At 40.2% G+C, this 567,768-nt stretch overlaps 8 protein-coding genes and 3 long non-coding RNA genes across 21 annotated transcripts; 6 read left to right on the forward strand and 5 right to left on the reverse strand.

Annotated features, from left to right (window-relative positions):
• Positions 1–57,053: 57,053 nt before the first annotated feature.
• cdkn2aip (CDKN2A interacting protein) lies at positions 57,054–63,694 on the forward strand. 2 transcript variants are annotated; one of them, XM_008111829.2, is made up of 3 exons: positions 57,054–57,401; positions 59,747–59,846; positions 60,933–61,157. In XM_008111829.2, the coding sequence occupies exons 1-3, from the start codon at positions 57,160–57,162 to the stop codon at positions 61,005–61,007; spliced, it is 417 nt and encodes a 138-aa protein (XP_008110036.2). In that variant the 5' UTR covers positions 57,054–57,159; the 3' UTR covers positions 61,008–61,157. The 2 variants fall into 2 exon arrangements, with proteins under 2 accessions (XP_008110036.2, XP_003221661.2); XM_003221613.4 differs by having other exon boundaries at positions 57,056–57,401; positions 59,747–59,874; positions 60,933–63,694.
• A 13,560-nt stretch (positions 63,695–77,254) lies between these two features.
• Positions 77,255–84,199, forward strand: ing2 (inhibitor of growth family member 2). 2 transcript variants are annotated; one of them, XM_008111828.3, is made up of 2 exons: positions 77,255–77,744; positions 83,045–84,199. In XM_008111828.3, the coding sequence occupies exons 1-2, from the start codon at positions 77,456–77,458 to the stop codon at positions 83,710–83,712; spliced, it is 957 nt and encodes a 318-aa protein (XP_008110035.1). In that variant the 5' UTR covers positions 77,255–77,455; the 3' UTR covers positions 83,713–84,199. The 2 variants fall into 2 exon arrangements, with proteins under 2 accessions (XP_008110035.1, XP_003221660.1); XM_003221612.4 differs by having other exon boundaries at positions 77,258–77,744; positions 83,042–84,199.
• Positions 84,200–87,064: 2,865 nt separating this feature from the next.
• On the reverse strand, positions 87,065–156,482 carry LOC100559988 (uncharacterized). Of its 5 annotated transcripts, none has more exons than XM_062981400.1 (30): positions 156,374–156,482; positions 152,549–152,797; positions 148,146–148,223; positions 147,968–148,063; positions 144,361–144,928; positions 142,203–142,402; positions 140,921–141,276; positions 138,296–138,450; positions 137,978–138,186; positions 133,124–133,263; positions 132,265–132,375; positions 131,102–131,260; positions 130,318–130,441; positions 127,791–128,003; positions 119,866–120,737; positions 118,058–118,197; positions 116,093–116,221; positions 113,327–113,658; positions 111,501–111,634; positions 107,773–107,901; positions 106,313–106,560; positions 105,621–105,789; positions 103,130–103,334; positions 102,543–102,673; positions 100,080–100,240; positions 97,197–97,351; positions 93,656–93,862; positions 91,929–92,023; positions 90,541–90,662; positions 87,065–87,364 (listed from the first exon to the last, which is right to left on the reverse strand). In XM_062981400.1, the coding sequence occupies exons 2-30, from the start codon at positions 152,597–152,599 to the stop codon at positions 87,126–87,128; spliced, it is 5,928 nt and encodes a 1,975-aa protein (XP_062837470.1). In that variant the 5' UTR covers positions 152,600–152,797; positions 156,374–156,482; the 3' UTR covers positions 87,065–87,125. The 5 variants fall into 5 exon arrangements, 4 of the variants coding, with proteins under 4 accessions (XP_062837470.1, XP_062837469.1, XP_062837471.1 ...); XM_062981399.1 differs by having other exon boundaries at positions 140,867–141,276; XM_062981401.1 differs by lacking the exon at positions 147,968–148,063 and having other exon boundaries at positions 140,867–141,276.
• Positions 156,483–157,925: 1,443 nt separating this feature from the next.
• rwdd4 (RWD domain containing 4) lies at positions 157,926–165,628 on the reverse strand. Its single transcript, XM_062981403.1, has 7 exons — positions 165,441–165,628; positions 163,808–163,888; positions 163,002–163,111; positions 162,760–162,904; positions 162,143–162,260; positions 161,790–161,978; positions 157,926–161,055 (listed from the first exon to the last, which is right to left on the reverse strand). Exons 1-6 carry the CDS (start codon positions 165,462–165,464, stop codon positions 161,920–161,922), a joined length of 537 nt encoding a protein of 178 aa, XP_062837473.1. The 5' UTR covers positions 165,465–165,628; the 3' UTR covers positions 157,926–161,055; positions 161,790–161,919.
• Positions 165,629–165,878: 250 nt separating this feature from the next.
• Positions 165,879–207,686, forward strand: trappc11 (trafficking protein particle complex subunit 11). The gene is made up of 30 exons (XM_003221635.4): positions 165,879–166,067; positions 171,070–171,294; positions 171,840–172,009; positions 173,137–173,207; positions 176,096–176,210; positions 176,988–177,087; positions 177,737–177,810; positions 178,322–178,418; positions 181,258–181,391; positions 182,197–182,344; positions 183,317–183,410; positions 184,758–184,837; positions 184,950–185,028; positions 185,120–185,174; positions 186,309–186,454; positions 187,362–187,423; positions 187,522–187,654; positions 188,750–188,880; positions 190,517–190,672; positions 191,251–191,438; positions 193,979–194,127; positions 194,874–194,995; positions 196,363–196,482; positions 197,490–197,555; positions 197,642–197,798; positions 198,831–198,942; positions 199,129–199,220; positions 201,349–201,482; positions 202,799–202,966; positions 206,340–207,686. The coding sequence occupies exons 2-30, from the start codon at positions 171,091–171,093 to the stop codon at positions 206,382–206,384; spliced, it is 3,402 nt and encodes a 1,133-aa protein (XP_003221683.1). The 5' UTR covers positions 165,879–166,067; positions 171,070–171,090; the 3' UTR covers positions 206,385–207,686.
• An 8,451-nt stretch (positions 207,687–216,137) lies between these two features.
• On the forward strand, positions 216,138–376,194 carry stox2 (storkhead box 2). 3 transcript variants are annotated; one of them, XM_003221634.4, is made up of 4 exons: positions 216,138–216,521; positions 344,821–344,973; positions 360,780–363,051; positions 369,606–376,194. In XM_003221634.4, the coding sequence occupies exons 1-4, from the start codon at positions 216,185–216,187 to the stop codon at positions 369,799–369,801; spliced, it is 2,958 nt and encodes a 985-aa protein (XP_003221682.3). In that variant the 5' UTR covers positions 216,138–216,184; the 3' UTR covers positions 369,802–376,194. The 3 variants fall into 3 exon arrangements, with proteins under 3 accessions (XP_003221682.3, XP_062837474.1, XP_008110032.1); XM_062981404.1 differs by lacking the exon at positions 216,138–216,521 and adding an exon at positions 285,749–286,689; XM_008111825.3 differs by lacking the exon at positions 216,138–216,521 and adding an exon at positions 322,162–322,383.
• LOC134299234 (uncharacterized) lies at positions 279,054–286,027 on the reverse strand. The gene is made up of 2 exons (XR_010006416.1): positions 285,893–286,027; positions 279,054–283,849 (listed from the first exon to the last, which is right to left on the reverse strand). It is a non-coding gene; the product is annotated as an uncharacterized LOC134299234 (long non-coding RNA).
• A 17,768-nt stretch (positions 376,195–393,962) lies between the features above and the next one.
• On the reverse strand, positions 393,963–444,369 carry enpp6 (ectonucleotide pyrophosphatase/phosphodiesterase 6). Of its 2 annotated transcripts, none has more exons than XM_008111822.2 (8): positions 444,348–444,369; positions 423,164–423,343; positions 411,235–411,346; positions 408,070–408,211; positions 406,323–406,502; positions 404,820–404,957; positions 398,269–398,392; positions 393,963–394,286 (listed from the first exon to the last, which is right to left on the reverse strand). In XM_008111822.2, the coding sequence occupies exons 2-8, from the start codon at positions 423,318–423,320 to the stop codon at positions 394,081–394,083; spliced, it is 1,059 nt and encodes a 352-aa protein (XP_008110029.2). In that variant the 5' UTR covers positions 423,321–423,343; positions 444,348–444,369; the 3' UTR covers positions 393,963–394,080. The 2 variants fall into 2 exon arrangements, with proteins under 2 accessions (XP_008110029.2, XP_003221658.2); XM_003221610.4 differs by lacking the exon at positions 444,348–444,369 and adding an exon at positions 441,998–442,380.
• A 43,862-nt stretch (positions 444,370–488,231) lies between these two features.
• LOC134299235 (uncharacterized) lies at positions 488,232–500,445 on the forward strand. The gene is made up of 4 exons (XR_010006418.1): positions 488,232–488,456; positions 489,823–489,978; positions 498,038–498,315; positions 498,981–500,445. It is a non-coding gene; the product is annotated as an uncharacterized LOC134299235 (long non-coding RNA).
• Positions 492,721–548,147, reverse strand: irf2 (interferon regulatory factor 2). 2 transcript variants are annotated; one of them, XM_062981405.1, is made up of 9 exons: positions 547,644–548,147; positions 513,239–513,331; positions 510,023–510,122; positions 508,255–508,428; positions 506,572–506,618; positions 504,286–504,400; positions 502,412–502,576; positions 499,393–499,439; positions 492,721–494,094 (listed from the first exon to the last, which is right to left on the reverse strand). In XM_062981405.1, the coding sequence occupies exons 2-9, from the start codon at positions 513,323–513,325 to the stop codon at positions 493,774–493,776; spliced, it is 1,056 nt and encodes a 351-aa protein (XP_062837475.1). In that variant the 5' UTR covers positions 513,326–513,331; positions 547,644–548,147; the 3' UTR covers positions 492,721–493,773. The 2 variants fall into 2 exon arrangements, with proteins under 2 accessions (XP_062837475.1, XP_062837476.1); XM_062981406.1 differs by lacking the exon at positions 547,644–548,147 and adding an exon at positions 520,404–520,893.
• Positions 522,933–526,491, forward strand: LOC107982918 (uncharacterized). The gene is made up of 2 exons (XR_010006417.1): positions 522,933–523,113; positions 524,670–526,491. It is a non-coding gene; the product is annotated as an uncharacterized LOC107982918 (long non-coding RNA).
• Positions 548,148–567,768: the final 19,621 nt, after the last annotated feature.

A 567,768-nucleotide genomic window follows, 5' to 3' on the forward strand; every position in this document is an offset into this window, starting at 1 on the left:
AGCCTCCTCTAAACTGCTTGATTCAGTTTTATACATTTCTTGCAATTGGAATGAACAGGATTCTGTTCTGAGTTACTGATATCCAGGGCTCATCAAGACTTTTAATTGTCAACTTCCCAATTTTCCTTTTGCTGCATGAGATAGATAAGTTTGAACATGTAGTATGAATAAACCCTCCAAAATTTCAGGGGTGAAAACCTGGATGTGTGTAATGAGGCAACATTAGAGTGCAGTCAAAAGGCAAACATTATTAATTTCGAAGAACATGCAAGGTAGGAAAGGCTGCAGAAGTTTGCTTTTGCCTCAAAATATTGGGAAGAGCAAGATCCCACCACATTCTCATTTGTGATAGAATAAACCTATATATTAATTCAAGAACCTATATCTCCACTGCTGAGTTAATATCATAATAATTTGTATTTGTTACCCGCCTCTCTTCATGGCTCGAGGCAACAAGTTAAACTACATAGATAAAATATTCATTGCCTTCTGTGAGCTACATTCTCATTCGTATGTATCTTGTTCCCCAAGTGCTCTGTCCATACACTATGTTGGGCCTTTCCGTTCAGCAAACTACTTAAAGAACTTGACTGTGGCCAAATACTGTTGTCTAATTTCCAAAGCAAGATGTAATTCACTCCCACCTGAACTGCTGCATGGGAGAGTCGCGAGTATCCCATATAAAGAAAAGCTTTGCCTATGTAACAAAATGTATAATGCACCTACTCATATTCTACTGTAATTCAGTTTCTATGGAGCCCCCGGTGGCACAGTGGGTTAAATCCTTGTGCCTATTAAGTAAATGGGTTCCTAGCATACATTAGTCAGACTCAACGGACAGTAAAATCCAGGATTATTGAACACAAAAGCAGAATCAGGAATCAGTCTAGAGAATTGATACTCTACAAACATTTTCATGATCAACAACACAGCCCAGAATCATTTAAATTTCATGTATTAGAAGTAGTGACACAACTTAAGCATATGGATTACAATACTAAACTCTTAAAAAGAGAATCATACTGGATGTTCAAGTTACAAACTGAGCACCCCCGTGGTCTAAATGAACAAAACTTATATAGTTGCTTCATGTACTGTACTTTGTTAACTTTATCGTACTATAAATTCCAACTATACTGTGAGTACCCTCAATGCCATCTGGTGGTTGTAGGCATATATAGTAATTCCTTATTAGTTTAAATGGATACATACTGTCTAACTCAGTATGTTAACAAACTTATTTGGCTTACCACCCCCTTTCCAGAAAAAATATTACTCAGTGCTCCCTGGAATTTTTTTTTAAATTTTAAATAGCAATTAAACAGAAAGATATATGTATTAATGTTTCTACCTTTTTCATAAAATATAGTAAAGAAAGGTGTAAATTATAAACATTGAAGTTTGAAATTATGAAACTATTTTTTGAACTCAGAATAGAAAGGTAATACAGTTATTCATCGCCCCCAAATGCACCTGTGGCCATCACTGCCGCCCTGGATCGCTGCAGCGCCCACCAGGGGGCAGTAGCGCCCACTTTGGGAATCACTGGTCTAACTTGTACTTAAGATCATCCCACCTGATGATACATTTTCCCATTATATTATGGGTGATCCCAAAGAACATTCTATACTCGCAATAAGAACTAACAGAGAGTCAGCAGAGTATCACGGAAATACATAAATTCACAGACACTGTGAGTATACAGATATGTATATAAACTTTTGAAAATGAAATCTTAAAACTTTTGATTTTGTTATAAGCCACTGTGTGTTCCTTTTGTTCAGTACCCACCACTGAAAACAGATATAAGAATACAAACTTGAGAGAGAAACTTACTGAGAAACTTACCGGCTAGTCCAGTAAAACTTTATGTGAAGTTTCTACTTGGTGACGCTCTTCCCCACGTGACCTTGGCAATTGCTAAGTTTCTTTCTGTGGCAGCCAGGATTAGACAATTCCCAATTTTAGACACAGGCTATAACATGCTGGTACCTTTGTAGTTTTTAATCTATGTTCTTAGCCATCATGTATGACATCAAGCAGTTTTAACCCCATATTCGAAGCAGTTTTAACTGTTGTAAATTTTATCCAACTATGTCCCTAATCAGTCGGTGGTTGTGAACCTTACTAACCTTGTATACCTTGTACACCTATGGAGAAAAAGGGCCTTTGGCCATAGTAAAATGTTATTTGTTTGTTTAGATAAAATAAAGGATCAGAAATATGCATATATTCAAAACTATACTGATAAAATTTAAATGTAAAATCCATACATTAAAATTGATTGGGTAGGCCACACATGTCAAACACAAGACCCATGGGCCAAATCTGGACCATCATACCATTTTATCTGGCCCACAAGGCTTTCAGTGCCAAGGTAACATAGTTACATTTATCCAGTCTTACAATACAAACATACCTTTTAAGGTAACCGTAAGGCTGATATGGCCCTCAGTGAAAATGAATTTGACATCCCTGGAGTAGGCCTACCGGAAGAAATGGATCTGCAATTGTGTCTTAAAGTTTGACAGCTCATTTAGCTGTTGAATCTCTTCGAGCAGATCATTTCTCAGTCTGATGAAATACAAACAACTTTTGCACTTTAAACTAATATTTCAGGAATTGAAATAAGCTGAGGTCAAAGAGGAAAATGGGAGAAAATGGAACTGTTTATAAGCCACTGAAAAAGTGGGATGACAGAGGATTATTTTGGACTGTCCACAAAAAACCAGGGTAGTTGGGGAATATATGTGAGAAATGTTAGGAATTAGACTGTTTTCTCTTGTGTGTGTGTGTGCATTTGGAGTTTGAGGTATTGCTAATTCTCTCTGTGCCAGTTGCTTGATGTTTATACCATTCGAGATGTTATTACTTAGTAGTGCCATGAAGCATTTGTGAAATCTTCTCCTTTGACAACATGGCAGAAAGTATGATTCAAGAATAAATGTCATTCCCATTGTTTTCACAGATTATTCAGTGGCTGGGATTCTGTTAGGGGCATAGGTCATGTTATATAAAGGTAAAGGTTTTCCCCTGGCATTAAGTCTAGTCGTGCCCGACTCGGTGTTGGTTCTCATCTCCATTTCTAAGCCGAAGAGCTGACGTTGTCCAGAGACATCTCCAAGGTCACTTGGTTGGCATGACTGCATGGAATGCCTTTACCTTCCTGCCGAAGCGGTACCTATAGATCTACTCACATTTACATGTTTTTGAACTGCTAGGTTGGCAGAAGCTGGGGCTAACAGCAGGAGCTCATCCTGCTCCCCGGATTCAAACCGCAGACTTTTCAGTCAGCAAGTTCAGCAGCTCAGTGGTTTAACCTGCTGCACCACTGAGGGCTCCTACATGCACAACATACATGTTATGATATGTATGTGGAACCAAAAAAGTCACTGTTGTGTAGCACGCATATTCTGCTGATTGTGGTGGAAGAAGATTTGCACAAATGGCATGTTCGTCAGTGCCTTATCCGCAAGTTGTGCATTGTGTTGTGATTGGGTATCCTATACTTTGAACTGCAATTGTGTGTTGTGCATTGTACAATGACACTTAGTCATTGACAGTTGTTTTGAAAAGTTGCTACTCTGCATGGAGATTGCATAGCACTCACATAGTATGTCTCCATGTGTAGGTATTTATACTGTACCTATGGGATGCTGGATTGAGGTCAGTCTGTTGTATTAGTAAGGTGTACAACAACATGAATGGAAAAATTAAATACACGGGAAACATCCAACAAGTTTCCCAAGGGTAAGAGAAGGCGGGGCCTGATAACATTTGAAGCCTGATAAAAGGAAAACATAAAAGGCTTCATGGCAGGATTGACATTGTTAAGCACTTCATTGTACCTGGGCTTATTTGAAGAACTCCAAAGACTGAGGGCAATTGAAATATTAACTAAAGGAAGGGGAAGCAGCCATCTTGGGTGAGAAACAGGCAAGTACTTCTAAGATTTCTACAACAGGTCAGTCAAACGAATGTTAAAGTTTAAAGGAGTGCTAAAAGAGATCTGCTAGGAGTCTAGGAGCAGCAAAAATAAATAACTCTCCCTTTTATAGTCCGCTGGGCAAATGGAAGATAGAATAAGGTGATGTCTTTGCAAAAGAGCCTTGCAGAAACGTTGCAAATTGAAACACACAAAATCCTTTGAAATCCTAGATGCAGTCTGTATTAGATAATTAATATTGTATCCTTGAGACACTGTATGGCCTTGGGCATCAAATAGAAAAGATATAATGTTAATAGAAAATATTTAATTTATAAGGACAGTGTGAAATTCTTTAAGGGAAAGGGGAAAAAAGAGAATTTCTGATCACAAAGGAAAGATGAACTCTATTGTTTTACATAAGTGGCACCATAGGAGTAGTGTGGGAATAAAAGTTTGACTTCCCAGAATTTCTAAGCACATTTTGATCTTTTTGGGTGTTATATTTTTACTAGGGCATTACCTTGCCTTTGCCTCTTTCAGGGATACTAAGTGAAAAGCTATCATGCTACTGAAATGTAAGGCTGAGTAAGTCTTATTCATTTCACCATTACTTTATATAAGGTAAAGTATTCAGAAGAAAACCTACAAGTCACTCTAAACACCTTTGCAGAAGCATATGAGAAGCTCAGCCTCTCATTGAACATGGAGAAAACCAAAGTGCTTTTCCAGCAATCACCAGCCAATCCCTCTGCAATGCCAGAAATACAGCTTAATTGTGTAATCTTAGAAAATGTTGACCATTTCTGCTACTTCCACAAAAGTCAACATTGACCCTGAAATACAACACCGCTTGAGCTCTGCGAGTACAGCATTCTTCTGAATGAAGCAGTGAGTGTTTGAGGATTGGGACATCCGTAAGGATACCAAAGTGCTTGTTTATAAAGCTCATGTCCTCCCAACCCTGTCATATGCCTGCAAAATGTGGACTGTCTACAGACATCACACTCAACTCCTGGAATGATTCTACCAGCATTGCCTCTGAAAAATCCTGCAAATCTCTTGGGTAGACAGGCGTACAAATATCAGCGTGCTGGAAGAAGCAAAGACCACCAGCATTGAAGTGATGCTCCTACACCATCAACTCTGCTGGACTGGCCACATTGTCCGAATACCCACTTATCGTCTCGCAAAGCAGTTACTATACTCCCAACTCAAGAATGGAAAACAGAATGTTGGTGGGCAGGAAAAGAGATTTAAAGACTGGCTTAAAGCTAACCTTAAAAACTGTGGCATAGACACCGAGAACTGGGAAGCCCTGGTTCGAGCTCTCTAGTTGGAGTTCAACTATGATCAGCAGTGCTGTGGAATTCGAAGAGGCATGAATGGAGGGCGAAAGGGAGAAACATGCCAAGAGGAAGGCGTGTCATGCCAATCCTGACCAGGACCACCTTCCACCTGGAAACCGATGTCCTCACTGTGGAAGAACACGCAGGTCAAGAATAGGGCTCTACCGTCACCTACGTATCCACCGCCAAGACACTACACTTGGAAAGCCATCATACCCAGACAATGAGGGATCATCTAAGTAAGTAAAGTAATAGAAGGTATTTAAATATTAGTGTGTTTGGAATATGCTGAATTTCATATTACTCTTTAGTTTTCAAAAAAGTTACTGTTTTAGCCAAAATTATCACCATCACATCAGTCTGACCATATTCTGGTTTTGCATATTTTTATTTGAACCTGGGAGACCAAGGCAGATTAAAAGTTGTCTTGACGTATCATCTACCCTGCTTCTCAAACTATTATCTAACTGGGTTGGTGTTGAGGCCTTGTAGAGGTGGGAGACTTCAACATTTATGTGGAGACTGGCCTGTTATGAAGTCCCAAGACTTCATGTCTGCCAGGACAACCATGGAACTGTCCCAAGTGATATCTGGCCTTTCTGATGCTACTAGCCACACCTTATGTTGTATGTTGATTGTGCTGATAGTGAACTTGGGTGGAGAATATATCTATACCACAATTGTCATGGACATATTACTACATGTTAAGGTTTAAATTTGCTGGAATTCAGAACCTCTGGAAGGATGAGGGATCTATTAGGATGGATCACCCCAAGAGTGTAGATGGCTCTTGGTTCATTTCCTGCTGTGTTTGATGGTGACTCTGCCAACATCCAGATCGCCATCTGGAATTGGGTAGCCAATAGGGTGGTCAATACTATGAAGTAGAGTAGAGCCAGACCCCCACATTCCCTCCAGTTTTCCAGAGACTGGTCAACAATAAGTTAGTGAGATGGCAACTAGAATGAAAATGACATAAAATTGAAGACTGCTCTATAGCAAAACAAGAAGCACAAAACAAATCTCTACCACCTTTGCAAGTATGTTGAATGGCCAAGAGTCATTTATATGCAGAGCCATGAGTGTAGAATCCAGACACACGGCCCACCGTGAACAACTTGCCTGACACTTTGCATATAAAATCAATTGGATCTGCTCTGACTTGAATGTTTTAATTAATATTGATTCTGAGGATGTAACTTTGGTCCCTGCTTGTCCAGTGATAATGAATATGTTTGGAATTGTACAGCCCAAGAATGTATACAGAATTCTTGGAGAGATGAAAACCACCATATGTGTGTTAGATTCTTGCTTGCTCTTCCTGCCTTACCAGAAAAGGCAATAAAACAAGGCAGAATTCAGAATATCTAAAGAAGTCAGGTATAAAATCATTTCTGGAAATGTTCTTTCTTGATCCCATCTCAGTAGACAGCTATTGACCAGTTTCAAACATCAAATTTATGGGCAGGTTACTGGAGTTTCTGGATGAGACAAATCTATTTCAGTCTGGTTTCAGGCATGGTTATGGGGCAGAGTCAGCCTTGTCTAGCCTTAATGACAAGGATTATGGGTATTATAGTCCTTGAGCACATCAACACTGGCTATCTTGGTGGGTTAACTACATCACAAACTGCATAGGAGAGTGTGTCTTATTGGTTCTATTGGAACTCTTGTGATTTTCAATACTATCAACCATGGTTTCCTTCTAAGCCACTTTGATAGGATGGGACATGGAGGACCTGTTTTATACTGGCTCTGTTCCTTCCTAGAGGGGTGAACCCAGAGGGTAGTGCTGGGGATTCCTGTTTGATTCCTTGCTATTGACTCGTGAGTCTCTCTGAACACAGTTTTATCTCCCATGTGTGTGTGTGTATATATGAATGAAACTATTGGGTGAAGTAATCAGGAATTTGAGAGTTTGGTGACCTCAGTATACAAGTTACACCCAATTCTATTACTCTTTTTTATCATAAGCCAAGGAAAGATAGAATAAATTCAGTTCCTAGATTACTAGAACACTGTCTGCATCAGGTTGGATTTGAAGGTTTTTGGAAAGTTCAGCAAGCCCCAAGAGCTGTGTTCACAACTTCCTTGTTGCAACAGCTCTATTGCTTGCTCATCTGCTTTCTGGTCCAATTCAATGAACATTATTATTTGGTACTTCAGTAGCACGTAACAGGAAGGACCCTTCCAGTACGAAAACCCTCCTGACACAAAAGCAAGTGGGAGCCGATCTTGACTCTTCCTTCCCTATTTGGTATCACAGTTGAATCCTTTTAATTTTCCTTTATGTTCCTATTTTTTATTTATTTAGTGGGACTGACTGGGAGTTGGGGACCTGAGGGATGGTGGGTGGGATGCACACACCTACGTTTGGGGGCTTAGAGACAGAGAGTCACTCTTTTACTTTCTTTTTCTTCTTCCTTTCCTCTCCTTGAGAAAATACTTCTAAAAGATAATAATAATGATAATAATAATAATAATAATAATAATAATAAATAGTAATCCCAGCAAACAAAAAGAGAACCCTACCTCTTCTCTAGAGTAGAATTATTAACAACTTTAAGGAAGCAAAACCAGCAAGCAGAAAGGAGATTGCAGGCACTGAAAATGGGATTTTTAAGGTAGACAAGGGAGAATAGTTCTACTGAGCTACAGGTCATAGCTCTTCCTTCCCTGGGCCTCCCTAAAATGCCCCTTGAAAAGCTGCTTGGCACGTTCATCTGCCTCTCATGCTGCCAAGCGCCTCTCCTCTAGAGTAGAAACAAATAGCTTAAATGCCTAAAATGATGGGTAGGGGAACCTGGAAAGCCCCCCCCCCCCCCAATAATGGGCCAATAGAAAATTGAACTTTTGGCACCCTCAGAGTGAAAACAGATATCTTCCCTCCCATATTGGGAGGCTTCCAAAAAACAGATCGAGGCTCCCACTGAAAGCCGGAACATGAAACAGCTCGCGGTTTACCCAGATTTCACAACTCTACCGATAAAGTCTTATGTGGCCCAAGTGCAGATTATTCAAAGGATTGTCTTCTCCCATATGAGCCTGCTCCTGTTCCAGGATATTCTGGAGAGGTTTTTCTTTTAATTGCATCTGATGGGAACACAGAACACAGACTTTTGAATGGCTGCTCCCAAGCTCTCTTGCTCCCTTCCTCGAGAAATTAGATTGGCATCCTCCTTGCTATCTTTCTGTGGCAGGTGAACATTGTTGTTTCAGCAGATCTTTGAAGACTGACTGCCCAAGCGGCTTCACATAATGCACATAATGACCTGAAGGTTGGGTTGCTGACCTGAACGTTGGCAGTTCGAATCAGCAAAACAGAGTGACCTCCCATCTGTCAGCTCTAGCTTGTGGGGATATTTAAAAAAGCCTCCCAGCAGGATGATAACACATCCAGGCATCCCTTGGGCAATATCCCTATAGACAGCCAATTCTCTCACGCCAAAAGCAACTTGCAGTATGTTCTCAATTTGCTTCTCACACAATAAAAAACCTATGTTTGTTTTAATTGTTGTAAGCCACCTCGAGTATCACACTAGGGAAATAAATAGTTTATATAATAAACTATATAGCAAAAAGGTTTATCACCACCAAACAAACAAGAATGATTTGCAGTACCTTTGTTTTAATTCATTTGCTTTCTTTCACTTACTACTAATGTCAATACAATGACCTAGTTATATCAAAAACCATAACATGCAGGAGCCTAATCATTAGCAAGAAAACCTTGGGGGAATGAAAAATAAACAAGAATGCAACTATGCTGACTTGAGATAGAAAATAAATACGACTTTGTCATCAATAAATGTAAAGCCAGTGTGAGGTATTATCTGTGTCCAAATGGACAGATTTTTGCAAGTATCCTGCAACCCAAACTATGGGTTGTTTCAAGAACATGAGGAAAAGTTGCAAGAATTATGATGCAAATCTCTCTGGGCAAGAAGGAAGAGACAAGCTGTTTACATGGGTAGCTACAGAACTTGCCTAATCCATTTTCGTTAAGCACTTCAAAACACGATTTTCTCTCTTTCCCTTTTGATAAGCAGACTCCATTTCTCAAGCATCTCAAGGGCATCATAATAACCAGACCTTCTGTGTTCAATAACAGGTTCACTAAAGTCACACTTGTGCTGCGAACTGCTTTGCCTCCTGTGGTGCTGCATAATAAAGTGCTTTGACAAACAGTGTATTTTTCTATCTGCACATTAATGTTGGTTTTAATGAATCTTTTATAAAGAGAACATTTCCCCTTCAAAATTTCATCTGAAAAACAGCCATAAAATTACAATCGAAAGCTAGTGTTTTGTCCCAGATCAACTGAGTGAAAGGGATTGAGTGCACAAAGCCTTTAGCGTTGATGGTTTTAAAAAGGTACACAACATCACATTTCATCCATCAAAAGAGCATTTCATATTTCCCTTATTTCAAGTGCTTTGTATTATATTTGCATTTGGCCTAAATTAATTCAGGCAGCATGCTATTTAAAAAAACCCATCTCATACCTAAAATCTAGACACCATGTCCACAACAATGACACATCTTTCCCCCTGCATCCTCTTTACTGTCCAGCTTTTGCCTGAATGAAGGAGTGAGTAGAGCAGGGGTTTTCAGACTTTTTCAGCCACAGAGTCCTTTTTGAAGCAAAAGTTTCATTTATTTACTGTCCTGGTTTTAGAGATTATATTGTTCTGCATTATTCTATCCCAGTAATTATGTCATATTAAAGAAGAATCTCACTTATCCAACATTCGCTTATACAATGTTCTGGATTTTCCAACGCAGTCTGCCTTTTCATAATCAATGCTTTTGTAGTCAGTGTTTTAAATTCATTGTGATATTTTAGTGGTAAATTTGTAAATACAGTACAGTAGAGTCTCACTTATCCAACATAAACGGGCCGGCAGAACGTTGGATAAGCAAATATGTTGGATAATGAGGAATTAAGGATAACCCTATTAAACATCAAATTAAGTTATGATTTTACAAATTAAGCACCAAAACATCATGTTAGACAACAAATTTGTCAGAAAAAGTAGTTCAGTACACAGTAATGCTATATAGTAATTACTGTATTTATGAATTTAGCACCAAAATATCACGATATATTGAAAGCATTGACTACAAAAATGCGTTGGATAATCCAGAACGTTGGATAAGCAAGTGTTGGATAAGTGAGACTCTACTGTAAATACTACATAGCATTACTGTGCATGGAACTACTTTTTCTGTCAAATTTGTTGTATAATATGATGTTTTGGTGCTTAATTTGTATAACGATTACCTAATTTGATGTTTAATTGGCTTTTCCTGAATCCCTTCTTATTATCCAACATATTCACTTATCCTGCCGGCCTGTTTACGTTGGATAAGTGAGACTCTACTGTATATTTCTACTCTTATATTATCTGCTCAGAACTGGATTATCTGAGGCCCCTTCTTCACAGCTGTATAAAATGCACACTGAAGTGGATTATATGGTAGTGTGGAGTCAAGATAATCCAGTGCAAAGCAGATAATATAAGATTATAAATGGGTTATATAGCTGTGTGGAAGGGCCTTGGGTCTACACTGCCATATAATCCAGTGCAAATTAGATAGTCTGTGGAAGAAGTCTAAGTGAGGCCTAAATCTGCCTGTCCCCTAACTGAAACCTGGCTGTCCCTTGGTTGCTAGGCAACCAAGTGGGCAGAGATTAGCCCTCTAAACTGGCAGCAATTGGATAAAAAAAATTATTGCTCTCCCTCTAATTAGGACTTTATTTTTCTTTTCTTTTTGTTGTATCAACCTTGAGGCGTGGATGATGGGTTGTGTTGTCAAATTTTGAGGTTGGGGGGCCTGTACTTTTGTTGTTTTGTGAATTGCCGTGATGCCATCACTCTTTTATATATATAGATATATCAGGCATGGGCAAACTTTTAGACCAACATAAACTTAACAATATTTCAGTGAAAGGCCCCAGGGGCTATCCAGTCCAACCCCCTTCTGCAATGTAGGAAAAGCACAATCAAAGCACCCCAACAGATGGCCATTCAGCCTTTGCAATAATAATAATAATAATAATAATAATAATAATAACACGCAAAGATACTGTGGGACTTTCGAATCCAAACTGACATGGTTCTGGAACACAACATGCCAGACATCACAGTTGTGGAAAAGAAAAAAGGTTTGGATTATTGATGTTGCCATCCCAGGTGAGAGTCAGATTGATGAAAAACAACAGGAAAAACTCAGCCACTATCAGGGCCTCAAGATTGAACTTCAAAAACTCTGGCAGAAACCAGTGCAGGTGGTCCTGGTGGTGATCGGCACATTGGGTGCCATACCAAAAGATCTCAGCTGGCATTTGGAAACAATAGACATTGACAAAATTATGATCTGCCAACTGCAAAAGGCCACCCTACTGGGATCTGCGTGCATCATCCGAAAATACATCACACAGTCCTAAACGCTTGGGAAGTGTTCGACTTGTGATTTTGTGATACGAAATCCAGCATATCTATCTTGTTTGCTGTGTCATACTATGCCGTTGTGTCAATAATAATAATAATAATAATAATAATAATAATAATAATAATAAAATTAATAACAGAAACCCCAGGGACCATCCAGTTCAACTCCCTTCTGCCATGGAGGAAAAGCACAATCAAAACACCCACTATGCGATGGGAGGAAAATAGGGTTTTGGAAGCAAGGATAGCAAGAGGAAGAGATCTGGGCAGATTTTGAATGTGATTATTTTTCGTTTATATGTGGTCAATACAACTAACATAAAACATTTTATGTCTCATACTAACCTTGAATTGGAACCCAAATTTGTTGGCAAGTGATTGTCCTTCAGTAACACAAAATGAACTTAGCAGAAAGAACTTCGGTTCAACTCAAGGGTATATCACGATAATATAATCATAATAATAATAATCATAACAACAACAAAAACTACTACTACTACTACTTTATCCTTATACCCCGCCCCCATCTCCCTGAAGGGACTCGGGGTGACTTGCATATGGGATAAAATGCCCACAGACACAAATACAAAACAATCAATCAAAGCAAAAACACAAAATAAAACATAGTTAAATATAACAATATAGATAAAAGCACAGTTCTGTAAAACATATAAATATAAAACAACAGTGTTAAACTCAGTCAAAACAATACTCAACGAAATCAATTATCATAATACAATGGGCGTGACCAGGCTATAAAAAGGGCCGGGCATATCATAGGGCCAGGTATTGGATGAAGTGCAAAGAATATAATATTATTGTGGAATCTAGGGACTGGGCATTTATAACTAAGGACTAGATGTTTTCAAATGCTAGCTGAAACATCCAGGTTTTCAAATCCCTGCAAAAGGAGGATAATGCAGGGCAGGGGCTTGCCTAATTTTCCTTGGAAGGTAGTTCCAAAGTCGGGGCACCACCACTCAAACTATGCCATTATGCTGGATCCCAAGAGAGAGATAATTTGCTGAACTGGGTATGTGGCTACAAAATGGAAAATTATATCCTCCAAAAGACCAAGACCAAAAGTCCTTGCCCTGCCCTCTCAAATCTGATCATGCCCAACAAGTCCTGTTTAATACTTGTAGATGTTGGTTGTTGTATTTCGTATGTTGTTTTTACTCTGGTGTTTTTAATTATTTTAATTAGCTTGATCATGTGTTATTATGCTTTTAATTGTGTTTTAGCTTGTAATTTTTGTTTATGCTGGGCTTGGTCCCCATCTATCCTGCCAACATTGGGGGATATAAAAAATAAAGTTATCATATTATTATTATAAGATGTTAAAAAAAAGGTAAAGTTTTCCCCTGACGTTAAGTCTAGTCATGTCTGACTCTGGGGGTTGGTGCTCATCTCTATTTCTAAGCCAAAGAGCCGCCGTTGTCCGTAGACACCTCCAAGGTCATGTGGCCGGCATGACTGCATGGAGCGCCGTTATCTTCCCGCCGGAGCGGTACCTATTGATCTACTCACATGTTGGCATGTTTTCGAACTGCTAGGTTGGCAGAAGCTGGTGCTAACAGCGGGCGCTCACTCCACTCCCGGGATTTGAACCTGGGACCTTTTGGTCTGTAAGTTCAGCAGCTCAGTGCTTTAACATACTTCGCCACCGGTAACTGAAAATCAAGAACTTAGGAAAGCAAGGTGCAAAAGATATGATGTGTTGAAAACTGGGTAGGTTAAGGCAGTTGATCTCATTTCCCCTTACGAATCAGTGTGGGCATTAAGATCTGCCGGGGAGGCCCTCCTCTCGCTCCCACCACTGTCACAAGCACGTTTGGTGGGGACGAGGGAGAAGGCCTTCTTGGTGGTGGCTTCCCGGCTCTGGAAAGTCCTTCCCAGAGAGATCAGACAAGCTCCCTCACTGTCTTCCTTCCACAAGGAATTGAAAACTTGGTGGTTCCTTCATATCTTTGAGCAGGATTAGTTCCTGGCCCTCCCTTTTGACCCCAGCTCAGCACTATATCCGCTTCCTGGCCCCAAGCCCTCCTATTGCACAAGTCTTGAATAGCACTTTATAGTTGGCCATTCCAACATTGAAATATGGGTCACCATAACTGGCCCGTAAAGGGAGTTTTGTTACTAATTTTATCTTTCATTCATTGGATCGTATATTGTGTATTTAAGTTTACCATTTGTATTGTTTTAAATTGTTGTATGGTTCTGTTTATTATGTGTATTGTATTGTATTGTATTGTTTTATCATGTTGGAAACCACCCTGAGACCCCTGAGGAGATAGGGTGGTGTATAAATAAAGTTTTATTATTATTATTATTTATTAGATGTCACCTTTAGGATGCTCTTGAACTGCAGCTCCCATCGACTAAGACCAGCATAGCCTAGGCAAAGCATGCTGTCAGTCAAACTCCAACAACATGTGAAAGGCTGAACGAGTTTCATCCAGATCCAAGAAGAGGCCTTTCACAGTCCCTGGAAGAGTTAAAGAATCTATGAACAAGCAGAAGATCTGAAAGGCTTTAATAAGTAAAGACAGGATTGAGCTCTCAAACTCATACTCGAGTCGATATGTCTTTCATACTTCACAAAGTTCTCTAAAATGAGAGCTTCCATTAAATAAAGCTTCTTTCATAATCCCAGCATTAAAATGCACTACAAAAGCTATAGCTAAAAAATCCCTTTTATGCTGCAGCCCTCTTGGGGAGCTTGGAGGTCCAGGAGTCAGTGGGAGGGCAAAATTTAGGAAATGATTCAAGCTACTATTGGATTGTATGCTTTTGGTAATGTCTGCAATGTGCTTTGCATACAAATCATGTTTGCAGAACTCACTTACGTAATTTATAAAGTAGAGTTATTAATCTATTGCCTCCAGAATGTAAAACAAATGCAAATTAGATGTCGAAAAGGGAAATAACAGTAGACTCCCACTTTAAAAAAATAGTTTTTCATATTTATAACACACTTGTTTTACTTTGAAAGGAAAAATGAATTGGGCGTTTTTCACTAAAGTATGTTTAGAAATAAATGAATCTGGCAAAATTAGTATTCTGGTGAGGAATGAAGTCCTGAGGGTTGATACATCCCATGACTCTGGAAGAACTGATAGCAGAAAAATGTCCTTTGATGTTTTATTTAAAAATTTTGCTCAATAATTCAATAAAGAGATCCATTATAATCTTGAAACAGTAAAAATGTGCAATGAATAGGAGAAAAATATAACGTACAAGGAACTAGTACACATTTAATGCATGTTTACACTTCAGGAACCATTTTCTTTCCACACTCGCAAAGCGATGACCTGTTTTACACTCACCATCTACATATGTATCTGTGTGGGAGGTATATGTATCTGACCCAATTTCTTAACTCCGGAGCAAATAAAGCATGAAAAGGAAGTGTCAATCAATGCTTTTGTTAAGAGAAATGGAACCTTGCTGTTGGCAGTTCCACAGAAGCATCTATGCCACAAAATGTATATGCCTTGCTCCACTTAAGACATGGCTGTATGCAGAAGAAGGGAAATCTCAGCTGAACAGGAAGCTAACCAAGCACAGAACAAGGGAGTCCCCTTTTCTGGTTCCTTTGTATGTGTACAGATAACCATCAGAAACCTTGAGGTATTTCTCTCTGCCACTCAGGAAGGAGAATAAGGCTGGGTGAGTACTGTATTTCCTGGATTTACTCACTCCACAGCCTCTTCTACTCCAATGTACAACTGAGCTACATAACTGCCAACGTTTAAAGGGGTGGACTGTCAGAAATATTAAATATTAACTAGGTATTTTTAATTACAAAATGCGAGTCAAGCACTGAAAGGGTTAAATAAGCTAGTGTTGCCCTGAGGAGAGTGAGTAGGCCAAAGCTGTTAGAGTTAGTGGACCAAAATTAGTGTCGTTCTGAGGATATGAGAAAGCTTCAGTGTGAGAGAGGTCTCAGTGTGAGAAGGCTATAGTATGACAAGGTCTGGTGTGAGAAGCCTCCCTGAGAGTGTGGGGGCTGCTGTACGTAGGGCTGCTGTGTGAAGCTCCTGTGCAAATTCGGTGTGAGAGGAGGCTCTGTGAGAGTGTTGTCGACCGCACTTTGGGGGATCGGGCCCTTAAAGAGAGACCCGACCCGGTCCTGAGGGAACGGACCTTGGCGAAGCCAAAAGGAGAATATAAGCCGCAATACAACCTGAAGCCTGAAATGAAGAAGGTCCGCCAAGTTGAAGGAAAATCCGCCAAGGAGTTTTTATTGAGCAATTCAGCTGAAAAGGACGCTAATAGCGATCATTCAATCTACTAGCGTAACATATGTTTCAAATAAAGTCATATTTATACAATGTTTTGGTCTGACAGCCCCTTGAATTTCCCGCCCCGCTTCCCTGCCCATCTGATCGCGGATAGGCTGAGAGGTTGAACGAGGCGGGCTTTCGTTTCCCGCCTTGCTCTGCTGGCCCAATGGGGAGCCGTTTTTTGTCCCCCCTCGGGCCAATCAGAGAGGAGGAGGCGGGAGCTGTTGAAACAATGAGGTGACCGGACAGGAAATATCAGATTAATTCTGGCCCAGCCGATTTCTAAAGGAATTAATGGCACCCATCAAGGGTGTCCGGGGTCCTGTCACGTTCACAGATTTTAGATATGCCTTGGGGTGTCAGACGGGAAGTGGTGATGGGTGGTGATGAGCCGTCATTGACGGGCCCCACAGGGTGCCTTCCAGCGGCGTCCTGGCCTGGGATATGACAATGTTTGCCTTGGGGGCGAGTCACCTTTAGGAATTTGGTGACTCTAAACCCTATATTGTCCATGAGATCGGAATGAGATTGGATTAAACGGTGGCAGATTATCCTTTTGTTTTTTTGGGAAGGGAGGTCTGGGTCATGGGGCCGAGGTTCACGTTGGGGTCATAATATTTCCCATTTGATTTGATGATTTGACAAATATATGGGATAAAGTGAAAATTAAAATAAAGTTGGAACATAAACCCAGCTGGGAAAAACACATATTTTCCGGGGATCCCAAAGAGTATAAATACATATAGGCAGATAGGTAGATTTCGAGGAAATAAGGGAGAATCCATAAAGGTGGGTTACATTGCATAAAGGGGAATCATGAATGATATAAACAATTGAAAATATCTGATAAGAACGAAGTTCATAACATCTGGGGAACCCAATATGGAAATTCATAGAAGTGGAGTTTTTGCAGCATGATTTTACAATTCATGAAGTTGTTATCTCTTGCCTCAGAATGCAGGGATAATCCACAGTAAACTCCAGTAAAAAGTCTCAATCACCTTCTACTATAAATATATGGAATATAGAACATAAAGTCTTGATTTTTGAACTATCTTTTACAAAGTCCTGGAGGGGAGGTCACCTCGATCACAAGAGTGAAGCTGTTTATCTGCATGAGAACGAAGCCCAGCATGGAAGCAAAGGTGGAAGTATAAAGAATTTTATTTGTGTTATTGAAACCTTGTTTTTGTAAATAGTGTAACCATATTATTTTGCTACAAAAGAAAAGCCTCCAAAGGAAGAGATAACATTGGTCTCTGCGTTTTTATTCTTTTTGTCACTTTTGGCTACTGGTGCTTGGTCACACTGCTACTAATAACCTACTCTGCAATACATTTAGAATCATAGAATCATAGAATAGTAGAGTTGGAAGAGACCTCATGGGCCATCCAGTCCAACCCCCCGCTAAGAAGCAGGAAATCGCATTCAAAGCACCCCCGACAGATGGCCATCCAGCCTCTGCTTAAAAGCCTCCAAAGAAGGAGCCTCCACCACAGCCCGGGGGAGAGAGTTCCACTGTCGAACAGCCCTCACTGTGAGGAAGTTCTTCCTGATGTTCAGGTGGAATCTCCTTTCCTGTAGTTTGAAGCCATTGTTCCGTGTCCTAGTCTCCAGGGCAGCAGAAAACAAGCTTGCTCCCTCCTCCCTATGACTTCCTCTCACATATTTGTACATGGCTATCATGTCCCCTCTCAGCCTTCTCTTCTGCAGGCTGAACATGCCCAGCTCTTTATGAGGAGGGAATGTTTTTCATAAGCCTGCTCACTCAACATGAATTGTCCTTCAGCTGTTCAAATATAGCAGGGACTGAGCTGTTTAACACTTTTTCAAATGAGTTTAAAACTCCCAGTTTTCCTCTCCATTTCCCTCCTTTGTCTTCAATTTACTTGAATTGCTGCAAAGTGAAAAATAAGTCTGCATTCAATTTACGACTTCATCAAACATGCAGCTGGAATCGCCATGGATTGTGGTGATTCTGGCAGTGCACATCTGGGAGAGTGGGGGACCCACCGCCCCATATCCCACATCGCCCGATTCACCGGTTGTCTCATCCCATGGGGAGAAGTGTCGGCCGCTCAGCTTCCCCCCTCCCTAATTGATCTCAATTGAATATGGTAGTCCTCCCATGTTGCCATGGCGGCAGCATACACTGGTCAATTTTCGCTTTTTCTGATGGAACCCTGCCAGAAGCCATTTGATGTTGTAGGATGGGAACCAGTGGGCTCCGTTGCAAAATAGAAGAGTGACCGGCATGTGCTGCTGATTTGGATCCCATCTGATGAGATTGTAAGTCAGCAAGGAGCAGAGGGGATGGGGTCTTGCCTTTCCACATAGACTCAGGAAAAATAAAAATTCTTCAGTCTCTCCTAGCTTGTGTGCTTTTCCTCATTACTGTAATAATTTGTAGTGTCTTGACCACACTCTGAAATGGCTTGGCCACACATTCCAGTTTTCATCTGTTCCCATGTCTACATGGCCAAATAAAACATACTCATCCCAAACTCACTGCAAGCAGTCCATACAAGGTACAGCTGGTTTAACAGCAGAAGTGCACTTTTTTGAGAACTCCTCCTCAGCTGTCTGAGATTTTGGAAGTACTTCCTCTCACATACACTAGAGTCTCACTTATCCAACACTCTCTTATCCAACATTCTGGATTATCCAACGCATTTTTGTAGTCAATGTTTTCAAAACATCGTAATATTTTGGTGCTAAATTTATAAATACAGTAATTACTACATAGCATTACTGCGTACTGAACTACTTTTTATGTCAAATTTGTTGTATAACATGATGTTTTGGTGCTTAATTTGTAAAATCATAACCTAATTTGATGTTTAATAGGCATTTCCTTAATCCCTCCTTATTATCCAAGATATTCGCTTATCCAACATTCTGCCGGCCCATTTATGTTGGATAAGTGAGACTCTACTGTATTTATTTCTACATAGCTATCATGTCTCCTCTCAGCCTTGGATACATTTAAGCCTTGGAGATTGTCAAACAAGGTATCTCAATAGGGGATTGGACTCACAATAAATTACTGCTGCTACTCCTTGCTCCTAGACAAAACTTTTACTGTGCAACCACCATACTTCGTTCACAGAATTATGAGAGGGAGCCAGACATTACTGTTTTTCATTTGTACCCCATTTCCTCATTTTCTTTCCCTTTTCTTCTTTTTACTATTTAATGTGTGTAAAAGAATTCCCATCTCTCTATCCTTTTTACATAACATTGGTGAAGAAGCTTAATGAAAACCAAAACAAACGGTCTATTCTTTTGCCTGCAGTTCACTCTACATCCCTGTGAACTGCTGCCTTAAATATTTAGGGACACAAAATATTGTAGAGGAAATGGAACTGTGCTAACAAATTTTGCTCAAGCAAAAGTTGCCGGGCTAGTCAGACAGGCTGAATGGTTGGAGTGACTGTGTGCCCAATTGTACAGAGTTGTTCCTGTCATTGAGTTTTCTATTAATTTGACATAACACACACCTCCAAAGTAATCGATAAAGGTGTTCACACGTTTGCGTCAATGTCAGTGCTTTCATTTGAACTTGATGGAAATGGCAATTTAATTTTTGTTTGACTATAGCCATCTTTTTGCTGTGGGAGTTTCACCATATATAGATGCACATTACTTGATCACCTCCAGTATTGATAATGTTCTGTCCTCATGTTGCATGTGTGGCATGAAAGCGAGGAGAGGACCTTTGGCATCCATTCTTGTCCTGTTGAGTTAAAAGGGCTGGGCAGAACTTCTAAAATTTCCTCTTTCAATGTGCAACTCCCATAATCCCCCAGCTAGCATGGCCATACAAAGTGGAAAAGCCTGGGTCTTGTAATATACAAAAGTGACTTTTCTAAGCTGTGCCCAGTTTGGATTTGAAGCAGATCTCATGAATATGAGTACATATCTCTGAATTATTGCAGACCCTTCTCTACTACGACTTTGGATTGTGTGGAGGTTTCTATTTGTCCTACATGAAAGTGCATCAAAACCCTCTGCATCCACCCAGAAAGGGAAAGTATCGGGAATGGGGATTATATTAGCATTGGTTTCCTCTTCCCACTTTCCCCTCATACATGAACATGCTGAACGTCTCTACGGCAGCGTTTCCAATCTGAGGGTCGGGACCCCTGGGGGAGTCACGGGGGGGGGGGGGGGGGGTTCAGAAGGGTCACCAAAGACCAGTATTTTTTGTTAAAAATGTTGTAAAATAGGTTTTTAACTGAACTTTTATATTAACATTTGTAAACTGTTTGGCATCCCATGCAGAGAGATAGATGGGGCAGAAATTAATCAAATAAATAAACAAATAAATTGCCAAATGTGATTATCTTCCCGAATTATGCTACTTTCAAAACGCATCACTCTATTTCCAATGAGAGCTTTTCCAGATGCTGAGTTTTTTCCCCCTCCTCCTCCCCTGTCCTACCATCATATGAATTCACAGCTGCTTCTCAGAAAGTAACAGTATTGAGTCATTAGAAAGCACAGCTGGGCATTACACCGAGGCCATTTACATGAAAAGAGGATCTTACTTTAATTAATCTCCTGCTGCTCTACCCGCCTGATCTCAAGTCAAGTGCCAGTGGGCGGATGGGTCACCGGTGGAAATTTATGCTTTCAGGTGCGGAAAGGGAAGCTCTTATTTCATTATTATCCTAACAGAGCTGTGAGAAATCCATCATGTTATATTAAAAAGTCATTTTTATAGAAAGGAAACGTTGGCTATGAACAGGATCTGAGAACCGCACACAATTGGCTTTTATAGTCTGAATTCAGGCAGAACAATTGAGGGCCTGGGCAATGAGGCGGCCCACCTCTGTTTCAAACGTTCATTCTGGAGGGGAGAAATATGGGGAAAGGAGTCTTGACAAAAGGAATAATAGGTAGAAACAAGACCTCTTGGAGGAAAGTGTGAATATTGCAATTAATCACCTTGATTAGCATTTCAAGGCCTAGCTGATTCCTGCCTAGGGGCATCCTTTGTTGGGAGGTGTTAGCTGGACCGGATTGTTTCATGTCTGGAATTCCTGTTTTGAGAGTGTTGTACTTTATTTACTGACCTGATTTTAGAGGTTTTTTTTAAAAAAAATAATACTGGTAGCCAGGTTTTGTTCATTTTCACGGTTTCCTCCTTTCTGTTGAAATTGTCCACATGCTTGTGGATTTCAATGGCTTCCCGTGTAGTCTGAAAGGCAATGCAGACTAATTCAACTAGTGAAATCAGCCATAGCAAAGCACTTGATTAACCAACTTGGATCCAGCATATTATTTGAGAACACAGAAATGCTGGTCCACTCGAACAACCACCATGTCAGACCACACGGAGAAGCCACTGAAATCCACAAGGATGGGGACAATTTCAACAGAAAGGAGGAAACCATGAAAATGAACAAAATCTGGCTACCACTATTAAAAAAAAACTCTAAAATCAGGTCAGTAAGTAAAGTTCAACACTAAAAAAAACAGGGGAATTCCAGACATGAAACATTCAGGGCCAGCTAATACCTCCCAACAAAGGATTCCCCCAGGCAGGAATCAGCCAGACCTTGAAGCTGCAAGGCCATTAAATGCTAATCAATGTGATTAATTGTGACGTTCACACTTTCCTCCAGCAGACAGGAGTTCTTTCTCCCACCTTGGAACTTCCACAGATATATAAACCTCACTTGCCTAGTTTCCAATATATCTCACAACCTCTGGGGATGCCCGCCATAGATGTGGGTGAAATGTCAGGAGAGAATGCTTCTGGAATATGGCCATATAGCCCAGAATACTCACAGCTACCCTGTGATTCTGGCCATGGAAACCTTTAATAACACATTGTAAATCAGATGTTTGTAAATTGGGGACTACTTGTATCCAAAATCAGTTACAGTTTTGCAATATTAACTCCACAAAATACAATACTTAATCAAGTTTAAAAGAAGCACCCGTTGTTAATCATTACAATTTTGTATTGAACTCTCTAAGGAGTAAATATGAGGGCTGAGCTTCCTCCCTGGATATAACAGTAATGTAAAAATAATTATGTCATCAGTTGCACTTTCTCAGAGGATGCATGAATGCATACCCTAGTTTAGCCTCTTGTTCTGCAAGAAGACATATATCCTTCCTCTTCATTTTTGACTAGGTAGGTAGGGAGATAATTGGTTGTTGTGCAAGCTGAGTTCAAGACAATGTCATCCATTGCACAATCAGTTGTGCAAAGTTGGAATCTGCTGTCATTATAATGGTGTATACTTATAACCCCTGCTAGTTCAGCTGCTGAGCTGCTGAACTTGCTGACTGAAAGGTCAGTGGTTTGAATCCAGGGAGAGCTCCTGCTGTTAACCTCAGCTTCTGCCAACCTAGCAGTTCAAAAACATACAAATGTGAGTAGATCAATAGGTACCACTCTGGTGGAAAGGTGACAGCGCTCCATGCAGTCATGCCACCCATATGACCTTGGAGGCATCTACGAACAATACCGGCTCTTCGGCTTAGAAATGGAGATGAGCATCTCGCCCTAGAGTCGGACACGGCTAGACTTAATGTTAAGGGGAAACCTTTACCTTTACCTACACTTATGCCATGATAAACGTTGTAAGCCTAAGATGATGACTGGGCAAATACTGGGGTATACGAGTCTCCAATTAACAGGAGAAAGAGTCTTCAGCTGGTTGCATATGAAACCCACTCATTTTTGTGGTGATCATTCCACATGATGGGCGCCGGAATGGAGAAGGTCTTCTTCCACCCCAATTAAACAAGCTTAACAAGGGATTTTGGAGACAATTTTGAAAAATGGGGGACATGGGGGAGCTGAGGGCTGCAAAATCAGCTCTGGGAGCATATTTATTGCAGCTGGCTACTAACTAGCTGCTCCAGGCTGTGGCGCAGTTGGTTAGTAGCCAGCTGCAATAAATCACTACTGACCATGAGGTCATGAGTTCGAAGCCAGCCTGGGTCGGATTAAGCTCCCGACCATTAATAGTCTAGCTTGCTGTTGACCAATGCAAAAGCTGTCGAAAGACAGTTGCATCTGTTGAGTAGAAATTTTAGGTACCGTTTTATTCGGGGAGGTTAATTTAACTAATTTATGACACCATAAAAACCTCCAGCGGAATGCAGAAAGAATGAGGAAATACTCCATCAAGGACTCAGCATCACAAGTGGACGATGAAGCAACAGCTCCCCCTGTGTCTGGAATCGAGCATACCCTCATGAAACCGGAAGCCGGAATAAAATGTTAAATTGCCTCTGTGTCTGTCTATATGTCATATGTCTAATGGCATTGAATGTTTGCCGTATATATGTGCATTGTGGTCTGCCCTGCGTCCCCTTTGGGGTGAGAAGGGCGGAATATAAATACTGTAAATAAATAAGTAAATAAATAAATCACCGACATAGATATTTTCTGCCTAAGCAGTGTTATATGCATGAGTGCTGTTCGGACTGCTCTGCCCCACTTACATGGTTGCAATGTTGAGACACATTCATGTCAAGATGGGAAATAGAGGCACAAAGGAAACCTTATTCTACAAGAGAATGAAACATATACAGATAAGATAAAGAGTATGCAGAGTGATACTGTATAGATGTCTTAGAGCTGCATATGGTGAAACAATATGTTCCAGTGAAGAATATCCTCTTAATATAGTATTAAATAGATGGCTATCTCCAAAGCTTGGAATTAGGACATGTTCACATGATACCTGGGCACTGTTTTTGGGAGACAAATGTGTCTGAAAATATACAGGAAGCAACCATTGTTCAAAGCTCAAGGTTGGAAGGCCACAGATCTTGAAGAAGGACCATCTGTTGAGGACTGGTGCTGGATCAAAAAGCCAATACGTTTTCCAGAGCCCGAGGAGACAGAAGAGATATCAAAGGATATTCAGCCACAGTGTGAATATACCATAATGTCAGTATTCTATCCTTCTGTTTCAAATCTAAGGTACCTTCTGTTTCAAATCTATGATAGTACAGTTAACACTAATTGAACAAACATGTCTACCAACTATAGACCACTGCACTTTCCTTACTATTAATAGTAAAACACAGTGGGAACTAGTTTCTTCCTTAATTAAGGAGTTAAGGAGTGCTGAGTTCAGTATAAACAAGTGAATTGTGTAAGTTACATTAATTCAGTTTTGTCATATAGAATGCAGCAATGGCTGGTTAATTTGTGGTTGTCAACTGTAGACCTGAAGTTTAATACAGTCAAAAGAAAGAGAGCTCTATCTCAACTCTGCTCATTTTCTTGGGGTGGAGGAACCCAGAAATTAAACGTTTTGATTGAAGGCAGTGACATAAATTTTAGGCAAAGTTTATCTTCTACTGTATGAACCATGCAATTAGGATCTTGTCAGCAAGGTTGCTTCAGTTTAAGGCAACCCCTTGAATGAGAGACCTCCATGAACTCGAAACATCAAAAGCTCTGCTCAGGATGGCAAATACAGCTCTGTAGCTTCTTTCACTAAGTCAATCTATTTTCGGTGTAGTCATCTTCTTGCCTTTTTTATATTTTCTCATGATGTATGTTGTTTCATGAAATGGCCAAACTTCAATAGCCTCATTTTAGTAATTTTGGATTATAATGTGAGTCCCTGCTTCCCTCTCCCTCGGACCCCTTTTTGCTTTTTTAGTGGTTCATGGTGTCGGCAGAATTCTTCTTCAGCACCTGTCTGGGTCCTGAACCAGTGCTTGAAAGCTGTGACGGTCTGGATGAGCACAAACGAATTGGAATTGAATCCAGACAAGACAGAGGTACTCCTGGCCAGTCAAAAGGCTGAACAGGGTATAGGGTTACAGCCTCTGCTGGATGGGGTTACAATCCCCATGAAGACACAGGTTCGCAGCTTGCGGGTGATCCCGGATTCATGCTGAGTCTGGATCCTCAGGTTTGAGGTTAGGGGAGGTTTTGTACAATTAAAACCTATGTGCCAGCTGCACTCATATCTTGAGAAGCCAGTTTTGGCCACAGTGGTCCACACTCTGGTTACATCCCAAATAGACTACTGCAACACGTTCTACATGGGGCTGCCTTTGAAGACTGTTAGGAAGCTTCAAGTAGTCCAACAGGAGGCAGCCAGATTGCTAACTGGAGCAGAGAACAGGAAGCACACAATCCCCCTGTTACGTCAGCTTCACTGGCTGCCAATTAGCTTCCAAGCATATTTCAAAGTGCTGGCTTTAGCCTATAAGCCCAGAATGGTTCCGGCCCAGCTTACCCCTATGAACCAGGATAGACATTAAGATCTTCTGGGGAGGCCCTGTTCTTGGTCCCACCTCCTTCGCAAGCGCTACTGGGGGAGACGAGAGACAGGGCCTTCTCAGTGGTGGCCCCTCAACTGTGGAACTCCCTTCCTAGTGATGTGAGATAGGCCTCCTCCCTCCTGGCATTAAGAAAACAAGTAAAATCTTGGCTTTGGAACCAGGCGTTCAGTGACGAGCTACAATGCAATGGACACTCCCACCAAAAGGCATCCACCAGCCACTACTGGTTGACAGTAGGGGTGCATATTTGTTAATTTAATAACAAATTGGTTCAAGGGTTGTTGTATGTCTTTCGGACTGTGTGGCCATGTTCCAGAAGTATTCTTTCCTGACGTTTCGCCCACATCTATGGCAGGCATCCTCAGAGGTGTGAGGCATAGATTAACTAGGCAAGGAAAGGAAATATAAATATATATCTGTGGAGAGATTAGGGTGATTAACTGAAACATTATTGCTGACTTCCAACTGACAAAGGACTCTTGCCACACCCTGGACTCTCCACAGATATATATTTTTTCCTTTCCTTGCCTAGTTTATCCATGCCTTACACCTCTGAGGATGCCTGCCATAGATGTGGGCAAAACGTCAGGAGAGAATACTTCTGGAACATGGCCACACAGCCCGAAAGACATACAACAACCCTGTGATCCCGGCCATGAAAGCTTTCGACAACAAATTGATTCAAGGCGGCCCTGATGCACAAATTATTATTTGCCAAAACAAAGATACTTGGGTATAATTCTTATCCAATCTATACCTTTCTTGACAGGAAATAGCATTGGTCTATGTCTACGCATGTTTTTTTGACCCTGATGAAGTAGCTAATCTAGAAAAAGGGAAAGTTAAACAAAGCACGGGGGCCCCTGGTGGCACAATATGTTAAAGCACTGAGCTGCTGAACTTGCGGACCAAAAGGTCCCAGGTTCAAATCCCGGGAGCGGAATGAGCACCTGCTGTTAGCTCCAGCTCCTGCCAACCTAGCAGTCGAAAACATGCAAATGTGAGTAGATCAATAGGTACTGCTCCGGTGGGAAGGTAATGGCGCTCCGTGCAGTCATGTCAGCCACATGACCTGGAGCTGTCTATGGACAACACCAGCTCTTCGGCTTAGAAATGGAGATGAGCATCAATCTCCAGACTCAGTTATGACTGGACTTAACGTCAGGGGAAACCTTTACCTTTACCTAAACCAAGCACATTTGCAGTTCATAACTTTATCCCCACCGCAGTTGGAATTACCACCTGAAACCATCTGCTGGCATGTTAGCACTTTTCGAATGCATGCGTCAGAAAAGAAATTGAAGTTATGGATACCTTTTCAAGGCAGGGACACATGGCTGAATTTCATCTTGCTGATCTAATCTCTAAGGATTCAGACAGACACCCGCTTCCTCCCCCGAAGAGGAAAGCATTAAAGAGGGGGGAAAAACGGCTCTCTTCTGGGTGCAATTAATGAGGGCTGTTATTCTGAAGAGGAAGAGATTACATTTCCCATAGATAGGCAGTATGGATCAATTTACCTTCTTGGTCATGGACTTTGGAATGTACTCAAGTTGATGCCTAGTGCTCTATTACGGTACTTCCCTTTAAAAACCTACTCCCAACAATAACAGAACTGTGTTCATGAGAAGGTTTTTCGGAGGGTTATCTCTAAGCATGTGTGTTATCATGCTTTCCTGTTCATTATATTTCAAGGAAGTAGCTATTTCTTTCCTACCCCGCCCCGCCTTCCTATAAGTCTTCATGGCATGCAGACCTTTCAAACACAATTTAATTAAAACATTGCCCATCACACACACACACACACACTTTCAAGGTGCAGTGGTTCTCAATCTGTAGGTCCGCAGATGTTTTGGCCTTCAACTCCCAGAAACCCTAACAGCTGGTAAACTGGCTGGGATTTATGGGAGTTGTAAGCCAAAAACACCTGGGGACCCCAGGGTGAGAACCACTGGTGTAAAGAGAGTTACAGAAGTATGCGTAGTATTAGGAGCATTGCATAACAAGGTTTCCAATATCTCCTTGCACAACACCACTGCCAGTTTCATGCCACTACAGCTTACCAATGCCAGGGTGCACCCAATCATCTCATTGGTGACCAAAGAATCAGAGTAACATCAGAGTGACATTTCCCCCTTCTACAGCCTAATCCTATCATACAGTCTTAACAACAACAATTTCATTGAATCAGTGAATTTTGTAGGCCCATACATAAACAAGTCCCATTGATTCAATAGTACTACTTTAATAGGGATTACTAATTCAGCTTTAGACCACAGCACATTGTTTGGGATGTTGTTTCACTTAATGATGATCATAGCACTTGGGAAATAGCTGAGATTGCCTATTAGGAAATAGGTGAGCAGTCATGTTTAGGACTGCTGGTGGTCAGGACTATTTCCTGGTGTACCGGCTGAGTCAACGCTATGTGCCTTTTTCCCACCTTTCCACAATAAATGGAAATGAAGCTGGGTTCTCCACCAAAATTGGAGCATCTCCCGTCAACACTGTGGATAGTCAACGACACAAAGGGGCATGTCCCCGGCTTCTTACATTATCCAGCCTGCCAAGGAATGTGAGATAGGAAATCCACATAGGAGAATTGACATTTTAGAATGGGGTGGTAATCATGTTGCTGGGACATGAGAGAAGCCTCCCACAAGGATAGTAAAAACATCAAAACCCATGGGCAACCTCATTGCAGATGGCCAATTCTCTCACAGTTCCTCAAGTCGCTCCTGACACGAAAAAAAAATCACGTAGCCTTCCAGATGCTGTTAGACTGCAGCATCCAGCAACTCCCTCACTATCAATAATGAAGCATACTTAGATTGATAGTTCAGCAATTTCTGGAGGGCCCCTTGAGTTCCTCTTCAATTAGAGAACAATTTAAGAAGTCTCACAGTTTCCAAATAGTGTTTATTTTCAGTTCTTCATATCTATACAAGCTACAAAGACAACTAATAATAGTTATAAATAAGACCAAGAATGCCTGAAGGAACAGTTCTCTACATGAGAGTGTGATGTTTACTTATGGTTTCCTCATGTGAGCACATATGTCCATGTTGCAAGCAGCAGGACTCTGATTCTCAGGGTGATTGTTTTGCTAAAAGCATAGAAAATCAATATCCTCTATTAGACCAAGGCTCCATCTACGCTGCCATTTATCGCAGTTTCAGAATGCAGATTAACTAACTGCATTGAAGTGGATTATATGCCAGTGGAGCCCCCGATGGCGCAATGGGTTAAACCCCTTGTGCCAGCAGGACTGCTGACTTGAAGGTTGGGTTGCTGAATCTAACCCGGGGAGAGCACGGATGAGCTCCCTCTGTCAGTTCCATGCGGGGACATGAGAGAAGCCTCCCACAAGGATGGTAAAAACATCAAACATCCGGGCATCCCCTAGGCAACGTCCTTGCAGATGGCCAATTTTCTTACACCAGAAGTGATTTGCAGTTTCTCAAGTTGCTCCTGACATTAAAAAAAATGTCAGTGGAGAGACATAATGCAGTCAAATCTGCATTACATGAGTCTACACTGACAATTTTAATGAAGTTGAAACTGCCTTATATGGCAGTGTAGATGGGGCCCAAGAAACACAGAACTGGCTAATTTGAGAACGAGTTATCCTCTTTTCATTAGAAGTAGGGGAAATGTGGAACTCAAAACTCACTTGCTGCCTTGATCTGCCAGGAGATCTTGAACTGATAGATCTCTTCCTGAGGTCTCCATCCCATTTATCCATTCATTCATTCATTTATGTAATGTCTCAGAGACCCTCGAGTCATGACCCCGTAGCCATTATGGATCAGACCGAAGAAGATATGGGGTTTGTGCCAACTCAGCAAGATTCAGCTCCCTTCCAGATGTCCCCTGTTGACAGTTTTAGCCCACAGTTAATTACAAAAGCCCTTGAATCAGAGCTTGGTTCTCCAGAGAGCGCTCTTTTTGATTGAAAATTGTTTTTGGAAACATTCCGCTCTGAGAAGGAGAATAGGAGAAAAAGCGCTAGATTAGCGGAGAAAGCAAGCGCTAATTAAACCAGTTCCCTTGAGAGTTTCCCGGGAGGTTTGCATCTGGCAAGTTGTTGACTTTAGTCCACTTTCCCTTGGGAAAAAGTGTTCAGGCACCTGGTTTGAGGGGAGATTGAAGTCCCATAAAAGTTCTGTGTGCAGGCTGACCTTTGCGTTGTCAACGTGTCAGTTGAGGAAATCATATCGACTCTAGTTTCTGTGGTGCACTACTCTCGAGTAGACCGGGCGTTGCATCTCATCTCCCTGCCAAGCCTGGACAGCGATTCAGCTTTACCACGACTAACTTTGCCTTGCCTTGTTATCCTAGCCTCGGACTTGAAACCTGGAACTCTTTGACAGACCGTGCTATAATCCCCACTCAAACAGCCTAGAAGTTTGAGTGTGTTTCGGTTATTGGATTTAAAACTTTGAACTCTAATACTGGACATTTACTTTCACATTATTGGACTATATTTGACCTTTTCTGAAAGGACTATTGCTGGACTATATACTCTGCTTATTTTTGTTTGTCTCCTTTATTTCTTTAATAAAGATTTTAGATTGTTTATTGGCCTCTGTGTCTGGTTCCCAGTGCTCACGCTGCCCTGAGGCGTCACAATTTATTACAAGCATTTATATCTCGCCCTTCTCACCCTCCAGGGGGGACGACTCAGGGCAGCCTTACAATTAGCATCATTAGACGCTGAACAAACCAATATAAAACATAGTGTATAAAAACAATTAAAATAGATAACATTAATTAAAACATCCATATAAATATACATTCAAGGGCGTATTCCAAATCGTGATCCAGGTCTGTCCATTATTCATCCTAAATTCATTTTACAGTTAATTCTGCTTCTATTGCTCAAAGGCCTGGTCCCATAGCCAAGTTTTGAGGGGGTTTTTTTTACGAAAGAATTGGAGTGAAGGAGGCTGCCTGATCTCATTGGACGGGGGGCCACCACTGAGAAAGCCCTGTCTCTCATCCCCACCAGTCACGTTTGCGAAGGTGGTGGGATCAAGATCAGGGCCTACCCCAAAGATCTTAGACCACGAGAGGGTCATAGTGGGAGATATGTTCGGACAAGTACGCTGGGCTGGAACCATTTAGAGCTTTATAGGCCAAAGCCAGCACCTTGAATTGTGCTCGGTAGCAGATAAGCAGCCAGTGGAGCTGACGCAACAGGAGAGTGGTATGCTCCTTGTACGCCGCTCCAGTTGGACTAATTGGAGCTTCCGAACAGTCTTCAAAGGCAGCCCCATGTAGAGTGCATTGCAATAGTCTATTTCAGATGTAACAAGAGTGTGGACCACTGTGGCCAAGTCAGGCTTCCCAATGTATGGGTGCAAATGGCGCACAAGCTTTAACTGTGCAAAGGCTCCCCTAGCCACTGCCGAGACCTGGGGCTCCAGGCTCAACGATGAATCTAGGATCACCTCCAAGCTGCGAACCTGCACTTTCAGGGGGAGTGTAACCCTATCCAGCACAGGCTGTAACCCTATGCCCTGTTTGGCCAGTAGGATCTCTGTCTTGTCTGGATTCAGCTTCAATTTGTTCGTCCTCATCCAGTCGGACACAGGCACCAAGCACCGGTTCAGGACCTGGACAGCCTCCTTAGTGACCCTACTTTTCCTTTGTAGCAAAAGAGTAGAAGGCCTTTATCAGCCTACCATTTCCACCTTGGCCATTGTCTGTATGCAAAAGCAAGAGCACAAGCAAAAGAAGTAAAAAGAAACTCTACTTTTTGACGACAACACACTTCAAAGCTCCATGTGACAGTATGCCTCGATATATAGTTAGACCGAACTGTTTTATTCACTTTGAACACTGCTTGATCTAATATCAGCTGTGGTAACCCCATGCGGTGAGACACTTCCATTTCTGTAATCAGCAAGGAGACTTTATTCTCTTGACACAGCCAGGTTCTAATGCATCTTAAATTGCACACCCACTGATTTAACATGATATTCAGGAATGGCATCCTAGGCCATTCTCTCTCGCATGCAGCCAGGCACTTTGTCTTAACTCAGCATCCTCCCACTGCTGAAAGAGACATGGGGGAAAGGCAAGGAAAGTTAAACCCCTCTTTGGAAAAAAGGCAACACACGAAGCCAACTACAACATTTTATGAATGTTCGCTTTGGGGTTTTGGGAGTGCCTTTTTAATGACTGTATATCTTTCATCATTTCTGTTGGAAAACAATATGCTTATTCCATATTTTTTAATGGACTCATTTTATTTCCCTCTTTATATGTTGTCCCTGTGAAATAAAGTATATGAGGCCTCTTTTCTTCCCTTGGCAGAGGACAGAGTGAGGAATTATCCCATGGGCTATACAACTATCGCTGTCTACAATTTGGAAATTATTAGTATCAACCCCATGAAAGGACCATTGAAGGAAGCAATGGAAAATTGCAGCTTTGATTGTGTCAGCTGCCACAGCCTGAGCCGTTTGATCAGGAAGCAGGTAAGCTCTCTGCCCCATTTTGAGAAATGGTTTGCTAGTAACCAGGAACAATCTTTTCTTTCCCTCAGGGAGTAATTGGCAGAGGACTTTGATATCCACAGTGGCCTTTTGCAAAAGTTTGTCCAGCAAGGTTAGACAATAAGGCCATGTGGTTTGTTTGTTCTCTCCTTCCAGGAGACGCAAACCCATGAGAATCTACGTTAATCCCTTGCGTATCTCCTCTTATCTAACACCAAATATTAGTGATTATGTTTTGCAAGTTAGTTTCTTCATATCTAAATGTATCATTAACTCTTTATGGACAGATGTTCATTAACTCTTTACTGAATGATGTTGAAGTGGGAATGGAGGGAGTTCCTTTAAAGAAAACAAACACTAGCCCTGAACTGCTTACCCTGAGTTCATGTTGAGGTCGAATTTAAACTAGGACCATGGATACAGAGGATCCGTGCCTGGTGAGCATTTATACTAACAGCCCAACTTTTCAGAATAATAAAAATCATCATCATCATCGTCATCATCATTATTAATACCTTGCCACCATTTCCCTGAATAACTCTGGGCAGCTCACAAAGCATCACACATTATAATACCCCCAGGTTAAGATCAGTAAAATACAGCAATAGATGTAGGTATAAAACAACAGTAATCAATATCAGTCTTATAAAGTGCTTGGTGCTCAATCTATAGATTCTCAAATATATTCATTTAAAGCAGGCATGGGCAAAATGAGGCCTGGGGGCTGGATGCGGCCCCCTGGGCACTTACCTCAGGCCCTCCTCATTTTCCCTGTCCTCTTGGCATAAGGACATGGTGGCCTGCCACATCCTTATGCCAAAAGATGCGGGAGGAAGGCACATAGCAGCTGAGAGCCCTCTGGAGTGCTCTCAGCCACTGTGGGTCTCATCCTCCTTCTAGCATAAGGATGGTGTGAGTGACCTCATCCTTATGCCGGGAGGATGACTCAGCTTAAGGAAGGCACTCAGCGGCTGAGAGCCCTTTCGCCCTCCACCCAGCATAATGACAAGAGAATAGCCTGAAGATTGGGGGAAGAGGATGGGAAAGAGGATGGGGCATGTGTCCCATCTTCCTCCCAGCATAAGGATGGGACGAGCAGCCCCATCCTTATGCTGGGAGGACAACCTGAGGATGACCCAGGTCCTGTCCTGCTCCCTCCTGGCCCCATCCTTTCCCGGGCCCTCCCCATCCAGTGTGTGCCCAGCCCTCCTCCCCCCTGGCCTGGCCCTCCCAGCCAGACCACAGAGAAGGCCCTCTTTCTCGTCTCCACCAAATGCACTTGAAATGGAGGTGAGACCGAGAGGAGGGCCTTTGCAGTAGATCTTAGTGCCCGTGCCGGTTCGTAAAAAGAGATGTGTTCTCGAAGACAGGTTGGATCCAAAGCATGTAGAGCTTAATAGGTAATAACTGGCACTTTGCATTGGATCTGCAAACTCAATAGCAACCAATGGAGCTGCTTTAATAAGGGCATGGTATGCTCTCTATAACCAGCTCCAGTTAGTAATCTGGCCACCGACCATTGTACTAACTGCAATTTCTGAGCCGTCTTCAAAGGCAGCCACACGTAGATTGCACTAAAGAACATACTCTCCAGGTGAAGACAGCCACACAGGTTTAATTACAATCCGGCCAGAAAAAATGTAATTTTTGCCAAAAATGTACAAGCATAACCATACAGAGACATGAAGTTTTATACATTTGACAGCTGTTCAAGTCTTCCTGCTCCACCCTCTCCCTTTCCTGATTGAGAAAGGAAGGAGATGGAGGATTGGCGTGGAAGGGCCAGCCAGGCGTTTTGGGGAGTGGGCGGCGACTCTTCTGGGAGGAGACGAGTTCCTGAAAATCCATGTCAATATTGGGAAATGTAAATGAGTCCTTGATTGGTTTAATTGTTTTAGCCATGGATAATTAAGACGTTTTCTAGGAAAGACAAGCACGACGAACCTTGGAACAAAAGGTGATGATCTTCTTCAAGCTCTGGGCGTTAAATAAAAGAATCCAATGTGTGTACATACTTTGAGTCTCAGTTTCCGCAGCCAGTCATCTCTCTGCTCGACAGAAACAATCGGCTGGGCAAGTATCGGCTGACAATATCAGATCGGGAGTCGAATCCATCTGCTGGTCTACATACGCACACAATGAGCCTTTGATTGTCACCTTTGTCTAGGAGATTTGCCCAACTCCAAAATGTTCAGGAAATTCCTCAGAGGGGTCAGCTAGGAGGCAAAGACTCCTGTGGCTTGTTCTGGCAAAAGTCACATATTTGATATATAATTTGTTACATGGAAAAGTAGGATAGAGAGTAAAAAATATAATACTGTATAGGCAGACGTTGCAAATAAGGATACATTTTATTAAAGGATTAGGGAGCAATAGTGTCTTTGCAAGAGATTCGCTACTGCAGATCTGGTCTGCATGTGCGCAAATATATTTCAGAGCATATATGTGGATGTTTAATGAAAAGATATAAAATGAGAAATGAACTTTGAGGAAGGTGAGTTACTTCTGGTCGATCTGTCAATATTGTCTTTTGCTGGAATCGCGGGAGTTCAGCAGAAAGGAAGGAAAAATCCCATTTTAATCTGGTACCCTTGGAGAACTATAAATCTCCAGGGTGGGGATGCTATGTTTGACAACAATGTGAACACTGTCAAAACTAAACTAAACTCACTTGCTTCTTAGGAGTCCTCAGTCAGCTGCAGATAAGAGCCCCCAGTGACACAATGGGTTAAACCCTTGTGCCAGCAGGATTGCTGGCTGACAAGTCGGCGGTTTGAATCTGGGGAGAGTGGGTGAGCTCCCTCTGTCAGCTCCAGCTTCCCATGCAGGGACATGAGAGAAGCCTCCCACAAGAATGGTAAAACATCAAACATCCAGGTGTCCCCCTGGGCAACGTCCTTGCAGACTGCCAATTCTCTCACATCAAGAAGTGACTTGCAGTTTCTCAAGTTGCTCCTGACACAAAGAAAAAAGCTGCAGATAAAATGATGGTATCCATCTAGAAAGCACATAGAAGAAATTAGAAATGACATCAGTGTGGGTAGAAATGGTGAGCCCAGAATGCCCACATGTTTCACTCACACATCATTAAATTTACCAACTGATCATTATGGAATGTGATTTAAAGTAGAGCCATGGCAACCAACAAAAAAGGGTACGAACCCTTGTCCTGTTCATTCATTCTGCATCCCTCCCTGCTGTGTCTCTCACAAAAAAAGATTGGAAGCCAGACCATCTCCATGATTGCTGCTTTGAATTGCCTCCTTTCTGCTTTGAATTGCCTTCTGCCTTTTAGCTAAGCAGTATGGCCTGGATTCTAAAATATGGGTCATGCTGCTGCCATTACATCTGTTTGACATTTATCTCTTATAATATTGCAATGAAAAGTTTTGCTTGTGTTCATCACTGCAATTGTAGGGCATTGCTTCTTATTTCATTTAAGCAACCGCACACATTACATTCATAATCTGCATCACTATCCTCTGCTAGGCCAATATAGACATGAAAATGGACAAATCAGATGCAGATCTATGGGCTGAGATATCACGGCCATTGCTCACATGTTCCTGAAATGGGGGAGGAGGGGAAAGGAGTTATATCAAGGATTGGAAAAAGTTAGATTTTTGGACTGCAACTCCTAGAATCATTCAGCCAGCCCAGATATTGTTGTGTACCTTCATGTCTTTTATGAGTTATGATGACCAAAGTGATGCTATCATGGAGAGGTTGAGGGGTTTTTCTGGCAAAATTTGTTCAGAAAGTTCAGAAAGGCATTAGTTTTGCCTTCCTTTGTAGCTGTCCAAAGTCACCCAATAAGTTCCCATGGCCAAGCAGAGCTTGAACCTTGATCTCCAAAGGTATAGTCCAGCACTCAAACAATACACTACACAGACTCCAGCCAGCATAGATTTGGAAATAAGTCTTTTCAAAATCCAACCATCACAGGGACAGAAAGTGAGGTGTAATCTTTTGAACAGGGGCACAGAGAGCAAAATAAAACCTGAAGGGGTGTTAACTCTTCTCTATGCTATATACACACACACACACATACACACACAGAGATACATGCATACATGCCTAGGGACCTGGCAATGCCTGGGTTAAGTAATTTGGCAAAGATAAACGTTAGAAAAAGTCATTGTTGGGAATTGGATTTTAAGAATGGGCCCACTAGAAAATGCATAAGAATGTGGGTGAACTACACCTCCCATCATCATCTGTTATTGTTCCAACCACAACAATATTCAATGTTGGCCATGTTGGGTCTGTGTGCCAAATGTGGTCTAAATTCATCATTCTTTGGCATCACAGTGCTCTCTGAGTGTAGGTTAACTACAACTCCAAAAATAGATGCTCAATCCCCCCCCCCCAAACCCCATCAGTATTCAAAATTTGGCATGTTGGATCTGTGTGCCATGTTTGATCCAGATGCATTGTCATTTGAATTCACAGTGCTCTCTGGATGCAGGGTAAACGGCAACTCCCATTATGTTGGGTCAGTCCCACCTAAACTCCTCCAGTATTTTCTTTTGTTCACGGGGATTCTGTGTGCCACGTTTAGTTGAGACCTATTGTCGGTGGGGTCTTTGCATACATGAAGAACTACAACTCCCACATTCCAAGGTCAATCACACCAAACCGCATCAATATTCAAAGGTTGCATGTTGGGTCCATGTGCCAAGTTTGGTCCAGATCTGTCATTGGCTGGGTTCAATGCCTCTGGATGTTGGTGAGCTACAACTCCCAGATTCCACGGTCAATCACCCCAAACTCCGGCAGTATTAAAAGTTGACCATGTTGGGACTGTGCCAAGTTTGGTCCAGAACTGTTGTCGGCCGGGTTCACAGTGGTCTCTGGATGTGGGTGAACTACAACTACGCAGAATCAAGGTCAGTTCCCCTAAACCCCTCCACTATCTTCTGTTGGTCATAGGGTTTCTGTGTGCCAAACTTGGTTCTGATCTGTCACAAGTGCTTATATGCAATGTTATATTTTTATTCACTTATTTATAAATAATTCATATTTTAAAAATGATTTCTGAAAGGCCATGCTTAAGCCCTTAGCAACAGAAGTTCCTCTTAGTAATTATGTCATTTTTATAAAATGCGATGCCTTTGGTACCTACATGCTGGTACTCCAGTGTAGTCATATGTCATTTCACTTTTGGAATTGGTTTTGGATTGTATATTGCACAGTAGAGTTAAAACATTCTGAAACCTAATATACACAGAATAATGGAATAAAAAATACTCCTTTTTACAAACTAGTTGGATTTCAAATTAATAAATCATAGCTGAGTGTGTGAAATCTTTCCCGTGGCAAAAAAACCCCACAGTTCTTATTTCCCCCCAAGCATATTATATAGTAGCAATGACATTAAACGTTTGTCTTTTCAGTGTTTTTATTCTACAAATGCAGAAAAGCAACTCTGCCCTCTAAGTTTATGGATGCTATTTCAATTTCTGCAACAGCATTGTGGTTTGGATTCATATCGGCAGTAATTAATTTATCCACATGGCTTCCAGGCCTTTCCTGTATAACTATTTTCTAAACAACAGTGTCCCATTTTTGTATCACTAGTGCTGATTATTTTTTCCCAGGTGTATTACCTTACATTTATCTATATTAAATCTTATTTAATTTTCTTCCATCCATCTCATTCAGAGTTTGCCCTTAGTGCTATTCTGCAGACAGAAATGATTGCAACACAGAAATGATTTTCTCTAGGGATATTTTGCTGGGGGGAGCGTTAACAGCTAAACTAATTGTTTTGCTTCTTTTAATGATTTGATTTCTCTTTTTAAAGGGAGCACATAGATTCTAGTCCTGCTCCTTTTGAGGTTGCCTTTGCTGAGCATGTAGGCACACATTGCCCAGATGTCTCAGATAATGCCCCTTGCTACTGTACATTTCACATTCGCTAAGGTAATATTTAGAGCAGCGGTTCTCAACCTGTGGGCCGCAGCCCAACAATGGGCCATGAGAACGAAAATCCAGTCCGTGAACCTCCTTCCTCTTTATTTATTTTATTAATTTTTATTTCCGCTCCTTTCCGCAGAGCTGACCATTGCATTGGATAGACCACATCAGCTCTAGATTGTTAAATATGGTTTTCTGTGGGCAAGCAGAAGGCGACTACTGGATGGCGTATGCTCTGTATCGGAAACGAGAGTTGATGTGATCTAGCCAATGCAATTTTCTGAATCAGCACCCCAAAGAACCAAACTGAATCTAAAGTTGACCAAAAACTGATTTGTAACTCTTTTGTTACTAATGTTGGTGAGAGGTCCTTGGTTAAAGTGGTCCCTGGTGAAAAAAAGGTTAGGAACCATTGCTTTAGGGCAGTAGTTCTTAATCTTAGAACCTCCAGGGTTTTTTAAAAAGTTGCTTACCACAATTCTTGGCATGTTGGCTAGGGCTTCTTGGAGTTGAAATCCCAAATACCTGAAGGACCAAAAGATGGAAACCACTGCCCTAACAGCAACAGATCCTGTTGGATCACAAAAGCTAAGCAGGATCATGGTTAGTGTTTGGGTGGGATGCTGCCAATGAATGTCAGATGCTGTAGGGTTTTTTTTTTTGTTTTGTTTTATTTTGAGGAAGGGAACTGGCAAAACTACCTCTGAGTATTCCTTGCTTAATAAAATCCTATGTAATTCAATGGATCAAATTTCCCCTACTTCTAATGAAAGGTGATCATTCATTCTCAAATTAGCCAGTTCTGCTTTTCTCGGGCTCCATCTACATTGCCATATAAGGCAGTTTCAACTTCATTAAAATGATCAGTGTAGACTCATGTAATGCAGATTTAACTGGATAATGTCTCTCCACTACCATTTTTTAATGTCAGGGACAACTTGAGAAACTGCAAGTCGCTTCTGGTGTCAGAGAATTGGCCGTCTGCAAGGACGTTGCCCAGGGGATGCCCGGATGTTTTGATGTTTTAACCATCCTTGTGGAAGGCTTCTCTCATGTCATTGCATGGAGCTGGAGCTGATAGAGGGAGATCATTCATGCTCTCCCGAGTTGGATTCGAATCGGCAACCTTCAGATAAGCAACCCAATCTTCAAGTCATCAGTCCTGCTGGCACAAGGGTTTAACCCACTGCGCCACCGGGACTCCGCATGGATTCGAATGGATGGGGGGGGGGGGAGGGAAGATCATGAACAGTCACGTTGTGAGAGTGGGTATTATTTTCTTAAACTGGGCAAAATGTTCTCTTTCAGTTCCATGTCTCAAAATATTCACAAGCCATGCAAACCACATTATGTAGACACACATGTTAGTACATTGAAAGATCTAGGGTTAGAGGAGGAAGATACTTATGGGGATGTCAAAAATAGTATGAAACAGGCTTTGTTTCAAAAGTGTTCAGTTCCAACCATTCAAAATAGGCAGACTTTCTGAAAATATTGGGCTTTTTAAAATTCTAAGTAGATCTCTGTAATCTACAGTACGTAGAGGTTGGAGCCCCTGGTGGTGCAGCAGATTAAACCACTGAGCTGCTGAACTTGCTGACCGAAAGGTCAGCAGTTCGATTTTGGGGAGCTGAATGAGCTCCCACTGTTAGCCCCAGCTTCTGCCAATCTAGCAGTTTGAAAACATGCAAATGTGAGTAGATCAATAGGTACTGCTCCGGCAGGAAGGTAATGGCACTCCATGCAGTCACGCCGGCCACATGACCTTGGAGGTGTCTACAGACGCCAGCTCTTTAGCTTTGAAATGGAGATGAGTACCAACCCCCAGAGTAGACATGACTAGACTTAATGTCAGGGGAAAACCTTTACTTTTACCTAAGTAGTATCCATATATACCATCTATATAGGTCTCCTTTCAAAATTGTTCTGCAATAGCCAGGGTTTGAACAAGCATAGATTTTCCTGGCAGATACAGTGGAAAATAACTCACTGAAGATATAATCTAGAAAGACAGATGAAAATAGATGCAAAACATCAAACTTCAGTTCCTCTGCTGTGCAACTGTTACTTAAAAACAAAATGAAAACAGAAATCCTTCAATTGTGCATGATTTCTGACATTCACAGAGCAGACAATTTAGAGAACACAAGAAACAACCGTCTTGATACCAGGAAGCTATTAATTTTCATTATTTTTATAATTTCACAGGTGTCAAACCTTAATCTGCTATGCCCAAACATATTATGTTACACAGCTCTACACTGACTTGCCACAAGCTAATTATTGACGGTTCACTTCATTCTAATGAAATCTCTATCTCGTCTGCCCATCAAAAGGAAGTGAAGGGTTGCGGACAAGCTGCCAGGAGAGCTACTTGAGTTCTTTTCAAAAATAATAAGGAATCGGGGAATAACCTGATATCATATTTACCCCTTCCACAGTTTTTGGTGTTAAGACATTTTCCACAAGGGCATTAATGCAGCAGTGTTGGCTGACAGGGACAGGAAAAGGCACGTTACAGCAACTTTCCTAGAAGAGTGTGCAAATCCACTAGCCATGCTGACTGTGAGATGCTGGAAGTCACAGGGTACATCTACTCAGTAGAATTAATGCTGTTTGACATCACTTTAACTGCCATGGCTCAGTGTTATGGAATCAAAGAAGTTGTAGCTTTAAAAGGTCTTTAGTCTACTCTTCCAAAGAGTGCTAGTGGCTCCTTAAACTACACTTTCTACTTTAACCGATTCCACTGTAACTATATGTCTCTAACTGCTGTAGATGAGATGGATAGCAGCTGCCTCCAGAATCATTTACTGAGCATGCATGTTAAGTGATTTTAGCGGATTCGGAGCCCAGAGTGTCCCAAAGGATTGAATGAGACACAGACAGGCTGAAGACGAAATCAGAGGCATTTATTTATCCTAGCCAAAGTGGATGTCAGAGGAGTCTGATCTCCAAAAGCTGACAAACCCACAACTGCAAACACATGGATTTATTTACAGCACGTTGACAGCAGTACTAAACAATAAGATTTTGCAGCTCTGGTCTTCTGTTGGATCCGGTGTGTGCTGTCTAAGATCCACCAGCTTATTGGAGGACACATGTTTGTTGTCACCTCTGATTGGCTCCCAAGAGAGATGGGAAATTTAACGAACTGTCATTGGTTTATTTGAAGGCTTGTATCTGTTTATTGATCCATCCAGGGAAAGGGTGCATGGAGAAAGGAATGCAGCTGGCCAAGAGCTAATTGATCTTGATGTCTCAGTATCAGGCTAAACAATGGACAAAGGGGTGCTCAAGGTGTGGGCAAATGAAATTGAGACCCCAGGGAGGGGATCTGATCTAAAAATAGAGGTGAGGAAACGCTCCCAGGAATAAAATCAGATAGTTTCAGGAAGGAGGCCCCGGTGGCACAGCGTGTTAAAGTGCCGAGCTGCTGAACTTGCTGACCGAAAAGTTGGCGGTTTGAATCCGAGGAGCGGAGTGAGCATCTGCTGTTAGCCCCAGCTTCTGCCAACCTATCAGTTTGAAAACATGCTAATGTGAGTAGATTCGACAGGAAGTTAAAGGCGCTCCATGCAGTCATGCTGGCCACATGACCTTAGAGGTGTCTACGGACAATGCCGGCTCTTCAGCTTAGAAACGGAGATGAGCACCAACCCGCAGAGTTGGACACGACTAGACTTAATGTCAGGGGTAAACTTTTACCTTTACAACCTTAGTTTCAGGAAAAACCCTGTGGCTCTTCCTAGAACCCATGATGTGTTCTATATGTCTTCTTACAGCATTGTGAAAGGATTGTGTTAACTAAGGTGCGGTTATATTCTGGGGTGTGTATAGTGCTTGTTCAAGGGGGTTCAATGCAGGGTAGCTTGAAACAAGAAATAAGGTCAACATGGGCTCTCTGTGTTGACCTCATTTCTCCCATACTATGGGGTTCATCCAGGCCCGGCCCGACACGGCACGCTGGCCACGCCCCCGCGTTGGGCGCCACCTTCCCAGGGGCGCTATTGAGCCCCTGGGAGGCAGGGCCACACCTGGCGGAGGTGGGGCCGTGTGATGCGGAGGCGGGGCCAGGTCTGGCCCCGCCCCCCGCGGGGCACGCCATGGCGCAGCCAGGCCAGGACGCACCCCGTGGGAGGCGGGACCGGCCACGCCTCCCACGGCTCACGCCCGCTGCAGTGGGAGTCCTTTCAGGCTGCGGCCAGAAAGAACTCCTGCTGCAGCTTGGCTGCGCCAGGGCGCACCCCATGGGAGGCGGAGCCACGTCTGGCCCTGCCTCCCGTGCCATGCACCCTGGCCCCGCCTCCCACGCCGCCCGCACCGTGGCCGCCCGGTGTGGGAGGCGGGGTTAGGGCACGGGAGGCAGGGCCAGTCCTGGCCACGCCTCCTGCGGCGCAGGGGAGGGGGCGCAAAAAAAATTTGCGTACCCCTTTAAATTTCCTCGGGACGGTCCTGGGTTCATCTTTTGGGTGTGTTTTTTTTATAACGTGCATGATCAGAAAAATGGAGAAAAGAAAGGAAAACAAATAAGTTTGAGGGTTGTTGTATGTCTTTCGGGCTGTGTGGCCATGTTCCAGAAGTATTCCAGAATACTTCTGGAACATGGCCACACAGCCCGAAAGACATACAACAACCCTGTGATCCCGGCCATGAAAGCCTTCGGCAACAAATAAATTTGTCTTATTGGCTATTCCCAGCATGTTTTTAAAAAATAGCACTATAATTTTAGCCATCAAAACGTAAGCGATACAAAAAGTTGAGATTGGTGAAAAATAAAATGTCCACTGGATGCATTTTTGAAGGTTTAAAGCTGTTGCTAGAAAGTTCTGAATATTTTCCTTACCTGTACAAGGCTTACCTAAGTGGTTGTTTCATTGCACATGTGCATATTATTTATTTATTCATTTACAGCATTTACATTCTGCCCTTCTCACCCTGAAGGGTACTCAGGGCAGATCACAGAACATATGCACAGCAAATATTCAGTGCCGTTAGACATACAGTACTGTACAGACAACAGATAGAAATAGTATTATGTGGGCATTTTTCCAACTTTGATGTCCTGGAGATTGTGCTTGATTCTGGCCACAGGGGGGTGCTGTCACTCAACCGCTATGACGATGAGCCCTTGATCACAAACTTTCCTCCTGTTCTTTGATCTCTGGCATTTCTTGTATTTCCTTTTCTGGTGCTGTAAAATACCTCCCTGCTTAAACGGTGCCTAATTTCTCTACTCACAGCTCACAGCTATTTTCGAACTGCTTAGGTGGACAGTGAGCTGGGCTGAAGGTCGAGTGCTCACCCTGACCCGGGCTTCAAAGTGCCAACCTTTCGGTCGGTAAAGATCTATTGCTGCTGGTGATTAGCCAGCTGTTCTAAAGCCTGGGCATTACTAGTCTTGAACAAAGAAATTACTGAAACATGTTGAACTATTCTTCTTTTAGTGGTAGAGGAACATATTCCTGTCGTTTCCATGTTAATTCTGCCTCTGGAACCAAATTTTGTATCAAAGAAGTAATGCCCAGCAATTAAAAAATCTATCTGCATTGTTAATTGGGGCATATGTGTGTAAGGATTTAGCTTGGCCAAGGCCCCAGTCTAGCTGGGAGGAGAGGTAGAGCCTCAGTGGGAATTCTTCAATGCTGCCTCCTACTATTACGGTCAAGAAAGCTAAATGGGTAAAAGGGAGAAGAAGAAGAAGAGAAGCAAAGCTATGAAACAGACATATGATTGGCCCAAAGAGATTTCCTTGCATAGTTCTGCAACAACACCATCAAAGCACTGACCTCTTTGGCTCCTTCTGTATTTCCAACCTCATGCTGCTTTGCTACAGAGGCAATCTGCAACACTGAATTTATTGACAATTTAGCCATAGGCCATTTCACAGTGAGAAGAAGAAGAAGGAGTTTACAAAGATGAAGCAAATCTAGAAAGAGATTATTTCCCAGAGTTGCAGGCATGATCTCAGCACATATTTGTGTGTGTGTGTGTGTGTGTTTGTGTACTCATTTGCTGTGGTCAGCATAAATAGGGCAATGGAAAGTAAAATAGAATAGGAAAGAAGCAAGAAATTCTTCTTTAAGGTTGATTCATATAAGCTTAAGAAGTTGAGACAAAAGACCTAACAGATCCAACAGTTTGTTCGCTCAACCAGTTGCTTACAGGAAATCTGCCAGCAAGACATAAATGTGACTGCTCCATCCACTTCAAACATATTGCCTCTAGGACTGGAGGTGATATATATATGGCCAACTTGACTAGTAGTAATTGATGGTCCTAAGCTCCCTGAATTAATTTGTTCCCTTTTTTATAAAGCCATCCAAGCTGGCAGAAGTCAGTACATCTTGCAGCTGTGAATTTGTTTCACTTTGTGCTATGTAACAAAATATGTCTTTTTGCATGTCTTGAACATTCCTCCATTCAATTACAGTGAATGATCTAACATCAGTATATTTTCTCCACATCATGTCTAATTTCTCACACTTTTTATGTCACTGCTTACTTGCCTATTTTCCTAAGCTAAACACATTTGTATTTGCCCGAAACAGATAATAAGTTTCAAAACAATAACCTTTGAAAGCTAGCATCTGTTTTGTCATGGTAAAACTGACTCTCTGACTCTAAATGTATATGTTATGCTGTTTGCCTGTGGCATTGAAATAACATTGTCCAACACCAATATAATGTATTTTAATATCATGCCTGAATAGCTTTTGGTATCAGATGACTTCTGTGTTAAATACATTTACATATCAGTGTAGTGAGTCTTATGACTTTATCACACAAGGCTGATAAAGTACAATTATGGCAGGATAAAAGTGCCTTTGGATCAGAGTGGATTACCGCATGACATTGTGTCTCTCGTGTAGTTGCATTGTGCTTATTGTTGCTTAATTGAAGAGAAAAACTCACCAAGGATTCCAATATCACTGTTCTCCCCCCCCCCCCTTCTTTCTTGCACGATGATGTCCGTTCCCTGCAGTCCTGATGTTGCAAAGTGGAGGAAAGTCTTGAGGAAATGCCAGAACTGTGTGACTGTACAATTGTGGTAAAATTTCCTAGCCTGTTTGCTTCGAGTAGGTAGACTGATTGCAGGAATTTATATCAACAAACTGCCAGTACTGTACAATTGCAGCAAGGTGTGAAAGCAGTAAGTCCAATAATGCTATGTTTCTGCTTATTTAAACAACTCAACTGCAAAGAGATAACAGGTTGATATAATAAAGTCCTTAGAGCTAAACTAATCTAAAATAATCCTTTTATATCAGTATGCATCTCATATTTTTTTAAAGGACTGGGTGCATACTGCATTTAGACGGGATGCATATTCACTCTACCTATACACTCCTACATTACTCTATGGTAATGATTCTCAACCTGTGGGTACCCAGGTGTTTTGGCCTACAACTCCCAGAAATCCCAGCCAGTTTACCAGCTGTTAGGATTTCTGGAAGTTGAAGACCAAAACAACTGGTGACCCACAGATTGATAACTCTATGGCCTTTTAAAAAGTATCACTGCTGATGGGACACATACAGATTTTCCCATCCCAAATAGGACCCCATTGAAAGCACTTTCCCATTGCCCATTAATGGAAGAAGAAGACATTGGGCTCATCTACACTGACCACTTAGGTTGCTGTTCAATGGATTAGCCCCACAGAAGCTGAATGATGTACAGGGCAGATCCTGTTATAAGTTAACGGAATTCTGAGCCAGGATTTGAGCTTCCACCCAACTCGGGAATTAGCAGTCAGTGTAGAACAGGCATGGGCAAACCTCGGCCCTCCAGGTGTTTTGGACTTCAACTCCCTCAATTCCTAACAGCCGGTAAGCTGGCTGGGATTTCTGGGAGTTGAATTCCAAAACACCTGGTGGGCTGAAGTTTGCCCATGCCTGTGTAGAAGGACCTGCTGTTCTCTGGCTCTACAGATAACTAATAACCTTCTAAAAATCTAAGAGGGGAGAGAAGGGCACTTTTTGGTTCAATTCTAAGTTAATCATGTAGTTCTTCTGGAAATGCTAGAGACTAGTCATTCATTTCGAGACCCTTTGTGATGGCTTTTTAAAAAAATGGAATTTCTGGAACAATGTTAGTTTTAGAAACTCAGCCTAGTATCTCAGCTTCGCCAAGCATGGAAAGCTATTTACTAAGGATTCCTTTAGGTGCTGCTGTATGCATAGTTCCAATTTTTGTCATCTCCCCCTTACTATTAGATTAAAATATCATGTGAACACAATTTCCTTTGAAAGGTAAAGACAATACAGTGTCCTAATTTTCCTGTCTGCCTGTGCATGCTAATAATTGTAATTATGCTACTCGAAACTGACAAACAGATGTTTGTATGGAAGAGAGGAATTTTGGCACCTTTGAAAGTCTGAAACAGAGTAGAGATAGCAATTTCTATCATTTTGTACTTTTATTTATTTATTTTTTCTTTATTTATTTTGCAGAAGAGACTGAGGGATACAAAGTGAAAAAGTTGGAAGTTGGATAAGGAGAGAACTTTTCTCCCCTTTCTTCCTATGGCGCATATTGTTGTTCCAGGAGGAAAGAGAGAAACGGTGAGAAGGTGCTGCTTTATGTACTGTTATAGTGTGGGGTTGAAATAGAGCAATTTGAACCGGCCGTGGATAGTGAGATCCGGGTCGTGGATAGAGCAATTTACGAGATGCCGAGTCCCATTAAGTGGATACCAGTACTGGCAATGGACCGCCTGTGGATTCGTGTGCCTAGCAAGACGAAGAAGTAATCCAATGTTCCCCAATCAAGAAATCTCATGAAGCTGAAGAAGCCACTGAGGTTGTTTATTCAAGTCAGCTGATTTGGCTGCCAGCTTGTGGTAAACCGCAAAAGAAAGCTGAGATCCTTTTTACAAGCAAAGCATATATTTTATACATTCTAGTCCTTTGTTTTTCCCGTGCCCACCTATGTTGGAGCTGGCGCCACGCTGATTGGAGGAGCCTTGTTGACATCATTACCAGCTAAGGAGGATTCTCTTGAAGAGGCAGGACTGTGGTGCCTGCCAGCCAATTGGAGAGCGTTCCCCGCTTCCAATGCCGATTTCTGTTCTCCAATGGCTGGACATTGGCTGGAACGGTCCAGGAGACAAAGGAATGCAGAGTTCTGAGTGGATTACCATTGTCCCAGCAGAGGGACAGAACAAAGAGGGGCTATCAGGTCCCATGCAGGTTATGGAGTGTCCTTTGTGCTGATGATTTTTTTTCTTTGTGTCAGGAGCGGCTGGAGAAACTACAAGTCGCTTCTGGTGTAAGAGAATTGGCCATCTGTAAGGACGTTGCCCAGGGGACGCCCAGATGTCTGATGCTTTACCATCCTTGTGAGAGGCTTCTCTTATGTCCCGGCATGGAGCTAGAGCTGATCTTGTCTCCTTCAAGAGGGAGCTCATCCACACTCTCCCCGGGTTGGATTTGAACCAGCAGCCTTCAGGTCAGCAACCCAACCTTCAAGTCAGTAGTCTGCCGGCACAAAGGTTTACCCACTTTGCCACCAGGGGCTCCTGTGCTGATGAATGATCCATTAAAGTGGGTTGGGCACCCACCTATAGTAACCATGCCCATCATGTTTCCTACAGATCATTGGCCAAAGTGATAGGATTAGCAAATCCAGTCCTTGGAAAGGGGAAATGTCAGTTTGGGAAAACTGGACATGACCTCCCGGCACCAGGGCAGTCATGCCAGGTGATTAGTGTATTTTGTAATGTCCAGGTAATTGTACAAAGGGTGGGTTGCCTTGTGAGTGGATCTTGTCATTCCCTGCACAGTCGGGGTTATGGGGCCAATAGAGATGGATTGGCCCCAGAGATGATGGGTGCTTGAGTCCTTTGTGTTTAGATGATGCGCAGGAAAACTGCTGGAGTCAGTTCCTGGGTCATGAGATGCTGGTGAAAGGCCATTAAAGTGGCTTTATACTAAGACATAAAATATAACATATTAAACAAACACACAAATGAGAGTCCGTGGACAGTGAGGGAGACCTGGCGAACGGAGGCCTGGTTATCCACGCGGCAAGGGGAACACATACACAGGGGATCCGTGGATACCGGGATGGACCCAGCGAATGGAGGCCTTGACATCATGAGGGTGAAGGTTGGTTAAGGGGTTAGTTGGGGTGCAGGGAAGTGGTATTAGGGGAGAAGGAAAGAGGGAAGCCCCGCTGGGCAGACCATGTGGGCAACCGAGGCCAACTGTGAGAGGCAAGAGAGGAAGGGAAATGCTCAGGAAGCAAAGAAGATACAATGAAGCAAGCATAGAGGATAATGCACCAAGGTGCACATTTATTAAGGGATTACTAATAAAAAAGGGAAAGGTTGTTGCTGAATGTATCACTAGTAGCTGCTGCCGGGCTCTCCCAGTCCTGCAAATGTTTACATAACCTATCAACCGAACTTCAGGCTACCACCACCTGCGGAACTTTCTGCTGCGGTGCCGTCTTCGTTAATTTAATATTTTAACCTGGGGAGGGGGGGCTGCCGATTGACATCAGGCTTTAGAGTGTAATCTCTTTGAGTTATGACATAAACTGGACAATTTTAGGCCAGTCACTCCCTTTCAGTGTGACCTATTTTACAAGGTTATTGTGAGACTAAATTGGGAAGGGAGTCATGTAAGTGACTTTGAGGTGATGGGAGAACAGGCAGGATCTAAATATAGCTAGTGACTAATACAATATATAATGTATATCTTGGTTTGAGGAGGGGATGATAAGGACTCTGAGCAAGAAATGAGCTTCCAATTCTACCTGGAATTACGACATGATATTAAGCAACGCTCTACAAATCTTTAAACATGAATCTAGGCGTCCTGCCAAATCTAAATTCCAAAGCTCAGTGCTTCACATACTTTGATAGACCAGAGGAGCACAGTCACAAAATGTTCCATAGTGCTGCTTCAGTTATGTTTATGATTACAAATCTAACAGAATTACAAATCCGCTAGCATTTCCTTGACAGTCATGCAAATCAGCTATAAGCCCTAAATTCACTTTCAAAATTGTGTTAGATTTGTAAAGCTATTTACATGTGATCTTGTCTCCTTCAGTGCCATCCAGTGGAATTAATGAGAATATCACAACCACAGAAGGAGACGTAATAAACTATAGAGCATTCAAGGTATTTTTCTGACTCCAAAATGATATGGAAAACAACAAAACAATACAGAAAAAATAACTTCTTGCAGCTGTGTGTTCAAGTTGATGTTGAATAGGATACCACCCAAGGTTTTTTATTTTAAAAATAAAATATTGATTAAATTGTCTATTATATATGTATAATCAAATAGGATCACAGTGAATGATTGGTGTAAAGCAGCTGTTCTCAGCAGAAAATCTGTTCCTGCAAAAATGTGATTAACATCAAATCTAAATTGATTTTGACCCCTTCTACACTGCCATATAAAATCCAGATTATCTGCTTTGAACTGGATTATAGTGTAGACTCTGATAATCCAGTTCAAAGCAGATATTGTGGATTATCTGCTTTGAGAATCTGGGATATATGTCAGTAAAGAAGGGGCTTCCAAGTGATAGAAGGAAATTCTTGCATTATTTTAGGTTATCCCAACAAGTGATGATATATTTTCTTGGGCACCCTGGCATTAGGGAATAATACTCTCCCTGGAATGACTGAGACCAAGTCATGCAGAAATGTTAACAGTGCTTGAATATTTAAAGACTCAGTGTAGAGAAGTTAGAGGAAGAATGCTGAAAAACATTTGGAATGGAAAGTTGTACAAAGACCGAGGACAAAAACCATGGCCTCTGGATCAAGCATACCCTCTATTAGAATCATAAAGTTGTAAGAGACCTTGTGAGCCCTCCAGTCCAACCCCCTGCCAAGAAGCAGGAAAAGCACCCCCGATAGAGGGCCATCCAACCTCTGCTTAAAAGCCTCCACCACACTCCAGGGCAGAGAGTTCCACTGCTGAACAGCTCTCACAGTTAGGAAGTTCTTCCTAACGTTCAGGTGGAGTCTCCTTTCCTGTAGTTTGAAGCCATTGTTCCGCATCCTAGTCTGCAGGGCAGCAGAAAACAAGCTTGCTCCCTCCTCCCTATGACTCCCCCTCACATGTTTATACATGGCCATCATGTCTCCCCTCAGCCTTCTCTTCTGCAGGCTAAACATGTCCAGTTCTTTAAGCCGCTCCTCATAGGGTTTATTCTCCAGACCCTTGATCATTTTAGTCGCCCTCCTCTGGACATCTTTCAGCTTGTCAACATCTCCCTTCAATTGCTGTGCCCAGAATTGGACACAGTATTTCAGGTGTGATCTGACCAAGGCAGAATAGAGGGGTAGCATGACTACTCTGGATCTAGACACTATACTCCTGTTTATGCAGGTCAAAATCCCATTGAGGTTTTTAGCCGAACATAATAAAAATTGTTGGCTCATGTTTAACTTGTTGTCCAAGATATTTTTCACATGTACTGCTGTTGAGCCATTCGTCCCCCATTCTGTAACTTTGCATTTCATTTTTGTCTGCCTAAGTGTAGTATCTTGCATTTGTCCCTATTAACCTCCCTTTTGTTGTTTCGGCCCATCTCTCTAATCTGTTAAGATCGTTTTGAATTCTGCTCCTGTCTTATGGAGTATTAGCTATCCCTCCCAATTTGGTGTCGTCTGCAAACTTGATGATCATGCCTTCTAACCCTTCATCTAAGTCATTAATAAAGATGTTGAACAGAACCAGGCCCAGGATCAAACCCTGCGGAGCTCCACTTGTCACTTCTTTCCAGGATGAAGAGGAAGCCTCTTACAGTGAAGCTCTACTTTCATCTAACTTTCCTAGCTCCCACTTTTGTCCTCCTCCTCTATCTGCTTGAAAGCTTTTCTAACAGGATTGACATTGAAAAGATAAGGAGGAGGGTTGGCAAAATAGATTTTCGGTGTCAAGTTGCAGAAGTATGACTACAGTAAACTATGCAGGAAACAAACTGTGAGCTGAGAACGTGCTGGATTCTACTCCAGCTGATCCCACTGTAGCCCCACATGCCTGTCTGCAATAGGCAAAGTTAACAACAGCTACTTTTAAAATCTTTTACTGAGCATTTAAGAATACCAAAACAGAGAAAAAGGGGCAGAGCAGATAAACATGAAAATCATGAGAAATGTGAAGATTGGTAAATAATAAAAGTAATCTAGAGATGCATATTGGAAGATATCTTCAGGTGGTCTCTACAAAGTTTAAAATGTTATTTACACAAGGATTACCTCATTGTTTCATATCACACATGCACTTTGTTAGTTCATTTGTGTAGAATAAAAAACGTGCTAAAACGTGGAATGCTCTTCTTTTTGTGGTAGGAATTTATTTCCTTTCTTTCTATGTTATTTCTGGCCCACAATCTACTGTATATACTCAAATCTAGTGCTCACCTTTTTTTGGCTAAATTGCCTTTACAAAATTAGGGTGCACATTAGATTTGCATAATATGATAATCTTAGTGCTGAGCCAAAGCTTCAGAAGCACCTGGAGCCCTTCCACATAGCCAAATAATCTAGAATAACAAGGCAGATAATCCACAATATCTGCTTTAAACTGGATTATCTGAGTCTACATTGCCATATAATCCAGTTCAATATGGATATTTATACAGTTGTGTGGAAGGGGCCTTGGAGCTCCTATTTGAGGGAAATCACCACTAATTTAATTGCCATGGCTCAATGTGATTCAATCCTGGTATTTGTAGTCTGGTGACGCACCAGCATCTTTTGGCAGAGAAGGCTCGAGACAGCCTCCATGATCCCATAGCATTGGACCAAAGCAATTAAAATTGATTCATTCTATAGCAGAGATGCACCTAAGGTTTTCTTTTCCATTACTGGAAACTTTGGTGTTCTAACACTTTTGTTTTTAAAGAAGGAATTATAAGAAGGCAACAATTGTAATGCACACTGTTTTTGGCTAAATTACAAAGGGGGCATTACATCTGCCAGAAAATACTTTTTTTTGTTTCAGGGTTTTGAAAATTGAGGTATGCATTAGATTCAATGGTGCATAATACTCAAGTAAATATGAATAATTTTCTGTTAAAGGAGTGATGCTCAGGAATACAGCTTCTGTATTAACTTCAGTATTCGTGTTGGGCATGGTATCAGAGAGCAAAGGGCTAAAGACCCTATAAGTAAAGAAATAAAGAGTTTTAAAAGACTATAACAATGAACTTGAACAGTTTTCCTTTATTAATCTCCTCCAAATTGCTCTTGAGTCTCATTTAAGAGGGGAAAATGGGATAATAATGAAGATGACGGTAATAATAATAATTTTTTTTTTTCGTGTCAGGAGCAACCGGGGTTGCTTCTTCTGGAGTGAGAGAATTGGCCGTCTGCAAGGACGTTGCCCAGGGGACGCCCGAATGTTTTGATGTTTTTGCCATCCTTGTGGGAGGCTTCTCTCATGTCCCCGCATGGAGCTGGAGCTGATAGAGGGAGCTCATCCACACTCTCCCCAGGTGGGATTCGAACCTGGCAGCTTTCAGGTCAGCAACCCAACCTTCAAGTCACTTAGTCCACTACGCCATCTGGGGGCTCCTAATAATAATAATAATAATAATAATAATAATAACAACAACAACAACAACAACAACAATAATTCTGGATAATGTCTTCTTTGTCAAGTAAGAGGGTGTTTAAACAGGTATCAAGGATGAGATAAATAATAGAGAGCCAAATAATGAGAATGCACCCAATTAAAATGAAGATTTTGAACTTGGTGCTCGTTTTAATGCTAAAAATCATGCCCAGGGAAGAGACTTTAATATGGTAATGCCCCCAGACTATTATGGGATGTGAACCCGAATTTGCATATGCAAAGATATATGAGCTTTTACCAATAATGTGGTGTGGTGTATAGATGCAAGTAATGACTGTTTGGTTAATTTCCATAAAAGAAAATACACAAATATCTAGCTGCTTCAAACTGCTGGCTTTGGAATAACAACAACAACAACAACTTTATTTATATAGCATAACATGTCAATATAAAAGAACAAAATAGACAATAAGCAATAAGGGGTGTAAAATATTAGTTAAAACAGATTAATTCCTATAAATAAAGCCAAAATAACCGAGTCGAAGCGTATCCACTAACAAAGATCTCGCCCACATTAAGGGGACTAACTAATAATTTAAAAGGCCTGTTTGAATAGCCAAGTCGTTAAGTCCTTCTTAAAAGTCATGAGGGTTGTTGCTTGACTGATCTCCCTGGGGGAGGGCATTCCAGACCCAGGGGGGCCACTATTGAGAAGGCCCTCTCCCTCATCCCCACCAGCCTGGCTTGCAATGGAGGTGGGATCAAGAGGAGGGCCTCCCCAGCCAATCTTAAAGCTCAAACAGGTTCATAAGGAGAGATGCGGTCGAGTAAATAGACAGGACCTGAACCATGTAGGGCTTTATAGGTAATAACCTGCACTTTAAATTGGGCCAGGAAGCAAATAGGCAACCAGTGAAGCTGTTTCAGGAGGGGGGGTCGCAGATTATCTGCTTTAAACCACTATTGCTGTTGTGTATCCTTATTGCTGTTGTGTATCCTTATTAACCCCTATTTCTGCTTATTAACCCTGCCCTTTCCTAAAAGACAGTTACATGTGCCATCTTGTGGCCGGTTAGGCTAATTAACCCCTAATTGCCTGGAGGGCTAACAGGCTATCTATAATTCTATCTTCTGTCACTACCCCCCCTCCCCCTCCCTCCCCATGGAGAACCCAAAAAATAAAAAACCAAGGTTAAGTAAAGAAAGTGGTAGTAGCAGTAGCCAACCCTTTCAAAAGACATGGACCGAGATGTATGGCACTATAGAAAAAAATGGCAGATCATTTTGTGTTCTATATACTGGAACGATAGTAAGCAGAACATGGAATATAAATAGACATTTTGAGACTAATCATTCCCAGCTCTTGAAAAAAAAGTGAGGCTGAAAGGAAGGAATACATTTCCAGGCAGCTACACCTTTATAAGAGCCAATCTAATTCCATTCTTAAATTTGTAAAAGGCTCTACAAATTTAACATCTGCAACTTTGAGCATGGCTCACTCCATAGCTCAGCATAGAAAAGCACTCAGTGAGGGAGAATGTATTAAAGAAACTCTCCTAAGATGTGCACCAGTTCTATTTCACGATATGCAGAATAAAGATGCAATTATTAAGAGAATATCTGAGTTAAAACTCAGTAGAAATATCATAAAGGACCGAATGAGACTGAACACAAACATACAACATCAATTAAAGAGAGACATAAGTAATTATAAATATTTTTCGATCTCTCTTGATGAAACTACTGATGACACATCACATGCTCAGTTGGCCATTATTGGTCGATATTCTGATGGTCTCACAATGAGAGAAGAGTTGATAAAGTTAGTATCAGTGCCAACAAGTACATCAGGAAACGAAATACGTGGGTTATCCAGAAAGTAGATTACGTTTTGGAATTAAAAATGAACAAAGTAGAAGAGAAAACATTTACCATATGCAGTCGAAAGCCACACCCAAATACCACAACTCATATAGTTGCCATTCAAATCTAGGCACTTACCATAGTGATGAATGAACTGAGGAGGAGTGCCACTACGAACAAGAAATTTGGAGTGCCTGGAACCGATTACAGTGCTCCCTCACTAATTTGCGGTTTGGGTTCTGTGGATTCGCTGTTTCGTGGATTTTCCCATCCGGCCCGCCCTCCCCTCACAGGCACAAAAGGACTCAGTTTGAGGCACGTGACCCAGCCCGCGCTTCCTCCTCAGCCGCCTGCAGGTAGGGCCAGTAGGCCCTGCTTGTGCCAGCCTCAGGAAGAACAAGAAATACAGTACAGTACATTAAAAGAGGAAAAGAGGGAGGGAGAGTAGGGGGCTATATTTATTGAAATAAATGGAGTGCCACTACTTCGCAGTTTTTCACATTTCACGGGCAGGCCTGGAACCTAAACCCCACGAAAAGTGAGGGCACACTGTACCAGACACTTTTAGCACACTGAAAAATATAGCAATGGCTTTACTCACAATTTTTCCTTCTACATATTTTTGTGAGACCTTATTCTCAGCGTTAAATAATATCAAAATCAACACAAGAAACAGATTGACAGATGACGTTAGTAGCGCTTGCTTGGGCTTGAAGTGTACAAAATACCAGCCTTCAATTGAAGATTTAGCCAATGAAATTCAACAAGTCATTAATAGGCAGGTTAGTTAAAGAATTCTACCTCCCCTCACTTATCTTAGTTCACAGCACCCCACACAAGTTAAATCATATCAAGACCAACAAAAGAAACCGACTGATGGATGAACAAAGAAGTCACTAAGCAGGTAAGTTAAATAGTTTTTGGTTTATTAAATACAGTTATCTTCTTCATATCTTAGGCGATCCCTCGTAGTTCGAGGATGATGGTCCTCCATTTCTTGGAAGATGCCTGTGCATGATTTTTTTTTTTTAATGTGTGGAGGTCGGTGGACAGCCGGCCAACACACAGTCTTCACAGATTGAGGTCCCAGCAGTGGTGTGATTGACACAACGAGAGTGGCTTCTCAGTCTGTTGCAGCCTTCTTCCGCCTTCACAGCCGTTGTAACATGTACCATGTTATCCTCTACCTGCTCCGCCGTTGAGGTCTTTGGGTCTTCGGATTGTTCTTGGTCTGGATCCTCCCCTGTGGCCACTCCTGGGAGTGTGAGACTCCGGTGGTTGTGCCCACAGGTTCATCGGAACACGCAAGCCCCCTCACCATGTCAAGGTGACAATCCATTGAGGGGTTATATATTATAATTATATTATACATTTTTGTTATTTAAACTATACCTATTGCGAAATTATGGGTTTTTTTCTTGAAGTGACACACCACCCAAGTCATGCTAGGTTTTTTGGCAAATTTTGACACACCAAGCGCAAAAGGTTGCCTATCACTGATATAGGGTAATGTAGATCCAGCCAGAGTCGATTAAAGATCTTCCTTATTGTGTTGTCAAAGGCTTTCATGGCTGGAATAATTGATCTGCTGTGATATTTCCTGGCTGTATGGCCATGTTCCAGAAGCATTCTCTTTATGGCTGGTATCCTCAGAGGTTGTGAGATCTGTTGGAAACTAGGCAAGTGGGGTTTATATATCTGTGGAATGTTCAGGATGGGAGAAAGAACTCTTCTCTGAGGCAAGTGTGAATGCTGCAAATGGCCAGCTTGATTAGCATTCTGGAACATGGCCACACAGCCCAGAAAATTCACAGCAACCCAATGATTCCGGCAAATGGCCAGTCTGATTATCATTTAAAAGCCTTGCAGATTCAAAGCCTAGCTGCTTCTGGCCTGAGGGAATCCTTTGTTGGGTGGTGTCAGTTGGCCCTGATTGTTTCTTGTCTGGAATTCCACTCTTTTCAAAGTGTTGTTGCTTATTTGCTGTTTTGGTTTTAGAGGTTTTTTAAATACTGGTAGCCAGATTTTGTTCATTTTCATGGTTTCCTCCTTTCTGTTGAAGTTGTCCACATGCTCGTGGATTTCAATGGCTTATCTGTGTAGTCTTTGGAGTGGTCCAGCATTTCTGTATTCTCAAATAATATGCTGTGCCCAGGCTGGCTCATCAAGTGCTCTGCAAGGCCATTAATTATGATGATGATGATGATGATTATTATTATTATTATTATTAATTTATTTTATTTTTATACCCTGCCCCATCTCCCCGAGGGGACTCGGGGCGGCTTACATGGGGCCAAGCCCAGGCAACAAGCAATATAAAAGCAATAAAAACAAATCAGACAAATAAAATCACAAATACCAATAAACAATAAGCGCACTTTGATAAAAACCTGGGTTGGCTCCTAAAAAGGGTAGTGGGCCAGAAAAGTGCAAATAATTCTGTACAGTACAGATTAAGAAAGAGGTAGGTACCAGGGACTATTATCCCATTAAGGTGCTGGAGGAGGCATACACCTAAAGACTATATACGGCAAGGAGTAAAAATGCTATAAAAATAGAATGGACAAATGCTAATCAAGATGGTCGTTTGCAACATTCACACCTGCCTCAGACAAGAGTTCTTTCTCCCATCCTGGACTTTCCACAGATATATAAACCCTAACTGCCTAGCTTCCAACAGACCTCACAACCTCTGAGGATGCCTGCCATAGATGTGGGCGAAACGTCAGGAGAAAATGCATCTAGAACATGGCCACACAGCCCGGAAAAGTCAAAGCAACCCATCTTCCTTATTTTTATGCTGCCTTCTTAGCCTATACACAAATGTAGGCGTAGAGAAGCCGGAAGTGTTGTTTGTAGCCAAAGCAACACTCAAACCCATCTCCTATATACGTAGGAGCAGCAAAGGGTTAGAAACGCACCTCGACACCGGAAGTGAGGTCATAATGGGCCACCGGATTTCGAGCGCGCAGGGTGATGACTCGCTCCGGCGGTTGAGCTCTGGAGTGACGCTGTTGAGGCCGGGGCCATGGCCGACGGCGGCGGCGGCGGAGGAGGAAGAGGAAGCGAAGAAATGGGGGAAGCGGGCGACGGCGAGGCCTGGGTGGAGCGGCTCCGCGCGGAGTGCGAACCCGAGCACCACTGGAAGTACCGCCGGGAGTTCCTCCTGCGCAACGGCGGAGAGGAAAGCCGGGAGGAAGAGGGCGCGGAGCTGCGGCGCCTGATTTCCTTCTCCATGGTGTGGGCCAACCACGTCTTCCTCGGGTGCCGGTGAGCCTGGGCCCTCGCTATCCGCTCTTCCTTTTTATACACTTACTAGCAGGCATGGGCAAACTTGGGCCCTCCCCCCAGGTGTTTTGGACTCCAACTCCCACCATTCCTAACAGCCTCAGGCCCCTTCCTTTTCCCCCTCAGCCGCTTAAGCGGCTGAGGGGGAAAAGGAAAGGGCCTGAGGCTGTTAGGAATGGTGGGAGTTGGAGTCCAAAACACCTGGAGGGGAGGGCCCAAGTTTGCCCATGCCTTCCTTATACCCTCTCTTCTTTCCATTCTTTCTTCCTGTCTCTTCTTTTTCTTTCTCTTCTTTTCCTCTTCCTTTCTTTCCTTCCTCCTTTCCCCTCGTACACATGTCATCTCGCACCAGCCATTCTGCATCCCTCACTTTATTTCCCAGGCCCTGTCTACACTGCCATGTAATCCAGTTTCTGAATCTACATCACACTATGTGACACTATTTTTGTTTTGTCCCTGGGTTATAAATGTCACTTCCTAATTGGTTCTTTTAAAAAAAATTGTGGAATACACACACAGAGAGATATACAGTCTTGATATTCCACAGTCAAAATACAAGTATTTTTCCCCAATCCTGCCACCTCCCCATTCTCACCCATGAACTTATCCTTACGTAATATGAAGGTAATTCCCTAATTGGTTCTATCATAAAAACATGGGGAAAGTTTATTAAACTGCAACAAAACCTTTTGTGTGTGTATGTGTGACATCCTGCAGCACATTTGGCTCTAACTTTTCAATTAATATCTCATCAAGTCTCAACCAATTCGACATAGTTTGTGGCAGGCACAGAGAACAAATTTTTTGGAGTATAACAGCTACTGTGTCCAATTCTAGGCACTGCAATTTAAGGGAGATGTTGACAGGCTGGAATGTGTCCAGAGGACGGCGACTAAAATGATCAGGTTCTGGAGAATAAGCCTATGAGGAGCGGCTTAAAGAGCTGGGCATGTTTAGTCTACAGAAGAGAAGGCAGAGAGGAGACTGTGAGGGCCATGTATAAATATGTGAGGGGAAGTCATGGAGAAGAGGGAGCAGGCTTGTTTTCTGCTGCCCTGGAGACGTGGAACAATGGCTTCAAACTACAATAAAAGAGATTCCACTTGAACATTAGAAGAATTTCCTAACTGTAAGAGCTGTTCAGCTGTGGAAGTCCCTGCCACAGAGTGTGGTGGAGGCTCCTTCTTTGGAAGTTTTTAAGCAGAGGCTAGATGGCCATGTGTCGGGGGGTACTTTGAATGTAATTTTCCTGCTTCTTGACAGGGGGTTGGACTGGATGGCCCATGAGGTCTCTTCCAATTCTAGGATTCTATGATTCTAAGTTCCGCACAATTAAGCAGGAAATAACGCTTTCAAACCAGGAACAGATTTTTTTCCAAATGCTTTTACAGAGTGTTATTTGCTTTGAACTAGATTATCTGCTAATCTAGACACAGCTAATTCAGTTCAAAGCAGAGAATCTGGATTCAGAAACTGGATTATATGGCAGTGTAGCTCCGGCCTGACTCACATGACAAAGAGCTATTTCATCAAGCAACTGGCAATCAGTTTTGTTCCTTTTCATTGCCTTAGCTCTATATGCCAAGTACTAGTTTAGAGATCGGCCTATATTGATAATACAGTTGTGGTTTTCTGTATTCCTATCATTCTCACAACTATAATGGTGCACATAGGGTCTGTTCTTTGATATTATAACCTATTCAGTTTGCATGTCAAAGCCTGGTTGGCTAATGCAGAAAAAAATTGATTTGACAATTTTCAGCTCAGAAAATAGGTTATAATCATTGAACCCTATGATAAATTAGATCTGTTACTGTAGCCTTTTTTTCTTTTTGCTTATTCAAGCTCGTCCAAATTGTGTATATTTTTACATTATTATTTTTCATTGATTTATCTTGTATTTTATGATGTAGTCTAATGGTGAACATTATGATGAGATGCCAAATAGAATAAATGTTTGTACATTATATTAGCCTATATCAAGCACACTTCATAAGACTCTTAGAGGATTATTCTAAAATCACCATATTCAAACACCCCATTTTCTTTTTTACAAGACAAATACTCATAGCTAGAAAATACTTAAGATTTATAGGTCCCAGCACACTGACTTTAGGCATATGAACAAAATACCTGGAAATGTTCAGAAAACTTTTCAAATGTTCAAAACTATTAAAGTTTATTTTTTTTTAAATAAACCTGGAGGGTTGGAAAATTATGTGTAAAGCAACAACATGATTTGTCTCTTGGTAAGGATTTTGGTGACTAGTAATTATGGAATAAAGTCTTTGTCTAAGCGCTAATTGTTGTTGCTTTCTCCTATTCAGGTATCCTCCAGAAGTGATGGAAAAAGTGATGGACATGGCTGCGGGCATCACAGTGACCAATGCACCAACCCACACTCTGAGAGATGACCTGGTTTCCAAGGTGAAACGACGCATATCCAGTAGCAATGGTTAGCAGATCATAGCTGTGAAAAATATGTATAGGAGTATAGTAAAAATTTATGTTAATTTCTGTTTTTCTTGGACAAATCTTTGAAATCTTGAGGTGTTAGCAAGGTAAATTTGCTTGATAAAGACATATTAACTAGCATGATACCTTTATAAATTGTGAATAAAATCTACATACAATAACATGTCTAACAAAAACAAATTCCAAACTACATCCTCTTTTTATGTTCCTGCACACAAATCTTGATTAACAACTGTAATAGAAGGCAAACTACACCAAAAAATTCGAGTTCCCACTATTTTTCCTGCAATTAAAATTAATCCTTAAAAACCTCTTTGTCTTGGTTATAGATTACACTTTTTTAGCTATGTTGTAACCCGCCAAGAAGAGGGGCGGTTAAGAAATGATGATGATGATAATAATAATAATAATAATACACTTTATTTATATTCCGCCCTTCTCCCCTAGGGGACTCGGAGCAGATTACAACATTTACATACATAAGGCAAACATTCAATGCCTTTACAATCACATGGGACACACAAACACAAACAAATATTAAATAAATATTGAGCATTAAAACATTTAAAACCAATTACAATTGTTGTAGAGACTCATCAATTAAATAATATATTTCACTCAGCTCAGTCATCAGTGATAAACATGAGCCAGAGCGAAAATTAAGAGAAGCCTCACAAAAAAAATCTAATTATTATTTGATATGCCTAGCTCAGGTTAGTTAATAAATTCACAAATCATCAATTCATCCTAATTTTTCATCGGAAATTCACACCTTCGTTCTTCATGTTGTGCAGTCTGCTTTGTTACCAGTTTTGTAGCAACTACAAGTCAAAAAAATCATTTGCTCCTAACGGTGATGTCTTATCTTAGAAGCACATCTGTAAAATGATTGAAAACGCATCTTTTGTTACATGACATTTTAGATTTTTAATATAAGTAAGACTTTATAACTCCGGATCTAGTTTGTTCTTTTTTTTATTGAGAGATGGACTATTAAATTTACTTAGAATTATAGACATTTTGGTTTGTATTTTCTAGAAGGATCAGAGGAACTTTGCAAAAAGCGAGCCATGGGCACAGACAAACCCTCTGAAGTTGGAGGCAATGACATAAAAACTACAAAGGTAGACGTTCCCATGGAAGTAGATGCTGTGAAGAGCCCAGGAAAGGAGACATCGAAAACTCCAGAGAAGCCGTTGCCTTTGGTTGTGGCCCAGAAGGCATCATCATCATCAGCTGCATCCACAACTCAGACAGCAGTGCCAGCCACATCTACATCCGTGTCCCAGAAAACAGCACCCACTGTGTCTACGGTTGTGGCCCAAACGACAGCAGCCACTACTTCTGCAGCTGTGGCTCAAAAGCCATTGCCCACTGCATCTACAGCTGTGACCCAAAACACAACACCCACCACATCAACGACTGGAAGATCAGAGGCCAAAGTTTCTAATATTGAGTCTCTAGCATCTACAAAGCATAAATCAACTCTGGCTTCTTCTTTGCCTGGCTCTGAATCCAAGATGAATTATTCTTTGACTAAACCTCCAGAGTCCAAATCTGTAAATGCCCTGTCATCTGAAAAGAAATTAAGCTCGGAAAGTACTGCGGCTTTAAAAAGCAGTTTGCATACAAGCGCAGTCCCTGTCAAGATCCCATGCAGGTTATTAACAAGCGAAGATGCAAAAGAGAGGCAGCCATTTTTCAATAGACTCTACAAAGCTGTTGCTTGGAAGTTGGTTTCTGTTGGAGGGTTTAGCCCCACTGTCAATCATGCAGAACTGTTGGACTCCTCCATTCAGTCTGTCAAGGCAACCTTAGATGTTGAATTTGTTCCACTGAAAGAGCTGGCCGATTTACCTCAAAATAAAAGCTCTCAGGAAAACGTGGTCTGTGAACTGAGATGCAAATCTGTATACTTGGGTACTGGCTGTGGAAAAAGTAAGGAAAATGCCAAAGCAGTTGCTTCAAGGGAGGCATTGAAACTGTTTCTCAAGAAGAAGGTTGTTGTGAAATTATGTAAAAGGAAGTACAAAGGAAGGGAAATGGAAGATTTGGTGCTTCTTGATGAAGAATCAAAACCACTAAATTTACCTCCTGCTTTACGAAATCCTCAAGAACTTTTGCAAAACAGTGAAGTAGTCACTGAATATACTAGCAAATAATGTTTTATCACAGATAAATTAATTTTGTATACTAGATTAGATTCCCAGATATTTTGTATTTCTCAGTTCTGCAGAACAAATACCATTATTCTTTTCACCCAGTAGCAGATGTAAATAATCCTTTAAAGATGTAAAGTGTGAAGAAGTATGCCTTAAGATATATAGCACATTAATGTGCTGTTTTATTTGATAAACAGTCTACCTAAGTCTTCTATTTTTTAACAGAATAATTATGGTACAGTTTGCTGTTCAGTGTGGTCTAATTTTGTAACTCCTATAATTTGGTAGTAGTACTGTTCATTTCTTTTAGCAGCAAATGAATATGTCAGCAAGAAGTATTGTAGGTGAATAGTAGAAAGTTGTCTAAAAGTTCTGTCAGACATTTAATCATTTGTTTTGTATGTTGCTCATAATGTTCATGAGGCTCTTAAAACTGTTTGAATTGCTTTAATGATGTAGTAATTTAAATCTTAATCGCAAATGTTCTGCTGGTCGTATTTTAATATACATGCGGTAGAAACATTACCAGATATCACTAAAACCTTCTCGAAGCAGATTTAACTTCTATTTTGTGAGACTCCATTTTCAAGTTTTTGAATAAATACAGCTTCTAAATATATTTTATGTCTGAAATAATTTGGGAGGGGATTTTAAATTTTCATTTAGCACTTTTAACTAAAGCCCATTTTATAACTTTGATACCAGTTTTTAAAAAGTTTTTGATCCTGTGGTATTAATTAGCAATTTCTGCAACCCATGTGATCTTCTACTTTTATTAAAATGTCTGCATTATATTCTTGCTTTGTAGTTGGTATATATTTATGAATGTGATAACTGGGTTCTAGAGAGAGAAAAAACTGTTGCACTAATATGAAATACCCCATCCAAAACATTGTAGTGATGTCTTGTTCACATACAGTTCTACTTGTACAAGAATTAGCACCCTGTAAGAAATGTTCTGTGTGAATAATGAGGAAGCCACATTGCATTAATAGATCATTTGCTGGTGCACGGGAGCTTATTTGTATCTGTGGCTTTGCCCTAAGTAAGATTGACCTTTCAACAGTAATCAGCAGTAGGGAAACTTAGAAGCTAAAGGTATTTCACAAGTTTTTGCATAGGGCTGTCTAACATTGCTTTACATTCCTTCATGTAAATAGTTGAAGCTATTGATTGGAAGGCATAAAGTTTTAAAACTGTGGGTTGATACAGACTTAGGCCCTTTCTACACTGCCCTATATCTCAGGATCTGATCCCAGATTATCTGGCAGTGTAAACCCATATAACCCAGTTCAAATCAGATAATCTGGGATCAGATCTTGAGATATAGGGCAGTGTAGATCCAGCTTTAGCCATAGTTAAACTAGCCCCACTGGAGTCAATAGGACTTAAATTAGAATATTGTATATATTCCAGTGGGTCTACTTTAAATATAATCTAACTGGATCTTGGCTTTTCATGGAGTTGTGTTGATGCAGTTTTTGGCATGTCAAATGGTTTTTAGCTGTTAAAGAATCAACTAGTCTTCCATCACAAGTTGCTTTACCGATGCAACACAATTTTGAGTGCATTTATATATGCAATAAATATTCTAAAGCATGACATATTGCAGATTCAAAAATAAATACCAAAACTGTATGTTTAAGGTTGTGATGCCGTTTCATCATTCGGTTTGGTCTCTGAAACAAAAGAGCAATATCACACACAAGTATTTTCTGTAGCTGCTAAACTAAGTCATTTTGCATGATCTGCTGCAAATGAAGTGGTATGGATCCCAGATAAAATAGCTTTAAGTTAATCAGAAGAAAGGTTCTCCCCACCTTTTCCTTGGTAATCCAAAAAACTCTGGAAGTCTTTCCAGAAGCTGGCAACTCCTGAAATAATTGAGGTGGGTTACAGTTGGAAGAAGGGACCGAAATTTACTTAAAATGAGGATTTCGTTCTGATTTATGTTTCCCTCTTCCTTTACCTGCAGCAGCTCAGTTTTTTTTCATCCCACCTTATTCTGCAGGTTCTCTGACATGGTATTGGGAGGTGGAACCAAGATGATTCCATTGGGTGATAGAGACAGGAAACATACCTGAACAACAGAAATATAATTTGGGGTGCATTTATTGGATGAATTCCAGTACTGAGATTATGAACATCTTGCATTTGAACTCTGTAGGGATGGTACAATGTACCAAAATGGTTTGTTAATGAAAAGTGGCATCTCGAGTAAGATAATTAAATAAATTTGTTTTCAATTGTTTGGTTTCTATACAAACTTATGTTTGAGTTACATTTCTTTTAGAACAGCTAGAAAGATGAATGTTTAAAATATGCGCCCACGTGTATGTTGGAATGATAAACTACCACTTGAGCAAATGCTATTTTCCCATCTGTTTTGGTAAATCCACTCATGCTTCCTAATTTGTTTCTGTAAACATCTGGGGAGCCACATAATTCCTGCCATTGGTATAGGAGTTACAACAACTGAATTAAAAATTTCTACTTAGAGAAATGAGTAGGTTAGGGTAGACTTTTAGACAGATGATCCGTTCCTCAGCTTTCACGCAGATCACAAAATCTTCTCTAATCACCTCCATTTGTATCTGTTTCGAGCACAAGTTGACCAGTGTACCATTGTATGACCATGGTCTCTCACATTATAGCCATACGAAATGAATCAGACCATCGGGTGGGAGGACGACCAAGAGGTCTCGTCCATCTCCACAGGTACCATGTTGCCATGCCATTGCTCCAGTGCCCATCTGTTCTGTGCATCATGTGGCCTGCAAAGCAATATTTGAGTTGGGCAACGTGGCATAGAGGATCTTTCATTTTGATATTTTTTGAACATTCTCATTGTGCAGCACGCGTTTTCTCTGCGTTTGGGGAGACATCCCAACTAGCCGTCTTTCGGGGGAGGCATGCACAACCTGTAGTTGTTCCGAGAGAGCCTTCATCATTGTCTATGTCTCTGCACCATAGCATAGGACAGATAGCACGGTTGAGTCGAACAATTGAGCTCATAGAGATGTCCTTCCATTTGAGTCTGCCACGGCTTTAATATAATTGTATGTGACCCATCCTGCTTTCCTGCGTCTGTCCAATTCAGGCTTCGGTTCATTCCTTGGTGTTAATGTTGAGTGAGTGGGCTCATTAACAAAAGACCCCATAAACATTAACTTTTCCTTAGGAGGCTTTTCTTTATAGCCAAATAATATGGTTGCACTATTTATAAAAACAAGGTTTACATAACACAAAAGTTCTTTATACTTCCATCTTTGTTTTCACGTTGGGATTCTTTCTCATGCAGATAAACAGCTTCTAGCTTCGCTCTCACAATGAACTTACACAGGAACTTCACACAGTAGCTTTACACACAGCAGCCTTTACTCTGGATCTTCACACATGAGCCTCAACCTGGGGCTTCTCTCACCGAAGCTTCTCACACCAGACCTACCTCACACTGAAGTCATAGTGGGCCTTTCTCATACTGAGGCCTACTTCACACTGAGGCATTCTCACACCGAGGCTGACAAACACACCTCAGGACGACACAAGGTTTGGCCCACTAACTCTTAACAGGCTTCGGCCTACTCACCTCAGGGCAACGCTAGCTTATTTAACTCAGTGCTTGACTCACATTTTTGTAATTAAAAATATCTAGTTAATTTTAAATATTTCTGACAGTTAACAGCCTTACAAGGTAGATGTATTCTACATTTTCGAGGTCGACACCATCTATTGTCACTGCGGCACATTTGCAAAATTGTTAAGAGTATCTTAATCTTTCGTGTGTTCATCTTTAACCCAATTGATCGACTTCTGCTACAAAGCTCGCCAAGCAGGCTAGACGCTTCTGAGACTGTATGCATGATTAAAACTACGTCGTCGGCGAAGCACACGTGATTAAGCCTGCACCCATCGACAAGAATACTTTTGTCTGACCAATTACAGCCTCCTATTACACTTTCCAGAGCAGCAGGAAAAGAGTTAGGTGAGATGGGATCACCTTTGCATACACCTTTTTCTACAGGCATAAAAACTTCTCATTTAAAAAGCATTAGCATCCGCTATAGCATTCTTGGATGATGATGATGTACTCTGCTTGTACTCTGCTCCCTCAGACTGTTCCATACACATTTTGGTTCCATGCTGCCGAATGCCTTCTAGTAGTTGACAAAAGTGAGGTTGAGTGGCATCTGGTATTCGCAGGTGGCTTCCAATATTCAATCAACAGCCAGGATGTGATCAATGGAGAATGAGCGATGGAATCCAGCTTGTTCAGCCGTCTGTGCCTCCTCCATAGAACAGTAATCTCTGCCTCAGTAGAATAGGGTAAGAAAATAAAACAATGAGTCTTATCCATGGATTTTGTATCCACTGATTCAGTCATCTACAGCTTGGAATTAAAAAAAATGAAAAGCAAAGCTTGCTTTTGCCTTTTAATATACGAAACACCATTTACTACACCCTCTACTGATATAAAAGTAAGAGTATGTCTCTGTGTATGTTTGTATCACAAAAGCTCCTAACATGGCTTGATGGATCTGGACCAAATTTGGCAATTAACCCATTATTAATCAAATTAAAATAATTGAGGGATTTTCATTTTTTTAAATCCCCTTTATGGGGAGAGCCCCACAAAAACTTTAAAATATGTAGTGCTCAGATGCAATCACAAGAGGGCATGTGTTGTCGAAGGCTTTCATGACCAGAATCACTGAGATGCTGTGAGTTTTCCGGGCTGTATGGCCATGTTTCTGGTCCCAATTCAAGATGCAGGTTTATATCTTCTTATATAAACTATAAGAAGTTTATATGTTGGAAACTAAGAAGTTTATATATCTGTGCAATGCTTAGAGTGGGAGAAAGAACTTTTGTCTGTTTGAGACAAGTGAGAATGTTGCAATGGATCACCTTGATTAGCATTGAAAAGCCACCTTGATTAGCATTGAAAAGCCTTGCAGTTTCAAAGCCTGGCTGCTTCCTGACTGGGGGAATTCTTTGTTGGGAGGCGTTAGCTGGCCCTGGTTGTTTCCTGCCTGGAATTTCCCTGTTTTCTGAGTGTTGTTCTTTATTTACTGACCTGATTTTAGAATATTTTTTTAAAATTCTGGTAGCCAGATTTCGTTCATTTTCATGGTTTCCTCCTTTCTGTTGAAATTGTCCACATGTTTGTGGATTTCAATGGCTTCAAGTTCTTTCTCCCATCCTGGACATCATTCCACAGATATATAAACCCAACTTGTCTAGTTTCCAACAGACCTCACAACTTCTGAGGATGCCTGGCATTGATGTGGGCGAAAGGTCAGGAGATAATGCTTCTGGAACATGGCCATACAACCTGGAAAACTAACAGCAATCCAGAAAACATATACCTTGGCAACACTGGGTTCTCAAGATAGTTGTATATAACAAGGCTTCAGCATCCATGGATTTTGGTATAGTGCTTTCCTTTCCTGCTCAGAATTTAATAGTGGGGGATGCTTTGCACTTGCTATTTTTATCTCCCACCAAAAAAAGATTAACTCCTCTTCTTTTGCTACCAAGATGCTTTTCCTACTTGCAGCCTTTCCATAAACAAGCAGCACAGACAAAAACGCTTCCACCATTCTATCAAACCCGTCCCCTCCAAGTTGAACACTTATTCTGCTCCCCATTGGTCAATTTCAGTACTCAAATTTGCATACTATATGTAAGCAAGTTTAGATTGTCCAGAAAAGACTGTAAAAAGAATTTTACTCATCCCCACGAACTGTTCGGATAATGTGTAGATTGGCTTCAAAATATAGCACGAATAAAAATCGCATCTAATTTTATTCACTATAACGTGAAAATAATCTCTGAGCAAGGGTTTATATAACAGCGGGAGGAAGAGAGTCTTCTCATAGGACGTTCTGAAGACCTGCTCTCTAGGCTACCAGCAGAGGACGCTAGTTCCTCCCGGGTCTCGAACCCGCCTAGGGGAAAGTCCCCGGACCCCGGGCAGAGAGTGCCGCGCGCCTCCCGGTGCGCAACAACCTCTCTCGCGAGCTCGCGCCTTTCCCGCCAAGAAGCCCCCAGGGCCGAGCGGGCGAGCGCGGGAGGGGCGCCTTGTCACGCTCATAGTTACGCAGGTAGTGCGCATGCGCGGCGTCTCCCCCCAAAGGAGGCGTCGCCATCGCACCAACACAACGGGGCTCATTCTCGGGACGTCCGACCCTTTTGCTTGTAGAATTAATGCATTGTGTTGCCGAAAGCTTTCATGGCCGGAACCACTGGGTTGCTTTGAGTTTTCTGGGTTGTATGGCCATGTTCCAGAAGCATTCTCTCCTGACGTTTCGCCTGGATCTATGGCAGGCATCCTCAGAGGGTGTGAGATCTCTTGGAAACTAGGCAAGTGGGGTTGATATATCAATGTCCAGGGTGGGAGAAAGAACTCTTGTCTGTTTGAGGCAAGTGTGAATGCTGCAATTAGTTAGCATCGAATGGCCTTGCAGCCTCAAAGCCTGGCTGCTTCCTTTGTTGGGAAGTGTGGAAAGTCCAGGGTGGAAAGATATATAAATCCCTTTTGCTTAGTTTTCAGCAGACCTCACAATCTCCGAGGATGACTGCCATAGATGCAGGCGAAACGTCAGGAACATGGCCATACAGCCCGGAAAACTCACAGCAACTCAGAATTAATGCAGTTTGACACCACATGTCAGTGCAACAGTGAATCATGGGAGCTGTCGTTTTTACAAACTCAGTTTCCAGCCATCACACTTGAGCATTTCTCACTTTAAATGCTATGACTGCCTCCTAGAGCATTCTGGGGCTTCTAGTTTAGGACTTCTCTGGATGCGTATTATATACTGTATAATACTAATATTGTGCTCGGCTAATAATGTATTGTATATGTATAATGTATTGTAATACAAGATAATAATATTGTATAATAATACAATATAAAATTGTATATTATAATATTGTATATAATAATATATAATAATTGGATATTATATATTACATGTAATATACCAATAATATTGCAGTATAGTGGTATAGTAAAGGTATTGATTGAAGGTAAAGGTTTCCCCTGACATTAAGTCTAGTCGTGTCTGACTCTGGGGGTTGGTGCTCATCTCCATTTCTAAGCCGAAGAGCTGGCATTGTCCATAGACACCTCCAAGGTCATGTGGCTGGCATGACTGCATGGAGCCGGAATGGGACCTACTGGTCTACTCATATTTGCATATTTTCGAACTGCTAAGTTGGCAGAAGCTGGAACTAACAGCAGGTGCTCACCCCGCTCCCTGGATTCGATCCACCAGCCTTTCGGTCAGCAAGTTCAGCAGCTCAGCGGTTTAATCTGCTGCACCGCTGGGCACTCCTATGGTACAATATAGTGATACGGCTCCATGCAGTCATGCCGCCCACATGACCTTGGAGATGTCTACGGACAATGCCGGCTCTTCGGCTTAGAAATGGAGATGAGCACCAACCCCCAGAGTCGAACACAACTAGACTTAATGTCAGGGGAAAACCTTTACCTTTTTATATAATACAGTAAAGTCTTGCTTATCCAACATTCGCTTATCCAACATTCTGTATTATCCAACGCAGTCTGCCTTTTAGTAGTCAGTGTTTTTGTAGTCAATGGTTTCAATACAGTAAATACAGTAATGTCACGACCCAGGCTGCAGAGCACCAATAACCATACACAGAGGCCAGAATCTATCTAATATCTTTATTGTAGGAATATATAAAGTTAATAAAAACAAGTGTAGAAAATAGTCCAGAATTAGACCTTTCAGGAAAGGTCAGAATTAGTCCAAAAAAGCAATGTCCAATAAGAAATATTAAGGTCCAAAGTTGTAATCCAATAACCGAAACACTCACTTTGCCAAGCAAAGTGAGGGGAGATGACAAGGTCCTTTAGTCCATGAAACTTGAGCGAGGCTAGGAAATAACTTGATACTTGAAACAAGGCTTGAACGTGGAACAAGGTAACTAAGAACAAGAACAAGGTCCGTGGAATAACTTGATAAATCCGTGGAACAAGGCAAGGATTGATCCTGGGAAACAAGGCAAAGTCCGTAGATAAACAAAGGCTGGGAAGCAAGGCGAAGGCTGGATAGCAAGGCAAGGCTTGAGCAGGAGCGAGGCTTGAACCGGAGCGCGCTGTCCAGACACAACTCGCTCCGTAGGCTGACGAAATTGACTCCGCGAAGTTACTACGCGGGTAAAACACCTAAATAGAGTCTAGCTTCCCGCCGAAGCAGTTCTCTGGGAATCAGAACCGAAAGCTAACTCTGAGACCAGATGTGAGACTCCCCAAAGATTCTCACGAGAAGCAGTCTTAATTGGCCACATTCTTAGCTGCAATCCTCGCACTCCTGCGCGAAGCTGAATCTAAACTTCTCTGTTGTTTACAAAACTCCCGGCGCAAGAATACGGGAGAAGTAGGCTCTGGGCTTGTTTGACATACTTCTGGGAGACAACTTTCTTGCAGGTGCAAGGTTCCCAGATCTGCCTGGGAAAGATCTGGCTGAGAGGAATCCAGTTCAGACTGGGAAGGTAAAAAACCCAAGTTTTCATCTTCATCAGGAATTACAATGTCCTGAGCAGGACTACAAGGCCCATGAGTCATCACACTATCCCCCTCCTCAAGGCCCCTCCCAAACTGGGGCCCTCTCCCCGAGGCGCGAGGTCGCGGCTTGGCGGGATAGGTCTGATGAAAGCGACGGGTTAGATCAGGAGCATGGACTGTGGAGGCGTCTTCCCAAGAGCGTTCTTCAGGGCCAAAACCCACCCAGTCAATGAGATATTGTAGGCGGCGGCGGTGAAAGCGAGAATCCAAAATGTCCTCAACCTCGAACTCCTCCTCCCCATTCATCAAAACAGGAGGGGGGGCCGGTTGGTCTGTATCAGGACGCACACCATCCGCCGGAAGGAGCAGGGAACGGTGAAACACTGGGTGAATGCGCATTGAACGCGGAAGTTGGAGTTTGAAAGTCACGGGGTTTAATTGCGCCACCACTGGATAGGGGCCAATGAAACGGGCATCTAACTTCCGGCAAGGGCGGTGGGAGGGCAGAAAGCGAGTGGACAGGAAAACCCGATCTCCTACCTTGATTTCGGGGCCCGGCTGGCGATGTTTGTCAGCGTGGCGTTTATAGTCCTCCTTGGCTTGGTCCAGTTGCTGGAGCAAAAGTTGTTGCACCGCTGTGAGTTCCTGCAGCCAATCCTCTGCTGCGGGAACCTCTGAAGTTTCAATGACAGGGGGAAAGAAACGTGGATGGAAGCCGTAGTTTGCAAAGAACGGCGTTTCTTTTGTAGAAGCTTGAACTCCATTGTTGTAGGCAAACTCAGACAGTGGTAACAGAGAAGCCCAATTGTCCTGTTGATAGTTTACATAACAGCGAAGATACTGCTCCAAAGTGGCATTGGTGCGCTCCGTTTGCCCATCTGTTTGGGGATGATGAGCTGAAGATAAGCGAGAGTCTATGCCCAATAGTTTTTGTAGTGCCTTCCAAAAACGAGAGGTGAATTGAGATCCACGGTCTGTGACTAAACTCTTGGGCAATCCATGTAGTCTGAAGACATGTTGAAGAAATAAATCCGCAGTTTCCTTGGCCGTGGGGAGGCCTTCGCAGGGAATGAAATGGGCTAACTTGGTGAATAGGTCCACCACCACTAAGATCGTGGTGAACCCACAGGAAGGTGGTAGGTCAGTGATGAAATCCGCGGAAATTATTTCCCATGGGCGAGATGGGGTAGGAAGGGGGTGTAAAAGCCCTGAGGGCTTCTCCCTTCGTATCTTGGAGCGCTGGCATACTGGGCAGGTGTTGACATATTTTTCCACATCCTTGCGGATCTTGGGCCACCAAAAATCCCTTAGGATCAGATGCATAGTTTTAAATAGTCCGAAGTGTCCTGCTGGTTTGCAGTCATGACACAGACGAAGCGCCTTTTCCCTGCCCGGTCCGGGTGGGATATAGACATGATTTCTATAGCAGAGCAGCCCATCTTTAAGCGAAAAGGGAAAATGCAGACCTTGGCGAAGTTGGTCCTGCGCCCAGGCATCTGCTTGCTGACTAGCCCTGATTTCTTGAGCACAGATGGGTCCTGGAGTAGGGGAAGTTGAACCAATGGGAATGGATTTGGTGTTCCCCACCGTGAGCGTGGCAAAGTTCTCAGGTTGTAGCAGTTGGGATTCAAAGGTCTCCTTGCGTCCTGCAGCGTATTCCGGTTTACGTGACAGGGCGTCTGCTTGCTTGGTTTGGGCTGGGGTCACATAATGGATCTGGAAGTTGAAACGTTCAAAGAATAAAGCCCAACGTTGCTGCCTCTGATTTAGTTTGCGGGCAGTTCTTAGATGTTCTAGATTACGATGATCAGTGTGGACTTCAATGGGAAATTTGGCCCCTTCTAGCCAATGTCTCCAAGTTTCAAAGGCTGCCTTTATGGCCAGTAGTTCTTTTTCCCAAATGGTGTAATTCCTCTCTGGTGTGGTTAGTTGACGAGAATAAAAGGCACAGGGGTGGAGGTGATCTCCCACCGGTTGTAAAAGTACAGCCCCAATTGCCACATCAGAGGCGTCCGCTTGCACCACAAAAGGGGTTCCAGGATTTGGGTGCTGTAGAATTGGCTGGGAGGTGAATAGTTTCTTTAGTTGCTGGAACCCTTTCTCTGCTTGATCAGTCCAGCGGAAAGGCTGCTTTCCACGGATGCAGCTAGTGATGGGGTCGGACCAGCGGGCAAAATCTGGAATGAACTTGCGGTAGTAGTTCGCGAACCCCAAGAAACGCTGCACCTCTTTCTTGTTAGTTGGCGCCCGCCATTCCAATACTGCTGAAACTTTGGCTGGATCCATGGAAAGCCCTAGAGGCGAGATGCGGTAACCAAGGAAATCTACCTCTTGTAGATCAAAAGCGCATTTTTCCAGCTTGGCATAAAGTCCATGATCCCGCAATCGTTGTAACACCATTTTGACGTGGTTCTCATGTTCTGATTGTGATCTGGAAAACACCAAAAAATCGTCCAGGTAGATTATCAAGAACCTGTCTAGATAGTCCTGAAAAATGTCATTGACAAAATGCTGGAACGTTGCGGGGGCTCCGCATAAACCGAAATTCATAACTCGGGACTCAAATAATCCGAATTTGGTCTGGAAGGCGGTCTTCCACTCGTCCCCTTCCCTGATGCGAACTAAGTTGTAAGCCCCCCGAAGATCCAGCTTGGTGTAAACCTTGGCTCCTCGAAGCCGATCCAGTAGATCCGAGATTAAAGGCAGGGGATAGCTGTTCCGCTTGGTGATATTGTTCAATGCTCTGTAGTCCACCACCAAGCGTAGTTCCCCTGACTTCTTCTTCACAAACATCACTGGGGAGGCGGCTGGGGATTGAGAGGGTCTGATGAATCCCTTGCGAAGGTTTGTCTCTAGGAATTCCCTGAGAGCTTCTTGCTCTGGTTCAGTCAGGGAGTAGAGATGCCCTCGCGGGATCGGGGCCCCCTCCACCAAGTCAATGGCACAGTCATAAGGTCTATGTGGGGGTAATTTTTCGGCTTCTTTCTCATTGAATACATCCCAATACTCGGAGTACTTCTTTGGCAAGGTGATGATGGGCTCGGTGTCTGTGGCATGGCATACCTTGGCTACGAGGCAATGGTTTTGGCAGTACGGTGAAGCAAACTGCAGTTCTCTGTTGGACCAGGAGATGTTAGGGTCGTGGAGAGTCAGCCATGGAATTCCCAAAATCACAGGGAAATGGGGAACCTCGGTAACAAAGAAGGAAATCTCTTCCATATGTTCCCTTATCCACATCCTGGTGGGTTCCGACCACTGACTTACGGGGCCCGTCTTGAGGGGACGGCCGTCTATGGCTTGCACCACACGGGCATTCTTGAAATCATGATATTGTAATCCCAGAGAGTCGGCATACTCTCTATCGATGAAATTGTTGGTAGCTCCAGAGTCTATCATGGCGTGGATCATGACGGGTCCCCTTTTTGCTGACCATAATGTGACCACGAGAAGGAACAGGACCCCGGTTGGCGGCTCTTGGATGGATTTTTTGACCGGGTTGGCGAGCCCCTCTACACCCGGTCGTTGGCTTCCCCCGCCGGCTGTGTGCCAGTCGGCTCAGACGCCTTCGTCTCCGTGGAGGACGCCGCCGCAAGACGGGCGGCAGGCTTCCCTTTGGCTGGGCACTCTCTGGCGAAGTGGCCCCCGTTCCCGCAGTACCAGCAGAGGTTTAAGCGTTGACGACGGGCCTTCTCGGCGGCATCTAGTCTGGGACGCACACTGCCCAACTGCATCGGCACCTCCTCGCCTCCTCTGGGGTATGGGGTTGGCGGTGGGGGTCTCCACACCGGACGTGGCTGAACGCTGGCGGGAGCGGGGGGTTTTGCCCCGGCTCTACTGCCCTGGCCTCGAACCCACTGTTTCCTGTTGGCAATCATGACTTCAGCCCGTAAACATTGATCAATGAGTGCCTCGAGGGTCTGGGGAGGATCCACCTTGGAGATTTCTTCCAGCATTTCAATGTTGAGACCCTCCCGGAATTGTCCCCTGAGGGCTACATCGTTCCAGCCGGTGTTGTGGGCCAGCACTCGGAACTCGGCTATATACTGAGACATAGGTCTGTCTCCTTGGAAAAGGCGACGGAGTTTGTGACCGGCTGCCTCCAAATTGTCCTCGATTCCCCAAGTCTCCTTGAGGTGGTCCAAGAAGTGTTGCGCTGATCTTAGGTGTGGAGAGGCTTGGTCGAACAGTGCCGTCGCCCAGCTGGCCGCTGGCCCGTCTAGAAGACTGTAAACCCATGCCACTTTGATGTCTTCTTGGGGAAACTCGGCAGCACGGGCCTCCAGATAAGCTTGACATTGGCGACGGAAGACATGAACCTTAGAAGCTTCTCCAGTAAACTTGGTTGGCAACGCCATGGCCGGAAGACGAACTCCGCGTTCCTTCAAACCCCTTATTTCTCCATCCTGTGCATTGAGCTTATCACGGATTCGGTCCACCTCTTCCTTGTCGATGGTGTAGGTAATCGGCTGGCCGCTCGGCCCAGGTACGGTTCCGGTAGACATTCTGACCGAGGTTAATTGGTGCTTAGGGTGGCGGAGTCAAACTGTCACGACCCAGGCTGCAGAGCACCAATAACCATACACAGAGGCCAGAATCTATCTAATATCTTTATTGTAGGAATATATAAAGTTAATAAAAACAAGTGTAGAAAATAGTCCAGAATTAGACCTTTCAGGAAAGGTCAGAATTAGTCCAAAAAAGCAATGTCCAATAAGAAATATTAAGGTCCAAAGTTGTAATCCAATAACCGAAACACTCACTTTGCCAAGCAAAGTGAGGGGAGATGACAAGGTCCTTTAGTCCATGAAACTTGAGCGAGGCTAGGAAATAACTTGATACTTGAAACAAGGCTTGAACGTGGAACAAGGTAACTAAGAACAAGAACAAGGTCCGTGGAATAACTTGATAAATCCGTGGAACAAGGCAAGGATTGATCCTGGGAAACAAGGCAAAGTCCGTAGATAAACAAAGGCTGGGAAGCAAGGCGAAGGCTGGATAGCAAGGCAAGGCTTGAGCAGGAGCGAGGCTTGAACCGGAGCGCGCTGTCCAGACACAACTCGCTCCGTAGGCTGACGAAATTGACTCCGCGAAGTTACTACGCGGGTAAAACACCTAAATAGAGTCTAGCTTCCCGCCGAAGCAGTTCTCTGGGAATCAGAACCGAAAGCTAACTCTGAGACCAGATGTGAGACTCCCCAAAGATTCTCACGAGAAGCAGTCTTAATTGGCCACATTCTTAGCTGCAATCCTCGCACTCCTGCGCGAAGCTGAATCTAAACTTCTCTGTTGTTTACAAAACTCCCGGCGCAAGAATACGGGAGAAGTAGGCTCTGGGCTTGTTTGACATACTTCTGGGAGACAACTTTCTTGCAGGTGCAAGGTTCCCAGATCTGCCTGGGAAAGATCTGGCTGAGAGGAATCCAGTTCAGACTGGGAAGGTAAAAAACCCAAGTTTTCATCTTCATCAGGAATTACAATGTCCTGAGCAGGACTACAAGGCCCATGAGTCATCACAGTAATTACATAATGTTACCGTGTATTGAACTGCATTTTCTCTGTTGCTCCAGCTTCTGCCAACCTAACAGTTTGAAAACATGCCAATGTGAGTAGATCAGTAGGTACCGCTCCGGCGGGAAGGTAACGGCGCTCCATGCAGTCATGCTGGCCACATGACCATGGAGGTGTCTATGGACAACGCCGGCTCTTCGGCTTAGAAATGGAGATGAGCATCAACCCCCAGAGTCAGACATGACTGGACTTAACGTCAAGGGAAACCTTTACCTTTACTTAATAATATAATATATTGTATGCTAATAATGGGAGCTCCTGGTGGCGCAGCGGGTTAAACTGCTGAGCTGTTGAACTTGCTGACCGAAAGGTTGGCGGGGTGAGCGTCTGTTGTTAGCCCCAGCATCTGCCAACCTAGCAGTTCGAAAACATGCAAATGTGAGTAGATGAGTAAGCACTGCTCCAGTGGGAAGGTAATGGCACTCCATGCAGTCATGCCGACCACATGGCCTTGTAGGTGTCTACAGACAACGCTGGCTCTTTGGCTTAGAAATGGAGATGAACACCAACCCCCAGAATCGGACACAACTAAACTTAACGTCAGGGGAAACCTTTATCTTTTTATAATATAATTGTATATAATAAACTATAATAATTTAATATTATTATTTACATGTAATATTATTAATAATATTGCAGTATAGTGATATAGTACAATATAGTAATATACTAATATAGAGCTATGGTAATAATATAATATATTGTATCCTAATAATATAATATATTGTATCACACTTGAGCATTTCCCCACTTTTAATGCTGCGACTGCCTCCTGCAGAATTCTGGGACTTGTAGTTTAGGGCTTCTCTGGATGAGCAGTTTAAAAGTCTCCCTAAACTACAAACCCCATAATCCTACAGGAGGCAGTCGCAGCACTGTCATGAGGTCCTAAGGATGAAGAAAATCGTGGGCGTGGCCTTGCCAGGGAAGCCCCGCCTCCTATCCCATCCCAGTCCCTCCTCCCTGTTTGTCTTCCGACGTCACACCCTTCAGAGCCAATGGCGTCGCCCTGGCGGGGAAGGCGGGAGAATGCGAACGAGCCGTGCCTTATAAGGACATCGTCTCGCGCATGCGTAGTTTTGAAAATAAATCCAGGGGGAGGGGTTGTGCGCGGAAGGCGAAAAGAGGCGGGGAGTTCTAAGTGAAGGAGGAGGAGAATCGAGTCTCCTCCCCCCCTCCTTTCCCCCTTTCCTTCCGGATTGAGAGTCGGGGGCTCTTTTTTGGTCCCTTCCCGGCCCCCGTCTCTTTTCCTGAGGTGAGAGAAGAAGATCCCTCTGAAGAGGCGCGTAATGATGTTGGGGTCGCCTGGGCAACAGCCTGGGGGGGCGGGGTCTGGGGCGGCGGTGTCGCCGGCGGCGGCTTCGGCGGGGTCTGGTTCTGCCAACGCCGCTGGGGGAGGCTTTGGAGGTGTCGCCGGCTTCCCTTGCGGAGGAGGAGGAGGAGGCGGCGGCGGAGGAGGAGGTTCGGAGCGGTTCCTGGCTCGCTACGTCCAGGACTACCTAGAGTGCGTGGAGTCGCTGCCGCTGGACATGCAAAGGCTGGCCTCGCTCCTGAGGGAGATGGACACGCGATGCCGAGGTGAGAGAGAGAGTGACTGAGGCCTGCCTGCTCCAATCCAACCGCTCTTCTTTGAAAGGGGAGGGGCAATAAGCCCCGCCCCTTTCGCCTTGGGGAAAATGGCCACCCTCCCACCTCAAGGACTATAGCAGGCACGGGCAAACTTGAGCCCTCCAGGTGTTTTGGACTTCAATTTCCACCATTCCTAACAGCCTCAGGCCCCTTACTTTACCCCCTCAACCGCTTAAGTGGCTGAGGGAGAAAATGAAAGGGCCTGAGGCTGTTAGGAATGGTGGGAGTTGAAGTCCAAAACATCTGGAGGGGACGGCCCAAGTTTGCCCATGCCTGCTATAGCCCTAGTAGGCCTATCTAAACTGTCCAGATGAATGTTAACTTGACACCACTTTAACTGCCCCTGCCCTGGGTGTTGTCATTCCACTCTCTGACAGAGAAGACTATAATATAACACTTTGTGAAACTACAACTTCTAAAGCACTTCAGACATGACAGTAATTCAAGTACTGACTTGGCCACGGTGGTCCACGCACTGGTTACATACCCCCTACGTATGGTTGCCTTCGAAGACTGTTCGGAAGCTCCAAATGGTCGGACGGGCGGCAGCCAGATTGCTCACCGGAGCGGCGTACAGTGAGCATACAACCCCCCTGCTATGTCAGCTCCACTGGCTGCCAGTCTGCTGCTGAGCTCAATTCAAAGTGCTAGCTTTAGCCTATAAGGCTCTAAACCAGTGATTCCCAAAGTGGGCGCTACCGCCCCCTGGTGGGCGCTGCAGCAATCCAGGGGAGCGGTGATGGCCACAGGTACATATATCTTTCTGTTTAATTGCTATTAAAATTTTTAAAATTAATTTACAGGGCGCTGAGTAATATTTTTTCTGGAAAGGGGGTGGTAGGCCAAATAAGTTTGGGAATCACTGCTCTAAACGGTTTCGGCCCAGCCTACCTGACTGAATGTAGCTCTTCCATCTTGGAGATTAAGATCGTCCAGGGAGGCCCTGCTCTCGGTCCTGCCACCTTCGCAGGCGCGACTGGTGGGAATGAGAAACAGGACCTTCTCAGTGGTGGCCCCTCAACTGTGGAACTCCCTCCCCAAGGAGATTCGATCAGACCCCTCCCTACTGACATTCCTTAAAAAGGGGAAGACATGGCTTCGTGACCAAGCCTTTGGAGATCTGGTGCAATAATAGATACAAAAGATGTACAATTGATTACTGGAACATTTGTGGATCACGTGAATTATTATGTTGTATTGTGTTAATGCTTTTAATTGATTTAATTGTATTTATAACTCTATTTTAAATGTTTTTACTGTACACTGTTTTAAAGGCATTGAATTGTTACCTGTGTTGTAAAGCCGCCTTGAGTCCCCTTCGGAGTTGAGAAAGGCAGGATGAAAGTGCTTTATTTTATTTATAAAAATAAATAAATAAATAAAATTAGCTACCTTCTTCAGAACTAAGGGCCCAAAGGCCACACTGTAGTGAATGCATTACTGACACTACTTGGACTCTGTTCTACAGTGGCTCTGCTCTTTCCTGAAGGTTATTTATTTACATTTTTACCCTGCCTTTCTCACCCTGGAGGGGACTCAAGGCAGCTTTACATACAAGTAATGATTTGATGCCTTAAAACACAATGTACACTTAAATAAATATTAAAATAGATATTAAAAGTACATTAAAAACAATTAAAACATTTAAACATATATATAATTCAGAGTTTAACACATAATCTACGAGCGTAATCCCAGACCATTCCAATGGTCATTGCACATTTTTCCAAGTCTATGTATTACACCTTTTTTCTAAAGGCTTGGTCAACAAAGCCACATTTTCACTCTTTTAAGGAAGGTCAGGAGGGGAGCGGGTTGATGTATCCCTGGGGAGGGAGTTCCACAGCCAAGGGGTCACCACTGAGAAAGCCCTGTCTCTCATCTTCGCCAATTGCGCCTACAAGGGATTGTTGGGGGACATCTGCTTGGTCCCACAGCCATTGTCTTGTGAGGTCCCGCAGGGCTCAGTACTGTCCCCCATGTTTAACATCTACATGAAGCAGCTGGGAGAGATCATCTGGAGTTTTGGAGTTTGATGTCATCAGTATACAGATGATGTTCAACACTATCACTCCTTTCCACCTGCTGCTAAGGAGGCTGTTCAGATCCTGAACAGGTGGTTGGAAGCTGTGGCGGTCTAGATAAGGATGAACAAATTGAAATTGAATCCAGACAAGACAGAGGTACTCCTGATCAGTTGCAAGGCCAAACAGAGTATGGGGTTGCAGCCTGTGTTGGATGGGGTTAGACATCCCCTCAAGACGCAGTTCAAGTAGTGTATTGTCGAAGGCTTTCATGGCTGGAATCACTGGGTTGCTGTGAGTCTTTCGTGCTGTATGGCCATGTTCTGGAACATGGCCATACAGCCCAAAAGACTCACAGCAATCCAGTTCAAGTTGTGTCAAAAATGCATTCACTACAGTGTGGTCTTTGGGTTCTTAGCACTGAATGAGGGAGGTAATGTCTGGGTGCATGTATACCAGGCATAGGCATGGCCTCTCCAGATGTTTTGGACTTCAACTCCCACAAGGAGCCACGGTGGTGCAATGAGTTAAACCCTTGTGTCGGCTGAACTGCTGAGCTGAAGTTTGGGTAGGGTTGGGTTGCTGACCTGAAGGTTGCCAGTTCTAGCTTGCGGGGACATGAAAGAAATCTCCCAGCTAACACATCCGGGTGTCCTTTGGGCAATGTCTCTGTAAATGGCCAGTTCTCTCACTCTAGAAATGACTTGCAGTATGTTCTGAAGTCGCATCTGACATGATTAAAAAAAAACTCCTACAATTCCTTACACCCGGAATTATGGGAGTTGAAGTTCTAAACACCTGGAGCGCCCAAGTTTGCCCATGTCTGATCTACACTATGGGCTGAATGCAGTTTGAACTGCCATGGCACAATAGTATGAAATACTGGGAGCAGTCCTTTGACTCTTTGGCAGAAAAAGCTATAAAACCTTGTGAAACTACAACTTTCCTAGCATTCAGCCATGAATGCTAGTAGTGCAAGTAGTGTCAAAAATGCATTCATGCTACAGTAGGCATGGGCAAACTTCAGCTCTCCAGGTGTTTTGAACTTCAGCTACAATTCCTTACAGCTGGGAGTTGAAGTCCAAAACATCTGGAGGGCCAAAGTTTGCCCATGCTTGTGCTATAGTGTAGAAGGGATATGCCTGTTTTTGGGCCCTTTGATGTGGTGTCCTTTCCACTCTGGGTGCATCTACACCAGGCATGGGAAGGAAATGTAGGAGTTGAAGTGCAAAATATCTAGAGCAGGGGTCCTCAAACTTTTAAAGCAGAGGGCCTGTCCACAATCCTTCGGACTGTTGAGGGGCCGAATTATCATTTGAAAAAAAAATACGAACAAATTCTTATGCACACTGCATATGTCTTATTTGTAGTGCAATACAACAATAACAATTAAAGAACAATACAATATTTAAAAATGAAAACAATTTTAACCAACATAAACCTATCATGATTTCAATGGAAAGTGTTGGCCTGCTACTGGCCAATGAGATAGTCAAGTTAATTATGATTGTTGTTGTTGTGTGCCTTCAAGTCATTTCAGACTTTGGGCGAGCCTAAGTCTAAAATTAATTAATTATTTATTTACTACCTTTATTTACTATATTTATATCCCACCCTTCTCACCCCGAAGGGGACTCAGAGCAGCTGTATGTACATACAATATATTATATTATTAGCATAGCACAATATTAGCATTATATATTACCATATTGAACTATACCACTATGCTGTAATATTATATGTAATGTGTAACATATAATTAATATTATTATATGGTATTATTATTAGTATTATATTGTATAACATTATAGTATTTTTATCAATATTATATTTATATACAATCTATATATATAAAGGAGTAATGGCATCAGGGCAGCGGACAAAACAACAAAACTACAGGCCCCCCAACCTCGAAATTTGACAACACAACCCATCATCCACGCCTCTAGGTTGATACAACAAAAAGAAAAGAAAAATAAAGTCCTAATTAGAGGGAGAGGAATAATTGTTTTTATCCAATTGCTGCCAGTTAGAAGGCTAAGCTCCGCCCACTTGGCAACCCGCTCAGCCCAGGGGACAGGCAGAGTTAGGCCTCACTTAAGCCTCTTCCACACTGCCTATAAAATGCAGATTATCTGATTTGAAATGGATTATATGGCAGTGTAGACTCAAGGCCCTTCCACACAGTTATATAACCCATTTATAATGGACTTAATGTCAGGGAAAAACCTTTACCCTTTACCTTAACTACCACCAATTCCTCAATCCTTTATTTCCCATACCACCAGACTTCGCCACAGCAATGCGTGGCCGGGCACAGCTAGTATATTATATTATTAAAACTGATATAAAAATATTATATTATAAAACTTAGGGCGGGGGCCAGGTAAATGACCTTAGAGGGCCGCATCCGGCCCCTGGGCCTTAGTTTGGGGACCCCTGATCTAGAGGGCCGAAATATGTCCATGCCTGATCTACACTATGGAATGAATGCAATTGAACCTGGTCTTGAGCCTTCTCTGCCAAAGAGAGCTGGTGCCTCAGCAAACTGCCACTCTCAGGATCCCATAGCATTGAGCCCTCTTTGGGCAGTTCAAAAGCACATGACTACTTCAACTTTTAATATTGCTCTTGAGAATTTTTCCACTGGAGGTTTGTGCTCGAAGACAAGTATGGGCAGCAGAAATAACTTCCCTAGGAAGGAGAGGCCTTGATCTCGTTCAGAATGACTCAGGAGATTCGGAATTTGCTTACAGTCAAAGCTAGGAAAAATTAACTCTCACCAAATTCAGCACAATATACCCCAAGTAATGGCCCATCAGGTTATAGCTTTAAAATTTTATTCCAGATAGCTAGGTATAATTTTACAGTCATGTTGCCAAAGCATCCGTTTCTTCTCTTTCCTTTCCTTTCTTTCTAACACTATGATGCTACTGCTGAGCTATTTATTCTGCTTACATTTCTAGAAGCAGAGAAGGAATTTGCTGAGCAATTTATAGCCATATTTGTCATGTTTAGATTTAGATTAGAAATAACAACTTTAATGAACTCGCTTAAGAAAGTTGTTCATTTTTATTACCTTATTACTAAATGTTGCATTAAATTTCAGTGATTGGATAGTTGCATTAAACAAGATTTAGTGTGTATTGTGTTTTGCATTTTATATTAAAATGTTTGTTGACAGTTTGCGATATAGTTATATTGACTATTTCTTCTTGACAGAAGCATTAAAAGAAATTGATGAAGTGTATGAGAAGTACAAGAGCGAAGAGGATCTTGCTCAGAAAAAGCGTTTGCAGCAGCATCTTCAGAGGGCTCTGATCAACAGTCAAGAGCTCGGAGATGAGAAAATCCAAGTAGTCACTCAAATGCTTGAGCTAGTAGAGAACAGAGCCCGGCAAATAGAGTCACACTCCCAGTGTTTCCAGGATCTGTCAGATACAGAAAAACCCACTGAAAAGTCAAAGATAGATCTTTGCCAACCAGAAAGATCTTCCCGAAGACCCCGTAGACAGCGCACAAGTGAAAGCCGTGATATTTGCCATATAGCAAATGGAATTGATGAGTACGATGACCAGCCTCCTAAAGAAAAGAGATCCAAATCTGCAAAGAAAAAGAAACGTTCTAAAGCCAAACAAGAAAGAGAAGCTTCACCAGTGGACTTTGCAGTGGACCCTAATGAGCCAACTTACTGTCTTTGTGACCAGGTGTCTTATGGAGAAATGATAGGGTGTGACAATGAACTGTGTCGCATTGAGTGGTTTCATTTTTCATGTGTTGGACTCACTTACAAACCAAAGGGGAAGTGGTATTGCCCCAAGTGCAGAGGAGACAATGAGAAGACTATGGATAAATGTACAGACAAATCCAAAAAAGATAGAAGATCGAGGTAGTCAATGTTCAGAATGCACTGAGAGCTGTGTCATTTTTTAATTAAAAACTGTTTAATAAGCGACTAGTATTTTAGAATAATGCATACAACTATGCAATAATTTTTAAAGTCTACAGAACTAAATGGAGTATTAATAGCTGTTAGTACATTTTGTGCTTTGAATATTCTGCACTAAATAACCAAATTCTTCAAGCAGGGTCACATGGTAGTAACAAAGGGGTAATTAAAGATTCTTTGTCCCTCAGTGTTTTTAATTGCAGAGTTAATGGTGATACCTGACGAAGAAGAACCGAAGGGATAATCATGTTAAGACTAGTGTGTCAGCATCTATTTAAGTTGCAATTTTAGTCCGTTATGACTCGTTCTTTTGACTTCCTGTTAGATCTGTAATGAGTTTATTCATCTGGGTGTTGTAGATAATATTTTGAATTGGGGCCTACTGTTTGCCTTTACATTTTAGGTCTTACAAAGTAAAAAGCCAAACTTCTTTTTTCCCTTCCATGTGATCACTGTATGTGTTATTAACTTATTTTATGTTTCCCATGTGAGTTTAGGATATGTTTCGAGAAAACATTTTAAACAATGAAATACTTATGGCTTAGAAGAGGTCAGTCCTGAACTGAAGGTACTCATTTCCCTTATTTTACTGCTCCACTTCCAATTCCTGTTGTGCCGTGTCACTGTTAATTCCTTAGATGACAGCAGGAACATATAATCATGTTCAGAGAGGTTCAAAAGGTGCATATGTAGAATAATAGCTGCCAGTCTGTGGATGGTTAGAAACGTTTACCTGGATTATCATACTAATAGGTCTTCCTGCTTTTCCAGGCTTTCAAAGCTGAGCAAAATACAGTAATAGTAAAAACAAAAGCAAAAAATCTACAAATGCTCCTTTGCAAAAGAGTTCTGCAATAAGTGAATGGAGGAACTGTTCTCTAGTAATGGAATCCTTTAAAAAAAAACCATACACATAAGGAATCAGGACACATCTTTGGAACAGATAGTAAATAATTTTGTTTCAATATCAGATATTTATTAATGGGGTTCTTCATGCCAGATTTAATGATAAAAGGTATACAAGTTGATTAATATGGTGCTACAAATTTTTTCAGATAATAAGCAGTCCTTGCCAACAGGTAGGAGGATTCCTTTTGCATTTAATTGGTATTTAATATGCATGTAAGGCAATAGTGTAATGTAAAGGGATAAAAAGCCCATGAACAAATTCAAATATTTAATTTTTGCTTTTATAGTGACAAATGTAATAATATAGTCACTTTCTTTGGAGAAGGTTCTGAATATTACAAAAAAAGCTTTTGATGACAAACTGACCCAGATACTTTGCTTAAAATGAAGTTGTTTAGAAAGAACAACAAGCAGTATATGTGAAATCCAGCATACTGCCCTGCTTAAAAGGGAATTGCTATTGCTACACATTTTGATTGCTAAACTGAACTGTTACATCTATGCTCTGAGGCGCAAGGTGCTGGTTTTATGCAACCCGAAATGGTGGCTGATAAATGAACAATTTCCCAGTCAAAACAGACTTTCATAAATATTATGTCTTCAGTGGTTAAGGTACAACTTATTTTCAGTTCATAATACAGCTCTAAATATCACTTTATTTTGACTGTCTACTTCACTGCCTTTCCCCCATTTTTGAAATAAAATCATGTAATGGTCAAGAAAATGTAAGTCCCAAACTGCTAACATGTTGTTGCCCCTCCAATGTCTCTCTGGACAAGCCAGGAAAAGATGGTAGATGTTGTATAATAACTTGATCCCAGCTAATGGTGTGGGACTTCGAAAGAATTGTTACTAGGCTACTTTATGCATAAGATCATAATTCACAACTTTTGTTGTTCATAAACAGTCTACTTGTATAATTCAGCTGTTTGGAGGTACAGTAATTCTGCAACCAGGCAATGGTGTGCCAGTCTGATCCTAAAATGAGAAGTCCCTAAACCTTCAATACTTCCAGTGAAAACCTGACTCTTAGTCCCACTTTAGTAAATTGTTTCCCTTTTAAAAAAAACTGTCATTGCTATGAACTCCTGTTTCGATTTTAAAATAACTTTGCTTGCTGTGGTTTGACAATCTCCCTGTTGATTCAGAGTTTTATAAACTTCGCCCATGGGGATGAGAGATGTGCCATTAGAGTGTAACAGTTACTTAGACCTAATATTTCGCATGCAATGGCTTCTGAATAAAAACCATTTTGGTTGTAAAAATAGAACACAATGTTTGTTATGTTGGCCTTTAAAAAATAATGTCTTTCTAGGCTTGGATCCAAAGAATTGCTGCGTGTACAGAAAATGCAATTGCAAGAAGACAGTCCAAGTTTTGCTCTCACATTATAGCTTGTCGTGTTACAGAAAATTTAATTCCAGACTATATTATATATTCAAGTTGGAATGACTGAAAAGCGCAACCCAATTCTTTCCTTTGTCTAGCAACTCTCTTGAACAATAGCCAACTTCAAACTCTGATGCTAAGGTACTACCTAGGTAAAGGTAAAGGTTTTCCCCTGACATTAAGTTTAGTTGTGTCCGACTCTGGGGGTTGATGCTTATCTCAATTCCTAAGCCGAAGAGCCGGTATTGTCTGTAGACACCTCCAAGGTCATGTGACCGGCATGACTGCATGGAGCGCCATTATCTTCCCGTCACCACGGTACCCATTGATCTACTCACATTTGCATGTTTTTGAACTGCTAGGTTGGCAGAAGCTGGGGCTAACAGCAGGCGCTCACTCCGCTCCTCAGATTCGAATATGCGACCTTTCGGTCCACAAGTTCCGCAGCTCAGCGCTTTAACATGCTGCACCATCGGGGGCCTCAAAAGTACTAACTAGTGCATAGTTAATCTGATTATTTGTATCACTGGTCAACATACATTTAGGTGCCTCCAATGTTAGACCTGTTTTGGGGAATATTTGGCCTGCTGATTTCAAAATGGCATCAGTTTTTCCCTATCAGCTGTAGTTTTTGAAATACAGAACATATGCCATATAGCAGTCCTCATCTGTTCACCTATAAGAAGTGATAACCATACCTAAGAAACTAGAGCTGATGTGGTATATCCATTGCAATTTTTTTTTTTGAATTAGCACCCCAAATAATCCCAGAAACAGGTCTAAAAACCAAGACACCAAAAAAAGTTGTTGGGCTGTATTCATCCTGATTGTTTTGGCTGTGTCTATATGATGTGCTCAGTCATGTTCAGGTTCTCTTTTGTGATTATGATAAATAAGAGTTCTGTCATTATCCTGATACACTTTGGCCCCATCTATATTCACCATTTAATACAGTTTGAAGCTAGCTTCAGATTGCAATAAGATAACAAACAAAATAATAATATGTAAGACGATTTAATTTGCTTATGCTTAGCTTCTTATTTTGCTGAAAAGGTTTTTTTACATGACTTCAGACTCCTCTTCACTGCTTGACGATTCTTCTCCAAACAAATCTGTTCCTGTCAAACTTGCAGCAGTGTTGAGGCTCAGCATTTTCAAGGTGATAAGAGTAGTGCTATCAGTCAAGCCTAAAAGAATTGCTTTTCTATCCAAGGCAAGAGTCAGACAAGAGATGTTGCTATCTGGTGTGAAGATGGATATAACTGTGCCACGCTCCAAGTCCCATAGACTGACCTCACCTAATGGAGAAAAGTGAATATAATACTTCATTGTGATTGTTTCCTCTTACTTGAATTAGTTACTCATCTTTCTCATACCGATTAAATCCATAGCTGCAAAATAGAAAGTATATCTGTTGGATTTACACTTAATGCAAATGCAACATAAATGCATGGTGTTGATAAATCCTGTCTGGTGGCATAATGGAATATCTGTACAGGCAGTCCCCAAGTTACAAACATCCAACTTACAAACGATTCAGTTAAAAGCGGGGCAAGACAACAGGAAGTGGTAGAAATCTACTCCTAGGAAGGGAAATTCACTCCTGAAAGAGTTATGGGAAAAGGTATCTCCACTGAAGCTCTCTCACCAATCCTTGTTTCCACAACTAGCCAAATCTTTCAAAATCCCATGATCACTGACAGAAAGTGAGGTGAAATCTTCAGAAAAGATAGCAAAACACTCCACAGCGATGTTAACCTTTATATTTGGCTAGAGTTACACTTAAAATGTACATGTTCTGACTTACACATACATTCAGCTTAAGAACAAACCTACAGAGCCTATCTTGTTCATAAGTTGGGGACTTTTTTTTCTGTGTCAGGAGTGACTTGAGGAACTGCAAATTGTTTCTGGTGTGATAGTTGGGGACTGCCTGTATATGATATCACAAACAGCAGGCTTAAGTTTTTTTAATGCTCAGTCACAAATTCAATATTCATATCAGTGTGAAAGATACCTTGAAACCAATATACAGTAGATTCTCAACCTTAACTGATGCAATTGGAACTCTTACGCAACCGGCAAAAAAAAATAAGAAAAAATACTTTAAATAAAAAGGAGCTGTTTTTATAATACAGTAAAACATTAAAACTTTGTTGCTTGAGGTTAGATTTGTCTTAATTTGCTTTTAATTAATTCCAATATTAATATGAAGTCAATATAGAGTTTATGGGATTGTATAGTGTGTGGTATAGTATCAGGCCTACTTCAAATACGGTAGTTTTGAAGCAACAGAATCTACGTTTATCTAACACAATGGTTCTCAACCTGTAGGCGTTTTGGCCTACAACTCCCAGAAGCCCCAGCCAGTTTACCAGTTTTTAAGATTTCTGGGAGTTGAAGGCCAAAACATCTGGGGACCCACAGGTTGAGAACCACTGATCTAGCATCTACCAATCCCTGTGGGTATCATTTCACTGAAAGTCTACTGTAAGAAGACATCCAAATGTTATTAAAGTTCAACTGTTTAGATAAAACATTGGTTCAATTCAAGGGGAAAAAATCCTAACCATCAATTCATAGTTGAGAGAATGGTAATGTTGAATTGTGCTTTCTCCCTTTTCTTGGTTTGCTCTAACTATAGTAAGTGGAAAGACGTTTAGCACTAATCTGCTAATTGCCCCTAAAGCATAGTTCAACGTGAATTGGCAAATCACGATAGGACATTAATTACTGATTCTTTTTTGTATGTTAACAATAGCTTGTTTGGAAGTGGCATGGCAAATGGATGCGAATAAACTAGGAAAATTGATAATGATAGAATCGACAAGCCTGCTATGCCTTCCCAGCCTTCCAACCCTTGTCTCTTTTATCTCTTAACTGGATTATAATTGGAAGGAATGAGCCATTTAGAACCCAGTTTGGTTCCCAGCAACTTTCCATCTACTCTCCATCTGGTTCCCAGTCTATGACCACTCCTTGCCTTTCATATGGTATCTCAAATAATTGTGAGTTTAGCTTCAGCATTTAAAAGCTTTGATAAACCAGCCAGCGTTGTACACAAAAACTCAATGCAGGAGCCAGAGTGTAGACAAAAGACACTGAATAACTAAGATGGATAAGTGAAAGGTCTTTCTGAAAACCCCATACTGGTTTATGATATAAAATATGGCTCATGATTAATTTTTTAATTTGCCATATGGCTACAGGATTACCACAGTTCAATTAGCTTCTATTAGATTATGCTGAGTAATGAGACAGTGATGTAGACTAATTGAACATTAATTCAATTACATGCTAATTAGATGATGCAGAGTTGTGGAATATTACTTTGGCTATTGTAATTGGTAATAGATCAAATTAAAATTGCCTTCGACTGAAGTATTGGAACAAATGTATAGAAATGAGATTTTTCATTCTTCTATGTTATAGTGTTTTTTTAAAATGAAGATTAATAATAATAACAACGTATTTCAGAATTTTCCTATACCCTCTCCTCCTGTGACTGCAGTGCCAACAGCTCTTTCCCCAAAGTCTTTGTACCTATTATGCTGGCACCAACCTATGCCAGCATAGCTATATTCAGCTACTTTGCCCTATTTATCTACCTAAGCTAGCTCCAAGACAACATAGTTCAGTTGAATCACTACTAATGAGACAAACTTCCATTAAAACCATTTTGTTAAAGTGTGATAATGTTTCTATTTCAGTAAATGTTCTCTGGCTGCATTTGATAGTTTACTTCAGTTGGAATATTCTTTCTAATATCCACACAGGGAAATCTACTCAGCTTAAGGAGTATATTACTGGTTCAGAGGAATAAAACACATACTTGGATTTTAATAAATCAAAATCAATATGTTTAAAATTATGCAGGTAATCACAGGCAAGGCCTACCATAGGTTTTTTCCTATAAGTAGAAAAAAACGTAAGATTTGTTGCTGACCTCTTTTTCCTTTTCTTAGACAAAATTATTGCACTGTAAGAAATGCACGATTGTAGCAAGGAACTAAATGAGACCCAAGTCTCTTAGGACTTGGAAGGATATAGCATTTCAAATCAATTCAATTTGCTTCAGATTTGTCCATTTTGTAACAATTCCAGGTATTAATTGTGCCAGCAAATATGGTGAGCAAGTAAGATGATAATACACTAGTATTGTAACAGTTCAGTATGATGAACAAAAATGATATCTGAAAAGTCCCTTGCCTAAAGTTGGTGATGCTAATATAAAACCATAGTTAAGTTTATGAAGTAATTTGCGCATATGCACATTTCTGTCTTTAAAGGGCACTTCACTAGTATCTTTATAAACCATCTGTGCTTTATTGTCAATTGATAAACCAGCCAGCTTTAGGAAATAACACAATTTGTAAAAGAAAACTGCATTCTGGCACATCGTAATAAAAGTAATGGCTGAAGGTGCATATCTTTTCCTCTTTTTCCCAGTGACGCCATTTCAGGATATAAATACCTGCAAGGAGGACAGCTTTTGCGTTATCTAATATCTGTAATTTGCTGTTCACATTCAGATGAAGGCCTTCATAACCTTGAAATAACTTGTGTCTGTGTTTAAATGGATCCCAAAGCTTTATCCTAAAAAAACATGAAAAGCAAATTTCATCAGCTGTATTTTTAAAATTCATAGTCCACTCTAAGGCCCATTCTACACAGCTGAATAAAATCCCACATTATCTGCTTTGAACTGGGATATATGGTGACACAATTACTTCTAAAATAAAACAATAGATTAACAAATCCATTAGCTAACAAAACATATCTAGATCCACCAAAACAAAAACTTAAGAATATCCGTGATAGGCCTCTAGGCCAGTCTTGGCTTTTTACTACCCCTGTTTTATAATTAACGATGTAATTGTTGGGTGCTGGACAACTTCCTGAGAGAATCATAGAATAGTAGAGTTGGAAGAGACCTCATGGGCCATCCAGTCCAACCCCCTGCCAAGAAGCAGGAAATCGCATTCATAGCACCCCCGACAGATGGCCATCCAGCCTCTGTTTAAAAGCCTCCAAAGAAGGAGCCTCCACCACAGTCCGGGGGAGAGAGTTCCACTGCCGAACAGCCCTCACAGTGAGGAAGTTCTTCCTAATGTTCAGGTGGAATCTCCTTTCCTGTAGTTTGAAGCCATTGTTCCGTGTCCTAGTCTGCAGGGCAGCAGAAAACAAGCTTTCTCCCTCCTCCCTAGGACTTCCCCTCACATATTTGTACATGGCTATCATGTCTCCTCTCAGCCTTCTCTTCTGCAGGCTAAACATGCCCAGTTCTTTAAGCCTCTCCTCATAGGGCTTGTTCTCCAGACCTTTGATCATTTTAGTTGCCCTCTGGACACTTTCCAGCTTGTCAACATCTCCCTTCAACTGTGGTGCCCAGAATTGGACACAGTATTCCAGGTGTGGTCTGACCAAGGCAGAATAGAGGGGTAGCATGACTTCCCTGGATCTAGACGCTATTCCCCTATTGATGCAGGCCAGAATCCCGTTGGCTTTCTTAGCAGCTGCATCACATTGCTGGCTCATGTTTAACTTGTTGTCCACAAGGACTCCAAGATCTTTTTCACATGTACTGCTGTCTAGCCAGGTGTCCCCCATTTTGTATCTTTGCATTCCATTTTTTCTGCCGAAAAAATCAAATTGATCACTCCGCAGCCTTGGATGACCCAGGCATTGGGTTGTGAGGATGACTCAGGTTGAAACAGACACAGAATGTGGGTTGGTTCCATATAGCATATGAGAGATGTCCACAGATATGTATGTCTTACCAGATATGTTAATTTAAAAAAAACCTATTTATTAGCCAAGTATAAATGTGAAGAACCACCCAATTTAGGCATTTCTACTTACTTGTTTTCCAACATCACACCAAAAATTATTCTGCTACCATCATCAGTTATGGCTGTACAGCAAACATTTGGCTCATTTTTTAATCTTTTCCTGACCTATATTTTTAAGGGATAATGAAAAATGTTGTAAATACACTAGTTAAGACATCTATTTCATAGGTAACTTACACACTATAAAGCCTGGTATCTGGGGCTATATTTTCCTGCGCATTTGCAAATGGCGAAGTGCCTCATTGACACTCATGTTGTTCCTATCCTCTCTCACCATCCTTTCAGTTTTGTATTGATTCACTTTCTTGTACCACTTTGGAAGAGCAATGTATGATGTAACAGTGAAAAACCTGCTGCAAAAAATTAGAAGAGGCATACCTCTTAACTGGAAACAAAGTTACAGTAAAAACATGCCTCGTAAAGTTACAATAGCAATGGAGTACAATGTGCATCTACACTACAATTAATGCACTTTGACATCACCAAGCTACCATGGTCCAACTTCATGGAATCGTTCAATTTTTGGTTGGTGGGGCTAAAGATCTTGTAAAACAACAGCTCCCATGATTCCACAGTATTGAGCCATAGCAATTATAAGTGGTGTCAAACTACATTCATGCTACAGTATGGATGCACCCACAGCCATTATTGGGGAAACACAATTAAAGAGTAGTTTAAAAGAAAACTGGCTCAAGATGCAATATAGATGGTATATCACACCATATAAAATTTCTAAATGCTGTAAGAACAACAGATGGGAACTTTTTTTCATACCTTGTTGACCTGTCCGAAAACGCAACAGGTTTGGAAGGTGATCAGTGAAGCTATACAATCAATTCTAAAAATAAAAATTCAAAGAGAGCTGGGATTTTTCCTACTGGGTATGTTAGATATAGAAAATGATAAAAATAAAGAGATTCTGTTTAATTTATTGTTTACAGCAATAAGGATGGTTTATGCCAGGGTATGGAGGCAAAAAGTAATACCGAAAAAAGAGGACTGGTTGAGTAAAATTTTAGAGATTATGAACATGGACAGGTCGACTTACTGGTTATCTTCAAATCAGGGTTTACCTAAGAAAGAAACTAACTGGGACTTAGTAAATGACTATTTAAAACAGATGAAACTAGACCTTATCTGCTGAAGTTATTCAGTTCCAAGGAAAGAAGAAAACGAAGGGGATGTACTATTATTATTGTAAGACAGTAATTTCGAATGAACTTAAGAACCAGAAAAAGCAAGATTGAAGACTTTCCCCCCCCCTTTTTTTCATATATATATATATGTGTGTGTGTGTGTGTGTGTGTGTGTGTGTGTGTCTTGTTTTTCTTTCCTATTCTCTTTCCTACTTTCCTATATCAATGTTCCCCCACTTTCAATGTAATTTTTTTTCTGTTTTCTCTCTTTTCTTTATTATTCCCTTACCTTGTTAGTTACGCTTTGGGTTTTTTTTGTTTAAGAAAAAATTAATAAAATATAATTTTAAAAAGAGTAGTTTTCATAGTTAGTTACTCCCAAATTCTGGAGACTAGAAAATGGAGGCATGTTGGTAGGCTTAGCTTGGTTCAGAATAGATAACTGGGAATATTTTATACCATTAATTTTTAAATGCTGAAAGTAAACCTTGAAAAGGGTACAACTCACATTAGTGAGAAGCTCTGCCTATTTGTTGTCAAAATTTTAAAAAGTGTATCTTGTAAAATCAAAAACATTGCAAAAATATTTTAGAAATGATACCTTTCCTGTGGCTAAATTCCATAGGGTTACATAGCTGATTTTCTCCTCCTCGCTATAATTAGAGAGCACTAGGTAATGGCCGTCAAAGGTCAAGGCTGCATTGTGTAAGAACAGCATAGATTCTCTGCTCTCAAGAGTGCGGACATGGCACATCGTTTCCAGGCTGAACACAGACAGGTGATGTGCATAATAGGAGCACACTGCTACCTAGGAAGAGAGTAGGATGCTATTAAGAGTTCATTTATCACCTCCTTGCAACTAACAGTTGTATAAAGAACTTAGCAATGGTTTTATACCCCAAAAGCTAGAAAAATTAATACCTGAAATGAGATAGTGAGTGTCATTCCTTGGCTTGGTATTAATAATGTCATCTTCACTACATGGACTTGGAAAAATCTGTGAAATCATCCTCACTTCTAGTTTGATTCCCAATGTTTCTTCACATGCTGTTTTTTATATAAGGGACTACGTCCCTAGGAATTTCTTGGTCTTCTAATATGGTTATGATCAATCTGACAGGCACTGGCCATTTGCTGCCACCAATTCAAACATATATGCCACCACTCACCAGAGCCAGTACACAGAGCCTCTCAAAAATTATGGGGAACTTTGACTTTTAGAGCGATGGTTAAACAGATAGGCCACATCCTTATATTAATAAACAGAAAGACACACTGAGGACTTGAGGTGAAGTAAAAACAAAATTGTGTAATTTATTTAGAACTAAAACATAAAGGTTGCATATTGGTTACAGAAGAATAACAGGTTTCTTTAACAGAGAACTGTTATTTAACTTGTGCTCCTCAGAACTGTGATCCCGCACAAGTGAACAAAACAGGCTTTTAAAACCTCTCAGACCTCTCTTCCAGTGGCACTAAACTTAAGCATTCTATCCCCTAGAGGCTCTCTTCAATAGCTAGCACTTCTCCCCAAAGGCTATTATAAACATTTTCCCTCAAAGAGGTTCCCCACCAACAGCTCTCAAACTCTACCCCTCCAGTCTCTTCAAACTCCCTGACTCAACTAACTGCCTGAATATCTCTTTTTGCCTCTCTGGTGCTGCCTACCTTCTGTTGCTAGGCAACTCCCTCCAACTCCATCAACCAGTCAGACTCCACTACCATATATGGAGCTGCCTGATCTCTCCTTCCCTTGCCTGGCTCTGCCTTTCTTACCAAGGCCTAGAACTGACTTTACACACCAACCCTGCAAGGTAGGCCATTCTGTTACAATCAACTTCTACTGGAAACTGATCATAGAATCACACTAGAGAACCTAGAGATTTCTAGAGACTTGCTCTTTCTATGTAGAAATCTTTAGGTCCTGCAGCATGGATGGAGGTTGACTAGAGAGTCACATTAGAGCAATGTTTCTCAACCTGGGGGTTGGAACCCCCGAGGGGTTGGAACCCCTGAGGGGGGTTGCAAGGGGGGTGTCAGAGGGGTCACCAAAGGCCATCAGAAAACACATATTTCTGATGTCTTAGGAACCCCTTTGGCAGAGAAGGCTGAAGATAACTCCGCCTGTCCTTCTCTTCTTTTTTAGAAACGGACGGTGAATTCTTCCACAAAAAGCTGTCCTCCTGCTGTGATTGGCTGGCCTCTCAGCCAGCCTCTCAGCCAAGGGGAGGGCTGTTTCTGAGACTCCAAGCGGGGAGGGGAGAGCAGTGTGCTCCGTATATGGTGCACATGCACAGATGAGGGAGAGTGTGCAAGGCTGGAGGCAGGCTTGTGCCCTTCAAGGCAGGGGGGAAAGTGCATGTGGGACTGAGAGTGGCCCAACAGCATCAGGAGGAGGAGAAGCAGCAGAAGCAGCTTAGGTAATTTGTAATACAGTAGAGTTATCCGAGATAAAGGGGCAGGCCCAATCTCGGATAACCGAACTGCCCGGATAACAGGGAGGCCCGGTTTAGAGAAGCCCCAGTGTGTGCTTGCTGCCTAGCAACACGCACCGGGGCCTCCCCAAATGGGCACCGGGCACTGGGCGAAGGAAAGAGGCACTCTTTCCTCTGCCCAGTGCCCCGTTTAGTGAGGCCCTGGGGCCCGGCCTGGCAAAGGAGCGAGCAAGCGAGCGAGGGAGGGCCTTTGCCACTCTCCTTCACTCATCCGCCCTTTGTCCCTCAGCTCCTTCGCCACCCCGGGTCCAGCATCACCGGGGCCCCGCCTGGCGAAGGAGCAAGCAAGCTAGTGAGTGAGGGAGGGCCTTTGCCGCCCTCCTTCACTTGCCCGCCCTCTGTCCCTCGCTCACTCACCCGGCTGGGTTCCAGCAGCACTGGGACCTGGCGGGGTGAGTGAGTGAGAGAGAGAGCGAGGGGGGGGAGGACATTTGCCTCGGATAATACCGACGCTCGGATTAGCAGGGCTCAGATTAGCGGGGCTCTGCTGTACTATTTATTAGAAAAAAGTTAATCTTTCCTTTTGTTTGTATTAATGCTCCCATTAGAAAATGCATAAGGATGTGGGTGAACTACAACTCCCAAAGTTGTGTGTCAATCCTCCCCAAATCCCACCAATATTCACAGTTGGCCATGTTGGGTCTGTGTGCCAAGTTCAGTTCAGATTCATTATCAGTGGGGGTCACAGGGTTCTCTGGATGCAGACAGAACTACAATTAGCATCATGTTGAGTCAGTCCCCCCACCAAACCCCACCAGTATTCAAAGTTGATCATATTGGGTATTTGTGCCAAGTTTGGACCAGATCCATCAGTTGGGTGCACATTGCTCTGTTGGGGTAGGTGAACTATAACTCCCAACCTCTGAGGTCAGTCGCCTCAAAACTCCACCAGTATTCAAAGTTTGGCATGTTGGGTATGTGTGCCAAATTTGGTCCAGATCCATCGTTGTTTGGGTTCACAATGTTCTCCAGATGTAGGTGAACTACATCTCCCCTAAATCACTGTCAGTTCCTCCCAAAACCCTTCCAGTATTTTCTGTCGGTCATGGGGGTTCTGTGTGCCAAGTTTGGTTCAATTCTATCGTTGGTGGAGTTCAGAATGCTCTTTGATTGGAGGTGAACTATAAATCCCAGCAACTACAACTCCCAAATGACAAATCAACCCCACCCAATCCCACAAGTATTCAAATATGAGCGTATTTGTGCCGAATTTGGTCCAGTGAATGAAAATACATCCTGTATATCAGATATTTACATTATATAAATTATAGTTTTGAAATAGGTAAAGGTAAAGGTTTCCCCTGACGTTAAGTCCGGTCGTGATTGACTCTGGCGGTTAGTGCTCATCTCCATTTCTAAGCCGAAGAGCCGGCGTTGTCCATAGACATCTCCAAGGTCATGTGGCCGGCATGACTGCATGGAGCGCCGTTTTGAAGTAGGAACTAAAATAATTTTATGGTTGGGGGTCATCACAACATGAGGAACTGTACTAAGGGGTCGCAGCATTAGGAAGGTTGAGAACCACTGGAACAGCTCGTTTTTCAAAGGTATATCATCTCAAATAGGCATTACTTGCCATATCTGTGTTGCAGTAGTTTAAATATCTGTGTTTAAATAAGTAACAGCACCTAGAATGATGTATCTCACCTTTTCATCTCCACTCAGGAGGTACTGATCAATAGCATTACTCTTCTCCTTGGCTAGTTGTTGTAACATTTCCACCTCCAGTTTTCCTGCCTTCTCCCTCCTCCTTTTCTGTGCAGTCCTTGTTTCATTTCGCCTTTCCCAAGGATGCCATAATGCTGAGATAAAAGCAATACACATGTATGTAACTTATAATGCAATTTTATCCTTGACGCTAGAAGATTGTAATCATTGTAAGCTATCTTATTGCTTAGGTAACATTGGATGCACATTCATGTTGCAATCTAACATTAGAGATGGGAGATCCAGAACATTGCTTTAGGCTTGCATGTTGTTGGCCTTCTTGGATGAGTAAAATAACACTCAGTGCATCCATTCTCCCTATTTATCAGTGTCCCGAGTCTCCCACAACTGGATTGCTGTGAATTTTCCAGGCTGTATGGACATATTCCAGAAAAATTCTCTCCTGATGTTTCACTCACATCTATGGCAAGCATCCTCAGAGGTCTGTTGGAAACTAGGCAAGTGAGGTTTATATATCTGTTTATATATATATGTCCAGAGTGGGAGAAAGAACTCTTGTCTGCTTGAGGCAACCGTGAATGTTGCAATTGGCCACCTTGATTAGCTCTTTATTTACTGTCCTGATTTTAGAGTTTCTAAATACTGGTAGTCAGATTTTGTTCATTTTCATAGTTTCCTTTCTGTTGAAATTGTCCATCATGCTTGTGGATTTCAATATGCTAAAATCAGGACAGGAAATAAAGAACAACACTCAGAAAACGGGAATCCCAGACAAGAAACCATCAGGGCCAGCTAATACCTCCCAACAAAGGATTCCTTCAGACAGGATGCAGCCAGGCTTTGAAGCTGCAAGGCCATTCATTGCTAGTGAAGGTGGCCAATTGAAACATTCTCACTTGCCTCAGGCAGACAAGAGTTTTTTCTCCCACTCTGGACATTCCTGAGATATATAAAGCCCACTTGCCTAGTTTCCAACAGACCTCACAACCTGCCATAGATTCCTGCCATAGATGTGGGTGAAATGTCAGGAGAGAATGCTTCTGGAACATGGCCATACAACCCGGAAATTTTAGAGCAACCCAGTGATTCCGACCATGAAAGTGTTCAACAACACATTATGTATGTCTTTTCTGTATTATAGCTTAGGTTTATTAAATCCAGACCTATTCCCTCACAGTAGGTCACAGTATTTCAAGTGAAATATTGCTGAACGTCATTTGCACACTGAGAACATTTCACCACAGGCAACTAAGGAAGATCTCCTAATGATTTCTTGTAGATACTAAAATAAGCTTGAGACACGGAATTTAATTTCTAAGAACATCAGACTATTCTTCCATAAGAGCAAATGACAGCTAGTCAATTGCAGTTTCTAGATGGTGGCCTGCAGAAAGCAGTAGAACCACCAAAACTTAGAGCATGGGATTCCAACTGAGAAATGTGGTTCTGAATAATACAATGGTACTGAAAGCTGGATGTGGGAAGGGAAAGTAAAAAATAATAATAATCAGGCTCCCATTTCCTCACCTCTCCCAGGTGATCAACCAGGAGTGGATCTAAACTGAACTAAAATGGATTAAGAGGATCAAGAGTATCTCTAGTCAGAGCCGGCCCTAGGTAATTTTCAAGTGTAAGCAAGCAGAATTTTTGGCACCCCCCCCTTCCTTGCAGCAAGGAAGGGGGCCAGCGCTCTGGGAAGGAGAGAAGCCCTGTTTCCCTCGCCAAAGCGCCGGCCCCTTTCCTTGCAACAAGGAAGGGGGCCTGCGCTTTGGGGAGGAGAGAAGCCCAGTTTCCCTCGCCAAAGCGCCAGCCTCTTTCCTTGCAACAAGGAAGGGGACTGGCACTTTGGCGAGGAGAGAAGCCGGGTTTCCCTCACCAAAGTGCCGGCCCCCTTCCTTGCAGCAAGGAAGGGGACTGGCACTTTGGGGAAGAGAGAAGCAGCGTTTCCCTCGCCAAAGTGCTGGCCTCCTTCCTTGCAGCAAGGAAGGGGCCCTGCGCTTTGGGGAGGAGAGAAGCGGTGTTTCCCTCCCTCTCTTTGCAGCTGGTATCTGGGTGCCTGGATGCGCCTCAACTGCGCCCCCTAGAGGATAGCACCTTCTGCAAATGTGTAGTTCGCTTACCGCTTGAGCCGTCCCTGTCTCTAGTGTTGCCTGACTTGTTATCTCCATGATCACCTTACCAAGAAAAGGCAAATTCAAGACTCACTCATGATTGCCCAAGTCACCAGGATCAAAACATTTACTTCTGAATTCAGTTGCTGCTCTGAAAATTAGGTAGTTGCCCTAGCTATCTTTGCTTGGTGGAACAAGGTCCCTAGGCATAAACTATCCATTTTTTTTACCTGATTAGAAGTAATGTAAAATTAAGCCAACAGATCTGATACTGCTTTGTCTTCAGAACATCTCTAGCAATGAACAGCACTAAACTGAGAAATACTATAACTTGTTCTAATGTAATTTTGCCCTGCTCCTCGTTTTCCCATTGAATCCCTCTAAAAGCTTGTGGCACTGTCATATGATAAGCTGATATAATCAATTTCACTGAACCTTATTCCTGTCTTTTTGTTTATGTGTGTGAATGACCATCAGATTACAAGAATAAAGGTGTACAAGTAGGGTTCTGTACAAAGATTACATATTCAGCATTACTGTACATTGTAATGACGTACCAGGAGAAGGGGGGAGGAGGAACATCCCTCCTGCCCCCCCCCCCCAACTGTATTAACTATGTAGCTTAAGTAAGCATGATAAACTATCTATTACTTCTTCCCTGCAATTACTTTGGATGCCATTGCTCATCAGTAATCTGGCACATAATGATCAGTTTCAATTTCAGCAGTATAGAGAATGAAATGTTTGAAACCTGTTATTTCTTTACACAATCCTCCTTTGTTTGGTTTTGCATTTTCCCTGGGCAAGGAATGGTTGGGATGAGGAGCTTGCAAGGCAAAGTTGTTTTGGTATTGAGGCCTTATCCGATTCGTAATCAATCCTGTTTCCAAATTCCATGTGATAAAATGGTCTCTGAAAATGTATTACCAGTCAAACAGAGAAATGAGAACTCGTGTCATATGGATTTTCCAAAACTTCAGACTGAAGACAAAACTAACTCTACCTAACAATGTACAGGCAGTATCCGAGTTACAAACATCTGGCTTACAAAACAACTCATGATTACAAACAGAGGTGAGACCACAGGAAATGAGCGAAATCCAACCCTCGGAAGGGAAATTCACCCCTAAAAGAATCATCATGAGGAAAAAGTGTCTTCACTGAAGCTTTATCATCAATCCTTGTTTCCACAACAAGCCATTTTTTCCCCAAAATCCAATTATCATAAGAACAGAAATGGGAGGTGAAATCTTTTAAATAGGAACTCAGCTAGGAAAACAAACACTACAGGGTTATTAACGCTTCCCTATGCTATCCAAAACATGCACGCACACACACACACACACACGCACACACGGTAGAGTCTCGCTTATCCAACCTTCGTGTATTGAACGTTCTATATTATCCAATGCAGTCTGCCTTTTAGTAGCCAATGTTTTTGTAGTCAATGTTTTCAATACATTCCAATGTTTTGGTGCTAAATTCCTAAATACAGTAATTACTACATAGCGTTACCGTGTATTGAACTGCTTTTTCTGTTGATTTGTTATAAAACATGGTGTTTTGGTGCTTAATTTCTAAAATCATAACATAATTTGACATTTAATAGGCTTTTCCTTAATACCTCCTTATTTTCCAACATTTTCACTTATCCAACATTCTGCCAGTCCGTTCATGTTGAATAAGCGAGACTCTTATACACACACACACACACACACACACACACTCGTGGGTGGGTCAAAAAGTAATGCCTCCATCGTTCTGTTATTTCTTTCACAGCTACTGGGCAATCTCTGCAAATCGTAGAAATAACCTTACTCTACCAATATAGTATTTTCTTTTTCAGATTGACTGATTAGAACCATAAATCTGAAGCTAAAAGAAATAGTCATCATTTAATTTCTGGCAAAAGAAGGGTGTGCACCTAAGGAAATCCATAATTGCTTGAAGAATGTTTATGGGGACGCTGTAATGGACATTAGTAATGTGCAGTGTTGGGAGAAGAAGCTTGAAAACGGAGAAATGGAAATTGCTGAGAAGCAGCCGGCTGACAACATCAGTCACAGATGCAAATTGAGAACATGCTGATAAATTTATTCAAGAAGACAGACACGTTACAGTTCAGAATGTTGCTAATGCATCAGACGTCTCATATGCCTCTGCCCAACGAATCATAGCTGACTTGGTGCCACAATCAACAGCAAAACCTATGTAATCACACATAAGAAATTTAAGGAGGCAATAAGAAAGAAGAGACTACTAAAAGACATTTGTTCCATCAAGCTTCATTGTGATAATGCATGACCACATATGTCATTTTTCACAACCCAAGCAATTGCAAAAATGGGCTGGTCAGTAATGCCTCACCCACCCAACAGCCCTGATTTGGCCCCTTCTGACTTTTACCTGTTTGGACCTCTGAAAGATAACCTACGTGGTTTCAGATTCAATGACTTGAATGACATTAAAACAGCTTTAAAATCATGGTTCACAAAGCAAGACCCTGGATTTTTCCAAAATGTTTTTGATGCCTGAGTTAAATGATGGCACAAATGTGTACAAATTGATGGTGACTATGTTGAATAGTGGTGTTGTGTAGAGGATAGTTCAGGCTATGATCTGTAGCAACTTTTGCTGTTATATTTTCATTCATAATATTTTTATGACACAGGAGGCAAAACTTTCTGACCCACCCTCGTGTGTGTGTGTAATATATATATATATATATATACACACACACACACATACACATATACATGCTGGAATTGCACTTTAAAAATATACTTGTTGCAACTTGGAAACAAATTTAACTTAAGAGCAAAACTACAGAACCTATCTTGTTTGTAACTTGGGGACTGCCTGTACAAAGAAATGGAAGAGAATTCTCATTTTAACAATATATTCTACCTTGTAAAAAAATAAAAGAACTTCCAACACAAGAAAAATACTCTACAGTGGGTTGAATCCATGGTTAAGCATACGCTAGGTGAAACAGACATCATTCCATTGCTACATCTTGTTTGTTTATTCCTAAAACAAATTCATAGTTCATGGTAGACAGAATTTTCAGTTCACCATGTTCCTGGCTGGGTTTCAAAATTTCATGGAACGGTGGGGTTAATCTAATCATACTTTCAGCTGATGCACACATTCCTATTTATGTAGTAATAAAATAAATAGCATATTACCTTCCCAATAGCAGCAAACATATTACCTGTTCTCTGAGAGACCAAGTAGAAGGCCTCCTTCAAGAATCCTGTACTCATTATATGGACAGGGAATTATGTAAAGACCAGTCTGTTTCTTTAGGTACTTCTTTTTCAGAAGATCATAAATTAAAAGGGTCTGGAATGGCATAAAACATATTTTTGATAAGGACAAATATGTGCAATCTACTTTCTTAACAGTATTAGTCCCCCCCCTCAATACCATCTGTTTCTTATTAGCATTGGCTTAAATTCCTATGTTTTTAAATTGTGTCAGAAGTGACATGGGAACACACTGCTAGTCGCTTCTGGTGTGAGAGAATTGGCTATCTACAGAGATGTTGCTCAGGGGATGCCCGGATGTGTTACCATCCTGCTGGGAAGTGTCTCTCATATCCCCACAAGCTAGAGCTGACAGACGGGAGCTCATCCCATCTCGCGGATTCAAACTGGCAATCTTCAGGTCAGCAACCCAACCTTCAGGTCAGCAGTTCAGTCGGCACAAGGTTTAACCTATTGCGCCACCGCAGCTTCCTAATTCCTATATGTGAGAAGCAAACAATCAATATTTATAGACAAAAGCAATTCTTGGTACCTGGAAAATGGGCCTGGGAGGATCCCCAAAGGGAGCAATTCCTTTGTCTGTCAGAACATATAGTTTCATGTCTTTAACCAGCACTACATCCGTGTTTTCGACCAGTCCTCGTTCCACTCTCACAGCATTGTGTTTACACTTTGATTTCACAATGTTCCAAACTGTTATGACTCCTGGGCTCCTTGTATTTCGACAGACAGCATATCTTGGGGAAGAATGAAATTGATAGCCTTTTTACTAATATGTGACAACGGTTCTGTAGATGTTTCTATTTCTGGGCTGGTGGGAAGGAACAATGGAGAGAGAAAAATTCTCACAAGCAGTTGCCCAATATTTGCTAAGCACTGCTCTCTTCACTCATTTCTCTGTATTTTAGTGCATTAAAACATTAATGTACATAGAACTTCAACTTGCTATTGCTTCACATGGTGCAGTTAGAATTTCTGGATAACTCTGCAATTGGCTGATGACCTCAATGTCAAGCTGTTTCCTATGTTCTCATTAGTTCAATCCATGTTGATGGATCCATAAAAATGGCCACTCTTGGCATCTTCCTAAACTGCAGGTGAATGAGAACAGACGATGCGAAGTGTGCTTGCTTTGTGAAGAAAAAGGCTGCTGTAATAAAAATCTATAAACCAAAGTAGGGTTTTCCTTATGTGAAGAAGTCTAACAATGCGATGATAAAATGAGTTGCATCATCAATTCTGAGCTGCATTGTCTCTTCTCTTCACTACTGATGTGTATTCATATTGATGATAGTATATGGAAATGTATGCAGCCAGGAAATCAGAAGACGTTGACTTCTTGGGAGGAGAGCAATGATCAACCTCGATAAAATAGTGAAGAGTAGAGACATCACACCGACAACAAAGGTCTGCATAGTTAAAGCAGTGGTATTCCCCATAGTAACCTATGGTTGCGAGAACTGGACCATAAGGAAGGCTGAGCGAAGGAAGATAGATGCTTTCGAACTGTGGTGTTGGAGGAAAATTCTGACCGCAAGAAGATCCAACCAGTCCATACTCCAGGAAATAATGCCCGGCTGCTCACTGGAAGGAAGGATATTAGAGGCAAAGATGAAGTGCTTTGGCCACATAATGAGAAGACAGGAGAGCTTGGAGAAGAGAATGATGCTGGGGAAAATGGAAGGAAAAAGGAAGAGGGGCTGACCAAGGGCAAGATGGATGGATGGTATCCTTGAAGTGACTGGCTTGAACTTGAAGGAGCTGGGGGTAGCGACAGCCAACAGGAAGCTCTGGCGTGGGCTGGTTCAGGAGGTCAAAGAAAGTCGGAAGCGACTGAATGAATAAACAACAACAATGTAATGCTTCAAGTGAAATTAGTATTATGCATATGTAGTTGGGCAACAGTAAGTCAAAAGCTACTGAGAAGTCACAGCAGGATTTCAGATCACTGGGAGGAGGCAAAAGTAGATCTTTCAGTAAGAAAACTCGCTCCAGGGAGAAGCATTAAGGCAACACAGAAGGTGTTTAATGATGCATTGATGGTCTGACCCACACCAAAACCTGTGGCACAGATGGAATGGGTAAATTAAAATATCCCTGTCATTTCAGAACAGTGGCTGAAGAACTGTGAGATGCATTACCAAGTAAGAAAGGAAAAGCAAATAGTCGTGTCCACAACTGCACAATGCATAGCAAAGTATTTTCTATCCCTATGCCAGGGTTAACATCTGGGAACACCAGGTTGAGAACCACTGTTCTAGGACTCTGTGTGTGCCCTCAAATTGCCTGTTAACTTATGGTGGTCCAATGAACCCTGGCATTTTCATAGCCATAGAATACTAATTTCTCTTCTCTAGCACTACTACAAACCCTGATCACTGGCTATGGTGGTTGATTACAACTTGGTGTTCAATAACATCTAGAGAACCACAGGTTCAACATCTCTGCCACATGCTGTTGTACCATCAACATGAAAGGATGACAATGCTGTCCAGCTGTAGAGGGAGCTCCTAGTTTCACTTTTCATTACATTCAGATGAGAAAGCAGGAGGGTTAAATCGGTGACTGGATGTGCAAAAGCACTGCATCTTAAATATGTGGATCCTGATCCAAAATGCAGCCCAGCTCAGTCGTTCTTAACCCGTTGGGTCCCCAGATGTTTTGGCCTTCAACTCCCAGAAATCCTAACCGCTGGTAAACTGGCTGGGATTTCTGGGAGTTGTAGGCCAAAACACCTGGGGAGAACAGATTGAGAACCACTGCTTAGCTCAATGTTGGGGGCCCAGAAAACTTGGCAACAGTAAAAGTTTTCTGAATGTCACCTAGTGGCTGTTTTAGAGATTTACATAAATCTGTTGTGCAGTGTTTGCGATGGACCTTACAGAAGTTGCTTCAGCTGTACTTCATAAAAACTTCATAACTTCTAACTGCACAGAATGTTCAGACTCTGCTTTGTAAAGTGTTCTGTAGAATTATAAAAATTAAAATAATGATAAATAAAATAGTAAATTGTAAATTATTACCTGGGATAGTTCTCTGATGTCACAATATTCTGAATACCATTTGTTTGCTTTGCTTTGCTTGCAGTGACAGTCAAAGACTGGTCATTGATCTTGGAAGCCAAGTTCCAGGATCGAAGGTAGTTATCTCCATCACAGAATGCTAAGCAGTATCGAAGATCAGTGCATACACCTATATTTATGATAATTATGTTTTTTATGATAATAATATAAACTGTTGTTCATCAAATCCCAAAATGATCATTTAACAAGATATCTCTATTACTTCTTCTAGGAAGCCAATTAAACTAAAGGCCTTTTTTATTGACTTGGCAGTGGCTAATTTCCAATGGGAAGTAGCAATCTTCCTGGAAATCTCTCTCTAAAATTGAATTCTTCCCTCTAACTATTGCTGGGGGCCTCTTTCATCCTAAGAGCCAAATGCAATTTTGAGATTTTTAAAGGGGCCTTTTTCCAGTGCAGATGAGCAATTACTTTAAATTCTGGGGATAAGATGGGAATAGCTCTGTTTCCCAACCAACCAGAGAAAATCTATAGCATCTATCATTACATTTGGGGAGAATCCCTCAGTTATGTTTCTTGTCCAGGGATCAGCTACAGGCCTGATTGTGACACTGCCTTATTTTGATATGTTCCTCTTGTTTATAGTTTACTGCTCTTCCATTTGGACCATTACAATAGTTTACCCTACTTACCATCAATTGGGACTGAAGGAAATTTAGCCAAATGTTTGTGATCTTCAGACTCTAGATTCCATGACACTATCTCAGTGGAATTAGTGTTTGGTATGGGACTGAATGCCACCAGGTGAGACCCCAAATGGTTTACAGCAAAAGTATGAATATAATCATGGCAGCATCCTTTCAGACTGTGAGCATAGGAAAAGTTGTGGACATGGTAGAGTTCGATATGCACAATCTCACGTTGTCTCATGAAGGGACATCTAAAAGGAGAAAAGTAGTGTTGGTTGAATTGTGTCAACATATAGCAAACTGGGTGTTTCTGAACTTGCTTCAAATGCTGTCTTTAATCAAAGCATATATAAACAAACAATTATATATAGAGAGAGAGGGGGGAGGGGGGCAGGGGGAGGGGGGATGGTGGCGAGAGAGAATGATTTAGAGTCAATTCTCTAAATTTGAATCAGAGAAAAATCATTGAAAGAACTTGTAAAAGTTATTTTTTAAATTGCAGCTCCTATACAGACAGCATAGCCACTTATATCCATGGTTCCCAACCATGTTTTGACCAAGGACCACTTTGACCAGGGTCCACTCTCCAACATTAATACCAAAAGGGTTATGAATCAGTTTTTGGTCAACTTTAGATTCGGTTTGGTAATTTGGGGCGCTGATTCAGAAAATTGCATTGGATAGACCACATCTGCTCTAGTTTCTGATACAGAACATATGCCATCCAGTAGTTGACATCTGTTCACCCACAGAAAACCATATTTAATGATCTAGAGCTGATGTGGTCTATCCAAAGCAATTTTGTGCATCAGTGCCCCAAATAATCCCAGGAACACGCCTAAAAGCGGGTTTCGTGAGACCAGTCGCTCTTGTTGCAACGGTGTAGTGATGGTGAGACCATATTTTAGTTCTTGGGGACCACTGGTGGTCCATGGACCACAGGTTGGGATCTACTGTCCTTGACAGACAACATGGCCAGTCTACATACTGGTTGGAAAATTTTGAAAACTGTAGTCCAAAAAGTAACTCTGCAAAGTTATGTAAAAGAATTTCAAATGAAAATTAGGGGTGAGATCTTGTCCTTTTTTGTTCAACTGCCTGTGTTCCCTTTAAAGCAGATGTATTGGATCTCTAGCTATCCAGTTATTTTTCATCTGCTGTCAACGTCTGCCAGTAAGTCAAATAGTCAGGAATGATGGAATTTAGGTGTCTAGCAATTGCTGGACAGATGAAAGTTCCCAATGTTTATCTTCCAACCTGAGATTATATAATACTGTATTCAACTGGCCTTACTTTGAAGGAGACATCAATGGAACTGCATTGTGAATGGCTTTACACATTGACCAAATTACCAGCCCCAATAAAGCCTATGAATTCTTTGTGTAAAACAGAATGGCAAACATAAGATAGTTAGAAAGGGATTAAAAACCTTTTTGGGAAAGCCAGTATCTGAACACTCCTACCTGAAAATCACCAGAAAATATTCCTTGGTTACAGCCACATCCTCAGCAGCTGCTATTGGTTCTTGGCTTTTCAGTTTCGCAACTACTTTTCCTGCCTTGCCACTAAAGACCATTGCTTCACTTCCACTTCTAGAATAGAGGGGAGAAAAAAATACTGAAGGAGCCACAACATAACAAGATCAAAAGCAAAGGAAGAGGTCATGGTCAGGTAAAGCTGCATCTTGTTTGTCAAGATTCACAGCTGACTTTTGAAAGAAGGTATGAATCTGAAATTCCATAAGAATTCTTGTTCTGAACTTTTTAAGTCAACAAGAAGAAACGATGCGGAACAAAGCTACGGCCTCTGAGCTATGGAGCTTCATCCCTTACATCCTCTTTTCAAAGCATAACTCCTTTTAAGTCACTGAGACCCTTAAGCCAGGTTGTGCACAAATATTTTCCCAGGAAAGTTTTCTGATTGCACACAGCTACACAATTTACCCTGAAAAATTCCAGGTTCCAGAACATAGTGTACCGTTTCTGGGGATTAATGCTAATCTGTTTTCTCTATGCGATAATTTCTCTATTATGTAACTTGGGTTGAGGAATGAGGCATGTGTGCTGTATATATTACACTATGTAACAAAATTTGAAAAAAATTATTTTCCTAGTTTGAAAGTGTTATTCCTGTTTAATTGTGCGATACTTACTTTGAAAGTAGTTGTTCTACTCCAGAAACTTGGTTTTTTGTGGCTGCCACAAACTGTTGAATTGGTTGAGACTCGAGGAGATAGTCATTGAAAAACTATAGCAAAATGTTATGCAGGGTGTCCCACAAAGTTTTTGGAGTTTAATCAACTTTTCCCATGTTTTTATGATAGGACCAATTAGGAAATTACATTTATAACCCAGGAACAAAAATTGTGTTACATAGTGTTATGGGGCTGAAGCATTCATTCATGATGGTACTTTGAGCAGAAAGAAAGGAAATGTTGTGTTGGGCATTTTAAAATGAATGTCAGCTTCAAAGAGTTACTTGTAACTGCTATAGAGATTTTCTGCTTGAAACCTATTACAAACTAAGGGTGTTATCATACCATATTGTTATAGTGCCACAGCAGTGGATTTGTCCTACTTTTGCCACTGTCTTATTGCATGGCATCGTTGTCTCCATTACATGACATCATTACCTATTACAGGTAAAACCAGCTGATTCCTAATCCATCTGAAACACAGATATGTGCTTTTTGTCTTAAGTACAGACAAGTATCTTGTGCTCTGAGGATTAGCTGGGAAGGAATCTCACTGGAGCATTTCAGCATACCAAAATACCTGGGAGTTACTCTGAACCGTGCTCTGACTTACAAGAAGCACTGCTTGACTATCAAGCAAAAAGTGGGTGCTAGAAATAACAACGTACAAAAGTCGACTGGTACAACCTGGGGATCACAACCAAACACAGTGAAGACATCACTCTACGTGGGGCTGCCCTTGAAGACGGTCCGGAAATTGCAGTTGGTACAACGGTCGGCAGCCAGGTTACTAACTGGAGCTGCTTTAGGGAGCGGTCAACCCCCCTGTTTAAGCAGCTCCACTGGCTGCCGATTATATTCCGGGCCCAATTTAAGGTGCAGGTTATTACCTATAAAGCTCTAAACGGTTTGGGACCTGCCTATCTTCGTGACCGCGTCGTCCCCTATGAACCCACCCGATCACTGAGATCTTCCAGGGAGGCCCTCCTCTCACTTCCACCCTCCTCACAACTGTGTTTGGTGGGGACGAGAGAGAGGGCCATCTCGGCCGTGGCCCCCTGACTCTGGAACTCCCTCCCCAGGGAGATTAGGTTGGCTCCCTCTCTATCTTCCTTCAGAAAACAACTGAAGACTTGGATGTTTCGACAGGCCTTTGGAGATACAGTCATTAATTAATCAGCCCCAGAGGGTTTTAAATAATCTATCCCGTATTTATTACGATTTTACCATTTATGTGTTTTAAATGCAATTTTTTATCCTGTATTTTTGTTTTAATTGATTTATTGTATTACTGTTTTATCTTTTTATAGTGCGATTTGTATTATGTTGCCTATGTTTTGTCCAATGTTGTTTGGGCCTCTGCCCCATTTAAGCCACCCCGAGTCCCCGTGGGGAGATGGTGGCGGGGTATAAATAAAGTTGTTTTTATTATTATTATTATTATTATTATTATTATTATTATTATTATTATTATTATTATTATTAGCCCTTTCACTTTGCTACTCCGCTGCTGAATACGCATGCCCTGTGTGGAATGCATCTCACCACGTTAAAATAGTGGATGTGGCTTTTAATGAGACATTCTGCATTATCACGGGATGTCTATGCCCTATACCACTGTAGAAATTATACTATTTAGCTGGTATTGCACCACCTGACATCCATCGTGAAGTAGTAGCCTATAATGAAAAGACCAAGGCACTGATAACTCCAGCCCATCCTCTGTTCTGATATCAGCCAGCAGGTCAATGTATTACATCAAGAACTAGCCTCCTAAGATCTACAGAGATACTTGCAGGAACACCTCAGCAAGCGAGAATCCAAAAGTGGCAGGTTAAAACCCAGAACCTCAATCCAAGATTGATACCGGATGTGAAACTCCCTCCTGGGCACACAGAAGATTGGGCAACTTGGAAGGTTCTGAATAGACAGCACTCTGGTACCAGGAGGTGCAGAACCAATCTTATGAAATGAGGCTACAAAGTGAATTCCACGACATGCAAGTGTGTAGAAGAGCAAACCACAAACCACTTACTATAATGCTCTCTGATCCCTGCCACATGCACAATGGAGGACCTTCTTGCAGACACACCTGAGACACTCAAAATGGCCAGATTTTGGCCAATGGAAATCTAGTATAGTGCCATGTTTTTAACTTTGTTTGTGGTTTTTCTATACATTATAACTCTTTCCTCAATAAATATTGAACTCCAGGTGTTGTTACATTCCAGAACCATAAAAATACGTTTTTCTTGCCCATGACATAATCAATGAATGATCCCCCTTTCCTACAATAAAGTAGCCAGTTCAGGTGCAGATGTCTCATAGTGCTTTCTTCCATGAATGATATATCAATGAGTACATTGCGACCAGGTTACACTTCCTTGAGGGTTTCCAAGGAAATCTCTAGCTGGGAAAGCCCTAGACCACATCTGGTGTTAAGATGGATGAAATGACTTCTCTAGTATGTTCAAACCTCTCTTAGCCCCCCTTCGCTTCTTTTATTTGCATTCATATTATCATAACTTTATTAGCACATCCTACTCTTGTACCACCATGCCATCATAGTACTACATTTAAATAAAAATAATAAATAGACAAAACAATTGCAACATGAGGGGCAGAGTACAGGAGAATAATCATCCAATGGCACTTCACACTTTGCTTGCTGTGAGCTGAATGCTCAACTATATAAGTATCCTGTTTGTTTTTGGATGCTCTGTTGTATTTTGGGTAGTTTTCCCTAACTCAAAAATCCCTAAAAGTTAACGTGGGCAAAAAAATGTGTGAATTATGCTCTTAAACGTGGCACGGGTATGATAGGGAGTACCAATTATCAGTTACCTTCATGATATTGGTTGGAGCAAATTTCAAATGAAATACTAACATGGCATAAAGCAGTAGTGTGGAAAGGCCTGAAGAGTTCTTTGAACTATAGGTACTATAGAGATGCATTTTATGCTTTATTATTATATTATAAAATTAAGTTCAACTGACCTATAGACACACAAAACATAATCTTTCACTGAATTCTTTGATACAAGTATAGAACGGTCCTTGTGGATGGGCACTTCTTCAGTAGAAAGGGTTGCTTCATGGAGCAATTGGCACGAGCGAGCGAGATCAAAAACCTGAAACAATACAAGAAAACAATGTTTGCTTGGCTACTTCATATCAATTTAAAGTAATGCTATATCCTTTCTCCTTACTTTTTAAACTGAATCTGTGGAAAGAAAATATGTGGAATTACAAGGCCACACTGAATGTAATTAATGAGTTGAAGTTAATCTCTATTATTTCTAGGATCACAAGCAGAAATACCTAAGCCTTAATCCAGAAAAAACAGTAACAACTATGTCCTATTGAAATTGGTGCACCATCTTATATTCCCCTTAGATATATACAAGTTAAAGTTGTAGCTATTTTCTATGCAGTTTCTTCCCAGTGTTTCTGCGAATATGATATAACACTCATATCCATGGGATAGATTTTCTTGAACTTCCCGTGGTTATGCAGAACCCCAGATAATAGCAAACTCTATTGAAATGAAGGACTTTTGGCCCAAAATACATCAAGTCTTGCTGGAGGACCTAGAAAAGGATGTGGATAAATGAAACTGGAGATACCAGTTGCATGGTTTGGGGGCTGTACTGTATATTACAATACCTGTAAAAATACCAAGTCTCTTTATATTGATCAGGCTAACTCCATATTGTCTATATACTGAGCCGGAATTGTTTTCTAAGGTTTCAGGAAGGATGCCTTCTTAGATCTACCTGGATATCTACCTGGGAGCCTTCTGCATGTCTTACCACTGAACTATAGCTCTTCCCTCAGGAAATCTATACATATTTATTTTTACATAACCTATAACCTGTGCACCAAACAGGTGGGTCATTGTCAAACAAAAGTAGTTTATTATGTTGCATATGCAGATTTTTATTTTTCGTGTCAGGAGTGACTTGAGAAACTGCAAGTTGCTTTAGGTGTGAGAGAATTGGCTGTCTGCAAGGATGTTGCCCAGGGGATGCCCAGATGTTTTTGAAGTTTTACCATCTTTGTGAAAGGCTTCTCTCGTGTCCCTGCATGGGGAGCTGGAGCTTACAGAGGGAGCTCACCTGCTCTCCCCGGATCGAACTGCCGACCTGTCTGTCAGCAGTCTTGCCAGCACAAGGATTTAACCCACTGCAGATTATTGCATATATCCACGGAAATGACATAGCAGTAACTGCAGAAGTGGAAGCAATAATCTTATTTCAGGGAAATGGGAACTTTCACATAAATATTAAGTGGAGTTATCTTCAATTATGTTATATTATTAAGGTTGTTTGTCTTCAATCATATATGGCAACTTCAGCCAGTCACCTTCAGCAGGAATCACAATCTACTGAAACTGAATTATGGAAGTGGAAAAAATAGTCTAAAAATACTGTGTTTTAGTTGTCAAATAAAGAATATTGTGAGCATGCATCTTATTTAAAGCATAATCAGACTTCTGAATATAATTACAGAAAAAATCCTTTATAACAAGGCACACATTTCTTGTGTGCCTTCTTTTAAGCCTATTTTATTTTACTGCAGCTTCTACCATATGGACATTTTGGGTGACATAATCAAATTCAATAGCATAAGAACAGGTGGCGTACATGGAGTATACAGGTTGGTCCACACAATTTCCAAGCTAGGGACAAGACTCACTGGGCTCAATTAATTTTATATCTGAATAATACATACATGGGCATATATTTTCAATTATCCTAGTATGTTTGAATAAATGACACAGAACCATGAGAGTGTTTACTAATGATGTTTTAAAAACTTACCTGAACCATGTGGTTGCCATTAAAAAAAACCAGCAAGAGTTGTCCGTTCATTGCAGAAGTTAGTATAGGAGTATCCAAAAACTCTCCAGCCGCATATATCACTTTTTCCAAGGAAAGGTCCCAGATTTTTAGGCTGGTCTTGTCAGACACAGCCACCAACCTGTTCTCCAAACATACAGCAATAGCGCTGATATTCTTCCCAATTGCATGCAGAGTGAAGATGGCTTTACCAACTCTCAGGTCCCACAGTTTCAAAGTGCCATCATTGGAAACTGTTGCAACAATGTGTTCCTCCTGGGTCTGTCCAATGGCTGTAATTCTGTCCAAATGACCTACAGATTTAAAGCCACACAATTTCAAAATGTTCTCAGTGATAGATCTGAAAGCAGAACTGTTGACTTTTTTCTACAATTAGATAAATGGCATCTCTGTCAGGTACGTAAACGTTACCTTAAACAAGCTGGATGGATTCTTTGAGATTTATGTGTGGTAGATTCTTGTACAATTATTTATAATTAGTTTTAGTTTTGAACAATCATTTAATAACATCAATGGTTTCTAACATATTTTTCAGTCTTAATGACAGTGCTACTCAACGCATTGTTTCTCCATATAAATCAAATGTTGGTCTGATCAGGTCTCTGAGCCCATTTTGTTTGCCTCTGCAGCCCACCAATTTTGCCATAGTGTTCAGACAAACATTTGTCTCCAGGTCACACATTAAGAAATATGGCCCTAAACTGAGGTAGTAAAAGCATAGTCCTAAGATAGTGCCTGTACCTCATTTTTGCAGTCCCTGAAGTTTCTCACTAGCCATCCAAAGCCTATCTCTATATTTTAAAAACTCTGGGCTATTTTCAGGTAATTTTTGCATAGAAACACCATAGAAAGCCCCCTAAGTACATTTTTAAAATTCAAAACTATATCAAATGTAAGGGGACTCATAACAAGGCTTTAAATGGGCATATTATATGAAATTAGCAATTTTGTATTTGTTTGCTTTTTTGATATTTGGAGACGCTTCACAAATCTGTGACCCTTCATAAATCTGTGGTCCTAAATCAGGGGTAGGAATCATGAGGCCTTCAAGAAGCTGGACTACTCCTAGCAGCCCCAGTCAACAAAGGAATGTTTTTAAGGATTGCTGGGAACTGTTTTTCAACAGTATCTGAACTGCCACATCATTCTCACCCACCCCAAACTGTAGATTGTTTAGCTTGTGAATACATCTGACACTAATAAATAGTCAAACATTGGTTTAAGAGTTAAAGAGAATGTTTCCAACCTAAACATAAAATGTCAATGTCCACTTCTAACAGAGAAGATAAGATGCTGAAAACGGTAGGTCCTCCTGTTACGTGAAAGATCAATTCTAGGACGCTTTGTGAAATATGATTTTCATGTAAAATCTTTTCAGCATGCCACTGAAAAGTCAAAATATATCCCCGTCCCCTGGCTCACCTGTGGTTCACCTGTTGCTTTGCAGAAAGCCAACTAGCCAAAGGAAAGACTGCCTATGCTGAGCTCCTGATAGCAGCTTTTTCATGACACCAAATCTGATAGGAAGCCTGCCTATGCAGAGCCATATATCTCTATTTGTTGAGAAAGGAGTTTGTCTCTTTTTTCTGCCGAGAGAAGTGGAACCAGCATTCATTGCTTCTTTTTGCCGAGAAAGGAGTTTGTCTCCTTCCTCTGTCAAGAGAAGAGTATCTGGCCTTTTGTCACTTCTTTACACTGAGAAAGGAGTTTGTCTCCTTCTTCTGTCAAGAGAAGAGAATCGGGGCTTCTGTCATTTCTTTCCACTGGGAAAGGAGTTTGTCTTCTTCCTCTGTCAAGAAAAGAGTAGCTGGGCTTTTGTCACTTCTTTCCACTGAGAAAGGGGTTTGCCACCTTCCTCTGTCAAGAGAAGTGTATCTGGGCTTCTGTCACTTCTTTCCACTGAGAAAGGAGTTTGTCTCCCTCTGTCAAAAGAAGAGTATAAGTGCTTCTGTCATTTATTTCCATGAAGAAAGGAGTTTGCCTCCTTCCTCTGCTAAGAGGGGCATATGGCTCTGCATAACCAGGCTTACTACCAGAGTCAGGGCCGGTCGGAGATAAATTTAAATATTAAGCGGGGGTGCTGAAAAGCACCCCCCGCCGGCCCCGCCTCCTGCGCCCTGGCCCCGCCTCCCACCCAGCGTGCCCTGGCCCCGCCTCCCACGCAGCGTGGGAGGCGCGGCCAGGGTTGGAAAGAGGGAGCCTTCGCCGCCCGGGGAGGGGAGGATGGGATCCCTCCTCCCCTCCCCGGGTGGCGAAAGAGGGAGCCACAAGGCCAGGGCGCACTGGTCGGGCGGGGCACCGTCAGAGCGGTGCCCCGCCTCCCGCCCAGCCTGACGGCGCCCCCCGGGACCTGCGCCCGAGGTGGTGGCGTCACGTGGCCTCCATGGTGGGGCCGGCCCTGACCAGAGTTGGCAACCAGGGAATGGGCTGCTTTTGGGAGCTCAGTATGGGTAACTTGGTTCCCTGTTGCCCATGGGAGGACTTCGCCTATAACTGAACCTGCAAACGATCGGCTCACATAATACATGGGCCTATTGTAGTAAGTATTCAAGATAGACCAATAGCATCTTGGGAATCAGGTATCAAACAAAGCTATTAAAACGGTACAATTTACAGTGACTGTAAATCTCAATTTTTAGCAAAGTTTTGTGGCAATCGGGCTGGTTGTAAAATCTGCCAATTAGCTGATTAAGTAGTTTCTAAATAATTAATATTTTTCTCATTTACCTTTCAGAAAGTCACATGGTAGTCCACCAGGAGCTATAAGGCAAGTTGTTGAAGGAACAAGAACAGGAATGGAAGATTTCTCACACTGGGACAAAAGAGCTGGCAGATAGAGGTATTTTTTGGGATCCCCTGTGTCAATATGAATAACACATACCAGTGATTCAGTGGGCTCACCTTTAAAACCATTTTACTTATTAAATGGTACATTTTTATTATCTGATGCCCTCAATTCTGTATCGTTTAACAATGTCTATATTATTGCAGTTGCAGGACTTCTGGACACAAATAATGTTTCATCTTTGGCAAGAGTGGATACAGGTCGAGTATCCCTTCTGTGAAATGCTTAGGACAGGAACTGTTTTGTATTTTGGGTTCCTGTAATATCTTGATTGGTATACACGTAGATAATGAGATATCTTGGAGATGGGATCTAAGTCTAAACAGAAAAATCACTTACGTTTTCATAGGGTAGTTTTATAGAATTGTTGTAAAAATGTTGTGCATTAAATGTGTGTGTATTGGACCAGTAGAAAGTAAAAGTGTCACTATCCCAGCCACCAGTGTGGACAATCTCAGATTTTGAAGTATTTTGGAATTCTGGGCAAGGGATGCTCAAAATGATTTTATTCTTTAAATTGCAGTGTGGAAATGGAAGAATATAATAGTAATAATAATAATAACTTTATTTGTACCCCGCCACCATCTCCCAAAGGGACTCGGGTTGACTTACAAAATAGCACACAATAGTGCCATAAAACACATAAAATGTATTACATCATGTACTTGAAACAAGAGATAAATACATTATTTCCAGTTTAGGTTGGAATGGATTGGACTTGAGATTGTATAAGCTGTTTCCTCTCCGCACAGGAAATGATTTGGTCAGTTTCCAAATTATTTTTTAAAATTTCTTCCAAAGAAACAGCCATTCAAAGCAGATCATTTATTCAAAGAGTAAATGTAGAACTATCATATTATAATTATTTGTTGTGAATATAAAATAAATAAATAATAAAAATCCTGTGCTTGTTGAGTGGAGCATTACTGAATGCCTGGACCCTGTTCTCTGATCAGAGCATGTCTAACTTCACCATAACTTTTCATGAAATCACTGTTGATTTATTTCTTTACATCTGGATCTTGGGATGAACCACTGCAGTCTATAGAATGGAGGAAGAAAGAGGTGATATTTTATTTTGTTAAGGATCCAGAATGGCTCTACTGTAATAAGTCTGTTAATTTAGCTTAACTGTAAGAACTTCCACATCAAGGCTGGATCTTCAAGCCTAGATATTTAAACCATTTAGCAAATGGATTGGTGCACATGGATTTGTTTTCCTGCTTGCGTCTAGTTTCTGGAAGTAATCTTTCAGGCATTTAGGGATGATTTGATTCCATACCATGGCTGTTTATGTTTTAGCATATCAAATAGAGCAAAGCCAAATACAGACGGCCCTCTTCATTTGCAAGTTTAATTTTTCTTGCAGTTTACCATACAGTCACACTGGAGGACCTAGAGATACCTGGAAAGGTGTTTTCTCAGTTTAAAAAAATATTCTGTTTCTTCAATTTTGTGGGGTCTTATGCTCCTAATCCCTGAGAAAATTGATGTGTGTGTGTGTGTGTGTGTGTGTGTGTGTGTGTGTCAGGAGCTACTTGAGAAACTGCAAGTCGCTTCTGGTGTGAGAAAATTGGCCATCTGCAAGGACGTTGCCCAGGTGATGCTCAGATGTTTGATGCTTTACCATCCTGTGGGAGGCTTCTCTCATGTCCCCACATAGGAAACTCGAGCTGACAGACGGGAGCTCACCCGACGCCCCGGATTCAAACCACTGACCTTTTGGTCAGCAGTCCTGCTGGCACAAGAGTTTAAACCATTGCGCCACCAGAGGCTCCACTTACTATATAAAAAATAGGAAGTCGGAAGAATCATTTGAAAAATCCATGCCATATCCTTTACAATACCTGGAGCCACTGGCTTATCTGCTGCCGCAATCTGATGAAGACGACCTATCAACTGAGATGCCATCTGACATGGGTCTTGCAGTAAAACGTTCTTGGATAACCTGAGAACTTCACTTAACAAAGTTAAGTCAGGTATAGTCCTATTGGATGGAAGGGGAAGTGATCAACATGTTAGTTTTGCTTTCTTCTCTCTCCTAATCATAACCATATTTGATGTATCTCAGTCTGTAGCTGAAAATGTCATGTTTGTAGAAAACAGCTTCCAGAATCGCACTGAATAAAGCAACTTTTAATGCTCTGGTCTCAAGACATTTTGAAATATAAATAATAACTTTATAATAAATAATAATAATAATAATAATAATAATAATAACAACAACAACAATAATAATAATAATAACAACTTTATTTTTAAACCCCGCCCCATCTCCCCGAAGGGACTCGGGGCGGCTTACATGGGGCCTGGCCCAATAAAACAAACAAATAACAGTAACAAAGCAATAAAACAATTATCCCAGTAAAAAACATCAACATCAATAAAAACAATCATTAAAATCAACAAGCAGGATACAGTATTAAAAAAAGGAGACTAAGTCGTAGATCCCAGGCAAAGTGCAGAGTGTTACGAAATGGGGAAAGGAAATTTCACAGTTGAATGGACAGTAAAGTGCGGTATAAAATGACAAGACAACAACAATGGGACTATTATGGAATGGACAGATAGAATGTCTCTATTATGTCTCGGCCCACCTCCCCGAGGGGACTCGGGGCGGCTTACATGGGGACAAAGCCCAGAAAAATAGCAAAAAAAAAAATATCAACACAAAATACATTGCAATTACCATGAATTAACACATAAAAACGTAACTCAACAACAACCAATAACTTATAGCTGAGTGCAATGGGCGTGTTCAGAGCTGGAAGCAGGGCAATAATAGGGCATATACAATATATTGTAAGGCCACTGGTAAAAGGGGCTAGTGATAAAGTGCAGAGGCCGGGTATTAATGCAGGGGTAGAAGCACTAGGTCAAGTTGTAACCCATTAGTCAAAGGCACATTGGAATAACCAAGTTTTCGGGTCTTTCCAGAAGGTGGCCAAAGTGGGGGCTAGTCCAATTTCTCTCGGGAGGGAGTTCCAGAGCCGGGGTGCCACCACCGAGAAGGCCCCCACCCTCATCCTCACCAACCATGTTTGTGATGGCGGCGGGAGCAAGAGAAGGGCCTCCTCAGCATATCTTAAAGTTTGCGCAGGTTTATAGTAGCTGTGATCACGAAGATTCATGAAACAGTGTAGAACAACAACTAATTGTTCAAAAGACAAGGCAAGATGGCGAGCAGAATGGACACAAATTCACAGAGATGTGAATGTCATGTAAGCTGAGTTTTGGAAGTCAAAGGTGAGAAACCTATTGTCCTCCAGATAGTATTAGACATAACTATCACCATGGTCATTTCTCATGCTGCCTGATGTAGATTGGATTTGGAATCCAGCACTGTTTGGAGGTTCAGAGGTTTTCCATCAGTATATTATCTGAATATAACATTGTTTTGAGGTGAATTCTTAAAAGCATCACAAATTATTATCTCATAAAATGAATGATAGGACTGTGAAATTAGCCATCTGTATGCATGTTTGTGATGGCTTAGGCTTTTCCAGTTCAATAACAGTTGTTGTTATTATATTTCTTTACCATCTCTCCTCATGGCACAACACAGTTAAAAACACATCATCATAAAACATCGTGTAAAATAAATATATTAACAACAATAATTTTATTGCTTATTCTTCTACTGCTATAAACTCACCTGTCTGCACTGATAGCTGCTTTGAGATCCTCTTCAACGCTAACTACAGATGATGCCCAGGATTTGTGCAAGAGGAACTCATAATTGAATAGGCACTCTCTGATTAGAACAATAACATTCTTTGATTTGATAAGGTGATATGGAGTTCCAAAGAGCTTACGGATATTAAAGAAGTAGTTGATCTTAGCTTCTTTTTCCAAGACCCAGGCCAGAGGCTGAGATGTATACAGTTTGTTGACTTCATGTGAAGTTCTACCCAAATAGTAATTTGCAAAGGTATCATGAACTGATATCTGGGACTCCTGTGATTTGAGATACCTCTCGATGCACACATGTTTCAGAGATGTATGAGCCCAAGTAAAAACATAAGTGTTGTCTGTTCTTTGTTCTCTTAGGTGCTCTCCTAGATCTTCCAAAAGCTTCAACCATAATACTAGAGGGAAAGCTAAAATGGAAACTTTCTGGAATTTTGTTACTTCTTGCATTACTGCATCATCATTGGACAACAGGTCAAGTAGCTCTTCCTGAGTTATGCCATTTCTTGAAAGTGTCACGTAAGCTCCTATCCTTTTCACAACCTGTTCTCCATGGGATTTTTCCATTCTGCCAAGGATCCGAGAATACATTTCAGGTATGTTTTGCGGAAGATACACATCTGTCTCTGGGCTGAAAGATGTCCATAAACAAGATTCCTCGTAAGCACAGTGTGTGTAAAGTGGTAGCGGGCAGGCTGTACACGACTCCATTAAGAGATCATACTGATCTTTGGAGAGTCTTCGGTGATCTTTTTCTAACCAAGAATTGATAATCTCATTGATTTCTTGAGATGTTAAAGGTGATATTTGTAGAATATTCTCCATTATGGTTATTTTCTGGAGGGAAAAATCCTGTTAATCAGATTGTTTCCAAATCTGGTTATAAAAACTGAGTAGTCATCACTTTTTCTAAACAAATACAAGATAAACCAACCCTATATACTCATATATATAAATTTTAGCCAACCTTAACTCTTATCAGAAAAGGAACCATTCTCTTCTATGATTAGTGGCAAAAGATGAAAGCTTAATCTCTCCTGGGGGAACCTGAAAAAAGCAATAACACCTACCATCTCTGCTATGGTGCCACTTCTGATTTTTTTAATGTCTGCATAGGAAAATAGTGGCAATGGCCAGAACTGAGTCAGCATTGCTCCTTTCCCCTCTCTGCAGAAAGACCTTCAACTTATCCACAGGTAAAGGTAAAGGTAAAGGGTTTCCCCTGACATTAAGTCCAGTCGTGTCTGACTCTGGGGGTTGGTGCTCATCTTCATTTCTAAGCCAAAGAGCCGTAATTGTCTGTAGACACCTCCAAGGTAATGTGGCCAGCATGACTGCATAGAACACCGTTACCTTCCCACTGGAGCAGTACCTATTGATCTACTCACGTTTTGCATGTTTTCGAACTGCTAGATTGGCAGAAGCTGGGGATAACAGTGGGTGCTCACTCTGCTCCCCACATTCGAACCTGCAACCTTTTGGTCCACAAGTTCAGCAGCTCAGCACTTTAACACACTGCACCACCGGGGGCTCCACAGATTATATCAAAATCCAAAACCTGCTCTCAATGTATACATGATGTCAACCTATACACTACTATATATAGTGGTTAAAATACTCAGTATTTGGAATATGTTATGCTATCATGTTATTTTGTAAAAGGAACACCATTATGTCCATTACCCAGAAAAGTACTAACTTAAAAATAACATAATTGCATGTAAAATATTATTTCCAACCATTGCTCTAGGTACCTTGACCTGCCCCTCATTGATACAAACGGGGCATTGCTATACAAGCCAGGATGCAGAATTCTGCTACCATGATCTACTTACTACTTCACACGTATTAAGGCAGGAATGAAGGGGTAGGAGGAAATGGCCATATAAGGAGGTACGAGCAGGCCAGGAACACAGCTGATGGGTTATCACATGATTTCCCTGAAATCATGTGTTTTGAGAGAAACGAAAGTAATGAAATGTAATACTGCACCACAAATATGCACCAATGGTTTGATATGTGGGCGGTCCTAAACCGAACCCATTGAATTGTATAAATAGACACTTGACCCTGTCTGCGGGGTTCTCCCTTTTCAGCATCTAGTTGTGCGTGGGATGAACCTCTGCAGCTGCATGAATTTTAGTAAACTGCTTTCTTTGGAAAAAAACTCCAGTTGTCTGTCTCCTACTTCCACTGCGTCCGCTCAGACACACGACAAGCCGAGAAGAGGGGAAGTCTGGCTTCCGCTACATTTTCTGGTGACCCCGACGTGATTCCACAATAAGACGGGCCAGGAGATCGGAGACGGATCCCGTTGGCGGGACGGTCCCAACTCGGCGGTGGGGGCCAGAGGCAACTACCGTGAGACGAGAAGGGGCCCCTGAATATTGTAAGACCGGCTGCGGTACTTGCCTCTGATGCCAACGCCGGCCGACGATGGGAGCCGCAACGACAGCGAGGTTCCAAAGAAACCAGCCAGGAGGAAAAGGATCCAGGGAAAAGTCCAGGGGCGAAGGTTGGTCCGACGTCTACAGCAATCTGGCAAGTATAGTGGTTAAATGAGACACTAAGGGAACACCGGCGCCGGGAGGGACACACAAAGGTTCCCAGGGAGGTATAAAGGGGTTCTGTCTTGTGATTCCTGACACACACCGTTGAGTGTCCAGGTGCCCAGTCCAAGGCAGTCCCCTCTATTAGGCAGGATGGGAGGCAGTGGGTTCAAATCCACCACCCCATTACAGTGTATGTTAGACAATTTCGGCTCAGTTGCAAGTAGAGCCGTAGAAGGAATTCCCCAGAGAACAAGACTTGTGAGGGTGCCCCAAGACCAAGTCGTGCAGGGCTCATGAGGAGTCGCAACTCCCGGGGAAAGGAAAAAAAAACTGTTTGATTTCTTTGTCATGTGTGGGGAATAATGAGTTTCAAGTTCTGCATGTTTCGTGGTAATATTGAAGTGAAAATGAAAAATGAGTCTATAGATTTACACAAAAAATGTTGAGCACAAATATCTAGAAATGTTTTATTACGGTTGAAAAAATCTGATTCGAAGAGGGTCTGTCTGTGTTAGTTTGCTTTTGCTGACAAGCTGCAGAGAGGCGAGAAAAAGGGAGGGAGGCTGTTAAAGTGGTGTTGAGGCTCAGAAACTGTCTTTCAAAGGAGTTTTCCTTGTTATTTCTGAGGAACAAAGGCTGTTTTCTTAAAAAGTTTTCCTTTGCACCTGGGCCTCATGCCAAAAAGATAGTGGGAAAATCTTGGCAGACAGTCCAAGGTAAAAACGATAAGTTTGTTAGAATGTTTCTTCCCTGTCATTCTTGTTAAACTCAGGCGAAATGCCCAGAGAAAGATAATGGAATTCCAGTGGACAGCCAAGGTCAATGAAAGCCGCTGTGAACTAGTGAAGTTTTAAAAATGTAATGTGAATTTAATATGAAAAAAAAGAAAGAAAATGATGATGTAAATGTGTATATATATATATATATATATATATATATATATATATATAGGGGTTCTGTCTTTCACCTGGATCTTAAATCCTTGCTTTGGACTTGTTTTGGGACAACTGGGTGAGAATGTTTCATGAGCTGAGAGAGAGTGTGTGACTTTATCTAAACAACTAACCACTAATCAGAATTCCTGTGGACCTTGTGTGAATGAGATGTATGTGTTGAATTCAAAATGCATAAAGAGTTATAAACAATGTTAGTAGATTTGTTCAGAAGCAATTCGGAAGCTGTAGATATTTTTTTGGGGGGAAAAAATGGTCTTAGGCTTGAAAAAAAAATCCTTGTTTTGAAAGAACAATGCTTCAGTGTTTTTAGAGAACATGGTGATACAACAGATAAGAGCTGGACATCTGCCCAGAAATTGAATCTCAAGGAAAAAAAAAATGAGCCTGAACAAGTGTACTTTTGAAAACTCAAGCCTCTGTGGGCTACTCCCCCTTTTTTCTGTTCTACAGACTGTTTAAACCCCTTACAGGTTATAGGGAAATGTTGGAGGTTCTTTTTTGCAGCACTTTGGAATACAGGTGGTCTTGGTGAGTCAAGAAGAAGGAGAAGGAATGTGAATGAATGTTTTGGAGAGGAGATGAATGCTGAGGGGAGAGGACAAGGAGAGGAGTTATTGGTTGTGGAGACTTTGTATGGAAAACTGTCACAAGTTGGCAGTGCAAAAAAAAATATTTATTTTTGAAAAAAAAATTGACCCCATATTCCTGACACAGAAGGATTAGGAACTGACATTGATTTTTAAATTTTTGATTGACATTTTATTCAAAAAGGGAGCTAGTGCCCAAGTGATAAAAAGTTATCCTTTTGAGAACCAAAGACATGATATAATTGGCTACGTCTCATGTTGCTTCATAATAATTTTGTGAGATTTGGATTCTGGACTTTGTGATTTTGGCCCAACTCTTTCTAAAGGTTACGGAAAGGGAGGACTAGGACTTTTGTAAACGGGACATTAGATCATGCAAATAGGGGCATTTTTTCCATCGCCCCCAGCCTGGATTTTGCCAGATTTGAGAAGCGGCAGGAGGCTTTTCAACGTGTGTTACTAACAAATTTTGAGCTGTTCAACGAGTCGGTGTAAAAGGGGAATTGAGTAAGTTTAACACTGCAGCAGGACTGGAGTGGAAGATTGCATTGCAGCAAGTGGATAGACGATTGTTAAATCGTTTGCGGAAAAGAAAAAAGATGCGGAGAAGAAAGATTTTGTTGGATTTCAAGACAGATGAGTCGAAGGCACAACCTCTGAGGAGGCCTGCCGTGGATGTGAGCGAAACAACTAGAGAGAGTGCTTCAAGAGCCATACAGCCTGGAAGGATGAGTATTTCCCTCCCCTTCTTTTCCCTCTCATTGTTTTTTGCTACAGGTCCTGAACTCCTGTATGGGATAAACCCAGAAGTCTATGAGACATGTTTATTGAGAGGCCTGGGAGGGCCTATAGGTGTTGCTGAGTGCTAAGGCTGTGATGGAGTGTGGCATCAGGCTGGAGGCTGTAAGGGCTGACCAACTCAACAACATACAATTTTCTATTTTGACCCAACTCTCCTGGGTAGGACCTTTTGTAACGGGACATTGCAAATAATTCGGATTTTTGCCGGATTTGAGAGACAATGAGGGACTTTTTCATATGCCATCTAACAACCTTGCTTTTTAAGCCAAAAGGAGGATATAGCACGGAGGCAATGTGACAAAGAATAAAATAAGTTAACCATTGCAGCAGGACCAGAGTAAAAAGGATTACTGCAGATCGCGAAAGAAGGCCCATGGAGGAATCATTTCTCAAGAGGCCATGGAGGGGTCGTTTGGGAGCTGAATAGTGGCCTACCTGCCCCACCCGTGGAGAGACAAGGGATTTCAACAAGATTGGCTGAGACAAAAGTGATGCCGAACAGGATGATCGACAGATGGGTAATCCGTTCCCCCTCCCCCATTCTCTCTCACTGTCTTCCTGCTTTCTTTTTCAGCTTTTTGGACTCCTGTTCCTAAATTGGAGATCCATAAGGCATTGTTACTGAGAGGCCTGTTTTCCAAAATGGAGATCCATAAGGCATTATTACTGGAAGGCCTGTTTTGGAATCCAAAACCCGCAGGAGTTTAAGTCTACCCCACGCCACACGCTGGGTATACTGGGTATGACAGCTAAAGCCCTGTGAGAGATGGAGATTTTCTTTACAGACTTTTCTTTACACAGAGACAATTCTTAGAGACTAGAGACTTGATTGGACAAAGAGACTTTCTTCAAATTAACTGAACATTATTCCTTTGATCAAGGAAGAGGAAACACACCCCCAGTTTGACTTTATGCCAAAGACTGAAAAGACCTGAAAGTTGGACATGTATGTGAATGGCCACCTCTGGCCATAGCAACAAATCCATCATCGGAAGAAGCCAAATGACTGGGCTAGATCAGAATTCTACTGTGGACTATGTCCTTTCTAAAAACCTGATTAATATTTTTAATCCTCATGTGTTGTTTACCTCTGGTGATGAAACTATGTACAAATGCTATTCTGCGCTCATTTTCCACTGAAAAGATAGCTTGGCTGCAAGCGAGAAGGGATTGGAGGGACCCATAAGTCTGCTCATTTGGTTTGCTTCAGCTTTTGTATACACGCTTCGCAAAAAAAAAAAGGGGGGGAATAAGGCAGGAATGAAGGGGTAGGAGGAAATGGCCATATAAGGAGGTACGAGCAGGCCAGGAACACAGCTGATGGGTTATCACATGATTTCCTTGAAATCATGTGTTTTGAGAGAAACGAAAGTAATGAAATGTAATACTGCACCACAAATATGCACCAATGGTTTGATATGTGGGCGGTCCTAAACCGAACCCATTGAATTGTATAAATAGACACTTGACCCTGTCTGCGGGGTTCTCCCTTTTCAGCATCTAGTTGTGCGTGGGATGAACCTCTGCAGCTGCATGAATTTTAGTAAACTGCTTTCTTTGGAAAAAAAACTCCAGTTGTCTGTCTCCTACTTCCACTGCGTCCGCTCAGACACACGACAAGCCGAGAAGAGGGGAAGTCTGGCTTCCGCTACAGTATGCTAATATGTGCATCATGAGACTAGATAGCTTGATGTTTTGATTTCAGATTACCAAAACAAGTAGTTTTTCTTCCTGTATCATTTTAAAGGAGAAAATTTTGAAAATGTCAAACTGTGAGAAAGTTTAATTGGTTCTTCATTGTGCTTGAGATCATTACCTTTGTTTCTCTGCTATTTATTTACTAAATCTATTTTACCCAGTAAGGGAAAATATGTCATGGTTTGCAAAGGCACTGTGCTGTGTGTGTTAACTGGAAAATGAAGTGCATGAAGCCAATTGGCCTACAAAGTGCATGAAGCCAATTGGCCTACAAAGACCTGGGATTGATTTGATACTTTTTCTGTTCTGCTACTGCAGAACCAGTTTGGACAAGTTTTTTAGTGCTGACTGAGTATGGCTGGTGAAAAGAAGCAGTGTACTCAGAGAGGCCTTGCTATTTTGAGGCCTGTTTGTTGCTGAGAAAAGAGGGAGAAGAACCAAGACTGCATTCTTTTCTGAAGCAGATTTGTAGTCTTAGAAAGGACTATGACTGTAGACTTCTGTAAGTGATCAGAAGGATCATTGTAAATGCTACTTTTTATCTCTTGGAATCAGTAAAGTTCCTGTATTTTTATTCTGCAAACCTGAGTGGCATGTAATTGTTCTGCGGGTGACTCTGGATTGCCGGCACACATAAGAGCTTTATCATCATCAATCCGTAATAAAATAGTCTCATTTCTTTCAGTTTTTTGCATAGCTAGGTTTTTTTTTTTGTGTCAAGAGCAGCTTGAGAAACTTCAAGTTGCTTCTAGTATGAGAGAATTGACTGTCTGCAAGGATGTTGCCCAGGGGACACTCGGATGTTTTGATGTTTTAACCATCCTTGTGGGAGACTTCTCTCATGTCCCCCCATGGAGCTGGAGCTGATAGAGGGAGCTCATCCACGCTCTCCCCGGTTGAATTCAAACCGGCTCCCTTCAGGTCAGCAACCTAACCTTCAAGTCATCAGTCCTGCCAGCACAAGGGTTTAACCCACTCCGCCATTGGAGGCATAGGTAGTCATTAGGTGGCAAATAGTAATATCCTAATTAATGGGCTATCAAAATGACATCTGGCTGTTCAAGGCTTCTGGAATGCTACATCAAGGAATTATAGATATTTGACTGAACTGGTTCTGGGAGGAGACGCACTTGTGACAGGACACTAAACAGTCTAAATACAAGCTCCTTATATTTAGACAAAGGAGGAGAGCTTTTAAAAACTGGAAGAGCCTTGAGTTGTTAAAGAAGCACAAATCTATAAGATTGTCACAGAACCTCACACTACGAAAGTGTCAACCAATTGAGATGCTCTTACCTCCAGTTTTTTTAAGCATAGAGAAGCTGATCCAGTTGTACACGTGGAAGCAATAAAATACACGTTCTTTGGTAATTCCGCAGGTATCCAAGAAAGGTCTGCGTCATATTCCTCTGTTAATTCATCCAGACCATCCAGGCATATTAAAAGTGGCTTATCTTGTGTAGCAAATTCCAGCAAGGACACAAACTCTTCCACCAAGCCTTTAAAATCCTTTTTTTATAAAGCAAAAAACATTTTAGTGAATCCCAGGTACCTAATAATTAGACTGTTATTAATGACCATTCTTTAAGATACATGTTATAATCCTCCATCATAACTCTATGGGATTTAATAGGGTTCACTATTTTGTAGGATTTGACATATCCATACATCCAGAAACATAATCTTTATGAATATTGGTCCCAAAATGTACTCTTTATACACAACCTTTAACGGTTTTTCCATCTGTAAATATTTCATTCATTCAGTTATCCTTCAGTAGAACAGTAGGTCCAGGGCAAGGAGTGCACAATTTATATACTTGGCAACTCCTTCCCCACAAAACTGCCGCTTGCATCCTCAACCAGCCGGTCACCCCTTACCGCAGCTGCGCCTCGTCGCCAAAACGCTGTGTTGAGGACGCAAGCGGCAGAGTTTTGTGGGGAAGAAGTTGCCAAGCTCATTCATCGCTATGATAAGTGCCTAGATTTGAATGGCGACTATGTCAAGAAGTGGTATTTGGGTGTGGCTTTCAACTGCATATGGTAAATGTTTTCTCCCATACTTTATTCATTTTTAATTCCAAAACGTAATCTACTTTCTGGATAACCCTCGTATATTGTATACATATTTTGATGTGCAGTTTTTCCATAACTCTATGTTGTTTGATGTTGTGGGAGGGACTACATCTGACCAGATCTGGGACTATTCAGACTGAGACTCCATTTTAGAATTCAGTATGTGTATAGTTGAGTATACGGTGGTAGTCAGTATGCATCAGTCAACATGCATTAGAAGTCAGTTGAGTACAGTATGTATCAGAAGAGAGTGTTAGTCTGTATGCAATAGAGAAGAGACCTAAACAGAATGCTTAAAGAACAGACTGTTTAAACTTTGAACCAATAAAAAATATACCTGCATGCTGAATACATGAAGTTTGTAAGTAAATCAACTACCGTATGTTAACTTTCAACGAAGACTACTTATTTTTTTGGTCTCTTGAGAGCATGATTTAAAAGCAATGTATTTTATGGGAGAGTAGATGTTTTTTGGGCAACTGAAATAACACTTCTGAAGATCTGCTATATATTTTATGCATTGGCATATCTTTGTTCCTAACAGTTCAAAGAGAAAACCAGAGATATCCGTCTAACAACTGAGAAACCTACATTGCCTTGCGTGAATACTAGTGGATATTTTCCACTAAGGAGAAGATTGACTTAAGCGAGTCTCAGGAAGATCATGCTTTATAAAAAGGTTATGATTATTCCGAATAGTAGGAATGCCAATTGATCTCCTTTTGTTTAATTTCTATTCTGTGTATTTTAATACGTATTTATAGAAATATGTTTTAATATGTATTTTTATAGAAATACATTTCAATATGTGTATTTATAGAATTTTTACAATGTTTATGTGATTTAATTATGCTGTAACCCACCTAGAGCCTTGAGGAGTTGCAGGTAAGAAATATAATTTATTATTGTTGTTGTTGTTGTTGTTGTTGTTGTTGTTATTACAGTATAACACCGAGCCAAAAAATCCACCCATTCTTCCTCAATAATTAGGCAATAATCAAGATTTGCTCTGTGTGTCTAGTTTAAGGTTCGCTTTTAAAATGACACCAGGGTGGGAGGATCCTAGTGCCTATTAATAGGGCATTTGGAGTATGGAAGCAGACAACCTTCTTAAGATTTTTCCTGCACCTGTAAATGTTGGGTTTGTTCCAAGTCTGTGCATTACATTTTTGAAATAATTACAGTAAAAATTTTGACAGTGCTGGAATTAATGATTACAGTTAAGAATCAAGGTACAGAAATAAAATGTCAGCTGAGTAAAATAAAATCAGTGGAAGGGAAGAAATGACTTGAAGAATATTAGTAAGGTATTACGTGGGGATACTATTTTTAAAGACACATATAACAACCTCAAATGTTACTAGACAGGAATTGACTACAACTGCCAGAATCTCCAAGCTGCATAGCCACGCTGGCTGGGGAATTGTTTGACTCGTATAAAGAAATCGTATAAAGAAATAACTTCTACATAATGGTGGCTGCTTTGATGACGATGCATGAGAATTGTATTTATTTGTCGATGCTGAATGATGGTGAACACTGTTGGTTCTGACAACCACTGAAAAAGAGAATGTTTTGATTCCTTTTCTTCATTATCTGGTCAGTATTACCAACATAATGGTTGTCCTGTTTTGTCCTGTACTCAAATCTCCTAACTCTATTTGTGCAATGTTACGCAAAACAAATGTATGAAGATTACTCCGTTATTATTATTGAGCTCAAGAAAAAAGCCAATTCTAAACTGTTACCTGGGATAAATTAATGGAGGTACTGTAAATATCAGCTATCTGGCAGCAAAGACCCAAGAGCAGCAGTCGGATATTTCTGCTTTCACCCGTGGCACCAATAAATCGAATTATAACTGTGAGATTCCTATATTGAAATAAAAAAATAGTTTCTTTTTTTTCTGGCTTCACAAAAAATAGTTCTTGTTTTTTAAAAATGTGGCATGTAATACATCATATAGCTGAAGGTATATTTAAATTAGAGAGCCGACATGGTTTAGTGGTCTGAAAGTTTGACAATGACTCCGGGGTACCAGGATTCAAATCCCCATTTGACCATGGAAACCCACTGGGTGCCCTTTGGCAAGTCACACTCATTGCACTACCATATAATGCAGTTTCAGAATGTAGATCAATTACATTGAACTAGATTATATGGCAGTGTAGACTGATATAATCCAGTTCAATCTGCATTATATGGCACTTTTAGTGGAAGACAAAAGGAATTCCACTCTGAGCAAATCTTGCCATGAAAACATAGGATCGCTGCAAGATTGAAATAAGTTGAAGGTACTCAACAATATTTAAATTCCATTTTCTGGCTCTCTTTAGAGTAGTAAGGCATAATGTGTGGGATCAAGTTATTTGAAAGATAAGATTCTCACTTCTTCCAAATATTCCTAACCAACTGTTAAGATCCCTTTCAGAGACTATATACCTTCATAAGGTGCAACTACAAGGATACAAAATTCTTTTAAACAGCATTTGCTTCATAAATTCCTTCTCAACAAGTGTAAAAGGCCCTTACCTAGAGATCCAAAGAGAAGCCAAAGAAGCCGCCTTTGCTATGATGGCACTTTTCCCGCATCCAGTCTCTCCACAAAGTACAACCAGCCTTCTGTTTAAAGGTGTAAATTGATTCTTCAGCTCATTCAAAATAATTTCTCTTCCTATGAGACGTTTAACCCTGTTGCAGTCAGAAGAGCAAAACAGTAATGGTGACAGTCAGCCCTCCACATTTGCAGCTTTGACTTCAAGATTTGATTGTTCCCGGATTTATTAAAATATTTTCTCTGGAAATCTCTAGCTCCTCAATGGTCAACTTCTTCTGGTTAGGCTGAAGGAGACAGACGTTCATAGGACCTCATCAGATGCACTTTGGGCTCTGTTTTCATGCACTTTGGAAACAGAGTTCTACGAAGTCCATTACATGACGTAAGGAAACTTCTGGTGGGACTCCATTTCTACAGCACAGGTGCTACCCGACTCCAAAGTGAGGAAAACGGGAGAAAACAGGGAAAGGCGGGGAAAGGACATGGGATGGCTGGCCATCCCAGAAGATGGGCCTCTGCGGTAGGGAACAAAGTAAGACATTCCCTCTACTTTTCTCTGCTTTCTGTCGCTTTCCCCAACTCATGGGATGAGGTCCCCAGAAAGAACTCATCTCTAGGAACTCTAGGTCATCCAGTGCAGTTGTATGGTCGGTTTGCAGCAGCGGTATACCATGCAGCTGTGGACAAGTCTACATAAGGAGCACCAAACGCAGCATTGCCCAAACACGAATCAAGGAACATGAAAGGCACTGCAGACTAACTCAACTAGAGAAGTCAGCCATAGCCATGCACTTGATGAACCAATCTGGACACAGCATATTATTTGAGAACACAGAAATGATGGACCACTCTAACAACCACCATATCCGACTACACAGAGAAGCCACTGAAATCCATAAGCATGTAGACAATTTCAACAGAAAGGAGGAAACCGTGAAAATGAACAAAATCTGGTTACCAGTATTTAAAAAACCTCTAAAATCAGGACAGTGAATAAAGAACAACATTCAGAAAACAGAGGAATTTCAGACATGAATCAATCAGGGCCCGCTAAACCTAAACAGACCTATTCCTGACAAACAGTATATTGTCTGTGATGAAGCATGCAAATGAAGTGAAAGAACATCATCAAACTTACAAGGCCTGTCCGTGTTGCACATGCTCCAGAATCTCTTCATCATTATGTTTTTTGAATGCTTGATTTCTTCTTTGATGTAGTCTGTCTGGAACATCCTTTGAACTTATCATTCTGGTCAAATAAGAATGAAGGAAAATGGTTTTAGAACAAATTTCAATATCACATATATGCAGAGTTAGCAATTGTACATTTCAAAAAATCATAATTATAGTTCCAAGATCAACATATAATTGTTAAAAGAAGTGAAACAAAGCAATCTATTTCAGTTCTGTTCCCTTGGCCAGTGTTTTACAATTTAGTGCCTCCCAAAAGCAGTGGACTTCATCTCCCTGATGTTCTCATGGTTGGATGTGTTCAGTAGAGCTGATGGGAGTCACAATTCCAAAATCCTTCAAGGCATTAGGTTGAGAAAGAATGTCCTTATTTTTTCTATTCTCTATCATGTCTTGAGTAAACAATTAAACATGCGAGTCTAATGGAACTTAGTTCCATGATCATAGCATATATTCCTTCTTCACTGTTCTTGTAACAATAAATTACAAAATTTGAAAAAAAATCTGTTCCTGGTTTGAAAGTCTTATTTCCTGTTTAATTGTGCCTTACTTACTTTGAAAGTAGTTATTATATTCCAGAAACTTTATTTTTGTGGCTGCTACAAAATATATTGAATTGGTTGGGACTTGGTGAGATATTCATTAAAAAAACTATAGCAAAATGTGCTGCAGGATGTCCTTCCCACAACGACAAAGTTTTGGCAGTTTAATAAAGTTTTCCCCATGTTTTAAAGATAGAACCAATTAGGAAATGACATTTATAACCCAGGAACAAAAATCGTGGTACGTAGTGGTATGTGACTGACCTGTTGAAGTGGTTGACAACAATCTTTTGAAAGTCACTGCAAAGACAGTCCAAGTAATATGCATGAGATCTGTTGTGGGTGGGGCTGATTCCATCTCTTCCCCAGTTAATATTCTTGTTGTAGATATTTGTGTGACGCAGCTGTAAAGATAAACATATAATATATGTACCAACTAAGTCAGCAATTACTAAACTGGAGATGTTAAATGTCATCTCTCCTGATATTAACTTTCTAGCATCCCTCTTTGTCTTTGCTGGCTAGAAGGGATCTGCAGTCTAATCACAACTGGAGAGCCACATTTTGCCCAGTCATGTAACACAGCCATTTATCTTGTAAAACAAGAACCTAGAGAAAGAGAAAATCAGATGGATGCCAAGAGAGTGTCCAGTGGCCTAGTGTTGTAGATCTAGCAGAAAAGGATAGCTGCTAGCATGAAAGATGTTTTAAGTGTTAAATTCTGACATTCTGAAAAAGGATAAAGCAGATGGGCTGGCAGGAAACTGGCATCTCGGGGGTGGAGAAAGGAGTGAAACATGGAAACGGCTTCATTTACCTATCCTGCCAAGAGCCAGTGTGCTGTAGTAGTTTATGATTTGACGTAGCTCTGAAAAAGAAGGTTCCAATATCTGCTCAGCCATGGAAAGTCCCTAGGTGAACTTGGGCAATCTACACTTTTTTTAGCCTTTCAAGAACCCCCTCTAAAGAAAATCTTGCCAAGAAAACCTAATGTTAAAGTTACTTTGGGGCTGTCATAATTTAGAAAGGACTGGAAGACACACAACAAAAATCTATCCTGACTTTTCCTTCCTTGGTATGTCTAGCCCCCTGTGCCAGGGGTGCCCACACTTTTTTGCAATGAGGACCAGATTTGTTGAGGTGAAAATGGACATGATGGCAACGGTCTTGGACAGCAACGGGTCCCAAAGTGGAATCAGGTGTCAAGCAGGGATGTGTTATTGCCCCAACCTTATTTTCCATCTTCATCACTGTGATACTTCATCTTGCTGATGGGAAGCTTCCCATTGGAGTGGAAATCATCTATTGGACAGATAGCAAGCTTTAACCTCAGCAGACTGAAAGCCAAAACCAAGGTCACAACAACATCTGTTATAGAACTCCAATATGCTGATGATAATGTAGTCTGTGCTCATTCAGAAAAAGACCTACAAGCCACTCTAAATGCCTTTGCAGAAGCATATGTAAAACTTGGCCTCTCACTGAACATGGAGAAAGCCAAAGTGCTTTTTCAGCAGATACCAGTCAATCCCTCAGCAATGCTAGAAATACAGCTTAATGGTGTAACATTAGAAAATATTGACCATTTATGTTACCATGACAGCCACCTCTCCACAAAGGTAAACATTGACACTGAAATACAACACTGCCTGAGATCTGCAAGTGCAGCATTTTTTTCCAAATGAAACAAAGAGTGTTTGAGGGTCGGGACATCCTCAGGGATACCAAGGTGCCTATATATAAAGCTATTGTCCTCTCAATCCTGTTATACGGCTGCGAAATGTAGACTGTTTACAGACATCACATTCAACTACTGAAATGTAACCATCAGCATAGCCTCTGAAAAATCCTGAAAATCTCTTGGGAAGATAGGGGGACAAATATCAGCATGCTGGAAGAAGCAAAGACCACCAGCACTGAAGCAATGCTCCTATGCCATCAACTCCACTGGACTGGCCACATTGTCTGAATGCCTGATCGCTGTCTCCCAAAGCAGTTACTATACTCCCAACTCAAGAACAGAAAATGGAATGTTGGTGGACAGGAAAAGAGATTTAAAGATGGGCTTAAAACTAACCTTAAGAACTGTGGCATAGACACCGAGAACTGGGAAGCACTGGCCCTTGAGCGTTTTAACTGGAGGTTAGCTGTGACTAGCAGTGCAATGGAATTTGAAGAGGCACAAATGGTGGGCTTTTAGTAATCTCAAAAATTTGAAATGCCTAACAAATCTGCATACCTAGAAAGAGTTCCCTGGATGACTGTAACTTCGTTTGTTGCACCTGTAGGTTTGCTCTTTCCCCTTGCACATGCGTCCCCCTCCCCAATTTTGAACCCTGTTTTGAGACCTCCAGACCATCCTGCCATAGAGGTTGCATTTTATGACAGAGGCTGGGGGCCAACGGAAATTTGAAAAGGGCTGCAATTGGCTCCCGGGACGGACTTTAGGCATGCCTGCCTTATGCCATACCACCTTCTACATGATATTATGCCAATAATGATGCTCCACTCCTCTGAAAGTTCCATGTTTTGCTTCTGTATAAACTGATTCTGTTTTAGAGGTCCACATGACGCTTTTCCCATCCCAGAGAATTTCCAAGAAATTCTGGACATTACCATGGTCTTGTCATTCCTACTCCCCAGGTCAATTTAAATTAACCCGGTATTTCTCAAAATGAAATTAATTTCTCTGTGGCTTTTTGTGTCTATCAGAACTAAATAAGATGGTTGAATCCAAGAAACACAGCAATTGTTTCATAAGTTTCAGAGTCAACAGAGATCAAGTGAGGGAAAGAGGAATGCTAGCACTAAAAGAAAATGATCTGAATACTTACATGGTGTAATACTGCTAAAACGTTTTGACTATAAATCCTTAAAAAATAATTTAAAAGGACTCAATGGAAATCAATACAAGTCTAGATGTGACACAGGATCAATGGGAGGGGGGGCAAGGGAGAGATGAGTGAGAGATGAAGAAGAAAGGGATATTTCACAAAAGGATTTGGATGTAAAATCATTAGTGTGCAGGTAAAATCCAGACAAAAAGAACTAGAATGTGTCAGTACTTCCAGAGACATTTTCTTTTCTAGATAAGCCCTTAGACATTCTACATTTTCACTGTGGATGACACTATTCGATCATGCTTTGCTTCTTATTCAAGTTCAGGGTCCTTCATCCAGCTGCTCCCCCCACAATGAAATAAAGTATGAAGCTCTGTGCCTGTGTCACCTCAAAGTAGAGATCTAAAGGAGTGATTCCCTTGGATATAACCTCTTTAAGTCAATCCATCACAGACAATCTGCTACTAGTGGATGGCTCTACCTTGATATCATTCTCTTTGCTTCCATAAGAGGTTCATTCTTGTTTATATCAGAAGATGACAATAAGCATAGCTTTGAGAATAAATGGTTCATCAGAGGAAGAGACTGAAATGATGTTAGGAATAAGAACATCTGATGGGACAAGTGAGAAAGCTTACAAATTCATATCAGTCAGTGCCAATGGAATGTGCAGATAATATGAAAAGAATGTACAGTAGAGTCTCACTTATCCAAGCTAAATGGGCCGGCAGAAGCTTGGATAAGCGAATATCTTGGATAATAAGGAGAGATTAAGGAAAAGCCTATTAAACATCAAATTAGCTTATGATTTTACAAATTAAGCACCAAAACATCATGTTATACAACAATTTTGACAGAAAAAGTAGTTCAATACGCAATAATGTTATGTTGTAATTACTGTATTTACGAATTTAGCACCAAAATATCAAGATATATTGAAAACGTTGACTACAAAAATGACTTGGATTATCCAGAGGCTTGGATAAGTGAGGCTTGGATAAGTGAGACTCTACTGTATATAAAAATATTCTGAAATGCCTGAAATTAGAGTCATTAGCACTGTAAGGCAAGTGCAGTATAGGCAAATAAGCTTTTATATAAAAGTATAATGATGAATAGGAAGAAAAATGTTTTCCTCCATTTCTTTCCTGACACTGTGATCTTCGGCAGATTACAGACACAGAATCTGGAGAGAGATACCAATGCATTTTGCTCTAAGCAGTTGTATTGCTTAGCCCATTAAATGTAGTGGTATTTATTTATCATGTCAGAAGCAAATTGAGAATACAGCTATAATGTATAAAAAAAACATAATCAAAGCTAAAAACTTGGCATTATGCTAAATTTCCTTTGACCAGAAGCTGGCCACTTGGAGTGCCTCTGGAGTCACTGTAAGAAAGTCCTCTGTTGTGCATGTGGCAGGGCTCAGACTGCATTGTAGTAAGTGGCCTGTGGTTTGCTCTTCTCCACACTCGCATGCCATGGACTCCACTTTGTAGCCCCATTTCTTAAGATTAGCTCTGCATCTCGTGGTGCCAGAGTGCAACCTGTTCAGCGCCTTCCAAGTCACCTAGTCTTCTGTGTGCCCAGGAGGGAGCTTCTCATGTGATCTCAGCCACTGAGACCTGGTTTTAGCCTGCCACTTTTGGTGAGGTGTTCCTGTGAGTATCTCTGTGGATCTTAGGAAGCTGTTTCTTGATTTAAGTCATTGGCATACTGGCTGATTTCCAAACAGAGGATGGGCCAGAGATGTCAATACCTTGGTCCTTTCATTGCTGGCTGCTACTTCCTGGCGGATATCAGATGGTGCAGTATAAACAGTATAATTTCTGCAGTGGTGTAGGGTGTAGACATCCTGTGATAATGCGGCATGTCTCATTAAGAGCCACATCCACTGTTTTAATGTGGTGAGATGTATTCCACACTGGGCATGCGTATTCAACTGTAAGAGTAGATGTCTTCGTGTATCTGGTTGGGATTCATAGGTTGTGCCAATCAGCTTTCGAACAATGTTATTTCTAGCACCCACTTTTTGCTTGGCAGTCAAGCAGTGCTTCTTGTAAGTCAGAACACGGTCCAGGATAACTCCCAAGCATTTTGGTGTGCTGCAATGCTCTAGTGGGATTCCTTCCTAGGTAATCCTCAGTGCATAAACCCCATATTTACTTGTAGTGTTAAAATATGATGTGCTACAGTTTTCAGATCCTTGACACACAATGGACGACCCTTTTAAATTATTCTAAATCAAAACACACTAAGGACATACTGATTTACCTACCCTGGAGTGAATGCTTTTCACAAAATCCTGATGGGCTTCATGCATTGCTGTGTTGATTTCCGGTCGCAAGGGATGGATGTCAATATATTTGGACGCTTGCGGGTTTGATAGATTGTTCTGCAGCTCACTTATGTTTCTCTTGAAGCAGTGACAGTGATCCTCACGAGGTCCATGGACTTGGAATCCGTGATCCACTTCTTGATGCAAAACTTACAAACAAAAATAATTCAGTTTAAGACTCCTAGAAGAGAACAACACTTAACCACAATGTAACAAGTCAACATAGTATTCTGGTTGTCTTTTGAATATCTTCCTCACCTGGTTTGAGCAAGATGGTGGCAGTTTCTTGGCCAAGAGCAACAGAAGCATATTCTTGAAAGATCTTATGTAGTTTTTGAAATGACATCAGCCATTTGTTCTTAACTTGGTGCCTGCGACTGGGATCTTTGCTAAAGATATCTCTGTACACTGTGCTGGGGAGACAACATGATACACACCTACGGTGAAAAATGGCGTACAAACTAAGAAGATACTCAAAATGCAAATGCTGGGCTCAACACAATACACAGCTGCATACCTGACTGATTTAGCTACTTATTATCTTCCAAAGCTGGATCTCCACTGTCCTATATCCCAGATTATTTGGCAGTGTAGACTCATATAATCCAGTTCTAAGCAGATAATCTGAGATCAGATCCTGGGATATAGGGCAGTGTAGATTCTAAAACAACACTGAGGAAGGACATAAAGGTTAAGTGAAATTTCTCTGTGACATTTGTAATGCCACCACTGACACAAAAGTAAAGATTTGAGATGCAAATAAATAATGCAGCACTGCTACTACCTTAGGCATGCAGGACTGTAGTTCTGGCTTGTTTGTTGTGTATCTTCAGGTCATTTCCAACTGTTAAAGATCCAAAGGCAAACCTATCACAGGGTTTTCTTGGCATGGCTTATTCAGATGAGATTTGCTTTTGCCTTCTTCAGAAGTTGAACATATGACTTGCCCAAGGACACTCAGTACCTCATCACAAAGGCCCATGGATTAGCCACACATTGTGGTAAATCCATGAGCTCCATGAGGGGATGTGAATAACCCATCACTTCACGCCCCTCATTGCTTGACCGGCTTCCCCCCGTTGCTGGTAAGGCTCCCGTGTTGCTATGAAGGTAGCATATGCTGTTTGCTCTCTTTCTGTACAGAGCGTGACCGAAAATACATGTGCATCATGTGATGGGCCCCATCCTGAAAGGGGAGAACAAGTGGAGTACGACAGGAAAAGTATCCCCCCCCCATGAGGTAGAGTAGGCTTCCATTACCAAGCATGGATTCAAACTCGTTTCTCCAGAGTCATAGTCTAATGTTTAACCTAACCCATAAAACAATTCTGGGTTAACTTAGTTTAGATGCATATAAATAAATACATAATAATTGAATACTGCTACCAAAAAAATTAAGTGATTGATATCATGGTTTGTTGTATTAATTTTTACTTTTTTAAAAAATAGGATTGATAAGAGATTCATAAATTGTACAATTCAATGCAAAATGCTTCCAAAAGCCTGTTTAAAAAGTACTGTATAATTAAAAACAAACTAGATAATATTGCTTATTAGCAGCAGCAAACAGTCTGGAATGTAATGGTCCTTTTATAAGGAATTCAACTTATACGGTGCAGTCCTATATCGCCCCATCAAATTCATTTTGGGCTGCTTCAAACATAGGTGGCTATTACAGAAATGCACTTGTGTGAGGGAAGGGGCATAGGGCAAGTACAAACTAGGGCTGTGTGTGGATCCTGTTTCCTTTGGGAGCACGTAACAGGAAGGGGACCCCTGGCACAAAAACCCCCTCAACACAGAAACAAGTGGGAGCTGAGAGAGAGTATATGTATGGCATGCAGGCCTAGCACGCATGCCAGCCTACAGATGAGTGCCTCCACTAGAGTAAGAAAGTCAGAACTTGCCTCCTCGCCTTTTAAAGAGAGAGTGTGTGTGTGGCATACAGGTCCCAGTGCGTGCACCTGCCTGCAGCCAAACGCCTACTCTAGATTAAGAAAGTCAGAACTTGCCTCCTTGCCTTTTAAAGAGAGTGCACGTGTGGCATGCAAGCCCAGCACACATGCCTGCCTGCAGCCAAGCGATTCCTCAGGAGTAGGAAAGTCACAACTTGCTTCCTTGCCTTTTAAAGAGAGAGTGTGTGTGTGGCATGCAGGCCCAGCACGCGCACCTGCCTGCAGCCGGATGCCTTTCCTCTAGAGTAGAAACAGGTAAGAAGCCTCCTTAAAGAGCACATTTGCCTGCACCTGAGTGCCTCTCCTCTAGAGTAAAACAGCTTAAATGCCAAAAAGGATGGGAAGGGGAGCCTGAGAAGCCCCCCTCCCATAGTGGGCAAATAGAAAATTGATCTTTCAGCACACCCGAGCAAAAACAGGTATCTGACCTCCTGATTTTGGGACACTCCCAAAAAACGGATTGGGGCCCCCACCGAAAGCCAGGACACTGCACAAGCCTAGTGCAAACTAAATCAGGGCAGTGTCCTCATATAAGAATTCTCTCCTCATGAAATACTCCTTCACCTTGCAAATTTCTAGCGCTGCAGAGAGTAAGGTAATGAACATGGTTAACACCCAGAACTTTTACATTTACTACTCTTGTAATTCCCTTGTAATTTTGCCTCCCTATGCCTAATCTGTATTCATAAATGCTCAACTGAAGTTGAAAGATAATGCTAGAAATGTTCCAATGAATGAAACTGAGATCAAGAATATTCTGTAATAATTTTTCCTTTTACTCGTAGGAGGCAGATAAAAACATATGCTTTTTAAAAAATGCAAAACTATGTAGAAGGACTGTATACAGTAACTGAAAAATCAAAAGCCCACCAACCAAATTGGCTGAAGTTTGTAAACTGCTGGGATGCAGTTTTCATCCATCTTGTACCATTTATTCAGAAGCTGAAGTTCTCGATCATATTCAACAACCGTCTTTTGGGTGAGAGGAGCATTAAGAAACCTCTGCCCCTTTGAATGAGCCAACTCGTATTCTTCCTTACTACTTGTTTCAGCGTCAGATTCTTCTGTTGATACATCAGAGCCCAAGACATCTTGACTCCCATCATCTTGACTTTCATTTTGTTTGGCTCCCCCGGTTTCTTCCTTAAAACCACTGGACAAATTATGCTTTGCCTTTTTGGTGCTTCGCTTCACCTGCTCAACTGCAGCTCGAATTGCCTCAAAGTTTTCCTTAGTTATTATATCTGGCAGGGATAGGTCATTATGCTTTTGCCCAATAAATATCTGAAATCCAAAACAAGAAGAAAGAAAGAAAGAAAGAAAGAAAGAAAGAAAGAAAGAAAGAAAGAAAGAAAGAAAGAAAACAAGCTTACAATGAAGTTCAACTTTGATATTTGTATTGTTTTGTAGTGTTATTGAGTTTTCATCACAGACCTTCCATCCAATGTGTCTGGGTTAATAAAGCAGAACAAGTGAGGCCAAGTGAAAATGTGTTAAAACATTAATTCTATACCCATATGTGTGGGACTGCACTGTAAAAAGCAATGGGCTAAATCTAGAATTATACAGATCCACTTAAACTAGGGACAGACAACTGGTGAAATCTAGGAAGCTGTGTTATCCCCCGAGGATAATTTAGAGGAACACTTTCCCCATCATATCGACTCAGAAAAAAAATTCTTTTTGGTCACAAATCTCCAAAAATCTCTAGGGGGTACTAGCAGCATCTTGTCATGTTTTTTGGACGTTCCTGGGACTTTTTAAAAATAACATAAAGTGAGCAGATGTCACTTCTTGTTCACTTCCTTTTTTTCTGAAGGTCTCTCCTGAGCCTGAACCGGCTTATTGAAGACACACAACATGATGGGAATACCACCCCCCGCCCCAATATCTTGGGGTGAACATTTTCATGATTTTATTTTTGTTGTTGTTGTTTTAATGCTGGGGGGACAAGGGGGCCTCCAAACATGGTAGAAATGACTTCCCTGCCCTCTAGAAATGACTTCCCTGCATCTTGGAGCAAAGGAATTGGGAAGTATATTTGATCTACTTGGTCCTGGGAGCCACAAAAATAATCCTGGGGTTCACGTAGGGTTTGCATTTGACAGCTCCGCACACCACTCACTCAAGTCATTTTGTTTTTTAAAAATTCTGCTTGATTTAGGCCAAATGTTGGGTCTTATCTTTTAAAAAATTGCATTGAAACTTACAATGAAAGTTTGAAATCCCAACTGTTGGCATTTTCTTAAAGTCTTCAAATGCAGCGAAGCCATGCTGTGGTCATTAGTGATGCCATCTTTTATCCCCCATCTCAGGTCCACCATTCGGAAGTCATAACCTCTCTCTTTACAATACTTGTATAGCCAAGGAAAGGACTTCTCCATCAGTGCATTTCGTTCTACTTCTGAATCTGATTAAATGACCAAAACATGATATCTAATTCATATCATATTGCTAAAAAACAACCCACTTTCAAGCATCAGGAAATACAGAAGAAATTTGAAAGTTTCTAACATATAAGTTATAAAGTGTCATCCTAGCATTTATGTAAAAGAAATGATGTCTGTACAGGTGAAAAGGAGATCCATGGTTGTGCGGTTATCGAACACAGGACTTCCCCCCCCCCCAAAAAAAAAGATGTATAGGACATCAAGACACAATGGGATAAAGTCTTCCCAGACCCGCAGCAGACCACCAGCAGCTAATATTTCCCAAGAAGTCCGTTTCCCCCACTTTTACACCTTTTGACACAGTTCTTTAATCTGCACTGATCTGAATGAGATAAAATATATCTTTTTAACACTAAAATGTATCTTCCCTCTTAGATATATTTCTGAAAACAAAAAATACTGTTTTAACCTCTACCAAGGCCATTAACCCAAAAATGTCTCCTGCCACCTTGGATAAGAGACATAGGAAAAACAATTATCCCTTGGGCATTATTTACCAAGAACTGAGCTGATGATTGCCACCAGGGATCCCCTTTGATGGGACCTGAGTCATCAACTACCCTGGACATTATACAAAGAAAACTCTGATTGCTTGATGGTCCTGAATAGACATCTTGGGACCATCCTATTGTCTCTCCACTCTGAGAGCAGACAGCAAAGATCGCAGCTCATTGTTCACAGGAAAACTGGACTTAACATTAGCATAAACTAGTCATTTGTGTTCGCTGGATCCCTGCTATGGGTCGCTGGATCCCTGCCCACCAAATACAGACTGGGATTCCTGCAGGCCCCTCTCTGCCCAAAGACCAGCTGATTGGTGGCCCCAGACTGCCTGGCCCAGCTGAGAGGGAAGCTCTAATTGTTGGACCAATTACAGCTTGAACCAGCCTGAGTCCACCTCCCAACCAATCACAGGTGGACATGGTGCAGGCCGGCCCGCGGCACTCAACCAATCACCTGCATTAGTTCTTGGCCAAGAATGCATTAACACACCTCTGTCCTTTGTCTTTGCTTCCTGGTGAGTCTTTAATGTGGAACTTTGATTACTAATTGTGGTTAGCAATCCCTGCCAGGCAGACCCTCACATTTTATTGTGGTCTAAATTCCATATCAGGGCTATGCATGTATAGCCCATATTTCTTCCTGTGACATCACAAGAATTTGTCCTTAGATCTCAGATTCAAATCTCAGAACCTGAGATACAGGCAGGTTTTTTTTCTGGGAATATACCTTTTTTAATTCAGTAAGGCTTAATTTTCTAATAGACCTTCTAGAATCAACCTATGAGTTAGAATTTTATAAAACCATATGATTTCTGATTACAGCTTTCCATTAGCTTGAGCAGGGTCTTACTTTCACTTTTGATTGGAAGAATTTATCTGTTGGGAACAAAAAATAGTCCTCCACCCCATCCCAAATCAAGTGATAGTTTAAAGGAGTGTTTGCTGGAATCTGTACTCATCCAAAATCCTATTTTACCAAAGGCAGCAGAATGTGCAAGTCATGAGAAGTGAAGCAATTCTCATTAATAATCCATTAAAATCTTGCTTTTCTCTGGAAATCCATGCATTTCCACTTCTCCATATCCATTGTGATATGGATTTAACCCTCTTCTACATATATGATAGGTTTCATTTTGTAATGAAAGAAATAGTCCAAATTGGCATTAATAACTATTCCTTTCTTATAATGTCCTTTCACTGCACAATTTACAGAAGAAAAAACCAATTAATGATGAACAATGTATTATGACACAAGCTTTCATGGACAAGCATCTGATGGACTTCACAAAATCTTGTTCTGTTATTGATTAGTCTTTGGGGTGTCAAAATACTTTTGGTTGTTTTTCCAGTTCATGGAAATCTATTCTTATCCCAATACTTCAGTTTGTTCTGTTTTAATATTGGATTAGTTGTACCTTGATAGTCTCCACAGATATAGACCATGAAGATTTTCTTTTTGGATAGACATGGCAAATTGATTTGTCCTCTAATTACAGCCTTGTTTGTGTCACCATCTGGAAGGCTGTAATGATAACATCTTGTATCATTACTTGTTCCCTGGTTTTGCAGCAAAAGAGCACTGGACAATTCTATTTCTTCCATCTGGGTTTTCAGATAAGGTAGAGTTAAAGAGGAAGCTCCATTTTGAACAGCTCTATCTGGTTCCTTATCTTCTGTGACACTGGCATCTGATAACCCCAGAGAAGCTGATAACACACTTTTATACAAATCTGTTGTCCTTCTATTGATTTTCTTCTCATCAATTGTCTCAGTCTCTTCTGAATGAAGGATTTCTCCACTTGTTTGTGTCTGGAGCAGCCATCCCTTTGTATATATTAACCTCTCAATTTCTCCTTTCTTTTGCCGGGAAATTATTTTCTTTTCCATCAATTTAGCAGGTTCTGCCTTTTCCAGAGATTTATCTGGACAGATGCTGAATGTTGAGTTGGGATATTTGGCTTCATCTGTAATATTTGCCTCAGACTGAAAAGAAAGAGTGAAACAAATTTGCAGTTAGTGCTATAGCCTTTAGACAGAACCATATCATGTATTTTTGATACCTAGCCCACATTCAAAATATCCATTGACTTCAAGTGAGTTAGTTATATATCAGAGCAGCAAGACTACACTGGAGACTGCCTTAAACTGATGACTTGGTGATTTTAAAATAGCTTTCATTATGTATGCATATAAGCAGTTGAATTCCTTGTTGCACCATTTTTATATGAAAGAGGTAATCTGAGATAAGCCGCAATGCATGAATATTCAACACACATGTGAAACTCATTGATTAACCTTGGGTCAGTCAGCTTTTCTAAGACTGATCACCTCACAGGATTAGTGTGAGGATAAAAAGGGTGATACATGCCTTTTTGAACCTCTTGGAGGAAAGGCAGAATATATTGACCAAGATCCTGGATCAGGGAGAGATGACATAAAGTTCTGCTAGGTGGAACATTTCCTGTCCTCCTTGCTGTAGTCCTCCCCTTCAAACAGCCATTTAAAGCAAAGGGGTGTTTGGAGGTATGTTAGACCAATTGGTGTAATGACTTTCTACAATGGCACTACTTTTCCACGGTAGTAGGGTTGCATACTCCTGTGAGGCACGAGGCTATGCTGATGGCAGCAGTGCTGCTGGTAGGGTCTCCTGTCAGATAAGTTTTTGCCCTAAAAGCCAGATGAAATGTGCCAAACATCAGTTGGACAGTAGCAGTAACGGAAGTAACATTGGCAAAGGATCTCTCAGAGTCAAAGGTAGTGGCACCATAAGTAATGCTTGTTAATGCAGAAGGAGGCTCGGTAAAACCCTTTTGAATATCTTTTCCCATGAAAACCCTATGATAAGACAAAGCAATATGAAACAAGACATAGTGTCAGAAGTAATGGCACTCAACAAGCTTTTGGGGTACAGTAGAAGACAATTACAAGGAGTGAGGTGCCCAATGATACAGCTAGACTCAAGCTGAAAAGGAAATTCAGCTGTTGAAATGTTCAGAGTTGAAAGGAAAAGTTGAAACTGCCCAATCTATATTATAGCAATATGGAATTTGATAAGCATTACTTGGTGAAACTAAAGTTGGCAGGAATGGGACATTCTGAGTCAGATAATTACACAATGTTTTACTCAGGAAAGAAAATCTAAAAAGAAATGAGGTGGCATTTATAGTGAAGAGAAATGTAGCAAAAGCAGTCAGAATATAATGCAAAGGCTGAATCATATCAACAAAATTTCAGGAAAAAAACACATCAAAAGAACCTTAATCCAAGTTTATGCCCAACTTAATAAAACAGCCACGAGGGAATTAGATAAGATCATGAAGTGTCAAGATACATAATTGAATAATGAAGTTAGAATTATTTATGTCACCGTATTTCCCATTTCTATATATGGTTGTGAACCTGAAAATAAGCTGCTAGGAAGAAAACCAACACATTTGAAAAGTGATGTGTTGGATAAGTATTGTACAGAAACTTTGTTAGATAAAAAGATACATAAATTAATCCTAGAACAAATCAGTTCTGAACTCTCCCAAAAAGATAATCAAATTGAGACTGTTATACTTTGGACATATCATGAGAAGGCATGACTCACTAGAAAAGGCAATAATGCTTGCTAAGGTAGAAGGCAGTAGGAAAACACGTGACAGATGGATAGACTCAGTCAAGGAAGCCATGACCCCGAGTGCAAGACTTGAGCATGACTGTTGATTATAGGGAGACGTGGAACTGTCATTCGTACACTCAGTTGAAGTCAACAGCAGTTAACAACCATGCTCTTATAGTTGGCCACACAGCATTAAGGCATTCTTCAGGATTTCCTGGGAGTCCAGTTATAGGAACATAGCATGTTTCTCTGTTCACCCACAACCTCTCCACTGGTTAATAAATAGCTCTGTAATAGCACATGGGGCAATAGGTCTATGTCTAAATTGTATCACTTCAGGTTGAAAGTGGGGATGGGGCATAACTCCCATGGTGAAATGTATCTCCATGCTAAAAGGTCCTTATGCCTATAAAATGAGATATCAGGAAGAAATAAACGTTTCAAGCATAGCCATCTTTACGATATATAGATCCCCCCCAATTGTTATGGGGTGAGGTGATGGTGGATTACTGTTGCAACCCAGCCACCTATGAGACACCTTTTCACCCAAAATGAAGAGCTAATTGTCCAAATACAGCTCATCCAACAGGAATCAATCAATTGATTTAAAGTTTATTAAAGAAAAAAGTGTTCTATAGAAAAAGCTAGTTCAATAGTGCATTCCAGAGTACAAAGTAGCAAAATATTTCCAAGGTATACATAAAAGGCAAAAGCAGAAGAACATGCCAAATACTGGCTTCAAAAATCATTCCAAAATATAGGTTACAGTCATAATATTCTTGATGCAACAAACAGCAGAGTAAAGCCAAAAGTCTGTAGAACTTAGACAAAGAACTGCATCCAAAATGTAATTCCCTAATATCTAGCAAGAAAACATGACATGAAAACAAGGCCAGAAGTTCCTATCTCAGAGCATATAAAAAGGTGACTTTCCCTTGAAAAGTCAAAGTTGCTCTCAAAGAACAACTCAAGGGCTAACTTAAGAAACCAATTTTTTTCCCATGGGGACATTATCAGTCTTACACCTGGCACCCCTTTGTTTAGCTTTCAAACACTGTGAAAACCTTAATTGCCTTACCTTGGCACTATCTTTGCATAACTGGAGGCTCTGAGTTATAGGCAACAACAATCCAGCATCTTCTATCTCCCTTGCCTCCTTCTTGGGGTCAGGAAGAGCCTCTGGCAGCATTTCCTGAGAAATATTCTCACTAAAAGCAGATCTGTCTGTTGCAAGGCAAATCCCATCAACCAAAGACCCCAAAACCAAAGGGTCCTCCTCGTCCTCAGACCAGGCCTCAACAATTTCATTGTGTCAAACCTCACCTGTTATCTGCTATTCTATTTACCATTTTATCTGTTGTTTATGACACAGGCTCTCAAAACTGTAAATGAAGTCAAAGAATGATGGTATGCCTTACCTTTATAATAAATGTTTCTGAATTTCTCAAGTGTCGTTGACTTTTATTCTCTGATGCATGATTCAATCTTTTAGCAAAACGGAAATACATGTGTTGCTATAGTTGAACAAAGGAGATGTTAGAGGAGTTTGATTTCCAATCCATCCAAAATGTTTAAAGGCAAGAAGTTATCACTGACCTTTAAGTGCATCTTCACATGCAGGTCTGTTTCTTCATTTACTTTCATATGTGATACAGGCCAATGTCCTTTTTGCTTCTAGAGATAATTTAATATGTAAATTAAAAACAATGTCCCATCAGTAAGTCCTCCAATTAGCAATTTAGAGTTATTATTTTAATTGAATGTTTATAAGTCACTGCCAAGGGTCGGTCAGAGACAAGATTATTCTCTCATATAAGCACTCCCTCTCTGTAATTTCTTAGATGATATTTTCAGACTTTGTGTTGCTGTGAGTTTTCTGGGCTGTATGGCCATATTCCAGAAGCATTCTTTCTTGATGTTTCGCCCACAGACCTCACAACCTCAGAGGATGCCTGCCATAAATGTGGATGAAACATCAGGAAAAAATGCTTCTGGAACATGGCCATTAATCCTCAGAAAACTCACAGCAACCCAGTGATTCTGGCAATGGAAGCTTTTGACAACACATTTTTCATAGAATCATAGAATCATAGAATAGTAGAGTTGGAAGAGACCTCAAGGGCCATCTAGTCCAACCCCCCGCTAAGAAGCAGGAAATCGCATTCAAAGCACCCCCGACAGATGGCCATCCAGCCTCTGCTTAAAAGCCTCCAAAGAAGGAGCCTCCACCACGGCCTGGGGGAGAGAGTTCCACTGCCGAACAGCCCTCACAGTGAGGAAGTTCTTCCTGATGTTCAGGTGGAATCTCCTTTCCTGTAGTTTGAAGCCATTGTTCCGTGTCCTAGTCTGCAGGGCAGCAGAAAATAAGCTTGCTCCCTCCTCCCTATGACTTCCCCTCACATATTTGTACATGGCTATCATGTCTCCTCTCAGCCTTCTCTTCTGCAGGCTAAACATGCCCAGCTCTTTAAGCCTCTCCTCATAGGGCTTGTTCTCCAGACCCTTAATCATTTTAGTTGCCCTCCTCTGGACGCTTTCCAGCTTGTCAGCATCTCCCTTCATCTGCGGTGCCCAAAACTGGACACAGTATTCCAGGTGTGGTCTGACCAAGGCAGAATAGAGGGGGAGCATGACTTCCCTGGATCTAGACGTTATTCCCCTATTGATGCAGGCCAAAATCCCATTGGCTTTTTTAGCTGCCGCATCACATTGTAGGCTCATGTTTAACTTGTTGTCCACGAGGACTCCAAGATCTTTTTCGCACACACTGCTGTCAAGCCAGGCGTCCCCCATTCTGTATCTTTGATTTCCATTTTTTCTGCCGAAGTGAAGTATCTTGCATTTGTCCCTGTTGAACTTCATTTTGTTAGTTTCGGCCCATCTCTCTAGTCTGTCAAGATCGTTTTGAATTCTGCTCCTGTCTTCTGGAGTGTTAGCTATCCCTCCGAGTTTGGTGTCATCTGCAAACTTGATGATCGTGCCTTCTAACCCTTCGTCTAAGTCGTTAATAAAGATGTTGAACAGAACCGGGCCCAGGACGGAGCCCTGCGGCACTCCACTTGTCACTTCTTTCCATGATGAAGACGACGCATTGGTGAGCACCCTTTGGGTTCGTTCGCTTAGCCAATTACAGATCCACCTAACCGTAGTTTTGTCTAGCCCACATTTTACTAGTTTGTTTGCCAGAAGGTCGTGGGGGACTTTGTCGAAGGCCTTACTGAAATCTAGATATGCTACATCCACGGCATTCCCTGTATCGACCCAACTCGTAACTCTATCGAAAAAAGAGATCAGATTAGTCTGGCATGACTTGTTTTTGGTAAATCCGTGTTGACTATTAGCAATGACCGCATTTGTTTCTAAGTGTTTGCAGACCACTTCCTTAATGATCTTTTCCAGAATCTTGCCTGGTATTGATGTGAGGCTGACCGGACGGTAATTGTTTGGGTCGTTCTTTTTTCCCTTCTTGAAGATAGGGACCACATTCGCCCTCCTCCAATCTGCTGGGACTTCTCCCGTTCTCCAAGAACTCTCGAAGATGATTGCCAGTGGTTCTGAAATAACTTCCGCTAGTTTCAGACTGTTTATGAAGGGGTCATTGCAGAAAGAAAGAACTTCTCATGTATCTTTCTATATCTGGTGATAAAGACTTCATAGCCTTGGAATTGCCTATTACTTAGATAATTAAACTGAACGTTAGAATTACTTTGCATCATGGTAACATACCTCAGTTCTTTTTGAAAAAATGTCTTTGTAAAAAGCTTTCTGTGTGAAATCTGCGATGAAAAGAACAACTTTCAGAGATGTTTAGAACACCTTTGGCAGTAGCCGCCCCTCCTCCCCCCCTGCCCGCCCAAAAAAGAAAAAATAAATTATATGAACCTTTATTGGAATTCAAAAGTTGTTCTATCTAAAAGGTTTTAAATAACAATTGGAAATCTTGATTGATTTTTTCTTGCTCTGTTTCAATCACAGCCGGGCTGTGGCACAGGCTGGTTAGCAGCCAGCTGCAACAAATCACTCTGACCAGGAGGTCATGAGTTTGAGGCCAGCCCGTGCCTGCATTTGTCTCTGTCTCTGTTCTACGTTATGGCATTGAATGTTTGCCTTATGTGTGTGCAATGTGATCTGCCCTGAGTCTCCTTCGGGGTGAGAAGGTCAGAATATATACTGTAAATAAATAAATAAATAAATCTCCACATCTATGCTGCACTCTCAGTCCCAGTGCCCAAAGGTAAAGGTAAATACCCAGCTTCCCAAGTTTTTCCTCATAGGGCTTAGTTTCCAGACCTTTGATCATCTTGATTATCCCCCTCTGGATTTGATCCAGCTTGATAATATCCTTCTTAAACTCAATAGGCTGGAACTGGATGCAGTATTCCAGGTGAGGTTTGATCAATGCAAAATAGAATGGCACTCATACTACCTGGAGACTATGCTCCTGTTGATACAGCCTAGAATTGCATTGACTTTTTTTGACCACCACATTACACAATTAACTCATATTTAACTTGTGATCCATAAAGACCTCTAGATCCTTGTACTGATTTTAAACTAGATGTTACCCATTCTATATTTGTCAATATAATTTCTCCTGCCTACATATAACACCTTTTAGGTAAAGGTAAAGGAAAACGTTTCCCCCTGATATTAAGTCTATGTGTGTCTGACTCTGAGGGTTGGTACTCATCTCCTTTTCTAAGCTGAAAAGCCAGTGTTGTCCGTAGACACCTCCAAGGTCATGTGGCCGGCATGACTGCATGGGGCACTGTTACCTTCCCGTCGGAGCAGTATCTGTTGATATACTCACATTTGTTTTTGAACTGCTAGTTTGGCAGAAGCTGGGGCTAACAGCAGGAGCTCACCCCGTTCCCTGGATTCAAACTGCTGACCTTTCAGTCAGCAAGTTCACCAGCTCAGCGGTTTAACCCACTGCGCCATTGAGGGCTCCAACACCTTATACTTATTTCTATTGAAATTAATTTTGTTAGTTTTGTCTAGGCTCTCCCATATTTCCCACTCTATTTTGAGTTTACAGATTAATCCCTATTTCAGATATATTACTAATTAATTTTACATTTCAATGCTCTCTTTGTACTATATGATTGAAAACCTTTTGATAGACTGTTGGCTCAAGATTTGGAACAAATGGTGGAGCAACAAAAGTGTCTCCTGCCTATCCAAATGAAGGTGCCTAATATCCAAGGCAAGGTATAATATTTTGCCCAGAACTCCTACAAGTTCATTGTTTGACAATATACAATGCACAAAGTATATAACTAACCAGTTGTTGCTCTTTCATGACACCCAAAATCTGTTGCCTGAAACAGCCACTTTACTGGATGATATCCCTGGGCCAACATGCATACGATTTTACGGTGTTTAATGTGAAGTAAATGATTACTAAAACATACGTACAGCAATTGTTTTCTCTAGTAACCTTTTGTTAATTGAAGGTAATGCAATTGTTTCTTTATGACACAGAATCAAAACTGGCTATGTTGTTATTATGCAAAAAAATATTTTCCAGGAACCTATTTAAAATTAATTCCCGCAAGGCTAGGCAAATATATGGAGCATTTGAAATCTTGAATACCAGTTTTAAAAACAGCAATAGTCTCCTATTGATATAATTTATCCTTTCTCATTGACTCTGCCTTTTAATATATAGTTTAATATTCGTGCACAAATTATGCAGAAGCAAAATAATTGTTAAAATGTTCTTTGACCCCGTAAAAACAAACTTTTAAGTACCAATTCCCAATGTAACCATGGCAATGTACAAGTACCTGGAATAATATTAAATATCCGCCCTCACGGTAACCTTTAACTCCCTTTATTTGCTTCTAATACAAGACTTTCTATACATTTTTATGCAGCTATGAAGTTGAAATAAGCATATTTTTGAAAAGCAACACACAGAAGTAAATAAATACAGTTTTACATTATTTTAGTTATGTATTTCTTCTAGATTTTAAATTAAATATACACTGACTTACCATATACAAAGGCTTCTGAGACAAATTTCCTTTTGTATAAGATGTCCACATGTTGTTGTTTATTTTGCAGATGTGCTTGATATGCAAATATGATATGCAAAGTCGATTTTGGAAAAGCTTATAGTGTATTTAATCCTTTCTTTGCCATTGCCGAATTCTTTTAGTTTTTCCCCGAACTAATGATCCAAACATGTCTCCGAATGTCGTCTTCTGCCTCTTCCCAAATACGCAATTTTAGTAAAAAGGTAACTATTGAAAGATAGAGCAAAAATCTCACACAGGCCCTGTTCTATAGCAGAATATAGTCTTTTGTCGTTTGCATTATTGAATTTGTTTTTGAGAAGTATTCACATGTTTATAGAAAATACACCTGAAAAGACACACTAGTTTCGGTCTTACAGATGCTTTTAAACAATAACCAGAGATATATTAATTTCCCCTTCTCTAGATCTCCGCTTATAGAAGTGTGGATGTGTTTCTTGATTCCTAGGTAATACTAACTCTTAGCAACATCCAGTGGTAAAACCTGTTGGAGTTGCCACACAAGTTCCAGACTTCTCTGAAGAACTGGTCACTACTGTCCCCACCCCAATTACTAGGAAACAAGAGGAAAAGAATAGTGAACCAATATAAACTGTAAACATTATTCATGGATTAAAGATAATGCATCTAGGCATTCTAGTTTACTGATAAGAGATGGCAAGACATGCTCCCTGTTTTCGTTTGTAAGTGAGAATAGGACTTTACTTTCAGTTACAACCACAAAATGTTGTGGTTGTACAAATCATTGTGAAAAGAAAAATCAATCTTTAGGTGCTGTTTTTGCTGGCAGAAAGTTGCAATTTAATTGTAATACATTTGTTGGTTGAATTGTAAAAATGTTAATACTAAATTCTGCAACAACTATCTGTTTTCATCAAGAGTAAAAGCAGATCGCACAGGTAAAATTGGCTAATAATAAGTAAGTTTTACAGATTACACTTTTAACTCCATCTTTGTTTCAGTTTGGTGGTTTAAATTGCATTTTTATTCTAATCCATCTAAAACACAGACATGTGCTTTTCATCTTAAGAACAGACAAGCATCTTGAGCTCTGAGGATCACCTAGGAAGGAATTCCACTGGAGCATTGCAGCAAACCAAAATACTGGGGAGTTCCTCTGGACCATGCTCTGACTTATAAGAAATGCTGCTTGACTATCAAGCAAAATGTGGGTGCTAGAAATAATATATGAAAGCTGACTGGTCACAACCAGATATGGTGACGACATCTGCCCTTGCGCTTTGCTTCTCAGCTCCTGAATACACATGCCCAGTGTGGAATACATTTCATTACGTTAAAACAGTGGATGTGGCCCTTAATTAAACATGCTGCATTCTCATAGGATGTCTGCGCCTTACACCACTAGAGAAATTATAGTGTTTAGCCGGTATTGCACCACCTGACATCCATCGGGAAGTAGCAGCTTGTAACAAAAGGACCAAGGCATTGACATCTCTGGCCCATCATCTGTTTGGATATCAGCCAGTATGCCAAGGCCTTAAATCAAGAAACAGCTTCCTAAGATCCACAGATATACTCGCAGGAACACCTCAGCAAGCAAGAGTCCAAAAGTGGCAGGCTAAAATCTGGAACATCAATCCATGGCTGATACCAGATGAGAAACTCCCCTCTGGGCACACAAAAGACTCGGCAACTTGGAAGGCGCTGAACAGACTGCACTCTGGCATCAGAGATGCAGAGCCAATCTTAGGAAATGGGGCTACAAAGTGGAGTCTACGACATGCGAGTTTGGAGAAGAGCAAACCACAGACCACTTACTACAATGCAATCTGAGCCCTGCCACATACACAATGGGTGTTGTAGCCCAGCCTGAGCCTGAGACTGGGCCCATTCAGCCAGTGATTGTCCCTGCACCTGCCTTTGCCACAGGACTCTGGGTTTGGGCCTGAAATGCAGCCAGAAGTCTCTGAGTTTGGGCCTGACATGCAACCACAGTTTGGGCCTGAGATGCAGCCAGAGTCTGTTCCAGTGGATTCTGGGACCAGAGACAGAATGGTTGCAAGCAGGTATTTTGAACTACATTCCTCTCTGCTGCCAAGGCCAGTTCACCAGGTGTCAGATGGACATTCTAGTTTGTTGGAGGATAATGTATTTGACATGAGGGAGTCGATATCTCACAGAAGGAAGCAAAGAGAATACGAAAAAGTAAATGACTCCTTTTGAGATGGGCTAATGAATAGTTTTCTCACGAGAGAAAGAGTGTTCTCATGAAACAAAGACCTTGAGTTTTCCTTAAATGTCTGGTCCCTCTCTGCTATGGCAGAGGTGGCAACTTTGTAATTCAAGAGAGGAAGATCTTTGCTCCGTGTTCCTGAAGCCGAGGATCTTGTTCAAGTTCCAGCCTTGTTTTGCTTTTGAATCCAGTTGAATGTTCCAGTAACTTTGCTGTTTGGATTTCTATTACCTTGGATTACTTTGGAGTTTGATCCTGGAATCTAGCCTTGTTTCCTGTGGTTCCAGTTTGTTCCATGCCTTGGAATTGAATCTTGCTTGGACTATTCTTGATGCTTTTCGTGGGACTGTGTTGATATCTGGTTTGGACTATGTTCTTTGAATGACTTTCCTAGACCCTTGCTTCAAGATTTTTAAGTACACTACTATTGTGGATTTAAACCCATTTTATTGACTCTGAACTTTATTTTCTTGTGCTTACTTATAACTATCAATAAACAGCTTGTTTGCTTATATTCTGGGGCTCCAGTGTGGTTTTAAGGTGCCTACGCAACTTAGGGGTGCAACAATGGAGGACCTTCTCACAGTGACATCAGAGGCACTCCAAGTGGCCAGTTTCTGGTCAAAGGAAATCTAGTATAATGCCAAGTTTTCAGCTTTGTGTTTTTAAATACATTATAACGGTATCTTCACTTCTGACACAATAAAATAAAATTAAACATTAAAAATCCTATAATGTGGGACCACTTTGTTGAAAGGCAGTGTATGAAATAAATACATAATAAATTAAATCATTCCACAGGAAATCTGTAGTGTTGGCATAAATAACTTTATGCAGGCTTTTCTTTGTAACAAAAATGATACTAGGTCCCACTTTTTGTTGCCATTTTAAATGTAGTAAAGCTATGTATTGACTGCTGAAAAGTGTCGGGTTATTGTTACCATAGCCAGGTACACAATGACCAAGGCACCTTCCAAGATCTCCAGGGGATTTTAAAAGATGACATCACTGATGTTCACTACAGGGATTGTTATGTGGGGAACTGCAGGAAAAATATGAATTCTCCATAGTATTGTCATACTGAAAACTGGTGTGTGCACTCCAAAGGAGAACTTTGAGCTGCATGCATACCAACATCTTGGAAGATAGGATTTCATTCATGAATAATATCTTAATAGCATGCAGGGTTTTTAAAAATTAGTTACAACCACAATAGACTAAATTCTTGCAACTGTCCTAAAGTATGTCAGTTGAAGCCATCTCTGCCTACATATTTTAAATAAAAATTCATACAGGAAGACTTTTGCAAAAATAAAATAAAATTCTAGCATATACATTACTGGAATAATATATAAATGATGCATACATGATTAAAGATTAGTTGGTCTGAAGAGTATACAAAGGACATTGTGGTGTATGCAAAGGGATACAGCACCTCTGAGACTGAGGGGAAGAGGTTTGTAGCATAGAGTTTCATCTGATGAAGTAGACTCAGTCTACAAAAGCATATGTGAAAAATATCTTTCTCTCAGTCTCAAAAGTGTTACAAGATTCCTTTGCACACTGAAGGGTAGAGAAAATATCCCTACCTTTCAATGTCTTCCTCCAAGGGCCTGAGAAATCAGACTTCATGTCAAGCTCCAGCAAGAGAGAACAAGCAATTCCAGCTTGTTTGTTTTCTCCCAACTGGTCTATTCAGATAAATTGTCATGGTAACTAAATTTATCCTTTAAAGAAACTAGCAACAAGAACTTTCATCTCCTTGGGGAACTGTTGGATAAAAGCATACAATTTAATGTAGCTGGCAGTCATTAAATACTGTCAAATACCCCTCCTAGTCCTAACCGCCCATTTACCGAAATTCAGTGGTTCGTTGAAGCTCCTGCAAGATTTTCCAAATACAATTTTGTTTAGTAGTATTGGTTTTGAACTCAACAAATTGCATAAATTCTCATAGCAAAATTACAGGGTAGAATATAAAATCATTATACAAAACGGGGGATCTGTCTTTTCACTTTCCCTGGTACAATTATATTTGACTATTTTAAGTTTCCTTTATTTATGCTACATGCTCCTGTTGCTATATAACTTTCCTCCCCCTTCTTCCATTGTCTCCTGTGATTTGGAACAGAATTTCAAACACTTCCCAAATCACCTTTCACTTTTAAAGTATTACCCAAAACTAAACCAACCAACCAACCCATGTATTTTTCGTGTATAACAAAGCTCTTGTTTTCATTGTCGTCTGAATGTTTACACTCTATCCCAGCTATTCAAACCAATCCCGTCTTCATAATTTTATTTCACTTCTACTTGGAGTTGTTAGTGCAATGGGTGGCTTCTCTTATTGAGTCACTTTCTGGTGTTCTCTCTAACAATATATTGTGCGTTGAAAGTAGTAATTAATTTCTGAGATATTTGTGTTGAATGCTATATAATCTGTCCAGATGATTTTAAGTACTTTATGTTGGGCGAGTGGGCTTATTAACAAAGGACCCTCCCCATAAATGTGTAGCAGAGTAACTTATAAGCAGCAGCGTGACCCAGCACCAGTAGCCAAAAGTCATAAAAAGAACAAAAACACAGAGACCAATGTTATCTCTTCATTTGGAGGCTTTTCTTTGCAGCAAAATAATATGGTTGGACAATTTACAAAAACAAGGTTTCCATAACACAAATAAAGTTATTTTTTGTTTCCACGCTGAGCTTCTTTCTCATACAGGTAAACCGCTTTGCTCTCACAGAGCCTCCTCTCACACCAAGCTTATACAGGAGCTTCACACAGTAGCTTTACACACAGCAGTCTTCACACTGGAGCTTCACCACATGAGGACTTCAACCTGGGGCTTCTCACACTGAGGCCTCTCTCAAACGGAGGCCTACTAAGCTACAGGCACACCTGCTTATATTGAATTGCAGCGTCTGCTGTGTCACTGCATCCATTCAACCCTTTCAGTGCTTGACTCAAATTTTTGTAATAAAATGCCTAATTTTTAATATTTCTGACACTTTAATCCTCAGTTATCTAAATATAAAAGACTGAAATATAATGTGAACTCTTGCACTGAATTATCATTTAATTTTGGCTACAATGTGCCCCATTTGTTTTTAACTCCTAAATGGAAATAAACATACAACACAGAAGATAAATATATTTATTTAAACTCCTCTGTCCAACAATAAAAAATAGATGGCATTAAGGCATCTTATGTTATGTTACTATTTATCCGGTAAAGAGAACTTTCAGATACAAGACAGCACATCCAAATAAGACTAATCTGTACTTTCAGTGGACTGTTTCCCTCCATCTCTTTATCCATTAACAATACAAGAAAACGAAGGGCAATTCCTATATCTCCATGGGAAGAAAATAATGGAAACTGAATGAAAAGCAGCACCAAGATCTAGTTCCCTTTTGAGGAAAAAAAATCCCCAAACATTTTCAATACAGAAGGTGTTTTGATGTGATAGTAACATCTTCATCACAGATTTTTTCAAATAGAATTTTCTTCCTAGTTAGCATTGTGACCTGTAGTCCATGAAATATATGGCATTTTTTAGCTATTAAATAGGTGTTAATGCTCTCTATTTTTTAAGTCCTATTATATATGACATTCGTGTTTAGAAACACACGAATGAAAACAATAACTTGCAAGATTCCCTGATCTTAATCCAGAGTGTCCAGGTAGTGGGCTATTTTCAGACTCTGAGGATAGACTGGATCATGTATCTATACCTACAAGAGACCGTACCTGGATTGATCTGTGACAGTCATTTATGAGGTTTTTAAAGCTCCTTCCCCATAATTTAACAACAGCTTAGTGTCTGATACCACTCCGACTTGCAAAAATAGGTTTTATCCAAACTAGTTCACTGTCCTCCTGTCCCCTCTAGTTAGTGTAGTTTGGTAATAAGCCAAGAAATAAAACAGAAGATGTATGGAGAATGGCTGCAGACATAGTAAATAATTGGAATCAATGGATCAAGAGAAAGATGCACATTCTGCAATAAAGAAATAAGTAAATTTGGCATTGTTTTATGAACCATACTTGTTTCCCTTTGTTTATAACTTTTCTAGCCTTTTCCACAAGACAATTTTATCTGGAATTGAAGTTTAGACTTAATTTTACACAAAGGGTTGTGTCATGCTAGGCTACATCGTGAGACTTTCATTTGCTTACCTCTGTGGCTATGTGTTTATAGTGTCTTGACTTCATCACACTGGTGTTTTAAAGAGTTCTGCCTGTTGCAGAATTCTGGGGTTTATAGTTAAGTTAGAAGAACTTCTCTGGGTGAGAATTTCAAAGGCCCCACCTCAAACTAAAAACCCCTGATTTCTGCAGGAGGCAGGCACAGGATTGAAAGCGGCTCACATGCTTTACCTACTCTTTAAAACACAAGTGCAATGAGGTCCTCAGAGTCTACTATGGGAAGTTCAAAATGCAGTTCTATTCTCTCTTTCTTTTTAATCCAAACTAATATTTGAATTGCTTGAGATTTCTAGGCTGTATGGCTATGTTCCAGAAGCATTATCTCCTGACGTTTCACCCACATCTATGGCAAGCATCCTCAGAGATTGTGAGGTGTGTTGGAAACTAGGCAAGTAGGGTTTATATATCTGTGGATATTTGCTTGTAGGAAGTCGCAAATCTTGTAGCTTTATAGGGTGACACTCAAGCCCCCATCTTTGGACTTCTATTGTAGTCCTCCAACCCAGTAATGTATTAGTACTGTCCACAACGAGGTCATCATTGTAATGTCTTATTGTAATGTGGAGGATGGATAGTGTCGCTAGCACTGTCCATCCTCCACTCATAATGTTACTCTATGTATAGAGACAAATAGTGTTTCAAAATGATGGATCCAGTTTCAAAGCGGTATAATAAGAAATTGGGTACATTATTTTGAAACACCTTATATACAGATCATATGGGATATTCTGACAAGCGTGTGATTGCTGATCACACATCAGACATTTTTCTTGTCTACTTAAGAGCATGCCTACTTGTTGCTTATTGGTTTATGCATGAGCTGCCTATGGGTTATGTCAATAGGATAGTATTTTTTTCTTCCCTTTTAATTTACCTGATAGAAAGTTCAATATTATATCCTTGCTGCTCTATAAATCGCAAGATAACTTGATCATTGGCCAAAGAGAAGCCTAGAGCACAATGTGGCATCTGCCTGTGTAATACAGTGTGTTCAGTTGAACAAGAAAACACTCATTCTTTGACACAAGCTGATTGCCCCTGAAAACAATGCAATAGTTTGGGGGGTAGGATGGGGGGGGGGGCATTGCTGCACATTATTGTCAATAATGGTATAGTAGCAGACTTGCCAAAATCATGGATGTAAACATACCTGTTACTTTTAGTGTCTAGTGTTTTCTATGTCACTAGTGATGTCTATCAGAGTATGACAATATTACAGAAGGGAAACTATGTGATCTCATTCTAGGATCCAGGGGAAAACACATTTTTTTAAAATATAGTGGCTCAAGCTACTTTGAGCTTTTTGTAATGATAGCTCAAGAAAACACTCACACCTTGGTGGCGTAACCAAATGGATAAATAAGTAATCAATAGTATTTGAAAACATACAGATATAATTGAGCAAAAATTAAATAATACCAACTGCTAATCCTTTGAATTAGTGGCTCCCAAATTTGGATTTCCAGAAGTTGGATTTCAGTTCCCAACAATATCTAAGGAGCCAAATTTGGGAATTACTTCTTGAGAGCTTAAAGGTAAACCTGAGGACACAATAAAAACAGTAGCTATTAAAAGTCCTGGACTTTTTAGGAGGAGTTCGAAATTAACTATGTTCTTGATCAGAGATGAGAAGCATGTATCCTCCAGATATTGTTACAATGAAACTCCCATCAGCCCTAACCAAGGCAAGGGAAAATGGGAGCTGTAGTCCAACAACATCTAACAAGACAAACATTCTTCATGTCTACTTCTGATATTTCATAATCGAATGTATTCACAGTTTAGAACAGCTAGTGAATTGGTATAAATATTAAGTGTCAGTGAGAATGATACCAGCTTCAGCATACTTTTCTAAAAGGCAAATATGTGTTATGAAGTAATATAGACTAGGAAAATATCCCCGTCATTCAATACACCTTTACACATTTAAGCATATGAGGAACTATCGTTTTATAAAAAGTGAAAAAAGAGCCAAAGGTAGTTGACTGCACTGTAATAAAAGTTTACATTTTCCTATATCAGTCTTCTTATTCATCATCCTTGGAGCCTGTTTTGCTTAGCTGTAAAGAGACAAAAAATGTGTATCATTTATTATTTTTCTAGGTACAATTCAGAGAGAACACAAACATATAAGAAACAGTGAAATCAACTAAGTAACTTTCTGGCAAGCAAGTAATGTTCTACTGCGCAATTAGCTATTTTGTGGATTTGGATCCTGCAGATGACTATGAATAAGGTTTATTAATACTCTGAATTCTAATATAATTTGGGTGGATAGGACAGGTCAAATCCCCCGCCCAATTTCATCCAAATTGGATGAAATTCTTCCCTTCCAAGAGAGGAGTGGAAATATCTTTATCCCAGATCACTGTAAAACCTTATGTTTGTAAGTCTGGATGCAACTCAATGTCTGAAATATTATCCATTGTTTAACCTTAGTAAGAGTGTGTAGAATCTGTTGCGATTAAGATTATATATGTTTTTAATATTAAAAAAATCATCACTTTGTATTATACCCAGTGACTGAGGTCTAAATACAATGAAAAATGCAAGCCTTCAGCTTGCCTAGATACAGTTTAAATTAACTGCGTATAAACTTATTTCAGAAAATGTTTTGATTACAACTCCTCTGTTTATGTGAAGTACTGAAATGGTTCTAACGAATGCTATTCTGAGAAAATTAGTTATTGTTTCTGGATTCGTTAAGAAAGCCTAGACTTGAACTGAAGGCTTGCTCAAAACTAAAAAATATTTCAAGACAAACACAACAATTCAAATAGACTGGAATACTTACATGCTATTTAAACGCAAGGAGATAATCCAGATGTTGTTTGTGTCCAAAATATAAGGAAAGAGAGAGAAAGGGGTTAGATACTGCTAAAATCTCCTGAAACTACACACATGTAATGCACTTAAAGCGTGATCTATATTACCTTGATAACATCAACCCAATTCCATCCTCGAGGAAGTTCCCCTTTGGAATCTAGCCAAAACAATAACAGAACAAAAACTATTTTAATTTTCAATTTTCTGATTTAAAATATGCATTTAAGTTCTATGTAGTGAAAGCTTTTCTTTAAGTTACATAAGACATAGACATAACAACATCGATCCCTATTTTCTTAATTGCAGTGAAAACATACACACCTGTTTTATCTGCTAGCTTGCGTTTTTGTGTTTTTGTTAATTGTTCTTTTTTTTCTTTTTTCTTACTGGGTTGAACAACATCAGAATGTCCAGTTGGGATGCAATTGTTCAATGCTGTCTAAAAAAATGTAACTTGTTAATAAAAAAATTCTAAAATGCAGATAGCCTATTTAATTTGATTCCTTTTATTTTTGTTTGTTTTTTCACTTCTTTCATTTAGTTAAAGGTATCAACATCTTCAGATTTTCTACCATAGTGTTTTTGGTTGAAAATCTGATCAAAATTATACTAGAATTCAGAGTATTAATAAATGTTATTCAGTTTGCAATTTGGTCCATACTAGGAATGAAAGCCACAATAGTTTTATATGGCATAAAAGTTATTTTTATCAAAACAATATATCATTACATTCAAAGTACAATAATTTAAAGCATTATCCAGGTTAGTAAGTTGGGTAAATAGTTACCTTATTAGGTTCATTTATTATAAAGCAATTTTTTAAAAAATCTAAGAATATTATTCTTTTAAGATTGCAGTATGATTGACATCGGCTTCTTAACAGTGAAAAAACCATTTTATCTTGTAAGACAGATTGACAACTGATATCATCAGCTTACCACAGTAAGGGCAGGTTGATTTTCCATAAATAATTCTTTATTATCTTTGGCATATTCAAAAATGGTGTATGTCATAGAGGTCCCAAGGTTAACTTCCACTTCTTCCATTAATTTATTTAATATACTTTGCTTCACAGCTGGGGATCTAGAAGGATCACAGAACATTCTTGCAGCAACAGATAGAAAGTGCAGCCATTTCATCAAGAAGATGGATATTAAGACTCAAAAACTGATTTGCTTACATGGCATTGTTGAAGAATGCATCCATAGATATTACTGGAGCTGCTTGGGGGTATGTTTCTGGCCATGATATTTCTATCAGGAAGGCTTTAGTGTCTCCATTTTCACCTATCTAAAAAAACACAATCATAGATCATTATTTTGCAGGAAGCTAGAAAATCTTAGGTTTTCTTTTTAAACTAAAACAATAAATATTGAAAAATGTTTGTTTTATAATAGAGATTTACTTCTTACACCCATTGTGACTTAAAAATAATTTGGAAACAGAATTACATTTTCACAAATGGGAAAATTTCAAATCCAGCTGTGTAAATGAAAACAGTACTTCATATAAATCTATAAAACTGCTACCAGAAAAGACTTGCATGCTATAGGGAATGTTGCTCATTCTGAAAAAATATGGAATGGTTTTGACTTTTCTTAAAGCAGAAGGTTTATTATGAATAAGAATAGGCCTGATCTGATGAATTTCATGTTTTCCACTAAAAATGAATGTGGCTAATTTCAGAAATTTGAGGCTCAAGACTAAAGATTCTTTCTATTATTTACTTTTAAAACATAACTGCAATAGAAAACTGTGACCAGCTCTCCTTTCTGTATCACATATTTTATAGCTTTTATCCCATCTGCCTTAAACCATTCAAGTCAATGGTTTTCACATTTTCCTGTCCCCTCTTTGTCTTTCAAAAAATTACTTGATGCATACCAGTGTTTTTTTTAATATTCTGGGGTTTTTTTTGGGAAAATCAGAGCGTTAACATTTCAAATTAAAAAAAGTTACTTCTAGTATAAATTGTTTCCAACTCACCCTATATTGAAATGATATTGGGCTAAGTTCCCTGAAACACTCATCACCTTCATAAATCGACCGCAAGGCTTCTAGCTCCATCTGGAAGAAAGAAGAATAGAGAGCCATGGGGGTGAGGCATCTTGTTACATATAGAAAAAAGGGAGTAAGAAACAGGGCTTTCCAGAGATTGGAGGACTACAACTCCCCTCACATATAGGCTGCATCCACACCAGACATGGGCAAACTTCGGCCTTCCAGGTGTTTTGTACTTTAACTAGGAATTGTGGGAGTTGAAGTCCAAAACACCCAGAGGGCCTAAGTTTGCCAATGCCTGATCTATTTATTTCATTTATTTTCAGTACTTATACCTGCCTTTCTCAGGGGACTCAGAGTGGCTTACAGAACACAAATACAGCAAACATTCAATGCCTGATTGTACAATTAACAAGGACAGACAACACAAACAGAGGTAAAGACATTTTCTCCCATCTTATTTCCAGCATCTTGGAGGCTGTGCTTGATTCCGACCATGGGGTACTGTAGAATGACTGCAGCTTTGACACCACTCTGACTGTCCTGACTCAATGCTATGGGGTGCTTCAGACTGCCAATCTGATGGGGATTGTGAGTGTTTTCAAAGGCTTCCATGGACGGAATCACTGGGTTGCTGTGAGTTTTCTGGGCTGTATGGCAATGTTCCAGAAGCATTCTCTCCTGATGTTTCATTCGCATCTATGGCTGGCATCCTCAGAGGTTGTGAGGTCTGTTGGAAACTAGGCAAGTGGGGTTCATATATCTGTGGAATAATGTCAGGGAGCTCTGGCGTGGACTGGTCCATGAGGTCACGAAGCGTCGGAAATGACTGTGCGATTGAAGAAGAAGAAGGAATAATGTTTAAGGTGGGAGAAAGAACTTTTGTATGTTTGAGGCAGGTGTGAATGTTGCAATTGGGCACCTTGATTAGCATTAAATAGCCTTTCAGCTTTGAGGTCTGGCTGCTTACTGCCTGGGGGAAGGTGTTAATTGGCCCTAATTAATACATGTCTGGAATTCCCCTGTTTTCTGTTGTTCTTTATTTACTGTCCTGATTTTAGAGGGTTTTTTTTTAGTACTGACAGCCAGATTTTGTTCACTTTCATGGTTTCCTCCATTCTGTTGCAATTGTCCACATGCTTGTGGATTTTAATGGCTTCTCTGTGTAGTCTGACATGGTAGCCGTTAGAGTGGTCCAATATTTCTGTGTTCTCAAATAATGTGCTATATATGCATATGACCATTGGTCGGAGCATTAATAAATTGATTGATTGATTGAAATAATATGCTATGTCCAGGTTGGTTCATCAAGTGCTCCAATAGATCTCACAACCTCTGAGGATGCCTGCCATACATGCAGGCGAAACGTCAGGAGAGAATGCTTCTGGAACATGACCATACAGCCCGGGAAACTCACAGCAACCCATTGTAGGACTTGTAGCAACCTTCCCTCGTTCTTCCCCTCCCAAACTGAGGCAACCCTCCCTCCAGGCATAACTAACTTCTCCAAGGAACACAGGTGGATTGAAGTGGGCGGGCCTGGGGAGACTCCTCCCCTTCCGGAAGTGCCTTAACCTCTTCGCTGCCGGAACCCCTTCAAGACAAGCCTTCACCTCACCTCTTGGTCCTCGTTCGCCGTCATGGCGCGAAGCCAGAGAAGGCCGCAGCCCTCTTTCTCCTCGCCTCCCCTTTTCCTTCTCCTCCTCCTCCTCCTCCCTTCAGTCGTCCTTCAGAGCAGCATCTGCCTCGACCCCTTCACACTCTGCGAGCCAGAGAGCAACGCTGCCTTCTGCGCAGGCGCAAAGAAAGAAAGGTGACAGCCGCGGCAACACAAGCTGCTCATTGGACAGCATCACCACGGTCGCGTCTCCCTATTGGTCCGAACCTTTTAGTCCCACCCACAAGGGAAAAGGGGGCAATCTTGGTGTCCCTCCTTCTTTCTATTGGTCCTTCTTTCTATTGGTCCTTCTTTCCATTGGACCCTTTGCTCCGCCTGCCCCCGTCCCGAGCGCCCTCCAATCCTTGGTTTCGAGGGCCGGGGTATTTCTAAAGCTGATTGGTCGGTGAGGGCTGTCGCTCTCAGCTGAGCTCTTCGCTGGCTGTCTTCCTCAGCCAGGCCTCTGGTTCCTGCTTGAATGCTCCGCTCGCTTGGCTGTTCGTTTCTTGGCTGGGCCTTGTCATGGGCGGCGCCTTTGGGAGTTGAGCCGGGCCTCCTCTGCTGCTGACGCGGGACCTCGGCACTAAGGTGGGAGCCGCAGAAAAGGAGGCCTCAGGCCCCTTCCAAACAGCTGTATACAATCCACATTGAACTGGATTATATGGCAGTATGGACTCAGCCCAGTTCAAAGCTATTGATATTCTGGATTATATAGTTGTGTGAGAGGCCCCTCAGTCCACATTGCCATATAATTCAGTTCAAAGCAGATATTGTGGATTCTCTGCCTTGATATTCTGGGTTATATGGCTGTGTGGAAGGGCCCTTAAGAGAGGAGAAGAAAGGAAGGAAGGAATACGGGGGTTACATCTACACTGCAGAATTAACGCAGTTTTGACACCGCTTTAACTGCCAGAGCTCAGTGCTGTGGAATCATGGGAGTTGTAATTTTGGTGAGGCCCTAACACCCTGTGGACTTTGCCAAACGACAACTCCAATGATTGCATGGCACTCAGCCATGACAGTTAAAGTGGTGTTAAATTGCATCAAATTTATAGTGTAGCACAGAGCTTTTCCAACATGATTGTGTCACGCGTATTTAGTTGAAAAGCTCTATGAGTAAAAACCAATACAGTAGAGTCTCACTTATCCAACATAAACGGGCCGGCAGAATGTTGGATAAGCGAATATGTTGGATAATAAGGAGGCATTAAGGAAAAGCCTATTAAACATCAAATTAGTTTATGATTTTACAAATGAAGCACCAAAACATCATGTTATACAACAAATTTGACAGAAAAAGTAGTTCAATACACAGTAATGCTATGTAGTAATTACTGTATTTACGAATTTAGCACCAAAATATCACGATGAATTGAAAACATTGGCTACAAAAATGCGTTGGATAATCCAGAATGTTGGATAAGCGAGTGTTGGATAAGTGAGACTCTACTGTATTTCATATTTTTAAAATATCTGTTTATCCCAGATTTTCTGGCAGTGTAGACTCGTATATTCCAGTTCAAAGCAGATATCCTGGGATCAAATCCTGGGATATAAGGCAATGTAGATCCAGCCAGAAGAATATTCATATTTGTTATTTCATGGTGCTCTTTTTGATAAAGTTGTGTGTGCTGGACTTGTCCGTGATGTTGTATATCTTGAGGGCAGGGGTTGAAGTATGGGCGGAAAAGATAGCTCTGTCCACACTGCAGTTTGGGCATGCCTGGCACTTGAAATTACTGTGTTTTTTCAATTCTACAACACTTTATTTACCATATAAACATCTCTAAAAACAGGTTACATCTTTAAAACACGGGCACACACACATGTATATATACACACACACACGTATGTATGTGTGTGTATATATATGCACCTTCTTTCTTTTGATGGCACTGAAATTAGTGTGCATCTACCAATCAACGGTGTTTTAAAATGGAATAAATACAATATTTGAAATGGGAGGGATTTGCCATACCATAAGTTCCACAATTAATGGGTTCCAAAACAAATCAGGCTTATACTCTCCCTTAAAAGCCAACATGACTATTGTACTTCGGTTATATCATGAGACTACAGAACTCACTAGAAAAAAAAGTGGAAGGCAGTAGGAAAAGAGCAAATCCAGATTAGATATCAATTCAGCAGAGTTTATAAAGACTTAATAGGGCTGTAATATTGAAAGTATGCAAAGAGCAACAGATACATTTTTTCTTCGATTTTAAGTCACCATTAATGGTAAAATTCCCACAAATTTCAATCCCACTCTCAGAAAAACATATTTATATTTAAGAAAAACCCTTGCAATTCTAGGACACGCCACATTTTTTGAGATGTTTATATAGTGAAAAATGTGTCATGGAATAGAAGAAACGGTATCAGAGTGTCTTGGAAGTCCAGGAACATGTATCTCATGGATATGGAAGTTATATTATATTTCTAGCAAGACCTCAGGATTCAGTAGAAGAGATAATGTTTGGTTAAGTAGAATGAAAGAGGAAAGGAGAAAGTACATATTAGTGTTGGATTTATTAAATTGAGGATGCAACAGCCTAACTTTGCAACATCTTTGTGGGGCTTTAATAATAGAGTGTCATTAAATTCCTTGATAGAGTTACCATAAGTCAAAGCTTGGTTTATGTGAGTTAACAATTACAATAATTAGGCTCCCACATCTGTATTGTGGCCCTTGGCAAAAAACAAATAACACCACACCTTTTGAGTTTCAGCATATAGTGGGGAGACGATTATCTCTGTACTTAATCATTCTTCCCAATGTACATTCCATTGATCAAATTGATGACGACTCCCAAGTTTTGATGCAACCTATTAATTCCTAATATTGGGTTGGGAAACTTTGGTCGATCTGTGAGCTTGTAGTCTCTCTCAAAGTTGCACATAGTGGCATAAAGCAAAAGCAGAAGTGTTTGGAAGTCCAATGTTGATTTTGAAAATAACTAATTTTTGGTATTAAACAGAAGTAGGGTGTGTGTGTGATGATGCAGTTAATGAATCCAATAATTAGAAAGACTTTCAAGTGAGTCAAGGAGAGAGTTGTAGTTATAAAGCACATTGGATTAGAAGTCTGGCAGAGGCCCATGTTCCCTGAAGGTGAGAGGTGCCATCTGATCTTGAAAGCTAAGCAGAGTCAACCCAGTTTAGTTTTTGGGTAGGAGTGCACCAACAAATAACAAGTGCTGTAGGCTATTTTTCAGAGAAAGGAACTGGCAAAACCACTTCTGAATATTCATTGCCTAGGAAAAACCTATGAAATTCATTGGTATGCCATAAGTTGACTGGTGACTTGAAGGCCCTTGCACTCTGCATATAAAGGCACTGCATGGTAAATCATCCTGTGGTTTAATATTAGTGTTCCTTTATTAATCTTTTTGATATTATAATCTGGTACTCTTATCCGAAACATCTAATGTTGGGCCTAGTTGTGGCATACCCCCTTCTTTCAAGTTTAACGTAAGCTATGAGCAAAAACACCAAAGATACATGGGACTATGTTGTAGTGTGTACTAAGTACAGTAGAGTCTCACTTATCCAAGCTAAACGGGCCGGCAGAAGCTTGGATAAGCGAATATCTTGGATAATAAGGAGGGATTAAGGAAAAGCCTATTAAACATCAAATTAGGTTATGATTTTACAAATTAAGCACCAAAACTTCATGTTATACAACAAATTTGACAGAAAAAGTAGTTCAGTAAGCAGTAATGTTATGTTGTAATTACTGTATTTACGAATTTAGCACCAAAATATCACGATATATTGAAAACATTGATGGCAAAAATGGCTTGGATTATCCAGAGGCTTGAATAAGCGAGGCTTGGATAAGTGAGACTCTACTGTATTTCAATTTCATCGTTTAACTTGACCTGTAGTATAGCTGCAAGCATATTGAGCTTTACACTCAATGTTAGACAAATACTGTACAAGTACAGACCATCTTTACAAGCACATGTACAAGTGCAGACCATCTTTAATGCTAAACCCATTACTTTGTTTTTTTTTTTAAAAAAAAAAACATTAAAAATACGTCACACATCAGTGTTTACTGGCCCAGAGCACTGTGAATTAGAAATCAAGAGGTTACTTTTTAATTTGGGGTCAAAATGCCAATTTTAAAAATTTGCAAGATTCCCAACTAAGAAGGAAATCATATCTGAACAAGACCCTTCAAACCCTTATTATAGAATATCACAGCCTGATGTTTAACACTCAAATGTTAGACCTGTTTTTGGGTATATTTCACCCACTGATTTAAAAAAATGGCACCGGGTTTCCCCTATGAGCTCTAGTTTGTGAGATACAGAACATATGTGATATACCAGTCTTCAGCTGCTTGCCCATAGAAAATCATGATAATGTAAGAGCTGCATAAAAAGATAGCCCTATTAGCTGTGCCTTTCCCATCAAAGTGTTAAGAAGGCAATGCCTTTTAACAATAGTATTCTTCTAACTTACTGCCAAATCAAGGATGCTTGTTTTGTCTGTATGTACTTTGGACAGACAAAGAGTTTAGCTGAAGTGTTGTCAAAGGCTTTCATGGGTTGCTGTGAATATTCCGGACTGTATGGCCATGTTCCAGAAGCATTCTCTCTTGACGTTTTGCCCACATCTATGTAGTCTGGCATAGTAGTTTTTAGAGTGGTGCAGCATTTCTATGTGTTTTGGTTGGTTCATCAAGTGCTCTGCTATGGCTAACTTCTACCGTGTTTCCCCGAAAATAAGACAGTGTCTTATATTAATTTTTGCTCCCAAAGATGCTCTAGGTCTTATTTTCAGGGGATGTCTTATTTTTCCATTAAGAAGAATTCACATTTATTGTTGAACAAAACAAAAAAGAGCATTTATTATATACTGTATAGTAGTTGTCATCACAAACCAGCATAACTAGACAAACTGCAAATCCTATCGAGAATTACTTACTTACTTGTTACTACCATTATTTCCATGTACAACAATCTATGGTGTGTACATTTACCAATCCTGCATGCTCTGGTGTTCTGTTCGGCGGGCATGCTTCCAAACAAAACCTTTACTAGGTCTTACTTTCAGGGGAGGGCTTATATTTAGCAATTCAGCAAAACTTCTACTAGGTCTTATTTTATGGGGATGTCTTATTTTAGGGGAAACAGGGTATGGTTGCGTTAGTCTGCAGTGCCTTTTATGTTCCTTGATTTGTGTTTGGGCAATGCTGCGTTTAGTGGTCCCTATGTAGACTTGTCCACAGCTGCATGGTATATGATAGACTCCTGCAGAGTCCTTTGCTGAATGTAGCATTTTTTGGATTTTCTTAGTGGGCCTATAAATAGTTTGTAAGTTGTGTTTCTTCATCAGCTTCCCTATGCAGTCAGTGGTTCCCTTGATAGTAAGAACACTTTTCCTCTAAGCGGATCTTTGTTTTTACTCTCATGGCTTGTTCTTGGCCTTGCAGCTCTTCTGATGTCTGTGGTAGAGTATCAATTTCATTACAGGCCATAAGTGTGTCAATAATCTGTATTTTCGAAGCACAAAATGTATGTCCCAATATTATTGTGAATATATGTTTAATGTTTTGCCTTTTTTATGCTTGATGTTTTAGAATTCCTGACACACCTTCAAGATGAGCCCTTCACAGTGGGACTTTCCGGTGGAACTATGTTGCCGGCCTATGGCTTTTGTTACACTCACAGGCTTGGATGTAGTATATAATGCTGTTCATCGAGCAGTTTGGGATGCCTTTTGTGCAAACAGGAGAGCGGACAGAGTGCCTATTTCTTTTAAAGTACTGCCTGGCGATCATGAGTACCCTAAATGCAGAACAAAGGTATTGTTGAAGTCTTAGCTGTGTTTACTGAGAATCACTTGCAGTTTATACTGATCTTTGAATGTTGCAGTAATATGTTTCCTTCTTGAAGATTGCTTAAAGATTTGAGTTGATATTGTGAAAGAATCATTTAAAAGTAAGCGCAGATTTATAATTTAAGTCTCAAAACTATTAAATGGATTGATTTATTAAATGGGTTGGTTTATTAAATAAATTGGTTTCAGTTATTAAATTGAATAGAAACCTTTTATATGATACAAAGCAAAAATGTTGTCGATGTGCACCATTAGTGAAGCAGTTCAGAGAACCAGTGCAACACCAGTGCTTAGAAGTAAGTGCCCCAGAGTTTGGTAAGCTTAGCCTTTAGAATATGTGTTTTAAGACTTCAGCATAAATAATTAGACTAGCAAAAGATAAAGGTTTTGTTTTCTTCGGTAACCATTATCAGGATTGACAAAAGGAAAAGGAAAACAAATGTTCAAACAATTGCCTTCGCGTATGTATGAACAGAGATAACAGCTTCTCTTCATATTTCTTTATTGCAGAGAACATCATACGAATGGTACATTCCAAAGGGCATCCTGAAGACTGGTTGGATGAACAAGCATCTGAATTTGGTGCCTGCCCTTGTTGTGGTTTTCTATGAGCTGGATTGGGATGAACCACAATGGAAAGAAAAACAGTCAGAATGTGCTACTAGAGTTGAAATTGTCAGGTATAATCTCTGTTGATTTATTAATTATTAGCTATTCCCTAGTAAAGTTTTACTGCAAAAAATGGTATTTCACTTCCCCTGTCTTCCACATTTAGAATAAACACCACTGCTTTATGCATGTTACAGCACCTTTACAAAAAATAATTGCAATACCTGTAATGCTGCTCTTAGATTGCTTCAAGAAGTACCGTATTTCATTTCAACATAATCACACTTTTTATTCCTTTTTGTTGGAAAAGGGGGGGGGGAAATGTGACTATTACATGATGAAATAAAATATTGCCTTGGGTTCGCCAGTTCCTGTTTGTTTAAAAAAACCTGTCTGACCTCCGAGGCAAAGAGGAGAAAGGATGGAGAGCTCCATGTTTATTTAAACCAGTGATTCCCAACCTTTGGTTCTCCATGTGTTTTGAACTTCAGCCCTCAAAATTCCTAACAGCTAGTAAGTTGGCTAGGATTTCTAGGAGTTAAAGTCCAAAACACCTGGAGGACCAAAGGTTGGGGACCACTGATTTCAACTGTCTTTGGCCAGGGGGAGGAAGGAAGGAAAAAAAGAAGGAAAGTTGTTAGTTTTGTTTTAAAGTTATCTGTAAAAATTATGCTAGAAAAGAGGAAAAAATCATTTGGAAACTCAAAAAGTGACTATGTGGTGGCAACCAGGACCATAGCCAGAAAAAAAAAATTGGGGATGGGTTGAAACTTTTTTTTTAGTGAATCATGAAGAGTAGTTCCATAACACAAAATAATTTAGAAATCAGGCTCCATCGATAAACTTCAGTGGACACTCATGAGGATTTGGTTAATCAATTAAAATTCATGAGTAAACCAGTTTTTTTAACCTGAATATTTTCAGGTTGGGGGGGGGTTTGAATCCCTACCCCCCTTGGCTACAACCCTGGACTATTACATGGTGAAATACCATAAGTGGCAAGTGTGAAAGATCTTTCAGCATTGCCTGAGATGTTAAAAAATATGTAAGGAGTAGTTCTTTCCTTTCAAAAAGAGCAACAAAGAATGCATCCCTTAGGTTGATTAGGTTTTATCTTGAATGATTCCTTAATATGTTAGATTTTTTGTAGACAGTTGTTTGAATATTTGTAATCCTGAGTTTAGCATTGTTCTTACAGGCAGAGTTTGCAAGGACGGAACACAAAAGTTGCTGTCGTTTTGATACAGAAGAAAACGCCATTGCCTCCAGGTAAAATACAGTTAGACTTGAGTTGGAAACTGAAATTATTGATTTTGAAATGTAATCTAAAGTTGTGGCATAGTTTTTTAAAAATCTGCACAATTGTGAGCAATGAGTCTCAACTACTTCTCAATTCCCAGCCGTCCCTTAAACTACATTCCACATTGTTCAGCTGAATACTCCAATCCTCCAGTGAGACTTGTCACTTCTGGAGACAGAGCACAAGAAACATTCTGTGTGAATTTTTAAGGTTCATATCCAAGTCATTTAACTATATGTTTTTTTTTTGTCAGGAGTGACTTGAGGAACTGCAAGTTGCTTCTGGTGTGAGAGACTTGGCCGTCTGCAAGGACGTTGCCCAGGGGATGCCCAGATGTTTTACCAACCTGTGGGAGGCTTCTCTCATGGCCCCACATAGGAAGCTGGAGCTGACAGATGGGAGCTCACCCTGCTCCCCGGATTCGAACTGCTGACCTTTCGATCAGCAGTCCTGCCAGCACAAAAATTTAACCCATTGCGCCACCGCAAAAAATGTATGTTTTAAAAAATCAAATGTTTTTAATTTTAAAAACTGATTTTTTTTGTTTATGCTAGAAGATTGCCAGGTATTTAAGGTTCTCATGTTCTATTTTGATTCAATATGCAAAATCTCCAGACGAGTCATTTCCTTCAGTTTTGTCAAGTAAAAAAAGCTCTCTTCAGAGATGAAGATTAATCTGAACTATATATACATTCTGACAGACTGAAAACATTTAGGTTGTTCCTGATTTACTGTTAATGGTTCAGATTGAGGGTGCAGATCCTGTGCTTCTACATATATTGCTTGACTACAAATCCCATCAGCTCATACAGCATGTCAAGTGGTCACGTTGGATGGCGGTTACAGTTCAGTAACATCTAGAGAACATCAGAAAATAGTTGTATAATCCATGATAAAATAGGTGCACTGGGGATAGAATTGTTGTACAGTCTCTCCTCTAATAGGTTTGGGGTGAATTGGTATTCTTTTGTGAGATGTATTTATTTACTAGCTTGGGGACCCGGTGGTACCGGGTTATTAGAAGAAGGCATTGTTAGTTTTGGAATGTTAGGTAATATCATTTAAGTTTGGTCCATATCCGTCACTCTGGGTTCAGTGCTGTCAGGATAAAGGTGAACTGCAACTCCCAGGTTCCCAGGGCAATCACCCCAAAACCCTGCCAGTATTTGCAGTTGGCCATATTGTGTCTGTGTGCCATGTTTGGTCCAGATGCGTTGTCGTCTGGGTTCAGGGCTCTCTGGATAAGGGTGAACTACAACTCCCAGATCCGAGGTTAATCACCCCCAAAGCAGGCCTATATGGGTCTGTGTGCCAAGTTTGGTCCAGATCTGACGTCAGCTGAGTTCAGTGCTTTCTGGATGCAGGTGAACTATAACTCCCAAAATCAAGGCCCATTCCCAGTAACCCCTGCAGTATGTTCAGTTGGTCATGGGCCTTCTCAGTGCCAAGTTTAGTCCCAGTTCATTGTCAGTGTGTGGGGGGGAGGGGGTGTCACATTATCATGAAGGTATTGTAAGTCCCATCATCCGTGGCAAGTTTGTTCCAGATTCAGTGTTGGTTGCATTCACATTGCTCTCTGAATGTAGGTCAAGTACAACTCCGGTAAATCATGGTGAATTCTGTGTGTTGTTGAAGGCTTTCATGGCCGGGATCACAAGGTTGTATGTTTTCCGGGCTGTATGGCCATGTTCCAGAAGTATTCTCTCCTGACATTTAGCCCACATCTATGGCAGGCGAAACGTCAGGATGCCTGCCATAGATGTGGGTGAAACGTCAGGAGATAATACTTCTGGAACATGGCCATACAGCCCAGAAAACATACAACTCCATGGTGAATTCTCCCCAAACCTCTTGTTTAGTTGCTGATCAATTCCTCTGTTAACTTGTGCCATAGGAAAGGATAGGGAAGGGTTAAGATAGAGGCAGCAGGCGTGGCCATGCAAATTAAGGGAAGCTGGGATGTCCATTCGGGAGGAAAACAGAACATTAGGATAAAATTGTCCCCCCATGAAAGCCTTCACTTGGGTGGGTGGGCAGAATGGTGTTGTGGAGGACTCTGGCAGGGTTTGGGCTATATGTTCATGGCGCTCACTATAGCCTGCATGTCAGTGGAAAGAGGGCCATGGGTGTCTCCTGCTCATTGGGAACTATAACTGTTTGTGGAGGCAAGAATCTCTCTGTGTAAATGGACATCTCTGCCACATACACATTTCTCACTTTTATTATGTGTATAGATTATCTATTTACAGAATTTATATTCCACCCTTCTCACCCCAAAGGGGACTTAGGGCAGATCACAACACACACATACACGGCAAACATTCAATGCTGTTAGACACACACGACAGACAAACAGATAGGTATATCGGCATTTCCCCCAACTTTGGTGCCTGGAGGTTATGCTCAATTCCAGCCACAAGGGGATGCTGTCACTCCATCTGCTATGGCAATGAGCCCTTTGATCGCAGAATTTTTCCTCCTTGTTCTTTGATCGCTGGCATTTTTTATGGTGCTGTAAAATACCTCCCCACTTAAGCGGTGCCTAATTTCTCTACCCACAGCTCTGCTGTTTTCAAACTGCTTAGGTAGACAGTGAGCTGGGCTGACGGTCGGTTGCTCATTCCAACTCGGGCTTCGAACTGCCAACCTTCCGGTTGGTAATGATCTATTACTGCTGGTGATTGACCAGCTGTGCTAAAGCTCAGCCCTTTACATACTTCTTAAAATTCACTGAAGTGGATGATTAATCTACAAAGTAGATGATATTTATTGCTTTGTAGGTATAGCTCAATAAAGTGTATGAAGATTGTAAATTGAGACTGGTCATACCTCTTATTGTGTTCATCTGACCTTTTAGGAGAAGACGTCATTGCTTCTGAGCGGGCAGCAGCATTATGCAATGCTTGTGATCTATCTGGAAAATCACTCTTTGTTTTGCCGCACACTGATCATCTTGTAGGTTATATCATACGGTAAGTAAATAATGTGAAAGGTAGGACTTTCTATTGATATTCTTGATGGAGGCTGAAATTTTCTTAATGTATGTTTGAGAGAAATCTCCACTGATGTTTGAGAGAAATCCCCTAAGTGAGATTTGCTTCTTAAATGACAATATCAGGCTCCCTGTGTATTCAGTTAAATTTTAAGAAGAATGGAATGATATAGCTATTTCTAAACATCTTCACAGTGTAGAGCGGTTTCATTCAGATGCAGAGAACCTTTTTCCAGTCTGTCTCTTAAGATGGAAAATGGGATACTGGATGACATTTCTTGTTTATATTTCCCCCAAATTGACTTCAGTGCATTTTAATGCAAAATGTTAAATATAGTTGGGGTAAACATTGAAAAAAATCTGTGAAACATCATCAAAGGTTGGCTTTCTCTAGGTATTTATTGACTATTTTGCCAGCAGTTAGTCCAGTGGTTCTCAACCTGTGAGTCTTCAGATATTTTGGCCTTCAACTCCCAGAAGTCCTAACAGCTGGTAAACTGGCAGTTGTAGGCCAAACACCTGGGGACCCACAGGTTGAAAAGCATTGGGCTAGTCCTAACTAGATTAAGTGTACTTAGTTAAGGGGTATTGGTCAATCAGCATGTATATAAACTTAATTAATTTAGTGGGTCTCCTCCAGGTGGGAACAACTGGATTTAAGCTTTTACATGCGTTCTCCAGGCTATAACTAAACCTCTATATGTACAGGAAATGATTTCTTTTACTTTGTTTTTTGTATTTGGTATTTTTTGCTCAGGCTAGAGAATGCTTTCTATGAACATGCACAGACCTATTACTACACAGAAATTCGAAGAGTAAAATCCCATAAAGAATATCTAAACAAAACAACACATCAGGTATAGTTAAAAATTGTTACTGAATGTATTACTGGAGTATTTGGATGTACAGAATTTGCTGCACAAGAAATGAAGTTTAGTTTCTAACTGAATGTTTGCATTGTTTAGTAGATAGGTTAACATAAAAAACTTGTACTCGTCAAAATTACTGCTCTTCTGGTTTAGCACAAAGGTTTATTCATACCTATTAATGGTTAGATGATATTTCCTTGGATTGTGAAGTTGTCTTTTACACAGTGTAGACACCCCTGCCCCCTGAAAATGGGCTTGTATATGTTTGAAAGAGTGGGAGAGATGGGGTGAGTGGACAAAAAAGTATGCTTGGCAGCCAGTCATGTATTTTCTGTATTTCTACTCAAAGCACCCACAAAGATAGACCAGATAAAAATAAACAATATTGTGTTTTAAAACAAATATAGGCAACAATTAGAAAGAAGTAGTGTTCTTACCCAAGAGAAATAAGAATATATGATATTACAGAGTAAAAATATAATTGACATTTAAAATATCAATTGAAATAAGTGCCTTCGTTGTTGTGTTTTTATATTGTGCGAGATCATTGTTGGCGTCATAGCTACTGCCTTTGTTGAAGGTTGCTTTAGCTATTAGCGTCACTGTTCTGAAATATTGCATATTTTCTATGTTTCAGCTTTTGTTTGTTAGACATCAGTTCAAAATAGCATTCTTCAGTGAGTTGAAGCAGGATACACAGAATGCTCTAAAGTAAGTATTATTACGCCATCCTGAAGTTTTACTGCTTTTCCTCATAAAGAAAAGGGTCTTGTTCACTTTCAGGAAGGTAAGAATGTGAGACAGAGCATGGAAAACATTGTTTTTTTGCATTTCTTTAAGCAGTATGGGAGTGCTCTATCCAAACAAATACACTCCATCATGTTATACAGAATGTTGTATGTTCCATCAGGAAACTTTATCTAGAATGCTCCCTTGAATTTCTAAAAGCAAATGATTTCCTCTGACACCTAACTAAAGTATTCATTCTTTCCTTTCATAAGTATCTGAGAAAGAGCCCATAGTACTCTGATTGAAAATGTATGGAAGATGACCATGTGTTCACATGATCTAACTTAGAGGAGCTTCAGTGTGATGTTCATATCCTAGATTGACTGCTTATTTCTTCATGATGAGGAAAATGAGCTGCACTAGAATTTGTTACCTTGTTTCTGGATCTCTTTGGATTGTGTATTCAGGATACCTGCTTCAATGTCTTATTTAGAAACTACAGAACTGCATACAATCTTGTGCATGAATTAAGAGCTCATGAAACAAATATGTTGGAAATCAAGACTATGGCAGGATTTATAAATTACAAGGTAAGTGTTGGTTTAATTTTCAACATAGAAAGATGTTGGAGACCATGCTTCTTAACATGCAACATCTGTATTGACAATGAGTGGGATTATTTGGGGCACTAAATCAAGGGAAGGGGCCCCTGATGGCACAGTGTGTTAAAGTGCTGAGCTGCTGAACTTGCAGACCAAAAGGTCGCAGGTTCAAATCCCGGGAGCGGAATGAGCGCCCGCTGTTAGCCCCAGCTCCTGCCAACCTAGCAGTTCGAAAACATGCAAATGTGAGTAGATCAATAGGCACCGTTCCGTCGCGAAGGTAACGGCACTCTATGCAGTCATGCTGGCCACATGACCTTGGAGATGTCTATGGACAACGCCTGCTCTTTGGCTTAGAAATGGAGATGAGCACCAACCCCCAGAGTCAGTCACGACTGGACTTAACGTCAGGGGAAACCTTTACCTTTACCTTCAATCAAGGGAAAGGAAATGCTTTGCTTTGCAGATGGTGGTTGTGTCTGAAAATAACCTTGTCTTAGCATTTGGAAACAGTAGGATACATACAGCATGAATGTGGTAGATTCTGATGCATGTTGTCTCTATAGACCTTAGTGATTTTAAATAGTATAGTAATCCATGGTTAAGGAAACCTGGTGGGTTTTCTAAACAGAAAGAGTATATGGCCAGTGTTATTCCTCTGAAGTGCACTTAGGAATGGAGAGCTGAATGGACAGAAGTGCAAAACTATGGTTTGCTAGTATATTTGGCTTGGGTTTTAAACTATGGTTATTATCAGCTGTATTTGCTATTGAGTATGAATAGTGGTAGTAATAATAATATCAATAATAATAACAACTTCTTGTATCCCGCCACCATCTCCCCAGAGAGATTCGAGGCGGCTGGCACAAGGTGCCTAAAAAGCAGAATATGAAATAAAACACAATAATAATAATAATAATAATAATAATAATAATAATAATAATAAAACTTTATTTATACCCCGCCACCATCTCCCCAATGGGGACTCGGGGCGGCTAACATGGGGCCATGCCCAGAGCAATACAACATAATAAGATATAAAAACAACATATCATAGCACCATTCAAAATACAATAAATAATTATAAACAGAACATCAAGAAATCAAAAAAACAATAAAGCAAGGGCAGGCCGCGTGAACACAGAGATAAAACCCGGAGTGAGAGGGACAGAGGAGTACTCCACTATGGGCAGGGACATTTGGAAGGGGTAATCTAGAGGATAGATGTTCGGAGGGGAGTAATACGGAGATCTATAACAGAAATTACTCACCAAAAGCACAGCGGAAGAGCCATGTTTTCAATTCTTTCCTAAAAGCTAACAGAGTGGGAGCTTGCCTAATTTCAGTAGGTAGTGAGTTCCACATTTGGGGGGCCACAGCAGAAAAGGCCCTCTCCCTTGTACTTACAAGGCGGGCCTGGGATATAGGCAATGGTGATAACAGGGCCTCCCCGGATGATCGCAAAGAACGGGCAGGTTTATGGAAGGAGATACGGTCACGGAGGTAGGTGGGTCCCAAACCGTTTAGGGCTTTATAGATGATGGTCTGCACCTTGAATTGGGACCGGAAGATGAACGGCAGCCAGTGGAGCTCCTTAAACAAGGGAGTGGATCTCTCCCTGTAATTTGCCCCTGTTATTAATCTGGCAGCCGAGCGTTGGACCAATTGTAATTTCCGGGCCGTCTTCAAGGGAAGCCCCACGTAGAGTGCATTACAGTAGTCCAGTCTAGAGGTAACTAAGGCATGGACCACCGTGGTCAAGTCAGATATAAAATACAATTGAATAAAACATATAAGCATGTAAACAACAACATAAAACTCAGAATAAAACAGTGCTCATCCATCAATAGTGGTAGCAAGGTACAGTTTAATATAGCTACAAAGTGATCCTTCCCCCCCCCCCTCCATTTTAATATATGTATTAAAAATCCACTAATTTAAAAAAGGGAATATAGGGACTAATTTCTAATGCACGCATTGCAAATAGATATTAAAAATATGTTGCAATTCCTTGAAGTGAATGTAAGGTTTTGGAGAGTCCAAAGTCAAAAATTTGCTCAGTTAATGGCCCCAAAAATCATCAAGTTTTTGTGGGTAAAGTTTTGTGGTGTCTTTATTTGGAACCAATAGAGATATGAAGTTTTAGACTTGAGCCTATGAAAATGTACATTCATTAATGTAATCTGTAGGCATAGCTTGAGAGGGTGCAGGAATGCAGACACAAGAACACATAATAACTGAAGAAAACAAGGCCACAATTGTATTAATTTGAGTTGGATAAACTTTGCCTACTGCAAAGCCAGAATTCAGGAACTGAACAGTCTTTCCATTATCCTTGAACACTGGCTAAATTCTCTGAATAGCCTTCTAAGAAGCAGTGCTAGAATAACAACATGGTATTCATGTAGACACCAGTTCTTGTGTAGTTTCCTTTCCACCTGGGAGTGATGCTTTCTAAGAATTCTTTGAGTTTGGCTTGACAGTATTAGGCTGTACCACCAAGATCCATCAAGGGGAGCCCTGAGCAAAATGGAGAGATGAGTATGTAGACCAGGCATGGGTGAACGTCGGCCCTCCAGGTGTTTTGGATTTCAACTCTCATAATTCCTAACAGCTGGTAGGCTATTAGGAATTGTGGGAATTGAAGTCCAAAACACAGAGACTTGCCCCTCCAAAACAGAATCAGCCCCATTCACACTGCTAAAGTTGTTACCAAAACCTTCCTAAATTAATTTATCACAATACTGTTGTGTTATCGTTTTGAATCTGAGCTATTGACAGTTGTAAAATATTTTAATCTGAATTTTCTAACTCCAAATCTCTTTAGATTTGTCGCTTGTGTTTTCAACATAATACGCCTCTGGATGCAATTGCACAGTTTCGAAAACACATAGATTTGTGCAAGAAAAAAATTGGGAGTGCGGAATTGGCTTTTGAGCATGCTGCCTGGATGTCAAAACAGTATGTGATTTTATTAACTAAATTTTAGAACTGCTAATTCAAGATTCGAGTTAAACTTTACTTTACTAAACACTAACTTTACTTTAGTGTGCAAGGTTTTTCATAACTTTTTCACATGTAACCTCTGTTTTAACAGTAGGTTGTGATTAGTATTGTTCTATTATGTACAATGTATGACATTGAAATAGTGACTTGCTAAAATCTAATTGTTTAATCAGTCGAAAAACTGGAGTGTGAACCAGATACATGACTAAAAGCTACATTCAAAATAAAAGTAGCATTAACTAAATTTCCTCTAATTCAGTTTTAAGAAAGCAGATGCCAACAACCTCATACATGTAATGCAAGTATAAACTACAGGGTGTTCAATTTCTATATTCGCTATCATTTGCTGGGCCACCTAGGATTATGGAGATAGAGCTCAAAGCATTAGGAAAACTGTAGTTGCCCAATTCTGATGTGGTGGCTAAATATGTGATTAGTAACTTTCAGTTAATTAACCAGGTGGGATCATTTCAGTTTTACTTTAAACATATGAAATAAATATATTAAGCATGAGAATTGAAACATATGATAGATTTTTGTTTATTATTCTGCTTTGTGGCACATATTATCCTATAGCTTTTATGTATAACCAAGAGAAGTGTGTAAAGTTGTAGTTTTTCTTTTGAAGCTTGAATCTCAGACTCCTTAGAAGTCAGGGTGTTTTTATGACTTGTGAGCTGTATATCGTCTACATCAGTTTTTGAATGTTGTTTTTAGCATTTGAAAAATTTAATCTCTGTGTCTTTTCGGGGGGAAACAGGTTCCAAGCTTTTGGAGATTTGTTTGATGAGGCAATTAAACTTGGATTGACAGCTATACAAACTCAAAATCCAGGTTTCTATTATCAGCAAGCAGCATACTATGCACAAGAACGAAAGCAGTTAGCTAATATGCTCTGTAATCATGAGGTAAGTCAGAAAGAGTCCTAAAAATGTTTAAGGTCTAGCAAAAAGTGTGATTCTTATATTATTTGTTAAGCACAAAGGAATTACTAGGTCCTTTTAGTTTTTTTATGCTGGTATCTACTTAGCTGTGCTTGTACATGTTAAGTCAACTGTATACATGTTGATGTTAATCACTGTCTAGTCTTCTGCATACCATTGATACTTGCTGTAATTGCAGTACTGTGCAAAATGCTGCAGTATTTTTATTTCTGCATGGTTATTTGTGAATGTGGTTTGTGTGAAATCATGGTCCTTAAAAATAATTGCTGATTTATTTCCAAATAAAACATTACCCTATTCCCATCTTATCATGGAAACTAATCTGGGTAGGTTCTAGTTAGTACCTGGATGGGAGACCACTAATAAATACTAGGTGTTGTAGATTATATTTCAGAAAAAGTAACTGGCAAAATCACCTTTATTGCCCAAGAAAAACCTATACAATTAATGGGGTCAAAATACATTGACAGGCAGCCTGAAGTTGCACATACATACATGAGCACAGTACTCGTAATAACATACATCAGGTGTAGAAGTACTGTTTTCAACTACTGAGTCCATAGTGAAGAGTCAGGGCTGTAATGAATTTCCCATGAAGTCATAACTTGTTTTTCTAGTGTTTGGAGGCCATAATCTAAAAGGTAGGAAGGTCATAGCCTACTGTCATACCATAGAAGTTCTACTTAGGTATAACTGCTTGCATGTGTATGTATGCACATACTCAGAGTCAGGTGCACAAAGACATGTGCATTAATTCTGTTGACTCCAAGTGGCTCAAGCATCTGTATGAATATTAATGCTCGGTTTTAGTGCTTTAATGTTTAAGAACTACTAATCTCTTGTTTATGGCACATTATATTGACTTTGAGCTTTAGAATATTTTTCTTATTTTTAACGTATTGCACTCAATTAATTTACACTTTGTTGAATTTACAGCCTGCTACAATCTACCCAAATCCAGATCCATTGGAAACTCAAACCGGAGTGCTTGACTTCTACGGACAAAGACCATGGAGGCAGGGAATATTAAGTAATTCTTTTCTGTTTCTTTTCTACTGAGTGTAAACAACAGTAAAAACAGTATTGTGTTTTAAACTGTATTCTAGAAAGCCCTGTATTCCCTATATAGCTCTATAGAGATTCCTTTATGAGAAGGCTAGTAATAGGAGCTCAGGCTTCCCTGAAAGACAGCTTACCCATTACTGTTGGCACTAACCTACACTGGATACATTTAGGGAGTGTAGTTGTGCTGTGTACCAGCTTGCCAGTTATAGTTAATGCAGGGCAGTGGTGAAGTTAGGCAGATATGACCAGGGCCTTTAACGAAATGTGGGTGACCAAAAATGCTTGGAAGAAATTCAGTGAAATACATGACACAGAGCCCTTTAGAATGAAATATAGAAACAGTATCAACCAAGGAGAATGTTTATTCAAAAGCCATTACCTCCATTAAAAATAGAATATACTTCTTGATGCATTCGGTGTTTTGGTATAGCTAGAGGTGTTTCTTTGCATATCTCAAGCTATCTCACATGTAATGAATTAACTAGATATGCATACATAGTCTTTTAAATGTGAAGATCTAGTATCTCTTGATATTAATGGGATAGAAAAGCTACTTATATACTCAAGAATTTAAAAGTCAGAATGTGTTGTTTTTCAGATAAATTAAAACATAAATTCTGATGTGAGATGTGTAATTATGCTAGTCTATCAAGAAGTTTTAAAAACCCTATAAGTGCTGTTCTTCTGAATACTATTATTAATAGATTGATGCCGAGAAACAATTAATTGTGGGAATTGGGCTTTGGCCAACAAGCATTTTGGTGCCTCAGCTGTTAGTCCTGTTTCTGGATATATTTGATCTGCTGATTCCAAAATGGCACCAGTTTCTGCTATCAACTCTAGTTATTGAGAGACAAAACATATGCCATATATCAGTCACCATCTGCTTGCCCACAGGAAATAATGATAATCATATCTAAAAAAACTAGAGCTGATGCAATTTTCTGAATCAGCATCCCGCATAACCCCAGAAACAGGCCTAAAAACCAAGACACCAAGAAAAACATTTTTTTTTTGGCAGGCTGTGTATAATTTATCTAAGAGGCTTGCCTTGAAACATAGAACTTCAAGTATACCTCAGATATAAATGTGCTTAAATGAATATATGTTTTAGAGCAATCTTCTTCATAGAACGAGGAACATAGCTGAGTTCTACAACATTCTTTCTCCTAAGATACAGAAGTATTTAGAATGTGAGCATTCTTGAACTAGAACTATGTTTCCATGTAACCGTCATAACAAGAAAGTGTGTATAGTTCATTCTGAGAGTTGAGAACACTTAGTAAAATGGACTTTTCATTGGGATATGCAGGTTTTGATCTCAATGATCCTGAAAAGGAGAAACTAGGCATTTTAGCTTTACAACTAAAAGAGAAGAAGGTTCCTCATTCTGTAAGTGAGATTTCAATAGTATTTATTCTTTATCATTGAATCTATAATTACAGCTATTTTTGTTGTTTGTTGTGTGCCTTCAAGCTGCTTCGATATTTTTTTTATTTACTAGGAGCTAACTATCACTTTGCTGAGTAATGCAGTTGCTCAGTTCAAGAAGTACAAGTGTCCAAGGATGAAAAGTCACTTGAGTATGTATCAGATGGTAACCAAATGTTTGAAATTCCTTTCATGGTGTATTTACTTTTTAAAAGGTTACAAATAATCTGATCTTCTTTTCAGTGGTTCAAATGGGCGAAGAATACTACTATGCTAAAGATTACACCAAAGCTTTGAAGTAAGTGTTATGTTATAAATGTCCTGCTGCATAACTTATGCAGCAGCCATGGGCAAACTTTGGCCCTCCAGGTGTTTTGGACTTCAATTCCCACAATTCTTAACAGCCTACCAGCTCCAGGTGTTTTGGATTTCAACTCCCAGATTTCCTAACATCTGTTAGGAATTGTGGGAGTTGAAGTCTAAAACACCTGGAGGGCCGAAGTTTGGCCATGCCTGCTGTACATATTTGGTAACTTAGCTAAGTGAGAATCAGGAACCTTTTCCCACTAATGTATGAAGAGAGGAATTCTATGTTCTTCAGTTGAATATATATATTTTTTATTTACATTCCATTGATATGTACTGAGGTGGTGTCTGTATTTCAGCCCTGCTGCGTTTTAACAAGATGTAGCAACAAGTCTTGGCAGAATAGGAAGTGACATCACATCTCTTTCTGTTTAGGCAGGAATTGGCAATTTTGGAACATTTTGGGAACAAGTAGAGGAATTACCAAAGGGTATTAGGGGCTAAAATTAACCAAGCAATCACATTTTCTGAATGTTAGGTTGCTTGATGGCTATATACTTTTAATGAATTAAAAATGAGAGATTTGAAAAGTTTTTTTGGGGAGGGTCTTCTTTCCTGGGAGACGTATGTTTCTCTTTGGCGGAACTTTCTGCACACTTGGTTTATACAAATATGTCTTGAACTGTAAAATTAGCCCGTTGTGAAGGAATGAACTGTATGCTTCCTATCTGTTTCCTGACTTGTTATTTAGAATCTGTGGTTGCTGTCTTGTGCATGAATAACATCAAACAGCAAGTTAACTCAGAGACAACAGGCCATAAATGTGTGAGAAGTCAAGGGCCTGAATCCAATCCCTTCTCTGTTCACAAACATCTTACCGGTATTGTTCAAGCTAATAATGCTGAACATCAGTTCAGTAGATAGTCATGTGACCATGATACTTTTGTATCTGAAACACTGTTGTTTAGAATCAGACTTTAGGGACATCAGTGTTTCAAGAGCATCTTGAGTTGAGCACACCTTATAATGGGCAAAACAAATTTAATATCCTTAATTTCTTAGACTGGTAAGAATTGCCAGGTCCATTCGCTTGCTCAACTGCTGTCTTTCTACATCTTTTTTTCAGACTGCTTGATTATGTTTTGTGTGACTACCGCAGTGAAGGATGGTGGACCCTCCTTACTTCTATACTGATCACAGCCCTTAAATGTGCCTATCTCATGGCACAAATAAAAGATTATATCACATACTCGTTAGAGTTGTTGGGAAGAGGTAAGGAAATGCAATTCGGTTTTGTCTTAAATTAATAACTTTTTTTGCTTGACTTCTTTTCAGTTGAAACAAAGGCAGTGATAGACTCTTGGTGTTGTGTATGGAACAGTATTGTTGGAAGGATTTTCAATTTTTTAAAAGAATAATTTCTTGGTTTCAGAGTCTAGAACAGTGCATGCAGGCTAGACACTCCAAGAGACAGTTTCCCTCTGTATTCTTCTGGTTAGAATATGCCCAAAGAAATTAACAGAAATGTCTAGAAATCCACTGTAGAAGGAGCAGGAGAGGCTAGACCAGGCATGGGCAAACTTTGGCCCTCCAGGTGTTTTGGACTTCAACTCCTACAAGTCCTAACAGCCTACTGGCTTTTAGCAATTGTGGGAATTGAAGTCCAAAACACCTAGAGGGCTGAACTTTGCCCATGCCTGGGCTATAGACGAACTAAAGAATGAAAGGGGAACAGATATGATGTTTGAAAAGCCATCCTTTCTGTCTGAGGCTGGGATCCAGGATGGGGCTCTAGGAAAGGAGGATTGCTTGCTATGATGTGTTCCCTGTCCCTAAAAATATGGGTTTGAGAGGATGTTTTGCTAGTAAGGAGCAATAAGCCTTTGTGGTAACTATGGGTTGTTGACTTCTGAGAGTCCCAGCCTTCCGTGGTATTGCTGGGATACCCATTTGCGATCTCATTTGCTGCTTTGGTGGAGATATTCTCTACTTTAGGAGAAGAGATTGTTAGGGAAGGCTAGATCCTTTGCGGATTTCCCAACCTGAAATAGTGAATAATCCTACATTACAAATTGAAGATAGGTAGTAGTCTTTCTGAGTTCTTGATATCTGGGGCAGCATGTAAATATTTCAATAAAATGAAAATATTTATAAATAAATGTTTCTTTATTTTCATTAGCATCTACTTTAAAAGAGGATCAAAAATCTCGGATAGAAAAGAATCTTATCAAGGTTCTCATGGTCAGTATGTAAAACTTAACATGTTTTATATAGTCCGCCAAACATGCATGTTCTACATCTTGAACTAATCAAGTTATATAAACTTTTCTTGAATTCAGAATGAGAATCCAGATCCAGAACCTGACTGTGATCCTGTTTCTGTGAAAGCTGCACAGAAGTTATGGGCTGATAGAGTTTCTCTGTCAGGCAGTAATATTTTTACTATAGAAGTGCAAGAGTTTGTACCATTTGGTATGTATGAAATAATTTATTTTAACAAAGAAGCCATACATTTGTGTTCATAATGATTGTCAAAATAATAAAATGTTTTATTGTAGTAAATATTTGTTGGTATTGCAATACTGTAATTTATATTTTTAGTATGCAAATCAGTTTTTCAGATTATATAGGATTCTCAGTGATCTCCCTAGTAAACTTGAAGGGGACAGTATAAACTTTTCTGATACGTTTCTAAAGAAATCTGTCTGTATTAAGAGGGGAACATATAATTTTATGTTCCTGTTAAAGTCAACCGTAGACTATACTTCCATGAATGATATCCCTCGTTGGTTTGGGAAATAAATGAGCTATGTTATATTTGCTTTTTCTCCCGCCTAAAGAGTTCTGTTCTGTGGGTCATTTGAATAAGGTGCAGAAACTCTACTTCTGCATTGTGTTCCAGAGATCCATTAAAATGATCCAGAGAAGGGAAAATCCTCTGTTTGATAATAGCAGCATTCAAATTTGTATAGTAATCCGCAGTCTAAAGAAATATTATGTATGTTTGGCTAGGGAGGAAGATAGAATTAGGTACACTGGAAATGTTTGCTATGTAGAAAATTACAAAATATTTTGTACTAGGAAATGGTTACATTTTCAGCAGGACAGCAGTTGTTGTGATGTTTCATATCTAAATCAACTTTTCATATCTTATCAGTAGAGTTCCCATGATTTCTGAATTATCTAAGCTGTTCTAACGTAACTTAATACTGTACATATTTTGTTCATATAATTTTATAAGACTCACTTTTAGTGTATCTTTTAATTAATTGAGCCATGGCAGGAGTTGGGGATTTTATGATCGGGATAGAGGAGGGCTACTTGGGAGAGGAGGTTATGCTCTTAACTGAAATGTGGGATTTTGTTGATTGTTGCTTTATCATGGTTTTATCTATTTTGTTCTCCTGAGAAGAATTTTTATGTTTGTATTCTGTTTGTAAGCCGCCTTCCATGTTGTGGAGAAAGGCGGGATGAAAACATCCTAAGTAAGTTAAGTAATATTCTAATATGACAGGTCATTTTAATAACTCTGTACTTTTGCGGGTTTTCTTTTGTCTCAAATTCTAGTGCAATGCAAAGCCAAATTTATCTCTCCAAGTTTTCACATTGATTCACCAGTTCAGTTTGATATATTCGTGAAAGCTGATTGCCCTCATCCCATCCGGTTCTCTAAGCTGTGTGTCAGTTTCAATAATCAGGTAATTTAAAAAACAATTTGTTTTTCCAACAAAAACAAATGTCTTCTTAACAGATTATTACACTTTTGCCAACCATTTTAATTCGGCAAAATCAGGCTGTACAATCATGTCCATACTTAATAAAGTTGTGATATGTAAGATCTCAATGTACAGACCAAGTATTCTTCAGTTTAGTATAGCTTCCCTTTTTGTTTTGGCCAGGAACTGTAATAGCTTTGACATACATCAGGATATGAGGGTAACCTCTGATCATGACTTTAAATTCTGACTTGTTATGAAGCTATTAATAATAGTGTCTTATCTTGGACAAAATGGAATATAATTAACAAAAGATGATCAGGTTTGTTTGTACAAGAAGAGGAGCAAAAGGACTATGTGTGCTGCCAAATTATTCTAGGTGGTACATGTAGATTGTATCAGGAACCATCTTACCAAACAGTTTCTTTCAGAGAAAAGAGAATTGCTCTTTTAAGATGGAATTTGCCACCTACGTTGTTAGGTTTTTGGATAAAAAATGTTAAGAGAGAGCAAAATACTGCTTTCCAGATGTATTGGGTTACAAGCCAGATCACCTCAATACATCTGACAAAAGCTGATCTAACTCGCTGGTTTACTTACACTAAAGTCCTGTGCAAATCTGCATAAAAATATCATTGGGTTTGGTATACAGCCCATAGAGCTACGTTGCAGCCATCCTAGCTTCTTCGGAAGGATATTATTGTATATACTCAAATATAAGCCGTTCAAAATATAAGCCAAGGCACTTAATTTTACCACAAAAACTGGGGAAACATATTGACTCAAGTATAAGACAATGGGGGAAATGCAGCAGCTGCTGGTAAATTTCAAAAATCAAAATCAATACCAATAAAATTACATTAATTGGGGCATCAGTAGGTTATATGTTTTTGAATGTTTACATAAAACTGTAATTTAAAATAAGGCTATCCAACTCTGATTAAATCATTATTCTAACCTCCTTCAATGTAAATGTGCTTACGTATCCTTCCAATAAAAGGTAAAATAATAAATGTAATAACAACAGGTGGGAAAGGAGGAAGTAGGAAGAACTGGGGAGAGGAAGGCACAGCAAGCCAGCTGTTCTTTCTTTCCCTCCTTCTTTTTTCCTTTCTTTCCTTCTCTTCCATTCCCTCTCTTTCTCATCTTTCCTTTTCTTCTAATTTCCCTCCCACCTCTTTTCCTCCCTTTTCTCATTCCTTCCCTCCCTCTCTTTTCTTCCCTTCCTTCTATCGCGCACGAGAGGGGGGAAGAGAAAGGAAGGCGCACAGGAAGGGGTAAGAGAAAGGAAGGCTCTAGTATAAGCCAGGGGGAGGGTTAGCCCTTAAAAAGAGAGAAAAGAAGTCACACCAAAGGTGGGGGGGAGAAAGGAAGGTTCGAGTATAAACCGGGGGGGGGGGGGGGCAGCCCTTAAGAGCTGAAAACTCGGCTTATGCTTGAATATATACGGTAAGTTAAAGAGTTTAATGTGCATTTCTAAACTATCATTAGTCTGAAAGCTAATTTATTAAAATCCTTAGTTGTACCTATGAAAACGTCAAGGAATTGTATATAATTAAATTGAGTCAGACATGCTCATGTTAGAGATTATTTATTCTACTCTCCTTTCCCCTCATAGGAATACAACCAGTATTGTGTGATGGAAGAAGTCTATCAGAAAAGCGAAACCTTAGAATCATCCATACAGGAGACATTGTGTCTTATCCCTGGTAAGACAAAGAAGTTCACTTTCAAATTTGTGGCAAAAACGGAGGATGTGGGAAAGAAGATTGAGGTAAGCCTTTAACTGATATATGAAAACATTGTTTCATGGCATTGTTGATTAATATTTAGAATATGTGAAAGACTAGCAAACTTACCCTGTGGCTGTTTTAAGAAAGAGAGTATCATGTGCTTGGGCCTATCACTGTATTTGTTGTGGGTTGTGGTGCTGCATAGCTTGCTATTGTGAACTGTGTGGGTCATGACAATTCTCATTGTTCTAAAAATCTGTGTATTCTCAATCTTGTAATTTTATGTATATCAGCATGGAAAAATTAAATCTGGTTAAACTCAATTTGTTATAATAAGCATACTGAAATATTGACAGCCTTTTAATAAATTGTTAATCGGTTGTAATTGAAAAAATTAGAGATTGCTGGATGCTTATTTCCAAAGGGGCGAGCTGGCCCTCCACACACTCCCTTCAGAATATTGCTGTTCAGCAACAGATCTTCACTGAGGACACGCACCATAATGGTGATTGTGGCCCAGTTTTAAGTTAATACCAATCTGGAAATAGATTTTATGTGTATTTGCAATGCATTAAAATGGATGTAGACAGAAATCCCAGTGATGCTTTCTGTATTTCAGATCACATCGGTGGATTTGCTTCTAGGCAATGAGACCGGCAGATGTGTGATTCTGAACTGGCATGGAGGAGGCGGGGATGCGGCTTCTGCTCAAGAAGCATTGCTAGCAGCTCGATCCTTCAAGAGGCGACCTAAACTTCCAGATAATGAAGTTCATTGGGATAGTCTCACTGTTCAAGCCAGCACCATGTAAGTAGAAATGGGCACTCATAAGGTTCTTCCTCATACAAATGTTTTAGTTACAGTGATAAATACAGTTGGTATTTTTCTTTCAAAACACAGATTTCGAGAGGTTTTTTTCCTGTTTCTGGAATACTTGAATAATGAGACTATTTATTAAGAAAAAAAAATAGGCAAGATGGTTTGAGAACACAGTGTACAAAAACATGTACAATATATCAGCTTGGTGTTCAGGACATTCAAGGCATTTAAATTATTACCTACATAAACACAGACATGCTGGCTAGCAAATCAAACCTCACTTCCTGTTTGTAAAATTAGAACACTAAAAACTGCATAGTTGTATAGGAGATTTCGACAACTTCTAAAATACTACATTATGGGACTGTTATTGATAAGTTATATGTTCATATGATAGAGGGAAAACAAGGGTTTATTCATCTATCTATATAAGTGGGTAGGTATTTTCAGAAAGCTGCACTTGAAATTTATCAGCAATTTAGGAGATTGAAAACACTCAAACTAATTCACAGGTTTATGATGCCAGGATTTAGCTATTTGTTTGGAATTCCCCCCCCCCCCCCTCAATGTCTTTTCTGACAGCCTCCAAATTTTGTCATCTTCTTGAGAAAGTTTAATTTGTTTAAATATGACGCAGAGGGTCCTTCTCCAGCTGTTGTTAAAACATCAAAACTTTTATTATGCTGTTAAACATAATTCATCACTCATAATTGTAGCCTGCTGTCATACATGTAGATTGAGGATCACAATTCCAGATTGATGATGTCTTCCTAGGGATAGAAATTGCTATTGAAATTTAAGCAATACCCTAAACCTCTCTAATACCTCTTTTGACTTGAACTGCAGTCATTCTTAAGGACTGTTCCAGACAGGCCCTATATTTCAGGATCTGATCTCAGGTTTTCTGTTTATCTCGGATTATCTGGCAGTGCGGACTCATATAATCCTGTTTAAAGCAGAAAACTTGGGATCAGATCCTGGGATATAGGGCCTGCCTGGAAGGGCCCTGAGAGAGCATTTGCTTTCAGTCTCCTTTCTTCCATTCACTTGAGTTAAACTGTCAAGAAGACGCTACTGTTGTGATTTCATCTTATTTGCTATTCACCTTGAGAGTCCCTTTAATACTGCCATTGTGTGTGTATTGGTATCTGTTTTTAATACTGCTACTTCAGCACACCTTTTGTTAATATTGTGCACCTGCTGTTGATGTCATGAATACTTTTTAAACAAAGGTTCTTTTATTGCAATTTTCAGTGTGAGAGGATATATCAACTTTTACAGAACAACATTTAGACACATAGACATACAGATTCTATATAACTACATTGAATTCGCAAATCTACAATTACATTGGCTAACAAACAGACAAAGGAGAATTACATTTTCACTCACCATTCACATTCACATACATTCAGTCATCCTCATTCATCCAAATATCACCATATCCTTTTCTCCCTCCCTGGAGAAGCACCTGCTTAGGCTAGACCCTGTAAATGATGTTTCCATGCAGCCTGCCAATGCACAGAATTTCTAAAATGCCAAAACACCAAAAAGAACATGACTCCAAAACGCACACCTTTCTCTAAGCACAATGCCAAAACACACACTCCTTTCTCTTCCCTTGAGAAAAGGAGCCCAAATTACTAGATTGCATTCCATTGTAAATCTGCCACTCTCAAGGTACACCATCTCTCTCAAGCATGGTGGGTGGACCAGACTTCTCCAGTTTGCCACAATTTTTGGATTGTAATAAGGTCTCTTATATAGCAATATTTCGCCAATGTTGTCCCAAAAAGCTGTAAATGAATGATAGACATTTGTCCTCCTGGAATATGTTGGCTCCATCTCAGTTTCCCGGCAGATGTTGACTCTTCTTGATTGGTGTTAGCAAACCCAAGCAGCCTTGTGTGGACTTTCTTCTTCACATAAGGAATCTTGTAAACATTTCCTTAAAGAACCAATGTCTCTGATTAATGTAAACAGGTTGTTTTCCCCCAAACGTTCATCAAGTCAGCAAATGTTGACAGATGTAAACAGTTAATCATTGTCACAGTTCTTATCAATGTCAATAGTTCAGCAACTTTTAAGTACTGTTCATGAATTCTTGTTTTCCAGGCCTCAATCTTCAGAATGGTGTCTCCAAAATTATTTGCTCATATTCATTCATTCCTTTCATACAATTCCATTCAAACCATATATCATTTTTATCCATCATGACATTGATACTGATATTATGAAAGGAAACCCTTCCAAGGCAACTATATTTGTATCTTGGGGTCCTTAGCATAGCATCCTAAAACACATCATTTATCATTGGTGTAAGTTTGTCACATTGTAAAGATGAGGAGGAAGTAGATTGGAGGACTTTCGAAAGGTGTGTAGAATGAAATTTGATTTGTCTGACTGGCTTTGCATAAAATGCTATCAGGTTTACACTCTGACTGCTACAGCATGTCATAAAACCAGTCTGTAAAGGATGTTTACATTGCCATGCACAGTTGACTTCTTTCTGTTTCTTTTTATTAAAGGATCATTTCTAGAGTGCCAAATATTTCTGTGCAGCTTAGCCATGAACCTCCGGCCTTGACAAACGAAATGTACTGTTTGATTGTGACAATCCAGTCACATGAGAAGACAGTTGCCAAAGACGTAAAGCTTACAGCTGGCTTAAAACCAGGTATTTATTCTGTATGTGATGTTAGTTCACAGTTACCATGGAGTGAGATGATCTGATTGCAGAAGGGATTAAAAATTTCTCCCATATCCTGTACAATTGTAAGACCTGGCATAAGAATAACTCGATAGTTGGCTTAATGGTTGAAGACAAATTAAATTGTACACCAGAATCTAATTTAATTTACATATATTGTGGGAAAGGAGAAATAATGATGAATTTTCATAGTATAAGATGTTTTGACTTGTTTTATTTATAGTTAGAAAATAAGCTTCTGACATGAAATAAAAAGCTGAAATTCAAAATCAGATAATATTTTTTAATGACTTTAGACATTTCTTTGTGGTGTTTATTTACCCTCTTGACCAATAACAGTGTTCTCAGGACAGACTGTAATATAAAGTTTAAATCAACAGTAGTAAATAATACAATTTTAAAGAGAGAAAAAGATAACAATCTAAAACACATTTGCATTGTGCTGACAGCATAACAGCATGAAGTCTAGGGAAGCATCTTTAAGATAGCATTTGATAAAATCTGCTGACAAATCTTGACATTTTGAGGTTGCCTTTAAACAAAATCAGATTGTAGTGGCTTTCGTTCAATGGATTACTGCATGGATTATGCCTTGATTGTGTCTTGGTTGCATTTTGGCAGGGCAAATAGCCTGAAGCCTCTTCTTTATGTTGCCATGGTTCAACATAACAAATAAAATAGCTGATTTTTTTCTTTTTTCTTTTTTTTTGTAGGGCAGGATGCAAACCTGACTCAAAAAACTCATGTGACTCTCAATGGAGCAGAAATGTGTGATGATTCTTACCCTGCTCTACTTACCGATATCCCTGTGGGAGATTTGCAGCCAGATGAAAAGGTAAACATGCCTTATACTTGATCAATAAATATGAAGATGCAGTGATAGAATTACGTTTTGCTGAATGAGGTGTGGTTGGTGTGAATTAAAACGATTTCTTTGGCATGAAAAAATGGATTGAAATTATTAATTTAAATTTCCTTCTCCATATGTATCCTCAGCACTAAAGCAGATTTGACTGTTAAGACGTTAGTTACATTAAACAGAGTATTATTTTCATTCTTACTTACAATCAGGTTTTGAATAATTTTTGACCCACAGTACTGTATATATTTAAAATGCCTTCTTTTTTTAAAATACTTCTTCCAGGAATGTCGCTAAAATGTTACCATGCAGGGTATTTATAAGGCAGCATAATTCTCTCTGTAGCTACTAATAAATAGTTTTATTGCGTTCAGTGGAGTTTTCTTGAAAACAAATAAGCATAGGGTTACAGACTGAAGATACGTGATGATCCTTTTTTGGACATTTTCCAGCCAAATGCCCCTGGCTGATGCATTTCTCTGTTGGAAGTGTAGATTGCAAGAAAAAGATGGTTTGCAGTTAAAATTCCTTTAACATAAGGGTGGGAAACAATACTGAGGTTATCACCTATCTGCTCTCAAACTATTGAAGGTTTCATGCCTGGCTCAATTAAAAAATAAACCTCAAAATAGTTTGGAAAAACTATAGAATATTTTAATAGGTCTATATGTTTTGAGCAGACTTTAGAAGAAGTTTGCCTTCCTTGAGTCATGTTTTGAAATAAATAAGGAATATAAATAAAGCATATTAGTGCTATTGCCAGAGAAGACTAGAAAAAGAACCATAAAAACAGTGTTTAGTGGGTCTTAGGTGAATTCTATACACCTATTTTAATGTCAGTTAAACTTAAGTGTCAATAACGTGTTTTGGGTGTGTGCAAGAATGCATGAAAGGCAGGGGGTGCTTTGAAAGCGATTTCCTGCTTCTTGGCAGGGGGTTGAACTGGATGTCCCACTCTTCCAACTCTATGATTCTATGGTGGGCAAGAATGACCACCTGATGTTTCTACCTATAACTCCCGTGAGCCTTAGTATAATCAAGGATCTTGCAAACATCTGGAGCCCCCTATCCCACTCTGGGTAAGATAACTACCGTAAGTGGGATTTGTAATTAGTCCCTTCCCCCACTATGACATGAGAAGCAATCTAGAATGGCAAATGGTTCACAATAGATTAACATGCACATAAGAATTCAAAAGGATTTACACTTGCTTCTGAACATGATGATGCTTTAAGTTTTAAAATTAAAGTTTAACAGAGTTGTTTTTTATCACGGCATTCCTGACTTTTTTTTTTGTTTGTTGTCTAACTTTTCTTTCTTTGCTTTGTGTTTTTGTTTTAAAGTTGGAAAAAACGATATATATTCACTGTGGGACAGTTGGTACTAGGATGTTCCTTGTGTATGTTTCCTACCTTGTGAGTGCAACTATTGAGGGGAAGGAGATTCTCTGCAAGTGCCACCGGGTATGTTGCACTAACTGGAGCATTTGGCATTTCAGTTAGGTATTGGTAAGCATGTCCAAGGTAGCATTTAGTAATTATAGAAAAGGGCTTTTATGAGTGTAACCAGTGTATAAATTCTGTTGTGATTCTGTAAGATTCTGAGGATATGATGATCTTTGAAATTTGAAATTGTTTTGCCATATGATTCTGGGAATAAATTTAGCAAACAATAGTACCTATTGTACTGCTCTCTAAAGGGAGATATTTTTATTTTTATTCCTATGTTTTGCATTCTGAATAGAAAACAAGAAGTGTTTTATTGAGCCACTGGTAATATGTTAGATTTAGAAAGTGATTAGTTGTTCAAACAATATAATATGTTGGGATTATGGTGCTAAATGGCTGGTGTTGAAATAGATAGTGACCAGTTAAGGAAACAGTAGAGCAGTAGTTCTCAACCTGTGGGTCCCCAGGTGTTTTGGCTTACAACTCCCAGAAATCCCAGCCAGTTAGGATTTCTGGAAGTTGAAGGCCAAAACATCTGGGAAACCCACAGCTTGAGAACCACTGAAATAAAGTGATAATAGCCTTTAAAATTCATCGTTTACTAATTTTCGGCTTTTATGAACATAAATAATATTGTGGTAGCACCTTACCAATAGTGTGGTGTAATACACGCGCGCGCACATTGCAGTTATCTCTTCCAATCAAAACCAGGCTTTGGAGGACTTCATAGTCTTCCAGAGCAAGATTTTAGGATTTTAGGGCAAATTTAACCATTCTGTCTAGGAAATGATTGATTGGATTGCGGTCAAGTAGTGCTGTTAATTTCAAATAGTCAGGTTCTAGTTTAGATAGGATGAAACACAATCTGGAGAAATGTACTTGGGGTTAAAAGACAGCATTGGGCAGGGAAGAGTAGTGCCAAAACAGGTGGTTGAGGATTTTAATTTTATTTTTCTACTCATCATGTGATCTTGTTCCATAAAAATCAGAAAAATCAGACTTCCCTTTTCTCTCATTCACAGGATGAAACAGTTACTATAGAAACAGTGTTTCCTTTTGATGTAACAGCTAAGTTTGTCTCAACCAAGGTATGTGATGGAAATTTAAAAGAAAATAATCTGGATAGACAGTATGAATAACAAAATAATCTGCCCTTGGTTTCTCTTCCCAACAGTTTGAACATTTAGACAAAGTCTTTGCAGACATACCCTTTTTACTGATGACAGATATCCTAAGTGCTTCACCTTGGGCCCTGACTATTGTAACCAGCCAGCTGCAGCTTTCTCCTTCTATGGCACCAGTGGACCAGTTAGAATCTTATGTGGAGAATGGTGAGAAACTAAACACACTATTAAGAAGAAGCACAAATAATATATGGTTAATAGTACTTTCTGCTTGTACAGATGTGTATTATTATTTAGTTGGATGGAATTTAAGTTATTTTTAATTGGTATCATGTAGAGTTGAATTTTTAAAAAATGATAGGACATTAACTAAACTTTCTTGAATGACACGTTGCCTGCATGTCCACCTTTACTGGACAAGTATTTTGCCATGTTTGCTATCACAGCTAAGGTACAATTTTCTCTCTTTTGTCCAGTATGACTTAATCATAGGAAATTCTGTTTGATAGGCCATGGGTATCTTTAGTGACCTATACCTATTTTCTTGTCATGAAATGATTGCAGTTCAGTTGATACTTTGGTATGAGTTATACCTTTTTTTCTTGGAAAAAGCGAAAAGTGAAACAAAACTTAGCGTTACTTAGCGTTATGATCTTCATGTAATCCTTAGAGCAGTGGTTCTCAACTTTTGGGTCCCCAGATGTTTTGGCCTTCAACTCCCTGAAATTCTAACAGTTGGTAAACTAACTGGGATTTCTGGGAGTTGTATGCCAAAACCCCAGGGAACCCACAGGTTGAGAACCACTGCGTTAGAGTATTTAAATTTACTATTACACTATGTAACACGATTTTTGCTCCTGGGATTATAAATGTCATTTCCTAATTTGTTTCTATCATATAAACATGTAAAAAGTTTATTAAACTGTAAAAACTTTGTTTTTGTGGCCTGCACAAAAGGTTACAAATGGCATATGAAAGGTTAAAAATGGTGCATTGACAGGTTAAAAATGGCAGCCACAAAAACACACTTTCCAGAGTATAACAACCACTTTCAAAGTATGTACCACACAGTTAAACAGGAAATAACACTTTCAAACCAGGAACATAATTTTTTTTCAAATGTTGTTACATAGTGTATTATATGCATAATAGAATATGTGTGCGTCAAATAGATTTTCAGACCTATTTAGTACCAAAATATTTTTAAACATTATACTTAATATATATATATTCTGATAGTTGTCTTACAGACAGGTGAGAGTGCTAGTGAATGTTTCTGCCTTCGGTGCCCACCAGTTACAACTGGTCAGGGTGGAGTGGCTACTGGATGTTACGTAATCACCTGGAAGAGGTAACTATTCTCGTCTACCTCTTTAATATCCTAAAGATTTGTGTCATATCTTTATTCGGTACTGACAAGTACAGTCAAACCATAGTTCACACATTATTTTTCTATAACTGTCCTTTTCAACTGTGAAAACTACAATCTATTGCTGTCATTTCACATTAAACATGTCATCTGTGCTTTTCTTAAAAGGACCTCAGCTGTGAAGAGCACACTCGTTGTGAACACTGTGATCACACTCCCCCATGTTATTGTTGAAAGTATCCCACTCCATGTGAATGCAGGTAATGTTGAATTCATACATAAAATAATCACTGTGTAACAAAATTAGATAAAATTTCAGTTCCTGGTTTGAAAGTGTTATTTCCTGTTTCATTGTGTGTTACTTACTTTGAAAGTAGTTATTATACTCCAGAAACTTTGTTTCTGTGGCTGCCAGAAACTTGATGAGATATTCATTAAAAAACTATAGCAAAACTTGCTGCAGGATGTCCCACAAAAACAAAGTTGGTGCAGTTTAATAAACCTTTCCCATGTTTTTATGATAGAACCAATTAGAAAATGATATTTATAACCCAGGAATACAAATTGTGTTACACAGAGTAATCTGTTTCATATACTGTATTTATAAAACAGTCTAAAGATTTTTAATAGATGAAAATTTTGCTTTTCATGTTGCTCCTAGGGTGGCTCTCCATAATACAATTGGCTCTCCACGTTCCTAAGTTTAGCATTTGCACATTTGATTTTTCATGGATTTGCCACACTCATTCCTGAAACCACTGCATACACATTAACGTGGTAACTTTGGGCTTTGGGAAGAATGGCAGTGGTCACCATAGCTGCCACATATGTTTTGGAGAGAAGCAGGGCAGCTGCTGTCTGTCTTAGCTGTACCCTAACTTCCTGCTATGAGAAGTTTTGGGAGATGATTGCCCTGCCTCCATAATTATTCATGTTTTTTCCACTTTTGATGGATTCTAGTGTCCTTAACCCGTACGAATTTGGAGGGCCGATTGTATGTGAAAAAACACTCAGCATTACATTTACAGTTTTTATCAGCTTTTCCCATTTTTTTGTCTTTCATATGTACTTGACTGTGACTCCCACCCTACCCATTAAACAAGCTTTATTGAGTTGCTGTGAGTTTTCTGGGCTGTATGACCATGTTCCAGATGCATTCTCTCCTGACGCTTCGCCCACACCTATGGCAGGCATCCTCAGAGGTTGTGAGGTCTGTTGGAAACTAGGCAAGAGGGGTTTGTATATCTTTGAAATGTCCAGGGTAGGAGAAATAACTCTTGTCTGTTTGAGGCAAGTGTAAATGTTGCAATTGGCCACCTTGATTAGCATTTAATAGCCTTGCAGCTAATTGCAGCATTCACACTTGCCTCAAACAGACAAGAGTTTTTTCTCCCATCCTGGAGATAAACCCCACTTGCCTAGTTTCCAACAGACCTCACACCCTCTGAGGATGCCTGCCATAGATGTGGGCAAAATGTCAGGAAATAATTCTTCTTTGTTGTTGTTTATTCGTTCAGTTGCTTCCAACTCTTCATGACCTCATGGACCAGCCCACGCCACTTTAAATCCCACTCTTCAAAGGGTGGAGAACAGCATTCTTTAATTAGGCTGAGGAGCAGTGCCTGCTTCTAGTCACCCAGCAAACTTCATGGCCTGGCAAGGATTTCAGTTAGTATCCTTGGTCCAAGTCCATGGCCTTAACCACTACACCACTCTTGATCTCTTGAGTGATTCCTGACCAGAAATAGCAATTCAAACAAAAAGATTTTCACTCTGACAGGCTTCCCAATCATATGCTTCTTGCAAACCCACAAAGTTGCCAACCTTTTTTGTCTTGCTGGGGCTTGTTTAACTTGTGAAGCTCCTCTTTTATGTTCCCATGTACACTCTGAGAAGTCTTTTGGTTTTAATCTTTTAAAACTCCTTAATAAATGGCTTAATGTACTCTGGTTTTAACATGTTTGTGGACGGGCTTCCCAATCATCTGACTTCCATCAGCTTGTTGCTGATTTTAAGCCCTCGATGTCTTATCTCATTGACAAACAAAATATGCTGAAAGTGGCTACTTTGGTCCCATTTTTAAAATCCATTCTGTGGCATACCTTTTTTCTCTTTTACTTAATACTAATGACTGACACATGAGTGACAGGTGGAATTTGCCTCACAGCATTTTAGTAACGTTCATTTTTTTTCTGAGTCCTGCTTTCAGCCAGTGTTTGCATGGCTACTTCTCTGCTTGATCTCTTTTCATAAGAGTTTCAGTCTTCGTTGTCTCTGAAGAAAGGAATCCTTAACTGTGCTAATACATTCCTGAAAACTTGTGATAGAAGTTTAAAAATGTAGTTTGCAGAAATGTATGTAAACTATTGACACGTTTCCTTTTCAAAGATCTACCTTCATTCGGTCGAGTTCGAGAATCCTTGCCGGTAAAATATCACCTACAGAATAAGACTAATTTGGTTCAAGATGTGGAGGTGTCAGTGGAACCTAGTGATGCCTTTATGTTTTCTGGTCTTAAGCAGGTATGGATTGTGATATGCTTAGTCTTAGGTGTCTGTTTTGAATCCTGTTCATCCTTTGTATCATTGCTCTACATTACAAGTTTACTATAAGTTATTAAAGAGAAATGATGTATCATCACTCTACATTATAACAACCACTGTACATTAGTAAAGAGAAATAATGCATCTAATTGTGCACTATTCTGCTACGGTAGGTCAGAGTAAGTGCAACCACTGATACAACTGGAGTTTTGACAGAGAGTGACACAATGACATCCTGTTCCAAAAAAGTAACTTTTCAAGACTTTGATTAAAGATAATCTGCATCCATGTTTCCAATTTTAATGAGGGCTTTAGGAAAAACTGGGAAGTGGCTAATTATGAATGAATAGTTAGAGCTTTCCTCCCTTGTCTTGACAAATTTTCAGTCAACATGGAGTTAAAATGTAATTTTAAAAACTCTTTATCACTCTTTTGTGTATGTATGTGTATATATGTGTGTGTGTGTGTGTGTGTGTATATAATTATTAGTATTATTATGTGTATTTATACCCTTTTTCTCTCCACAAGGAGAGAATGTATTTCCTGTAAGAAAAGAAAAGCTTCTAGTTCTTAGGCTGTTTTTACAAACACATGCAAGAACTGACTTCATGACAGATGTTCCATAGTATACAGATATTGGGAATAATCATTTAAAAATATGCATGATGAATCAGACTAAAGGCTATGCTCATTGTGGGCTATTATTTATTTATTTATTTGCCATATTTATATCCAACCCTTATCACCCCAAAGGGGACACAGAGCAGATTGTCTATGCCACAAGAAGGCTATAGGCAGGGAAGAACACAGTAGCACTATCTCACATATTTCTGTTGATGTTTGGAAATAGTCTGATACTGGCGAAGTATCAAAATTCATAGTCTTATTTTTTTAATCACCTGTCATCACTGTTTGAAAGTGAATTTCAATGCTTAGTGGTGGGTCCTTTTATCTCCCACTATTCATCTTCATTGGATAACCCCAGGTTCTAGTACTGCAAGAGTAAAATAAGGTTCTCTCTGTCCATGACTTCCACACTGCAGATGATTTTACATACCATTTCCATTTCCCTCCCTCTGTGGCCCTTGGGTGTATGAGGCTATGATTATCTTCTAGTTCTTTCCAGCATAGTCATACATGCACTTCACAGCCCTGATAACTTTCTGCTTTTGTTGCAGCTATTCTTTATTAGATACCTTCACCTGAAAAGTTAGCTTGTTTACTGTAAAAAGGATAGCCTTTTCTGGCTTCTTTCCCTGTGGCTGGACTCTAAAGATTTTGAACTATACTTCTAGATAAGATTGCGAATCCTTCCTGGCACCGAACAAGAAATGTTATACAACTTCTACCCTCTCATGGCTGGATATCAACCATTGCCATCGCTGAACATCAATCTGCTAAGGTTTCCACTTTTCACTAATCAGATGCTTCGAAGGTTTATACCAACACACATCTTTGTAAAGGTAAGTTATAATAATGGCTGCAGCCCTTTTTATAGAGCGGTTTTAGCACGTGTTTCACTTTTAAAGATAGTACATTTGAATAGATAATCAGCTGAAATTAAGTAATGATTACTTTTGAATGGCAAAGCTTGAGAATGTAGTTGTTATTTGGGTAATTGTCACATAAGCTGGTCCTTACAACTACAAAATCTTTATATTATATATTTAATTTGACTTCTAAAAAGGTGCAGATATTGTCCTGCAGGAGTATCAGAATATTCTTTTAGTCCTGAAAAATGTGTCTTACTGTTCAATGTCCTGATTTTAGAGTAGACCAGCGATTCCCAACCTGTGGTTTGTGGATCACCTGTGGTCCCCAAGAACTCAAATATGTTGTATGGCCTCACTGTTGCTATGCCGTTGCAACTAGAGCGACTGGTGTTGTGAAACCCTCTTATAGTGCTGAGGCAACGGGGATGTTGAGAGAGGAGAGGCTGATTACCAATTAAAGGTGTGACAAGGAAGCCTCCTGACTGCTGCTTCTCCTCTTCCTCCCTCCCCCTGAGCGGAGCCATTCCTTGTGGTGCCTTGGTGTCTTTGTTTTTAGACCTGTTCCTGGGGTTATTTGGGGTGCTGATTCAGAAAATTGTATTGGCTAGACCACATCAGTTCTAGATTATTAAATATGGTTTTCTGTGGGCGAGCAGATGGTGACTACTGGCTGGCATATGTTCTGTATTGGAAACTAGACCTGATGTAATCTACCCAATAAAGTTTTCTGAATCAGCACTCCAAATCAGCCAGCACGTCAACGCCTTAAATCAAGAACTAGCTTTCTAAGATCTACAGAGATATTCGTAGGAACACCTCAGCAAGTGAGAGTCCAAAAGTGGCAGGCTAAAACCTGAAACCTTAATCAGTGGCTGATGCCGGATGAGAGACTCCCCCCTGGGCACACAGAAGACTGGACAACTTGGAAGGCACTGAAGAGACTACGCTCTGGCACCATGAGATGCAGAGCCAACCTTAAGAAATGGGGCTACAAAGTGGAGTCCGCAACATGCGACTGTGGAGAAGAGCAAACCACAGCCCACCTACTGTAATGCATTCTGAGCCCTGGTACATGGACAATGGAGGACCTTCTAACAGCAACACCAGAGGCACTCCAAGTGGCCAGATACTGTGCAAAAGACATTTAGTATTAATGCCAAGTTTTTTGTTTGTTTTTTTTTTCTTTTAAAAAATCTCTGTTTGCAAATCCATTACAACTTGTACGCTTGGTTCGCTTCTGACACGCGAAATAAATAGCACCCCAAATAACGAAATCAAATCTAAAATTGACCAAAAACTGATTCATAACCCTTTTGGTACTAATGTTGGAAAGTGGCCCCTGGTCAAAAAAAAGTTGGGAACCACTGGAGTAGACTAAAATTGGGTTAAAATCCTCTTGCATATCCATATTTTTAGCACTTTGAAAAAGGATGTATTGAAATCTTCGATGAGAGTACATCTTTTTCCACATTATGAATGATCAAGCTGGTAAGTCGTGATTATTCATAATGTAGAAAAAGAGTGGAGCTGCAAGAATATGAAGTTAAAAGCTAATGAAGTCATTGATATTCAATAGCTATTATATGTGATTGTGGAGTTAACTATTATGAAGTTGGCAAGTCCCCCCCCCCCCCCAGCCCCATTCATGGGAGGAATTACACAGGTGGCTCAACTAGGAAAGGACATGTCCAGACAAATTTAGTGAAATCCTTGAAAAATGCTGGAGCCTTCTCTATGAACTATATAGTAAAAACCAGCCTAATCCCCTTTCACCCTGAAGAGACTTTGCCTTCTGCTTCATTGCATTGGAGCCAGAAAGGATGGGTGTGTCCCGCATAGTCTGACAATCAATACACTTTTTAGATCAGTCATCTGCATTTGCTGCCAAGTGGAGACAGAATCCTGCCGCCCAAGGCAAAGAAGCTGAAAGCATGCCCTGAGTTGCAATCTGTTCTTGGCTGAATACTAAACCATTTTGTTTGGTGTTTTGACATGACATCCGCTTGTAGCAATCTTTTTTAATTTTCTGAAATCTAAATGAGATTCTTAAAATCGGATGGGACAATAGGTGTATACTGTGAAATTTCCATGTATAAGACATACTTTTCCTCATAGGACTAAATATAGGATATTACCATTAGTCCTACCAAATAACTGGCAATAGAATCATGGCCTTTACTACATCGACTTTTTTAAATAAATGAAATATCAAAAAAAGAAGGGAGAAAGATGCATCCAATATGGCTGCATCTTATCTGGGGTTTGTTTGTTCTTCTGTCACTCGCTATGATGTACCAGACACCCAACCAAACTTTATTGAAGCTTCTTTTGCTTTGAGGAGGGGGGAGGGTCTGCTGATTTAAGTTAGAAGAAAAAGGCCAAAGAATCTTCACATGAATATTGATGCTTAATGTGTTTCTAAAAATAAATTAATGTTATATGGGTTTTTTTTTTTGCTATATTAACCTAAACCTGCACTTCCTTGTAAGCCTAAACTTAATAATTATTGTTTTAATAGTTCTTCATCGTGTTGGAAATAGGAAATGTTTGCCTTAAATATACTTTTGGGCAATCATTGTAGATTGTCTTAAGTAGTTGTTCACTATTCTTTGATTACACCATATATCAAAAATTGAAAATTTTTCTGTTTCTAGTTTGAAAGTGTTATTTCCTGTTTAATTGTGTGGTACTTACTTTGAGAATAGTTTTTATACTCCAGAAACTTTGTTTTTGTGGCTGATGGTAGTACTGTTATTTCCTTCAATCTAGGCACTTTGCTTGTAATTTTCCTTAATGAATATATGCCACCGACTGTGCCACTCTGCACTTTGTTACTGCAGATAGCCAGCTTATTCGCTGGTTCTACTGGATTTTAGGACATTTTATAATTATTACAATTTTAATGAGATTTTATGTGTATTGTTGTTTTTGTACTTATGTCATATATTTATACTTATGTAATTGTGCACTGTGTATTGTGTTTTATATGCGGCACTATAGTGCTTTTGTGAGCCGCCCCGAGTCCCCCTGGGGAAATGGTGGCGGGGTACAAATAAAGATTTATTATTTATTATTATTTATTTATTTTTAACCTTTCAATGTGTAAAGTGTTTGCAATTTAATAAACTTTATGTTTTTATGATAGAACCAATTAGAAAATGACATTTACAACCCAGGAACAAAAATCGTGTTACATAATGTTATGGTAAACGCCATATACTTAAAGGCTTAAATGCATTCTGAAATATTTGAAACTAATCTTGGTATATAGATTGAGCACTGTAAGGTTGTACAATTGCAGATTGACCAGAAATGCTAAATGTTGTCTTTCTTCCTTCTAAAGCCGCAGGGACGTCAGCCAGACGATGCTTCTATTGCTGCTGCATAACCGAAGAGCCATGCACAAACGAAACAATTTTGCACAGAATATATAGAACTCAGATTCTTTTTCATGCCCTAGATTCTCTCAAGTTACAAGTGAAAAACTACATTTAGATTGGTAACAATTACTAACATCAGTAACATCTCTTTCTGGACTTGATTCTAACAAATAAATACACAGAAAAAAGTTGGTGCTTTTATTTAACAAACTATTTTTGTTTCTGATTTTCCTGAAAATTAGGCGGAAGAGTTATAGATGATGTATATGAAATATTTTGTCAATATGGGTGAACTTTGCAAAAAAGAAAACAAAATAATTCTGGTTTCAGTGTTGCTTAGAGATACAGTGTCTGTGGCCTTTATGGCAATACTCTTCCCCTGCCATGTTGTATAGCATTTTAATGTTTCTTCCATATAGAATATTATTTTGGGGCCATTTTATAATCTGAGAAAAAAGGATTCATTTATATCTTAATGTCCCAGTAGGCTCTGCCTACTTTGCACATGAAGTTTCCATTTCTTGAATGAATATATGTGTTGTTTTTTGGCTAGTGCTAGAAGTATGTTGGCTTCTAATAGTGTTTTGCTGGCTACTCCAAAGTTGCTTTTGGGGCCTTTTTGTTTTTCTGGAAAAATAGTATTTTTCTGGTGAGTTTATAATCAAAGAAGGATTCCACAATATTGAGAAACTGTTGGTTCCTGAAGGAAACTTTAAGCTATGGTGCAACTCAGAGGTAAAAAACAGACATCTCCAAGCACACCAGTTATTCAGTATTATAGACATTTTCATTATAGGAACATAGGACCCTCAAATGATAATTGTCTTAGGGAATGGTGTGTGCAGGTTCTGTTGTCAGAAACATCAATTTCTAAGGAATACTGACCACCCTTGAAGAAATATGTCATAAAACTATAAATATTGTGGACTTCTACAAATAAGGCAAAACTTTTGGTTAGGGGCATACGTGTGTGAAATCTTATTTCTCTTTGAGCGGCTCAGGACAGGCCTGTTACCATTTGTTGGCTCAAAAATGCTTTCTGTTATAAACTGTCATGACTCATCTTAAACTGGAAACCATTTTACAGAAAAAGCACTGCAGCAGCATAATTCAAGATATACTTTTTTACCCAGTCAACCCATCTTCATCGGGCCTACTCTGCATGTGGAACGTCACTTAAACAGTTAAGGGGAGATTCATCCCGTCAATGTTCATGGTAAGGCAGTATTTAGAAAATTAACAGTAAATCATGTAAATAAAAGCTCTTTTGTGAATTTTTTTCATTGTTTAATAAATTAATTTAAACTTTAGTTTTCATTGTGATGATTTTTATTCATAGACACAGTACCCTCATACTAAGGCAAAGGCTACTGGGTTTTGGATGAGTTCAGTGAGTTAGTGAATCAAATAATATAAATAATAAACTGAGATCCAATTGTAATGGCTGGTATACATATATGCCTTCCGTGTGACTAAAAGGCATTGACTGGAAGAGAGAGAAAGGTCCCATTAAAGTGATACAGTCAAGTCCTGAAAACAGTTCAGTATAGAAAGTATACATGGTTGTAATAAGACATAAGAAAAAATTAAAAGGGAAAGTGTGCTTCGAAAGTATGTATTTCAAATCTTAAATATTGATGGGTTTTTCATAAACATTGGAAAAAAAGATTTTAAAGCAAAATAGTGTTGAATTCACAATTTTAAAGAGATGGAATGTAAATAAAATGCATTGGAACGAAATGCGCTCATGCTGGGGGTGCCTTTACTTGTGTTTATATAATAACCTTTTAATCAAAAAATGCTGCCATTGTAGATTAGCCTGCAGGTCTAGACACACCCTCCAGCATTCTGTCATTCCCGTGACAAGGTCAATAAAGAAAAGTGCTGTCTCTTTGACTTGAAAGTATTGACTACCGTATTTTTTTAGTGCCATGGGACAATGTAATTTTTCATTCACCTTTCCAGCCCCTGCTATTTTAAGTGAGTACATGGATTTTAAAACTATTTGCTACAGATTGCTCCTCACAGTAAGTTTCTGAAGGCCGATATTCTTTGTGCTTCCCATCATGCAGACTTGTCAATCTCCATTAAATATCAGGAGGTTCTTGTGGATTCCATATCATTTACTTTTTTTGAATTCGTTTGTTTCTGTTTAATTTTCAGACCCTCCCTCGTGTTCTCTTTGTGCAAGGGTAATCCTTCAATAGTCTTATTTTTCAGTGGAATGTCATTCATGGACATAGCACCTCAGAGATTAATAATACAAAAATGTTGTTCCTCCATTCAGTAGTTTCCAAATCTAAAATCTGACAAGCGAAGGGAAAAAGTCACAGGTACACAAGGCAAGAATACGACACTTCAGCTTCAGTAAAACATGGTCACTAATGTGATTATGTCTAAGTGTGCATCTAGTCTATACTGTAAAAATAATGCAGTTTGACTCCACTTTAAAAGACATGGCTGGATGCTATGGCATCCTGGGAGTTTTAGTTTTACAAGGTCTTTAGTCTTCACTGCCAAAGAGGATTAGTTCCTCACCAAACTACAATTCCCAGGATTCCATAGCATTCAGCTACAGCAGTTCCTCTTCTCTCAATTTTTCACAAGTTTATATATCTTACAATCAAATGTTCATAATCTACATAACTGCATCTCAAATTTGGACGTAACAGTTCAAAGTCACATGTTTTCCATGTTTAATTTGTCAAGTATTTGTCCATAAGGGTATCAATGAAAACTATAATCCTCTGTTGGGCCTCGGTGGCGCAATGGGTTAAACTGCTGAGCTGCTGAACTTGCTGACTGGAAAGTAGGCGGTTCAAATCTGCAAGACGGGGTGAGCTCCCACTGTTAGCCCCAGCTTCTGCCAACCTATCAGTTTGAAAACATGCAAACATGAGTAGATCAATAGGTACTGCCTTGGTGGGAAGGCAAACTTCATGCAGTCATGCTGGCCACATGACCTAGGTGTTTATGGACAATGCTGGCTCTTCGGCCTAGAAATGATGAACACCAACCCACAGGAAACGAAGATGAACCCCACCCTTCAGAGCCGGAAGGGGAAGCCATTACCTGTATCTGTGTTTCGTTGTTTCTAGGCATTGAATGTTTGCCTTGCTGACCAGAAGGTAGGCGGTTCAAATCTGCAAGATGGGGTGAGCTCCCGCTGTTAGCCCCAGCTTCTGCCAACCTATCAGTTTGTGTATTCTGGAATCCACCCTGAGCCCCCTCGGGGAGATAGGGCAGAATACAAATACATCATCATCATCATTATTATTATTATTATTATTATTATTATTATTATTATTATTATTATTATCTGCAAATAGTTTGACTTGTAGACTAGAATCTATCTCCCTCCCTTTAGACACCAGGATAAATCTGAATTGTATAAAAATATTCTATAACCGCAATCTGATGAAATAACTAAGTCCTTGAAAGTAGAATATTCTAAGAATTTTTAAATGGGAGAGCTGACTTATTCAGCACTCAACCCAAATTCTTGTAGACATCTCTGTGAAGTTTCGAGTTGAGATCCAGTTGTGGTGGAACTGGTAAACTCCAAAAGAGAGACACAGATGTGTCCCTTAACAGATGTTTTTCAATACTCCTGTCTTAAATTGCAAAAGGTTTTCTTGCACAACAGTGTTGAAATGCTGTGAGCGCATAAGACTCAAATTCTATAGAAGAGCAATGCACTGTTAATCAATCTATCTTACATATTTGTACTTGCTCCTAGATTGTTATCACTTGAATTTTAAGATGGAAGAAAATGCCCAGGAAAGAGAGCGTTTTTGCAACTTTTTGTTTTAGAGTAATATTTGGGGAAGGGGGGGTGAAATCAAGACATTTTGGCTGACATTATAATCCCTAGAGTAATATTTGGGGAAGGGGGGGTGAAATCAAGACATTTTGGCTGACATTATAATCCCGATGTTTCTTCATTCTTGGGAGCAGATTAATGTGTAAGAAACTCATGTTGGAATAACTTCAGTCAATGTCAAGGCGCCGCGCCAGCTAATTATCCTTGCAACCACACAAGTGAAACATTTCATCCTTATCAGTCTGAACAGTGATAGGTTCTATATCCTTATCCAAAATGTGTGTGATCAGAAGTGTTCTGTATTTAGGACTGCTTGAGATTTTGGGATACTTGCATACATGTAGTTGTTGGAATTCAACCACACACTGCTCAAGTCTGCAGTCCCCAATGAAGATCAGTTAGTTAGTTTAGGAATAAGCTGAGGCAATCCCTTCCCCCCTGACTCCTGAATGACAGGTGGTTGGTTATGTTGAATGGATACTTTTCAGGTGCACGCCTTTTGTTTGGGTCTTCTGCCTTTTACTAAGAGTATATTGAGATTTCACTCTGCTTGTGTGTGTCAGGAGAGATGTCATGCTTGGAGATTTTTCCCTCTCTTTTGAACCCTAGAAGAGATGGAATTAGAGTAGCTCAGACCCAGTTCTTTACTATTAAGAAATGAAGTTATTTTTGTAAATAAACTTTTTGTAATTTTAAAGATTGAACTCTATATCTTTGCCTCCTAAGCTCTGAATTCTTTTCCGGCCACAACACTTCCTACTCTGCTTGCTGTGAGCTAATGCTCAACTATAAGTATCCTGTTTGAATTTTGGATGCTCTGCTATTTTGGGAGTTTTCCCTAACAGTAATGAGATATCTTGGAGATAGGACCCAAGTCTAAATGTGAGATTAATTTATATTTCATATGCACAATGAAATATGAATTAATCTCACATTTAATCCCCCTGATGGCACAGTGGGTTAAACTACTGAGCTACTGAACTTGCTGACCGAAAAGTTTGGTGGTTTGAATCCAGGGAGCAGGGTGAGCTCCTGCTGTTAGGCCCAGCTTCTGCCAACCTAGCAGTTCGAAAACATGCAAATGTGAGTAGACCAATAGGTACCGCTCCGGCGGGAAAGTAACAGCGCTCCATGCAGTTATGCTGGCCACATGACCTTGGAGGTGTCTTTGGACAATGCTGGCTCTTTGGCTTAGAAATGGAGATGAGCACCAACCCGCAGAGTCGGACATGACTAGACTTAACGTCAGGGGAAACCTTTACCTTTACCTATAGTCTGACAATATTTTTATTTACTATATTTTTATAATTTTACACATGAAACAATATTTGTGTACATTGAACCACAGAAAGTAAAGATGTCACTATCTTAACCACTATTTTAGAATATTTTGGATTTCAGAATTTTATATAACAGATATTCAGTCTTCTTAACTGAGATGATGTAGGAGAATGGAATAGATTCCATTCAAGAAATTGATGGCATGGTAAAAAATTTAATCCAAAGTAGCATGGACACATTCCTTGTCTTCTGCATCTCCCATTCACTTAATTCTGTGCCCTAAAGCAGTGCCAAATACGAATTGGAGAGAAAACAGTTCAAGTATTATCTAGGTCAGGCAATCTTTTCAACAAATTATCTATAATTATGTTATCATAATCATGTTCTCAGTATTTTCCTTCCCACATGTTTACTTAAATTAATTCTGACCAGTTTCAACAAGTAGACATACATGTTTTGCATTGTCAGTTGCTAAATCTATGCAGTACAGTTTTTAAAAAACCCTGAGAAAAATTATATAGAGAGATTTAAAACCAATATTTTCAAAGATACAAGGGTGGAAATAATGAAGGACAAAAACTAGGTTGTTGATTCGGTCATGATGACATTCATATGAAACCTGGACACAACCCATAGTTATATGATGTCCCAATGTGACAGCTGCTGTTACAATGTGCAATTAGCAAGGATAATGCCAAAAATACAAGTGTCCATGTACTATATATGTCTTCTCCCTTCTATGGCAGAAATGAGAGGAGAAGATAGGGATCTCTCTTTCTTAGGATATGTAATTCACAGTATGTGTTTTCATACATTTATCTAACTTAAAGCTGCATTTCTCTTTAGCAGGCAATTATTGTCATGGTACCTAATGCTGCTATCAACTTTTATTGTTGTGTACCTTCAAGTTGTTTTCGAATTATGGTGATGTTACTGAGGGTATTAATCATGTCTATAATTTCTTCTGGTAACATTCCATCTTTGGAATTTTGCTTCTGTTATGGTTAACTCTTGAATATCTTCACTATTAATATCTGACATCTAGTCAGTTGATTTTTAGTGGCATTTTCTGTTTTAAAAAGAGGTTTCCTAGATGCCCCTTTTTGAAAATGATGATCTTTGACCAATTCCAAATCTTTAACTAACATATAAGAGTACATTGCACTGCAAACCACACTTCCTATGTTTCCTGAATTCACAAGCATGTGGACAATTTCAACGGAAAGGAGGAAACCATGAAAATGAACAAACTCTGGCTACCAGTATTAAAACAACTCTAAAATTAGGACAATAAATAAAGAACAACACTCTGAAAACAGGGGAATTCCAGACATTAAACAATATGGGCCAACTAACACCTCCCAACAAAGGATTTCTCAGGCAGGTATCAGGCAGGCCTTGAAGCTGCAAGGCTATTTGGTGCTAATCAAGGCGGCCAATTGCAACATTCACACTTGCCTCAAGCAGACGAGTTCTTTCTCCCACCCTGGACATTATTCTACAGATATATAAACTCCATTTGCCTAGTTTCCAACAGACCTCACAACCTGAGGATGCCTGCTATAGACGTGGGCAAAATGTCAGAAGAGAATGCTTCTGGAACATGGCCATACAGCCCAGAAAACTCACAGCAACCCGTTTAGATTTAGTTATTGCATTTTTTCCACCTCCACAATTTGTGGTGCATGCACAGTCAATATGGGGTTTTGTAGGCAATGGCTACTCACCTTGTCTCTTGCACAGATGAAAATGTCAAATCAGCTAAAACAGACTGCCATCCTTTCCCAGCTCAAATTTTGCTGTATAGCTTACTGCAGACAAGTTGCTGCAACTCAGCACCCAAAACCTCTGTATGTCCTGCTCTCTGTCACTATCTTCCCAACCCTGATGCTTTTAAAAACATATAGGGACACAGATGATGGGGAGGGCAAGGTACCTGGACAGGCTTTGTCAATTGTATATTTGCTTTGATATGCATATGTGGTGGAGGCTCCTTCTTTGGAGGCTTTTAAACAGAGGCTGGATGTCCATCTGTTGGGGGTACTTTGACTGTGTTTCCTACATGGCAGGGGGTTGGACTGGATGCCCCATGTGGTCTCTCCCAACTGTATGATTCTATGATATGAATCCCTGAATTTGATACGAATCCTTGCTATTTCCTATTCTGGTAGCTTGGCTTCCACAAGTTCTTTCTCTCCCTTAACCAGGTGTCCCATCCCACTTTCCTCTTTTTATTAGCTGTACGACAAAACCGAACATTCATCACTATATACCTGCAAGCCAATAAAACATTCAACTTGCTGAATTTCATTGTTTTTCCCCATCTAGTAATTAAAAGTACACCCAATGCAGGAGTGAGGTGTGGAGGTTAGAGGTGGCAACTGGAAGGTGTCCAGAGAAGGGAGGCCAAAATGGTCAAAGGTCTGGAACAGCTGAGGGAGCTGGGTTCATTTAGCTCTGAGAAAAGAAGGCCAAGAGGGGACATGATAGACATGTTTGAATATTTGAAAGGATGTCACACTGAGGAAGGGGAGCCTTGTTTTCTGCTGCTCTAGAGCCACAGAGTAATGGGTCCAAACTATAATGAAAGTGTTTTGATGGCCCTTTGATCTCTTCCAACTCTATACAGTATATCAAAATATTTAAACATGGCTATTGTGTCTCCTCTCAGTGCTCCTCATAGGGCTTTGTTTCCAGATTACAGATCATGTATCAAATGCAAGGCCCGCAGGCCAAATCTGGCTCTCCATTGTAATTTTTTGTGGCCCTCCAGATGCTGAATTACAACTCCTGTATTCCTCATCATTAGACACCATGACTGGAGCTGATGGGAGTTGTGACACAGGAACATCTGAAAGGCTTCTGTTTGTTCTGTTTAGTCAGGATAATGGATTTAGATATAAGGCTTGTGGATATTATTGCGGATTGGTGATGATAAAGGAAGTTCTTACATGCGCCTGCGATCCAGAGTCACCTGCAGAACAACAACATGCCACACAGGTTTGCAGAACAAAAATACAGGAACTTTACTGATTCCAAGAGATAAAAAAACAGTAGTATTTACAATGGTCCCTCTGGTCCCTTACAGAAGTCTGCAGTCATAAACAGTCCTTTCTCAGTCCACAAATCCCACCCCCAAATGATGTCCCTTACTGTATGTTGGGGTCTGGAAATATTTTCTGAACATCACTTAGTGGTTGATGTAGACACTTTCATGAATCTGTGGTGCATTGTTTACAATGGACGATGTCTACTCAATAATATGCTGTGTCCAGGTTGGTTCATCAAGTGCTCTGCTCCAAGTGACGCAGCACACAAGCAAGAATCAAGGAACATGAAAGGCACTGCAGACTAATTCAATCAGAGAAGTCAGCCATAGCAGAGCACTTGATGGACCAACCTGGACACAGCATGTTATTTGAGAACACAAAAATGCTGGACCACTCTCACAACCACCATGTCAGACTGGACAGAGAAGTGATTGAAATCCACAAGCATGTGGACAACTTAGAATAATAGAATACAGTAGAGTCTCACTTATCCAACATTCGCTTATCCAACGTTCTGGATTATCCAACGCATTTTTGTAGTCAATGTTTTCAATATATCGTGATTTTTGGGTGCTAAATTCATAAATACAGTAATTGCTACGTAGCATTGCTGCATATTGAACTACTTTTTCTGTCAAATTTGTTGTATAACATGATGTTTTGGTGCTTAATTTGTAAAATCATAACCTAATTTGATGTTTAATAGGCTTCTCCTTCATCTCTCCTTATTATCCAACATATTCGCTTATCCAACGTTCTGCTGGCCCGTTTATGTTGGACAAGTGAGACTCTACTGTAATAGAGTTGGAAGAGACCTTATGGGCCATCCAGTCCAACTCCCTGCCAAGAAGCAGGAAATCACATTCAAAGTACCCCAGACAGATGGCCATCCAGCCTCTGCTTAAAAGCCTCCAAAGAAGGAGCCTCCACCACACTCTGGGGCAGAGAGTTCCACTGCTGAACAGCTCTCCCAGTGAGGAAGTTCTTCCTAATGTTCAGGTGGAATCTCTTTTCATGTAGTTTGAAGCCATTGTTCCGCATCCTAGTCTCCAGGGCAGCAGAAAACAAGGTTGCTCCCTCCTCCGTATGACTTCCCTTCACATGTTTATAGATGGTCATCATGTCTGCTTTCAGCCTTCTCTTCATGCTAAACATGCCCAGTTCTTTAAGCCGCTCCTCATAGGGTTTGTTCTCCAGACTCTTGATCATTTTAGTCGCCCTCCTTTGGACACATTCCAGCTTGCCAACATCTCCCTCCAACTGCGGTGCCCAGAATTTGAGACTAGTGGTGGAAACAATGACGGGTGAGAGAGCTTCAGTGGAGAGAGACCCCTTTCCCCCATAATAATAACAACTCCTTCCACGAGTGGAATTCCCCTCAGAAGGGTAGATTTCTCTCTTTTCCTGTTGTCTCAGCCCCATTCCTGACTGAGTGGTTTGCAAGTCGGGTATTTGTACTAACTCAGGGACTGCCTGTATATGAATAATAATGAGGTGGGCGGGGCGCGAGGGAGCGCGAGCCCTGTGCGCCCAAAGGCAGGCAGGCGGGCATCAACTTTGGCTCGCGCTTCATGGCCAAGAGGCGGCGCGTGCTGGGGCTGCTGCTGCAGCTGCTCTTCCTCCCGCACTCCTGCCTTGCAAGCCGGGCTCAGCCATGCCCCGCCGGAGGGAGAAGTTCCTCCAGATCGCGCCTCACTCGCTGGCCATCATCCTGAGCCCCTGCAAGAGGGAGGAGGAGGAGGAAGAGGAGGAAGGCAGGCTTCCCCGGCACCGCATCGGCTACGAGGTCTTCGCGGACTTCAAGCGCGAGAACCTGCGGCACTTCTGGAACGCGGAGGTGACGGCGGCGGTGGGCGCGAGCTTCTTCCTGGGCTGGATCGACGAGCAGGTGCTGCTGGTGCAAGGGCGCGAGGAGCACCTGGCCGCGCTGCGCCAGGGATGGACCCGCCGGGCCCTCCGCCCGCCCCCGGGGTTCCGCATCCACTGCCTCGGTAAGGTTGAGGCGGGACGGGGCAGGAGGGCTCGCCTCTGCGCATGCGCCCCAGCAGGATGTCCCTTCAGCGCCGCTTTCTCCTTCTGGGACAGTTTGAGCTTTCCTCAAAGTTTCCCGCTTTGCGTGCCTTCCTCTTCTTCCTCTTCTTCCCCTTCTTCTCCTTCTCGGTCCTGTAGAATTAATACACTTCAATGGCTGTGGCTCAATGTTGTGCCGCTCCAAGAGTTGTAGTTTCCACAAGGCCTTCTTTCTCTGCCAAAGAGGCCTGGTGCCTCTTTGCCAACCCTTAGGCCCATTTCTACACAGCTGTATAAAATCCATATTACAGTAGAGTCTCACTTATCCAAGCTAAACGGGCCGGCAGAACCTTGGATAAGCGAATATCTTTGATAATAAGGAGGGGTTAAGGAAAAGCCTATTAAACATCAAATTAGGTTATGATTTTACAAATTAAGCACCAAAATATCATGTTATACAACAAATTTGACAGAAAAAGTAGTTCAATACGCAGTAATGTTATGCTATAATTACTGTATTTATGAATTTAGCACCAAAATATCATGATATATTGAAAACATTGACTACAAAAATGCATTGAATAATCCAGAACCTTGGATAAGCGAGTCTTGGATAAGTGAGACTCTACTGTATCTGCTTTGAACTGTATTATATGAATCAATTTATTTAGTTAAAACATTTATATCCCGCCCTTCTCACCCCGAAGGGGACTCAGGGCGGAGCACAACATATATACAGCAAGCACTCCATGCCGGGACATAAAATAATTATAAATATACACAAATATTAAAATCAGTTATATTTACTTTAAAATAAGCTGTTTAAACCAACTCAGGACACCATGCTGGCTCCGGTCACGGAGCAGGTTTCCTATTATTGCCTCATGGCACTGCCCCAAAGGCTTGGTCCCACAGCCAGATCTTTAATAATAATAATAATAATAATAATAATAATAATAATAATAACAACTTCATTTTTGTATCCCACCTCTATCTCCCCTAAAGGACTCAAGGCAGTTCACATGTGGACGAGCCCAACAACATAAGTTAAAAACACAGATCAATAAAATTAAAATCATTGTAACAACGTAAAGCACATCAACAGCAATTTAAAACCAGGACAATAATACCATCTTTACCATCTTTCTGAAGGACAGAAGGGAGGGGGCTGATCTAATCTCTCCAGGGAGGGAGTTCCATAGCCAGGGGGCAATCACTGAGAAGGCCCTGTCTCTCATCCTCGCCAAACACACCTTTTCAATCTACACTGTCATATAGAATCATAGAGTTGGAAGAGACCTCGTAGGCCATCCAGTCCAACTCTTTGCCAAGAAACAAGAAAATCACATTCAAAGCACTTCCGACAAATGGCCATCCAGCCTCTGTTTAAAAGCCTCCAAAGAAGGAGCCTCAACCACACTCCGGAGCAGAGAGTTCCACTGCTGAACAGTTCGCACAGTGAGGAAGTTTTTCCTAATGTTCAGTGGAATCTCCTTTCCTTAAGTGTCTGAGGGGGAAAAGGAAGGGGCCTGAGGCTGTTAGGAATTGTAGGAGTTGAAGTACAAAACACCCAGATGGCCCAAGTTTGCCCATGCCTGGTTTAACCCATTGCTCCACCGCGGCTCTTAATACAGAGATGCACCATTGGAGACTGGAGTAAATCCCATAGAAATCCAAATGAAGTTTTGATTTCAGTGGGATTTACTCCTGAGTAAGTCTACCTTCAGCCCCTAATGATTTTAATGCAATTTGACACTCCTTTGACAGCTATAGCTCAGTGGCAGGAAATTCTGGGAGTTGAGGTTTGATGGGGCACCAGCCCTCTTTGGCAGAGAAGGCTACAGACCATGTAAAACTGCAACTCCTGTGGCTTCATATACATGGAGCTGTGGAAAGTGATGTCAAATGGCATTAATTATCATGTAGATGCCTCCCAGGAAGCAAAATAAGGCATCAAAGGGTGGAGGGAACCACCCCAATTTCCAGAGCCCAGGGTGGTGCAATGCGTTAAATCTTTGTGCTGGCAGGACTGCTGACCAAAAGATTGGTGGTTCAAATCCAAGGAGCAAGGTGAGCTCTCATGTGGGGACATGAGAGAAGCCTCCCAGCAGGATGGTAACACATCCAGGTGTCCCCTGGGCAATGTCCTTGCAGACGACTGATTCTCTCACACCTGAAGCAACTTGCAGTTTCCCAAGTCGCTACTGACACGAAAAAAAACCAATTTCCCATTGATGGATTTACCGTGGATCACAAGATGTAAAACTACCACTGAGGCAGTTCAACCAGGTTCCCCAAAAGAAGCTCCCACAATAAAAGCTGGATAAAACTTTTCAAATATAAATGAAGCATGCAAAAATAAGCATTATTTCCCATCTTACTATATGTTTGATTTTATTTTGCAGTTGATTTTTTTTATATATTTGGAATGTTACATGTATATGGGAGCATCAAAATCTTTTAAGTGCTTTGGGCCTCTGAAGAGCTTAATCCTGCCTTGTCTCCTCCTCCTCTATTCAGACTCCTTTTGTTTTTTTTTGCTTTTCCTGCATTAAAATATTATTTAAGTAAATTGTTGCTTTTGACAGAAAGACATACCTGCCTGTTCACCCTCCCTGGTTGGAAAAAAAAGTGTTTGCTTCCTGATAGCTTTTAAAAACCCATCTAATCAGAAAATGAATTTTCTTGGAGCATTAGCCAGAGGTGCAGTTTGAGACAGGTTCAACAGGTAAAATGCTAAAAATGCCTTTTTTTTCCCTTTTTAGCACTTTACCTGTCACTTGTTGTACACCTCTTTTTGACAGGCAGTTTCTCTTGTTCTGAATGATTGACATACAGTACTTGTTGGAGAAAAGTAGGGGTGTAGATTCTCTCTTTTTTTCTACTTCTTGCATTATATTGTAGGTTGAATAAGTGCACATGTGCAGTAATTTGAATTGATAATTTTGAGCATAAGAAGAAGCATGCCCATTGCTTGTTTGCAAGGATTGGCACTAGATTTGAAAGAAGAGCCTGTGGTTTGTGGTTTTGGATTTCCAATGATTTTCTATTGCCTCTGGGTTTGAATTTCATGTTGCCTTTCTACTCTTTTATTCTTTAGTATGGGAAAGCCCTGTGATAGAGTCGCCTTACGATTGACATAGGTCTGGAAGACACATATCAATAGGGCTTCGGAAAACAGATTTGTATACAGGGAAGTGATAAGGATAGAATGAATTAACTTATTTTAAATACCAGGGAAATGGGAAACATAGAGAAAGTGGTTATTTTCACAGGATGTTTACCTGGATCTTATGTAATCTCCTTTAAATGAGAAATTTGTCTATTTTTTAAACGGGATTTTCACTCTTCGTGTAGTAATATTGATGGCTGGGAAGTTACTTTATGAGTCATCAATAGTCATTTTCTTGATAATGTATGTTAATAATATCAGGTGCTTGTGCAATTCACAGTGTTGTTTAATGAGAATTCCTGTTTTTGTTTCCAATCTACTTGAATTGGAATAGGCAGCATGAAATGTTGATTAAATCTTTATAGTAAAGGAAAATATTTTTTCTTTGAATGAAGCTGAGGGTATAATTGTATACAATTAACTGGATAAGTCCCAATTTAATATCTGAGGTGTGTGTGTGTGTGTGTGTGTGTGTGTGTGTATACACATGTACACACAGAGAGGGGGAGTTTAATTTGATTTGAATTTTAAATAAGTTACACAGGAACTGATGTATGTGTCATGGATGTCTTTTTGGCTTTCTAGAACTTTTTTTTAGTTTCTAATGCTTGTATTATGTTGAATTGTTTGACAAGGTGAAGTCTTTCCCCTTGGAATATGAGGTCAACTGTTCAAGTAACATGCAATTTTCTTGATTTATTGTATGCATTCCCCCAGTCTCCCTAAATCTTGATCTGGAGTCACTGAGAATTATTCCAAAGGGTAGTGAAATGTCAGTTCTCCTGTTTCATTTTGTTTTTAACCATTATTGGGTTGCAGTTTTGAACTTGTGCCTTGAGGATGAACATATGTGTGTTAGGTGACTAGGTTGTTGTGTGCCTCTTTTTTCTGGGTGCAGATTTTGGTATTTGTTTTTTTGCAAAATGTCTTACTCTCAGAGAACACTGGTAAATAGATATTAAATGTTAATTTTTACCTAATAATTCATTTCTCTTTCTCTTTCAAACTTAAAGATTTTTGAAAGAGGCTATGGGTGTTGTAAGTTTTCCACTAATGTTTAGTGCATTCATACCTAATTGTTCAGTTTTGTTTACATTTGCATAAATATAAGTCAGCAACTTGATATAGCATCCATGTAAGCATAGATTTAGGCAACATAGCCAACACTTAAATACAGAAGAATTCCAATATCTGGGGATATCTTGTACAGCATTTTTAGCAGCCAGCAGATCTCACTGGTACACAGAAGAGAATAATGCTCAATACTGTATGTGTGTATTGGCAGCAATCCTCTACCACCTTGTATTACTGATGCCACACAAGATTTTGTTTTATTTTGAAATAAAGGTTTGTTTTTAAAAAGAACAATCTGCTTCCCTGTGTTGTTTATAGTAAACCAACAGAAGTACTGTTTATCCTGGGATAGAAATATACAGAGGCTTTCCCTGCTGGTTTCCAAAATTACATTTCCGATTCTGTCTTGTGAGACATTACTTTAGGTTTATAAAGGATTATGGCACTTGTATGTGCTTCTGTAAGCTGCCCCGAGTCCTACTGCGAGATAGTGGCGGGGTATGAAAAAAGTTGTTGTTGTTGTTGTTGTTGTTGTTGTTGTTATTTTATTAACTTGTTAGTTAACAGGAATACTTCTGTTAACAAAGCCTCTGGCAAAGAAGCTCCTTTTTACAAATCATTTGATGAATGCCCAACCCTCCTTTCCTGTTGGTCCTCTTATCTAGCTGCAAGTTTTTTTAGCAGCATCAGCTTTGAAAGGATGTTGAAGGAAGAATTTCGTTTTCAGGTTTCAGCAGTGTCTGCAGTAATCAATGAAAAAAAAAAAAAAAAACCCCCAAACCTTGACCTGAATAAGAATTAGGCTTTTGCCTATCCAATCCTACTATAGCTTTGCATGTCTGTCTACAACAGGTGAATCAAAAAGTATCTGTCTCCTGAATCCTTTGTTGAGTGTATATGTGAATAGCAATACAAAGTAAAGGGGAAACCAGCCTCTAGGACCTTTCACACAACTGAATAAAATTCCACATTATTTGCTTTGAACTGGAATATATGGCATTGTGGACTTTGATCATCTAATTAAAAGCAGGTATTGTGGATTATCTTCCTTGATATTCTGGGTTAAATGGCTGTGTGGAAGGGCCCTCTATCTCCCAATACCCCCAACATGATACCTCCTGTATATTTGGCCACCAAAACAGAAATAATTTAAAAAGTGGAGTCTGGTGAAAGCAAAAGGCATGGAGGAATTTTGGAAGAAGCCTTCAAGTGGTGTCAAGAAGATTCAGAATATTTTTGCGTAGTTATTCAAAGGTGATCTTAAGTAATTGTTTAATTTCACACGTGGCTGTTGCTAGTTTTCAGTGAAAAACTTACTGAAACATGTTTAACTACTCTTATTTTTTTGTTCCAGAACCTAATGTAATTATTTTGTAAATAAACCTTTTGTAACTTAAAGATTGACCTCTGAATCTTTGCCTCCTAAACTCTAAATTCTTTACAGCCACATGGCACTTAGCGCTCTGCTATGCTGTGAGCTGAATGCTCAACCATAAGCATCCTGCTTTTGTATTTTTGGATGCTCTGCTGTATTTTGAGAGTTTTCCCTAACAATAACTTAACAGTTCCAAGCATTTCAGATAAGGGATACTCAATCTGTATTTAAAACAGAATGTATTAATATTTATAGTCCCAGCCCTGATCATTACTGGGTAATATTTTTTAGAATTTCACCTGCAGTAATTTCAGATATACTTAATTTTACTTTTTCAAATTTGGATTTGTTCATCCACTCTAGGGCAATTTAGGATGCAACTTCACAATGAGAAGTGAGTAAGCTTTATGTTACATCATGTGATTCTTTCTCTGCTTCATGTTTCTTTTGTTGCACCTTCCTGCATCTCAGCTTCAGATGAAATCACAGTTTGCCTTTGGAGCTTCCCTAGCAAACTGGCTTGGGCTACCCATGAAAAGCAGAACTCTGGCTCCCATTTGGTGTGTTTTATAGTTCTAGATTGTAACATAAATCCAGACTATGCTTTACCATTATGGATGTCATATTAATAGGAGTATGGAAGAGAAGCAAGGAAGGGACAGTATGCAACTCTGAAAGGCGTTCATGTAACACTAAATCATGATTTGATGTTACAGTATATCTGAACCCAAACAAATGTAAATCTTGCAAGTGTTTTAAATAGATGCTAAAAACACATGTAAAATACAGTCACTCATTTACAGTTCTGTTTGTATAATAGAATGTCCCTGATTACTTCAATTAATTTGTACTACAAATGGATATTAAAGTGAAAGTCAGGGAACTCTACCTGGAGATGATGGTCTTTACATAGTAATTGGTGAATCAATCATGTTTCTGTGAATGAAAGGTCTGAGTAATGTGCAGTCCCCAGGGTGAAATCTTTCTGCAGCTGCGAACAATCTTTCCTTCATATCTTGGAACTACTGTAACAATTTGTTGTAAAGGTGTATGCTCACACAGGAAGACATGCTTTTTTTTGGAAAGACAAAAAGAAAGAAAGGGAATATTGTTTAATTGCATATGTAATTAGAAAAGTTTACAACAGCCACTTCAATGTGACAGTGAAGAGATTGTAATAAAGTTCTTGTTACTGGTCTAGTTGGAAATCATTTGCTGAATAGACCAGTAATTGCCATTTAATAGGAACTTGAATGTACTGTGAAAGAAGGTTGGCAAAGATCACAAAAAGTCAGGAAATGGGATTTTCATGCACTCAGCAGCCAACTGTATTCTCTTTTAATTTGAGTACATAGCTTTATTTTCCTTTCTCCTCATTGTTTTGTTTTATGGCAAATGGCTTTACTTTCATACCATGTAATGACTTTATTTAACTGCCATTAGCAAAGTTACTCAAGTGTTGAGGAACTGGAAGGTGTGTCTATATTTCAGGGATGGCCAGAGATAAACGCATAGTATTTCCCTCTTTCAAAGGCATAAGATAAGCATTCAGTGAGGGAGTCTCGAGAATGGCATGCAAACAGGTGTTGTAGCAGTGAGAGCTATTGATGGACTGTGATTTATTGATTTTTTTTTCATGTCAGGAGCAACCGGAGTTGCTTCTGGAGTGAGAGAATTGGCCGTCTGCAAGGACGTTGCCCAGGGGACGCCCGGATGTTTTGATGTTTTTACCATCCTTGTGGGAGGCTTCTCTCGTGTCCCCGCATGGAGCTGGAGCTGATAGAGGGAGCTCATCCACACTCTCCCCAGGTGGGATTCGAACCTGGCAGCTTTCAGGTCAGCAACCCAACCTTCAAGTCACTTAGTCCACTACGCCATCTGGGGGCTCCGATTTATTGATACATCAACACTTCTCAGGTTCGCTGCAAGGGATGGACTCATCCATAGCCCTTAAGCAAACAGCGAAGAGTCATTTGCTTCCTTTTCCATTCATCTTCTTTATTGGTAAGCATGGATTTCTGTAAGTTTTTTTGGTTTTCCCCCAAATAATGAAGCTTCTTTCTGATTTGCTAGGCCTGTTTGTTGGGATTCTTTCTATAATGCTGAACAAGAGACTTGTTTGAGAAACCGCAGTATGAATTGGCCGCTGAAGGACGGATGTAAGGCTGGAGTAATTTAACAAACTTCATGCTAAGGGTACAGTTCAGAAGCCACTTCCCCCTCAATTAGAAGGTGATTTTTCTTCCCCAAACAATAAGAGGTCTGTACAATAATTGAACTAAATAGCACCACCAACAGGCTTGTGAAGTGAGTTCAGCTGGAATATTGTCCATTGTCTATGTGATCCCAGGCGCAACCATGGAAAGGGCTTTTATGCTGTTCTCCTGAGTTGGAGCTGAGTCTGCACATTCTTCCTTCGCTGCCACTTCCCTCACTTCCCTCTTGCTGAAATTGAATTAAATCCCTGCTAATTTTTGCTCCTAGGAATGATGTCTTGTGGCAATCTTTCACTCATCAGTGCCTAACTATAGATATGTGTAGTAGATACAGGCTGCTAATGCATTGCTAGGCACATAATCATGTTCTCAAGAATGTTTCTATGATAACAACAACAGCAACAACTTGCTTCACAGTAAGAAAACATCTTGAGAGGAAATTGAGTGTATTCTTGGATATCATTTGTTGTTATTCTTAGAATGAGCACGAAAATTAATTTATTCCATCAGTTACTTTCATACCATTCATTGTAGGCCCTTAGCAGAGTCTTGAAAAAGCAGATATTCCTACTGTACAAACTCCTTCTCACAAAAGGAAAAGAAACATAAAAAACAAGTCAGGTCTAACGTACAAAAACAAGAGAACATCATAAGGATATGACAAAATGGTCCCTGCCCTAAGATGAAGGTGAAAAGATGTCTTCTTAGAATGTCTCTTTGAGTTGGTATAGACACGTACACATGTACACACGACTGAAATTTATGCAAGGAAACATTATTTGGGAGGGATTTTTTGAATATTTGGATTTGAAAATAAATTTAATTTAAGGGCTATCACAAAATCAATGCTTTCTCTGTTTTCCCCAGTAACCTTCCCATATCCCATCCCATAGGAGATCTCCCCAATTCTTTAAAATGTTTTAGGTTGGTTGCAGACAGCTGCCGGATAAAGAAGAGGACAGAAAACTTTCTGTTCTTTCCACAAACTTCCTTAAGCTAACATTTTAAGATTTAAGCCGTAGTTGTGAGTTTGTTTTAATTGTAGGCTCTGTACTGCATAGTGATTATGCTAAACATTTTGTCTGTTAGGACTTGTTTACCTTACAATTATGGCATAGTGCTTCATTAGGCTGCAGTTACTCATTTTATGCACTCTTTTAAGTTGTCCATGGACATTATCGCCTCTGAAAAAAACAGGCCTCGCAGTGCTTCGTTTTTGAGGACTGGATTCATATTGTTATTTTGCCAGAATGTTAGTGAGTCTCTAGGAAGGAAATTCCACTTTTTGGGATAGTTATTTGGCTACAGGAAGAAAGGAAAAATCCTCTTTTATTACTGCAGATGCTTGCAAAGAATTTATTCTATGCGGTAACTAGTAATAATGTTCTTTTCTAGGTGTATAGTGGTGCAAAATTTCACACAAAAATGCAAGTAGAAGCAGTGTGCTTTCTTGCATAAAATAAAGCCTTCTTTCATGAAAGCCAACTGCAGCAAGTATGAATGCCCTTCAACTGGGGCCAGATTTTTTTCCAAAAAAGGTTCACATGCAATAACTCCAGCACACATTAGACTTTCATTGTCAAGTATTAACCAGCCATAAGTATCAATATCAAGCGATGTGATCTCTAGAGAAGTACAGTGACTGCTTAAAGCTGGTGTTGGCATTACAGGCATTCCTTTAATCTCGGTGTTTTTGGTGAAAGATAAGTTTTAAAAGTGGGGAGAAATTACAGATTTGCATGGGATGAATTGTGCACCTGTATTTTTCATTCTTTTTGCCATACTTGATACCATGCTGTTCTCCAAATGAATTTAGTAATAGGATATATTGTTCATGTTTATTCTCTACATTCCTAGTGGTTTGTTGAAAACATGGTGATGTCTTTTGTCTCATGTGCAAACTGAAGCATGTGAAGTGTACCTCTTTGTGGGTTAACATGTCATGAAGGTTAATCTGAGTTAGCAGGTTTCTTTTTTCAAAATGTAGATAAGTGGTCACGTTTTCTGTAAAAGGGTAGATTAATCACAGTTGGAGGACTATATCATGTTACCTACTACTATGAATTATGTTAAAAAGTTGATAAAGAAGGTCAGTAAAGGTTTTTGTACTGATAAAGGATACTTTTGAGTTACCTCTGCGTACTTCTTAACAGGAAGTCTATGCTGAGGGTATGGAGGAATTGCATCAGAAACCTAATGAGCAGGAGGGATATGTTGTACTGTAAGTCATTTCTGATATGAGAGAATTGGCTGAACATAGGGACGTTGCCCAGGGGAAATCCAGATGTGATAGCTGGGAGTCTTCTCTCATGTCCCTGCAAGCTAGGCCTGACAGAAAGGAGCTCACTCGGTCTTGTGGATTCGAACCAGCAACCTTCAGGTCAGCAAGTCAACCTTCAGGTTAGCAGTTCAGCTGGCACAAGGGTTTAACCCAGGCATGGGCAAACTTCAGCCCTCCAGATATTTTGAACTTCAACTCCCACAATTCTTCACAGCCTACTGGCAGTTAGGAATTGTGGGAGTTGAAGTCCAAAACACTTGGAGGGCCGGTTTGCCCATGCCTGGTTTAACCCATTGTGCCACCGCGGCTCCTATGATAAGGTGTTGCTATCCTGTGTCACAGGAATGCTGTAGGATAGCAGCAAGCATGCGGTAGTGTCCTAAGTGGAAGCTCATTCATAGTTTCAACTGTAAGAACTTTAGTTTTAGCCAAGAATCTGATAGGAGCCAGTCACTTGCATCTATATATGCAGCTTGTCTTGCAATTTTTGATAATTTTTTACATTGCTGGTCATGATACCATAATAAAGTTTCTATATGAGTTAGGAAAAACACATCTAAAGCCCTAGTATACTAAATGGTCAATGAGGTCACCTTTGATAGTATCAATCACATCCTTATGGTGGAGCTAAATCCAGATTCTGAACTCTGATCATTCACTGTTTGGTTGGTACATGTGCAGAGATCTTCAGAAGCTGATCTTTATAATAATTCCCCGACTACACACCTGGTGTTTAAGGAGGATTAGAAAACTTAGGGCAGACAAAACTGGCACTGGCTGTAATCACTGTTACTTCTGTATCACAAATATTGTGCCTCTCGATACCACTTCCTGAAGAGCTCAAGCTGAAAGGTACTATTGCTGCCATGCCTCCTGTTTTGAAGCTCCTCATAGTCATCTGATTGTGATCAGAATGCTAGTCTAAAGTAGCATCTACACTGTAGAATCAATGCAGTTTGACGTTAACTTTTACTGCTACGGCTTAATGTTATGGAATCCTGGGTTTTGTCATTCTACAAGCTCTTGAGCTTTCTCTGTCAATTCATGCCAATGCTTCACTAAAGTACAATTCCCAGAATCCCATAGTATTGTTCCAAGGCAGTTAAAGTGGTGTGAAACTACATTAATTGTATAGTGTAGATACATTCTTGGAAAGCTTTAGTCTAATCTAGCATAACTCCTTTTCTGTGAATGAAATAGGTGAGCACCAGGGAGAGCCTAAACTGGAGTTTTCTTTTCCAAAGCTTGTATAGTGTAGTTAATCAATAATCCATTTCACTTACTCAGTGTGCCAAAAAAAAGTCAAAATCTATATGCACAAATCCAGTATTGTATTTCTGTGCCTAACCTTGAAATGTACCTGGCAAATGATTAGTGAGAGAGAAATTTTGTTTGGAAAAGTTTTCTTTTGATCTAGGAATAGCCACCATATTCAGCTTACCCTCTTTCTCTCTCTCAGACTCTTCAAAGACTTCTGAAAGCAGCAGTGTGATAAGCACAGGGATAATAAAATGAGATAAAGTAGGATGGGGGAAATGATGGGTACCAAGCCAAAAATTAGAGTTCTCTGTCTTCTTGTCTTTTTGGGATTCCAATTTGTTGTACTTGGTCAAGTGGTTCTAGATGCTCCTGTTGAACAGTGTTCATTTCCTGTGGAAGAGCTCACTGTGTGGCTGAGGCTTTCAGGTTATCATAGCATGAGGAGGTATCACAGACTGCTATCATACCATTCACTTTTCCCACTGCTTCTGCAGGAATGATGAGAAGAACACTGGGACATCCACAGTTGGCTAGCCATCCACCAACAGAAAGAGGCTGGAGACTCGGCAGCTGGGATGGTAGTGGTGGGACAACACGGGTATAAAAGCTGTGGCCAGAAGAAGTGGAGAGACTGGAGGGAGCAATCAGCATGTGTAGGGGATGTTGGATTTGTCCCAGTTCTTAGAAGATGGCTACAGAAGGAGGTGAAGACAGAGGATTAAGGGAGAGCCACCAAAAAAACAAGAGGTAAAGGATTTCTCAAAGAGAGGGGGAAGGGGTTGTGGGAGAGTTCAGTGAGGCTCCCCACCAAGATAGCCTAGTCCTTCACCCTCCAGAGCACCTTTATGGAGCCAATCTGCTCCACACTGGAGGCAATCTGTCTGCTCTCCTTCAAAACACTTGGCAGTCCAGAGGTCTCTATTAGGCTACTAAAGCAGTGGAGAGTGGTTCCTTCTCAAGATTTACCAAGTAAAGACTTGAGAATGGAGGAGGATCTGATTGTATACTGGCACAACTTCATCTGGCAGTTGATCTTGGACAGCTTTGAAGACTATTAGTCCTTCAGGGGAAAAACTTAGAAGGTTTCATTGCTTTCCTGGGGTAAGTCAACGCTGGTTATTAAACCCTGAAGTGAGTCTATGCTGGCCATAAATGGTCTGGACTGGCCCTAGATCTGTTAGAACACATCGCAGTATTGTGCTAGGGTCTCCATTATCCAGCTGACCGAGACTGCATCAGCTGGGCTGTCACCTTTCACTTCATGTTGTCACTGCTGCTCCTAGTTAGCCATGGAGTTGTATCTGAACTCCTGGTTGTAGTAGATGTCCCATTCTAATATTGAAGGCATTCATGAAACCAGTAAGAAGGAGAGGAAAATAAGGTTGAGCTCACCACCCTTGCCAGAGTGCAGCCATTCCCTTTTCATGGTGAGCTTCTGCCATACTTCCATTTCTTGTAAGATATTAAAATCGCAAATTGACCCGTCTTAATATGAGCTGTTCCTTTACTCACTTGAGGAGACAGTGGTCAGAGCTTGTGCCTTATGTAGGTCTAGTATTGTGGAATCCAGATCTAAATGAGTTAACTGTCTGATTCAGTGGTTTAAGGCAGTATCATATGTACCTATTTGGTAGCATATCCTATCCCCCAGCACACCATTTTTACAGAGGTTTATTTTGAGGGGAAGTATGGTGAAAGTGTATTCTCTCTTTTTAGTATAAAGTTCTGATTACAGTTATACTTGTTTTGCTTTTTGTCAGATCACAGTTAACAATGTTGCATAGAAAAAAATCCTCGGGGAAGTTTTACTTCCTGCATCTTAAATGCTTTTGCGATGAGCTTAATAATGATAGGGCTTTACCTTTTATCTGTAGTGGAAACTGTATTTTAATTCCAGCTTTTCTTTTTAAAGCCTGTGATTTCTTGTATCAACTCATCTTCTTATTGAGGGACATATTACCTCAATCTGAAAATACATTGGGAAATGCTTACTCTCTACAATTTAAGGATCTTTCTTTCTCTGTCTCTCTTTCTGGCAATTTCCAGTGGGGCTGGCCAAATTATAGAGAAAAGCACCAGGAGCCAAACAGGTGAATAACGTAATACTTAGAAGTGCCAAAATTCAGACAAACAGTGAAAATGCCATGGGTTGGCCAGGGATGAAAGACTTTTCACATGATTCAGTTGTGTCTTGTGTTCCTAGTCGCCAACTATAGTTATAAGTTAACTTACATCTTTGTCGCTTTTGCTAAGTTGTTCTTTTCTTTTCTTCTAGGATATAGTTGTATCCTTTTTCAAAGTTCATGAATGTTCTTTTCTTTTTTAAGCCATACTTTGGAACTTTTCACTTATGTTTTATAGACTGGCGGTGGTTTGGATAACTGAAAAAAAGTATGTTAATTTTAATCTTGTTAACACTTAGTTGGTATTTGTAGTATCTAACAGCATTTGACACTGCTTGTCTTAACTGAACTTTTTTGTGCTCTGCAAAGTGATCCTGTCTTCTGGAATATATTGTGTTTTAACTTTTGTGTTTGGTTTTGTAACTGTATGCTTTTTTAAAAGTGCTTCATCACATTTGAGTGGATGCAACAGTTTCTGTTTTGGGGAGTTTTTTTGGAAGCACAAATGACAATAAAACACTACTTACTTCATGCTTGTGTCAGTGTAATTTAATTATACTCCAGTTTTTCCACTCAGGAAGATATATTTTGACTGAAGATTAGAAGAAACATCTTGAAGTTAGCACAGTTCAGCAATGGAATCAATTGCCTAGAGCAGTAGTTCTCAAACTGTGGGTCCCCAGATGTTTTGGCCTTCAACTCACAGAAATCCTAATGAGTTGAGAACCACTGGTCTAGAGAGAGCGTGGCATCTTCTTCTCTGGGTGCCTTCAAGAAGAAGCCGGACAGCTACCTGCTGGAGACTCTTTAGCTGGAGATCCTGCTTTGAGCAAGGTGTTGGACTGGATGGCCCATGTAGCTTATTTCAACTCTATGATTCTATAATTCCGATTCTAAGATGGAGTTATAGTTCATCTTCATAAACATGGGCATTTTCTACATTGCCACCCATGGGAATGTGATATGGCCAAGATTTGAATATCTAACCCATTTCAGTGTCATAATCTTACTGTGTACAAAGGTATCTTGTAGCACCTTTGTTCCTTGGTTACATCTTGTAAGGTTATGCAAGTGAGATTAAGAAGGTTGCATAATTTCTTCTCATTGTTAAGGATGGACATTGAGAGACTATAAAACTTGTTCACTAATCACTGAGACTTTCTTCTTAAGGACTTCATCCCACTAGGGGAGAAAAGCGGGGGAATTGTTGTATTTGCTGTTCCATCTTGAAATGATTAAGAGAATTTGGAACCCCCATCATACACGTTCGCCCACTTCCGTTTCCAAAGAATTCATTCATTTCATTTCCCATCACACGAGACACCACAGTTTCCTCCCACTTCTTTCCCCTTCTTTTTTTCTTTAATATTGCATCAGTCTTATTTTGGGAAAAATTAAAAAATTCGACAACACAATTAAAAAATCAGCAAATTAAAAAAATAAAAATAGAGACAATGTAAAGAAAAAAGATATCTAACAAAAAAAAACAAGCATTATTTTATTGATTAAAGCAGAAAACACTGACCATGTCTGTGAAAAAGGAACCTTTCAATACAGCTAATTTGCATATCTTTGAAATTATGCTGTTGTAGCTATAAAATATTAAAGGAGTCATTAATTTAAAAATATTACTGATCCTTCTCTCATGTCCAAGGAATGTAGTCAGTAGGAGCACCAAGATGCACATTGAAAGACCAACCACACAAAAAAGTCAAAATACAGATAAAAGATGAATAAATACAACGTTTACCATCCCACTGCAATGTAGTTGCTTTTACTTATTTCTATGTGGAGGAACACCTTTGGAGTTGATTCCTCCCTGTCTTTAAAAACGTTGTGTTTCTGTACCCTTCAGAAACAGAGTGACACGAAGAACCCATATAACGTTCTAGAGTTGTTTGATGGGCTCCATATTTTAAATGTTAAGAAATGCTGGAAAGACAGCATGGGATGAAGTCCTTAGTTTCACTTTAACTCCTTTTTGCTTTTAAAAAGCATGTGAACGGATACTTTCAAGTTTGAACCAAGCAAATGATAGAAGGTGCTGATTCTGAATTCCTTCTTGAATCTACTTGGATTTGGTTCTGTCATCTGTGGTGAATTCTTTGAGTATGCAACATATTTGAGAGTGTTATCTGGAGCTGGGTAGTCTATGGTGTAGTTAAATTTTTCTAGTATGTTAGCTGAAATGTCACGACTGCATCTCCACATAGTTTAAAGATGGTATTTTTTTCTATGGATGATACTTTTTAAGTGCAAATAGGCTTTGAACTCCCAGATAATTATGGTAATAAAAACAAGTTTTACCTTTTTGTGTCTGTCTGTTTAGAGAGATGCATATAAAGCCTGCATCGTAAGGAAGATTACAAGATATGACTCTTATAAAAAGAAGCTCAGAATTTAACAGGAGGAAGACTTGGAAAACAGTAAAACCTTTATTAAAGCCATTTTCAGCTTATCCCTCCTTAGACCTCTGTGATAAATCAGAACATGCTAAGAATAAAAGAATGACAATTTGTCATCTGATGGGGGTTCCTGGAATGAAAAAAGCCCAGTGGATACTAAGGACCCGTTGCGTAGGTTTTAACATTTCAGCTTTTGATATTAATCCATTTGATAAAATGAGATGCAAATGAATAAAGAGCTAAATGTGAAAATATTAATGAAACTGATGTTGCTCTAGCTAGCTACATATGCTATAGGAAGTATCTAAGTACATACCTGATCATGTTAACAGGCCCAAACAGTAAGTCTAAGACTTTCTAAGCCTAGCATCAATAGCTGCCTGTCTAATACTCTGGTTGGAGCAAATCTTCCTTTATAAAGGAAGGCATCTTTCCTTTGATCCAGTCATTTGATGCTATTTTTTTAATATTAAACAGTAGTGTCAGAAGGGGAAAAGAAAAGAGACTTAAAGTAACATTTATCTAACTGTAGTGTTTTGTGTCTAAGAAAATACAGAAGCAAACTGGATCTCTTTAATCCACATCCTGACCTGGATTACATGGCTATGTAGAACAGTGGTTCCCAATCTTTTTTTGACCAGGGACCACTCTCCAACATTAGTACCAAAAGGCTTATGATTCAGTTTTTGGTCAACTTTAGATTCAGTTTGGTTATTTGGGGTGCTGATTCAGAAAATCTCATTGGATAGACCACATCAGTTCTAGTTTCTGATACAGAACATATTCCATCCAGCAATCGCCATCTGCTTTCCCACAGAAAACTATATTTAATAATCTGATGTGGTCTATCCAATGCTATTTTCTGAACCAGCACCCCAAATACCCCAGGAACAGGCCTAAAAATGAAAACACCAAGGCACTCCACTTCTAGGAGCCACATGGAATAGCTCCGCTCAGGGGGAGGGAGGAGGAGGAGGAAAAGCAGCAGTCAGGAGGCTTGTTGTTGCACCTTTCATGGGTAGTCAGCCTTTCCCCTCTCGACATCCCTATTGCCTCGGTACTATAAGAGGGTTTCGGGAACCACTGGTGTAGAAGCAGCCCAAGATAACTGAACAGAGACTTGGCCATGTCATGACTCACTAGAAAATATAATTCTTGGTAAGGTAAAAGGCAGATGAAAAAAGGAAAACTGCTTTCTAGATGGTTAGACTCAGCCAAGGAAGCCACATCCTGAACAGTGCTGTTGATATCAAGGTGACCTGGAGGTCTCTCATTCATGGGATTGTCATAAGTCAAAGTTGACTTGACAGCAGAAAATAAGCAGCAACATCATCAACAACAACAACATTGTTTCATTGTTTTAAGATAGAACTATACTGCAAACTAGGTCAAAATTATCATTGGCTATGAAAACAGATTTCACTGGTATCACAAGCTGTAAAAACAGAACTTTTCCAAAAACAGAGTTGAAATGTGAATAAAACACTTTCAGGCTATCAATTTTAGCTGTTATGAAATAGAACCAGGAGCCAGCAACATGTGCTCCTTAAAATTATGGTGGATGTTAAGTTTCATAAGGCCCAACCACTATGGACAAAGATCAGGCATAGTGGGAGTTGTTTATAAGTGGCCAGTGGGTTTAATGCAAAATCTACTCTAGATGTTATTCAAGATTTTAAGGGGCTATCAAAGATGCTTAGCCCTTTTTCCAAAATAGGTTCAGAACCTTACTGACTCTGGAATAACTCTGGATCTACACTGCCATATAATGCAGTTTACAATTGCATTATAGGTCAGTGTAAACCCATATAATTCAGTTCAATGCAGTTAAATTGCATTATATAGCAGTGTAAATTCTATCATAAAAACTCCTGGTCGTACTAATTGCACTCCAACAACATCTGGAGGCCACGGATTGCCCACTGCTGCTGTGGCATTGTTTGACCTAGAATATTACTAAAAAATTTAAAAATTGTAGTGCTTGAGTGAATTTAAGGGTACCAAACAATTTTATCTCTTGTTATTTCTTACTTGCATTTATATTCATTAAAAAAACCCTTGAACTCTTTTCTAGTTGCATAACAACTGAAAGCAAGACTACACCATATAAATCCTACAGGTTGTATCTTGCATATGGTTGCTGGTGAGATGACTCACCTGCTGGCTGGTTATTTCAGGAAAATTGAAAGCCTTTTCTTTTAGTTGGTGGCAAAGCGCTGGATAAAAAAGACAAACAAATGGCCCTAGATTTTATTGCTTCTCCCTGATTGAAATTGAGCATCCTTACAATTCTCAAGTATATCATCTTAACTAATTAGGCATTATAGCTTAACTTCACATAAACATCTGGTTGGCCAACTATGGGATCTGACTGATGTTCTAGGAAAGTTTATATCAGCAGTATACATCAAGGTAAGTTTTTATTTAATTTTAAACACCCTGTGTTGTTAACTGCTTTCAAGTCAACTTTGGCTTATGGCTGACAGACCTCCAAGTAACCCCTTCCTCAACAGCCCTGCTCAGGTCTTGCAGCGTCAGGACTGTAGCTGTCTTGATTGAGTTTATTAATCTGGAATGTGGTGTAACTCTTTTCCTACTGCCCTCCACTTTACCAAGCATTATCATCTTTTCTGGTGAGTCATTTGATCTCATGATATGTCCAAAGTACAATGGTCTTGGTTTTGTCAACTTGGCTTCTACGTCTACTTCTATGTCTATGCCTACTTCTTCTAGGATTTGTCTTTTTAGAAGTCTGGTATCAGTAGAACTCTCCTTCAGCACCATGTCCCTAGTAAAATAAATGGTGGAGATGGTCATTGGTGTTTATTGGCTTTTCCTGAAATCTGCTTACCATCCTAATTGTGTAAATAAATAGCTAAGATGGCATAATACTTAAATGTCCTAAGGTCATATTTTTCTGATTTTCACAACTAGTATCAAAACTAGAAGTGGCTGCCCAATCTCTTTCACTGTTGATTTTGGTATTAAGTGCTAGATTTTAAAAGAAAACATTGGCGGATCCATTGAGGCCTACAGTAGTGCTGGCCTCCAGTGTTGCTGTGGTTGATCATCCCTGACTTTTACACATCTGGATACAGAATATGTTGGAAATGTGCCTGGCATTTTTCTGAAACCAATGTTTGGAAATCAGTGAAACAAATGTGTCACCAAACAGAAGATTGATCTTTTTTGCTTTGGTCCTGTGACTGCAGTTTTCTAAAAATGTTACTAGGTGCATAACAAAACATGACATGGACACACCTTCCTATACTGCTAATGTTAAATAAATATGCTAAACCATTGGGAATAATGTCATCCAAGTATCTTTGACAGATATAGGAAGGAGAAATTACTGCTTTTTACATCAAATGTTCTCTCAACAAAGAGCTGATAATTCCTCTACCTTCTCAGACCTACTCACACTTGTTCTTTCTCTTCTGCTTTTCTGTCTTCAACTTCTTCCCTTTCTTGCTGCATTTCTATTAAGCCACACTTGTGCAGCATATGTGTGGGTGAAAACAGACATCAGTTTAAAGAAGTAGTTTACAACTGTTTTCATATTTACTCTAGAGCAGAACTGTCCAAACTGCATGTCTGGACACACTAGTGAGTCCATGCCATAGTCCCTAGGTGTGTAGCGTGAAAAATGCCACCACATACACATACACACACACACAAACACACACATATATATTGTATGAAGCTCTTATAAGGAGTTGGTTTAACCTCAATTTTGTCATTAAAACTGAATTACCATGTCATGAAAGAATACATATTTAAAGAGTGTCATAAACATGAAAAATTTGGAAAGCTCTGCTCTAGAGTAACTACAATCAAGGAAGCCACAGCCCTGAATCTGCAAGACCTGAGCAAGGCTGTTAAGTATAGGATGACTTGGGGTCACCATAAGTTGGAATTGACAGCAGTTAACAATAAAGTGCAAAGAGTCCAGTCCTAGATTGGAACCCTTTGGGGGTCAGAGGCATTAATCCTAAATGGGTGCAAATAGAAAAGGAAGCAAATAGATGGCAAAGGGAAACATCATTGGGAGAGAGAATAGATAGAAAAGATTTAAAAAATTTAAAAGCGGGCCCCTGTTTATCAATGTTGCTAATCTGGAAAAAAATGGCAAAATAAATTACAAATAAATAAAATTGACCCTCACCCATTAGAAACTATGGAAAATAAGGATAAGACATTCACAAATCTAATTAGAGCACTGAAGGAAAATGATATCAAAAGGATTCGGGACATCATGGATCCCAGTGGAGAAATATTAAAGTGGGATAAAATAAAAGACAAATGTAGTCAAGGGAACTGGATAGCATGGTTAGGTTTGTCCAGTAAAGTTCAGGCCATGAAAAGAAGAGAAGGAGCAGAAACCCCACTGGATAGAATAATTAAAAGGAAAATAGAAATAGATAAAGGAATAACTGGGTTATTGTATGATGAACTAACCACCTTAACTTACAACACAAAAACAACTCTTATAGAGAACTGGTAACAGGAAAAAAAACTTTACTAAGAAAGCAATCGGGTTTTGGATAGATAGTATTCACAAAATTAAACATATAAGGATTAAAGAAACCCAAAGGAAAATAATTTCTAAATGGTACAGAACCCCCCTCCAACTGGCACATATAACGGGCAATACTTCAAACAAGTGTTGGCACAACTGTGGGGAAATAGGTTCATTCTCCCACACGTGTTGGGATTGTAGAAACATTCAGAACTTTTATAGTAAAATAAATAAAAACAATGAAAAAAATAATAGGGAAAGAATTAATATGGGACAAAGCCAGATACATGTCTCTTACAGTAGAGGTAAAGGAAGAAAACAATAAATGGACAGAGATACTAAAATATATGACAGCCGGAATACAAGCCACGATAGCCTGAGGATGGAGGGATGATACAAAATGGGATGTAGAAACTTGGTAGGCTTACATATCAGAATATATAATTAATGACTTCATCAACCAAAGGGGGGAAAAATACAAACAGCCCAAAAGAACAAGACTGGTTCAGGAAATGGTCAGTGCTAATAGACAAAATAGATGGAGATGAAAGATATAGAGCCTTGAACCAGGCGTTCCACACAGTTACACTGATGCAATGACAATATTTTGAATTGCTATTCCAGGGGGTTGGGGGGAATGGAGGGAGGGTGGGTGGTGGGGGATACATTTATGTGGGTAAAATTGTCATTTAAGGAATAGTTACTTTTGGAATAATGTATACTGAAATAAGTCATGTATGGCAAAAATTGTAAATTGTTGGGATGCATCAAATAAAAAATTTAAAAAAGAAAAAAAAGAGGCATTAATCCTCGCCTCTGGGTCCTATAAATATAGATCAAAATGAGTGCTGCATCACAATGTCGGTAAAGGCTTTTCTGAAGACTACTTACTGAACTGATTAGTTCCGGAGCCATGGTGGCGCAATGGGTTAAACCCTTGTGCCAGATGAACTGCTGATCTGAAGGTTGGTTTGCTGACCTGAAGGTTGCCGGTTCTGATACGTGAGACGGGGTGAGCTGCCGTCTGTCAGCTCTAGCTTGCGGGACATGAGAGAAGCCTCCCAGCAGGATGGTAATGCATCTGGGCATCCCCTGAGCAACGTCTCTGTAGACGGCCAATACTCTCACACCAGAAGCGACTTGCAGTATGTTCTCAAGTCGCTTCTGACTTGACAAAAAAAAAACACACACACAACTAAACTGTTGAGGTTTGAGAGCTTGTTCTTCACACATGATCAGCGACTGCATGGCCCTCCAGATGGCATTGGACTTTAAATTCCAGCAGTTCTAGATCCTGGAAGAAATGCTATGAGTTGCACTTCCCTCAGTAAGAAACCTGGGTGTTGCAATTCAACATCTGCAAGGCCACACAATTCCCACTATTTATAGGCTGGACTATCACTTGCCTATGATCATTTTAGAAATTGTGTTCTTAGGTGGTGATTTGTCATAATTTTATATAATGCATGATTAAAAAAACCTGGTAAGCCACTTTATTATTTTTAACTACAGGGAATACATACATATTGTCAAAATAAGCAGGAATTAAAACTAAAGTGAGGAACTTTGAAAACTGTCTGGAGGAAAACAGATTTAAAATAAGATCTTTGTTTTGTTCTGCCTTGTTTCTTTATGAGCAAAAGAGAGTACCAGTAAAATGTTTGTGCATTGTGCTGTATGGCATTTCAACCCGATCTGACATGAAAAACTCTGGGAAAAAAACTTTGTGTGGCTTTGTATATTGATAGGGCACAGGTAAGAGGATTACAGGACCCTGGGGCTAACCATCTATTAAAACTTGTCTTTACTGTTTGACTTCTGTGTGGAGGATGGCAGAGGGGCCGGTGTAAACATTCGGGAGCTCTAATCTTGTGGTGAGATCTGGTGAATGTTGAAGTGCTGAAGCTTAATTTCTGTGCGGTCCAGTTTCATGGGGTCAGTGCACTGGAATGCCAGAGCATTTACTATGGCTTTTCTTCCCCCTTGAAAACACAACACTTTTCCCCTATGCCCCGATGGTTTTCTCTAAAAACAATTAAGTAATTCAAATATTGATTTGTTTTGGTCAGTGAAAGAAGAAACAAGATGAGCTCCGAATATAATTACAAAGCGCTTGGTAAAACTAATCCAGGAATAACTTGATGAAATAATTTTTAAAAGCACTTTATTTGGCAAGAGTCCTTGTGTTTCACTCTGTAAAAGCATAACATTCATTTATTGTGTATCTCAATCTGGTACAACTATTTGTGCCTAGTATACAATCCGACCTCTCATATCCACAAGGGATACATTCCTGAGTTTTGAGTAGATACACGAAATCACATATAATAGTCATATTATGAAAATAAAGGACTTCTGGCCCAATAATGCTATAGTGTTGTGCTGGAATACCTAGAAAATGACCGGAAAGGACATATTTTGTCCAAAATGGATAAATGAAATCACAGAGAAATAAAGCCATGGATAAATAAACTACTCTAATGGGAGGATTGTTCCGCATGCACTCACTTTGTGGAGTGTTGACTTCCTGAATATAGTCTTCTGTAAGAGAGCCACTTAGAAACTATGGCTTGTATAATATGGTACCATTATATTAGAAAAGAATCTATTGCATTAGTAGCCATGCATTTGTAGACAGTTGTTGAGCAAATTCTAAAGCAGCTTTCCTTTGTGCAAGTTCTCTCTTGTACTGTTGCTAGATCTACCACATCTAAACAGAGCTTTTCACTCCATTTGCACTATGTTCAGTCTAGCCCTAAATTTCTTACAGTTAGTTTTCCTATACAGTGGCAGTGTTTAGTAGTTTTACCTCAACTAGAAGGAGCCCTCGGTGGTGCAATGGATTAAACCCTTGTGCTGGCAGGACTGCTGACCGACAGGTTGGTGGTTCAAATCCGGGGAGAGTGGGTGAGCTCCCCATGTGGGGACATGAGAGAGGCCTCTCTCAAGGATGGTAAAAACATCAAAACATCTGTGTGTCCCCTGGGCAGTGTCCTTGCAGACGGCCAGTTCTCTCACACCAGAAGTGACTTGCAGTTTCTCAAGTCGCTCCTGACACACACACACACAAAAAACAACAACAACAAACCCGCAACTAGAAGAAATTGATCAAATGTTACATTAAAATATTGGATCTAGAATTTACAGTGTCACTCATAAAGAAAATTCAGAATGATTGATGTGAGTCTAGGGAGACAGTTTGGTGCACCTTTACTCCCACTGTTTTCAATGGAGCTTAGTGTGGCATGAACATGCATAGAGCTATAAAGTCAATTCTCCCCTCTGCATGATCTGACTACTCCAGATAGATTGTTCAGTGACAGATGGGTAAATGGCAGCATGAACAAAAGGTGAGAGAAATACTTAAGAGTACTCCAAGAACTCCAATAAGCCACATGGAAAAAATAGCAGAAGAACCAGAATTATTTTAAAAGTACCAAATGTAATCAATTTGTTAATTCAGCTAAAGTCTGCAGTATTTTTATTGGTTTAGTGATGAATGTAAGAGACTGTTGAGTTAGTGGTCCTTTTTTCTTTTCAGTAAACATCAGTGTTTTCCTTGTCGGGAAAAATAAACCCGAGTGAATCTCTGCCATGTTCTTTGTCAGACATTGCGACAACACCTGTGTCTTTCATCTTGTTGACTTTGAAGCACTCCATGCAAAATTTAAACAATTTGCTGTGCAGAAATTCCTTTTTACATGTGCACCATGCTGTCCTTTATGAAGTGGCTCTGATTTCCCCACTTCGCTAATCAAATAAAAGCCTGGCAATCAATAGTTTTAAAGGTATTCATTTTACTTTCATCTTTAGTCCTTCATTGTAGTGCAGACATAACTTATCTGGATGAGATATCTATCTGCCTTGTTACCATCTGGTTGACGTCCAAACTATGTATTAGGTATATATTTTTGAACATGGACGTGAGCGAACAACTGGCACATAACCTTGAGTTGAGTTGGGTTGAATGTTTGGTCATAGCTGATCAAAAAGAAAGAAAAAAACCCTTGGAACACAGCAGAGACATTTTAGTGAACAGTTCAGTTTGTGCTGCGCTTTTTTACATAAGTATGGCTTGTTATCTTTGAAAATAATCTATTTTTGTGAACTATATGCATTTTGTTTAAATTTGTTCTCAGCCATCTCTAGTTCCATGTTATATGAATAAAATAAATATTCCACAACTCTAATTTGCATTCTGGTCTTATGCACATTTTTGTCTTTCTGTCCGTACCTCTAACCTGTATATATGTTTTGCCACAATTTATTGTATCTCTTGCTAGCATTTTTCTAGGTTTTTCTTCCATTCCTAAAAGTTATGTGGAAAAAGCCATACATTATTAAAAATTCGAGTATTTACTTACGTCTTCTGTGTGTTTGCAAGTTGAGTTGTTTGAAGCTGTATACTCAATCTTTGCTTCATTGTTTACAAGTCTTTGTGGCATCCATAGATACACAAGGCACTATAGATATGCAAAGTGGGATCAAATGGCTAGGGAATGCCCAGTCTTTTTTAACAGCTTGAAAGTAATGGAAAATGTGGAAAGAAGTATTTGTCGTTAAAAGACTATTAGAAGAAAGTTACAGTGTCTTAATAAACCATAGTGAGGACTCCTGTTTGTTTAAGGGGGGAGCAAATGAAAAATACATGGGGTGACTGTGCCAAAGGAGCTCAAGGCTGGCATGCTGCCAGTGTTGAGTAAGACTATAAGCATGAAAAAGACCCAACCTTCACTAGGAACAAGGTCATCTTTATGTAAAAATGCAAATTACAGCCACATTTTGAGAATAACATTTTTGTAATTATTTAAACAAAGGCCAAGGATTCTTTTCATCTACTCAGCTGGAGTTAGGCATGATACCATTTGGGCTGATGCGCTTCAGACTCTCTTGACATATAAGACAGTCTTTTTTATCTTTCATGAGTTGTTTATGCATAGTTAGATCTGCTTTGAATTTTAAGTACAGAGTGAGTTGAAAACAATTCTACAACCTTCTAGTATGCTAGTTGTTGTGACACAGATCACAAATAGGACTTGATTTTTATTGCAAGTGCAATCCAAAAATGGAGGCTGCTTGCTTTGTGTATCACCAGCCAAGAAGGAAACCAGTTTTGGCAGCACATTTTTTTTGTTCACAAGGAAAGGGTGTAACTTCCCCTAAAAAGAGGAAAGGGTGTGAAATTCATAATAATTGCAGGAAGCAGTAAATGATCTATTTTAATTATGTGATAGCAAACACTGATCTATTTGGGATTTAAGTTTTCAACTTCTTAGTAAAGTAAATAACAAATAAGAGGTCTACAGAAAATAAAATAGTTGTAATTTAATTTTCATTAGTTATTCTGAATTATTGAAATAGCATATTTCATCATATAAAGTTATTTTGTTTTTGCAAAATTCTTGCGATGCAGTCAGGGTCTTTTTTCTTTTTAGTACAATCTGATTGGCAAGAACTGTGACCTGAGAGTTATCCATTAACTAATGTGACATGAACCCTGTTCGTAAAGAACAATGTGTTAAATATGTCGAAGCAATCCTTGTTTTCATAGCATTTCCTTAACTTTGGCCATAATGAGTTTGTACCTGCCTCATCCATTATTTTTACCAATCTATCAAAATGGCAATGCTCTGGAAAAGTTTCAGCTTCTAATATATTCATTCAAGCTCTGTGTAGATCATATCTGTAGGAGAGCGCATCTTTGTTCTATATACTCTACCTTTACCCAAAATACTGACTTTTATTTTCTCCTAGCAAGTGTGGGATAGTGGTTTGAGTGTGATTCTATGACGCTGGAGAGCAGGCTTTGAATCCCGACTCTGCTATGGATACCCATCTTGGGTAAGTTATACTTCCTCAGACTCAGAGGAAGGCAATTACCATTCCTTTTGAACTAATCTTGCCCAGAAACCTTGTGTTAGATTTGTATTAGGTGTTGTAGCTCAGCAAGTGGCTAAGGATTTTTCTGATTTTTCTGACATTTCAGAGGACGAGGGATTTGATGGGTTTCAAAGTGAAGAGTCTGTCAGTGTTAGGAGAGAATTGCAGCCAGATGAGGTCGATGTTTTGGATTCCTGTACAGGGGAAAGTGAAAGTCCCATGTCCCTTCAGTTGATGGGGAGTTTTCACGAGAAGCTAGATTAGGCTTGAGAATAGGAGTGAAAAATAGACTAATTAGATGCCCTGAGAGAATCCGTGAGAAGACTTTGAAGCCCAGGTGCGTTCGACATGATCTCATGGCTATTTTGTCGAGTTTAAATTAAGGAGTGCTGGCTTCAGACCTTTCAGAAGAGTCAACATTGCCATAGGAATGGCTCACCTGTCTCTGCTCTCAAGTTCATAATTTAAGTATTCTCAAGTTTCCTGTTCTGGTTCATGCCTTTGTTTCCTTGAAGGGTTTACCTTGGGAAAGTTCTTGCTTTCTTGTTTATGGAATTATTTTTGAAGGACTGCTGTGGATTTTGGTTCTCTTGATTTTATGTACTTTGGCATTTTTGGATTACTGCTATTTTGTATTCCCTATTCTGCTGGTCCCTTTTGGAAATGCCTTTTTTCCATTTTCCCCTGCTTTCTTCAATAAAGATTTTTTTTGTTAGAACTACTGGACTCTGGTGTGGTGCTGGGTAAAAAAGTGTTTTTTAGTACTAGAGTGCAACGTTAGGGTTGCCATCAGCCTGAAACAAATGGAAGACACTCATTAAGAACAAAACCAGATGCTATTTTGAGATCAAGTGAATGATGGAGTCTAGGGAAATAGGCAACCTTACATATTCCCAATATTGGAAAGCATACCTGTTCTATAATGCTGCAATGGCTGCATCCCTTATTAAAAAATAAATTATTATTATTATTATTATTATTTTTATTTATATCCCACTTTTTATCTTCTTAAGTAGAGAGGTGCTCTCTTATTTGGTTAAAAGTGATGGGGAGTTTCTGGCAGCACCAGATTCTGTGATGTATGAGTTTTTGAAGAAGAAGGAGGAAGGAAGGAAGGGAGGGAGGGAGGGAGGGAGGGAGGAAGGAAGGAAGGAAGGAAGGAAGGAAGGAAGGAAGGAAGGAAGGAAGGAAGGAAGAAAGGAAGGAAGGAAGGAAGGGGAAGGGGAAGGGGAAAAAAAAGAAAGAAATGTGGCATTACCTTTAAGACCAATTGGTTTTTACTTTATTTTTTTATAAAATATTTTATTTTAAAATAATAACAAGTTAGGACTTTATTGCATGAGGGATGCAACCCTATTGCTCTATGCAATGCACATCCCAGTGTCAGTCTGTTTCTTTCCCAGAATTAACCTCTTCCTGGTTTTTGATGGGAAAACCCATCAATAATTATCAATCTTAAAATGTTACCATCAATGTTATTACGTTGTGAGATGGACCCATTCAGCTTCTTTGATGGCATACACACTGAAGACCCATTGAGGGTGGGATTCTCTTTCTCCCTCTTGCCCCCCTTGCTATTCAATCACTGTTCTTTTACAGTAATTTGGACTTCTTTTTTAAAATAGCAAGTGCTGAAACAAAATCAAAAATATGGCATAGGGGAAGTGTGGGAAAGCTGGGTTACGAGGGTATCTGTGACTGCAGAACCATGGAGAGGCAAATTGGTGCTATTGTACAAATTGAGAGATGTGCAGTAATGATGTGCAACATTCCAGTATGTATCTGATATCAGTGCTTGTGCTATCAAATAACTACTTCGCGTGATAAAGACTTTAGTCTTAAATACAGTAGAGTCTCACTTATCCTACACTCGCTTATCCAACGTTCTGGATTATCCAAAACATTTTTGTAGTCAATGTTTTCAATACATCGTGATATTTTGGTGCTAAATTCGTAAATACAGTAATTGCTACACAGCATTACTACGTATTGAACTACTTTTTCTGTCAAATTTGTTGTATAACATGATGTTTTGGTGCTTAATTTGTAAAACCATAACCTAATTTGATGTTTAATAGGCTTTTCCTTAATCTCTCCTTATTATCCAACATATTCACTTATCCAACGTTCTGCCAGCCCGTTTACGTTGGATAAGCAAGACTCTACTGTATACTGCCATGCCCCCACCCCAATTCTTTTTTCAATAAAGTACAAAGCAGTACTGTTGAAAAAGAAGAGGATCCTGATGTTTCCTTTGCATCCTAGCTACTTGTGGGTCAGGGTGGAGTTGGTTGGTTGAGTTTCCAGGGAGACCTGAGCTCCATTTCAATCAGCAATCAATCAACCTTCTTTCCACCCACCTTCTCTCTCTGCCCCTTTTCTGTATTTGCTCTGTCTCTAATAGCTCCTTTTACACATCAGCCAATTGTGGTACATGACTTTGGGGATCGGAAAGAGGTTCTGGAAACGAATAGTGCTTCCTTGCCATGAATTTGTACTGGACATTCCATTTGTGCCGCTTTAATAGACAGAGTAAATTTATTGGGACTCCAGAAGTGCCTTGCCTGTGACTCAGCACTGCTGTGACCTTTTCCTTGCTAATGCACAACACTATAAATACGTCTTATGTGCACATTTATAGTAATCTTAGGGGAGAATTCAATGTTAATTTATTCCAAGCTGTGGTTGCATTTTATAAACAGAGGTATGCACTCCTTCAGATGGTTCATTCAAACTGCAGTAGGCCCTCTATGCTTTTGCAAGAGGTTAGGGGTGCAAGATCCTGCAAAATAATTATTTTTTTTTAACCTGGGACATCACTTCTAGTGAGGTGCCTAGAGATTCCTAGAGATAACATCTTAATCAAATCTGTGAATCTGCAAAAACTTAACAACTCAGTTAAAACTAGTTTGAGTTATGTACTTTGACGTGTTAAAAGCATTTCTCCTTGTTTCTTGAGTTGTAACTGCAGGCTAGTCAGATACACCAAGCATTTTCTCACATTCCTCATGGAAAATAATTGTTTAATGAAGCTACATGCAGTTGTTCATTAACCCAGCCTCCAGGTTGCTGAGATGACTTTTGTGAACTCCAAGCTGTTACGAAACGGATGCCTCTGATGCTCTGTATCCTTTTGTATGGAGTTTTAAAACGTTTTTGAGCGATAGCTCCCATTCTAGCAAGAGAATTTTGAGAGTTGTAGTCCAAAAGGCTATTTCCCTCTCCCCCCAGACTTTATTTTGCGTAGCAAAGCATAATGCTTCTCTTAACTTAAAGAAAATGGACTTTTGAGACAATGAAAGGAAATTAGTTTTGTTGTTGAAGTTGCCCATAGCTATTTTCTGAACAACCAGCTGTATAACTACAACTCCCATAACTCCATAGCATTGAGCCATGGTAGTTCAAACTGCATTAATTCTACAGCATAGAATCACCCTTTGCTGTTGTTTTTCCATTTCCTTTAGGCTAGACAATGTGGACAATAAAAACCTTCTGTGAGCTTCTTTGCAAGGCTATGGTTAAAACGCACCATTGAATTTCAGTGGAGTTTGCTTCATCCAGATGTATTTAGTTTCCAGATATCACCTGCCATTTTCTTTCTCACTGTGAAACAATACTTGCTTTCAGTTCACCTTTTGCTTTAAAAACCAGTTCTGGAAACAGGAAATACCTGTCATTCTTTTAAAAAGGGAAAAGGGTTTCTGTTATGAAGTGGGTTTGCCAGTCTTTTGACCCTTTTCTTTCCTCTCCTGAGACACCCGTCCACCTGTTTATACACTGATTCCTATTACCATTGTCGTGTCTAATTTTGGAATTTAACAATGGGATTATATTTTGATGCACTTGGAAGAAGTTAAAATGGAAGTGGTCACATTTTCCATACTTTTGTGGTGTTTTGTGAAATGACAGTTAATCTGTCATTTTGGGAGTGGAAACGGAACCTAGTCGAAAGTTTGGCCTTAGTGCTTTTCCTCCTATTGTTTTGAGTCCACTAATATTGCCTAATGCAGAATGTTACCCATCATCTTATATCCTATTCAGCACATAATACGTTATGCAGGTCTTTATTATATACACGTTATAACCTCAGGGAGGTTTATGCAAGATACTATATACAGGAGTGTGAATCATGCAGCCCTCAAACATTGTTTCCTCTTCTTTGCTTTGCTAGCTAGGGCTGATGGGAATTGCAGCCAAACAGCATTTGCAGAGTTATAGTTTCCACTTCTGGCTTAACCCAAGTTAGGGTAGTCTCATGAATAATTCAATTGATCTGTTTTACTCCTAACTAATGGGAACTGCAACAATATGTGCCCAGGGTCAACAACCAGATGTTATAGACACGGATAGTATCAAATCCTGAGAAAATCCGTGTAAGTAAAATAATTCTGACTACAAGCAGGGGCCCCCAGTGTTGCAGCAAGTTAAACTGCTGAGCTGCTGAACTTGCTGACCAAAAGGTCGGCAGTTAGAATCTGGGGAGCAGGATGAGCTCTTGCTGTTAGCCCCAGCTTCTGCCAACCTAGCATTTCGAAAACATGCAAATGTGAGTAGATCAATAGGTATTGCTCTGGTGGGAAGATAATGGTGCCCCATGCAGTTGTGTCGGCCAGATGACCTTTGGCTTAGAAATGGAGATGAACACCAACCCCCAGAGTCAGACAAGACTAGACTTAATGTCAGGGGACATTTATCTTTACCTTAACCTAGTCCTAACTAAAAATTTCTTTCAGTCCCATTGCTCTGTATGTTTCCTCGGCAACAGCCTGAAACACATCTACAGGCAATCCCCAAGTGACAAACATACAATTTATAAGTGGCTCATAGTTAAAAAATAGGGATGAAACAACAGGAAGCAAGAGAAATCTACCCCTTGGAAGGGAAATTTTCCTCTGAAAGAGTTATTATGCGGAGAAGGTGTCTCCATTGAGGCTTTATCATCAATCCTTGTTTCCACAACAAGCCACATTTTTCAAAATCCAAGTATCATAAGAACAGAAAGTGAAGTGAGATCTTCTGGACAGGGGCACAGACATCAAAGCAAACATCATAGGGGTGATCATCTTTCCCTATGCTATCCAGCAATGAATGAATATGTGTATATAAAAATGTGTGTTTTTATGTGTGTGCGTGTGTGTGTGTATAGAGAGAGAGAGAGTTACATTTAAAAATATACCTATTGCAACTTACATCATTCAACTTAAGAACAAACCCCCAGAACCTATCTTGGGGTTGCCTGTACTTTGTTAACTAAGCTACATTTGTACACTTTTTGGTAGGGATGACTATATAGTGCTGTTGTTTTACATTGTAGAGTATTATGTACAGTAATGGCATGATGATGATGATGTCTGCGGCTGGATCTACACTGCCATATAATCGAGTATCTGATTGCAGATAATCTAGGATCAGAAACCGGATTACTGTATATGGCAGTGTAGAAGGAGCCTGAATTGCAGCTTTGAATCTGAAAAGTACAAAATAGGCTATATTTCTTGGTACCACTAGAGGTCAGTAAAAACAAAGAAATAATAAATACCAGCTATGGATAATTTCCAAAATAAACATTGACTGAAGCTGTACTAAAATCATAAATTGATAGCCATAAATTATGTGTGTCAGAGTCAGCATCTTTATACATGCAATAAATTCTGGATTAGGGAAACCAGTCATCATATCTGCTTTATACATCTGTTTTATATTCTCCTAGTTTTATATTGTCCTACTAGTTGACCAAGGCAAACAAGCTACGGTGGTGCAATGGGTTAAACTCTGTGCCAGCTGGACTGCTGATCTGAAGGTTGGGTTGCTGACCTGAAGATTGCCAGTTTGAATCCGCAAGACAGGGTGAGTTCTCTTCTATCAGCTCTAGCTTGCGGGGACATGAGAGAAGCCTCCCAGCAGGATGGTAACACATCCAAGCGTCCCCTGGGCATCGTGTCTGTAGATTGCCAATTCTGTCACACCAGAAGAGACTTGCAGTATGTTCTCAAGTAGCTTCTGACACGATTAAAAAAACAAACCCAAGGCCAACTGGTAGACTATAGTTTTTGTAGTGAATGTGACAATAGCTGATTTATATTATTGCTTCATCAGCTCTGATTTATGGTTGCACTGAGCAAGAGCTTAAGTAAACAATAAATTTCTGGTTTTAGTTTTTGAGTGTCTCTTTATTGCAATAGAACTTCAGTACATTGTGCCAAATATTGCAAGGAATGCTTTCATCCTTGCAATCCCTGAGCAACCAGCTGTGGATGAAAGATGATAGAGCCCATGCTTGGCATACCCATGGCCCTAAATTAAATCGGTGGGACCTCTAGCTAAAAGAAGCCCTAATAACAAAGTAGTCCCTGATCTGAAACTCTAAAGATATGATCAAGAATAAATCAGTATTGGCTGGAAAGGTCAATGTTGTAACAGAGTACAGTACGGCCCCCGTACATGTACTTTCATCTATCCACATCTGACAAAGCATGCCACCTCTAGGAATTTTTTAGATCCTTCAGGCAATTCTATGGTATGATTCCACTCTGGGAATTTTGTAAGTCAGCCTGGTTGACTTTATGGTAACTTTTGGCAGAAATTATTCATTTTCTATTACACTATGTAACACAGTTTTTCTTCCTGGATTATAAATGTCATTTCCTAATTGGTTCTATCATAAAACATGGAAAAGGTTTATTAAACTGCAAAATTTTTGTTTTTGTGGGATATCCTGCAGCACATGTTGCTATTGTTCTTCAATGAATATCTCATTGAGTCTCAACCAATTCAACATAATTTGTGGCAGCCACAAAAAGTGGTCTAGAGTAGAACAACTACTTGCAAAGTAATTACTGCACAATTAATCAGGAAATAACATGTTCAGACCAGGAACAGATTTTTTTCCCCAAATTTTGTTACCTACTGTTATCTACATTTTCTTTTTTCCATAGTAACTTCAGGAATGTATATCTTGTAGATATGGGTGTTTTGTACTTTCAAATGTTGGAGTAGACAAGCAACTGGTCTTTCCCTATTATATAGGGAATATAGGGCAGTGTGGAAGGGGCCTCCGTGGCCACAAGTCTGCTTGAATGTACGAGTTTGCTTGTGCAGAAACCTTACAAATTTGTATTTCCACAAGGACCATTCTGCTTGTCAGTTTGTGAGCAAAGACTGGAACGTCATTTATTCAGTTTCTGTCATGCCTTTCTCTTACAACAGGGACTTTAAAAGGGCTCACAATAAGAAAAGAAGCAACTACAGATAAAATCTCAAAAAGGTGTCAGGTTAAAACACAACCAAGTTATAGTATTCAAACACACTTCAAAGATCAATTTTAGAACACCCTGACTTTAAAAACAAATACTGTACACACCCTTTTAAAGCCCTTTTTGAGCATCTAATGAGGCGCTAAAAGGTCTAGCCTGGTTTTAAAGCCCTTAATGCGGTCCTGTTCATGTTCGTGTTGTGCAGAATCTAAACACTGCACTATCAAATTATCTTCAAACTGCATCAAGTAGTTAGTATAGAAGCTCACAAGACCTCATTACATTGGAAAATTTCCCTAACCTAGAACACTTTGCCAACGCAGCCAGCATGGAACCCGCAGGATCTCATCATATGACGCACAGCTAATTTCGGCAGGGCTCCGTGCTGGCTGCATCAACAAAGTATTCTACAATGGGGATCTCTGAACATGGGAGACTACCTGTGTTCAGATAGAAAATGCTGGGGACAGCACGGGAGCAGCTGGAAAGGTACGCTTTCCGGTGTGTGATGGGCAAGTGGGTGATGCGAGGCACTGGGCGATGGATTTGCCCCTCTGGCCCATGGATTCTCCGCATTGATGAACTCCATGTGATGAAGTCCCTAGTCTCCTTTGGAAACCACTTCCACGATCTGGGTGCAACCAACCCCACTATTCTGTCTGTCTGTCCGTCCATCCATTCATACACACACACACACATTACAGCTGTAGTCTTAACCAGATCAGAAGCACATTTAATGACTTCAGCAATGCTTCCTTGAAATTAGACATTATTTAATAAAACTTGAATCTGAGCTAAAAATCCATTAGGATGGAAGTACAAGGGTATCAAGTGCCCCAACTCATTCATTAACAAGGCATCCAACTTGTCCATGAAACTCAGTATTTGCTCGTCTCTCCCTTTTTCATTGTTTAGTTAAAAGTTCAGATATTTCTGTACAAAGTGCATATTTTAATACATAACAGAATCACACAAGATGCAGTAAAGTCTTAAAAGCCCCAAATTGGCAAGAACTGTGGAAAAAATGGGGTTGCAGCAATAAGCGATCATGGTATAATTTTGCCAGTCTAATGATACTTGAGAGCTTTCCCTTCTCAAGAACTTTCCTATGTAAACATTGCTGAACTAAGCATTGTAAAAGCCACTTTAAAAAAACATTCTTTACTGGCGGGATTTAAAGCTTTTGTTTGGGCTATGTTTTCTTATTGGCATATATTACATCCTTTCTTTCCATCTCCCGTCTGTTTTAGTTTCAAGTTTGTATAGTGGTTTCCTTTTGTCGTTTGTCTTCTCAGATACTCTGGGGTCAAGTGGTTACTGGTGAAAGCTGAAATATGAGCAGAGTAGTATTTTATATACTTCTCTCAACTAATTAATTTCATGAGACTGTTCTAAGGCATTTATTGTTGAGAACCAAAACCATGTTGTAGGCTGAGATGTGGGATGGAAAGGTTAAGGTATATGGTGGTGTATCTTTATGTATATGTAGCTTAGGCCAAGGTGTGCTTGGAACTGAATACTGGATTAGGAATTAAGAAAGGATTAAGGTAAAATATTGTGAAGAAAAAAAGTGAAGATTTAACATTAAGATAAATATTTGATCACCGTTATTGGATTGACCAGAATACTGCAGTATATTGAGATCTGTAGGGTGGGAAGTGACTTTTATAGATAACATTGAAGGATTTATGGTCAGGATTTTATAATTGCATCTATATAGCCATTCAGACTTAGAGGTGGAATCCATGTATATTGATGTAATATATCTGGTTCCCAATGGAGAAGACAGTATCTGACATGCAAAAAGCTTAAGAGAAAAATCTCGTTTTTTGGATTACAAATCAAACGACTAACAATATCACTAACCAGCTCTTTAGCCTTCGTGAAAACATGTGAGATATAAAGATATAACATTGTATATTTAAACTTAAACCCAGTTGCAGTGTTGGTTGGAGAGTTCTTAGAAATGCCTTTCAAAAAAGTAACTTTTTTAGATTTAAGGAGAAGGTGGAAAAGGGGATGGCATAGTTCCAACTTGCAATGAAAACGTCAGACCTATCTACATGGGTACCTAAATCTTGAGCCGGTCCAGAACATTACTGCTTCGCACAAGTCTTAGATTCTGTGGAAGTGTTTTCATGCTCCAGCTGTTCATATCAACTCCAAACCACAGGAGTGTTCTGGAATTTTGGGGAAGCTTCAGAGCATTCCCAAATTTCTGTTAGCTCAGGATAAAATCAGGTTAACCAGTTTTATCTCTGGACGTTGTGTACATGTCCAACAACTTCTGGCCTGATTAAGGGTTTATGGCCTAGGTGGACATGCCATTCAAGTTGCTTCTCTTTGGAGGGTTGTTCTGAGAGCCCTTCCAGACAGGCCCAGAATGCAGGACATGTCTCGATTTTACCAAATGGTGCTTCAGGTAAAAGTGAATTAATGCGCAAAAAACTGGATTTTTCCAGTTTTTGTTGGGGTACAGCAGTAAGATTCTGGGGATTGATCAGAGGATGAGGGAGATGATGGGTTTCCCATTGATGAGTCTGTGTGTGATCAGGGTGACTTGCAGACCTCAGAGAGAAGTGCTGGCAGTTGCAGAGAAGACAGGGGATGTTTGGGATTCCAATGTCCGTTCCTTAACAACTGGGGAAAAGTCTGTTTCTCTTGGGAACCAGCCTTCGGGGCTTCTTCAGGTGCATGTGGGGAGTTTACCTGTGATATCAGATTAGGCCTCCACATGGAGGGAGTCAATGATAGATTAATTAGGCTTTCTGAAAGGCTCTGTGAGAAGTCTTTGAGACCCAGGTCTCAAAGACATAATCCCATAGCTTCTTGGTCGGGCCTGAGCTTAAATTAAGTGCTGTTTACTTGTCTCCAGAGCAAGTTTCCTATTTTCATGCCTATGGATTTATGCCTAAGTTCTTGACTTCCTGGATTTTCATGTACCTTGCTATCGTGGACTATTGATCATTTGTATATATGGACTACTACTATTTCATAGCACATGTTCTACTGCTTTTTAGGAAATGCCCCTTTTGTATAGGCTTTGCAAATGTGGTGCTGTGTGGTGCTGGGTGAAAAGATGTCCCAAGCCTAAAATGCAACAGTTTGCTCCGCATTAATTAAACACCTGGAAAGATCTGGACCTTAAGCTAAGGTCCAGATCTTTCCAACTGCTGGGCTTGTGGGGATTGACTCTCGGTCAATCCTCACAGCCATCCTGGTTCTTCGTGTTTCTGGAGCCCAGAAGAGCGAGATGACACCCACCCCTCCCCTCTAGCCCCCAATTCCCCCCCAAAAAAACTTACCAGAGGGGCCTGCTGGCAGAGTAGGCCCCTCTGCATAGTCCCCCTGATGCGTGAAAATTGATTGTCAGGAATGCTGTGCAGAGTTATCTGTGCTGCTGGTAGGCCTCTCTGGTAAGGTTTCTTTTTTTTTTTTTGGGATGTGGGAATGGGTATCTTGAGCTTGGTTGGATGCCATCCCGGATCAGTTTTTGGTTGACCTGGGGTGGCGTCTAGCTACCTCTCAAGGGAAAGCCCAAGGTTTAGGGAGGGGGCTATAAGCAGTTGCTCCAGTTGCTCCTTCACATTTCACATTTAGAATTCTAATAATTCTACTTGAACTGCCATTATCCTATAAAATTCTGGGATTTGCAGTTTTGGGGAGGAATATTTAGAATTTTTGCCAGAGAGGTCTAGTGTTTCACCAGACAAGCCAATGTTTCTGTAGAAGGCAGTCTTGGTAGTGAAAGTGGGATCATAATGCTATGGCATAGTATGCTAGGGCCACAGGTACAATCAGAGTATAGTTGTGCTCTGCTCATTCTCGGGTCTTGCACTCAAGCACAATTCCCTATTGTTGATTGAGAAAGAGTATAGCCAGGAATATTTTGTTATGTTTTAATCCCTGTGATAAAATTAACTACTCAGATTAGAACAAACTTTACAGGATGTGCTTATGAAGAAGGGAAATTGATTGTACAGAACTCTGGAGATTTACAAGCAGGATGCCCAGAAAAACTCAGGTGGAAAGGAGAGCAAGTTGTGTATTTGATTTGTAATGTGCTGTGGGAATCTCTTTCTGTTTGTTCTTGGTAACGGGCATTGTGGTGACAAAAGTTGTTTAGCCTGAAATCTTGTTTCCTGAGCTGTTGGCTCCTATTTGTTTTACCAGCTTACATTGCCAACAACGTCTTCTATGCTTCCCTGCTCACCTGCATCTTCTCTTTAGAAATGAGAGCTCTGGTTTTGGGAATGCTAGTTTTTCATGACCAAATCTATTCTTAGACATTTGTGGACATTGCAAGCAAGATTTCCTTCATTCAATGCTTATGTAACGATTAAAAAAGTAAACAAAAGGCCATAGAACTTCCAAGTGTATTGTATGAATCATATCACCCCCCTACTGGTTATGTACTCTTCTAAGATAGTCACCTCCCACTCAGATTTTTTTCCAGAACAATTGTAAAAATCAAATATTCTTATTACACTCCTTTATGTGAGAAGAGCGTTTTTTTTAGTCTCCTCATTTGTCAGTGGGGCTTTTATCCTAATTGTATTCTCACCTTCTTTCCCTTTACATAGAATTTATCTTCTTTGTTTCCTGCTCACGACACAAATCTTAACACAAATTTGTCTTCAGACCTTTTAAAAATCAAATTATCTAATGGCTGAGTTCTTCATTTTAAATAAATTTTTACTGAGTTTGCATTCAGAGAAGATCATACTTCAAATTACAGTTAATTAACATTGAAATAATTTGAAAAAACTATATATGTGGGAATGTCTACACTTCATAGTAGGACCCATGCTAGGTCACAGGTTGTTTAATCTTGTTATAGAAATCTTACTAAAAATCTCATTGTCGGTTGGAGTTGATGAGAGTTGCAGTTGAAAATGTGTGAAGAAACATATCTTGGGTAGGACTGTAATTCAGTGGTTCCCAACCTTTTTTTGACCAGGGACCCCTTTTTAACAGTTTTTGAACAGGGACCACTTTGACCAGGGACCACTCTCCAACATTACTACCAAAAAGGGGCGAGGCTGGTCAGCTCTGCGGAAAGGAGCAGAAATAAAATAAATAATATAAAAGAAATAAAGAGGAAGGAGGTTCGCGGACCGGATTGTCATTCTCGCAGCTCATTGCTGGGCCGCGGCCCACAGGTTGGGAACCACTGCTGTAGCAGATGATTGAACCAAATGCAGATCAACTTTGTGAACATGGTTTTCCAATGACACCTGTATTATGCTTGAATGTTGTGGATGGTCCTGGTGCAATGTCATTGGGACAGTTTATATCTGACACTTCTATTGTGACAGAGACTTGTTTTTTTGTCCTTTCACTCAGTTTCACGTACATCATTTAAAATACAGAAACTCAGAAATGAAGCATCAGAATATGTGGAGCCCAGAATGTGGGGAGAGAATCAATGGAACTGATGGTAGAAAGCAGGCATTCATGTAAACACATACAATGGTTCATGCACTCAAGCACCAGCTCATCTTACTGCCATTTACTGACTGCAATAAGGAAAAGATGAAGGGGTTGTTATTTTGTTTTTTGCTTCTGGTCCTGCTATTTGTAGGAAGCTTTTGTAAGAACAGAAGCTTCTTACAAACAACTGGCAAGACAGCTAGTCTGGAGGTTGCTTGAGTGACTGGAGGTAAGACTCTCCAATGTTGTTATAGACAGAGGAAGTCTTTACTATAATCCACTTGGGAAATATATAATGATCCCTATTTGTGACTCCAGCAGGCTTTTCTATCTGCACCAGAACCCACTATTACAGCTCTATCAACTTGACCTACAAGTATGAGATGTTGATGTAAGTCATGCTCTCTTCTGGATTTTGCTTTTATGCTTGCCACTATTCTTAATGTGAGTTTGGTCACTGGGTAGGATCCCTTTATAGGAAATTGAGTGCCTATATTTCCTTGCCTGGAGGATCTTGGTGACTGAAATATTTTGGAGAAGGCCCAGCTCAGGGAGCCTCTCGCAGTGTCTCAAACCTGGGTGTCAGAGGAAATTAAAAAGTGGCTTCTATCTGAGTGTATCCCATGGTCTTCTCCCAGCAGGCAGGTGTATGTAGCAGGCCAGTTGTCTAGTCCTTACTTCCATGCCTCATTCTGCACTAAGTTTCTTACCAATAAATACATTTCAACTCCAGCGTCTCTTGTTGATGTAAAGGGGCATCCATTCAGACAACATTTCTTGAATTTTTTTCCTCATTTTTGCTGACTGAGGTTTGAATGCATTGTTTTGACACTTGGGAATCTTGCCATCTTTATTCCATCACAACCTTGGGTGGTATGGCATGGGGCAAAATCCAGCCTTGGAAGGAAATTTGTGCTTCAAAGTTTATCATTCTTATGAGGGGTCTCTTGAAATAGTCTTTGGTAGTAAAAGCATACAGAATGGATGGGATTTGCCTTGGAATTAGGTTGCAGAGAATCACACAATGTGCCCAAGGTAGGAGCTTCTTGGTTGCCACCTCCTTCTTTGAGTAAGGAGACCAGATTGTTTGGAATGGATAGAGTTATTAGGCATCTGGTTTGGGGTCTGTGAATCTGTACCTCATGCCATGGCAACCTATAAAGCTGTAATCAATTTAAATTGCGGACCATTTTCTGCCAAGCTTTTTTGTTCATGTGAGTAGGTCTTGTTTGAAAGGTGCACCAGCCCTGCACTAGCTTCTTGCCACTAGGACTGCAACTGTGATTTTGCTTATCAAAATAATATAAAAGGGCTTACTGCAGGTTGGTTCCCAGTACAGAATCCCCAAAAGACTTTTAAAGACTGTGCCATAATTCAAGATGTGGTTTAAAGAAAACGTTTTAGAAACCTTGAAAAAGGGCAGTGTTGTTACTTGTAATTAGACTGAAGCAGGGTGAAAAGCCAGAAGGCTGGCAAAAGATGACAAAGATCTTTCTCAACAAATCTGCAGATTTCTTTAAGGCAAAGATGTATTTTAAAATATAGCTGGATTTCATTTCCAGTAAAAGAACAATGAGCACGTCAAGACTGTTGCTATTTAATGCACAATGCTGTTCAGAAATCAAGTTCGCCCAAGTGTGAACACTCATGTTGGTACACAGCTTTATCCCAATTGTTATTTAAAGCTTTCACTGCAAGAACAGCAATTCTTGAACTGTTCTGAAGACCCTCAGGATCTTTCATGAATTGGCTGTTACTCTATCCTAACCTACTTTAGACCCAGCATACTATGGGTGATTCCAGACATCATGTAAACCTGCTCCAAAGTGTATTTTAAGCCCCCACACCATAAAAAAATAAAGGGCTGTGTCTGTTGAGTGTCCGCATGCCCTTCCAGTAACCTCCGGGAGGGCATGGGGCATCGAGAACCCCCCCCTCCCCCCAAAGCCCTAAAATAAGAGTAAACTTACCAGGCTGCCATGATACCTCACTGCAGATCTCCTGGAATGTACCAATGACGCGCTAGGAGGTGGGGGGGGGAGAGCACTTTTTAATGCCTGCCTACTGGCGCATCATTCGTATGCTCCAGGAGACCTGCAGAGATGCATCATGGCAGCCCAGAAAGCTTACTCTTATTTTTACAGCTTTTGGGGAGCGGTTGGCTGCCCTCTTCACTTCTTCGGGCTGTGCGGACAGGGCACATACCCCATTAGACCCAGGGCTTTCAGGAAGGCCCAGGTCTAATAGGGTATCTAAATGGGCCCGGGCTGTGGCGCAGGTGGGAGAGCAAGCCAGCTGCAATTAACTGCAATAAATCACTCTGACCTGGAGGTCATAAGTTCGAGGCCCGCTCGGAGCCTATATTTGTTTGTTTTTGTTCTATGTTAAAATGCACTGAATGTTTGCCTATATGTGTAATGTGATCCGCCCCGAGTCCCCTTCGGGGTGAGAAGGGCGGAATATAAATAAATAAATGATTTGCTACAAAGCAGGGTTTTCCTGCTTTGTCACCAATTACTTCGCTTTTACCGCATCGTTGTTTGGATGACTCTGGTGAAAGCGCAACAGGTTTCGCAGTATGGGGCCTGTCTGGATGGGCCCCAAGCAAACATCTTCCAGAACATAGCTGAATTCACATGGATCAAGAGGGAAACTCCTGGTGTGGTAAGACTGATCTATGCCCACTGTTGTGTTAGGACTACAACTGGGGCTGGATTTTAGTTTGAGCTGCTCTTATGTCCTTCTCATCAGACTCCTTGTGCGTACTTTAATGGTTGCACCCACATATAGAACAAGACCTTTAAAAGTTACTTTTTTGAACTTCAGCTCCTGGAATCTTGCAGCCAACATGGCCAATTTCTGAGAGTTGTGGTACAAAGAGGAAAGGAGGCAGTTAAAGGTAACCTTTGTGGAGCTACCTTTAGCAGATTTGATTATTTTTGGATTTGGTGAATATGATTTATCTAGGAATCTCTAGGTCAGTGGTTCTCAACTTGTGGGTCCGCAGATGTTTTGGCCTTCAACTCCCAGAAATCTTAATAGCTGGTAAACTGGCTGGGATTTCTGGGAGTTGTAGGCCAAAACACCTGGGGACCCACAGGTTGAGAACCACTGCTCTGGGTCCTTCAATTTGACTTATACCAAAAGTGACGTGGGGCCCTTCTAGCCAGCGTCAAAATGCGGGACAAAGAAGTGGGGCAAAAAATTGTGGTACCTTAAGGAGAGTCCAGACACTGAACTGTCAGTCCTGGTAAATGCTCCCCTGGTTTCCTGACAGGTTTGGTTATAGCGGATTTTAGAAATCCGCAAAATGAATGGAGGACATTCGCCAAAAGTTTTCTCTTAATTTTTTATTAGCCGTCAAAGATCCAATGGATCTCATAAATGTTGATGCGGATATATGAATGTGGACACAAGCAAATTTCCTGTGTTGCTGCCTTTACTTTTTCTCTCTTGAACTCCGTTTCCCTTTGGGGTCACTTGCCTGCCAGGCTCATGCCCACTATGTAAATGCAAACTCTGTTTAATTTCATAAACATGAGAACAAAGGAATGCTTAAAGAGAGTTCTCATGGGAATTGCATTTCCCATTTGTGCTTCCATTTAGCCACCTGTGTGTCCATGTCTCCATTTGTTTACAGCCCTCATCAGCTGTAAACAAATGGAGCTGTAAATAAAATCTGCACATGCACTGAAGCAGTCCACAGCAGTGTATAGGAATGAAGTCACGTATTTTTCTTGACTGCAGAGAAATATAGTGATGCGAATATGTACATTTTTAGGCCAAGATCGGATTTTAAGCACACCTTTTTAACATGTGTTTTTCAGCCGTTAATGCAGTCTAGCGCGCATTTTCAGCAAACGTCATGTGGCCACCACCCCTTTTATCCTGGTTTTTTCCTCATTTTAGGGCCTGAGTCGAAACGCCCTTAGAGATTTCTAGAGAACACCTCATTAGATATCCCTAGTCCCTGAGCACAACTGTTGTCAACTTCTGGCAGATGTTAACCATAGAGTCTCATTAGATGACCTATAGATTCCTAGAGAGGTGAATAATAATAATAATAATAATAATAATAATAATAATAATAATAATAATAATTGTTTAGATTAAAAACATTTTTATTCATGATTTTCCCACTTCTATGAGGTCCCGCACCCTTAACAACCAATGAACATAGAGAGCAAACTGTAATCTTTCCCCGCTCTGCCCAACAGCGGGCATCTGCTCTTGAGGATCTTTCTGTGACTAACCTGGCTATAAATGTCAGTATGCTAATTTAGCAAGGTTGTGAGTGCCTCCTGTTTAAAAAGTCCCAATGTACAGAATAAATGTATACATACTTCATCTTACTTCCGCTGATTGAGTTAGATGCTTGGATAAGCTAATGTAGCCCTTAAATCCTAGTCTAGACAAAGCCCTTGTGGCGATGCGAGGATGTGGTGGAGAGCCAAGGGCACGCCTCGTGTTTTTGTGAATTAATGGATTTTCTGGCCTCAGTCTCTGGATGGAGAAAGTAGACAGGGATGTATGGCTTCTGCTGTTCCCTTACTCTGAGACCCATTTTTTAAGGTACTCTGTAAAAAAGTGCCACACATTCAAGAATGGAAATTGTGTAGCATATTCAGGGCTACTGTATTTGTTGTCTTCTGTTCTATCTAAGTTTCTTTGTTGTTGTTGTGGCTATTATTCGAGAATGTGAGCAATATACATACACACATACACACAGAGAGAAAGTGAGAGAGAAGTGTGTATGCATATTTTAGCTGCTTCAGAAAATATTACCTTCAGAGCAAGTACAGTTCTACATATATATGGAAATAGATGGCATGAATGGTTACACTGCCCTGTTTCAATGCTACTACTCTTCTTCATCCCGTTTGTCCCTTTGTCTCTGTATTAACACAATTGTTTCTGAGTAACACGGCATCTTGCAGGACACATGGGTCATCCCTCTTCAAAAACCTTTCCACTTCATTAAGCAATCAGAATTCATAGTCGGCAGCAAGAGAATATATGTTAATCTTCTTAAAGGCGGCAGATAAGATTTCAGAATCAGATTAAATATTTGTGTTCCAGTGTTAGCAGACCTCCCTGGATCTGTCTGACAATCAATAAATCCTCTTCACGTTCTTTGTTTCCCTTCTGTCTGCCTTTCACTCTTTTTTGTTTGTTGGTTTGAAACAAAAGCAAAACAAATCTAATGATTCATGCGGTTTAAAGTGTTGCATTTATTGAAAAAACAAGCTGGTTCAGGTTTTATTTAGTACTGACTTATACTTGCACCTCATTTCTTTACTGGAGTAAGTTCAGGACAGCTCAACATCTGTGTTTTCGAAAGAGATTGTTTAGGGAAACGTGGACAGATTTATTCATGCGCCTCCTTTGAGCAATAAAGACTTTTATCACAGCTCTGCTGGGTATTTAACATAAGAAAAAACTCACTGGCCGATGAATAGTCCATCCAGGCTTTTGGCTACATAATAGAATTTTTGTTTCAGTCTCTTGGACAGTAGTCTAGGAAATTCTTAAGGATTAAAAAAAAGCACTTAAAGTAGTTATAACCAGAAAGAATAAACTAAATGTGGGACAAAGGATTTCATGTTTACTTTTGAAGCAAGAGTTATACATGTTGGTTAGTTTAATTCATTAAAGTTTAACAATGACTGCTATTAATAGTGCATTAAAAGAAATATAAGTGTATACGGTAATATTAAAGCTGTTGTTAGTATTGCTTTTCTTTTTTTGCGCAGTAGAGGGCACTATCTTATATGGAAAATGAGATGAATGCCTTTTCTCAGGATTAGTTGAATGCCTTTTGAAAGCTGAAGCATTCAGTTACTTTCTAAAGCGCTGCTTCTTTCATACTTTTTCTATAAACTGACTGCTAGGAAGGAGCCAGAGAGACATGGAATGTGCTTGTGGATTTTCCCACTGGTGTTATGGTGCTTTTAAAAAAATGATTAATTATCTTGACTTTCTCACCCATGATTCACAGGTTTTGTTGAACTGATGCACCTGGAATACCAGTATAGTGGTCTCTTGGTCTCTGCTGGGGTTTGGTTCCAGGGCCCTCCATTAATACCAAAATCCATGCATTGTGAAGTCCTATTATATTTTCAAGCCCTAGATAGTTGAATCTGTAGATACATAGATATGAAGGAGTGACTGTATACAAGACCCCAGAGAGAAATTTTACAAGGTGGAATAAGATTGTTTTGGGGTCTTGGGGGAGATGTGCTCTCAAAAATGTATTTTTTTTTTAGAGAGAGAGAGATCAGACTTTCTTGGTTCTCAGGATCCCAGCTCAATGTAATGAATCAATGTCACTCTTATGGGCCCTGGCTATGTACTTGGACAATGCAAAGTGAAAGAGGACTATCTTAATGTGACAGATGATGAAGTATGGCTGCCTTTCCCAACATGTTCCCTCAATGATGGATTGGGCTAGAAGTAATGTTTCCATCCTGCTATGACCAACTAGTTCAATGTTTCTCAGCCTGGGATCCCCAGATGCTTTTGGCCTTCAACTCCCAGAAATCCTAACAGCTGATAAAGTGGCTGGGGACCCCAGGTTTAAAACCACTGAATTAGTTGGATAGTTGCAGTCCAGCACATGTTGAGGGCACTGGGCTGAGGAAAAGCAAATAATAATAACAACAACGATATTTTTATTTCTTATCTGCCTCTCCTCGTGTCTCAAGGCGGGTCACAGCACAGTCAAAACACACAAACATTGCAAAAGGTTTATAAACACACATATTAAAATGTAGTTCCATAAAAGATACATATTAAAACACATTTCTATAAAATACATATTAAATATACAGGATAAAAACACAGGACACGAGTTTAAAACTCATGCTTAAAACTGGCTGGATAGGCCTGCTGGAAGAGATAGGTCTTTAGACGGTTTTTAAATTCCAGTGGCTCATTTAGCTGTCAGATCTTGTCCAAAAGGTCATTCCACAGGGCTGGAGGAGCCACCACCCCAAAGGACCTAGGTGTTTGGGGTGGATTGTATGGGAGAAGGCACTCCTGTAGACAGAGGCGGTCCAATGGCGAGGCCAAGTAGGCAGCTGCCATTGGCGCACACCAAGGGGGGGGCACTTGAGGCGCCCCCGTTAAAACTTGGTGCTGCCGTGGGCCCATCGTCGCCCACCTCCACCTCTATTAGATTTTTCCACTGCAGAACCCGCTGCGCATGCGTGAAAGAGTCCCATCGCCCAAAATGGCCGATGGGACCCTTCCGCGCATGCGCAGGGGGTCGCTCGCTCGCTCGCGTGGTGATGTAAAGCATGCTGAGTGCCTTACGTCACCGCGCAAGCGAACTTCTGCGCATGCGCAGAAGAGTCCCATCGGCCATTTGGGCCGACGGGACTTATGCGCATGCGCAGAGCTGTGCTCGCCTCAGTTGAGGCCTTCTTTGTTTGGTGGGGTGGGAACCGATGGTTCCCGCCGCCACCGCCGGTAGGTGCGGGGCCTTTGGTGGGGCTTGCACGGCCACTAGGTTTGCCTACACGTCGAAATTACCTAGGGCCGTTTCTGCCTGTAGAGAACCTAGATCCAAACCATGTAGGGATTTAAAGGTCAATCCAAGACCTTGTACTTTGCCCAGAAACTAATTGTCAGCCATTTGAGTGACTTTAGGATAGTTGCAATTTGCTCACTCCTGGGATGTTCTCAGCTGGAGTTTCTCAAACTGGGCACAAAGATACCAAGTTGGTGTAAAGCGCATTGCAGAAGTCCAACCTTGAGGTTACTAGCGCATGCACTACCATCTTTAGGTCCCCCAAATCTAGTAAGGGGTGTAGCTGGCATATCAGCTGGAGCTGCTAGTAAGTACTCCTGACTCTCACATCTACCTGGGCTGACATTTGGAGAAACAAATCGAGGAGCATGCCCAAGCTGCAAACACAGTGTTTCGGGGAGGAGGGTGTAACCCCATCTAGAACTGGTTGACACACCTCCATCCCCAGATTAGGATCCTTGATGGCAAGCACCTCTGTTTTGTCTGAATTCAGTTTCAATTTGTTTTTCCTCATCCAGCCTGTTACCTCCTCCAGGCATTCATTCAGAGGAGACATGCTATCCTTAGCTGAGGCTGTTTTTGAAAGCACGGAGAAATATGTTTGGGTGACACCAGCATACTGATAACACCCAGCCCCATGCCTACAGATGATCTCTCCAAGCGATTTCATATAAATATTAATATTAGAATGGCATCTTGTGGGATGCCACATAACAGCTCCTTTTTTGAGGAGCATCTATTCCAAAGCACCACCATCTGGAACCTGCCTGCAAATATGTCTTGAATAACTGCAGCACAGTGCTAACAATTCTCACACACCACCCCCGGCATTCCAGAAGGATACCAAGGTTCATGGTATCAAAAGCCACTGAGAGGTCTGGAAGTACCTACACCTCTTGTCAGTGTTAAGATGAATATCATCCACTAAAGTGACCACGGCAGTCTCAACTCTGTATCGCGCTCTGAAGCCAGTTTGAAATGGGTCAAGGAAGTGTGTGTTATCCAAGACTGCCTGAATTCGGCAACTGCCTTCTCAATAATTTTGCCCAAGAAAGGAAGGTTAGAGGCTGGCCTGTAATTATTAAAGTCCAGGGAGTCCAGGGAGGGCTTTTTCAGCTGTAGTCTTAACTACTGCTTCTTTTAAACAGGATAGAAAATTTCCTACTCTGAGAGATGCATTAATAATTCTTTTTATTTGGGATCAAATTGCATCTCATCCCAGGATGACCAGGGATGCTCCTCGAAGCAAGAAAGCAGCTTGACTTCTTTACTTGCCCCAGCAGCTTGCCCACATCAACAGTACTCAGCAATTGAAACGGGATCCAGTGTAATCCTACTTACAGAGTTGCTGGACACCTCATTGTTGGCTTCTGCTCCAATGGCTTATCTAAATCGGCTCTTATATGAGACATTTTATCTGTGAAGTGGTTGTTAAAACATTACAGTGAACTATTGAAAGTTCTAATAATGAGTTCGGAGGGGAGGGTACTGTGGGATCATGCTGCCACTGTGGTACATCAGGTAAAAAAAATTCTATCCTTTGTTCCTACCTACTGTTGAAGGAATGTGAATGTCTTACATTAAGCTAAGTGTGAATAACTTCCTTCAGGTTCAATCCAGCTGGAATAACTGTATCAAACTTTTTTGAAGCTTTGGAAACTCTTGTTGTGTGCAGGTAAAATTAATTTGTAGGTTTTCTATGAAACACAAAGCATTTGCCAGAACGAATAAATATTTCTAGTTCTCTTAGAACATTCAGCTAATAATTAGGATTTAGTGTTTACAGTAGAAACTACAGGTCCATTTCATGATATCTAAAGTCTGTTGTTGATATGTTATACAGTACTGTCATGGCACTATACAAAAATAAAACAATAAGATACCTCACAACCTCTGAGGATGCCTGCGATAGATGTGGGCGAAACGTAAGGAGAGAATACTTCTGGGACATGGCTACACAGCCCGAAAGACATACAACAACCCAATAAGATAGTAAGATAGATAACTCTGACAGATGTATGTGAGATGGTGTCATATTTTTTACAATGCCTAAAAATGCACATGTAAAATACTGGAATAGTTCAGTGCACTTCCCCTTGTTGTGTAAAGAGAAACATTTGGCCATTGCGTCTTACACTTCTCAACATTTGGATTCATTTTTAGTCTACTGTTTAACTGATTATCTGAAACATTTTGACGTCATTGTTTTTATTTCCCATGAACAACGGCGAACTTTTGTTACTTTGGTTTAGTTGACTTCCTAAAACTATGCAAACTTAAATTGATGGCTTTTTCATTTTGGTCCCTTTACCCAAAAATGTATTAAGTGATACATTGTGCTCATAAATAACTTAATCTGTAATGTATGTTTGCATATATCGATTGCCATAGATTAGATATATGGATTTGATTCATTAAAAGCTACTAGTCGTTATTAGGCTTAAAGCTAAAGGGCTGCTTCTATTACGCCTAAACAATGAATTTAATGAATGAAATAAAAGAAAATCGAATCATCCTTATGGAGGTAATCCAAACCTTCATCTTCATTAAACATGGCTATTGGGTGACAACTGGATGTGTTTGGTTGGAAATTGAAGAGTGCAATAGGTTTGCCAGCTGAGTCTGAGGAACTGGAGAAACTTTTAACTTCCACGACTGTCTTCTGAGCACATTTTAATGGTCATTTATCTCATTTATTCGGGTAAAAGTCAGTATTCGACAGGAAACGAATGCTGAGTTTTGTATTGTAGGAACAGATGGTGTTCATAAAACATCCCTAGCATGTAATGGTTTTTACATTCGTTGGAAATATTTCTTCTTTTCCTCTTATTTTTCTTCCAGCTTCCACTTCTTGATCCTCTTAATGACTGCGGTCAGAAGTGTTTTTCCAGTTTATGGGGCAATAGGTCGCAAACATATTAGGCTTATATTTATTTGTAATGTGTTATTATTATTATTGCTTTTTGTATCTGCTTTCTATGAAGTGTTTACCCCATGTAGACCTTTAGTTAATATTTCCCACATTTGGTCATGTACAGCTTTTACTTGCACCAATTTGGAGATAAAATGATGTGGAGATACATTTATATGGGATTGCAGTGACTCATGTGATGGCCATTGAATTTCATTTGGAACTCTAGAGAAACACGGAAACCTCCAAAATTTACTTATCTATTATTGGGTTGATATGCACCTGGGAATATGTCAAAAGAGCTATGGGCACATTTGCAAAGAGAATCCAAAGATCACTGTGGGCCCAACCAATGTTTATTTATTTACCCTGTTTATAGCCCACCTTTCTCTGTCCTGAAGGGGACTCAAGGCGGCTCACATGTTGGCAATTATTCAATGCCTTAACACATACAACATTAAGCTTAAAATAGATTGAATTAAAACTAGTACATATTAACATTTAAAAACATTCCATTCAATATTAAAATCACGCCACCCAGAAATCATAGTCTGAGGCCGTTCCATAGTCATTGTACATGTGCCGATTCCATTACTGCACTAAGCTATTCTCCAAAAGCCTGATCCCAGAGCCAGGTTTTTACTTTCCTTCTGAAGGCTAGAAGGGAGGGGGCTGATCTAATATCACTACGGAGGGAGCTCCACAGCCAAGGGACCGCCACTGGGAAGGCCCTGTCTCTCTTCCCCGCCAGTTGTGTTTGCTAAGCAGGCGGGACTGAGAGCAGGGCCTCCCCAGATTATCTTAATTTCCGAGGTGGTTCATAGAGGGAGATACATTCGGACAGGTAAGCTGGGCCAGAACCATTTAGGGCTTTATAGGCAAAAGCTAGCACTTTGAATTGTGCTTGGAAGCAGGATGGCAGCCAGTGAAGCTGGCACAACAGGGGAGTTGTGTGCTCTCTGTACGCCACTCCAGTGAGCATCCTGGCTGTTGCTTGTTGAATCTGGACCAACCTTGGCACAACATACCCATCATGGCCAGCTTTGAACACTTGCAGCTTTTGGGGGGAATTGACCTAGGATGATAGAAGTTATAGTTCACCCACATCGTTATATATTTTCTATTGGGACCATTCATAAAACCCAAAAACAAACAATGACTACTTCTAATATTTATCATTACTAATCTGGGCATCAGCTAGTATATATATAAAAGTTAAAGTATGTATGTTTGTTGGTTGATTGATTGGTTTGCATGTTTGCAACACATACTGTATTTACTCGAGTATAAGCCTAGTTTTTCAGCCCTTTTTAGGGCTGAAAAAGCTCCCCTCGGCTTATACTCGAGTGAGGATCCTGGCTGGTTTATGTTCAGGTCGGCTTATACTCAAGTATATAGGTAATCAGACTTAGACAGTCTTATCTTATTAAAGTATTATTATTATTATTATTATTATTATTATTATTATTATTATTATCATAAATTACAATTTTATGTAAATATTCAAAAACATTTAACCTATTGATGCCTCAAATAATGTAATTTTATTAGTATCTATATTTATTTTTATTTTTGAAATTTGCCAGTAGCTGCTGCATTTCCCACCCTCGTCTTATACTCGAGTCAATAGGTTTTCCCAGTTTTGTGATAAAATTACGTGCCTTGGCTTATATTCAGGTTGGCTTATACTCAAGTATATACGGTACTTTTAATTATCTAATTTAAAATAATTGAAGGATTTTAACTGAAAAACAATCCATTTCAGGCCCAAATCAGAGGGAAAGAAAAGGAACGGAGTGAATTGGCTGTGGCTAGGTGAATGTGACTGGGAAAGAAAGGGAGTGACACAGCTTGAATTGCTAAGGAGCTCCCGGTGGCACAATGGGTTAAAACCTTGTGCCGACAGGATTCGGCGATTCGAATCCGGGGGGCGAGGTGAGCTCCCATCTGTCAGCTCCAGCTTCCCATGCGGGGACATGAGAATAGTCTCCCACAGGATGGTAAAACATCCAGGCATCCCCTGGGCAAGGAAAGAAGAGAGGGAGAAGGTGTATGAGGGAAATTAAGGAAAGAAGGCAAGAGCCACAAAGAGAGCCTGCCTACCATTGCCAGAGTGGAGACATTGCGAGGTAGGCCTCCTCAGAGCTGGAGAAGGGAGAAACTATGCAGCCAGTGGTCTTAATGACACACAGGTAATACCAAATATATATGGCTAGTAAGATATAAAACAAACTAGAAAGCTTGATTGAGCAATGTCTTTATGTTATGTTTCAACTGGGATCTGAGTTTGGCAGGAATATGAATCATGGTTTCAATCTGTTTTATAATGGAAACCATCAGCTATAGTTTGAGTTTCCAACATTAAAGGAAGTTTTGGCATGATGGTGTGCTTGCTTGTTCATTCAAAAAGAGGAACAAGGCAACTGTGTGCAATTATGTGTAGTTCAGGCATATTATAGTGTATTGAGCTGACATCTGATTGACCAAATGCAACCAGCATATTGACATCGTAGGGTAAAATTATGTACTCACATAAAGTCCTTGGACAAAGGGATACATTTTATTTCTTCCAGGTTTAGACTTTCACATAGATTATTTCTATTCCCAAGTCTGCCATGTGATTATTTTTTTGTCCTCTTCTATATTATTATTGTGAGCTTTGTCAATAGCAAAACCTACCCTATAGGTATGCTTTCCTCTGTCCTATTATTACGTAAGGTTTATCAATGCCCAAATAATTCAGATGTTCCCTCTGTGGTCTTCATTGTAAATATGTTTGCTCTTATCCCTTTCTTGCATAAAATTAAGTATTGCTAACCTGAAAGGAAAAAGTTATTGAACCTTGAAATATGCCTTGATCTCCTTTCAGTACTTTTGCTGTCAGTAGGTACAATTATACTAATTACTCATAATCTTCTCGTCCTTTCAGTTTTTGTGCAGGAATTTTAGACTTCCAGAAAAATAATATGAAGTTGCATGAGGAAAGGAGGGGAAAGCCATTAAGTCATCATTATGGCAACTGAAATAAAAATAAAGCAAAGTGTGAAAAGTGTGTATATGTGCATGCATTATTTGGCATGCTGGTAGTTATAGGTAAAGGTTTCAATTCATGTTAAATTTTGATCCATGAATGTATGGTGTTTGAGGATGTATGTCTTTTGAAAGGAAAAGTTATGGTAGGTTGCTAAAAGGGTCTGAGGCATATCATTTACTCATGAAATTAGACTTCATCCTTTCTCCTGCTTTTTCTTTTCAATAGGTTCTCAGTTCATCTTTATCTCGGGTAATGTTTCATGTATAACGACCTAGCCATGATTTCGAGCAAACGTTGATCTGTATGTTCCTTTCAGAAGTGTTCGTTTGATACACTGCAGCAACTGGCTGCAAATATATATGATTCTTTATTTACAAAAAGTGCAAATAACAGACTGTTATTACTTCATGTGTTGTCGAAGGCTTTCATGGCCGGGATCACAGGGTTGTTGTATGTTTTCCGGGCTGTATGGCCATGTTCTAGAAGTATTCTCTCCTGTGTGGGCGATTGTGGGCAAAACATCAGGAGAGAATACTTCTAGAACATGGCCATACAGCCCGGAAAACATACAACAACCCTGTTATTACTCGACCTTATTAGTTGCTGCTTTCCCTGCTATTCCCCCAGAGCTTTCATGCAAAATTGCCAGCATCTTTTCTAAACTTTATCTAGATTTATAAGGGCTAGAAGCTTGACTTTTATAAATAAATATGATATTCAGATTACTGCACAACATGATGAGCATGGAGGATATAGACATCTATCTGGTTTTGTTGTACCTTGTGCTTGTGTCTTTGCATATGTGTCGGGGGAATTCTTAGTATTCCACATTTGAAAGGATACCGAGTAACCAGAGAGTTAAACCAGTCGTCCCAAAGCTTGAAACTGCAGGCAGTTTTAATCTTGGCAATTTAAATCCTGCCCTTTTATGTTCAGATTAGGTACATGTGGGGATGTGCTGAAAGAGAGTTAGCAGGAGGTTCTTTATGAGTTGCTCAATAATAGTGTCAGCTGTCCCCTCCTCTATTATTTTATTATAAGCTTAAAATGGTTAGGAATCTAAAGGTTTTTTAATTTAAAATGTTTCAACTAACAAAGTGTGGAAATATAGTTTAACTTTTACAATATATTCTTGGGGAAAATCACAATCTGTACACAAGATGCTTTTCTCCCTGATGTCTTCAGCAACATTCTGTAATATCTCTACCTTTTTTGTTTAAAAAGGGATACATTTGGTGTCAGTTATTGGACCACCTATGAACAGACATACATACTAGGCTTGTGCAATCTGGCCAAAAGGCATGCCGTTTCGGGGTCCATTTTTGGCTAACCCCTCATTCTGTTTACCAGGGAATTACTTGAATCGGGCAGGGTGTTGCCATTTTCATTCAGCAAAGATTTGGCCCATTGGCTACCATTGGAAACTTTAAACAATTCTCAGTCATTGTAAGGCCTATTTGCATGAAACCTGCCTCAGTTTTAGACTCCATTTACAACTGAAGACCTGCCAAGTTTCAAAACAATTCACCAATCTACTGATTTTTTTAGAAGTTTTTACCATAACATTTTTTCAAATAAGACAAACCGCAAGAAAGGGTTCTAGGAATTGTAGTCGCCGGTTTTGTCCATTCTCAGCCAATCAGAGCATAGACACAACCAGGCCTTTTACTGGCTGAAAAACAGAGAGAGAGAAAAAACTTCAATTCTCATCATGCTCTGAGAGGAACTCAGAGACTTTTCAATGCCCGTCCCATGCAAGTGCTGCTGGGAAAGTGGGTCCCAGCAGGGCAGTCCCTGGAGAAGGAGCCTTGGGAAATTTTCCAAAAGATAAGAACATTTTCACTGCTAGGGAGGGAGAAAAGATGCTGCAGGTAATCCCATCTTCTCCAGACTCCTTCCTCAAGTATATTGCAGACTTAACTCCATCTTCTTCAGTAGCTGATAAATCTGGCTCTCTTGATTCGTTTTGCCCCGCTTTTCGGTTCCCTCCTCGCCGTTCTGTTTTCTGGAGATTACATGAAATGGACCACTGAATATTATAAATCACTTTTGGTCAAACCAATCTGGGCTCAAGCCTAATAGAGTAGAGTCTCACTTATCCAACATAAATGGGCCGGCAGAACGCTGGATAAGCGAATATGTTGGATAATAAAGAGGGATTAAGGAAAAGCCTATTAAACATCAAATTAGGTTATGATTTTGCAAATTAAGCACCAAAACATCATGTTATACAACAAATTTGACAGAAAAAGTAGTTCAATACGCAGTAATTCTATGTAGTAATTACTGTATTTACGAATTTAGCACCAAAATATCATGATGTTTTGAAAACATTGACTACAAAAATGCATTGGATAATCTAGAACGTTGGATAAGTGAGACTCTACTGTACATACACATATTGAAGCTTAATAATTTCTTTTCCAACTAAGTACAATTTTTTCATCTAACAGTAGTGGTGTTGTCTGGGGATTCTGGTGATTGGTAGCCTCCACAAAGAACTTTTTCAAGTTCTGCATCTTATCATATTGCTTCCTCTTCCTCTTCCAGAGATTGCCCTCTTTCCCCAATGCCAAGGCGATACATTGGCTGCCATCTGGAAATACCTGTGACTTTACAGCAAGCGATCCATGACGCACAACTAAAAAAGCATTTAATATTTAAAGTACATGCTGGGAGTGTTGTATGGTTCACTTTAGCAAGATGCTACCATTCTCTTCTTTGAAGTATTGCTTATGCATGGAGAAAAGGCCATTATGGAAGCATAAGATGTGCCTTGTCATCCCTTGGGTCAACTCCATGTGATTCATTGTGCAAGTTGGTACACAGAATAGTCTCTGGGTGTATGTTGTGTGGGTGGGTGAGTAATAAAATAATTTCAAAACTGAACTGAAGCACAGTATTAAACAGTTATTATTACAACATATCCAAAGGTACACATTGTGGCCTTGATCCCACTTTTGTGTCCTGGAAATCTTTCCTGGTCTCTGCTAAACCTCTGGGTCACCCAGTTTTTTGTGTCAAAGAATTTCCTTCCAAATAGCAATGACAAAAAAACACCTTTTGAGTTGTTGCCCCACTCATCCACTCAAAAAAACAATTCAGGAAACCCAGAAGGAAGGAAGGTAAACAGACAACAAATAATAACGTTTGCCAAAGTCACCAATAGGATTCGGTTCTGCTTTTAGTTCACTCACAGCAGTGGTTGAAACAAAGCCTATTTCAAGTATGTATGAGCAAAACCGTTTTTCGATATCTAAGACTAATGCAATAATCCTTATCTGAGGTCTATGTGACCAGCCCAGCTTGTCAAGGTAAAGGTAAAGGTTTCCCCTGACATTAAGTCTAGTTGTGTATACTCTGGGGTTTGGTGCTCATCTCCATTTCTAAGCCAAAGAGCTGATGTTGTCCGTAGACACCTCCAAGGTCATGTGGCCGGCATGACTGCATGGAGTGCCGTTACCTTCCTGCCAAAGCGGTACCTATTGATCTACTCACATTTGCATGTTTTCAAACTGCTAGATTGGCAGAAGCTGGGGCTAAAAGTGGGAGCTCACTCCGCTCGCAGGATTCAAACTGCCAACCTTTCGGTCAACAAGTTCAGCAGCTCCGAGGTTTAACCCGCTGTGCCCAGCTTGTAGCCGGAATTATTTTACTTACAAGGATGTTCTCAGGATTTGATACTATACATGTCTATAACTTCTGGTTGTTGGTCCTGGGCACATATTGTTGCAGTTACAGCATTTCTAGGAAAGTACAAATGACAGGGCTCAGCAAACAATAAGCACAAGGATCATCTACTGTCAAGATAGAATCGATCAGGCTCAGTAAAACAGATCAGCATGCAATTGAATCTTAAATTCTTATTTTTAACCAACACTTTGAAAATCAGGGATGGGCATCTGTGCTAGGGTGGGACCATTGACATAACACAAAGAACAAGCGTGTTTGGTGGGCATAGTTGTGAATGTCCACTGTTCCTACTTTTTCTCAGTCTTTATGGAGGAGGTAGCTGGAGAAAGAGCATTATAATTTGTATTGGGCTTGCAGACAAACTGTTGAGTTTTTTTGCTTTGTATAATTTCTTTTTAGTTTGTCAACTAAAACTATCATTTATAATGCAATATACAGAAATATAAAATTAGACATTTTTCTCTCTCTGTCTACTTGGTGCCTTAAAAATCAACAACAACACACACAAACAAACAGAAATTAAATCCTCTACAATATCTTTCCAAACAAAAATACTCGTTTAAATGGGTTCTCAACCCCCACAACTATTAATCGTAACTCTTAAAATATTTTCTGTGTATGAAAACCCACTATTGCAAAAGTATTCCAATTAGATAATAGTAGTGAAATTGCATTATCTTTCTGTGAAAAACAAAATGGTGGAAAAGACAGAATTCAAAAATATTGCATGAACAATTTAGTCTGGGATGATCTCTGGTTTCAATTTTGTTTTCCACAGTTCTAAAAAAAATCTCTTGCACAAAGACTACCAAAGTGACATGCAGAAACCAGCTGCCTCACATATTATTTTAAACAACATGCTGAAGAGAGGTCTGGAAGGGAAGAAGGTAATAAATTTTGCTCAGCAAATACCATTAAAGCCCATTTTTATTTGTTGTCCAGATATAACCATAGACACCTGTTTTGTCTCCCCTTGCCTTCCACCCCCATGTCCGTCAGAGATCTCATTGACAAATAGAGTGAGTTGTCCCATGGCTTTTTAAAGCTGTAGTCTATAAAAGCTTGTCTGTAACGGGAGAGCAGCTGTTGGGTGTTTCATAGTTTAACACCATGCATTAGTCTAGTAATGCGTTTTAGTTGACAAACTAAAGAGAAATTATACAAAGCAAAACAACCCAACAGGTGGTCTGCAAGCCCAATAAAGATTACAACTTTCTCCATCTACCTCCTCCATTTGTTTTTTCTTGTTTCAACATTCATCACTATCTCCTTCCCCTCCTGCTTTGTTGCACTCTTCCAAATGGAGTGTGCTTCTCTTCAGTACAAAAGTATGGGAAATTCCAGTGTGGATGTTTTCATCTTGCCAAATCATCTTGTGTCTTACATGTATGATACTGCATTAGAGAAAAAGTACAGGAGCCTCAAGACTATCTCATATGCCAAAATTACTGTTAGGGCAACATGTTATGGTACAGCTCATTTCAGGTAAATTGTAATTGAAACAACTGTCAGCCAGTGTCTTGCTTGATCTCTAAAATGTAGAGGCTTCTTTGTGTGTTATCCATGTTATGAATGCTGTGGGTCTTGCAAAGTCTTAGTCATGGAGGGCTTGAGAATATAAATTGTGTTCATTCTGCTGCGAAACTCACTATTATAATATCTTGGTTTTAGAGCAATGGTTGTCAACCTTTCTAATGCCATGACCCCTTAATACAGTTCCTCATGTTGTGGTGATCCCGAAACCATAAAATTATTTTCGCTGCTACTTCGTAATTGTAATTTTGCTACTGTTATGAATCGTAATGTAAATATCTGATGTGAAGGATGTATTTTCATTCATTGGGCCAAATTTGTCATAAATACCCGATACACCCAAATTTGAATTCTGGGGATTTGGGGGGTTGATTTTGTCATTTGGGAGTTGTAGTTGCTGGGATTTATAGTTCACTTACGATTAAAGAGCATTCTGAACTCCACTAATGATGAAATTGAACCAATCTTGACGCCCAGAACTCCCATGACCAATAGAAAATACTGGAAGGGTTTGGTGGGCATTGACCTTGAATTTTGGAATTGTAGTTCACCTATATTCATAGAGCAGTGTGGACTTAAGCAATGATGGATCTGGACCAAACTTGGCATGAATACTCAATATGCCCAAATGTGAACACTGGTGGAGTTTGGGGAAAATAAACCTTGAAGAGAAGGACAGGTGGAGAGATCTTCAGCCCTCTCTGCCAAAGAGGTTCTTAAAACCATCAGAAATGTTTATTTTCTGATGGTTATTGATGACTCCTCTGACACCCCTCTCATGACCCCAGGGGTCCTGACCCCCAGGTTGAGAAACACTGTTTTAGAGGGAGATATCACATATACAAGCAGTCCCTGAGTTACAAACATATGACTTACATAGAACTCTTAGTTACAAAGGGGGATGAGACAACAGGAAGTGAGAGAAATCTATCCCTAGGAGGGAAATTCATTCCTGGAAGAGTTATTAAGGAGAAAAGGTGTCTCCACTGAAGCTTTACTTCTGATCTTTGTTTCTACAACAACCCAATATTTTCATAATCCAACTGTCACAGGGACAGAAAGGGAGGCGAAATCTTCTGAATGGGGGCACAGACAGCAAAACAAATATTACTATGCTATCCCAAAAATGGCAGGAGTTACACTTTAAAATGTACCTGTGATGACTTACAAATCCAACTTAAGATCAAACCTACAGAACTTATCTTGTACATAACCCGGAGACTGCCTGGAGATATAAAAAACAAACATGTACTGATAACAAATCAGCATTTGCAAGGCTTGCTAAATAGGCTGATTTTCCTTTTTATGGAGTACAGCTAAAGCATGCATTTGTGTAAATGCATAAAAAGCCACTAGGTGCCATTCAGAAAACTTTTTCTGTTGCTGAATTTTTCAGGACCTCAACATTGAGCTAAAAACCCATTGGGGCCATGACCTACAGTTTAAAAAACAATGAAAAATGCCATAGTAAAATGGTATTCCTTATATAAACATGTTGATAATAAAACTAAGAAACTTTGTTGAAGTTGTAACTGGGTGCCTGTGAGCCCCAGGCTTTGTATTTGGACAGCATGCATGGTAGTGGTTTCAGTGCCATACTATGGTTCCATGTACACTGTCATATAAAATCCAGACTATCTGCTTTGAACTGGATCATAGTGCAGTGTAGACTCATATAATCCAGTTCAAAACAGATAACATGGAATCAGATACTGGATTATATAGCAGTGTAGATACAACCTAGGACTCAGGAAGACAAGGTCCTGTCGTGGTTCAGTCTGATGATGAAGAGGGATTTGGGTTTATGCAGGCTGACTATGGAAATGTTGATGAGGTAAATGTTGAAGGCTCTGAATTGTTACAGAGGCCGCAGACAAGCATTGAAGCAGAAGCCTGTGATAAACAGACTAGCAGTGAAGCAGAAGCCAGTCATAACGGTGACCTTTCACAGGATTCAGAACATCAACAAGACCCAGGTGTCTCTGGCAGCGAGTCAGAGAAGTCTTCCTTAGATAGGGATACAAGGTTAAGGTTAAAAGTTCATTGTCCCAGACGTTCTCTTAGGATAGCTGGTAAACGTGTGGGAACCCAAGGACAAAGGAATGCTTTCTTGGCCTGTAAGCATGGTTAAATAAGGGAGAAACAGGGAAAGATTTCAGACGAAGCAACGTTGGTTTTGGAAGCAGAGTTCCTGTCTTGTCTATGCTCATGGAAAAGTATTCTTGCCTTTGTTCATGCTTGGATCTTGGATTGTGTTTTGAAGTTCATGCTGCCTTGTTTTCAGGATTGATTTGCTATATTGGAGACTTTGAACTATATTATACAGACTACTTTTGCATTTGGATTATTGCCTTCTACTGACTGCCTTTGCATTTGGATTATTGCTTTTTACTGACTGTGTTTGCATTTGGATTATTGCTTTCTTTACTGCTTTTTATTCAGACTTTGCTATCTTTTATCAATAAACTATTTAAACCAAGTCTGATGTGGTGGAGTGTGTATTAAGAGCAAGGTGAACCAGCACTAAGGTGCAACAGGTCCAAATTCCTACTCAGCCATAGTAACTTACTGCATGATCTTGGGCAAGTCATAGGGCCATTCCAGACAGGCCCTATATCCCAGGATCTGATCCCAGGTTTTTGTTTATCTCAAATTATCTGGCAGTGGGGACCCATATAATCCAGTTTGAAGCAGAAGGGCCCATAGTCTCTCAGTCTCAGAGGAAGCAATTGTAAACAGTGTCTGGACAGATTTTCCAAGAAGCCCCTGTGATGGTGTTGGCATAAATCAGAAACAACTTGAAGGAGCACATCAACAACAACAGTCATCCAGTGTGGGTTTTTTCCTTCTGTAATTGAGGCAAAAGCAAATGACATATTTTCAAGAACCAGAATAGGATACAGACAGAAAAACCTTTCTTCTCTAAATGGGACTTAGGGGAAGCTAAATTGACTCAAAATGATGCTTATTAAAACAAATGCATTGTAGAACAAAACAAAAGCAGGTATGTTATCCTGCATTCCAGAACCACAAGTAGTGATAGAAATATGATCTGAAATAAGCTTAAGAGGCTCTGTAATTAAGCTTGGATTAGTGGAACACCATAATTCACCTACTGTGGAGGATGCAGCAGACTTGCCTAAGGATGTTTGAAAGGCTTCAGCTTTTAGATTGAAAACACCCTGATCTTGTCCCACCAACCATTGTTAACCTCTCTCCCCAGCCAAATGTGGAGAATAACTAATCATAAATAATGGGCTACTTGTCTTTCATTTTGGAAGAATAACCAAGACAAAAACAAAGTGACATTAAGGCTGTATTGTAATGAAGAATAATTTCACTCTTTTGTGATATAACTGCAATGGGTACAGTTACTTTTATAGTTGGAGTGGTAACTATAACAATAACCAAGCTTCACACATTAGAAATGTGTGCAGCTTTTAACATTCTAATAGTTTCCCAAAAGTCATGTTGAAAGTAACTTTGTGTAATTCCTTGTGTGGACTGTAACTGTAATAGATGACTTTTAACGTAACTTTCCAAATTCTCCTTCCTACTCCTTTATTCTTAACTTTTCAAAAACCAACTCAAGCATTGTGCCCAATAAGCAAAATTAATCATGGTGATGCTAACTTAATTCTATCTGTGGAAACAGTCTTCATTTTGTAATGAAGTTTAAGAAATAAAAAAGCTATGATTGTTCCCAGAGACTCCTTTTTTAAACTCCTCACTGATTTGAATGATGAATAATATTTCTCAAAGAAAGCATATTACGAGGATTAAAGACAATTAAAACCTGTAGTTCTTCTTCAAATTAAACTGTAGTTGCAACTGATACTTGTCCAATCACAAAGGTCACCTCATTTGCAAGTGATCTGAAAAAAAATGATTATTTTATTGATATTCTGATGCCTTAGCTTTGAATTAACATATAAAAAGTTTAAGCATTACACGTTATGTATTTCTTCGGGGTATGTGGTAGAGATGTTAATTGTATTTTTAAAATTACTTCTAGCAATCTCATTGCTTTTCTAGCATAATATGTAATGTCTACTACAGGCAGTCCCCGAGTTACAAACTTCCAACTTACAAATAACTCATAGTTACAAACGGGGTTGAGACAGCAGAAAGTGAGAGAAATCTACTCCTCGGTAGGGAAATTCACCCCTGAAAGAGTTATCACGGGGGAAAAGTGTCTCCACTGGAGCTTTATCTCTAATTCTTGTTTCCGAATTTTTCAAAATCCAGTTATCACAGGGACAGAAAGTGTGGTGAAATCTTCTAAACAGGGGTACTGACAGCAAAGTAAGCATCACAGGAGTGTTAACCCTTTCCTATGCTCTCTGAAGCTAATATAATTATACATTTGGCTGGAGTTACACTTAAAAATATACCTGTTACAAACAAATTAAACTTAAGAACAAACCTACAGAACCTATCTTGTTTGTAATTTGGGGACTGCTTGTATTTATTTTAATTTTTTGGATTTATTTATTAATTAAAATATATCCAGTAGAGTCTTGCTTATCCAATGTTCTGTATTATCCAACGCAGTCTGCCTTTTAGTAGTCAATTTTTTGTAGTAAATGTTGTGATATTTTGGTGCTAAATTCGTAAATACAGAAATTACTATATAAAGTTACCGTGTATTGAACTGCCTTTTCTGTCAATTTGTTGTAAAACATGATGTGTTGGTGCTTAATTTGTAAAATCATAATGTAACTTTATGTTTAATAGGCTTTTTTTTAATTCCTCCTTATTATCCAACATTTTCGTTTATCAAACTTTCTGCTGGCCCATTTATGTTGGATAAGCGAGACTATTGTATAAATTTTTATTTACATACATTAACAGCTTACAGTGGAAACAAAACGCAAAACAATGAAAATTTTACAAACACATAACCCTACTATCCAGGACTGAACAAATATCATTTCCTTTGCCTTAATTTTAAGAGTCAAGCAGTACACAAAAGTCATATCCAAAAATCCTGACCAAACAAGGTTGTATTGTTTGCCCTTATCACTCTCTAAAATGTATTTAATGAAAAGCGACCAATATTAATCAAATTCTGATCTATTAATTTTCTATTAATTTCCCCCCTGAACACCCTAATTTCCATTGATAGTTTATCATTTAAGGCTACGTTTCATACTTCCCCATACCATGCCAGAACAAACCTATAGAACCTATCTTGTTCTTACCTGGGGACTGCTTGTAATTATTTTTAGAGAAAGATGTCTGGGAAGACTATACATATTGTATTGTATTGTTTTGTATTGTATTGTATTGTATTGTATTGTATTGTATTGTATTGTATTGTATTGAAATGTTTTAATGGAAACCTCTTTGAGTCTCCTTTGTGGTGAGAAAAAGCAGGGTATTATTATTATTATTATTATTATTATTATTATTAATTAGATACAGGATCATATATCATGTCTTAACATTAGGTGTCCTCTCTGTATGTGTGACAAACTAGTAGAAATTGCATCAGAAATATTTATAGCATTGCCGTGTAATGGATATAGTATTCCAGAACCTCAAGAAACCCGATCTAGCATGGATATTAGTAAAATATTATACAGCTGGTCCTCCACATATGCAAATTTAACTTTTGTGGAATTGATTATTTGCAGATTTGTTTAGTATTTTTTTTCTCGAGGAATCTATATTTCCTCCAGCACAATTATATGGTCAGTCTCCCCCAGACGTTGACCATATCTGGAGGATCTATTGATTCCCTAGAGATAATATTTTTCTACCCATTTGTAGGTCCTCCAGCATGATTATATAGTCAATTTCTGGCAGATATAGACCATAGTGTCATGCTGGAGGACTTCTCAGAGAGGTGTTCTCCCACGTTTAAAAAACCCTCTTTTTTCATTAGTTGCTTTCCCACTTTTGTTGAGGTCTTGAAAGCGGAGGGCCTATTGTTGTCAAAACATTGGAAGGCCAAAGGTTTCTCCCCTTGGTCAGTATTTAAACTTGCTTGGTTGTTGTCAAAAGAAGAGGTTATAAGCAAAACAAGGTGTTGATACTGTTCTCGTATTTACTGGATTCTGTATCTTGATAGTCAGTGGCATGTGCCTAAGTGCAGGAAACTTACCTCTGTGTGGCATGGTTGAATTGTATTCAAATCTACTTTCCATGGACTTTTTCTGTCTACTATGAAAGTATCTTTCTGTTGTACTGTAGTTAAACAGTACATTGACGTCCTTAGTGGGCTTTATGTTATGATAGTCTTCAGTGTGTATTGCCTTTAGTCTCTATTAAAAGCAAATCTCATCAGTTGATATGTTTTGTCTAGTTACTCAGTTTGGAAAGATCTCCTTGTACATCTCTTTATGTCTATTTTGAGCATGTTTCATTTGGTATATTAAGCTGAGCTTTGCTTAAGCTTCTCTCTAGATGTTTTATGAATAGAATAAATAGCATAGGTTGATAGAGGACTTCTAAAGCACTTCTTACAAGAAGCATATATTTATTCCTGCCCAATTACTTTCAAAATTGTACTTTTCAAAATAAACCATTTTCAGAATATAGAGCCGCTTTGAGTCCCCTGTGGGGAAGATAAAGCAGGGTATAATAATAATAATAATAATAATAATAATAATAATAATAATAATAACAACAACAACAACAACAACAACAACAACAAGGCCACCCTACTGAGATCTGCGCGCATCATCCGAAAATACATCACACAGTCCTAGACACTTGGGAAGTGTTCGACTTGTGATGTTGTGATACAAAATCCAGCATATCTATCTTGTTTGCTGTGTCATAAAATAATAATAATAATAATAATAGTTTGGCAGTAAGGCTAAAATATAGCACAGCCCTCATCTCCATAAGACCATTAACTGCAGTTTCATTTAGGTCCTCCAAACAATTTTCTAACTTCTTCAGAGCAACTCTGTAGTAACCTCTGGCAGAAATAATTCATTTCAATAAGATTCACTATTATCCATGGTTTCTTGTTTCCACAGTAAATTCAGGAATGTATCCCCTCAGGGTCTTATCATTCATTCGCTCTAGTGTCCACTGGAAAGTTTAACATTTTTAAAGACTATTTCTATTTTTAAAAATTGCACCTACTTTTTCGTTGCACCTACTTTATAACATTCACCTTTGGGTCACTATAAGTTGGAAATGACTTGAAGACACGTAACAGCAACAATAGAGAAGACTTTGCATAAGGCTTCAAGACAGAAAACTGCTGTGGGCTTTTGCAGTTAACATTACATATAGCATGGAATATTTTGAGGAGGCTATGGGGAAAAAACCCACAAAGCCAAATGAAGTCAGTAGAATTGAACTTTGGAAGATACCAAGCAACTTTGAATCCTTACAGCCTCACCATATTCCTATTTCCTTCATGTTGCTCTATGATGAGAAACAGATAGACAAAGAAACATTCTTTTACCACTTTTATTCTTAAAGACTGGTCAAGAAAGCAACTTTAAATAGATGATTTTGTTATACCTAGCACTGCAAAACAGGTGTGCAATTGTGGATGCAATTTCTTTCAAAGTTTGTATTCTGCACGTTTTCCTCTTTGCAAAATAAGAGGAGCTCTATGATTACAGTTATTGATAAATTAAATAGTGTAATAATAGATAATGCTTGGCTGGTGTGTTGAGTTGATAGCCATGCATGAAACCAAGGGAAGGCAAAGGATCTCTTAGTTTACACCATCTGTTATCTTGGCCTAGGGTTAATGTTCTGAACTCACTTCAACCCCTGAATTGTTTACACATTCAGGGGCGACTTGGAGGTTGAATGAGTTGAAAAAAAGTCCACAACCCCAGGCAAAACCAGGGGTCCTTAAATTCACCTTTCTGTCATTGTTGTGTGAGCAACTTAGCCAAAGAACTGCAAAGTTATGTATGAAAGGTAGAGTTTAGAATTCCGTAGAGAAACAGCAATAACTCAAGAAAACAAGAGCAAGCCTGGTCTAGAATATCATATCTTGGCTCAGTATATGGATTGTGCTTAACCTTTGGTTGTGATCTTGAGCTGCTGGTTATCTTCTCCATAGCATGGTAAGCCACTTAGTCTACCAATGACCATAGTTTCCCATTTCATCCAAACTGAGAATCAATTATTAATAGATTTGTGAGGATACATTGACCATAATATGAAATAAACTATTCCTTGAAGATGTCTGGGATTAATTTTGTCACACAAGAGGAAAAGTGAAGGGGTTTGTGTGTTAGCAAAAGCATTTATGTGTCTCAGTTTGATAAGCCAAGATGTGATCATTTGGACCAAGCCAGTGCATCTCATTATGAAACAGACTGTGAATTTCCTTCTGCTTTAGAGACAGGGGTGCTTCTAAGATGACATCTCTAACATAACATAAACAAAGTTTTATTCTGCAAACCTTTGATTCAGTTCATGACATATTTATGGTTAATTACTATGACTGATATTTTGCACTTTTCTCATTGATTCTCATTACACTCTTTCTCATTAGTGCCAAATGCTTTGGACTGGACAGCAGAATGGAGAAGTGGCTTATGAACTGCCTTTGCATTGATTGTCTTGAAATATTTTGAATAATACTAGTTAGAAGCCATTAAGGCCAAGCAGTTTTCAGATGACAGCTCTAGGAGACAGTATATATGAATTGGTACATTTCTCTAGGATAACATTGAAGAGACAGATTTCTGACTTCACTAAGAAAAATAAAGGACAACCAACTTGTTTCTCTGGTGTCCATAGTGTCACCTGGGGTCCATGTGGTCCACAGAGCCACCCTTGCAGGCATAATTAAAAGACATGTAAAGAACTGGAAAAAAAGACAGGAAGAACATCGGATAGTATGGGAAGACACGACTACCAGTTTTTATGTCTAATGACAGGGCTGTTTTTTTCTGTAATGTAGGATATACAAGACTTTCAAAACTTTAGATGGTGTGTATAATAGTACTTGAGCTGAAGATTCAGATGTATTAATTATAACAAATATAAGGTTTCTCTTCCCCCTCCATCCCCTTCCTCTTCCTCGGTGACACAGTAGACATTTACATGGTTTTAATTTACTAACCAGAGTTCCACAACCCTTATCCCCTTCTTTATTCTCCTTTTTTTTTGGTGTGAATTTCTTTTTGAAATGCATAATAAAAACTTATGGAAATAATTAAAATAAGATCATAGGATCATAGAATTGGAAAAGACTACATGGGCCATCCAGTTCAACCTCTTGCCATGCAGGAAAAGCACAATCAAAGCACCCACAACAAATGGCTATCCAACTTCTGTTTAAAAGTCTCCAAAGAAAAAGCTTCCACCACACTCCGAGGCAGAGAGTTCCACTGTTGAACAGCTCTTACAGTCAGGAAGTTCTTCCTAATGTTCAGGTGGAATCTCCTTGGCTGTAATTTGAAACCATTGCTCCGAGTCCTAGGGCCCTTTCACACAGCCATATAACCCAGAATATCTATGATAAAATGTATCGAGAGAACATATTTTGTTGGATGTGGATAATGGAAATAGCAGATACCAGTCACATGGATATAGGAGTAGTACTGCAGTCTATAATCAAGGTCAGGTGTTGTGCAGGCTGGATGTTGTTGGTGTCTATAAATCTCTAGGTCCTGCAGCACAACTGGAGAAAGTTGACCATTTAGTTGACCTAGATTCTAAGAAAACATTTTCATCAAATCAATGAATAACCTAATCTGCAAAAATCAAAACCTCAATTGTAGAAGGATGGCTATATTATTAAAATTGTAGTTAAGAAGAAGCATACAGTAGTTATAATTCTCTTTGGGGGGGAAAATAATAGAATCTCAGAGCTGGAAGGGATCACAAGGACTATCTGGTCCAAGTTGATTCCAAGAAGGTAGACACAACTAAAGAAGTAAAGTTTGTGCTGCACTTAAAAATGTACCTGCTCTGATTTACATAGAAATACAACTTAGAGAACAAACCTTCAGAACCTATCTTGTTTCTAACCTTAGAGACTGTCTGTATATTAACCCCCATCTCCTGGCCCATCCCAAACACAGCTGGGCCTCTCCTCTCAAGAACGGCCTGCCTCTTTGTAGTCCCAGGAGGTGCTTTTGCTTTGCAAATGAGATTACAGGTCCTTGTCACAGAATCTGGCAATCAATGTGAACAGAGAGAAAGGTAGAAAGGGATAGGAAGAAGGCTCTGCTCTTTGGGCCCTTTCACATAGCCATATAACACAGAATATCAACCCAGATAAACCACAATATCTACTTTGAACTGGGTTATCTTAGGCCCCTTCCACATAGCTGAATAAAATCCTACATTGTCTGCTTTGAACTGGAATATATAGCAGGGTGGACTCAGCCCAGTTCAAAGCAGATATTGTGGGATTTTCTGCCATGATAGTCTTGGTTATATGACTGTGTGGAAGAGCCCTGGAATATATGGCAGTGTGGACTCAGATAACCCAGGCCCCTTCTATACAACCATATAACACAGAGTATCAAGGCAGAAAATCATACAATATCTGCTTTGAACTGGGTTATCTGAATTCACACCACCATATATTCCAGTTCAAAGCAGCTATTGTGGGATTTTCTGCCATGATAGTCTTGGTTATATGACTGTGTGGAAGAGCCCTGGAATATATGACAGTATGGACTCAGATAACCCAGGCCCCTTCTATACAGCCATATAACACAGAGTATCAAGGCAGAAAATCATACAATATCTGCTTTGAACTGGGTTATCTGAATTCACACCACCATATATTCCAGTTCAAAGCAGCTATTGTGGGATTTTCTGCCTTGATATTCTGTGTGGAAGGGCCCAGTTCAATGTGGATTTTATACAGCTGCGTGGAAGGAGCCTTATGATCCTTCAAGACAGCCCCTATATTCCAGGATCTGATCCCAGGTTTCCTGTTTATTCCAGATTATCTGGCAGTGTGGACTCATATAATACAGTTTAAAGCTAAAAATGTCGGATCAGATCTTGGGATATAGGGCCTGTCTGGAAGGAGCCTTAGGACTCTTCCACACAGCCCTATAACCCAGGATATCAAGGCAGGGAGTCTACACTGCCATATATCCCAGTTCAAAGCAAATATTGTGGGATTTTCCGCCTTGATATTCTGGTCTATATGGCTGTGTGGAAGGGCCTTGAGTCCACACTGCCATATATCCCAGTTCAAAGCAGATATTGTGGCTTTTCCTGCCTTGATATTCTGGTCTATATGGCTGTGTGGAAGGGCCTTGAGTCCACACTGCCATATATCCCAGTTCAAAGCAGATATTGTGGCTTTTCCTGCCTTGATATTCTGGTCTATATGGCTGTGTGGAAGGGCCTTGAGTCCACACTGCCATATATCCCAGTTCAAAGCAGATATTGTGGGATTTTCCGCCTTGATATACTGGGTGATAGGGCTGTGTGGAAGGGCCCTGGGGCAACAGCAGCAGCCAAGGGGTTTGGGTCGGGCGCCCAAGGCTGTTTTCCATGAAAATGTGTGCTTGCCTGACTGGCTCAGCCCGCCGCCTGTCTCCCTTGAAGCCTCGATTAGCATAATCAGGCTGGGAAGGAGGAGGAGGCGGCCGCCTTGTTGGTTCGCTGCCTTGCTTTGCCTCTGCTTCAATGCTCTGCAGCGGAGAGGGGATCGAGAGAGAGAGAAAGAGAGAAGGCGAGCAGAAACACAACATACCACGTTTTGGATGCTGGGAAAAAGAGAAGAGGAAAAGGAGAGACAACGGGCAGAAGGCTGCAGAGATCTGGGAGAGAGAAGAGACGGGGAGAGAGGGGGGGGGGAGCCATGATGACCACCCTCAGCCGTTGTTTGTAAATGCGCCAGTGGAAGAGGAGGAGAAGGCTGCCATGATGAGGATGGTGGGGAGCTGAGGGGAGGCTGCTGTGCTGATGCTTGGCGCGGATCCTGGGAAGAAACAGCAGGAGGAGAAGGAGAAGGCAGCGACGACGGGGAGGGAAGCAGCCCCAGCTCGTGGACGCCTCTGCTGCTGTTGGCCTCCCATGCGAAGAAGACGGCGGTGGGAATGTGAATGTCTTCCCCCTCCTGCCTCTTCTTATGGCCTTGCTGGGATCGCTTCTTCAGGGGGCCGCGAAACCCGAGGCCTCTGCTGTCTGTCGTGTGGCAATCTGGGGAGGCCTTATTGTTATTTTTTCCCCCTCCCTCATGAAGGGGAACGAAGGCCACTGCCTGGCGCGGCTTGAGGGATGATGAGGCTGCCTCTGTTGGACTGAGGGGGAAGCGAGGCCTCCTGCGTGGCCCATGCTGCCGCTGCCGCTTTCACTGCTGGGCCTGGATTAAGGCTCTCGCCATGAAGAAGACGCGGAGCACGACCCTGCGGCGGGCCTGGCCCAGCGCCGACTTCTCGGACCGGGCCTCGGACCGCATCCGCTCCCGCAGCGAGAAGGACTACCGCCTCCACAAGCATTTCCCCCCCGCTTTCCTCTCCCAGGCATCCCGGGGATACATGACATCAGGTCGGTGAGAGAGATGCCTTGGCTGTTGTGTCTATTCACAGGCATGGTCAAACTTGGGCCTTCGCGCCAGGTGTTTTGGACTTCAACTCCCGCCATTCCTCACAGCCTCAGGCCCCATCCTTTTCCCCCTCAGCCGCTTAAGCGGCTGAGGGGGAAAAGGATGGGGCCTGAGGCTGTGAGGAATGGTGGGAGTTGAAGTCCAAAACACCTGGAACGAGGGCCCAAATTTGACCATACCTATATACGTATCACTGTACGTATATACGTATCCATCAACCTATCTGTTTGTGTTCTGTCACATCTGTCTCTTTCAGGCTTTGGCCTGTTTGTTTATCTCTCCTCCAGGATGATGATGTTATTGTTGCTGTTGTCACCATCATTATTATTTTGTGACCACACAGCTGTATAAAATCCACATTGAACAGGATTATATGGCAGTGAGGACTCAAATAACCCAGTACAAAGTAGATATTGTGGGATTTTCTGCCTTGATATTCTGGGTTATATGGCTGTGTGGAAGGACCCTGATTAGCCACAGGGGGAGGGTTTAAGGCAGTGGTTCTCAATCTGTGGGCCCCCAGATGTTTCGGCCTTCAACTCCCAGGAAACAGCTGGTAAACTGGCTGGGGTTTCTGGGAGTTGTAGGCCAAAATACCTGGGGACCCACAGGTTGAGAACCACCTGGTTTAAAGGTTCAACCCCCCCCCCCCCTCGTTTTCAGGTTTTGATAAAAACCTGGTTTACTCATGAATTTTAACCAGGGCCCCTTCCACACAGCCATATAACCCAGCATATCAAGGGGGGAAAAACCCACATCTGCTTTGAACTGGAATATATGGCAGCGTGGACTCAGTCCCAGTTCGATGGACCCGTCTCCTTCCACACAGCTGTATAAAATCCACCTTGAACTGGATTATATGGCAGTGTGGACTCAGGCCCCTTCCACACAGTTGTATAAATTCCACATTGACTCGGATAACCCAGTTCAAAGCAGATATTGTGGATTCTCTGCCTTGATATTCTGAGTTATATGGCTGTGTGGAAGGACCCTGAAGCCACACTGCCATTTAATCCAGTTCAAAGCAGATATTGTGGGATTCTCTGCCATGATATCCTGGGTTATATGGCTGTGTGGAAGGGCCCTGAGTCCACACTGCCATATATCCCAGTTCAAAGCAGATATTGTGGGATTTTCAGCCTTGATATTCTGGGGGCCTTTCCACACAGCCATATAACCCAGGATATCAAGGCGGGAAATCCCACAATATCTACTTTGAACTGCGTTATCTGAGTCCACACTGCCATATATTCCAGCTCAAAGCAGATATTGTGGGATTTCCCGCCTTGATATCCTGGGTTATATGGTTGTGTGGAAGGGCCCTGGTTATCCAATTCACGAATAAACCTGTTTAAAAAAAACTGAAAAATTTCAGTGGGTGGGTTTTGAAACCCTTAATGCCCCTCCTTTCTGGCTAGAGGCCTGCTGATTAGCATAGGTTGCAATGAATAATGCAACCTCCCCTTTCTTTTAACAAAACAAAACAAAAACCCTCACATCCACCATTTTGTAGAGATTCACAGCAGGGCCTTCTCCTCAATATGGTGTTTGGGAGTCTCCTTGCCCTCCTAGCCCCCTTTCCCACGCAGGGATGCAAATAGACACAGAGATGATGCTGGGCTTGTCTTTCCCCCACAAATCCCAACACGTCTATAGGAGCCGTGGCCACAGATGTCTCATCCCCCTCCTTCCCCTCCATCACTATACCTTTGGTACAGCCAAACCAGATATTGTCAGTTAATCCCACCAAAGACAATTATCTTAATAGGCATTGCTGCGTTTTCATTTTCTAAACAACAACAATAGAAAAAGGAAATGTTCCATGGATGTCGTGGGCCGGTGAAGGGAATCTTGCTTGGGAAAGTTGTTTGGGGGTGGCGTGGGGTGCCTCAAGGCCCTTCCACACAGTCATATAATTCAGAATATCACTGCAGATAATACACAATATCTGCTTTGAACTGAGTTAGCTGAGTCCACACTGCCGTATAACCCAGTTCAATGTGGATTGTATACGGCTGTGTGGAAGGGGCCGCAGTCGGCATCAATGTAAACATTTGTGGAAAGGGAGGGCCGAGTTGTCAGGAGGTGTATGTATCTTGCCTGCATCTTTCTCTTTTTAATTGCTCCACAAGAATGGCTTAGGAAAGAATGGACACTGCACCAACATGTTTATGCATTTTCAAGCATGGCAAGATAGGATCCCAAACGAAATGTCATAGTATAGCTGTGCAAAATGATTACAAAGGAAAAGCTTTCCTTTACAATTAAAAATATTATGAGGTTTTTTTGTTTTTTTCTTTCTCCATAAAATGATGCCTATTTGTTTCCTTCATCCCGAGCGAAAGGAAATGATACTTCAATACATACTGATGGGAAGCACAACATCTCTTGGAAACCTCCTTTGTTGTTGAGTGCTTTGTTAGTGTGACAATGAGGCATAATGTTTCATTATCATGATGTCAACTACCCATTTATCATCAAGGTGTGTGTGTGTGAGCACCCTTGTGTAGTCCATCTTGAATAAAGATTGCTTAGATATAGCTGCAAAGGTTATCAGTCCATCATCTCTCAAGCCAAAGCTGTTGGTTGTCAGCACCATACCTATTTAACTTGCTGCCTTTCTGTTTTTGAATAATCTGTCTCTCCATCCAGCATTAAATTTTCATGCTTTGGGAAGCCTTTGTGGATATATTTTTAGCTCAGCATCGTAATGATAAAGGAGATACATTTTATGGATCTATTTTTCTAAAATGTCTTTTTGTTTCCATGTTAGTTGTGCATTAAGAGGAATGACAATGTATACTTAAAAGAAAGATTATGCCATTTGGAGTTGGGTTGCTGCAGTACATTCAGTAACACGCCTATGACAAATCTGGCCTAGCTGAATACACCTTGAATATGAACTGGCCTTCATTAACACTTAATTGATTCCCCCTCCTCTGCTTTTTCCTTTTTAAAATAAAGAACATTTCAGATAAGAATAATCAGATCAGCAGTGATTATGCTGTTAGTTTTGTGCCATTATATTAAGACTATTGAAAAAGTATCAAGTTTCGTTGTTGTTGTTGTTGTTGTTGTTGTCTTTGATTCATATTTTGGTGGCGTTTTACAGCAAATGATCCTGAATTATGCATACATTCTGTATCTATAAAAGCAGACTCTTGAGAGAAAATTAGAATATAATTAATTTGAGTATCAGTATCGAGTATATGTTTATGCATGGCCTTAACCTATTCACAGTTTTCTAAGGTGATGTATATGACATCAGGATATTGTAGAAGTTGCAGTCCTTAATATCCTGGATGCAATGATCTGCAGTGCTATAGTGAAAAAAATATATGGTGTGTGTGTTTTGGGATGGGGGGGGGGGAGAAGAGCAGGTGACACATCCACTATGAGTAATGCTCTATAATTGTGAGGGGTATTGCACTAGTGGCAGTTAAAACAAGTGATATAAAGTAAATCCAGCATTTGATACTGTAGCTGGAAAAGTAATTTTGGCCTCGTTGTGGGTTGACTTTTTTTTAATGAACTCTGTCCTTTGCCTTTCCAAATATTGGTTTTGGGAAGAATGAGTACTGTATCTAAACACTTCAACTATTTTAAAAGGAAACTCTCTTCCTGACAGGAAATCTATAGGAAGTCTTCTTGGATAAAAGTTGCAGTGACTGTGAATACAAATGCTATCTTTGTCACCCAAAATGTTTTACAGGAGAAGAGAGCCTGGAAACACATGGGTTTTTTTTTCAAAGGGCTGCATTCTGCTTGTCTTTTAGAGTTGATCTGTTTTTGTATTGTTGCGATCCCTTTCAAATAAGTGTTGTGTTGTTAAAGAGATGGAGGAAAGTGTTGCATGTCTGAGTTTGATCATTTGAACCTAAATATATAGAGGTATGCCGGCAAGCAAGATAAAATCTGCCCCACTGTAGCTCATTATTGTAGTTCTGGGTCTTTGAGATGGGACATCCTGGGAATGTGAATTTATTAAACAAGGTCTAATTCCAGTGCATGTTTATTTACAATATGATCCTCATATCAGTGAACCCGATAGCTGCAGTTTCATTTATCCACATCCAACAAAATATGTAGACTAGGTCTTCCAGCATGACTCTATAGTATTCTTGGACCAGAAGACCTATTATTTGTGGTTTCATGTATCCACATGAAGTCTTAGAACATATTCCACATGGATGTGGTGTTCATAATTATATTTATTTTATGATACAATAAGCATCCTAAGTGATATACATGTATATGAGTTTATTAGAAATGTAGGGTATTTAATTAAATAGGTTTTATTGTTTTTGAAAAGCAAAATAATGTCCTGATAATAAATGCAGAAATAATGGTAGCCTATTTTTAGTATAGTCTTTCCTACAATAATAAATAATGATAACCTAATGTTAGTGTTTACTACAGATTGATAAATAGGCAATAGAAGACATTGAAAAAAGTATGCCTGGTCTATGATGGAAATGTTAAAGTAGTGAATTTACACTGTGATAGTGAATGTAGGAACTTCTGCCTTTTACTACTGAACATTTTCTGAGTGAATGCCCACTGATGTAATTCGGTTTCTTCAAGCTTCTGAGGATTAAGAGGCCATGAGGAGTATCCATTGTTCATGATGAAAGTTGAACGCCTTTGAACACTTTTTAAAAAACACTACTCTAAAAATATTTGGTCTTTGTATTTAGGGAATAGTTTCAAATAAACCTAGCTTAATAGATTTTGTAACTTGAAAATGAGAGAAATGAGAGCTATTGTAATATTCATGAACAGATACAAACCAATGGAAATCAATTGTGCGAAAACAGCAAAGCTGGTGGTCTGCTGCTTACATTTCTGGAGAGGAAGTCAGTGTTCAAAACATCCACTCATCTATTATGTATTTGCACTTAATCATTTGTGGGAAACCTATTACTTAAATTTAGTGGAAGAAGTTGAGCTCTAGTTAAGAGATCCTGTGAATGTGCTGTTAACATATACAAGCCAGAATAAGCATTGTAGGGGATTTATTGCAGCAGTGTGTTTCACATAAAGTAGGAAAATAAGTTTCTCCTCTTTTGTCGTAAAAAATTCTAAAAATTCATGAGTTCTTAATTGAAGGACTTTTTCCCATTGTCTACCACTAGAAATTTTTACAAACATATTAATAATAGCTAGAAACATTATTTACTTCATTATTACTACAGTAATACTATTGTTTAGGGTTGTGAAGAAGTGTTATAAAAAATGCAAAGCTTGGAAAAGTTACTTTAAGACAGCAATCCTTTGAATCATTCTTGTTGAGGGATTCTGGGATTTGTAGTCCAGATATTCACAATGTCTGAGCAGAAGATGGATTTTCTAGGCTAAAATGGTTGAGTCTGAGCACCAATGCAGTAAAGTAGTTATGCTTGTAACTAGGATGAGGGCAGCCGAGCCAGCTTAAACTTTTTTTCTGACTCAAAATGTTTTGGCAACCTTAGGGTGTGCCTGGTCCATCAACCTAGGCTACTTCACAATGAAAATGTACACTGCTCTGAGCTTCTTGGAAGAAGGATGGAACACAAACAGTAAACATGAATTAAAAGGATATTTGAGTAGAAGAATGGAATTAGGCATTGTTGGAAACCATAATTTGTTACAAATGATTCTGAGTGCAGATTGTATGTCTAGTCCATTTTCTGAGTGAAAGAAGCCACTCAGGATAACCCAGAGGAATAGATGTTCTGTATGTGGCCTATTGTCCTACTTGTGCACTTGATCTGTTGTCTGTTTTTTAAAATGTTTTTCTTACCTCATGTTGTGTCTAGTGAATCAATGAAATCCAACAAATGAGCATCTGTCCTTTTAGGGTGGGATGTACCTGCCCTGGATAAGCTCCTGAGGTTTTGACTGGTATATTGTATTGCCTGGAGCAGGGCCTCAGAGGATGAGCAATTGGAAAATTGGTTTGAGAAAACCCTGGAAATGTGCTCAGATCTTTTGAAATAATGACAGAATAATGCTTGATAGATTTCATCCCAAGTTACGTGCTTGGGTGTCGATTTTGGACTATTTTTGAATGTTTTTCAGAGGCAGCTTCACATTTACATTCCAGTAATTTAATATTTCTTGCTAGAATAAATAAAAACAGTATTCCATTTTACCTTTTGTTGTTCAACTATGACTAGCACGGGCACCCTCTGATTATGAGTACACACACCATACTTGAAGAACATCAAAAGGTTCATCAGCAAAGGTTTGTTGTCAGTTAAACCCAATTACCAAGGAGTGAATACCTCCTTCAATAGTAATACCATTTTGTGCTTTTTCCCTACTTGGTGGTTGTATAAGAATCCTTCCTTTTCATAATATAAGATATTTTTTTTCCGTATCAGGAGCGACTTAAGAAACGGCAAGTCGCTTCTGGTGTGAGAGAATTGGCCGTCTGCAAGGACGTTGCCCAGGGGACGCCCAGATGTTTTGATGTTTTTACCATCCTTGTGGGAGGCTTCTCTTATGTCCCTGCATGGAGCTGGAGCTGATAGAGGGAGCTCATCTGCGCTTTCCCTGGGATGGATTTGAACCTGGCAGCCTTCAAGTCAGTAACCCAACCTTCAAGTCACAAGGCTTTAACCCACTACGCCATCGGGGGCTCCATAATACAAGTTGAGCATTCCATATCTGGACTTCCGAAATCCAAAACTGTCCACTTGGGTGGCTGATATACTATAGCGACATCTTTGTTTTCTGAAGGTTCAGTATAAACATACCTGGTTTCATGCACAAAAGTATTTAGTGTACTGTATATAATTACTTTCAGACTATATGTATAACAAATATGTGAAGCTTAAATGAACTTTGTGTTTGAACTTGGGTCTCACCTTTAAAATATCTCATTGTGTATATATATGCAAATACAGGGAGTCCAAAATGTAAAAAATTAAAATCCCAAAGACATATGGTCCCAAGTATTTCAGATAATGTACACTAAACCTGTAACAGAAAAAGATGATGTGGAATTACTCTTATGTGATATTATTGGTCTTTTTTGTTAACTAAAAATAACTTGTTTTTCATTGCATTGTATTATGTGGCTTTTATGAGAAGAAAAACTTAAAATGCTCCTGTTATAAATGTAATCTGCTAGAGAAAGAAGTGTTTTTTTAAAAAATAGACAATTAAAGCACCTCTCCACCCATTTTATTCACCTCATCTTGTTACAACTTAAGTTTGTCATGGACATCCAACAAATAATTACTGGCAGATGAACTCTGGATGGAGCACGAGTTGAAGCTTTGCACTTTTCAACAAAATTACACTTTCACAATTGTCAGTATAATATCTTAGTATGACACTTCATACTTAAACCTAGAAGAAAGGCAGTGCATGAAAACAATTTACAAATTATTTTGCACCTGCCATAATCATTTATGTGTAATAAACCCCATTGGCCAAAACTGAAAAATGAAGAATATGTAAACATAGACTGTATTGATGTTTCCTCTTGATGTTCCTGTCATCCAATGCAACAGCACCACAATGAGATATTTCCAGAAATGAAGCCTAAAGTGCTTCTCACACCTTGAAATTCCCAGATAGTTTCAGCAGTATTTGTAAGATATTTAGATGCAAGTAGACATTGAAAGCCCCTGAAATTAACAATGGATATGGACATCTAATACAAAGCCTATTTGCATTTCCTGGGAGAATTGTGAATTAGCTCCCGTAGACATAGCCTATATACCCCACAGGCACCGGATCCTATCTGATTTTTGAAGTTAAGCAGGTTCAACTCTGGTTAGTACTTGGATGAGAGACCACATGTTAACCCAGGTCCTGTAGGCCCTATTTCAGAGGAAGGAAATAACAAAAATACCACTTTAAAAAATTATGAAATTCATAGTGTTGCCATAAATCCACAGGCAATTTGAAGGCACAAACCTTGCATATAATCAGACTGCGGGTGGATTAGGGATTAACAGGTGATGATGACACACTAAAAAGAAAAGCCTGGAGGGGTTGCATTACTAAAACAGAAAGATCAAAACAGGGAGTTTGATCTAGGGAATTCTGAGAGAGTTCAGTTTCTTTGTTTATTGAGAGATGTTGGTAACCCCAGGGTCTTTGGAATCTCTGAATTATCACTGTAACTTATTTATATTTATATTATTATATACTGCTTTTCTCTCTTAAAGAGAGAAGTGGGAAACAATGGTATTCAAGCCAGTAAATTTTTCCCTAATGTCATTGTACTGTTGTATTTTATTTAAAATGGCACTAATGCAGGTCTGATCATTTAGATAATTACTCAATTATTTTTGGAGTATGATGTAGTGCATCCCTTTACAGATAAATCATAGGGTTTAGATAATTAATTTCTGGTTTTCCTATTCTTCTAAATGCTTCCATGATATTCTATTTAAAATAGTGTACCATTTAAAATTAAACGCAGTATCTGCTTACTTAGCGTACATCTCATTCTGATTAGTCACCTGAATATTGACATTCATAGGCGATATAAGTTGCTCATTGTTTTATAAAACAGTGAAATCTTATGGCCCAAAGTTAGGAAAGGGTATGGATAAAATTCTTTGTAATTCTGATAATCCTTGTGAATCTGAAAAATAGACTGTGACTGCATTTGGATGTGACATTAAACCATGCTTTAGTACATTGTGAATGAGTTTAGACTTCATCATCTCTTATTCCCCATCTCCCTTCTTCAGCAATCTCAGCAGTAATTATTCTAGAGGGCCCCTTCCTGTTCTCTACTTTTCTCCCCAAATATGTTCTTTGAAGTATCAGAAACCCACCTTGTTTCCTCCAAGATGCCCCCCTCCTCCATGTTGGCTTGAAACTACACTTTGGATCTTGAACAACAATTTTAAACTTCAAGTAGAAGTTTCTGCCACATTTTTAAGCATTTACAGTGATGTTCCTTTAGATTATGGTTCCATTTGTTGTTTCTAGGAAGCCTTCTGCCCCTTCTTTGGAATTTTGAATTGCATCTGACTTCTGAAACTTGGACAACAACCAACAATACTCAGATTTTGAAGTGCCCAACATGATGTCCCCATTTCCAGCCCCCTCTCCCAACTTTGCTTGATGGAAGCTTCTGATTTGGAATTTACGTTTTTTGACTTGAAAGTAGCCACTATATCTTGGAGAACATCCAAAACCACTTTGTCAAATTTTGAGGCATGCAGCATAGTATCCTGATGTGTTATGGCTGCCACAGACAGACTCACAAACATTTTCTTTTATTATAGACTACAAGGGTGTTGACATTTGCAATGCTGCAGTGGCAAGACAGCTTGTATTTAAAAATGCAGAAATATCCATTAAGTGACTTTAACCCATTTTAAATCCAAGTTGAAAAACCAGTGGCAAGATCTGTGGAAAAGGCAAACCAAACAGTAAACATCTAAAGCTGAAAACAATGCTATGACTACTGTCAAAAAACATTACTAAAGAAGTGAAGGAATGAAGTTGGCTTGGCTTTGTTTAGGATATGGTTCAGCGTTCTTACCACTCAAAATTATTGAGTTTGGAAGACCTTTTTGAATGCATGCCTTGTAATATTTCACCGACAATTAAATACATCTTACTAGGGTGTCCACAGATTTACAGAGTGTGGCATAACTTTCCTGTTCCAGATTTAACCTCATGTCTGGCTTCCCAGTTTTATTGAGGCTTCTAATTGCATTTACCCAACATAGGTAGGGTTTTATGCTTAACGTTCAAACGCCAGAGTAGAGCAGACCTGCACATTGTGGATGACTGAATATCTAAGATATGTGTTTTGTTCCCACTTCTAGACTTCACACAATTTGGCATGCACGTATGCAATTGTTGATCTCCAAGAAATTTTCAGATTTCTGGATTTATTGGCCTGCTGTTTTTCTTCAATTATTAGAAACAGGTCTCTGATGAAATTTTTATCCTGTATTTTCAACAATTTGATTATAGTAATTCCCTTACTAGTCTGGTTTCACATCCAGTAGTAATCTATGTGTAGACAATAAGAAGCACATATATTGTTACCTCAAGGTACTTTTACTAAAGGTACATAAGAATTCCTCTCGCAACCAATTGTTTCCAGCTTGCATACAAATTGGCTATTAAGCCCAACTTAACTAATGCAGTAGCCAAACTGTTGAAGGTTTTTGTTGATAGCCAGCATTCACATGGAGAGGGCATTAATGTTTTCTATTAATTCAATGTAATCTAGAAGGAATTTGCCCAAGGAAAGACAGCTGAAATTGAAATAAAGTATCTTGAGTCTAACATATAGCCTTCTTTGGTGTTGTTCAGTTCATAGGTGAATGACGTATCCCTTTTTATATGGATGTTGTTAATATTGAATTTACAGAATAATTGTATCACAGGGGACATCTTCCCTGCCATGATGTGCATACTTGAGTCCTATTAGTGTTAATCACTAGTTATGTGTGAATACTCTGTATACCAGAAGATTAACAGTAGTTACAATCAAAGCAGAATATTAATGTGGTTTTAACAGCCAAAGGAAACTTACATTCAGGATAATTTTTTCCTGAGAATATTTATTTATTTACTTACTTACTGCATTTGTATGCTGCTTATTAACAAGAAGTTCTCTAGAAGGTTACAGAAGAAAAAATGTTAAACCATAAAATAGAGAAACAACGCTAACATAAAATCAACCTGATGAAAATATCAAGAGAACAAAACAAGGAATAAACAAGGAATAAAAAGGTGTTTTGAAAGCACAAAAAGCAAAAGTCTGAAGACTTTTTTGTGAAATCTATTGATTTTCATTTGCATAGAAGTGAGAAGTCCCTTGATCCACTCTTAATTATTACTTTTTCCATTTGGTAATCATAATAATGTTTACAGTAATAGTTGTGAGGGAAATAATTTTACATGAATGCTTCCATGCTAGCTCAATCTGGAAGATGCTTTGGCTAATTATTCTAGATGAGACCCGTTGACTAGAGGACAAGCAGTACATGCCTTAATGTATTCATGTATAAATCTAGAAATTTTAGTCTAAAAATCAAATAAGGTCAATGTGAGGACTGTACCTTAATTCTTATCAAATAAAAAACTATCATTTTCTCTAGAATAGTGAAAAGTGTTTACTTATTCCTGAGATAACCTAAATGAAAATTTTACCCCCTTTACTCATAGTGCCACTTCTAGACCTTTGAATGTCTAGGCAGGGAAATAATTATCGAGGCCAGAGCCAGTAGGTCCTCGGTGGGAGGCATTGTTGCTTTCCCCTGTCCATGGAATGACCTTTGTCTTATCCATAAGTCATATTAAAATCCATAGGTTTGGCTCCAAAATCTGCCTTTAGACACAAGGTCAGTTTATACACACGTATATATGACAATTCATGTTACCCTGTCCACTGGCCTATTTAATGCTTTTTTTCAGGTTTATTTTGTATATTTTCAGGACACATATATCTATAAATCTGTATTCTGTGTGCAATTCCATGTTGAACAGTACAATTCCATTCCCTTTCTTCCTTCATATCTTTATTTGGCATTGTGGTTTATATCCATAGAATCCAGAGCCCTCAAATATGTTTTGGTAAGCAATTTTTATCTGGGGCATTCTGATGTTTTTAATTGTGCCATTGCCATGTCTCAAACTTTTAACTTCAGATCATATAATTAGCTCTCATCCTTACCACAAAGTATAGCAAAAGCTATATTTTGTGGTAAAGTATTCCTAATTGTATGTGTTTATAACAGTCAGAAAATCATATCCTCCTTTCTTAGCAAGGTTATGCAGATTCCAAAGGAGGTATTTGTTCATATATATTTTTTAATTTTGGCAGTTTTCATTCCCCCACTATCTTCTTGGAGCCAATTCTGTTAGGTCATAGTTCCAAAATTTGCAATGAAAAAGTATAGGGCTTTCTGTTGCTATGGACATTTCTATGTTATGAAATCATAATGTAGTTTTGTAGGAAACTGATATTGTTCCCAGCCATAACCTGTGTGAGCAAAACCAAGTTGAAGCTTTTACACATAATGACTAAGTAAATGCAAGTATGTTTAGATATTTAATTAGGTCATACAATTTTCTGAGCTTCAGTAATTCTGCATCACATACCTCATGCAAAGAAGGGAACAGCATGGCCCTCCAGATATTGTTGAATTGTAACTTACATGAATTCTATCCAACATATCCCATGATAAGGACTGCTCAGAGATGCTGTCCATCAATATCTGGTCACACTATGCCTACAGACGTAGTAGTTTACATATACAGTTGTATTATTTTGAAATAAATTCCTTGAAAGTGCTGTGTGAATTTATATTATTGTGTGACTTCAAGTTGTTTCTGACATACAGCAATGCTAAGGTGACCCTGTTATGAGGTTTTATTGGCAAGGTTTGTTCAGAGGAGGTTTTCCATTGCCTTCCTCTTGCCCAAGGTCACTTAGTGGCTTTTCATGGCCAAACTCCACATCCTGCATTATATATCTAAGCAGTTGCACCATGCAAATCTGAACATTAGTAAAATTATTTCTGCTTCCACAGTTGATAATATTTCTATGATAGTTTGTGATGTTAAATAGCAATTATATTTTACTAGGTTGTTGCTGAAAGTGTTTATCTTTATCTTTTGCTGCTATAGACTATGCCAATCTTTGGTATCGTAACAACCTCAGAAGAAGAGAACTACATTGGTTAGATCTGAACTTGGCATTTGGATAGCTTGCTTGTTTTTAGGTGTGAAAGAGAACTTATGTGTTAAAAAGTTTTTTTTAAAGCTGTCTCTTTCTCCAGACAATTTCAAAGTGATAGCTGTGTTAACTCATTGTAGCATAAAAAAGGAGGAAGGAGATTGAATCTATTAGCAACTTTAAGACGTAAATATTAGGAAGAACTTCCACCTAAATATTAGAAAAAATGTCTTGACAGAAAGAGCTGTTAGGGAGTGGAATAGGGTGCCTCCGAGTTTGGTAGAGTTTCTTTCCTTGGGAGTTTTTAAGCAGAGGTTGGATGGCCATCTGTTGGAAGCGCTTTGACCGAGGTTGGCAGGAGGTTGACTAAGATGGCCTTTGCGATCTCTTCCAACTCTATGATTCTGTTATTCTAAGACCAAATGATTCAAATTTTAGTCGGAAATTTTTTAGATGCATTGATAATGTTCTTTGTCCAAAAGAATTTATTCAGTTTTCAAAAACTACATGATACTATAGCTATTAAAATATGGTACATTGTGTGGGTAAAGTGCTTTTTATTAACCAGTGATAGTGGAAAAAGTATGCTTCTAATTACGTGTGCTTGTCTCCTGCAAAATCTAAGTGGCTTAGTGATTTAAATTGCTCCTCATTTTTGGAAGTTAGTGTTGGAATGGGATATGCCAAACAGCTGGCTTCTCTATGTTAGGGATTCAGACCCATCAACTCTTTAACTTCAGGAATTTTTATTTTGCCTTTCTGTCTGTCTGTGATAATTTTACTACAGTAGAGTCTCGCTTATCCAATTTTCGCTTATCCAGTATTCTGTATTACTCAACACAGTTTGCCTTTTAGTAGTCAACTAGCTGTGCCTGGCCACGTGTTGCTGTGGCGAAGTATGGTGGTATGGGAAATAAAGTATTGAGGAATTGGTGGTAGTTAAGGTAAAGGGTAAACGTTTTCCCCTGACATTAAGTCCAGTCGTGTCTGACTCTGAGGGGTTGGTGCTCATCTCCATTTCTAAGCCGAAGAGCCGGCGTTGTCCGTAGACTCCTCCAAGGTCATGTAGGATGACTGCATGGAGCAGCGTTACCTTCCCGCCGGAGCAGTACCTATTGATGCACTCACATTTGCATGTTTTCGAACTTCTGGGTTGGCAGAAGCTGGGGCTAACAGTGAGGGCTCACTCTGGTCCCCCAATTCAAATCTGTGGCCTTTCGGTCCAGAAGTTCAGCAGCTCAGCGCTTTAACATGCTGCGCCATCACAGGATATTATTTCCTAAAGGTTGTGAATATAAAATATTAATGATTGTTTTTTTTTTGTCTGTTGGAGGCAAGTATGAATGCTGCAATTAGGAAAAATGATTAGGATGTAATTGCCTTGCAGCTTTAAAGCCTGGCTGTTTCCTCCCTGAGTGATTTTTTTGTTGGGAGGTGTTAGCTGGCCCTGATTGTTTCTTGTCTGGAATTCCCTTGTTTTCAGAGTGGTGATCTTTGAGATATTTTATGTGCTTCTACTGTCTGTGGCCCTGAGAAAACAGAGGATTTGCAAGACTTTGATGATGGGAATACTTTGTTGGAAGGTGTTAGCTGGCCCTGATTGTTTCCTGTGCAGAATTCCCGTTTTCAGAGTGTTGTTCTTTATTTAGTGTTCTGATTTTAGAGATTGTATTGTTCTGTTTTATTATACCACATTAATTTTTATATATTCTGATTTTAGTGTTTTTGAATACTTGGAACCAGATTGTATTCATTTTCACGGCTGACCGCAACACAATATTATTAATAATAATAATAGTAATAATAATAATAGTAATAATAATGACTTTGGTAATACACAGTGCTTCACTCCCTTCTCAGCTTCCTTTCTGGAAGAATCCTTTCTTGGGAGGTGTTAGCTAGCCCTGATTGTTTCCTTTGTGGAATTTCCAATTTCCCTGCTTTCAGACTGTTGGTCTTTATTTACTGTCCTGGTTTTAGAGATTATATTGTTCTGCATTATTCTATCCCAGTAATTATTTCATATTAAAGTAGAATCTCACTTATCCAACATGCGCTTATACAATGTTCTGGATTATCCAACGCAGCCTGCCTTTTTGTAATCAGTGTTTTTGTAGTCAGTGTTTTAAATTCATTGTGATATTTTAGTGGTATATTTGTAAATACAGTAGAGTCTCACTTATCCAACATAAACGGGCTGGCAGAATGTTGAATAAGCGAATATGTTGGATAATAAGGAGGCATTAAGGAAAAGCCTATTAAACATCAAATTAGGTTGTGATTTTACAAATGAAGCACCAAAACATCATGTTAGACAACAAATTTGACAGAAAAAGTAGTTCAATACGCAGTAATGCTATGTAGTAATTACTGTATTTATGAATTTAGCACCAAAATATCACGATATATTGAAAACATTGACTACAAAAATGTGTTGGATAATCCAGAATGTTGGATAACCAAGTGTTGGATAAGTGAGACTCTACTGTAATTACTACATAGCATTACTGCGCATGGAACTACTTTTTCTGTCAAATTTGTTGTATAATATGATGTTTTGGTGCTTCATTTGTATAACGATTACCTAATTTGATGTTTAATCGGCTTTTCCTGAATCCTGATTATATGGTAGTGTGGAGTCAAGATAATCCAGTGCAAAGCAGATAATATAAGATTATAAATGGGTTATATAGCTGTGTGGAAGGGCCTTGAGTCTACACTGCCATATAATCCAGTGCAAATTAGATAATCTGTGAAAGAAGCCTAAGTGAGGCCTAAGTCTTCCTGTCCTGGGCTAAATTGGTTGCTAGGAGACCAAGTGGGCAGAGATTAGTCCTCTAACTGGCAGCAATTGGATAAAAACAATTATTCCTTTCCCTCTAATTAGGACTTTATTTTTCTTTTCTTTTTGTTGTATCAACCTAGAGGCATGGATGATGGGTTGTGTTGTCAAATTTCGAGGTTGGGGGGCCTGTTGTTTTGTTGTTTTGTTGGTCGCCGTGATGCCATCACTCATTTATATATATAGATGTTTTTGTAGCCAATGTTTTCAATACGTTGCAATGTTTTGGTGCTAAATTCGTAAATACAGTAATTACAACATAACGTTACCATGTATTGAATTGCTTTTTCTGTTGGTTTGTTCTAAAACATGATGTTTTGGTGCCTAATTTGTAAAATCATAACGTAATTTGACATTTAATAGGCTTTTCCTTAATCCTTATTAATCCGTATTATCCAACATTTTCGCTTATCCAACATTCTGCCAGCCTGTTTATGTCGGATAAGCGAGACTCTACTTTATTAGAAGCACAGAAGAAAGAGAGATGGATACATCTAATTTAACTCTTTTTACATGACGTTCTGCTAACCATTGTGCAAGGTAAAGAGTGGAAAGACAATGCTACTTGGTAAGATAGAGAGGAGTTGGAAAAGAGGAAAACTCAGTTACAGTTGGACAAACTCAGTCACAGAAGCCACAACATTGAGTCTGCAAGTCTTGAGCAGGGCTGTAGAGAATAGGGCGATTTGAAGATTTCTCATTCATAGTGTCCACCATAAGTCAAAATTGACTTGATAGCAATTAACAACAATGTGTGTGTTTCTGTTCATCTATCTATCTGCTACAACTTGCAGCATTTTTTCATCAAGACAGATCTGCAAAAGTTTACCCAGTATGAAAGTTATTAAGCCAGTCAGCTGTCTGATGGCCACAATTCTTAAGATGCAATGTTGAGGTTTCAAGGGAACTAGAAGGGTAATTCTTTCCTCCCTCACTGCAGTACCAGCCGTTTTAGGAATCTACAGAGAGCATAGAGGCCTAAAAACCCTCAAGGCACTAGCTCATAAGCCAAGCAGGCTTGGTTCTAGTTAGTAATTGCATGGGAGACTGCCAAAGAATACCAGGTGCTGTATACTATATTTCAGAGGAGAGAACTGGCAAAACCACCTCTGAGTATTCCTTGCCTAAGAAAACTCTGTTAAATTCATTGCCATAAATCGTGCAAATTGAAAGCACATAAATTCACAAAGAAACCTAAATATGGTTAGCTGTTGCCTGAAAGTACCCCACATGAATGGGAGTGCGGGATCAAACTGCATTAAATGGTCAATGCAGATGAGACCTGGAAGAAAAAAAAATGGCAAATGAAATATTTATGTGGTGCACTACAGTTGTCCCTCCAAATTGGTGATTTGACTTTAGCAAATTTTATTATTCAGAGATTTGATTAAACATGGTATCTCTAGGAATATCTAGAGATCCTCCAGTGTAACTCTACGGTCACCTTCCTCTATTCATGATAGAGGATCTACAGATTTATAGAGAGAACACCTCTCTAAGAATTTCTAGTCTGGATCTACACTGCTCTATATCCCAGAATCTGATCCCAGATTCTCTGCTTATCTCAGATTATCTGGCAGTGTAGACTCATGTAATCCAGTTCAAGGCAGATAATCTGGGATCAGATGCTGGGATATAGGCCAGCCTAGGTCTCCAGTGTGATTCTGTTGTCAGCTTCCAGTGCTAAAAGACCTTGAAAATCCTAGAGGAATGTTCTTTCAAAGTTAAAAAACAGTTTTTAAATTTGCAGTTTTGACATTTTGACATTAACCCCAGCAAACGTGAAGGGATGACTATATTATGCACCAATGTTTTAACATACCAACCAGACTGAATCAAACTTTCATATTGTGATTCATTCATCAGTGAAGTAGCTTGGCTGGATTGGATGCCTTGAAATTGTATATGCTGTTAGAAGCTGCTACTTTTAGTAACTTGTTTTGTGCTTTTCTCTCTTGCAGCTAGTTATGTGGATTCGATTTCTGATAGTTGGGATTCTTAATACAGTATGAGCTTTTAAATGGAATGTTTCATGTGTGTACAATATTAATGTTTTGGATACTAAATAGTGTTAACTAACAGATTAACATATTGAACAGTTTTGTTGTTTTAAATTAATCATAATGGTTTATATATAAATTTCCTAGTGTTGTATATTCTCTCTTGAGCTGCTTTGAACATATTGTGTGAAAATTGTGATACAATACTCCCAGTCAGTTGAACTGTCTATCTTACTGTTCAGTCTTATTCTTCCAATCTGTAAAGTGGGCTTTTTGTGCTTTCTTGATGCTAAATGGCTTGAACTATAATTGATACTTCAAAAAATTGTGTAGTATGTAAATGGTTATTATAAAAGAGCAGTTGTTGATTTGCTCCAGACTGGATACTATTAGATACAGTCTTCAAAAATCATGTCTTGTATTTCCACCTCATTGGTTGCACCACTTTCAGTTTCACAGGTAAATGAAAAGCTTTCCCAGCTAGGCGTAAAATTCCCACAGTGTTTTTTTCCCCTTTCCATTTCCATGGTCTTTATTGCTTGAGCAGTTCCACCCAAGAGTGATTAATCAGTGGCTACAAGATGGAAAAGAGATGGCCAGCGTAACTTACCAGAGTATGTTATCTACTGGCTCCCTTTCTGATTTAGGTGCAGCTACGGGAGTGATGGTGTCTGTTTATTTCTCTCTGTGTGTATGTGTGTTTCAGTGTTGTTTTGTGCTACCCTGTCAACTTCTAATGGATTGTTTTTCAGGTCAGTAGAGACACTGCATGTACCCTTTTCAGTCATTCTAATGTATTTTTTTGTTTCGCAGTTGAAAGGGAAACAGACAGTTGTACTTACTGGTCAATACACAACTTTGAGCTGGCAGGCCATTGGTACCACCTTTACATCTACATTTTTAGTAGCTGCTAAGGCTAACAAATGTTTTCTTTCTTGAATTCCTGCACTTTTTCATAGAGTAATTTCCACTCTTGAAAGAAAAAAAGGTTGAAAAGTAATAACATGGCAACATAATTTTTGTGTATGATGCCTTTTTGTATGGAACTTTGATATTTTTTTAAAACCCCACTAATATTAGGATATCACTTCAAAATGGAAAAAGAAATCATTGAAAACAAACTACCCTTCTCAACTTCAGTGTCAAAGGAGCAGTATTTAATCAGTTAAAAAAACCCTCTATGGGCCTCAGCACCAGATACGTTTCTGTTGGCCTCTTTGGTTTTGTTCTATTATAATTTCCATGATTTTAAAGTTGGGAAAATGGCCTTGTTGTTGCCCAATTACTTAAAACTTTTTGGCAGCCTGTGTCTCAATCAATGTTCATGTTCCCTCCCTTGATCACTACCTCAGCTTTCTGCAGTGCTGACATCTTAAAATTATTCTAATAGATAAGTTTAGGTAATACTTTTTCTGCAGTGCAGGTTTAAACTTAGTTGTAATTCTTGCTTTTTTCCTTTGCAGCAGTAGGGTGAAAAGAAAAACCTAAATCCACTTACTTGTCCTGATTAAAGTAGATACACTGAACATTTACTGGCAATACAAATCCTTTTTCATCAGTAGGTCCTCTCTAATTGGGGTTGGTAACTATTTTTCACACTATGGAGCCTCCCTAAAGGATGCAGCCTGGAAATTCCCCCTGCCACTCCTGCTTTGCATGACAGAATGGGGTAGGACTGGATTACCCCTGGAGCTGCGCTTATTATTATTTATATTTCTATCACTTATCATTAAGCAGAGGCTGGGTAGCCATCTTTTGGGAGGTGCTTTGACTATGCTTTCCCTGCATGACAGAAGGGGGGGGGATTGGATGGCTCCTGGGGTCTTCCACTGAAATACTATTAAGTTTATGTTGGTTAAAATTGCTCTTCATTTTAAATGTTGTATTGTTTTTTCTTTCTTTTTTTGCACTACAAACAAGATATGTGCAGTGTGCATAGGAATTTGTTCATTTTTTCCAATTCGTTCACACAAACATTCTCACTTCATCTGCCACTGCCTGGCTGATCTGTCAGATTTTAAATTGCAACGTAGCCTATGTCCAAAAGTTTCTTGACTCCATGAGAAACTTTTCTTTCAATAGGGCTCAATGGCTTTAAAAGTTTGAGAATCCCTGGTTTAGAGATTTGAACTTTGGGCTATGACTCAGGAGACCAGGGTTTGAATCCCCCATTTGGCAGTGGAAACCGGGGCAAGTTACACCCTTCTGAACAAATCCTGCCAGGAAAACTCTGGGATGGCTTCATCTTAGGGTTGCTACAAATTAGAAACCACTTTAAGGCACTTAATAGCAACAATATTCTATAGCAATGGTTCTCAACCTGTGGGTCACCAGGTGTTTTGGCCTACAACTCCCAGAAATCCCAGCCAGTTTACTAGCTGTTCAGATTTCTGGGAGTTGAAAGCCAAAACATCTGAGGACCCACAAGTTGAGAACTACTGTCCTATAGCACTAAGATATTTTACATATATTCTTATATAGTTGTGCTTGAGTCCCCCTCGAGGTAGAAAAAAGCGGGATATAAATATTGCAAATAAATAAATAAATAAATAAATAATAGGCGTAACTGATGCTCCTACCTTCTTGCTTGGCTAGAAGTGATAGCTTAGAGGGACTCTTATCTACCCATTAGGGTTTTGTGAATTTTAAGATTTTCTGGGGATAACATTTTCTTAATCTAAGAACCCTCACAGGTACAGTTGGTTAATGCCTTCTCAGGGTTGCCCCCAGACTCTGGACCTCTCTTCCAGGGGGCCGGGCTGTGGCGCAGGCTGGTGAGCAGCTGCTGCAATAAATCACTCTGACCATGAGGTCATGAGTTCGAGGCCAGCCCGTGGTGGGGTGAGCACCTGTCAATTAAAAATAAAATATAGCCCCTGCTCGTTGCTGACCTAGCAACCCGAAAGATAGTTGCGTCTATCAAGTAGGAAATAAGGTACCACTTATAAAAGTGGGGAGGCAAGTTTAACTAATTTACAACGTTGGAATGAGGAAGTGCCATCAGAGTGGATAATGAAGCAGCTGCTCCCCCCTGTGGCCAGAATCGAACATCCCCTCAGGAGAAGGTTAACTTGCCTCTGCGTCTGTCTGTCTGTCTGTCTGTCTGTCTCTGTCTCGGTTTGATGTGTTTATGGGCATTGAATGTTTGCCCTGTATGTGTATAACGTGATCCGCCCTGAGTCCCCTACGGGGTGAGAAGGGCGGAATATAAATACTGCAAATAAATAAATAAATAAATAAATAAATAAATAAATAAATAAATAAAGCTCTCTTTCTTCTGATAGGGCAAGATCATTTTATTTGAACAGCCATTTAGTTGTCTTGCTGGCCATGCCTTAAAGTGTTTCAGTGGGGTGCTGTACTTTTACTATTGTAATGTTTTGAATTAAAATCTGTGAATAACCAAATCTGCAGAAGTCAAAACCACAAATGTTGCTGGATGACTGTATAGTGCTCATAGTGAGGCCTCAGTACTGGATCCAGGCAGGGATCCCAGGTTTACTTTGATAACGTCTTTGTCTAATGATGCTGTTTGTTTCAAGATGGTCTCCAACAAACTTTGGATCCTTCTAGAAATAGATGTGTTTAATTTAAGGTCATGTGGGACTGGAAATATACCCAGAGTCTTTTCAACTATTTCTATGATTTCTGTAAACCGTAAGTTCAATCAGAGCATATGTCCTAGTAAAGAGGGTGAATACTTAATGCAATCATCAAGTTAAATATGGATAAACACTTTTACAAGGAGTTTGTATATGGATATGTAAGTTTTGTTAGTCATTTTCTGTAGTTCCTATTTCTTTTCACCTGAATTGAGAATTCCTTAGATTTGGAATGCTCTATTCACTACAAGGTATGAAAACTAGGTAGGAAGTTGTATTATAGATATGTGGTCTATTTAAAAATATAGTTTAACCATTTTCCGAACAAATGGCATAGGTGAGACATGAATTTTCAAAAGTTAAATTATTATAGGAAAACTACCGTAGTTATTGTACTTGACAATATTCATGAAGCAAGACTTGTGAAATATACATTTTAAAGAGGGAAGGTAATATAGAACTACAAATGGAACTAAACGGCAAGATTAATCCTTTCACTGAGAAAAGTCTATGTTAAAACAGCTATTTATGTTCTAGACCAGTGGTTCCCAACCTGTGAGCCGCAGCCCAGCAGTGGGCTGCGAGAACGAAAATCCGGTTCACAAACCAACTTCTCTTCATTTATTTTATTTTATTTATTTTATTTCCGCTCCTTTCAACAGAGCTGATGATTGCATTGGATAGACCACATCAGCTCTAGATTATTAAATATGATTTTCTGTGGCCAAGCAGATGGTGACTACTGCATGGCATATGTTCTGTATCAGAAACTAGAGCTGATGTGGTCTATCCAATGCGATTTTCTGAATCAGCACCCTAAATAACCAAACGAAATCTAAAGTTGACCAAAAACTGATTTGTAACCCTTTTGGTACTAATGTTGGAGAATGGTCCCTGGTCAAAGTGGGCCTTGGTCAAAGTGGTCCCTTGTCAGAGTGGGCCCTGGTCAATAAAAGGTTGAGAATCACTGTTCTAAACAAACTATAAATGCATTTTGGGCTAGCAAACACAGTCTTTCTGCTTGCTCATTTGAATTTTTTATTTGGTTCTAGCAAATGTTTCAAAATACAAGCTACTGTGTGCATGATGCAGAGTTTTAAGATTGCAAGTTTAAAATGGCTAACTATACTTACTCAGTTTTGGAACAAGTACTCTAGGACAGTGATTCTCAAACCGTGTTCCGGAACTTGAGATTCTACAGAAACATCATAGGGTTTCCCCGATAAATCTTTTAAATCTTCTTTAAAATCCACAATAGAGTATGAAGATCTTATTGAAATTCAGTGTATATCTATTCTGGGTTGGGTGGGGGAGTGTTTGCGAAGCCATTTGGCTCCATTGCCCCTCCCTGCCTGTGCGCTTCTCGGGGGCCATGTCACTCCAAGTTTGGGGAGAAGGCATCTGCAGAGCCGGTTGGGCTCCATTCTCCTTTCTGCCACCTATCCGTTGTCTCCCCGGGTAGGGAGAGGTCCTTTGAGGCCTCAAGTTGCGTGTGGGGCATATCAGAGCCATTTGGGGCGCCATGCCCCTCCTCCGCTCATCTGCTGCCTTCCCAAGCTGGGGAGGCCTTCCGAAGCCTCTGGCCCTCCTCCTGGGTACCAGGTGGCTCCAGCTGTGGTGGTGGGCACATGCAGAACTGTCAAGTCACTTCTGACTCCATAGGTAGGCTTCTCTCCCCTTGCATTGCTTGGTGTTTTTTTTTCCTCACGCAGGACAGGGGGCTGGGCCAATCGTGCATGTGCTGTAGCGGCATTTTGGTTTTGCAGGTTTTAAGTCTCTTATTTTTTCTTCTTCTTTTTTTTGGGTGAAGGACATACATTGGGTTAGTAAATGTATTGTGGCCAAATTTGGTGTCATTTCGTCCAGTGAATTTTTTGGTTTACTATGTAAAAATTTTATATGTATGGATAAAAATTCTCATATCAAAAGATCTAAAGGCAGCATAGAATAAAATCAGTTTGAACAATTTCCAATTTAAGAATTATATAAATTACAATCTGAAGTGTATATTTAACTATATAACAAGCTAAGCTAAAATGTGTACCATTGGTCATCTGTATCTATGAATCCACAGACAGGGCCGGCCCCACTATTGAGGCCCCTGACGCCGCCGCCTCGGGCGCAGGCCCGGGGGGGCGCCGTCAGGCTGGGCGGGAGGCGGGGCACCGCCCTGACGGTGCCCCGCCTCCCGCCCAGTGCGCCCTGGCCCGTCTGGCCTTTTCTAGCTGGCCAGAATGCAGCGGAGGTCCCTGCAGGCCGCAATCGCGGCCTACAGGGACCTCCGCTGCAGTCTGGCCAGCTAGAAAAGGCCAGACGGGCGAGCAGGAGTAGCGTGGGAGGCGGGGCCAGCTCTGGCGCCGCCCCCCCGCCCAGCGTGCCCTGGCCCCGCCTCCCACGCTGCGTGGGAGGCAGGGCCAAGGCACGCTGGGCGGGGGGGGGAGCGGCGTCAGAGCTGGCTCCGCCTCCCACGCTACTCCCGCTCGCCCGTCTGGCCTTCCTAGCAGGCCAGAAAGCAGCGGAGGTCCCTCCAGGCCGCAATCGTGGCCTGGAGGGACCTCCGCTGCTTTCTGGCCTGCTAGGAAAGGTGAAGTGATCCAGGTAGAGCAGGAGTGAGTGAACTGCAGCTCCCAGCATCCTAGACTACTAGAAATGCTGGCTGGGGCTGGTAGAAATTGATGTCCAACAGCACTCAAGTGTCATGCTTTGCAAAACTTTGATATTTGTCATTTCATAATTGTCATGATCTCCAATCCTTGACATCTCTGGTCAGCTGACAAGGAACAGATGCCAGCCATAAAACGGGCCAGCCATAAAACCTCAATGACCCTCTGGTATGTGAGAGCCCCTATATATGTGGGCCAAAGAGAAGGTTCTGGTATTCGGTACAATAAAATCTGTTGGAATCTACCAGCGTGTCTTGGTGCTTTTTCCTTTGGAAGACTGACCCACAGCACAACTGGGAGAAGAGAATCCGACAATAATGCAGTCTTAGATGTTTGTACAAGTACAGGTTAAGATATACCTTATTCCCAAATTCTTGGGACCAAAAGTTGGGTTTTTTTTGGGGGGGGGGAAATACATGGATTTGCATATATGTCCATAATGATATATCTTTGATATGGAACAAATGCATTATGTTTCACATATACCTTAAATACATAGCATGAAGGTAATTTTGTATATAATGTTTTAAATAATTTTGTGCATGAAACAAGTCGGTACATTAAATGATCAGGAAGCTAAGGTATCAATGTGTCAGATAAACATGTATGATTTTAGAACATTTAGATCTTTAGATAAGGGAGACTCAACTTCTACCTAATGTTTTATATGAAAGAGAATACTTAAAAAAATTAAGGTATGTAAACTATAATCGTTGCAGCAAAGATATTGTTCACAATGGGGAAAAAATCAAAGAGATTGTTCAACTGCTTGAGATGTTTTGTCCATGTTAGATTTGAAATGCAAGATGATATGGGGCTTAAACTGGTTTAGGTGGGTTTGTGGAAGTGCCAAGTGGTGCTGTTGGACCTCAGTCCGTTTTACATTTATTTCCCAGCCAGGTGTGATGAAGTGCAATAATTGAGTGCTATTAAAAACAAAAAGAATTGGGAGCAATCAAGGGCATTATAAAAATGAATGGCAAATAAACAATCAAGAAGGTTACCATGGAAATTGCACACATTTTGGTTTACCCTGACTTTGTTAAAATCAAGGGGACGTACTTTGAAGCTTTATGTGCAACCAGGAGTTTGTGCTGGTCACACCATATGTTTAATGGATAGGAGTTTAAAACAAAAGTACAGTTGAATAATCTTTCAAGTTCTTTGAAAAATACGAAGTAATTTGTTTATCAAGTGACACACAATCCAAACAGAAAGTGCCATATTGGAAGATTGATTCTTTTCAGAATCATAGTTTGGAAATCATGTACTTTTCCCCATAGCTCATAGAATCTCTTTTATCTGTTTTACTCCTACAATCATCATAATGTTAATTCAAGTAGAAAAGTTCCTCAGAAATTTCAGTACACTAGCAGCCATTCAATGCAAGCATAAAAAGAGATTCTGCATATTTGGGCATTTGCTTCCTGCTTGACTGAAGACATATGCAAGGCAGCATCATAGGCCCCTTCTATACTGCCATATAAAACTGAGTTTATCTGCTTTGAACTGGATTATATGGCAATGTAGACTCATATAATCCAGTTCAAAGCAGATAATACAGATTATCTGCTTTGATGATCTGCATTATATGGCAGTGTAGAAGGGGTCATACTACACAATAATCGTATGTTCTCTTGTGCTCTTGATGTGGGGTGTTCCCCAGGCACCAGGGCTCTAAGTCTACGTGGCAACCACATTCATATTGCTAGCTGATAGCAGCTTCTTTCCAAACTTTACATGGGTAGCTGGGAAAAAATCAATATTAGACCAACTTAAAAGCCCACAAATACCTGTACAAACCTTCATTGAACAAGATGGCAAGGAGAGGGAGAGGAGGAGTGGCTATGGAATCTTCAGCGTGGTAGAGCCTTGAAATTCTTGAAATTAAGAGTGGAAGGATGTCAGTTAGACTTAGACTCTACCAGGTACTGAGATGGATTCATTTTATCTGGAACTCTTTTGAGGGATGTATGAGAGAAGAAACAAACAAAAACTCAAATTTTTGTGAAACTTTTATAGACACCAATGGTAATTAATAGGGTGGTTTTGCTTTACCAAAAACCTCTAGCATAGTGGTTCTCAACCTGTGGGTCCCGAGATGTTTTTGGCCTTCAACTCCCAGAAATCCTAAGAGCTGGTAAACTGGCTGGGATTTCTGGGAGTTGTAGGCCAAAACACCTGGGGAACCACAGGTTGAGAACCACTGCTCTAGAAGAAGAAGAAAAGAAAGCAACTTGATTACATTTAAAAAATGTAATATTCATTCTGTTGTTTAGAATAAGTGATAGAAAAACATTTTTTTTTGAAATGCGGTTGGCAAAAATCCCACAGCAAGGATGACCATTGGCCATCCTAGTCCTTAAACCAAAAAAGTAATATTTCTAGCCAGTTTGATAATAAAGCAAAATGTATACAGTAGGCCTGTGCATTATGTGGCAGCGCTATTCTAGGACCCTAAATGTAATATGATTTTTCACAAATAATCTGGAACTTCATTTTTCTTACCTAAAATGAACAATATCTTGGACTTCCAGACAAAACATACAACATAATTGCGCAGGAAGATCTAGCAATGCCTATATAAGTGCTTTCTTTAGGCCTCTAGTGCAATTCCATAGGCAATATCTGGTGGAAATTGACCATATTTATTTATTTATTTCCAATATTTCTATCCCGCCCTTCTCACCCGAAGGGACTCAGGGCGACCATAGAATCACTCTGAATGTCTAGAGAGAACTAGGCATTGCTATGTCTGCTTATGTGATTTTATTATATTCAAAGCTCTCAACATATAACTAACACTGTTTTCATTGTCCAACAGATTTGAACATTTTTCTTTTAGCCAAGGTGACTACCTTAAATTTTTGGAAGATGATGGCCTGCTAGTATATTGCTGTATGTTATTAATATTTAAGTTCCAAATATAGCAAAATGATTAAGATGAAAAGTTTCTGCATACTATTCCTATAACTTTTGATGAGCAATACCCTCTGGAGATACTCTGAATACTGAATATTTTCTTTTTATATTCATAGCTGATACATGGTGACATTTCAAAAGGAACTCTACATGTCTTGGTGTAGATGGGACCTTACACTTACATATGATTCTACAGTATATTGCAGGATATACATTCATTCATTTTGGTCAAGTCATTTTTGGGCCTCGCTACATCAGACTGCTCTGTGTATGTGTAAAACTCGAACTCACTTGGAATTTCTTTATTTCTGTGCATTGCATGAAATGATCAGTACCCTGTTTCCCCTAAAATAAGACATCCCCAGAAAATAGGACCTAGTAGAAGTTTTGCTGAATTGCTAAATATAAGGCCTCCCCCGAAAGTAAGACCTAGCCAAGGTTTTGTTTGGAAGCATGAACAAAACACCAGAGCATGCAGGATCGGTAAAGATACATACCATAGAGTGTTGTACATGGAAATGATGGTAGTAACAAGAAATTCTTGATAGGATTCACAGTTTGTCTGGTTATGCTGGTTTGTGATGACAACTACTGTACAGTATATAATAAATGTTCATTTTTTTGTTCAACAATAAATGTGAATTCTTCTTCATGGAAAAATAAGACATCCCCTGAAAATAAGACCTAGTGCATCTTTGGGAGAAAAAATTAATATAAGACACTGTCTTATTTTCAGGGAAACACGGTAGTGTTGAGAGGCAATCTTAGGAGAGTTTAGATCATCTATCTATCTGAAATCTTTCTAAATGCATTTTCACTTTGTACCCATCCACATACCATTTCAGAAAAGTTATTTTCATCTGGTTAAATGCCCAACTGCATTCTCCTGGGTGGGGAAGGTATCTACAAAGAAGCCCACTACCTCCATTTAATCACAAGTACTAGATAGAGCCCTTTTCAAGCTTGAATCCAGGCCTAGACCCAGTTTCAAGCAGTTGTCTCTAACCTGAGCAAGGTGTAATAGATACATGTTCAGTGAAGTATGGTCAAACAAGTTCAGATTCCAGTTCCACTAATGCAAGGAACAGATGTGAAGATTTGACCGGGGGGGGGGGGGGAATCAGTGGGAAAGTACTTTTTTTCCATTCCCTCCTCCAAGCCTTTTTTTCCCTAGAAAAAAATGGCAAAAAATGAATTTCAGCTGACCCTCTGTATCCATAGATTTTGTGCCTAAAGTATTCATGGATCCAGGGATCTAAGTCTTGAAAGTACTTTAAAAAAAAAGAAAACCCCAAAAGCCAACTTTGATTTTGTCATTTTGTATATGGGACACCATTTTACTTTGCCATTATGTATGAGACTTGAGCATCCCACAGATTTTAGTATCCACATGAAATCCCAAACCTGGGTACGTACCAAGGGACCACTGTACAAAATATTTTCTTTCAGAATGCTGAATGTTTAAGACAAAGTATGCATCTAGTTACTGTCCCAAAATAATTTCCAAAAACTATAGAAGACTTGGTTTTCTTTTTTAGTATTGGTTTCATTTTCTCATTCCTTTTCATAGGAACGAGTCCATTATGTTTGACATTGTGGAGACTGTGGAGACAAAAAAAATTCTTTGCTTTACTGGTGTTGATGATTTTTTCACAGATGCCTGTTGCAAGTGCTTCTCAATAGAGCACAAGTGCCCCATGCTTTGTCTTGTCTCCACACAAAAGACTTCTACCCCCTCCCCCCACAACATTCAGATCATAAACAACACCAGCAGTAAAGTCTGGAGCTAATGGGAAACCATCTGTGGGATTGCTGCCATTTTTTCTCTCATAGAAATCCTTACAAATAGGCAGGATGAACAGAAATAGAAGAGCTACGTGGAGTGATGAAACACTGTAACTGTTAATCTTGTGCAAATTTTCTGTTTCCTGCTCCTAGTTCCTACATACTGGTCATCCAGAATGATATACAGTAGAGTCTCACTTATCCAAGATTCACTTATCCAAGGTTCTGTATTATCCAAGGCAGTCTACCATTTGGTAGTCATTGTTTTTGTAGTAAATGTTGCAATGTTTTGGTGCTAAATTCATAAATACAGTAATTACGGTACTACATAATATTACTGTGTATTGAACCGCTTTTTCTGTCAATTTCTTGTAAAACACGATGTTTTGGTGCTTAATTTGTAAAATAAAAATGTAATTTTATGTTTAATAGGCTTTTTTCTTAATCTCTCCTTATTATCCAAAATTTTCGCTTATCCAAGGTTCTGCCAGCCTGTTTATCTTGGATAAATGAGACTCTACTGTACCTTCATAGATTTCCATGGGCGATGGAACCCTGCCCATAGGGATGATGAAAGACATTTTTGTGGTCTCAAGGTGTATATTACTCAGAGCTAGCCAAGGTATTTTAACACAAGAGAAAGAAACTTCATTCCCTGCAGTAAAAGTCTAATGAGAAAAAAATACCTACCAATTTGCTAGCCGTTCATATACACATAATCTCTTGCCAAATGTTGCTGTTTCGCTCTGTATACTTTCCTTCTGTATACTTTCATGCCCCAAGGTCCACATACAAAGGGGGTTGGGGTGTAGGATCAGTTTCATTAAATCATGGCATCACTGCAATGATTGTGTGTATTAATGATTTACAGGCATGGCTAGTGCAGGCCTGACTCTCATTCTGACTGATGTGCACCAGCATCCGAACCTCTATCATTTGCTATTTGGAGGAGCAGGCATAAACAAGCTTGATAAAAATAGAAGAAAATATCAATAATAGTAAAATTGAGAAAATTATTTTGTCTCTGCTGTTTCTCCATTACATTAGGCAGAACTAATTCACACATTTCCATGAAAAGAAATAATAAAAAACTAGGAATTATAACTATGCTATACATAGTCCTAACATAAAAATCTTCCTCTTCCATAGTTTTGCAAATGCTTTTGCGTTACTAATTATTGGACAGGGTTTCTTAAACATTTTATTTATTTTAAATTATTTCAGAAAAAAAAGATTTGCAAATCATTTTACCATCCTCCTCCCTGAACTTTCGTGTCTCTAAGGTGCGCTTTTTTTTAACCATATATGGCATAACCAGAGTCCTCATTCTTCCAATGAATATGCTTTTCCTCTGATGCCTACATTTCTTGAATCAGCCCTTAGAAGGAAAAATTAGTTATGCTCTTTTGGAATGGAGCAATGACTGTTCTGTCATATGTCTTAGTATTGATCCTATAACGTGCATTCCATTATGAGTGTTTGAGTGGCCTGTACAATAATGGGTTACTTAGAGACATAGTCCTGCTTTGGAAGCTCACCTGTAAAACACATACTACTTCTTTGTCACATTTATGTCAAGCCTGCTGTTTTCTGTTGATTAAAGAAGATTTTTTAAGCTATTGTACAGTTTTTTCCATCTTTCATTTGGATGGGGAAATCCTCTGCTGCCAGAGTATTTACCTTTTTTCTAGGTGTAACATTATGCAGGTGTAGGGGAAAGAAAGAACCTGAGCAAGTAAAGGATTCTAACTAAACTTTCTTTTTGCACCACATTCGTCAACTCCACCCATTTTTGCAATGTACAGTCATAGTTTCTTATCCAGCACTAGTTTTGCCAGTTTAGCACTGGTACAAGAGTATAATTGTACCCAAGATAACTATTCTGCATTTTAGTGGACATTCTGTTCCCATATAGTTCCATGAGTGGCTCAGAAATTAAGTAAGCTAAATTCATAAGTGCGAATGAAAGGATAGTCAGCCAAAAATGTTGAGCAATTAATTTATCGAAACTACCTGTATAATAGTTCAGATTTCATCAAGGGAGAAAGGTATTCATTTGTTTCTTTGGTTGCCTTTGCTGAAAATATTTGGTATGCATACTCAACTGACTTTTCAGTACATGCTGCAGCCTGCTCTTTTGTCGGAGAAAAGACAATAAAGACACAGAAAGAAGCTTTTTATCTTTTCTCTGCAATAAGTACTGCTGATTTTAGTCCTGATTCAGAGTTGACTTGGTGTAATTTCATCATCATTAGAGCTGGAAATTCGAGTTAATAATCTGGATGAAAGCTTAGGCTAATATTAAACCACTTGTTTTCTGAATAATCTGTTGGAGAAGATGGTTAGTTGAGTTCCTTTGTTCCCTGAATTGTTTTGCTTAAGTAACTGAAGCTGACATTACACAAACTAAGGTGTGATTTTGGTGGATAGCGGTAACATTTTCACATGGCCCTGTGAATGGTCAGAGATGCTAAGACTGTGTTGTTTATGGTTTACTCACCATGGAATCATTTCCCAGATATCATCAGTTAATATGCAGAGCTTTGAAAATATGCTTGTTGCCTATACTGGTTGAGCTCTCATATAAAAATATAACTTTCTGGTTATATATAGGGACATTCAGAATTCAGGTTAAGAAGAATAAACAGAGATAGGAATGTTCATCTATCTGTCTATCATTTCCCCATCCTATTTGAGTGTTTAAGGTGATCACTCTTAGTACAACGGGCGGCAGCCAGATTGTTAACTGGGGCGGCATTCAGGGAGCATACCACCCCACTATTACGCCAGCTCCACTGGCTGCCAATATGCTACCGAGCCCAATTCAAAGTGCTAGTTTTGACCTACAAAGCCTTAAACGGTTCTGGTCGAACTTACCTGTTCAAACGTATCTCCTCCTATGAACCATCAAGAACACTATCGTCAGGAGAGGCCATGCTCTTGGTCCCACCTGCTTCACAGGCGCGGCTGGTGGAAACAAGGGACAGGGCCTTCTCAGTGGTGGCTCCTCGGCTGTGAAATGCTCTCCCCAGTAACTTCCGGCAGGCCCCGACTCTTCTGGGCTTCAGGAAGAACGTAAAGTCATGGCTTTGTGTGCAAGCATTTAAGTAGTAAGCATTATACTGACACGGTCTGAACTAAGGTCTATGTACAAGGTCTCGGAAGAATGGAATTAAGTAATTTATTTGTTTTTAACTCTTGTATAATGTATTTTTATTGATTATTGTTAATGGTTTTAAATGTGTTGTTAATGCTCATTGTTTTGTTGGCATTGAATTTTGCCAGGTGTTTTAAGCTGCCTTGAGTCCCCTCAGGTAAGAAAGGCGGGGTAAAAATGCTGTAAATAAATAAATAAATTAGTGCACAGGCGATTTTATTTTTTGGTTTGAGCATTGGACTATGACTTTGGAAACTAAGGTTTGAGTCCTTGCTCAGTATGGAAACTCACTGAGTGACTTTAGTCAAGTCATACTTTCTCAACCTTGGAGAAAGGCAAAGGCAACTTTCCTCTCAACGAATCTTGCTAAAATTCTCTGTGACAAGTTTAGCTTTGTATCACCATTCTTCAGAAAAGAGGGCACATAGTAACAGTTATTGTCCCACTCTGATGTAGGTGCAGGATTTCCTAGTACGTATTTGGAGGATTTAAAAAAGATAGGCTGCTGCACTAAATTTAAAAAATCATATGGACACTATAAAATGTAATAAACTGACATGGAAACGGCAAACATGATTTCTCCCTCCTACCTCTCCTGCTTGGACTTCTGACCAGATTGTGGGGTAGTTTGGTCTTCCAGATATTTTGAATATTATCAAACCCAACCAGGATATGTGATGGTAAGGGATTGTTGTAAGGGGGGGAGGGTGTAAATTTGTACCTTTCTCTTGTTTCCTGTTTCATTTTCCAAACATTCAATTGAACACCGGGATAATTAGGCCTGGATTGATTACTCCCTATTCCAAAAAACAGACGTAACCTTCCAATAGATCACCCAATGATTGTAGTGCGTTTATTTTTAATCCAAGGCTTGGTGGATCCTGATGATTGCTCTTCATGATAGAAATCTGAAATAAAAAAGTTTTCAAAGTTGATTACATGGGCTGTACATTTTCTCATAATCCATTACAGGATGAGACCCCCCCCCCCCCCAATCTACAGGTAATATTATTCTACAGGGAATATGATCCTAGACTTTGCATGGATATGTGAATTTGCGGATAATAGTAAAACCTATTGAAGTAATGGGCATTTGGCACAGGAATACAATAGAGTTGGGCTGGAGGATCTAGAAAGTGCCTCGAGAACATACTTGGCCTGACGTGGATAAATGGAATTGCGGATACTGGTCTTGCAGATTTCAAGATCATAATGCATTTTTCTATCTTTATACCTACAATCATAGAGTTGGAAGAGACAATAAGGACCATTTAGTCCAGTCCCCTCTATCCTTTAAGTACACTTCCCATCTCCAAGATTCCCTACTACTTTCTTAGCCAACAGATGTTTCCTGTCTCCCTGTCATCAGCATATTATGAGAAGGCAATTCAGCTGATCTTGCTTTGAGGTCCTCTTCATTGTGGCCCGAGTCTTTTTTCAATCAAAAGACTGCTATTTGGAACACAGTTCACCACAGTCTCAGACACTACTGCCATGGATTAATACCAAGAGTGAATTCTCGAGTCTTCTGGAAGACATCAGACTTCAAGTCCCAGCAGTCCTAACCCACTTAGTGAGGAATGCTGGGAGTTGAAGTTTTCTGGAAGTCAAAATGATTTCTGGGTTGCTGTAAATTTTCTGGGCTGTATGGTCATGTTCCAGAAGCATTCTCTCCTGACGTTTCACGCACATCTGTGGCAGGCATCCTTAGGGGTTGTGTGGTCTGTTGGAATCTAGGCAAGTGGGGTTTATATATCTGTGGAAAGTCCAGGTTGGGAGAAAGAACTCTTGTCTACTTGAGGCAAGTGTGAATATTGCAGTTGGCCACCCTGATTAGCATTGAATGTCCTTGCAGCTTCAAATTCCAGCTGTTTCCTGCCTGAGGGAATTCTTTGTTGGGAAGTGGGTTTTTTTCTTTGTGTCAGGAGCAACTTGAGAAACCGCAAGTTGCTTCTGGTCTACAAGGAGATGCTCAGATGTTTTGATGTTTTTACCATCCTTGTGGGAGGCTTCTCTCATGTCCCTGCACGGAGCTGGAGCTGATAGAGGGAACTCATCTGCACTCTCCCTTCAGACCAGCAACCAAACTTCAAGTCATCAGTCCTGCCAGCACAAGGGTTTAACCCACTGTGTCACCGGGGGCTCCATTCTGGGATGTGTTAGCTGGCCCTGATTGTTTTATGTTTGGAATTTTGTTTTTGTAGTGTTGTTTTTTATTTACAGTCCTGATTTTAGAGTTTTTTAATACTGGTAGCCAGATTTTGTCATTTTCATGGTTTCCCCCTTTCTGTCCACATTCTTGTGAATTTCAGTGGCTTCTCTGTGTAGTCTGACATAGTGGTTGTTAGAGTGCTCCAGCATTTCTGTATTCTCAAATAATATGCTGTGTCCAGTTGGTTCATCAGGTGCTCTGCTATGGCTGATTTCTATGTAGTTATTTCTATTTGCGTTCATACAATTTATAGGTTTTTTTTCTATCTTTCATTCTTCATGATAAGCATTTTGCTAGCCAAACACATTTTTAAAAAATCATACAATATGACTTCTGCATATGTGGGGCATACATCCCTGGGCATGCAAAACTATGGACAGTAGTGAACCCTATTCAAAGGAAGGATACAGCACTGCAGATACAAGGATCATAGTGCATCTTTGAATGTAATAAGCACATAATTTATGATGTAAGACATTTGTGGCATTTTATAAAGGAACCCCCCCTCCCTTTTCACATTTGGATATCTTGCACTCCTTTGTTCTTTCTAACAGTGCAAACCTATGTATTTCTACTTAAAAATAATTCCCAATAAATTTCACAGGCTTTACTCCTAATTGAGGAGGGCTATTTAGAATTGCTTCCAGAGGTTTTGCTTTGGTTCACTGAAGAAATATGAACAGTTCTGTATTAAAAAAATACTTTGCAATGTTATATGTCACTAAAAAAGGCTTTTCAAAGAGTTATCACTTATTCAGTCAACCCTTCATATACATGGATTCTGTATCTAAGGAGTCTATCATCCACAGCTTGAAAATATTGTATTTTCTGAAAAGAAATCTTGATTTTGCCACCCTGAGTCCCTTCAGGGAGAGAGATGCGGGTTAGAAATAATTATTATTATTATTATTATTATTATTATTATTATTATTGTTGTTGCTGTTATTATTTTGCCATCTAATGTAAGGGACATTCTTTTACTTTGCTGTTGTATACAACTGAACTTGAGCATACACAGATTCTGGTATTCTTTGCAGGTGGGGTATATATATATATATATGTGTGTGTGTGTGTGTCCTTGGACCAAACCCCAACAGAAACCAAATGCCAGCTATATTGGCAAGTTAAATAGGATATTTCACACAGTGCATGGTTTTATTTTCCTAATTTAAATTTTATTTGTCCCTCTTTTCTCTGTCAAAAACGACCTTTCAAGCAGTCAATTTGAAAAGGAACCATATCTTTAAAGGCAGAGGGCAAATGCATCAATTCCAGCATGGTCTACAAGATGCGAAACTGGGTGGGGTGTCTTTCGGTCCATGCCCATTTACTGCAAAACAAAGACTAGCTTTAGTGACAAGTTCTGTCTATCTGGGTCTGCGCATCTGTCCATTCATTGTTTACAGCGTGACTTTGACTTATTGTTAATGGTACACTTTCGCCTCTTGCATGGCGAGGCGTGTTGTTTTCTTTCTGTTTGCCTCCATCGTGCAAAACGTAGGCCTGTGTTTTTAATTAGCAAAAGTGAGTGGCAAAAAGGGACGGACGGATTGTGCTGGGGGGGGGGGGGTGAGTAATGTAACAAGCCTCAGTGGAGAGCAGCTGGGATGTGTTGCCATGACGACAAGTTCAGCAGGCTGCCAGCTAGCATGTCAATGGGCAGCGTAGGGAGGGAGCTTTGAAACAGCGCCTGTGAGCCACAATGTGATTGGTCACACCTCTGTTGTCTTTGTGTGAACGAGGGAATGCTGGGTAGGACCCTGAGTGAATGCTCAGTTTGTCTCAAAGCAGCGGTGAGGTAATGCTTTTGAATCTTTGGGGATTATGGACCTGATGATCGTTGAAAGGCGGCAGTGTAGATTGTTTTCGTTCCCCTTTGAACTATTCGCCTTCTGTACGATTTATATGATTTCTGGGTGCATTTATACAGTAAGACGTGGAAGGTGTAAGAGAGCAATTTTAAGATTTAACTGTGGGCAGATGAATTGACGTGATTTGGGAAGAGCTGCCATGCAATTCTGACATAGTCGGAGGTGTGCTGACAATTTCCTTTGTAAATTAGGACAAAGAGAGTTGGCTTGAAAAAGAGAAGGAAGTTTGAAATTACTTTTTGGTCACCTTTAGAAGGCGAGGACACATTATGTAACAATGAGATAGCTAAGATTGGTATTTCTCAGGATGTGTGAGACTTTACAGTAGACACCTACTTAAAACTATAAATAACCAGTCCCATTGTGTAGTGGGAAACATCCTAGTGCAGTTCTAAGACATTTTGTGGCTTGGAGGACAGATCAGTCAATTTTGCTAATGACAATAATGGCACTACATCTGTGATATTTTTAAAAACTTAAATCCAGACTGAAAACTTGTTGATTACATTTGTGAAAAAGGTGGGGGAAAGGATGGTATAAAAATAAGTATGTAGATTGTTTAAAGAATTGCCTTCTACATGTATTTTGAGAATAGGCACATTGCATCCTTATTGGTTTTGTCACTTTAATTTGTATAACCAAGTAAGGGCTAGAAAAATATGAGAGACCAAAGAACAATGAAGAGAAGCACTTCCTCGTAAAACAGTGGTTCTCAGCCTGGGGTCCCCAGGTGGTTTTGGCCTACAACTCCCAGAAATCCCAGTCAGTTTACCAGCTGTTAGGTTTTCTGGGAGTTGGAGGCCAAAAACATCTAAGGACCCCAGGTTGAGAACCACTGACCTAAAACATTGATCCAGTCCTGGTCATTTGAATGTTGCTCTTGGTCCAGTAACTTTACTCTTACATTTTGTGGACATGCCATATAATGCTTATGAAGGATATTTTTGTTCTCTTTGAAGACTATGGTGTTTTTCTAGCAGAAAGATGGACATTCCACAGACTTCAGCCTAATTTCATGTGGTTCCTGACAAGTAATTAATTCAAACAACAAGCAAGGGAGAACTGTACCATCCCCACTAACTTCTTGCCTGTGGATGATGAGTGAGACAGACATGTCAGCTTGAGAGTGGGGTATGTTTTATGTCTTTAAAGTAAAATGAGACACACACAAAGAGAGTCAGGTAGAAGAAGCAGGGGCTCCTTTTAGTTTTAGCTCTGGCTGCCTTCACCACTGGTCATCTAGCGCAAATCCACCCCAGCATGTGACTTCTGAAAAATTATTCCCCCCAAAATGAAGCCCTCTGATGAAGGAGGATTCCACATTCCTGCTCTTAAATTTCACTTTTGCTATCCATTAAAATAGTGTTATTGTAATGTTATCCTTGTTCCTAGGTAATAGAAGAAACACTGGCTAGCCCCGTTTTACTAAAAAGTATATTTTAAAAATATAGGAGACATATACTTTAGATTAGATTGTACAGAGAGTAAGTACAATTGCATAACACAAGTCAGGGATCCTCAGGAACCCTGGCTTGTCATGAACAAATAGCATCCTGATTACTATTACCCAGTAGCTCCCATTTGCACTGGTTGGTTGGTTTACCATATCACCAGGAAGCATGCAGCTTTTCTTTCCTGGTTTTCCTACCAACAGACCAGAGATAGAATCAAGGGTTTATTTTTATGTCCTTTCTTAGGTTCTTTTCTTTCTTTTTTCTTAAGTAGAAGAAAGTGCAGGTGGGTCACCAGGAAGCTTTGTGCATGGTCAGGAAAACATGCAGCACGGCCAGAGTGAAGTAATAGATGTGTTGTTTTTTTTCTGTCCCCGGAAAGTTTTACTGCACTTCAGTGTGTATACATCTGGCATAGATATGAAAAATCCAGGAGGTTGCTGGTCCATGAGCATGAGGAGAGAACAAAGATATTTTCTTATGACAGACATTTTCGCAACATAACTCAGTGTCCACATTCTAGGGACAGGTTATATTTTCCCCTTTTCAGTGTTGGTACAGCAGAAAGGAACCTATGAAATCTGTGTCTATATCTATCTATATATATAAAAGAGTGATGGCATCAGGGCAGCGGACAAAACAACAAAACTACAGGCCCCCCAACCTCGAAATTTGACAACACAACTCATCATTCATGGCTCTAGGTTGATACAACAAAAAGAAAAGAAAAATAAAGTCCTAATTACAGGGAGAGGAATAATAGTTTTTATCCAATTGCTGCCAGTTTGAAGGCTAAGCTCCGCCCACTTGGTCTCATAGCAACCTACTCAGCCCAAGGGACAGGCACAGTTAGGCCTCACTTAGGCCTCTTCCACAGATTATCAGATTTTAACTGGATTATATGGCAGTGTAGACTCAAGGCCCTTCCACACAGCTATATAACCCATTTAGAATCTTATATTATCTGCTTTGAACTGGATTATCTTGACTCCACACTGCCATATAATCCACTTCAGTGTGCATACTAAACATAAAGACAACCATACAACAGACATTCAATACCACCACTACCTCAACAATTTCTCACCAACACCACCAGACAACGCCACAGCAACGCGTGGCCGGGTGCAGCTAGTGTGAATATACATGCAGATTTAGGATACGTGTATATATACATGTACACATTGGTTTTTGTATTTCTATCTTTATCATACTGTGAGGAAGTTGTCTTATCTGTTCATCTCAAAAGGTTTGTTTTGATAGTTTCAAAAGTAGTAATTTACTGTATCATTGCATCTGAAAAAGTGCATTGCTAGCCATCGAAGGTCATCTGAAATATAACCTTCCACTCCCTAGATTCCACTCCCTCTGCCCTTTTCTTTTTGGAGTAAAATCTGTTTCAAATACTAGATTCCTCTAGAAAATAAGCTAAACTATTGCTAGAAGCTAGAAGCAGTATTTAATTGAATTCTTTAAAAAAATCATGTATCACAGTTCCATGCAGACTTATAAATGTTTGGTTTTAAATCTCTTCTGTTACTCACTCATACTGTTAGATTTGGATTACTTCAGATCGGCAGTACTACTTGGAAGCTGTCACACTCACTTTCTGCAGGATTCAAGTAAAAATATGCTTAATGTCAGTTTAGTGGAAGAATGTCATTGGATCAAATTTAGTGTAAGGATGCCAAGATTCAAATTTTCCAAGTTTTGAAGTTCACTGGCTTTTGTCTGAAGTGACCATTTTAGTTACGCATCAACTTCTGTTCTTGTGAATACATCCTAACAACTGCTACTCTTTCAAACAAAGGGTGATAAAAATGCCATAATGTCAGAATTAGCCAGCAGTGGCATTTACTTCCAGGTGAGCACTGCAGCCTACCAGTCAAAACCAGCAGAAAAGATAATTAGATTCTGAACAACTCTACATGTGATATTTTCTTATCAAATGGAAATAGAAGATGAAAATTTGAAGACCCCTTTCCCTGACTTTGGATAATGTACTTTGTTTTGTTTTATACAATTATAATTTTTAAATACATACCTGTGAGCAGAACTGTGCAATCTATTTTTTTATTCTGTTGTCCCAAGTATTTGTAGGCATTTTAAAAATAAAGTATACCAAAGATTCTTTGAACTTACTTTTTTGTTGCTATAGATAGAAATTTCTGCATTATTAACGGGTTAATTTTGATTTCCTAAAGACAGTTTTTGACTTTTGAGTTTTTATAATTTGCTGGATCTGGTTTGCCTTGCAATAGGTGTTGCGAATGATAGTTCGGCTCCCAGACTTATCAAAGTTGCCCATGCTCGTTCTCCTCCTTAATCAAAAGTTTGCAGAAATCCCTGATCTAAAAGCCCCGATTCTAGATGGGGTTTGAGTATGCCCACCACAGTATTGTGGTGTATGGAGATTTTTTTTTTGGATAATTAACTCTACGTTCTACCACTTCTAAATATGGAAGGCACCATATAAATTTTTGCTATACTTTGGAATCTCAGAATCTTCTGGGCATGTTGTAGGTTAATGGTCTAGTCCTCGTTAGCTGAATGATAGTTTTTCACAGAGACAATCAGTAATGATAGAGAAGTTTGGTCTGCAGACTGTTTGCTTAGCTCTTATCAGTCTTCAGTTGCAGAAAACAACTCATTCTCAATGCAGTCAGGGCAAAGATTAGTCTCAATAATCCTGGTTTACTTTCTGGTGCAGCCTATTTGAATTATGCAAGATGATGACAAATAGCAAGGATAAGACAGTAAACAGAACAGGATAGCTCATATGGAAGGGTGTCCCTGAATGTACAAAGTTTTGAATTAACTCATAGAGCATCTCTTTAGCTAGCCACATACGATTTTGATTAAACCCAGCTGATGAGGTGCTTTGTTGTGGGAATTCACACTTTAATAAAAATAATTCTGTGATTTGTATACTAGCAGCATATTGTTTAGGATTGCAGTCTTCATTTCCATTAACTTCTAAGACTGGATTATTCATGTAAATTACTGAGCTGGCAAATACCTGACAAAACACATAATGCATATGTGTTTGTGCATACACTGGCGTTAGTTATCCATTTGAATAGTACACTAAGAGTGCAAGCAAAAACTATTCTTTGGTGGACTTTGCAAAAAACTCCTCTCTCATTCTTCATATCTTTTTTCATTTACCATATACACTTGCATATAAATAGACCTCATGTATAAGTCGGGGGCAAGTTTTGGGGCCAAAATTAAGGATTTTAATATGACCCCATGTATAAGTCAAGGATCAGTCTACAGAGAGGGGAACTTGCCAACATCAGCTTAGGGGGACGATAGCCTATGGCGATTGCTGTTTTCTCACCCAGTTTACAAAGGTCACAAGCAGCAGGGAGAATAGACGGGTCCAGTCCTTTATTTAGTTTATCCTGGGAAGGTCTAAGTTCTTGCCTTTTACCACTCTACTCAGAGATGGATACTTTTTTGATGACAAGAATACTTAGATTGGATAAGTCAACCCGAGACTTTTGGGTTGAGTTTTTGACTAAAATTTCTAAACTTGTACCTGAGCATATACAGTAAATGCTTATTGAGCTCCGGACAGAAGTATATGTAGCCTGGTTAACAAACTACATTTTAGTTCTTGACTGAATTTAAAATCAGAACATGCATGCGTGTAAATCACTGGGTTATTTTTATTCTGTAATCAGAAGCAATTTCTCAATTATGTGGTCTGAACTATCAATTCTGTGCAAAACCTACCAAGAAGTCATAAAATTACGTCTGAAATGTAATTTTATGGGTTGTATCCAAAGTTTGCTTCTGCCTGCAGTAGCACTCTCTGAGTGCATTAGTACTTAAACTACTCTTTTTGTTGGAAGGATGTTCTTGTGTAGTGGTTCTCAACATGTGAGTTTCCAGATGTTTTGGCCTTCAACTCCTAGAAATCCTAACAGCTGGTAAACTAGCTGGGATTTCAGGTTGAGATCCACTGTTGTAGTGGGAAGGGGTACATCAAATGTTCCCACTTGAATCATCTTTCAAACATAGCTGGAGCCTCTCAAGTATAGAAAATGACTTTATTTAATCTGAACACATCATCAGTCAGGTAGAAGGGCTGCAGCCCAATTTCATTTAAGTGTCTTCAGGATACAGGCCATAACAAGCTTCTACACTGCCACTTTTTGGGGGCCACTCTAGCATGCTAGATCCTAACTGTTTCCTGCACTTTACTCCTATGTCTTTGAGAACTTATAGCAAGTAAGCACAATTAAACTTCCTTTGAGCCACAGCAATAAATTTCCATTTGAAGATCTTGGCTGCAAGGAATGCTCCCTCTAGCGGTTCATTTGGACATCATAGACTTGGTGTGGTCTTGTGGCAGGTTTGTTGTGCCATCTTTTAAATCGGAGATTTCTGAGATTTGCATTACAGTGCTGCCAATATTTAAATAAGCCAAAGTGTGTTCATTTGGACTTGCTTTTGTTCTCAAGGATACATCTTGAAAGGCATGTTTGATAGCAAAGGTTACTGAAATGCAAGAAAGCAAACAAAACAACACAGAAAGACCTTTATGATAGCTTCATTCCTTGTTTTTTTAAAAGGACCTATTTTTTCTAAAATTCTTTTTCCTTTAAAGGAATTTATTTTGTGATACCTTCCCTCCTGCTTAATAAGAAGGACTTTAATATCTCATTCTGGACAGACTACATGGGGTGGGGCAGCTATCTTTCAAACCTTAAGGATTAAATAAAATTGCTATAGTGCAGAGAGATATTGGAAAAGATATTTTTGTATAGAATAACAGCAGGTAACCCTTTGGTCTATATGAAAACCATACACTTCACAAGTTTCGGTGTGGGCTGAGAAATGTTATATGGTCACGTTGACTACACATAATTGTTGGCTGTTTCTTGGTAAATAGTTTTCCCTAACCTCCATCTATATCCAAGTACTGTTCTGTGCATGTGCAGACTCTGAACATGCATTTTCCAACTGCTCTGTGTTGTATTCTCCCAAGCCCCTTTACGCAGAACAGAAAAATATGTTTTCATGGCTGCAGTCCAGCTTCTTATAAGCCCGGGCCTGCATTTATTCTCCCCACCCCCCAATTCTCAATATTTAGCAGACTCTAGTCAAGCAAATACAAATCTCACATTCAGAGTAACCTCACACAGTGACCTCATTCCTGTTTTGTCAGGAGCAAAAGAAGCAGCACTTTCACTGGCTCTTCATCTCTGAAGCTGTTTGATCTTTTCTGCCAGTTTACAGGCACGGTTTCAAGGCTTTCTCCATGGTGCAAGAATAGGAGGGTGACTTGTTCATCTATTTTGAATCCTTGGCAAACCTATTTCCACAGCAGTTTGATTCACATACTTTTGTGCTGCTCGTGTGTTCTGCAGGTGCTTTTAGCAGTTAGAAATCTAGGTATAGAAAGGCTAGCAAGTGAAGTTGTACTCTGATTTATACATAGGGACTGTAATTTCAGACCTTAGATCTTCAGAAAGATGTAGAGTCCTTTATTTTAGCTTTGAAGAATATTGTTGGGGTGCTGCTGGTTGTGGTTTAGATTTATAACCAGTCAGTGATGATGATGCCTGCAATGAGCACTTTCTGCCATGTCAGCTATTTGGTTTCATATACAAAGTAAAACTAGGCAATTTTCCAAAAGCTGAGTTGCAGAAGCAAAGAATTATGTGCCCAACACTCTGGCAAACCTGAAACTATGTTGCATAGTATTGCCCAAATCAATTACTCATTTCAGTTTACAAAGAATTCTGGGTATTATCGTGGGAAGTGAGGTTGGCCAATCCTTCTGTATGACTTCACTTTGCAGAGCAAAATAATGCTGCAGAATCCTGAAACATTGCAATGGAGTACCGCTTTTCCCATCATTGTGAGTGCCTTCATTGTAGATTATCTAGAGGTGTTGAACATAATAGATATTTTACTGCAAAATAATACTCTTGTAGCATGTTCTCTGTGTTGTTTATGAACTTTTATCATTGTAGAATAGTGTAATTTGAAGCTTTTCATCTTGTTCTATTTTTTATCCCAAAAAAGAAAATGTGAATATAGTTAAGAATAGATCGATCAAACTCAATGGGACATACACAAATTCAAGTCCTATTGATTTCACTGCTTCTAAGGATGACTAAGTGTAGATTCAACCCTAAACATTTTAAACCTCTCTAAAATGTAGGAGCATTTCTATGTGTATTAAATTAGTATTTTGTTTTTTTGTAAATGCATTGGATTTATATTTGTGTTGAGAATATTTGCCAATTGATTAGGTTGTTGAAAGCCCAAATACTATATATTATATTTTTGAACCTAAACTTTATTTTTAATTCATGTGGTGGGTTTTTCTTTTTATTTATCCCTGTGATGGCCTTTGTTTGCTTCACACCAAGAAGGTGTGTATATTCAGCATTTTCTACTGAGCTATGTCGTGATATCATCTCTACAGGAATAGAGGAGATGTTAGAGATTCTTATCAACATAATGAGCCACCTTTCTTTACGTAATTTCTATAGCAGGTGTTAATGCGGTGTTGCAAATCAAAAATTTATGGTCTGTAAGAGCCATGCCTTTTGAAGCAGTGAAATATATATCAAAAGTTGTTTGGGAAAGAGAAGAAAGCAGCCTGACTTATACTATGTCTTCCATCAGAAGCAATCCCTGCAAGATTTGGAAAGTTGTTTTCTCCTTTCCTTTTAAAGTTAGAGCTTCTGTGGCAGACTATTCCCATATTTAACTTCAGTGTCAATCTAAATGCACAAAAAGGAAGTTAAAAAAACAAAACAGTAACGAACCCAATTATACCTGAGCATGGCCACAAAATGCTGACTCAATGTTTGAGGGTTGGTGGAGTGGATGGAAAAACAGTGAAGAATGGTCAAGTGCAATGCTTCAAGCTTCTTTTCTTTTTTTTGCATGTGTCAGCAGGATTTTCCCATGTGTCAGGACACTGTATGTGTGTTACTGACTTCAGCATTTTTTTTCTTTCTTGGAGATTTTCCAGGGACTGGTAGCCAATGATTCAGAGCCAGTTTGGGTTCAGAAACCATACTACCATGAGTAGTTCTGGAGTAGAATATCTGGGAAGAGGGAAGGTCAGAGAGGAACCATCCACAACATAACACATTGCTACAGATTCCACATGCAACACTATGCATGTAGAAATGTGCTCACACAAACACAATGAGTTCATAATATTCTGTTGCCACAATCCTATGATATACAGTAGAGTCTCGCTTATCCAACATAAATGGGCCGGCAGAATGTTGGGTAAGCGAAAACGTTGGATAATAAGGCGGGATTAAGGAAAAACTTATTAAACGTCAAATTATGTTATGATTTTACAAGTTAATAATAATAAAACTTTATTTATATACCACCCTATCTCCTCAAGGGATTCAGGGCGGTTTCCCACATAACAGAAACCATACAACAGCTTAAAACCATACAACAACTACAACATAATAAGCACCAAAATTAAGTACCAAAACATCATGTTTTACAACAAATTGGCAGAAAAAGCAGTTCAATACATGGTAAGATTATGTAGTAATTACTGTATTTACGAATTTAGCACCTAAACATCACAATGTATTGAAAACATTGACTACAAAAACATTGGCCACTAAAAAATTTGAGTACAAATAAAGATAGAATTGCATAAAATGAACTTACAGTAACAACATTGTCGGAAGTTAAATTCATAAAAAGTTCAGTCTTTGCTGCCTAGAGAGACAGCTGTGGATCCGGGTGGGAGGCAGACTGCATTGGATAATACAGAACGTTGGATAAGTGATGGTTGGACAAGAGAGACTACTGTAGTCGGTTTGTTATTTGAGATGTTGGAAAAGGTTTTTTTTTTCAGAGCTGTGTTTGTTTTATTTATTTTTTTAAAAAACCAGAAAATTGTGAAAGGGAAAATATGCAAGCTGGAGATCAAATAGAATCCTTGGAAGATGACATAAGCAACTTGAATTTTTCAAAAGGTTATTAGATTTGAAGAAGCCTTAAAAGACTTAATTTCTTCAAGCATAAACATATAGAGTTTGGCAATAAGCCATATAATTTTTCTGCTGAATTGTTAGAAGAACTGAAAAATAAATGGAACTGTTTGTTATCAGTTAAATCAATTGGTAAACCGGTCTTCAGACAGAGTTGCTGAATTGTTCATGCTTTTTAACAAGTGTAACTCAAAATATCTCTTGGGGGATTTCATAAATTACTTGCTAAGACTAATTCAATCCCCACCCCAGATAAGATACAGTGCAGTGATTCTCAACCTGGGGCCCCCAGATGTTTTTGGCTGACAACTCTCAGAAATCCCAGCTAGTTTATCAGCTGTTAGGATTTCTGGGAGTTGAAGGCCAAAAACATCTGGGGGGCCCAGGTTGAGAACCACTGAGATACACCAATTACGGTCAGGAAATAATTAAAATCTACGCAAGAATAAATTTTCCAGGACTGCTAACCTAGCATCAGAATACTGTAAAATATTTATTGGTAAAGCAACATAAACTTTGGGAAAAATTATTAGTGAAGCCTCATCCATACATGTGGGTTTAATTTAGTATATGTCGGTTTATTTTGGTTATATGTTGGTTTATTTTGGGTTTTGGGTGATTTAGTACTCTATTTGTACTTTGTATTTGTATTTATCGTTCTTACAGGCATTTAATGTTTGCCTTTTTGTTGTTGGAATCCACCCTGAGTCCCCATGGGGAGATAGGGCGGAATACAAATAAAGTATTTATTATTAGTATTATCCAAGTAGAATATTTTAGTGAGGTTTTGTTTTGTTTTGCTAAACATATACACTAGGTATTTTACAACATGGTTATATCAAGAGTTTTAGCCAATACATTCCCTTTCAGCCAATTGCAATATGTAGTTTTCCAAGCAGACAAAAAAACCCTAAAACCAATATCAACAGCTGGACCAAAAACAAAGGTCTCAGTCAATCTATTACAATTTACAACTGAGTTTTTCTGTTAAGGTCAAGGACTACTAGGGGTATTTCCCATAGGTAGACAAGAGAGACAAGGAAAATCCAGAAGGAGAGCCAAAAGACAGATGAAAATCAAGAGAAGAACATGAAGCAGTTGCAGGAAAACTGAAGCCAAGCAATAGTAAAGAGTCTAATAATAATAATACTTTATTTGTAGATTTCCAAGGAACAAATAAGCACAGAGCTTCCAGGAAGCAAAAGCAAACATACTCTATGGTCACGCATGGATAGATCTGCTTTTAACTCTGCCCCCCCCCCCAAAAAAAAACAAAAACAAAAAAACAAAAAAAAAACCACCCAACAACACCTTCAGGATTTGAGTCCAATTTGTAACATTTGGGACTTTTCACCCTTTCCGCTGGCCATAAGTTTAAGAGTTTTATGTGCAATATTTGGTTATTTTTCACATTTGGTACTTTGGGGTGGGGAGAATCTATTTATACAAAAAACAAGGCTTGAGCTCCTGTTGGTCAGTGTAACTATTGTACCCTAAGACAGTAGCAATGGGAGGAGTAAAATGAATGTTCCAACAGTAGGGATGAAGGTGGAGAAGGCAGAAGAAACTGATGCTGTCAGAAAATACCACTGCTATGCTGGTAGGGCAGATTTTTCTGTCAACATTGACAGCTTTCTCTGCCTTTTCCATGCTTCTCCACATCCCTGCAAGAAGTGCACTGTGGCAGTCTAATGAACCATTGTGCCAATGAAAAGCATAATTTCAGACATTGTTTTTTAAACAAAGCAATGCTTTTTCACAAAGCACATAACTTTGCCCAGAACATTTTGGTTGTTTTGCATACGTCTGCAAGTTCATTGGAACATGCAAGCCCCCTCACCACGACAAGGTGGCAATCCATGGAGGGGGCATAAAATAAACGGGGGGGGGGGGAGGTTCACAAATGGATTTCTCATAAAATATGATGAACTGTGAAAACCTTCATAGCAGTCTGAGGGATTTTTCATCAAATAGAAAAGTTTGCAAGTATTCTTTATATTTCTGTTCAACACCCACAAATGGTCCTGTGGACATGGAGTATTTTAACCTCTGAAATACATAAGAATTCCCATGAATATTCCACAGAATTCGCTCAAGGCATGTTTTACATACATGTGGATGAAGTCTGATTTGCATTGTAAAAAATGAGCCTTGAGATCTGGTGTAGGCACGTGTCTTGGTAATTCTGACATTCATGGGGAGGTTATAGGACAATATTGGGACAAAATCAGAATTTTAAAAATCAAAACCTTAAGAATCCAGACCAAATTGCTAGTTTATTATTTACACCTATACATTAATTTTAAATATGACACATGCCCACACAAATAGCAAAAAAGAAAAAAACTGACAAAAAGTATAAGATAACTAGTAAAGGCAGGAATATTGTAGCTTTATGTTTGCCAGTTTCAAAACCAGAATATCTTTATAATTTGGTTGAATATTATCAACCAGGATTTGGTAACTATCTTTGAAAAGTTTATGCATAAGAGACAGAGTGAGCTTGTTTTTCAGTTATTAGTAGTTTAGATATGGTTTCCAGTGGCTCGTCCATTCTTAAATTTGGTATATTTGAAAAGGTTCACAAAATGTTATAGCCATATATTAGTATAGTGGGTTGTTCCTCTTATTTTATTTTAATTTTTGTGGTGTTTATTACGTTTTTAAAGTCAGTATATCGCCTTTTTCCCCAAGGAATCTAAAAATATTAAAAAGAGCCCAAAGTTAAACAAAAAGATATCGATGTATAGTACAACTGCTTAGGGTAATCCTCTTGGTAGGCCCAAGCATTTTTGCCATGTGTGCCATAACATAGTGAACACTACATCCCAATGACATATAAGTTTTTCATTGTGGTCTGTGTGAATCACACCATTAGATATTTATGCCTGTGCAACTTCTCTAACAGATAATGTTTTTGATACAACAGATTCAAGGAACACGTTTTCTCCTATGTGTGTGTTGCAGTTTCTTAAAATCACTTATTTTAGCTATATAATGTTTTAATGTAATAATTCACAGAACAAGTGGTTCAGCAAAAGAACTTTTGCTTGGAGACACCACAGTATCTGTACGACTCTGCATATACAGAGTAAATCTTCTTATACTTGAGACCAGAAGCTTTTTGGATTTTGGAATACAGTAGGTCCTTGATATACGGTATGTTGGAGTTTATTTCCAGGACCCCCCGTTGATGCCCAAATCACATTATATACAATCAGGCAATAAAATAATATCTGTAACAACGTGAGGCAGGGGTGGCAGAAGATTCAACAAATTACTTACTGTAAATCAAACAATGACATTCCTGCTGAGGGGGATGCCACATTGGCAGAGGAGTTGAATCACTTTTTTGCCCACTTTGAAGTAAGCTCACCAGAGGTGCTGAAATTCAGTCAGGTAGTTGCAGCTCCTACCTCATCGTAGAGCAACATGAAGTAAGGTGTGTTTTGAGGGCTGCGAATCCTAAGAAGGCTGCTTTATCAGATGGCATTTCTGGCTGGGTGCTTAAAGACTATGCTGACCAATTGGCCAGTGTTTTTACTATTATTTTTTACCGGTCTTTATCTCAGTCTATTATTCCATCTTGTTTGAAGGCCTCCATCTTTGTTCCAGTACCAAAAGTTCCCTACTGGTAATTTTCAGGACTGTAGACCAGTGCCACTCACTTCCATCATCACGAAGTGCTTTGAAAAACTGGTCTGTAGGCATCTCATTTCTTGCCTTCCACATAAATTGGACAAACATTAGTTTGCATATAGAGCCAACAGATTGACAGAGGACGCTCCACACTGCCCTGACTCACCTGGAATGACGGAGGAACTATGTGAGGATGCTTTTTGCAGTCTTTAGTTCTGCATTTAACACAATCCTCCCAAATAGATTGGTTCTAAATTCATGGATCTTGGATTATCACATTTTAAGTACTTTGTACTCTTGGTTCATATATCAAACGAACAATACATTGGGAATCCCACATCAGAACAACATATTTTATGTGTGACCAAGACCCAGAAATAACATATAAAACACTCTGTTTTTAAGCAAAGCAATATGTCTGAGATCTACATATGTGGGCTGATTGGGGTAAATTGTAGTGGTGATATGGAAACATGATGCATATATTCAGTTTTATCATATTTATTTATTGTTATAAGTGTTTTACTCAACTTACTATATGGTGTGTAAGCATGTTTTATCAAGCCTTTTTGATACTGTGATATGGCCTAAGGGCTACTCAATAAATTTACTATTACTTCATATTTTATCTGTTCTTGGATTATGGAGTTCTTGTCTGGACTTTCCCAGAGGGTTACTTTAGGTAATCATACCTCGTCAGCTCTCACTCTCAACACTAGGACGCCACAGGGCTGTATGTTGAGTCCTCTGCTTTACAATTTCTACACATATGATTGTACCCGCGTCCACTATAGCAATAACATTACCAAATTTGCAGATGAAACAACCGTGCTGGAACTTAATTTCTGAAGGAATGAGTCAGTTGCTCTCATGGTGCAGGGACAATAATCTGGTTCTTAATATCAATAAGACCAAGGAGATTACAGTGGACTACAGAAAGAACAGATCAAAAATTCAGTCCATGGTCATAAATGGAGACCAAGTGGAGCAGGTGGGCAGTTTTAAGTTCCTGGGTGTCACTGTTGAGGATCAGACCTGGGGTACCCATACGGAAGTGTTGTTTGCTACCTGAGACTTCTAAGAAACCAACAACTGAATGAAAAACTGGTGGTGACGTTCTACCAATCCGGATGGCAAGGAAGCCAAGGAAAAAAGCTTTTGGTGGCAAGGGAGACAAATAAAAAAGGCTTTTGTGTCAAAAGAGGTGAGGAAAAAATGCTTTTAGCATCAAGGGAGGTGAGGAAAAGCTTTGACTTTCTATCGCTGTGCTATAGACAGTGTCCTGACCTACTGCATCTGCGGTTTGGTAACTGCACAGTGGCAGATAGGAAGGTGCCCCAAAGGGTCACCACTACTGCACAGAATCATTGGTTGCCCTCTCCCCTCTTTGGAAGAACTTTATAGGTCCCACAGCCTTAAGAAATCTCACAACATTCTTGGGAATCCATCTCACCCAGCATACTCTTTTATTGAATTATTGCCATCTGGCAGATGGGATAGAGGGATAAAGACAAGTACAAACAGACTGAGAGATAGCTTTTATCATAGAGTTGTGGCTATGTTGAACTCCATGGTTTAGCATTGATGTGGCCTTGGAAGCTATACGGTGCTGGTTGGGGTGTGGAGGGATGTTTGTGTTGTTTTGTGGTGTGTGCTGGGGAAGATATTGAATTTCGTTGTTCAGTAGCACATTGACAATACAGTAAAGCTATTCTATTCTGTTATAAACAAGCCCTATGAAGAGAGTCTTAAAGAGCTGAGCATGTTCAGCCTGCAGAAGAAAAGGCTGAGAGGTGACATGATGGTCATGTATAAATATGTGAGGAAAAGTCATAGGGAAGAGGGAGCAAGCTTGTTTTCTGCTACCCTGGAGACTAGGACATGAAACAACAGCTTCAAACTACAGGAAAGGATATTCCACCTGAACACTAGGAAGAACTTCCTAACTATCAAAGCCTTTCAGCAGTGGAACTCTCGGCCCCAGAGTGTAGGCTCCTTTTTGGAGGCTTTTAAGCAGAGCCTGGATGGCCATCTGTGGGGGGTGCTTTGAATGCAATTTTCCTGCTTTTTGGCAGAGGGTTGGACTGGATGGCCCATGAGGTCTCTTCCAACTCTGTGATTCTATGATTCTGTTATATAAAATGGCCAAAATCAAGGTTTACTTTTTTGTATTGAAAAATATTTTTTTATGCCATGGATTTTGAATCCGTGGTTATAGAGGGCCAGCTATGCCTGTATTTGCATATATTTACTGAATGAAAGTTTGTGAGTGGAAGGGGCTACGCACACATCCAGTACCCGCTTAGTTTGTCCTTAACGGGAAAGAGAAGGCAATGAGGAGTCTGCTTACATAAGCCCCTTGTAAAAGCAGACATCAGACATTCTTATTGGGCTGTCAACACACTTTCCACCCTTCTAACAAAGTAGTTAGGAAGGGAAGGAAAATCCTTCCCCTGTGAGTCTTACCCTTGTGGCCATTTTCAGGGGGTCTTCTCCGCCATGTGCTGCCAGGTGGAAGGTGATTATGAAAGTATCTGGGACCTCTGCCATTTTTATGGGGGCTTTGTGTAAGCAGAATCCTTTCCCCTCCCCTCTCTTCTCTTTCTTCCATCACAGATCCTTGAAGAAAATTCAGTGGTGACTGAATGTGTGACTAGTCCGTTTACCCAAAGGTGAATGTGGATTAGCTCGCAGCAAAACATTTCTGCGTTTTGACAATAAGGGTTACTCAACCTGTAACATAGACTTCACTTTCTTTTTCCTATCTATAAAATGGGATAGTGATTCATGATCACTGGAGCATTATGCAATAACCTTGTCATTAAAATATGGTTTTGTTTTGAGGTTATTTGTCAGCTTAGAAGAAGCATCTTATTTTCTCAAGTGAGTTGTAGTGAACATCTTCAGATAGGTTACCTAGCATAGTAAGAAAAGCCTCAGAAGGTCTACATTTTAAGTTGAGTGCTATTTCTTTTATAATTTAGAACAAAGTATGCAGTCTAGATGCCAAAGCATCCCCCCCCCATAATTCATGGCTTACTCTTTAATTTGGAACATAAGCATTTGTAAGCTGAGTATCGCAATGTAATTTCAAAAGACAGCAATTTGAAACAAGCATCATATAAGTTAATGGGAGCCATATGGCTGATTTTTTTCACCTCCACCTAAGAGTTGTGGCATTTAGAAGTCCCAACTTTTTATTCAGATCAAAAAATGAATTTTTTGATATTGGATTTTTCCCTCAACAAATGTAGTGAATACCTCTTTAAGGATCTGAAAAGCTTGTCTGTTGTGATGATCAATTAAGTTGAAAATCAAAGCTTTTTTTTCTCCCTGAACATTTCAAAAGTTATTAACTATAATTTCACAATAGATGCATAACTTTTTCGTGCCAAGAGGTATTTGTGATAAAATATTGCAAATTAGTACCACTATATGTAAGAGTAAGAGGAGTTGTCATTGTTTTGCTGTTGTTTTGTGAGTTTTACTACTGTATTTGTTTTTTAGACAAGGAGTCACATATTATCTGTAGATGTGTTATAGAAATCTGTAGAATGCCCATAGAATTAACTCTGGCAGAAGCAGTGAAGATGAGCGGACATTGTCCTGTTGTGATAAACAAGAGCTATTAATTCTTGCAGGAATTGAGTTGAATTATGACAAGTTTTAGGAGGCAGGAGCAATTATGCTTACATAAAAATTGATGAGTTTTTCCAATTTATTTTATAACTACTGTTAAGTGTTTAGAATGGCAAAATCAAAATAGTTTCCATGTATGCATATGCATTTAATAATATTATGTTCAGTAGTGCAAAATATTTGTCTACAAAATATTAAATGCCTTCTTTGTCATACAACCTAATGCTGTGGCCACAATCAAGTATAGAAAATCTCTTGTTTTGCCACAGCAGTTTAACACAGATACTCCTATGTCAGATGCTCAGCCCACTGTGTAAAGCCTATTGTTATGAATATGATCTGTTCAATAATAACACCTGTCTAGTGTGTTTATATTCACAAATACAGTAGCTATGAACCAATCTAGAGCAGCATATGGAGAACAAGTGGGCCTACACATGTGGAATTTGTCTTTAAGAAAACAATCCCACTTTGTCAGAGAAATGATGAGGAGGGTTCAGCGTGCTTTTATTTTTATTTTTAAAAGCAATGAGTTCAGTCATTACTCTCAAATCATGGGGGGATATTATCTACACAGTCCCGTGAGTGAATCCTCTTCTCTCTTGGGATGTACTCATGAAAGCCTTCCTCAGTATGCCCCTTAGGTGGAGGAGGTGTAAATAAAGGTTTCACAGATCATTTATGTGAAGTGAATACTTCCTTGTAAGAAACAATAGCAGTTGCTCTTGTTATTATTTGCTTTCAAAGTGGTTTTCACTTATTGTAACCCTATGAATGAGACAGTTCCAAGCCTTGGTCATCTACAGTTTTGCTCAAGTCTTGCAAATTCAGGGCCTCCTTTACTGAATCAATCCATCTGGAATGTGTCTTTCAGTTTTCTTACTGCTTTCTATTTTAATGAACTATCATCTTTTCCAGTGAGTCTATCCTTACATGATTTGATACTTGGAGTTTTGTTATTTTGACTTTCAGTAGGAGGTTGGGCTTGATTTGCTTTAGGATCTACTTGTTTGTCTTTTTGGCTGTCCATAATGTCTGTAGAAATCTCTTTCAACACAGTTTTCTTCACTGTCCAGCCTTCACAATCAAAATACTATGTCATGGTTTATTCTGACTTTCTGTTTTAATGGTGTATCATTAAACTTGAGGAGCTGCCTATCTATGTTCTAGTGTTCTTCTGATTTCTAGATCCCAGTATAGACACCAAATAAGTAGGGGAGGATTCAAACAAACAAAATACCCATTGTAATAAATAGTACAGTAGAGTCTCACTTATCCACCATAAATGGGCCGGCAGAACATTGGATAAGCGAATATGTTGGATAATAAGGAGGGATTAAGGAAAAGCCTATTAAACATCAAATTAGGTTATGATTTTACAAATTAAGCACCAAAACATCATGTTATACAACAAATTTGACAGAAAAAGTAGTTCAATATGCAGTAATGCTATGTAGTAATTACTGTATTTATGACTTTAGCACCAAAATATCACGATTGAAAACATTGACTACAAAAATGCATTGGATAATCCAGAACGTTGGATAAGCGAGTGTTGGATAAATGAGACTCTACTGTATTGTGAAAAATATAAACACAGAATTGCCAAATGCTATTAAATATGTCTGTTAAGCAACCACGTGATACAATATAGCGTAATGCAAACACTTTCAAACTTCATATTAATATGAAACAAGATGACACCAAGCCTTATAACTAAGCATTAAAATGTAAATATGAGGACAGCCTACCCCTGCCCAAAAGCATACCAAATAAAACCTATAGGCAATGAAATATAGGTTATCACATTCAATATAGCAAGGGCAATTGCTCAATGTGGAAATCTATTGTCAAGGACAGAACGCCACCAGATAAGATTCAACACAGTTTATTAAAGTTACAGAACCAAAAATGCCCGTAAAAGACAAAGGGCTAGGCAAACACTGGCCTACAAAGTGAAAAGAAACTAAAAAACGTTCAAAAGATAAACCGGATTAAACTGGAGTTTAATCCGGGTTAAACCAAAAATGCTTACTTCAGCCTGGGACTATAAACAAACAGAAGCTGGTAAACAAAGGTTCAAAGAAACACAAATAACTGGCAGCAGATACTTCTCTGCTACCAAAAGCTGTGATTGAGTAACTAAGAAGTTACTCCTCCGAGCAGCAAACAATCTCCGAGTTCAAACACATCAATCAGGGGCAGCAGCGGTCAGCGAGGTTCCAATCCGGTCCGAAGGTCGTAAGCCAGGTACAGATGTTTGTAGTTCACCAGTTCCAACGATAGCCACAGGAAGGATAGTCCGAGGTCGTAGTCAGTCAGTCAGCCAGCCAGTCAGTCAGTCAGTCCAGAGTAGGCAATTAGCGTCCGTCAAAAAGACGACGGAGGTCCAAGCTATTAAGATTAAACACAGGTTGCACAACAAAAGCCCACACAGTTCCTCCCGCCGCCTATGCCCAGTGTCCTTGGTAACTTACGTATTCAGCAAACGAATCACACCAGTCTTCAGGAAATTCCCAACAAGAGCCCAAGCGTTCGTCCAGATTACCTTGCCCAACGCAATTAGCCCTGGATTCTAAACCCCATTTTATGCCAGTTACAACTCCTCATCGCTATCAGCTGTTACCCTAATTCCAGGTGCCTCATCATCCTCCTCATCAGAGCTGAAACACCCTTGACTACGCCCCACAGCATCCCCAGCTGTGGATCCCGTTCCATCCCTCCAGCTTGTCCACGGGTCTAATCCTGAAGGTCCCCAATCGCCTTCCATACTATTATTGCCGGTGGCACCCAAATCCTCCCTCACACGAGTCCATTCCATGTCATCCTCCTCTGAGCTAACCATCTCTTCCTCCATTCTCTCGGTAAAACCCTCAAAGGAGTCCTCGTCAGATGGTTCTGCAAATAAGTCCCGCAGCCGCTTCCTTTCTCGCTCCTCGAGAGAATCTGACTCCCGAGGAGTCTTACAACCACGTCTCCCGGAATCGGAGCCAGAAGGCTCAACCATAACATCTATGATAAACAAAGTTGGTCCATTCCATTCAAGGCCACCCAAATGCAGCCCGCAAGCCATGTATAATTGGCAAAATATGAGGAAGAGCTGTACAAGCTGTAATGAATAGCTGAATATACAACTATTTCCAGAAATATAGAGCCATTTTAATAAATCTTCATTAGTAGTTGTTAGAAAATAGCCTTATCCATAATTATCCCACGGTTTGAGTGTTCCAGATTTTAAAGATTCTGAAGGGTGTAGAAATAAATCGTAGTATATACATAATATAACAAAAGCTGGATGTAAAACAAAGATTATTGTACAATTACTACCTCACAGATGAAATAAGCAATATTTATATTTTATAGAGAGGCATATACAAATATAGATGTTACTCATTGTTATAAAAATCAACTCAGGTTAATGAGTATCACAGAGCTGCCAAGCTTTTAGGAGACTAAAGGCACAAGTTGAACAATGATAGGTACATAATTATAATTCGAAGAACAGTGTAGAAACCTTTCATGTGAAAAATAACTGGTAGAAAGTACTTGTAAAACCTGTTAAGATACTATGGACATGGCAGACAAAAACGTTTTTTTTAAGACAATTGATAAATTCAAGCTATCATTTAAGCCCATGGTTGCAGTAGATTGTAAGGCCTCTCTTTGAAGGAGCATATCTAGAAAGAAAATGCACCCAAAGATACTCTTGATTATCATCTCCATTTTCACTTATGATTGTCCTAAGATCTAGAAAATCATCAACTGGTTATATCCTCTATAGTCATTTTTTCCTTAATATTTAACTTTGGCCCTCTATCTGTGCTTTCTTTTTAAACCAAAAATACATTGCTCTTAAGGTCTACCTTAGCTTAGTCTTATTTATTTGTTTAGTTCTGTTTATGACTTCATGGAATTTTGGGAACTGCCCAAATTGTATTTTGGTCACTGTGCATAATTGTGCTGCAGAAATATCATGATGGTATTAGATTTGAAACTAAACTACTGTTATTACAGATTAATACCTAATCAGGGCACCTCAGTATTTATCATCCTCCCCTTCCAAAGTCATGAGAACCTTTTTTGGTTTCCATGAAACCTGGAAGAATATTCAGTGGTGTGATGGCTATTCTATGGAAGCCTTTTTCTTTTGCTTTTAAAAAGTTACGGCATAGAAAGCCTAGTGTGGCAGCTGGCAATTGCACTCTAACATCCTTTCCCATAGGTTTACTAGGGTGCTGGGGAACTTGAAGCAGCCTGTTTTGAATCAGTTACAGTCTATCTATTTTTAGGTTCAGTTCAAAGTGCCTGGGAATCTGATACCCAAAGAGACTATCTGTGTCTGTGTAAGGCACACAGGTCAGCTGGGATTGCATTAGCAAACATCAGTTGCTGTTCCATTGTTATGGCACATGAAAATATCTTCCATATGTTTATTGAGATAGGTTGTAAGCTTCTACAAGCTTTTGCCTAAGGATATTTCGAAATCCATATCTTTATTAATGTTTAGGAAATGATAAAGTGGTTTTTTTTTCCAAGTGGTATTTGGACTGATTGAAGTTCTGGGCTTAAATGTATAGTTCCACTAACTATGGGTCTCCAAGGCGGACAAAGGGAATGAGATAGGGGAGAGAAGGCGGAGACAGGCCAAGGTAGGCAGACAAGAGGTATTACAAGGGGCTGGAGCAAGGAAAGTACAGTGGGAAAGGGCTATGGCAGCTACTGTTACACAGTGGTCTCAGCTTAATAGGGTCTACAAGTCCAACCTGGAGCAATGCCTGCTGTCACTCTTGTAATTTCCTATTAAGTCCATACCCAGAGAATGCTCCTGTGGGAGCAGGTGCCACAACCCCTCCAACTGCCCTTACCCATCTCCTGCCTTAACATGCCACCTACCTAGATGGCAGGAGGAGAGGAAGGGCCACAACTATTTGTTACAAAAGTCTCCTTCAATAACATTTTCTTTGGCTTAAGATCTCCATGTTTTTTCCATTTTTACAGGGATTCTGTATTTCTTTGACCTCTGCGAAAGTAGAGGGCTGACTGTATTCCTATTATCTGTTTGTTTCAGTATAACCTTTTTCTTGTCATATTCTCAATATTGATACTTCTCAAATAGGGGAGAAATCTATTCCAAATTTTGGGCATTTAATTTTGATGCCACAGATAAAGTGAGCAATTAGCTGTGTGCAAGACTTCTGCTTCTTGGAGTTTTCAAAAATTGTTCATCTATTTGTTTTGTAGGACTTATTTAAAATATGAAGTGAGTTTTGTTTTGATATTGTATTTAATGTTGTGTGATTTTATCATTTTATGTATCTATATTAAAATTGTTTTTATGTTTGTTTACTACAAGCTACCAAGAGTATTTTTATGTTCTGGAGCTGTAAATAAATATATTCAAATAAATAAATTCAACAGTAGGTTAACATACACTTAACCCCTCCCCAGGTTCCTCTTCATTGAAACCATGGTTCTAGTCTGGATGGGTTGGTGGAAGCAAAGTATGACTAAGGGGGTGGATTGATGGATGTTCAGTAAAAATATGATGAAAACACCATTCTATCTCCATAGAGTCATTCTTACTTAATGACACTTGAGCAAAGTACTTGCCTGAAAGTCTCTTTTCTTTCTGCAGGTGATGTATCACCCATCAGTATGTCTCCCATCAGTCAATCACAATTTATTCCGCTTGGGGAAATCCTTTGCCTAGCCATCTCTGCAATGAACTCAGCACGAAAACAAGTCACACAAGAAGCACTAATGGAACACCTTACCACCTGTTTTCCAGGTAAAGTATATACTCCTTTCACTAATTTCCAAATTGCACATTATGGCAACTTGATGCCTCTTTAGCTTTCATGGGTACATCCAATGAATCCTGGTATTTAGAATTATCTGCTACAGTACCTGAACTGCAGTGCTAGGCCTCCATACCAAATAATTCCAAATACGTCACTAAACTACAAATGGAAGGTTTCTGTATGGTGGAGCCATAACAATTAAAGTGGTATCAAAGTGCTATAATTTTATGGTATGGATATATCCCTAGTTAAACTGTTGCTCAATTTAGCGCAGTATTGTTGTCTCTGATTAGCTGTAGCTCACTTCTAGGATTCTTTCCTAGCCCTATCTAGAAATCCATAGTATTCTTTGGTGATTGCACATTGAAATCATGCATGACACTGATTGACTTTCAAAATTAGACATGACTTGTATGTTTATAGCAGTGTGGTCATAGTGGTATCATTGTGCAGTTTATCTTCAGCAGCTGTTGATTCACAGAATTGAATCTACATGCACTTAGAAAAAATAATTCAATTTTAAGAATCCTAAAAATGAGCTGTGCAGTGTAGATACACTGTGGACAAGTAGCAAGCAATCAAGTCTTTTCCTTATAATCTGTCTGAAAACATGATAAAAGGAGGAACAATAATGTTCCGTAGTAAAGAGAAAGTGGAAAGAATAGGTATTCTTTAGTGAGGGTATGGTTTTACAGAAAAGGGGTTTCTGATGCAAGGACGAACACCTGAAACTGTGAGTCTTAAAAGTAAGTTAGGAAGAGTTCCTGCCATCATTCAGAAACGATAGTGAGTTGAGTGGTTTAAGGTTAGTTAAAATTGGAAAGAGAAAACGAACAAAATGTTATGATGGCAACTGGAAGGAGGATTCCCAAGTGTGCAAAAAGGTTTAATAAACAATGGTCCTTTTTGAAAACCATGTGTGTTTGATTGGGAAGTTATAAAAAGAGTAGTCAGGTTTCTGAGTAGCAAATTATTACATTTTTAACATTGCCTTGGTGAAATTAAGAAGCAGAGGGGATGTGATCTGAGTGAACCCAAGAGTTTCTCAATCAATATTAACATGGATGGGAAGTCATTTGCCCATTTCAGTACAAATGTCGATGAGACTTGCAAAATGCAATTTGTTCTAATTTTTAGTACTTGCCAAATAGTATTTCCATACAGCATATTTTTTTTTGAACAACAGGAAAATGTAGGGATAAAATTGAGCTCTTTCCAAACAGTATCCATATGTATACTAACTGTCCAAAGTGCTCCAGATGGAGTTTTGGACTTTCTTATATGAAAGAAATATTGTTAAAAAGGGCCAAATCTTAGACATTATGAATTTGAGTCTTCTCTCCCTCACCCTCCAGCCTCCATTTAATCAAACACATTTCTGCAAGTGCTGAATCATATGTTAGGTGCAGTTGTGATCTTTGAATCCTAGAAATAAGACTTTTCTTTCAGGAGCATCTAGCATAAAGATCAAGTACAAACCTTGAGTACGAAATTTCTCCACCTTTCAATCCAGCTGTTCATTGATCTTTCATGCTGAAATTCCATCAAATAGATTGAGTTCCTCCAATTTGTACTGTTTGCCGTTCTTATCATTAAATATTACCACTAAATATTGGTGATAAGAAATGTTAGATCTCATTGGATCTAAGTAGTATTTATTTGTCGCAGAAACATTTTCCTGTTCTACTTCTACTCTCGCTATTTTCTTGTTAATTGCCAGCTCCTTGTCACTGTTCTGACAAGGTTAGGATTCTTTTTTTAAAAATGATATATGAGTCTTAGAACTGTGTATGATAGCCATGTAACACTTTTGTAGTACTGTACTAGTTTTACCTAGCCCTTTGAGGTTAAGGTGGTTATACCATCAGGGAGTATAATGAATAACAACACACCAGTGAACACTGCTTGTACTACCCCAAGATCATTAGATCATTGCTATAGTCATCAACAATACTGTTAACTACTCTGATGTTTCTGCAAGCAGTGTAGTGAAAAATGACGGTTCATCCAAACCAAAAGTCTTATAACTACTTCTCTTATATTGTGTGTCTTTGTCTGTAATTCTTTAGTATTGTGTAACTTGAAAATTATAATTTAGCATAAAATGTTCTTCCTTATTGTAGGGTTTTATATTTTAATACAATCATCTAGTTTTCTGAGTAGCAGTGGGCACAAACCAGCTACATAAAAATAAGGTTTGTTATGTATGTATAACTACAGTAGAGTTCTGGTTAACCGACTTCCGGTTATCCAACATATTGTATTATCCAATGTGCCAGGCCCTTTGGAGGCGCCCCTGCACGTTGCTAGGCAGCAACGTGCACGGGTGCTCGCCGTAGGGACAAGCATAGCCCCTCCAGCAAACACTCGCCCCATTGGAGGCGCCCCCGTGCGTGTTGCTAGGCAGCAACGCACACTGGGAGCTTCCCTAAACTGGCTTGCCAGGAGAGATAATAGAGCCCCCCTATTATCTGTCAGTTCCAGTTATCCGACATTCAGCCTGCTCATTTATGTCGAACAACCGGAACTCTACTGTATATGGAAAAAATGCTATTCTAATTATTTTATATAACCTATTCTTAGTATTCTGATGACTAAATTGTTTTTTCTTCGTGTACTCTGTGAATGCACACTAATGGAGAAGGCTGCGCCTGCGCAGGCTCCAACGGATACTCTTCCAAGCTAAAGTTTGAAATTTGGCGGTAACCCCGCCCCTCTTCCCGGAGGGTATAAAGGGCGCCCTCCGCGCCCGCTCTCCAGTTCCTTTTTTTCTGCCGCAAAGCTCACTTCGGACTCTTCGTTCTTATGTCAACCACGCGTTTTAAACGGTGCACTCAGTGTGCCGCTAAGATTCCAGATTCCGACGGCCACGCTAAGTGCCTTTTCTGCCTTGGCGAAAGCCACGTTGTCGGTACCTGCCGTTTTTGCCTGGCCTTTACAGCTCAGGCCAGAAGAAATAGAGCTGCGAGACTCCGTGCAGCTCTTTACGAAAAAACTCTTGCTCCTGAGGCTTCCACTTTCACCTCGGCCTCGATGGCGTCCAGGCCTGCTCCGTCGGTATCATCGAAAACCTCGAAAACCTCGAGACCGCGACCGACCAAACCGCCCTGCACGGTGACCACTGCTACGGTATCCACCCGGTCGGGCAAGATGGGCCCTTCATCAACTTCGAGTTCGGTGGCTTCGGCCATTTCCACTCGATCCCGCCTGGCTTCGCCGCCATCTTCTTCCGCCATGAAGATTGCCTTCAAGAGGGCTCAGGAGGAATCCAGACGGGCTCAATCTGACTCGGCAGCTGTGTGCCCGATTCCCCCGACGCCGGGAAAATCGCTGAAGGTCGCGTCGAAACAACCCCCAGCAAAGAAACGAATGATCCAGAGGTCGTCCTCCTCAGCGTCTTCGAAGAAGGACGTCCCCTCCTCTGGGCCTTCCTCTAGGAGATCCTCTCCTATCCAACCAGCACAACGCCTCCGCTCCTCTTCCTCTCCTCATGGTCAGTCCTCGGATGCGGACGCTCAAGCCTCCCCTGACCGGTCGGTCAGGACAGTTATTAAGGCTCCCCAGCCGGCACCATCTCATCTTCCGGCTCGACAAGAACTCTTTCCCCCGGCTCAAACACCTGAGAGGGGTAGACAGATGACGCGCTTAGCCCGCGCCGCCCAGGCCTCCGCGTCCAAGGGCGTTCCTCCACAGCCGGCTCTCCCTGCTCCTGAGGTAATACCTCATCAGGACTCTGTGCTTGTTTCTCCTCCCCGGTCCCCTCAAGGGCCCGAGGAGGATGACCCCGATATCGAACGCCCCGAGTCGATACTCTCCGCCTCCGTTGTCTCTCTCGGTCTTGACCTCTCCCCGCCTCACGACGCCTACGAGGTCGACCCACCTTCCCCGACGGATAATATTCGGGCTTTCTCCGACCAGATGGTCAGAATGGCAGACGCTCTGGGGATGGAAATTAAACAAACTTCAAAGGCCGTTACCGACCCCGTTTTCAAGAGGGTTCAAGCCCAAGCCCCGCCAGCCACCTTGCTGCCTTTTCTTCCATACCTCCTGGACGTCATCCAGGCATCTTGGAAGACTCCATCTTTGATACCTCCAACCTCTAAGAAAATAGAGGCCTGGTACCGAACCGATGACGAAGCCTTGGAATGGCTCAAGCATCACCCTGACCCAAACTCCATGGTGGTAAAGGCCTCCCAATAGTCGGGTCGACACTCCAACTCCCCTGCCGACAGAGAGGGCAAACGCTTCGATGCGGTAGGCCGCAAGCTGTACTCCGGTGCTCTCCTCCTTTGCCGTATGGCAAACTACGGGGCCTGCATGGGCGCTTATCAACAGATCCTCTGGGAGAAAGCCCAACCCTTCTTCGCCAAGCTTTCTGACGAAGACCGGTCAGTCCTTTCGACCCTCCAACAGGAGGCGGACTCTCTCGCACACCACCAAATTCAAATGGCTAAGCATACCGGTGATACCGCCGGAAAAATGATTGCCCACGCGGTCGCGATCAGACGGCATGCATGGCTTCGGTCCTCAGGACTCTCTTCTTCCTCTCGACAAGTGATCGAAGACCTTCCTTTCGACACCCAGGGCCTTTTCAATTCTGGCACTGATGACAAACTTAAGTCCAATCACGACTTCAAGATTCTCGCAGCAAAGCGCGGGACCGATCAACCTCAGGCTCAGCGGACCTGATGGTTCCCGCAACGGTACCGTCGCTACCCTCAGCCTTTTCGTCACCAGCCGTTTCGACGCTCGTCGAGCTCGAGTCACCACAGTCATCAGCAACAACCTCGCCGCCAGCACCAGGTCCCGAAAGGTCGGGGCAAAGGTCCTGCAGCTATGCCACAACCCCAACGACGGGCCTGACGCCCACTCTCTCGGGGATCTTTCTATCTCCACTACTACTGCCACTACCATGCCGTTCCTAGGCCCCGACCAGATCCTTCCTCTCTGTTCTTTTCTCGACCGCCTAGCTCCTTTCTACCACGAATGGGAGTCTATCACCTCAGATGCCTGGGTTCTTCGCATTGTCAGAGACGGCTATGCCTTGGAATTCGAAACTTTGCCACCCACAGGTCACATCCTCCACACCGACCCTTCACCAGAAATATGCGCCAAGGTCGACTCCCTTCTGGCGAAGGGCGCAATCCAGCCTTCTCCTTCCGAGCAGGACACTCGAGGTTTCTTCTCGAGATACTTTACGGTTCCCAAGCGGGGCGGAGGTCTTCGGCCTATCCTCGACCTACGGGCTCTAAACCTCTTCATTCTGCCTTCAAAATTTCGAATGGTTTCAGTGGCCTCCATCCACCCGATGCTCCGACACGGAGACTACTTCGCCTCTATAGACTTACGCGACGCGTATTTCCACGTCTCGGTGCGTCGATCCCACAGACGCTTCCTTTCCTTCAAGCTCCTGGGACACTCTTGCCAGTTCACAGTTCTCCCTTTCGGCCTCGTCACGGCCCCAAGGGTCTTTACAAAGGTGGTCGCCGTGGTGGCAGCGCACCTCAGGAAACAGGGCATTATGGTCTTTCCTTATCTGGACGATTGGATGATTGTCGCGTCCGACCCCTCATCCCTTCAAAACCACGTCTCACAGACTCTTTCTCTCCTGCAACGGCTGGGCCTTCAGTTGAATGTCTCAAAGTCTCAACTCCTCCCAACCACAGAGATCCGCTTCATTGGAGCTCTCTTCAACTCCATCACGGAAACCGCCTCCCTACCGAAGGACAGGTTCCTAGCCCTTCAACAGCACCTTTCTCTCCTCCTCCGCAACCGCAGGATCCGAGCCCACGCGGTCCAAGTTCTTCTGGGTCACATGGCCTCCACGGTCATGGTTACCCCTTTCGCCAGATTACGTCTCAGACCTCTCCAAAGATGGTTTATAGACTCTTTCAAACCCCATCGGCATCCGAGCTCAATGTTTCTCACGGTACCGAACCACGTTCGCCTCTCCCTTCGTTGGTGGCAGGACCCAGCGAACGTTTGTGTGGGACTTCCCTTCCATCTCTCCCTACCGTCAGTCACCATCACGACCGACGCCTCCAATTTTGCGTGGGGAGCCCACATGTCGTACCTCACCGTCAGGGACCTGTGGTCCACCCAAGAAAGGTCTCACCACATAAACTTTCTAGAACTGTTATCAATCTTCAAAGCCCTCCGGGCGTTTGCTCGCTTTCTTCCCCACAAGTCTGTTCTAATCCAAACGGACAACGTAGTAGCCATGTACTACATCAACAAACAAGGGGGTACGGGCTCGAGAAAACTCATGGCTCTCTCGATGGACATTTGGCTATGGTGCATAGCGAGACACATAACTCTGTCGGCAGTTCACCTTCCGGGGGCTCAAAACACTCTAGCAGACTCTCTAAGCAGAATAACGACCTCCCCCCACGAGTGGCGTCTCGATCCCGAGATCCTGAAATCCGTCTTCGACGATTGGGGCTGACCAGCTCTGGACCTTTTTGCCTCCCCCTCGAACGCTCAACTTCCTCTCTTCGGAGCGAGACTACCTCCAAACTCGACTCCGGGCTGTCTCGGAGACGCGTTTCTCCTCGACTGGACTCTCGAACCCGTCTATCTTTTTCCTCCCTTCCCTCTCATCTCGAGAGTAATAGAGAGACTCTATCTAACACCGACATCGGCCATCCTGATCGCCCCTGCATGGCCACGCCAGCCGTGGTATCCCACGCTACTCCGGATGTGTGCGGATCCTCCCCGCACTCTCCCAACTCTCCCTCATCTACTATCTTCGCAGAAGGGACAGGTCCTCCACCCCGACGTCCCGTCCCTACACCTGACTGCCTGGAGGATACTTCCTTAAATTCTCTCCACCCAGACCTGCAGGCGATCCTTCGCGCCGCTCACAAACCGGCCACATCGAAGGCCTATGCTTACAAGCTGGCAAAATTCCAAACTTTCCTTCGGGACCGACGCGTCGATCCCGCCTCTACTTCGATCCCGCTGGTCATGGACTTCCTACTTTCCCTTGCGGATCGTCAACTTTCTCTGGCCTCGATAAAATCCTATCTCGCTGCTCTCTCCTGGCATTTCCAACGTCAGGGACAACCCTCTCTCTTTTCTAACAACCTCATTAAGACCTTCCTTCGAGGTTACAACAACTTGCACCCTCCAGTTCAACCTCCGACTCCCGGATGGAGCCTCGAACTCGTCCTTTCTCAACTAGCTTCAGCTCCCTTTGAACCTATGGCCTCTGCAGACCTTCACCTTCTCTCTTGGAAGACTGCCTTCCTTATCGCTATCACCTCTGCGCGCAGGCCTTCGGAACTGGCTGCTCTCCGGGTGGACGAACCCTATCTCCGTTTCCACCACGACAGGGCTGTCCTTCGCCCGGACATCACCTTCCTGCCTAAGGTGGTCTCTTCTTTTCACCTGAACCAGGACATAATACTTCCTGCTTTCTTCCCTAATCCTTCTTCTTCTCTGGAACGGAAACTCCATCTCCTCGATGTCAGGAGAGCCCTCCTTTTCTACAAGGACAGGACTAAGGACATACGTAAGTCACCTAGACTGTTTGTGGCTTACGCTACCCATAAACTGGGCGAACCACTTTCTTCCCAAAGACTCTCACACTGGATTGCTCAGACCATCGAGCTCGCTTATCAGCTAGCCAAACGCCAACCCCCCTCTTCGATCCGCCCTAGATCTACGAGGGGCCTTTCCACCTCTACGGCCTTCCTGAGGGGCGTCCCTCTCGACTCAATCTGTCGAGCGGCTATCTGGTCCACTCCATCCACCTTTGTTTCACACTACAGGATGGACTCAAAGAACCTCAAGGACTCGGCCTTTGCCAGGTCCGTCCTTTCCTCCTGCCTTACCTAATGTTGTTGCCTTACTCAAAACCAGTTTTCGGGTTTATCCTTCTTACAGGCTGACCGTTGTCATCCACCCCGTTTGTAATCGATGTGCTCAGGGGTTCTTTAACGTAGTGCTTGTGTACTATACTTACCCACTGCACTGAAATGTATTTTTTTGAATACTTCTCCCTCTGTTTTCAGAGAATGAGTTTATGCCTACCTCTGTATTTTCTTACAGACTATTGCTCACTTACAATGTTGTGATTGTGTTCTGGATCCTAACAACAAGGATCGGTTTTTTTGCACTATATGCTATTGCATCGCTTCTTTGACCGTTGCACTTGCTTGTTTTTGCACCTTGTGCTCAATAAATGTGTTGTTTGGACACTAGACTGGTTATCGGGTTTGCTATCCCACCTACCTACACCTCAGCTTGCTAGTCTCCATTAGTGTGCATTCACAGAGTACACGAAGAAAAAGGACAGGTTGCTTACCTGTAACCGTGTTTCTTCGAGTGTGCTCTGTGAATTCACACAATCTCGTCCTTCCTTCCCCACATGCAAACCTCTCCCTTTCTCGCTGCCTTTGCGGCGTAGGAACTGGAGAGCGGGCGCGGAGGGCGCCCTTTATACCCTCCGGGAAGAGGGGTGGGGTTACCGCCAAATTTCAAACTTTAGCTTGGAAGAGTATCCGTTGGAGCCTGCGCAGGCGCAGCCTTCTCCATTAGTGTGAATTCACAGAGTACACTCGAAGAAACACGGTTACAGGTAAGCAACCTGTCCATATGTGTACTTGTCTCACTCCCTTATGCCCAGTAACCTTTCTGTTCCCTGTCTTAGATATCTGCAGAATAAAAAAACAGAACCATGACTAAAAAGCTGAAGCAAATGAGAGTTTGCTGATTCAAAACTACTGTGTTATAAAGTGTCACAACATATACACCCTTCACATCATTTTTTTTAGGATGGTCAGTCCTTTGTTCAAATTCCCTAAGGATAAATATACATAAATTTGAAACTCTTGTCTGCCTGTACAGCCTAAATCTACAGCTAGTAACAACTGACTCTTCTCCAGTATAGAATCATAGAATAGTAGAGTTGGAAGAGACCTCATGGGCCATCCAGTCCAACCCCCTGCCAAGAAGCAGGAAATTGCATTCAAAGCACCCCTGACAGATGGCCATCCAGCCTCTGCTTAAAAGCCTCCAAAGAAGGAGCCTCCACCACACTCCGGGGCAGAGAGTTCCACTGCCGAACAGCTCTCACAGTGAGGAAGTTCTTCCTGATGTTCAGGTGGAATCTCCTTTCCTGTAGTTTGAAGCCGTTGTTCCGCGTCCTAGTCTGCAGGGCAGCAGAAAACAAGCTTGCTTCCTCTTCCCAATGACTTCCCCTCACATACTTGTACATGGCTATCATGTCTCCTCTCAACCTTCTCTTCTGCAGGCTAAACATGCCCAGTTCTTTAAGCCGCTCCTCGTAGGGCTTGTTCTCCTGACCCTTGATCATTTTAGTTGCCCTCTTCTGGACGCTTTCCAGCTTGTCAACATCTTCCTTCAATTGCGGTGCCCAGAATTGGACACAGTATTCCAGGTGTGGTCTGACCAAGGCAGAGTAGAGGCTTCCCTGGATCTAGATGCTATTCCCCTATTTATGCAGGCCAGAATCCCGTTGGCTTTTTTAGCAGCCGCATCACATTGTAGGCTCATGTTCAACTTGTTATCCACGAGGACTCCAAGATCTTTTTCACACGTACTGCTGTCGAGCCAGGCATCCCCCATTCTGTATCTTTGCATTCCATTTTTTCTGCCGAAGTGGAGTATTTTGCATTTGTCCCTGTTGAACTTCATTTTGTTAGTTTCGGCCCATCTCTCTAGTCTGTTAAGATAGTTTTGAATTCTGCTCCTGTCTTCTGGAGTGTTAGCTTTCCCTCCCAGTTTGGTGTCATCTGCAAACTTGATGATCGTGCCTTCTAACCCTTTGTCTAAGTCGTTAATAAAGATGTTGAACAGAACCGGGCCCAGGACGGAGCCCTGCGGCATTCCACTCATGACTTCTTTCCAAGATGAAGAAGACGCATTGGTGAGCACCCTTTAGGTTCGTTCACTTAGCCAATTACAGATCCACCTAACCGTAGTTTTGTCTAGCCCACATTTTACTAGTTTGTTTGCCAGAAGGTCATGGGGGACTTTGTCGAGGGCCTTACTGAAATCCAGGTACGTTACATCTACAGCGTTCCCTGTATCGACCCAACTCGTAACTCATAGTTTTTTAGTTTTGGTATTCTAAGGCAAGAATGGGATTAATGGAGAATAGCTGATATAATGCTTATTCAGATAGGTCACCAGAGTTGTGTGCAGAGACTTGTTTTTCCAAGCATGGGAACACACTTACTTGGCCTGCTTTGGAAAAAAAACAAAAACAACCATTGCCAAGCTTCTTTCAAAATGGCTTCTCGGTATCAAACAGCTCAGGAGGAAATAAAGAGTTAAATAAAAACTGGTACATTCAGCAATACAGAAAATATATTGAGATATACATAGAGAAACACCAACCAACCAACCAACCAACCAACCAAACAGCCAGCCAGCCAGCCAGCCAACCAGCCAACTAACCAACCAGAAAGAAAGAAAAAAAGAAAGAAAGAAAGAAAGAAAGAATAATCACAGAGTTTCCTACTGGTCTTGTGACTAGTAAAAATACATATAATAATATAGGAAGCATACTAGCATATTCTGTATTATGGTACTCATAATACCTAGACAAATCCTCCACCTTGTGCGACTGTAGAGCAGAACAAACAATTCAGCATCTCTATGCTTGCCAACAATATATAGAGGAAGAATCTGTGGAAGCTACAGACAATGCGGTTGCTGTTGCCTGTTTTTGGTCAAAATTATTTAGCTGCTTGTGTTCCTTCTGTTTTTATCAGTTTTATATTTATTAATACAATGCTTTTGACAGGAAATAAATAAATAAGCATATTCTTCGTGATACCTATTTTTTTTTACTAAAGAAAATAAAAAGTGAGGTACAGTATGGAAGATGGGTTAAATATTATTCAGCTCAGGAATTCTTTAAATTTTATTAACATTGAACAAACATCAAGTAGGCAACTATCCACGGATCAAAAGAACTTTTAAATACAGGTGCCAATTGTCTGAGTATACATGTAGGAAAAATGAATATTTACTCTTGAAGAAGTAAGTTTGTTATTTTACTGTCACAACAGTTACAAAATGCATATATTATATAAAACATTTTAACACCCCCCCCCCCCACCCCAGCAAATGCATTGTGTAAGTATTGATGTAACTGATGTTTTGAGAAGAGGTCATTTTCTGGCAATAACCATGCTTCATTTTGGCCTCTCAAAAACTAGAATTCTTATATGTTTTCTTTTGAAATTACTTCCAATTTACACATAGCAGCTTGAAATGTGTCTTACATTTAACTGGGTTCACCTTAGGTCAGCCTTCTTTTGTGAGCAGCAAACGAGACATAATCTTCTGTCTAGAAGCTCAGTGGAGGGCACAGTATTTTCTCTTGAGATGCAGAAAATGTACATGTCTGACGATTCAGTGTCCAGACAGATTTTGCTTTTGAATTATTAAAGTACTACATAATCTCAAGTAACACCACTTCGGTTGAGCAGTATTTTCAATTCCAGCTTGCCTGAGATCTGGAATGTTTTTTTTTTCAAGGAAAGAAATTGTCTATAAAATATAGGAATGAGGTTGGTGATTGAAGAATTTGACATACAAAAGTATTCTAAGTAAAGAATAGTTAATTTGATTACTAGTACCCTGATGCTGTGAAGTTTGTGTGCTTTTTGATGAGCATTTAGCCTTTAATGTTCTCTTTTCAGGCAACTGTGAAATGGATATAATATGGTGTTATTTATCATTTTTCCATATTGAATTTGATTAATCATTAATCATTGATTGATCATTATAATCATATTTATTCTTTTAATTATTATTGATAAATGAACATTACAAATATATATGTGTGTGTGTGTGTTTTGTTTTTAAGATTGAAACTTAAACAGCGACAGAAGATCATTTTTTAACTTGCTGTTTGACATCTAACTAGGTGGATTGTTTAGCCAAGATGAATGAGTCTTACATTAATGACATGTTAATGATGAAATTTCAAATTCCAAAATCAAAATGACCAAACTGTTTCGATAGGAATTGCTGGTGTTTCATTCCACACCTCTACCCCAATCCTACCTTCCCACTGCAAACAGCTTCGTCTAGACTCAGATTAAGACTTAAAGGTAACTTCTTTCTAGCTCTCTGGTGTGAAGTTCAGGAAAAGTTCAAATAGATGACAAAGCTTCTGAAAGAAAGTAATGTTTTAACTTAGCCCCTGAATCAGACTTCCAAGAAGAAGACATTCACAACTGTGGCACCATAGTAGAACGTCCTCTTTCACATTCTCATGCAGTGTATTGTTCCTGCTGCTGTGACACAGATGTGGGCCCTACTAAACTAGGATTTGCCTTCTGCTTACTGTGTTTATTCAGTTGTTTACAGCAGTGTGGTCCAACTTTTAGTTACTCGAGGTCCAATCACACTTTAGTATAGGAATGTGAGGGCCAGAGACATTCCAGAAAGAAAATGAATTACATAATTAATATTGAATTACATAATTAAAATATTTTTCCAGTAAGAAACACAAGGGCCAACAAAAATGAATTGGTGGGCCGCATACGGCCCACAGGCCACGGGTTGAACCACACTGGTTTTACAGCACCTCTACAACTTACTAACTCCAAAAATAAATTCTTAGTGACCTCACCCAGAGACTTCATATCTCAAGGAGTGTGGCTTAGTTTATGTAACTTGTCCAGTAGGATATCCAGTAAATCAGTGGTGTCAAAAGCTGTTGAGAAATCCAAGGGATCAAGATGGTAGTACTTGTCTCATCTTTCATCTGGAATAGGTTATCATTCAAGATAACCAGGACCTTCTTAGTACTATAAATTGGTCTGAAACAAGACTGAAATGAGTTCAAATAATCTTATTTTCCAAGAGCGCCTGATGATGATGATGATGATGATGATGATAATAATAATAATAATACTTTATTTGTACGCCGCCCTATCTCTCCAAGGAAACTCAGGGCGGTTTCCAAGAAAAATAACAAAATGGCAAACATTCAATGCCAAAAACAGACAACGATAAATCAAATCAAAACAGTGGATAAAACAATCTCAAAATAGACTTGTAAAACCAAATCAAAATAATACATAATTGAACTTAAATAAATATAATATAACCCATCACACATAATTTCCACAGGCGGAAGTAGATATCTATATCACCTGTTCCATACACACTGAACTTTCTTGCCTAGAAAAGGGGTATTAGCAACAAAATTAATTTCCACCATGTATTTAGGCTTATATACCTTAAATCCTATCTGGGTAGAAGTATCACCAGGAACCTCACAGATAGCTATGCTATCTGGGGATTTTTGGGAGACAGATACCACAACATCTTTGTTAGGTTTTCTTTCCCTGTTATGTCTCTTCTACTCAATTTCATTGTATCAGTTTATTTTTGAAGTACAGTAGAGTCTCACTTATCCAACATAAACGGGCCGGCAGAACGTTGGATAAGCGAATATGTTGGATAATAAGGAGGGATTAAGGAAAAGCCTATTAAACATCAAATTAGGTTATGCTTTTATAAATTAAGCACCAAAACATCATGTTATACCACAAATTTGGCAGAAAAAGTAGTTCAATACGTAGTAATGCTATGTAGTAATTACTGTATTTATGAATTTAGCACCAAAATATCACGATATATTAAAAACATTGACTACAAAAATGCGTTGGATAATCCAGAATGTTGGATAAGCGAGTGTTGGATAAGTGAGACTCTACTGTACATCATTTGTATTTCTATATTTGAACAAAGGATTACTACTGTTGACCTAAAGCATAAATAGGGATAAGAATGAAACATATTTAGTGTAATACAGTTAAAGCTTCTTTTTCCTTCTGATGGTATTGAAAGAAACTAGCACATTCTCACACATATTATAGCAAATTGTCTCCATTAGTCATTTTTTCTTGTATTCTTTTAGTTGCAAGCAGAAAAATGATGAGGATAATGGCTGCAACACATGCACTAGGAAGGCTGGTGAAATAGGCTCAGATTGTTTCTATGAGATTATTTTTAGTTGATGAGAATTCCCTTATTTCTTGGGTATTTATTGCCAGGGCAGGATTAATAAAGTTCAAAAATGCCATTACTGTGGAAATTTTCAGTTTGGGTCATATCTAATACTGCAGTTGCACAATTATTCTGTTTGTTTATTAAAGCAGCAATGATTTTGTGGACAAGAACACTATCAAAGGCTACTGTCCTCATATTGAAGCAATTTCTTAAAGTCCAGTTCTGGCATAAAATCTCTACATTTTCTGCAATCAACCTGTTCTGCTTTCCAGCCCTCTCTGCCACTAACCTTAATTTAGGATTAAATCAAGGCCTATATCTAACATATTGTGTGTGTGCCTACCTTCAGCCTTCCTGTTCACTTATGGCGATCTCATCCATTTCATAGGGTTTTTGTGAGCAAGGAATATTCAGAGATAGTTTGCCAGTTACTTCTTCTGATATATAGCCTCCTGCATCTAGTATGCATTGGCAGTCTCCCATTCAAGTACTAACTAGAGCTAACTCTTCTTAGCTTCCAGGCTAAGAAGGGATTTATCCCTTTAGGGTATTTGGACATTAGTATTGGAGGAAAATAATATGGTATGAGTTAAGTATCCCTTTTCTGAAATGCTTGGAATGAGCAGTGTTACTACATAGCCTCTTCTGAGAGCTCCCAAGCAGTGATATCATGGTGTTGTGATGTTACATTATTTTGGGATTTTGGAGTACTTGCATATACACAATGAGACATCTTAGAGATAAGAATAAACACACAATATACTTCTGTTTCTTATATACGTTATGTACAAAATGTGACAATAATTCTGTACACAATATTTTTAATAATTTTGTGCACATAGAACATTGAACTATCAGAAAGCAAAGGTGTCTCAACCACCCATGTAATCAGTTTTGATTTTTGGAGAACAGTGGATTTCGGTATTCGAGACAAAAACTACTCAATCTGTTTCCAGTTGTGCAAGCATTAAGCTTGCCTTGGGGTCTTTCGGGACACGTGCATATGTGTTTGTACACCTGATTCCATAGTAAGAAATATGTTAATTCCATTAGCTATCTTCTTGTGTGTACTCAAGAATTAGTTGCCCATTCATTCAATGTTATTTGTGCTAGTGGAATGTCACAATAATTTTTGAAAACAGAAGAATGTATCAGAACTTTTAGTGTACTGCAAGGCTGTATGGAAAAGCTGGACGCAATCTGACTTTAGCCTACATTGAAATAAACTTCCCCACTAAATTGAAGTCCATATTGCACTTCATGTTTCATCTTAAGATACAATGAATATTTATCATTGAAATGATGGCCTAGATTTTTAGGTGCCTTTTTTCCAGAGCATTTTTTGCTGGTTTTCCAATACTACTTATTTCTTAAAATACATGTGCAGATGCTGCAAATAGAAGAATTATGCCTTTTGCTATATCACTTTTCTGTTCTAAGAAATAACACACCTAATTAGGATATAAATATTTATAAGAATATGCAGCAGAGGAATGACATACAATTTTTGAAGACCCTTAGTTTGGGGCTTGGTATAGCAGTATAACTTTCAATCTTAAAATTTGTTCACTTTAGGAACAAATGATTAGATTTTCCTTTATATTTAATATTTTACAGAAATATGTTCAGCAAGCTGGATAATGCTTGAACACATTTTGCTTGTTCATAACACTCTATTTGCCATAATCATGTCAAGGATCCGGTTATTTTGTGGAGAGACTGAAAAAGAATGCTCTAATTTACTGTGAAAATATGTAACTCATAAATACATTTTGTTGTCTGTTTTCAGGTGTTCCAACTCCAAGTCCCGAAATCCTTCGTCATACTTTGAATATGCTGGTACGAGAGAGGAAAATATATCCAACTCCAGATGGCTACTTCATTGTGACCCCACAGACTTATTTTATAACACCATCCCTTATAAGAACTAACAGTAAGTGGTACCATCTTGATGAGAGGATACCTGACAGGTCTCAGTGTACCTCTCCCCAGCAAGGAACTATAACTCCTTCCACCTCGGGATGCGTCAGAGACCGAACGTTACCCAAAAACCACTGCGACTCTTGCCATTGTTGCAGAGAAGACATGCATAGCATGCATGCCTCTACTCTACAGAGGAAATCGGCAAAAGACTGTAAGGACTCATATTGCCCCCCTTCTCTGTGTCAGGTGCCACCCACTGAAAAAAGTAAAAGTACTGTAAATTTTTCTTACAAAACAGAGACACTTACAAAGCCTAAAGATACAGAAAAGCAGTCTAAAAAATTTGGACTAAAACTCTTTCGACTAAGCTTCAAAAAGGATAAAACAAAACAGCTGGCAAATTTCTCTGCCCAGTTTCCTCCCGAGGAATGGCCTTTGAGGGATGAAGATACCCCTACCACTATACCTAGGGAGGTAGAGATGGAGATAATTAGGCGCATAAACCCAGATTTGACTGTAGAAAATGTCATGAGGCACACGGCACTAATGAAGAAACTTGAAGAAGAAAAAGCTCAAAGAAGCAAGGCTGGATCTTCAGTTCATCATAGTGGGAGAAGCAAAAAGAGTAGAAGTCATAGGAAGTCTCATGGAAAATCTCGGTCACACAGTAAAACCCGGGTTTCCAAAGGAGATCCTTCAGAGGGATCCCATTTGGATGTACCAGGGGAAAGAGAATACGAGTTTTATGACCCTCTCACGAGGTCCCCACGGGAAGGCTGCTTCATAATTGAACACAAAAGGGACAATTTCCTCATGCACAGCAGTCCTAACGTCCTTGAATCTCATTTTCCTATGACTCCTGAATGGGATGTATCTGGTGAATTAGCCAAAAGGAGAACTGAGATGCCTTTTCCTGAGCCTTCAAGGGGAAGCTCCCATTCTAAAGTACATCGAAGCCACAGCCATACGCAAGACCGAAGATCAAGAAATGAGCGACCCAATAAAGCCAAGGAGCGATCTCGGTCAATGGATAACTCCAAAGGACCTCTGGGCGGTGCTTCTTTAGGAACACCTGAAGACATAGTTGAAGCTTGCAGCCAAGATGACCAGACAACCAGCCAAACATACATTGATGATAGCACCTTAAGGCCTTCACAGTCGCTCAGTCATCAAAGGGCTTTGAAGTCATCTGCAAGCTACAAAGAGCTAGTTAAAGCTGAAAAATCTGGTAGCAACTCAGAAACTCCAACTCCTTGTAGCTTATTAGAACAGAGCATGCCAGCAGAGACCTTACAACCCTACAGTGATCTCAACTCCTGTACCACAAAATCAGCCATTGATGATTACTTTCAGTGCAACACTTCTAGTGAAACTGTACTTACTGCTCCGTCACCTTTAGGAAAAAATAAAGATGACCATGACGCAATGACTTTGACTGAAAATGTTAAAAGAGTGTCTCCCTCAGAAAGACAGTTGCAGCACATAGCCAGGGAACCTGGAGTGCACAAAGAGGAGTCGCCTAAAGGGCCAAACAACAGCAGTGGACCAGTTGCTACTAGTCAGACGTCTGAAATTATTGCAAATGGCAGACTAGTTCAACACCACAACACAGAATCCACTAGCCTCGATAAGAGGAAAGAAATATTTAGCAAAGACACACTTTTTAAGCCTCTCCACAGTACTCTGTCTGTTAACAGTTTTCACAAGCCTAGTGTGCCACTATTAAAACCTCATCAAAAGACATCTTCTGACACATTGCCAAGCAGATGTGACAAAATCGAACAAGCTTTGGTAACCTCAGTTACTCAAGTTATACCTGTTTCCCAGAGACAGCAAGAGACAGCTGGAAACCAAGAAGCAACCTTTGATTATTACAATGTATCTGATGATGATGACTCTGAGGAAGGGACAAACAAGAATGCTGAAGAAGAGAAGAATCGGGATGACGTGGGCACTATGCAGTGGCTTCTTGAGCGGGAAAAGGAAAGGGACCTGCAAAGGAAGTTTGAGAAGAATCTCACTCTTCTCACTCCAAAGGAAACTGAAAACAGCAACAACCAGAGGGCCACACATTCAGCGAGACTGGACAGTATGGATAGCAGCAGCATCACAGTTGACAGTGGGTTCAATTCCCCACGGTAGGAATTTAAAAATAATTTGTGTTGTTGAAGGCTTTCATGGCTGGAATCACAGGGTTGTTGTGTGTTTTCCGGGCTGTATGACCATGTTCCAGAAGTATTCTCGCCTGACGTTTCACCCACCTCTATGGCAGGCATCCTCAGAGGTTGTGAGGTATATCTCATATACCTCACAACCTCTGAGGATGCCTGCCATAGATGTGGGCAAAACATCAGGAGAGAATACTTTTAGAACATGGCCATACAGCCCGGAAAACACACAACAACCCTTAAAAATAATTTATCAGTGTCTGGAATATTTTAAGATTGCATTGACATGTCATGTGTTATATGTGATGCTATGCTATTATTCTCTTACAACGTTTTTTTAAATGAGCTCGAAGCAACCTGTCTTTCGCTTGATTGGTTATCTATCCAAGACTAAGCAGTCACCAGACCTTTCTGACTTTGTTCACACGATTGGGGATAATCACAGCTCTTTCAGAAAATAGCCAGGTCAGTATTATTCTCTGAGACAAACAGGTTTTGAGCCCAAATAATCAATCAAACCATTTCAAGATGAACTTGGTCATCTGGGAAGCATAGTCCCCTTGATCATATTACAGTATGTGGTAAGGAAAATGTTCTTTCCTTTAAAATACTGGTGTGTGGTACAATGCTTGTTTTGTATGTAGTGTTTTTCTCATGAAAACATGTGCAAATATGGAATTCCATTGCATTGTAGACTAACTTCTTTCTTTAAAAAATTGGGTTTCCTATCAATTTGTACACTTGTGGTAATGATTGTAGTATTGCTGGCATTGCTATATTGCCTGGAGAGATGAAGACAGAAGAAACCAAGGGAGAGACTTCAATATGCAGTTTTTTCCCTTCTTGAAGATAAATTCAACCATTCCCTAAAAAGACTCATTTTCTGTGATTTATTTTGCTTCTGCTGGTTGTCTTGACTGATAGCAAGGAAAAATGTAGACCAATGACTCTTTTCCCATGAACACTATAAATCTATTCAGATGTTATTTTAGTTTCTGTGATGGAATTACACATACACAGTCATATATTCTCTTCAGGGCAAAACAAAAAAAACCCTTTGTTTTTAAAATGAAAAAAAAATGAAGTTGAATTTTTTTTCAATTCAAGAAAATTCTGGGGTTTTTTTCAATTTCACTAAATGTATAGTGTACATTCACAAAGTGCCTCAGATATGTCACTATCATTCCTCTTGCCTAAAAAATGCAAGACAGTAACTCTTTCAAGTCTTGCTGACATACAGAAACATATAGAAAATAATAACTAACTACAGGTAGTCCCTAGGTTACAAACAAGATAAGTTCTGTAGGTGTGTTGTTAAACTGAATTTTAAGTAAGTTGGAATAGGTACATTGTATAAGTGCAATTCCAACTAAAAACCTTTTAAAAGATTTGGATAGCATAGGGAACGGTTAACATTGTTATAACATTTCTTTTGTGTCTGTGCTCCTGTTCAGAAGATTTCACCTCATTCTCTGTCCTTGTGACAATTAAATTATGAAAATTTTGTCTTGTTGTGAAAACAAGGATTGGTCATAAAGCTTCATTAGAAACACCTTTTGTCCAGAATAACTCTTCCAGGACATAATTTCCCTTCCTAAGGGTAAATTTCTCTCATTTCCTGTTGTCTCACTCCCATTTGTAACTAAGAGTCGTATGTACAAGGACTGCCTGTATAATGTTTTTGCCCCATCTTTTTCTATGACTCAACTGCAATTATTTTTTTCTAGCCTTTTTTGCTTGTTGTGTTTCTAATTTTAGGTTTTTATTGGAGAGCTATTAACAACGACTGGAACAGCTTTGTTGGAAATTATCACAATGAGGTCAGAATTAAGTAAGATGCATGGCTGGAGGAGAGTTCTGTGTAGATAAATCATAACCTGTTTAAAAGACATTTAAACGGGTCCTATAGAAAAGCCTGGACTTATACCAGCACTTACAATGATCAAACTAAGGCCAAAGGCCATTGTACTTTGGACATATGTACTTTGGATATCACTGGAATAGACAATAATGCTCAATAAAATGGAAGACAGTAAGAAAAGAAAACTGCATTAGGATGGATTGATTCAATTAAAAAGCCATAACCCTGGGTTTCTTAAGATCAAAGCAGGGCTGTTATACTAGCATCTATTGGAGGTCTCATTCATAGGATTATCATTAGTCAAAACTCAACTGAGAGCATACAACAATTTACTTTTACTCTTTGTAGTCTCTGATTCCCACTAATGAGTTACTCAGAAGTCCCATACCTCCAGCAAAAATCATTTCATTCTTCTCAGGGTTTCAATTGGATACTTTTCCCTTTCACCAAACCAAACTGACTTAGGACATGTTTCCAAATTTTCATCTCTAATTTTTTTAAAAAACTTTTTTTGAAGACTTTTGTTCAGCATTTTCCAAGTGAGATGTTGTCAATGTACTTTTCTACTGCATGTTTTAAGAAGGTGTTCCAGCTATGATTACTATAGTTTGCCTGAGATTATTCTTTGTGGACTAGACAGATGATAAGATTCCTCACTTCTCCTTCTGTTTTCTAACTCTCATGTACAATGTCCTGAAATAGTTCCCCTGCACTACAAGCCATAATTTCATATAACATTGATTTGGCAAGGCATACTTAATGCTTTCACATGGCTTGAAATTGATTTCTGATTTCTAATCACAAGCACAAATCTTATTATACCGGTTGAACATTACAGCAAAGCTGATCATGGTCTATTCTAAAAAAAGTGCTGATTGAGATACTTGAGAGGGAGCCCCAGCCATGGTTTGGAGCAACATTGCTACAAAGACTGAATCATGTTACATTAGTCATTTCAGGATATATACCAAAAATGTAATGTCTTTGAATGTTGACTTAGATGACTATGGTAACTTGCTGTAACGTTTGCATTAATACAGCACTGCATTAAGTATTTTATTTCATGTGATTATGGTTATATAACAATCATTAAAGCCCTGTACGGTTCGGAACCCGTCTATCTTCGCAACTGCCTTTCCCCCTATGAGCCTACACAATCTCTTAGATCTTCAGGGAAGGCCCTCCTCTCGTTCCCGTCACTATCGCAGGCTCGGCTTGCTGGAACGAGGGAGAGGGCTTTCTCTGTAGTGGCCCCTCGGCTCTGGAATTCCCTCCCTAGGGAGATTAGACTGGCCCCAACCCTATCTGTCTTTATCAAACAGCTGAAGACATGACTCTGCCAGTTTGCGTTTGAATAACCACCAACTTGATAGACCCCTATCGCTGATACATTACTTCCTAGCACTTTATTTCCTTCCTATTTATCCTACCCCGCATTATCCCAACCGACTCTCTGACACTTGTCCATGCACTTTATCAAAAGCCTTTGAAATTGTGTATTTTCTTATGCTCAACCCCTTTTTATCCATAGTGGTTGATGTTTGTATCATTACCTCATTTTGCTTGGTCATTTTATGCTTTGCTGTGTGTTATGTTTTAACCGATTATTTTACTTGATTGTTGTACTATTGTTTTTAGTTATTGATATGTGTTTTAAATTGTTATACTTTGTTTCTGTGTTGGGCTCGGACCCATGTTAGCCTCCCCAAGTCCCTTCGGGGAGATGATGGCAGGATAGAAAAATAAATTATTATTATTATTATTATCATCATCATCATCATCATCATCATCATCATTATTATATGATAACCAATAATATAATTATATCTACTTTTGATGGAAAGAAAATACATGCAACTTTGGTGCAAATGTATTTTAAAGTAATGGTTGATTTGTGAAGTCGGTTTAATTTGTTATTATTGTATGATTGTTTAGTAATGATGTGACAAGCCAATTTGCAATCCCTCTAACAGGAAACATTTATTCATTAGTTCCAATTTGAAATTGATAGACATTTGGCTTATACAGGCAGTCTCCCAAGTTACAAACATCTGACTTACAAATGACCCATAGTTACAAACGGGGCTGAGACAACAGGAAGTAAGAGAAATCTACCCCTAAGAAGGAAAATTCACTCCTGGAACAGTTATCATGGGGGAAAAGGTGTCTCCACTGAAGCTCTATCACCAATCCTTTTCCCCCCAGCAAGACATTTTTTTCAAAATCTAATTATCACAGTGAGGTAAAATCTGAACCAGGGGCACAGACAGCAAAGCAAACACCACAGGTGGGTTAACCCTTCCCTATGCTATCCAAAGCTTGTGTGTGTGTGTGTGTGTGTGTGTGTGTGTGGTGATAGATAGATAGATAGATAGATAGATAGATAGATAGATAGATAGATAGATAGATAGATAGATAGATAGATAGCCCCCAGTGGCGCAGTAGGTTAAACCACTGAGCTGATGAACTTGCTGACCGAAAGGTCAGTGGTTCGAATCCGGGGAATGGGGTGAGCTCCCACTGTTAACCCCAGCTTCTGCCAACCTAGCAGTGCAAAAACATGCAAATGTGAGTAGATAATAGGTACCACTCCGGTGGGAAGGTAACAGCGCTTTATGCAGTCATGCCAGCCACATGACCTTTGAGGTGTCTATGGATAACGCCGGCTCTTCAACTTAGAAATGGAGATGAGCACCAACCCCAGATTAATGTACCGGTTCCAACTTAAAAACAAATTCAACTTAAGAACAAACCGACAGAACTATCTTGCTCGCAACCTGGGGACTGTCTATATTGCTAATTGTGGTGATGCCAAAGAACCTCAGCCATTGGATGCAACATTGTCCCTTTTTCTCCCCCAGTATCCCAGATTGATGCTGTAGTTTTGTTTATCTTTGAGCTTTCTATTGCTTTTTTGTTCACTTCTTTGAAGTATCACCCATTTCCTGAAGGGGCACAGACAATAATGAAAAAAGGCTAATGGATCGGTTTTAGTGTTACAGCTCAGTCAGCATTCTTGTTCAACAGCAGTACTTATATTGCTGTTGTGAGCTGCAACTAGTAGTTCATACTGGCACATCTGCCCTATACATATTCAGAGGGAATATGCCCGATGCATTTCTTCAGAGTTTTATTGCCTGAGGGTAATGTGATATTGCTACCCCATCAATCTACAACTGAGATATCATTATTGAACGATGGCCTCTTGGGGGATTGCTGGCTGTAACAATCTTTTTGAAGCAAAGCAATTGACTGGGAATTTTTTATCATATGGAAGCCTTCCTATGAGATATAGTGGAGTAGAAAGGAGTGTAATATGAAAAATACTAAATTATGCAAGTAGCACACTGAATTGAATTTTACTATGAATAGAAAGCAGTAATCCAGTAATGAAAAGAAATGGAGGAAGGAAAAAAAGGAAATCAAGAACAAACATAGTGCCATTTCTTGTAGGTTCACGTATACAGATAATTTTTCTGCTGCTCTTATGTTGTGTCCAGTGACTATTTACCAACACTTGCTGTGTCTTCTCCCTTCCGCTTACTTTTCACTTCATGCCTTGAACACATATAAAATATTAGTACTATGTCATCTTCAAATATGTGCAGACTAGGCATAAGATCACTCTCTGTCTATGTTTGCTGGTTCAGAACTGTGTCATGCTGGAAGCCTGTCCCATATAGAAAATTCCTAGTCTTTTCAGAATTACCCAGAAATGTTCTGTATGGTATATAAGGAAGGATAAGTGCTGGTGCTCAGTGAAGCTTGTGATAGAACAGTAATCCTCCTATCTTAGTTCAGTCATGCCAGCCATACAGCTGATCCAGGGTGACCCTGTTTTTCAGTGCACTAGTCTGGAATTGAAAGGTGCTAGGAATATATTGTTTTCCCCACTTGAATGATAAATGAAACATTTGGCATGTTGGCATGGCTCCATATTAAAGAGCCTTAATTTTCTAGTACATACGATATCCATATTAATTTTTAATAATAGCCAACATCAATGCGTACTCTTGAGTTTTAAAAGAGTATATGTCTGCTTGCATCCACCATAATGTTCATATTCTTCAGCAGGTAAAAGAACAAATTCAACAAGGCATACTTCTTCATCAGGAAGGATTGGATGCTACCAGCAGAAGCAGGAATCCAGTAATGTACCTTTGCTGGACCCCACCACTTCTGTCCCTTCCTTCTTCAGCTCCCTATTTATTCTAAAAACCTGAGAAAGCATCTTGAGTTTATTTTAGCCACAGTTACTATAGCAGAAGGGGGAAGGAAAGAAAATGTATGTTATACTGGTACAGTATTGCACCATGGACAGATTGTCTTATACCTGTTAAACAAATAATGTGTATTTGTTATTTAACATATTTCTTCTAATTCTGTTTTTCCTAAAGATTGGACAAGGTCCCCACAGAGCATTGACTCCTATCACCCAATAACTACAGTAGAAACTGAGTACACATTTCATGTTGTATCCAGCACATGGACCGAATTTTCTGTGTGTTGTGGACCTTGTATATTTATTTTAGTCAAAGTAGGATGTTTCCATTGATGGAACAATTGTGTGCATATAGAGGAAATCTTTTATACCGTTTTCTGTTTGCCTTTCCTTCTCACAGATTGATAACTGTATACATTATGTTTCTCTCTCTTTCTTTAGCACTCGCGAGAGCTTAGCTTCGAACACTTCAAGCATTGTTGAAAGCAACAGGCGTCAGAATCCCGCTCTCAGCCCTGCGCATGGCGGTGCAGGTCCCATGTTCAGCTTTCGAGCAACGACTGACCCTTCCACGAGTGAAACTGAAAAACTGCAGAAACCTGCCAATTGCCTGCAAGCTTCTGTTACAAGTGTTTGATAGTGCTTCTTCCTCAGATCCTCTGTCTCATCCTATACAGCAAAGTTTACGACACTGGGACCAATGTTTACGTCTTTGGAAGGAAAAAGAACAGGCATCTCAGCCACACAGTTTTGTGTCTTCTTAAACTGTGCTGCTACATAGGCTAGGGGCAACAAAGAAATCTTTATTTCAAGGTCTTGCTTTTCACATTTTGCGGCTCTGTAGCAACAGAATAGCAGTAGGGATAATATGTACACTTTTGCTTCACTTAATCGTAACTGAGCACATATATGAAAGTCTAGACACTGTAAGTGTAATCTGCATTTTCAATGTCATGCAGTTGCCAACTTCATTTAAAAATGCCACAGATATGTGATGCCCCCTACCACTGATTAAACTATTTGCCACAGAGTTGATTCTTTTACTTTGTTGAAAGTAAACAGCTAAGGGTCACCTTGTGGGGAAACAATGCCAAACAAGACTAGGAAAGACCTCAGCTCTACCTGTGAATTATTTATACATCTGTCATTTTCACTGTGAGTCTTCATGACATGATTTTGCAAGAATTCATAGCAAAAGTAAGTCAAAAGAGGTCATGTTATAAAGATATGGGAAAAGGTGGGAGATAATAGAAATGTAATCTATTTTACTTTATTTGATTTGTTTAAGAAATGTGAGATGTTTATCTACAACTTATTTCTTAATTTCCCCTAGTTGCAAGCAGGGATGTAAGACTTTGAATTAAAGGAGAGGAAGGAGAAACCTAACTTTGAGGAACATCACTAAGTGACAGAAGGAGTTATACAAACAGGTTTTGTTTATTAAAAAAAATCAAGTTAGGTGGTCATTAAATGTGCCACTCCAGTTGTTACCCCAAAATTATTATTAATATCAAAATATTTTTTTCAGCAAAGATAAAGAGGAAAACTCTTTGTGATACAAATGAAAAATAACAGCCTGAAGAGTTGATTTCTTTCTATGGAAGGACAAATTATATTTCTATTTTATGTAGCTTTTAGAGTGCCTAAATTAGGCAATTGAAACTAGCATACACTGTAGGAAACAGATTTAGAGACAAATAAACTTCAGGCCTTTTATTGAATTATATTTCTTTGTGGATGAACATTGTATGGAAATACTTAGTTTAAACACAGTCATATGAATTGAAATTTAATGTATCCAGAAGGATTGCTGATAGAAGTTTCTTCTCTGATCTGAAAGAATGAGTTGATGAAACAGCTTCATTGGTGATATTACAATGAATAAAATCTTGCTAAGGTTTTCGTCAGGAAAGGTTAGTTCAATAAAAGACATCACTTTATCTCTTTTGTGAGTCTCACAAGCTTGATAGCAGAAGTTCTATATCCACAGGTTATTATATCTAACGTGTATGTCCTGAAATGGCTAATCCAAAGTAATTTATTAATAAAAAGTATTCTAGATCAATGTTTAGAGAAATCCACAACTTCAAGAGGGAACTTGAAAAACTTAAAAGGGCCAAATTCTGCTGTCCGTTTTTTTATGCAACCCCATATTGCAGAAAATTTGTTTTAAAAAATCATGGTGGTGGTACAAGTTGAAGTATGAAAGACTATAAGAATAACCAGAAGCAGTGTAAATTGTTGTATGCATTGACATTTACACTATTTGTCTTTTGTTGAAATCCAGGTGATATGATCAAGCATTCTATTAAAGTATTTTCATCAGGTACTGGTGACGATTTGTATAACCTGTTCAAGCTTCACTTGTGTTCTCTGTTGTCTTCTGAAGGTGCACTCTTAAATGAAACCAGTTTTAAACAGATTTCAAGTGCTTTATGAGATAGATTATGGATGCTGGGCAGAATTGGTCTCAACTTATATTTGGGTAGATTTTCATAAATCCAGGGCTTCAGGTGTATATTCAGAGAACTTAGATATGAGTCCTAAGTTCTGAACAAGCTGGAGGTATTCAACGTTGGGAAGTATTTCACACATGTTGTCCCATTGTACATACTGAGCTTCTTGAGCCCTGTGAAAAAATGTGAATTGCAGTCGTTACATCTAAAACAACCGATAAATAATCTGATCTTTAGGCTATCTTTATTGTCATACACAAATTGTATTTACTATAAACACTAAGAGAAGATTCAGTGCATATAATGGAGTATTATGCTGCTTGATTGGTCAATCATTTGGCCCTCTGCCTTTGGATCTCTGTCATAATAACCCAGAAATACATTTCTATTGCTTATACATAGAACTCTGGGAGTATTTAATACTTGCAAATTCCAGAGTTATTAGATTTCAGGGAGGACTTTGGTAAAATACTGCAGTTAAGTATTTTTCCATTGGGGCATGCAGTCATAGTTATAGCATGTATCAATTCATTAAACCAGTGAAGAGGTATCTAAATTTACAATGGAAAACAAATAAATAAAAATAAAATGTAGTTTTAAAAATGGGCACAGGATAGATCCTGCCATGTGTGAGAAGTATTCTTCCTTTGGTTAAACTCATTAATTGATACATGTGGCAGTTACACAAGAGTCATCATTCCAGTTTTATACAACACTTCTTTCGCCTCACCATTTAAAAAGTCCCAATGACATGCTTTAAAAAAAAAGTCCTGTTAATGTTGGTGTGGCTGCTTGATATTTTATTGGCATCAAGGTGACTCTCAGAACATGTAATATAAACAGAAATTAGAAAAAGGAATATTTTGCATTCTTTTAAAAAGGGAATATAAGGAAATCCCATTTTTTGAGATTATAGCTATATTTACCCATAGGAGTGGAGCTTGACTGTTTTTGTCACTATTGTGATAAAATCATGACAACCTTGTATTAATTACAGGGTTGATTATCAATCATTCTCCTTCTAATGTATCAACTGAGAGGTTTACAAACCAGAATGCGTTGAATCTCTATATTGTGTTTCAACTTTAAAGGGTCAACACAAATCTGTCGGCATTTTGCACACTTGATATGTATTATTATAATACAACATGTTACTTTTATGGTAAAACTTTTTTTACACATATAACTACCTCCATGAATTTGATGAAATGCAGCAACATGTTTTTTAAAAAGGGTATTATTAAGAGCAACGTTGAAAACTTTATGAAGAAAAAGGCCATGACGTTCTCTTGTGTGTCGGTGCTTGCGTATGAAGTCATTTTCCATTGCCATGATTTCCTGTTACTGTATTCAATTGACTTTTGGCTTTAGTAGTATGAAGTTTTATACAAAGGTCGTAGAATCTTTTAGATAAGCAAAAGGGTTGGGGGAGGGATCAGAATTGCCCTTTGTCTTTCCATTTTGGCTGAAGTTTCTACCTGGTAGACAGTCAAGTGTTGCTTGTAATTTAGGAGCCTGTTAATACATACAGTATATGGAACATGATTGGCAGATTGGGGCTTAGCAGAAGACGCACCAGGCATTTCAGTTGCCTCCTTTTAAACACTTTGGGCCCTATTCTGCCTTGGGTTATGACCACATATCATACCAGAACTTTGCTAAAATCCTTGCATTGTCTATCTGCAAATGGGCCACTGGTGTGATATGCTCTTCATTTTCACAACTGTATGCATCTTGGGGACTGAATAGTATGGCGCTCAATCTTTTTTATTTTCTGTAATGAAATAAATAGCATGAGATTCTGGCAGCAGCAGTTGCAGAACAATCAGATAAGATATAGCACTATTTTACATTTTGATTTTTTAAAAACTGAGGAACAGTCAAGAAGCATGTCATGGGAAAGATGAGTGACAGCTGCCCTTCTTCATTTGCCATTTGTGTAGATGCGATAGAAATAGTTTCAGGTTGTTCAGATCAAGGCAAGTATAGAACAAATAAGCAGAGCTGAAGGCTCATATATAAGAAATATCGTAAGGATTTTATAAATTTCTTAATTATATCTAGGGCTGTGGATATTCAGTGCCTGAAAAATCTCTGTACTACAGCAAACTGATCCAGATTGTGCACCAAGAGCCATCTCTAGCTAACTGGATGCCCTTTTTCCTGCTTCTCCTAGCCTTGGAAGCAGGAAAAGGTGGGCCAAGAAACCAGAAGCTGCACATAAGATCCAATGATAGTCCTATGCAGAGCCATTTTGAAATCCTCAGATTTCACTTAGTGCATTTTTCCTTCTCTCTTTGCAGAGATTCAAAAGGTGCTGACTCTTGTGCCAGTTGCAGAATCCACTTTTGTGTTGTGCATTTGTGGACACAGTAAATACTTGCAGCTCTGAAAATAATAAGGAAATTAGTATGACATAGCAACATACTTAGAAACTATTCTTCCCTAAATCAATCACCAGCAGTAGCCATCAGAATGAATACATTTTAGTATCAAGAACATTTAATAACAGATGGTAATATTGTTCACTAATGTTGTGCCTGTATATCTCAAGTAGTTCATAAAATTAACTAGTGAAAAATAACCCTATTGAAACTAACACAACTTGCTTCTGCTTTTAGATTTCAACAAACTGTCAGGTGCCCCAAACTCCGATGCAAGAATCATATTCATCTAGTAGCTGTCTATATTTCAGATATAATTTCAATGATTCATTTTAAAGATAATTTTGGAGGCTTAGACTCACTGTTATAAGAGTTGCCAAAGTGTTTCACTTTAGCAGAATAACCTTTCCTGCTAGTGGAAAAAAAACCCTACAAAATGAATAGACTCAAAATATATTTTAAAAATGTTTATTGCAAGAGGCATTTTCCTAACATGAAATGGATAAATTCAGTACATTAGTCTACTGTAGCTTATGCCCCATTCTGCTCTTCCATAGAAGCATATAAATTAAATAGAAATGAATACAATTAATTCTCTTAATTATTTACAAATGGCTTCCAGTCCTACTCATGCCAGTCTTTGTACTGATCTCAATTATATGATTTGTGCCCTCTGATGCCCTTCCAAAGTGCAGAACGCCTCCCTGTGCGTTAGACAATCGAGGCTCTGTTCTTTTGCCTAACAGGTGACTATCACCTCTTGAGAGCACACACAGATTACCTTTGACCTCGCTCTGCTGCAGATTCATACACTAGGTGCTATCGCATGATTTTGGCCATGGGATGCAATAAAGAACAATGAAATATCACTATTTTATGACATAATTTAAAATCTGTTTCCATTAGTGCAAACCTGTATTTCATTTAATTCAGTGGTTCTCAACCTCTAGGTCCCCAGGCGTTTTGGCCTACAACTCCCAGTAATCTCAGCCAGTTTACCAGCATTAGGATTTCTGGAAGTTGAAGGCCAAAACATCTGGGGACTCACAGGTTGAGAACCACTGATTTAATTGAAAGCAGAGCAATAAACAACCTCACTGTTTTAAAATAGTTTTTAAATTATTTATAGTTAGCAATATAGACAAATTAACATTTTGTGGAAACGGTCCCTGATCAGGCCAATAGAGGGAATACATGGAAATGTTTTCATGTATTCCATAAATACAGAGATAGTTCATAATGGGAGGCATTATGAACAGTGGCAACTGAGATTTCTTTTTATAGGAAGAGGGTTATCAGGACAATTAAATTCCGAGCCATCATGTGTTGACTCTGGCCCTGAAAGATTCCCATCATCATACCAAATACATGACATAAGCGGTTCAGAAACTCACCAGAGTGCCTCCACTGTGAGATGTTCTGGGTCATAAAAGCAACCCAAAAAACATTCAGCATGATACTCTTCTATTTGTCAGAAACTCACCCACACACACCCCTTGATGCAGTGCATAGTCATGCCGAACAATACTTTGATTAGAGATTACAGTGGATATTACATAGATATTAAAATAACCAGACACCCACATGTGAGCGTGCAAAATCGGAATAGGGCCTGTCAAGTAATTGGCACAGATGTTTAACTTCTGTACAAACAAGAGACTTATATTCAAAGGGATCATATTTCTGCAGGTAACCTGTGAGTGACTGAATGTGACTGTTGCATTAGGTTTAAATGAGTTAATAAATGCAAGTGGGACTTACTGTATGCTAGAAGGGAGTTTTGCAACCAAGACTGCCTTGTATAAATGTGTTTGCACTGAAAAAAATTAAAATTACTTGGTCTCTGGTTGCTGTAAAGGTCATCCAAGCTGGATGTTCTGTTTATATTGTATAGTATTTCATATGAAATAATTACAGTTCATGAAATGTCTTCCCTTAACGTTACTGATTTATAACAGCACATTTGTGACATGGTTTTTATTGTGTCAGTGTACCATACTGTAAATGATGATAACTTGTCATGCTTAGTATAATAACTTAAAAGGAAAAAAAGGACAGGGATTTTGTAAGTCTATATTTGAAAGTCCCTCCATATGGTAATATTGTGTTCATGTTGTTTATGTAGTGTTCTGTGAAATATCCATTTTGGATTGTGTTACTTTTTAAAATATTAAATAACATTTGGTTATATGTTATGTTTTCAAGTCTTTTATTTTATTTTGCAAACGCCACTGCTGTAAGGAAAATGTGTATGCTTAGTTGCGTTCTGTGTTTTCAACCCATTTTATCATGTTCATGTTGTATTTTCTGTGTTTGAAACAGAGGCATTTTTGAACATATGAAGCTGCTTTGTTCCATGTCACCACTGAACCATACAGCCAACTATTGTGTCTTTTCCAACCAGCAACAGGTCTCTTTAAGTTGTGAAGGAGAGGAAATTGCCAGAGATAATTTGATTTTGTGTTTAAAACACATGCTGTACCATTCAGATATGGGCTCTTCCAGCAGTAGGATTGTTACAGGTTAGGAAATACCATTTTTGTTTACAACTAGTTGGAAGTAAAATGAAAACCTTGTCCCTGAGTTCAAAGCTTTCAGATGTCTCTTGCCATCTTATGTATAATTTCAATAGAAAATTCTAAAGCATCCTCCAGATATTATTATATTTATATTTATAAATAAATAAATATACTTTATTTATATTCTGCTCTATCTCCCCAAGGGGACTCAGAGCAGATTACAGGTACATATATGGCAAACATTCAATGCCGTTATACAGTTGACAAACAGAGGCAGGCTTCCCTCTTTTTCCATCTCCAACATCTGGAGGCTGTGCTCGACTCGGCCATGGGGAGGTGCTGTTGCTTCATTCTTCCGCACTTTTTTTTTCATGTCAGGAGCAACCGGAGTTGCTTCTGGAGTGAGAGAATTGGCCGTCTGCAAGGACGTTGCCCAGGGGACACCCGGACGTTTTGATGTTTTACCATTCTTTTGGGAGGCTTCTCTCATGTCCCCGCATGGAGCTGTAGCTGATAGAGGGAGCTCATCCGCGCTCTCCCCGGGTGGGATTCGAACCTGGCAGCCTTCAGGTCAGCAACCCAACCTTCAAGTCACAAGGCTTTTATCCCCTAGGCCACCGGAGGCTCCTATTCTTCCACACTGAGGAGCATTGTCGTTCATAGATGCCTTCCTGATCGGACCACCAGCATGTTTTTCAGAGGTGCCTTTTTCATCCCTGCTAAAATTGGTACCTATTTATCTACTCACATTGCTGTTTTCAAACTGCTAGGTAGGCAAAAGCTAGGCTGACGGCGGGAACTCACCCTGCCTGCAGCTTGAACTGCTGACCTTCCGGTCGGTAAGATCTTCTGTAGCTGGCACTGTGCTATGCCGCAGCCCGTATACCCTGCTTTATCTCCCCAAAGGGTACTCAGAGTGGCTTGACATAAAAACATTGGTATCCAATATAAAATATACAAACATTAAAACAGAATTAAACACAAACAGTATTAACATACTCAGTTAAAATCCATCAAACATATCAAGTTTCATTGTCAGTACAATTTGTAGAATAATTGTTAATCCTTTCAATGAAATATGTTATGAGTAGGAATGGGGATACTATGAAATGAATTAATGAAGCTGCCTTTATACAAAGTATGTCTAACCCAAAATTCTGTACTCTTATTGATTTCAAGTCTCAGATGCCTCAGTCGAGGAGGAGTCTTTCCCTTGTCTTCTATTTTAAAGACATGCTATTGTAAATGCCAAGGATTGCATTTTAGGACTTCTGCCATACAAAAGAAATCCGTGACATGAACGTTTTTATGAGTGATATTTTTATCTTGGTTGTGGACATAGCCGTGCTGAAAATTATTTTTATAATAGTTTAATTGTCAGAACTTTTCGCCTCTCCAGATAATGTTGCGTCTTGTAGTTTCACATACAGTAGAGTCTCACTTATCCAAGCTAAATGGGCCAGCAGAAGCTTGGATAAGCGAATATCTTGGATAATAAGGAGGGATTAAGGAAAAACCTATTAAATATCAAATTAGGTTATGATTTTACAAATTAAGCACCAAAACTTCATGTTATACAACAAATTTGACAGAAAAAGTAGTTCAATACGCAGTAATGCTATGTTGTAATTACTGTATTTACTAATTTAGCACCAAAATATCACGATATATTGAAAACATTGACTACAAAAATGGCTTGGATTATCCAGAGGCTTGGATAAGTGAGGCTTGGATAAGTGAGACTCTACTGTAGTTATACTGAGAGATCTTTCAAGTTGTTACCCAGAATACATTCTTGGGAGAAGGGAACACCAAATTATTTGTTAGCTCCATGGAGTAAATGTTTAACTTGAGACATGTTGTACAGGAGGGATGCATGTTAAGAGTACTCCCTTGAACAAAAAAACATATGTGCACTCTGCATGACTTCAGTGAAATTTTACCTCTGCTGTGTGTGTCTTGCTGACATGCATTACATTCTGAAGAAATGACTGGCGAAGTTGCTGATAATCCCGAGGGAGGTTCAGGTTCTCCTGCCTCCCCAGACACGTGGATTTCTTCTCCCAAGACATCCCAGATGTTTTTCTGCTCTGCCTGGGTTCTCAGTTCATTTCCCTCCACTCTGCAACTTACATCCTGAGTCCTGGCCTATTTGCTGCAGACAGCTGTGTTGTCTCAACCCATTCGATGACTGAAACACACAAAACGTCCCGCTGAGTCTCTGAATATGCTCTCTAATAATCTCCACACCTTTACTTTGATTTTTGCTCATTGCTCTACCAGATCACATATGCCTTTATTCAGGTCTTGCTTCGGTGGCAATTTACTCCCAGGTAAGTGAGTATACAACGGCAGACTGTGTATGTACATTGATCTAAATTTGCTTTCTAGTCCGAATTAAAGTAGATTCATTGAATCACTTGTTGACTAGTAAATCATTACTCATGTAAATTTCATTTATAAATTGATCTAGATGGGGCCAGCAATTGTATAGAAGCTTGCTTTTAATTTTGCAATTGTTCACACACACAGTGTGGATGATTGTGTTTGCGTCTTAGATTTATGCTCCATTCCATGAATAGTGCCAATGGTGGGTTGTTTTGTGGAGCTGTTAAAAATGGCAAATCACGTTTCTATTTCTGACTCTGTGATGCCACATCCTGCTAGCTTCGTATTTATAAAAAGAAAGGGAAAATATACTTGGTTGACAGATTTGTTATCACTTTCCCCCATGTGCCCCAAATACAGATTGCTAAGTGCCAAGATTTTCCAAAAAAGAGAAGAGGAATGAGTCACAAGAAAGGATGACGGAGCAGTCTACTTGTGATCCATGTTAGTTTTGCATATATTCATTGATACGTTTGTTCCATCTTGTCCCTTAATCCGTTTGGTTTTTTTCCACTGCATCCACATTCACACTATTTAGAAATGTACTATTTTCCACAACATATATTTTAATCTTTTAAAAGAACATTATTGCTGTTAGTGCTAAAATCCATTTGGTGCATCTTTTTAATAGAAATATGCATTTTAGTACATTTTTGAACCAACCCTTTATTGCAAAATTCTGAGACGTGCAAAAATTGAAATTTGCTGGTTTTAGTCTTCCAAGTATAAAGTTAAAGTATGAGAGGAAGTTTATCCTGAAATTTGTAAATAAGAATTCAAACAATATTTTGAGGGGAAATACATGTATGAATGTATGAATTGTTTATTGTACCAGCTGTATGCCATGACATCAAATAATATACAACCTTTAAAAGTACAATAAGCACTTTCCAATAGAAACATTAAAACGTATTCTATATACTGGCTCTTTAAAATTACAGTAGCAGTGACGTGATAACAATATCAATGTCTGATTTGTATCATCCTAAACGATCTCCATTTCCATTTCTAGGCTCTGATGTGGACTTTGCTAATTTAGCTCGGATTTTTTGGGTTGCAACTGCAAATGTTGCAGCCTGCAATGTTATATCTATCGGGGTGCTTTGAATGTGATTTTCCTGTTTGTTGTCAGGGGGTTGGACTTGATGGTTCAACTCTATGATTCTATGATTCTATATTTTTGGAATAATCCGCTAACAAGTCACAGATAACTGCTGACTGTTGCCATGCTGCCCTTTCTTCCAAAAGGGCTCCCAGAATATTGTTTCTAGGGTCAGTATACAAAGGTCAATATAACAGACTAGCTTTGCCCGGCCACGCGTTGCTGTGGCTTATGGGAATTATTTGTTGGTCAGGTGGAATAGGAGTGAATAGCCTTGCAGCATGAAAGTCTGGCCGTTTTGTGGAGTGGTTGGAGTCGTAGCATTAATCAAAGAGGCACTTTGAAGTGTGGGTACTTCCTTAGTAGGGGAATTCTTGTTTGGCCAGATTGAATGGTATTGAATAGGTTTGTAGATTAAAAGTCTGGTCGGTTTGCACATAGGGTATTGTTGCTAGGCGAGGTTGAATGGGACAGAGTAGTGTTGTGGTTTCAAAGTTTGGGGGTTTTGTATGTAGAGGAAATGTTGGTTGGCCTGGTTGAAAAGTATTGAATAGCCTTGATGGTTGTAAGCCTGGTCGGTTTTTACCTTGCGGAATCCTTGGTTGGTCAGTTTGAATAGGAATTAATAGTGTCGGTGTGGGAGGTTTGAATGGTGGAATTAGCCACCTTGATTAGTTGCAGGTTGAAAGGGTGTTTGTTTATTGTCTGGAGGAATGTTTTGTTGGGAAGTGTTAGCTAGCCCTGATTGTTTCGTTTGTAGAATTCCCAATTTCTGGTTCCTGAATTCCTGCTTTCTGAGTGTTGGTCTTTATTTCGTCTCCTGGTTTTAGAGATCATATTGTTTTCTATTATTATACCATAGTAAGTCTTATATATTATAATGTTATATTAGGTGGTTAGAATTGGATTATATGAGGTCAGTTGTACATAGTTGTATAAAATGTAGACTGAACTGGATTAGATGGCAGTGTAGAGTGAAGGCGATGTCATAGAGGAATATTATTTAGAATGCCAAGGTAGATAATCCAGTTTAAAGGAGATATTGGCAGATGTGCCTTGGTATTCTGGGTAATATTGTTGTGTGGTAGGGGTTTGAGTGTAGACTGCCACATAACGGAGTTGAAGTTTAAAACGGGTGAAGGGAGGCGGAAACTTGCCTCTCCTCCTATTGACTGAAGAGTGAATACAGTGTTGTGGTAAAAAGAATTCGAAATTATATAAGGGTTGATTATGTATACATCATTATGTAGTGGTGTGTCCAGGTAGTTATAAATATTATATGTGTCGCTGTGTGTATTGTTTATGTACGGGAAGGATTGGGAGGATTGTGACGCATGCACACATCGCCTGTTGTGGTTGTTGCTGTTGTGATTGTGTTTTTAGTGTAATTGTGTTGTATCTTACTTGAGGCGGGGATGATTGATTGTTTTGGCAATTTTTGAGTTTGGGGGGTTTGGGGTTTTGTTGTTTTGTGAGTCGCCGTGATGCCAAAAGCCTTTTATATATGTAGATAGTGTATTAAATCTACAAATACAAAGTTGTTGAGCATGAGGGATCCCTCTGTATCTTCCCTCTAGTCAGCCTAATGGCATTGTTTGGAAGTGCAGGGCTGTCAATGCTTTTCTAAGGGCTACAGACATTAAGTTTTGAAGAGGGAAGTAATGCTACCCCTCTATTCTGCCTTGGTCAGACCACACTTGGAATATTGTGTCCAATTTTGGGCACCACAATTTAAGGGAGATGTTGACATGCTGGAATGTGTCCAGAGGAAATTGACTAAAATGATCAAGGGCCTGGAGAACAAACCCTATGAGGAGCAGCTTAAAGAACCGGGCATGCTTAGCCTGCAGAAGAGAACGATGAGAGGAGATATGATAGCCATGTATAAATATGTGAGAGGAAGTCATAGGGAGGAGGGAGCAAGCTTGTTTTCTGCTGCCCTGGAGACTAGGATGCGGAACAAAGTCCTCACTGTGAGAGCTGTTCAGCAGTGGAACTCTGCCCCGGAGAGTGGTGGAGGCTCCTTCTTTGGAGGCTTTTAAACAGAGGCTGAATGGCCATCTATCGGAGGTGCTTTGAATGTGATTTCCTGCTTCATGACAGGGGATTGGACTGGATGGCCCGTGAAGTCTCTTCCAACTGATTCTATATTGTTGACAATATTGGTCACTCTTTAGTAGAGAGTACCAAGTAGTGAAACCCTGCTGTTTACTAGTCTGCAGGTTGTCAGATGCACCCATTTCAAAGATTTTTTATCTCTAATCACTTTCTTGTCCAACTGCATTAGGTTTATTGTTGACCCGTCAAAATACTGATGGAGCAGGGCCAACCAGTATTGAGCCCAACCTCCCCGCTTATATTGCTCCATCGAGCATTTCTTTGTTATACTCTCATCCTCCGTTTCCAGAAGTCTCTTCCCATATGAAATGTTAAGCTAATGCATTTTTGCCTTATGTGAGAGAAGATCCAATTCAAACCTTAACAAGGCAGCTGGTGTCCCAGGGAAGGGCTAAAAGAGCTCGGACAAACTTATTCTGGGTACATTGAACCTGCTTTGTGTTTCCGCTCTGTGTGGTAGTATTTTGGCAGCAAAAATCTTAACTGTGGGACATACCAGGGAACCCCCCCCCCCCTTTGTTTTCCCAAAGGATAGAATTGATTTTGCTGAACTCCAGGCAGATAGTTTGGGTGCCTTTATATGACTCGTCCAGTTACTATTATATGAGAAGTGTAAGCCCATGTATTTAAAGCTGTGACTGTTCTATTGGGTGGCCATCCAGTTGCTATTTAGGGAAATACATGTAGATTTCAGGAAAATAGATCAATACCAGAGACAAGCTTGGCTTGAAAGCCAGCAAAGTGACCATTGTACTTGGTTTGACTGGTTATGAGTTGGGGGCAGATGCAAATTTGGGGACAGTTGGTGTCAGCTGGAAATGACAGATGGTCTGGAAAACTACAGTAGAATTTGCATGAGGAAGGGGAAAAACTGAAATATAGATCAGTTATTGAGATCGAAGGGGGAAATAGTTATATATGACAAGCAACAGTTCATTAGAGAATATGAACATTAATCTAAATAGAAAAAAAGGGAAGGGGGCAACATAGATGAACACTTTGTACATCTAAAGAAGAAACAAATGTGAAAAATATGGCTGAAAATCAAGTTCTGGTTCTTCACATTCAGTGATGCACAATTTAAATCTGGAAAAATCACTATAGGGCAGTCCTTTGGTAAGAAGAGATGAAAAGATACTTGAGCACCGAATAGATTGTGTGAGGCAAAAGGTGTTGACAGTAGCATCTATATTGGAACAAAGGACGAAATAGCAAAATATCAATTTAATATTTTGAGAAAGAAGAAGAAATGTTAACCTTAAAGGATGCCTACATCCTTCCTTCCTGTTGCTGACCAAAAGGTCGGCAATTTTAATTTGGGGAGCGGAGTGAGCTCCGGCTGTTAGCCCTAGCTTCTGCCAACCTAGCAGTTCAAAAACACGCAAATGTGAGTAGATCAATAGGTACTGCTCTGGCAGGAAGGCAGTGGTGCTCCATGCAGTCATGCCAGCCACATGACCTTGGAGGTGTCTATGGACAACGCCAGCTCTTCAGCTTAGAAATTGAGATGAGCACCACCCCCAGTCGGACACAACCAGACTTAAAGTCAGGAGAAAATCTTTACCTTTACTAAGCAATGCTAGCAACATTTATTTACTACAAGCCCCTGCTTAGTACAGGAACCGCAATGTGATGCAACTTCAGCATCGTGAAAGGTGTCCATCCTTTGCTTGGAGACATATAAAGAAGTTGAGCCTCCTGGTTTCTATGGCAGACAGATTCACAGTTGAACAGTTCTTACTATCAGAAAGTATCTTTCAGTGCTTAGCCCAATTTTCCCTGAAATATCTACCCATTGAACAAGATTGCAAAGATCTGCTCCATTTTCTACATTATAACACACTGGCTGCAAATATTGAAATCTACTGTCATCTCTTAATTTCAGCCTTTTCAAATCTTACCTGTTCCTTCTAAGGTCATCATAGCACTTGTTTATGATCACTCAGCATCTTGATGTTCTCCTCTAGACACAATTTGCTTTGTCTGTGACCTTAAAATGAAGGGCCTGGAACTGGACCCACATTTGCAGGTTTGAGGGATTTGATTAAAACGTTCTCTCTCAAAATCTAGGTCTTCCAGTGTGACATTGTGATCAACTTCCTCCAGAAATCCAGTAAGCCATTTAGATTATGTGTACATCTGTTCATACCCGGACATGCCTCCCTCATTCTGTACTCTTAATTTAATACTTATTTCTGTTGAATTCCTTTTTTCTGGTTCTGTCCCAGGTAGTCAAGACAATTTTAACTTGGTTCTCTCTCTTTGGTGTGAGCCATCCTGGCTTGTTTATTATTTGCCAATTTGTGATTGGCAACCCCACTATTCATTCATTCATTTATAATCAGGTCTCTATGTTTGCGAGTTTAACTACTGCAGAATTATTATTTCAGATTTGATTAATATATGCCTTTTAGGAATCCCATGGTGCTCCAGGGCAACTCTATGGTCAACTTCTGGCAGTCTATAGAGAGGTGTTCTCTCACCTAGAGAAGTATTCTCAAAGTTTTAAAAAGACTTTTTAAATTCACTATTTTTCCACTTTCACAGGGTCTTTGTGCCCCTAATCCCCACAAAAATGAAGGGCCTACTATATGTCCTTGGTTCCCAACCTGTGGTCCGTGGATCACCAGTGGCCCACAAGAACTAAAATATGGTCCGCGGCCTCACCATTACTACTACGGATAACACAGCCCAACCCCCCCCCCAAAAAAAATTCTTGGTGTCTTCATTTTTAGGCCTGTTCCTGGAGTTATTTGGGGTGTTGATTCAGAAAATTACATTGGATGGATCACATCAGCTCTACATTATTACATATGGTTTCTGTGGGGGAGCAGATGATGACTACTGCATGGCATATGTTCTGTATCAGAAACTAGAGCTGATGTCGTCTATCCAATGCAATTTTCAGAATCAGCACCCCAGATAAACAAACCAAATCTAAAGTTGACTAAAAACTGATTCGTAATCCTTTTGGTACTAATGTTGGAGAGTGGTCCCTGGTCAAAGTGGTCCCTGGTCAAAAAAAGGTTGGGAATCACTTATATAAATGTATGGCACAGGAACTAGAACAAAGTCTGGTGGCTCTCCACTTGAAACCTTATTCCGGTTTCATATAGATCCAGTAATAACTCAGTACTAACAAAGAGCCAGTATAACTATTCAGCTAACTCTGGATCCATATCAGTAATATTGTTTAAAGTTCACAATGACATCTTGCCCACAAAAGTATCATATCTGTTGCCAAAGGCTTTCACGGCCGGAATCACAGAGTTGTTGGGTGTTTTCTGAGTTGTATGACTATGTTCCAGAAGCATTCTCTCCTGAAGTTTCGCCCACATCTATGGCAGGCAGCCTCAGGATACCTCACAACCTCTGAGGATGCCTGCCATAGATGTGGGCGAAACATTAGGAAAGAATGCTTCTGGAACATGGCCATACAGCCCGGAAAACACACAACAACCTTATATCGTATCTGTTACTAAGATAACTATCACTAAACTATTCAGTTAGTCAAAAGAAATGAGTTTGGCTATGGTGTGAGTTTATAATTCTATGCTGGTTCTTAGTTTGTCGTTTAAGAACAAACAGTTCTTAAGTAACTTTCTGTTGTCCTATTTGTCACTTCCTCCTAACCTTCTTTTTCCATTCTGTCACTTGAAAGGAATTGGAGGTGGATGGTAGTACCACTCAGAGAACCCGGATTTATCATGGGCCTAAAGTCACTAATCCTTGGCATAAGCAATACAAGAATTAATAAACTCTCCCTGGGGATTAAAATGTCTAATAGTGACTAAGTATGATTTGCAATATTGTTTCACAGATGTCCTTTTGTTTAGTAAGCCTCTTCTAAAGGCACCCAACTGTTTTAATCACTCTTCTTTTGCTAGGATAACAATTCCCAGACCATATAACTACAGAAATACTGAATTTGGAAATAGGTACCATAGATTTCCTAAGAACAAATTCAAATTTATGAGTTGAGACAAGACAGAAAAATGGGTAGTGTTTTTCTCTAATACTCTTGTGTAGTCTAAAATCTCTGCGACTTATTAACTTATTCTACTACGTTACTCTCACAAGGGTTGGCGCCATTACAACACTAAAGTGTAGAATTTGGTCAGGATCCAGTGATATAAATTCTACAGATGGAAGTAGTTCTGTCAACAGAACTTTGAAAATGCGATTTCCTCTCCGTTTGCCATCCCTCCATGCCTTTAAAATCTGCTTCAGGAGGCTGAGAAATCTTCTGGAATTGATTTTGGACAATGGATGGGCGTATTGATACTGTTGGATTCTGTTTTGTTGTTTGTTTTGTTGGGATTTTTTGTATTATTTAATACAAAACACGTTGAGGTCCCCTTATCTGAAATGTTTGGAAACAGAAGTGCTTTTGATTTCAGATATTTCCAGATTTTGGAATACAGGCAGTCCATAAGTTGCGAACAAGATAGGTTCTTTAGGTTTGTTCTTAAGTTGAATTTGTTTGTAAGTTGGCACAGGGACATTTTAAAATGAAACCCAGCTTTGGATAGCAGGGAAAGGTTAACATCGCTATGGAGTTTGTTTTGCTGTCTGTGTTTCTATTTGGAAGATTGCACCTCACTTTCTGTAAGTAGGATGTTTGTAACTCAAGGACGGTCTGTACCTGTATTTGCACATGTGTGCAGATACTTTGAAGGTGAGATCCAAATCTAAATACAAAATTCCTTTATGTTTCTTACATAACTTCAACACGCAGCCTGAACGGAATTTTATCCAATATTTTAAATAATCTTGTGCATGAAGCGAAGTTTGTAAATATTGAACCATTAGAAAGCGAAGGTGTCACTGAATCAGCTATCCATGTGGACAGTTTTGAATTTTGGAGGATTTTGGATTTCAGAATTCTGGATAACTGATGCTCAATTTGTAGTAGTGATTGGAGACACTTTCTCCCATACAGAAAAGTTTGGGATTATTTGGTTTTAAAAAAAAAGGCAAAACGTGTGGACAGTGATGATAGGAGTATAAAACTACACCAGGTGATGAAAGAGTTCATAGGGAGTTTTCTTCCCTTGTGTAATACCAGAAAGTAGAGTCATTCAATGAAATTAAGTAGGTGTGTGATGCCCCAGTTTCCAGAAACTGTCCATCTGATCTCTATTATTTTCCTTGTTTTAATTCTCAAAAACTGCTCCCATACTGAGCTGAGAGCCCCTAGTGGCACAGTGGGTTAAACTGCTGAGCTGCTGAACTTGCTGACTGAGAGGTTGACGGTTCGAATCTGGGGAGCAGTGTGAGCTCTCTGTGTTAGCCCCAACTTCTGCCAACTTAGCAGCTCAAAAACATGCAAATGTGAATAGATCAATAGGTACAGCTTTGGCAGGAAGGTAACAGCGCTCCATGCAGTCATGCCGACCACATGACCTTGGAGGTGTCTACGGACAACACCGGCTCTTCGGCTTAGAAATGGAGATGAGCACCAACCTCCGGAGTTGACAAGACTTAATGTCAAGGGGAAACTTTTACTTTACTTTTGTGCATGTTTTAGAAAAATGTGTTCATTATTTGATGAGATGGCACCATCTTTAATATTCTTATTTCTGGATTCAGTTGTACTTTCCTATCCTTTTTTCCCAAGGAGCTGAAATAATATGCTAGATTTAAAAAAACCATGTTAAGAGTTAATTAAAAATACACATCTGGAAACCACTTTAACTATTCCAAGGCGTTAGTGGGACTCTTACAGTGTTCACCCGCATCTGTGTCTAAATACCACGCTGGTTCCTTAAGTATAGCCTTAGGAAAATGAAAGAGTATGCAAGACCATATAATAACAGCCTTGATTTCTAGGTTGAGGCAAAAAGGGGTCTTCAAAATTAGAAATTTTAGAATCCCATAGAAATACTTCCTGGCTGCAATTGCTCAGATCTAAAATATGCTTCTATAAACAATTAACAAAACAAAACTATAAATATGAGCACGTGCTTTTCACACTTTATGTTTTTTTATGTTGTCCGGGTGTGGGTGGGTGGGTGGGTGTGCATGCTCAGTCTCTTGAATTAATAGAGTTAATTTAACTTACATGTGAAAGGGCAGCCTTATATATCGCCAGAAGAGGGAGCTCCGAGTTTGGTAATCATGGGAGGTAGAACCATATCATAGACGAGAAAGGTCTAAGCTTTCATTCAGTCGTTTTCATGATTTAAAGAGAAAGCTGAGGTTCTTTTTTCTGCCTTTGAAGTGATATAGGGATAGTAAATTGAATTTTGTCATCAATATTTGTGTTTCCGAGAAAACCCTGTGATGTAGTTACTATAAATCAGTAATAACTTGAAGACACACAACAACAAAAATTTGAGAAAAATGTTGTCCTACTATTGAAAACACTGTATTTTTCATTTCAACTAGTCATATTTTCACAATGGAACAGTGCTATCATTTATTAACTTTACTAATAATCAGGTGAAGTTTCCAAAACAATGTTTCTTTTAAGTAAGGTAGCCAGATTTTTGTGTCAGGAATTCCACATTCTATTTTGGGACTCAATACAAAAATTATTTATGTTAAAAAATAAATACTATAATTCTATGACAGGCTGCTAAGATTTTTGTATCCATATTTGCAGGCTTAAATTACAATACAGTCCTTATCACTGTAGTTTCACCTACCTGCATCCAAAAAAAAAAAGTCCTCTTTAGGAATTTTCTAAGTCCTCCACGTGATTCTATGGTATGCTTTTACCAGACATTACCATCTTGAAGGACCTAGCAAATTCCTAGAGAAGATACCTCTGGAGGACTTTTTCTAGATCTTCTATGGCACCCCTATGACGTTTAAATCTGCAATATTATGCATACTTAGGTAAAGGTAAAGGTTTTCCCCCGACATTAAATCTAGTTGTGTCTGACTCTGGGGGTTGGTGCTCATCTCCATTTTTAAGCCGAAGAGCCAGCGCTGTCTGCTGAGGCCTCCAAGGTCATGTGGCCAGCATGACTGCATGGAGCGCCATTACCTTCCCACCAGAACGGTACTTATTGATCTATTCATATTTGCATGTTTTTGAACTGCAAGGTTGGTAGAAGCTGGGGCTAACAGTGGGAGCTCACCCCACTACCCAGATTTGAACTGCCAACCTTTCGGTTAGCAAGTTCAGCAGCTCAGCGGTTTAACCCTCAAGGGACTTACTTGAGAGAAAACTCAAATTAGTTTAGTGCAGTGGTTCCCAACCTTTTTTTGACCAGGGACCACTCTCCAACGTTAGTACCAAAAAGGTTACGAATCAGTTTTTGGTCCACTTTAGATTCGGTTTGGTTTTTTGGAGTGATGATTCAGAAAATTGCATTGGATAGACCACATCATCTCTAGTTTCTGATACAGAACATATGCCATCTGCCTGTCCCCAGAAAACCATATATTATCTAGAGCTGATATGGTCTATCCAATTCAATTTTCTGAATCAGGACCCCAAATAACCTCAAGAACAGGCCTAAGAAATGAAGACACCAAGAAGAAAATATTTGGTTGGGCTGTGTTATTATCCATAGTATTAATGGTGAGGCCATGAACCATATTTTCATTCTTGCAGACCACTGGTGATCCACGGACCACAGGTTGGGAACCATTGGTTTAGTTGGTTTTACAACTCCTGTGTAAAAACATATAAGAGCACTGTAAGTAGGATTAAAACTAGACATGCTGCAAGATGGAAGTAAGAGGATAATGAAAGTTTTTGGTCATAAGAAAATGGAGACTTAACTATATGTTTTGGTTCTTCGTATTTGTACATCATTTTGGAGATTTGAAGGTTACAACTATTTATAATGATAGTTTTGAATTGTATTTATTTGGGGTTTTTTTTCATGGGCAAGGGGAGAGAGCGCCAAAGAATTCAAAGAGCCTGGTCCATTAATGAGAAACACAGGCCTCTAAACAAGAGCTGTTTGTTTCCCAGCCACTGCAAATGCTTAGAAAGAACTAAATTGCCTTTTATACTCAATTGCCTGATAACAAAAGACTACTTTGCTTACTTTGCCTTGCGTTTTCCCCTTCCAATGGATTTGATGGTTCACTTGAGCTTTAAAAAAACATGCACACTTAAATGTTTACCAGCTATTACAGAACACTTATGTCAGGCTCCATATATAGTTGTGTATTTCTGTATGAAAGAGAGATACATATGCTCATGTATGGTAGTTGTCCCCAAAATGTGACTCCCAATTCTTTTCCACTTCAGTCCAAGGAAGCTGTTTAGATATTGAACTGGCGACCATCATCAGTAATGCAATAGATGAGAGCAAACAAGTTGAAATTCAATCCAGACAAAACAACAGTGCTCCTTGGAAAGCAGGTCGCAAATAGGGATTCAACCTGAATGGGATTATGCTTCCCATGACAACACAGGTTTGCGATTCAACATAATTCTGGAAGCTCAGGTGTTGGTGGTTTCCAGGAGTGTTTTTGCACAGTTGAGATGTATGTGCCAGTTGCACCCTTTCTTTGTGATGTCAACATGTCCATGATGGGGCATGCAATTGGAGTTTATCACTTGAATGAAGCAAATCGTAATTACAGCAGGACAATAGTATCTTTTTTTGGCATAGAATTCTGGAAAAAAAAATAGACCCATGTATGATTCCACAGCAAGCTGGCTTCAGGAAAGGCAAAAGCTGCACATCACAAGTGCTGAACCTGACTCAGCACATAGATGGTTTTGAAAGACAGCGTATTACAGAAGCTGTCTTCGTAGACCTGTCAGCCGCTTATGACACTGTAAATCATTGCCTTCTCATGAGAAAAACTTACAATATCACAAAGGACTACCACTTCACCTGCTTCATAGGAAATCTGCTACAAAACAGGAGCTTTTTTGTTGAATTCCAGAGCCAGAGAAGCAGATGGCGAAAACAGTAGAATGGCTTGCCTCAGGGGAGCATGCTTGCTCCATCAATGTTTAACATTGGGGTTGTTGTATGTCTTTCGGGCTGTGTGGCCATGTTCCAGAAGTATTCTCTCCTGATGTTTCGCCCACATCTATGGCAGGCATCCTCAGAGGTTGTGAGGTATGGATAAACTAAGTAAGGAAAGGAAAGAATATATATCTGCGGAGAGTCCAGGGTGTGGCAAGAGTCCTTTGTCACTGGGAAGCCAGCATTAATGTTTCAGTTAATCACCCTAATTAGCATTGGAAAGGTTTTGTCTCTTGCCTGGGGGCATCCTTTGTTCAGTCATTAGCTGCCCTCTGCCCTCAGAGTGTTGGTTCCCATCTACTGTTTTGATTTTAGAGTTTTTTAATACTGGTAGCCAGATTTTGTTCATTTTCATGGTTTCTCCCTTTCTGTTGAAGTTGTCCACATGCTTGTGGATTTCAATGTCTTCTCTGTGTAGTCTGACATGATAGCCTGGTGATCACAACCAGAGACAGTGAAGTCATCTGCCCTTGCGCTTTGCTACTCTGCTGCTGAATATGCATGCTCAGTGTGGAACACATCTCACCATGTTAAAACAGTGGATGTGCCTCTTAATGAGACATGCCACATTATCACAGGATATCTATGCCCCACACCACTGGAGAACTTCTGTTTAGCCCAGTGGTTCTCAACCTGGGCTCCCCAGATGTTTTTGGCCTTCAACTCCCAGAAATCCTAACAGCTGGTAAACTGTTAGGGAATTGTTTTCTGGGAATTGATTTCTGGGAATTGTAGGCCAAAAACATCTGGGGACCTCAGGTTGAAAACCACTGGTTTAGCCAGTATTACACCACCTGACATCCGCTGGGAAGTAGCAGCCAACAATGAAAGGACCAAGGTAGTGACATCTTTGGCCCATCCTCTGTTCGGATATCAGCCAGCAAGTCAACACTTTAAATCAAGAAATAGCTTTCTAAGATCTACAGAGGTACTTGCAGGGACAGCATTGAATAGCCTTGCAGTTTCAAAGTCTGGCTGCAATTCTGCAATAATCCAAGTATCCAGATCTTTGGGATTCAGAAACTGGATTTTATGGCAATGCTGATGGGCCCCTAGTTAATATCACTTCAAGATAAAATTCCTTGGAAATAAGGCCCCCTGAGCTGAATTAAACTCTAGCACCTTTCAGAGCTGTCTAGGCAGTTTTCCAGAAGCATTATCTCATTATTATCAGAGGCACGAGGGAATGTTGCAACTGGCTACCTTGATTGGCATTGAATAGCCTTGCAGCTTCGAAGTCTGGCTACAATTATGCTACGTATTATGCAAGTATCCCCTAATAATTTTTTGTATATGATTTTTGAAAGTATTATACAGTGTATAATACTTTGTTCCCAGAGCACATTCAACAAAGTTGCAGAGTTTTTCCCCCTTCCCTCATGCCAGTAATAACACTGAAATACCTAATTCCTTTTATTCCTTTCTTTTTTACTTACTTACTTCCACCTCTCTTTTAGGCAGCATCCCAAAGGGACAAACTGAGTATGCTCAGAAACTTCTCAGCTCTCACATTAATACAGAGCAAGGCTGAGATTTCAAGGAGAGGAGGATTTTTTTCAACAAATAATGCGGCGGTAGGGATGGTGGATGGGATCTCAGGTCTGTAATGTCAGGAATTTACTCAAAGAATGTGGAAAACATATTGCATGGAAGTGTGGTGAAGGTAAGGAATTCATCCATTTCATAAGAAAATGGAACTCTACTGAGCAAAACATTTTCATCCATTTAATTGCCTTAATTTGATGAAGTCCTCAGATAACCCAGTTCAAAGCAGATATTGTGGAATTTTCTGCCTTGATATTCTGGATTATATGGCTGTGTGGAAGGGCCCTCGGACTCCTTGTGGAGATGATGATAATAATTTTTGTGTGTGTCAGGAGCGACTTGAGAAACTGCAAGTCACTTCTGGTGTGAGAGAATTGGCTGTCTGCAAGACGTTGTCCAGGGGATGCCCAGATGTTTTTGATGTTTTTCCCATCTTTGTGGGAGGCTTCTCTCATGCCCCCACATGGAGCTAGAGCTGATCGAAGGAGCTCATCCGTGCTCTCCCCAGGTTGGATTTGAACTGGGAACCTTCAGGTCAGCAACCCAGCCTTCAAGTCATCAGTCCTGCCGGCATAAGGGTTTAACCCACTGCGACATTGGGGGCTCAATAATAATAATAATAATAATAATAATAATAATAATAATAATAATAATAATAGCAGCACACAAGGAGCCCTTGTTTAACTGCATGTTAAACCCTTGTGCCAGGAGGACTGATGACTTGAAGGCTGGGTTGCTGACCTGAAGGTTGCCAGTTCGAATCCAACCTGGGGAGAGTGCTGATGACTTCCCTCTATCAGCCCCAGCTTCATGTGGGGACATAAGAGAAGCCTTCTACAAGGATGATAAAAACTTCAAAAAATCCGGGCATCCCCTGGGCAACATCCTTGCAGGTGACCAATTCTCTCACACCAGAAGCGACTTGCAGTTTCTCAAGTTGCTCCTGACATGAAAAAAATTGATAAAATCAATTTTACGTTCTGCATCTATGTCAATGTGTTATATTGGAGTGTCAAAATGGCACAAATCTTCCACCTATAATAGTAATTGCAGGAGAGTCCATAAGCAAAAGTCCATAAGGACAGACATGGTTGACAGGGAGTTGGCTGGTTTGGAATGTGTGCTAACAAGGGATGAGGAGAGAATATTTTTAAAATGTGGCATAAGTAATCACTGCTGAGAACATTTCCTTGTATACTTGAACATTAATTTTGGACTTTCAATTATGCTATTGAAAGTGTTCAATCTTTCTGCACAAACCGGCCCCTGCCCTCCCCGCCCAAAGGAGCCCATGTGCTTTGTTTCTTAGGAGCCATAAACACTTGACAGTAGGCTGGATTTTTGAGAAATCAAATTGTATATTCTTCTCCAGATAGCGTTCTATTAATGCTGCTATTCAAGTGATGAATGGGAAACAGAGGCTAACATTGTATTGGGACCAGAGTAACAAAGTCTGTTATACAAACAATGCAAACAGAATTAGTGCCAGCATAGAGCCGCTCCACTGGAATGCCTCTGCCAAATTGGCATTATTTTCCAACATACACTCTGCCCTTGACCAGGATCCATTGTTGGGCAGTGGCTGTATCCCTGCAACTTTGCACATAACGTTATAAACATCAACCGCTCGGATTGGTGCTGCCCTGAAGTTAGTCTTGAAATCTGAAACAAAATGAGAACGAGGCATTTCAGACTTGAGGTGTTTCATAGTAGTGATTCAGGATATAAACGAATATGATTGTTCTTGTATATAACAGCAAGTTTTTTTAAAAAAGATACCCACGCGGTCTGTAAATTTATACAAAACATCAGATTATGTTTTAATCATGTCAGAAGCGAATTGAGAACACACTGCAAGTCGCTTCTGGTGTCAGAATTGGCCATCTACAATGCTGGGGACGCTTGGATGAGTTACCATCCTGCTTGGGGGGGGGGGGGTGTAAAGATGTCATGATCATTGTGTTTTATTCATGATTGCTATGTTTAGGTTGACTGTTTAAGGTTATATATTTCAGCTATTCTTATACAGAAGTTGGGAGCCTCTAAGCCATGGCCAGGAAAAGGGGCGTGGCTTCACCTTGCTGGTGGAAGCCTTAGAATTCAAATTTAGCAGTTGGAATTGAGCAGTTGGAGTTTGTCGGTTGACCAGAGCAGTTGGTTCTGTTCAGGGGGAAAGGAGTGAGATCGAGAGAAAAGATTGTGGGAGGAAGTTGAGCAGCTAGAGAGTTTTAGCGGAGAAGGGCTAAAATTAAAGTTGCTGAGCCTTTAGTAGGGATAACTAAAGAGCTGAGGCTACATCCCTAAGTCAAGGAGGACTAGGGTTAACCAGTTAAACTCCCCAGTCCAAGTTTGATGGGGAACAGATCAACTAAGTTCAAGAAGGACAGAATTCCTAACTGAAAGAAACAAGTCATATAAAGCTGATACCATACTAAGCTCAGTGAAACTATTGAGAAATCTTGCAACACTTACTGTACAGAAGTAACATCGTTCACCCCAAGATATAACATTCTTGCGACTATCAAGCTTTGTGCTATAAATAAACAAGTTACTGTTTCTTCAATTGTTGCTTATTATTTGAGCAAAGCATCTTTCAAAGGTGGTGGCAGCGACAACATTGAAAGGTCATCATACTTCTTTACATTTGGTGGCAGCGGTGGGATCCAAAAAGATTCCATCCCTGTCATCATACTTCTTTACAGGGGGGTTCTCTCATGTCCCTGCAAGCTATTGCTGACAGACAGGAGCTCACCCCATCACACGGATTCAAACCGGCAATCTTCAGGTCAGTGACCCAACCTTCAGGTCAGCAGCTCAGCCTGCACAAGGGTTTAGCCCATTGCACTACTGTGGCTTCCAACATCAGAGATGGATAACCTATTTTCTAAGGGTGACTGGAGCAGGCCACCTTGGTAATACTTGAGTGGTTTCATTAATTTTGAAAGACTGTACCCCAATATGATGGTCCGAATAAAAGTGGAATTTAATATTCAATCCATTTCTGCTTTCAGCCAAGTATTTCAAAGGCAAAGTAGCAGTGAAATAAATAAGAACACAACTATTATTTAATGTTCACCTTTTTTCCAACAGCTTTTAAGTGAAGACTATAACCAACTGGCTGTCTAATGTGTAAAGCTCTTTCAAACATTCCAAACTTGTAATTCCTACAATCCTCAATAGGTATAGGTAGTTCCACAGTGCTACTGGTTAAGCAATAGTTTATTCCTGAATTATTTCTCATCCTACATTCTACGTTGTCCCTATTCCATTTAAAATATATATTTGGCTCTTCACTTTTGTCCCTTTCAGCTATTCTTGCTATTTCTACTGGCTTTTTCCATTGGTATCTCAATGCAGTTTGCTGGATTCTATGGTAGGAACTTTGCATGCTCCCAACTACGCTTCATTCCTTGCTGTTTTGGATCAGCCTTGGAGAGAATCAAGCCAAGACTTATTTCTCTAAACCAGGGGTCCTCAAACTTTTAAAGCAAAGGGCCGGTCCACAATCCTTCAGACTGTTGAGGGGCCGTATTGAAAAAATACGAACAAATTCCTATGCACACTGCATATTTGTCTTATTTGTAGTGCAAAACAACAACAAAAATAAAAGAACAATACAATATTTAAAAATGAAAAGAATCTTAACCAACATAAACCTATCAGGATTTCAATGGGAAGTGTGAGTCTGCTTCTGGCCAGATAGTCAAGTTAATTAGGATTGTTGCTGTTGTGTGCCTTCAAGTCATTTCAGACTTTGGGCGAGCCTAAGTCTAAAATTTATTTATTTATTTATTTATTTACTACATTTATATCCTGGCCTTCTCACCCCAAAGGGGACTCAGAGTGGCTTACAAGTTGTATGTACATACAATATATTATATTATTAGAATAGCACAATATTAGCATTATATATTACTATAGTGAACTATACCTCTATACTGTAATATTATGTGTAATATATAACACTAGCTGTGCCCAGCCACGCATTGCTGTGGCGAAGTATGGTGGTATGGGAAATAAAGTATTGAGGAATTGGTAGTAGTTAAGGTAAAGGGTAAAGGTTTTCCCTTGACATTAAGTCCATTATAAATAGGTTATATAGCTGTGTGGAAGGGCCTTGAGTCTACACTGCCATATAATCCAGTTCAGATAATCTGTAATTTATAGGCAGTGTGGAAGAGGCCTAAGTGAGGCCTAACTCTGCCTGTCCCCTGGGCTGAGTGGGTTGCTAGGAGACCAAGTGGGCGGAACTTAGCCTTCTAACTGGCAGCAATTGGATAAAAAACAATTATTCCTCTCTCTCTAATTATGACTTTATTTTTCTTTTCTTTTTGTTGTATGAACGTAGAGGCATGGATGAGGGGTTGTGCTGGCAAGTTGAGTGTTTCTGGGATGTGTAGTTTTGTTGTTTTGTCCTAGGCCGAAATTTCATTACCCTTTTATATATATACTAGCTGTGCCCGGCCACGCGTTGCTGTGGCGAAGTATGGTGGTATGGGAAATAAAGTATTGAGGAATTTGTGGTAGTTAAGGTAAAGGGTAAAGGTTTTCTCCTGACATTGTCCAGTTGTGTCCGACTGCACACTGAAGTGGATTATATGGCAGTGTGGAGTCAAGATAATCTAGTTCAAAGCAGATAATATAAGATTATAAATGGGTTATATAATAATAATAATAAAACTTTATTTATACCCCTCCACCATCTCCCCAACGAGGACTCGGGGCGGCTTACATGGGGCCATGCCCAGAACATATATAGCTGTGTGGAAGGGCCTTGAGTCTACACTGCCATATAATCCAGTTCAAATCTGATAATCTGTACTTTATAGGCAGTGGGGAAGAGGCCTGAGGCCTAACTGTGCCTGTCCCCTGGGCTGAGTGGGTTGCTAGGAGACCAAGTGGGCGGAGCTTAGCCTTTTAACTGGCAGCAATTGGATAAAAACAATTATTCCTCTCCCTCTAATTAGGACTTTATTTTTCTTTTCTTTTTGTTGTATGAACGTAGAGGCATGGATGAGGGGTTGTGCAGCCAAGTTGAGTGTTTCTGGGATGTGTAGTTTTGTTGTTTTGTCCTAGGCCAAAATTTCATTACCCTTTTATATATATAGATTACCCATATGCAATGAACACAGTCCCAGAGGTGGAGCAGAATGGTGAGCGAGGCCGCGGCTAGCACAGTGGGTTATACCACCAGCTACAGAAGATCTTGCCGACCAGAAGGTTGGCAGTTCAAGCCACGGGTTGGGGTGAGCTCCCACCACCAGCCCTAGCTTCAGCTTACCTAGCAGTTTGAAAACAGCAATATGAGTAAATAGGTATTGCTTTGGTGGCGTGTTAAAAGACACCTCTGAAAACATGTCGGTAATTCGATCAGGAAGGCATCCGTCAATGGACAACAGATTCTTTGCTTGGAAAAATGAAACAACAGATCCTCCACATGGCCGAGTCAAGCACAGCCTCCAGATGCCGGAGATCAAAAAAGAGGGAAGCCTTGTCTCTGTTTACGTACTGTCTGTCTTTGTTGTCAATTGTATAACGGCATTGAATGTTTGCCATATATGTACCCTGTAATCCTCTCTGAGTCCCCTCGAGGACAGAGAGCAGAAAATGTATTATTATTATATTATCTACTCCAAATGCTTACCTGGCCCAAATGCAAGAAAGAATCCTCTCATATCCATGAGTTCATTATCATAGCCATGCCAACCATTCTGCCATGCATTTCTTATTCCAGTGCCGTTCTCCCAGTATGGACGGTCTTCTTTGCTCTGCAGAAGAGAGGATTTCTGATTAAAAGAAATATGTTATCCATGCTCAGGCTAGTTACCTGGGCTGGAAGAGGTTTCGCTGCAAAAGGGTTCACATGTTCTTTCAATAAATGATATAGAGTTTAAAAATAGTCGCACTACAGCAAATACTGTTTTTATTGTAACAATGACAACACAGTCTTCTATTTAGAGCATAGCTTCTTAAACTTTTTTTCACTTGCAGCCTATTTGTGCCTGAGAAATGTTTATGTGACCCCAGATATATGGGTTTATAGAATAAGTGTAAATATTAAACATTTACTGATTACAAATCATCATTTGCAAGGTTTGCTAAACAGGCTTATTTTCCTTTTTGTGGAGTACAGCTGAAACACTTTCTGCCAAGTTTACTATAAACATTGCATGTTGTTGTTCACTGACTTGTGTAACTGACTGTTGCCAAAATTTTCATAGCCCCAACATTGAGCTAATGGGACCACATTTGGAGTTGGAACCCACCAACTTAGTGATCTAAAGAAGGTCCCACTAAGCTTTTTCTTCATTAAACGGACTGAGGGTATTTGTAGAAAGACAAAATAGAAGTTTGTGAGAAAATAAAAATGACTCACCAGTCAGCTAAAATCATTTCCCAGTGATTAAAACAGCAATTAAATTATAAGACACATAAAAATGTTTAAACATATGCATCATGTAAAAGGATACAATGTTAGCATAAAGGGAACATTGGAAAAGCTCTGTATGGTCCTTCTCAAATCCCAATGCAGTTGGATTTGAGAAGTTGTACCTGTTAGGACACTGGGCCCATAACTCTTTTTGTTAGGATTTTCTTGTGTGTGTCAAGGAAAAGTACCCAAAAACACGGCAGAGCATTCAAAAAATGCAAAGCAGGATACTTATACTTGAGCATTCAGCTCACAGCAAGCAGAGTGTGAAGTGCCATGTGGCTGTAAAGAATTTAGAGCTTAGGAGGTAAAGACCCAGAGTTAAATCTTTAAAATCACAAAAAGTTTATTTACAAAAGTAATAATAACTACACTTCTTAGTAGTAAAGAACTGGGTCCTAGCTACTTTAACTAACCCTATCTCTTCTAGGGTTCAAAGACAGGATAAAATCTCCAAGCACTCTCCTAACTCACAAGCAGAGAGAGGCACACACTAAGATCTAAGTAGAAGTCAAAGACAAAAGACGTGCACCTGCAAAGCATCCATTCCACATAAGCAGTGAGAGCAGAAACAGAGAGGAGAGAAGAAATAGATGTATTCCAACTGTCATTCAGGAGTCGGGGGGAAGGGGACACCCTTAGCCTATTCTAAGCTAACTACTCCTCATTGAGGACTAGAGACTTCGGCAGTGTGGGGTTGAACTCCAACAGTACCCTCAACCCAAATAACTTTTTCAAGGTCTGATCTTTCAAGGAAGGCATTGCCCAGAAAAAAATCTTCTCTTTTATCCCTTCATTTTATTTTGAATAGTGGCTCCTCCCACAGGGTCTTCCAAGGGATTCTGTCTTGTCTTTGGACTCCAAGAAGATAATCACCTCTGCTTAAACATCCCTGGAAGCCAACATGACTAAATGGAGACTGTCGTACTGCGAATGTATCATGAAAAGGTGCAAGACAGGAAAAGAGGAAGAGTGAGGCTGCTTTATATTCCAGGATCTGATCTCAGATTATCTGATTTGAACTGGATTATATCAGTATACTACCAGATCCTAGGATATAGGGTGGTGTAGATCCAGGCTGAATTACAGGTAGGTAAATTCAATCAAGGAAGCCATGGCCCTGAGTCTACAAGCAGGGCAGTGGTGACTAGGGATCTTGGAGGGTCCTCATTCATAGAGTCATCATATGAATGTGCCGCGGTAGCGCAATGGGTTAAACCCATGTTTGCCGGCTGAATTGCTGACCTGAAGGTTGCGGGTTCAAATCTGCAAGATGGGAGAAGCTCCCCTCTGTCAGCTCTAGCTTTCATGAGAGAAGCCTCCCAGCAACACATCTGGGCGTCCCCTGGGCAACGTCTCTGTAGACAGCCAATTCTCTCACACTAGAAGCAACTTGCAGTATGTTCTCAAGTCATTTCTGACACGATAAAAAAAATCATGAATCAAAGTTGATCTGATGGCAATTAAAAACAACCACCAATAATTCCCATTGAACGATATCCCATGTTCTATTAAGCTGCGAGGAATGTGACTTTGGGGACATATTGATTTGATGACATCACTTGCTCACACATTCAAGGAAATTTGCAATATATATTTATGTGCATTGAATGTGAGCCCATACAATGAAAATTGCTCTGTTTTAAACTGCATTCTCAGTATGTATCTACATATTGATTCCGTTTGTACAATAGTCTGAGCAGAGGTTATGAATTATAATTTATTGATTTTGGCACACAACAGCCAAATCTAATCCTGTTGAAAGGCTTAACTTGAGTAATGTCATGCTGGCTTTAGAGTGGGTTTGAACTGGAAGATCCATGGCAGGCCATAATAAGTTGATGGTAGTAAACATGGTAAGATAAAGGTCAAGATTTCCCCCTGACATTGTCTAGTCGTGTAAGACTCTGGGGGTTGGTGTTCATCTCCATTTCTAAGCCGAAGAGCCGGCGTTGTCCGTAAACACCTCTAAGGTCATGTGGCCGGCATGACTGCATGGAGGGCCATTACCTTCCTGCCAAAGCGGTACCTATTGATCTACTCACATTTGCATGTTTTTAAACTGCGAGGTTGGCAGAAGCTGGGGCTAACAGCAGGAGCTCACTTTGCTCCCCGGATTCAAACCGCTGACCTTTCGGTCAGCAAGTTCAACAGCTCAGCAGTTTAACCCGCTGTATTGCCAGGGGCTCCAGCAAACATGATAGGCACTGCCTAATATAGTCCAGACCACTGTTAACTTCCTGAAACTGCATTAAAGAAAACAGAAGAAGGGAACCTCTATCAGGAAGGCAGTCCATTTTTGTCCTTTGCTCACTCTGAATGCTGTCAGTGCAAATAAACAGAAAGAGAGAAACAGATTTAATTTGTCAGCTAGAATTGTTAAATCATCTAATACATCTGCTGACAATTAGATACAAAGAAATGTATGGATACTCAAGGGGTTCCACATTTTAAAAAGTTTTTTCTTTAATGAACACGGTTCTGACAGTTTCTAGGCATGGATTCTCATCATAAATAGAAGCAGAAGGCTAAAAACGGCAAAAGGGAGCCCAGGACCAATTTATCGTGTCACTGCAATAAGCACACTGATGCTATATATTGCAAAGGCATCATTCATTCCTTACTTGAGCCATTAGTCAGTTTTGAAGTTGTCTGCATCATTCATAAAAGAAGTGGGATTTGAATACGCCATCATTGGTGGAGGTGGTGGTTTTATATAGCATTTTGATGTAGTTGAAATTATGATTTTTTCCCCACATAGTACAAGTCTTTGATTCAACAGATGAGGTTATGACATGAAACAACTGCTTTTTAGCAGAACTCTAATAAAACAGCTGTTTTTTAGCAGAATGTAAAGAAGTACAATAGGCTCTCCTTGTTTATAGCAGTTAAAAGCGCACAATTGTCATGACAGCTGAAAACTACAAATACCCTCCCCTTTTTAAACTTTTAAAAAAATTTCTAGGTCCTCCATAGCAGTTTTTAAAATGGTGGGTCCTGAACCCAAATGGGGTCCCCTTAGCTTAGTGTTGAGTCCCAAAATTTTGGCAACAGTAAAAGTTTTCTGAATGGCACCAAGAGACTGTTTCAGGCATTTTCACAAATTTCTTGTGCAGTGTTTAGAGTGGACTCTACAGAAGATGCTTCAGCTGTTCTGAATTTTATTAATATGTTGTGGTGTTTATATGTTTTAATTCTTCTGTGAGTTTATTGGTTGATTTGGTTGTATGTTTATCATTATATGCATTGTGTTTTTTTCTGTTGTAAGCCGCTCCGTGTCCTTTTGGGGAGAGGGGGAGAGATTTATTTATCGTATCAGAACCGAGGGTACAGTTGTAATGTATTTAAAAACACAAAGTTAAAAACTTGGCATTATAATTGCTAATATTATTTCCAAGGGTCATGATGGTACAGTGAGTTAAACCGCTGAGCTGTTGAACCAGCGATTCAAACCAACCCAACCTTTAAGTCAGCAGTTCTGCCGGGACAAGGGCATCAAAGGAGAGGGGGGAAGAGGAAATGATTCCTCCTTCCTCTCACGTTGCCTCATTGCTCTGGATATTGCCACTCCAAGTACCAGTGTCCAGCTCCGTTTTCATGCTTGGTGGGCACCACAATCACCAGATCGAGAGGGTGAAGTAAGGGTTGTAATCGAGTGGCATTAAACCAGTTCTGCTGCCGCATGATTATGAAGCCTCTATCCAGCTGCAAAGTCGGTTTGGACCTGCACAGTTTAGCTTCCATCCAGCTCGCAAGTTGACTCAGGGAAGTCGAGTGTAGCTATCGCCATTTCACCCTATCAAGGTGCACCCTAAATTCACAAAGGTTAAACCTGAAAATGTGGAGGACTAAATGTAATACTTTAGGAGCAGATCAATTTTGATAATCAAACCCCACTGGTTCATATAGGCACTGTTTTAAGTAGTAGTCCATATTTATTTTTGGATAGCAGTTCTGCTGTGCCACCGGGATTATATAATTTTTCATTGCTATTTCACAGATGGGATGCATGAAGGATTCTCTACCTCCCATATGCACATAATAGGGCCATATTTGGGTATATGATACTCCTTTGTTTTGTATGCAGGTGATATTCACAACTCTGTATCAGGCAGTAAAATGTGTTGTGTTGACCTTTGTCATTATGTCACACTTGTACAGACAAGACATCTGCCCTTGCACTTTGGCACTCTGCTGTTGAATGCTGTGATGCCTCATGGGCCTTGTAGTCCCGCTCCTAGTGTCACTGTGGCAGATGAGGATGAAAACATGGGGTTTTCTCCGGATCAACAACAGCCGGAATCTTTCCAGATGCCTGATGTTGATGTTCTCGCCCCAGAACCAATTAAGACAGACCTTGAGCAGCTCTCACCTCCCTTCGCTAGGAGACAGTCCTTTGCTGCAGACAGGAGAGTGAAAGAGCGGGTTCGCAGGAGCTTGAGAATTGCAGCCAAACAAGACACTGATTAGCCATGTTTCCCCTGGGAAAATCCAGGGAGTCTCACATCTGGAGAAAGCTGGGTTTCGTTTCCCGTTCTCTAGGGAAAGAGAACGCTGCGCACCTGCTTGGCGGGAAAACGAGACCCAGATATAGGTGCCTGGCACGGTTGGTCCGGAGCGGAGTCAACAGAGCAGCTTCAGGAGTGAAATCGCGTTCCAGCCTTGTGTGGACTTCGCAAAGTCCGCAAATCCAGTTTCCTTGCCTTGCTCATTTCAAGAATTGCCTTGCCTCGTTTTTAGTCACGGACCTTGTTCCTAGAATCAAGTCTTTATTCCAGCTTGTTGTGAATCATACCTTGGACCTTGAAAGACCCTGGACAATTCCCCACACTATTGCTTGGCAATAGTGTGTGTTTCGGTTTATTGGATTTTATCTTTGGACTCTAATATCATTTATTGGACAAACTATTTCTGGACTATATTTGACCTCATTTGAAAGGTCTGCCTCTGGACTATATTTTCTACTTGCTTTTATTATTCTTATATATTTCCTTAATAAAGATATTAGATAGTTTATTGGCCTCCGTGTGTGGTTCTTGGTGCTCCGTAGCCTTGGGCGTGACAAATGCACACGCCCAGTGTGGAACACATCTCACTACGTTAAAACAGTGGATGTGGCTCTTAATGAGACATGGCACATTATCACAGGATGTCTACGCACTGCACCACTGGAGAAATTATATTGTTTAGCCGGTATTGCACCACCTGACATCCGCTGGGAAACAGCAGCCTGTAATGAAAGGACCAAGGCAGTGACATCTCTGGCCCATCCCCTGTTTGGATATCAGCCAGCACACCAAAGTTTAAATCAATAAATAGTTTTCTAATATCTACAAAGATACTTGCAGGAACACCTCAGGAAGCAAGAGTCCAAAAGTGGCAGGCTAAAACCCGGAATCTCAAGCCATGACTGATACAAATGAGAGACACACAAAAGACTGGGTGACTTGGAAGGCATTGAACATACTGCGCTCTGGCACCACGAGATGCAGAACCAACCATAAGAAATGGGGCTACAAAGTGGAGTCCACGACATACGAGTGTGGAGAAGAACAAACCACAGACCACCTACTACAATGCAGCCTGAGTCCTGCCACATGCACAATCGAGGACCTTCTCAGAGCAACACCAGATGCACTCCAAGTGGCCAGCTACTGGTCAAAGGACATTTAACTTTGCTTGTGTTTTTAAATACATTAAAACTGTAACCTTGGTTTGCTTCTAACACGATAAATACATAAACAGACTAGACATAGGTGATTTACCTCTACTATGAACCATCCTTCTTCAGCAACAAGTGTCAAAGGAGAGACAAATTTCCCCTTTTTATAATAGAATCTATCAGGAATATCCTCCTTCATGTAAGCTGTCATATGTGGCACAGTCTTCAATTTGTTATATATCTGCAAAGAAATTAAATTTACAAAACGTCAATGCACATAATTACGATATGCCAGCATTAATTATCACAATAGCTATCAGTGGTTACTATAAAATATATTGTCAACCTCGTGTTTTTGGACTTTCGCAGGTGCAGTCTCAGAATTACAGAAATGCAGCTAATCCTCGTTTAGAAAATTACTTTTAAACAAGCAAAAACAAAAGAATCAATTTCTCAAACATGTTTTTTTCTGTAAAAGATGATAAAAATTTTATTCATTAATTTTTTTAAGTTTTCTAATGGATATGCAACTATTTTAAAAATAAATGCAACAGATGTGTCATCCAACATCCCACCCTCAGCAATTAAGGCTACGATGCTATACATACGCCTGGGAATAAGTCCTACTGAATTAGGTTTGTTGGTAGAAGTAACAACATAGTTAGTTGCACCTCAATAAAACTACATCAGGGAAGGTAGAGAGAAAATACAGAACAAATAATCGAGTAATATTTATATTAGGGTCACATAGTGTCAGAAGATTATTCTTAGGATAACTATTTGAATTACTGAACATTTCAGGGAGATGAAGTGCAGATGTGTGGTTTTAGTTGAGATGAATCCAGAGCTCCTTCAGGCCACTTTCCAGATATCTGGTAAGCTTGTGCACAGATTCGGAATGGTTGGTTCCCTTCGGCCAATCCAGCTTTTTCGGCTTGGCCAAATGGCCGTAACAGTAAGAGCTCAGCTGTCACATATTTTTGTCTGTTACGGGACCACGTGGAAGCCAATCACGGCTCCTCCTCCCCTATGCCATGCGGCATGGGGAAGCTGCCACGTGCTGCTCACACAGGGTTTCCCTGCGAGCCCTGCCTGTTGGACTAATCAGAATAGAAGAACACTCTAATGTGTCTTACGCAAGTTGTATCTAAGGAAAGGGTCCCAGGAAGGATGCTTCCTTAACCCTGTTCTTCAAACACAGATTCTCGTGAAAGGAAGATAGGAAAGGCTCCCAGGAGGTGCTTCCTTAACCCTGTTCTTCAAACCTAGGCTCCCTTGTAAGGAAGAAAGGAAAGGATCCCAGGAATGGAAATGGGAGTCTTGTAAGTTCCCAATTACCGCCAATGGGCTGGATCTACCCGGAACGTTTGGCTGCAGACCAGAAATGGCTATTCGGCAACCCACCAGTTTTCGGGAGGCGTGCGAAAACAGATCTGCGGGTGTCTCAGAATTTGGCCAGGGATCCAATCACTCATGTGTGTCTTCCTTTTTCCCTTCCACATTTCTGAAAACACCAGGAAGGACAGATAGCCCAGTTGAGCAGCAGAACACCAAAAGGTTGGCACAAAGTGGATTAGAGAAAAGAAAAAGTGGCTGTTTTCCTTGCCTCAAATTCCTTGTCTTTGGCTGGCCACAGGCTTACAACAGGCCCTCGGTCCTTCAATTGTATAACATCACTCATGTTGATACAGTTTCTCAGTTCAATCAGTTTAGTCATCCAGTCAATGTCAGTCATCCCATGATCCGAGAAAAGCATCACATTCAGGTTATTCTCCAGATTCTTGTCCTGTCAAGATAGTGAAGACTGTGATTATAGCTCGAAAAGGACCCAAAAGGCATTCATGTTTCCTTTTTGGTAAGCAGATTCAATTACTTGTACAATGGGTTTATGATAGGAAAAGAGAAACAATATGGTTTAATCCTCATAAACCCCCTCTTCTGCTTCCAGTTGAGTTGAATGTATCAAGAGAAAGTTACAACTCTTCTAAATTGGTCTAAAGAAGTGTGGGATCTCATGATATCCCATTCAGCATTTGGTCAGGTTTTGCCTGTTGTTTTTGTCACCATATGTTCTCTTTCTATTATTGGAGGATTGTAATAAAATGTGTTGTAATTCAATAGTGCTATTTCACAGATGCACTATAGCAATATAACACTGAAAAATCCTCTAAAATTAAGCAATTTTTGGAAAGGCATTACCTTTTAGAGATCATAACCTTTTGGAGAATAATGGCATTCACAACCATTTGAAAATCATAACCTTTTGTAGAAGTATGATTTTCCAGAGAGGAGCCAAAAAACTCATCTGAATAAAATCTTCTCTTCAGTGTTATATATCTGCAGGTATTTCTGCAAGGCAATTTGGTTTTCAGTTGTTAGACTGATAACTTAGTTGTCTCTGATCTGTTAGGAAGAGAGATTATGCCAATGCAAAAAATCTGCAGAGTTTCAAAAGTGTTCTTTTTCAATGCCCAAAAACACTACTCTCCCATAAAATATCTTGTTTCTATATCATGTTCTTAATAGACAAAAAATAAAGTAGACTTCGTTAAAAGTAACATATCTGGTTTACTCACAACCTTTATGTATTCTGCATACAGGTACATAACTTCTCAATCAAATTACGGATAGAGTTGAAGTAGTTTTTGCAGAATACACAGGGCATCTTTCTTATACCCTGTTTTCCTCAAAATAAGACATACCCCAAAAATAAGATCTATCATGATTTTTCAGCATTGCTGAGGATGCTTGAAATATAAGCCCTATTTCAAAAATAATTCCTAGATATAGTTCATTTTAAAAGTCAATTTGAAAAAAATAAGACTGCCCCTGAAAAAAGCTCTAAAGCATCTTTTGGAGCAAAAATTAATATAAGATGCTGTCATATTTTTGGGGAAACAGGGTAGTCAACAGCAACACGAGTTTGCTCCTAACAGTTCATTGTCTAAAAGCATCTCATGGGGCCCATGCAATAATGGAGTCTGAGAGTAGTTCCATATCTGATCATGTAGTCTGCATGATCCCACAACCTCAAGAAACAGAGTAAAGGGAAAGCTGCATACCAAAATATACATTGTTCCATTTGAGCTAAAATCAGTGGGATTTATGTTCATGATGGAATGCAGATTTCCTAGGCCAGAAACCAGAATTCAGTTTCTGTATTTCAAATGGCCTCTTATCTCCAGTCCCTGATAACAGTAACAAAACAAAAAAGAGAAGAGTTGTGACCATCCAGCCCAACTCCCTGACATGCAGGAATACACAATCGACATTACAGATATTTAATAATAATGAGGAACAGAAGGGTATGGAGAATATACTGAACCACATTGTAGTATCCAAATGACACTGACCTTGATACTCTTAGTCATGCTGAACAAAACGTTATCCAGTGCTTTTACCGCACTCTTCCTCTGAGCGGATGAGGGACCGTAGTGATGACCTACAACATCAATTGGTTCATAATACACTGCTGCCAAATCTGCTGAGCCATTTCTACAGTGACAATACCACAAAAGAGTTAAGTCTCAAACAAGCAGGTTGACAAAGCATAAGCATACAATGTTTAAAATCATAAAATAAATATACCATCTATACTCGAGTATAAGCCGAGTTCTTCAGCCCCTTTTTAGGGCTGAAAAAGCCCCCCTTGACTTATAATCGAGTGAGGAGCCAACCCAGGTTTTTACTAAAGTATGTTTGTTGTTTATTGGTATATGTGATTTTATCTGTTTTTGATTTGTTTTCTACTGTTGCGTTTTATATTGTTTGTTGCCTGGGCCTGGCCCCATGTAAGCTGCCCCGAGTCCCCTCAGGGAGATGGGGTGGGGTATAAAAATAAAATTGTTATTATTATTATTATTATTATTATTATTATTATTATTATTATTATTATTGGTTTATATTTGGATCGGCTTATACTCAAGTATATAGGTAAATAGAGTTGGACAGTCTTATCTTATTAAAGTCATATTATTATCTTAAATTACAGTTAATTTAATTGACATTTAACCTACTGATGCCTCAATTAATGTAATTGTATTGGTATTGTTTTTATTTTGAAATTTACCAGTAACGGCTGCATTTCCCACCCTCGGCTTATACTCGATTCAGTAAGTTTTCCCAGTTTTTTGTGGTAAAATTAGATGCCTCGGCTTATATTCAGGTTAGTTTACACTGGAGTATACACGGTATGTCTTAAGATCAGAATCCAATTTCTGTGCTATTTACTGCTAAATGTCAGAAATGGAAGAAGTGTAAGCTGTCTTACATACTATGGATTGCTACCCTTTTCAGAGCACTACTCTTTTCTTACAAAGACAGTGTAACTGAAGTGAATTTGGATGTAAATATCACAATCTTCCTTAGCAGACGTGATTGAACTACCAGAATATTCCCGCTTTCCTAGATCTCACCCAGTTGGAGCCTACTCAGTGCTTCCTAGAGATCTCTAAAATGGTCTTGTCTGATCTTCATACTTATGCTCCAGTGTCAAAGAAATAAAGATGGGCCATAACAGTTAACAACATATGTGTATTTCTTTGATTTACAACCTAAAGCAGCCTTTCTCAACCTGGAGTTCGGGACCCTTGCGGGGGGGGGGGGGGGGTCACCAAAGACCATCTGAAAACACATATTTCTGGAGTTCAGAAAGCTCCATCATTGTTTGAGTCCAACTACAACTCCCAAATGACAAGATCAACCCACCCCCAACCCCACCAATAGTCAAATTTGGTCCAGTGAATGAAAACACATCCTGCATATCAGATATTTACATTATCATTCATAACAGTAGTAAAATTACAATGATGAAGTAGCAATGAAAATAATGTTATGGTTGGAGTCACCACAACATGAGGAACTGTATTAAGAGGTCACAGCATTAGGAAGGTTGAGAACCACTGGCCTAAAGGTTAAGAATAATTCCACATAAAACATGTACAATTAAAACAAGAAAAAGTGAATACCAAAATTGACAATTCAAAAATCACAAAATTAAATATCTGAATGTCTAAAAACATAATCGCAAATTCACATCCAGTGAACTTTAACTTTAGCAATGCAAACACATAGGAACTAAAAATCTGACTTATTGTCTAAATGATTGTGCAAAGGGGTATCAGACACCCACAGACATTAGTACTAAAAAGAAAAAAATCCTAAAGAAAAAAACACCTATTATCAGTTGTTATTATTGGACCCACAACATGATGGTATTTGAAAAACACATAAACATCACTTTACAAACAAAAGTCTGTGTCATCTTGGAGGGGGTGAGCTGTGGCGCAACTGGTTAGTAGCCAGCTGCAATAAATCACTACTGACCAAGAGGTCATGAGTTTGAAGCCTGGGTCGGATTGAGTGCCCGACCATTAAATAGCCATTAAATAGCCCCAGCTTGTTGTTTACCTAAGCAACCCGAAAGACAGTTGCATCTGTCAAGTAGGAAATTTAAGGACTGCCTATGCGGGGAGGCTAATTTAACTAATTTACGTCACCATAAAAATGTCCAGCAGCATGCGTGCCATAAGATGAGGAAGTACTCCATCAAGGACTCGGTGTCACAGTGGATGATGAAGCAGCAGCTCCTTCTGTGGCCAGAATCGAGCATACCCTCATAAAGCCAGAAGCTGGGAATGTTAAATAGCCTCTGTGTCTTTGTCTATGTGTGTCGTATGTCTAATGGCATTGAATGTTTGCCATGTATATGTACATTGTGATCCGCCCTGTGTCCCCTTTGAGGTGAGAAGAGTGGAATATAAATACTGCAAATAAATAAATAAATGTATCATTTGCAATTCAGCACAGTTGAGTTTTATTCTCCTGGGGTGAAACATTAAGCCAAAATAAACAAACCAATTTATGAACAGCTTTCCCCAACTTGGCATCCCATCTTCTGGTGATGTGTTGAACTACAATGCCAGAGTTGTCATTGAGTATATCTGGAGGAAGCCAGATTGGAAAAAGCTGACTCAGAGTTAGATTTCTGACTTGACACAACAGCCTAGATGGGGCTGCCAACCAAGCTGCAAGTTTGCATTAAATAATGACATTTCACTTCAGTCTCCCTCATGTGCCAAACCAGTACCAGAACTTCCATACTGCATAGCACTCATTATATTAGAAATGTCAAAACATTTGAATGGATATATGACCAAAGAACTATGAAGAGTTGCACTGAATCTGGAGAAAATAAATGAATTTAGAAAAAAAACAAAAACATTTCATGCTACGTCATTGCTCTGATCTAGAGGACATTTTCAGCATTTCTATTGTGCTCTAGGACCAGCTAAAATATTTTGGCAAAGGAAACCCATCATGGAACTGAGACGTTCATGCAATGCAGTTTTATCATATGCTCTCCCCAATCCACAAATCTTAGCTTAATAAAGCTTGCCACCCAAATAACAATATATACTAAATGAAATTTGGAACAAAACAATTAATTGCTTCTTGTTATCCTTGTGTAGAAAAAAGTGCCCTGCATGACATAAATTTAAAAATATTAGTCTCTTTACCTTAAAGATTCAATAGCACTATTTACAGCATTGGAGAACTCGGCATCTGTTGGAACACTATAGTATGGTAGGCAGTAGGTAGGTCGGTGTCCAAGGATTTCAACGTCACATCCTAAAGAGGAATATTGTTAGTAATGGTTTGCTCTAAGCCTAAATGCCAAAATCAGAGGGGTATAGTCTTTTTTCTAGTAATCCTTCTATTTTTAAGCTTCCAGCTCTATTAACAATGCAGTACTTTGAGATCAAAATTATAACAATGTGAACATTTCTAACAGTCAAACAGTCCATGCATTTACATGGGCATATACATACTGTGAAAGCGTACATATAAAACTCCACATTTTATCAAAAACCTAGACCTTAGATGTGACTGCTATTGAATACTGCAGGATTCATAGTAACTTAATTAAAACTGGATTAAATTACACTAGGCCATTCATTTTTGTGGCAGTTAGTGGCACAACGCAGGACTCTCACAAAAGTGGGAAAACTGCACATTTTAAGAAGTCTTTAAAATGTGGCGGCCTACTGTAGTTTTTTTTGGGGGGAAATCTTTTTTGGAAATAGCAACCTTCTACAAGCCTCCTATATTAGTTATTTGTTATGTATATAATGGAGATTGTTTACTATATTGCATGTATATATATTGGTATGTAGTTTTCCCTTAGCTCTATGTTGTTTAGATTGTGGGAGGGACCGCAGACAATGTGACCCAGATCTGAGAATGTTCAGAGTGAGACTCCATTTTAGAATCTATTTGAATCAGAAGTCAGTTGAAGTCAGTTAGACTCGGCCAAGAGTACAAAGTCCAACAAATTCCTCACTTGCCTTGCAGACAATTTTATGGTCCAGAAGGTAGAAGAGGCAACAAGGGGATCAGCAACTCTTGATCTAATCTTAACAAATGTGGAAGACCTGATCAATACAGTTGAAGTGGTTGGATCCTTAGGGGTAAGTGACCATGTGCTCCTGCAGTTTGCAATACAAAGGAATGCTGAAACTAAGACAAGTCAAACACGCATTCTGGACTTTAAGAGAGCTGACTTCCAAAAAATGAAGGAATTACTGAGCAGCATTCCATGGACACCAATATTAAAAAACAAGGGAGTTAAGGATGGATGGGAGTTTTTCAAAAGTGAAATACTCAAGGCGCAAATGCAAACAGTGCCAACAAAGAAGAAAAATAAGACAAATGCAAAGAAGCCAGAATGGGTGTCCAAAGAACTTCTAACTGAGCTAAAGCTCAAAAGTGACATGCACAAGAAGTGGAAAAGGGGAGAAATCACCAAAGAAGAATTCAAACGTATAGCCAACACCTGTACGGAAAAGGTTCGCAAGGCTAAAGCGCAAAATGAGCTCAGGCTTGCCAGGGACATAAAAAACAACAAAAAAGGTTTTTTTGCTTACGTTGGTAGAAAAAGGAAGAACAAGGAGGCGATAGGGCCTCTGCAAGGAGAAGATGGGGTGATGGTGACAGGGGATAGGGAAAAGACAGAACTGCTTAATGCCTTCTTTGCCTCGGTCTCCTCACAAAAAGAAAGCCATCTTCAACCTCAGCAACATGGAATGGACGAAGGATTGGGGAAAATCCAACCCCAAATAGGGAAACAAGTTGTCCAGGAACACCTGGCCGCTCTAAACGAATTCAAGTCCCCAGGGCCAGATCAGCTACATCCAAGAGTATTGAAGGAACTAGCGGAAGTTATTTCAGAACCACTGGCAATTATCTTCGAGAGTTCTTGGAGAACAGGAGAAGTCCCAGCAGATTGGAGGAGGGCGAATGTGGTCCCTATCTTCAAAAAGGGAAAAAAGAACGACCCAAACAATTACCGTCCGGTCAGCCTCACATCAATACCAGGCAAGATTCTGGAAAAGATCATTAAGGAAGTGGTCTGCAAACACTTAGAAACAAATGCGGTCATTGCTAATAATCAACACGGATTTACCAAAAACAAGTCATGCCAGACTAATCTGATCTCTTTTTTCGATAGAGTTACGAGTTGGGTCGATACAGGGAATGCTGTGGATATAGCGTACCTGGATTTCAGTAAGGCCTTCGACAAAGTCCCCCACGACCTTCTGGCAAACAAACTAGTTAAATGTGGGCTAGACAAAACTACTGTTAGGTGGATCTGTAATTGGCTAAGCGAACGAACCCAAAGGGTGCTCACCAATGCGTCGTCTTCATCATGGAAAGAAGTGACAAGTGGAGTGCCGCAGGGTTCCGTCCTGGGCCCGGTTCTGTTCAACATCTTTATTAACGACTTAGACGAAGGGTTAGAAGGCACGATCATCAAGTTTGCAGACGACACCAAACTGGGAGGGATAGCTAACACTCCAGAAGACAGGAGCAGAATTCAAAACGATCTTGACAGACTAGAGAGATGGGCCGAAACTAACAAAATGAAGTTCAACAGGGACAAATGCAAAATACTTCACTTTGGCAGAAAAAATGGAAATCAAAGATACAGAATGGGGGACGCCTGGCTTGACAGCAGTGTGTGCGAAAAAGACCTTGGAGTCCTCATGGACAACAAGTTAAACATGAGCCTACAATGTGATGCGGCAGCTAAAAAAGCCGATGGGATTTTGGCCTGCATCAATAGGGGAATAGCGTCTAGATCCAGGGAAGTCATGCTACCCATCTATTCTGCCTTGGTCAGACCACACCTGAAATACTGTGTCCAATTTTGGGCACCGCAGTTGAAGGGAGATGTTGACAAGCTGGAAAGCGTCCAGAGGAGGGCGACTAAAATGATTAAGGGTCTGGAGAACAAGCCCTATGAGGAGAGGCTTAAAGAGCTGGGCATGTTTAGCCTGCAGAAGAGAAGGCTGAGAGGAGACATGATGGCCATGTATAAACATGTGAGAGGAAGTCATAGGGAGGAGGGAGCAAGCTTATTTTCTGCTGCCCTTCTTCGAAGGACCTGGGAACTCTCTCTCAGTTTACAGAAGTCTCGGTGTCTATCTGCAAGCTCATTAACCTCTCCATCTGCATCTACATCTGACAAATCCTCCTCTGGAAACTGGCCCCTTTCAGGAATGTGGCCTTGAGCCTCTGGCCTCTATTCTGCAGAAACTTTGCGCTCTAAGGCAAGCCTGTCACTACTATCATCCCCATTGCAATCAGACACAGGCCCAGAAACCTCATTGACATCAGACATATAAGTCACCATCGCAGGCTGGACTACCACAGTATAGTTGAATATAGTACAGTATGCTACAGTGAGTAGTCAGTTTATATTAAGTCAGTGTTCAGTAATGTCTTGGGCTGAAGAGAGTGTCAGTTAACATGAAACCAATAAGCAATGTACCGATATGCTAATACATAAAGTTTGTAACTATTTTAACTTTTAATGAAGATTACTTATTTTTAGGTCTCTTGTGAGCATGATTTAGAAGCAATATATTTTATTGGAGAATAGATTTTTTGAGCAACTGCAATACATCTTCTGAAGATCTGCTATGTATTTTATGCATTGGCATATATTTGTTCCTAACAGTTCAAAGAGATAACCAGGGATAACAGCTGAAAAACTTAAATTGCCTTGCACAAATAACTACAGTGTTCCCTCACTACTTCGCAGTTCACTTTTCACGGATTCGCTGTTTCGCGGTTTTTCAATAAACTCTAAAAGACTATTATAAATCATTAAAAAATTACAATTTACAGCCTAAGGAAGGTAGGAAGGAGAAGCCAAAGGGAGAGAAAAGGAGCCCAAGCAGCAACGGGAGGAGAAGGAGGCAATTTATCAACACATGATTGGTTGATAAAGACTTAAAATAGTGTATAACTACTAAAATAATGTATAAATATTAAAATAAATATAGTGCCCCTACTTCGCAGATTTTCACTTATTGCGGGTGGCCCTGGAACCTAACCCCAGCGCTAAGTGAGGGAACACTGTAGGAGAAGATTGACTCAAGCAAGAGTTTAACTCTTCTCAGGAAGATCATACTTTACAAAAAGGTTATGATTATTCCAAATAGTGCAAATGCCAATTAATCCCCAAAAAGGGTCACACTTCCAAATGGCTTTGGAGAGGCTGGTTTTCCAAAACGTTATGATCTCATGCCTTTCCAAAATTGGCTCTATCTACAGTATCTGTCTGTCTGTCTGTCTGTCTATCATCTATCTGTTGTGGTTAACTAAGGACTGCAGTTAAAGAGGATCCTGCCTGGTGAGCCATATGCTAAACAACAGATCGACCAAGACAGAAAAACCAACTCACCAAGTTGAAGACAAGCTACAGAAATTTATTCCATTTGGCCAAAAGGGATGCATGTACATCAGTTTTGCTTCAAAATGTACAAACATAACTATATTGTTGTTGCATTGGGTAGACCACATCAGCTCTAGTTTCTGATAGTGAACATATGTCACCCAGTAATCGTCTTCTGCTTGCCCACAGAAAACCATATTTAATAGTCTAGAGCTGATGTGGTCTATCCAATGTAATGGTCAGCTCTGTGGAAAGGAGCAAAAATAAAATAAATAAATAAAGAGGAAGGAGGTTCGTGGACCGGAGTTTTGTTCTCGTGGTTCACTGCTAGACCACGGCCCATAGGCTGAGAACCACTGAGCTAGACAAACAGGTTTGGGTTTGGTTGGGAAATCACCCATCTCTTGTCCAAGTTTCTATCTGTTCATTTATCCATTAAAAAATCTGCTTGCCAAAAACTGACCCTATTTATAACATACTCAGAGAAATTAAATGTTGTCCCTTCTAAATATTTTGTAAATAATTGCAGTTCCCCTTTATGGAACTCATATATCGAACTTCCAAATCTATTTCCCTATAGAATCTTAATGTATTTTGCACCAATTAATTTCTATGACACCTCAAGCTTTTCCCAACAAAACACACTATGTATGGAGCGCTGGAAGCTTATGGCAATGAATTGTAAAAGGGGTATGTGTACTCTAAACACAGAAGATACATGTTGTAATATTAATATTTATAGCTGTTCTGTTCAGCAATGAAATATACAAGCAATTTAGTTTTTTAATACCCCAAGGGCCTGAAACGAGTGCTATCATATGTATTTCCTTGAATCCATGAACGCATAATGCAGAATGTGGAGGAAAAGCAAGGTTTTCCTAATCTAAACAGGAGAAGACATGTATTCCTTACAACTGAGTATTCCATTTCCTCTTTCGAGAAGGAGAAAATAATCCTTAATGTGAATGCTGGGAAATGATGGCTTCATTGAAGGAAGCAAGTTATACGGCAAGCATGCATAATTCCAAATGGTTATTTTATTTTATTTTATTCCCCGCCTTTCTCCCAGCACAGGATTCAAAATTACTGTATATCCCTGCAATCAAGTAAAACATGTGACTTCATTCCTATATGCTGGTGTTGACTGTTCCAGCGTTTGTCCTCATTTTAAAATCCTGAAACCCCTGATCAGGACTGGTGGCTAAATGGAAGAACAATTGGAAAGCAATTACAATAAGAACTCTCTGCAACCATTCAATTGTTCTTATATTTACGAAATGAAACAGAGCGAATGTATAGGAGGGCGAAGAGAGATAATAAGAAATCAGATATCCGCGCTTCTGAGGTCCAACACCCCATGGAGGGTCAATTAAAAAAATTAAACTGAATGTTGTTGAAGGCTTTTGTGACCGAAATCACTGGGTTGCTGTGAGTTTTCTGGGCTGTATTCTCTCCTGACGTTTCATCCACACCTATGTCAGGCATCCTCAGAGGTTATGAGGTTTGTTGGAAACTAGGCAAGAGGGTTTATATATCTGTGGAAAATCCAGAGTGGGAGACAAGTGTGAATGTTGCAGCTGATCACCTTGATTAACATTGAATGACCTTGCAGCTTCAAAGCCTGGCTGCTTCCTGCCTGGGGAAAACCTTTGTTAGGAGGTGTTAGCTGGCCCTGATTGTTTCCTGTCTGGATTTCCCCTGGTTTTTGAGTGCTGTACTTTACTTACTGTCCTGATTTTAGCGTTTTTAAAATACTGGCAGCCAGATTTTGTTCATGTTCATGGTTTCCTCCTTTCTGTTAAAATTGTCCACATGCTGGTGGATTTCAGTGGCTTCTCTGTGTAGTTTGACATGGTGGTTGTTAGAGTGGTCTAGCATTTCTATGTTCTCAAATAATATGCTGTGTCGAGGTTGGTTCATCAAGTGCTCTGCTATGGCTGACTTCCCTGTTTGTATTAGTCTACAGTGCCTTTCATGTTTTTTTATTCGTGTTTGGGCAATGCTGCATTTGGTGGTCCCTATGTAGGCTTGTCCACAGCTACATAGTATATGGTAGACTCCTGCAGAGGTGAGAGGATCCCTCTTGTCCTTTGGTGAACATAGCATTTGTTGTAAACTTCTGCCAGATGTTCCCTGTCCATCTAGTCAGTTGAGAAGTAGCTGATGTGCTATCTGCAAGCAATTACTAACGCATTTTCAAATTGAGGGTATTATTATTTGGTTACGCACTTAATACACTACCAGATTCATGCATCCCAGGATAGATAAATTAATGTGACATTTGGGAGAGAAGGTTGACAGATTCTTCAGCTATTCTGAATGCCTGGGGAAATATTTCCCTATCTCTAATTGACAGATTCCTTTCTTTGTTTAGTTTCTGTTGATTTCAAGATCATAGGTCAAGACTGTTAAACCCAGGAAATCTGAAGTCCTACTAAAATCATATAACAGTTAAATTACACAGGCCTACAATGTTGAAGGTCATCAAAACCTTTTAAAAATGTATGCTGGTTTTATTGGAATTTAGCATTCTAAATCCAAAACCAACCTCAGATTTGCTTCATCAAATACCGTGTTCTTTTCATAACTAGCCTTTAAGTTTTTATTTTGTAGTATATAACTTAAATTTCTTTGGATGTAAAATGTAAATAGTAGGAAACAGGTTAGAAAAAACTTCCAGAATTAGCTGATACGAAACACAAAAAAATCTGCATTAAAAGAAATCACAATGGAACCAATGTTTGCACTTAAATTAAAACTGAGTAACAACTAAACTTGTGAAAGAACTGTGTGCGACACATTTCTATTGTTTTTCAAAATTCATTTCTCAAAAATACATTAAAAACAAGTGCAATATTAAAAAGATTTTTTGTTACAGACTTGTGTTATTTTGATTTGTAGTCGTCATTCTAAACTGGAATACAAATAATGAATACAAATCAGTATATACATGTGATTCAAAGTTAGGATATGAACCATTAATTTTTGCTCTATAGCAACTTACAATAATTCTCAAAGCTACTTTGAACTGTAGGTCACAGACACATTAGCCATCTTAATCCATGGTGGGAATTCTGGGAGTTAGAGTCCAAAAGATCTGGAGAGTCAAAGTCTGAGGACTTCGTCCCACGCAAATATCCTTCCCCATTTCTAAACACTTCTAAAATAGTTCATAGATGAAGAACCATGGAGCCCATCATATGATGCAGACAGACTTCCGACTGTCATCTGTGGTGTTTCATCAGTGCACTGTGTCAGAAATGTGGAGAATCGGAGGGAACTGAAGCTGGAGAGAAATCATCTTCTGAGCTCCTGATGTGTGTGGAAACAGGAGAAAGTGCTTAAAAACATGAAGGAATGGAACTGTAAGATTCACCAGTGTTGAATTAAGTGTCATGGAGGAATGGGTGTTCCTATGAGCAATCTCCTATGTGCCACTTCTTTTACAAAATCCTTCTGCATGAGCCTGGAACAGTAATTTTTTTAATTAATGTAATCCTAAGGAATAGCGCAATTGTAAGATAGCACTAATTTGCTTCTGCTGCATTTTCTCCTTCATACGAATCTGAGCTTTTGAAATTGCACTATTGCTAGCTTTTTAGCTTTTTTTGTTCTCTTTTTTACCAACTATAAGAAATTAGAATGGTGACCTGAGTCTCCTCTAGAGTAAGGGGCTTGAGAGGGAAAGTAAAGGAGCCCATAGAAGTGGTGTTCATCTTAAGAACTATGCCTTAGGTCTCCTCTGGAGTAACAAGATTGATAGGGAAAGTAAAGGATCCCATAGAAGTGGTGTCAGTCTTAAGAATGGTGTCTTGGGTCTCCTCTAGAGTAACAAGATTGAGAGGGAAAGTAAAGGAGCCCACAGAAGTAGTGTCTTAAGAATGATACCTTCTAAGTGGATGTTTGAGCTAATGGAAGGAGGCAATCCTGTGTGATGGGGATAAATAAAAGATATATAAGATGATGCAAAGACTATTCTACCCACAAGACAATTTTCCCCGCTTTCCCCCATTTTTCTCAGCTCCATCTGATGAAGTCCTGAGTAGTCTTAAAACAGCATCGTTCATGACATATAATTGTAATTAATTCACACCGTTTTGGAAAATGAATTAATTGAACAATATAGGCGTTTTTAGATGTTTTTTTCCATCGACAGTGGGGAATGTAATAATATTTGGTAAAACGGAGACTAATAGCAGCAGATAGATGGATGGATTGACTCAAGGAAGCCACAGCCCCAAGTTCACAAGACTTGATAAGGGCTCTCACTCATAACATCACCGTAAGTCAAGAATGACCTGATAGCAAATAACAATGACATTGAACTGTTTGTATTATACCCATATTAGGGAATAATTAGATGTATGCAATTTAAGATTTTTTAAAGAATGGCTGTTCACCCACAACCCTGTTATAATGGAATGTATCTTTAAATGTTTGACACAGGAACTTGAACGTCTGTCTTTTTCAAATCGCATGTCTAAATATTGGTTTAACAGCTGGATGCAGAATGTCATAATAGACGTCCTTTAAACACTTGCAGACTCATTCAAATATTCTGGGAAATGTCTTATATGAAGGAAAAAATGAATGGAATTTGAGTGGTACTTATTTTCTTTTTTTCAATATTATTGATCCAGAAATCACATTGCATGCTGCTTAAAATTAAGTAGCATTAAAATATGGCATAAAAGTGATCAAACGTGGAAAAGAGAAACAGAATTGTAGTCCTTTTTATATTTTCATTATTCCGTGACTGTTGCTGGAGCTTTAAAGAGTTGCCCATGAACATATGCTGAGTTTGCTGTGTGTCTTGAGATTCTACAATATAATACATATATATTTTCAAATTAGGTTTGCCAAATCCTCTATCTAAAGCAGTCTTTCCAACCTGATACCTTTCAATATTTTAAGCTTTCTCCAGAACATCTAGAAGGCACAAAGGAAAGATGGTCTAGATCAGGGTGTCTTAAAATTTTCTGATTGGGACCCCTTTCCCAAGTATATTTTGGTATATGAAATTGGTGTGAAACTCAAACATTTACTGATAACAAATCAACTTGCTAAACAGGCTGGTTTTCCTTTTTATGAAGTACAGCTTGAAGCATCTTCTGCAGAGTCCACCATAAACATAGTGCCAAAATAGATAGTTATCAAATGATAATTTGGGAATTATCGTAAAATAATTTGGAAACTACCATAAAATGAGATTGCATTTTGATAGGTTTGGGGATCGTTTGAAAGCACTAGCAATTCAGTTTTTGGCTGATGCACTATGATACTTTTGTTATCCATTTGCTGTCTTATTTAAGAAAGGAAGAATGGTTTGTTTTCTTTCCGTACTTATCAAAGTTGAGCAAAGTACAATCTTGTATTGTAATTTATTTAGTTGTCTGAGACAATGCCTTTTCTTTAGGATGATCTTATACAGCGTTGTATGAGGGGATACGTGATTAGGAGCATACTTGATGGGGTGAGATGAACTACTGGGGCTCAGCAGCCTGATGCTGGGGATACTGGAGATTCTGCCTCAGAGGATGAGGGGAATGATAGATTTTTTCACTGAGTCTGTGTGTGACCAGGTTGAATCCTAGACAGAAATGCAGGCCATAAATCAGAGAGCAGGGCCAACAGTTGTTAGAGGATGTTTCAGATTCCGTTTCTTTTGAGAATCAACCATCTCAGCCTTCAGAAGATTGGGAGTTACCCCGAGATTTGAGATTAGGGCTTTGCTCAGAGAGAGTGAAAGAAAGGTTAATTAGAAGGTCAGGAAGACTTCATGAGAAGCAGTCCTTGAAACCCAGGTAGTGAAGGGATGATCTTATGGCTTCATGGTCAGGTTTCAGCTTAAATTGAGTGTTATTTTCCTGGTCTCTTCAGAGCAGACAATGTTGCATTAATATCAAGTCATGTTTAGCTCTCAAATTTGCATTTGTTCCTGTAATCGTTTTGCCTTGGAAAAGTTCCTGTTTTCATGTTTATGGATGTATGACTATGTTCCCGACTTCGTAGATTTCATGTACCTTGCTACCTAATTATCTTTGTATTTTTGGACTATTGCTATTTTATAGCACCTTTTTGATTGCCTTTTGGGCAAAGTCTATTTTCCCTTTTGTATTTGCTTTTTGTAAATAAACTGCTGTAGTTAGCTCATAATGGGCTCTGTGTGGTGTTGGGTAAAAAAGTATTCCTTTCCGGGCTAGGATGCAACACAAATGAGCGAGAATTTAGCCTTGGTATACAAATAAGAGACACACAAGTGTTAAGTGAACACACAATATGTGAACTATAGTATATAACAACCCCAATACAATTTTCATGTGGAACCAAATTTGTAAACATAGGCCTAAATCCACTTGTTCCGTTTAACTAGTGCAAACTAGAGTAAGCTACTTAATCAATTGCAAACTTTTAATATTTATTTATTGACACCATTGATTTAATGTTCTGCCTTAGAATGGGTGACAAAAATGCTAGAACAAGAAAAAAAAACAAAAAATTGATAATAAAGAAGTTATAATTCAGTTAAAAATATTAAAATGCATTGAATTTTTAAAGTATAAAATTATTTTAAAACATATCCTATATATTTGTCAATACGTCAAGAAATTAACCCAAAAAACCTGGACTGACTCATCCACAGGTCACAGCTGCACCTTACCTCTTATCAGAAAAGGAACCATGCCCTTGTCTGAGTAGAGTAGCAAAAGGCAAGAGCTTAGTTCACCCTGGAAGAACCTACAAGAAGCACTGAGCCTCTCTACTCTTTCTGCTGTGACCTTTTTGAATGCAAGGCACGGAAATGGTGGTAGCCCTCTGAGATAACTTTGGTGTTTCCTCTCTCCACAGAATGATTCTTAACTTAACCATGGGTCATATCAAGATTCATAATTTTGCCTCCCCCCAAACCTGCCTTCGATTTAGACATGAGATTATCTTATAGATGAGCATATATAGTAGAAATGGAATTAAACTATCCCTTGCACACATCATGAATATGATTCCTGTTGATAGAAAGTTCTCACCTACTGATGAAAGGAGAGCAGAGGTAGGGCGATCCTAGTCTCCTATGGAAGGTAAATCAACATATATGGAGTTCCATTAATTCAGTGGGTCTACTCCTATAGCCTAAAGTGTCAGCCCTTGCATCAAAGGAAATAAACAAATCTATGAAGGCTTCTGCTACAACTTCTTCCTCTCGGTCTGTAAGGTGCTACAAGCTCTCTCTGCATTCAGATATTCCAGGCTATGTCTTTGAATTCTAGCCGCATAAATGAAATATGCAGTGTTGCCGTATTCAGTGATTTCCTTTCTTTTCTTACAGCACAGGTGACCAATGAAAAACCAGCAAAGGGACTTTTTCACATCTTGTCTACCTGGGATGAACACACAAAGAAGTATGCTGCAGATGATTTTTGTCCATAATCCAGTTTCTGAACTCAGTTTTAAAAGCTGAAATCCCTTCCATCATCAGTTTGGGAGCGGGAACAAGAGATGGATTGGATTCATTTTCCATCTGCCTTGCTGTACTCTCTAAACAGCTGATAAGTGGGATTTCAGCTTTGTAAAAAGGAACTCCATCTGTGCACTGTGTTAGATCAGAATGGGAGCACTCAGTCACAGAGGCTTTTATTCATAGCTGTTCACAAGTAGAACATACAGAGTTAGTCAGCAATTTATGAGATACTGGATTTGGCAATACTCACCCGGCCAATAGTACATGAAGACTTTCCTCTTTGCCTTCACCATAGTGACCCATAACGGTTCTGATCCATCCCACCAAAGAGGTAAGAAACTGTCTTCATTCACACCGATATCAAAAGATATATTTCTAGTTGGATCCCACATGTAGTTTCCTGTCATCTGATGTACCTCACAATGGCGACCTGGAAGGCAAAAGATTTGGTTGATATCCTCACTTCCCAGCAATATATCCTAATCCCCCATTAAATGGTTTTCAAAGCCCTGAATAAACCTTGATCCCCTCTAAAGATCCTAGAGAGATCAACTGCCTTCACACAGACAAATGATAAAATTGAAGAAATGAAGATAATAACGCCACTTTTGGGCCCAAAATTGAGCACACTCCGTAATCTTTCTTCCCCAAAGGTGAAAAGTTATAATATCTCCATATGGACGAATGACATAAAACTCAGTTCTCTTTCTTCCCCAAAGGTGAAAAGTTATATTATAATATCTCCCATATTGGCGAATGACATAAAACTCATCACTGACCCAAGACCTGTGGCACTATTTTGCAAAATAAGGGAATAAAATCTGGGTATTTTATTGACTTACCTCAGGGATGAAGAAAGAGCAGCTCATGGGCCAAATGCAGCCCCCAACAGAGAAAATGTTGTGAAGGGGCATTAACAGCTTAGAGAGAAATTTAATTGTGTTTGTTACTTTTTTGTTGACTTCCAGATTTTAAAATGGGTGTTTGTTGGCCTTAGAACATGGGTGGTGAGAGATAACAATTTTCCACCTATACTCTATAAATAGGAGTGATGGGATGTTAACTTTATTAATGTAAAAATTTCAAGGGTAAATGGTACAACCTCTTGTAGGCAGCTGATGTCCCTCTCCCAAATTCCTGGCAGATGTGCACCCCCAGACTTATATAAACTGCATGTAATAAAGAGGATTTTATTGGCCAAACCTACTCTTCTGCCCTATCAGTGATAGAGGATACTTAACAGGTTGAGCACATTCAATATTGCACTTATCTTCACACTATTGTGCTGATTTGGCAATATATAGTCCTGCAATCATACTTCCTGTTCTGCCCCCACACTAGGTATTTATTTGGAAGGTGTCTGTGATGCAGGGAACAGATCAAGTGCTACACATTTGAAGTGAAAACAACAATTTATTAAATAACAGATCTAAAACTTCCTCTCCTTCAGAGATTTACTGCCAGTCTTTGTGAGGGGAGTTAAAGTCCTTGAAGCACAATCACAGTTCTGACTGGATGTTACTTTAATATAGCTTCAGTTGGATCTCAATCTGTTATATCTCCGATGTGGCTTTACTTGTGTCTTTATTTTTACATAGCTTAGAAGTAATTTGTATGACTTTTGTGGTTTGCGCGGCTTCAACGTGACTTGTGTGGCTTCAACATTCTATTTTGTGGTTCTTCTACCTTCCTTATTCTTCACCTTCCAATACCACACTGCCTGATTCCTCAAGGAGCCAGAAGAGACTTGGCTTAGACTCCACCCCTGAGAGGAGTCTTAAACAGACAGGGCGAGGGAGGTTATCTAGACTGACCTCAGAAACAATACATAAATGCTAATCTCCTCCAACTAACTGAGGGTTTAACAGGAGTAACCATTGAGAAAGCTTGTGGAGGCACAACACTTCCACATACCTCCTTCACTAACATTGTCCCATAGTTTTTAGTCTTAGAGCAAATTCGCAATTCCAACTTCGAAAAGCAAAACAAAAAAGGCAAATAGGCCCACATACCAGCACAGAAGCAAAAGGGACCATCTCACCAAAGTAAGTGATGGGAACTTTGTGGGATTACAAAATACTGACAGGTTTTGTAGTTAAGGATTGGAAAATCACATGGAGGAAGCACACCGGCAATAGGATGTACTCATTGTGTGATAGTGATCTTCATCAGCAGCAGTTCCAGCTTGCCTGCCTTGTTTGAAAAGGTCCAGAGATAGAGCATAATTAATTCTTCACTTATAGTCTAGGTTAGCCCCAGCTTCACAGTCTTCTTAGTTATATCTCAGTGAATCGAACAGAATCAGTTCCCAATTTCATCTTCCTGCCAATGCTTGAAGGGGTCTGATCACTTTTTTATTTTTGAAGGGCTACATAAGCATTCTCTGTTTATTTTTGTGGTACCATTTTTAAGAGTTGAAAAGCTGCTTAAGAACAGGACCTGCAGAATCTCTTCCTTCCTTCCACAGAGCTCACCCCTCAAGTTGAAGTTAGGTTGAAGGCTAACCCCACTGACCTACAAATGTAACATCTGTCTTTCTCCATAATCCACAGTAAAAGCATCTAATGCCAACACTTTTCTTCCCATGCATGAACCTTTCTTAGACATTTAAGACCACAGATCGCTTTACTGCTGTAGTTTTACTGTGCGCCTAATGTGCCTAATACCAGTGTCATTAAAGCCTTTGCTGCGATTAAATTGTTTGTGAAATAGAGAGCAAAGATCAACTGAGGATGCTCAGCCTGTTATTAAATCAACCTCCCTGTTCTGCAAACTCAACAATGCCCCAAGATATGAGTTTCTGATTCTAATTCTGTTTTCATTTTTTTAAAAATTAAATACAGACTTAAGGATAAAACCTTCTTCTGGAGATTTCACACAATACTTCTTAAGAAAGCACTGTGCCGACTGAGGTATGTAGTGGAATAATTAACTTTTCCGAGAAGTATGCTAAAATGTTCCCTGCAAATATAATAATACTACAGTCAAGGAGTTTTTCAAAATTCAATAATCACAGGGACAGAAAGTGAGATGAAATCTTCTGAACAAAGGCCCAGATAACAAATCAAACTCCACAGGGGTGTAAACCCTTCCCTATGTTATCTGAAGCAAATACCTTATATACTCGAGTATAAGCCATCCCGAATATAAGTCGAGGCACCTAATTTTACCACAAAACCTGGGAAAACTTATTGACTCAAGTATAAGACAAGGGTGGGAAATGCAGCAGCTGCTGGTAAAAATAAAAATATTTACCAATATAATTACATTACCTGAGGCATCAGTAGGTTAAATGTTTTTGAATATTTACAGAAAACTGTAATTTAAGATAATAAAACTTTAACAAGATAAGACTGTCCAATTCTGATTACCTATATAAGCTGGCCAGGATCCTCACTTGAGTATAAGCCGAGGGGGCTTTTCCAGCCCTAAAAAGGGCTGAAAATCTTGGCTTCCACTCGAGTATATACGGTATATAGATAGATAGATAGATAGATAGATAGATAGATAGATAGATAGATAGATAGATAGATAGATATGGTTGGAGTTACATTTAAAAACTGCACCAGTTCTGATTTACAAACAAATTCAATTTAAGAACAAATCTACAGAACCTATCTTGTTTATAACTTGAGGTCTGCCTATATAAGACACAATATTATCTCAACAGCTGGTCCAAGGAATTCACACAGCATGCTTTCTTTGGAGAGGTTTGCTACAAGAATGCTAAAGAAATATTTGAGAAGACCCCTTTCACATTGTGATCAGCTTCATTCATTCAGGGCTGTGCAAGGCAGAGAGAGCGTTAATCTTCCAGTCTTAAAGAGCTGCTCAGAATGTAAAAGGCAGCACAACTATGAGGAAAATGTGGAAGTCACTGGGCCTGAAGGGAAGGGAGAGCACAGGGCTTTGCTTCACAAAGAGTGTGTTGCCTTAATTGTTAATCCAGTCCTCATGATTTCTCCAAGCACCAGCTGTCCGACATCTGTGAATATCAGATTTTATGATACCAGTATCCACACTTTGGGGTGATGAGCTGGAATAAATTGTGTTCGGCACATGTTTTTAGAATTTTCACCTATCATAACTCGAACCACACATTGTTGAGTGTAGAATTAACGTTGCACAGATGACTCCATTATTAGATTCCAGTGACATTGCAGGATTCTCTCAGATCTTCCTGCAAATGCAATGGGTGTTACATATTAATCTGCACAGTTTTGCAGAAATATGTTGCCATGGGATATGGAAGCAATGATCATGAGGGCAGGGAAGTGAGTTAAAGAAAAACCTAATTAGTAAATTCGTGTCATGTGTTGAATGGCTTTACTTATAAAGGCATACCTCAGTTAACGAAGACTCTGACAAAGAAGTTGCTTTTTACAAAGTCTTTTTAATGTCTGCCCAGAAAATCTTTCCACTAAGTCCTCTATATCAGGCATGGGCAAACTTTTTTTGCCTTGGGTCCACATTGCGGACCTGGCCAGGCGGGCTGGGCCAGGAGGGAGGGGGGCTGGGCACACACTGGGTGGGGAGGGCCTGGGAGAGGGTGGGGCCAGGAGGGGGCAGGGCAGGGCCCAGGTCATCCTCAGGTTGTTCTCCCAGCATAAGGATGGGGCTTCTCATCCCATCCTTATGCCAGGAGTGTCAGAGCGCGCGGTTTGGATAAACACACATGCAGCGGAAGATCAAAGAAGAATCACTGGCACCAATAATGAGGCTGAAGCCTGTTTGGCTATCTACAAAAGGTTTACTAACAAACGGAAAACTCTCAAGACGATATATACAGACAGAGTGCATAGAGGCAGAGAGTAGAGAGCGAACAGATAACACAGGGAGCTATTATAACCACCTCTGCTGTCTGATGCAATACACAGTTAACTCTTTACACACTCGCATAACAGTGCATGATGCAATCACCAGTTCATATTGCAACACTATAACTCAATTACATTTAAACAACTCTATATACAATCATTCCCACTTCAACAAGGAGGAAGGCGGGACACACAGAAACTGCACTGATCTACCTCTCCTAATCCTCAGGCTGTTGTCTTGGCATTATTCCAGGAGGAGGGCAAGACATGCAGTGGCTGAGAGTGTTCTGGGGGGCTCTCAGCCACTGCATACCTCCTGGCATAAGGATGGGGCCACTCACACCATCCTTATGCTGGGAGGAGGGTGAGACACATGGTGGCTGAGAGTGCTCCAGAAGACTCTCAGCTGCTATGTGCCTTCCTCCCCATCTATTTGCCATGAAAACAAGGTGGGCCACTGTTTCCTCCTGCGAAGAAGACAGGGAAAATGAGGAGGGCCTGAGGTAAGCACCCAGGGGGCTGGATGTTGCATGGAATCATAGTCATAATAACAGTATCCTGTTTGCTTTAGTTTGCCCATGCCTGATCTATATGGTTTTAGCAGCACTGGCATTGGGAAGATGGTGAAGGAAGACAAACAGACTTACAGAATTGGGTTGCAGCCCGGGCTGTAGCGCGGGGGGGGGGGGAGGTTAGTGGGGGGGTCAAACCCCTCCCCCGAAATATTTCAGGTTAAGAAAACCTGGTTTACTCATGAATTTTTACTAGTTAACCAAATCCCCATGCTAAGTCTATGAGAAGCAAACATTAAAGAAGTTCCTCCAGAACTGCAAGCACTTTCTCAAGCACATTTTGACAATTTACTCACACTGTCATTACTTGCAGCAATAGCCAATATAGTGGAAACAACAAAGTTGGCCTACCCATAAATGGCAAGCAAAGTCTAAGCTTGGGGGGATTTGAAGATCCTCATGAAGGAGACCAGACTTGGTGGGGGAAGTTAAAAGAGGCGGAGCTGTTGGCTATTAAGGCTGCTCTGTCCCCTGCTGTGTTCTTTGCTTCAGTGTGGGATAGGAGCCAGGTTCCTAATGGGGGATTAGGCCTTTCCTTCCTTGCTCCCTCCTCTCCCCTTTTCCAGATAGTAGGGTTCCCATTGCTATGCTTTGCCCCAGGGAGACACACTACAATATGGCCGGTTTTAGCCCTTGGCATTTATAGGCAGGGATTTCCCAGCAGAGTATATTGGCTGGAGGTTTGGGTGGCTGCACTAAGCAGAGTTTCCCTCTTGGGCTGCCTCAAGAAAGGCACATTCTGTTGCAGAGGAGGTTTGTTCTTCCTGCCCCCACTTAGAATATACTCTTAATAAGTTATTGCCTGGGTGAGTCACACTCTTTCCTCAAGCCATGATTGCTAGGCCATAGAGGAAGGTTGCAGACAACCGCTTCCTTTTAAATAATGCTTAATGAATTGTTGACTGGAGGGAGTCACACTTTCTCAGCCCCAGGAAGGTACAGGCAATTCCACTCATTAACTATGTCATCACATACTGAAGCCTACATTTTATTGCATGTCTCATAGAATCTTAGAGTTGGAAGAGACCTCATGGGCCATCCAGTCCAACCTCCTGCTAAAAAGCAGGAAAATCGCATTCAAAGCACCCCCGACAGATGGCCATCCAGCCTCTGCTTAAAAGCCTCCAAAAAAGGAGCCTCCACCACACTCCACGGCAGAGAGGTCCACTGCCAAACAGCTCTCCCAGTGAGGAATCTCCCTTCCTGAACTTGTATTATTTGTACTGTTTTTATACTTTATTTTATTATGCCATTGTTATACTTTGTTTTCCTTCACAATTGTATTGGCACATTAGCTGCTGTTGTGTGCCTTGTTTGTACTTAATGCTGTTTTATTGTAATTGTTTGGGCTTGGCCTCATGTTAGCCGCCCTGAATCCCTTCGGGGAGATGGAGGCAGGATACACAAATAAAGTTGTTGTTGTTGTTGTTGTTAATAATCTTCACTATGTTTATTGATGGAGCCTGATTTCTGTCAAAGTGTATTGACACAGTTTTCAAGCGTTTCCAACAGATGTTGTGGTATTCTTTTGTAACTATAAATCACCAATTAACAGTCATTTAAGTTAATTTAAGACTTGAAACTTTGTAACTAAAATAGAAAATTTATTTACTTAAGTCTATATAAAAATATAGAATGAACCATATAATTTAAATTATTTGTGGTATGGAACTACTCTTCATGATTCACTAATAGACTTTCAACCCCCCCCCCCCCCATTTTTTTTCTGGCCCTGGTTGTAGCAGTATGTTTACAGTAAACGATGCAATAAGCCTTGAGTTGGAAAATAATTGAATTTTTCTTTAGTCAATCCTACTATACCAGTGTGTGCCTGCTTACAACAGGCAAGGTGAACAACAGCTGTCTCAATAATTCCTTACTTATTGTGTGTGAATAGCAAAACAGAGCGAGAAGAGGAAAGTAGACAAGTCTATGTCAATATCACCCCCAATGTGTTAAAAAGCGTGTTCTACAATGGAAACCATAATAAAAGTGAAGGCCAGTGAAAGAAAAAGTCCTCTCAAAATACATTTTGGAAGAAACTTCCAAGTGGTTTCCAAAAGAGTCAGATGTTTTGTTTTGGTTTTTCACTTCTGCAAGGCTTACTTGAACTGGTTGTTTCATCCCATATGTATATGTTGTTAGCTTTGGATAAAAAGGTTTGCCAAAATATGTTGAACTGCTCTTTTTGTGGTGCAGAAACCTATCCCTATTCCTTCCATGTTACCTCTCTCTCTCTGGTATTAAATTTTCTGTTAGAGCAATCATGAAGATCACATTTACTTTGTTACCCGAGGTATAAATGTAGTTTGTGAAAAGTCAAGTTTGAAGTACTATAACTAGTTAACCATTATGTTGAGTCATGAGGGTTATATGAAGTACTGTGAATACGAAGCAAAGTGAATCACCTATTAGCATTATGATTCGTGAGAATGCATGAAACACATTGAATGGCCTATCAGCATTATATTTCTTTTTAAACATGCAGTGAATGGGTTTCTTTTCAATAAGCCCACAGAAACACACTCATTTAATTGGATCTCTCCCTGCTTTACCTGAAGACTGTTACACTTGTCATACGTATTATATCCTACATTAGATTCTTTGCGCACTTGCCAATACTTTCTAAAAGTCAATTCATTATATGTATACCAAAATGGTTAGAACATACAAGAGCCTTTTGTTGTTGCCATTTTTAATGCTTGGTAAGGTATGAAATAACATGAACAATAGACTAAATCCAAAATTAGCCCTACCTTGAGCAAACACGTTGAAATCAATGGACATATTTGTGACCAACAAGTCTTCTTCATTTCAACTGATATAATCGAGATAGGACTAACTTTAGATTTACAACAACAACAACAAACTTTATTTATATTTCACTCTGTCTCTCCGAGGGGACTCAGAGTGGATTACAGGGTACATATATGGAAAACTTTCAGTGTCATTATTCAATTGACAACAAAGACAGACAGTACATAAACAGAGGCAAGGCTTCCCTCTTTTTTCATCTCTGGCATTTGGAGGCTGTGCTTGACTCGGCCATGGGGAGGTGCTATTGTTCCATTTTTCCATGCCGAGGAGCCTGTTGTTCATGGACGCCTTCCTGATTGAATTGCCGGCATGTCTTCAGGGGCGCTTTTTACCTTCCCGCCAAAGCAGTACCATTTATCTACTCACATTGCTGTTTTCAAACTTCTAGATAAGCAGAAGCTAGGGCTGGCGGTGGGAGCTCACTCTGACCCACAGCTTGATCTGCCAACCTTCTGGTCTGCAAGATCTTCTATAGCTGGTGGTTTAACCTGCTGTGCTAGCCGCGACCCCATTAATAATAAGAATCACAAGAATAACCATCACTTTTCTCATCTCAGGTGATACATATATGAAATGTTGATGGTGAGTTCAATGATTTTAGTACTTTTGTAATAATTTTTATTCCAAAATTCAATTGGCATAACTGTCTTGGAAGTCTAATAAACATGTGTATTAAGAATAGCTTATTCACTTATCTTATGGGATCTGTAAATGTAATTTTTCAGTCAATTCTGCCTGAGATCAATGTCTATGCTGGTTTGTATCTATTTCGTCTTTTGCGGTCAGTCTGATTTATATTATTTGCTAGCTGTACTCAGCCATACATTGCTGTGGCCCAGTCTGGTTAGTTAAAACACCCTGGGCAACATCCTTGGAGAGAGTGAAAGAGGCGGGTACCAGGTGCCTCTGGGCATGAGCAGAGTGCTCTCTCTCTTACAGGCCTGGTCCAACTTGGGCCCTTCCTCCAGATGTTTTGGACTTCAACTCCCACCATTCCTAACAGCCACAGGCCCCTTCCTATTCCTTTTCTCTTTCTTTTTCCGCTTAAGTGGCTGAAGGCCTGCTCTCTCTGTCGAGAGAGGCCTTCATGAGGGGAAAAAAGACTTAAAGAATCAATTCCCCTTGTTCTGTGTGCTGAGTGGAGACTGCTTGGCTGTTGCTTGCGCTGTTGCTAAGGGAAGGGAGGAGGGAGTGCTTGGCCGTTGCTAAGGGGAGGAGCCATCTGTTTGGATGGTAGCTAAGGGCGAAGGTGACTGATTGGCCATTGCTTTCGGGTTTCTTTTTACCTTTCTCTGGTGAGTTAGGTTTGAGAGAGTGGGCTTAAAACACTCGCCAGGTTGAATACTACTTTGTCTCCAAATTTCCTAGCTGTCGGTGCAATAGTTTGGGAGATATGATGTCCCTAACGGACAGACATTACATTTTTATATAGATTATTGAAACATCTGTGACCCCCACATAACGTGTGATCTTATACAGTTGATAGCATTTAAAATGAAAAGCAATAAAAATAATTTAAACAAACTCAGAGCACTTTAAACAAATTAAACAGATTAACAGAATTTAAAACCAAATGTATACACTTTGGCGGTAGGGTTCAATTAGCCACCAAAGTCATTTATAAAAGCCATGTTTTAACTTGCCATCAGGATACTGTTATTATGACTATGATTCCATGCAACATAAGACTTTGGTGTTTCCATGAATAAAAAATATTAAATTACTTGGCGTAAAGAAGACATCCAATTTATGATGATCAAGTTATTTTGCTTTAATCTATATGTAGAAATGTATGAATGTTGATTTAATGGCATTGAATGTTTGCCAGTTTTATGCTTTATGTTTGGAAGCCGCCCTGAGTCCCTTCGGGGAGAGAAGGTGGGTTCAAAACAAATTATTATTATTATTATTATTATTATTATTATTATTATTATTATTTTATTATGACACAGCAAACAAGATAGACATGCTGGATTTCATATCACAAAATCACAAGTCAAATACTTTCCAAGTGTCTAGGACTGTGTGATGTATTTTCGGATGATGCATGCAGATCCCAGTAGGGTGGCCTTTTGCAGTTGGCAGATCGTAATTTTGTCAATGTCTATTGTTTCCAAATGCCGGCTGAGATCTTTTGGCACGGCAAAATTGTCATTATTATTACAATTGACCTGCCTTTCTCTCAAGTTGCCAGGCTCTTTCTGTAAGTCGCTGAAAATAACAACTTTCTTTAGAATCGAAATCACCTGACTACACATAGGGACATATGTAATCCTGCAGGACCATGCCTTCTCCATGCATCCTATCCAACTGTAACATCAATAGCTTTATTTTAGAAAAGTACTTTTTCACACATCTCCATGGTGCTGTAAATATCCTGATTACACTTCATTGCCTATCATGTACCCAGGACGTTCTCTCTTTGAGCTTCAGCCAAACTAGATGTGATGCGGTGTAGGTTAAAGAGCTGTTGACCCCTTATAGAAAACAGAGAAAAGTACTTTCATATTACTTTCTCTTTAGTGCTTCAGGTCTCTAGATGTCTGCCCTAAAGAACTTGTTTTTAAAAGGGTTTTTTTTGTTCTTTCTTCATCTGAGATGGCAATCTTCCGTGGCAGCAAGGAGGAAAATGGGCTGCAAAGATATAACAGAGGAGTGGAACGGGTGATGGGAAAACGCTGCTCTATTGGCAAAATATTATTACAAGCGTTTGCATGCTTGTGAGACTGAATCATGCTGGGTAGGACATGCATTCCTAACTCATCATTCTTGCTGTATTCACCAGTCCAATGGTGTGCAATCACCCCAAAGTTATATCAACTTTCTCTGACTTTGAAGGACTTGGTTTAAAGGTAATGTTTTCTTCAGAGGAATGCCACAAACTATAATTTGCCTCCTATCTACACTGCAGTATTATAGTGGTTTGACACCAGATTGGCTACCAGGAGCTATGGGATCCTGGGGTTTGTAGTTTATTGTGGCACCAGAGCTAATAAGCTATTGACAGGGAAGGGTAAGTCACATATCTATAAATCTCAGAATTCCATAGCTTTGAACCATTGCAGTTCTTGTGGTCTCAATCTACTATAATTCTGCAGTGTAGACACAGCTTTAATGTGAAAATGACAAAGAATTTGTTCAAGATCTCTACCTTCAGAAAGACCATACTTTCCAGAGTTTTCTAAAGATAAATAATAATAATAATAATAATAATAATAATAATAAAACTTTATTTATACCCCGCCACCATCTCCCCATGGGGACTCGGGGTGGCTTACATGGGGCAGCAGCCCAAACAATATAGCGACAAAATATAAGCAACATAATACAAATCACAATATAAAAAAGATAAAACAGTAATACAATATATCAATTAAAACAATAATACAAGGATAAGAAATTGCATTTAAAACACATAAATGATAAGAGCCCTGGTGGCGAAGTGTGTTAAAGCACTGAGCTGCTGAACTTGCAGACTGAAAGGTCCCAGGTTCAAACCCCAGGAGCGGCCGCTGTTAGCTCCAGCTTCTGCCAACCTAGCAGTTCAAAAACATACCAATGTGAGTAGATCAATAGGTACCACTTTGGCGGGAAGGTAACAGCGCTCCATGCAGTCATGCCAGTCACATGACCTTGGAGGTGTCTACGGACAACGCCGGCTCTTCGGCTTAGAAATGGAGATGAGCACCAACCCCCAGAGTCAGACATGACTGGACTTAATGTCAGGGGAAACCTTTACCTTTACCTAAATGATAAGACCGTAATAAATACAGGATAGATTATTAAAAGCCCTCTGGGGCTGATTAATTAATGACTGTCTCACCGAAGGTAGAGATGGCTCCTGAATACAATTCATATATACATAGATCTTAACGGGTCAGTTCAGATATTTTATTCTCTTATCTGCCATGTTCATGAATAAAATAGGCTAGAGAAATCTATTCTTCACGGCAAGGTAGCATTTAATCCTAACCACATGGTCTGTTGGCAACGGACCCTTCTAAATTAATGCAATTTGACATCACTTTAACTGCCATATGTCAGTGTTATGGAATCCTGGGATATGTAGTTTGATGAGACATCAGCACTCTTTGGTAGAGAAGATTCAACATCTTGTAAAACTACAGTTCCCATGATTCCATAACCTTGAGCTATGACAGTTTAAGTGGTGTCAAACTGCCTCAATTCTACACTGTAGATGCAACCTAGGATTGGTGGGAGTCGTAGGGAAGGAATATTTGGATGGTCACCAGTTGATCAATAGTTTTGTCTGAAAAAAAAGCATGCCTTCGCCATGCATCCATGTTGAGGAGAGACATTCCTGCACTCTTGCTTTACACTAGGGTTAGGAACTGTTCAGATACTGGTAGACTGCAACTTCCAGCAACCCTACCCAACATAGTCAGTGGTGAGAAATGCTGGGAATTATAGTTTAGCAATTTCTCCACAGATCTGACCACTTCCAGCTTGACTTTCCAGTTCTTCCTTGAATATAACTCTGATAATGGAAGTGAGCCATCCTAGGAGATCCCTCTTGATATGTATGAGAACAAGGAGGTAGACCCTGCCTATGTTTTGTTTTCTTCCTCCACACATTTTCCTTTCTGCAAATGTTTCACCCTTGCTTTACACCAGTGGTTCTCAACCTTCCTAATGCTGCGACCCCTTAATACAGTTCCTCATGTTGTGGTGACCCTCAAACATAAAATTATTTTCATTGCTATTTTCAACTGCAATGTTGCTACTGTTATGAATCGTAATATAAATATCTGAGGATGTATTCTCATTCACTGGACCAAATTTGGTATAAATATCTGATATGCCAAATTTGAATACGGGTGGGATTGAATGGATTGATTTTGTCATTTGGGAGTTGTAGTTGGGATGTATAGTTAACCTACAATCAGAGAGCATTCAGAACTCCACCAACGATGGAATTGAACCAAGCTTGGCACACAGAACTCCCATGACCAACAGAAAATACTGGAATGGTTTGGTGGCATTGACCTTGAGTTTTGGCATTGTAGTTCACCTACATCCACAGAGCACTGTGGACTCAAACAATGATGGATCTGGACCAAACTTGGCACAAATACTCAATATGCTCAAATTTGAACACTGGTGGGGTTTGGGGATAATAGACCTTGACATTTGGGAGTTGTAGTTGCTGGGATTTATAGTTTACCTACAAAGGGCTCCCTAAGGAGTCTCTAAGACCATCAGAAATATGTGTTTTCTGATGGTTTTTTGCAACCACCCTGACACCCCTTTGTAACTTCCCCAGGGGTCCTGACCCCCAGGTTGAGAAACGCTGCTTTATATGGTTGCTCTATTCATTTGTCTTCTATCTTTGCTATAGACACATTCCTAAAGGTCTCCTAAAAGTTACCCCTAGTAGCATAATAAAATCCAGTGACCTTATCAATCTTTTCACATTAAACAAAATTACTTTTTAGAGCACTACATAAGCCACATGCAGTAATTTTAGTAGGCAAGTCTTGGAAAACCAGATAATCCACTTTTACTGTCTGGTTTACAACAATCTCTTTGAAGCCAAGTTCTTTGCCAGTGATAAAATTGTAGCACCAGCTATCAATCCCAAATGTGAACTGTGATGTACAAAAGATAGATTCAACATAGCAAGATCCAGATATAAAAAAGAATTTGCAGTATTGCTTTAATTGCTAGGACATTTTTTCTTGGCAAATGCTTGGGCTGATACTGATAAAGAAATACAGCCTTTGTTATTAAGTGCCTTCAAGTCATTTCCAACTTATGGTGAACCTATCATGGGTTCTGCTTGGCAAGATTTCTTCAGAGGGGGTTGTCTTTGCCATCCTCTGAGTTTGTGAGAATGTGACTGGCACAATTTTACTCAGTGGGTTTCCATAAATGAATAGAAATTTGAACCCTGGTCTTCAGAAGGCTTGTATCATTACACTTGTAGCCCAGCAGCAGTGATAACAGTCAGGCTGATGGGTTCCCTGATGACTTAGAGTCAGATAGGATTGTGGACTTTCCTGGGACTCATTCTGATGCAGGCCGAGAAAGTGAAACCATGTCAGAGAGAGATGCAGGCACAGATGGCCTAAGAATGTAATTGCCTCTGAACCTGAAGGCCAGGCACATGTGTTGGAATCATCCTCTCTAAATAAGGGGTCTAGCGAAGACGAATTGATGAGAAACTCTCATGGGAAATCACCTGGTGATATAGACCTCAGCAAGGAGGCATGTTGTAGATTCAAGCAGATAGCCAAGTTCGTAGATCAACATGGCTTTGTTCCTACTTTTTAGGAATTCTTTCGTTAACTCTTGAACTTCCACAAGTATTTTGAAAGAGTGGATGTTGACGAAGGGATAGTGACAGCAATCTGCATGAAGTACACCGTGAGATGACTGTCCAAACAAAACATACTGAAGTAAATACATTACCGATTTCGATACAAAGAAAATTCAGGTACAGGGCGCTATGGAATAAGGAATAGGATGTTTACTCCACCATATGTGTTTGGACTATTTCCTGATACAGAGCTTATAAAGTCATCTAATTGAAACAGCTGGATGCAGTTTTCTCATTTTACGATCACATTATTACTGTTGTTGCATGACTTCAAGTTGTTTCTGAGTTATGGTTATCTTAAGGTGAACCTATCACATGTTTCTCCTAATCATATACCACTCTCTAAACAAGAGTATATCCAGTGGTACTGCTAGGTAATTTTAGACCATGAATTTAATAGTCTTATCCTTCCTCTCTTTAGACAACCATGTGATGCACAATTGTCAAGTATTAATGCATATAATCATTTTCTTCTCCACCTTTCACCCCACTTCCACTGCCACGCCATGCTTCACAAGTGTTTTTATATCATTGATACTTAGAACAAGCAAAAACTGTTTGCATCAATGCCAAGAAAAAAATAAATACTTTGAGCTTGTGTGTGCAGTTTTGTATTATAATATACAAATATAATACTGGGCTGTGGCGCAGCTAGCTAGTAACCAGCTGCTATAAATCACTACTGACCGAGAGGTCATGAGTTCAAAGCCCGGGTCGGGTTAAGCCTCCGACCATTAAAAAAAAAAATAGCCCCGGCTTGCTGTTGACCTAGCAGCCCCGAAAGACAGTTGAATCTGTCTATTAGGGAAATTTAGGGACGCTTTATGCGGGAGGCTAATTTAACTAATCTACAACACCATAAAACTGCTCACGAGGAAAAGAAGAGGAAGAACAGCCACCAATGGATAGTGAAACAACAGCTCCCCCTGTGGCCGGAAATCGTGAAGCTGGAAGATGTTAAAAAAAATGCCTCTGTGTCTGTCTAAAACTGAATGTTGTTTGTCTATTGGCATTGAATGTTTGCCATATATGTGTTCATTGTAATCCGCCCCGAGTCCCCTTCGGGGTGAGAAGGGCGGAATATAAATACTGTAAATAATAATAATAATAATAATAATAATAATAATAATAATAATAATAATAAATACGGACATGCTGCCCTGATGCTAACTTTGCTCTCCTGGCAATCTCCTGGGAGTAGCCTTAATCTCACCTCTGTGTGGAGGATTACATAGTTCAAGAGCAGGATGCTCAATCACATTCAGGACCCAACAGATCTAACAGTTTTTAAAAAGGGTGAATATTAGGAAGTTGTGTTGTCGAAGGCTTTCATGGCCGGGATCACAGGGTTGTTGTATGTATTCCGGGCTGTATGGCCATGTTCTAGAAGTAGTCTCTCCTGACGTTTCGCCCACATCTATGGCAGGCATTCTCAGAGGTTGTGAGGCATGGAGAAACTAGGCAAGGAAGGTTAATATATATATATATATTTAATACTGGTAGCCAGATTTTGTTCATTGCTACCAGTATTAAAAAATTCAAAAATCAGAACAGTAGACGGGAAGCAACACTCTGAGGGCAGAGGAGCTCCAGGGACAGCTAATGACTCTAAACAAAGGATGCCCTCCAGGCAAGAGACAAACCTTTCCAATGCTAATTAAGTTGATTAACTGCAACATTCACGCTGACTTCCAACTGACAAAGAACTCTTCTCACACCCTGGACGCTCCACAGATATATATTAACCTTTCTTGCCTAGTTTCTCCATGCCTCACAACCTCTGAGGATGCCTGCCATAGATGTGGGTGAAACTTCAGGAGAGAATACTTGTAGAACATGACCATACAGCCTGGAATACATACAACAACCCTATTAGGAAGTTCTTTGTTTCTTCCTACCCCACCGCTTGTCATTCTAAAGCTGCAGTTGAAGGGGCAAAAATAGACATTTTCCCCAAGAGCATTTTCCATCTACCTTAGCACCATTTTGGTAGGACCTTCCTGCAGCTCCGAGATCTAGTGTGGCCTTCAACAACAATTTGGAGTTCATTCTACCCAATGGTGCCTTCAGCAGTGTGTCCTCTCAGTGTCAACCATATTTTTGGCCCACCTTAGTTGGTCTTAAGAATCCAAACAAGCCTTCCATGACTAAGAGTTTAGGCCCACCATAACTATAAGAGTATTATAACAGTTAAAACCAGTCAATTAAAAGAACAATACAATAATAAAAATTGCATTTAAAAAGCCTATCTCTTCCACTAATGAGGAGTTCCAAGCCACTTCCACAAAGGTATTGTTGACCAGTATATGGAGCAGGGGATCCAGACTGCCCCAGAGGGTTGGTACAACCCCTTAAGTTTTCACAATTGATCCAGTATAGTTAATTCAGTATCCAATCACATTGGCTCTCAAATAATACAAAACTAACAAAGCAACATATCCTTATGTTTGTGCAGAAATAGCTTTCCTACATTAGCCTTTCTGTTAAAATAATCCAATTCCATGTTCCTTTGTAACCCAGGCACTGCTTGTCCTATTTTGTGGAATTCTTTTCAATCTATTTCACCTGATGACTTGGACAAGATCTTGGGAGAAATGAAGGCGACCACCTGATACTTAGAACAATGAGAAATGAAGGCGACCAGGCTGATTCAACAAGTCAGAGTGGGTGAAGGTGCTGGTGAACGCCTCCTTGGCACAAGGTTTAATGCCAACTAGTCTAAAGGAGTAGTTTGTTTCCTCCTGTATTGGACATAGACAACATTGTACATCACTGTTACAGAAGGAAAAAGCACGGTTTGCTTTGCTGCCGAACCCCACTTTGTATAAGTTTGCCAACAATAAGATTGTCTTCTTGACACTTTAACACCAATTGTCCACCATCCTAATACTGTTCCTATAAGCATTCCTCCATTGGACATGGATGATTTACAATCTCCCTTAATTTAGCCTAAGAAACATTGTTGCCTTTGAAGATGATGATTACTAATTGGGAATGTGCTTCAATTGTTGCGTATGTTTGATAATGATGTGTTCCTTAATTCGTACAAAAATGTACCTTTGGATTTTTAATTTTCGAGTTGTGTGTGTAGTCTCTGGAAACATTTCCTCCTGATACGTTCTTTGTCATTCTTGTTCATTCCTTCGTAGTTACTAGACCGAGTAGTACAAGTGAACTTTGGAAACATTACAGACATTCCCATCAACAAGCTGCCAATTCTGAAGGAGTTCAGTTGAAGTAAATAAAGCTTCACTAGATAGGTAATTTGAATAGGCTCCAAAAGAAGTAGTCTGCCAGCTATAAAGGCCATAATATGATACAACGTGCCTATTGTAATATCAGCACAAAGTCTCAAAACGTAATTTTATGCCAGTTTTACAATGTTGTCTTATACTGATCTCACTTTCATGAATGTTGACACAAATGCTTCGAACTGGGGTTTGAAATACTGAAAGCATTCTCGACAAGCACACCAATGGCATATAAAATAAAAATATATTATTTATGGAATATATTGAAATCATCACGTCTGCTAATTTTTAGAAACTACCCCAAAAGTTACATTATATACTTAAGTGCCATCCAGGATTTCCGCACAAACAATATTTACTGTGTAGATAAACCATAAATGCATTTGTATTATTGTTTGCAAAAAAGTCAATCAAAAGGTTAAATAAGATAATGAAGAGAACACAGTTTGCTTTTATTTTTGTTCAGCAATTTCCTTTACTTGGTTAAAAATGTGTGATCTCATGAAGAAAAGAAACTGTCCCCCAAACAAGAATGTACATTTTCAGCAAGCCAATTAATTTGAATTGGATATTTTGAGAAGTGGGGAAGAATGCAAATAATAAGGCAATATTCTAGTGCTGCGAAATGCCCAAACTGAGAAAGTTATTCTAGATCTTTGAATCCTTTAATTACTTTTACCAATGTCAGGTATTATTCCCTGAGAGGAAAATCCAAGTTAGTGTTTGATCATTTCATATTATGGTCATTACAAGTGCTGTTAGAAATAAAAAGTTATTAGAAGTTCAGTTCTGTTGTATTTTATGCTGGAAGTCTTTGGCCCCTTCCACACAGCTGAATAAAATCCCATATTTTCTGCTTCAAACTGGAATATATGGCAGTGTGGACTCAGATAATCCAGTTCAGAGCAGACATTGTGGGATTTTCTGCCTCGATATTCTGGGTTATATGGCTGTGTGGAAAGGCCCTTGGTCTTGTTGCATGTTATTCTGGGAGTTTTTTTAAACAAGTGAACAATCTCAAATGAGTTGACAAAATTGTTGAAGTGCCAAAGGCATCTTCCACTGCACTAAAATGGAGAAAACACGAGAGATTTGTCTCGTTACAGTTCATCCCAGACGTGACTCTCAACTTTTACTGAAGATGAATGTTCATCGGAAAGCTTTTGTCTGTATTCATCCCTATAGTGTTAACCATCTGCAGGGAGCCAAGTGACCCTACATGATCTGCAGCAATTAAGGCAACAGGATGTTAAGAGCATTAGTGAGAAAGTCAAAGAAAGTACTCACCGGTCATCAGAGTGTAATAGTTTGGATAGGAGAGGCTGGGAAAGTCTGGGGTCAGGTAATCCACTTTCACTCCCCTGTTCACAATTTCTTTGAAGCCAGGCAGGGATTCCAGGGCTTCATCACTGATGTAGTCGTGCCGAAACCCGTCAATCAAGAACAGCAGGAGCTTTTGACGGGCGAAGGATAAGCCGACCAGGGTGAGAACAAGCAGCAGGAGAGAAGGGGCTCTGTGTTTTGCCATGTTGCTAGATGGAGTCTCAGCCGGGCAGTGATCCCTGTGCCAAGGCTGCCTTTCTCTCTGGAGCAACTCTGAAGCTGCTCTGGAGGGCTGGACCTCACACAGCTTGTTCTCACTTTGCTGGTTTGATGCCAGAGTTTAAAGGTACAGCAGCAGCAATTGAACTCATCAGGCTGAAAGGGTTACTGACTAACTACTATCATGCATTGCATCCTCTTCGTGTAAGAAAATTCTGTGGCGGTAAGCGTTAATGATACAACCCACCAGGATAGCACTAATGGAGCTGGACAAAGAAACACCGTTCTGCCTGATAAATATAACGCTGCCTTCCAGGAAATAGTACAGTTGAAAAAAAGTTTCGTCCCATAAGCAACTCATCACAGGAAATAATACAGCCTTCTAAAATTCTTATGTAGCAGATTTTCAGCGTGTTTGTATAACGCAGACAAATTCGTAAGCAAAAGTGATGAGGTTCTTGCGGGATGAAACTTTCCCCCTAAATGGAAACAAATCAGTATAATTTCAAAGATGAAAGGGTCCCTTCTGTTTCCCCTTTTAACTGACATATTAGTAAAGGTATTTTTAATATATATTTTTATTGGATTTTACATTCATAATCATAACAATAGTACTTCCCTTTCTTCAACACTTGCCTTCCAAATCATCCTATATTTTTCCCTCCCTCCCTCCCTCCCTCCCTCATCCTACCTCCTCAACCACAGTACATTTTCTACTAATCTTGAGGTCCAGCCACAGATAAAGTCTTTGTATTTTTTCTTTGATGTAATCGTTGAATCCTCCATTTTTCACCCAGTTGAAGTAGTCCTTCCATCTATTTGTAATGTCCTTTTGTTTTTTCATTTCTGTTACTTCCTTTGTCATAATTCCTGTAATGTCTAACAACACTTGATCGTACATATAATCATTCCAATTACTTAATGTCCATTTCGATTTGTCTCTCCATCCTCTAGTGATCACTGTGTGTACTGCTCTTATTGTTACTTTAAACCAACTCTTGGCAATTGGTTTTTATACTCAGATGATCCAACACTTCCCAAAGTAGCAAATCATTATTAATTTGTATTTTTATCTGTAATAACTCCTGAATTTTTCCTTGTATCATTAGCCATTTTTTTAAAAATTTATAACATTACCACCACATATGTGAATAAGTACCTTTTTCTTTATTACAATGCCAACACTTCAAATTCTTCCCTTTTATCATATAAGCCAGTTGTTTAGGAGTTCTATACCATCTTAATACCATCTTTTTTTCTAATTCGTTATATTTTTCTGTTTTTATTTTATTAGTGTTCCTAATTATTTCCTCTATTTCTTGTATGCTTAATGATTTAACCCCATCCCCTGACATTAAGTCTAGTCATGTCTGACTCTGGGGGTTGGTGCTTATCTTCATTACTAAGCCAAAGAGCCGGTATTGTCTGTAGACACCTCCAAGGTCATGTGGCCGGCATGACTGCAAGAAGCGCTGTTACCTTCCTGCCAAAGCTGTACCTATTGATCTACTCACATTTGCATGTTTTAGAATTGCTGGACTTGCTGACTGAAAGATCAGCGGTTTGAATCCAGAGTGCGGGGTGAGCTCCCGCTGTTAACCCCAGCTTCTGCCAACCTAGCAGTTCGAAAACATGCAAATGTGAGTAGATTCATAGGTACCGTTCCGGCGGGAAGGTAACGGCGCTCCATGCAGTCATGCTGGCCACATGATCTACGGACAATGTCTGCTCTTCGGCTTAGAAATGGAGATGGGCACCAACCCTCAGTCAGACACAACTAGACTTAATGTCAGGGGAAAACCTTTACCTTTACTAAATGCATGAGAACACAATATTTCTCATTAAAACCTTTCATTTATATTTTTTTAAAAATATGATTTGTAAGATAACATAGGTTAACATAGGCTTTCTTGTTTCATATGGATGACACACTGCCACCAACACATTAATGTGACACAACACACAGCTTGTAAAGCTCAGGTGTAGATACACCCAGGGCCAGCCCTAGGTAATTTTCAAGTGTAAGCAAATAGTATTTTGGCGCCCTCCCCCCCCAAACCAATCACTGAAAGATAAAAGGTAGTCTCCAACAAACCTCAACCTCTGAGGATGCCTGCCATGGATATGGGCGAAACGTCAGGAGAGAATGCTTCTTGAACATGGCCAGACAGCCCGGCAAACTCACAGCAACCCAATGGCAAATAAGATTCCCATGCAAACTTTCTCACAGAGTCAAACTGCATCAGTCCTGCAGCAGGAGGCGAGAAAAGCATTCTGTGTATGCTCAGAGGCTGCATGCAAAAGGCTTGGATCAGTAAGAGGAAGAAACGGCTTGCAGATGCGAATGAAGAGAAAGAAAAAGTATCTGTCTCTCTGCTCTGGGCTGCGGGAGAAAGAGCCTTGTTAGCCCGGGAAGAGCCAATGAGGCCCTTAAAGGGGCCGCACCCCTTTTTATGCCCGGCTCTTAAAGGGACAGCGCCCTGGCTGGGACTGAAGGGGGCGTGGCCTCACCTGGGAGGGGGCATGGCCAGGACAGCAGTAGCACCTCCTCCCTGGCAGCTAGAGGGAAGTTTTGAAGTGCAGTTTGGTGAGGCCAAATATCTTGTGAAACTACAACTCCCACGACCACATAATCCTAAACAAGTGGTGTCAAACTGCATCAATTCTACAATGTGGATGCTATACTGGAAAGCTTTGTGGTACCTGTGCCTGTGCTGGCCAGGTAAGCGACTGCAGCCTCATCAAAGGGCATCACATAAGGAAAATGATTCAGGCAGATCTTCACACATAAGGAAAATTATTCTCTTACTCATACAGGCAGAGTAAACAAGAAATTTTGCAGTACTTCTTTGCACTTCAAAAAACTGGAAATGTCAGGAGAGAATGCCTAAACTGGGCCTCAATGGCACCCCTCGTGGATTTTACATCACCCGCAGTTGCTTACCCCGCTTATAGCTTCAGCTGCCCCTGGATACACCTTAAGTGAGGAAACACATAAATGAAGACTGGGGGTCATTCCACACAGCCATATAACCCAGATATCTTCTGTCATTCAGAAATGTTGTGTTTGGGTGCGTGTGCGTGTGTCAGGAGTGACTTGAGAAACTGCAAGTTACTTCTGATGTGAGAGAATTGGCTGTCTGCAAGGACGTTGCCCAGGGGATGCCTGGATGTTTTGATATTTTTACCATCCTTGTGGGAGGCTTCTCTCATGTCCCCGCATGGAGCTGATAGAGGGAGTTGACCTACTCTCTCCCCGGATTGAATTCGAACCTGCAACCTTCAGATCAGCCACCCAACCTTCAAGTCACCAGTCCTGCCAGCACAAGAGTTTAACCCACTGCTCTGCCATGTTGTGAAACTATATGATTTGAGGTAAGAAGAAACAATACCATGGTAGGTTCGCTATAATATGCTAGAGCAGCCACCATGAACAAAGTCAACATCCATGCTGTAAAAAAGGGATATAAGGGAAAGAGAATTCCCATAAGAATGTTTCCTTTATTACTTGTAAGCAGGAGAACATTGTCCAAAACCTGGAATATCCATTCTGGACTCTCAGAAAAAAAAGAGGTAGGTTTCAAGATGCTTTGATTGTGTTGTGGAAGGCTTTCATGGCCGAAATCGCTGGGTTGCTGTGAGTTTTCCAAGCTGTATGGCCATGTTCCAGAAGCATTCTCTCCTGACGTTTCATCCACATCTATGGCAGGCATCCTTTGATTGTGTTTTATCATTTACAAAACACAATGCTTGTTGTGTTTTATGATTAAAAAATCCTGATGCACCTTGTTAATATTTAAGGACCTCTTCAGAGAACAATTACAAAGTATAATAAAGCAATCAAAGGCTGATTATTTCAACCTGATGACAGTCTTCTGTTACATCCAATGTTCCGTCCCCCAGGACGATGGTTTGCCTTACCTATTGGTCGTTTGTTTGTTTTCCCTCCTTTACATTTTGTTTGAGCCTCTGGCTGCAAAAGCCTAGGAAAAGTGGCTTGGAATCTGCAAGAGCTGGCTGCAGTTTTCTTTGCAGTGATTGGTCAAAGAGTGCAACATCTTAGGACCGCCCTTTTTACCAGGGTCTAGTCTCCATTTTGGAGCTTCATTCTGGCTATAGTCTTCCAACGTGCTGGAGCTGTGCAAAGCTAACTGGGACAAATCATCCTCAAAACCAGGCCAATCTAAGCCTATCCAAATTAGATAAGTATTGAATTATATTGATCTGGAAAGATAGGGAAGGAAAGAGTTTCTCCTTCTAATATAGGCAGCGTGATTAGGGTATAGTGGTTTTATAATCACTTTTGCCTTCTGGAACCAGGGATAATTCTGTGACTAAAACCTATAGAAATTTGTTTCATTTTCTGCAACTTTAAGATCTGTGCCAGGTTTACAACCTTGTATGAATAAACATTCTTTTTTGAAGTTATCCAGACTCAGTCGTTCAATATCTATAGGACAGCTTATAGGGATTTGCAGTTCGCCCGGATAAAGGACAGCACGTTTCAGTTTTATAGCTTTTTATTGTCCGGCGGACGGCACAGTTTTGAGGTAGATCAGCGGTTTTTCCGCTTGAGCTAGCTTGCACGGCTTATAGTTTTTTATAGTTTAGGAAGTTTAGTATAGGCCGCGGCTTTTCCGCCTGAGCTCAGTCTGCATACCTAAAGACTCTACCAGCGTCTGAGGCAGTGGAGCCCGCTCTCAGACCTGAAGGAGTCAAATAGTGGGGCTCTATTTCCTTGCTATTTGGCTCGCGTGTGCGCACGTGGCCCAGTGGCTTTCTGGGTTTGCACAGGCTGTGCAGTTCCCAGCAACGTCCAGGGCTCCCTCGGCGGTAGACCTCGAGCCGCGGAGCACCAGCGACAGTTCTTTGGCTGGCTCTGAGGCGTGAAGCCCACCAGAACCAGGCTAGAACCTGGACAGGCCTGGCAACGCTACTGCGAGTTCGGCCGGAGCACTCGGCCGGCTTCGACCTGCCTCATCGTCCTGCGGTGGTGACCTGCCTCATGGTCCGGCGGTGGTGACCTGCCTCATCGTCCTGCGGTGGTGACCTGCCTCATCGCCTGGCGGTGGTGACCTGCCTCATCGTCCTGCGGTGGTGACCTGCCTCATCGTCCTGCGGTGGTGACCTGCCTCATCGTCCTACGGTGGTGACCTGCCTCATCGTCCTGCGGTGGTGACCTGCCTCATCGTCCTGCGGTGGTGACCTGCCTCATCGTCCTGCGGTGGTGACCTGCTTCATCGTCCTGCGGTGGTGACCTGCCTCATCGTCCTGCGGTGGTGACCTGCTTCATCGTCCTGCGGTGGTGACCTGCCTCATCGTCCTGCGGTGGTGACCTGCCTCATCGTCCTGCGGTGGTGACCTGCCTCATCGTCCTGCGGTGGTGACCTGCCTCATCGTCCTGCGGTGGTGACCTGCCTCATCGTCCTGCGGTGGTGACCTGCCTCATCGTCCTGCGGTGGTGACCTGCCTCATCGTCCTGCGGTGGTGACCTGCCTCATCGTCCTGCGGTGGTGACCTGCCTCATCGTCCTGCGGTGGTGACCTGCCTCATCGTCCTGCGGTGGTGACCTGCCTCATCGTCCTGCGGTGGTGACCTGCCTCATCGTCCTGCGGTGGTGACCTGCCTCATCGTCCTGCGGTGGTGACCTGCCTCATCGTCCTGCGGTGGTGACCTGCCTCATCGTCCTGCGGTGGTGACCTGCTTCATCGTCCTGCGGTGGTGACCTGCCTCATCGTCCTGCGGTGGTGACCTGCCTCATCGTCCTGCGGTGGTGACCTGCCTCATCGTCCTGCGGTGGTGACCTGCCTCATCGTCCTGCGGTGGTGACCTGCCTCATCGTCCTGCGGTGGTGACCTGCCTCATCGTCCTGCGGTGGTGACCTGCCTCATCGTCCTGCGGTGGTGACCTGCCTCATCGTCCTGCGGTGGTGACCTGCTTCATCGTCCTGCGGTGGTGACCTGTTTCATCGTCCTGCGGTGGTGACCTCCCTTCACAGCGGGGAGGAGGCGTCTCTTCTCTCCTCCTTTCCAAAGCCAGCCTCGGTGCTCCTTCGGCGGCAGGCCTCGAGCCGCAGAGCACGAGGTGCTTGAAAATTTGGCGAAGTCGCCATTTTGGCAGTTTACGTCACTCGGGCAAGGGAGGTATCAAGTGGCAAGTTGCTGTCAGTTGGCATTTTGCAGCTTGCCCACTAAAATCTGGCGCCAAAGGTCACAATCTTTGTAAAGTATAGTTACTTAGTGATATATATTGCTATGGTTAAGTGTTGTGCATTGTATTATATGTTGTATTTGCTTTTGTTGTAAATTTACTTGCTATTAAGAATACATAATGTCTATGCAATTTCAAGACGATACAGATGGTATACCTCCTTCTGAGGCTGAAAGTAGGAATGAAAGGCCCCAAAGGATAAAGCACCCTTCAGCCAAGATGCTAGCCCATCTAATAGATGAAAAGGAGCTCCTCCATGTGAGGTTAGGTTCGGCATGGGAGCGAATTGTAACATTGATGGACAGAATTGAGAGCTTGGGTATTACAAGGGTGCCATCCATATTACAGACAGACCTTGAAGAGACCTTCGGTCTCTGGAGGGGTTTGGTGTCTAAGATAGTCCAGGTCCTCGAGCGCATTAACGCCAAGGATTCAGAGTTAGAAATAGTGAGTGTCTTAGCTGACACTAATGAGAAAGAAAATAAGGTGAGGGCAATTCTAGATGCCTTGGAATTTAGTTCTCCACCTGTTAATCTAAGGTCTGAGCCAAAAGGAAATCAGTCTTCCTTATGCAGCCATGAGACCAATCTTTTAAAATCACCTGCTGTGGCACTTAGTCTTAAGTCCAACCGCTCTAGCCAGGTATCTAAACTAAGGGAGTGTGCATCATCTAAACATAGCCACTCTAGCAAGTCTTCTGCTGCTGGGAGTGCCATCTCTTCCCTAGCTGCCTTGCACATTAAGGAGGCTGCACGTCTGGAGCTAAAGAGCAAGGTAGCGGGGGCGGAGGCTGATGCTAAGGCAGCTGATCTCACCCTTCCCTTTAAAGAAGAAGAGCAACGACTGCAAATAGAACAGGCCCGTAGACAAAGCGAAATGCAAATGGAACAGGCCCGTAGACAAAGCGAAATGCAAATGGAACAGGCCCAAAGACAAAGCGAAATGCAAATGGAACAGGCCCAAAGACAAAGCGAAATGCAAATAGAACAGGCCCGTAGACAAAGCGAAATGCAAATAGAACAGGCTCGTATAGAGATGCTTAGAATAAAGATGGATGCCGCAGCCAAAAGGGTAAGGGCTGAGACTTTGGCCAAGGCCCTAATTGAGCCACTCACAGAAGAAAATGTAAGCCAGTTACCAATACAGGATCCTTCTGCCAAAGTGTTTGCGCACCTTGGCAGCATGAACAGCCAGTTTTCGGATGAGGAACAGGGAGACTTCTCTCCTTACCCAGAGCAGGGCCCCAAAGTCACTTTTGAATTTCCTGCAGAGCAGAGCGTCATAGCGGGGAGCTCACCCTTGCTCGAGCTACCTGTGCCTCCTGCTAAAACCCTAGGTCAGTCAATCAGGGCCTCAAGGCCGAGCGCTAGTTGGCCCCTACAGACAGCTGCACAGGGAACCATCGATTCGTCAGTGGTCGATGTCATCCCTCCAAGAGGCCAAAGGTTGACGCAAGGTACACGGTGGGAGTCCACTCCACAACAGCAAACTCCTCAATTGTTCCCTTCGACGCCAGAGTCCCAGCTTGTCTCCATCATCAGAAGCCCCAGAAGAGATCTTAAGGACAAGGGTGTCGAAAAGTTTTCGGACAAGCCTGAGGAATTTCTTCTCTGGAAGGCCACCTTCCAGAGAGCAATCAGAGACTTAAAGTTATTGCCGGAGGAAGAACTGACTCTTCTGGCTGCATGGTTGGGCCCAGCCTCATCCTCACAAGTTAAGAAGATCTACGCAGCCCACGTAGCCGATCCCGACAAAGCCCTGGAAAAGGCCTGGGCCAGGTTGCAGCAGAGGTATGGGGCCAGCACAGAGATTGAAGCATCTCTTATGGACAAGCTCCAAAGGTTCCCAGCTTTAAAACTCAAAGACTTCAAACTCTTGTGGGACCTCAGCGATCTCCTTGCGGAATTAGAGTCGGCCAAGGAGAATCCAGAACTGCCCGGTTTGAAGTGCCTCGATCAGCACCTGTCCCAGAGGCAGATCTTGACCAAGCTGCCCTTCACTTTGCAAGAACGCTGGGGACAGGAGGTCTTCAACTACAAGGAGGCCCACTCCCAGGCATACCCTCCATTTTCTCATTTGGTCCAGTTCATCACCAGGGCGGCCAGAGAAAGGAATGATCCGCAGACGGGCCTCCCCACCTTATACCAAGGGACCCAGCCAGAGAAGGCACCTAAAGTGGAGAAAAAACCATCCAGAGAGGCCAAAAGACCGGTTAGTGTTAAGGCTGTTGAAACTCAGCACAGGGCCAACGAATCCAAGTCAGAGGTGAAGGAGGTGCTCTGCCCCATTCACCAAAAGCCTCACAGTTTGGCCAACTGCCGGGAATTTGGCAAGAAGCCTTATAAAGAAAGACAACAGATTGTACAGAAGCCGGGCATATGTTTTAGGTGCTGTGGAGCAACTCTTCACTTTGCATCCAACTGCAAAGAGGACGTCAAATGCGCAAGGTGTAACAGCCTTAAGCATTGCACCGCGATGCACAACTCTGACGCTGTCTCCCGCGCCAAAGGGGACACGTCTTCCAAAGAAGGGTCATCTACTGAAGCCACCAACATGCAGGCCGCGTCACGGATGCAGGAGGATGCTCCATCGGTCGCCTGTACTGAACTATGCTCTGACGTGCACCAGTTCAGAGTCTGCCATCCCATCTGCCTAGCAGATGTATACCTTGGCTTAAAAAGAGACTCTATGTGGCCCTAGATTCACAGAGCGATGCCTCCCTAGCTACTCCAGAGTTCTTCCGCATGTTTGACCTTAAAACCAAGATGGTCGATTACACCATGACTACATGTGCAGGAAAAAAGAAGTTGCAGGGTCGCATAGCATCTGGCTTTGTTGTCTCCTCTTGCGACCAGAAGAGACAGTTCAAGTTGCCAGACCTGATTGAGTGTTCCTCCATCCCTCGGAACAAAAAACAAATTGTAACTAGAGAAGTTGTGGAGGCTCATCCACATTTGCGACGGTTAAAGAATGCCATACCAGCCTTTCAGCCAGATGTGGACATTGCCCTTCTGCTTGGTGCGGACTGTCCGAACTTGTTCTACGTGGACGACCAAGTTAAGGGACCTCCAGGGGCGCCCATTGCTCAGCTGCTACCACTAGGCTGGACAGTTACAGGCCCAGTGTGCATAAACAAGATGCACCCACCATCGTCGTTGGACTCCAATCAAGCACAGGTGCTTAAAGGTGGACGTCCTACACTTGTGCGCAGTTGCCTAAGTCACATCTCAGTCTACTGCCAAGCAATAACTCCAGAGTATTCCTCCATCTTCAAAGTCTCTGAGAGAGACGAAGCCACAGCGCTCTCGAAAGATGAGCAAAGGTTTTCGGACATTATGAATGCTCAAGTCTCACGAAGTGCAGAGGTGAAAGCCTGCAAATCAACCACAGAAATCAAGATGGGCCAAAGATCTTGCCTGGAACCACACCGTTTTGAACGTTTTTCGGAGTGGCACAGTCTTCTTAGAGCAGTTGCTAGGCTTATACATCGCTTAGTCTGCAAAGATAGTCAGCCTTTGCAAGTTCAGGACATGCTGAAGGCTAAGGGAGTAATATTCAGGTCAGTTCAGAGACATGAGTTTAGTCTAGAAATAGCCAGGTTAGAACAAGGGCTTGACACCCCCAGTCGGAGTTTCTTGCGTGAGTTAAACCCATTTCTAGGCAAGGAGGGTATTTTGAGAGTTGGAGGAAGGTTAGCCAAAGCTAAACTCAAGGCGTGCATAAAAAACCCCATCATCATACCCCCTAATAGTCACACTGCATTGCTGCTCGTTCGGCATCACCATGAAAGGATCCATCATCAGGGTAGAACTCTGACTGAGGCGACCCTTAGAAATGAAGGCCTGTGGGTGGTAAATGCTAAAAGTTTGGTCAGCAGTGTTATTTTTAAGTGTGTCAAATGTCGGCGACTCAGACGTAACTGTCAAAGTCAGTTAATGGCAGAACTACCTCAGGATAGGACTTTGACAGACCCACCCCTTTCCCATGTGGGAATCGATGTGTTTGGTCCTTGGGAGGTTGTCACTAGGAAAACCAGGGGTGGTGTTGTAAATAACAAAAGATGTGCGGTTTTGTTTACTTGTTTGTCAGTACGAGCTGTCCATATAGAGGTTGCAGAGGGAATGGACACTTCATCATTCATAAACGCATTGAAAAGGTTCATAGCCCTCAGAGGGCCAATTAAGTCAATTTGGTCGGACTGTGGCACCAATTTTGCATGTGCAGACCTTAGCCAACCACTTCTGGAAGAGGTGGAAGGCCGAATACTTAAGCCAGCTTCCAACCAGAAGACTCTGGCAAACCCCAAAGGACAATTTCAAGGCGGGAAACCTTGTGTTGCTAAAGGACAAAGACTTGCCCCGCTATGCCTGGCCTATGGGCATTACACTAAAGACCTTTCCTTGCCCTGACGGTAAGGTTAGAAAAGTTCAAGTAAAGACTCATAGTAAGGACAAAATGTCTGTCCTGGACAGACCAATTAGTGACCTCGTGTTGCTTATTGGAGATGTTTAAAGTTCTAGTGTTTGTATTGTTGTGTATACAAAGGTGTTTGTATGTTTTTGATTGGTAAATTCCCACATCCTGGGAATTTAGCGGGGAGTGTTCCGTCCCCCAGGACGATGGTTTGCCTTACCTATTGGTCGTTTGTTTGTTTTCCCTCCTTTACATTTTGTTTGAGCCTCTGGCTGCAAAAGCCTAGGAAAAGTGGCTTGGAATCTGCAAGAGCTGGCTGCAGTTTTCTTTGCAGTGATTGGTCAAAGAGTGCAACATCTTAGGACCGCCCTTTTTACCAGGGTCTAGTCTCCATTTTGGAGCTTCATTCTGGCTATAGTCTTCCAACGTGCTGGAGCTGTGCAAAGCTAACTGGGACAAATCATCCTCAAAACCAGGCCAATCTAAGCCTATCCAAATTAGATAAGTATTGAATTATATTGATCTGGAATAGGAAATCTAGTTAGAGGAGCAGGGTTATTCTGTCGCTTCTAGAACTAATCTTTGCTGTAAAGATAGGGAAGGAAAGAGTTTCTCCTTCTAATATAGGCAGCGTGATTAGGGTATAGTGGTTTTATAATCACTTTTGCCTTCTGGAACCAGGGATAATTCTGTGACTAAAACCTATAGAAATTTGTTTCATTTTCTGCAACTTTAAGATCTGTGCCAGGTTTACAACCTTGTATGAATAAACATTCTTTTTTGAAGTTATCCAGACTCAGTCGTTCAATATCTATAGGACAGCTTATAGGGATTTGCAGTTCGCCCGGATAAAGGACAGCACGTTTCAGTTTTATAGCTTTTTATTGTCCGGCGGACGGCACATCCAATTATCTTTTTTAGTAATAGCATTATAATGCCTCCGCGTTTACCAGTTTTCCACTAGATAAATGTGTAAATTACAAGCAGACCTTTAGAGAATAGGCAAAATCTTAAAGGAAATATATTAGACCAGGGTTCAAATCCTTGCTGAGCTATGAAACTCGCTGAGTGACTTTCATCCTCCCTTAGACTGGCATGGCTCAGGCACTTGGGATTAGATGGTCTTTTTAAAAATCATATTTTTATTGAAAGTTTTAAACTATATTAAAATTTAACAAATATAGAAAAAGAAAAGAAACAAAGGAGGAAAAAAAGACATTGTGTAACAAAATTTGAAAAATAATTCCGTTTCTTGTTTGAAAGTGTTATTTTCTGTTTTGTATGGTACTTCCTTTGAAAGTAGTTGCTATACTCCAGAAGTTTTTTTGTAGCGGCTGCCACAAACTATGTTGAATTGGTTGAGAGTCTATGAGATGTGCTGCAGGATGTCCTGGTAAGCTTTTTCCATGTTTTTATGACAGAACTAATTAGGAAATGACACATATAACCTGGGAACAAAAAATGTGTTACATAGCGGGGCCAGGCTTAGCACAGCAGGCTACTAAACCGCTGTGCTGCAGAAAAATCCTGTTGCTTGAAAGGTCAGCCCAAGTTGGGGTAAGCACCCGCCGTTAGCTCCAGCTCAACTGGCCACCTATCAGAGCGAAAGCAGAAATACGAGTAAATAAATAGGTACCACTTTTAATGGGGAGGTAATAAAGGCACCCTTGAGAGCATAGATCAGAGAAAAGCTCTACCTTTACCTCTGTTTGTGTTGTCTGTTCTTGTTAATTGTATAATCAGCATTGAATGTTTGCTGTGTGTGTGTTCTGTAAGCTGCTCAGAGTCCGCTTCTGAGAAGGGTAGGGTATAAATACTGTAAATAAATAAATACATTTTTAATCATCAATAAATAGTGTAATTGACAGACAAGGAAAAGGTTGACCATTCCTCCTTTCAATTGTATACAATGTTCAAATTACTTCAAGCTTATAACCAAACAATCCTATAGCTCTCTTCTTTTCAGCCATTTCTTTATTTCCTAACTACCAAAAAGGTTTTTCTTCCTCTTAAGGCTTAGATAGCATGAAAATATCAATCAATCAATCTTATCTTTTTATATTCCTGTTAGACATATAAGTCGTTATGTCATATTACTTCGTAATCAGGCTGGAGAGCAAGCCAACTGCAACCAGCTGCAATGAATCACTCTGACCAGGAGGTCATGAGTTTGAGGCCCGCTCAGAGCCTATGTTTGTCTTGTCTTTGTTCTATGTTAAAAGGCACTGAATGTTTGCCTATATGTGTAATGTGATTCGTCCTGAGTCCCCTTCAGGGGGAGAAGGGCGGAATATAAATGCTGTAAATAAATAAAAAATATTCAGTTTTCTTACCTTCAACATCAACAGCAACTTATTATTGTAGAGGCAAAGTACTAATCTTCTCTAATTAAAACTGTAAATGCTACATAGCATCTAATATTATCTAGCACTAAGTCAATTCTATCTTTAAACTTCTGGCCCAGCTTACCTATCCCAACGTTTCTCCCTCTATGAACCACCTTGGAAATTAAGATCATCTGGGGAGGCCCTGCTCTCGGTCCCACCTCCCTCGCAGGTGCGGTTGATGGGGATGAGCGATAGGGCCTTCTCAGTGGTGGCTCCTCAGTTGTGGAACTTCCTCCCTAGTGACATCAGATTACCCCCCTCCCTCCTGACCTTTAGGAAAAAACTGAAAACATGGATGTGGGACCAAGCTTTTGGATAATTATATATATCAGTGCACTATATGAATGCGGAAATGGCGCAATGATAATTGGAGCAGCCTGTATTATGATACTGGTGTACGTGCTTTAATTGTTTTTAATTGTTGAAATGTTTTTAGCGGCTGTTTTAATGTATATGTTTATTTGCTGGATATGAATTGTATGGAATTGAAGTGGGTCTTTATATAAACCACCCTAAGTCCCCTTCAGGGTGAGAAGGGCCAGGTAATGGATTAGCCTACCCTGTAGGGCTGGTGTGTAGGGGCAGCCATATTTATTTAAGCCTTGATTCCAAAGACAGCTATATTTATATAAGCCTTGATTCCAAAGGCATGGCTAAAGCTGGGGGGGGGGGGGGGGGGGACAATCTGGAAGCCAATTCTGGCAGCCAATCAGAGGCAATCTGATTGGCGAATGTAAATTAAGTGTTTGCCCAATAGCAGAATGTGGGCGGAGCCAAAGTTACAGCTTGGAGCCAAAGGGACAGTTGGAGAGTTGGAGTTTTGGAAGTCAAAGTTCTAGGCTGTGTGGGGTTTTGGAGGTTGGAGAAAGGAGAGTGGACATATTTTGGGAACTGTAATTTGAGTTGAGAGCATAGTTTTGACAATTATCTTGAGACAAAGAGAACTAAGTGGTGATTCCCTAGACAGGGAAAGAGATTTAAGAAAATCTAAAGAGTCCTGTTTGTTGAATTATTTAACATAGTGAAGTTACCTCAGCATTCAAAGTTTTGGAACTGTTCTAACTAAGCCAAGAGCCTGATTGATTGTGAAACGACGAAACGTTTAAGTACCTGACTGTAACCACTACGCATTCCTGTTCAAATTAATAAATATAATATCTTGTTTTCCTCAAAAATACTGTCTCGAGTGTATCTTTCCTCAGTGCCATAAAACACCTAATAAAACTAGAAAAGTACATCTGAGGTACAAGAAAGAACATCTATACCTCTCTCTATATATATAATTACAAATACATAATTTTTGGGTTACCAAAAAGGGTCCTCATTCTATATTGGTGGCAGCGCATATCCGGGGGGAGGCAGTGGGTTCGAATTGCCTTCCCCCCATACAGGAGAAGGGCGACCCACTGTAAAAAGCCTCTTCCTCTCCATCATAGGCGGAGTATAAATATGGTAAATAAATAAGTTATTACTATAGAAATTCTTTTATATATTTTTTGAAATTGATTTATTTTTCAATTTATTGTTTTTCAACTGTATTTATCTGGATTTTGTAATCAATTGTATGCAATTGTTTTGTTATTCCATCCATATATATATATATATACACACACACACACACACACACACACACACATATACATACATACATACACACACACACACACACATGTATTTTAGACTGTTGGCCTTTGGCAAGACCTACAGTTTTTAATTGTTTTACCATAAAGTACCGTATAAATAAATGAAGATGATAATGATGATGATAACATGTTCAAATGTTTTGTATTGTTCGATATGTTTTTAGAATTTGTAAGATATAATTGTTTATATAACTGTTTGAAATAATTTCTTTGCATGTAGAGAAGGATATAAATAATTTGATACATGCATGGATAAATATGTTTTCATATATTTGTGTGAGCTGCGGTAGGACAGCGAGTTAAACTGCTAGTTGCAGGAAATCTGCTGACTGAAGGGTTGGCAGTTCAAAGCTGCAAGTCAGGGGTGAGCTCCTGCTTTTAGCCCTAGCTTCTGCCAACCTAGCAGTTCGAAAGGATGCAATGCAAGTAGATCAATAGGTACTGCCTTGGCGGTGAGACAGAGACCCTTGAAAAATCCTTTTTCTATAAGACATATCAAGAAAATCCAATTTTCATCTGCCTGTCAGCTCATTTTACGCTGACCATAATATAGTCATAATCATATTTGTTTTCAGGTAAAGGTAGGCAGATGCTGTGTACCTTGATCAGATTCATATCAGCAAAACAAACCAATGACATAGGTAGAAAGTAATAAATGTGCAATAAATGACTTACACTATGAACCAAATTGGGACTAATCCGAATGAGGAAAGTACCTAGAATACATTAACCCTGCAGGTGTCTTAATGGGACTACAATAGAAACTATGTCAGAATCATGATTTTTAATCAAGGACATGTCAGCAAGAGGTCCAGAAATTGCTGATCAAGAGCCTAGTCTCCGATCAGGGTATTATCTGATATTGTGTAGTATGTGCCTGTTTAGCACACTTCTGTTTTGAATATTCTGTTATACACTTAACAGCTGCCATGGACCGTAATAAAGTTTATTGTATTGTATTGAAACTATGTAAGAATCACGATTTTTAATTGAGGACATGTTAGCAAGAGATCCAGAAATTGCTGACCAACATAGGGTCATGAGGAATGTTGGAATATGACCTGAACACGCATCCCAGCTGACGAAGGATTTCCGATCAATCATTAAAATGTTTTTCAATGTATTAACAACTTATGTAATGTAAGTAGTATAAATACATGCCTGATCAGACATGAAGGTGTGGGAGTTCATTTGAATCAGCCGCAGAGCTGGAGCTTCCCATCCTATTCAGCCTTATAGTAAAAGGTGATATTGAAAACCTTTCTAGTCTGGTCTTTCTTCCTTTCCAACTGTGTTCGAACGAACTGACAGAGATTGCTTTCAGCCATTCGCTGCAACAGTGGGAAGGTAAAAGGGTGCCCCATGCAGACACGCCAAAAACCATTCAGAGATGTCTATGGTCCATAGGTTCCTCGGCATGGAAAAATGGAACAAGAGCAGCTCCCCATGGCTGGAGTTGAACATTGCCTCCAGACTCTGGAGATGAAAATGAAATGGGAAGGCGTTTACCTGTATCTGTGTATGTCGTTGTGTTCACTGTGTAAAAGGCATTGAATGTTTGCCTTATATGTGTACTATAACCCGCTCTGAGTCCCTCCAGAGAGATAAAGCAGAATATAAATAAAGTGTGTTATTTTATTATGACACAGCAAACAAGATAGACATGCTGGATTTCGTATCACAAAATCACAAGTCAAACATTTCCCAAGTGTCTAGGACTGTGTGATGTATTTTCGGATGATGCATGCAGATCCCAGTAGGGTGGCCTTTTGCAGTTGGCAGATCGTAATATTGTCAATGTCTATTGTTTCCAAATGCTGGCTGAGATCTTTTGGCACGGCACCCAATGTGCCGATCACCACCAGGACCACCTGCACTGGTTTCTGTCAGAGTCTTTGCAGTTCAATCTTTAGGTCCTGATAGCGGCTGAGTTTTTCCTGTTGTTGTTGTTGTTGTTGTTGTTGTTGTTATTATTAGTCTATGCTTCCTTTGTACTTGTGTATTATTTCTAACAGCTACGCAAAAAAGAGTGCTATGACCAAATTATTCCCAGATATCTTCTGAAAGATTGTTTAATGGAAGGTGGTATTTGATTGTTTGTTTTTGTCAAACAGGATAATAAAAGGAACTAGTATCAAAACTTTTCTAGTCAGTCAGTTTGGAAAAGACCTTTTGCCCTAGAGGAACTTTTGTCTACAGAAATTTGCTTATACTGAGAGGTTTTTTGTTTTATGACATTAAAGTTATTGTTAAAAATGTAATGTAGTAGGCTCCTTCTGTAAACTGAAGATTTCTCACCTTGTCAAAATGTTGTTGATTTATATATTGATATCAATATAAATATCAATAGAGATATCTAGCTCTGGCCCACGGTGGCGCAATGGGTTAAACTCTTGTGCTGCTGAACTACTGACCTGAAGATTGACAGTTCGAATCCGTGAGACAGGGTGAGCTCCCATCTGTCAGCCCTAGTTCCTGCCAATTTAGCAGTTTGAAAACATGCAAATGTGAGTAGACTAAATAGGTACCTTTTTGGCAGAAAAAAGCAAAGAGACATTCCAAGCAATCTTGCTGGCCATATGACTAGGAGGTGACAACATAGGCTCCTTGGCTTTAAAATAGAGAAAAGCACCACCCAGAGCTAGAGATGAGCACTGGAAGTGAAAAGAGAAGCCCTGTCTTTGTTTGTGTTTGTGTGTCTCATGTGATTTAAAGGTATTAAATGCTTGCCTATGTATGTAATTACTGTAATCCGCTCTGAGTCCTAAGGGAAGAGGGTGAAATATAAATAAAGTGTATTATTATTATTATTATTATTATTATTATTATTACTATTATTATTATTGTATACAGTGTGATCCCCTGGTGGCGCCCAGGGTTAAACCGCGCTGATCGAAAGGTTGGAAGTTCGAATCTGGAGAGCAGGGTGAGCTCCCACTCTTAGCCCCAGCTTCTGCGGACCTAGCTGTTCAAAAACATGCAAATACGAGTAGATCAATAGGTACTGTTCTGGTGGGAAGGTAACGGCGCTCCATACAGTCATGCCGGCCACGTGACCTAGGAGGTGTCTACGGACAACGCCGGCTCTTCGGCTTAGAAATGGAGATGAGCACCAACCTCCAGAGTCGGACACGACTGGATTTAATGTCAGGGGAAAACCTTTACCTTTATGTATACAGAGATCTGAGCACTATGAGATATGGATGTATATTGCAATCCAGACTAAAATAATATCACGCTGTTTCTGTTGAGCAGAAATATGGTGGCATATTAGATAACTATAGCATAGGGTTCTAAATCAGTTGCCAACCATTTGTTTTTAAAGGGTTCAAGAGTTATTCTCAGCAAAAGAAAATATGGTGCAGTATATTCAAATTTGGTTCTATTTTGCATTACTTTTATTAGTGGCACTTTATAATTGTATAACATTTTCACTATTTCCTTATTGGTTTCATTGCCTAATTGTACAGTACTGCCATTTGCTTCTAACAGGCATTTTGTCAAAAATCTGAAGTAAGTTAAAAAAAAATTATCAACTCCCAGGAGGAAAAGCAACAAACACCACTGCAAGCCAGTGGATTGACAACAGCAGGATTCATTTTGTTATATAAGCAATAGTAGATTGCATTTTTTTCATGTCACCTATTATTTTGAGGTTAATTGACTCAACCAAGGGCTTGTAATTATATCAGATGCAAATTACACTGAGATGAGATGATTATCCATTTCCCACCCAAAGATACTAAGCAGTTGTTCATCCATTATCTCCAACATTTTCAAGTTGCATCACTGTAAAACAGTCCACTTAATTGAAAGGTCTTTAGAAGACCTGTCAACATCCTGAAAACTGCGGGTCAGCTATTAAATATCATCTATCTATCTTAAATGATTAGCTCTCCAGATCAGGAACAAAGCTACTCATCAATATTTCAAAACTCTGGTAACTGTACACGAAACTTTAAGGCACATGGACAGTTTGACGACATCAGATAATAAAAATGGACCAATTTACCTGCGTATTTAGTTTGTCTTGTAGTAAACAGAGAAAGAAATGCTATAGAAAAATTATAGTTACACTTAAAACCTTAAAACATAAATAAATTACATTTATATTGAAAGAGATGGAGTTGTGGCTGAAAAATATTATTACTATTAATATTTGTAAGATAGCTCTCAGTCCCCTTTAGGGTGAGAAGGACAGGGTACAAGAGGGGTAAATAAATGTTATCCATATACTGTATATCATGTATATATAGTACTATATATATATATATATATATATATATATATATATATATATATATTGTAATTAGCGCCCACCCAACATTTAAGAATTTTTGTGAAACGACATTAACTAATTAGTTAATTAGATTGGGATGCATTATATAAAAATGGATTGGTTATATAGAATTATATAAATTTGATGTAATACAAAAAGGGAGAAAACATGATAATGATAAAATGATATAAATTCTAAATACGGTGGCACAGCGGGTTAAATCACTGGGTTGCTGAACTCGCTGATCAAAAGGTCAGCAGTTCGAATCCGGGGAGTGGGGTGAGCCCCCCACTGTTAGTCCCAGCTTTTGCCAACCTGGCAGTTCGAAAACATGCAAAATGTGAGTAGATCAATAGGTACCGCTCCAGTGGAAAGGTAACGGTGCTCCATGTAGTCATGCCAGCCACATGACCTAGGAGCCGTCTATGGACAATGCCGGCTCTTCAGCTTAGAAAGGGAGATGAGCACCAACCTCCAGAGTCGGACACGACTAGACTTAATATCAGGGGGAAAACTTTATTAACCTACTAATAATTTAAATGAAAATTGTAGAATTTTCTCCATAGATAATAATAATAATTTAAGAAAAGAATTAAGTGAAACAACCTGCTATGAAAGATCATGATCAATTTCAAATGAAGAAGAACTGGAAAAGAAGATATGAAGATCATGAGGAAATGTGAGAAGATAACAAGAAGATACAAACAATGGGCTTAAAATTAAAATTGTTAGAATCTTCAATATTTTATGAAATGTATGTTAAAGAAATAGATGGGAAGACTTAGTTGTAATAATGATAATTTTATAAAAGAACTCCCCATATCCCAGTAACTATCACCCTCTTTGTTTCCTCCTTGCAGCATATTAGATATTTGTAAAGATGCAACTAACCAATAACAAATTTATTATCACTGATATTTTGCTTTTTCCTTCTCTTTTTCCTTCTCATTCACCCCCCACTTTCCTAGTAAATATTTAATAAAATATTATTTAGAAAAAAAGAAATGCATTCATTGTTTTTATGTGCCTTCAAATAATTTACATCTCATAACAACTCTATAATGGAGTTTTCTTGGCAAGATTTATTCAAAGGCTAAAAAAATGTGACTTGTCTAAGATCAACAAGTGGGTTTGCATGACTGATCGAGGATTCAAACCCATTTCCCACCGCATTTTTTAATAGTTCCAATCCATTGTGCTAATAAATAGTTTTTTTATCGTGTCAGAAGCGACTTGAGAACATACTGCAAGTCTCTTCTGGTTTGAGAGAATTGACCATCTACAGAGACATTACCCAGGGGAGGCCCGGATGTTTACCATCCTGCTGGGAGGCTTCTCTCATGTCCCCACATGGAGCTGGAGCTGACAGAGGGAGCTCACCTGCTCTCTCCCCAGGTTGGATTCGAACTGGCAACCTTCAGGTCAGCAATCCAGCCGGCACAAGGGTTTAATGCATTTTGTCAACGTGGCTCCCTGCTAATAAATAGTGACAGAGCCCATCCCATGATGCAGGAGGACTTCCTGTCTATGCCTGTCACAATTGGTCAGTTAAACGCCAAAAACAGTCATAAAAAGGGAGTGGGGAAAACAGTCTGAGATCATCCCAGAAGCTCAGGATGCATGATATTCCATTTCACTACTACAAAAATACATGTGGGATGGGAGCAGTCAGAATCGCCCACAGTGAAGCGAATCAATAACGTGGGCAAATTGGCTGTCTTGTGGGCGGTCTCCTAACCAGCAGTGAGTCCCTGGTACTCTGCCATAATGCAGCCATTCAGTCTTTTTCGGTGATTAAAAAAAATAAAAGTAAGAAATTGAGCTACTTTGGAAGATTGCTAATTTTATTTGCCTTTAATATTGGAATTTGATCCTTTGCAATGTCTAAGTTAGACACAATTTTTATTTAAAGGGGGAGAGGGCAGGGAATCCATTGGCTTGTGGGATAAGGATAGAAATGTATAGTAATAGGTAAACCAGCAAATTCAGACGATATGTGATAAATTACCATGAATGGAACATAGAGATTTGCAATGTTACCAGACTGATAATAATATACTTTATTTATATTCCACTATGTTTCCCCAAGGGGACTCAGAGCAGATTACAGGGTACATATATGGCAAACATTCAATGCAGTTATACAACTGACAACAAAGACAGACAGTACGTAAATAGAGACAAGGCTTCCCTCTTTTTTCATCTCTGGCATCTGGAGGCTGTGCTCAACTCGGTCATGGAGAGGTGCTGTTGTTCCGTTTTTCCATGCTGAGGAGCCTGTTGTCCATGGATGCCTTCCTGATTAAATTGCCAGCATGTCTTCAGGGCACTTTTTTACCTCCCCACCAAAGCGGTACCTATTTATCTACTCACACTCTTGTTTTCTAACTGCTAGGTAAGCTGGGGCTGACGGATGGAGCTCACCCCGACCCATGGCTTGAACTGCTGATCTTCTGGTCGGGAAGATTTTCTGCAGCTGGCAGTTTAGCCTGCCACACTTAGGTGACGTTACCTCTGCTCCATGGAATAAGTTCCCTAGACAAACAGTAAAACCATTACCCCATGCTGGTTCCCACATGACATTTACAGTAGAGTCTCACTTATCCAACATAAACGGGCCGGCAGAACGTTGGATAAGCGAATATGTTGGATAATAAGGAGGGATTAAGGAAAAGCCTATTAAATGTCAAATTATATTATAGTTTTACAAATTAAGCACCAAAACATCCTGTTTGAAATCCAAAACCCCTGGAAGACCAGAGCTGGGAAAAAACACACTGATAATACTGTAGATTAATCATCTCTAGAATCCCATATTGAGCAGAGAAATGGCAACACTGGGAAACCGAAGTTTGCTAAATATTTGATACTGGTCAAATGTCTCCAGAATCTCACCTGCAGCTGGGTGGCTCTGTGTTGGGAGGAGGGCTTGGCTTGTGCCTTCCAGCCTGGCAGAACGGGGCTGGGTTGGAGAGCCTCTTCAGGGAAGGGGGGGTCTCTTGTGTTTCTAGGGTGCTATGCCTCTAATGATCCTAGCTTGGGTTAAAAGAGGAGGAGGAGAAGGCCTGAAGTGCAAGTTGCTGCAAGGCTGATGGGTAAAAGCGGGAGAAGAGAGAGGAGGAGGAGGAAGAAGAAGAGAGAGTGTGTGGGGGAGAAAAAGGGTGGAGGGGGGATCTGGAGCAAAGTGTGTGTGTGTGTGTGTGTGTGTGTGTGTGTGTGCGTGCAGGTCTTCTGCCCACCCACCCCACCAGCCCCCACCCTACTCACCAGCCCTGACTTGGCCTTGCCTGTGGCCCTTTCCCAAGCCCAGGCCCACTGCTTTGGCTTCTGTCCTCCCCATTCCTTCCTTCCAATCATGAGCCATTGATTAGGAAACAAGGCCGGTTTGGAGACACAAGAAAGAGGGAGGGAGAGGGAGAGCCATCGCGTTTCCTCCCCCCCCCCCCATGGGATGATTCACCCTCCTTCCTTCCCTTCCCTTCTGAGATGCGCTTTCCTCCTTCCAGTTTTTTTCCAACGGGAAAGAGCCACAGCTCTCACCTTGGATTGAGTGAAGGGTGCAATTTTTCCAATTGGCCACTAGATGGCGTCGGATAATACGGAGTGTCGGATAAGCGGAAGTCGGATAAGTGAGACTCTACTGTATTACACTTAAATAGTTATAACTCCGTGTTTAAATTTACTTCTGCAATTAAAAGCAGCCTTACTGGAACGCAAAGAATGCAGGCTTATCTCCGTTATTGAAGTAGATTTGTTCCTAGACATTACTTCCCTAACAGAAAGTGTGGCACCAGCATCAAAAATAGCATGGAAAGAACTGGAATAGATTCCTGCACTACAACATATTTCAGGAAACCTTTTTTGAGAACGGACAGCATGCATTTTTGAAATGAAAGAACCAGGTCAGGCAAGTCTTGAATAAGCCTTACACACATGACATAAAAGCTTTTTCTGCAATGCCAACCTGGCCTTTTTCTTTTACTACATAGCATCTTGGTACCATCTAAAGCAGTGGTTCTCAACCTGTGGGTCCTCAGGTGTTTTGGCCTTCAACTCCCAAAAATCCTAACAGCTGGTAAACTGGCTGGGATTTCTGGGAGTTGTAGGCCAAAACCAAGGTGTCTGTCTGTTCGATTTTGTGGGATTCATTTCAGCTTGAGCAACCTGATGACGTGGACAAGATCCTTGGAACGGTGAGGGCGACCACCTGTGCTCTGGATCCTTGCCCTTCTTGGTTATTAAAACTGGCCAGAGGTGGGTTGGTAGATTGGTTTGTGAGGATAATTAATGCCTCATTGGAGCAGGGCAAATTCCCATTGTGCCTTAAACAAGTTATAGTGAAGCCAATACTGAAGAAGGCCTCCCTTGACACCACTGTTTTAAGTAACTTCAGACCAATCTCGAACCTCCCATTCTTGGGCAAGGTTTTGGAGCAGGTGGTTGCCTTTCAACTCCAGGGATTCATGGATGATACCGATTTTCTGGACCAGTCGCAGTCTGGCTTCAGACCGGGGTACAGCACCAAGACAGCTTTGGTCGCCTTGGTGGATGACCTCCGCAGAGAACTGGACAGGGGGAGTGTGATCCTGCTAGTTCTCTTGGACATCTCAGCAGCTTTTGATACCATCAATCATGGTATCCTTCTGGGATGGCTCTCTGGAATGGGCTTTGGGAGTACGCCTTTGCTGTGGCTCCAGTCCTTCCTGGAGGGCCATTCCCAATTGGTGAAGCTGGGGGACACCTGCTCGAACCCCTGGCCATTGACTTGTGGGGTCCCGCAAGGTTTTATTCTGTCCCCTATGCTCTTTAACATCTAACTGAAACTGCTGGGTGAGGTCATCCGGAGTTTTGGAGTTCGGTGTCATCTCTATGCAGATGACACCCAACTCTACTACTCTTTTCCACCGAAATTCAAGGAAGCCCCTCGGATACTGGACCAGTGTCTGGCCGCTCTGTTGGCCTGGATGAGGGCGAACAAGCTGAAGCTAAATCCTAACAAGACAGAGGTCCTCCAGATCAGTCGAACGTCTGATCGGGATATAGGCTGGCAACCTGTGCTCAACGGGGTTGCACTCCCCCTGAAGACAGAAGTCCACAGCTTGGGGGTCCTCCTGGACTCAGCGTTGACGCTTGCTGCTCAGGTGTCGGCTGTGGCTGGGAAGGCCTTTGCTCAACTAAAATTCATGCGCCAGCTGCGACCGTACCTCGTGAAGTCAGATATGGCCATGGTGGTCCATGCCTTGGTTACTTCCAGAATGGACTATTGCAACACTCTCTACGTGGGGCTGCCCTTGAAGACGGCCCGGAAACTACAACTGGTCTAGTGTTCAGCAGCCAGATTATCAACTAGAGCGAATTACAGGGAGTGGTCTACTCCACTGTTTAAGGATCTCCATTGACTGCCGTTTATCTTCCGAGCCCATTTCAAGGTGCAGGTTATGACCTACAAAGCCCTAAACGGTTCACGACCCACCTACCTTCGTGACCGCATTTCCCCCTAAGAACCTGCATGGACATTTCTATCATCGGGGAGGCCCTCCTCTCACCACCACCACCTTCACAATCGTGGCTGGTAGGGATGAGGGAGAGGGCCTTCTCCATGGTGGCCCCTCGGCTCTGGAACTATCTCCCTAGGGAGATTAGGCAAGCCCCTACCCTTCTAACTTTTAGGAAGAGCCTTAAAAACTTGGCTCTTCCAACAAGCCTTTGGTGAATGATCCTCGCCCTCATGTTAGGGCTCTTTCTGGTGATCAATAACATATCTGTTGCACTTTATTCTACTCCTTCAGTTGGAAATAGTTCCTATGTTTACCTCATTTCAAGCCCCTTACCAATGATAATAGTCTCAGGTTACTTACTTCTTTCTCTAGTTTACATTCCTTACTGTATGCACTTTCTCTGGCCTAGTTCATTTTTATGAGCTTCCTCAGGTCTTTTATCAAACCATGTTCTATTTTTAATGAGATTTTATTATGTTTTATTATTTTATTATGTTTTATTGATCTGTTTTTATATCGTTGTGTTTTCTTACAATGCCTGTAACCACCTGGGCTTGGCCACCTGTAAGCCGCCCCGAGTCCCTTTGAGGCAGGGTATAAAAATAAAGTTGTTGTTATTATTATTATTATTTTATTATGACACAGCAAACAAGATAGATATGCTGGATTTCATATCACAAGTCGAACACTTCCCAAGTGTCTAGGACTGTGTGATGTATTATTATTATTATTATTATTATTATTATTATTATTATTATTATTATTAAACACCTGGGGACCCACAGGTTGAGAACTACTCATCTAAAGGTTTCAGTGCAATTCTCCAAGGATAGGAGCCCTCAGTGGCGCAATGGGTTAAACCTCTGAGCCCCTGAACTTGCTGACAAAAAGGTCGGCGGTTTGAATCCTGGGAGTGGGGAGATGGTTATGCTAGTTTTACCCTGGAAGCCCTGAAAGTATAAGTTGGGAGGCCCAAGGGGTGGGCTGGCCATCTTTGTTTCAAATGCATTAAGATCTGATATAACATGCTTATTATTATTATTAATCTATTTATTTACTTTTATCCTGCTTTTCTCCCACAAATGAGACTCAAAGTGGCATAATGTTGAGGTCGGCAACAGTAATATCTTTCTGAATTTCAACTAGTGGCTGTTTTAGATATTTACACAAATCTGTTGTGCAGTGTTTATAATGGACTCTGCAGAGGATGCTTTAGTTGTACTTCATAATAAGGAAAATAAGCCTGTTTATCAAATCTTGCAAATGCTGATTTGTTATCAGTAGGAGCCACAGTGGTGACTTGTGCTGGCTGGACTGCTGACCTGAAGGTTGGGTTGCTGACCTAAAAGTTGCCAGTTCGAATCTGCGATATCGGGTGAGCTCCCGTCTGTCAGCTCTAGCTTGCGGAGACACGAGAGAAGCATCCCAGCAGGATGGTAACACATCCAGGCGTCCCCTGGGCAACATTTCTATAGGCAGCCAATTCTCTCACACCAGAAGCGACTTCCAGTATGGTCTCAAGTTGCTTCTGACACAATTTTTAAAAATCAGTAGATATTTGATTTTTAGACTTATTTTATTTACCTGAAGTCATGTAAAACATTTTTGGTCTGAAAGGGATTGCAAGTGGACGAGTTTAAGAGGCTCTGGTCTATATAACCTCTCTGTGAATTTGAGAGTGGACACGCACATCATCTGGTAGCTTTACCAAGATATAGTATGTATGGTCGCCCTTATGAAAAATTGCAAGGCAATCCTGCGACTTCACATTTAAGAGTGTGAAGTTGCTTACCCCACCCCGTAAAAAACACCCTGTTATTGTCATTTCTCCAGTATTCAGTGGCTATTATATGTGACACAACACACATTCACTGCACTTGTGAATGTCCGCTGTCATCTTCTCAGTTCTGTGTCTCAGAGCCTTGAAACATATGAAACATGTTTCTGGGAGAAAGTTACTGGATTAAATTCACAAAAGTTTATTTTCCCATAAACTGGAGTAGCAATACCTCTGCCACAATACATTATTCCTTCTATTGTCAACATTGGTTTACATTTATGCACCCAAAACCCAACTCACCAAATGTAATTCTTGTTTCCTTTGGAGAGAGGGTCATCATTTTGCAGATAATCATATTGTCAAATCATTTCCTCTGTTGACAATCCAAGATTTTTTTGAGGTTTTTTTTTTTTTTATCAGAATGCACTTTCTGGGAAAAATGTAGACATTAAGAAATCCTAGTTTAAAAGAATTTTATCTATTAAACAATTTTAACAATTTATATTCTTATGGAGATGTTCTTTGTCAGTTGCACATTGGATCATACTTAATATGGTTGGAGACAAGCCTGTGCGAAGTTCAAGGATCCAGAAAAGTGCCAAAACAAAGAGTCTTCCAGCCAAGAATTTGGATGTGTCGGGAACAAGTATTTAGCAGTCAAAGTGTCAAAGCTCAAACAACAACTGACTGATTAATGTGAATGAGAAAGAGTGAAAGCAACATACAGTGAAAAGCAAAAGGAAGACCAAGGCAAATTGCCAAGAGCAAAATTGCTGCTTGACAAGAAACCTCACATATTTTGTGGCTAGAATTTGGCTATCTTCCATTTTTCGAAAAGCATACCTGGTTCGATGAAGGTGTGAGTTTGTGCTGTCATCCCACTCTCGGGGCTCAAACAGATTTACTGAATTACCCAGACAGCCTGTTATTTTTGTAGTTCTCATTATGTGGAGTTATGGTAGTGATTTCCTCTTTACAGTACCCATGTGTTGTACCACAAATCAAACCAGACCACAAGGAGTATTGGATCTATTTGCATTCCGGGGTTCTTAAAAATCCCAATTTCACATATATTTTAATGGGATCTAATGATGGATGGAGAAAGTGATCTTGGGGATGTGGTAAATAGCTGTATTAAATGACACCCAGAGTGTGGTTGCTATAAAAAGTAAATGCCAATTCCAAGTCGGCTATGACTAGAAAAGAAACAGAAACGAAAATAGCCAATATTATACTATGTTATACAAATCCATGGTGCAAATGTGTCTGCAATACAATGTCCAGTTGTAGTCACCTCATCTAATAAGGAATATTATAGATTTGGAAAGATATAGAAAAGGACAATCAAAATGGTCAGGAATTAGGGGCACATCTACACTGTCCACTTAGGTTGATATTGATATGGATCAGCCCCATGGCAGCTATATGCCACACAGGCTTGATCTGTGGCAACCCTAGCCTAGATGGGAATGGGGACTGGACCCTGAATCCTACCCCAAGATTCAGGCTTTCTCCTGATTTAGGGGAGTGAGGATGTAATAATAATACACTTTATTTATATTCTGCCTTTCTTCCCTAGGGGGCTCAGAGTGGATTACAGCATTTACATACATAGGCAAACATTTAATGCCTTTACAATCATATACACACAAACACAAACAAAGGCAAATGCTTCTCCTTTCATTTCCAGCTTTGGAAGCAGTGCTTATTTTTGGCTCTGTGGGGTGCTCTTTCGCCATTTTCAAGCTTCAATTGCTAGGTTGGTAAGGAGCTAGGGCTGATAGAGCTAGGGCTCATCTGAACTGCCAACATTTAGGTCAGCAGATTCAGCAGCACAAGAGTTTAACCCATTGTGCCACCTCAGCCCCCCTTTCATGGCTGGAATCTGTTAGGGATTCCTCTTCTTCAGAAGAGAAAGTGGAGCAGGAAAGTGTTCATGAATCTGAGGGTAAGTTGGAATCTGAGGAGGAGATTTTGCAAGTACAGTAGAGTCTCGCTTATCCAACGTAAACGGGCCGGCAAAACGTTGGATAAGCTAATATGTTGGATAATAAGGAGAGATTAAGGAAAAGCCTATTAAACATCAAATTAGGTTATGATTTTACAAATTAAGCACCAAAACATCATGTTATACAACAAATTTGACAGAAGAAGTAGTTCCATACGCAGTAATGCTACGTAGTAATTACTGTATTTACGAATTTAGTACCAAAATATCATGATGTATTGAAAACATTGACTGCAAAAATGCATTGGATAATCCAGAACGTTGGATAAGAGAGTGTTGGATAAGTGAGACTCTACTGTACCCACATTTCAGGAGAGCCGAAAGGAAACAGAGCAGAGACGTCATTCAGCTAGAATAGCTGCCAGAAATGCAGCTGAGTAATTAGAAACTGCCCTAGCAGCTGTGAGGGGACTCAGGGCTATAAAGCAGAAGCAGGTGCAGCCAGGTCTTGCTGGTAACAAAGTGACTCTTTGCTCCCCTTGTGCCTGCTTCAAGTCTGCATCTGGGCAAATGCCCCTAAGGATTTATTGCTGTTTCTTTGTCTGAAGACTGCTATTTGATTTGGGGATTTAACAGAGACTAAGAACTATGTTTACCCTAAGACTTCCTTGCTTCCTTTTGCATTTTTCCACTGAGTGTGCTCTACTTTATGTTTTGCTGTAGTAAAGCAGTTTTCATTTACTTACCACAGTGTTTTAAGGCTGTTCTTGAAAGACAAAACAGGACAGAATCACTGGGTTGTTGTGAGAGAATGCTACTGGAACATGGCCATACAATCTGAAAAACCCATAGTATCCCAAGATAATCCAAAATGCTGCAGAATTTCACCTAGAACAACATTTTCTTATGAACATACTTCCCCAAACTGTTCAAAGCATTGAAAATTAACTTTTAAAAACCAGCTTTAAAATCCAAAAGTGAAAATTGGAAACACACTTCTAGAAGTGATATTTCAGCCAGGTTTTTGACTGTTTTGGTGTTGCCCTACAGCAGGGGAATGGGAAATTGGATCATGGTTGTCAAGCCGGGCACACAGAAAGATGTTTTTCTGATGGTGCAGATGTAGTCATCTGACCTTTGACAGCCTTCTTGCTTCTGACAGTGTTCTACACAACATGTCTTCCCATTCCAGAAGAGCCTGAAATAGCAGGAAAGGCTCTGGAAGAGTTGGCACCTGTAGTGGTATGGGGACTAATGATTATTATCATAAATTCTTCTTAAAGAAAAGCAACCTGGTTAATTCCCCCCCCCCCCCCACCAAAAAAAATGTTTTCACACCATTCCAAATGTATTCCCGACACTCTTGACACAGTTCATTCAACTCTAAAGAAATGGCCTTGAAAGAGAACATTGTGGTTGTAAAAACAATCCACCAGATGCTTTGAAAATTAGGCCAAGCATATCAGAGATGTCATGTGGGCCATTGCGTGTCCAGGTGAAGAGGGAACTTACATTATTGGACTTAGATATGGAATATCCTTCATATTGTTGCTTTAATAAAGCCTACAAACTGAAGAAGCTGAAGCAAAAAAAACACAATCTGGGAGTTAATGGACAACGGTGCACAGATATCAGTATGACCAAGTATTCATGTGACTTGTACAGCCAGAAAAAACATGCAAAGGAGTAATGAAGGAAGAATAGTAGCATGCAAAAAAAAGTTCATAGTTGCTCAGAATGTATAGACTGTCTGCAGAAATGATTTTTTCAGCGCTTTGACTTTTTAAGAATATAATTAATTTGTTTTGCAATGGTATTAATATGCAAAGGAGCCCCCGGTGGCTCAATAGATTAAACCGCTGAGCTGCTGAACTTGTTGAATGAAAGGCCAGTGGTTCGAATCCAGGGAGTGGGATACGCTCCCACTGTTAGCCCCATCTTCTGCCAACTTAGTAGTTCGAAAACATGCAAATGTGAGTAGGTTCCACTCCGGCAGGAAGGTAAAGGAGCTCCATGCAGTCATGTCAGCCACATGACCTTGGAGGTGACTACAGACAACGCCGTGTCTTTGGCTTAGAAATTGTGATGAGCACCAACCCTCAGAGTCGTACACGACTAGACTTAACGTCAGGGGAAAACCTTTACCTTTATCAATAAATATGCAGCCTTAGCTACATCTGTTATGATGAAGAGTGCACAAAAGACATTTGTCTCATTTGATCCCTCTCTGCCTGGGAGATGACTAATTAGTTGATGAGGGAGATTCATGTCAATGCAATTAACAATTTTCATTATGGAAGGGGACTTTGTGACCAAGTGGACTCAGCTCTGCATCTCACCTATGAGTGAGGGCCGTGCTTAGCACAGCAGGCTAAACTGCTGTGCTGCATAAAAATCCTGCTGATTGAAAGGTTGGCAGTTCGATCCCAGATCAGGATGAGAACCCAGCTTGCCTGCCCACCTAGCAGGTTGAAAGTAGAAATGCGAGTAGATAAATAGGTACAGCTTTTAGCAGGGAGGTAATAAAGGCACCCTTTTTAAAAGGACATTGATCAGAGGGAAACTCCTTAGCATGGAAGATGGAGCGACAGCACCCCCATTCCCCATGGCCGGAGTCAAACACAGCCTCCAAGGTGCTGGAAATAAGATGAGAAAAACTGCCATTACCTCTGTTTGTGTTGTCTGTCCTTGTTAATTGTATAATCGGTATTGAATGTTTGCTGTATGTGTGTTCTGTAAGTCGCTCTGAGTCTCCTTTGGGGTGAGAAGGGTGGGGGTATAAATACTGTAAATAAATAAATATAAAATGAATATTTATTTATCTTTCACCCCCATTTGTTAATTTCTTAATTCCATGGGATGCATATCATTTTAACTGGTGAATAATTGGGGAAAATGTAGCTGAGAATCCTTGAGTCAAGGAAATGGGCTCAATGGTTGGCTGGGCATTTTGAGCCAAAGGAAAATATTTGAAAATGCTTCTTATATCTCACAACCCAAATTTTCATTGAGATACATAACAAAAAGTGCATTATAGAAGCCAGCTATGTTAATTATACAGGGTGTTTGAAAAAGAACTCCCTATCCACCATTTAATTTAAATTAAATGGTGAATAGGGAGTTCTTTTTCAAACACCCTGTATACCATTTGGAGACATTCTAGCAAAAGGTTAGCTTGAGAAGCTCACACACCCATGCTAGGATTCAGCACAGACAAATATGCATATGAGACAGCGAGCCTGAACATGTGCAAAGTGCATTTTTCCAGCATTGAGCAATCATAATTTAATCCAAGTGAAAGATGTGATTATCTGAAATCAAACATTTTGCACCTTTTCTTCCAAATCAGTCATTTACAAATGTCCTTTCTGCCATAAGGACATTTCTACAACCACAGGACAGTCATCAAAGGGAATGTGATTCGAAGATTTGTAGAAACTGTAGAAATACGAGTGCAATTTGAAAATGCTTTATTTTATTACTATTGAACAAAGTTTACCTGATAAGAGACTCTTATCAAACATACAAATGTATTGCATGTACACTGTCTATATAGCGAGCAAGATTCATTTAAAAATCCTAGTCGGATTTGTTTATCCATCAGGATGACTTCACTGCATTTATTTACTTGTTTCATAAAAGAAGAATTTAAGTTGTTTTGGCAAGTATCTACAGAATACTGTGGTGTTAACTGTGTTTTGAATATTTACACCTCATCTTCCTTGGTGGAATAATGGCTGGGATCCAATGAGGCAGTTCTGAAAGTATCCTGATTATATGCAACCACTAGATGTCAGCATTGTTTAAACATACGTGGTTTCAGGTTTTCCTTAATAAATAGCAAATATTGTTGATAAAATTGTCCAGGCAATTTCCCTGGCAAGTCTGTTTGCCTGTGTTAAAGTACTAGTTAGCTGGAGCCCCGGTGGTGCAGTGGGTTAAACCCTTGTGCTGGCAGGACTGATGACTTGAAGGTTGGGTTACTGAAGGTTGCCTGTTCAAATCCAACCTGCAAAGATTGCAGATGAGCTCCCTCTATCAGCTCCAGCTCCATGCGGGGACATGAGAGAAGCCTCCCACAAGGATGGCAAAAGCATCAAAATATCCAGGCATCTCCTGGGCAATGTCCTTTCAATGGCCAATTCTCTCACACCAGAAGCGACTTGCAGTTTCTTAAGTCACTCCTAACACGAAATAAAACAACAACATTTCTTTCTAATGGAGCATCAAAATCTAAACAGCCATACAAAATGCATAATGTTGTGGATCTGACAACTGACATCTTGCCAACTCCATCACTACTTAAAGTTTTGTTACATTGTGCAAGTTTGCTTTAGATCAGTGGTTCCCAAACTTATTTGGCCTACCTCCCCCTTTCCAGAAAAAAATATTACTCAGCACCCTAGAAATTAATTTTTAAAATTTTTTAATAGCAATTAAACAGAAAGATATATGTACCTGTGGCCATCACCACTTCCCTGGATTGCTGCAGCACCCACCAGGGGGCGGTAGTGCCCACTGTGGGAATCACTGGTTTAGATGCATCATCGGTGGGGTTTGTGGGGATTTGTAAAAGTCACCATGATGTAATAGGTTAACTAAAAAGACATGTGTCAGCAGCTGATTGGCTAAGCATGCCAGGAGCCAACATTTTGATTGCCTACTGTCTCTGGCTTGCTGCTGAGGGAAACGGTTTGAGCAGGCATTTTACCTCGGAGAGTGAAAGAGAGTCCTGACTGAAAACAGCCAGGAAGTTAATGGCTGCCGACTCTGAAGCCTGGTCATTTCTAAAGCAATGAGGTACATTTGAGGACTATGTAAAAGGAGTGCTTATTCCCTCTATTCTGTGTAAGAAATCAGAGAGGTTACTGTATATATTGTTGCTCTGTTTGAACTTGTTACTTGTTACACAAAGCTGAGTGACACGTTATTACACTGCAGGGTACATTTAGGTTCAGAAGCAGTGGTAAATCTTCTATTTATTTACACCTACAACCCCCAACAAGGTTCAGTGTGCTTTCTGGCTGTAGGATAAACTGCAACTCCTACTATGGTGAGTCAGTCCCCTCAAACCCCTCCAGTAGTTTGAATTAGACATTGCAGTCTGGTTTCAGACCTGGCTACAGTACCGAGACGGCTTTGGTCGCCTTGGTGGATGACCTCCGCAGAGAGCTGGACAGGGGGAGTGTGACCCTGCTGGTTCTCTTGGACATCTCAGCGGCTTTCGATACCATCGACCATGGTATCCTTCTGGGACGTCTCTCCGGGATGGGCCTTGGGGGTACTGTTCTGCAGTGGCTCCAGTCCTTCCTAGAGGGCCGTTCCCAGTTGGTGAAGCTGGGGGACACCTGCTCGGACCCCTGGCCATTGACCTGTGGGGTCCCGCAAGGTTCCATTTTGTCCCCCATGCTTTTTAATATCTACATGAAACCGCTGGGTGAGGTCATCCGGAGTTTTGGAGTGCGGTGCCATCTCTACGCGGATGACACCCAACTCTACTACTCCTTTCCACCTAATTCCAAGGAAGCCCCTCGGATACTGGACCAGTGTCTGGCCGCTGTATTGGCCTGGATGAGGGCGAACAAGCTGAAGCTCAATCCTGACAAGACAGAGGTCCTCCAGGTCAGTCGTACGTCTGATCGGGGTATTGGGTGGCAACCTGTGCTTGACGGGGTTGCACTCCCCCTGAAGGCGCAGGTCCGCAGCTTGGGGGTCCTCCTGGACTCTGCGCTGACACTTGAGGCCCAGGTGTCGGCCGTGGCTGGGAGGGCCTTTGCACAACTAAAACTTGTGCGCCAGCTGCGACCATACCTCGAGAAGTCAGATCTGACCATGGTGGTCCATGCCTTAGTTACCTCTAGACTGGATTACTGCAATGCGCTCTACGTGGGGCTGCCTTTGAAGATGGCTCGGAAACTACAACTAGTACAACGATCGGCAGCCAGGTTTCTAACTGGGGCAGATTACAGGACGCGCTCAACGCCGCTGTTTAAAGAGCTCCACTGGCTGCCATTTATTTTCCGAGCCCAATTCAAGGTGCAGGTTATCACCTACAAAGCCCTTAACGGTTTGGGACCCACCTACCTTCGAGACCGCATTTCCCCCTATGAACCCGCACGACCTCTTCGCTCGTCGGGGGAGGCCCTCCTCTCGCTTCCACCAACTTCGCAGTTGCGGTTGGTGGGGACGAGGGAGAGGGCCTTCTCCGCCGTGGCCCCCCGGCTGTGGAACTCACTCCCCAGGGAGATTAGGCAGGCCCCTACCCTACTCTCATTCAGGAAGAGCCTGAAAACTTGGCTATTCCAGAAGGCCTTCGTTGACTGATCCCTGTGGGATCATGTTATTTACCTATTAAGCAGTAGACCCTCTGGATTGTTTTTAGGATTCATTCAGCACTTTAAGTATTACACCTGCTGTATAATTATCCCTCCCTGATAACTTGATATTGCTTTGCACCTTGGCCTGGATCTTTTGACCCAAATCGGGATTTTAATATTATTGTGTATATTGACTTTTATGACTGTTTTTAATCATGTTGAAGTTTTACTGCTCGGTTTAATGTTTTATCTGATTTGTGCTGTCGTGTCTGGGCATGGCCCCATGTAAGCCGCCCCGAGTCCCTCCGGGGAGATGGGGCGGGATATAAGAATAAAATTATTATTATTATTATTATTAGACATTGGGGTTCTGTGTGCCAAATTTGGACCAAAACTACATAGCCATATAAAATCCAGATTATCTGCTTTGAACTGGATTATATGGCAGTATAGACTCAGATAATCCAATTCAAAGCAGATAATGTGGATTATCTGCTTTGATAATCTGGATTATATGGCAGTGTAGAAGGGGCCTAAGAGAGTTCAAAAGCAACTCTTGTAAATGGGATTATAATTCCAAAAAATCCTCCAGCCCACCACAGTCTTAAAAAATTCACCTCAGATGCTTCTCTGGCATCCTAGTAACTGTTTGGTGTGAATGACTGTTGTCATGGCTGCTGGGGAGAAACAAAAACAACCCTGAAAGCAGAGTTTATTCATTCTTTCATTTCACAAGACTCCTCACTGAATAGGCAGCTTTCTGTATGCAAATATGAAATGCCCACATATCCTACTAGAAGAGATCTCTGCAGATGGGACAGCCAACTACTGGCAGCTCATTTTCTGCCACATTGGAATTGATTTAGAGATATATTGATAGTTCACAGCTATGCCACCTAGGATGTCATTGCAAGGCCACAGAAGATATTGACCTAAATCTTTCAAGTTCAGAGACAGAGCTGTGATCCTTGAAGGAAAGAGTCCGTCTTGCATCCCTCCTCTTCTCTACTCTTGCAGATGTTTTAGAATATGCATTTGCTTCTATACTATCAATTAATATTGGTGCCGACTGTTCGCACAGGCATTTTCAACATCTTGGACTTGTGCCCAGATTCATCTCTCTATTTTTGGCACTGTCTTCCTTTGTGTGTGTGGGTGTAAGTGAAAGTAAAAATAATCTTGTCATTGTGATCTTTGTTGCACTCCAAGGCTGGGAATCACCTCTGTATTTAACACACAATCCAGTTCAAGATAAAATAGCAAAGCGGTTTATTGAATAACGTTGTTGTTTATTCATTCAGTTGCTTCCGACGCTTCATGACCTCATGGACCAGCCTACGCCAGAGCTCCCTGTCAGCCATGGCCACCCCCAGCTCCTTCAAGGTCAAACCAGTCCCTTCAAGGATACCATCCATCCACCTTGTCCTTGGTCAGCCCCTTTTCCTTTTTCCTTCTATTTTCCCCAGCATCATTATCTTTTCCAAGCTTTCCTGTCTTCTTATTATGTGGCCAAAGTACTTCATCTTTGCCTCCAATAGCCTTCCCTCTTGCATATTTAAAGACTGTATAAAAGGACTGTTTATTCCCTCTGTTCTCTGTGTGAATTTAGAGAGGCTGCTGTATATATTGTTGCCCTGTTTGATCTTTTGAACAGAAGTAAAGATACTGTTACTTGTTACACAAGGCTGAGTGACACTTTATTATACTGCAGGGTATAATTTGGTTCAGAAACTGTAGTTAAGCTTCTATTTATTTATATCTACAACCTCTAACATATCTTCCTTCGCTCAGCCTTCCTTATGGCCCAGCTCTCGCATCCATAGGTTACTACAAGGAATACCATTGCTTTAACTACCCTGTTTCCCCTAAAATAAGACATCCCCAGAAAATAAGACCTAGTAGAGGTTTTGCTGAATTGCTAAATATAAGGCCTCCCCTGAAAGTAAGACCTAGCAAAGTTTTTGTTTGGAAGCATGCCCAACGAACAGAACACCAGAGCATACAGGATCGGTAAATGTACATACCATAAAGTGTTGTACATGGAAATATTGGTAATAACAAGAAATTCTTGATAGGATTCACAGTTTGTCTGGTTATGCTGGTTTGTGATGACAACTACTGTACAGTATATAATAAATGTTCATTTTTTTGTTCAACAATAAATGTGAATTCTTCTTCATGGAAAAATAAGACATCCCCTGAAAATAAGACCTCAGGGGATGTCTTATTTTTCCATGAAGAAGAATTCACATTTATTGTTGAACAAAAAAATGAACATTTATTATATACTGTACAGTAGTTGTCATCACAAACCAGCATAACCAGACAAACTGTGAATCCTATCAAGAATTTCTTGTTATTACCAATATTTGGGAGCAAAAATTAATATAAGACACTGTCTTATTTTCGGGGAAACACGGTATGTGGACCTTTGTTGCCAGTGTGATGTCTTCACTATTTTATTGAGATTGGTCATTGCTCTCCTCCCAAGGAGTAAACGTCTTCTGATTTCCTGGCTGTAGTCAGCGTCTGCAGTAATTTTTGTGCCTAGAAATACAAAGTCTGTCACTGCTTCCACGTTTTCTTCCTCTATTTGCCAGTTATCACTCTGGTTGCCATAATCTTGGTTTTCTTGATGTTTAACTGCAACCCAGCTTTTGCGCTTTCTTCTTTCACCTTGGTTATAAGGCTCCACAGCTCCTCCTCGCTTTCAGCCATAAAAGTAGTATCATCTGCATATCTGCATACCATTATTTTGTTTGCTGTAAAATGCTGTAATCCGCTCAGAGTTGTTAACTGCTTTAAGAACTTCTGAGAAAAAGTGGGAGATATGTTGTTTAACTAAATAACTGCTTTAGCTAACTTGGTGGTTAATTCAATCCCTCGAAGATTCTTCAACCACCGAACCTCAGAGGCATAGTTGGGAGTGGTTTAAAGAAGCCAATGTGATCTTTGAAGTTGTTCAGTACAAGTGGTTTATTTTTAAACTGGCCAGTTTCCACAACACAATATTTGATGAGGTTGCATCATAGCTGCTATTTTTCTGCACAAAGGGCCAGAGTTATAAAAGGAAAGAGAAGCAGAGGTTTGGAAGCCACAGTCCACATTCATTGATCCGACTTTGGACAGAATGCTGCAACCTCTTTGGCCAGGACTGTGTTTATGTGTGTGAGTTTATAATGGCAAAGCTTCAGTTGTGTGCCACAAATAAAGGCCGTCACAAGCTGCCCAAAGCAGTTGTCTTCAACCTGGCACCCTCCAGATGTGTACTACACTACATTTCCCATTGTCACCAGCCAGTAGTAATGTGATTGTGATGGTATGTTCCATAGTCCAACACTGAGTTAGGGAAAGGCTGGTCTAAACAGATGATTTATCCTACTTTAAGGCAAATAAGCCCTAGTAGTGCTGTATATTAAACCACTGAGCTGCTGAACTTGCTGACCAAAAGGTCAGCGGTTCAAATCCGGGAAGCGAGGTGAGCTCCTGCTGTTAGCCCCAGCTTCTGCCAACCTAGCAGTTCAAAAACATGCACATGTGAGTAGATCAATAGGTACCGTTCAGGTGGGAAGGTAATTGCGCTTCATGAAGTCATGCCAGCCACATGACCTATGAACAACGCCGGCTCTTCGGCTTAGGAATTGAGATGAGCACCAACCCCTAGAGTCAGACACGACTAGACTTAATGTCAGGGAAAAATATTTACCTTTACCTAAGGCAAATATTTATCCCATTCAGTGTGAGATTGCCTAAATTAGCAGAAATTTTTGTAAGCCAATTATTTTGCAAGTACAGTAGAGTCTCACTTATCCAACATAAACGGGCCGGCAGAATGTTGGATAAGCAAATATGTTGGATAATAAGGAGGCATTAAGGAAAAGCCTATTAAACATCAAATTAGGTTATGATTTTACAAATGAAGCACCAAAACATCATGTTAGACAACAAATTTGGCAGAAAAAGTAGTTCAATACGCAGTAATGCTATGTAGTAATTACTGCATTTATGAATTTAGCGCCAAAATATCATGATATATTGAAAACATTGACTACAAAAATGTGTTGGATAATCCAGAACGTTGGATAAACGAGTGTTGGATAAGTGAGACTCTACTGTACTTTATTTCAGTATGTATTTGCGGTAGGAGCTTTGAGTTTTTAACTGATGCTCAAACATGATATGGTTTATTTAGCTAAACTTTTTAATGGCTCAGTTGCAATGAATTTCTTAATTATTTAGTGTTGTATTAACAGAATGGCCAGTTCTTGATTCACATGGTTTCATCTTATCTGGGAACTTTGACTGCTTTAACAAATCAGATCAGAATAGTGATCAATCTAAAGCTGCGGTAGAAAACCTTTGGCTTTCTAAGTGTTAGTAGGGCCCCTTCCACACAACCATATAACCCACAATATCAATGGAGGAAATCCCACAATACCTGCTATGAACTGGGTTATCTGAGTCCGCACTGCTATATATTCCAGTTCAAAGCAGAAAATGTGGAATTTTATTCAGCTGTGTGGATGGGGTTTAAGATACCTTATAATTTATGAAGCTGTTATGTCTTGCAAACCTGAAGACTTGGCTTCCTTAACTGAGTCTATCTTCAGTCTTCCTCTTTTCCTATTGCCTTTCACCTTACCAAACATTGTATTTTTCTATTATCATCTCATGATAAGCTCAAAGTATCTTTTGTTGTTAACTGTGTTGGGTAGGACTCTTGGTATCCAGTCTCAAAAAATTAACTATAGTATTCCAAGCTCTACCAGTAGATGTCTATTGTTCTGATATATGGAAATCTCACTCTTTGTAGTCCAAAAAACACAACTTTTCCCCCACTGTTTTCTGTTGAACCTCCATGCTGAATTTGGTTATAGGGCATCTTTGTAGATCTCTGGTAGACTTTTGTTTGTAGGAACTGGTGAGACTTGGAGACTGGCAGCACCTAGAGACTCAAAGCAGATAATGGGGATTATCTGATTTGATAATCTGGATTATATGGCAGTGTAGAAGGGGCTTTAATGAACAGCCACTCAAAATTAATGAAATGGAATATTTTTTTCCTCCTTCTGTGCCCCAAACAGTCACCTAGCTTGTTTCTTTAAGAAGTGTTCTTAGCAAAAAGGTCATTCAGGTGCGAGCAAATAATATGCAGTTATCATGGCAAGACAGCCAAATAAATTGCTACTATGGCAACTTAAAGCCCAGGACCGGCTGAGCAAGCTGTTGTGTAAACTGAAAGTACAAACACATATATTGAAAAAGTCAGTTTCTCTTAAGTATGTTCAGAGTGTGAATTACCTAGAAAAACTTCTGTTTGAAGGTGTTACGAAACAGGATATTTGCATGTATTTAGTTAGTTGTGCTTGAACTGCTGATTCTTTTCAACAGCTCGATGCTCTTTAAAACTTCAAGCTTTCAGAATACATCCTCAGAAACTTTTGTTTATCATTTATTCACATTTATCATTGACTCTGCTGCATACAGTTACAATGGGCTGGAATCAGGTTTAGGTGCATGTAGCTAGATTGGTTTGAAACTGCAAGACACTGCGTCCACAAAACCAGTCTGAGAAATGGGATGGACTGGTCAAAACTGGCCCCAAAAACTGCTTCTGCAGATAGGGTATGCTCACAGAAAGAGCTCCTTTAGGATATAATAATATATGTAAAATTATTATTATTATTATTATTATTATTATTATTATTATTATTATTATCAGTATTATTGTAATGTTAACCAGCAAAAGGCAAAAGAGAGGTCTTTATGTCGATTCATGCTGCAGTTTAGTTTTCTGTAAAGCTAAAACCTCCTGACAAAGTCCTAAAATGAAAAGTGTTGTAATATAGTTTTATAGTGATCCAGTTACTTCTCTCTCTAATGGTTCTAAAGTTCAAAGGAAATTACAGTTGGCTTGTTTTGTCATTCAGAGCCGTATGTAGATAGTGGATTTTGTTATTTAAGTTCAAAGTCTTCAGAGCGCTGTGTACACTTTAGCAGTTAACACTTACTAGTCTGGAATACATATGCATGCTTCTTGGTCCAAAGCAAATGTAAAATTGACTATATTGAGGAAAGAACTACATATGGTAGTGTTGGTAGGTGGCCCTTATTATTACGAATGTCCTTTATTTAAGGATTGGAAAGACTGTGTTGTCAAAGGTTTTAATGACCAGAATCACTGGGTTGCTGTGAGTTTTCTGGGCTGTATGTTCCAGAAGCATTCTCTCCTGACATTTCACCCACATCTATGGCAGGCATCCTCAGAGGTTGTGAGGTCTGTTGGAAACTAGGCAAGTGGAATTTATATATCTGTTGAATGTCCAGGGTAGGAGAAAGAACTGTCTGTTTGAGGCAAGTGTGAATGTTGCAATTGGCCACCTTGATTAGCATTGAATAGCCTTGCAGTTTCAAAGGATGGCTGCTTCCTGCCTGGGGGAATCCTTTGTTGGGAGGTGTTAGCTGGCCCTGATTGTTTCCTGTCTGGAATTTCCCTGCTTTCTGAGTGTTGTTCTTTATTTACTGTCATGATTTTAGAGTTTTTTAAATATTGGTAGCCAGATTTTGTTCATGATATCCTCCTTTCTGTTGAAATTGTCCATATGCTTGTGGATTTCAATGGCATCTCTGTGTCATCTGACATGATGATTGTCAGAGTAGTCCAGCCTTTCTGTGTTCTCAAATAATATGCTGTGTCCAGGTTGGTTCATCAAGTGCTCTGCTATGGCTGACGTAGTCTGCAGTGCCTTTCATGTTCCTTGATTCATATTTGGGGGTCCCTATGTAGACTTGTCCACAGCTGTATAGTATACAGCTTTAGTATACCTCCTGCAGAGGTGAGAGGATCCCTCTTGTCCTTTGCTGAATGTTGCATTTGTTGTATTTTCTTAGTGGGTCTGTAGAAAGTTTGTAGGTTGTATTTCTTCATCAGCTTCCCTATGTGGTTAGTGGTTCCCTGGATGTATGGTAGGAACACTTTTTCCTCTGGGTGGACATTTGTCTTTACTCTCGTGGCTTGTTCTTGGTCTTGCAGCTCTTCTGATGTGTGTGGTGGAGTCTCCATTGGCCTGTAGAGCCCAGTTTAGGTGGTTCAGTTCCCGTTGGAGGAGGTGGGCTTAGCAGATATTTTGTGTACGGTCTGCCAAAAAAAATTGTGCTTCTTTTTTGACTTGATGGTTGGATTTTAATGTGTGTAAGTTTTCTGTAGATTGTGTGGCCCAATTGTTGATTGGACTTTTGGATGACTAGAACATCTAGAAATGGCTATTTTCTTCATTTTCCTTTTCCATGGTGAATTGGATGTTTGGGTGGATGCTGTTGAGGTGGTCCAGGAACTTGTTGAGTTCTTCTTCTCCATGGCTTCAAATGGTGAAGGTGTCACCCACATATCTGAACCATATACTGGACTTTTTTGTTGCTTGTTTTTAAAAGTGTTCCATGTAGAAATTTGCTCAACAAGATGTAAAAAAATTCTAGTATTTGGGAGTAATTTCTGTCTGTTAAAGAAATCATGAAATCTGTGAGTGTAGAGAGAAACCCATAGCCAAGTTAACTTAGAGCAATACAGTATAACCCGCATATCCACAGTACTGATATCCATTGTTTCATTTATCCACATCCAACAAAATATATCAAAATATATTTTCTAGGTCTTCCAGAGAGACCCTAAGCCAGGGTATTTTTGGGCCAGAAATCCTCATTTCAACAAAATCCATGGTTTCATGTATTTACATGAAGTCTGGCAACATATAGCCCATTTATATGGGATAGTACTTCCTGATCGTCAATCCTTCGTATCATACATTTTGACAGTTTCCTATTGCTATTTTGAGACTTTGGAAACATTTTGGCAGGGACAGTCCCAAGTCATCCTCTTTTGTCGTGTCTTTTCCATTCCTTTTCAAATGTCCTGGTTTCTTTTTCTTTCTTTCTTCAGTTTATTGGACTGGACCTGAGCTGAGCAAGAATATTCTAAAATCCATTTTGAAAATGTTTGTTAGTGCCAAACCACCGAGCAATGCCCAGATGAGCTATATTTCACAATGTGTTTCATAGAAATGATTTTAAGAGAGAAGCAAAACAATTACCGTAATGCTCACTATCTGTCCCTATACAATGTTCTTGCTCTGCAAGACCCCCAGATGGGTATATAGTCAGTTGCAAAATATGTTATCTTAAAGCTGCATAAGGACATAAATATATATTTTACTGACTGCTAGCGGAAGTAGTTTTTTTTGCAAAGGGATATAATTGTTTTTGTTAGTGGTAGAAAGGAAAGCAATGAACAATCGGCAGGTATTACCTTACATGAACTCAGCGACTAATTGTTTCTAGATGTGATGGTTCCAGCCTTTGTGCCTTAAAAACAGTGTTTATGTTTGGGGGAAAGGCAGGATATAAACTGAATAAACAAATAAAATTTATGCATATAAAAAAGTAAAAATATGTATGTGTGTATGTAGCTGGGGTGTCGACTTACACAGACAGGCTCCCACTTTCACATACAGCTATAGCCCCCTCTATGCAGAAAACACCAATGGCCCTCCCTCCAATGACATTGCAGGTTATAGCAAACACCACGAACATGTCCAAGAGCCCTGCCAATGTCCTCCACAAACACCATACTACCCACCACCTAAGTGAAGGCTTTCATTCAGGGACAATTTCCTCGTAGATTTTCTGTTTTTCCTCCACCACAGACATCCCAGTGTTTCTTAGTCTCTCCATTGGTGTGGAATTTGCATGATCCTGCCCACTGCCTCTCCCTTAACCCTTTCCTACTCTTTTCTATGGCACACAGCAAGCAGAGCACAACTGATCAGCAACTGAACGTACTGGAGGGGTTTGGGTGACTGTCTCAACATGATGGAGGTTGTAGTTCACCCTGCATCAAGATAGAGAATTGTGACCTCCACCAGCAATGGACCTGGACCACATTTGGCACACAGAACCCCTATGACCAATGAAAAATACTAGAGAAATTTGGGGGGAATTGATGCATAGGAGTTGTAGTTCACCTACAACCAGAGAGCACTGTGAACCCAAAGAAAGATGGATCTGGACCAAACATGGCACGCATGCCCGATATGCCCAAATATGAATACTAGTGAGTTTTTTGGGGAGGGACATTTGGGAGTTGTAGGTACTGGAATTTATAGTTCACTTGCAATCAAAGACCACTCTGAATCCCACCAACGATGGACCTGAACCTAACTTGGCAACCAGAACCCCCATGACCAACAAAAAATACTGGAGGTCTTTGGGTGGAATTCACCTTGATTTGGGGGAGTCGTAGTTCACCCACATCCAGAGAACACCATGAACTCAAACTATGATGTGCACATACCGGAAATGTCCAAATATGAATACTGGAGGGGTTTGGAAGAGATAGATCTCGATTTCTGGGAGTTGTAGTTCACATACAACTAGAGAATCTGTGCACGCCACCAACGATGGACCTGGATCAAACTTAGCACACAGAACACTCATGACCAACTGAAGATAATGGAGGGGTTTGGGGGAAACTGACCTTCATTTCTGGGAGTTGTAGTTCACTGACATCCAGAGACACTGTGATCATCACCGATGATGGATCTGGACAAAACTTGGCACACAGAATCCTCATGACCAACTGAACTTACTGGAGGGAATTGAGGAGGACTGACCCACCTTGGTGGGAGCTGTAGTTCATCCTGCAACCAGAGAGCACACTGCACCCCACAAATGATGCATCTAGAGAAAACTTGTCCAACATGACAAACTTTAACTACTGATGGAGTTTCAGGGGGGTAACCTGGCATGATGTGAGTTGTAGTTCACACACAATCTTATGCATTTTGTAAAAAAAAAAGATTAAAATGACTGTTTCAAATTACCCGAGAAACACCGGGTACCCAAGCTAGTACTAAAGAAATAAAGCTATCTCCATCAGTCAAGAAGATATAGTTTGCCAACATTTCTTGGATATAGTATTTTTACTCCAAGGAAGTAAAATAGAATTAAAACCTTTATACTATCATTGAGTTACAATTCATTCAAGCATGCACTTTTTGGCACATGGGCACAATTAGCATCAAAGTCATCTCGTATTTGAGCAAATAGCAGCAAGAGCATTGTGTACAAAAAGCTGCTGCAATTGCATTAAGGTTAGGGGTTTTTTGTGACGAGGTTAATGAGAAAATCACAGAACCACTATTCTATAATCTGGTGAACTTCATAAATGGTTACACCTGCTAGATCAAAGGACTGAGAAATATCATCTTCCTTTCAGTTTATGCACTCTGAGACATCTTTTTTTGCTTTCTGAGGGTCAGAAGAAATTCATGAGAGAACCAGGGAGGCTGTTTCCTATGTCCATTAAAGGGCTTGTTTTTCAGCAAACTTGTTTTTAAATTTTGTACAGTTTTCCTTTTCATCTTTACATTTTCTTATGCCTTTTTGAGTAAATTTGGACACCTACATTTATACTGGCCCTTCTTAATACTCTGCTTTCTCTTCAGATCGTATAAATCTTTCGCCTTTTACTGAAGAACTGGCCCTTCTTGAAACTGCTTGGCTTTTATTTCTGACAGGCTTGCTTCAAATTAGCAAATCTGGAGTGGATTCCTTGTTGACATAGTTGAAACTGTTCCTGTTGAACTAGGTTGTACTCACAAGGATATACATGTGAGTGAACAGGGTGGTGTCAATGTCAATGCTCCATTAAAATATCCCATAGTTATATACTCAAGTATAAATTGACCTATGTATAAGCTTTTTTAGTATCCATAATTATGGAGAACTCAGGCTGGATTTACACTACCTTATTGTTTGTTTGTTTGTTGTTTGTTTATTTGCCACACTTGTACCCAGCCCTTCTCACCCCATAGGGGACCCAGAGCAGCCTTACAAAGGCAATTATTCGATGCCACACATATACATATCAATAAATAAACAACACATTACAATCCAAAACAATTAAAATCACCCAATCCAAATCATATTACAGGGCCATTCCATTTGTCATTGTGTTATTGCGTAATCTCTTATTGCACTGCTCAAATTTACTGACCAAAGCCTTGGTCCCAAAGCTAGGTTTTTAGTTTTTCCTGAATGCCAGGAGAGAGAGGGCTGATCTAATCTCACTGGGGAGGAAGTTTCATAGCCAAAGGGCCACCACTGGGAAGGCGCTGTCTCTCATCCCAACCAACCTCACCTGAGAAGGAGGTACGACTGAGAGCAGGGTCTCCCCCGACAATCATAGTGGATCATAGAGGGAGATACGTTCAGACAGGTAAGCTCGGTTGGTATTGTTTAGGACTTTATAGGCTAAAGCCAGCACTTTGAATTGTGCTGACTAGCAGCCAGTGGAGCTGACTTAACAGGGGTTATATGCTGCTCCGGTGAGCAATCTGGCTGCCACCTATTGGCTCATTTGAAGTTTCCGAACAGTCTACAAAAGCAACCCCACCTATGTGAGGGAATATGAAATAATGACTCCATATTGCGATGAGTTCACTGGAAAGGGTTGCTATGGCGACAGATGCTTGGCTGAGCCAGCCAGCATTCTGATTGGTTGCTGCCTCGGGCTTGGCAGAGGCAGACCAACTGTTTTTCTAACTGACATTATAATTCATATTTTTTTTCCCTTCTGGAGAGTGGAGAAAAGACGCTGACAGGAATTTTTGGTCAGGAATGTAATGGCTGTCGTGCTCTCCAAAGTTTGACTATTTAAAGAAGAGATGGTAAAGGTAAAGGTTTCCCCTGACGTTAAGTCGTTGTTTCCGACTCTGGGGGTTGGTGCTCATCTTCATTTCTAAGCCAAAGAGCCGGCGTTGTCCGTAGACACCTCCAAGGTCATGTGGCTGGCATGACTGCATGGAACGCCGTTACCTTCCCACTGGAGCAGTACCTATTGATCTACTCACATTTACATGTTTTCAAACTGCTAGGTTGGCAGAAGCTGGAGCTAACAGCGGGCGCTCACTCTGCTCCCCGGGTTTGAACCTGAGACCTTTCGGTCTGCAAGTTCAGCAGCTCAGCGCTTTAACACACTGAGCCACCGGAGGCTCCGAAAGAAGAGATGAGGCATATTTAAAAGGACTGTTACATATTGTTGCCCTATATATGTGTTTGAACTCTTGAACTTGAATAAAGATACTGTTATTGTTTTAATCAAGCCTACGTGACAGCCTTATTACACAGCAGTTTATTTTGATTTAAAGATGGTGATAAAGCTTCCATTTACATATTATTTTTTCTTTTACATAACCACGCAACAACCTAGAGCACATTGCAGTAGTCCATTTGGGATGTAACAAGAACGTGGACTACCATGGCCAAGTCAGACTTCCCAAGGTACAGGCGCAACTGGTGCACAAGTTTTCATTGTGTGAAAGCTCTCCTGGCCACCCCTGAAACCTGGGGTTCCAGATTCAGTGGTGAATCTAGGATCACTCCCAAGCTGCGAACCTGGGGGAGTGTAACCCCATCCAACATAGGCTGTAACCCTATACACTGTTCGGCCTTGTGACTGGCCAGGAGTACCTCTGTCTTGTCTGGATTCAATTTCAATTTGTTCACCATCACAGCTGCCAAGCACCGATTCAGGACCTGAACAGCCTCCTTGGCAGCAGGTGGAAACAGGTAATAGAGTTGGACGCCATCTATGTACAGATGACATCAAACTACAAATGGCTTCATGTAGATATTAAACAAAATGGGGAGCAATGCTGAGCCCTGTTGGGCCCCACAAGACAAAGATTGTGGAGCCAAGTAGGTAACACCTTTTGAGAACAACCCTCCTATATCGTAGGATGTGATCCCAGATTATCTGCTTATCCTATATTATCTGCAGTAGAGACTCATCTAATTCAGTTCAAAGCAGATAATCTGGCATCAGATCCAGGGATATAGGGCAGTGTAGATCCAACCAGTCTCAGATGTATAAATAAGGTTAAATCTAGGCACACACCTATGTATTATGAGACGTGGGGTAGAGGGAGAGCTTGTCAAATGTCCTTTTTGGATAACTATTCCAGAATCCTGTTACTATGCTGGGTGTTATAGTTGAGAAAGTTACTCTCTGTGTTAATGTGTCTCATTTTTTTGTGTTAGTGAGCTGTGCAATGGGTTAAACCCTTGTGCCGGCTGGACTGCTGACCTGAAGGTTGAGTTGCTGACCTGAAAATTGCTGGCTGGAATCCGCAAGATGGGGCGAGCTCCCATCTGTCAGCTCTAGCTTGCGGGCACATGAGAGAAGCCTCCCAGCAGGTTGGTAACACATCCAGGTGTCCCCTGGGCAATGTCTCTGTAGACGGCCAATTCTCTTACACTAGAAACGACTTGCAGTATGTTCTCAAGTCGCTTCTTACAAGATTAAAAAAATGTGTTTATGTTTTTTTTGTATTGTTAGGTGTAACAATGTTTTGTACTAGCTAGAAAGCAGATTAGTAGGATTTTTAAAAAATGTATGACTTTATCATAAGTTTCCTCAATTTATTGTAGTTTTCTTGTGGTTCTTCCTTACTATCAATACAAATTAATAGGAAAGAAAGAAAATAAACTACAGTATATTACTTTCCAAGATCTGGATTGGAAACCACACTGTTCACAGTGTTCAGACAAAAACTCTCAAAACCAGGAGTTGTGAAGGCCAGAGAAGCCCTAAGCTTTCATAGTATTGTACAAATATTTGGACCTCTTATGGTAATATGAAATTGTTAAAATGTTGTGCTGTTATAATAGTGTTAGTAACGTATAGGGTGTGTGTGTGGGGATAACCCATTCTTGGAAAAGTCCATTATCAGTAGCACCCAGGAGTGTGAGCCTTGTACCTTCTTAACTTGTGGTTTCCTAGTTGTACTCTTGTCACTGCATCGTATAATAAATTACCAACCACAACTACTTTCTCAAAATGACAGAATAATGTCCGTATGCTGCTTGATTCTCTCTGTTTCTATTTTGTATCAACACCATTATCAAAATGATACAGTCATCTCTGTTACATGCATGCCTATTAACTGCAAATAAAAAAGGATAAACTGCAGAAGAGTTAGGAAATGTCAGAAAAATAAGATAGAAAGTATTAAACTATGTTATATAAGGTTCAAATTGAATTATCTGGGCAGCGAACCAAGAAACCAGATAGATATATAAACCCCACTTGCCTAGTTTCCACCACAACTCACAACCTCTCAGAATGGCTGCCATAGATGTGGGCGAAATGTCAGGAGAGAATGCTTCTGGAACATACCATACAGCCACAGCAACACAAGAAAATATATTTGGCCATTTAAATTCAGATTTCTCTAGCAAAGCATAAAGCAACTTCCAAATATGAGGCCTTTGAAAGACAAGTCAATGTATGAGTAAACCCGAGAGATTCAAAAGCTCTACACGTTGGGGCTACATCTCTCAACGTAATATGTGCCATATTAAACAACCTTTCCCCGGTAGACTGGTAGAATAAACGCAGAGTCCTAAATCCTGTTTATTATCCTAACATGAGTAAAGCCACAGAATCAACAGAATTGCTATACATGGTGACTTCCAAATTCCTGTTGATTCAACAAGACTACTCTAGTTGGGAACTAACTATTGTATTTAGGCCATTGTACTCGATATAAGGATACAGCTATGATCGTTTTCTCGGCCTCTGTGGTTTTGTCAGCATCATTAGGAACACCTAGGATAATGTAATATCATTACATCATTTAGTGAACACTAATTTTCACGTACTCTAATTAGGATAGCTTTCAGCTGTCTTCAACCTCATCTACACTGCTACAGATAGGTTAAGTCTAGTTGTGTCCAACGCTGGGGGTTGGTGCTCATCTCCATTTCTAAGCCGAAAAGCTGGCTTTGTCCGTAGACGTCTCCAAGGTCATGTGGCCGGCATGACTACATGGAGCACCGTTACCATTTCCACCGGAGCGGTACCTATTGATCTACTCAATTTACAGGTTTTCAAACTGCTAGGTTGGCAGAAGCTGGGGCTAACATTGGGTGCTAATTCCGCTTCCTGGATTCGAACCTGCGACTTTTCAGTCCGCAAGTTCAGCAGCTCAGCGCTTTAACACGCTGCGCCACAGGGGGCCCCACACTGCCATACAGAATCCAAATTACCTGCTTTGAATTGGATTATATGGCAATGTAAACTCATATAATCCAGTTCAAAGCAGGTAACTTGGATTATCTGATTTGATAATCTTAATTACATGGCAGTGTAGATACAGCCTCAGCTGGCAGAGGCAGTCCTCATACTTTGCTATCTTATTTTTGGAGTGGTTTTTAAATTGTTCTATTGCTTCTCCATTCTTCTTGCTTTCTTCCAAAGATCATAGTGCAAAGATAGTTTGCACCCTATTAACTCATCAATAGGAGAGAAGGGGAGTGGATAGAAATGTGTCCTTCTAGTAGGCTCAGGTTTCTCTTAACTTCTATTTCTTCATGAGTAATTTTTACATTTCCCCACCCTATGATGTTACTTGATCATTCGTTCCTGTAAAGTACATGAATTTAATGGGTTAAAGTTTTGGGTTTGTTTTTTTTAAATTTACAATCTCATCATAAAGGGCAAGAGTTCTAGGTAAAATCAGGATAGTATATAAAAAACACCCAAGAACAGAGGGAATTCCAGACAAGAAACAATCAGGGTCAGCTAATCACCTCCCAACAAAGGATTCCCCCAGGTAGGAAGCAGCCAAGCTTTGAAGCCACAAGGCTATTCAATGCTAATAAAGGTGATCAATTGCAACATTCACATTTGCCTCAAGCAGACAAGAGTTATTTCTCCCACCCTGGACATTTCAAAGACATATAAACACCACTTGCCTAGTTTCCAACAAACCTCACAACCTCTGAGGATGCCTGCCATAGATGTGGGTGAAACATCAGGAGAGAATGCTTCTGGAACAGGGCCATACAGCCCGGAAAACTCTCAGCAACCCAAACACTGCCCTTTTCGCATTTGGAAAAATAACTATAAATAATCCAACAAATACAGACAACATATTTATTTAAAAATTTAACTATATATAATATTTATTATCAATCCACAGGATAGCTTGATTGCTACATAAAATTTATTAAAAGCTATTTCACCTTTACAAATTGTAAAAAAAAAGAAAGAGAGAGAGAGCAAAGAAAGAAAATGTGCCACAAGATGTAATAATTGCTGACAACCAAGATACTGAATTGTAAAATTATAAATTTGCTGTAGAAAAGATAAAAAACCTGAAACAATTATATTCACTTTAGATTTTTTTTTTTACTTTGAATAAAATATTCCACTGTATAAAAAATAAAAAGCTTACTCCGGTTAGAATTAGAGTATTTTTTTCCTTCAAAATCTGGGAATTTGCATAATATATCTGTAATAAAAATTTCTTCTATTGTACCACACAGCTTTCAAGCATAGCAGATTAGACACATATAAGACAAGCACTCTTAAAAACAATCTCTGAAATGTACATGGGAAGATTCTCGCCTTCCTATTTAATTCATTTGCCCATAGTCCAAGGCCACATTAGCCAGAAGAGCCCTGGAGTTCGGAGCAGGAAGAAGATCTTTTAAGTGTGCCATTATTTAGAGCCACATAATGAAAGGCCTTTTCTTTTTTTGCAAGTGCTTTTAATAAGGTGCAAAAGCAGACTGCAATATTGCTAGTACTGCACTATGTACATATATTCACAATACATTTTGGAAAAAAATAATAATCCAGCTAGTTCACATTTTTCTGTCTTCCGTTCCAAAGGTTGTCATTTCCATGATGGCCGCGGCTGCAAAAACTGCAGCAACTCTGTTTTGGGGGGTTGTTGGGCGTCTCCATGACGTTCCGGAACGGACTCCTGTCGGCCTTCATTCCCTGGGCTGCAACCTTGGAACTCCGACCGGCTTCACGTCTACATTCTGGAGTCCTGAGTTGAAAACGCTCCAGCACTGGAGGTTGGACACAGTAATCTTCTGCATTAGCAAGGCTTTTTCCTTCAATCCGTTGAATGTACGTTAAAATGAGTTCCTCAAAGCCACAACACAGAGTTTGCAGAGAACCCAACGGTTCATGGCTTAGCTGCTCTTGACTCTCGACTGAGTGATATCTGATGTTTTCTTGATGACGCTTGCCCGGTTCTCGTGATCCTGCGGCCTACTGCTGAAACTGGTGGAAGCCGAACATACTATTTGTGAGAGAGGGAGCTCTGGGAAGGAAGGCCATGAGCTGTTGTAAGGCAGTGGGCGGCTTTCTTCCTTGATGGTCACCTGGAGGTCAGGCTTATTAGAAGTCACAAAAGTAGCCATACTGGGAAGTGGGTACGGCGAGTTCCTCATCCCCAAGTTGCTATAGTATTGCTTGTTGCCAATGTTTTTCTTTTTCCACTGAGCTTGACCCTGTGGAAAAGAGAGAATCCATTTGTCAATTTTGCTAACACAACATACAGCAGACCTTCTCATCAAGGCAATTGTCTCTAAAATTGCTTGTATTGATATGCAGCACACTGCAAACAATTATGGCCAGTATTCCACACCAGCTACTTGGTTAAGCATTATTGCTTACTTAATAAAGTAACCTTTCCTAGCCTGAACTCCATTTCCAACCTAATGAAAATGTCCTAGCACAACAGACCTCCTTCTCCCCATATAAATAATGCCCAGTAAGGTAGGTGAGTAGTTATGATTATGACACTAATTATGAACATCAAACAGCACCTAGATTTACTAATACAAAACTGTGAATTTATGATGTTGTGTTTGCTGTTTTTTGCCTATGTTTTGTTTTGCACTTGTTGTATTTTGTATCACACCTTGAGTGTTTTGTGAACTGCCCTGAGTCCCTCTGGGAGATGGTGGTGGGATATAAATAAAGTATTATTATTATTATTATTATTATTATTATTATTATTATTATTATTATTATTTATTCTCATTCATGATATCTACTGAGGGCCCTTCCACACAGCCATATAACCCAGAATATCAAGGTAGAAAATCTCACAATATCTGGGTTATCTGAGGCTCCTTCCACACAGCTGAATAAAATCCCACATTATCTGCTTTGAACTGGAATATATGGCAGTGTGGACTCAGATATCCCAGTTCAAAGCAGATATTGTGGGATTTTCTACCTTGATATTCTGGGAAATATGGCTGTATGGAAGGGCCCTGAGTCCACACTGCCATATATTCCAGCTCAAAGCAGAAAATATGGGATTTTCTTCAGCTGTGTGGAAGGGGCCTGAGTCACAACTGTGACAATATTGCCATTATTCTGTTAACTAAGGGCCCCTCCACACAGTTATATAACCCAGAATATCAAGACAGGAAATCCCATAATATTTGCTTTGAACTGGAATATATGGCAGTGTGGACCCACATTCAAAGCAGATATTGTGGAATTTCCTGCCTTGATATTCTAGGTAATAATAATAATAATAACAACAACAACTTTATTTTTGTATTCCGCCTCCATCTCCCCGAAGGGACTCGGGGCGGCTCACATGGGGACCAAGCCCAACAACACAAGTTAAAACACAGAACAATCAAATAAAACATTATAACTACATAAAACAATAAAACACATCAACAGAATTAAAACCAATACAATAATAATAACTAAAGATTCAGAGGGTAAAATTGTGTAGAACTCTGAATAGGCTGTGAATAGGTTATTAATAGGTTATATGGCTGTGTGGAAGGGCCCCAAGAAAATACAGGACATCTAATGTGTAAAATAAGAAAAAAGACATATTCATATGCAGGTAAGTGAATCAAAACAACCCATTTCCAACAGTCAAAAGGACATAAAGTATAAAGCCCACCTTTACAACCAATGAGGAAAATAAAAGATTTAATGGTAGCATTACTATATATCAAGCTTCAAACAAGAAGGCTAGTGTCATTAATTTTATTTGGCTCACAGTTGGAGGACTTTGCCTACTCCTCCCATATATGTGTGTGTGTGTGTAGCCTCACCTCTTTATTTGAATGATTTTTTCTACATTTTATTTCTTAGCCTTTCAAGAGTGTAATAAAAAAGCCTCCAATCTTCCTTCTATGTGTGTACCACACATGGGATGTAGTCCTACACGGTAGTGTAGTAGTTCTGCATGAAGACTTCTGCTTGGCTAGATGATATCCAGGAGTTCCCAATTTCCCCCAATAACTGATTAGCTGTGTCCCTTGGTTCCATGCCATACATCAGAAAGGTTGCACATGGGAGGAGTGCTGAACAAGGCAGTACTGGATACTTACTCCCAGTGTTCGTACATTGGCAGAACAAAAGAATGGATCAGTATACCTCATCTCCATTTGGGGTCTGATTTCCACTGATCTCAGTGGCAGGGGGTTAAGCCAAACTACATGTCATGTAACCTATAGTTTTAAATATGTCAGGTCTAGGTTTTATTTCACTCTTCAAAGGAACTAATCAATATAATGAACCTATTTTGAGAGCAGGAGTCACATCTTTAATAACACCTGAAAGGTCTAAAATGAAAATTCAGATCAAATTTAGGACAACTTCCAGAATTTCTAATCTAGCATGGCTGCTTCACTTGTGTCATTTTGCTTTAAGCTGCCAAAAAATATTTGGTTTCGTTTTGTTTTCACCCCATGTCTGGCTGTATTCCCTTCTCCATTCTGCAGCACCCAAAGTACTTCAATTTATTGTATACACTCAGAAGCACATCCACCCATGAATATGACCATCATCTTATAGGAAATGGCAGAAGCAGAGAAAGGTTTGTCTCATAGTAGGATGCAAAATAATTACGTCAGCACTGAGGCCTCAGGAGCAACCTGCTGTAATAATGCAGCATCTTGCATATGGCTATTTCTTTCTGATCTTGCCCACTCCTCACAAAGCACATAATGATGCCGGTGAGGGATATGGTTAAATCAGGCTAGTACTTTTGGCAAAGGGGAACAACAAGGTCACTGGTAGTCTGCGGGGCGCACAATGGCTGGACATATCTACATGAGCATTTAAACTGGAAGCAGGTGAGAATCTGCTCCACGGCATCCACATGATGCACAAGGTCTTCCCATATCAAGTGTAGAGATGGTTTTGCCCCAGGTTAGGTAAAGTCGGAGATTGCTCCAGATCTTCCTGAAGCTCTCGAATGCCTCCGTACTTCATGGCAGTGTGATCAGCTCAGCTGGTTCTGAATTGGAACTATCCCCGCTGTTCACATGGCCATCCCACTTTTCCCAAATTCTGCAGCACCAGAAATAGGGGAAGGCGCATCCTTTTGTTGTCCTGTGACCATTGTAGCTGTGGTCTTGCCAACTCTGTAATCCCCCCCAACTAGTCCAAAGTTACACATAAAAATCAGCAATAGAAACTATAGTGAAAATGCCTTCACCACCACCTTGTTTTCCCCCCTTTCATGCAAGACATAAATGGACAAAAATACTTTTCATCTCACAGGTAACAAATGTGTAAGCGGCTTTCGATCATGGTTAGGAGAATTTCCTGCCATTGTGTGCAACCACATATGAACTCAGGAAATCCAAAAGTGGCAGCTTGTGACCAAGATATGACAAACAAACAAGCTGTAACTAATGCATACTCCCATGCAGTGGTTATGATATATACACGAAATGTGCTCAAGTTCTTGCTCATTTGTGAAGTTTAATTTGCCTAGTAAGACTTTACTGCCAATCTTCATGAAGCAATGAAATTCCATATACAATTATCCCAATGATTGCCTTAGGTCCCTTCCAGACAGGCCCTATATCCCAGGATCTGATCCCAGGTCTTCTGTTTTAAACTGGATTATATGAGTCCACACTGCCAGATAATCTGGGATAAACAGAAAACCCTGGATCAGATTCTGGGGTATAGGGCCTGTATGGAAGGGCTCTTCAATTGTAGTAATAGTGTTTCTGCGGAAGTGTAGGAGAAACAAGCTAGGATAGAAAATATATATGGTAGCTCAACTATGCCTTGTGCAGATATTCTAAAACTGTTCTGTACCCAAGAAAAAGAGTACTGAGTTTTGTATAAGGAGGCAAGAACCTAAGATACTAGCCTTAACTTATGCTGGTCATGAGTGGTACAGCAAGACCCAGGTAGCAAAATGCAGGAGCTAAAGAGGAGGACCTGTACAGGTTCCAGTTTCAAATCTAAATATGGATAGGAAAACAAACAATTCCCTTGAATTGACACCAGGGCCCTTACACCATGGTGTAGGTTTTGAAATGGAGATCATTATCATAGTCACATCTGCATTCAAAACCAGTTCTTGCCATTTCTATCTCTTGCCCTTTGAAGACCAAGGCATTCCTATATAATAACAGCTAACAACACTGCATTTTACTTTTCTCCCTCTAGCTACAGTGAAGACCACAATGAAATACCGAAGTGGATAACCCAAGGAAGAGCAGATAGTGCCATCAACCCTGCTAAGAAAAATCTCCTGATGCTGCTAATCATTGGTTCCTCTATATTAGTCTCAGTTGGTGATTCTGAGAACAGCGTTTGCTGCACCTCAGTCCAATCTTCTTGGCCAATCCAGCCAAACTAGAATTTGAGAAATGAGATTGATTTGGGAACAGAACAGTGTGCTTGTTAAATTGAAGAGGATTCTATCATAGCTGGAGTTGTATATGGTAATGTCTAGAATCTAGATTCTACCTCTTTTCTGGAAAATGTTGTTGTTGCATGTCTTCAACTTGTTCCCAACTGATGTTGACCTAATGTGAATCTATCTCAGGGTTTTCTTGGCAAGATGTGTTCAGAGGGGTTTGCCACCATTGCCTCCTTGTAAGGCTGAGAGACTTGCCAAGGTTACAAAGTGGGTTTTCATGGCCGAGTAAAGGTTTAAATTTTAGTCTCCCAGACTCCTAGACCAATGTTCAATACAGAAGCTTTGGCAGGAAATACTTCCCTTTGAGCAAGTGTGGTATTCCACACTTACTCAATAATAATAATAATAATAATAATAATAATAATAATAATAATAACAACAACAACAACAACAACAACAACAACAACAACAACTTTATTTTTATACCACGCCCCATCTCCCCAGTGGGGACTCGGAGCGGCTTACATGGGGACCAATAGGAAGTATCTGCTGCCAAAGCCACTGCAAGGTTCACCTTTCCCTGACTTTCTCGTATGCAAATGCTACCTACTGCACTGGCAGTGAGGCATGAAAATGCTTCATGATGGCTGCTTTATTTTGCTTTATTGGTTCTGCATCATTTGGCTGAAACAAACTGTTGCAATTATTGGCTGAAATGTAATGTCTGTTCACATACTTTCATTGCAGACCAGCAAGAAAGGGAGCTGCTGCTGTTAGCAAAAATACACAGAACTTGGAAATTTTATATTTTTCAGCTACAATTCTGGAGAATTTGGAAAGTCATAGTCCAAAACTGCAGCACTTCAGAGGTCTGTGAAAATATGCTGCCCAATCTAGTCAACCAGGAAGAAATCTGCTGCAGGCCCTTATCAATAAGTAGTTTTTAAAACATGACTGCATCATCAACATTTCAGTGTTTGAAATGGTTTTAGTGCTATCTCATCTTAACCTTGTTGTAAACAAACTTGTCATAAGAAAGGCGGGATATAAATTAATTAAATAAGAAAAATAAAATAAACAAAAAACTGATAAACAAAAGCATATTGAGGGTGACCAAAATCTAAAGAAAACATGAGGGATTTTGTATTCTTTTGCTTACCTGTGCATTTTCTTCATCACTTGGGATGCTATCTGTAGTTTCACTTTCTGTGGGGCACAAGGAAAACAGAAATATGAATATGCCGAACATTAAAATCAATACCTTCTTTGAACCAGACAGCTGCCTCAAGTATTGGGGTGGGGCAGAAGCCGGCTATGCTTCCCTGCATATACACACACATACACACAAATAGATGTGCCTACAGGAGTGAACATGTTTCAGCATGTAAGTGTGGCGAGGCTTAAGCCTTATTTATCTAGCTGCCCACTGACTGCAAGCAATCATTGGGTTTCTGGCTGAGATCACTTTTCTAGTGATCTCTGCCACTCAGACTACTGTTTGAAAACACCTAAAGGTGCATCTACATGGAAGAATTAATGCAGCTTGACACTATTTTAACTGCCATGGAATCAGGGGATTGTGGTTTTACTGGGCCTTTTGCTTTCTCTGCCGAAGAGCACAGATGCATTGCCAAACTAAAACTCCTAGAATTCCACAGCATTGAGCCATGGCAGTTAAAGTGGTGTCAACCTACATTAATCTAGAGCAGTATTTCTCAACCTGGGGGTCAGGACCCCTGGGGGGAGGATTGTGCAGGGGGTTTCAGGAATCACCAAAGTGTGGCAAGTTTACTAGTTCCATCACCAGTTTGGTACAGGGTACTCTCTGAGTATTGGTGAACTACAACTCCCAGAATTCAAAAACAGCCTCCCCCCAACCCCACCAGTATTCAATGTTGGTCATGTAGGTAGTGTGCCAAGTTTGGCGCAGATCCATTGTAGGCTGCTCTTTGATTGTAGGTTAACTATAAAACCCAGCAACTACAACTTCCAAATGACAAAATCAATACCTCCCAACCCCACCAATATTCAAATTTTGGCATATCAAGTATTTATTTGTGCCAAATTTGGTCTACATCCATTGTCGTTTGGGATATAGGTGACCTACATCTCCCCTAAATCACTGTCAATTCCTCCCAAATCTCTCTGGTATATTTTGCTGGTCATGGGGGTTCTGTATGGGAAGTTTGGTCCAATTCTATCGTTGGTGGGGTTCAGGGGGCTCTTTGATTCTAGCTGAACTATAAATCCCAGCAATTATAACTCCCAAATGTCAAGGTCTATTTTCCCCAAATTCCACCAGTATTCAAATTTGGGCATATTGGGTATTTGTGCCAAATTTGGTCCAGTGAATAAAAATACATCCTGCATATCAGATATTTACATTACGATTCATAACAGTAGCAAAATTAGTTATGAAGTAGCAACAACAATGTTATGGTTGGGGGTCACCACAACATGAGGAACTGTATTTAGGGGCTGTGGTATTAGGAAGGTTGAGAACCACTGATCTAGAGCATAAGTCTAAGGACTTTAGGGAGAAGGTTCCCCTCATTATGTTAGCCAACTGCACAGGGAACAGCCAGGCAGTATAGACTGTGAGTCCCAGATGGAAAGTCTTGCTTGCCAACTGAATAATTATTGTTTGGGGGTGGCGTGCCGGATGATAAGTAAGGCTAGATGCCTTATACAGTTTAGTGCCAAACCAGTCTACTCAGGTGTGAAACCAAGCAAACAAAAGTCAAGGTGGCTACAGAAAGAAAGATGCAAAACCTGTTGCTATTTGAGGGACAAAAGAGAGCAATTATGGTCAGCCAGCTTTGAGGTCAGCAGCTTTTTGTCAATCCATATCCACAACTATAGCTTTGATCACGTAACATCATTTTATGGCTTTCTTCTAAGCAATGCTATCAGTATCCATGCCCAAGAAAGCAATAAAACCTATTTCACTTGATAACATTTATCTAGACTTCTAGGCCTCAAGGTCATTTTTAACTAATGGTATATTAACATCTTGCTATACATCAAAACTTGCTATACATCTTGCTATACACTTGCTATACATCAAAACTAGGCTTTTGGCTGTATTACAATACAGCTAATGCTTGCACAATTGTCCTGCTCCGTATAGATTTTGCTATAGAAGATGAACCTAAGATTTCTAGATTCTGAAACCCAAACAAAAAGCATTTTACTTTCTGCTCTTCCTCACACATATAAAACAGTTTCATTTATTTATACATCAACAGGTAAATTTTATCTGAGCAAAGATCAGCACAAAGATTTTTCTCATAACAAGGTGCTCACACAAACATCCTGCTCATGCCATCCTGTACTGCGTAAGGTGTATTGCCTGCATATAGGATTTAAACCCATAAACACACTCACATGTACATACTAAGGCTTTTAACACTTCTGCTATCACAGCCCCCATATGTTCTCAGAGGCAAGAACAGAAGCAGAAATTAAACAAGTGGTTGAGTACATATGAAGTTGTTGGAAATAGCAACTTACTCCAAGCCTCCGCTAGTAATTTGCTTGTATAGGATTCTGTTTGCTTACTGTATTGTGTATGTTTTGGTATGCAGCTTTCCCTTTACTCTATGTTTCTTGAGATTGTGGGAGGGGCTGCAGACCACATGATCAGATCTGGTAATGCTAAGATTTGAGGCTAAAGAGTGCTTTAGCCATTAGATGCTTTAGACTTCAGACTGCTTAGAGCACAGACTCCATGAGACGCCATGTAGCCTTTGGACTGTCAAGAGCAAACTCATGTTGCTCTTGATTATAAGAAAGACGCCCTGTGTTATCTACACAGTGAAACTACTTCAAACCTATCTGTAACTAGATTGACAAGTTATGTACCTGTATGCTGAATATATGAAGGTTGTGAGTAAACCAAATAGGTTACTTTTAACAAAGTCTATTTTTGTCTCTTAGGAGCAGAAACAAGCTATTTTATGGGAGAGTAGATGTTTTTGGGCACTGAAAAGAAACACCTCTAAAGAACTGCTATTTTTGTGCATTGGCATAATAATTGTTCCTAATAGACAACCAGGTTATCAGTCTAACAACTGAAAGACAAATTGCCTTGCATAAGTACATGTGGGAGAGAAAAAAAGATTTTCCTTAAACGAGTTTTTGGCTCTTCTCTGGAAGATCATACTTATATTGCTTACCTGCGTAGGATGAAACTGGGGAGATCTGTAATGGGTACAGTTGACTCATACTGCTGGGCTGATCATCACACTCTGTTGTCACTTCCACCACTTGACAAACATCGGGAGGATTGGAAACTATCATATGATCATCAGGACCAACCTCAAAGTGTGCGTCTCCTACAACTTTGCATGAAAACACACAAGAATAATGAGGATTGCCATATTAATCAAATCTACTATATACAATGTTGCTGCCCAGTTTAGGAAGGACTAGCACTTCCTTCCTAAAATGGATAACAATGTAAACGCGTTATCCAGAAGGATGAACTGTCTTAACTGAAATCAAACTTTCCAATTTTTAAACAGAGACTCTGATTAGCATTTTTACAATACCATGGGGAAATGAGGGAGGGAGAGAGAAACATCACCCAATATCTAACTCTCAATATCTAAAATAACAGTTTGTAGGAGTCTAACATCACATATGCACGGGGTGCTTCAAAAAAGATGGAGTGAGGAAGAATACATCTAATTCACATTTCTGGAGCCCCCGGTGGTGCAATGGGTTAAACCCTTGTGCTGGCACGACTGCTGACCAAAAGGTCAGCAGTTCAAATCTGGGGAGTGGGGTGAGCTCCCATCTGTCAGCTCTAGCTCCCCATGCAGGGAAAGGAGAGACGCCTCCCACAGGATGGTAAAACATCAAACATCCAGGCATCCCCTGGGCAATATCCTTGCAGACAGCCAATTCTCTCACACCAGAAGCGACTTGCAGTTTCTCAAGTAACCCCTGACACTAAAAAAGCCCCCCAACATTTCTTTCTAATGGTGCATCAAAATCTAAACAGACTTGTGCAAAGCTAAAAGCATGGTTGGGATCTTGTTGGTGTCTTATATTGGCACAAACAGTATTATGATACCAACTGTGGAATTTGTTTCCAGAAGGAACTAAAGCCAACCCCCCTCCCTAAAAAACCAAAAAAACCCTGAAAAATGAGTCATAGGAGGAAGCACATTGTTGGCTAGGAATATTATGTACAGATAAAAATTATCGAAATGTATGAAATCACTTTGATACCTGGCTTGGTAAATTACATTTTATAGCCAATAATAATAATAATAACTTTATTTTTATATTCTGCCTCCATTTCCCTGAAGGGACTTGGGGTGGCTTACATGGGGTATAAACATAGGTTAAAACACAATCCATGAATTAAAACAATATAACAAAATAAATATAAAACAGCATGCATGTCATCAGCACGTTTGTATTTTTGATTCCTAAAAAACATTTTCAGGTGGAATTGGTACCTTTTGGAAACAAACTCCTAAATTGTACCTCTGGGAGGTTGCATTTCTATGAATTTGATGAGGCAGCAAATAAAAGGCATGTCTGCCCACTTGATCAGTTGTTCTGCGGTGCCTGACCATATAAACCCAGTGAAGTGTAATTCCAACATATGAAAGCTGGAGTTCTATTAATACAGGACTTTAGCTTTAGAAATAATGAAAAAATCATTCTGTCTCACTTTCTTCTTTGTAATCTAGGAAAATATTGTTAAAGCTACTATTCTAATTTTTCCTGGTGATAAGGGACCAGATCCGGGTTTATGTTTAGCGTGTAAGCCCACTGTGATGTAAAATTAGCCAGAGCCAAGTTGGCCCGATGGTTCCATCCCAAAGTATGCTATCATTATGCATAATGTGCAGAGAAGCAGTTAAATCTGCAGCATGCAATGATGCCATCTGCAAGTACCTTCTATCAGAGCTCCCAACCTATTGTCATAATGTCATCATGTTACTGACATTATAGAGACACAGAGCTTGAAAGTCCAAAGCTAGTGCTGTAGACACTTGTCAACCATGAAAAGGCGTGTGCTGGGACTGCTTACCTACAATGTTTATTGTACTGTCGACTTCAGTTTTTATTGTGGAAGATAAGCAGAAATCAGGAAATGTTTGACTTGACCCATTACACAGTTCGTAAGACGACTCCTCTGGTTCTTGCTAGAAAGAAAACATTAGGGACGGTGTCAGGGTGATAGAGAAGGGGGAACGATAACCACTTTCTCCTTTCTTAGTCCTGTCCACACCTTTAAGGTCTCATACAGTCTCTTATGTCATGAACAGGCATGGGCAAACTTTGGCCCTCCGGGTGTTTTGGACTTCAACTCCCACAATTCCTAACAGCCTACCGGCTGTAAGGAATTGAGGGAGTTGAAGTCCAAAACACCTGGAGGGCCAAAGTTTGTCCATACCTGTAGTTAGATGACATCAGATCTGACAATTCAAACATGACTAATACTGAGAAGGCAACCCAACCCAGCTTTGTTCATATATCTCATTTGTATACATGAAAGCAAGATATGACATTTATATGGTGTCTTCCAAGAAAAGTTAATGAAAGATTAACATCAGGTGTTTAAAAAGGTGAAGAACTGTCATAACGTTCAATGTGTTATCAAAGGCTTTCATGGCTGAATCACTGCGTTGCTTTGAGTTTTCTGAGCTGTATGGCCATGTTCCAGAAGCATTCTCTTCTGATATTTTACCCACATCAATGGCAGGCATCCTGAGAGGTCGCCTGCCACAGATGTGCCATAGAACCTCACAACCCCTGAGGATGCCTGCCACAGATGTGGGTGAAACATCCGGAGATAATGCTTCTGGAACATGGCCATACAACCCGGAAATCTCACAGCAACACTGTCATAATGTTTCTTTTTATTAGCTATCTTTTTATTTACTAACCCTAACTGCAGATTTCCAAGAACACTGAAATGCAACGACTGCAGACTGCGTGATCACAATGAGATCACAGTCCCATCAAGACTACAAATCTTGGGCAGAAGCTTTACTGCAAAAACTTTGTACTCACATAGTATCTTTTAATGATACATATCCTTCCAGAAAACAAAATGCAACCCAAGTACCAGGTAAGATGACTTCAGGCTCCATTTAGGTAAGAATATTTGTTTTCTGTTTCAGTGCTGAATTTGTTTAGCTCTTCTGTTCCACATTTGGAAAGAAATGCAAAAGACTAAAATTAAAGCTAACTTCATTTATTATCCCCACCAACAGAGAGGTGGTTCTCATTTCTAGTACACAATATACTGCGATTCTGTGAGAGTCCAAAAAACGTGCTACTAAGCAAAATTGAGCTCTTTAAGAATTTCAATTTTTTTAAAGTGGTTTGCTTATTTGCTGTTGAAAGCTTTCATGGCCAGAATCATTGAGTTGCTGTGAGTTTTCTGAGCTGTATGGCCATGTTCCAGAAGCATTCTCTCCTGACATTTTGCTCACATCTATAGCAGGCATCCCCAGAGGTTGTGACGTCTGTTGGAAACTAGGCAAGTGTGAATGTTGCAATTGGCCACCTTGATTAGCACTGAATGGCCTTACAGCTTCAAAGCCTGGCTGCTTCCTGCCTGGGGGAATCCTTTGTTGGGAGGGGTTAGCTGACCCTGATTGTTTCATGTCTGGAATTCCTCTTTTTTTGAGTGTTGATCTTTATTTACATAGAGTATATTATTTGAGAATACAGAAATGCTAGACCATTCTAACAACCACCATGTCAGACTACACAGAGAAGCCACTGAAATCCACAAGCATGTGGAAAATTTCAACAGAAAGGAAAAAACCATGAAAATGCACAAAATCTGGCTACCAGTATTAAAAAAAAAACTCTAAAATTAGGACAGTAAATAAAGAACAGCACTCAGAAGACATGGGAATATGGTCTAACAGAGAGGATCTTGGGACATATTGGCTAGTATTAGTACAGTGTTCCCTCACTTATCGCACGGGTTAGGTTCCAGGACCACCCACAATAAGTGAAAATCTGCGAAGTAGGGACGCTATATTTATTTTAATATTTATACATTATTTTAGCAGTTATACACTATTTTAAGCCTTTATCAACCAATAAGCCTCCTTCTCCTCCCGTTGCCGCTTGGGCTCCTTTTCTCTCCCTTCGGCTTCTCCTTCCTCCCTTCCTTAGGCTGTACATTGTAATTTTTTTATGATTTATAATAGTCTTTTAGAGTTTATTGAAAAACCGTGAAACAGCGAATCTGTGAAAAGTGAACCGCGAAGTAGTGAGGGAACACTGTACTTGAAGTTCCCATTATCTTCTAGCCCAAAACTGCAATGTCTTTTCCCATAAAATGAGAAGTTACCTTAATTAGCTTCACCTTATCTTCCTTGTCTGATTTGGGTTTCTTTCCTGTAGACATGGAAGAAAATTATTTCCTTGCAGCCTGCCAAATGTGCTTAACATATTAAACAAGCATCTCCAAATACCAGAAAATCACTGATTATAATAATTATGTCAGTATTACTTGAAGGAATCTGACCATTGAAACCAAAATGGATAAAAACTCTACAGTAGCAATGTTCGCTATTAACCTTGTTAAGCACACTAACATGAATGAGGCACTAAGGGGAGCTGTTTAGCTAAATAACAACAACAACGACGACAACAACAACGCTTACAGGATTTAAAGATCGAACTGCAAAGACTCTGGCACAAGCCAGTAAAGGTGGTCCCAGTGGTGATCAGCACACTTGGTGCAGTACCTAAAGACCTTGGCTAGCACTTGAAATCAATCAGCGCTGACAAAATTACCATCTGTCAACTCCAAAAAGCCAACCTACTCGGATCTGCACGCATTATCCACCAATACATCACACTGTCCTAGACACTTAGGAAGTGTCCAATGTATAATCCAATACAAACGCCAGCATGATGATCTTGTTTACTGTGTACTAATCTTGCTTTGTATCTGATTTTCAGAAGGGCACACTGGGTGCCGTGCCAAAAGATCTCAGCCGGCATTTGGAAACAATAGACATTGACAAAATTACGATCTGCCAACTGCAAAAGGCCACCCTACTGGGATCTACACGCATCATCCGAAAATACATCACACAGTCCTAGACACTTGGGAAGTGTTCGACTTGTGATTTTGTGATATGTCATACAATAAAATAATAATAATAATAATAATAATAATAATAATAATAATAATAATAATAATAACAACAACAATACATTATATTTGTGACCTGCCTCTCCTAATGCCTCAGGATGGGGTACAACAAAGTCAAAACCTATAGGCATAGAAAACATACAACAAATCATGAATATGTATTTGTTGTGGTTTCTGGCTAACTAAAAAAAACCAATCTCTGAATTGAAATGGAAATAATTAATTGCACAGGATTAAAATTATCTAGCAAACCACAGTTTTCTATGAATTATTTTCCCTTTGCCTTCATTGTCCTTGGCACAAAAGAAGGCCAATATGTATGCCAAACCATTTGCCTGCCTTGCCTATTGTTTTCTATGCTGATTGTTTTGTTGCTCCACTTTGGGCTGAATTCTTTTCACACTGCATGTTGATCAAATGTTTTTCTGACAAGGGCCATGCCAGGAATAGAACCTGGAACCACCTTCATGCAGACCATATGCCCAACCTCTGAACCATGTCTCCTCATTTGTTCTAAACAGTTCCTCTTCGTTTGTAAGTAGAGAAGTAGTGGAAAGAAGCATGTCATGGCATCACGTGGAGCCATTGGTGGGGGGAAAAATACAGGGTTGATACCCATCACCTTTCAGCTGACATCAACTGCCTTTTGGCCAAGCATGAAACATTGCATTATTACTAGGGGCAATTCTGCAGACTATGTGTGCCTGCCATTAAAGGAAGCAGCTGTGGACACATCTGTACCGCAACCATTTTTTACACAATACGACTATGATCAGCAGTACATGATTAAAACGTGGTTCTCTGATTTTCAGAAGGGAAACATCCATAACCAAATCATTGGCTAAGCCCACAATATTTCTCCCATTTTACCTTTTTTGGGCCTCTCTGATAATGGCAACATTCGGTATACTCTGAAGGCATTGTTTCCTTTCTTTATGCTTTTGTCTTTGACTTCTTCAATATCAGGCAAGGAGTTCATTGCACATCGGAAATTTGCCTTCCACGTCTTTGGATCTGCTTTATCGACTCCTGGCTGGTACTTTCCTAGAGAAAAAAGTGGAAGGTGCTTGTTAAATTGCTCTTTGTCACTGAGAATTCTCTTATGAGAACAGTAATGATAAGACTTCATTTCAGAATTGAGAAGGAAAGGCAACAGGGAGAAAAGGCAATGCAAAAGAGACGAACTATGAAGAGAGGACCATTCTAGATAATAAAAACATTCCAATAAAAGCATATGGAAAACACTTGTCGACATTATCTAACATTTTTTTCTATGCAAATCCAACTGTTATTGGAAATTGCAACCTCTGAAGCCTACTTTTTATTTGTTAATGTATATATTTGCTAACCTGTATTCTATGTGTATGTTGATTTGCCAGTTTGAATTACCTCTTTGGTGTGGGAGGGGTTATAGACATGTGACTGTACTGAGCATGTTCAGACTCAGGACTCCATTTTGTATATGTGTCCAGTACAACTCTGGTTTGATTTCCCTTAGATCAGTGGTCCCAAACTGTGGTCCGTGGACCACCAGCAGCCCGCAAGAACTAAAATATGGTCCACAGCCTCACCATTACAACTACGGATAATACCACAGCCCAGCCAATTTTTTTTCTTTGTGTCTTCGTTTTTAGGCCTGTTCCTGGGGTTATTTGAGGTGCTGATTCAGAAAACTGCCTTGGATAGACCACATCAGCTCTAGATTATTAAATATGGTTTTCCGTGGGCGAGCAGATGGCGATTACTGGGTGACATATATTTTGTATCAGAAACCCCAAATAACCAAACCGAATCTAAAGTCGACCAAAAACTGATTCAGAACCCTTTTGGTACTAATGCTGGAAAGTGGTCCCTGGTCAAAGTGATCCCTGGCCAAAAAAAGGTTGGGAACCACTGCACTAGATGTTGTCCATAGAACCATGTTGGACCTAGAAATTCCTAGAGAAAAAACATCTGTAGGAATAATAACAATACACACATTTTAACCATAATTAAACTATGTTATTAATATAACCCGCGGTGGCACAGTAGATTAAACTGCTGAGCTGCTGAAATTGCTGACCAAAAGGTTGGCAGTTCAAATCTGAGGAGTGGGTGAGCTTCTGCTGTTAGCCTCAGCTCCTGTGAGTAAATCAATAGGTACCGCTCCGGTGGAAAGGTAACGGCATTCCATGCAGTCATGCTGGCCACATGACCTGGGAGGCATCTACGGACATTACCGCCTCTTTGGCTTAGAAGTGGAGATGAGCACCAACCCCCAGAGTCAGACACGACTAGACTTAATGTCAGGGGGAAACCTTTACCTACCTTTACCTTATTAATCTAAGCACAAACTTTGCATGACGTGCCCATCAACTTGCTCAACTATAGTCCATGTTTATTTGTAAAAACGTCTCTGAATCACAAGACAGCTCCATGAAAGCAAAAGGATGTGTATCTGAATTTACTTTCTCTGCTTTACTGAATAGGGGAAGTGCCTGTAGCTGTTAAGAGCCCATGTACTTGCTGCGCTTCTCATCAGGCAACAGTCGGGATGGCCAAACAGTAAAGCAAAATAGAAAATGGTATTCCTGGGATAAAGAAAAGACAACAAGCAAACGCTGCCACACATCTGTCTCATACGAATGAGCTTCTTTACCTGTGTGAATGGCCCAGTTCCTGAACAAGGGGGCATCTTTTTCAACATCCCACCCATGACGTGCCGCATGCATCCAAGGAATTTGAAAAATCTTCTTTTCCTGAAAATACCCCCCAAAAACAGGAAATGAGTGACAACAACAATTAATACAGAGATTGTCTTCAAATCCCATTACTTTATAGAGTCCAGCTGTACATTCTGTGCATATTTTCTGTCACATGCTCACTTTCTGGCTCAGTCTTTCTCTTTAAATGCCAAATCAATGACTGAACAGCAGTAATTAAAATCAAATAGAACACCCAAATTACTCAGTGTTTTTGTGTTTATTAAAACCATACACTATTCCTGGAAATAGTTCTCAATACTGCAAAAAGGTTTCCAATATTTAGAGCCACTATTGTATGCGGAATACTGTCATTTCAGGAAAACATTTTACATTCTGTTGGCCTCCTCTAAACATTTCAGTTCCTTCCCCCTGGAGACAAACAGAGTGACATAACTGAAAAACGGCTGTTCTTACTGTCCTCAGAATAGGTCAGGCTATAAAAATAAAATATATATCTTAGTAATTGACAACTCATGGCCTCTAGTAGTTGGATGAGGTTACCAAAGTAGACTAATCCACTTAAAGTATCCCACAAAACCATGAATATTAGAATACCCATGGTGATGAGTTGTTTCACTTCAAGTGTGAAATGTTGAAGCCAAGAAAAGTGTTTGAAATTTTTTGAATTACATGTCCCAGAATCCTCAAGACAACACAGCTCCTTGTCTTCACTCTTCATTCATCCCTTTTTAGAGTTACCAGGTGATGTAAGGTACATGGCCCTTATCCATTAAATGTTTATTCAGAAGAGAGAATTTCAACAGGGTTGTCATTTGCCGAAAAGTCCCTCTTTCACACTAACATTAAAGGGGCAAGAGCCCTATCCTTTATTCCACCAGGTAGGTCTATCGTCCACTGTTCACTTTCCTGGCTGATAGGAAGCTCTTTATAATGGTTACATCTGAACCAGGAGCCACCCGTGGCATAGTGGGTTAAACCCTTGGGCTGGCAGGACTGATGGTTGGGTTGCTGACCTGAAGGTTGCTGGTTCGAATCCAATCTGGGGAGAGCGCGGAAGACCTCCCTCTATCAGCTTCATGTGGGGACATGAGAGAAGCCTCTCACAAGGTGGTAAAAACATCAAAACATCTGGGCATCCCCTGGGCAACGTCCTTGCAGACGGCCAATTCTCTCACACCAGAAGTGACGTGCAGTTTCTTAAGTCACTCCTGACATGAAAAAAAAATCTGAAGCAGAGAACTGGATTGCCTTTGATTGACAAACCAGGGCTATAAATAAGATCATTTCCCATATAGCCTCAAATCATAATTTAGAATTTTACTATATACTTGAATATAAGCCGAGTTTTTCAGCCCTTTTTTTGGGCTGAAAAAGCTTCCCTCGGCTTATACTGGAGTTAAGCCAGCCGGCAGATCCTGGAGGCCAGGCTCTGAAGCTGGCTGGCCTTTGTCTCCATGGAGCCTGCCGGAGGAGGAGAATGGGCAGCAGCAGCAGCGGAGCCCGCAAGCAAGGCTCCGATGTTGCCACTGTTACTGCCACTTCTCCTCCTCGGCCTGCGGGCCATGGAAGAAGAGGAGGTGGAGGACAAGTGGCGGCTGCGGCATCAGAGCCTCCAGGGAAGCTTTCGGCCTCAATTTTCCTCCTCTAGCCAAGTTAAGCAGCTGGTGAACACTCTTGCCACCACTTCTGGCGAGGCTGCCTCCAGCCGGCTGAAGCTCCGCACTGCTACCGATGGGGACTGCCTTGGGTCTCCATTCTTCAGCCTCTGGTCCCAGTGAAGCAGCTGGTGAGCTTGCCGCCTTGGGCGTCCTTCCTTCAGATCCCAGCCTCCTTCCTTACTCTGTCTCGTTAATAATAATAATAATAATAATAATAATAATAATAATAATAATAATAGAACCAGGGCAGTTGAAGGGATTGTGCCCAAGTTCATTCCTTCTTGGAGATGGACATCAATATTAATATTATTAATATTATTATTATTAATAATAATAATAATAATAATAGAACCAGGGCAGTTGAAGGGATCGTGCCCAAGTGCATCTCTTTTTGGAGATGGATATCAATAATAATAATAATAATAATAATAATAATAATAATAATAATAATAATAGAACCAGGGTAGTTGAAGGGATTGTGTCCAAGTGCATCCCTTCTGGGAGATGGACATCAATATTAATATTAATATTAATAATAATAATAATAATAATAATAATAATAGAACCAGGGCAGTTGAATGGATTGTGTCCAAGTGCATTCCTTCTTGGAGATGGACATCAATAATAATAATAATAATAATAATAATAATAATAATAATAATAATAACAACAACAACAACAACAACAGAACCAGGGCAGTTGAAGGGATTGTGTCCAAGTGCATCCTTTCTTGGAGACAGACATCAATAATAATAATAATAATAATAATATAATAATAATAATATCTAGCCTCTGTTTAAAAACCTCCAAAGAAGAAGCCTCCACCACACTCCAAGGCAGAGAGTTCCAAATTGCTGACAAATCACTGTGTCAGCTATGCATAAGTTGGATGAAATAATACCATCAAATCATAGAGTTGGAGGAGACCACATGGGCAATCCAGTCCAACCCCTGCCAAGAAGCAGGAAACTGCATTCAAAGCACCCCTGACAGATGGCCATCCAGTGTCTGCTTAAAAACTTCCAAAGAAGGAGTCTCCACCACATTCCACTGCTGAACAGCTCTCCTTACAGTGAGGAAGTCTTTCCTAATGTTTAGGTGGAATCTCCTTTCCTGTAGTTTGAAGCCGTTGTTCTGCGTCCTAGTCTCCAGGGCAGCAGAAAACAAGGTTGCTCCTTCCTCCCTATGACTTCTCTTCACATATTTCTACATGGCCCTCATAATGTCTCCTCTCAGCCTTCTCATCTGCAGGCTAAACAAGCCCAGCCCTTTAAGCCAATCCTCATAGGGCTTGTCAAGTCAATAAGTTTTTCCAGTTTTTGTGGATAAATTAGGTGCCCCGGCTTATATTCGGGTCGGCTTATACTCAAGTATATATGGTATGTATAACTAAAGCATCAATAAAAATATTTTTTTAATCATAATGATAAAAGAACTGTTTTTTCCCATTCTGGTTTGTTATCCCTGTTTAAAAATAGAGACTGGCCTTACCTCATTTAGCCATTTCAGACCTGGTATTTTGTTTGAATGTATTTGCTCCTCTAGCCATGGCCGCATTCGCATTCTTTCCACCGGCATTGTTTCCTTTGCAAGAAGAGGAAGCATTGATAAATCACTCTGACAGCCCAGGAATGTTTACTTTTCATTAACATACATATATGTTTTCCGACACAAAAATGAAATTAACTCAATCCAAGTTGAGCACTGCTTATGTGGAAATCCGAAATACTACAAAACTGTCCACATGGTTGGCTGAGATAGCAACACTTTTGCTTTGGTTCAATGTACACAAACTTTGTTCCATGCACAAAATTATTTAACATGTTCTATATGAAATGACATTTCAGGCTATGTGTATAAGAAATATATGAAGCATCAATGAATTTAGTGTTTGGCTTTTGGTCCCATCTCCAAGATATCTCATTGTGCAGATATTCCGAAATCCAAAAAACTTCTGGTTCCAAGCATTTTGCATAAGGGATATCTAACCCGGATAAATAAAAACTAATAATTTATGGGCTGGATCTGAACATTGTAATACTTAGAGGAGGCCCATTAAAACTGAGGGCACTTAAATTTATTTATGTATTTTGTGTCCAAAAGCATTGCATCAATAAATAAGTATAAAACTGATAAAGAGGGAACACAAGTGGCTGAATAATTTTAGACCAAAAATGGGCAACAGCGACCGCGTTGTCTGTAACTTTAAACAGTTCTTCCTCTGTGCATGAGGCAGGGCATTGTGGGCAAACATACAGATGCTGAGTTGTTTGTTCTGCCCCACAGTCACACAAGGTGGAGGATTGTTCTAGATAGTGCCATTTAGCCAGGTTGTCTTTTGATCTCCCAACACACTTCTGAGTCTGTTTAAGGACTTCCAAGTTGTCCATTCTTGGTCTGACTCTGGAAGAAGACCCTCGTGGGGGGCCACCCATTTGGGATTTCCTGGTTTAGCTGCGCAGAGGATACTCTTGCTGTTGCTGGTAGTTCTCATGAAACTTTTCCTTGATTTGAGTCTACAGGGAGGACTCACTTAAATCCCATTTACGGTATTTCCGTATTTCTATTCTATGTATGATTAAATCTGGATACAACTCATTGACATTATTTAACATAGAACGTTGAGTCCCATTTATTCAAACAATAATAATTTCAGCAATCATGACAGCAATGCAAGCATTCTCCACACCTGACTCAAGTTTGGAAAACTTATTTTTAGATTACAGCTACCAGAATCCCTTCTTTCAATTCTTTGAAAGTGCCAATGGTTTTCATGATATTATCAGCTAAAGAACATGTCAGTGTCAAAATTAAAAACTGGTCTCAGTGGGAGCACATGCTTCATCTCTGTCTTAAAAGAAGTTGGTAAAATCTTTGGCTAACGGTAGGTGCACAATAACTTGGATAAATCACTTTAAGCTCACGGGACATTCCGAGTAACCATATATTCATGCACACTTTTCATGGGAGGCCCTTCTCAGTAAGCACAGAAAAGATCAGGCAGCGGTGTACTTTACATTTGGGATGGGTGATGAACGCCTATTTTTATTTGCTTTCTACTTTATGCAAGGCTGAAATCATACATTAGATATAATATGCTGTAACAGCGGCCAATGGACAAATAACACCATGGAGTTAATTACGAGCCTGCAATGTAATACGTCAGTAAAATGAAGCTGATGTAATTTTAGATGGCACACATTGCATGTTTTCATGAATCAGGAATGCCACAGTCCCCTAAATGGGTGCTATTAGGCTTCAAGCAGAATGGCATGCTACACTGGGCTGAATATAGAAGTGACTTCAGGTCAAATCAACAAATGCAAGTAGGATTCAGGCTATTAGCATTACAAGAGTTAGAAAAGCTTCCTGGGAGTGAAATTTGATGTGCTTTCCTTGCTCAGTCAACACCATGGGAAAAGTAAAGTGATAATTATAGAAATGTTCTTAAGAAAAAGCGAAAGAGGCAAAAAGAATAAAACGAGTTCCCCATGAACAGATTTGGAGGGCTTACAACAGTATACATTACTTGAACCCTGTCACACAGTTTAGAGCGAGAAGGTCAAACATTACATATGCAGTTTATTTATTTATTTATTTATTATTTCCCTCATTTCTATCTCGCCCTTTCTCATCCAAAGGGACTCAGGGCGGCTCACAATCTGGCAAAAATTCAATGCCAATATACAATACAAGAAGATAAAACATTTAAAATCCTGAGATCTTTCAAGAAGAAATTTGTATTTCACTTGGACAAAATAAGACATCCCCTGAAAATAAGACCCAGAGCATCTTTGAGAGCAAAAATTAATATAAGACACTGTCTTATTTTCGGGAAAACACGGGACCATGCTAGGGAATCCTGGGATTTGTAGTTGGGGAGAGAAATATTTAGGATTTTCAGTCAAAGAACACAAGCAAAGCCATTATAGACATTAGAGTTGAGGATGAAGAAGCTACAACCTAACACAGAGACTCTGTTTTCAATTATATTTTGTGGTATGTCATAAGTACATGAGAACTTCCTAAATGTTTCTGATATGCATGCCAACACCATTCATAAGATGGGGCCAGGGTGTGGCGCAGGCTGTTGAGCAGCTGCAATAAATCACTCTGACCATGAGGTCATGAGTTCGAGGCCAGCCTGTGGCAGGGTGAGCACCCGTCAATAAAAAATAAAAAAATAGCCCCTGCTCGTTGCTGACCTAGCAACCCAAAAGATAGTTGCAACTATCAAGTAGGAAATAAGGTACCACTTATAAAAGTGGGGAGGCAAGTTTAACTAATTTATGACCTGGAATGAGGAAGTGCCGTCAGAGTGGATGATGAAGCAGCTGCTCCCCCCTGTGGTCAGAATCGAACATCCCCTCAGGAGAAGGTTAAATTGCCTCTGCGTCTGTCTCGGTCTCTGTTTGATGTGTTTATGGGCATTGAATGTTTGCCCTATGTGTGTATAATGTGATCCGCCCTGAGTCCCCTTCGGGGTGAGAAGGGCGGAATATAAATACTGTAAATAAATAAATATGTTCCACACAATGATATGATATCTATGTTAAAAAGTATTTAATTATTAAACATGTTTACCCTTCCCATACAATTTGTTCATGATTCATTATGCATCCATATCAACACATATCTTAATTAATGTTTGCAAACTAGAAAGAAGACATGACAGCAGTTCTATGCCAAATAATTAATGTAAATGTGGACCCATACTGCAGTAAAATATATTATCCAACCCTACCAGCAAAGTAAAAAAAAGAAAAGAAACTAAGGAAAGGAGGCTGTGTTTGCTACAGTCAGGTTTGTGTGTGAAAGCATCCGAAACACGAGAAAAAGAACAGGACGCGCAAAGGTGTGCAGTTCATTTAACTATCATGAAACAAGCCCCCTACTTTAAGGGGGGAATAGGTTTGCTCCTACCAACTGGCTCAACAAAAGATTATTAGCCTCCTGCATGATATTAATTGCTAGCAATATAAGTCACTTAGTCCTCTTGCCTTCCAACCCAGGCAAGAAGCCCTCTGCCTGCAGTCTGTGCCTTTTCTGATTCATTTCAGAAGGAAAACATGTTCTCCTTGGCAAGGTTTTGAAGTGGCGCTGGAGTTCAGAAGGCCTACAGTTTCAGAAAGGATTATGTAGCACCTTCTCTGTGAGATACAATTTAAGAACTAAACACCTGTAACAGGAAGTGAACCTCATGCATGCAAATCTACCAGTAACAGGTGCAGCTGAATTGTACAAATGAAGAAAAGGAAGCACTGATCATCGCTCCACATTATGACTTAACACCTATCACTGCAGTATTTCCTTTTCTCGTCTACCAAAGACAAAGTAGCATTACATCTGGAAATCTGTCATACATACATACTCAGTTCCATATGATTATTGCCACAAAATAAATAAAATGTATGTAAATCATAGCAAATGACCACTGGTGTAAACCAAATGCAATCTTCAGCTTTTGTTAGACCATAACTCTCATAAGCTCTAGCCAGCACATCTGTTTGTTAGAAAGTTTTTGTCAAACAGCTTGAAATGCATTAGTCCTAGATGCTGATTGGTTGGTGTTGGAAATAGCAACCTTCTTTAAGCCTCCACTAATAATTTGTTTGTATATGATCATTTTTACTTACTTACTAGCATATAAGACTACTTTTTAACCCAGGAAAATCTTCTCAAAAGTTGGGGGTTGTCTTATACGCAGGTGATGAAACTGGAGAATCTGTAGTCGCCACATATGCTGAGGGGAGCTAAAAAACATCCGTGACCGCATCCCCGCCATATGCGGTGACTGTATGAAAGCAGCAAGGGTGGCGCTGTACAAGCACAGTAGAAAAAAATCCACTCACCAGGATTCGTGGAAAGAAGTGACTTAAAGCGGTCCCGATGACGAGGTGAGGGGGTGCCTCACCGGGAAGGTATAGTGAAGGGTGGGGCAAGTTGCAGACATCCAGGATGCCCAGGGTATGGAAAAAAGAGATAGAGTGGCGCTGTGCCCAGAAAAACGCCTTTCATTCATCTGGCCTGCCCTTGTATTCTATTACCATACCTCCTTCTCTGTCTCTCAGATCTTGCTCCTGAGGACTGCAGTGAGGCGGTGCAGATGCGCATGTGCGAGATCTGAGCGGCAGAGAAGGAGGTATGGTAATAGGACACAAGGGTGGGCTAGATGGGTAAAAGAGGCGTGTTTGTGCTACCGCTCTGATAGTCTTTTATTTGGTGTGAGTTGGAAGAGGGGAAGTCTTATACAACGAGTATATCCCAAACTATATTTCAACTGGAAAAGTTGGGGGTCGACTTATACACCCAGTCATCTTATATGCCGGAAAATATCGTAAAATACAGTACTTTATTGTATATGTATGTTTTAGTATGCAGCTTTCCCTTTACTCTATGTTTCTTGAGGTTGTGGGAGGGGCTGCAAACTATATGATTAGATCTAGGACTGCTCTGAGCTCAGACTCCATTTTAGAAAAAAGAAATGCTTTAGCCATGTGATGATTCAGACTCCATTAGAGCACAGACACAGACAGACACCATGTAGACTTTGGATTGTTTAGGGCAAACTCACATTGTTCTAGATTATAAAAAATATCTCCTATGTTATCTGCACAGAGAAACTATTTCAAACCTATCTGTAACTGGATTGACAAGTTATGTACCTGTATGCTGAATACATTAAGGTTGTGAATAAACTAAGTATGTTACTTTTAATGAAGTCTACTTTATTTTTGTCTCTTGAGAGCATGATATAGAAACAAGATGTTTTATGGGAGGGTAGATGTTTTTGAGTACTGGGGAAAAAAAACACTTCTGAAACTCTGCTGTTTTGGTGCATTGGCATAATCTCTGTTCTTAACAGATCAGAGACAACTAGATTATCAGTCTAACAACTGAAAAGCCAAATTACCTTACGTAAGTACATGTGGATATATACAGTAGAGTTCCGGTTATTCGACATAAATGAGTGGGCCGAATGTTGAATAACCAGAACTGACAGATTATTGGGAGGCCCTATTAACCCTCCGGCAAGCCGGTTTAGGGAAGCACCCTGTGCGAGGGGGCACCTCCCAAGGGGCAAGTGTTTGCTGGAGGGACGGGGCCCGTCCCTATGGCGTGCACTCGGCTTAGGGAAGCGCCCCATGCACGCTGCTGCCTAGCAACGCGCATGGGGCGCCTCCAAAAGGCCTGGCACCTCCGATAATATGGACTAGTTTAGGAAGTAGTCTGAAGCTTACTCACAAAGGTCTTGAAGTGAAGTTTTTTTGAGGCAGGGAGGGCTATGGGTGCTTTCAGCAATGTCAGGACTTATGCACAGCAGTAGCTGTAAACATCTGGGAGGGGGGAGGAGTAATGCTGCTCCTGCAAATGTCTTGCAAATGTCAGTGAATGGAAGAACCATGTGGCAGCCAAAACGCTGGCCTTGCCGGCTCTTATCAGCTCAGGCATGACACTGCACCCATCCCGTTTTCTGTGCCTTAAGCAGATTCCTTTCCCAAGGGGAAAAGAGGCATTATCTTCACATGCATTTGAATGTGTACAAGATCTCGGCACATAGATGGTGTAGTGCGGCCAGAAGATATTACTTCTGGTTCAGAAAGAGGAGATGGCTGAGTTCAAAACATCTTAGCTACCTTAAGCTAACTAACCCTTCAATCCACAGCTGCACAAAAGTAAAGGCGAAAAACCATAGGCTTCTATTGCTGATGAACTATGAACAGCAATAGAAATCATCACGGAAGCAATTACAGTTGGGTGGGCGAAGCTGCAGCATAAATGCAAACCAGGTAACGGTTGCTCAATAGAATTAGTCATTAGTTTTCTTCTGCCACCCTTTTACCTCTAGTTGTAACTTGGATGTTTATATTTTTTCTATACATTTTGCAATTTTACAACTTTGAAAAAAATCACAGTATGCTGTTCAAGAAATTAAGCAAGCATAGAGGTGAGAACGATCATTCTAAAGTAAAAACATTTTGCCAGGATTTTATACATTTCCTTCCTCCATTTGCATTTTTCCCTAGTTTTCCTACCACTGCTACCTTTTCCCTTGAAATGAAGGGTCCATGGGGGTAAGTGGAAAGCTAAATAGTACCTCCCAATCTCTAATGTAGGAGTCTCCGGTGCCGCAATAGGTTAAACCCTTGTGCCGGCAGGACTACTGACTGACAGGTTGGCAGTTCAAATCTGGGGAGAATGGGTGAGCTCCCTCTGTCAGCTCTAGCTCTCCATGCAGGGACATGAGAGAAACTTCCAAGGATGGCAAATCATCAAACATCTGGGTGCCCCCTGAGCAACGTCCTTGCAGACAGCCAATTCTCTCACACTAGAAGCAATTTCTCATGTCGCTCCTGACATGGAAAAAAAATCACTAATGTGATGAATACTTTGTCCAGAAATGCTTCCAGGCACTATAACAATAACATGGCTTTTCCACATTAAGAATTTCCACTGATCCAGGAAGTGACATATAATTTCTCTTTTTTGGAAACAGGCACTAGGCTTCATGGACCCATCTCTGTCCATATGTACCCCTCTTTTTATGGTGGGAAAAAGCTAAATAAAATAACTTGGGGAGAGGAAGAAGTAGTAGCAGTACTAGGCCTGCAAAACGAATGACTAGGTAACCACTTTCCTTCCAGATGCAACATACCTTTAAAACCTGCCCACATAGGTTGAAAGAAATGACGTTAGTGTAGGTGGGAAGTGGGAGTGGAGAATGTAAACCTCACAACAGGCTTTCACGGTGAGCAATTTTTGTTTCCTATGATTCATGAGAGATGAGCACTCAGACTTTCTTTCACTTCAGCCCCAGGTTACAACAAAGTCAAACTCCTGTTTCCAGTTGAAGGAAAAATTGTGCCTCCATGCACTTCCTGCTGCTAACATATCTGCAGAGCACAGCTCTTATCAGTTTAAGGAGACCTGTAAGGATGAATACAAATCAATGAGGTTTTTTGTCATTTTACTTCATCAAATCAAAGAAGAGCTCCAGTGTCTTATTAATATAGCTCCAGTATTTGGTAAATTCATATAATTATCAGAATCATGTTGCACAGTTCCTTCGTCAACTGAGATGTCCAGAACTGGACACAGTGTCCCAGGTGATGTCTCACCAAGACAGATTACTGTTTCCCTTGATGCAGACCATATAATTAATATACACACACACACACACACACACACACACACACACACGTATACACACACTTGTTGATACAGCTCAAAATCGCATTAGCTTTATTTTGGCCACTGCTGACTCATAGTTAGCTTGTGGTTTGCTATAGCCTTTTCACACGTACCGTTTCAAGCCAAATGTAGAGCCCAAATGACGCAGAGTCCAAATGAGAGAGAGAAAGGAAAGAAAGCCATTCTTACTCTCCCTCACATATCATCTTTTTAGTGATGCTAATTTAACACTTACTGTAGGGGGAAAAACCCAACTTTTGATTAAACAAAAATGAAACAGAATCAAATTTGCTAGTCAATTCTTGTTCAATGGTATTTTTTAACCAGAATTTGTTTTTATAGGCTGATCTGATGTGGTGCATACTTGTGCAATGTGAAAATGTCCCCTTTCCAGTTTCTAAATACAGTAGAGTCTCACTTATCCAAGCCTCACTTATCCAAGCTTCTGGATTATCCAAGCCATTTTTGTAGTCAATGTTTTCAATATATCATGATATTTTAGTGCTAAATTCGTAAATACAGTAATTACAACATAACATTACTGCATATTGAACTACTTTTTCTGTCAAATTTGTTGTATAACATGACGTTTTGGTGCTTAATTTGTAAAATCATAACCTAATTTGATGTTTAATAGGCTTTTCCTTAATCCCTCCTTATTATCCAAGATATTCGCTTATCCAAGCTTCTGCTGGCCCGTTTAGCTTGAATAAGTGAGACTCTACTGTACTGCTATTTTTTAATTTCAATTTTGAGTCTATTTGCTGTCCTACTCAGAGAACAATCATCATACGGTGACAGCAAAAGGTTATATATATATATATATATATATATATATATATATGTATCACATTCAATGGTGAGCAGATGGTGTTTATGTTAATAGTCAGCCACTGCTAGATCCAACAGTATTTCCAATGTGGATGTGGAAACAAAGGCATTGGGGATTTATTCTAAAACCCTTTGCCCACATGTCTGTGTCTACATGCAAATGTTCAAAGGAGATGAAGATTTTGAGCCAGATGTGTATTTCAGCATGCAATTTTCCATACTCATTGTGAGATAGCACAGCAGTATAAAAACCCTAATATGTATTTATTGTGGAAATGTGGAATCATGCCTTTGATCTTCTCACATTTTCTTTAATTTGTTGAACTAATTTTGAACATAGTTTTAGCATAGTCATGGTATTAATCAAAAACTCTGGAAGCAGTATTTCATAAGATGACTTAGACACAAAATCATATACAAAATCAGTTTTCTTCAGTCAGATCAAAATGGGAGGTGCTCTTACTGTAAAGCTCTTAGGAAGCCTGAAAGAAAGCCAGGATTTTGCAGGAACTCTTTTCTTGAAGCAAGTCTCTACAGGAAATCTCTGTTTCTCAAAGTATTAGTGTTTCTATGAATTATGTTGCAATGCTTTCCTTCTCAAACTAAAATAAAAAATTTACAACATCAACCACTTTGTTTCTCTTTCCCATATATTTACAGAAGTAGTTAGCAACAAATGCACACTGCAGCAAAAATGAGAAAGAACAGAGAATGGGGATTGGGCAATCTACGCCTTAAGAGATTTGAACATATCAAAGTGGAATAAAAATATAAAAAGTTGGGAGTTAATTTTATCTATGTGGCTGTTCCATTGTGTGGGGACCACAAGTAGTTTCTGGGCTTCTCTGAGTAATTCTTTGCAGGCCTGAAGTTCAAACTTCCTGGCTGGAAACCCTGATGAAACACATATAGAAACTGCAACTTCTGGGGCCAGGCATCTTGTCAAAATGAACAGCATCACAGAAACTGAAAGCAATGAAGGAAAGAAATTAGAAATGAAACTATTGTGCTGGGTATTTTGCTTAATACTAGTTTCGATATTGTCAGCAACTGGAAAATATTCTAAGTGGGACTCCAACAATAACAGGATGAAACATCTTTTCCGTCCAGCCTTTATACTGTAAACATTGGCCTTTTTCCACTAAGGGCATTGACCCTCCAGATTTTGTAACTAGGTTTTAAGTTCCTTGTCAAGCAGGTGATCTTTTCTGGTAGCCAGGCAAACAGTAAAACATTTTACAGCGATATTTGGTGAACAACAGAGCAGAACAGGGGGAGTAGAAGCCACAATTGCTGAAATGCATACTTGATGAAGTAATGTCCTTTAAAACTGCTAATACAAGGTTAGTCCCATTGAAAATACATATATTTGCTCCTTCTTTCACTCCTGGTTTTTGTATTATAAAGGTTTTTGAGAAGAATTCAGAAAAGTTACTTTGGGGATTATATAATAGAATCTCGCTTTATCTGTCATAAACTGGCAGGCAGAATGACAGATAAGCAAAACTGACGGATAACAGGGTGGGTTCTCCCTTGCCTACTCTCCCTCCCTCACTCACTTACCAGGCCGGGTCCCAGCAGTGGCCTTGGTGGCACTGGGACCCAGCTTGGCAAAGGAGCAAGCAAGGGAGGGCCTTTGCTGCCCTCCTTCATTCACCTGCCCTCTGTCCCTCGCTCACTCACCCAGCTGGATTCTGGCAGCACCGGGACCCAGCAGGGTGAGTGAGTGAGTGAGAGCGAGCGGGGGAGGATATTTGCCTTGAATAATACAGAGTGTCGGATAAGCGGAATTCGAATAAGCAGGACTTTGCTGTAGCTCCAAGAATCTATGGGAGTGGACTATGGGATCTCAGGTTTGCAAGAAAGGTTGTCAAACCTCCCCCTAAGCAAGGAAAACCCCATTAACTTCAGCATCAGTAGGACCTCATTCATTCAAGAGTATTTGTATTCTAACATCTCTCTCTCAAGGAGGCTCAAAACAGGATTTGAGATTTCTCTCCAAAACCAGGACCCTTTAGGATTTACCAGCAACAGTTTAGTTGCTTCCATCTTTGTGGAGCTACAAATCTGGATAAAATAATAGATTGAAAAAAGAGATATAATCTGTACTAGTCATTTTTCATGTGCTTCACAAGTGAGATTTACAATACATCAAAATTCATTCTGAGCAGCAATATATTCTGTGTGAGGATTTGTAAAAGAGGCACCATGATGTGGTGAGTTGACTGGAAAGGGCATGTGTCGACAGCTGATTGGCTGAGCCAGCCAGGAGCCAGAATTCCGATTGGCTGCTATCTCTAGCTTGGTGCCAAGACAAAATGGTTTTAACTGCCACTTTCATCTCGGACAGGGAAGAGAGCAGCTCACTGAAAATGGTCAGGGAAGAAATGGCTGCTATACGCTCCAAAGCCTGATTATTTATAAGTCAAATGAGACATATTTAAAGACTGTTTAAAAGGGACTGTTTATTCCCTATGTTCTCTGTGTGAAAACAGAAAGACTGCTATATATATTGTTGCCCTGTTTGAATTTGCCCTACCCAGCCTGTTGAGCCATGATGGGATCAATAATTTGTCAAAGTCCAACATGCATTACTCTGGGCCTATACAAGTTGCAAAAGACCAAGTGATATGAGAATTCGAAAGGATCCGGGTTGCATAGTCTTCCTCTATTGCTAAATCTATAATGAAACTTATTTACTATAGAGAAAAAAACTGTGAAAAAAATGTTCATTCAGCTTCCACATAATCCATATTAGAGAAACAGGATTGATAAAATGAAACAGCAAAGGAAAAGTAACTCAGCCTTCATCTTCAAATTCACATTCATTTCACATGTACTGATAGTATCTTGTGTGACCAGATAGAATTGCTTGGATGAACCTCTACTCTAATTATAGGATTCAGAGAAATTGGATGTGTTCAGAATTTGGCGCCATTCCAGAATGTAAGGAAGCACCGGCTCTATTTTAAGGAAGACAGAATATAAGAAAGTTCTGAGCACTGAATAGACTTCACCATGATTCTTCCCTGCATCCACTACTGCATATGATGCGATTTTGTGGTAATTTGTATACTAAATATGGAGTATGGAGTACGTTAAACATGTGGATATGAAATCTGGGCAGAGGGAGTTTGAAATACTTGGGTGAATAATATCTCCCCTTTCTTTGTGTTCGTATTTCTACATTTATGAATACAGATTTTCTCAAGACTAATCCAAAAATATGTTAAATGCCATTCAGTTAGGGTCAATAATTATTGTTGCTTCTGGATTTCAAAGTAGTGGCCCTGGTCAATAGTGTTTTCTGTCTACTAAGAACTGATTTGAGCAACTCTGGAGACCAAGACTCAAAATCTACTCAATCGTGGAAATGCCTTGGACAATTATACTCTCTTAGCCTCAGCATTTGGCAATGATACCCCGCTCTAAATCCCTTGATATGTTTGCCTTAGCTCTCCACAAGTTGGAAATTATTTGAAGGCTTACAACAACAACAACAACAACAACAACAACAACAACAACAACAAACAATGGTGAACCCCATGTGTTATGGTTGAGCCTTCGGGCTCCGGTAATGAAAGAAGGGGTCGTAAGACTCCTCGAGAGTCAGACATTCTCGAGGAGCGTGAAAGGAAACGGCTCCGGGATTTGTTTGCAGAGCTGACAGATGAGGACTCATTTGAGGGTTTTTCTCAGGGTTTGGAGGAAGAGATGGCCAGCTCGGAGGAGGATGATATGGAATGGACTCGTGTGAGGGAGGATTTGGGTGTTGGGGAAACAGGCAATGAAAGCATGGGAGGTGATTGGCGGGTTGCAGGATCAGACCCATGGACTGGTTGGAGGGATGGAGCGGGATCCACAGCTGGGGATGCTGTGGGGCGTAGTCAAAGGTGCTTAAGTTCTGATGAGGATGATGATGTTGGGGCATCTGGAATTGGGATGGCAGCTGACAGCGATGATGAGCTTGAACTGTGATAAAATGGGGTTTGGGACCAATGTCTAATTGCGTTGGGCAAGGTAATCTGGACGGACGCTTGGGCTCTTGCTGGGGAATTTCCTGAAGACGGGTGTGATTCATTACTGGATACGTAAGTTTACCAAGGACACTGGGCATTGACGGCGGGAGGAACTGTGCGGGGTTTTTCTCTGTGCAACTTGTGTTTAATCTTGATAGCTTGGACCTCCGTCGTCTTTTTGACGGGCAATACCTACTTTCACTGGATTGACGCTGGACTGACTGACTACGATTCCGGATTAACCCTTCTGCTGGCTATCGGTGTGACCTTTGGATTCCTTGACGACTACGCTTGGCTATTGAACCTCTGGACCGGATTGGGACCCTGCTGACTGCCGTTACCCTAAACCTGAATCTTGACTACGACCACGCTTTCTTTCGTTCGCTGCAGGAAGGAGTAAACAAGCCTGGTTTACTCCCCTGCTGTTCCTGAGTAGCAGAGAGGAATCTGCCACCAGTCTTTTGTTTACAATCCAACTCCTGTTGATCCTCTTTTGTTTGCATTGTTTGCCAAGCTGAAGTAAGCTCTTTGATTTAATCCGGATTATACTGCTGTTTAACCCGGTTTATTCCTTTGAACTGTTTTAGCTCAAACTGAGCTGCTTTTTGTTATTTAGCACACTGAAGTCAAGTGTTTGCCCTGTTCTTTGTTTCTTACAGGCGTTTTTAGTTCTGTAACCTCAATAAACTGAGTTTTGTTTTACTTGCTGGCGTTCTGTCTCTGACACCATGCTTGTGTGGATGTTCTAAGAAAATAATAACACTGGCCAATAGAGATTCTGGTGTCTCAAATGCTAGCCCTGTTTCTGGGTTTATCTGATCTTCTGATTCAAAATGTGGCACCAGTTTTTCCCCATCAGCTCTAGTTTTTGAGATACAGACTATATGCCATCTACCAGTCACCATCTGCTCACTCATAGAAAACCATGATAACTATATGTAAGAAACTAGAGCTGATTCCCCAAATAACCTCAGGAACAAGCCTTAAAAACAAAGACACCAAGATTTTTTGTGTTGGGTTGTGTATTCTGACTATACTGATATATGCTTTGAGAACTTCTAAACGAAACTACTGTAGCATCTTGTAGCTGGTCCTGCTTGTGAAGGCACTCAGGCATACACTAAGAGTAAAAATTGGAATATCTACACATTATGAAGAAGGAGGGAGGACCAGATAATCCAGCCCCTAAAACTGATCTTCTTTTAAACCATGTTCTGTGTGACTTCTGAAGCAGGCAGCCTTCCATATTGATCGAGATCCTTGGCACAATTCAGAATCTGGATCACAGTGAGTTTAGCAATGTATCCTGCTCCAGTTGTTGTTGCTGAGGTGTTATTTTTGGATTCATTTTCTAATGCCATAATAAGACACAAAAAGTTATGCTGGATCAGGCTAAAGGCCTATTTGGTCTCACAATCTGCCACTCAAGCAGTTTCCTTTGGGGAGCCACCAGAATGGCACAAATATAACAGTTCCCTCTGTTTCTAATGTGCAGTCAACAAGGAAAAAGCTCACTGATGTCTGGACTTCCTATAAGCCAAGGAACTTTGGTTCACGACCACTACAGAGTTACATAAGGCACAATAAGGTGAAACATGGAAGAGTCAAGAATTTTTTTTACTAATTTTTGTTAATATGGATATAATTTTATTTATTGTCTAAGAGTTGCTTTACTAAGACAATGGTAAAAGTCAGAACCCAGCCATAACAAACGGGATAGATGGGTAATTTAAGTTCAGCATATTTATTATTTTTTAAAAAATTTGAATGTGAGTATTCCTCTTGCTGTTAGATAACAATAATTGACATGATTTTGTTGGGAGGGGCACTGGTTTTCCAAACAAGAACAGGTTCTCCTTCAGGCTTTTACATTTCTCTTATATAATCCGAGGTGATAACACTTTTAAATCTATCTAAGTTTTTTTATTTGTTAATTCCTGTCAATTAACTTTGGTTTTATTCATTGCTTTTCCTAATTACACTTAATTTCTGAAAACATTCTTATATTACTTTTCCAATTAAAATGGGAAGACAGATTTACAATACTTGATAATATTGTTGGTTTTTCCAGTTATCAAAGAGAAACTGTAGAATACAAAATGCATGACTCTTGAATTTTAATATTAAAGTTTGAAGATTATCCAATTAAGAAAAGAAAGGACAAAGGTTTCCTCTGTTCCAAAATTGGGGTTTTGGCGCCAAGTTATTTTAAATGCAGATTTCTGGTAAAGTTGACTTTTATTTCAATATTTCTTTTGGGGGGGAAATCAAATTTGCATCATTTTTAATACTTGTGCCTAATCTGCAAAAGGAGATCATCTACAATTCAGACTTGGTAAATATGTGTATGTTTTATACTCCCCAAGATGCTTATTTGTACAATCCTGTGCATTTTTGCCTCTGGGTGAATTTGTGCAAGGGTTAGAGAAATAAAACACAATACTACAATTGATTTCTGTTAAGTCACGTTATATGGTGGCTGGTTGCCAAGTCAATGGTTCTTACTATGTTTGTTGAATGTTCTATTCCTAACTCTGTGGTTTACATATATTATCTATCTTATACATAATCTCAACATACTTTGGCATTCTAATAACATATACCCGCAAGGAAGGTGTGCCTGCAGATTTTGCAGATGTCTTGTAATCATTTAATACTGCTTTAATATTTCCCTTTTAAACAGCATATATTTTATAATATTTTCATTATTTTATCATTGCCTCATTAGTATCGGAACAAGCCCAACTTCAAGTATTCCTCATACTTTGTTCATACCTCTTTCTTTATCATCCTTGTTCTCCAACTCTACATCCGTCTTAAAATGAGGACCCCAGAATTGAACACAATATTACAGTGGTGCATCTACACAGCAGAATGAATGCAGTTTGATGCCAGCTAAACTGCCATGGCTGAAAGTTATGGGATCATGGGACTTGCAGTTTTACAAGGTCTTTGGCCTTCTCTGTCAAAGAATGTGGTTCCCTCGTCAAACTACATCCCCTACGATTCTATAGCATTGAGCAATAGCAGTTGAAGTGGTGTCAAACTGCATTAATTCTACAGTGAAGATGCACCCCAAATAAGACTTGACCAAGGGAGAGATAGGGATGGGAACCACTTGCTAATTACTTTGAATGACACCACTGCACACATGTCACATATGAACAAATTAGAGCATGGATTATGTGAGCAAGCTGAATGGGGCAAAGCATCTTTGGTAAAAGAGTTGCACTGGATCCCAGTTGATGTCCTGGTACAAGTGCCTGTGAGTTTTTTATCCTTGTATTCACGTGGCCGGCCCTGTTTTTACTGTTTTTTTACTGTTTCTTTGATTTGCGTTGTAGTGTATATTGTATATTATTACTCATTGTATTGTTTAATTCCTCTATGTTATGTGGTATTTATACTTGTTATATTGTTTTGCTCTGGGCATGGCCCCATGTAAGCCGCCCCGAGTCCCCGTTGGGGAGATGGTGGCGGGGTATAAATAAAGTTTTTTTATTATTATTATTATTATTATTATTATTATTATTATTATTATTTTGAAGTTCCAAATATCTGATGTGATATTTTCTGTTTTGCCATATCTAGGTAAAGGTAAAGGTCTTCATCTGACATCAAGTCTGGTCATGTCCGACTCTGGGGGTTAGTGATCATCTCTAAGCCGAAGAGCCGCCGTTGTCTGTAGACACCTCCAAGGTCATGTGGCCAGCATGACTGTATGGAGCGTTGTTACCTTCCCACTGGAGCAGTACCTATTGATCTACTAACATTTGCATGTTTTCAAATTGCTAGGTTGGCAGAAGCTGGGGTTAACAGTGGGAGCTCACCCTGCTCCCCGTATTCAAACCGCCGACCTTTCGGTCAGCAAGTTCAGCAGCTCAGCGGTTTCACCCAATGCGCCACCGGGGGCTCCCCTTGCCATATCTATTTGCCACTTTTTAAAGGCCACTTACTATCAAATAGGAAAAGTCCCCACAGCTGTGGTTTTATAATTACGCTGTCCCATCTTCATGTGACTGGAGCAGGAAGCGTGCTTCTTGGAAAAGTAGTCATCATCATTTTCAACTTTGCTAGCAAAGATGTTTAAGCATACCGAAGTAGGACATGCCCAATTTGAATTTCCCTAAGAAATTTCCTTAAAATTCTATATGACTATTAAACACATTTCATAGCTTGCTGGGTGAGCTCCATTCCTTCACAGAAAATGTACCAGTCTGCTACTTCGGAGCCCACTTGATATTTTCTCAAACGTCTCCTTCATCTAAGCTGATGCAGCTCGCAAAGAGGTAGGGGATTCAAAGGTTACACCCAAGAAAGAGTGAAGCTGTGCTCAGAGATAAAATACGGAATATCACTTTCATGTTTTCCTAATACAGGCAACCTCCAGAGTTCTCGTTGAATAGGGATCCATGTTCTTGCTTTGGCACTTGTACTAAAGCAATGAAGCTAAGCAACTGTTTGCTGGTACTCATCAGCCAAGCTCTCCACACGTAAAAATAAACATTACATCAGTGCCTTTGTATAACTGTTAGTAAAGAAGACCTATCATTTCCAAATTTTTCTACAGAGCTTGCTTTTTAGCCAGTCTCTAATGATGAAGACTGCCTATTTTATTTTGTTTTTTCCAGATACCCATTAAGATGTTCACAGCTTCATATGCATGCATTCTTCTCAACCCAGACTACTCGGGGCCCTTCCACACAGCCATATAACCCAGAATATCAAGGCAGATAATCCACAATATCTGCTTAGACTGGGTTAGCCGAGTCCACACTGCCATATAACCCAATTTAAAGCAAATAATGTGGGATTTTATACAGCTGTGTGGAAGGGACCTCAGTGGTCCTACAGTGTAATCTTCCTATCTAGCCAGAATCGACTCAGATTCAACCATTACACAAACTATGAGAATGGTGATGTACAGGGGAATTTGGGGAGACAATTATTTTGTCTATTCTAGTTCTCTGTAGAATAAAGTACATACAAAACATTCAGTCCCATAAAAGAAAACATGTTGAGGAATAGCAATGTTCTAAATACAAGATATAGTCAAACACAAAGGTTTTCTTGTTACTAATTGTTTTAGAAATAATTTTTGAGATATAAACATATGAATGTCAGTTGTTTTATTCCTTCAGTCACTTCCTAGAAATCATGGGTTTTCTAGAATCCTAAGGGTTCTCTGAGAGTTGTGTGAGAGATCGTAATAGAGAAAAAATACCGATTTTTGAGTTGTATAGAATATAATTTTATGCAAGGGTTCCTGAAATCCGAAGATTATTTTGAAGTTTCTTCCAGGGTTAAAAAAAACCTAGTTTAAGCCCTATTCCAAGAGATCACTGAGGAAAAGGATCAGATGTCAGTACATTTTGACACTTTTTAGAACACAGCATGAATGCACAAGATCATTACTCACCTATGAGCATTTACCTCATAAATATTGAATGCATTTTAAAAGATAAAAGACAAATGAACTGAAACCACATGTCTACCCAGTTTCCATCCATAGAGTTAAATACATATACACATGGTTTGCCCTTGGTGTTTTTATATGCATGAGACCTGTTCTCAAGATCAAATATGCAACCTGCCAAGCAAGTTCAACTAAAATGAGAACTGAGAGAAAAAGTTTGTTACTGCAAACTCAAGGGGAAAAAATCCTGACCTCGTGCCAAACATTACTGGGCCTCTAGCCAAAGAGCTTCATGCTTTCTAAGTGACTTCCTGCAGTCATCAGGGACTTGCATGTAAGAGGGAAGTGTTAGGACATAAACCACTGCTATTGTTAACTCTGTCTTTCCAATACAGTGTGTGCGTTTGTGTGGGGAAACACATCTGTGTGCAGAAGTGCTATGTAGGAAGAATACAATACACAGCAGCAGTTGGTTATCTACCACCAAAACAATGTCTGATTCTTTCAAAAAACAGAAACAGGATTCTATGTTTGAAGACATAAACGGATCCCATCAAGGAACTATTTGGTAACTGAGGAAGCATGTGATGTGGCCGCGGGCAACGTCTAGGAAACTAGCTAATCCCAAAATGAATAGAAAGCCATGAGTGTTTACTTTGTGATTGGACGCATGACCAAAAATTTAAAAAATTAAAAATCACTAAAAATATTGCAAGGGTTTGGAATTTCCAGATGAAATGGAGTGATAGCACCCCCATTTACCGTATATATGTTTAATATGCCTAAGGGACACATAATGTAGTAACTAAGCATTGCTAATTCATTAAGTAGGCCTGTAGCTAACAACATCATCATTAACATTGCAACAATACAGCTTTCAGGAGTGACATCCTCCCTGGCAGGTTAAGCAACATCAGATGCTGACGAGACAGACAAGACTGTTTCCATCTGCGAACACTTGGGAAACTATTCCTTTTGTGTTCCAAAGTGTTCACACCTTTTAGAACAAGAGAAGATTGTGTAAAAATTGTGAGAAATCAAATAATTTGTCTTGTCTTGAGGGGTGCCGTTGCTGGAATGCAACTGATCCACTGAGGGTAATGTTTTGGTCATAGTGGGGATCCCCAGTGGACAGCAACCATGAGGAAGGAATGTTTTGATCAGCTATGGAGTATGAGCTAACTTTTCCTTTGTCTTGGGTTTTATTACTGCATCCTGTTGGATACCTGCATATAGCCAATAAGCCATAGTAGCAGTGCAACTGTAAGTTATTTTGATAGACCCTCAAGTCTGAATGGTTTAATTATTGTTGTGTGCCTTCACATTTTTTCCAACTTATGGAAACCCTAAGATGAACCTATCATAGGGTGTGTTTTTTTTTTGGCAAGATTTGTTCAAAGAGAGAAGATTTGCCTTTGCCTTTCTCTGAGTTTGAGAAAATGGGTTTTCATGGTCAAGTAGGGATTCAAATCCTGTTCTCCAGTGTCCTAGTCTGACACTCAAACAACTACACTACACTGTTTCTCTCCCAGAATAATTACAGGTGTTTATACGTTAGATTTTTACTTCTAAATATGTATGTCTTTGTAATAGAATACTACTTTCCAACATGGAAAGCCAGAACTACCCAGAACAGAGGCTCTCAACTTGTGGGTCCCCAGGTGTTTTGGCCTACAACTCCCAGAAATCCCATCCAGCTTACTAGAGGTTAGGATTTCTGGGAGCTGAAGGCCAAAACATCTGGGGACCCACAGATTGAGAACCACTGACCTAGAAGAATATCCAAATATCTTACATGGAAATAGAATTAAATATCTGTTCTGGTGTTTGAAAAGAACTACAGTACTATTAACATGTTAAAATCACTTGTAGATATACCAAAAGCAGGATGCATACAAATGGTCCAAATTGTACAAAAGCACATATGGTGCAAGCCTATGCACACATACTTGGGACCTCAGTGGGACTTACTTCAGAGTAGACAAGGCACAGGATTACACTTGATAGTGGATCTGAGAAAATTTGTTGGAGTATTCATTTCTTTCAGGAAATGGTCATGTACACATGCCCACCCCCCCACAGCAACAATATTATTCAGGCATATTTAAAATTAACAGGCTCACATTTCATGATGTGGGAATTTGATAAAACATAAAAAAGGTTTACTGGCACTTTGCTTATTGGTTTCCTCTCCAGTAGCTGCGTTTCGCATTTTAATACTTGCATAAGGATACAAAATATAATCACACCAGGTCAATTATGAAGCCTAGACCTACATTTCAAGCACTGATTTTCCCTCTAAAATACACAGAAACAGAAGGTGGAAGATGCAGGGTTTCTTACATAAACACCTCAAATATCTCTGTAAATAGAACTGTAAAAGGATAAGAGTATGATTTTGTTTCTGAATAGAATTCTAAAAAATATACAGCATGTGCAGAAAAGTTAAGCAGTGGAACGTGCATGTGAGTGAGATTTCAGGTGATCTGGGGTACAAACTTCACAAGACGTAATCACACACGCTATTCATATCCACTTTGTTTTCACAAAAGTGTTCTCTGTACTCAGAACAGCTATTTGCACAGTGCAGTAAAGGTATGCGATAATATTTGATTAAAGTGTTTATTTTATTATCTGGGTGTGGGTTATTCTGTCTGCTTGTAACAAAACTTTGCTAGTTTGAAATTCTCCAATTGTCACCTGAATAGTTGACCTCTCTGGACTACACTAATTTCCTTCTTAGGATAACTTCTGCCAGATGAATTGAAATCGAAAGATCAGAGGTCCCTGCTTTCAGCTTTGTCTTTTAAGACCTGGAGTTTTCCCAAATACAAATATGCCACTACAGAACACCTCTATGTGTATACTTGATCATTTTTGCTTTCTGTTACCTGTGAATCTTATTGTAATGTAGAGTTTCATGGATTAAAATTCTGAACAATTCCAAAAGAACATTAGAAAAACCATGAATCTTTTTGCAATAAAAAAAAACATGCTATGATTAGAATAGATAAGATCTACTGGTTAAAACGGAGGTATTAATTACTATTTTAATGTTGAACCTTTTCAAAAAGACTTCTACGAAGTTTTATCTTCTCTACAGAATTATTCCATGTTGCCATGGATGGAGATAATCCAATGATTCATTCAAAACACATGGACCCTGGTGGAAACTGAGGTTTCCTATGACATTTGTTCTTCAAACTATTTTGCTTCATGTTAAGATGCTCCAAAATTTATGTAACAACCCATAAACCATTTAGCACAGGAATTTGGCATATATTATAGCCTTTACAATAATATCAAATTCATTAAAGTAACAAAGACTACAATTCTGACAAAGATGCCTGAGCCAACAATAGGTCAGATGAAGCTGTATTGAATCCATACCCTGTTGGTTTTAGTGATGTCAGAAATAATTTAGGATTACCCTGCCCTCATCTAAATTCATGTTGGCATAGTGATCAGACTGAAAGAGCTTTGGCTTGGCATACCTGGCTCTTCTCAAGATTTACTCCATCTCTGCCCCTTTTTTTGGCTCTTCTACAGACCAATCCCATCTAGAAAACCAGTTGTGCTGCCAGATTCATTCTCTACTGATTTCTGAGACCAGCTGGCAGAAGACGTTATACCAACACAAGGGCAGCTTTAAGCCAGTTCAGCTAGCACAAGTGATTTCCTAACTTCCAGCATCCAGGAAGTATTCAAGTAAATAGTTTTTAACTGTATCCAACTTTCACAATGCAAAAAAGGGAGAAAATTCCTAAGTACCTTTATGCCAGCAACATAGACAGTGGGCCCTCCACATTTACAGGTCTAACTTTTACAGACTGCATTATTTATAGATTGATTGATATGTTCTTTCTAAGAATCTCTAGATCCTCCAGGGCAACTCTATAGTTCACTTCTGCTGTATTGCCCTAGAGCAGTGTGATCCAACCTGTGAGGGCCAGAGACATTCCAGAAAGAAAACATTTTTTAAAAACTTAACGCAGTGAGAAGGGTAATCTTTTTTTTCCAAATGTTAAATTAAAATATTTTTCCAGTAAGAAGGGCAAGGGCCAACAAAAATGAATTGATGGGCCGCGGACTGCAACACACTGCCCTAGAGGAACTATATATTCCTAGAAGGAACATGTCTCCATAAAACTCTAAGTCCTGCAGCATGCTTTTATGGTCAACTTCTGGAGAAGTTAATCCCACAGTAGCCTTCAAGGGCCTAGAGAGCTACACTCTCAAGATTTGCAGTTATTCCATTTTCAACATGAAACCCTGCAAAAAATGAAGGGTCTACTGTACTAAACAAATGGCTGTCAAAGGAATCTGTACCATTTTGAAATGTAATGTTATACCAAAAAAAGCCTGACGTACATCAGTTTGCAAGATCCCTTTTATAAAACCATTCTGTTGAATTGTTGGATTATGGTTGTATGTGTATGAAACGTAAATCAAGTGTTTCTGCTGTTTTTGCAAGAGTGTGTGTTTCAGCAATGAAACAGTTAACAGCAGGCTAGTTTTGACTGACAGCCTGTTGTGATTGCTATGACCTATCAGGCATGATTTCCGACCTTGGAGATCGGCAACTTCCTTCGTACTGAGGAATGTGTCTTCTTATCTCTGTGTGTTGAGCTGTGTTTGCCAAAGCAAGAGGCTATAGAGAAATGCCAGCTCAGAGCGATGGCTTTTGCTATGCTTTGTAAATATGTATTATAGATATTAAATAAATGTTTGGACTTTAGACTAGAGATGTCTTTGAGTCTGACATTTGAACAGAGGAATTAGTGTGACAGACGATTGCAACCAATTCATCAGGGTGCTGGAGAAGATGATTGATGGAGTTTGAAGGAACCCACCCAGCTCGCACCCTGACCTCCACGCTGACATGAATTAGCACTGTAGGAATATTATGATGGCAAGGCAAGAAGAAGAACCTGCATAGTTGCTTGGGTTTGAAATATGTACATTGAAGATAAGGATGCCATTTCTAACATTTAGATGCCAATATTATGTGGAAAGATTTTAAAGTGGCTAGACTACTATCACTTGGTTTAAGGTGTGATGTGTTAGGAGATAATAATCCGTCCATGCTTAAGGTGTAAAATCCAGGTGCCATCTAAGAATACGCAGTGAAAATAGGTTGTGACAATTTCCCTTGAATTGGCCAACTTAACCACAGGATGTCCCCAAAGTTTCCATACATAGGAAAAATAATTATTTTATTTTATGTTATACATATTACTATATATTGTATATATATTATACTTTCAGACATACAACACAGAGAATATTTTGTAAATATTCTGTAAATAAAATTAGTTGTAATTACTATTTCCTATTTTCCCTATGTATGGTAACTTTTGGGCCACCCAGTATTATGCAGCAACAACTCGTACAATGGTACAAACAGCCCTCTCATGCAACAAGTAGGAATATTATACCATATCCTGTACGTTACTGACTTGATTAAGAAAGAATAGTTTGGAGCTATTAGAGCAAAATTGTAAGGAACTTCATGGTTTCATACTTCTCTCTCTTGTATTTGTGTTTTTTCTTTTCCATTTCATGTTCTGAACCAAACCGGTTTGCCTTTTCATCTAAATGGACAACTCCCCTGAACTCTATTTGTGATGACAGACTGGTGGGTTGTTTTTTAAAAAAAGAGTATTACATTGGGAACGTAATTACTTCATGGGGTTGTCACATGTGTAGTGGGGAGAGAGAACAAAAGTCCAGTACAGTAAGTTATAAAACCAGCCCTTAAAGATTAATCTTGTATTCTATAAACAAAGATTTACAGCCACCAAGGGGAATTTTGTTTGACAAGGTATGTTGGACTTTCCCGTGATTAAGCAGGTACTACTCTAATGCAGCTTATTCCGTCAACATTTCCTGTTTGTTTTGTTGTTTTTCTGAAGGTTTATTCATGCACGAATTATCCCACTTTTACTGAGAATTAAGTGTTGTTCTGTCAACAAAACGTACAGCATTACCTTGTTAGATGCGCTTTCTTTTGGTAATAGGGAAACATAAACAAAACTTTAGAACTATTTTTGATCACAAACATAGCATTTTGACCATGCAGAATGCCTGTCTGGCTTTAGCAAGTTGGATGCGTTGTATTCTCAGCCATATACCAGAATTGAGATTCCTGGACCAAATCGTTAGCCTTGCACAGATAGCCAAAATCATGTATCTGTTCCATGCAGCTGAAACCTACGTACAGAATCTGATATCGAACACATTGCGAGTATTGTTATGATGGTGCTGTCTGGTTACATGGATTCCAAATTTAGGCTATATGCTTCCAGTTCGCTCAGGCTACCAGTGAACAGTGAGTCCCTTTGTAGAGAGAAAAAGCAGGTTTTAAATAATAATAATAATAATAATAATAATAATAATACCACTAACTTCCGCAGGAAACTACAATCCATTGATAAGCTTCCAGAAGGTCCTTTATATATCAACACATTCCCTACACAGATAAGACTATAAGCTATGATGAATTTCATAATTCATGGTAAAGTTAGATAATCTGCCAGGAAACTCTGCCATTTTGTACTTACAAATTCTTCAGAGCACTGACATTGTTATGTGTCCTTGTATGGCCCTACAAAGTGCCAACATATTCATGATTGATTAATAGAGTAGCGACTTCTTACTTTCTCTCTACAAAAGGGATACAGGAATGACATCTTTATCCAGTTCTATGTCTAACATCATAAGAGGCATAGAATGGAAATCTATTGACTACTTCATATTCTTTCATCTTTCTAGGTTCCATCCAGAGAACTCCACAAAATCTGCTATCTACATCAAAGACAGGAATCATGCGATCTCCCTGATGTTGTTGAACTGAACTCAGAGCACCCTTACGGCTACATTGGCTAAAGCTACTGGTAACTACAGTTCAATATCCAGAGAACAGCATGATTCCCACACATTGTGTATAATCAAGATACATCTTCATCTCTTCACACAGGGACTCAAGGACTTAGACTAGGCATTTCTACCATATCCACCCCATTAGGTGAAAATTTGACCAGTAAGGCCAGAAACCATCTACTATAGCATGAACTAAGAAGAAGAATAAAGTAAATACTGTACTATTTTTGTCACCTACACAATCCAAATAAATCTACTCAAATGTAACATCAATGATCTATTATTCATATTCAACAATAAATGACTCTCCTACAAATGTTGTGTAGTGGGCTTGCACTTTCTTACAGACATCTGTCCAAGCAACAATGCATATTGACCAGAAGCAACAGACCATGTAAAAGAGAAATAAACACAAGAACCATAGCCTGATGACAACTGTTCCATATATCTACCGGCAATACGCTTAGAGGAATTAAGAACATATGTCACATAGCTAGTCAGCTCTCTCTCTTTGATAGCTTGAAAAGGAACAAAGGTGCGTTCTTTTAAAATCACCTTACCTGTATTACTCAACAACGAATATGATTACTAGGGTTAACTTCATACGGTTACTGTTCTTATTTCTGCCTTTCTGTGTATGTGCTTTAAAATTACAATGTAAAAACACTTCCTGTATGTAATTGAAATGTTTGTTAGTGCTTAAGGTAACACAATGCTCCTTATTGTTTTTATCGCAACAGGCTTAACACTGCAAACCACCAGGAAATTCAGAGATGAGGACATGAAAACAGAAGTGCTCACAGCACAGTCTGATGCATGCCTTAGGGATGTCTTAGGCAAAGAATACTCAGAAGTGGTTCTGTCATTTCCTTCCTCTGAAATATTCATTGGCAGTCTTCCATCCAAGTACTAACAAGTGTTGACCCTGCTTAGTTCCCAAGATCAGAAGTGATCTGGTGTCTTTAGGGTATTTAGACATTGCTGCTAGATAGGTGTATATAATTACAGTCACCCATATTCATTCTCCACAATTTATCCTTAGTATGCTTCTTTCCTTCCTTTCTTTTTCCACAATAAAAGCTATAGTAATAGTGAATTCTTGTTATCATTTATTCCAATGTCATATTCTGACATTTCTTGGCACAGAATATGGGTAAGATGTATAGAACTGTACAAATATTCTTCTGTAGCTCCCGGGAGTCACCAAGAGTGTACAGCTTGTATTTCTTGAACAGGGTGGGGCATTTAATATGGCAAAGGGGTTCTGAAACTTCGTGGTATGGCATGAAAACCTACTATTCAAAATAAACAAGTAAAAAAACAAATCCCACAAGACTTTAGACAAGCAGAATTCTTTTAATCTGCATTTCAGTCTATTAGATTTCTTTTCGAGATAGAGCCTATGTACTCAGAATCCTTACTCAGAATCCATTCAAAGAGAAGTCATTCCTAAAAAGTAAAGAAAACTTCTCAGGGAAAGCTTTTTAAAAAGCATTCTTTACTATAACAGTAAGCCTCCACACACATAGAAACTGAGAGTACTTTACTATAAAGAACATCTACAATATGTTTGAAGCACAGTTTGTTCTTGTTTAACACTAGAAGAATGACTCATACTCTCAATTAGTGTCTCAGGCTACGTTCTTAAAAGCACTTGTGCCAGTAACGCAGAACAGACATAAATGTAGTTTAGACACTACAAGCATTTCTAAGATTACACCTCCGTAGGCACAGTTAAAATTATACTGAATGGAACAACACTAGTATAGGTGGAAATCTGGGGCGGAATCAGTGCTTTTGTCAAGAAACCCATTGTGACTGAAACTAAGAAACCACATGAATGCATAATCCTATCAACAAGTACCAGATAATGTTCCACAAAGACTTATAACCCCACTTGCATTAGATCAGGTTGCATAAATGCCATTATGTGTTCAGCTGACCATTAAGACATCCTTAAACCATCGCATTTCCATTCCCTGTACAAGTGATCCCACTCAATTAAGCTGCCACAATATAAATCAATGCCATTCTTAAAATGGCGCTGCCTGAAACATGAATCATGTCCCAAGTAAATATTCTCAAATCTGTCCAAAAGATGGGTGCATCTTCTATAGTAGGGTTCCCAACCTGGTGTTCTGAAGATGTTTTGCCTTTCAACTTTCAGCCCTGGACAATATGGCAAGTATGAAAGAATACTGTGAATTGTAGTCCAAAACATCTGGTGGGTAGCAAGTTGGGGAAGGATGTACGATGGTTTGTGCGTCAAATGCAGTAGGGGAAGGGGAGGCACAAAAGAATGGTAAACCACACAACCTGACCCAGAACTACACAATTGTGAACCAGCATGTTAAATGGGACTCTGCAAATGCTTTACAACAGATTTGTCCAACCTGCAGCCCATGGGGCACATGTGTTCAAGGACACCTACGAATGCAGCCCAAAACAAAATCGTAACTATTCTCAGATTTTTGTGATTACTTTTGTAACTCGATTGTGCAGTTCTTGAGTGCAAAAATTGCTAGGCCCAAGTATCAACTTATATAGCAGAGGAGACAACTTGGGAAATGCTTGGGAATATCTCATAAACACAAGGAAGGAGTTTAATCAGGTTATGTCCTTGACAAGGCAAGAAATTTCTTCGCTTAGCTAAACTCTTCAGTTTCCAATATTTAACAATCAGTCTGTAAAACAATTCTGATAAAATGTATGCAAAATGAAGTATTTGTATAGAACTTGGGAGACTACAGCTCAGTGCACTGAAAGTTCAAGATACACATAGTTCATGTATGCATGCACTGATTTACCTTGGTCAGTGGTAGAGCTACGAAAATGCTAACCTGATCATCAGTGGGAGTCTCACAAAAGCTGGCTGACACTTTCTTAAAAAGGCATAGGATACACAAAACAAACAAACAAATCTTATCAGATTAGCTCTCATTTCAGAAAGCAAGCCAAGCTGGGATCAGAGGGAAGGACTGCTTGTTCCTGTTCAATTTTGCCCAGTAGCTGAGCTAAACAGTGGCTTTTTCCAGGTGCCCTTGCTGACAAAGCTTCAGCAGGTAGCTACTACAGAAATGGGCCTTTTCTACAGTTGCATACAGCACTTGATGAAACTCCTTTCCAAGCAAAGTCTGCCTGATGCTTAGCTGATATGTTTCAAGTCAAACTCAATCTTTGCCCCCAAAAACATTTGAGTCAGTATTTCAATATATAAGTACACACAATTAACTGAAATTGACTAGACTAATTTTTCATAAGCAGAGGAAGGAGGTGACTTTGCTTTCGCTTCCAGAATGACTGAATCAATGCATTCCTATAATGAAGAAGTATAGCCAGAGAATATGCTGTAAATTTTTATTGGTATTCATTTTCCCACATTTAGATTGCCAGGTCACCCACACAATGAATGCATCTATATAAACAAAGTTTTTTTTAATTGAAGATAATTTGCTTCAATGTCTAAATAGAATCACACAATCTTAATAAGGTTAGGGAAGAAAATGCCAGGATTCCACCAAAAAAAGCATTTACGTAGGCTCATCTCTTTTGCAGGAGTTAAGAATGCAAGACCACCACGAAAGTTGGAAGACTGCAAATATCTAAAATCTTCCCTTCTATATTTAAAACTTTTGCTGTCTCTAGGAGTCTAAAGTTTGCTGCTGTCTGCGTCCATATAGGACCTGCCTTGGCTCAAACAGCTCCTTCCCTTATTCCTTCTTAAATGCAGTGTGGCACTGAACAAAAGGGGGAAAACTGCATGCCACTGTCCTTGGTATGACTGTCTCCCAATATGTCAGTGCCAGCACCCCGGTTAGGGTTTGGACATGAGACCATTAGGTGATGTACGCTATGCCTCAGAGGAAGGATCTGGCAAAACTACCTCTGAGTATTCCTTGCCTAAGAAAACACTATAAAATTCATTGGGTCAAAGGATGTTAACAGGCAACTTGAAGACAAGCACAATTGTAGATAAGCAGTTTTCCTAATATGGCATCCCACTAATTTAATTAATTCACGTGTAGTCCATTGTGAAATATTCTAAATGAACCAGATCCTGATTTTGGAAACTGAGCAAGGTCAGCCCTGATCAGTACCTGGTGCTATAGGCCGTATTTCAGAGGAAGGAACTGGCAAAACCACCCCTGAGTATTCCTTGCCTAAGAAACCCCAATAAATTGATAAGCCACTTGAAACAGCACACTGTGGAGAAGCAGAGTTTTTCAATACAGTGCAACATTAATCTGATTAATTATTTTATAGTCCACTGTGAAATGCCCTAAAGCAGAGCTTTCCAAACTGTGTGTTGCGATATGTTAGTCGACTGCAGTGTTTAGGTGTGCTGTGTAAACTTAAGGAGAAACATTTGAGTCTATAAGAAATAAGAAATATTACTCAAACACGGAAACCTAAAAATGCTTGATGACAAAATGTTTATATTTTTATCTAATATTCTACCAACTATAAAAAAGCCTTATTCATCCCATCAACCCCATACATCTCATTAAAATGTGGAAAGAAAATGCCCATAAATTGTGTATCGCAAGAGTTTGCTTTCCCTAATTCTTCTAATACTTGATAGCTTTAGTATACTCAAGAAATGAAGATTTGTCTCTTTTGTAGTAATTCTATACTTTTTTGTGCATTCTCCTATTTCAATTTTTATTAGTGTGATGATTTGGGGGTCCTCTTAAATTCACTGCTGAACCTGGAGGTGCAGGTTTGGAGGAGGCCAGGAGCCCTTTGCACAATTAAAACTTGTGTGTCAACTGTGCCTGTTCCTTGAGAAGCTAGATCTGGTCATGATGATACACATCTTAATTATATCTCATCTGAATCACTGTAATGCATTCTATGTGGGGCTACTTCTGAAGAGTTCTCGGAAACTTCAGCTGGTCCAAACAGCTGCAGCCAGGTTGCTCACTGAGGCTGGCTACAGGGAATGGACCCCTCCCTCATTGAAGCAATTCTACTTGCTGCCAGTCTGTTACCGGGCACAACTCTAAGTACTGGTTATGACCTTTAAACCCTAGACGATACAGGTCCGCTGATCACATCCCCTTGGATGAATCTGCCTGGGCCCTGAGCTTTTCAGGAGAGGCCCTTCTCTCAATCCCACCTCCAACTCAAGCCTGGTTGGTGGGAATGCATGAGCGGGTCTTCCTTCTCGGTGGCTGCCCCTCAACTCTGAAACTCCTGCCCTGGGAAGCCAGAATGGCCCCCTGCCTGCTGTGCTTCAGGCGGCAGATTAAAACCTTTGTATTCAGGCAGGCTTTTAAAGAAGGTTTTTAAGATCATCAGGGGCTGCTGTGATTTTATATGCTTTAATTAAGTTTATTACTCTTTTAATACAGTAGAGTCTCACTTATCCAACACTCGCCTATCCAACGTTCTGGATTATCCAACACATTTTTGTAGTCAATGCTTTCAATATATCATATTTTGGTGCTAAATTCATAAATACAGTAATTACTACATAGCATTACTGTGTATTGAACTACTTTTTCTGCCAAATTTGTTGTCTAACATGATGTTTTGGTGCTTCATTTGTAAAATCATAACCTAATTTGATGTTTAATAGGCTTTTCCTTAATGCCTCCTTATTATCCAACATATTTGCTTATCCAACATTCTGACGGCCCGTTTATGTTGGATAAGTGAGACTCTACTGTACTTGTATATCTGAAGTTGAACTGCAATGCCTTTAGTTGTGAGCCACTTTGATTCTCCGTATGGAGAGAAAAAGCGGGATATAAATAAACATATTTACTAATAAACAACAAAAATCTTGTACATGTGTGTTATCACCTTACAAATCATATATTTTCAAAAATGATAAAAGGTTTTTGTGATATGTGTTGTGTCCCTATACATTTAATTATGAAAATTCATACTTGTGCCGTGTCTCTTATAAGGGCTTGGTTTCACCTTTGGTTTGCGAGTAAAACAGAATTCGTGTGTCGCAAAATGATGCACATCTAAAAATTGTGTCACCAATATGAAAGGTTTGGAAAGCTCTGCCCTTAAAGATATCCAGATGTTCTCTGACTTTGGAATCTAAGCAGGGTTAGTACAGTAGAGTCTCACTAATCCATGCCTCGCTTATCCAAGCCTCTGGATAATCCAAGCCATTTTTGTAGTCAATGTTTTCAATATATCGTGATATTTTGGTGCTAAATTCGTAAATACAGTAATTACAACATAACATTACTGCTTATTGAACTACTTTTTCTGTCAAATTTGTTGTATAACATGAAGTTTTGGTGCTTAATTTGTAAAATCATAACCTAATTTGATGTTTAATAGACTTTTCCTTAATCCCTCCTTATCATCCAAGTTATTCGCTTATCCAAGCTTCTGCCGGCCCGTTTAGCTTGGATGAGTGAGACTCTACTGTACTTGGATAAGAGACCACCAACAAATCTCAAGAGCAGCAGGCCATATTTCTGAGGAAGGAACTAGCGAAAACCATCTCTAAGGGCCCTTCCAGGCAGCCATATAATCCAGAATATCAAGGCAGAAAATCCCACAATATCTTCTTTGAACTGGGGGCCTTTCCACACAGCCCTATATCCCAGAATATCATGGCGGAATAACCCACAATATCTGCTTTTAACTGGAATATCTGAGTCCACAGTGCCTTATATCCCAGTTCAAAACAGATACTGTGGGATTTTATTCAGCTATGTGGAAGGGGCCTGGGTTGTCGTGAGTCCACACTGCCATATATTCCAGTTCAAAGCAGAAAATGTGGGATTTTATTCAGCTCTGTGGAAGGGGCCCAAGTCTTCCATGCCTAAGGACCCTTCCATCCACACAGCTGTATAAAATCCGACATTATCTGCTTTGAACTGCATTATATGGCAGTGTTGACTCAGCTAACCCAGTTCAAAGCAGATATTGTGATTCCCTGCCTTGATAGTCTGGGATATAGTGCTGTGTAGAAGTGCCCCAAGACATCCAGGAAGTTACCATTAAAGGCCCTTCCACACAGCCCTATAACCCAGAATATCAAGGCAGAGAATCCACAATATCTGCTCTGAACTGAGTCCACACTGCCATATAATCCAGCTCAATGTGGATCGTATGCAGCTGTGTGGAAGGGGCCTAAGTCTAAAGGTAAACACCACACAGTCCACTGTCACGTTCTTGAGTAATGGACCCCTCCTTCTACAAAAGCCCTGGTTCCCATCCATCCTGCAGGCCTCAGCTAGGGACTCCAACATCCCCCTCCCTCCCTCCCTCCGACGACGACAAATGCCTTCCTGTTCCCGTCAAACCGACGCTGAACTTCCAGGAAGAGAAACCAACGGAGCCCCCCTCCCACCCCTCCTCTTCCCTTTCGCCAGCGCGAGGCGTTCATTGGTGCCTTCCCTCGGCGCGAGCTCGCTTCCCAATTGGCCAGCCCGAGCGTCAACGTCACCGTGTGACCCGAGAAAAAGGAAGTGACCGCGCTCCAGGCTTGTGTAACACAGAACCTTCTTCTGCGGGTGGGGTCACCGACAAACCCTTCCCCCCTTTGCTTCTCTCCAAATCTCCAATTGCTAGTTAGAGAAATGACCGTTATTAGAAGCTCCTCTTCTAAGCTCCTCCCGATCCAGCCAATGCTGTACTTCCTTCTTTGGTCTTCCTCCCAAAAGGGGACTCCAACTCCCAGAATCCCTCGCCCTTGGCCAACCTGGCTGAGGCGCCTGGGAGTTGGAGTCCCACAAAGGTGGAGGGCCAAAGGTTGGAAAAGCAGCGCTTTGGAAGGCCTCTGCAGGGGAAGAGCAAGACAGTTTCGAAGCATTGATCTCAGAGCCCTATATCCCAGGATCGGATCCCAGGCTTTCTGCTTGAAACTGTAGGATTGTAGGAGTCCCCACTGCCAAATAATCCGGGATAAACAAAAAACCTGGGATCAGATCCTGGGATATAGGGCCTGTCTGGAAGGGCCCTTGCTCTGGGCCCTTCCACACAGCCCTATAACCCAGGATATCAAGACAGAAAATCCCACAATACCTGCCTTTAACTGAGTTATCTGAAGGCCCTTCCACACAGCCATATAATCCAGAATATCTGCTTTGAACTGGGCTGAGTCCACACTGCCATATATTCCAATTCAAAACATAAAATGTGGGGTTTTATTCAGCTGTGTGGAAGGGGCCTCACCCTCTATGGCTGAGAGCAAAGTCCTAGAGGAGTGGAAGCCCTGGACAGGAAAAGAGTCATGCCTCCCCAATCCCCCAGCACACTGCAACCGGGCCTGATGTCCAAGAAAATAGGTGGGACTCTAATGATAATACTCATATAATGTAAGGGAAATAAGTCTCTTGGGGCCCTTCCAGGCAGGCCCTATATCCCAGGATCTGATCCCAGGTTTTCTGTTTATCCCAGATTATCTGCCAGTGCGGACTCATATATCCAGTTTAAAGCAGAAAACCTGGGATCAGATCCTGGCATCTGGGGCCTGCATGGAAAGGCTCTTGGAGAGACAAGCAAGGATCCATTGCCTTCTGTGGGACACTCAAAATAGTACAAGTTTCTGAAACAACCCCGCCGCAATCCAGCCCTCAAGGGATCCACTTTGAGAAAGTCCACACTGAGCACTTAACGCAGTTTCAAACCAGCACTGAAGAATGAAGTAGGTTTCGCTGTGCTAGAAAGAAATGCAGGAATCACTCTGGGTCCTTCCACACAGCCATATAACCCAGAATATCAAGGCAGAATAACCCACAATATCTGCTTTGAACTGAGTTATCTGCATCCAAACTGCTATATATTTCAGTTCAAAGCAGATAATGTGGGATTTTATTCAGATGTGGAATGGAGCCTTTGAAGCCTGGGGTGGTGACAGCACCAACCACAAATGTGCATCTTTTGCAGGAGTTTGGTTGCTTGGCTGTTTCAGTTTTGAACTGCGTTAAATGTCAAGTGTAGATGTCATCTCAGAACTTCCCCCAAAGTGAAAGGGAAGTTCGCCTTGGCCTTTGTTTGGGCCCTTGGCCTCTTCCTCGAAGGGCTCTTCCACACAGCCTTATAACTCAGAATATTAAGGCAGAAAATCCCGCAATATCTGCTTTGAACTGGGTTATCAGAGTCCACACTGCCATATATTCCAGTTCAAAGCAGACAATGTGGGATTTCCTGTCTTGATATTCTGGGATATAGGACTGTGTGGAAGGGCCTTAACTGCCCTTCCAGCCAGGCCCTATAATCCAGGATCTGATCCCAGGTTTTTCTGCATTAAATTGGATTATATGAGTCTCCACTGCCAAATAATCTGGAATAAACAGAAAACCTGGGATCGGATCCTGGGAGACGGGGCCTGTCTGGAAGGGCCCTGAGTCTACAGCCAATCCCAGCAGCCCAACCCTTTTCCTTCCCTCTGCAAATCCAAAAGTGAAATTAAAACCAAAAAACCTTTTAAATCCCACCAGGCAACAGCCTGATTCTTATGGCAACATTTGGAGATGCAAAGCAGTTGGCACGTGCGCCTGTCTAATATGGAGGGAGGAAAATAATAAATCAATGTCTTCATCGGCTTAAAATAGTGGTCTTTCTTTTTTTTCCTTACCCAGAATGGTGTGCAATATTCCTTCCTTCCTTCAAGGTTGCCTCGGTTGCCAAGAGACGCGAAATGGAAAGGGAAAGAGGCGGCGGGGTTGGATGGCGGCGGGAGCAAAACTAAAAGTTAATTCCGCCTCGGAGTCCAGATCGAAAGCAAAACAAGGCGCCGGGGCTTTGAGGAAAACCCAAACCCTTGGCTCGCCTCTCTTTCCTTCCCTCCCTCGGTTCCTCCAGCTCGCCTTCCCTTTCTCCTTCTCCTTCTCCTTGTTCCCAGGCCTTGTTTGTGCGGGGAGGAGGGGAGAAAGAGGTGCGGAAGTTTGCCGCAGAAGCTCATTGGCAGCCGGCGCCGCTTTCATCATTTCTCCGAAAAGTCGATTTCATTTTCACTTCCCTCCAGCCAGAGAGAGAGAGAGAGAGGGAAACACAAGGGGAAGAGGGAGGGAAAGGAGGAGGAAAAGCCAGGCTCACTTCCCTTTTCCAGAAGGGAAAGCCTCCTTTTCCCTCTTTCTCTTTCTTCTCGTTCTGCAATGGCTTCGCCTGGGAGCGCCTTCCGGGTTCATCATAGCAGGAGTGGTCTAGAAGCATGGGAGTTGTAGTTTTGCAAGGTCTTTCGCCTTTTCCTGCAACTGGTGCCAAGGGCTCCTTCCACACAGCTGAATAAAATCCCACATTATCTGCTTTGAACTGGAATATATGGCAGTGTGGACTCAGATCACCCAGGGCCCTTCCACATAGCCATATAACCCAGAACACCAAGGAAGGAAATCCCACAATATCTGCTTTGAACTGGAATATATGGCAGTGTGGACTCAGATCACCCAGGGCCCTTCCACATAGCCATATAACCCAGAACACCAACCCAGAACACCAAGGAAGGAAATCCCACAATATCTGCTTTGAACTGGAATATATGGCAGTGTGGACTCAGATAACCTAGTTCAAAGCAGATATTGTGGGTTTTTCTGCCTTGATGTTCTGGGCTATATGGCCGTGTGGAAGGGCCTAAGGATTCATTCAAGCATGGAGCCAGGGCAATTTCAAGCAGTGCCAAACGGCACTCATTCTACAGTGCAGGGCCGATATCATTCTTATTACACTATGTACGAGGGTTGAATGAAAAGTAATGCCTCCACTTTTGTTACTTGGGTTTGGATGGGAATATTTTAATAAATCAAATGCAGAAATAATCCTTAAAATGTGCTCTTTAACTACCACTATTCACTTTTCCACATAATCACCAAACAATTGGATACATTTCTGCCAACAATTAACACGTTTTCTGAAGCCATCACGGAAGAAATCGACATGCTGTTTCCATAACCAGCATGTCACAGTACCCATCGTTCACAGATCTTCCGATAGCCAAACAAAGCAATAATGTGGCCCACACGTTCTTGTGAAATGCTGATAATGCCTGAAATTTCTCTCTGAGTGATACGACGATCATCCTGAATCAATCTGTCAACCTTTTGCTTGTGAAACTCGGTGGTTGCTGTCACAGGACGTCCAACTCTTTGTTTGTCACGCAAGTCAGATGTTCCCACCTCAATATCTTTAAACTTACTTGCCCAATGACACACAGTACTCACATCAACACAATCAACATAAACAGCTTGCATTCTCTGATGAATGTCCTTTGGGGTGACACCTTCTTCTGTCAAGAATTCAATGACTGCACATTGCTTAAGTTGAATTGATGACCGTCTGCGCAGGGTTCCATACTTCACACTTTAACAACACAACCGTTCAATGCTAAGGCTTCCTGCCAAATGGAACTGAAGAGGAGAGTCTATTGAACAAGCCGGTACCTGCCGCATACCGGTACTGCCATCTGTGGAGGCATTACTTTTCATTCAACCCTCATAAGTGGAAAACACTGTTGATGGTATACTAAGGCCCCTTCCACACAGCTGAATAAAAACCCACATTATCTGCTTTGAACTGGAATATATGGCAGTGTGGACTCAGATCACCCAAGGCTCTTCCACACACCCTTGTATCCCAGAATATCAAGGCAGAAAATCCCACATTATCTGAGTGTGGACTCAGATAACCCAGTTCAAAGCAGATATTGTGGATTATCTGTTTTAATATTCTGGGATACAGGGGTGTGTGGAAGGGTCTTGGGTTATCTAAGTCCACACTGCCATATATTCCAGTTCAAAGCAGATAATGTGGGATTTTATTCAGCTGTGTGGAATGGGCCTTAGTATACCATCAACGGTGGTGCAGTGTGTTCAAGTGCTGAGCTGCTGAACGTGTGGTCCGAAAGGTTGGAGGTTTGAATCCAGGGAGCAGAGTGAGCACCCACTGTTAGCCCCAGCTTCTGCCAACCTATCAGTTAGAAAACATGCAAATGTGAGTAGATCAATAGGTACCGTTCAGGCGGGAAGGTAACAACGCTCCATGTAGTCATGCCGGCCACATGACCTTGGAGGTGTCTATGGAAAGTGCCAGCTCTTCGGCTTAGAAATGGAGATGAGCACCAACCCCCAGAGTCGAACACGACTGGACTTAATGTTGGGGAAAAACCTTTCCCTTTCCCTAGGGCTGTGTGGAAGGGCCCTCAGATAATCCAAGGCTCTTCCACACAGGCAGGTATCTCAGGGCCCTTCCACACAGCGCTATAGTATCCCAGAATATCAAGGCAGAAAATCCCACAATATCTGCTTTGAACTGGGTTGTCTGAGGATGCTTCCAGACAGCACTAACTCATGGGTTTTAAATAGCGGCAAAAAAATCCCAGGACTTCAGAAGAATCCCCATACAGACTTGTTAGTCCTGGGATTAGTCCAGACTTTCTGCTTTGTTCTGAGATTTAGGGGCTCCCCAAGATGGCCATCATGGGACTTCCACCAGAAACCTCAGCAGCTTTTTTTAAAGCCTCGGGATGCAGATATACGGATATGCGGATCTCTGCAAAAGTTCCGTTCTTTGTCTTGACCAGAAAAACTGTGTCCTCCAGACCTTTGATGAAGTATCTGCCACACAAACAAACCTAATGTTGTTGGACCACTTCTGCCCAAGTCAGCACTGCACAATGAAACAGGAACACACACTTTGAAGCCAGGAACAGAACTATGTCATTGTTGATACTTTTTAGAGCCTGGCTGCCTGGCCACCTGTGCAGACAGATTTGGTTGTGTACTTGTGGCATGGAACAGTAGGGTGCTGTTCCTGGGTTATATGTGGCTGTTTCTATTAGCCACCTGCATGACCTTGGCTCTCAGTATTTACATTCATAGAATCATAGAATCATAGAGTTGGAAGAGACCTCATGGGCCATCCAGTCCAACCCCGTGCCGAGAAGTAGGACATCGCATTCAAAGTACCCCCATCCAGCTTCTGCTTAAAAGCCTCCAAAGAAGGAGCCTCCACCACACCCCGGGGCAGAGAGTTCCACTGCTGAACAGCTCTTCCAGTGAGGAAGTTCTTCTTAATGTCCAGGTGGAATCTCCTTTCCTGTAGTTTGAAGCCATTGTTCTGCGTCCTAGGGGGAGAGATTCCACCTTAACATTAGGAAGAACTTTCTGACAGCAAGAGCTGTTCAGCAGTGGAACTCACTGTCTCAGAGTGTGATGAAAGCTCCTTCTCTTAAGCAGAGGCTGGATGGCCCTCTGTTAGGAGTGCTTTGAGTGTGTATTCCTGCATGGCAGGAGGTTGGACTGGGTGGCCTTTGTGGTATCCCCTGACTCTAGGATTCCACATTGTAGGATTAATGCAGTTTGACACCACTTTAAGATTCTCAGCTCATTGCTGTGAAATCATGTTGGGTTGCTGTGAGTTTTCCGGCCTGTATGGCCATGTTCCAGAAGCATTGTCTCCTGATGTTTTTCCCACATCTATGGCAGGCATCCTCAGATTTGTGAAGTCTGCTAGAAACTAGGCAAGTGGTGTTTACATATCTGTGGAATGTACAGGGTTGGAGAAAGGACTCTTTTCTGTTTGAGGATAGTGAATGTTGCAATTGGCCAGCTTGATTAGCATTGAATGACCTTGCAGCTTCAAAGCCTGGTTGCTTCCTGCCTGGCGGAATCCTCTGTTGGGAGGTGTTAGCTGACCCTGATTGTTTCCTGTCTGGATTTCCCCTGATTTCTGAGTGTTGTTCTTTATTTACTGTCCTAACTTTAGAGTTTTTAAATACTGGTAGCCAGTTTTTGTTCATATTCATGGTTTCCTCCATTCTGTTGAAATTGTCCACATGCTTGTGGATTTCAATGGCTTTTCTGTGTAGTCTGACATGGTGGTTGTTAGAGTGGTTGAGCATTTCTGTGTTTTCAAAGAATATGCTGGGTCCAGGGTGGTTCATGGAGTTCTCTGCTATAGCTGACTTCTCTGGTTGAATTACCCTTCAGTGCCTTTCATGTTCCCTAATTCGTCTTTGGGCAATGCTGTGTTTGGTGATCACTATATGTATATATTTTCATTGTTAACTCCCTTGGCAATAGGTATTGACAGTCTATAAAGAATATTTATGAAATTAATATCTAATGAAACAGTTGATTATGAATTTGTCTAATTATTCTAAGAAGCCATTTAAAGGAATGACTGCAGTGATTTTTCATGTAGTCTTTCTTCATAAAGACTTTCCATCTGTCTTTCTAAAGCGGTGGTTCTCAACTTGTGGGTCCCCAGGGCCTTCAACTTCAAGAAATCCTAACAACTAGTAAACTAACAGATTTCTGGGAGTTGTAGACCAAAACACCTGCAGACCCACAGGTTGAGAACCACTGTTCTAAAGAATGATTTCAAGGATAGTACATCTCCGAACTTTGTAGAGCTGGGATTTGTGATGGACCATATTATGCTTGTTGTGTAACACACTCATTTTCAAAGATATTTTAAGAAGAAAAACTGCCACTTCTGTGCTAGATGTGGACACAGATGACTCATTAGTTTCGTTGCTTCTCTGTCTTTACTTCTCTTTTCATTGAGCCATTTCTGACGCTCTTCCACTTCCCTTTTTGCATCTTTGCTCAATGGATATACCAAAATCTAAGGTTTGTTTCCATAAGCTAGATTTGTTTTTAAAGCCTATACAATCAGCATTAATAACTTGAAAAATAATGGCAGAAAGAGGAGAAATCCCAATTATTCAGTGCAGAAGTTACCATATATACTCGAATATAAGCCGACCCGAACATAAGCCGAGGTACCTAATTTTACCACAAAAAACTGGGAAAACATATTGACTCGAGTTTAAGCCAAGGGTGGGAAATGCAGCAGCCACTGGTAAATTACGAAATAAAAATAGATCCCAATAAAATTATATTGATGCATCAGTAGGTTAAATGTTTTTGAATATTTACCATATTTTAAAGAAAAACATTAAACTAGCTCTGTAAGTGGAAAAGGAAGGTCAACAAAAATAATATGGTATTAACAACAACAACAACAACAACAACAACAACTTCATTTGTATCCTGCTCTATCTCCCCATGGGAACTCAGGCCAGCTTCCAACATAGTAATAGGCAAACATTCAATGCCTATATAAACAATGCAGAGCTAGATATAGATCTATAATGATATATACTAATTTCACATATGCATTTCCCCCTGAAATGTTTGCAAATCCTCTGTCTATATATGTGCATTTCCCTCCTGCGATATTTGCAAGCCCTATATATCTATGTTTATATCTATCTAGAAATCTCTATGTGTGTGTGTGCATTTTCCCTGTAATATTTGCAAGCCCTATATATCTATATTCATATCTATCTATCTAGACATCTCTCTATATATAGATAATTATATTTGTATAGGATTTTCAAAGACTTGCAAACATGTGAGGCAAAAATTCATAAACAAAAATAATGTATACACATAAATACAGATATACAGGTACATGGAAATCAATAGATATCTATATGTATATAGGATTTGCAAAGACTTGCAAACATATGAGGGGAAAATAAATTAATGTATATAGATAAATAGATACAAATATTTAGGGACATAGGGGGTTGCAAAGGCTTGCAGGGGGACATGCCTATATATCTGTAGCAGAGATTAACAAATATTTCAGGGGAAAGTGCTTTTATAAGATTAATGGGTATATATACATATATATATATATATATATATATATATTTGCAAGGGCTTCTTTCCCTTTTTAAAACATTCTCTTGGTTAAGAGCTAGGGAGGCTTTGGAAAATAAAACACACTGATAATGGAGGAGAGAAATATATCATATATTGCAAGCAGTGGCCTCCAGGCTCCGCTGCCCAGCTTGATCTTGACAAGCTGAGAGAGGCTTTTTCAGCTCATAAAAAGGGCTGAAAAACTCAGCTTATCTTCGAGTATATGTGGTAACTTCTGTTCATCTGTCTCCAGAATTCCTGTTCGCAGTGTGTCACCACTATTAAATTTTCAATATATCAAAACAGCCGAATAAAAAATATTCTGGAGGTCTTTACAAAGAGAAACAAAACAGTGTAATTGGGGGGAAATTCTTTTCAATGATAGAGTAATGACTTCAAATATATGTGGTGATAAACAAAACTCCCAAAGTAATTTACTTGTTTTGTAAAGTAAATATTAATCTGCCAGACAAATGCAAAACACGGTGTGAAAGGAGTATTTTAATTTTATGATCTGTCTGTTTCACTTCCACAGATATTTATAGCTCATGATTGTCATCTTGGCCCAGAAATGACCTAATTCAGAAAGATTTCATTTGACAAAAGAATATTTTAATTTGTTTTATTTATTTTTCAGTTCCTATTTCCCATTTTTCCTAATGTGGGGCCCAAAAACATCTTATAATATTCATTCACATAAAATATCTAAATTAATAGCCAGTGAAACTGTATCAACAATGGATTCATTGTAAAGGTAAAGGTTTCCCCTTGACATTAAATCTAGTCGAGTCCGACTCTGGGGGGTGGTGCTCATCTCCATTTCTAAGTCGAAGAGCCGGCATTGTCTGTAGACTCCTCGAAGGTCATGTGGCTGGCATGACAGCATGGAGCGCAGTTACCTTCTTGCCGAAGAGTCTACCTATTGATCTACTCACATTTCTATGTTTTTGAACTGCTAGGTTGGCAAAAGCTGGGGCTAACAATGGGAGCTCATCCCGTCCCGCAGATTAGAACTGCCGACCTTCCAGTTAGTGAATTCTGAAGTTTAGCAGTTTAACCCACTGCACCACTGTGAGTTTATATGTTCCCTATAATTATCTCTGATTGTTACATTAATTTGTTTGCTACTTAATACCGATAGTTATTATTATCCAAGATTTATCTTTCCACAAATATGCTAACTATTTTGCAGCCTGGTTCTAATATCATTAAACAATATAATTCATTAGATCACTGGATGAAATAGTTTCACTGAGTCACTCTTCCAGTGTCCCAGAAGGCTTCAAGATTAAACATTTTATTTATCTTGTCAAGAACAAAATTGTGTTAGTGCTGCTGGCTGGGGGATTATGGGAATTGCCATCGAAAAATCCTTTAACATACTGTGTGCAGAGGAGATCTCAATCTATGTATGCCTATTAGAGCAGGGCCTGAATCCTGTTTCATCAGTTTCTTTCGTGGTTTTGTACCATTCCAACCATTCGGCCTGCAATGAAGTGCTCAATGGCTTATGGGCCCAGCTCGCAGGGCCTGCAGTCAAGCGCCGGGCACTTGATGCTCGTAGACCCTGTCTGCTGGACCAACAATCGAACACTCGAATGTAGGCCCTGGGAACCGGGCCTATGAGCTATCGAGCACTTCATTGAAGGTCTGACAGACAGGCTCGACAATCAAGCATCGAGTGCTCGATGCTCTTAGGCCCTGCCTACCAGGCCTACAGTCGAGCGCTCAACTGTAAGCCCAGCAAGCCAGGCGTACGGGTCATTGAGTGCTCGATTGTAGGCCTGGCAGGCAGGGCCTACAAGCATTGAGCGCTCCATGCAAGTAAGCCTGGCTCGTTAGTAGCCCTGCCTACCAGACCTACCAGGCCTACACAACTCCCATGTTGCATCAACTCCATTGGCTGCCAGTCTTCTACCGAGCAAAATTCAAAGTGCGGGCTTTGGCCTATAAAGCCCTAAATGGCTCCGACCCAGTTTACCTGTCCGAACACATCTCCCTTTGTGAACCACCATGGAGATTAAGATCCTCTGGGGAGGCCCTGCTCTTGGTCCCGTCATCGTCACAGGCGCAATTGGCGGGGATGAGAGACAGGGCCTTCTCAGTGATTACCCTTCAGCTATGGAACTCCCTCCCTGGCGAGATTAGATCAGCCCCCTCCCTCCTGTCCTTTAGAAAGATGGTAAAGACTTGGCTGTGAGACCAAGCCGTTGGGGCTATGCAATAATGGCAGCAATAGGAAATTTCACGGCTACTTGTGATGGTTTTAAATAATGGTTTTAATGTGAAGATAACTGATTTTAGTGTTTATGTATATTTATGGTTTATTTTATGTTCCAGCATTGAATGTTTGCCGTATATATGTTGTGCTCCGCCCTGATTCCCTTTCAGGGTGAGAAGGGCAGAATATAAATGTTTTAAATAAATAAATACAGTCGAGCACTCGACTGTAAGCCCAGCGATCCAGGCATACAAGTCATTGAGCGCTCAATTGTAGACCCGGCAGGTAGGGCCTATGAACACTGTGCGCTTGGTGCTCGTAGGCCCTACCTGCCAGGCCTACAATCGAGCGCTCAACTGTTCAGCCCACGAGCTGGGCCTGGCACTTTGCCACCCAAGGTCCAAAAAATCTTTGTTTTTTGCAGACCTTAGATGGAAAACCCCATTTGTATAAGCACCCGTTTCCATAAGCGGTATATCATACAAATGGTACAAATAGGAATGGTAAGCAATTCCACACAAATGCACAAGACTAATGCCTATGCCTACTCCAGAAAAAAGAATAGTCATAACTCGTTCATTCCTGAGATCTAGGGCAGAGCTTTCAATTACTAGTAACTTGCAAATTAACTTGTTAAATTATTAATTTGCTAGAGTTTTCTAGTGATTGCCACTAATTTCGTAGACTCCCTCATTACAGCTAAAGTTAAAATATGTTTTTGTTAATTAGGTCATTAGAATTCATTAGGCTGAGTGCCTCTCACATTTAGTAAGGCAAGGGAGGGGGCTACTCCCCAGTAAAATAAATATTAGAATGGGAAGAAATGTACCACCTGGTTGTTTTGTTAGAGCCTAATCAGTGTTAGGCAAACTAATCATTGTGATTACTTTGAAAAGATATCTCTGGGGTGAACTATCTGGAGCCCAAGACAGAGCAAAAGAGTTGAGGTTGTTGAGGTGCCTTTGCTAGAGAGCTCTTGTTCACAGGAGCTCCTAAGGACTTAATCAGACGAAGCTGGAGAAAATGGGAGAAATCGTCTTCTTGCGTGTAGAATCGTCTTCTTTGCGTGGGATTCTGTCTTTAAAGAAAATGGAGAATTTACTTACCCCCATCACACAGGATCGCCTTCTCCCACTTCAATCATCCGCTTAGGCCCCTTCCACACAGCTGTTTAGAATTCACATTGAACTTGATTATATGGCAGTGTGGACTCAGATAATCCAGTTCAAAGTTGATATTGTGGATTATCTGCCTTGATATTCCAGGTTATATGGCTGTGTGGAAGGGCCCTTAGAGGACAGAATCATTCTTAAGACAGCACTTCTATGGGCTCCTTTACTTTCCCTCACAATCCCATTACTTTAAAAATATTCTTACTGTTTTCAATGTTATTTTGTAATATGTTCAAGACTGACTGGGTTTATGCTGCCATCGTGGATCTTAGCAGCTGTGTTGCTATTTACAAAATGTAACTTAGAACGAGAAGTTATTTGATAGCTTGTTTCTTGCAAGGTGATGCTACTGGTGAAAAGTAACACCTCTCTTAATACTATTTTTTCCCAGATGATTTTACACTGGCCCATCTAAAAGTGAAGTTATTTTGTATCATATAAAACAGCTGCCATTTGACAAACATGGCTGATTCTGAGCACTTTCCGTGGTTAAAAGTTCTGTAGAGCAGCAGTTCCCTTTTTTTCAGTCTAGAACCATTTGGAAGACATCCCCCCACCCCCATGGAACCCTAATTTTCCTGCAGAATCCTAACTGTCCTTAAGCATTGTGAGCCTGAAAATTCTTCCTTCTTTCATCTAGTCCTGTTGCCTGAGTATTTTGTATAATGTAGTAAGTTTAGAAATAAATAGAAAAGATTTCAAATATAACCTCAAACCTTTATTTTGGTACAAGAAAATATTAGATATAACCACAAACATTTAGTTTGGTACAGGAAAATATTGGATTCATGCTGGATTAAAATTGTTGCACTCTAGCACGGAGAACACATTTTCACCCAGCACCACACCAGAGTCCAATAGTTCTATCTAAAAATGTTTATTGAAGAAAGTGTGTAAAAAAGAGAAAAGGGGCCTTTTCAAAAAGGGATCAGCAGAATAAGGAATACAAAATAACAGTAATCCAAGAATGCCAAAATACATAAAATCAAAAGAACCACAATCCACAGCAGCACTTCAAAAAGAAATCCATAAACATGAACACAAAAACTTTTCCACAGTAACCCCTTCAAGGAAGCAAAGGCAGGAACCAGTACAGGAAACTTGAGAATACTTGAATCATGAACTTGAGAGCAGAGACAGAAAAGCCAGCCATCCCTATTGCAATGTTGTCTCCTCTGAAAGGCCTGAAACTCCTCAATTTAAGCCTGACCAAGTAGCCATGAAATCATGTCGAACACACCTGAGCTTCAAGGTCTTCTCACAGATTCTCTCAGAGCGTCTAATTAGTCTATTTTTCACTCCCTCCATTCTCAAGCCTAATCTAGCTTCTCTTGAAAGCTCCCCATCATATGAAGGCCATTTCCCAGTGGACCCGGGACTTTTGCCTTCCCTTGTTTCCCCTGTTGCCTGGAAATGGGTACTGGAATCCAAAACATAAGTCTCATCTGGCTGCATTTCTCTCCTAGAACAGACAGACTAATCACTCTGAAACCCATCAAATCCCCCATTCTCTGAAATGTCAGAAAAATCCTCAGCTACTTGCTGAGCTACAACAAAAGTGAGGAATGAAATTGTTTAACTTTTGTACTTAAAATACTTTTGAAATTGGCTTTATATCCAACAGCTGAATACATAAATCTGGGGCATCATCCAACCTACTCCTAAAATTGTCTTTGGTATCAGCACAAACTGGAAAGCCTGATTTGCATGATAGGTGGACACAAAGAGGACAACTTTAAATTAGACAACTTTCGGCCAATTTCCAATCTCCCCTTTTTGAGCCTTTAGGCCGGGACATGGTACCGAGACAGCCTTGGTCACCATAGTAGATGATCTACGCCAGGAGCTGGACAGGGGGAGTGTGTCTCTGTTGGTTCTGCTGGACCACTCAGCGGCCTTCGATACTGTAGACCACCGTATCCTTCTGGGATGCCTCGCTGGAATGGGGTTTGGAAGTACTGTTCTACAGTGGGTCCAGTCCTTCTAGAGGGTCGTTCCCAGAAGGTGTTAATGGGGGGCACCTGCTCAGCCCCACAACCATTGTCTTGTGGGGTCCCACAGGGTTTGGTACTGTCCCCCATGTTATTTAACATACACATGAAGCCGCTGGGAGAGATTATCCGGAGTTTCAGAATACGGTGTCATCTGTATGCAGATGATGTCCAACTCTGTCCCTCCTTTCCACCTGTCACTAAGGAGGCTGTCCAGGTCCTGAACTGGTGCTTGGCAGCTATGTCGGACTGGATGAGGGCGAACAAATTGAAATTGAATCCAGACAAGACAGAGGTCCTCCTGGTCAGTTGTAATGCCGAACAGAGCATAGGGTTAAAGCCTGTGTTGGACGTGGTTACACTCCCCTGAAGACACAGGTTCGCAGCTTGGGTGTTCTCCTAAATTTATCACTGAGCTTGGAGCCCCAGGTTTCGACGGTGGCCAGGGAAGCATTTGCACAACTAAAACTCGTGCGCCAGTTGCGCCCGTACCTTGGGAAGTTGACACGCAAATCCACTACTCGTTTCCATCCGACTCCAAGGAAGCCCCTCGGATGCTGAACCAGTGCCCGGCCACTGTGGCGGACTGGATGAGGAGGAACAAGCTGAGGATCAATCCTGACAAGACAGAGGCCCTCCTGGTCAATCGCTCGTCGGATCGGGGTATTGGGTGGCAACCTGTGCTGGATGGGGTTGCACTCCCCCTGAAATCACAGGTCCACAGTTTGGGGGTCCTCCTGGACTCAGCGTTGACGCTTGAGGCGCAGGTGTCGGCGGTGGCCGGGAGGGCTTTCGCACAACTCAAACTTGTGCGGCAACTGCGACCATACCTCGTGAAGTCTGACTTGACCACGGTGGTTCATGCCTTAGTTACCTCTAGACTGGACTACTGTAATGTGCTCTACATGGGGCTTCCCTTGAAGAGGGCCCGGAACTTACAATTGGTCCAGCGCTCGGCTGCCAGATTAATAACGGGGGCGAGTTACAGGGAAAGATCCACTCCCTTGTTCAAGGAGCTCCACTGGCTGCCGTTTATTTTCCGGTCCCAATTCAAGGTGCAGACCATCACCTGTAAAGCCCTAAACGGTTTGGGACCCACCTACCTTCGTGACTGTATCTCCTATCATAAACCTGCCCGATCCCTTCGATTGTCAGGGGAGGCTCTCCTGTCGCCACTGTCGATATCTCAGGCCCGCCTTGTGGGAACAAGGGAGAAGGCCTTCTCTGCTGTGGCCCCCCGATTGTGGAACTCATTGCCCATTGAGATTAGGACCATTAGCCCATTAGCAGCCTTTAAGAAAGACCTGAAAACATGGTTCTTCCGTTGTGCTTTTGGAGAGTAATTACTACATACATCCTCTCTGTTGCTTTCCTCCAATATCTATCCTCCAGATTGAACCACTATTTTATGACCCTGTTCTTTGTGGTTTTTATTCTTATTTCTTTTCTCACCCCGAGTTTTAACCTAGTGTTCATGTGGCCTGCCCTTGTTTATATTGTTCTTCTGATTTTGCGTTGTAATGCATATTATCATTTATTGTATTGTTCAATGTGTTATGATTTGTTGTTCTTTTTATATTCTGTTATATTGTATTGTTCTGGGCATGGCCTTATGTAAGCTGCCCCGAGTCCCCGTTGAGGAGATGGTGGCGGGGTATAAATAAAGTTTATTATTATTATTATTATTATTATTATTAAGTTTGACTTGGCCACGGTGGTCCACGCTCTGGTTACATCCCGCTTGGATTACTGCAATGTGCTCTACGTGGGGTTGCCTTTGAAGACAGCCCGGAAGCTCCAATTAGTACAACGGGCAGCAGCCAGACTTATAACTGGAGCGGCATACAGGGAGCATACCACTCCTTTGTTACATCAGCTCCACTCGCTGCCAATATGCTACCGAGCCCAATTCAAAGTGCTGGTCTTGACCTATAAAGCCCGAAACGGTTCTGGTCCAACTTACCTGTCCGGATGTATCTTCTCCTACGAGAACCTTAAGATCATCTGGGGAAGCCCTGCATTTGGTCCAGCCTGCCTCGCAAGTGCGACTGGTGGGGACGAGAGACATTGTGATGTCCCCTGAACCCTTGGGCCATGATCCTGCCTCCATTGTGGACCAAAGTGACGAGGAAATGGGGTTTGTGCCGATTCAGCAAGATTCTGCCCCGTTCCAGATGCTCCCTATTGATAATTCTAGCCCACAGCTCATTAAAAAGGCCCTTGAAATGGAGGCTTCTCCCATCAGTTCCCCTCCCTTTGATAGACGAGTGTTTTGAGAAACTAGTAGGTTTGAGAAAGCTGGCAGGAGAAGGAGCGCGCAATTAGCAGCTAGAGAATCTGTTGATTAGCCTGTTTTCCCCTGAGAATTCTCAGGGAGGATCGCATCTGGTTGAAGATGTTGTTTTAGCTCTTTTCCCTTGGGAAAAGAGCATTTGGACACCTGCTCTGTGGAAAGATTTGAAGTTCCTTAAAAGTTCTGTGCGCTGGCTAGCCAGCGCGGAGTCAACGTGTCAGTTGAAGGATTAACTTCACTTCCAGCCAAGAGTGGACCACGTTTGGATCCACAACCTTCCAGCCTAGCCGTGCCTTGCCTAGCCGTGTTTCCTTGCCTTGCCTTGCCGTGATTTCAGCCTTGCCTTGTCGTGCCGTGATTCCAGTTTTGTCTTCAATTCCTTGCCTTGGACTTGCTTTGGAACTCTAGCAAAAGACTTGGACGTTTCCCCACTCAAACTGCTTGGAAGTTTGAGTGCGTTTCGGTTTTTTGGATTTCAACCTTTAAACTCTAATACTGGACATTGGACAATATATTATTGGACTATATTTGACCTTTCCTAAAAGGTCTATTGATGAACTTTATCTTCTGCTTGTTTTTGTTTTATTTCTTTAATTCTTTAATAAAGATATTCGATTGTTTATTGGCCTCAGTGTATTGGTTTCCAGTGCTCTCGCTGCCAGGGGTGTCACAGACAGGGCCTTCTCAGTGGTGGCTCCTCCCCAACAACATCCTTCCCCAATAACATCCAGCAGGCTCCATCCCTTTTGGGCTTTAGAAAGAAATTAAAGACTTGGCTATGTGTGCAAGAATTTTATGACTTGACGTGGTCTGGAACAAGGATTATGCGCAAGGTCTTTGGATGAATGAATTTAAGCACTTTGCATGTTTTAAGCTTTGTATATTGTTTTTAATTGTTTAATTGCCTAGCTGCTTTTAATTGCTCTATGTTTTATTTTATTGCATTGTTGTTTATTGACATTGAATCTTGCCAAATTTGTAAGCCGTCTTGAGTCCCCTCGGGTGAGAAAGGCGGGATAGAAACGACGTAAATAAATAAATAAAATAAGGGGAGCATTGCTATGATAGCCTTTCTGACAGCTATACCTCTTTCCTGCAAAAAAGTCATTCAGTGGCACAAATTCAAATTTTATTTTTTAAAGCAGAGGAATATTGAGTTTTAACAAGATCTTCAAACTCTGGCATGGATTTTTAAAAAAGATTTTAAAGATTTTTTTACAGAACCCGTATAAAACTTTTCCGGAATCCTAGGGTTCTGCCGAACACTATTTGGGAACCGTTGTTGTTCTTTTCTTTAATTCATTCAATTCATTTCAGATTATGCAGTGACTGCTAGAATTTGGTGATAACACAAGGAACTATAATGGTAATGCAGACTTGCATGGTAGGTTGTGGTGGGCCTGTTATTATTTTATTAGTCGTAGTAATAGTAGTAGTATTACCCCGCATTTATCTCAAGAACCAACACCCAAAGTGACTCACAATTTTTTTAAACTATACACTTTTAAAACATTCAAAATATATATGTTAAAGTAAAAGTAAATATTACCATTATTAAAACTATTATTATTGTTGTTGTTGTTATTATTTTTTTATCATTATATTTATTTATACTTGCTTTATCTCTCCCGAAGGGGACTCAAAGTGGCTTAACATAAAAGCATTAGTACACAATTTAAAATATACAAATATACAAACATTCAAACGGAATTAAATATAAACAGTATTAAAAATTCACAGTTAAAAACCATACAGTGGTTAAAATCACATAGAAACAAATAATTTATAAAACCTATATGGCTTCCCACCACTGACAACCTCTTGTCTAAATTCAAGACTATTTGTAACGTTTGCGTTGATAGACTAAAATGGTTAAGCCACTGAAAAATTATACAATGCAAGACAACTTGCAATATATTGGATAATATCCAGTTTTAACCTATAGTTTATATAGTTTTATGCTATATTTTCCATTATCCTAGATGATTAACAATGGGGTATATTTATTGGTTCCATTTTAATATTTGAGGCAAATCTGTTATTTAACCAAATCAGGTTTGCAAGAATGTCCTATAGTAAATATAGAAAACCACAGGTTTTCTAGTGGGTGTCAGGGAAGCCACTCAGGCCCCTTCTACACAGCAGTATAAAATCCAGATTATCTGCTTTGATCATATGGCAATATAGACTCAGATAGTCTAGTTCAAAGCAGACAATGTGGATTATCTGCCTTTATATACTGGTGGTATAGAAGAGGCCAAAGTCTCTTTTAAGAGAGAAAATGCAGGATATTAATAGTGATGAAGATGAAGATGATGGCTAGGACTATTGGATGGAAATGGCAACATTCTGCAAATTCTTGCTTCCAAAGATTTCAGACCTCTAATGACATTATTAACAGCTATCTTTTTAAAAAGCAGAGTTCCCTTATTAAGCTATGTGATAGATTTAGGACCCTGCCACACAGCCATACAACCCAGAATATCAAGGCAGAAAATCCAACAATATCTGCTTTGAATCTGCTGGGTTATCTGAGTCCACATTGCCATATATTCCAGTTCAAAGCAGATAATGTGAGATTTTATTCAGCTGTGTGGAAGGGGCCTCAGTGGTCCTATCTAGCCTACACTGTTGTTATGAGAATAAAATGAAACAAGAGAAGAATGGTGTGAGCGGGCCTGAGCTAATTGGAAGAGCGGGATTCAAAAAGTAATACATAGGAAGTGATATAAGTAAGGAGGTGATGATAATGAACAAAACAAAGGGCAAACAAATTGAAATTTAATCTAAACAAGACAGAGGTACTCCTGGTCACTCGCAAGGCCGAACAGAGTACAGTGTTCCCTCACTTGTTGCGGGGGTTACATTCCAGGACCACCCACAATAAGTGAAAATCCATGAAGCAGGGACACTATATTTTAATATTTATACATTATTTTAGTAGTTATACACTATTTTAAGTCTTTATCAACCAATCGTGTGTTGATAAATCGCCCCCTTCTCCTCCCGTTGCCACTTGGGCTCGTTTTCTCTCCCTTTGGCTTCTCCTTCCTCCCTTCTTTAGGCTGTAAATTGTAATTTTTATGATTTATAAAAGTCTTTTAAAGTTTATTGAAAAACCGCAAAACAGCAAATCTGCGAAAAGTGACCCATGAAGTAGTGAGGGAACACTGTATAGGGTTACAGCCTGAATTGGATGGGGTTACACTCTCCCTGAAGATGCACGTTCGCAGCTTGGGAGTTTTCCTGGACTCATCGCTGAGCCTGGAATTCCAGGTCTCGGTGGTGGCCAGGGGAGCATTCGTACAATTAAAACTTGTGCGCCAGTTGCGCCTGTACCTTGGGAAGTCTGAGTTGGCCACAGTAGTCCACGCTCTGGTTACATCCCAAATAGACTACTGAAATGCACTCTATGTGGGGTTGCCTTTGAAGACTGCTCGGAAACTTCAAATGGTCCAACGGGTGGTCGAACGTATCTCCCTCTTTGAACCATCTCAGAGTTTGAGATCGTCTGGGAAGGCCCTGCTCTTGGTCCCGCCTTCCTCACAGGCGAGATTGGCAGGGACGAGAAACAGGGCCTTCTCAGTGGTGGCCTCTTGGCTATGGAATTTCCTCCCCAGGGATATTAGATCAGCCTCCTCCCTGTGGCTTTGTGACCAAGCCTTTGAGAAATGGTGCAATAGACATATATGGAATGATATGCAATGACTTTTGGAATGGATTACGCTTGTAGATTACTTGTTTAATTGAGAATGTACTGTTTTTAAATGTCATGTTTTAATGTATTTTATAATTCTCTTTTAATATCAATTTGAATTGTGCACTGTTTTCAAGACATCAAATAGTTGCCTATGTGTAAAGCCGCCTTGAGTACCCTCCAGAGTTGAGAAAAGTGGGGTAGGAATGTCATAATAAATAAATAAATAATGCCACTCAGGCCCCTTCTACACTGCCATATAATTCAGATTATCATAGCAAATAATCCACATTATCTGCTTTGAACTGAAATATATTAGTCTACACTGCCATATAATCCAGTTCAAAAGAGATAATCTGGATTTTATTTCACAGTGTAGAAGGTGCCTCAGTCACAATGTAAGTACAGGAATTGGGTAATCTCCTGGAGTCTATTCTGTTAGTGTTTGGAGCATGAGTCAATGATGTTTGGTGTTTGGTTCCAGGACCTCCCACAGATACATAAACGCAAAAGAGACCAGTAAGAAGAAATACATATCCAACCCATTTTTTATAGAATGAACGAGATACGAATGTAAACATGGCTAAAAGCAGCCAATTCCAAAGATAAAGTGCAGACAAAAACAAAAACAAACAAAAACCTAAATGAAATATGAGACCAGATGTACTATCTGAGGAAGTATAACAATATTCTTGAGGGAAGAAAAGAATCTACAGATAATTTTGATAGACTGAGACAAGAAACAGGATAAGAAGACAGAAAGCATTAAAAGCAGAAAATTTGGATTAGAGAAAGCATTAAAAGCAGAAAGTTTGACAACTAGAATGGAAATAATATTGGATGCTGTCCATTTCATCAGAGAAAAACAAGACAAAAGTTTGATAGAGACAGAGGAAAATAAGATTCTGGGAGAGTGAGTAGGATAAATAGATACAGTAGAGTGTCACTTATCCAACACTCACTTATCCAACATTCTGGATTATCCAACGCATTTTTGTAGTCAATGTTTTCAATACATCGTGATATTCTGGTGCTAAATTCGTAAATACAGTAATTACTACATAGCATTATTGCATATTGAACTACTTTTTCTGTCAAATTTGTTGTATAACATGATATTTGGTGCTTAATTTGTAAAATCATAACCTAATTTGATGTTTAATAGGCTTTTCCTTAATCCCTCCTTATTATCCAACATATTTGCTTATCCAACGTTCTGCCGGCCCGTTTATGTTGGATAAGTGAGACTCTACTGTATTAAGAGGTGTAGGTGAGATGTATTCAGAATACCAAGATTTAGGAGCCGCGGTGGCGTAATGGGTTAAATCCTTATGCTGCTGAACTGCTGACCTGAAGGTTGGCAGTTCAAATCTGTGAGATGGGGTGAGCTCCCACTGTTAGCCCTAGCCCCTGCTCACCTAGCAGTTCGAAAACATGTAAATGTGAGTAGATAAATAGGGAAAAGGCAAAAAGCGGGAAAAGGCAAAAAGACGCTCCAAGCAGTCTTGCCTGCCACAGGAACAGGAGGTGTCTACGACAACGCAAGCTCCTTGGCTTGGAAACAGAGACGAGCACCTCCCCCAAAGCCAGAGATGAGCACCGCCTCCAAGGCTGGAAATGAAGGGAGAAGCCTTTGCCTTTGTCTGTGTATTTGTGTTTCACTGTATTCTCATTTGTAACAAGGCATTGAATGTTTGCCTGTGTTTGTTTATATGTTGTAATCTGCTCTGAGTTCCCTCAGGGAGAAGAGCGGAATATAAATAAATAAATTATTATTATTATTATTATTATTATTATTATTATTATTATTAAAACATCCCATTGCAATAAATCCACTTTTGTACCAGGAAACACATAACTGCCCATTTTGTTTCTGAAATTTCTACACATTTTGAAGTATGTAAGATTTTTGTAAATTTTAGTGTGACTTCTTGGTATACAATTAATAAAGGTTACAAATATAATATTTTACTGGTAAATTTGGAAGGAGTACAATTTTATATTGTGCAAATAACTGTGACTGAGCATACACAGAGAACAAAAAGGCTTTGTTGGGAAATTTCACACACCTATATATACTTACACCCAGCAGAGTTAACCGAGAAGTTTAACCTAGAAGATCCTGGTAGAAAAGACATGTCACAATTACCCTTTAATTGAACCATATTTACTTGCTGGGTACAGAGAAGGAAATGGCTTTGAAATTAAAGAGGATAGATGGAGCACAAAACAAATGTTAGTGAGCCATCTTCTGGTAGTGAGTTAGAAATGCTTTTGAGCAGAACTGAAGAGCATGTGAATGCAGGCATTTGTTTTACATGCGAGAAAGAAGCTTGTGTTCAATGGAAGACAAATGTACTGTAACCAACTTCTGTAGGCCAAATCTAATCTCAGTATCAGTACCATTAATTGTGACCAAATTAATGTTCACAATTGTCAGAGGAATACAGCATGGACAGAATAGTCCTATTTTATTTATTTAATCTCACTTTATGTTTTGTTATTTTTTTTAAAAAAATATGCTTTTAATTTCTTGATAAAAAGATAATGAGTGGCATCCTGTTTATGTTTTAACTGGTTGCACGGAGGTGCAACGGGTTAAACCGCTGAGCTGCTGATCTTGCTGACCAGAAGGTTGGCAGTTCGAATCTGTGGAACAGGGTGAGCTTCTGTCA

This window comes from Anolis carolinensis, chromosome 5 (assembly GCF_035594765.1).
Source record: "Anolis carolinensis isolate JA03-04 chromosome 5, rAnoCar3.1.pri, whole genome shotgun sequence".
In the NCBI taxonomy this organism is placed as follows: Eukaryota; Metazoa; Chordata; class Lepidosauria; order Squamata; family Dactyloidae; genus Anolis; species Anolis carolinensis.

Bases quoted from the DNA above. Each gene is read 5' to 3' on its own strand.
- cdkn2aip (XM_003221613.4), top strand. From the start codon at position 57,160: ATGGCCGACGGCGGCGGCGGCGGAGGAGGAAGAGGAAGCGAAGAAATG. The intron at 57,402-59,746 runs GTGAGCCTGGGC...TCTCCTATTCAG, and splicing joins CACGTCTTCCTCGGGTGCCG to GTATCCTCCAGAAGTGATGG. The intron at 59,875-60,932 runs GTTAGCAGATCA...TGTATTTTCTAG, and splicing joins ACGCATATCCAGTAGCAATG to AAGGATCAGAGGAACTTTGC.
- ing2 (XM_003221612.4), top strand. From the start codon at position 77,456: ATGATGTTGGGGTCGCCTGGGCAACAGCCTGGGGGGGCGGGGTCTGGG. The intron at 77,745-83,041 runs GTGAGAGAGAGA...TCTTCTTGACAG, and splicing joins GATGGACACGCGATGCCGAG to AAGCATTAAAAGAAATTGAT.
- LOC100559988 (XM_062981399.1), bottom strand. From the start codon at position 152,599: ATGTGGACATCTTATACAAAAGGAAATTTGTCTCAGAAGCCTTTGTAT. The intron at 148,064-148,145 runs GTCAGTGATAAC...GTTCAACTATAG, and splicing joins ATGTGAAGATGCACTTAAAG to CAACACATGTATTTCCGTTT. The intron at 111,635-113,326 runs GTAAGTTTTTAA...GTATTGTTTCAG, and splicing joins ATGGCAACCACATGGTTCAG to GTTTTTGATCTCGCTCGCTC.
- rwdd4 (XM_062981403.1), bottom strand. From the start codon at position 165,464: ATGACGGCGAACGAGGACCAAGAG. The intron at 163,889-165,440 runs GTGAGGTGAAGG...TCTTTCTTCCAG, and splicing joins CGGCGAACGAGGACCAAGAG to ATGGAGCTAGAAGCCTTGCG. The intron at 162,905-163,001 runs GTAAGCAAATCA...TGATCCTTCTAG, and splicing joins GCATTCTTCAACAATGCCAT to ATCCCCAGCTGTGAAGCAAA.
- trappc11 (XM_003221635.4), top strand. From the start codon at position 171,091: ATGAGCCCTTCACAGTGGGACTTTCCGGTGGAACTATGTTGCCGGCCT. The intron at 181,392-182,196 runs GTATGTGATTTT...GGGGGGAAACAG, and splicing joins GCTGCCTGGATGTCAAAACA to GTTCCAAGCTTTTGGAGATT. The intron at 182,345-183,316 runs GTAAGTCAGAAA...TTGAATTTACAG, and splicing joins ATATGCTCTGTAATCATGAG to CCTGCTACAATCTACCCAAA.
- stox2 (XM_003221634.4), top strand. From the start codon at position 216,185: ATGCCCCGCCGGAGGGAGAAGTTCCTCCAGATCGCGCCTCACTCGCTG. The intron at 344,974-360,779 runs GTAAAGTATATA...GTCTGTTTTCAG, and splicing joins CCTTACCACCTGTTTTCCAG to GTGTTCCAACTCCAAGTCCC. The intron at 363,052-369,605 runs GTAGGAATTTAA...CTCTTTCTTTAG, and splicing joins AGTGGGTTCAATTCCCCACG to CACTCGCGAGAGCTTAGCTT.
- enpp6 (XM_003221610.4), bottom strand. From the start codon at position 442,238: ATGGCAAAACACAGAGCCCCTTCTCTCCTGCTGCTTGTTCTCACCCTG. The intron at 423,344-441,997 runs GTGAGTACTTTC...TTTGCCTTCCAG, and splicing joins CTATTACACTCTGATGACCG to GTCGCCATTGTGAGGTACAT. The intron at 408,212-411,234 runs GTAAAGAGACTA...TTGTCACTGTAG, and splicing joins AGTGCTATTGAATCTTTAAG to AAATGGCTCAGCAGATTTGG.
- irf2 (XM_062981405.1), bottom strand. From the start codon at position 513,325: ATGCCGGTGGAAAGAATGCGAATGCGGCCATGGCTAGAGGAGCAAATA. The intron at 506,619-508,254 runs GTAAAATGGGAG...CCATGTCTACAG, and splicing joins ATCAGAGAGGCCCAAAAAAG to GAAAGAAACCCAAATCAGAC. The intron at 499,440-502,411 runs GTAAGCAATATA...TGTGCCCCACAG, and splicing joins CCCAGTTTCATCCTACGCAG to AAAGTGAAACTACAGATAGC.